The sequence below is a fragment of the Colletotrichum spaethianum genome (genome assembly GCF_022836535.1).
Source record: "Colletotrichum spaethianum MAFF 239500 DNA, contig05, whole genome shotgun sequence".
NCBI classification, from domain to species: Eukaryota; Fungi; Ascomycota; class Sordariomycetes; order Glomerellales; family Glomerellaceae; genus Colletotrichum; species Colletotrichum spaethianum.
In genome coordinates, this window is record NW_026054775.1 from 467,797 (window position 1) to 991,169 (window position 523,373).

The following is a 523,373-nucleotide window of genomic DNA, read 5'->3' on the forward strand; positions in this document are numbered from 1 at the left end:
GTGAGGTAAGGCAGGTACATTCGATGGTACGCGAAAAAGGTACATGGAGAAAAGTACCTTTGCGTGTCGTCGAGATGGGAAACTGACGGGGGGGGACAGTCCTCTCTCTCCCACTGGACTGCACCGGCCACCTTTGCATTACTGCCACCCTCACTCGACCTTCTCTGATTGTCTGGCACCGGCTGGGCTGGAGGGAAGGAGGGAGGGGGAGGGATGGTGGAAGAGGATGCAGCCGGACACCCAGCGAGTCTCAGCATCCGTCCACTGTCCTTTCTTCGCCTGTAGCCTGATTGGCCTGCAACCCAAGGCATTGTGGGTCTTGGTCGTCTTCCTTCCCGGGGTGAGGGCAACATCGAAACCCAAAAAAATAGCCACGTCCCACTTTTCCCTCACTCTCAGACTCATACACGCTCTTTCAGTTTCTCAGTGTCCTGCCGTCTCTCTCCCTTTTGCGCGCGCTCAGAATGCCTCTTCCCACGCTTCTCTTCACTCTTTCTACTGCCATGTATTACTCATGCTCATCGAGGACCCGTTGCTGTTCTTACCCACACTCTGACACACAGTACCTACATACTTTGACCCCACCTTGCTGCCCACTTCTTGTGTCCGTCCAGCGCTGGGTCTCTCTCTCGTCTGCGGCTTGCTCATTCATCAAGCGACCCTACCTATAGATAGATGCCTTGTTCGTATTTGGCCTTCCAGGTCCAGTCAGGTATCGCTGCTTCTGTTTCTGCTTGGCCCAAGAGCCCAAGATCATGCCCAAACTCCCCAACGTCTCCAACCAGAGCCTCTGCCATCTTTGTTCCATGCATCTGGGCCTATGTCTGCCCGGTGCCTGATGAGTCTTTTCGCACCTGCATCATCTGCGTTGCGTTGTTCTGCTCCTGCCCAACCCTGGCTCGCGCTTCCCACCAGGACGTTTCCTGCCTTTTGGCCGTGGCTTCTTCCGCGTCCACTCATCGAGACCTCCTCCCTGATTGGTTGTCTCTCTTTGGTGCCATTCCATCTAAGGCTAGCGCCGCCAAGCCTAAGTGACCTGCCCAACCACTCGTGTGCGCCAGCAACACACCTTCTTTGCTGTGGCCCATCCTTTGTAACTTTGGGCAACCTGCACCGCTGAATGGCTGCTTGCTGCCCAGCCCCAAGCCGGCAAGGCAGGATGCTGCAACTTGAGGGAGGAACCAAAGGGAAAGGAAGAAAAAGAAGAGTCATCGTGCACCTCAATGCCCCCCCACCTTCCGCCACCGCAACTGTTCTTCTACTGTGCCATGGCCGGGAGGGAAAATGGAGTCGCTTCTTCGATGCCAGTGATCCATTCCATCCCATCTCATCCGTTCATCCATACCTGCAACGTCTCACTGCTCCATCTATAGCGCCACTTGTTTTGATCATTATAGCAACCGCAGGCATTGACACCGATTCACCAGCAGGAGGGAGATGCAGCCTCTTGGCAACCACTTGGGCAAAACGCGCCGTGTCTCCCGTGCGAGGGTGGACATGCCAGGGCCAAGCCGATGAAGGTATCACGAGCTCGGTTGTCAGCATCCATCCCTTTCTATTACAGGATTGCAAGCTGTCGCTCCACGCGCCGATGCGTGAGGGAACTTGGCAAGAATCGACTGACAACAGCTGTTGTCTCGCCCATGGTCTCGCCACTGGTTGGTCGAGCTTCACATTGAAAATTTTCTGCACGCCCTTTTGTTCCATCATGCCACCACACCCTCAGAGTTTGGCGTCAGGAAACCAGCCAACCGCGACGCTCCCGATTACCTTGGCCACAGCAACAAACCGCCTCCTGTACGAGAGATGGCGACACACGCACCCACCATGGTACCTCTTCTGCGCCAATCAGCGTTGCGGCCGAATCTCGATGCCCTGCCGGGCCAACTCTCCTCGGCGAAGTCTTCCAATCCTCTAATGCTCTTTGAAATACTGTGTACCACTCGTTGGTCTTCAACCTCAGAGTTGGTCATGACTTCGCGCAGAGAGCGAGCGAGCATGGCAATCTCAACGCGTCGCCGGCGATGATATCACCTTAATTTCGTTGCCGGACTTCATTTGTCCCCCGGCGACACTCTCTGCCGAGGTCGACTCTGGCTTAGCCCCCATGCGGTATCCGCAGTCAACAGACCGGCGGGTCACCGGACAGGGCCTGGGAATCCCAAAATTCGTCCCTGTAATCGCCATGTTTGTGAGGTCACCGTCCACTACCGAGTGGCACAGAGCCCCTATGACAAACCAGCGGCCCGTCATTCAGGAATGGCTCAACTCCAAGCCTCGCTACGGAAAAGAATCTGCAAGTTGGGACCTCTCCGGTGAACGCGGTCTTCCGTCAGTGGATACTCAGCCTTCCCGAATCACCGAATGAGCCCTCAAAGTTCCGCCACGTCTCCGCTCCATGTTCAGAGCCTTCGAGCTCTCTGTTGGATTAGAAAGACCAAAAAGAAGCTTGACATGACGCTTACGGCATATGTCTTGTTGCGCGTCTCCGCGCTTCCCTGTTGACAATCTATTGCTCAGCCGCTCATCCTCTTTGTCAGCCCCGTGTAAAGAAATAAACCACAAGCACATAGACATTTCAGAAACAATGGAAAAGTTGCATCCGGCGGGTTCAGCCACACTGTCGCCATTGCCCGGCTCATTTTACGCATCATTTCGGGGGGGAGGGGGCTCCACAAGACAAGCCTCACTGCTCAATAATACTCACCTCGATATTGCCGTTGTCTTCCACCCACGACCCGAGATTCCCCCGTCGTCGTATCGGTTCTCCTCGCTTGCGCAAGCGTGTTTGGATCATTTACCATTGTATGCCAGATACCATTTTGTTTTGTTTTATTGTAATGCTTGTGGATATCTCAACTGCGGGATTGTCGGGGAAACCAGTTGTATTGTGGCAGAATGGTCTCGATGATGGGTTGCCGTGACCCTTCGAGGATACCTTTAGACGTCCAGAGAGACACTTCAAACACTCAAAGGCGGCAGATCCGGTACGCATTCTCGAGGTCAGTCATGTTAGAACACCCCAGGGCAATACTTACGTGTTAACCCCCACACGATGCATATCTTCATCTCGGAGAGGCGCACTACCTGCACAACTCACCCAAGCTCTGCGACGATACATCAGAAGAGGTACCCTGTAGCGCATCGGTGACAGCTCGCAGGAGCACAAGGAGGGCTTCTGTTTGCACCGAAGCATCATGCTGACAGACGGCACGGAATTAATCAGTGTCTTCTGGTACTTGTTCTCGGATGGTTGTTTCTCATTCGCCCGATGCTCTTAGCCTTCTCGAGTTTGATACACGAGCTGCGTGTACTGGTCCATTTCGCCCGCCGGACTGCGCTGGGTGCGTCGGCACTGGCACGACCGACACTGAACCAGTGGAGACTGGAACCGCGGGAGACCGACCGCCAGTTTACAGTAGGCCCTGGCGAGCACGATATTCATTCCGATTCGTACCGAGCCTGCAACGTTTGGCATCATTTACCAAGCAAATGTCGAGCATGCCCCCATGGCAAAAGGGGCCCTTTTCGATAATTGTACAGGGCAACTGTGGACGCTTCCAAACCGACCATCTGCCCACCGTTGGTTTCTCAAAGGGCAGGAAATTTCTAGAAGTTGGGGGCTGTGAATGGCATCAAGCTAGCACCCCCGCCCGACGAGAAAGGGGGAGAAGAGCGTCTCGCATCTGCTTGCTTCCAAGGAGCCATGCCGTCATCTGGCCACCGCCCCTTGTGCAGTTCACGCAGGCATCACTCGGTCTAGCTGCACGCTGCAGGCTATCTGCAGCTTCTCTGGTGCTGCCATGTCACACGCCTCCAGTCTGCTCCGTCGCAGCCTTCCCCGCTCCGCCCCGCGGCAGCCCATCATTGGGTGCAGTCTTTCTTGCAGCAGGCCAACGAACTTTAGATTGCCATTCAGTGGCAGGGCAGTGACAATCAAGGCGAGATGGAGGGGGCAGACACGCCGCCAGCTGGCCGCCATTGGCCCCTTTCTCACCGTCGTCCATCCGAAGCCTTATTCGCCCGAGGAGTTTATTCCGAGAACACGTTCACGAGAGGGTAGTCATTCAAATCTACATAATGATTTCCACGAGATATCGGTGGAGAGGGCAAGCACTGCGGTAGACAATTTTCATCGAGCGGAGAGCCTTACATAGAAGCAACCCAGAAAAAGACACGCAAATTTTCGTTCAGCTCACAGCTAGTGGGCTCTTCCAATGTGCTTAGCCCCCGATGTGTCGTAGCTTATGACCAATGAACGTCGCTGTGTGGCCGACTGATTTCCGCGATGACTCAACCTTGGCTGGCCAGGCCCTCAGCCCGCTTCCACGCTCTGTGTACATAGGGGAGGAGCACGGAGATCACGATAGTGGCACAGAGACAGCGACTAGGCGAGGCCAGAGTTCCTGCTGGTGGGATCCAGGAGTTGTGCCTCCGGCGTTCCCATGCCATCCAACGGCGGAAAGAGCTGAGAAAAGGACAGGCACTGATGGTTCATCGGACACCCGTGGTTTGCAGTGTTCATGACGACAAGGAAGGCTCTAACGGTCCGTGTCTCAGCCGTACTGTGTAGTATTACTTCAGCGATGCTATTATCAACGGAGTGGTCGGCTCCCGATCCAAGAAACTGCGCGAATGCATAGAAAGTTGCAAGAAAGCCGCGGCCATGGTTTGCCGCGCGGCTGCTGTACACGACTCAAGCACACAGGCCACGAAAGAAAGTCGGAACCTGCCACGATTATTCGAGGCATTGCGCCAGATCGGTCGGATTCGCTTCAGAGGTATTCCACCGCAGCTTGAAGAAATTTCTAGTGCGGTTCAAGCAATAGTACGGTCTGAGTGCGACACACCAAAGGCGTCGCCGAGACAAACCTTGAGTGCCTGTTGGGAAGAACCGGCAGGCCCAGACCAACCAGGAGCCTCGAGCGGTCTAGAGAGGTATGCTTCGAGAAGATCGCGAATTCCTAGCTGAACTGGTTATTCCGTAGGGGCGATGATCTGGGTTTCAGCACCGCCCGAGAGCCCGACCGAGCGACGTGGGCGATGCACGCAAGCGAAAGGCTTGGGCCACTGGGTCGCCTTCTCCAACATGACTAAGACGCCGCAACGTACCAAGATGTCCCTCCAATATCCTTTGCAACGCACAATGGCAAAGACGGTATCACCATGTGGGCATCAACGTCTTACCTAGTTGAACTGCACCTTGTCTCTAAGGATAAACAGACATCGGTTGATAAACATAGACACGGGAACAAAAGACGCACATCTAGCATTGCGATGCAAAGGCTTCGGCACTGTGGCGAGACTGATCTCGTCAGGGTGACCCCACAGACATTGTCTGTCAAATCGAACGATTATCATTCGCCGGAGCTTGGGTCAACAATGATCACCAACTGCGGGGAGGAGGAGGTTCGCTCGCTCTTGGGCCGTCGTCCGCAACGTGCCGGACTCCCTTTCTGTCATCTTTGTTGACCGAGCGAGTTTAGTGGATAAGCTTCAACAGCCGTGACGTTGGCCGAACTTGTTGGTGGCGGATGGGAAACCCCTCACTTTGCCTCCCTCTCAAGGACAATCTGCTGAGCAGGGCGGTCTCCTCGGCACTTTGGGAGGCAACCCCCCCTAAAAGGAAGCAAGGGTGGATGGCTGTCTCTTGGCTTAGCACTCCGGAAGCGTCGGTGATGGAGTGGCCATTGCTGAACAGGCAGCGCACACGATCGCGGACAGTCAGATTGACGGCTAGCGTCCCTCGGGTTGTCAAGGCCATCTTTCGGGAGAGGTTGGCGCTGGCGGCGTCGCTGTTGGACCAGGCTCCACAGCTAACCGCGAGCTGGAATGTCGAGACGCGATAACGGCGCCGCGTGTGACCTTTTCAGCTCTCCAGGTAGACATGACTGCTCAAAGTCCAAGTCCGAGCTGCCTTCCATTGTCGTCATGCAGCGAGGCTCGTGTCAAAAGATGGGGTTTCGGAGGCCTTTCCGAACCACCATTCCGCCAGCCTTAGTCACGGTGCCACTGCTAGTCGGGCACAAATCGATGAGACATGCCTACATAGGCCGGATGGGCTGGAGGGGCCGGAGGGCAGACAAATTACCCTGTCAGCCAAAGGGTCCTTAATGGATTCCACTTCTATTCCTGGTGACCACTCTCACCCATTTGCCACAGCGCCGAGGGATCACTAAAGCCTGGGAGACCCTCCCCAAGTGCAAATCCTGGCCCAGGCAGCAGCATGGATTGGATGTCATCCACGGACGGCCCACCCAAGACCCCAGCTCCACCGGCACCACGAGGCAAATCACCAAGGGAACAGGAGGAACTTCTTGGGCCTGCGGTTTGGCGACACCCTATCGAAACACTCCAGCAGGTCACCACTAGCCCGTCTGGCCATCTCTCTGCCATCGTGCAGCTCTTCACGCGCAGGCAGCTGAAGTGTAGCCTTGCATGAGCTTACGGCGTGAATCCGTGCATCTCATCTTAGATCAGATCTCGCAGGAAAACCGCCCCGGCTTACGGGGGCCACTTGGCCATGAATCCTAGACGTCATGAACTCCTTGAACGGCGCAGGGGGTGGTTGTCCCGACACGCGAAGTCGAGAGAGTCCCAACCTCGACCAAGTGGCTGTTGTGGACCAGCATCGTGACCCAAACATCGTTATCAAAGGCGCGTTGTCTTCACGATACACGCCCTTGCCAGCCTGGCAGGTAACAGCCCGCGCACGCAATTCTCTTCTAGCTGCCTCGGGCAGAGATGCGTGGGCGGCACCGCGACCGGTGTCGGCGATAGTGATGGGTCGTTTGGCGTTTAGTCACCGGTTCGACCACGATTGTCGGCGACTTAATCTGACCACAATCATGATAGAGAATGACTATTACCGCCGCGCGCCAGTCTCTGTCTGTTTCTGTGTCCTTATCGCCTGAAAGGCAGGGAGAAGGCCAAACGGGTGAGCGACTCACGGGACGAGAAACATTATATTCCCCAAACTCTTTTCTTGTTCTTTGCTCCAGCAAACTCGTGCAAGCGGGACGAAGAACAGGTGTACCTAGCTGCAACGGTTCCCACTTTGCGCAGTCCATAACCCACCCACCGACCCGTAGCACTCTCGCGTGACAGCTTGCCCCAGATCTCGGGCCCTCCTTTCGCACGACTCGTACAAGCTTCTCGGGTGAGGGAACTTTCCAGGGTCTTCACGCAAATCTAGAGTATATTGGCGCAATTGGAGAAAGGGCACTGCCGCAGCGTCAAAGTAAACCCACAGTATTGTAAAGTCGCCGGCCGACTGAGGATGAGCGGGGAACTCCGGTCTTTCGCGGCGGCGGGCGCAGTGCGGCGCGTTCTGGTCGTCAGCCTCCATTTGGGCTATGTGGCTGTGTCGGGTTGCGACGACGTGCATGTAGTGTAGATCGCAAGTGCCAATATTGGAATGAAGATGCAAACGCCGGGCGACAACCAGACTGAGCTTGGAACAGGGCAGACCAGGGAGGCCGGACTCTGGTGGTCACGGCGAGACGACAAGACGCAAGGCTGCTTAACACCTAGCATGCACCATTTTGAACAAAGAGCCTGGCTGGCAGGGAAGCCAGGTTGATGGGCTTGGTGATTCAGTGGGCTGACTGAACGAGGCAGGCTTTTCCTGGTGTTTAATCTCGATGACGATTTTGCCGAGGCTGCTTTTCATCGCAATGCATCGCGATGCGTCACAGGAAATGCTGGGATGGGCGGAAGCAGGCTCTCAGGCATCATGGGCATGCAGACTGGGTGGCAGGCATGTGTGCGGCATGCAGTAGGCAACGAGGCGGATCCATCCTAAGGCTGCGATACTCGAAAGGTGGTCAGAAGAGATCCCAGGGTTAGTGGGGGGTGAATCATCGTGATGGTGGACGAGTGGTGTTGTCTGCCTAGACTTGGTCGAGTTGCCACGATTTTGATTGTGGTTAGCTCCCTTTCGCTCCCGTTCGCTCCCGGGGGTTCGAAGTCATGGGTGTGGTGAGCTTTTCAGTCCTCGGCGTGATTACCAGTCATCAGCGGGGGCGAGGATCGTGAAGATGACGAGGGGAGCTGGAAGCCAGGCACGTTTAGGCTTCGACGACGGCGCAGAGATCAGGGATGCGTGGTAGGTGAATCACCGTGATGACTTCTCAGTGAGTCTCGGGATCAGAACCACCCTTTTTCGTGACATGGCTCACCACGAGATGGCTCAAAGAACCGACTCTTGGCCTCCTTCGGTTCAGGCTGTTGCCAGGGCACTCGATGCCAGGGGGTGTTTGTATCGACGGAGGCGACTCTGAGGCCAACGTCGGAGAGTTGATGACGAGGACGGCCAGGATCGTGAGATGGCCAGAGGGGCGATGGTGTGAGTCAACGGCATCGATTTCTTGCCGCCTCTCTCATCCCCACGGTGTTACTGTAAGTTTTGGCCCTGGGGAGAGTAAGAATGGATGACGAGACGCGAAGCCGTGTCGGTGTTCGAAGGCGACGTGGTCTACGCCGCCGGCTCGGACTCAGAAAAGGACTCTACCTACGTGTCGTCCGTCGCAAATACTACATCGATAGTAGATTCAAATTCATAGGTACCGCTTTTACAGAAGAAGGGAAGGCTGGAGTTTGAAAAGCGTTTTACACCTCGATGCTGCTAAAGTGCTGCAGTCTGTGCCGTCGCTGAAGGTGTGTTCGAACTGCGACCACTGCCTTACCGGGACCATTGTCGAAATCACAGCAGCTATATAGATTGGGTACAGGCTGGCTTTCATTCGTTTAGAAGCAACGGCATCGATGGCAAGGACGATTCCCGCACGAGATGGTGGTGCTTGGTTAGAACCCGCTTGGAGGCAAATTTACATCAGGATCCAAGTCTCAAGGGTATCAAGGTCAGACTGAGGTGATTAAAGTCATTTGATGGCTTTCTTTCTGTGCCTTCTTGATATACACACATGGTAATACTTGACGGAGAAGGAGGAATGATGGAGTCACCGCGCTCACCTGTGGTTAGACACCGTTCGACTAGACTAAACAGAATGTAATTCAGTGCCTAGGATTTCTTCCCAAGAATACACCCTTGCAAATGTTCAGGTTTGTCGAAGCTGCTTGGAGAGCAAGGGAACAGTCGAGCCATTTTGTATCTGCCGCTGCGAGTTCACTGACAAGGAGCGAATGTACGTGACGATGTTACCAGGACCTTTGCTTTTGCAAAATCGTCACGCAGAAAAGGGTACAGAACTGTCTTGTGTTATACTGTTGTCTGTCTTCTGTCACAATTTCTGTCCGTCCTTGGCATGTTACAACTGAACATGAAAGAGTCAAAAAGGCTCGGCGGGACTGTGTCAGGTCATTTCAATGGCCTCATCCTCACCGCTCTTGGTGCTGGGAGGCGTCGGAGGCCGTCAGCTGTCGTCTATACCTGAAATTATGCTATGAAGGACACAAACGCTATTGAAACTTATGGAAGGGCTATTGCAGTGGCAAACCTACCGCCTCGACGCTGTTAGCTGGCTGGCCCTCTCGGAGTGACTGACCTAATTGTTGAACGTATTCACAGTTGAGCTCTTTCGACACTCGCAAAGATACAGAGCATCCCAAGCAGTAGGCTTCAAGTTCATACAAGAGAAACTTGTTCGTGAGGGCGGCTGTTTATTAACATGCTGCTATGAAGATTGATGCTGTTTCATAGCATTGGTAAGTGGCAGAGAATAGAGTGAAGTCGATTTGTCACAAGGGCGGTCAACATGTCAATTCTTGGGTTGTTGAATATCTGGAAACAGCCTCTCCATCGAGTTCCGAGCAAACGCTAAGGGCAGGCAGGGGATGACAGATGGTCGGTAACTGCAGGGCAGCAAAGCATATGACATATTGCTTGCTGTTGTTCATAATGCGGAGGATTGAATTGTTGTGTCTGATTCAGCATTGCCTCACATGCAACGGTCGTCTATCTACGGAGAAAGGGCATGTATCTGGAAGCAACAAGAGGCTCACAGAGCATGGCTTGACATAGGTTGTATAAGCTGTGACGATGCTTGTATGTACAGTGCTTGCTCTACAAACGTATTGGCAGCAGTATATAAAACAAACAGGAATATTGGTGGCACCCAAGGACAACACAGGTTATGGCCAGAAGACGCCATGCGAGCTTGGCAAAAAGAAAAAGAAAAAGGAAGGTTGCGATGTCTCGACGTCCAGCCCATAACTACCATGCCGCTAAACTAAATGATGATTTAAGAAAGGGCAGAACTGACGTGGATGTGTAAGGAAGATACCAAAAAACTCACAGTTCATGGTCTCGGCCTCTTCAGCGACTCGCCGCATCGTTCCCAGGTTATGAGATAGCACGACTTGCTTAATATGCAAAGCCCTGATGTGGTAGGTTTGTATCTTCGAGCCGGGAAATCCACGATAATTATCTCATATCCTCAGCGATGAACAGACTACTGTAGGTGGAAGCGATGTGAAGTATCCTCCACGATGTATCCGGCTTCACCCTAGCTCACCACATTGCCCACCAAGGGGACCCAAGGGGTACGTGGCGAGTTCAGTTAGCTTCCTTGGTCAGAGAGCATCTTAGAGGCTGCGGCCAAGGGGCTCTCCAGACGTCGTTGAGAGTACGGCGGGGGATACAATAGTGGTCGAGCCGCCACAAACTAAGCATCACTTGCGAACTTTTCAGGTTCGACTCCGATCTCGTTCTTCTTGACTACGGTCCCCTGCGTGGGTTATCCTATGAACCCTCTCTAACTTGGTGTAAGCTTGAGGAGTCTTCTTTCCTTTAGAAGACAACTGTTGCCCCCCGGTCCCTACCGTCGTGCCTGACCTGGTTGTAGCTTGAAGGCGTGCCCGCCGATCATGTCTTTATGGCTTGTAAGACGGGTTTGGGATACATCAATCCAAGTACTGAGGTGAGCAGAGGATCATGATCATCTATCAACTTGAAGAAGCCGAGCGTCATACATGGAACATCTGACATTGTCGAGAAATATGAGGAGGCGGCGGGAGAGGGGGCAAGCAAGTTATATAACTGTCAGTCTTGTCACAGAACTAGCACATGTCTCGGCGTGCTACGCTGGAGAGACAATTGAGAAACGGGCTGTGAGCCATAATTTGCCGTGATTTATGCTCGCGTATTCACATGATAGTCATTACAATGGAAGTTCAGGAGATGGCATGCAGCAGTAGCAAGTGTCGAGTGGAGCCTGGCGAAACTTGGAGTTCGCTTTTCGTCCATCTTGAACGAGGCGGGAGGAGTTAGCGCACCAAAGGTTTCAGTCTCCCATTGCGCGGCTGTCGCTGGTTGGATTCGTCTCGCAACAAGAGCGCGGCTTGTGTATGGATGCCAGAGACTTTGCCGAAAGGGCTCGAAGGAACGATACCTACAGCCTTGCAGCAACGCCCGACTGAAACGATTGAGCTATCTTAGTTGCAAGCGTACCGGAATGATCACCATAGCAGGTACAAAACTATCATCTTCAGGATCACATCATGTAAGCGATTCAGGTGTCTGAGCGTGGTGATCCAGTCTTGATTTCCCTGTGTGACAACTACTCTGTACAGATAGCAAGAGGCCTCTTCCGAGGCTGGTAGACCTTTTCTGTTTTGCCCTGAGCAGCTCTCGTTTCGCTTTTTCTGTGTGACCGCTTTCTTTGCGCGTCACCCACGTCCAAATTTTGCAAATTCCCGAAACAAGAACCAGTGGAAGAAATGACACCGGCAGAAAACGCCCTGCCGAACCGTGGCATGACCCGCTTAAGAGGCCATGTAGGTGCTGGCGTCGATACCCTCCTTAGGGAACTCACTGTAGCGATGTTAGAATTTGCTTCACACACGAGACTAGATTACTTACGGAAGAGCGACCTCGAAGCGCTTCTCAATGGCCTTGAGGACCTCCTGGTCCTGGTCGGTGCTCACGAAGGAGATGGCAAGACCCTTGGTACCGAAACGGCCGGCACGACCAACTCTGTGCAGGTACGAGTCGGCATCGGCGGGCAGGTCGTAGTTGATGGCCAAGTTGATGCGCTCGATATCAATACCTCTGCCGAAGACGTCGGTAGCAACGCAAATACGCTTGTTAAACTCCTTGAACTCCTTGTAACGGCGGATACGCTCCTCCTGGCTGACGCCGGAGTGGACGGCGATGGAGGGGAAGTTGCACTCTCTCAGCAACTTGTCCAGCTCGGTCGCACGCAGAGTGCTCTTGACGAAGATGATGACCTGGTTGAACTGGAGGTCGTCCAGGAGCTCGTTGAGCTTGCGGTTCTTCTCGCGCTCCTCAAGCTTGATGTAGTATTGCTGAAGACCGTGCAAGGTGAGCTTGGTATCCTCGTCGACGTAGTGCTCGGTGGGGTTCTGCATGAACTTTCGGCAGATAGGCTTGATTTCGTCGGACAGGGTGGCCGAGAACATCATGACCTGCTTCTGAGTGGGAGTGGCGCGGAAAATCTCCTGGACGTCACGGCGCATGTCTGGTTTCGTGTTAGGAATGGTTGCTGGTGGGAGTGGCGCCGCAACTCACCGATCTGGTCAAGCATCTTGTCGCACTCGTCAAGAACGAAGATGCGGACGCTGCCAAGGCGGAGAACCTTGTCGCGAACCAACGCGTTAAGTCGACCGGGGGTGCCCACAATGATGTGAGGGCAGGTCTCCTTGTTCTTGATCGTCTCGACGTCCTTCTGGATGGGAGTACCACCGTAGAACACGCCGGTCTTGATGTCGGGCATGTACTTGCTGAAGCGGTTGTACTCGTTGCGAATCTGGAAGGCGAGCTCACGAGTGTGGCACATAACCAACACAGAGACTTCGCCCTGGACAGGCTCGACTTGTTGAAGAGTCGTCAGAACGAAGACGGCCGTCTTTCCGAGACCGGACTTGGCCTGGCAGATGATGTCTCCACCGAGGAGAGCCTGGGGAATACAGGTTTGTTGGACTGTTCGATCGCGCCGATGTTAGATATTTGTTCCAAGAGCAGAAGAACGACGTCAAGGGCGTGCAAAGGGCCCGTCCATCTGCGCAAAGAAGCCATTTTGTCGGGTCGATTTCCTCCCTCCACAACAAACACGCCGATCGATCACAAGCGACGATGGCCAGGCAAAGCACGAGTCGCGAACATGGGCGGCGCAACGCGCCCATCTGCAGCTTGCGACCGTGATACAAGAGTAGCCGGACCGCTAGGAGGCGAAGCTCTCGTAGCGCATGTCCGGCTGGAGTGTACTCGAGAACACCGCAGTGTTCGCGCGGCCGAGGGGCGCTGTCACGCTTTCCCCTCGAGAACCGCAGTGTAATCCACCTGTCACCAGTGGATTCGCGAGCAGTGCCCATACAAAAACTTGGACGTCCGACTTGACTCCCGCTTTCTCGGTACTTCCTCGATGGCGATTTCGATGGCTTTTTGTGTTTTGCGTGGCTTGCGAGATGGACGGACGCTTGCTGATGGGGGAGGGGATGATGTATGGGTTAGGGTATTATAAACTCAGGACTGACCCTCCGAAGGATGCTCGAAACCGCAATCGCCAATAGCGCGGAGAAGCTCGGGCTTCAAGAGGAAGTCGCGGAAACCGGTCGAGTGGATGCCGACATAGCTGCCCTTCTTGTCGACGTTGTTACCGGCGGCAGCCTCAGCCTTCTTTCCGTTCGAGGCGGCGGCCGTCTCGTTGGTCTGGAGCTCCTCGTCGGAGTAGTCGATGAGATCCTCCTCAGCAGACATGTTGTCGGTTGTTGGGAGTGTCGTTTGTAAGTGTCGAGAAGAAATCGGCCGCGAGGCTGATGCGCAAGAAAGAATCCCAAGGCTATCGATGCGTAGCTTGGGTGATGAGGAGAGGTCGACGGTCAGCAAGGTAGCTGGTCGCGCGTATTGAGGAAAGGTCGAAGGACTACAATTCAATCGTAGAGGGGAAAAAACGCAATGTCGTGTCCGAAAAAGCGCACGACGAGCAAGGATTGAAAGCAGATGGCAATTGGGAGTTGCAGGGTGGGAAGGCGGGGATGGGAGGAGGCGCCGTGGTTGATGTGGAAGATTCAAGGACGACGTGGAACTCGAGGCGAAGGTGAGGCGGGCAGCACAAGGTCAAAAGCTTTCGCGTAAGAGGCGGCTGAGTCCCCAGGCGACGTCATGTGACCAAGACCCGCTTATCTAAGACAGTGTCAGTGCGAGGTATACACCGTGGGCCGTGAACGCCATTAACCTTAATCTTTTGATTCGGAGAAAACACTCAACATAGGCTGGGCTAGCTTATCCACCCCCTGCAGAAGTTTTTAGAAAGCCAAAAAAAAACCAAAAAAAACCGGTTAACTCTCATCGCTACAGTGGCTTCAATGACTCTCAATCGATGAAACGTTTGACAACCCGCAGGGAGGTCAAAAAATGGCAAAGCCTAAAAGCGAGAGCCTGCCTAACAGGCACGCATACACGCGCGTCTCCTACCTGCACCAGGCCGCCTCGTACTTGGCTACTGTGCAGTCATCCAACTCCGACTCAACCGCCAACTCATCGCAGGCTCACAACTTTCCCCATGTCGCCGATCAGCAGAACCAGTCGAAAACAAATGAGACGATTGCCCGGCGTTTTGTTTCCGACATTCGAGCCGTCTCTCTCAAGGCTCAGATCCGCCCGAGCCCGTCACTCAAGCAGACGATGTGCAAGTACTGTGACTCTCTACTCATGGAGGGCAGGACGTGCTCCACGACGGTCGAGAATGCGAGCAAGGGCGGCAAGAAGCCTTGGGCTGATGTCATGGTCACCAAATGCAAGACTTGCGGCAACGTCAAACGGTTCCCGGTCAGCGCGCCCAGACAAAAGCGTCGACCGTTTCGAGAATCAAAGTTGGTTGATGAGCAGGAACCGACGCCTGCGGTTTCCGAGATGTCGACTGGTGGTGACTGAGGCGGTCAGGTCATGAACCACAAGACTACTGCTATTCTCAGTTGAGATCCCACAGGTGGCAAGCCCTGGTTATCATTTGGGATACTTGACTGCCAACGGCTGCCACCAGATCAATAATCAACCGTATTCGCCGACCTTGGATCAGGCGTGTCTTTTCGACGCGAAGCAAAGAGTATGAACTCTAAAAACTGATCTGGATCTGACTTCAAGAAACAGGCCGACGGCTTGTAAATGAAGCAGGTGGTGGTAGAAGCGCTTCATCTCCCATCTAGCCGCTGAACAACCGCGGCGCAAGCCGCGATCACTGCGCATGTAACCATCCATGCGATAACTGAAGCAATTTACCTTAGCCACATTGGCAGACGCGAGGAGGAAGTCTGAAAGACTTCTGTTCTCCAAGACAACAGTAACGAGGTGTTGCATGTAAAAAGAGGGGGGTCACAGCTAGCTCACGTAGCAATATCTTATCTGGCAAATACATACCAAGCTGGCTCAACTAGGATATTGAAGTGAATTAAAAATTGAACCATGACTTTTTCTCGCTATTGCTGTTTTATCCTAATAAATCATCCCATCAGTCCTCAACCTCAGATCTTAACACACGGCACGGTGGATACCGTCCTTCATCGACCTGACCTCCTTGCTTGCGCCCTCAGCACCCTCGTTCTTCTTGTGTTTCTCCTCGTCACCCTTGACGCGCACCCGTTTGCGGCTGTGGTGCTTCCTCAGAACTTGCAGATCGATCTCATCGTTCCCGATGAGCGTCTCCGTAACGTCGGCGATGTCCGTGACCAGGTGCTCGAGCAGGTCAAAGGTCATGGTCTCGCGGACCACCACTCGAAGAATCTCAATCTTCTCCTCGTTAGGCGGGAGCGGGTAGTTGGGAATGATCCAGCCGCGGGCACGAAGCATGAGGGAGATGGTCTCCTGCTTGATGTGCCCGTACTTCTGCTTGAACTCGTCCGTCAGGCGGAAAGAGACGACAGGGAGCCCGGCGACGTAGTCAGCAGACGTCTCTCCCGGCGCAACGTTTTCGCCTCCGACGGTGCTAGCCGCCTGATTGACGACAGACTTCACGGCACCGCTAGTAGCCTTTTGAGGGGCACGGCGGTGAATGTCGGATACGACAGTGTACCAACCCGTGGCTTCGAGGCTCTCGGCAAGAAGGCGAGCGTTGGAGAGACAGTTCTCCATGATAGAACGATAGCCGTCAAAGCCTAGGTGAATAAGATTGTAGTACTGGACAATGACTTGGGCGCCCGGGCGGGAGAAGTTTAAAGTGAAGGACTTTTCGGTGCCGCCTAGGTAATGCAGCTCGAAGATGAGGTCCTCTGGCAAGAAGGACTGGTCGCGCCAAATGATCCAGCCAAGACCGGCGTAGACAAGGCCGTACTTGTGGCCAGAGACGTTGATTGACTTGACACGAGGGAGCTCGAAGTTCCTGGAAATCGTTAGTGTGAGAGGGATACTGGGCTGATAGGCATACACTTACCACTTGGATCCGCCAACGCCTGCGTGGGTGAAAGGGGCAATGAAGCCGCCAGACGCAGCGTCGACGTGGATGGGGATATCGATGCCAGTCTCCTCCTGGTACTTGTCGAGGATCTGGGAAATCTCCTCAACGGGCTCGTAGTGGCCCGTGTAAGTGCTGCCAAGGATGACGAAGACGCCAATGGTGTTCTCGTCAACGTTCTCTCTCACAAGGTCGGGATCCAGACGGTAGTGGCTCTTCTTGCTGACGGGCAAGATGCGCGCCTCGACGTCAAAGTAGCGAGCGAACTTTTCCAACGCAACCTGCGCGTTGGAGCCCATGAGAATGTTGGGCTTCGATGAGTCCTTGCCCTGCTCCTTGCGCTTGATCTGCCATCTCCGCTTCATGGCGAGACCGCCGAGGTGGATGGCCTCTGACGAACCGGTGGTTGCAGAACCGATAGCTTTTTCGCCGGGCTGGACGCCCCACAGGTGCGAGATGATGCTGATGCAGCGCTGATGCATGTCCATCATGGCAGGGTACTCATCTGCATCGGAAAGGTTCTTGGACAGATTCTCCTGCATGAGCTGGGTGGCGTTGGGCTCCATCCAGGTACCGACGAAACTTGAAGGTTAAGGGTTAGCAAAAGTCGGATTAAAAAAAAAAGGGGGGGGGGTTCCAGATGCTCACCTCGCCAGGTTAAGGTTGGGCTTTCCGTCAAGATCCAATTCATCCCTGATCATCTGAAAAACGGTGTCTCCCGGGGCACCCTCGTCTGGAATCTTGTACTTGGGGATGTTTGTTTGGCTGGTGTAGCGACTGTCATATGGCTGGATGTGTGCTGAAGTGGCATTGTTGAGGAGGTTAGTGTGTCCAGCAGGTGTGATGTGGGTTGCTTGGAGCCGTTGGACAATGTCCTCTGGGTTGACCTATTGTGGACGTAAGGATCAATCTTTCAACTGTGCCGGAGGTCTAGTAAGTGTGAGACTTACGTGGCTTGAGAGAGGCATGGTCAAATTCGGTTACCAGAAGCTACCAATGTGATTAGTGTTGCAAGCGGATATCGAACTCAATCTATGCAGTTCAAGAATGGGATACTAAGATGGATTGATGTCCAAGTTAAGATTGCCAAGGTTGGGGAATCACCAGCTGAGGCTTATATACAGTATCACATCATGAAAACAGTTGCAACATGTGGTGCGGCTGTTAAGCCGATGATGAGGGACGGATGACGACATATGGTAGACCAAGCGGAGTGCGGAGGTTTCCTTTGGTCAAATCATTCGGAAATAGCTCTAACTACATAAGAAACACTTACCTCAGCCCCAATATGATGGGCGTCGCGGGCCGAAGAGGGACTACGATGGCGAATGATGCTTCGCGGCTTTTAGCGCGACACTTTTCAAGGTCTCTGCCAAGGCCATGTCCATTTGTGGTGAGGCTCTTTTGTGGCTCGTGGAGAAGCTGTGAAGGGGACTGGAGCTGGAGAGATGCCGACTTTGCCGGTGGAGTCCCTCTCTGCGCTGACAATGCGGGCTTGTGTGTCGGGCCAGGGGCAGCAGAATGATGAGTATGAGGGTGATAACTGTACGTTGGTTTCGATTACGAGCTATGACCTGTCTGAACTAGGTACGAAGAAGCTGTGAGCAGGTGCCGATGCTCAGACGACGGTCAGGCCCTTGGTTGCGGAGTGGATGGGATGGGATGAGTGACGGCATTGGGAAGCTGCGACCTGGGCATTGGATCCGGGACCTGCACTGAAAGCCGGGGAACTCCTTCCGCTTCCTCTCCAGTGACAGGTGGATCCCGTTCCCGTCTTGGCGCTGTATATACCGACAGCAAGAACACTCCGGCGGCATTGATCGGCTATGTTCAGAATCGGGATTCTCCTTTCCGCATAGAATTGTTAACTAGATGTCTTGCGCTCTCACCAATATCCAGCGACCGAGTGGAAGCTAACAGGACACGAAGCGAGGGGCATCCGGAGGCGACCTTTCCTCAGGATCCCAGCCGGAGAAATATCATTAGGCCCGAATGCACCGACCCCAAACCATCCAACAGACAACTTTCTAGCTTGCAGGAAGACTTGGAAGACGATTCAAAATCGAGATAGTACATTCTTTGATTTAGTTTGGAGAAATCGGCCGGCCGTTGTGACCATTTATCCGGTGGCCCAGACCCTGTGCTGCCTCGTCCTCGGCATCACCAGGAACACGACCTCTGTCGGGCATTTTGTACAGGAGATGTTTGATGGCACTTTTGGACCCGACCTGGGGAGGGAACGGCTTCGCCTTCAACCGTAACCTTCGAGGCGCTGCATTCAACTCCAGACGGTCATCTTCGAGCGTGGATTAACCGCCTTTGTCACGAAACTTGACCCGGCTTTTCTTCGGTTTCGATCAAGACTAGTGTTGAAGACAGCCTGCGAGGAAGCATGCCGGTATTGTTCCTTTCGCTTGCGGCCTCGATCAACGAGCATCGCACTGCTCGAAGATGTCGAGCGCCAGAGGGTTAAAGGTCCAGTCCAGAGGGTATCCGTAGCGCTACTACATTCACACAAGTTGGGGAGCCGCTGAGACTCGAAAGAGCCAGCACTATCGGGATTAAGATTAGATTGTCAACAGTGACAGGGATTCCCCAATGGCCATTCACATCTGTTCGTACTCCTGTCAAAGATAAGCCAGGACTACCCAGGAGGTCAACTTCTTCCCGTCTGATAAGCACGCATGGTGATTGGCCGATAGGACACAATTCAACCAAAGTTCCATTGCAGCAGCTCGCCAAGTCTCGCGCAATGGCCGTGGCTGGGCCGAATGGACGGCCATAGTGGCATGGGCATTGGGCCAGGCACAAAGCTTTTAGTCTGGCGCCCTGCGAAAGCGAGCAGAGCTGCGCCTGGCAGTTCATTTGGGGCTGGAGACGACGACAGATACATCGGACACATCGGACGAAATACACTTGACGCTGCTTGCAGTTGATTCGCCAGAACATCCATTGCCTTATTTGGTTTGTTCACAGAACCTAAGCGATCAGCAAGCAGCAAGCAACTCCCGGATCGGTGACAGGGGCAGCGGCGCGGCTTTGTGATCTGCTGATCCCTATATTTCCTTGACAAAGAGGGGGGGAGCGAACATCTCGAAGAGGAACAGCTGCCGGGCTGCCAGGAGCCCTTTCAATGCGCCAGATCAAGCATTGAGCCACCGAGGCGTCGAATGTGAACCAACAGAGAGTCAGCTTCAGGTGTTCCCCGGCCTCGAGCGGTGCTAGAGCCGAGAGAGGTGTGGGCCAGGTTGCCATTGTCCTCCCAATGTCAGTCCCCCCCGACGAACCATTCTTCTTCTCTCGCCTCCTCCACAGCCCCTCGGATGTCGCTACCCCGATTTAGGAAGGTCGACAAACGGCCGCTGGGCCTGCGGGCTGTCGCGTCGCTTCTTGTGCTTGTGTCGTGATAGCACGCTAGGGAGCCAAATTCTTCTGATCCCCTCGAGGCCCCCCCTCCCCCCTCCCCCCTCCCCCCCCAGCACGCAGCTCGTCGCCCGAAAAACCCCAAAGACAAACCCACACACCCGGTGATACCTTACGGGGAGATAAATACGGATAGCGAGGGTCGAGAGTCGCCTTACACGTTATTTGTACCATTGCCTGTGGATTCTGCGAGCTTCAACGCAACTCGAGTTTACACACCAACTGCTGTAGGATTTCCAGGGCCCAACAGATAGAGTCCAGAACCCATCTCGCCGCTCGTTGGCGATCCGCGGGAAGTGGGATTTTTTTTTTTGGACTGGACTGGCGGGCTGACTCTACCTTGTCGCCTTGTCTTGTTCGCCTGCAGACTGCCGACCGGCACCACCGTCGCCGCCGCCGCCATCTTTTCGGTTGATTTAACTGAAAAAGCCCTTGGCACCCGCTGCCCCCCCAGTCGTCCCCCCGTTGTGGCCTTGGGGCCTTCTTTTGTCCATTTGCTTATCTCGTCGGTCGCTCTTCAGCCCATCCGCAATCGGCGCTTCAAACTCTCACCTTTCAATCTACTCGGCTGACAGTAGAGCGAAGGAGAGAGGGTCACCAAATCCTCATCAGCCGTCACCATGCCGTCCATTTTTCGCAAGCGCGGCGAGCCCGAGGAGATCACGCCCTACCCCGCCCTCGACGATGCCGCGGCCACCGGTATCGAGCCGCTGAAGGCTCTGGCTCAGTTCGAGAAGGCGCACAAGCTCGACCCCAACATGCCAATTGACGAGCTCAACGATGTCGATACAGCGCTCGCCACCGGTAACGCCGAGAAGGGCCTCGAGATCGAGCAGGCCCTCATGGAGGACAACTCGCCTTATCCAGAGGTATGTCGCGACGGACTCATCCAGGCATGCTGGACATGCAGAGAGGAAGGGCAGACATATGGTCATGCCAAGTGAGAGAAACCCGTCCAAACCGCTGACACGATGCGGCGACGCAACAAAGGTTCGCGCAGTAGTACGGAATTACGATGTCGATTTGCCGGCAAACACGATTCGCGCCTGGGTCATTGGCATGCTGCTCTGCACCGTTGGCTCTGGTGTTAACATGCTTTTCTCACTGCGCAACCCGAGTGTCACGATTACGACCTATGTCGTGCAGCTCATCGCCTACCCCATCGGCTTGGGTTGGGATTTGATCATGCCGGATAAGGAGCAGAATGTCTTTGGCATCAAGTTCAACCTCAAGCCTGGCCGCTTCAACTACAAGGAGCACGTCATCATCGTTGCCATGTCTAATGTAAGTTCGATCCGGTGGGGTTCTCAGGACTCAGGTTGGGGGTTCGCGGCAGCCAAGATATCGACGTCGCGGCGCCAAGGAGGCCCAGTGATGGGAAACATCAACGATGGAACTAACACAACTTGCAGGCCGCATATGGAGGTGGTGTTTTGTATGCGACAGATGTTCTCCTTGCCCAACAGCTCTTCTACAAGCAACACTTTGGGTGGGCCTTTCAGTTGCTTTTCGGCATCACCACTCTTTGCACTGGATACGGTCTGGCTGGATTGGCACGTCGCTTCCTCGTTTGGCCCTCTGCCATGATTTGGCCCTCGAACCTGGTCAACTGTGCTCTGTTCTACACCCTTCACGACCACTCTGGCTCGGACCCAACCAAAACCAACGGATGGAAGATCGGCCGCTACCGCTGGTTCCTCATTGTCGGCAGCGGTGCCTTCATCTGGTACTGGTTCCCTGGTTGGATTTTCCAGGGTCTCTCGTACTTCACCTGGATCTGCTGGATCGCGCCCAAGAACGAGGTCGTCAACAAGGTCTTTGGTGGCCTCTCGGGCTATGGACTCATGCCCATCTCATTCGACTGGACCGTGATTTCCGGTTATCTTACTTCCCCACTGATCCCGCCTTTCCACGCCATCGCCAACGTGATTGCTGGCATCATCGTCTTCTTCATCGTCGTTTCTTCCGGCATCCATTTCTCCGGCACGTGGTACTCCGACTATTTCCCTGTGCAGAGCTCCGAGTCGTTTGACAACACTGGCGCGGTCTACAACGTCAGTCGCATCCTCGATGCCAATCTGCAGTTCAATGAGACTGCCTACAACGATTACTCGCCGCTCTACCTGCCGACGCAGTTTGCTCTTGCCTACGCCCTGTCTTTTGCCGCCGTGGCAGCTGTTGTCGTTCATGTTGCCCTGTACCACGGTACGGAGATCTGGGGCCAGTTCAAGCTTGCCCGTCACCAGGAGGACGACGTGCACATGCGTTTGATGAAGAAGTACCGCGATGCTGAGGACTGGTGGTATCTCGGTAAGCCATCCCCGCAAAAGACTGCACTTTTCTTGACTAACAAAGCACACAGCCCTGTTCGTCACCATGGTCGGCATCTCGTTCGGTGTTGTTGCTGGCTGGCCAACCGGGTTCCCTGCTTGGGCCTACGTCGTCTGCATCCTGATTCCGGTCTTCTGGCTCATCCCCATTGGCATCGTCCAGGCCATTACCAACATCCAACTCGGCCTCAACGTCCTGACCGAGTTCATCATTGGTTACATGGTGCCCGGCCGGCCCCTTGCCATGATGATGTTCAAGAATTACGGCTACATCTGCATGTCGCAGGCACTCTACTTCGCCCAGGATCTCAAACTGGGTCACTACATGAAGGTACCGCCTCGTACCCTGTTCGCATCCCAGCTTGTCGCCTCGCTCTGGTCTGCCGTCGTCCAGATTGCCGTCATGAACTGGGCTCTTGGCCACATCCCCGACGTATGCCAGCCCGACCAGCCCAACAGCTACACCTGCCCCGGCGGTCGTGTCTTCTTCACGGCGTCCATCATCTGGGGCGCTATTGGCCCCGCCCGCATCTTTTCTGGACAGGCGCTTTACTCATCCCTGCAATGGTTCTGGCTCGTCGGCGCCATCACTCCGGTCATCACCTGGTTTCTCGCCCGCAAGTGGCCCAAGAGCATTTGGCGCTATGTCAACACGCCGCTGCTGTACGGTGGTTCCGGCTGGCTGCCCCCTGCTAGCGTCTACATCTACCTTTGCTGGGCTCTTGTCGGCACCATCTTCAACTTCTTCATCAGACGTCGCTACACCGGCTGGTGGTTGCAGTACAACTACATCACTTCGGCGGCCCTCGATTGCGGACTGATCGTGGCCACGCTCATCATCTTCTTCACGCTGTACCTCACATCGGCGAGACCACCTCAATGGTGGGGCAATGTTGATGTCTTTGAGACGATGGACTGGAAGGGCACAGCCATCAGGACGCAAGTGGCACCCGGTGAGACCATTGGGCCCAGTAGCTGGCCTTGAATTTCACGAAAATGAGAAGGATCAAGGAGCGTGTTAATGATGTTCGAATTTGACAAGGGTACAGGAGTTGGTGGCTTTAATCTGTACGTATTATGGTCACACGGCCCATAGGTAGGAGTCTTTGGATATTTGGCTCTGATGAGAGGATTGTCTTTATGGCTGATGATACCTCGACGCGAATGTAACTGGAAATATAATCTTGAGTATGAACCCACGAGTTTACAGGGGCTACCGTTTGTCTCTGTTTTATTGGGCATGATTTGAGCTGGTACGAACTCTTACTACATAACCGCGCTTGTTTCGGGGTTTCCCCTTTTGAACGTTGATTCCGACATCGAATGTGATTTCCTCGAAGCATTGCCAGCCTTAAATCATTGGCGGTAATGACCAGGCACACTCCTGCCTGGTTTGAAGCACTCAACTGCGTTTCTGGGCAAGTCCGCCAGGCACCTTTTGTTGAAGGAATCAACACCCCGTACTCAGACGTCCTCATGGGTCGTCATTCCTCAACTTCGCAAATCCCACCTTGCAGTTCATCTACCATTGCTCGTTGCAACATCCCGCATTCGCTTGGCCACAAGCCACGAATTACCTTACCTATATTGTTCCATGTGCGATATACCTACAGGCGGTTTCTCTACACCGACACCGACAGCCTTGAATTGGAGTGGGCCGCGTTCCGCCCCGAAATACAACAAGATAAAGGGGCCCAAACGCGGTCAAGGCAAGAAGAACACCAAGAAAGACAAAACGAAGGACAAGAAGATGTTCGGCACAGCAATGATACCGGCGCCGGCGCCCATCTACGACGAGAGAGACCTAGCCGACCTAGCCGAGGATTTCCGCCGCAGCAAAGAATCCCTGAAGGCTGCCGGCAGGAGGCTGACATCTCGCCAGACCTCGCGTGCAACACGGGCATCGCGAGCATCAATCGAGTCTCGAGGGCCCCTCTCATCCAACGAAGACCTAGACTTAAACGTCGATCTTCCCCCAGGCATACTAGCAGACGAACCAGCTGCCTCGTCGCCTCCGTCCCGAGCGCCGGGGCATCCAGCTGGCAAGGGGGCTCGGAAGACGAAACGTAGCTCGACGAACCGATCCGAACGGAAGGCAGAACGTGATGCTGGAGTTCAGCCAATGAAGCGGAGGCGAGGCTTTCGTGCCAGACTTCGACGAATTTTTGGCCGGGACGACAAGCCTGAAGCTATTTCCGACACGCCATACAGCCAATGTCAGACTCAAGAACCGCGGAAACAGGACCATCAGGGGGAGAACTCGCGGCAATCCACCGAGAAAAAGGCCGCGCCGAAGCGTGGTCATGAGCATACTGAAGCTGAGCTGTCTTCGCCAAAAGAGCCTGCGCCTCACGCCAGCATCAATCTCGCCGAAAACGACACAACTGCATGATGGTGTCGTGGCCAAGCTTCACGGTCAAACTTGCAGTGAGGTAGGTGTACCTAAGACCCATCTCCTCGCGGCATGTTGACCAATTACGTTCAACAGCAATCAATGTGATCGAAGTAGGAGGGGCGAAGACGAAGCGGCCCAGGAATTGAGGCGATTTGCTGGTCTTGCGAAGAATGGATCCACGTGGCAAGGCAAGCAAGAGCCGGCTTGACTTGTTGGTCACAGTTTGCAACCTATAGCACTTGGGAGAAGAGCCATGAGGGTGGGCGAGCCCAAAGGCTTGGTCAGTAAATTAGATGTCACAGAGCTGGTCTAAACAACACAGGCTATAGGACTTCTTTCGGCGGGCTTTGATCAGAACCTAATACAACCCTTCTTTCCATTCCTACTATGTTTACCCGACGCTCCGTGATGGGACTAATTGCTTCTTAGGCTTGCCCGACGTCCGCCCAGCTCCGCCGGATTATTATTTGCTTCGACTGGGTGCTGGAAAGCACGGTAATATGGCGTCAAGGAGAAGGTCTCGCATTGCAAGACACACGCCGCCGACGTTCCCAGAATCGAGATCACACGGAAAGAGAAAGCGTCTCCGCTTCATGAAATAAACCACGGGAGGCCTCAGTTGCTGATTGAAATTTCAACATTCAGAGTGAAAGATGCCGAAGACTCCCTTCCATGACTGATCAAGACACCAACTTATCCACGGCGGTTCCAGGCCAGCGGAGTCCAGAAGGTTGCGTATAAAGGCGTTGCCCCTTCAATCTATCGCTAGTCATCTTACTGAATCGTTGGGGCCTCCCTCATCTACCAAGGGAACGAGGACGTCTGACTTGAGCCGCCGAACGTCATCCCGGAACGGAGCTCGGCCCAGTCCAGTCCCAGCCATCTGGCTGGCAGGGGTCATGTCCGCCATCTCCCCGAAATTTGCGAGATCTAGAGTCCATGAGGGCTCATTGTCTGGACCGATACAGAGTCCTGAAGGACAATGAGAGGGTTTAAGACGCCCAGTCGAGACCCGCCAGCTCCCTTGCTCAACAAATACCAGCGATGGCATAGCACGTGTCTCACCTTTTAAGATACGGTCGTACAAGAGACAACATAGCAGTCGCGAAAATGTCAGCGGGAAGGGGGGGGGCAAGGAGGAAAAAAGCAAAACAACAATACAATGAAAGGAAACGATGACCCTCCTTCGCCTTTCGCATCCCTTTCTGCACGCCCTTTGGCACCCCTTTGGAGGAAAGTGACACAAGAAAGCGCACTGAGACAAGGTTGAGTCAGTCGTGGGCAAACAAAAAGTCTAGGACAATCTCGCAATCTTTGACTCTTTTGGGGACAAGCAGCCCGACAAAGGTCTGAGTGTCGTCTTTTTGGTATAAAGCCGAGGGTGAAGAAGCACAAGAAAAAAACAAAAAGGCCAGAAGCGAAGCTCTGCAAACCCCCGTCTTCACACACTTATTTTTTTTTTGCCAGCGTCATTTTTTGGTTTGGCGGAAAGAAAGCGTACAACCCGTTCCCGCCCAACGCCCAGCAGCCTCCTCCCCCCGTCGGAAAGACATTCTCATTGTGAAGAAGAACTCTTGATCGGCCCGGACCATGTCATTCAGAAGAAGAACCGGCAACAACACAAGACACTTTGACACGGTTTCCGGCTACAACAGGCCCGTTTATCTACCGCCGCGACCGCGCTGACGGCTTTGCCCTTCGCTCCCGGGATCTCGAGAACCAAATATCCTACCATCACCGACACCTAGCATTGGAGTTGAGGCACGACGATCACAGGCACCGCAAGACCACCGAACAGGGGGTTTTCGGCTCGCCACCACCTCACATCACGACGCGCGCGCGCGCGAGAGAGAGAGTGCGCAAAGGAAGAATCCAGGGCCCGAGGCCGGAAAGATGGGCCGAAGCGGCTACGACACGACGGGATTGGGTGGGTTCGTCCGTGCCAACCCGCGGCCCGCCGGCGGTAACAAGGCCGGAGGGGGTCAGAAAGGTGGGGGTAGCTCGGCCGGGCCGGGGCAGATGCAGCAGGCGCAGACGGGGGCGGGATCGGCTTTGGCTTCGGGTAAGAACCGGGGCGTGAGTGCGGCGCCGCCGAAGAAGTGATGGCGAGGCCCGGGTTATTTGGATCCGTCGGTGGGTGGATCCTCGATCACCAAGGTATGTTCGTCGCTTGTGGCTCTGGGTGGGCAACGGCAGGCTGACGGGTTGCGGCGGTAGACGTTACTGGCCGGGGAGCCCACTTGGTTTGAGGGAAAAGGTCCAAGACGTGGCATCTTGATGTAAGTCTATCTCTTGAAGGAACCGAGTGTCCATATGCTGACGATGTCTTGGGCAGCTGACGCAGGCGAAGGAAGAATGCCGGCCGATCCTTCAGCTCCGCGAGGGGTGGTGACGGATGGCCCACCCGTCTATTTGAGGATACAATGAGGGGATGCGTTGGACATCGAGACAAAGAACTCGTGCCGTGAGAGAGAGAGAGAGCACCTTTTGGGTTATGGGTTATACCAGGGATTTGGGGTCCCGATTGAGTGGGTATCTACATTGCGAAAAGAAGCGCCGGCATGTACACTCTGACGAATTGTCACAGGAACAGGGGCAAGCGGATGGTAGTTTTAGAGAAGATAATCAGCCGCAAGGCGTCTCGATACACACAAGTAATGTTCTTGATAAGTCTATACAAAATCTCGTTACATATAACATCGCAACGTCGACCTGGAACATAGAAACGCTAGGTCAGAAAAGGGGTATCGCACTAGGTAACGGCAAAACAAAAACATTTCATGACATCATCCAAGGCATGAGCGCCTTTCCGTCTTTCCGGAAGCTCCACATAGTAGCCGTCTTTAGCTGTACTGAGGCGGGTGCTGCGTCGGCGCGGTATTCGAAGGCGGCTGCGGTAGGTAATACTCCGCAGCGGCGCCGGTCGGGCCCGCCGCTGCCGTCGAATCGGACACCGCCGAGGGGCGTATGGCGGGACGGGTGTCTGCGCGCGGTAGGGTGCGTAGCCCATGGGCTCGTACTTGCTTTCCGCGGTGTTGTTGTTGTTATTGTTGTTGCCGGTGCCTGCTGCGGCGCCGGCGTACCACGAGTCTCGGTTGCTGGCGTCGTCCGCCCTGCCCTCCTCGATCTTGGCGTAGACTCCGCCGCGGGCGCCCGAGTCGTTGTTGCCGGACTTGTTTTTCTTGTGGGAGACGAACTTCTTGTAGAGGAAGACGGGGATCCAGAGGCCTGTCGAGACGAGGAGGGCGTGGCCGAAGACGCGACCCAGGCGGAACTTCTGGCCTTGCTTTTTGCGTTTGAGCTCTGGAGAGTGTATAAGTCACGGGTCGTCTTTGAATCTGGCGGACCGTGCCGTGCCGCGATGGACGCCAGACAGAAAGCAAAGGGGGGAGGGGGGCTTACCCTGGACCAGATAGTACGTGAAAGCAATGAGGAACAAGACGAGCCAGACGATCAAGACAATGATGAGGATCCGGGCCCAGAGGGGGAGTTTGCCGAAGCCACCTCCACCGCCTCCACCACCGCCGCCGGCGGCGACATGGCCGCCCTTGGACTTGTATTTGCTTGTCTTGGATTTGGATTTGGAGGATTTGCTGCTACTACTACTGCTGCTGCTTCCTTTGCTGCCGCCGCCACCTTTGGGTATGCGGGATTCGAGGATGAAGTCCATTGCCTGTTGTGCGTGTGCGTTTGAGGGTTGATGGAGGTTGGTTGGGCAGTCTAGAGTCAATCGAGTCCTTGGAACGAAGTGCGATTGCTCAAAGTCTTGTTGCTCGAAGGCGCTAGTTGGTGAAGAGGTAAGATGTGTGAGATGATGGATCGAATAGGTCTTCAAGGCCGAGGGGGGAAAGCAGGCTGCCAAGTGCTTAAGTAGGACGAGGACGATGCAGCAGCGTGTAAGATGGCGTTCCAGGGTTGTGCTAATCGGCGACGACTGTTTTAGTGTCATGCAGATCTGACGAGACACAGCCAAACAGCACAGTTTGTTGGCTCAGACCCCTCGGCTTCTAATCATCGGGGGAGAAGAGTTTGGGGGGGGGGGAGGGAACAAGGTGCTGTACCTCTCGCGACCTACATCTTGACCTCACTCGCGCACATCAGGCCGGGGAGCGCCGGGGACCAAGCTCGTCAGTGTCCTGTTTGGGTAGGATTAGGTAGACAAGCAAAGCACCGAGTGGGCGGAAGGATTCTGCAGGCTGATGGCTGTTGAACGGACGGGGGTGAGAGAATTACACAGGTGGAGGAGCCTGGTCGGGGTCTTGGCATACCTCAGCCGCTGACGATGTCATTCGTCCGTTTGCGCCGCAGAGGAAGGATGGCGTCCTATCCCTGGCCGGAGATATGAGATGGCGGGGGAGGCCGTTTGGAGAGAATGGGAAGGGTTATCCAGTTGCAATCTCACCGCCGCCCATTTTCTTCGTCCCCTCGTCCCTGTCCCCTGTCGGCGTTTCGAAGAAAAAGTCGAACAAGATGGAAAAGACGCAACATTCGAGTTGCTCTTTTCAGAATCGCAAGTGGATGCTGCGGCTGGGCGGTGTTCGCTAGCGCACGTTGGAGGGATGACCCCTTCTGGCAGCAGCAGGTCAAGACCCAATGGGGACAGTCGAATCAGCCTTACCACTCCCCCATCTGCCCCTTCTCTGGAGGGAACCGGAGGGCTGTGGGAGAGAGAGAGAGGCCGGTGCTTGCCTAGGGACTGGTAGACCCCCCCCCCCCCCGAGCTTATCTCACAGGGGACCTAATCCCGGCAGACAGGTTCCCAGCAAGCAGGTCAGGTCTGTCCCTCTGGAAGCTTATTTCCTCGTTAGCAGGCCATGCGCTTCGGGGCTCCGCTCCCATTGATGCCCCGACCGGCATCTTGGTTCTCGACAAGGATTCCACTTCTTCCAGGCAGCTACAATCCCATCCCTGGCATCGGAATGTCCACGACGGAGCGGCGTCTCTTGCGACTCAGACCTCGTAACCTTTTCGTTTTCTTCGGGCTTTTGGATGGGACGTTGTCGATCGTTCGCCCGGCGAATGTTGACCGATGACGATGCTGACGATGCAGGGACTTTGGCTATCCATCCAAAACATCGAGGGGCGAGATGGGATGATCGCTGCGATCGACCCTGCGGCTGCAAATGCCCTGCAGCTCGAAGCCGTCATTCCGTCATTTCTGACCCAAGACATGTTTTGTCGAGCTTCTTTCGACCAGATGCAGCTTGGTGACTTCGAACTTGACATTGAACCGCACTCTTCTGGAAGCACGCACAGAAAAATAGGCATGGCGGCTGGGACCCTGCATTACATCGGCGGCTACCGTTGTGGTCGTCTCAATGCAGTCGGGTCCTTCGTTGCGCTCCAAACTTTGCGGGGCCGGTTTAACGGTGAGGCGAGAGCGTGTCCCGGCGGTCTCCTGGTGCGGACTGGTTGCCTTGAAGTCAATTTTGACTTCATCTTCTCCACCGCTGGCGATGCTGCATGGTTGTGGCTGTGGCAGTGCCGCTCTTGTGCGAGGCATTCACCTCCAACGTCGGCGTTGGTTGAGGCTCTCGATGTCTTTGGTGTCGGTCAACGCCGGTAATTGTCATCGACCCCAACAGAGTTATTCCACATCAGCCTCAACTTGTCCAGGCTTGTGTGAAGACCGTAGTTGGTTCTCACTGCGTGATGTGCCAACATAGTTGTTGTTTGCCTGTAGCCCAGAGAGGACAGAAACAGCATCGTCATCCACAATAAGCTGGCACGTCGTTGTACAGACCAACAGAGGTAGCATGCCCTCGTCTGTCTAGTAAGCTGTCTCAACCGAGGCTCCAGCGGGTCATTTCAAAAATTCCATCGGGCAAGACTCAGTCATGGTGGCAGCGAACAAGTACAACCGAACGGGACCCAGATAACAGGGGGGGGTATGCAACCGTGTTGCCCCTAGGGCCATAGCTGAGAGCTCATCTCTTTTCCGTCTGAATGCCATCGACCTCGGCTCTTTTACTTCAGCCGGGCCCGCAAGAACATGGCGATAAAAGCCACCAACCCCCATCGACACATTCGGGCCTCTAGGCCTCTGACTAACATGGGGATAGCGTTTTGCAGTTTCGGCCGCAACCTCGCGCGCTCTTTGTCGACATCGATCCATCGTCGATGCCGTACAATGCTCTCCTCTCCTACTGCACATTTGCGGGGACGGAGGGCTCACGGAAGCAACTCGTATGTACTCGGTCAACTGGGCCCCCATATTATGTTCTCTAACCTACTCTGTTCCCTTTTCTCACCTTTCATCCAATGATAAGCCCGCGACCTGCCAGCGAGCTGTCCCGATTCCGTCACCACGAACGAATGGGGGCCCAATTGACCGAGCAGGTACGGGTAGCTCTATTGTCTGTACTAACGCAGAAGTGAGGGCACTAGACTAGGTATCCCAAATGGCTTGGCCGCCTTTGCCGCCATGGCTAGACGCTACGCTCCCTGACTTAAGCACGTATCGCAGAACATCCGAAGTTACAGATCACAAGAGGTTAACCTACTATATCTCGCAACCCCCACCATAGGCGGAGACAACCGTCTGTTCACGACGACATCTCTGTCGTCTGCCCTAATTCCCGCGATCCCTTTTCGAGTGTAAAACCCAGCTCAAGATGGCGACGCAGGATATAACATCGAGTCTTACAAGGCCACAGCTCGCAGGCCTTCTGTTAGGTATCTGGCTGCTCTATGTCATTCAACTCGGGGTCCGGCGACTCTACTTCAGTCCGATCTCACACATCCCGGGCCCCAGGCTGGCGGCAATGACGCAGTACTACGAGTTCTACTACGATATCATTCTGGGAGGGCAATACACGTTCAGAATCATCGAGATGCACCGGGATTACGGGCCCGTTGTGCGCATCAGCCCGTGGGAGGTCCACGTTGGCGACCACGACTTCTTCCCGGAGCTGTATACCGGCTCTGGCCGGCCTCGGGACAAGTACGCATTCTACACTCGACAGGTAGGCTGCTGTTCTACTTCAGAGAGATTTCAATGGCTAATAGAGGTGACAGTTTGGCTCTCCTGGTAAGCTTCCACAGGTTAGGCGTCTGTTTGCTGAGCTGATGCGAAGAAGAAAGCGCATTGGCGACCGTCGATCATGAGCATCACAAACTGAGACGCTCGGCCTTGAATCCGTTTTTTTCTACGCAGACGGTACGAAAGCTGCAGCCTATCATCGAAGAGCGAGTTGATGCGCTGCTCAGCCGCCTGCTCGATCAAAGCCAGCGATCAAAGGAGCCCTTGGACGTTATGTACCCATTCTCGGCTTTCACCAACGGTAAGAAGCCGATAAGGACCTGTTGTAAATGAAAGCTGACATTGCAAGATGTCATCAATGAGTACAGCTTTGCTCGCAGCGACCATCTCAGTAAGTTGAGACCCAACAGCACATGCCAGCGAGCTAACAAGACTTGCAGTCGAGGACGAGACCTTTGGAAAAGAGGTCACTGACAACCTGCTCATGGGCACTCACCTGGGCCCAATGATCAAACACATGAACTGGGCCCTCACGCTGGTCAACGCACTACCCGAGTCGTTCTCGGGGCGTTTCGTTCCTGGTGGGTAGCCCCCAAAGAACTTGACTGCGTGCTTTGGCTGACTATTCCAGGCTGGGGCGGGTTCCTCAAGATGAAGAACGACATCAAGGACCAAATCGCCGAGATCAAAAAGACGGAGAATACAGAAAAGTGGCAGCTCGACATCAACCACCCAACAATATTCCACGAGATGCTCACGTCCAAGCTCCTGCCCCCACGCGAGAAGACGGTGTCGCGGCTCGCGCAGGACGGGCAAATCCTGGTGCAGGGCGGCACCCTCACGACGTCGTGGACGCTGTCGCTCGCCGTTTTCCACCTTCTCAACCGGCCATCGACGCTGCGCAGGCTCCGCGACGAGCTCTTCACCGCAATCCCGGACCGCGACGCCGTTGTCCCGCTAGCGGAGCTTGAGAACCTACCGTACCTGAGGGGCGTCGTGAAGGAGTCGCTGAGGCTCGGGTTCGGCACAAGTTCCCGGCTGGCGCGCATTTGTCCGGAGGAGACACTCGTCTACTATGATAAAGCGCGCGGCAGCACGCTGCGAATCCCGCCGGGAACGGCCGTCGGCATGAGCACGTACAAGACGCAGACAGATCCGAGCATCTACTTTGACCCGTTCGGGTTCCATCCGGAGCGCTGGGTCGAAGAGGGCGAGCGGCTGGAGAGGTACTTGACGGTGTTCTGCGGCGGCACGCGCGTCTGTCTCGGCATGGCGCTCGCGCAGGCCGAGCTGTATCTCATGCTTGCGAAATTGTTTCGACGTTGGGGCGGGGGCGGCATCGTGGACGGCAGCGGTGAGGGCGATCTGCGACGTGGAGATGTTGGAGTTCTCAAGATCTTCAAGACAACAGTCAGGGACTGCGAGATGGCGGCGGATTACTTCATCCCCATTCCGTACAAGGTATGTTCTGGACGAAGGGCTGTATTCCGCGATCCGAGTCTCACGTGGCTAATGGCATCCAGGGATCCAAAGGCATCCGCATCGTCTTTGACACCCTTGACAGCGCGGCTGCTTAGGACCGGGCATCCCAATTGTGGATCGTCCAATTGGTGGCGGAGCAGGCCCAATTGGGCTGTGCTGTCTTTGTGAACTAACTCTCCATTGACGGGCTTTTAGGGTTACAATAGTCTGGCGTTTGGCGCCAATGGGGGAGGACAAAGGTCTTGGCTAGCTGCTCATCATCTCCGGGGTCCGAACTGTGAGGTGGTTCGAAATGTTGCGTGCACAGTGTCCCATCTGATGTGAGGTGAGACGAAAAGAAAAAAACTGCGAGTCAATCGGATGTCATACATCGTAATGGCGCATGAGCCAAAAAAAAAAAAAAAAACCCCTCCCAAAAACAAAGATAGAAGCACACTTCGGATCAGGTCTTGTAGGATGCAGAGAAAAGGGAGGATCGAAGCACGGCTCGGCTTACTGAAATAACCTCAGCCAATGGAAACGCAGCCAAAAACGCCGCTGCTGACACTCCGGGGATTCGGCCAAGTCCATAGGCCCCGAAGTCCCGATCCCGTGCATTCGAGGCGGGCGGGCGCCCCCCCTTGTGCCGCCGGCGTTGGGTGCCGTCCGATGTTAGTTCCACTAACCCACTGGCCTGAGTGGCTCTCACCTCAGCGGGCCTCGCGCTGTGGGGCCTGCCCCCCGGCGCAAGCCCCTGACCCTGAAACATCGGACTGGACCGACTGGATCGCAATTCAGGGGACAAGGGGAGTGGGAGAGCACGTTTCTGCGGGAAAAAAAGAGTGACGGCAATGACGGCCGAGGAGCTTGGACGTTCCACGTAGTTCGTTTCTGCTGCGTTGTTCCCCCCTCCATTGTCTTGGTACTTGACTCTTTTTTTTTTGCCTCCTTGTCATCTGTCAGGCGATTTGCTTTAGCCTTTGTCTCTTTTCGTCGTTTTCTTTTTCCATTCTACAGCTTCTCCTTTGCGGGTGCCGTCGTGGTCTTCCACTTTGTAGTTGACCCTCTTCTCTTCATCTCTTACCATCTTCCCCACGCTCATTCTCCCGACCTATTCTTACAACATATCGAAACCCACGGTCTCACTCCCGTGGCCTGATCCCGACCTTGCTCGCGGATCGACGTTTCTTCTCTCGCCAGGAAAACACCCGGTACCTAGCGCAGGCCCGCAACCATGGCAGCAGCAGCAGCAGCGGCGGCCTCGTCGCCCTCGGCGGCAGTCGACCCCTCTACGCGCAAACGCGTCCTCAGAGTCATCGCCATCTCCCTCCTCCTTGACCTGGTAGCCCAATCCCCTCCACTGCCCTCTGCCTCGCGACCTCGGCGCTGACATCCTCCCCACCAGATTTCCTTCACCTTCATCCTCCCCCTCTTCCCGAAGCTCCTCGAGTTCTACCGCGACCGCGAGGTCGGCCCCGCCACCGCCGACGCGACCGGCCCCGCGACCCTCCTGCAGTCCGTTCTCTCGGGCCTGAACCGCTACAAGGCCGCCTTCGCCCGCCCCATCGACTCGCGCTACGACATCGTCCTCCTCGGCGGCGCCCTCGGCTCGCTCTTCAGCCTGCTGCAGGCCGTCGCCTCCCCGCTCATCGGCCACCTCTCGGACCGCCACGGCCGCCGCACCGCCCTGCTGGCCTCCATGTGCGGCAACATCCTCTCCGTGCTCCTGTGGGTCGTCGCCGTCGACTTCCGCACCTTTGTCGCCTCGCGCGTCGTCGGCGGCCTGTCCGAGGGCAACGTCCAGCTCGCGACGGCCATGGCGACGGACATCTCGGACGAGCAGAGCAGAGGGTCCACCATGGCCCTCATCGGCGCCTGCTTCTCCATCGCCTTCACCTTTGGCCCCGGCCTCGGCGCGTGGCTGAGCACCATCACCACCGTCAAGGAGAACCCCTTTGCGACGGCCGCCGGCTTCAGCCTGTTCCTCATCCTGACCGAGACCATCTACCTGTACTTCTGCCTCCCCGAGACCCTCCCCGCGCTGACGGGCAAGGGCCGCGGCGCCGCGGCGAAGAAGGACGAGAAGAAGCCGGCGACGGCGGCGGCCCCGTCCCCACTGCTGCGGACCAACTCGCACTTCCTCCTCAACGCCGTCCACTTTGTGTTCCTGCTCTTCTTCTCCGGCATGGAGTCCTCGCTGTCCTTCATGACGTACGAGCTTTTCGCCTTCGGCTCCTCCAAGAACGGCCGCCTCCTTGGCTTCGTCGGCCTCGTCGCCTCGATCCTGCAGGGCGGCGTCACGCGTCGCCTGCCGCCCCTCCTCTCCGTGCGCGTGGGCGTCGTCGCGTGTCTCGTATCCTTCATCCTGCTCGGCCGCATCACGACCACCTCGGGGCTGTACGCCGCGGCGACGTGCCTGGCCGTCACGTCGGCGACCGTCGTCACGGGCCTGAACGCGCTCAGCAGCTTCGAGGCCGCCGAGGGCGAGCGCGGCGGCAAGCTCGGCATCCTCCGCAGCTGGGGCCAGCTCGGCCGCGGACTGGGACCCATCCTCTTCACGAGCGTGTACTGGTGGGCCGGCCGCGAGGTCGCCTACACCATGGGCGCCACGGGCATGGCCGTCGTGACCGCGGTGGTGTTTGCCGGTCTGAAGGCGCCGCCCGGCTCGTTGAGGAAGAAGGTCCCTGCCGAGAAGAAGGCTGCGTAGAAGGCGTGTAACCTGTGTTTGTAGTAGGGGCGGGTCGTAAAACATATCGTTGGAGTGGTTCTTGTGTTGATATTCCACATGCTGTACATGTTTTTGGTAGGAGGAATGCATAGTTTAGGAGTCTGGTACAGGCTAATGTATTATACTCTAGGAATTATACGGGATATTTGTTGTTCATTTACTTTACCGGTGCTATGAGTGACGCGCTGTTTATATCCTATCCAGAGACAACGAGGGGCTACGAAGCGCTGGGGAAAAGCTGCTGCCACCTACTGCCTGCGATGCGCTGCTTGCTCAATACACTGATGCTCGGACGCGGACATAAAGGATCGTGTCCAAGTAGGCGTCGTCTTGGTTCGTACGATGACACTTGAAGCCATTTCTGTCCCACACAGTACCTGATTCTGTCGAAGCTGGCAAAAGGTATCCGTTCCCTAAGCGCCGTAGCGGTGGATTGTGCTGCTCTCGGTTCTGAAGACTTCGTCACTGGTCTTCCGCAGCGTCGGAGTCGTTGGCCTTCAAAGTTGAGGCCAGATCTTGTGCCGATCTATTCAGCGACCGAGTGGAAACCTTTGAGGTTGTCTTGGCCGCAGGCCGGCATGTGTAAAGCAAGGAGCAGGATGATACAGCGGTGAGCTTACAACGTTACCCTTCGGCTCCTCTCGTGTGTACAAACACTGAATGCACCATAGAGGATGTTACATCATTGTCTACCAAGCAGTACCACGATGCTCCGATATCAAGAAGGATCCCCTGCCCTCCCGGAACTGTGTCGAGGCAAACGATTGTTACTACCGTCGTCAGGCTTTGGGTTACGAAACAGGACTTGCCAATGCTTTTACCGTTCCGTCCAACATCAAGACCGCCCGAAAGCCCTTCCTCCTCAAGCCCTGCTCCTCCCCTGCTTGGCCATCATGAATCCAAATAGAATGCAGACTCACCGCCCGCCTCATACCTTATTCACCCGCCCTGCTCCCAGCTCACACGCCCCTTCCCGTCTTAACGCAGACCACCGCCCCTTCCATCCAACAACAAAGCCAGCAGATCAGATGGTCTAACGGTTCAGCAGCCGGCGTGGAGCAATAGTAGCTTATTGGCCTCCTATTCTGGGTTCAGCCAAAGGTTGCGGGTGCAAGTCCCGTCGTCGGTACACTTTTTTTCTTCACCTTTTTTGGTTTTTTAAATCTCTTGGTCGCTTTGTTTGCAATCTTTGCCATTTCTAGAATGCCTTTCACCGTATTTTCTTCATGGCATTTGATGTGGTTTTCTTCCTTATGGGCTGGGCATGTGTGCGACCCTTTTACGCCAGGGTGAAGGTGAAGGAGGGTCTGACAAACGATAGCTGAGAGGCAGGTACCCGAGCACATGCCTGACTTGGGTTACAAGTGAAGCAGTGGATGTTTTCAGATATTGGATTTCTCCCTGGGCTGTTTTTACGCTTTTCTTGGTTATGGTCACTCCATTGCCCATGACCAGACCGGCACAATGGTTAAGCCTGCGAAAGACCGCTCAGGGGGTATCTCCAGTACCTTGATGTCCATCTTCCACCCGGGAGCAAATCTTCCAAAACAAATAGAGTCCAAGAATCTCACCGTCTGGTACCACGCCTGGGAATCGACGCTCACCGTTGCTGGTAGCAGATTTCATCTTCCGTATAAGCCATTCTCAGTCCGACAACACCGGCAGGAACCGCAGGAAGAAGGTGATTTATGGATGTTTGTTTCCGTCAGATTCTTCTCTGGCCAAAGACGTAGACAGCTCTGCGCCGACGCCGACACATCGTCTTCTTGGCGTCATTCAAACCATAGATCCCTCAAAGAACACTCTTGGTCGCCTTCTGTTCTGGGTTTCGAGTATTCCGGCTTCCCGTCAAGAAGCTGTTCAACTGAATGGAAGGTTGGGCAGAACTCGACTCCGTCTTTCGGAATCCCTGCCCCCCGTGGTCTATGTATCCAAGTGAGACTCTCAACTCGAGCCAAGAAGTGGAAGAGCCTACCTGTATGCTATAGGAAAGAGATGCTCAGACGCGTCGATCCCGGACTCTCCATTGTATACCCCCTGCCAAAGTCCCATGGACACATGTTCCCACACCGAAAAGATATAGCAGTATTACTAAGTTGAGGTTCCCCCTTACAGGATCATACATGCCTCCTCGTTGGAAAAGTAGAACCCGGCTTCACTTCGCCGTCAGTTATACCCCTCTTCTGGTTCAGGTGCTGCTGAAGGCAAGTTTCATTCGGAAAAGAGGCAATGGAAGAGTACTGTCATTTCTCAGTCTCAACGGGAAGCTGAGCTATTGGCTGAGTCACGGCCGACCCGAGGCCACCTCGGATATATTGCACCTCACCCAGGATCGGCAAGTTACACCATAGGCTGTGGCAGACTAGAGATATGCACGGTCTCAAGAGGAGGCGAGTCCTACCCAAGATCACTGCGAAGACTACGCGAGCCTCTAGTCCAGTCGGGAATACTCAACTATACAAAGACCCTGAAACCCATCTAGAACACGGCGAGCTCTACTCGAAAAACGGGCCGGATAGCACGAACCTTGAAGCCTTGACGCTGGTAACGAGGATGAGGGAGACGCCGGCCCCCATTGGTCGCTACAGCATCACTCAAAGTTGCTGTAGCGCCAAGAACCTCAAGGCTTCCAGCTTGGACACCTTGACTTGCGAGCCCGTGACGAGTTGATTTCCGCCAATACGCAAGGCCCCTAGAGAGAACCCAACACCCGTACCAGTGTTGCTGAACAAGAGTTATTCCGAACCAGCGTGTAATGTAGGTATAACTCTTACGAGAGCTGTCAAGAAGACCAAACTCGAGAGCACAAGTCCAAAGCCATTCGCTCTGTCCGCGACAAATGTTCCTGACCTTGCCTGGCGTCACGATGTTTGTGTGTAGTCGCTTGCATCATGCATGCGGCACATACACACAAAACTCAATCAAGGTAAACTTGGCATGTGGCTAGTGCTCGACGCGGGGAACCCTTCAGACATAATCATCTCGGCCAGGAAGCATGTCATCAACCGGGTTCATCCGAAGTCAAACACACACAGAGAGTGCGTGCATCTACAGGGAGGTGAGTGCGCTGGCCGCACCCCACCTTTTGACCCTCCAAAGACTGCAATTTTGGGAAGGCTTTTGACGTTGGGCCGAGGTGGGCAGAATGCCTCCTTCATCGGGGCCTGACGCCAATGTGTCAATATGCGCGGGGACGCTCTTTTGAGCAGTGCTACTTTCGTACCAGCTTGACTGAGCTCGCAGGTCTCCGCAAGCGCTGGACAAGACGCCATGTTCCATGCCTGGTCTGTTCTGAGTGGTCCTTCAAATGTGATGCTAGACTAACGTGGTGAGAGAACCTGCATATGGGCGCATGCGTGGTTTGCAACCTTGGGAGCTGCTTGTTGCAGCGGGGGTAGGACTGGCCAAACCGATAGCGGGCGCAGATCGATGACATCCTTGACAATAAACTCTGCAATCTTACAGTTCAATAGCCAGTCCAAGGGGAACGAATTGAAGGTCTCTGAGCATGAGGGCAGATCCTACATATGCGCCGTCCTGGGGTGCAGCGTTGCAGACGAAGTCCAGGCGACCTGATCGGATCATCCGTCGTGCTCGCGCCGTTGGCAACACCTCCTCATTGCCCGGCCGGCTCTGGAGGCCCTCGATCCGAACCGGTGGGCAGCTGACAGCAGAACTGTGATACATTCTTTCCGCAGTTTCAAGGCCAGGAAGGCAATCCTCGTCAAAGACATCGCCAGGGGGTATTTCGACATATGGGGTCCAGAGGGCTCAAGTCAAAAGCTGACGATTGCGCCCTGTCATTTCGATCAGCGCGTCGTACGAGTCGCGTCCTACAACGCCGAACCACAACGCTTCCAGAATATGGCCCCAGTACAATTGGTGACATGCAGCGTTAGCGCTTCGTTGCAATTGTCTCTGGGCGGCGAGTCCAAGAACAGCCAAGCGGGATTAGATCCATGTATCCCGCCGCCCAGCACTAGGATTTCGTCAGCGACTGTGGGACAGGATGGGCTGTTGGAGCGTCGTGTCGGAATTCATCCCAGATTCGGCTTGGTGTTTGTCATCCTCCTTAGGCTGAGGTGTTGCCATTGAACTGGGCCTATCTGATGGTGCCCAGCGACAGAAGCTGAGGGCTCTGTGGCCGGTGTTGTCCGCTTTGGAAACTTGGATTGGAATCCGTCCAGTGACTACAGCACAAACGCAGGACGTAATCATGATAGTCAACTGGCCAAGTGGTAACGGCGCGAATTCGGCGATATACTCGCTATCCTGCGGCACCCCGCGTGCCACCCAATTGGGACTCGTCTCTTGTAGATATGCACACTGCTTCAGGTTGCCAAATGTGGAAGCTGAGAGGAGCAGTTGATTACGTGGGAGGAAACAGGTCAGGTCGGCCGCGGAAGCCTGGTTGGGTCGCTTTTGTCATCCGTGAGAGTGAATGGACTGCGTTGCAAGATATTGCAAAATGCACGGTGGCCGTCACCGACGGCACAGTTTCGCTAGGCATCGTCGGGACAATGGTCTTTCGAGAAGCCAGACGATGCCCTCTTGGCCAACTTACCGAGTAGACCAGCTGAGCAAGAATCTGGCGTAGCAGGCTTGGAACCGCTCAACCCTCTCCGTCCTTGACAAGCTAGTTGCACATGGTCGAAAAAGGCGCCTGTGGCGCCGGCCCCAGGAAAAGTCGGATCTAACGTGCGAAGAACCGGAACTGGCACAGTAAGGGAACTCCCGGTCGAGTCTGCTGTATCGTCGGCCATCTTGCCGCAGCGGTACCGGCCTCAAGGAATAGCATTCGACCTGGAGAGCATTTCATAGTTTCCCGGGAGCAAGAATCTAAAGCTCGGCCAAACGGGATGAGGATACGGCTCCTTGGGCGGTGGGCTGCTATTGGGTCATCCAGATCGTCGGGTTAGGCTGTTCTGTTTGAGATACGGACAAAAAAACTGCAAAATCTCAAGGTGATGCTGCAGCGATCGATATCATCTACCCTGATGGGCCTGCTGCGGTCGCATCTCTCCCTGAGATCCTCCTAGCCAGCCGGTGAAGAGGAATTCTTGGCCGAGGAAAAGGCGTATCAGACGCCAGCCAAAGGGTCCAATCCGTGAGGAGCCACGACAGGTGACTGAGCAAAGGAACAGGTTCAGGGATGTTTCATTAGGTCCACTTCCCGACTCGACGGAGGAACAGAGTTAGGAACTGTTCCATTGAAGTTTCAAGAAGCAGCGACGCGTCTTTCAGTCCACCAAGGAAGGTTCCAGTAGCCGATGGATCGCTAAGAGACATCGGCAAGCTTCCATCATCCGGTCGCGCCGCCCTCCGATGCCGACATTTTACCGCAAGCAGTGTGGCCAGCTCTCACCAACCGGCCCCTTTCAAAGAACCGAGCCTTGAAATCTGTGACCTGATGTCGGCGTGGCATGACCTGCTGCAGGCTGCACAGGTTGCAGATATAACGGCACAGAGGCGGTTTGCTGCGTCTTGGACAACAATGGCGGTGCTGACTTCAGGAGAATGATTCTCTAGCTTGGCCCTCTGGCTTGCTCAATACTGAAACTCCAGACCGCATTGGGTACCCAATCATCCCGCAACCATTGCGTCTCTCAGGTTTTCTTCATTACAGTGAATGGTCGCCCGTTGGCCCGGAACGTTGGTGCAAATCAAGATCAACCATGGTCAAGGTCGTTTCGGTACTGAGTCTGAAGCAACCAAGCGAGACCAGAGACGGGCAGATTCGGCGGATATTGGCATCTCGTGTCGGCGATAATGGTCTGATCGCATCGCACGGTTTTAGTGATTCATTGACAGTCTGACGGTGCAGCTGCCAATGCCAGTGACTTGAATCGTAAAGCTTGAGAGACCCAGGATCAGGGGTGGACAGAGTGTGGATCATGTAGAGATTGGGGGACCTGGCCTCGCCCTCCAGAGCTCGGGACGCCGACTGCCTAGTGACTGGGGGCCGCTGGGTGACCTGAAGAGGGGAGAGAGCCCGAACGACGTGATATGAGTACGGCGGCCGCTACCGGGGCTTTGGGGCGAGAATTGTCCGCTCTTCTAGAACACTGACGATTTGCGGTGTGGAGCGTGTGGCCGAGCGGCCACGGCGCAGATCAAACTCGCACTGGGCACTCAAGATTGAAGATTGGCACTTGAACATTGACCGTCTTTTGAGTGAGAATGCGGATGCTCTGGGGAAGCTCATCAGGTACATCAGGTTTGCCTGCCTCGTGAGTAGGACGGTTTGCGGATGAGATTGTTTCCGCGTTCAGTTACCGACGGAATCCCGCCGTCCGTGAGGTCCTATGCATGCATAGCCTGTGGGGAACGGGGGGAGCACGGCGGAAGTTCGGCCCATTGGTGTGTGGGTGTTGAGTTGTATCCAATGATTCCCCCATGGTCATGTGTATGATGGGCACTGTGCGGGGTAGCGATTGCGATTTCGATTTCCTGTCCACCAGAAAGACCTCAGCATCTAGAGAGCATCGCAAGATGACAGGAGCGAGTTGGTACAGGTGACTATTTCAGTTTGATGTCGCAGCCTAGGTCCAGCACGAAGGAATGCGACGTGTACACGATGTACTGGCGATGGTCATAAAGGTTGCCGGCCAGAGGCGAAGCATCCTTGTCAACCAGCCTAAGCTGATGGGTTAGTGGTCGGGTCTTGGAGACCTGATTGTGAGGCCGGGTGATTAAAGCCACCTTCAAAGTCGGTACCTGGTTCGCTAGTAGGTTACGTCGGACCCAGGCGGCCCCTAGAGGCAGAGAAACGTAGCTAAAAAGATGGAGGGCGACCAGTTGAGACGTTAACCGGCCAAATCGTATCTGCACAAGCGGGTTGCGGCCTCAGCTGACGTAACTACTGGCCCCGAAGCTGTGAGTAGCCGCTGGGGCTAGCTGTGTCCGAGGAGAGAGCGACACGGAGGCTGATTACCGACACGGTGCTTCTCCGTTGGGGCCTTGCAGGCGTTGTACGTACGTACTTGCTAATCATGAGCCTGATGAGTATCATTGCCATTTGCAATATTGGGGAAAAGGGGTTTATCTGCAAGCTCGCCAAAGGTGAATGGTGCTAGATTGCCTTCCGTGCGAGGACGTGCAAAGAGCAGATCTGCGATCCACTTCGTATGCCAGGCTACAGTTGACGAGAAAGATCTCGGCCTTGCCTTTGGGGATCAATGTTTGAGATAGGCATGGGGATATCGAAGTAGAGAGGCGGAATCGGCGAGGGTAGCCTGCTGCATGGTGGCTGAAAGTTTGCTCGGTCTAGCGAGGTAAAGCAACGTATACTTTAGGTACGAAGTATGTAACACACCGGTACAGCAACGGAGCGCCTACATCTCATAGAACGTGAGCAACTCGATGAACTTGGTGTAGAGTAGTAATATGACCGGGCAATTGGGCGGAACTGCAGACGTAGGTAGGCAGTTGAGAAGTGACGAAGCAAGCATCACTTGCAATCTGGCGTGGAGAAAGCAACAGGCTGTGTGAGAGGGGCGGATCGCGAGCTGGCCCAGCTGGAAGCGGCTTGTAGTCTGATGGTGTGGTCGATGATGCATGGGTCAACGAGAAAGAAAGGGAGAGACGGAGAAGGGGAGCGAGAGAGAGAGCGTGTGTCCTGCAGGCGACGAAAGTGTCGTGTGTGTTGTGTGCGAGAGTATCAAAGACATGTTTGCCTGTGCCCGAATCTGCAAGAGCCTGTCTCGTTACTCGTCCTGCTGCTGATGGACCCGTTCCGGAAATTTTAGTCGTGTTATCCACCAAGACGAACGGACATGGGCAATTTTGTATCGCAAGCAACGCAGCTTCGCGAGTTGGGAGCTTGGAATACAGATGCCACTGGGCCTCTCCTTGCGATATCTTCGATGCCAGTGCTGGTAATCGGCGGGTGGAGAAGGAAGGGACGATGAGGATTAGGTACGTATCTTGCCTGGCCTGGTGATGGCACTGGCAATCGCGGAAAGGGCAAGGTACATGGGGTACTTGTTGGTGCTTAGCGTGGGTGGGTGGGTTACAGGAGGTTTAAGTGGTTGGCAGGGATGCTCTCCACGCATTGGTCCACGAACGGCGCAGTCGTTATTTCGGGTTGTCGAGATTGTCTTTTTCGGCTGTGGATGGAGGCAGTGACGAACGTTGTGAGCTATCCGTATCCCCGAAGACGGAATCCGCAGCGGAGTGAGGGCGATGTCTGCCGTGTTGGCACATGCCTGATCTTCGTCTGTACAGTCCGTATGCTGGGTTGAGAACTGACAATGCTGTTGATGTTCGCGACCAGCTCAGGACTTTGGAAAGAATAAAAGAAAAGATTTGAGACGACTCGAGAAGGAGGAGGAAGGGGACGACAGGGGATGGAAGCTGTTGATGGAAATGCCCGGGAAGAAGAACGGCGCGGGCGGGAACCCAAGACACACAGAGGTACCGGCACAGTGAAGTCGAAACGGCGCTAGCACAAGGAGGGAGATTTTGATGGGGGACCATGGGAGTACCTGCTCCCCAATCTTTTGTGCTTTGTGGAGGGGATTTTTTTATCCTGACGATGCTGGGGCATGTGTGTCTCTGTCGTCGCAAATGTCTTTTTCTTCCTTTTTTCACTTTGAGCGGCCAGGGCGTCTCGAACTGTGGATAGCAGATAGGAACCTGAATCAACGACGGCAAGCTGCAACAAGGCTCTGTCGCTATGTAGATAGGGCTGGAGCCTCTGCACAGGACAAAGTAACCCCAAGAAGCAGGACAGGAAAAAGGAGGATACATGTTCCTCTTTTCATCTCCAGTTGCCAATCTCATTCTCGGGCTTTTCCAATATCGAGTGGATCGCTTGTCGATATTAGAGTCAGCCCCAGTCCCAATGTACCATGTACGTCGGCTCGCCAGAAAGTTTGCTGATGGGCCGTGGAGCACTCTGAGATTGTGCTGGACTGGCGGCGTCTCTGTCCACGCGGTATCAAATCCTCCATCCCCACGGCGTACGATGTGCGACGAGGCGACGACAACGACGACAATTTGTGAGTGTCCAGTGCTGAATGGTTAGCAGCAGGGAGCAGGTCACTAGCAACGAGAGTTCCCATCCACAAGCTCCCTCGGCTTTTCCCCTGGCGACACGCCCCCGCGTCTTGACTCTCGTCCCCTTACCCTCCACTCCACCGGGATACATGTTCTGAGGTGTATAGTACTATACCATACTTAACCTACCTACCTTACTTGCATGTAGCTCCCGCGCAGTCGCGCAGTGTGCGTTGCGCCTGGTCTTCAGTTTGGATGCCTCCCTCGTTGCAAGATGCAGCGGCCCAGCAGCCGCGGCATCATCGGTCTCGACGCTGGATGGTTGAGTAAGCAGCGCCAAATGCTCACACGGCCAATGTGGTGGGCATCGGCATTACCTATCTAGGGCAGCACCCGATCAAGACGGCAGAGGCCAGAGGCTGCGACTGCGATCCGCAGGTATGGCGTCCAACTCCGGTACGTGCCTTTGCAGTGTCTCGTCTCATGTCGTCTCGCCTTGCCCGTGTTGCGGCAGTCTCCCTCGGGCGGAGTTGGGCGTCCGCGAGTAATCGCCAGGCACCTTGAGAATTCCAGGACACGGGGGGAAAGGGAGAACGGTCAGAGGAATCCAAGGCAGGTGCAACTGTATCCCATGCCGGCTTCGACGACAGCCTCCTTTCCGGGCCTCGAGGCCCATTGTTGGACATCATGTGTCCGATGCGAGGAGACGACATCAAAACTGTCAAGTACACCTGGGTTACCCAATAGAAGAGATAGATGAACGAGCCAACTTTCGTACCCCCCGTACGGATACCTTGCCTACCACAACTGCACCTCCCTCAGCTTCGGCCACCCCCACCCCGCCGTGGTCCTTCCCGGCTCTGGAGTTTACGTTCTTGCCTTAGCGTCCCGCTCAATGTCCAGTGTCGAGCGTCGAGTGTCGTCCCTGCCCCCCTTCGTCCCAGATTCCCAGTCGGTGTCCCAGTTGCAGTCGCAGTTGCAGCTGCAGTTTCCAGTTCGAGTTCGAGTTCGAGTTGGAGTCCCAGTCCCAGTCCCAGTCCCAGTCCCAGTCCAAGTCCCAGGCCGCTCTTTCCCGCGCAACAGTCTTGACGGACTCACACCCCCTTAGTCCGATTCCGCTTCTCCATATGTTGCTGCCATTTTTTGCATGCGCAGCACACTGCCCAAAATAGAGAGAGAGACCGTATGGTGGCCCAGCACACGGTGAAAGGCACGTTGCCTTACTGGAGCGAGGTACTAGTACATGAGTCGTAGATGGGGAAGTTGGGACGCATGTGTGAGAGGACGCCGACGTAGGTGTGGATGTGGACGTGGACGGGGGGGGGCATGGGCGTGCGCCTGTGTCCGCGGGTGGTGCTTGGCCTCGTCTGTCTGCCCCAGCGTCCTGTCCTTCTCACGCTGCTAGTGCTCCTTACCTTCCCGGTTGGTACCTACCTTCCTTCGTTCCCTCCCTCTTGCCCCCCCCCTCCCCCTGCCTTCCCCTTCTCCTGCTGCCCCTACCTTACCTCACCCTATCTACCTGGCTACGGATACCTTTACCTCACATTGGCATTCTCCTCCCCCCCTTCCTCCACTTCTTTTCCTTGGCTGGCGACTTCGCTGTCGAGCCCCCCAATTACAAGTCGGCTCAGTCAGTCTCGATAGGTACACCTCAGTCCAGCACAAGCCAGTCTCCATCTACAGCGGTTACCCTCCACGTCGTCCAGCCCAGTCCTCCAAGGTGTCCGTACCTCACTGACTGACTGGCTGGCCTCGTCGGGTTGGCTGCTGCTGCCACGGTCTTCCCTCACACACGTCCTCCCACTTCTTTTTTCCCGGGTTTTCCTACTTTCTCGCCTCTTTTTATTCCTGCCACCCGGGACCGGTTGCACTAGCAAACGCACAAGTCATCATCATCACTCTCTTTGTGGCTCCTTCCCTGCCCTGCCCTGATCGCTGCTTCTCCGTCGTCTTGCCACGGTCTGAAGTCAACTCCAAGAACAACCACCATCCTTTTAGCGAATTTCTTCGGTACAACCAACATCGCTCAGTCGACCTGGCCGCAACGTCCTAAGACCTAGCCGATCCGCATATACATCCGACTCGACCCGCCGGTTCGCCGTCGTCTCGTTTTCCGCATACTCTCGCTACCCGACTTGGTTCCCACCACCCAAAACGCACACGTCGACGCCCGCCACCTCCCATCGGACTGCTCTTGGGACTATTGCATAGAGAGTTTCCTTCGCGCATCCGAATCCGAAGCCCTTTCTCTTCTTTCCCGCCTGCCAAAAAAAACAACAAAAACGTTGATCGTTGACTGGAGCCTGCGCAACAACGACTTGGAGAAAGAGAACACCCCCCCGTCCCTCTTTTCCCTTTTGGTGAGTGGTTTCCCTGTCAAGTCCGCTGCAACCCCTGCGCAAAAAAAGCCGCGAGACATTTAACCGCGCCGCCGCCCATTACCCAAATTTTTATTTTCCCTGTCTCTCCTGTTGGCCTCTCTCCCCTGACACCACGGCGCCCGTCTCTCAACCCATCCCTTTGCGACACCGTCTCCTCCCCCAAGGCTACTCAACCGCGCCTTTGGTCCCGAACGTCGCCGTGAGAAGTAACTATCAACTAATCTCTCGACCTGTTGCGTAAAGCCACAGGCATCCGCTCCGACCTACTTGCGGCCTACCCGACCCGACCTACCGGACAACACCCGTGATCTCTCGGTTTCGACACTGTCAAAACATCGCCTCCATCACCATGTCCTACTACGAGAACAACCCGCAGTGGTCCAATCCCGGCCAGAACAACTGGGAACACCAAGCGCCTCCTGCCCGTGCTGGTGAGTCGGCCCAGTTGTCGCAACAGCACCAAATCGCAAAGCCAGACGCCGGAATTGACTCGAGGTTCTCGCCAACAGGTGCCAGCGGCCCCACGCCTCAGGACGACTTCGCATTCTTCTACCAGTTCGAGGGTAGGTTATCTCGAATCTTCAGCAGCGCGTGGCAGACAGGAACCCGGCGCCCGTCCCTCGCTCGAGGACCCGCGTCCGGCATGCGTCGCGCGCAGGAAGGCCCAGCTGACGATGTGATTTTCTAGATGTGGTACGGACACTGACTGCTAGGCCTACAGAGGTTGATCGTGCATACGAGAATCTCGCCAAGAGCGGGAAGTCGTACGGAATGGGCGGTCGACGTGAGTACCCAACCCCTGGTGGTCCCAAGATGGGTCCCGCCGGCCATGGTCCCGCCAGAAAATCCCTCGACTTCAGTAAGTCTGCTCGCAACTGGCGGGCATCACCGCAACTATCCCGTCGCTAACTTGCTTTGCGCAGCTGGACGCATGGGAGCCGGAGCCGGTCCCGGTCCCCGACCGCACTCGGTCAACCAGTTCGATGATGCCCGAGGCCACCCCAACTCGAACCTCCAGAGCTTTTACGCCTCCCAGCGCCACCAGCCATCCCGTGGCTCCAACGACGCGGAACAGATGATGCAGGCCAAGAGAAGGATGGCCGCCCAACGGGAGCGGGAGCTGCGAAACCTGCACACTGAGCAGCAATACCAACGAAGTAGGCCGCCCTCTTCTGTATAGCACACACAAACTCCATATGCCAGGGGGGGAACCAGCAATGCAGAAAAATAGATAATTCAGGCCGAGGGGTTTCACCATCATGCACATCCTGCTGCCCCGTCATGTTACTGTCGAAAGATGTTTTCCTGAAAAGATCATCGTCCATCCCCTTCCCCGTAGCATCTCGAGGTCCCCGAGGAAGCCATGCTAATCAACTGTGCGCGCAGCTCTCGTTTCTGACATCCCCTACGGCGCCAAGGCCATGTCCGAGGAGGAGACTCGTGAGCTGATTGCTCGTCAGCGGAGCGCCTTGTACGGCGAGGGCCAATTTGCCGAGAAGGGAGGCTACGTCGATGAGAACGGAGTCGTGCGCCCCGGCGTCCCGACCCACAGCGGCCCATCCAGCCTGCGTGGACAGTCGCCCTTGACCTACGATGCCACTCGCGGCCCGCCTCCTCACGGTGACGCCCACACGCCCGTCTCTGCTACTGATGTCGGCCCCGGTCCCATCGCGGGACCCCCGGCTGACCAGGGCTCTCGTGGTGGTAGCACCACCAGCCCCCAGCCCAACGCGTCGAACAGCAACAAGAGCGCATTCGAGTCGGCTGTGAGCCAGGCTGCGGCCCGCACCAACAACTCGTCGCCTGGTGGCTCTCCGCCACGCCAGGAGCTCCCGGCTGGGTCCAAGCCGGCACAGACGGTTGCTCCTATTGGCACGCGACCTTCGGGAACTCCGAGCGGAGCTTCGACCTCGTCCTCGAAGAGATCCACTACCCCGTTGGCCTCTCCTGGCGGCTGGGGTCGCGGAAACGGTGTGTGGGGTCCTCAGTCTTCGAGCCTCAGCCAGCCTCCTGCTAGCGTCTGGGGCTAGAAGGTTGCGATGCCTGATCCCACATCATCCCTTTTGGATTTGTAACGCGGCGCAACTACGGAATGAACAAGGGATTTGATGAACAGGAGGTTTGTGTGTGGTGGTTTCTCAGTTTGATTTCGGTCTCGATTGATTTTTCCTCGGTCACGGAAAACTTGATATATACCTCGGGCTCGACACGGTTTTCGGAGTGAGGGTGTCTTTAGGCATCTTTGAGGAGTTTTCTTTTCCATCATCTGCAGGGACCGCATTCTGCAACCTTGGAGTCGAACAGTATTGCTATAGGAGGGGAAAAGAGTTGCATGGCAAAAAAGGGCGCGGAGGGGGAAACAGTTGCTTCCGGGTTCTGACCACAAGCTGTGATGGGGATATCACAGTGTCTGGGATTTGCTTTGGATGATCTGGGACATTCTGGCGACGGTGAACACGGAGCAGGGCGATATTTTTTCTGTTCTTTGGGGTCAGTTGTCCCTTCGGGGCTGGACATGGGACGTTTCGGGTGCCAAAAGCGTCGGAGGGCAACCTATGATTCGATTTGCGAGCATACAATCGGCGTGGGCGTGGATTCCGACATCTGGTTTGACTCTCGAATGGGTTGGGACTGGGAAACGCACATCCGGGGAGTTGGCACAAGCACACAAGACGACTCATTTTCTATTTTATCACATGGCGACAAAATCACAAAAACAGGGGTTTGGGGTACGGGGTGTTTCTGGTCTCTTTTTTGGGGGCTTTTCCTTTGCTTGCTTTGGGGGGTTCCAGACCGGGTGGTTGCGTCGAGGGAGTTTTGCCTTTCCATTTTTCCACAACTCTGGATGGCTCTGGGAGACCGGAACGCATCGGGCTATAATGGGTCCTTTTGCCTTTTTTCGATCTGGGAATGAAAGGGAGCTTGGCTACATCAAGAAAGGGGTTTGCTAGGAAGATGCGGAATAGATCATCATATGGGATTGCGTTGGAGGTGGAACGGATGGGATGCTTTCTCTCGTCTTTTTTTCGGTTTGGCACGCTTGCTCGGGATGGAGCAGCAACTTAATGAAAAAAAACACATGCTTTTTGGTCCCCCCAAGTTCGTCTTGTTTTATCCGCACAACGCGCGCTTTCTGATGTTGACCACGGACGGACACGATCATCATGATTGATTGGAGGGCCTGCTGGCTTGCTCTGTGTTTACCCTCTGGGAGGCCCGAACCTTGAGTCTGTCCCCTAACTTTCGACGTCGCGTCGGATGTCATGATGCAGAGGTAACCAAGCGAGCGTGGAAGGATCAGAGTTGGGTGGACGGGTGAAAGGGGCCGTAGGACCCAACGTTTGCATTTCGAACCAGCAGATGTCAACACGTGTGACGGACGGGCCAACGGGGATAGCCTTTGGTGTGGGAGACCTCTTGCCTAGAGACAAAACCGGAAATAAAATGCATGCTACAAGAACAAATAAATGAAAAGTATTAAAAAAAAAAGTGTAGACACACCATCAGCAAAGTGGTTGCAGCCAGGATTCTTTTTCTTCTTCTCCCGCTCTCTTATCGGCAGCAGCTCAACCGCTCGGACGCCGATGTGACGAGATGTGACAGTGACACACGGACCGTGGACGGGGAAGTTGGGTAGGGGGGAGAAAGACGCGCAAGAGAGACACACTGGCCTAGGCGCGATCCGGGCACGGTGATCTCGGGCGGCGGCGGGCGGCGCGGCGGCGGGCTGGGGCGGGAAACGGGTTGTGTGGCTTACACGGGAGGTTCCGCGGGGCCACCCCCGTTTAGACACCCTCCCTCTCTCCCCCTTCCCCCTGAATCGGCCAAAAAGACCGCCACCCCCATTTTTTCCGTTTTGGAGGTCTCGGCCCGCGGGGCGGCAGCTCGTGTGGTTTGGTTTGGGATAGAGTGTGCGTAGGTAGGTGATAATACGCCAACTAAGGCCCGTTCCAACGTCATTCGACGGGAACAAAGCTTGGCTCGCTTTTGGAAGCCCCCCTCCTCTCGAGGTTTCCCGTGTGGATGTTGCTTCTCGTCGGCGCGCCGCCCCTTTTCCACTCCTCACGTCTCGTTGGGCCCGGTTTGTCATGATGATGCGAGGACGCCCAACCTATCATGGTGGTTGCGCCTACTTGGGACGGGAGTGGTTGCGGGCTTTCGGGGGGGGGGGGGGGGCTGTCGCACCTTTCCAGGTGACGTTTGACGTACGCAGGGCGGGAACCCATCACCGGGGATCTTGTCGTCGCTCCTCGCCCTTCCCTACCTTTTCAGATCTTACCCCCTCTTCTCGGCCCACCGAGATTGGCCATCGGTTTTGGCCAATGTGAGCAGCGTTGGGGTTCCCGTTGGAACACCCCGTGTCTGTAGCCCTGGCAACCTTGGTCTCGTGGAGGCGACATCTTCCGGAAGGAAGTCACGATACCTCAACCGGCCTCCAACCGGAAGAGGCCATGGTTCAGCTGTAAGTGAAAGGGCCGCAAGAAAGACGCTCGTTAGAACGGCCTCGCACCGATCCGACCATTCTGCACATGCAGGTTTCTTGCTCCTAGCTTCCGCCTCCAGGCTGCATGCGCCTCGTTGCTTCACATGCAGGAGAAGATGGCATAGCAACCGGGTAAGTGGGACCGGGCCGCCCCGGGGAGGGGGCGAGATGCAGGCCGGTCCCAACGGCCAACGAGACGCCCGGTGGCCGACCGCCTACTGGACCAACTGCCCATTCGACATCGCCACGCCAGGCGTCTCGCGCCGCCTTTTCGGGCTCCAGACCCACGGCCTCCAGTCGATATTGAACCTGAGCGGGGTATTGGAAATCAACCTTGAATCGGACCGCTGGTGCGCCGCTCAGGAGATCAAGACGAGACATGGCACAAGCTGCCTCCCTCGTGTTGGCCGTACCGATATTAACCACATCCAACAAAGACCTTCATCGTCTGGCCCTTAGCTGCCTATTGCAACCCTCGCCTCTAGTCAGGGTTGGTGGATACCGGGGTTCAAGGTCTCGGGGGCTGGGTTCAACTGGCGTTGAAATCTCCTCCGTGACGGCACTGAGTCTCCGTGTTGGCGCTGTCCTCGGACACCACGGCCTCCACTTCTTTATTCCATTTGCAGCTCTGTGACGTCTTCTCCGGGGAAAAAAGAAAGTCGCCCATGAACCCTCAGATATCAGCGAGACACCTCAAAAGTGACCCCGCTATGGTCGCCTGCTGTCACCTTACAACAACCAATCCAACAGGAACCACACAAGACTCAAAACTCAGACCAACATGCCCGGTCATGCTTCATCGGAGGTTCATCTTAGATATGCCATTCGTCAGACCCGCTACCAACCAAACACACGCTGATCCCGAACCTAGACTTCACCAACGCTAGTTTGTTCAACCAGTCTCTCCTAGACAGTCAAATGTAACCTTTTCCCTCACACGACAGGCGGCGTCTACATGCCCAGGATCTTGGCCCCAGTCTCCAAGTCCATTGGATCGTCGGCCCTCAACGCCTTGCCGCCCCAAACGACCGTCCCCCTCCCATCGACCGCGAACGCACCCGCCGTTTGCCACTTGTTGCCCATGACTGTGCTAGGCCCTTCTACCTCATCCCCTACCGCTGCACCGCCCGCCGGCGTTACGGCGCCCTTCTGGCCAGTACTCCCCGTCCCTCGCCTCTGGACAGGCGTAGGACTCGACGCGCCAGCCCCCGTGCCGGTCCGCTGGATCGCACCCGCAACCTTCTCCCCGAGCCAACCTTTCTCTTTCCACCCCTGAACCTGGCTCGTCGGGTTGAAGACGTACCACACGGATCCCAGACCCAGGCCCCAGGCGGCGTAGATGGCGCGGTCCTCGTCGATGACGACCTGGACGTTCCACGCGCCGCCCAACATGTCGATCCACTTCTGGGTGGCGGCGGACGACGAGTGCGACACGGCGATGCATGTCAGCGTACCTGCGTGCTTGTTTGCCAGAGCCCGTAGCGCAAGGAAGGTCTTCTGGGCGACTGTTGGTAGGAGAAGTGTTAGTCATTGCGTGTTCGGAAGTGTAATACGACCACAGGTGGGGGGAGTAGATGTGGCGAGAGCCAAGAACGTACAAGCACAGCCAACGCAGCGGAGGAAGACGACGAGAACGGGCCGGCCGCGTCCGAACTCGAGCTTCCTATCGCGGTCCAACGGGGCCAGATCGCCGATCTTTGGGACCTCGGCCACGGGCACCGGCGGTGGTGGTGGGGAGAACCATGGCGCCACGGTGATGGGCAGGGCCTTCATCGACATCCACGCCGGCCAGCCACCCGGGTTCTCGTCCGCGGCTTCGTCATTGTTCGAACCGCTCTTGCTCTTCGTGCCCGTTGAGCCTCCGCTGAAGTCGAAGCTCTTGCTATTCAGCCCGACCTTCTTGAGGGCGATCTTTGTTGTTAGGCTTGACAGCATGATGGTGATCCCGTCGCAAGGAGACAGATCCGTGTGGGTAACGGTAATGCGTTAAGGCAGTATGTAGTCAGCTTCCAAGACCGGAGGCGTCTCAAAGCAGAGAAGAGCAACTCGCGGGGACAAGCAGCGCAGCAAAGAAGCAACGAGCGGGCAAGGATCAAGTGGGTTTAGACGCCGTGCAGGTGTAATGCAAACGCAAGACTAACTTCAGCAGGTGGCAGTGAGAGAATGAGAAGAAGCAGGAGCAAAAAAGAGAGGAAACTGTGGCCGGCATGCTTATGGCGGCTGCGGCCGCGGCATTCTGCGGACTCTGAGGTGGTGAACCGTGAAGGGGGGCTGGCGAGAAGCTCCGGCGAGCTCCTGAAACTTTCGATACAGGGGATGTCGCATGTTTTGTTAGCGAAGACCCTGAGCTCCTGGCCGAACCCCAGGAGAGCCATGTCGCAAGGCTGAAGCCCGCTGGCCGGCGTTGGCCATCCTCCTACCTCCTTGCTTGCCCCTGAACTCAAGAGGCATCTCTCCGACTGGGTGACATGTTGTGCGGAGGTTTGGCCGGCCGGCTGTCGGCCGGCTGTCCTTGTCGTGTTGCAAACGCCTCTCCGGGTTCCAGGGTGCTGGTATTGTGCCCAATGCCTCTGATCTTGCACAGAGACTTGGAACAACAACGCACGCACACCAAAAACCCGCCGAAATGCCGGCTATTTCGCTTGCAATCAATGATGCAGGAGTCTGTCTTAAAATGTATGAAAAATCCAGACTGTACGACCTCGGCACGTTTGGCATTTCGAGGTGAACCTCGCCAGACACCCTCCTTGTTATTTTCCCTTGGCTAGAAGCCGAAGGGAAAAAGCCACAGATCGAGACACATGTACGAAGACAATAATAGCAAAGTGAAGTGGGGACAATGGACGTTCCATGAAGCGTGCACGATTCGAGATTCGAACTATGGGATTTCAACATGCTTGCGCGCGCGCGTTGTGGAACGCAGACTTTCATTCTTCGGATGGCCAGTCTCCGCCGAAACGCATGAATGTTTATCGAATCACGACTCACATGAACGTCTGGACTCTCGGCATATCTCACTCAACCTTAAATGATGGAGGCGTCGTCCTCACTCCCTACCGCGCTGGGCCGTCTCTAAGAGCAAAGGTCACAAGTGGTCGGACTGTGCGCTGGTGATCATGGCGGAATGCGGGCAAAGGCTTACCCACAGTGTGCTCTCGACTCCCGCGTCATCGAAGATGTCATAAGAATCGCTCGATCGACTGTGTTGGTCTTGGTCAAGTCAAGGAGTTTGATCCAGAGACACAAATCGCTGATTGAAACATGGACTTGTCCAGTCGTAACGGTCCATTTGTACGACAAGGACCATGCATGGACTGAAAAGTAACCGTCCCTCTTTGCCTCTGCCTGATCGGACCGCGTGGCGCATTGCCGCGACCAAAGCAGTGTGCCCTCTTGAGCTCCGTTGTGCCTCGCCGGTGGTCGCTTCATTTCGAGCAAATGGTTCGGCGGTCGACCACCGGCAAGCTGATGCCGGGACCAATGTGCCAAGTTCCGGAGGATAGTTTGTTTGGGTGAATCGGAGCGTTTGGCACTGGCCCCGACCAAGTAGGAGGCTTGACTCTTCCCCATCTCCGTCCTAGCAGTAGATTGGTGGAACTGACGTTGATTCAAGCGCCCTAGAATTAAGGGAGACGGAGGGCGGGAATGTGGGGAACGGGAAGCGTTCACGGATCGTCTTCCGCCGTACATTTGATTGCGGACGTACGTCGTACAGTTGGAGAGAAAGAGGTCTCAGTTGGCAAACTCAAAGACGAACGGCTTGGTGGTACGGGTGGCTGATGCCTGGACTGTAGAACGTGTCTTCTAAGTGGCCGTCGCTTCGTGCCCAGTCCAGATGCAGCAATTCGCGTCCACCAGCACATCAGATACGGCCCCAAAAACGTGGCCGTTCCTGCCGTCTAACTCTATACCCCGTGAGAGAGAGAGCTGAAAAAGGGCACCGGTTACTTGATTTTGGTTGGTGCTCTCGGAGAACACAGACGGGAAACACGGCTGTAGGTGATAATCCACGATACCACCCATTGCTGTCCTGGGGATAGTGATACCGGTACGGGACCAATCACACATTTGTCGTTTGCGCAGCGCAAGATTGAGGTGAACAATGGATTAAGTCAGGTCCACTCAATCGCTCGCCGTAAGAGGTCGTACGTCTCCCGCGCCCCGCGGTGGGAGCCATCTAATGGAGGGTTGCATTGCGTCTTGGGGCGAATTACTGTGAGCGCACTTTCGCTCATCACACAAGACTGTCTGTGTGGGCTTCAGAAGAGGATACCAAAGAATCAAGTCGAGTGGCATAACCGCCGTGATGGGGTGTCAAGAGGTACGTCTTCTGCAAGCTCACGATCAGTGACAAGTGCATGCCTAGTTTGCCCAGCCTTAGCTGAGGACCAGAGTAAAGTGTGTGAGGAATCACATTAATGCATGCGTTGGAGGCTGTCCGACGTGAAGCCATGACGTCGGCGATGGCATCCAGTCAGGTGCCCTTGCGGGGTGCGCAACAGCCATTCCACGAAAGCTAGCCGCAAGGGCTATTGTGACACTTCAGCGGGCCACATCTGGTTCGTTTGGCTCTGTGATGTCTATAGGCTAGTTCGCCGAGGTGGGACCGCTGGATTGAGGACGAGTCCTGGCTCAACTTTTCGTTGAAAACGGGTGTCGCCATATAGAGCCTTAGCAATAAGTTGGCATCATCACGGTCTAGGGTGGCAAGTCCCCGATGTAGTTAGGTGAAAGTACGGTTGAGCTGCAAGGAAATGTGCAACTTGCTGACAATCTCTTCAGCCTGCATCAAGAAACACATTGCTCATCTGGTTGCAGTCACAGTCGCGGTAAGACGAACCCCTCGCTCAAGTCAGCAGTGGCGGTGGTATACGAACTCCGATGGTCGTCTTGGTTGGCTGTGTTGCGTGTTGGTTGGACTTGAAGTAAGCTGCCACGGGCTGTGCCCTCTTGTAGGTACGAAGCGTGACTTCAAGTCCGAACAAAAGATCGGGCGAAAGTCTCTGCTGTGCGATGAAAGGAGGGAAGTCCGAGTTTAGAGGTTGGAAGACGGGATGAGGATAAGCAACTCAGCCGCCAAGGCTTGGTAGCTTCTTGACTGACTTTCTAGACATTTCGCCTGTCTTGCTTGTCTGCTCGCGGAGGATTGCACCCCATCAGCCCTACTCCAGCACAGCAACGCATAGCTACAGTAGTCGCACAAGAAGTGCTTGCCAGCCATCCGAAAGGTTAAAGGCTCGTCCCGAGCATAGCACAGGGACTCGCGGGCCAAGGGGTCCTCCGTTGATATGTTGCTCGGGATAGAGATGAGTTTGATAGCTGGTCGGATTCATAGATGTCGTGAGTTGCCTCCGGCGGTCATCAGTGTACGTCTTTCCCCCTTTTTGCCAATCATCAAAATTGGGGAAAGTGCTAGGCTCGACTAACCGCATCGGAGTTGAGCAGAATGTCTCGCATTGATGGCCCAGTCCATATGGAGCGACATCCTCGAACTATCCGAGTAGCTGGGCGGCACATGCAATGTGGCACGTCTCGCAGTTCCGACCCGTGGCCCGAAGATTTGGCAAATCTAATTTGAGGGAATGGCAGTTTTGCCAGACGCCGCGATGGAGCAATGTGACGACCATCCCGAGGCGCTTAAGCAACTGTGCCAGACCCCTGGAGGAGGGGGTAGCAGACGAGCGAATAGGCGATTGCCGTCTCGCCTGCATGGGGAAACATGACTGTGGCTCCGAGTCCTGGTCTCTGGATGATGAGTGAGAAGGAGCCGATGCCTTCTCAGCGGGGCGGCATCTCGGGCTGTAAGCTGCTGAGCGTGCCTACCGTTGCTGATGCTGTGCCGCTGCGGCCGTCATGGGTTGCTGCTGGGTGTTGATGGTGCTGCAGCAGCGTCTTCGGCATAGCAAATACGGCCATGGGTGGGCCGACCCAACACACGGACATGATGAGGATGAGGAACATTGAAGAAGCTGGGTGGGCTGCTGAGCTTATGGCGTGGTCCTTCGGGGTTGCGACGTATGACTGAATCGGTGAACGGGTATCGGAAAGGATGAGCCTCACTCCTTCTGAATCTTGGGCTTACAATAGCCATGGCAGGCCATAGGCGAGACGCATGGAGAAGGGGGCGGGCGGAGAGAGCGAGCGTCCATGTCCTCCAGGAGGAGTTGAATCGGAGACTACGAGAAGCCGGTCGAGAAAGACGGGGTGACTGCGGAGAGGTAACGCGAAAACACGAACGGGTCTTTAGGGGCTCAAAGGGGTAGCGTGATGGATTCTCGTCCATTGTTGGCTCGGCTCTGGACAGTTTTGGGCGTGCTCGTCGGGGGTCGTCTAAGTGCTTTGCCGAACAGGGCCTCTCGAGTCCTGGTGATATCCGGACACGGTCTCGGTAAACATTGTTGTGTGTCCTCTAGCTAGGATGTGTATGGCGAGTCTCCACTGCCTGCTGGGTTTCTGGAAGGACATTCAGGTGGCCATAGTATCGGGACCCTGATAATTTTAAGGTGGTGGAAATAGATGATGCTGGCAGGGGACACGGGAACTATGGAAATGGAAATAACCGTGTGGAAATAAAATAGGAGGGAGGATAAAGCGGCAGGCTGCGAGACAAGACGAGACGAGACAACACAGCACGAGGTGGTCGGCTAGGTGGTTGTGGCCCGAAAAGGAGGAAGACGGCAAAAGAATATCAAACCGACGTCAGAAGTCGGAAGTTCTGTGTCGACAACCACTGTGCACTGCATGGAGAACGTCCCGTCCGTCATTCTTCATCGCGTCCCAGAGGCCCCCCCCCCCCCCCCCCCCCGTCGAAGCAAGCAAGTCCGTGGTCGCGGTCGCGGTCGCGGTCGAGGAACGTGCATGGCAGGGCGAGGTGCAGGTGCAGGTGCAGGTGCGAAAGACAGGCGAGGCAGGTACGGAGTACCTGACCACATGCTCCGGTTCCAGTCCTTCCTTCTTCCTTCCATGGGGAGGCAGGGGGAGGCGGGAAAGACCATGACACTGACATGAGGAGGGCAGGGCCCATTCCACGCCCCGGGTGGACACGGCAAATGCCTCACACTGGAATACTGGCTTAAAGTGCATGTAAGCGGGCGTCACATGCTTACTAAGGAAATAAATACATGGTCTCTACCGGGGCGACACCCCAGCGCACTGCTGAGTTGTCGATGGTCGTGGAGTCCAATGTAAGAGTACTTCCCCCACTGCGGGATAAGCCTGCCGAGCCACAGAGAGAAGAAGAGGGAGAAAGAGAGAGAGAGCGCGAGCGCACATGCATAAACCCTACTTTCTTTTCAAGTTTCCTCTCTAGCATCTAGCAAATTCCTCGGTTTGGGGAACCACAAACAATTACTGCGTAGAAGGGAATCCTTTTGCATTACAAGACACAACTCCAAATCCAAGACAAGCCACATGTAGCCGGCCCTCCGACGTCATATCCTGACAGAGAAAGGAACCGGCTGGGCCCAGCCCAAGCACCTACGGCACTCCAGGACGAGTGACAAGCAATGGCCAGAGCAGCATGTGGCGCCTGTCTGCACCCCTTAATCCCCTGTACGCAGCCCGAATTACACGACTGGCGTTGGTACATTGCTCGCAAGTTCTTTTCGCAAAAACACAACTTAGTCTTGGCAAATACGTACCATTCTATCAAAGACACATTGCCCTGGAGGCCTGGGCAGAAGACACTGAATGCGCTGAAGGGCTGGGGCGGGCGGACGGCGACGAGGCACGGTGGGAATGAGTGTCGAACGGCCAGACTTCGCCAGGACGGCGATGGGACATGGGCGGGGACTTTTGAGAAATGACACCCCTCTCTCTCACTTTCGTAGTCACAGGCGCTCTCTTTCTTTTCCTCCGTGTCTTCCTTCCACTTGCCCCCAAATTGCGTCCAAAGCGTGTCGTCTTCCCCACTTCGGCTGCTGCCCCTACCCACACGCTCCGTGCATGCACTGTGGATGTCGACAGGGTACAACAGATGACCGTAGCTTCCACTTCCTCGCAGCAGGGCAGAGGGATGGCAGGGAAGGCAATGTACCTCCTTACTCGGGTCGGTAATGTAATTCCCATATTTATCAAGATTGCCTATCGACGGGAAGGGGGGGAATAAGACGCGTCGACGCAGAAGGCTCCTCAAGGTGCCCGTCAGCGTCAATTCCGGCAGGAGCGAGAGGGAGGGAGGAGACTGGGGTTGGGTGTGACAGTGGCTAGGTAGGGAAGGAGAGATACAGATACAGAGATCCAAACCCAAACACTACCTACCTGCCTACCGATCTTCTTTACCTCATCTGCAATCTGGCGAGGATGGAAGGTGTGAGTGTGTGCCTTCCCTTCTTCCTTGGTTTCTTCACCGTAGTATCGTTGGAGATGCCATGGCATGACGACCAAGGCCACTTGCTCCCAACTGACACAGGCTTGAACCCACTTGTTGTTCATCTCTGGACGACCTCCATCTCAAGGCTGTTCACTGGGCTTACTGAGATCGAGTCCAACCTGCATCCCGGGGTGGTCTCGTCTGGAGATGTTGGGTTGGTTTGGCCCGGCATCGTGCAGTCATCCATCCAGTCCGGTAAGTTGGCTATTGTAGCTTCTGGTGCTGGTCCTATTTCACCTGCTGTCGAATTCCGATTGTACGCAGGCAGCTTGCCGGGGTACGTTGCATCGACGTACCTGCTTTATTTCAATGCTTGCCCTCCTCTTTAAGTGCGTCAGGGCCACACCAGACGAGACTAGCAGAGCAGCAATCAACTAGATGGGACACCTCTCCCGCCAGCAATTATACCGCCGAATCTCGCTGCGTCACGCCGAACTGCACCGTGCTTGAACTCTTCGGGCCACTTTACTCTTACATTGCCCACCTCGTCTGTTAGGTAAAACACTCTACCTTCTAGCTGGCCCTGCGGAGACTGGACTCACTGGCATTTTTTCGCTCCCTCGGATCTGTTGCTGCTGCTGCTGTATTCCCCTCCCGCCGAGCTCCTCCCCACTCTATTTTCCCCCGAGGAAGAGAGGCGCTACCGTCCCTACCAGTCTCTCTGAATCTTCACAGTGCAGCCGGCAGCCTCTGGGCGAACGAGTCCCCGACACGCGCACACACATGCCCGACACGACTGGCCAACAATCCATACCACGAGCTGCCCCTACCTTTACTTTTGGCTTTTACCTCCTCCCTCTGACCTGACCTCGCCTTGCCTTGCCTTACTTTCCCGCTCTCGGCCTATTAGCCCTCGAGGTACCTAACCTCATTAGCATTTGCCTCTCCCTCCCCCCAAAAATACCTACTACATGCCTCTTACCCAGTGCCGCACTCTTTTCGCGTAAAGGAGTACATGTACATGCGCCATAACCACACTAAGATACTTCCTTCCTCCACACCCTTCCTTACCTTCCCTGGACTGAGGTACCTTCCTTGCACCCCCAAACGAAACGCTCCCCTTCACACTTTACTTTCATTCTCTCTCTTCCGGAACCTCTTTTCAACCCTCTCGCTTTTCCCTGAGGGAACACCTGCTACGTCTCTTGTCCATCTTGCTTTGTTTCTGCTCTGCTTTTGGCCAACAAGCGGCAGAACTCAGCAACACAATTCCTCACAGAGAACCCCGTGGCGGCAACTACGTGTGGTGTGCACCTTACCCCCTTAGACCCTTTCCACATTCTGTCTCTGTGTCTGCCCCCCCCCCCCCTATCGTTATTTCACGGTCCACCGCCCGAGGGCACCCCCCCGTCCACTCCTGTCGCTTTTGGGTCAACGTCCCCGATCTAAACTCCACACCCTTTCTTTCGCCTCCTGCTGTCGACGACATTTCCTCTCTCTTCCCCAGAGCACAACGACGCAGACAGCAAAGAGGAAGGAGAGTGCTCTCTGCCACAACAATTTCGCTGCACCGACCAACCCAGACCGCGTCTGGACCTGAATGAGTATTTTCGATACATTCGAACGTCTCTAGCAGCATTTCACCTGCGCCAGTAACGGCTCAACGGCTCAACGACTCCCCAAAATTCCCGATTCCCTCTTCCACCCAGATTCCCCCCTCGTCCGCACGCGCATCCGCCGACGCAAAACAGACTCGGAGCCAGAGAGAAAGAGATTCGACTCCCTCGAATAGTGACCACCTCTCCCGACCGTGTTCCTACAACCGCCTCCTTTGATTTCTCGTATTTCTCGATACCCTCGAATTCCCTCCTCATTGCCAGCTCTGCTCCACTTGCGACGTCCCGGTTGGTTGCTACCAGATCTCGCTCTCAATCTCTCTCCGCTGTCGCCCTGCGCCTGCACCTGCCTCTTCCCGCTCGTCCTCGTCACGGAAGTTGAGCCAGGTCTCACTCCATGGAAAGTCGGGCCACTACAACAGAATCGAAGCATACCTATCCAACGTCTCCTTGGATTCAAACACCCACGATAGCGTCGTCGACCTCGGCCTCCTACTTCTCCGACGCCTCCTCCCGCGCCCCGGCCCAGCTAGACTTCTGGCCCCTTCTCTTCCCCCAGCAAGCCTCCGTATACCAGGCGCAGTTGCTGCACTACACCAATCTCGTCTCTCCCGGACGAGGAGGCGGCTTGCAACAACCCCAAGCGCTTCCTCAGACGACGGTGGCCACCCCTCAGGTCCAGGCGGCCCCGCGGTCCCGATCCTCCTCCAAGGTGTCGAACAAGGACAACCCCACGACCAAGGGCACCCAAGGAGGCCATGGGAATAGAGCCGTGCAGAACAAAGACAAAGGCGACCGCGCTGTCATAACAGGCAAGGACGCTCCGCCCAAGATGCAGCAGCAGTCATCCCAACAACCGGAGCTTTCACATCCCCTCCCCGCTCGTCCTGCGGCCCGGACCGGTAATGGACAGTCTCACTCCAACTCGATGCCCTCTACTCCTCAACAACATGCTAGAAACTTCTCTTTCGAGTCGCGAGAGCCATCGCCCACTGCCACAAACAACCACTCCCCTCGCTCTGCTTACTCCGAGACGAATAGCAACCTCCCCTCCCTACGGCCTCTGCCCCCGCGACTCATGGGTGGTTGCCAGTATGAGACTTCACAGATGAACTCGAAAAGGAGAATGCCCTATAGCATAGGGAGCGACAAGCTGGAGCGGATAAGTCTTGACAAGATCAAGAGCAAGTTGTCAGAAGACGAAGAACGAAAGTTGACCACAGACATGCGCGAATTGTACGACCGGTTAACGCCGACCGAGAAAGTCGAGGAGAACCGCCAAAAGCTTGTTGTCAAGCTGGAGAGGATATTCAACGAGGAATGGCCTGGAAACGACATTCGCGTTCATCTCTTCGGCTCATCTGGCAACTTGCTGTGCTCGGACGACTCGGACGGTTTGTGACTACCTCACTTGATTGATTGCCTCCTGGTGAACTCGACGCTAACTCTCTGAAACAGTCGACATATGCATCACGACGCCGTGGAAGGAATTGGAAGGGGTCTGCATAATCGCGGACCTGCTGGCGCGAAGTATGTCGTATGCTCCCTGATTCCCCATCATTCGCTAATCAACCAAACCCAAACAGAGGGCATGAAGAAGGTCGTCTGCATCTCCGCCGCGAAAGTGCCCATCGTCAAGATTTGGGATCCCGAACTCGGCCTCGCATGCGATATGAATGTGAACAACACCTTGGCGTTGGAGAACACGAGGATGGTCCGGACATATGTGGAAATAGATCCACGTGTGCGGCCGTTGGCCATGATCGTCAAGTACTGGACGCGTCAGAGGATTGTGAACGATGCGGGTATGTCTCTTCGTGTGCTTTCTCCTTGCGTCACAACAATTGCTGACTGAAGCAGCCTTTGGTGGCACCCTCAGTTCTTACACATGGATCTGTCTGATCATCGGATTTCTGCAACTTCGTGACCCTCCGATTCTTCCCTCGCTTCACCAGCGACAGCACCAACGACTACCTAAGAGAGGCGGGCCAGAAAGCGCGTTTGCGGACGACTTGGACAAGTTACGTGGGTTCGGCGACAAGAACAAGGCCTCGCTTGGCGAACTTCTTTTTCAGTTCTTCCGCTTTTACGCGCACGAGTTCGACTATGACAAGAATGCCATTTCGATCCGTCTCGGGCGAAAAGTGACAAAGCAGGAGAAGGGATGGCACATCGGCATTAATAACCATTTGTGCGTGGAGGAGCCATTCAACACTATTCGCAACTTGGGCAACACTGCGGATGAGTATTCGTTCCGCGGGCTTCATCTGGAGTTGCGGCGAGCTTTCAACCTGATCTCGGAAGGGAAGCTGGATGAATGCTGCGAGAAGTATGTCTACCCCAAGGAAGAAACACCGACGTTCCAACGACCACCGACACAAGCGCGACCCGTAATGATCCGCAGTTCTTCCCAGCAGAACTCTGGAAGAGGGGGACGCGGGAACTACCGAGGCGGACGGCACTCGAACAACTTCCATCGGAACACGAACTCGAACCGGAGGGCTTCTTCAAGCGTGGCCTATGATACTAACACCATGTACATGCCTTCGGTGGCCATGACTCCCCAGGAACTCGCATGGTACGCGCAGCAGGCCCAGTCACATCAGCAATACCCCGCGCTTGTAGGTGCAGCCATGGCCGCCCAGTTACAGCAAGAAAATAACATTCGGTTCCAGCTCTACACTCAATCCCAGGTTTATCAGCAAGTCCAGGCTCAGATGGCTGCCCAAATGCATGCTGCCCAAAGGATGCAGAGCTCGTCTTCGACAACGCAGCAGGGCTCGGAACGTCCTAGGACCAACTCGTTCGACAACCCCCCACTCAGTGCTCCTATCGCCGGCCCTCAGGATTGGTACAGCGTGTACGGCGTTCCGATGGCCGCTGCCTACTACGGCCAGTCTGGGTTTGCTTACCCGTCGTCGCCGGCCACTACGGCAACGACTACTCCAGAGTACCGCAGAGGACTTCAGAGATCGTCGGCGACGACAGAGTCTGGCGCTTCGACTTCTGGAAGCTCGCTGAGATCGCAGTCGCAACCGGCTTCACGTTCCGCTCCTACGGGACAGCAGACTCAAGGCTATCCTGGAACAGTACGCCGACGAACAGTAGTGCGAATCCTGCACGACAGGTGAATGGGGTTCCGATCCCAAGCTTCATTCCAGACGATGCTGATTACGACGAGGCCCCCAGCGTCCTGCGAGCAACTCACCAGCCTCTGATGAAGGAGCTTACTTGGGATACTATGTTTCAGATGCATCTAGTCCGGCACGCTCGCAAGGTACCCCCAATGCTATTGCCTTTGGTGACACGACCCAGCCAGCCCAGGGGCGTCGGAGGTTGTCAACCGAAGTTCCACAGACTATCTTGGATCGCAGAATGCGAAGGACATCGCGCTCGCCATCTCCTATGGGCCATGCTCGCGCCTTTTCGACGGGAGGCACCGCAGCCGCGCCAGCCCAAGCAGCCGCTGCGGCCAATGTCAACGGACATCGAGCGGCCTCCCGGCCTCTGGTAGTCAACGGCACTGGATCATCTTTGCGAACGAGTTCTACACCCTCACAACGCTACGACCCCGCAGGACTTGTTGTTGATTCCAACAATACCGATGAATCAAGGCAATTTTCCCAGGAGAAGTCACTACCGGTTCAAGGACTTGGGATCAGTGGCTATTCTGCAGACCAGGGGATGTCCAGTCCTTCACCAGACCTGAACCGGTTCAAACTCCGGTCTCTGAGCGGACTCCAGTGATTGTCAACGGCACCACTACTCCGTCGTCCGCCACCAACGCAGCAGCAACAGCCTCGCCTGCTTCTGCGCCTCGACCCGTCGACGATCCCTCTTTCCGCGACAGAATCGCGCTGATGTCGATGAACCAGCATGCATGGGCCCCACAAACGCAGGTGCAACCGGAAGTCGTCAATGGCACCCAGATGTCTGTCCGCCAGAGAGCCATGTCGAGGCAGCAAAGCGGGGTTATAGCGCCACTTGATCTCGCCACACGAGACAACAGGATGAACGGTCACCAGTTGAGCATCGACGCTCAGCATCTTTCGCCGATCAACGAGACCCGGTCTCCTTCGCCTACCGTTATACGAAGGGGCGATTACCCGTTGAGAGCCGACCAGTCATCGTTCGTCCCACAGAATGCCGCGCCTAAGGTCCAGACTGATCCGCCTGTTCCCGGACCCAAAGTGAACGAAACAAAGGTATCGAACACGAACCAGTCCAAACAAGCCCAGGCGTCGGCTGCGTCACCAAAACGTCTGCCAACAGCCACGCAGCGCTCAGCCCAAGTAGCAGCACAACCTCAGTCGCAGTCACATACCTCTAGCCAGGCTCCAGCTCAATCACCCAAGATTAACGGTATTCGAGAGAATGGTCATACGCGAGGCGTCAAGAGCGAAAGCCACGGCGCCGAGGGTACGTGGCAAAAGGCTACCAAGAGTCGCAAGAAGGGCGCGGACGCAAAGAACCAGGGTAACAGCCTCGTTCCAAGCGAGCAGCCGCCTAAGCATGAGGCGGACCGAAAGGGTGGCTAATGCCGAGAGGACTGGCACAAACTCGTCTGCATTTCGGCCGTGGACATGTGTGCACGACAAAACGCTAGCATTGGTTTCTTTGGATATGACGCTGGGTGACGAAGAATCGCATGGGCACAAGTTGCTGGTATTCCATCGTCGCCTTGGTCATGGACAAATGTTGGACACTCGTATTCTGGATCGAGCATCAACAATGCAGAGGTGATGGAGCTGGGTATCGCTATGCGTAGCTGTCGGGTTGACGCCTATGGACGGTCATCAGAAGAGATATAGCAAAAACTGGTAGCGGTGGATTGGATGCGAGGATGGAGTTGGCGCTGTGACAAGCACCTTCCGCAGCTCTAACTATCAGCTGGTCAGCCTTGCTCAACGACGGCTGAGTCCAATCGATCTCGAAAACGGAAAAAGAGACCAGCAAACGGGTGCGAGACCTATCGTGCACTGGCATGTCGACGAATCGCATTAGGGAGAAGAGAGTCGAGCTTTTAGCGACCCGGAGTGTTAGCTCGAGCATCAAAACCGGAGAGGCCATTATCATGCTCAGTCGTCATTTTCACCGATCAAGATCGCATGGGGGGTCTGTTGCGTTATTTCGGGCGGCAGGGTCTATTGTTTGTCTCATTGCATCTGCGGCAACGGTCTTCGGAATGGGTTACGGTTCAGGCATGCGTCATCAAGTTTCCTTTTGTCAACAGAGTCATACCATGGGGAAAAAAGGTACATGGAGAGGGAGGGGAAAGAGACGGCGAGTGGATGATGATGGTCCAAAGCTGTATCTAGGACGGCTGCGATTGTCATGAAATACCCTGGCGGGGAAAGGCTGGACATGTCTCTTTGGAGAGAGGCAGCAGAAGAAGCCAGCATGACCGCATTATAGGAGCGGAAAAAGACATCAATGACTAGTGTCAGTGTAAGCAGATAGACGGGAAGCGTTAAAAGACATGATTTGCAAAGCCAATGAGTGTCTGCCAAGCTTGCAGGTGCGATGTGAGTTGAGTGGCGGGGGAAGCTGTCGCAAGAGATCTAAAGCCATGCTCCCTGCTCGTAATGTTGGTATCATGATAGCAAGGGTATTTGACCGGCTTGATGAGATATTTAAGCCAAAACAACAACGTGCGCCCTGTGGATTTGAATCTTCCGCGAAAGGGGCCCTTCCTGAGGCCATCGTCAAAGATGCTGCCTACTAGTGGGAAACGGGATCCCAAGGGTCTCATGCAAATCAAGATTACGTCATCACCGCGTTCTCACAAACCCCGCAATCAGCCTTATTAGACTGGTCAGCCTCCAATGACACACAGAAGCCCCTGCTTGGCAAAAAGGCAATTTCCACCTGGACCCCAGTCGGTCTCGTATTTCTCCTCTCCTCCAGGATGCATCTCTTCTAGGCAGAAGTAATCCACCACCTGCAATTATGAACCACATTCTGATAGTCGTCTGTTGCGTTCTCACCACCCATATTGCTCCTCGTGTCTGCTGAAAGCCATTGTCCCCAGCAGATCGTTTGATTAGCGCCAGCTTTTCTTTACCTGTGACGTTCTCTTGTTCGATGGTTGATGGATATGGTCGGCCCTGGTATTCGACTGCTCGGTTCGGACGCTGCCCCTGCTTCGTACCTGACTCGCAGCTAGTATGATGGGACGCCAACGCAGCCGCAGTGATGTTGCCTCGACGTCGCCCAAGATCAGACGATTCAGCAATGCGCTACGCAAAATCTCGACTGTTGGTTCAACCAGAGATGACAGGCTTCCGGTAGGAATTTCATTCCCTGTATTTTACCTGCTCCTATTGCAGCTTTATCTCCCCACCCACGGCTTCCTCTCAAGCATACTGCGATGGCGACGGTGATGGGCCGCTCGAGTTGGCCAGCAATGCTGACAAACCGACAACAGAAACACGGCAGCGATTTCGAAATCGGCGAGTCGCCCGACGGGCTCTCGTCTCGCGACTCCAGCTCCGCAATCGTCTTCAACGACTCGGAAATCAACCTTCGCCAAATTCAACAGTTGACGCAACGGGTCCGCTCAACGCTTTCTGGTAAGGACGCCGACGCCGCCTTCAAAGAGTATGCGAAGGTCAAAGACCACGCACCGTTATGTCGTTCATTATTGCGTACTTCAACACTTGTACCGCCAGGCAGTGGACAGGCGGACAGGATTAGCACAGAAGGCAGAGGGATATCGCGGGAATCTTCTCTCGACGTACCCTACAGCCCAACGACATTCGACACTCGATCTTCATTTAGTGGGAAAAGCCTCTCGGAGGTAACAACAGGGCAGGGTTCCGGGCAACGTTCCGTGCCAACCCGCGAAATCTGTTTATCGGCTGTCCGTGACTGGAAGAAGTGCATCGAATCATTACTAGAGGCCCTCGAGCTCACGCTCTCTGAGACTTACAAGAGCTATGAGCCCGATGCCACACCGAGTATGGTGAAATCCCTATTTCAGAACAGAGAGTTCCGTACGGCTGCCATCCAACAGATGAGGAAGACCAGCATCGACAAAACTTTCTCTGCGAGCCCAGACTTCTTCCCACGATACGTTATACGGCTCAAGAACTATGACCGGGTCAAGCAAGACTTGGTTGACATCACTCGCATCCTACAGTTAGGAGAGTCAGGCGTCTCCGACGAAAGGCTCGTGAAAGAGCACCATGTCTCGCCCCGAGGCGACGCCATTCTCGAATTTGCGAATATCGGAGCCGAGTCCATGCCAATTCTTAGGTTCCGAGTGTCTTCATTTTTACTCGCAGAAACCTCGCCCATCTTTGAGAGAACTTTCACCGAGCACCGCCATATGGAGATTCATGACGATGAAGATGTAACTGATCAGCTGCCACCCCCACCAACACCGTACATCTGCGACGACGGAACCGAAGCGAAACTGTACCGCATGCCGCATGCGGAGCACGATTCGGAACAGGCTCTTACGATCCTCCTCCACGCGGCACATATGCACAATGACAAAGTTCCACGGGAGGTATCTTTTGAGCAATTCGTTGCCATCGCAGAGGTCTGTCTACGGTATCGATGCACCTCGCCTCTTGAGTTGTTTGTCGAACACCGATGGCTGCCGCAGTGGATTCATAAAGGCAGTGAAGACATGCCTGGAGGAATGCTCCTCATCAGCTATAGCTTCGGGTTTCGACAACTGTTCATGCGCATGTCAAAGACTGCCATTCTCAACCTTGTCAATGAAGAGGAACTGCAGAGTAAGCCGTGGCCGCAGAAGATCAAGGACAAGATCTGGGCAGTGAGAGGTGCGAAGATGGCCCAGGTGTATGCGTGCTGTGTGAACACAGTACAGGAATATCTACGCCCACCGTTGAAGGCCGTTGAGCAAGATGATGCACCAAGCCTACCGACTGTGCTCAGCCTGCCGCAACTTAGGACCCGCTCTCCCAGCCCGGGATTGTCTGCGGAAACATCAACTCTTAGCCAGCCGTCGGTGTTCAGCAGCCCCCCCAGGTGTCCCAAAGGAAGCCATTGGTGCGATGCCACAAACCTCGGCTGGCTCATGCTCGTCTACAGGGAACTCCAGCTCCTCTCCACAATTATGAAGCCAACGGTGCTCGGAAATCTGACCAACCCCCAACAGGCGCCTCACAGGAGTCTAGCCCAGCTCGTTGACCTGCTCCGGACCATCGCCAGCCCTCCGCAGGTACTACATAAAGGCGGGGTCTGCGATCCTACACCGCAGTTCCGGGCTGCAATCAATGATATTTACAATAGCGTCTCGGGCCTGACGCTGTACGATATCAGCAGAAATGCTCATGGTTGGGGTCTATCTAGGCATCGGTCCAAGCAGCCGCAGGCCGTTTTGCAAAAAGGGCTCAAGCACCCTGGCAAGGAGCGGGAAGCAAAGAGCGTTTTGACGGACGCAATTCGTCTTAGGGTTCTACGCAGCATCGACAGCGTAGACGACTTGCACACCGCAGCGATGATCAGCCGAGAATTTTATCAGACGTTCCAGGAGAATGAGCTTCTGCTGATGCGGAAGTTTGTAAAGGCCCACCGGCGGATGACGTTGATGAAACTGACTTCTATGGATGTTTTCGCTCCGAGTGATGAAAAGGTGCCCAAAGAAGAGGCGGACGCGCTCAAGGCGGAAGCGGAAGCCTCACGGGGTGCCGCCGGTGAGGGCTTTGAAGGTTTCGAGGAGGATGAGGCACCAGAAATCTCGGAGACGCAGGCAGAACAGGGGACCGTCGTGGTAGGCGCGTCCTTATCGGGACGCTTCCGCAAAATAGCTCCCGCTTCATACACTACAACGCCATCAGTGTTGAGCGACGAAGGGGCGCAGCGGATCCCCTGGCCGGCATCGCCGCTTCCGCCACGAGATGCGTCTTCACAAACCTCAGTGAACAAGAGTACGGCGAAGTCTGGTACGATGAGAGAAAAATTCCGGACCAGCGACCCGGCCTTTGTTGAGGAGAAGATGCTGCTGGAGAGCGAGGACAAGCATCTAAGGGCGGAGAGGGATAGAAGGGTCGGACTCGTACAGGAGGACGATGGTTGAGGCAGGAGGGTGGTTTAGCGCCAGGGATCGTGAGCGCTCTGGGATTTCATAGCATTGAGCACGGCGTTTCGGGATATCGAGATATTATGTGGGCAGAGGAAAGCATTCAAAAGCGTGAGCATCTACATTGTCTTTCTAGACCTGGATGCGCTGGGCTCCGTGGGAACGGGTTGGCTCGCAAACTTGGTTTGGCGAACTCCTTGATATTGTTGCAACAATAATTGAGAAGCAACACCTTAATTTGCCACCATATGGTTGGGGTCTCTCGTAGCGTTCACATCGTGGTAAAGCAAGCATATGGCGCTTGAAGAGGTGTTGAGGTAGGGGGCTCATACCTGCGCGAGCATTCTTAAATGTGTTAGTGAAAACAATTTGTCGAAGATCGTGGCGGACATAGCTCAGTTGGGAGAGCGTCAGACTGAAGTTAACTTCAATCACTTAATCTGAAGGTCGTGTGTTCAATCCACACTGGCCGCATCTTCGTTTTTGGCGCTTCCTCCCCACCCAGTAGGTATCTTCGAACTGTGGAAGTTTCTTTTGAGATTGAAAAAAACTGGTTTTCTTTTGTTTATTTCCTCTTTTGATCTAATGCTTGGAAAGTACCAACCAAGTAAGCGCCTTCGTTCTCTCTCCACTAATTACACTTAAATAGAGTCGCGTACGGGCTTCTGCACCCAACTTAACAATGACAAACTGCACCCACCCTATGTGCCCGAGTAGCGAGCAGGATGCGGAAACTACTTGTGAGATCATTTCCAGCGGTCCCAGAATCATCGAGGTCAGGATATCATGTCCAATAGCCCCAAGCCTTCATTTCGCCTCGAAAACAGACGATTGGTGGATGGAGAAAGATTAAACTCGGGTGGTCAAAACACACAACCTGCGGCTTACAATTGCCAGAAAGCTACCTAACCAGCTACTTTGTTCCTCCGGCCTAGCCTTGGACCGCGAACTTTCGAGCACGACAGGCCTAAAAGTAATAATCAACATACACACACACGAACCCACATGTAGCAGGGAATACGAATTCGAGCACAGGGCAAGGGGATGGATGGATAGGTCGTCGTATTCGCATTGCTCTGCATCCTATCAACTAGACGTTCGCTACGACCTTGCAAGCAGTAGCTCGCTGCACAATACATAGGCCTGTCACCGCCGTGGAAAGGTGCTGTCCCGGGGACCAGGCCGAAATGGGGATACACTAAGCCTCTGAACTTTTGCTCAAGTTGCGAAGAATGCAGCGCCGATGCTCAGTACGCGGGACTTTTCACAACACTCAGCCCTATAGCGGCTAAGAGGTGACGCAAGGAAAACTCCCATCTAAGTGGACAAGAGATGATGCAGTAATTAAGCGCCCTGTTCCAAGCAATGCGTCCCAATCTACCTACCCAATCCGTCCATCCCATGCCCGCCAGACCAACCAAACATCTAAGCCGACCGGACCCCGGTGCGGCACGGGAGGTACTGCCCGCCATCGAAGCTCCAGATTCCCGGGCCCTCGTGGTATCATGCAAGTGGGAGGCCGGCAAGTCGAATGGTCGTAAACATTGTGGGGGGGAGGGGCGGTGGGCGAGAAGGCGAGAGGACCGGTGATTCAGAGACCCCGATATCGAATGCCCATCCGAATACGATTGATTAGGTCACTTCTGTCGAAGAAGAAAAAAAAAGAAAAAAGGTGACCCTCTCTAGCGGCGAGAGTTCCACGAGCACGTCAACAGCGCCGAGGCAGCGCCCAATCGAGGCTGCCCATTCCCCGCAGAATCTGCCCCGCAACCGCCCCTCCTGTCGACGATGCAGAGCTCTAGGTACATAAACTTGTTCGGGGAGCTTCTCTCGTCAATGACTTTGGCATCGGCTCTTCCATAGTTTCACTTGAAGTAAACCTTAGCCATTCACTCTCACTCCCACGAGGCCAAACCAGTCCGCCAAGCTCACCAGCATCCCTCTCTATTCATAGCTTCGAGGAATAAGAACAACTCTTGACGGTGTCATCCCGCATCATTACACGTATTGTCTAAACGCGGGTCTCACGCAACGCTCAACTCACACCACTCACACATTTCGACACTCACGATGCCCACCACCCTCCCCGGCACAACGGTCATCGTGACCGGCTCCGGCGGCGGCCTCGGCAAGGCCATCGCCGAGGCCTACCTCGCCACGGGCGCCAACGTCGTCATCGCCGACATCAACGAGGCCCGCGTCTCGGCCGTCGCCTCGGAGCACCGCGACACCTACGCCGGCCGCCTGCACACGGCCGTCGTCGACGTCACCTCGGAGCCCTCGGTGGAGGCCCTCATCAAGGGCACCGTCGACCGCTTTGGCCACCTCGACGTCGTTGTCAACAACGCCGGCGTCATGGACAAGTTCGACCCGGCCGGCGACTGCTCCAAAGACACCTGGGACCGCGTCCTCGCCATCAACCTCACGGGCCCCTTCCTCACGAGCAAGCACGCCGTGAACCAGTTCCTCGCGCAGGGCGGGGCGAGCGCCAGCGGCGGGCCGGCCGGGCTGATCATCAACATTGGCTCGAACGCGAGCTACCGCGGCTTGGCGTCGGGCGTGGCGTACACGGCGTCCAAGCACGGCGTCATGGCCGTGACAAAGAACACGGCGGGCTTCTACGGCGACAAGGGCATCTACTCGGTGGCGCTGCTGCTGGGCGGCATGGACACGACCAACATCATGGACGCTTTTGCTCAGGGCGTCAACCAGGCCGGCATGACAAAAGTCACGGCCGCCATGCCTGAGTACAAGCGCGGCGAGACGGGGCTGGACCCAGCTGCCGTAGCCAAGTATTGCGTGTTCTTGACGGATAAGGACATTGCATCGTCGTCGAACGGAAGCTGCATCGTGATGAACAAGAACTGGCCGTATGCTTAGTTGATTTCACGTGTGGCGTCCGAAGGGGTGGGAAGGGGAGGGTGCCTGGATGGGCCAGGCGGTTGTTCCAAATGCTAGGGGAACAATGTGATCGAAATCCAGTGGATGAAAAGACAGACACGAGATAGGATATCAAGACGAATATTACGATTGCCATACCACCACTTGCGGAGGTTGCTTTCTGCTGCTCTTGACGCCGATGTATTCAAAGTGGTGGCCTCAATTGCGTGAGAGGCAGAAAGATAGTCTACAGTGTTGATAGATTCGTCGCCTAGAAGGGAGTCAGCAAGTAGATTTGTCTCGTGTGTGTAAGAGAGGAAACATTGACGATCGATGATGAGGCCGTTTGATACTTGATTTGAGCCTTTTTCTCCATTTATTAACTGTCAATCATGGCACTCAAACCAAACGGGGCTCAAAATGGACCCTCAGCTACGCTTACCTTTATGATTTGAGTAGGAACATCATCACGTAGGCTCATTATACTGGGCGACTGCGAAAAATTCTACGAATGCTCTATTTCAATTCGGGTTCCGAGTTTACGATGACACAGGCTTAATAACAAGCGCTGGAATTACTGAATCTTTGATTTTCTCACTTCTTGTTGTGACCATCGACGTCAGGAACGATTGTGGGCTGGATAGCTGGGTTGAACCCGAACACCACCCAACAGCGCCGGCACCCACTCCCCGAGAACGCTGCACACGTACCTGGCGACACCCTGCAACAAGCCCGGAGCATCATTTTCAGATTCTTTATGATCGCTTGTTTCCAGTGGCTCATCACGCTGACTTCGCCGTCGCTGCCGTTGCCGCTCCGGTAATCGAGGCTGTTGGCGGCGGTCTTCCTCATGGCAAGGCGCATCGACCAGCCGCTTCGCCCTGGGCTGACCGAAATGGCAAGCCACGCAGCGCATAACCTTATAGTCGACGTGAACCAGCCTCATGCCGTCAGGACAGTACGCCACGGCGTGCTCGAAGGGGCTGGGTCGGATCAGGTGCGCTTCTCACACCAGTCGGTCTTGTCTTTGGAGGACATAATGCGGTTGCAGTCACAGCAGACATGGCGGTGTGGGTAGAGGCAGCACATGCTTTTTTTGTATTTTGTATTTTTTATCAGGAGGTACGGTTCTGTTAGCAAGAAAAGTGGTACAGGTCGAAGAAATATCTGGTCAGGGAGCTATCAAGTCCCTTGAGCAGTTGTGGGTTGATGCAAACCCAGTCTCTTCGGATTCGGCGCCGCGTTAAGTAGAGACATTGAGCGGACAATCAAATTGTTGAAGAATGGGATTGTGTATTACAACACAGTGAATGGCACCTCGGACCCCTTGTGGGTTGGCTTTCTAGTACCAAATGTACATCAACAACGACTTGCGGCTTACCTCGTCGATACAACAAAGATTAGGAACTAGAACCCAGTCCTTGCTCATCCGCCTACAGGCTACATATAGTGATTCACAACACAAGACTCTGACCACTGTACGAACATGTCGTGTTCAAGAATGGGTTGTTTTGTTTGGGGACAGTTTATTTCAGTTTTATTTTAATTAACCACCAAAGTCGGACCGCTCCCGGAGTGGACCCCGTTGCATCTGTGTCCATCAAACTGGGCTACTCAGCCAGCCTAACATGAATACTCCAAAATTACTGACCGCACTGACCTTCAACAACCTTGATATCGCCGTTGACATCACACTGGCCGTCTGCTTGGCAGGATCCGGCGCCGGTTCCATCGGTGCAAGCCAGGCCCACGAAGTCGGCCGCCGCGTCCGCGTCTCCCCCCTGGTCCCCGTCGTTGTTGTTGCCGTTGTTTCCGTTGTCGTTGTTCCCGTTGTTGTTATTGTTGTTTCCGTTGTTACCATCGTTACCATTGTTCTGGTTGTTTCCGTTGTTACCATCGTTACCATCGTTACCATTGTTCTGGTTGTTCTGGTTGTTCTGGTTGTTCTGGTTGTTCTGGTTGTTCTGGTTGTTCTGGTTGTTCTGGTTGTTCTGGTTGTTCTGGTCGCCCTGGTCGCCCTGGTTGTTTCCGCCATTGTTGTTTCCGCCATTGTTGTTTCCGCCATTGTTGTTTCCGCCTCCGAAGCCGCCACCGTTCTGGCCGCCTCCGAAACCGCCTCCATTCTGACCGCCGCCGAAGCCGCCTCCGTTCTGGCCACCGCCGAAACCGCCTCCTCCGCCGCCGAAGCCTCCTCCGCCGCCGCCAAAAGCACCTGCGCCCTTGCCGCCGCCGCCGCCGCCAAACTGAGGACTTGGTGCTGTAGGGAAGGAAACGAGTCAGCCTTGAGGGATACTCAACTCCTTGCAGGCCGAGCCGGTGACGACTTTTTGGCCAGGGTGGAGTGGGAACTAACCTGTCAAAGCATTGCCTGTGAGAAGACCAATGGCAAGGAGTGTGATGGCCGTGTAGCGCATTTTGATGAAAAAAGGTTACTGCCCTGCTCGTTGGAAAGAGAGACTACAGGACGGATGTCGAGTGAAATGTATCTATCGTATGAAAACAGGAATTTGGCTCAACCGAAGAGTGCACAGCACTGGAAAGTAGTTTACAAACAAGAAAGAAAGTAGAGACTCGAGAAGGAAGAGTGACTGAGGATGAACTAGAAGCAGTGCGGCTCCCTCGAGAGCACCAGCGCCCTTATACTCGCATTCCCAGCTCTCACCGAAGGACTCGGGGTCTTTGCCGTCTGGGGCCAAGGATGCAGCCGGCCATGCCCGCGTTGACATATCAGACGGCTAGGCGCTCGGTATCCGATCTTGGCCCATATCACGACAGGCATTTTGCAACATTAGAGGTTTAGGTGGCTTGCTGTCGTCTGAAGACTTCTGACGAAGGCTTGGACGTGTTGCCCCATGGATTGATCCAGTTCCAATCGGATGATGGAGAACCGTAGTCAGGTTTACCAGGTAAGGAAGCAAACATTTCGGCCGATCCCCTGACGATCGGCCCTGGCGGATGATGCTTGTCCCCACACCGGCGAGGTGCTTCTATGTATATAGTAAGCTTCAATTCATGGCTATTTCTCTGGGCCCGCCGATTGGGTCCATGGCACCTGGGTCAAAGTGCAGTGTCAACATGTAGCGGGAGATGTTTTGGGAACCCTGTCTCCGCCTCTTGGCTCCCTTGCCCAGCCTTTCGGCGAGTTCGACCATTGCTGCGTATCCGACGGGAGAACCAAACAAGGCGCCGAATCGCGATTGTGCTGGTCAACCACTTTCTTCTGACGTTGCTTCGCTCCTTCTTACCCCCCGCATTTTGCCCCTGTTTCCACCGATGCTGTGACAGCCCAGCCGCCTCGAGCGCAGGCGATCTACGGGTACGCAATGCAGGCGCCGCAATGTGGGCTTTTTCCATGTTAGAGGATTTGTAGATCGTTTCTTCCTTTTCGCTTTCTCCTACAAGCCAAGCTGTTACAAGAAGGACATGCTTAAACGACCACGAGGTTTACCATGCCCGGGCTTTGCGCCGGTATGGGACATAACTGCGGCTTATGGTGGATATCGTAAGAGTATTCCTTCCCAATGCATTATGTTAATTGCAAGTGTTGAGATGGTTTCTCAAGCGAGCATGTCAATTGACAGGTAGTTGTTCTTTATGTATGCAATGAATAGCAAGCAATAGGCCTCGAAGTGCGATATGTGCAAAAAAGATAATCAGAATCAATAGAGAAACCAAAAGTGAAGATGCGGCCAGTGTGGATTGAACACACGACCTTCAGATTAAGTGATTGAAGTTGACTTCAGTCTGACGCTCTCCCAACTGAGCTATGTCCGCCACGATCTTCGTAAAGTGCATCGAAATGACGACTCATATCGTGGGTGAGAAAGAGGGCACAAACCCTGCGTCAGGGGATGCGACGCGGATGTGGGGCCGGCCCAACACCCGGGGCTCATCTCCGCCGACGTCGGTAAGGGGCGGGATGCTGGAGATGGGAAGCGGCACTCGGGGGCTCTGCGACGTGGGCAGTGACGTTTCCCATCCCTTGATCCTAATTTTTTTTAGAAGCCTGGACCAGCTCTGCGGTTGCTAGAAAGCGTATGAAAAGGATCTCCCTTTCCTCGTGCAATTCCATCATAATTCTTCAGCGAAGTGTGCTTCCGTCAATTCTCAAAACGAGTCCCGTGACATCCTGGCTCCTGTCTTCTCGTCAGATCCGCCAGGTGACGGAAACTCCGAAGGTCCGACGGATCGTGATCCTACCGTTCCAAAACTCTTGGTTCTTACCAAGACCGTAAGACGTTATGACTGCTGCAAAGTGGTTTCCCAACCATGAAAGAAAAGTCCAAATCGACAGGTAGGGTCAGAACCGCGTGGGTTTGCACAACACGTCTCGAAAGGGGGCCATCACCAAGTTGACCACAAATTGGTTGATTACATTATCATTGGATAATTATGAACCGGACTCCAATGTGCATCCCACCTTGCCCGTCCGCCATTCTCTTTTCCCCAGCCGAAACTCAAAATATTCATTCCCAAGCAAAAACAGTGTGGTATGTTTGCGCCCCCCCTAGATCGCCAGTCCCGCACGCCCCAAGATATTCCATAAACTCACTCCATATGTCATGCTATAGACATTCCTAATAATCCTCCAGGCCCACCGGCTCTCGTAGTGCCTAGATGAACCCAACGCGGAACTCGTCCGCAATACCTGTCGGCGCCCTCAATCCAAAGTCGGGCCGTCTAGCTTCCCGGCTTCCCTCGAGACCATGGGTCAGGGGCAGCACCGGTCCAGGGCTCATTTGACCTTCAGACCTCTCGCTTGGTGTATGCGGCCGTTTGCCTGTCCCGAACGTCGGGCTTGCCAAGGGGCTCGGCAGCGGCCAGTTCGCATCGCTCGAAGGCTCTGGGATCAAGCCGATCGGAGTCGTCGGCTGGGGCGGCTGCATGCGAGGAGAGATCATGGCAAAGTTTCCTTGCTGGACATCGCGGTCATCCCAGCCCGGCGGCCGGAACTGCTGGTTCGACGCCTTGCTTTGGAGCTCAACGGGCGGCGGGGGCTGACGCCGGTTCGCTGGTGTGATACCGTAGCTGCGTTCGCCTTCACCTGGCGCCACCCTTCTCGACGTGGGCGGAGGGCCGAGATACCCTGGCGGCAGGGGAGGACGGTCGTCGCGAGTGCGGCCATCAGAGTCTTTCCTATCCCTGCTATCCGGGCCCGGCCGTTCCCGGGAATCAGAGTTGAAGCGGTCGCGAGCATCAGAATTCGTTCTCTCCCGCGCATCCGCGCCCATCCGCTGTCTGGCCTTGATCCAATCATCGGGAGGTCGAGCAGGGCTCCGCAACGGCCCCTCAAACGGTACCTGTTGCGGCCTTGGGGGCGGAAGACCAGTATCCCGGGGCGGCTGAGGCAGATTCTTCATTTCCGGAGGACACGGCCTCCGACTGCTTCTCGGCGGCGGGCTCGCTGGGATCGTGGGACTTTGCTCTTCTTGCGGACCAAAACTGAGCGCAGTCGGATCCTCGTCGATATCCATTGAGAAGCTCTGTCGTCGAGGCGTAATAATGGTAAGTGTGTCTCGTTTTGCTGCTACGTTCTGGATGATGGGCCTGGGGTAGAAGTGCTGCTCCTCATCGCTGCAGCGTCCTGTCGACGCGGTCGGAGAGGGGAGTGCGGCCGGTCTTTGCCGGTGTACCTCACGGACGGTGCTGATGGCCGTTTTTGGTTTGAAATCGGTCCTCAATGGTGGAAGGGAGCCATTGACGGACTGTGGCGGAGATGGATACGCCTTGGTCGGCGACAACGGAGCGGGAGTCAGCTTACCATCTTTCGATGCGTCTGACGGGTTCAGGTTGAACTCAAATTGGCCAAGCGGGCTCCGGGGTGCGTTGGCGACGGTCGGAGTGGGAAGGGGGGACAGGCTAGTCGTGGAGTGATAGCCACTCGGCGCGGCACTTGGAGCCGGGCTGAGAGCACCGTCACTTCTCGAGCCGGCATTGTCACGAACGAAGTGGACGTCGAGAGGGTTGACCCAGACCTTTCGACCGGCCGAGTTGGGGGTCCCTGGTCTACTGCCGGGCCTGCTACCACCGGTGATGGTCGGTGGGCTTGCAATGTTCTGCAGACTTGTGACCGAACTATTATTCCACCGCATGTTCAGATTAGCCTCGGACCCAATAGGCCGGATACCCTTGGCGCCGCCAGGTGCACCAAGGTCGACCAGCGAGGATGAGCCGCCATTCAGATATGGCGCGTTCGGCTGGCGAAAGTTGGCGGCGAAGCTCTTGTTAGACATGGCAGTGCCGGGGCGGGAGCCATTGATGAGAATGGGTCGATCAAGGTCCTTTCCAAAGAACTGGCCCTCGCCGAGGAGGTTCTGGTCAACCTTCTTCCATTGGGGCTTTCGTTCAATTGCCTTCTCAGCTTTCCTATGGAGAGTCAGTTCCGTACAAAATGCCCTAGAGGAGAAGGGTAACGCACTTCTTCTTGTCAGCACCGAGCTTCAACCCGAAAAAAGACACCATGGTCGCGTTAAGAGGGTATTAACAACTGCAGCGGTCAGCTTCACGGTTCCATGAAGCCAAGTGGAGGGGCCGGTGAGGGGGGGCATACGGGACAAATGAAGGGCATAAAACGGCTGTGAGCTATGCATAGAATATGGGGCCCGGTCCCGGAAGATGGACAACCAGGTCAACAATCGAACGAGTTTCGGCTGGAGGAAATGAAGAACCAGTCCAACGGGGGGTTTGGAGAATGAGCGAATGGAGCGGGCAACGGCTCCGATGTCGAGCTGCCGGAAGCGTGGAATGGGACCGAGCAGGAAGCAGAGGCGTCGAGGGAAGTGGAAGAGCGGCAGTGGTTATTGCCAACGGGCCATGTCGCGACTTTTTCCGGGTGACAGCGCTCGAGATGTGGAGGATGCGGTTGGGGGTGATGGACAAGGGCGACGATCCTTATTCGTGGCCCCAAGACAGATGATCCGTCACAGGTTCAGGGGCGCGCAGCAGCAGCAGCAGCAGCAAGCGTCCCAAAGAGGGAGCCCTGATCAGTGGACAGGGCAGAGAGCTCTGGTGGAGTTGATACTGGGTCGAGACAAGGTTGAGGGGAGGGTTGGATTTTTTTCGGGTGGAAAAGCAACGAGTGGTGAGTCGCTCTCTGTCTATGAATAAAGAGCGATGAGACGGAGACCGATCCCTTTGAAGACGGACCAAGGAGGAGGCGGCCAGCAAGGAGTCGAGAGAGCGAGAGACAACAGAGGATCGTGAACCGCCCGGACGAGGACGGACGGCAAACAAAAGTCAATGGACGCTGGCCTGTGACGGGGACCTCGTCCGGAGCAGGCCGAGCTATGGCGGCTTCGTCGCTGTCGCCAAAAAGAGGGGTGGACCACGACCGAGTGCAGTGTGGAGATGAAGAACAGGCCGTCTACCAGGCATGTTTTCCCTCTTGGGACTGGTGTTTAATGAAATGGCAGCCCGGCGAGGGGCGCAACACCGCGGCAGCCCCCCCTGCCCCTTCGCCGGCACTGTTGGCCGTATTGGCGAACGTGTGTGCAATCTCAGACTATACCCCCTTGGACGTAGACTCATGTCGTTCGAGGCAGGGCCTCCACGCGCGCACGTCAACAGCTCGAGTGGGGAAGGACGGCCACCAGAGAGTCGAGGGGGGAAGAAGGGGGGCAGAGAATCGAATCCTTCTGCTGCAGCTGCAAGGAGGCTTCGCGGGCGCTCACCCACAAAGTCACACACACACACACACACACACACACATACGCCCAGGCCCGCCCGGCGGCGATTGTGACGAAGTTGGGATGGCATGGCCTGCCCTTGCACTGCAAAGGGAGCCGGGTAGACGAGGACCCCTGGAAACAAGGACAACACACAGACATAGTGTACACTGCTATGTAGCGAGCCTTATGCCGTTTACCCCTGGCAGCAAGGCGCGAAAGACCTCGTGACGACGGCTTTGCCGCTCTTTGGGGCCAACGATAAGGGACGAACAGCGAGATGTGATGAGGGCGTCCCCGGATAATACCACCTGAACGGGATGCCCGGGATCAAGGGTGTTTGCACGCACTCTTACCTGCCAGGCTCATCTCTTCTTTTTTGGATGATGGGTTTCTGTAGTGATGCTTTGCTCCATCCCAAGAGCTCCGAGTCTCATTTACCACATGCTGCCTGTCTGCAGCGACATGCAGCCTACGCTGCACAATCAACACCCAGGCTCTGGTCAACTGGAGGGTACATTACTCGATACTCACCGTACCTGACGGCTCAAACATTAGCTTCAAGTGCCAAATCGGAGGGGGGGGGGAGAAAGGCAGGGGGCAGAGGCTGCATGTGTTAGCGAAGTGGAGGGCCGATCAGAAGGAAACAAAAGGACGCCCAACCAACGGTACGTACCGGCGAAGAAGAAGAAAAAAAAGGGGGGTTCCCCTGGCTAAACATACTAGAGTCCCTTTTTTAGCTTGCAGAGCTTCCTTGGGGGCGGCTGCAGCCTCCATCCTAGCAATGAGAGCAGAGGGCTTTTTTTTCGACATGAAACTTTTCTGGTCCAGGTTTACCAGCAGCTGCCGCGGCGGTCCATCAACGAAGCAACGCAAATGGAGTCGATGGGACGCTTCTTCCTCCACCCCATCGCCCTAATGCAACGCAGCCGCGCACCACGAGGGTCAACATCGATGCCGATGTGGAAGCGAGGGTCATGGATTGCCTGACTTCAGTCGAGAAAATCCTCCGTCGCAGGTGGAGCGGCTTGACGTCAAAACGTGCCCGAACTGCAATGAAGATCTACGAGCGAACGAGCAGGACGCAACTTCGTATTGTTTGCTGCGGAGGGCCCGTGTGCGCTCCGGCGACAATGGAGCCGAGGGGGAGATAACAAAATAAAAAGGCCTTTTGCCGGGATCGTCCATCCTTCTCTCGCGGCGGTCATCTCAAAGTAAGCTTCTTCCATAGGAAATTGGCGAGCTCGGTCGTCGACTCGTGGTATACCCCCCCACGCGCGCTTCAGAAGGCGGCGATATGCATCAGTTGTCTTCGACAGTTCCATCTCTTATTCGACTCCAGCTCAACAGCGGAAGCAAAGAAAGAACCGAAGGAGACAATGGACAATAGGAGGCGGCCGCGTCCCCTCCCTTGAATCTTTGACCCTATATAATGCTGCCAAGCCTCTGGCTCCGAGTCTCGTAGCCTCTTCAGCTGACAGCACTGTCTGTCAATAGCGTCACCCGCCGCCGATGCCACGCCAAAACCGATCCGCGCCACGAGCCACTGGATCACCGCGCCAGCCCGGGCGTCGTATTTCACTTCAGAGGGGGAAGGGGGATTTCACGAGGGAAAACAGACTCTTCTGCAGACCTCGACGATCGCCTTGCGGGGACAGCTGCCCGAGAGCCAGCCGCCTTGGCCTGTTTTGATGTCAGCAATCTGTGTCTGATCTGGCCTCAGCGTGGCTGGTTCATCTCGCGGCCGCTGCCGTGCGCCGCGGGTAAGCAGGAGACGCTGGCACGAGAGGAGAACATCAAAACGAACTCTGCCGTTGAGACAATGCGAACCGGACGGTGTCTGTTCGCGCGTGAGAAAGGCCCGATACGAGGTCGACTCGGGCTTCAGGTGAGAGCGAGTGACACTGACAGGTCCGTCGACGACCGAACCGAGCAAGTGTCCCCTCCGCAAAACAAGCACAGGAGGTCCGTTTCTGACAGCGGATCTGGGCCTCGGCGCCGTTCCGAGCTGCAATCTGAGAGGAAAGCCAAGGTAAGATGATGTCCCATTATGCCGTCTTGTTTGCAATCTACAATGTTTGGTTTCCATGCTGCCCATATGATCCCATATCCGCACCTCATACCGACAATCCCCCAGCCTAATGTGCGTCTGGTCTAGTGAGCCTAGGGCAGATAATGTATGCGCAGCCTGATGAAAAGCAAAAAAAAAACAAAAAAGAGGGGTCCAGATCGATCCAAAAACTCCTATCGAAATAACCAAAACCAATGTACCCTCGGCGAACCCAATTTATCTAAACATCAACTTGAGCCATAAAAGACAATCCTGTCTCTGCCAAGTCCGTTCAGCAGTCTCCCTTCCAGTTCTCCCTGATCCACTCGCCCATCTTGTACGTCAGCGTTTCGTCGGACCACGTCAACACGTCCTGCTCGCTGTAGTCGCCGCCACTGAACTTGAGGGCGACAATGATCCACTGCAGGATAAAGTCGATGAAGACAACATCCACCTTCTCCGGCTCGCCCTCTTTGGGGAAGTCGATCTCCGTCTGCACGCAGTTGGGGACCTCGTAGAACTTGATGGACGAGTGCTCCGTGTCGTCGCCGTCGGTGCCGATGTCATCCTTGGTTGTGTATCCGCCGATTAGGTCCGGCTTCTTGGACTTGTCGTCCTCATCGAACAGTCGGTGTTGGCTGGGCTCTTGGCGGAGCTCGAGGCGGCGGGGTTCGCCGTCCTGTTCCGTCTTCATCATGACGATATCGTCCTTGGGGAACATCATCTCGGGAATGTTCATGAAACGGGTATCATGCGTCGCCTCAAGGATCTTTCCGGCCTTGTTGAGCAGGTCAATGACGCGCTTGGCCACGCCGTAGGGCACGTCAGGGATGTACTTGAAAGTGCTGGTAAACGGCGACACGATGAAGGTGCTGTCTTTCGTGAAAGCGCCCTTGAAAATGTCGAAGCGCAGGCCGCCCGTGTTGACGATGGCCAGGCGCGGGATGTCGTTACGGTCCTTCTTGTGGACGACATCCGGGAGCACCTGCGTCTCGAGCCAAGTGAAGATGCTGTCGTCGCTCGGATACGGGGCGCGGTTCACCCACAGGTCCTTCGGGGCGCAACCGTACTTGTAGTCGAGATCGAGCGCCTTGCGGGCCTTCTCGATCATCTTGGTAACGTTCTTGCCGTGCTCTGTCGGGAAGGTCGTCTCATTGAGGCCGGTGTGGTGGTAGAGGCCAAAGAGGTTGTTGTCAATGTATTTCCTCGTGAAGGTGGCGGCTGGCGCGGCCTCGGCAGAGATCTCGTCGGCGGCGGAGGCGGACTTGGCCCTCTTGATATTGTCGATCGACATCCATCCGATGGTCTCACCGTATCTCCCACTAGCCATCGCGAATGCGTCCTTGTCGAAGCTGAGGGCGTCGCGGACGTGGGCATGGCCGCCAAAGAAGGCAATGGGCGCGAACCAGTTGTCCTTGCGGATGGCGGTGAAGATGGCCTTGAACTCAGGCATGCGCAGGCCGACGTGGCCGATGACGACGAAGAGGTCGGGCTTCTCCTCCTGCAGCATCTTCTTGAACCATTCCTCCTTGATAGTGTCCTCGACCGGTTGAACGACGGTGTTGTTTGCGTTTCCCGTGAAGTCGAAGAGGAACCCTAGCGCGACAATCTCGAGCCCCTGGTTCTTGGTCTTGAACTTGCGGTACCGCTGAGCCTGGGGCACGCGGTCGCCCGTCTTGGGGTCGATGTAATCGAGGTTGCTGGCGATGTAGTTTTCGCGGTAGTTGGGCACCGTGATGTCGTGCTCGCGCTGGGCGGCGTCGGCCTGGTAGAGCTCGTGGTTGCCGGTGCAGAGGATATCGACGGGTTGCTCGCGGAAGATGTCGTACGTGAAGAGGCCCTTGGGGCTCGAGGAGTCGTAGAGGCCGTTGCCCTCGACGCGGTCACCCGTGTCGACGACGAGAAGATCGGCACCGCGCTCGTCGGCCTTGCGGCGCATGTGCTCGGCAAAGGAGACGTAGTCGCCCCAGTCGGCCGAGTACTGCGGCTCAAGGAGGTGGCCGCCGAGCCAGCCGTGGTTGTCGGTCGTGTGGAGGAAGTTGAGCTGGCCCCATGTCAGATCGCGCATTGGGGCCGGGACGGGAGAGGCAGCGCCAGGCTGGGAAGCGGATGTGAGGGGCAGGCAGAGCGCTGCTGCTACGAGGAGGGGGGATGACCGGAGCATTGCTGGTGATGAACGGTGTTTCGCCATGAGTGTGGTGTGTGTTTGTGGTAATTGATGATGATACGAAGAGCAGGAAACAGAGATGAGAGGAGGAAAGAAGGCCGAAGCTTGAGCAGCTCTTTGCCTCTGGTGGGAGGGTTGGGAATGCGCCTGCTGAGCTGTGTGTTGGCGAGTCACGGTCACGGGTGCCTGAGATAGAGCTTCAGGGAGCTCTGTCCGATGGATGCCCGGGACAACCGCTACGTCAGCGAAGACCCCTCAAGGTGCGTGTTAGGGAGGCACTGTTCTCATGCGGTGAGCTGCAATGATTACAGAGTTTCTGACTAACAAGCGGACACTCCAAGGCCCCTGAAACTGAGATGGCGCAAGCTGGGGGTGCGGGTCCACGTGCCGGAACGGCCCCCGGACCTGCATAAGACGAGCTTGGGGGCACACACCAGGAATCCGTCGGCTAACGTTGGGGCTGCGTCCGGATGAGATTCCACCATCCCCTAATGTTGGTCGTGCAGCATCAGCTTGACTCTCTTTCCGAGCACTTTAATGACCGATACGAAAGTAATGGAGTTGATCTGCGAGTTGCCGGGCGCAATTTCGAGCTCGCTGTTTGGTACAAATAGTAGAGAATATGCGCTCTCGAACAGGGAGCCAGTTGCAGGGTTTCGACTAACGAGAACATTGTATTTTTTGATACTGTGACCACTTTCTATGCTAACGAAACACACCTTGTAGCTGCCAGTTTTGTCGCATGTGTATTATCACTATCTGCTCTAGAAGTAACAGACGCATGTATATCAAAGGTCTGGGATGATCTGTGGTAGTCGTTTACCGTGACATGATTTGGCAGAGGTTGCTGGACCTGTGTTGTGGGATATATCTGTTACGCATAAGTTGGGACAGATCTATGAATGCGATCTTGTTCATTTTTCATGATTTCCGCGTCCGTGGTCGTTGTAAATTAGGCGAAGTGAATCAACGGATCTCAAGGATGAAGGTGATTGGTCTCCCCTGTTCCTGAAACAATTTGATTTATGCAGTTGCTAGATAGTAATCTATAGAAAAGTTGTCCAGGAGCCGATTCTCAGTCGTGTTAACTAGAGATCATATCCGAGGTAGTGTCAGAAAATTCCGTAGCTATACCTACTTAACTCACCCGCGAACGTGTCTGACTCTCAAGCTGTTCCGAAACCAACAAGACAAAAGAACAATATTGGTGTGTGAAAGCCATGCGACTTTCAAGTATTGAATCAAACAGAACGAGGGATCGAGCACAGTGAGGCATTGGGAGTCTTCCGACAAAGTCTCACTATGGTATTGAATGCTTTGTTGAGTGTAATAAAGTGATTTAAAGTACACAAATTGAGCGTATCTTACAGGCTACTCGCAACCCACATTTGTCTTTTCTAACTCACTTATGAACCCATTCCCAGCCGCTTCCTTTAATTTTTCCAATCGTTCTTAGTTGAGACCGCACCAATCAGCATCTTTCGAATATCAGCATCAAAATCACAAGTATCTACGATATCTCTGTTAGAGCTTGATGGCTTGGTCAGCGTGTGACGCGCATTGGAGGATACGGGACTTGGCGGTTACGGAGTCCTTACCGATCGTCATACGTTGTCAACTTTTTCGGAAGATCATTATCAAGATAGTCCATATGGGCTTTCCCATGGAGATCATCCAAGCTCTGAGGGGATTTGAAGAAGCGGATAAACTGTAGAACCGCCCGGTTGCGCGCCGTATTCTGATCTAGTCCGTGCCTCATGAGTCGAAGAATAGGACCATCAACGTTACAAAGAGGATACTGTGATCCAAGATTCCAGTGCCCGTTGGTAAGAACATAGATGCTGGCAGGTTTGCCGTCTTGAATCACGGCATCGACAATTTCACTAAGCGTTGGTTCCATATCGCAAAGTTCTTCCGAGAAAGGGCAGTCGACCACTGCGTCTTCGAGGTCCCTGCTGTTTCTTGTCTTGACACACTTGCGTGATGATGTGAAATGCAGCTCAAAAGTACTGTCCGAGTCGACCTTCCCGAGTTTGAGCAAATAGCTGAGAACACGACAAGTATTGGCCACTTTCTCGCTGTGTGGGCTCATTGACTTCGAATCATCAACAAGAAAGATCTACAGAGTTCGTTTCATTAGCTGAGGGCTTGATCATACTGCACATCTCACATACCTGTTCTCGACCTACAGTCCCCTTCACGATGTCGAGGGCTTTTTGAAGAGCAGGGAATTTATCAAGCGGACTTGTGTCGCGAGAGTTTCTACTGAGAAAACGGCTTATCTTCCCGCCCTTGCCCTTTCTGTCCTTGTATCTCAAACACTTATTCCAGACGTCGTCAATGGTGATCTTACTTTCCTCAACCTTTGAATGATACTCGCAAGAATCATTGGGCCGAACATGTGTTTGATCTACAGAGGAAGTAAATCCGCGAAGGGAAAACGATCCTCCTGGATAGGGTGCTTCTCCTTCTTTGAGCCTAGGCTCGTGAGAAGTTACTTCGCGACTGAGACGTCCATTTGCACAGAACTTATCTCTATGACCCCAATTTGGGCTCAGATACCGGATGGATTCATAGTTATTTTGGCTCAAAGGGACCGAAGAGTCTGTAGGCCGGTCGTCGAAAGAGTCGCCATCCAGGTGGGCCAGCGTGGGAGATGAGTAGGTGCTTTCACTGACGATATGTTTCAGTGAATCCCTTAATCGAGTCAGTTCTCTGTTTGAGTTGGATCGAGAAGTGATTGTGCTTTCTCCGCTATGTTTGTTGTCATATGGACGAAACGGAATGTCATTAATTAGCTGGTGAGATGTTCGGGTATCGTCGGTAGTTGAAAAGCCCAAAGCATTTTCCGACGAAGAGCCAGACACCGGGAATGTCTCTGAACAACGCGGAGAACCCAACTCATGGGAATTTGCCTTACATACAGTGGACTTAATGGTTCGTTTCTTTGAGTCCGGTGGATCGTCATTGAATCCTGAAGAGCCCAATTGGCGTGGGGTTGATGGCTCCAATGCACTGCTCGTTTTGTCTACGACCGTGTGGCGTGCGGCAGTTGGATTTGGATCGTATCCATCGCCTGCCATAGTATGTTTCGACCATTCGAAGTGAGTAATTGCAGCGTCTTTGCGTTCTCGTGGCTCTGCTACAAGCATCCAGTTCAAGATAATACTGCTCAGCAGCCTGGCTGTCTCGTCGGCCTTTGCAATGGTGTTGTCATGCCATTGACTGACGGTCTTTAGAACGCATTCTCCATCGTGGAATGCTCCCTCATGGTATCCGTCCTCCAGTTTGGTCGATTGTGTGGCCTTCACTCTTGCTTCCTGGTATCGCCTGCGGCCCCATTCACCCCAGATTGACCAAACAAGAGCCTCACTTGCAATGCCGCCCAACGACCAGATGTCACTCGCCGCGCAAATGCCGTGTGCGGGATCGTTGTCACGCCATGCTTCTGGGGCGCCTTTGGCAGAACTGTTAGCTGAGAAGCGACCAAGTCCTGTTTGTCTTGGCTTACTATACATCCCGTTGCCCTTCTGGTCTATAGCGGGCCGGTCGATGCCTTTGTATCTCATCTTGCGTATATGACCTGTCCCAAAGTCCGCGAACTTGAATCGTGCTGCATATCCGTCCGTGTTCGGATCTCCACATACTAAAATGTTTTGTGGTCGAAGATCTTGAAGGGTGCTTTGCAGTTTCCATGTGTGTTAGACTACAGCAGTCAGATCCGGGGATAAATCAACATTGACTAACCCTTTTAATCGCCATGTGTTGTCCGAGTGATTATGATCGATGGTGAGGTCATGTATGGCCTCTAACCCCTTGAGGAGACCAAAAATATTGGCCCAAAACTCCTCGCGATCTTGATTCGTGTACGGTGGTGGCCGGTCCTCAAAAAAGGACAACAATGTGCCGCCCTGGGCATATTCCAAGACAATGGTACGCCGACCCTGACGCTCAAAAGACCCATAATACTTGATTATATGATCGAATGAGTTTTCTCTCAGGTGCGAATACATGTCAACTTCGTTATCATATAATCGTTCGGTTTCGTAATCGTCTTTTCGATACTCTTTGAACGCGACCTTCGGAACAAGAGTCAGGTTATTGTACACACCATGGCTTGACCGACTTACAAATCCTTTAAACTCTGTACAATCAGGGTGAATTTGCACCTTGTAAAGCACAGACACGTCTTTGTCTTCATCTGCGCCTGAGTTGATTTTTTCCTTCGCCAAGATGGGCAAAATGTGAAGTGGTGATAAATTCCTCTTGGTTGGCTTCTGGCCTGACTTCAAGTCGAACAACATCGGGCAAAACTTCCACTGGGTCTTTCTGAACTCTGGAAATACCTTTTCTCCTTCGGCGTCCTCTTTATACGACTCTGGCGTTGCACGGAGCGGTAGATTGACATCTCTAAGGTTCTCTTTAGTAAAAAGTAGAATGCTTTTTGGTCTTGACATCGCGACGAGAACAGAAAAGATCACAAGATAATGCTCCAGGATCTCCCCAGGTTCTTGCTTGACCCATTCACTTTCATCTGTATCGCAAAAAGCGTCGAGTATTTTCTCTCGCGTCCAAAACGTTTCGAGAGCACACCGTGGAACGAAGGGACGTCCGCCTTCGTCAAATCCGTTAACACCATAACAGCCGTGTTTTATGATGTATGAGTCGATGTATTTCCGAAATTCGTCGACTGTTCGTTCTACTGACATGGTGAGGACGTTTTACAGAGGTCAAGTTGGTACGTAATTGAATAAGCTTGGTAGCCGAAGACTTGAAGAGGCGGACTGTACAGCTGTGGAACGTCCTTGACGCTGTAGATCAGAAAGTAATCATTAGTGTTTGAGAATACTGTGCAAGGCTGAGATGGGATAAGTATATCTGTTCGCGCAGATTGGATCATCAAAACTTCGTACAGGCGAACGCAAACTGACCTTTTAATGATGGCCTATTACGCAACGTTGCAGTTCGATGGCGGACTACTAGGCACCTTAAGGCTGCAAGGCGTCCTAAATGTAGCTGATGGGTTGGCTGCCTCCCCGAATACGGCAACAAGGGTGAAAAAGTTGACCGTTGGTTGAGCGGCCATATGACGGTTACGGCGGTGTGTAGAGCTTCTCTTGTAACTGAGGGTGGCTGCCTAAGCCCAGAACACTCAGGAACGCCACAATTGTAACCACGGGCTTATCATAACGCTTTGGAATCCTGGTCAGTGACTTGGTATGAAAGCTTTAGCAAGCCTGCATAGCCCCCAAGGCCTTTTTTCCCAGGCGACTGACCCTCAAGTGTCAGCATTATGGCCTAATCCAGCAGACGAGCCAGCCTGCTTAAGCGGCTGCAGGGGATGAAGAGAGAAGTTGGAACAGCCTTTCCGCTTTGCAACCGCATCAGGCTGCAGATTAGGAGCATTGAACAGACCTAGAGGTTTTGGTAGTTGAGCAAAGGTAAATGAGCTCCGTAATTACGTAGCAAGGACTGCTTCTGTTGATCACGATAAACGAATAAAAGAACGTTCCAAAACAACCCCATTCTTAATGTACGTTTTGAGACCCTAAGCCTCGATTCTACGCCTAACATATAGCCAAAGGCTTCCATGTAAAAGATTGATTTAAATAATTCTGAAAGAAAACCACAAAAAAATTTGGAAGAGTCTAGAGAAATCTATTCATTTGTTAAGTTGAGCCTTTCGCTTTAGCCTGACAAAAGACAATAGCCATGTTCCGATCGTGATTGTCGTTAAGGGACCACAGACCTGAAGAAAAAGCCGGAAGCCTTCTGCCTGGTACTTGTACGGTTCCTTCATATCCGGCGGCGTGTCTTCGTACCAAAGAAACACCCCGCTCTGGAAAAAAGTCTGATAGGTGTCAGAGGTTCAGAATGATATAAGGAGTTGCGGACAAGCCTCTCTTACCGCAACAAAAGTAGCGGGAAGGAATATAAGGGTGACAATCGTGATAAAATGCATCGAAGCTGTTTCCCTAGAGGTTTTGTCTGAAATACCATGCATTACTTCTGCGAACGTGTTGCTGATCTGGTTTGTTCGTTGCTGCAGAACACACTCGTACTAAAAGATTTAGCTTGGTGATTTATCGAAGATCATGTACCTTTTACTCACCATCTGAACACTTTGGTTAAGACTTGTCAGAAGACACTGCAACTGGCTGCGTCGTGTTTCAAGTCTTCTCCTGATCTTTTTGACTTCAGTCAGAAAGCTGTTGATGATGCCTTGATAGGTCGCAGACTTTGCAATTTCCATTTCCGTCAGGTCGCTGTAGTGGTTTGAGACATCTTTCAGAACGCCTATGTTGAGTTCTAGAACAAGAAGAGTCCTCTGTGTAAGCCCTGAAAGTTTGTAGAGAGTCTGTACATTCGCGAAGCGCAACTTGTCAAGGGAGCCCTGGGGTCTAATCCGCCCAGCGAGGTCTTGCTCGTATTGGTGGCAACCGGCTGAAGTTGCACGCCTTGCTCAACATCCCGAGCACTTTCTTTCGATGGCCCATATATGGAATTCCTGAACGATCGGATTATCCTTGCAGAAGCAGAGACGGCGTTTTGAACAGCAATATTTGTGTTGGCCTTTTCGCTTCTTGACCAACGATTCGACAGAGTCGACTTACGCAAAGGTTTTGGCCAAACCGCCAGGCTTTGGACTTCAGGACCGATATGGTCGTCAATGCGAGCGTTGCTTGCTGGCCTACTTATGTTACGCATGAAATCCTCAAGTTCATTGATGAAGTCACGCCAACCATCGTCACACCAGGATAGATACACCAGATGCGTTGCTAACGATGCCTTGAAATACAGAGACACATCGTATTTCTCTACTTCTGCCTCAGATGGAACGTTTAAGTAAGGTGTAGACCTCTTGATTCGTTGTTTGAGAAGATCATTCGCCTTAAGTGTGAGCCAGAAAGCGCGTCCCGTTTTGACGTCAAAGGAGTGGTAGTTTGCAGCCTGTCGTACTTGCCATCTCCAGATACCTTCGCCGTTGTTTGAGCGCTCGATAGTTCTCAGAAGATAAGATACTTGCAATTCTTGGCCAGATCTTCCGAGTCTGGGCAGTGGCGGTAATGCTCGCTGGCTATTCTCCAAGGTATTACTTGAGATGAAATGAGCAAGACAGAGATCAATAGGCTCGCTCTGTTTGCCGAACGTGAAGACTGATTCCAGGAATGATGGATCGACCTGGTGGTAAGTACAAGAGTACTTGAACATTTCCGCAGAGCAGTTCAATGCTGACCGGGAGTCATTGCAGCCAATGAACCTAGAGCACGCTTGAGTCAGATCTTACTCTCTACATACTGGACATCATTCTATTATGCATACAAGTGGCGCAAATGAGGATCTTCCTCAGCACGGTTGAGATGCCGTTGGAGTGCCTCGACACTGTCCACGGTTTTGGTATCTTTTGAACTCGGGAACTCTATGGATAAAACTTAGTGGTGCGAAAGGTGTATTAGACAAAGTTACGCTCACTGTTCTGTCTACCAGTCTCCCAGAAATCCATTCTGGCTTCGGACTCTGTGAAGGTTGTCTCCTGCTTTCGATCAAAAGCTTCGAACAACTCTTCAACCCGGATTACCTCATGAGGCTGTAAGTTTTTGAATTGCTCCTTTGGATACCGATTATGGTTGCGGCACTTCTCCTCCCATTGGTCATGAGGGTTGAGTCGCTGCATATTGTGGCGTTGGGGGCCGGGGCTACTGATGGTTCTCAAGGATAGCTCGGGGATAGTTTGGGGTGATAAGAGTAATGACCATATGGCCGAAACTAATTGCTAGAGAGATGGTGAATGTTGGCGCATGTGTGTGTGAAGCCGGACGGGGGTCAACTGATCAAGCTGCCGGATGCGAGGCTCTTTTAGTCTTAAACCCAAGTCAGCTTTGCGAGGCTCTGAGTGGGGATCGCCAAAGACGTATGAAGATACATTACACGCTTACGAGTAGGCCTATGAGAACACTCCTGCTGATATCCACCCGCGCTGCAGGAGCTGAGATGCAAGTTGTAAGTAACATCTCTGCCCCAAAGATGGTCTATGCGGTGCACACATAAGGCTCCGAAAGCCTCGCCCGACCCACTTCAAGACATTCGCCCCTTGTGAAGCATAAGAGATTTGGTCACGGCGTGGAATGAAGTCTTTTTTGGAATTGTAAAAATCTTTCGGAACTGTATTTAGCCGCTTGACCATCCAAACAACTTCTCTGCCCGTTCCTCGCAATGCGCGTAACCGTATGACTACCTTCCATCATTGGTTAGAATCAGTCCGGTCAAGGTGGGTTCCAAGAGTCTTTATGCTTGAGGTGTGCTACATCGTTCTTTGCATGGGCTCAAAGTCAGTTGTTACAGTTCAGGCCAGTGGCATAGTCAAGGAAGAATACCGCTGTTAGCTTCTCTGGGGCCTGTACAACGAAATCGGCGTCTTTAACCTGTTCAACGCAACGTCAGTTTTCAGAGTAACGTTGAGAGAATCTGAAACTTACCGTAACATCCACATTGTTTCCAGGGTACTTCCACTTCAACCAATCTTTGAGTACGCCCTTCTTGATGTTGTAGCTGGAAAAGCTGCTCTCTTCCATTGCAGTTGTGTACCGCACCCTCTGTCAGTAAATGGTGCGTAGTTTGAACGAACAATGCTAGGCAGACTTGTGTCCTCTGAAGGCAGACAAGCTGACTGTGGCGCAATAAATGGAAAAATTTCCCGCCAAGAGACTAGCTACTTCCAGCAGATAACCCGCCATTGACCATAGAGACAGGAGGAGTGTTTTGGAGGTAGGGACACTCCTATCATTGGGCATCCAGAGCCTCAAATTTGACCGCCTGACCACTAGATCGCTATTAGTTGCAGATAAGGAGTCTGCCGTGCGGGCTTCGAAGATGTAGTGTAACCCTACCACGTTGGAGTAGACCAGCCAGAGGACACACACCGGACATTTAGAAGGCCATATCCACCTTCCTTTGAACGATTCGCCGACATTACGCCCCAAACCACTCGGCATACCACTCTTGCGTTCAGTCATCGACATTCTGAAGTACCACAGGTTTCCTGCAACTGCTTGTTGCAAGAGGCAACCTACCCACCATGTTTGGCCAAGGCGCTTTGTCGGAGTCTGCGGGCTGAATGACGCGCAGCCTAACCGCAGAGTCCAGACCCTCGACGCCGATTGGAGGACGCTTCAGCCTCGATACTGGGATGATGTTTGGTCCCCAACAGGCTGCGTGATTTCTTATGAGGAGTGGTGCATGAAGTGGACGTGCGTTCACAAAATAAAATCTGCCGACGAGGTTTCAGTCTGCCTAACGTTTTCCTACATCAGAGAGTGAATGGTAGGCAAATTCGAATCCAGTGCCCTTTGTTGAGTTATTGAAAGCCTTCGGTCTCTGAGAACCCGTGAGAAATTTCCGACTCAACAAACTCTACGTTTGTAAAGTATAGCAAGAAAAATAGTACATACATCTACGACTTTGCATATAGTTTTTCAGACAAGGTAGAGCGCCTTAATAACAAGATTAATGTTGAATGAAGGCCTTCACACCAACTGCCCTTTATCTTGATGCCGCCTGAACGTTATAAGAGTTTGAGGAATTGTATTCGGTCGTACTTTCTACCAAGGCAGGTGACTGGTGTAGAGGGGCCAAGAAATGATTACAGTTACCTAGCAGAATGTGACTCAGTTCGAAGTGACGAGAGAGAGAGAATGCTTGATTCTAATCTTTGAACAACGCCAAATTACATGAAAACCCATCTCTGCCCCACACTCTCGAGTTGTTAAAGATTCTCCCACAAGTAACGTTGTCCACAGTTTTGCGACTGCAAGACCCCCAAGGCCTTTTTTCAAGTGATTGACCCCTCCAATGTGAGCAAATGTGACCTAAATCAGAGCGTGAGTCAGCCTGCTTGAGCGGAAGCAGGGGGTGAAAATGGAGGTTGGAACAGCCTTTTCCGCTCTGCGACCGCATTAGGCTGCCGTTTGAACGTTCTAGATAATCAAGACAATAATTATCCATCCCACAGTGATTCTTCACGTAGGCCATACTCATGGACTTCCCATTTAACAAACCCTAACTTTCTCCTAACAGATGATACACAACTCATCTCTAAGAAACGACCTAGTTCTATCGCAGACAATAGACGGCTGGTTTCAGTATGTCTTGTCCCAGCCAGCCTCTCACAATCTCCCCCTCGCCCTCCGACTTCTGTAGCCCCATTACAAGCGTTAAGCGCGAAGGGACATACGGGTTTTACGGCCCTCTCTCCATCTCTCGCCTCGCCGACTCCGCCTCCAATTTCATCCTCAAACACTGCACTGCCAACAGAGACGGTCTCGTCCAGGCCCTCTCCTCTTTCCTTGTCGACTCGGCGGCCCACGTTCGGCAGGAAACCAGTCCTCCTGACCAAGACAGTAGCACCCACTCAACCTGGCTATGCGTTCGCATCACTGGGCCCTCTGATGAATGGATCACGCCTCGCTGGCACCGCGACGGGCGCATGTTTGACTGCGTGTGCGCGGCGCCTCGACCGCATGCAAAATATGCCGTGACGCTACTCGGACCGCCGACTCGGATGATCCACCCGTCGGAGGCGGTGGACGCTGCGGTGCACAAGGTGGAGGCGCAGCACGGCAGCATGGATGAGGAGCGCGCAGAGCTGGCTGCGTTACTGGAGGGGGTTCCGCTAGTCGAGCTCCGCGCGGGCCAGGTCGTGCGGTTCACATGGGGAGAGAATGATGCGCCAGTTCATTCGGAGCCGGATAGTAGTACTGAGGCCAGAGTGTTTGTAAGCGTTTTGTTTGGCTCCGAGGAGGAGTTAAAGAACATGTGTAGCGTCCGGGATGAGGTTTATGGAGAGGAGAGTATTTGGACATCCCCACGATCTTTGGAGTAACTTAGATGCGTCCCTATCTGGGTTAACTCGGGAATGCTAAGGACGCGTTGAGGACGGCTGAAGTGAACCAGGGCTCACTTGACGAGTTACGCTTCGCAGATGTGCAGACACTCTAGAAACTTTCAGGGCTTACACAGAGGACTCATCTTAAACCGCCAACCAAGAATCAATTTGCTAATTTTAAACTTTTGTAGGGGTTCCCTGTCAAATTGTCCGTTGTATGGGTAATACTGAGCATAAAACACTTAAGAAACATTGGTGATTCTAATAGGCTTAAGGGAAATAACTAGCTTTGGGCAGGTCATCTCTCTAGGCTTTTTATCATCTTCACTACTTCCCAAATTTAAGTTATTATACAAGTCTTCCTTTATGGATAAGCACCAAAACATGTCTCATTCGAGTTAACTAGCCGCTGTTTGACGACATCTCATGTCCCTATAGGCTCTAGTCGAAGTGACCGTGCCACACAGACAGGCCCCCTCATCTATCAGTCAAGTAAATAACTCCCTTTGATAAAACATCTTAAGCAAAATTTCGTGGACGACGCCAAGAAGTCTCTCCAAGTCAGTGACACGACGTCTATATGAGAATGCGACATTGGTTTTGAGTGGTCCTAGCATACGGTTGTTGGAAGCCGAAAGAACACCAGGCAACTCCGTTCAAGCAAACAACACAAGCTTCCAGACACCATAGAGCTTCAGCCATTGTTTTCAACCTACCAGACACCAAGTCTTATGTTTTCACGTTTGTGTTACATGTAACGTTGCAAACCAGAGAGCTGGAGAAATAAAAAGAGAAGAAAGATATCGGACTGATCAGGTGATTGGTATAATATAGTTCAAGCTGAGGCGTTGTTATTAAATTCTGGGAGGATTTCTTGCGGCCTTGGCCAGCGGACTGACGTTGGCGACCAGTCGGCAAGCCTCCAAAGCCAAATTGCACATCGTCTCCTAGAGAGCGTCACTGTTTACACCCAAATTTGAACAGCATTCATTCCTGCCATCATGTGCGGCCCGTTCATCATGTTCATACTTGCTTTCATGTGGTGTGACTTATGAAAGTTCATTTATCATTTTACCTCATGTCTTGTCTGGGTGCTCCTTACTGCTAGGCGTTGGCTATTACGAGTCTTGCCAATTTACAATATGATTTCATAACGGCATAAGTGCGGCAAGAGAGGCAGTGTCAGGGATAGTCATGAAAGACGGCAACCTCTGACATTGCTTGACTAGTAGAATGAGGCGGATCGCTGTGAGCCTAGTATAGTATAATGATTATCTTCATCGTATAATATTGACTAAGCCAAGTCTAGTGAGGGGAGATAGGCAGCTGAGCTGTTGTTCTATTCAAACCCGCAGCAATGGTCGGAGGCAATTCCACTATGGCTGAGAGATCGAAAAGATGTACTATAGTAGATAGCGACAGCTGAATGCGTCAGTGATGGCTCCGCTGGAGATATCTTACCGGACATTTTTCGTCATCGGGGCAACGGTGGGTAAACAAGAAGAGACATTATTCGGTAAGGGAAGCAGTTTCTTGCCGAGCGGTGGCTGCTTTCACTGGCGAATCCCTGTCTACAAACTATGCATTAGCCACTACCCGATTCCCACTCTGTCAGACGCCCCTCAGCTCCATGATTCTCCGATGAGGCCATACCGACCAATATGTTGCCCTTGGTACACTAATAAGGATAACGGCGGCTTGAAAAAGCAGGTGTCGAACCTCCTAGCTCTCCAGACTTACCGTACTATTCCGTGGCACTAGATGTCAACTATCACCGGCCCCGGCTCAACTGTGCCCGGCCCCGCACTGACACCGACATGCAGCCGCCAAATGACGCATCACCGTTTTCCTAATTAGGAAATTTCTATTCTCACTCCTCTGAAATGGAGAACAAATTCACATGCGCGTATGCTGAGGATTCCCGTCTCACCAAAGAGCCAGCCCCAACACCAGATTCAGCCAATGGGATCAACTGTTCGGCCGATGCTGGACAATGTTGGTCTCGCGCTCGAGTTTCATGAACTGACCGACAGCCGGGCCTCATTATTCTGGGTGCTTTTCAAGGTTGCCGTGCTCAGCACCAAAATGTATAAATAGTATGCTGAAAATCCTAACCTAGAACGACTCTTCTCCTATTCTCTTCAGATAGGCACAATCGACTGTTCATTCTTAACATTCCAATCTATATACGAAACCTACAATCTCGTTTCCCCTTCGCAGCGAAAATGACGGCCGACACTCTTAGCCTCGAGGGAAAAGTCGCCATCGTCACCGGCTCCGGCCGCGAAAATGGCATCGGCGCAGGCATCGCCCTCGCCCTCGCCCGCAACGGTGCCTCTGTCGTCGTCAATTACGTTTCCGACTCGACCAAGAACCGCGCTGCCAACGTCTGCGAAAGCTTGCGCAAGGCGGGCGGGCAGGCCATCGCCGTGCAAGCTGCCGTGGACACGATCGAAGGTGCCCGGGATCTTGTCAACAAGACCCTCGAGGGTTTCAAGACGGACCACATTGATATCTTAGGTATGAAGTCCAGTAACCTATGGATGGTTCTTCGCGCAAGTCAAACTGAGTCCTTTTTGGACAGTCAACAACGCCGGCACCGCGTTCTTCTCCCCAATCACCGGCGAGCCGAACGTTGAAGAGTTGGCCAAGGTCTTCCAACTGAACGTACTTGGCCCCTTCTACATGGTTAATGGCGTTGTCCCACACATGCCCCCTGGCGGCCGTATTATCAACATCAGTTCCACCAATGCCAAAAAGGGCAACGCGAAGATTTCCACGTATGCGGCGTCCAAGGCAGCTTTGGACAGTCTGACATGGACTTGGGCCGAAGAGGTACGTATGCTAGGTTTCCATCCTCTGTTATTTTCCACGATTGTTGGCCTCTACTTTCAGATGGCTCTGTAATCCGTCAAGATGTGGGAGGCGGAGCTTGTTTCTCGCATATCGCTAACTTTGTTTACCTTTCTCTTAGCTTGGCCGGAGCAAGGGCCTCACTGTCAACTCTGTAGCTCCTGGTCCGGTGTTGACGGACATATACCCAAAGGGACGTGAGGAAGAGCTCATGGCCTCGGAGATCGCCCTGACAAGGGCCGAAAACCGCGCCGGAACCCCCGAGGATATCGGTGATGCTGTACTTCTCTTGGTCAACGAGAAATCCAGATGGATCACTGGCCAGTACGTTGGCGTCAATGGGGGACTCACATACTAGAACGACTACAATGTTTGCATCAGAGCCAAGAATAAACATGATTATATAAAAAGTTTCCATCATCAGCGGACTCACATAGCAAGTCTCTCATCCGTCAGTGTTGTCGTCAAACGTTAGTTTTGTGTGCCAGCCGCGCCTCGATATCGCACTTGAGCTGTGCCATCTCTTGCATGGCCGCTCTCTCCACCCAGGCTACTTGATGCAGACAAGATACCACGCCATCCCAAGAATGTAGCGATAAACATGTCATGGTCTTCATGATCTCGTCCATGAGCCAAGGTCTGACTGGTCCTGTCTCCATTAACGTCTGAATGACTAGCACCCACAGCTTCAGCTCTGCCCACCCAGCCCAGATTCTGGTGTCAACTTGCACCAGAAATTGCCGCGCGTGGCTGCTGTGATGCGCGGCGCAATACAGATCGTCGCCGGAGGTTGTGGTTATCACGGTAGACAGCAGAGCGAGGACGGATAACCGGACCAATTCCGCAGCAGCACCGACCGGTGTCATTCGCAGTGTGGCTTGCTGTGCCCTTTCGCTTGGGCCGATGCACTTCGCCATCCTCGGGAGTGACAAGACGTCGTGCGCAAGCCTGCATACGGGAATCAGCAGGTCCAGAGTCATCCTGTTTGCGTTCCACGCGTCATTGAGCAGGGTTGCAAGCTGCGAGGCGGACTTCAGGGCGCTGTCCATGGTGACGATGGCGGTCTCGTCGAGCGACGGGGTCGACTTGGACATCTCACCGAATACCGAGAGCCTTTGCGCAGAATGTAGGTAAGACTGTCTGGCACAGGGCAGCACGCATGTCTGTCGTGGTAGCTGGAATTGCGGAGGGGCGTCGTCGATCAGTGAGCTAAGGACATCAATACTATCAAAAGCACACGACTGGTCAGTAAAAAGATCATACCCCCATGATGAAGAGGAAGAGGTAGGTAGATTCCCACATGAATAACGACTGGCGGACGGGTGGGCACGAGTCGAGTGCCTCCGTGCCACCAAAAAGCTGAACGACCTTGTCCAGCCCCTTCATGTGCATCGTCCACCTTTCGCGGCTGCGGACACGCATCTACTCCAGTCAGTACACGAGCGTCTTGCGAAGAATAGGGGTATGGCCTTCTTACGTCAAAAACCACTAGGCAAATGATGGTGCCAATGATGGCATGGCGACTGACCCGACTTTCTGGTGCGACGATAGATTTGCGGACGAGACTGAGTGACTCAGTGTATTGCTTCATCTCGCCCAGAGATCCTGCTTGATCTGGCCGACGTTTTTGTTGCAATGTAGCATTAAGGTCCATGTCCAACCTCTGGCGAAACTCATGAGCTGAGTCGGCCATCGCCAAGGCCAAAAGTCCTCCTGAAACCATGTCCATGGCTCGGAAGAGACGCTTGAAGTTGATGCAGACCTTGACGTCGCCCCAGTAGGACGGGACAGAACGCGGTAAAGATCTTGACACCGTGATGGCGCTTTGGCCTGTGCTTGGATGGTGAACCACATCCCGTCTTCTCGAACGACCAATTTCCTTCATGACATGACGACGGATCTTGCGCTGAGTGGTAGCGCTCTTGATTTGCGTTGGGCAGTCAATATTGACAAAGGTGAGTCTAGACGTCACGGCCTGATCCTTCCGACTGGGAGCCTGTTTGTCCGGTGGTGTGGTCTGTACCTTAAATTTAAGCTTCATGGTGATACCGTTGTTTTCTGGTCCGACCTAAACTTTCGCATCACCAATCTGCTGCTTTTGCCTTGTCCTGTCATGCGTGATAAAAACAAAGGGACCAAGGTGTAAAGGGGAAAGTTAACTTGGCTTGACTTTTATTCCTAGTTGGATGTGGCCGCTATTTCTAGTCAGCAGCTGATATTCCCGGATAAGCGGGGCTAAGCCTACTGCTGATGCGCTTGACTGTAAATCTGACACACCCGACTAGCCAACACTAGCTGCTCCCAACGTCCTGATTTACTTGTTATATCAAGGCGAAGGGTATGTGTACCAGCTATTAAAGTACGTTACCTCATAGGATTTTCTTGTTACTATAAGGCTTGTGTGTCTAGAAAATTCCCTTGATTTGCTGGCTGGCCGCTTGCCAGGTGCTAAATGCACGTGCCATCGCGTTTTGCGTATTTGGCGGGCAGAATCTTCTGGGTTAAGCTGCTGCATTGCCTACTTTAACACCTTGACCCCCACCCAACACACCATTTACCACAACGCGTTTCCGTCGCGTCGGCAAGGCTTAACATCACCAACACGGTCTTGGAGTTCTCCTTTCGACAGAACGAACAATCATCATATCAAGCATTCAAAGAAGGAATTAATCACCGCGATCTTGATTACAGAGCGTTGTTCAGTAGCCATGAGCTACTCGTCGCCTGAGTCAATTAGCTCTGGGGATGAACCGACGAATACCAATTATGACGTGTGGAAAGGCACGCTGCGGCAGTGCTTGAAAGGCATCAAATCCGTCGGTGATTTCGCCTCCTTCACACGATACACCTCGTTCACCAACCCGGCGTTGAAAATTGAGGGGCATCCCGCCTTTCCACTTCCGTTGACCCCCGGCCATGCGGAACTGATCAAGGCAGCATGCAAACAGGCTCCTTTTGGCAAAGGAGATGATACTCTCGTCGACACCTCGGTGCGGAACACTTGGGAGCTCGAACATAGCCAGTTTGAGCTGCTGAACCCCGAATGGTCCGCTTTCCTTGTGAAAGTTGGCACTGGGTCCGCTGGTGGCCTTGGATTGATGAATATCAGTTTGAAGCCTCACAAGCTGCTGCTCTACGAGAAGGGGTCTTTTTTCAAGCGCCATAAAGATACTGAGAAAGAACCTGGAATGGTGGGCACGCTGGTCGTCTGTCTACCATCAGAACACTTGGGCGGAGATGTTCATCTCAGTTTCGGCTCTGACGAGCGCAGTTTCTCGACGGCACCGACCTCAAGGTTCGACTTGACCGCGTTAGCATGGTACTCTGACGTCTCACATGAGGTTAAGGAGCTGGAGGCAGGCTACCGCCTGGCTCTAACATACAACATCGTGCAGAACGGGTCTAAAAAGCAGTCTGCTGGGTTCTTTGGACAGCAGGCCCAGCAGATCAAAAAGATTTTGCTTGAGTGGCAAAGGCTGTTCCCTGAAAAGAACACGCTCATTCACCGCCTTGAGCACAAGTATTCCGAGGCGAGCTTGTCAATGCGCAACACAAAAGGTCGCGATGGAGCTGTTTGCCGGGCTTTACATCAAGTGGCATCTGAATGCGGCGTTTACCTCCTGTTCGCGCAACTGACGCGCAGCGAGAAAGGTGCCGAGCCAGATTACTATGGCTACGGCGGAGACGACGAAGAAGACACATACAACGACATGAAGACCCTTTACTCCTATGATGGCAAGCCGGTTGGCTTTGGGGGCATGCCGGACGACGAAGAAGTTCTGGACCTGAGCAAACTCTCGGAAGGCAATCCCGACAGCGAGGACGAAGGAGAGTTTACTGGAAACGAGGGAGCTGAAAGCACTTACCGATATCATAACACGGTATGTACTCACATGTTGTTGGATCTGATTTTCAGATTCAGCAAGCGTTTGAACTTGAAGAGCATCAACGTTGATCATTTATTAAATATAGGTTGCAGTTCTCGTCAAGAAGAAAAGCGTCCATCGGTACATGAGCCAAGTCCCCCATTATGGCTCGTCCAAAAACTCGTACACAGAGAACATGGTCCAGATGGTCGCCGATGACATGGCCAAGTTTATGCAGGATCAGACTGTCAACGAGCATGCAAGACCCCCGGTGCTCGAAGTCATACGGAAGGCTCTGGGGTCTGGAGGGAGCTCGAAAGCAATTACCCCTATTGCCGTATACTGGGCACTGACTTTGGAAGATAGAAAACTCTATCGAAGTGCAATGGCGGCGGCGGCGAAAAGTGGCATCCAAGATATTCATAACAGCGCAATTAAAACAGCGTGTGACTTCATCGAGGAGCGTTTTGGCAACAACCCGGAGTCTATTGAGTGGGATAAGTGGTGAGTTTTGCTGATGCTGTACAGCTTGGGGGTTTCCAAGCCTCAAAGCCACATCAAGGTGGAAGGTCTACGTCGATTGAATGCTGACAACTCGTCAGGGTGGGAAATGTAGCAGAAGCAGACACTGTTGCAAGTGTACAGCGCATCATACAAGATTTCACACCGGTCTTTACGAATAATGTTGTTAGAGACTCGTTCGTCAAGTGGGGAGAGTCCAAGCTGAGTGACAAGTTCAAGACTCAAGCCAGTTTCGACATTGGCGAACATCTCTTCTTTGTCAAAACTACAGGAGAAAAGCATGACCAAAAGGAGTGGCTTATGTCGAGGTATGGAGAATCTACCCTTCCGTACCCTGATCAACACATTTTGGAAGGAATTTAAGACTGTTTGGCAACTAACTGCGGGCTTCCTTTCCACAGTTTGATACCGGCACTAGCCTCTCGTGGCACCCGTGCACTTATTTATGGAGTTCTTCGCTTCGTATTTGTCAAGAGGGACCAGGTCGAGTTTGCTATCGCGAAGGAATTGTTTGAATACGTTCTTCACCATGCCTTTCCGAGACTGCTACTTCAGGGAGCAGACATGCTCCCGAAGCCAGCCGGCAGTGGCCCATCGAATCGTGGGCCACCGACTCGTGATCCACCGACTCGTGATCCACCGCCTTGCTCCGGGCCTCTTAAAGATTTTGTTGACCTTGTGGACCAATGCCTAACCTTGGGGCTCGTTGAGAAAAGGAAAGAATTGCTGGAAGCATGCTGCAACCAACTGGTGTGGACCAAGGCGGAGTGGCATCCCAAGAAAGTTGGCGGAGACGTTGTTCCGCAGCTCCTCCAACCCATCATCAAGACCTTGAAAGAGCACAGCATCCCGGCTACACAAGGAGTCAAGGACTTGTTTGAAGTCATTTTGCGCGAGGGGCTCTATGCAAACGTCCCGCAGAACCCACCGAAGCGTCGGGGCTGGACTCATAAACCACGTGCGTGCCCCAACAACTACGGCGGTTTAGGTCACAAATGCCGTGATTGCGAGGCCATGAATGCATTCCTCGTTGCGCCCGATCAAAAAGTCTGGAGATACCAAGCGGGAAAACAGACCCGTGACCACCTTGAAAGCCAGCTTCGAGCCGACAGCAGCGGTAGCGGTTATGGTAGTGGCTATGCCTTTGGCAGCAGGGCGCAGTATTTCAACATCAAAACGGAAAAAACGCAACGGACCCATACCATGGTTGTGGAGAAGACCGGACGAGAGTTTGCAGAAGCGGTAGAGTCGTGGCAACATATTGTTTGGGCACTTGACTCTCGACTCATGCCATTGCGGGATGAGATGGTGGCCGAGATGCTGGGCGACGAAGTCTATCGAGAGCTCGTTCTACTCGAGAACCTGCTCGCGCAGATACCAGCTGGAACGAAGCGTCCTGCAGACGAGACTGCTACTGGTGACCGTCATGGTGTAAAGAGGGTTCGATTGTGAGTGAAAGACCAAGAAAGATGTTGTCATGCTGGACGAAACCAACGTTGGAGTCCGGTAATGAAGGAGAGTGCAACGACCGTGGAGATATCTTGCAAGTTGATATTATTAGTACATTATAATGCGAAACAGCAAGCGGAGATCTATGACCTGAGACGCTCAGTGTGTAATAGGCTGCAGATGAACGTCAGATAGCCGGGTTACTGAAGATTGAGAATGGACTGAGAATGAAACCAGCATATGTGTTAGGGTCTACTCCATCACGTGGCAATGCGGGCGTTCTACTGAGATGGGATGATGATATAGAGCTGCCATTTCACATGCCAACTGTCGAGCCAAGATTCCGACTCAAAAACTGTCCGGTCTGCATGTGTCTGCTGACTCGAGAGCAGCTGCAATCATTGTCGTCGTCATCTCCTCCAGCTCTTAGTTTGCAACTTGTCCATCTGTCTCTTTATACGATCAGACAACCCGTTGCCGGGGGGGCTCGTAGCATCCGTGTTGACAAGATCGCTCCCGGTACGAGGAAAATCACACATGGGAAAGCCCAGGTGACGATCGAGTGTGAGAAGCCAGTGATGTTTTTCGCCTTGCCCGAAAGGATGGCCCATTAAGTTGGGACATCGGACCGCTAGGGCCCCAAGATCCGAGCTTCATGAAGCTTGCCTCACCACTCTTGTTCGCTTTGATAAGCCTCCCAGATATCGCCCCGATGGAAGATTATCAGGTCAACATTGGCTAGAAGCTCCATCCGAAGTCTGAGAGGCATAGAGAGAGATCTGGCATCTTGGATGGCCTAGCTTGAGGTTGGCTATGGCGTGATCGTCTCAACTCATTCCGATGGCGATCTCTCATCTAACCTCGGTAGAGGCGAGTGGAAACTGTTCGGGCCGTCTAACAGAGATTTCTGACAGCTGGGTATTGGAGAATCACGTGAAAGATTGAAGAGGAGCAGCGAGTTGTTCGTGGATCTGCCGCAGGTTCTGAAACAAACCCTTTATAAACCCGTCTGTCATCGTTTGAACTCTGGGGCCATGATCAGACAAGATGTTGCCGACACCTCGGAGTTCTCACTGTGTGCTTTGACTCGAGCTCCCGAGCTCAGCTCTGCGTCGCGGAGAGGCATTTACTGCCAATTGGACCGGTTTGGCGAGCATCTGAGCTGGATGACTGAGACGGGGGAGGCTTTTTTTTCTTTCAGATATAAAGAATGGACTAAGCTGGTCTTGTTTAGTGTCACCTTGCTTCGTGACACGTGGCATCCGTACCATCCTTCCGGGTCTCTGGATTTGGAAATACGGCTCGGGCGTTACTCGATTATGCAATTCGGATTCGCAGACTTGGTTTAACCTAGATTGCGACTCCCTGTCACGGCTGAAGCAAAGGCTGTTTCTGTAAATTTGGAGCGTTTGCACCCCAAAGTCACATAGGCTATCCTGTCGGGCACAAACTCCGAATGCTTACTGCGCAATACAGCGTGTTAGCAGTTTGGCGTCTGGTCAAGCAGGGAAAACAAAAGGCCGGGAGTGAAATGCAGTAGCATTACACCATGTCTTCCCGTAACCGCACACTAGTGATGAGTTGTAAATTAGGTGTCTTCGTGTTGTCGTTATCTAGTCATGTGAATGATAGTTGCATGGCGGGTAGGCCTGACTCCGAGGTGTCCTCTAAAGGAAAGAAGAATGCTTGGACCATCTCGCATCGCGGGTCCGAATTTGGGTTTTTGAACGCCTGTGTACCACACATACCGCCGCCGCCGCTCTCCTAACCCGTGGATATACTCAGTGATCCAGTCTGCGCCGATTGGTCAATTCCCTCGCTCGCTCTAAAATTCCTTTCTTCTCTTGGTCATTGTAATCTTGTGTATTCTTTCTCGTCTTCAATTCTTCACTCTCGAATCCCGGATTGGCCGGCTGTTCCGCTCGGCCCGGCGATCACCAAGGGTGGTGGACCGCGGTGTCGACGACCCCCATCGCTCGGCTTCGGAGAGGAGACCCTCCTTGATGGACGCGCCTCTTTTCGATGCCTGTGGCGATGAGATGTCAGATGGCGATAGACGCATTCACGGCCGGAGGGCACCTACTGCGCACAGATGGCATCTGTCGCCGAAGCGTGAAACAGTGTTGTGGCAGTGAATCGAGCCCTGTGTGATAGTCACGTGAGCTACAGGCCGGACAAAGGTGCATGCAAAGAGAGAGATACATAGTAGTTTGAGCAGTAGTAACCCATTGTGATAGTTGTTGGACGAGGATTCAGACGATGAGAGATTCCAAGTGGACGTCGAGATGGTAAACGTGGGCAAGCAAGCGGAGGGAGGGGTTTGAAACTTGGAAGGGATGGACCAGCCTGGGGTACGATGGGAGTCGGAGCAGATCTTTTTGATGTTCGCGGGATGTCAAAGAATGCCAAGTCGCTTTGGACGCTTGGAATGAAAGAAGGCAGGACTTGGGAGAAACTTATACCATGCCCCCCCTCTCAACGCCACGGCCGCCTAGACGCCGGCACTGGAGAAGGTCCCATTTATAAACACACGTTCTTGGATAGTCCGGCAAGTTTCTTTGCGGTGGCAGCAGCAGCAGCAGGCCACTGGTACTTGGCTCGCTTTGCGTCGTCCGCCTCAACGAAACGAAACAAGCCTCGAGGCCGTGACACCTGTCCAGGGCTGCCCCTTTCAGGAGCTCCCCCAGTCGGCTTGTGGCCCGACAAGCATCAAATACCGAGCCCACAATTCATCCGACGAAGTAGCTTTCACTGTGCCTTGCAGGGGAGGAGGGGATGGACCGGCCATCTCTTGGCGTAGGAACCTCGACAAACCTGCCTTTGGGCACCATGTGTCGCAAAAAGAGGCGACGGAGCTTAAGTCCACTGGAACAAGTGCTGCTCTGTGTGGAATTGGGCCCAAGTTTCCTGTGTGGTCAATGCTCGTCCAACACGGTTTCCAGCTTCCCGGGAACCCAGCGACCCCTCGCTCCTCTCCCTGGTCCCCTTGTTAGTCGTTACCGGTACTGTGTGCCCAGGTGGTTAACCGGCGCTGAAGGCCCTCAGCCTGAGCGAGATAGCGCATGTTTGTGTTTGTGACAGTCCGTGGAGCTTGCTCGCTGCAGCGGGCAGTGACTGCGACTAGCGCCGCTTAGCAATGGCGGCTCGAGAGGATGAGAAACAGTTAGGACGGGCGACACTAGACACAAGACGTGCCACTGCTGGGGAGGTTTGCGGGGAACATCGCTGGGCGTGGCCAGGTGGGATTTGGGGACGAAGGGCGTTTGCTAGGCGTGCCGGGTTTCAGATGAGAACAAAGTGTAGAGTACGGAGCACAAAGTACGGACGGAGTGGTGGCTGAGAAGTGTACGTGTGCGTCTCTTGAGGGAGCGGGCCCATCCTCACGCACGCAAGTAAGGCGCATGCTATTTGTGGTGACTGTTGGCGTTCCCGGCGAGCAGAACAGCGGGTTGAGCCTTGCTTGGAGAGACGATGGAGAACGGGGACCCTCTCTCCGGCGACGATTAATGCGGGATGGCCATGGTCGAGACCGTTTGGAGGGGTTCCACGTCGACTGTCCCGTTGGTAAGTCGAGGAAGATGAACTACGAGCTCCCTGACATATTGGCAAACTGTGATTCGATGATCTCATCCGTTTGGGCTAGGCAGAGCGATGAAGTCAAGGAGAGACTCTCGCGGGCCGGAAGGGGGTTCCGGAGAGGGCCACACTGAGTCCGTTGTAGTGTACGAGAAACACGGATTACCTTGCCTTGCCTTGCCTTCAGTACATCGATAGACCGACGCGGGCCGCCACTGCGCCTCAGGGCGGCGGCCGAGGTCATGAAGTTCAGGTGAGAACAGGAGGCGCCGCATAAGAAAGGGTGCATTGATGAGTATGAACTAGCCAACGAGTATGAGAACGAGAAGACACAGTGGGAGAGGAGAAAAGCAAGACACCTTTCGGATGCTTATGTAATGGAACTTTGGTAACCTTTGGTAGACTCAGCACTGTGCGGCACGTGCGCAGAAGCTAGTCGAGGCGAGGTGGGCCTCCTTGGATCCGAGCTCAAAGTCTCCTGGGAAACTCCGGGAAACTGTCAGCGTCTGGCTGGAGTTCCATCTCTTGGTTTTTTTTTCGCATCATCCATCTCCCAAGATCAGACCACTCTGTGCTTCACAGCTGCTGCGGACAATTGAGGTCACTGACGAAACCCACTAGAGCTACCGACGAGAAAGGCACTGTGTTGGGCTATCAAGAAGTCCGAGCCTCAGACACCAGACCACGCCAATCGCCTGTACCCGCGGGATTGCTTGACCTCATCGCTCTATCTCCTGATTAAATCCGCCGACCATGGCTGTCTTCAGCAACAAGAAGTTTCCGTCCAAGGCGGACACCAATACCTTTGCAGCCAAGTATCGGGCTCAGCTGGCCAAGCGGCCGTTTCTGCTATTCGGCCTGCCCTTCATCGCCGTGATGATCGCCGGCTCCTTCGTATTGACGCCTGCCACGGCCATCCGTTACGAGAAGCATGACAGACGGGTGCGCCAGGTAACGAGGGACGAGGAGCTGAACCTCCGCCGGTCAGCGCGCAAGGTCGACATGAAGGAAGAATACTACGTGAGTTTTTCGAAGCCGCGCCTTGCAGAAGCTCTGTAAGAGGAGGAACGGTGGGAGAAGCAATGCTGACAAACTGCACCAGCGACTTGCGGCGAAGGACATCGACAACTGGGAGCAGAAGCGTGTCCAGCGACTCAAAGGCGAACACGATGGCATTATTGGCGAGTAGAGGCCATTGCAATGCACCTTGCATCTCGATCGATTGACGCGCCACGAACACGATAATCCGACTTCGAGCTGTTTGGTCCTCGATGCGCGAGCATCGAGATTGGGATGGAGCAATGCGAGTGGTGTCAAAGAAGTGATTGTTGTCTTTCTACCGCGGTCGCACTCATCTTGGTCACCCATTCATCCCTCGACTCTCAGCGGACGCAAACGCGAACGCGGCAAGGTGCTTGTTGGGGCAGGATGACTGACGCAAGAATGTGCACATCTCAATCTCGCGAGCGTCTGGCTTGGAATCAATGCGCACAACATTAAGCCATGTCGTGGCCCCAATCCCTCAAGCCACCAAGGGTTCAAGACCGCCCCGTTGCCTTCGACGTCACTTCCGAGCCCATTGTCAATCGCCCTCTGGCAGGTCTCATGAGGCGGCCGTGGCTGCCATGGAACGGAATGGAAGGCTTGCGCAAGGCGACCCTTTTTTAGGAGGAGGCGAGGTGTCTGACGGCCGTTGTTGGGATGCACGACATCAGGGCGGGGTTTCCTGGGCGCTTGTAACGCGGGATGACGCACCGGACTGGTCGATCTGGGGGTGGCCTTGATGCAACCACTCCTCTGAGAGGTTGAAACGAATTGTCTGAAGAGGCCATGGAAGACATCTATTGTTATCCAGGTATTTGGGAGGAGGAAATGGTCGGTCAAAGGGAAAGCAGCCCAAGAAACCGGGCTGGGTTTGACGTCCCGCGCGTTGCGGTCGGCGGCTCCCTTGGAAAGGTCCCTTAACTCGAGGACAGCCTCGCAACGCGCCTCCACGCGGGCGGGAATTCCAGACGAGGGCTGAAAGGCCCTCGAAGTCAACACCTATGCATAGCAACATCTTTGCCGCTGTCATCGACAAGCATTAAGAGTCGACATCTGAATCATCAAGCGTTCTTCGGCATACCATCGAGTGACTGCATCTTACGGCACAAGACAATGATGCCCGCCCTGCCTGATCTGGCAATCGGGAGTCCCGGCTTTGATCTGACGACAACTACGTGTAGATTACAATGCATCGCGATCGCAGTGATGTTTACTTGACCGGATTATCGGCCAGCCAAGTCAACGGTCCCTTGTCGGATGCTTCAGATTTGGCCAGTTGAAACAAAACGGCCGCCTCTCTCAGATAGTCGGCAAGATGTTCAACGCCCTCCTTACCCATCAGTCGATCAAGCCGCACCAGCAATCAAGAACTCAAGGCCTGTCGAACCAGTCGGCGAGCAAGTGGCGAGGCGTCACAGAAGGGATTCAGGAGGAGGCGGTCGCAAGACTGACGGGTGCCGCGGGGCGCACCAAGAGTGTCGATCGGGATCGGCGGCCATGCCGTCACCTTCGTCCACAGGAGGAAGGCCCAGCAGAATGGTCCTGATGGGACCTTCTGATGGGACGAGACAAGACGAGCTATTTCGATGAATAGTCCCAATGGCTGAGTGAGGGCATGGCGCTGCGGGTACGCAGTGTGCTGGCGTGAATGAACTGGTTTCCGGTCTAACAGCCAAGGGCTTGGATTCCGCCTGGAAGGAACTCGTATAATTGTAGTCGTCGGGTAGTGAGGTACCGTAGTGTTCTTGGAAAAGCGATGGTACGAACTGCGTTGGCTGATGGGGGTTCCGTGGCGTAGGACCGCCCGGTTGGTGAGGCTGCCGTTAACGCCAGCGATTCGTTGCGTGAATTGCTGACACGAGGCCGTACTTCGGTGTAGCACGCGCCGCGCAGCCTTGGGAGGGTTTGGCGGAGGGATAGATGCCTCCATGTTGGATGCGAAGACGAGCTGGATCCGCTGGAGAAGTCTTGTCTCGAAGCCAAGCAAGGCTCGAGTACACCACGCAAGATTCGGACCACACGTGTAGGGCGGGTTGCATTTTTGCTGCACCCCCTACTTCCTCTAGTCTCCGATTCAACGGTACAAATCCGGGCCTAAAATTCATCAAGCAAGACTTCTCACGCAAGACCACCGAGCAAATCCCAAAGGCCCGCGCTCAGGTGTAGGCAGGTTTGAAGATGTTGGAATATGCTAAGGGAGGGTATCGATCTGGCGATGAGGAGGAATGCTGGGCTTCACGAAGAGGGTGTGAGCGATGAGACGGTCTGGCAGCCTTGGGCCGGCGTTTGCACCTCCAATAGTTAGTTGATTGTGGACGGACGTTCTTGGTGCAAAAGACGCAGAAGCTGGTTTTCTGGCAAGACCGAGTTGCACTATCATGAGCCAAGACCAGAAGTTCAGGAAGCCCCTGGATTCTTCAGGAGGTTCTCCCCCGACTGACAAGATGGTTGCGATCGAGATGCGAGCCTGTGCTGTGACCTCCCGGGCATGGTTCCGGGTCTAGTTGACAACCTATTGGACTTTTTGGGGTCACCATGAGCCTTGGGGAGGGGGTGAAGACATCAGCTGAGTGGTTACGAAGTCGTGATCTTGCCTGTGTGCATCGTGATGGCGCGACCCAATCGGAGGGCTTGGCCAGCCCAGCCCAGAGATTACCGTCAGGGATGATAATTGACTAAGTTGCAGCAGGAGGGGGGAAGACTCCGAGGGACGTATGTGCTGGAAGAGCCCGGATGGCGTCGGACACGCGGCCGGCGCGGGGAAGATGCCAGTACCCAAGCCCCGAAAGCAGGATTGGAAACGCGCAGAATAAGGACTCCGACGGGAACGGGGGAAGCTTTCTGGTGACAGGAGGGGGTTTCCAACAATAGCAGATGATGAAAGGAGGGGTAAGAAACTTAGACCAGGGGGAGCTTTCGGTGCGGGCGGGAAACGTCCTGCAAAGCATCCATACGCAAGGTCATTGGAAACGAACAGCATTGTACGGGTAAGGTGCATGCAGAATATGCGATGGCAGATGGCGGCTCGGGGTGTCAGCTTCCCCAATGGCATAGGGCGTACGGCGCATCGCACACCACCTTTGCGCTCGTCATGCGAACTCACGGCTATTGCCGACCCCGTCTTCTGGAACCGTCAGCTCTGGTTCCGAAATCTGATCATCTTCTGGCTGGAGAAGAGGCACCTCGTACGTTCGTGACCAAGCTGCAGACGGAGATGGACTAGCCGTTTGCCCGCGTTTCCCTTCCCACCCATCAGGAACCCGAGCCAGCTGAATACCCCTCGAGAACCTGCCGTTAGGCAGCGTAGATCCAATCTTCAAGACCCAGGCACACCAGTACCGGTAGGTACACCGCGAGAGTAGGCAAAACGGCGGATCTCTAGCGGCGTCGTGGCGTTCACGTCCTCTTGGCCATCCGTAGCACGCCAATCCTAAAGAGGCTGAGATGACTGCGCATCCTCCAACGGACACCTCGTGAGTCGGTCGTTGGCCACTCAGCAGCTGCGGCAGTGGCTTTTCCCTCTTTCCCCCTCGTCCTGCACTCGCTCCATTCACTCGCGCTAGGCGGCAGCGGCTTTAACACCTCTTCAGGTAAGGTCAGGTCAGATCATCGACTTTGGATCAGGCACTGAATAGGTCACGGGTTAGCCGTTTGCGAGTGACAACCCCGAGAGACATGTCGAGCCCGCGAGGCAAGGGAGAAGCGATTGCTGAAGGGTTCCCCTGCTCTGTCTCGTCCGAAGTGGCCTTCTTTTTCTTCTCAAAGGGAAACACACGGACGGGCGACGATCACCGCTAGAAAGACGCATAGAGATAAGAACCAGCGGTGGAAATGCGGGAGGCAAGCGAGGCCACAGAAAAGATTCGAGCAATCATGCGGGCGGGCAAAAAAAATAATCAGAATCAAGGAGTGTTCGGAGGCGATCAGTGGCCATCCAAAGGAGCACTGAGGTGTCGATCAGCCACAACAAAGTCACCAAGCAAATCTCCAGATCTCCAAGCGATGGCCAGGGGAGCGGAGCCACTGATGAGATGATCACCAGCCGATTGGCCGTCAATCGCCTTTTTCAACTTTCGAAACTGTGCTCTATTTGCTGGCTGATTCCCTTCATCTTGCGCGTGTGCGACATAGGAGGCAGAGAAGCAACGCCACGCCCCCTCCCACCATTATCTAGCATTGAGATATCGACGTTGAGCCATGCGGCAGGTTCCATTGGCCGGCTGCCATTTGCTCGCAAAGTGGAATGGAGAAACCCAAGCGCTCACAGCATACTGTTGTGTTATGCAAATAACTTGTATGACGCGGGTGAACCGGCTGCACACGAGCTGGTTTATTTTTTATTTTTTACGGAGAAGTAGACACCCAATGGTAGTGGCAGAGCAGATTGTAAATGGCGTAAGGAGGAGGCCGGGAGGGACGCCGCGGCTGCTGATTTTTGAAGCATGTCACTTCTTTGTCTCTTGTTCCCGCTATTTGACGGTGCTCGCGACGACGCCCGACCGCTAAGAGAGCCGTTAAGACACTCGAGATGGAGAAAGGACTTGAGACATCGAGAATAAGATCGTGATCAGCACCCGGATTCACTCATCAGGGTAAGAAAACATGAAACACACGGCCTCTTCGCCTGTGGAACGTTTCTGAGGCCGTAGCGTGCCGCGTCAATTTCGAAGGGGGGGTGGTTCATCAGCGGTATTTCATCATGATGGCAAAGACCCCAAAGCTTGTGGCAGTGATGTTGGTTCTAGCGGCAGTGGGTAACAGAGCATTGGACGTGTTTGCGACCTCTTACCGTGGTGAAGTTGTTTCTATGCAATGTTCAGATGACGACGACCGGATGACGTATCCTCTCAGCGCTCATAGGGGAACGTGCATCCTCGAGAGCGCCCAAAGTTCACGGCCACCCGCTTCAAGAAGCGACTTATCCAAGGCCTTATAGGGGCCTTTTGGGGAAGGGGGGGGGAGAGGATGTGACTTGGACAGTTACCGGCGTGGACGTCCGTGGGCGTATCCTCTCCGGACGCTTCGGTACGTACAGTATCATCAATCATCATCGACCCCGGCCCCGGCGTCTTAGGAGACCTTGGGACCTGTCCATGCTGCCGAACGACCGTCAGGCCCAGCAGGTGGGCTCTCCTCGAGAGTCTTGCCAGGCGGACCCGGCGAATAGCTGCCCAAGGGCTACCACATAATACCAAGGGCTACCAAGGGGCTTCCCAGGCTCGGGCAAGCTTGGCCAACACCGCCTTGCTGACCCCCCGGTCCTTGCACGTCGATAGGCTCATCAGCCTGGTCATTCATCTCTGTTCCTTTTTGTCCCCATAAGTTATTTTTTCTTGTCTTCTCGTTCCCTGGGATGTGAATGGGTGTGGTCCCCATCGTGTGCTTCGTTTTTCTGCATTCGTGAGTCTTCCATTACGAGCCCATTGCGGAACCTTACTCTGGCGTGTACGAATTGGATTCGCACCAGACCTCCCTTGGGAGCACTAGTTCCGCCTCGCCCGTATGCGCATTTTGACATTTATTCCCTTCGTGCTGGTCTGGCGGCCGCGGCTACCATGCACGGGTAGCACACCCGCAGCAGACTTCGGACGGCACATCCGGCTGTCGACGCAGAGAGTACAAGGTCGGGAATTGGAATGACGGCCTCTCGTTGCGTTATCGAGGCTTGGCTTTTGGGCCCGTCGTGTCGGGTACGATACGGTATAGTCAAGGCACCAAAGCAGATAGTGCCGCACAAGTGCAGCCTTGCCGTTGGGATCCGGCTTGCGTGTCGGCGGTGAGTAATAGGTACTATGCAGCAATAGGCTTCCGCGCCGGCGGGGATGCTGCGCCTGCTCTCTTCGGCATCTCTCGATCTCGTTTTGTTTCCGTGTATCTCTCGATGCAACCATGTACATTACAGGTCTCTCTCTCTCTTTCTCTCTCTCCGTGGCTCTGTCTCGCCGTTTCTAGTGGCCTCGTCACTCGTGCCCGTCGACGGCATCTACATTCTACACACGCACCTCGGATACGTATACCACCCTCCTCCATCTCTTGCTCGCATCTTCCATCATCCATCGGCATGCGCCTGACCCTCTCGGCCCCCCTGTCTTTCTTCACTCTGAATCCCATCATCCATCCGTGATCCATCTCATGTCATCCCTCCTCTCTCCCCAGCATTCCTCATGAGCATGTAGCAACCTGCAAGGCACCACGCCTCATTCCTCAAAGGGCCCCCACCCCAGCTGGCTACACTAGTGGGCTCAACTCGACGCTAGCGTGGTGGTTTTCCCTGCTGCGTACACGTCTTGTAGGCTATCCTCCTTTCAGCCTCGATCGTCAGGGACCTTGGCCCGCGTGCTGTGCCAGTCCACTCAATGTAGTGTGGTGTGCCGTGCGTGGGTGTGTGGGTGTGTGGGTGTGTGTGTGCGTATATGCGCCTGTCTGTACCTGTCTTGTCTCTCTCTGCAGCAAGGTAACGTACCTGGCTGATGACCCGGTTCACCCGCTCGCCGCCGGAGCTTGCTCTGCACTGCACTCTGCGCTGCCTGCCTGCTGCCGATTACTCGTCCCCACGCTTGGCAGACTCCTCGGTGTGGTTCCCCATGGAAATCCTGGTTTCGGCCGTCATGGAAGTTTTATAATAAGACGAAGCCCGCTTTCGTTTCCTGCCTGTCGTGCCCTGGCCCAGATCTCCTTCAACCACTCGACACCCTTGTCCAGCACACACACACACGCACACACAGACACCACACCACCACACTCATTGAAGACTATCCATTACATACCTGTGTGGTAACTTTTATGTGGTAATATATCCTATCTTCCGGCAGATTACACTTTAAACCTCCTGCCGGCCTCACTCTTACGTTTCTTCTTTCCTTCTACCAGACTTCCTTTTCCCACCGTCCCTCTCATCTCGAGATATATCATATATCCCGAGAACCCGGATTCGCGAGGGAAAGATTACACAGACGACGACAAAGGAAGGGAAACAATATCCCACATCTATCTATATATCGACCACCACCAGCGCCAACGACATTCTGGCTAATCATTGACTCGACGCAAGTCTCAATCATCACAAAAACTTGACGATGCTCGAATCAACACCATGGGCCAACGGCCAGTACTCGCCATCCACCAGCAAGGGCAAACGCCACCCCGAAGCTCTGCACACCCGCAAGCCTTCCCTCAGCAACTCCGTCTCCAGCAGCGACTCTTCATCAACACAATCGACCCGGTCGACGGGCACCGTCCGCCACACCCGGATTCTCGACTTCGACCCTCTCTCACTGCACCCCACGTTCCACCCGCCACCAAGGCTCTATGAGCGGCCATTCATCCACAACTCTCAGGCCATTGAGGACGAGGTCATCAACTCTTACTTCTCCAGCCAGGAAGCCGCGGCCGCAGAGCAAGCCAAGGCTTCCTTCGCCGCCGCCATCCCCAACATGCCCGCTCCGCCCGTCGACTCTCCCCGGACGCCCTTGGAGCAGCAAAGTCGTTCCCAGGAGCACGCCGCCGAGGGCGACGACTACTTCCTCTTCAAGGTGCAGCAGCACATCGCCGCTACCAGGCCACAGCTGCCCCGCTCCCACTGGTCCGAGTCGACCATCAACACCATGGCCTCTGGACAAAACGACGATGACGACGAGGACTCTTCGGAGAACGGCAGTATCTCCAGCGAGGAGCGGCCCGTGCGGGAGTCCCAGTGGCAGAACTTTTCTCACAAGCGCAATACGCCGCCTAGCGTGAGACGGCCGCAGATGAAGTCACTCGATAGTGTAGAGGATTTTATCAAGCGCGGCGGATGGAAGAGGCGGGGCATCGTCTTTGAGCAGGAAACCAGCCGGTCCTCCAACACACTGTTCTAAGGAACACGCACTCAACTCCAAAACACCTTTTTCCTTTCCAACTATCTTATGGGATCCCATCCATCATTTCAAAACGGGTCAGCAACACCAACAACAACGTTCACTCTTGAACCTTTTCCTTCTCAACACTTTTACGGGAGCGACAAAAACGGCGAAAGATACCTGCTGGGGGGTTTTACGGCTTTACGATATACAACACAAACAGCGGGCGTATTCTTTTCCTTGGTGCTTTCGACTTTTTCCTCTGAATTTCCAGCAAGCCTTACTCAAACTTGTTCTTTTCTTTTCTTCCAGGGGTCCCTTCTCGGATTCTGAGATTCTCACAAACACAAACACACACACCCACACTCGGGTTCGTTCCGCTTCGTGTAAGACTATGCACTGTTGGTCAGGCACCTATAGGTGGTGCACGGGCGTGGGAGGAGTTACCGGGTTTGACGTCATTTCCACGGACGTGGGCTGTCTTTTGGGGTACACACCACAAAAAGGGGATCCCTTTTTTTTTCTCCCTTTTTTTTTTCTTCGCACGCGCACGCACGGGCAACTGTCTACCAGGGGGGGGGTATGACGGGTACGGTTAGGGGACTGGGGGGGATGGACCAGGAACAGGTTTAGGCGGGCGGCCTTTCAGCCAAGGCAGCATATATCATACCATCACCATCGTATTGTAATTTTATTCAACAATCTTAAAAAGAAAAAAACCTGGCAGTATTTCACTGCCGCAAGCTCACTTCGCTCACTTCTCTGGTACCGATGCTGTGGATTATGATACGAGTTGGGGGGGGGGCTGTGATGCGGTTCTGCCATACAACTTTGGAGGCTAAACAAGATGGATGCCATTCTGACTTCACAACCCGTCAACGGTTGATCACACTTTTTGTGATTTGGAGATCTCGTCTCATGCCCAGGCAATGCCAAGCTTGTCCCCGGTCCGTGTCTGACGGGCACCAGTGAACCGCAGGACGAGAGAGGAAATCGTCTGCAGAACTGTTCGAACGATGGGGGGGAAGGTTCTGCGGGGACGGGCAGGCGACTTAGTCAGTTACCCCCCCTGCTCGTTGCCTTTGGGCGCACATCTCTAAACCGTCCCATCATCCCCCCCCCCCCCCCCCCCCGACCCGATGATGATTCCATAGCGCTCGTTTCCGCGGTGTTCCTTGCCTTACCTTTCCGGCTGCTGCAAGGTACCGGAAGCATGTGCAATGCACATGCTGCTGGCCCGCCGCCTGACATTTCGCGCCCCCACAAGCCCGGATCCGAAGAGGATGTCATACGATGTAGAAGCCACGAGGCCTCGGACGTTGATGATACTCTGGAATTGCCACCCCCATTTTTGTCGCGATTCTTCACCGAAAAAGTCGGCGAGCGCAACGCAAAGGAAGCCTTTCACATGGCGCGCGGAGGTGTCTTCCAAAAGCATCCACCAAACGAAGAGAAGAGGAGGCTAGCTGGAGGGCGCGCTCAGTAGGCCCGACTCTCCTCTTCCCACCAGGCATTCTTCTTCTCAGCTGGGTCCCTTCCCGCCCCCGTTCGTCAGGCGGACATGAGCCGAACTGTCGAGAAAGGAAAATAAAATAAAAACTTCGCCGTGGGGCGCGGGGGGGGGGCTCGATGGACTCGTGCGCAGAAGAACAAAGAAGATGCCGGCCAAGCCCGGAGAACCTCTCGCGGCCATTCCCAAAAGGCTCGGCCTGCGGGCTCTGATTGGGCAATTGGCACCACCACTACGCACCACCACCACCCCCATCATTACTCTGCAGATGGACCAGAGGGGAGGAGAGAGAGAGAGAGAGAGAGAGGGTTACTCTCACCGTTCCCGCGCCGCCCGGCCAATTTGTTATGATTTATGGCGATGGAGACGCCAGACGATTACAAATAATTTGTGCTCACTCGTACGCTGGCGTCTTCTGCAGGCCTAGGAAAAGCCCAGCGGACAGTTGATTAGCGTCGCTCGACCGGTCCCCCACGTGGGCGCGGGCCTGGTGGCGCAGCGCAGCCGCTTTCGTCAATGATGCCTTGCCGACTTTTTTTGGACCGGAGCACATGGTGCTGCGTAGCTGCTTCCGGGTTGTTGGTGCTACGCTGCGGAAGTGCTGGGGAGGCTGTGCCTGAACAAGACGGAAGCTTGGGGAGACAGATACGACGCGCGCGAAGCTCCGGTAGAGTTGGGCTTCTTTAGGCAATCCATGAAACCTAGTTTGGGATGGTACGGCAAGGTAGCGAGCTTGAACAGAGTTTGGCATGGCCGGGGAGGGGGAATGAATTATCCAGTGTCCAAGCTCCCCGAACAAACCTTATCAAGTTTGATGACGAGCAGCTCGTGACAGCGTCTCGACGATGCCCTCCACTTCCCTTCCCTTCTCGTCGAGGAGGTAGTCGGGCTGCATGTGGTGGTGCCTGGTGCCTGGCGCATATCGCGATTAGCCGCTCCGGGAGGACTTTTGTCGGTGAGACACGTCCTCATCGGTGTCAATAGTCGTACCTTGGGCGGAAGCGTGGCGCGGCAGCGCTAATACGTAGCTGGCCCAGCCCATTTCGGATCCAGGAGACCGTTTGCGCTTGTCAAGGGTGCATTCGGTGTCGAGATGTCGCGAGAAAGACCCAATCGACGGGGCTGAGGGCGCACGGCCGTATCCCGGCAGATGGACGGAGTCGGCCATTCTCAGCTTCCCATCTTCCAGCACCCGGGTCGGTGGATGGGGGGGGTGTCCCATTGGTGACTCAGCAGTTACATGGACAAGTCCTTGAAAGTGAAGCAAGCGTGCCTGGATTCACCGCACTAAACTGGAGGGAGCGGTGTGGACGGTGATCTTCATGTTATCGGGTAGCCGAAGCCTTGGAAACCAACAGCTCCCAGTCACGACTTCGTCCCAATGCGGATGACTTCATCTCGTTCCAGCCCGCTGGGGTCGACCCGCTCTCCGCTCAGGCACCCAGGTCTTCCGCCCGTCACCAACACCGGACGGCGGCCAAGGCCCGAGCAAAAAGGTGATGGGTGGATGACAACGGGAAACGGGATATTGCCTGCGCGACTCGTGACGGCTTCCCAGGAACGAGGGCCGTGCGCCTCCCGATGCCTCAACGCTGACGCATCATTGTCGTCGAGCACGGCAACTTCTCCGGCGTGCCCTTGTTTTGCGGGTTCCCGGCGGTTCATGGAAGGAAGGAAGCATGAATCACCACTGTGGGAGACGAGACAAGAAGAACCCGGATCTACTGACGTGTAGAGGCGGGAATGTGCTAATTCGGGAACTATAGAGACAAGAAAGGATGGGGTGAGACGTGCGAGGCTGGATTGTCGCGTATGCGCTGCTGTCCTGTCCGTCCCCTTGCTTGACGTGTGGCAAATTGCCTTGTCTCGCGGGTCCGACATGCGGACTCGCAACTTTCAAGAAAGCATTCATGGTGTTCATGGTTTTCATGGCCAAGCTTCCCCCCCCCCCCCCCCCCCCCCCCCCCCCCCCCCCCCCCGGCCCCAGCAGCACGCTGCAAGGAGCGCTGGCTCCGGTGCAGAACGAAGCCCGCGTTTTGGGTTGTGTCTCCCCCAAGGCGTCGACAGGGGATACGAATTGGGACAGGTTGCCGGCGAGCAGAAGTCGATGAGGGATTCACTTTTGAGTGATGCAGATCAAGTGGTTCACTGGGCCCAAACTATCGGTTTCACCGACGCAGGTCCAGCGCGGCTTTCTGTCTGATGGGAGCCAATGAACCAATGAGCAGGGGGACGGGTTTCAACCCCGTCCAACATCCAGGAACAGGGAACGAGGAAAGAAGGAATACCTACACTAAAGAGAGAGACACCGAGGAAAGATGGACATACGGACACATGACGGAAGCTCAGAGCTCCGGACCGGGGGAGGGAGGAAAAGAAACGAGGTCTTCGGCGGACCCTACAGAGAGGTACTTTGCTGAAGCTGACCAACAGCGAAGCGGACAGCCGGGACACGGCACAGGTTTGCCCAGCGGCCCAGGGTTTTTGGGGGGTGCCAATGTCCGAGCAACCACCCAGGTTCTCCAGTAATTAAGCTACACATTGGCTTCCTCTGTCGACCCGATTCGTGCAGGAAATTTTCTTGCTCGCGTTCCCTCTTTTTCCTCGTCAGCTCGTCAGCATCCTCTTTTGCTCATTTCGTTTGTTAGCCTCGTGACACGCGAACCGCCTCCCTGGTCGACGACCCATAGTTCCTCTCCCTCTCTCTCTCTCCCTTTGCTAGCTTGCGATGTGGATCGGGTAGCAGCACTTTGTTAGCCTGGGCGGCTATTTCTGGGTATTGGGTGAGGCCAAGGGTTTTTATTTTATCTTTATTATTGTCATATTTCACCCTTCTTTTCTCTCCATAGCGATTTACGAAACCGAGCTGTGGATACGGTTCGCAGAACGACTGAGCCCACCATGTAACTTTGCACAAGGAGGCCGGGCTACGAATAATACTACATGCCAATCTCGTCCCGCCTTTTTTCTTCTTCTTCATCATACACACGCCCGTATTCGTAAGCCGCCGTGTGCGCCGACCAAGCCGCGCCGTCCCATGCCCAGGTGTTTCAGCCGCTGAAGAGGGTGCGCGCTCCCGCGTCGGGGACTGGTCGGTGCTCGCAGCTGCACACCCTCCCAGAGGACAAGCGCCGCGGCATACTTGGCCAAGCATCGTCATGGTCGTAGCATAGGGTCGTTGGGAGGGTTCATGGCATTACAGTGGCGATGTGGATGGGAGGTTGATCCTGATGTCGGCACACCCACCGACCCGGTAAGGGGGAGGCGAAATTCTCAGGAAAAAGGGGAGACGGGTTCCGTCTGCGCGTCTGAACGGGCTTGACGGCCGGCGCCCCCACGGTCGTCACGGTTCATCATCGCTCTTTTGGCAGCGCGCCCGCATGATGCTGCCGAGTGGCTGGCTTGACAGAATTTTCACGTCAAGGCCAGCCTGGAGATGTCGGCGCTTAACTTGCGTCCCTGCATCAGCTCGGCCATGACCCGCCCCGTCCCGAGACTCAGACTGATGCCCCACGGCCCATGCCCCGCCGCGAGGAACACCCCGCCATCGGCGCCGGCGCGTGTTGACACTCCGCCCAACCGCCCGTCCGGGACTCGGGTCAATATGGGCGCCCCCGAAGTCGTCACTGGCCGGAAGCACAAGCCCTGCCTGACGACCTCGAGCTCCACACCGCCGCCGTCGACGATGCGCTCCGCCGTGCTCTTGAGCTGCGCGATGGCCTCGGCGGAGACGGGTGCCTCGCCCGGCAGCGGTGGGAGGGGAATGGACGAGTTCACGCCAGCAATGTAAATGTGTCCTCCGACTCTCGAGAAGAGCTCCGGCGAGAACCCCGCGCCGTCGGTGCTGAAGATGGCGTGACACCCCGGCGGCTGCGTCTCACTTGACCGGGAACGCTTCACGACGAGGGAGTGGCCTGCCAGGCTGGAAACGGGCACCTCAAGAGATGCGCCCGGGAACAGCTGAGAGAAGACGCGAGGCGACCAAGCACCGGCGGCGACGACGAGGCGGGTGCAGGGCACGTCGGTCTCGGTGGAGGACGTCGTCTCACCGATGCGGACCGAGGCGAGATCGCCGCGAAGGTCGGTGCTGACGGAGAGGACGGCGGCCGGGTGGTGGAGACGGACGCCGGCGGACCGGCACTGGTCCAGGAGGAAGTGGCAGAGACGGAGGGGATCCCTGGGGACGGAGTCAGGTTTCATGTACGAGCTGCACGAGTCACTGGGCATCTGACGCACACTTGGCCCGTGGTGTCCGCCTCCCCGATTATTTGGACGTCATCGCCATGCTCTCTGCGCAGCCACGGCGGGCCGTCGCCAGGAGCCTCACCATACTCAACCACGTCGGCTCGGCTGCCGCCGTCGCGTAGCCAGTCGGCATCCCCCTTGCTCGTCTTTCCCGGTGCGGCGGAGTGACTAAAGGTCGTGCTCGTCGACCACCCCCATTTCTCCCTGCCGTTGTGCTCTTCAGCGAGCTTCCTGTGTTCGTCGAAGCTCAAAGCTCCAAGCGCCGCGGACGCGGGCGAGAACCAGTCCCGCGCGAGGAAGCCCCCCGCGTACCCCGAAGCCGAGGCGAAGAGCTCCGGCGAGGCCTCGACGAGATGGATCGTCGAGCCGGGCTGGTGGTCTGCGAGGTAGTGCGCGATCGAGAGGCCTATGATCCCGGATCCCAGGATCACTGTGTTGCTCATTTTGAACCGGCGAGTCTCTCACACTTTCGAGATATCGAAACGATGACGTTATGGTGTTGAGAGCTCCTCCAGCTTCCCGTCCTGTGCGTTTGGAGAACAGAGCTGCCGACCCCGCCAACCTGATAAGATAAGGGAGCTGGTGCTGCAACCTCCCCCACTCTGCGACACTGGACACACTGACACACGAAGTGGTCCACTGCATCCATTGGGAATGGCGCAAGCTTCCCGCTCCATCTTTTGCTGTGCAGAGTTTGAGAGAGGCCTTTTTCTTTCGCATTGCGTCTGTTCCGTCGGATTTGCTCGGAAACAAAGTTGCTTACACAACTGTCTCGCAACGTCCCGAAGCCCCCGTGTAAAACAAACCACCCACCACCACTCACAATACACCATGGCCTCCAAAGTAATCATCGTGACCGGCGCCAGCCGAGGCATCGGCCTGGCCATCGCCCAGCACCTGCTCAAGGATTCCCACAAGGTCGTCCTGGCGGCGCGGTCAAAGGACCAGCTGGAGGCTTTGAAGACGGCCCACCCCGGGCAGGTTGAGTATGTTGCTGGTGACTTGGGTGATCTCAAGGTGAGCTGTGATGGACGTCATGGTCTAGGACAAGACTGACGGGGCGCAGACCATCCCAAAGATTGCCGAGGCGGCAGTCCAGACCTTTGGCAAGATTGATGGCATCGTCATCAACCACGGCGTGCTCGAGCCCGTCACCCGTCTGGCGGACTCGTCCATTGAGGAATGGAAAAAGGCATACGACATCAACGTGTTTAGTGGGCTCGCATTGGTGAGGGAAAACTCTGACTCATATTTCCGATCTTATCTAACATTCACATAAGGTGCAAGCATCTCTGCCCGAGCTGCGCAAGTCCAAGGGCTGCGTTCTCTGGGTTTCATCAGGCGCGGCTACGGGCGCGTACGCCGCATGGGGGGCTTACGGCACTTCCAAAGCCGCCATGAACCACCTCTCTGCGCACTTGGCAGTCGAGGAGCCCGATATCACGAGCATCGCCATCAGCCCCGGCCGCGTCGACACTGCCATGCAGAAGGTCATCCGCGACACGGGCAGCGGTCACATGGCCGAGAAGGACCACTCTTCCTTTGTGTCTGCTTTCGACAAGGGAGAGCTGTTCAAGCCTGAACAGCCTGGCAACGTCATGGCGCGGTTTGTGGTCAACCCTCAGCACGACCTGTCTGGCAAGTTCATCAAGTAGGTCACATCCCCCCGGCAGAGCGACTGTTGCTAACCCGATTGCAGGTGGCAAGCCGGCGAGCTCTCGGCGTACCAAGACGCGTGATTTGTTCACTAAAAGTCCAATGTTAGCAATTGCTCTTTCTTCCTGAGCTGCAAATAGAAAACATTGATAAAAAGATGCCTCAGTCGAAAGATGAAAAGCTCATATTTGATTCCACATTGTTTATTCAGGATTAGCATGGAATATGTTTCATCATCATCGGCAAACCCGCTAGGGTGAAGAGAAGGAAAATTCTGCGCAGTTGCGACCTACCTTGAACATGAAGCCTGTGAGCTTGTATCGTGAGCAGGAATTACTCGTCAGCCGTTGCGTTGTTCCGCATCCACCTGAAGCCAAAGCAAAGCAAGTCAGTCTCGCATACACGTATTCCAGCCGTCCAAGAATGTGCGATGGGTGAAGCAGATGCTCAGTGTCGAAACTTCTCCGTCATGGAATGTCGGTATTTGATAGTACTTTATTTTGGACATCATCGCTTGGAAGCGCGGGTGTGCGCAAAACAGGGAGTTGGAAGGGAAGCTTTGGCATTGGGCGCGCTTACTTTTTCCTATCTTAGGTTTCCGTTAGCATTGGTCGAGCCAATTGAGCAAGAGCAACAAAACGTGAATTCATGGTGATAGATCAGAGAAGTCCGTTTGGCTTGGACGGTCATTCACCACTTTGAGGGGAGTTATTCCTCGTAAGTTTGGGGCGACAACAAGGCTCATCATTTCGGTTTGGAGGGGTAAGGGGATGGGGAGCGGGAGAGGGAGTAACCTACCAAAGTCAATCCGGCACAGCAGAGCCGCCATCTCATCTGCTCCGAAATAAGAGCGCATGGTGCTTTTCAGGCTCTGCTGTTTGGTGATGTGAGAAGAAAGAAGTAAGGCATCGTGGAATATTTCCTCTTTTAAGGTGCAGAAAAAATTCGGAGTGATTGGGAGTTGATTGGCCCGTGCGGTGCGGAACCACGGATACATCTTTCGCCGACCGACCGGTGCCTGCCTGCGCCCCACTGCAGCGGGCCACAAGTGTGACCTGCTGGAATTGAACGTGCCAGAACTGTGGCACCGTGGCTCCTGCTGCTGGCGGCGGCGGGCGCGCGCGGGGGGGAGGTTCAAATGCAGTTGATGTCCCGCATCCCAAGGAGCATAAAAGACCCCACCAAACACACACAGCAGCCGGCGCGCGAGCCACACCTTTCGAGTCCCGCGATGCTTCACATGTCCACTCCGCTACAGCATTTTTCACCGCCAGCCATCTCCGTATAAGTTCGTGAATCAGCCGGATCCACGGTCGCCCACGCACACCCGCACTTCACTGCGCCCGACGGCCAACGCAACTAGACGCCGTCGTCCGCGGTGATCGAGAAAAAGCGACCGACTTGTCAGCCTGGTCACTGTTTTATCTTCGTCTCATCCCCGTTCTAACGCCGTCGCGCTCATCTCATATCGCAATCATGTCGGATCACGACCTCGCGGGTAAGTGAGGCCTCATTTCCCAACTCACCCCCACCTCACCTCGACCCGTCTCCCATTTGGTACCTTGTCGGCCTTCCAGGCATTCAGTGTTGCTGCCCATCATCGACGCGTGTATGCTCTCTAGGCTTCACCCAAACCCAACCCTCATGCTAGGCGCCATGTAAAAGGCACCTGTTGCCAGCCTCGTGGCCGCATAATGTACCCTTTCATCATGCACACCCCAGCGACCATGGGCAACAAAACGGAGAGATACTGGAAACTCCAGGACTGCCAGTGCAGTTCGCATTACCCACTCAGCTTGCCTCTTGAACTTGATCGCTGACAATCATCATAGGCAACGATGACTTGTCCTTGCCAAAGGGTATGTACTCCTACCCCGGAGCCGTTACGGAGAGACTCATTCTCCATCGCGCGCTCCTCGGCCTGTCTCATAAAGCGAAATACTAACAGCTGTTTCAGCCACCGTACAAAAGATTGTAACCGAGATTCTACCGCCCTCCGCCGGTGTCGCTTTCTCAAAGGAGGCCCGTGACCTGCTCATCGAGTGTTGCGTCGAGTTCATCACCCTCATCTCCTCGGAAGCCAACGAGATCTCGGAGAAGGAGGCCAAGAAGACCATCGCCTGCGACCACATCACCAAGGCCCTTGAACAGCTGGGGTTCGCAGACTACGTTCCCGCTGTACTAGAGGCGGCCGCCGAGCACAAGGAAGTGCAAAAGGTATGTCCGCACTCTTTGTCTCGAACAAATCTCCACTACCCAAGTGCTAACATGTCGCACAGGGACGTGAAAAGAAGGCCAACAAGTTCGCCAACAGCCAGATCCCCCTCGAGGAGCTCGAGAGGATGCAGAGAGAGGCGTTTGAGGATGCCGCCAACCGCCACGCTTAGAAGGGGAGGTCATTTGGAAATGAGCGTTTGCTTCGTTTGATTCGGCATGGAAACGGCGTTTAATAAGGTACACAATTACTGGGACTTGAGGAGGACACATGATGTGATTTTCACCACGCTGACGAATGCATGAATCCGGCTCAAGGGGCCGTTTGGAGAAGGGAGCGGGGTTTTTCGATAGGCGGGGTCTTGGGACGACGAACAACTCGTTCGGATAACATGAACTCATCGGATAGTCTCTCCCGCACACATCAAATGCAGACCTCATGTGAATTTGGTCTAGCGTAACACTGACACTCGTTTCTTTCGTTTGCTCGTAGCCCCAATGGGCCGCCTATCTACACAAAGTATACATGATGGACCAAACCTATTGATATCATAAACATCCCTCATAATCAGCTCCCCAAAATAATAACGCCATAGATCCCACATATATCTAGGAAACTGCAATCGTTGTACCCGATCCGTTTCGACCCATCTCCGAGTCACCTTTACCACAGTCGCCGCTGATAGTAGACCCTCTCCTCACTTTCTGCCAACCGCTTCAGTTCCTCCTTGATCAGTCTCCGCCTTTCGGCACGACTGATAGGCTTTTGGTTCGAGGCCTCGGGGTCCGGGTTCTTTTGGTCTTTAACCTTCCAGCCCTCGATGTTCCTCTCCCTCTCGCCCATTTTCTCCAGGTCTTCCTTGCTGACGCCACCATTTTCTTCCTCGTCTGACGGAGCCATCATCTTCTGCCACATATCGGATGTCCATCCCGCCGCCTTCTGACCAGCCTTCTGCTTTTGTTGTTGCTGCTGCTGCTGCTGCTGCCGCTCTGGCACCGTAGGATTCACCTCGATGATGATCTGCTCCTGCTTCTCCGCTGTGACATCCTTGAGGTGATCGGGCACGTAGTATGACGCCTTGGGTGAGGGCCGCGACTCGGGCTTGATGGCTTCGCGCAGCTGGTTGAGGGTTCGCTGCTGGATTACGTAGCCGCTAAGGAACAGGGCTGCGGTACAGGATAAGACTAATAAAGCAGATGTGCGTTTGCAGCAAACGGGGCCTGCGGCTCACGTTCGCGCAGGACGCACAAGGTGAGGTTAGCCGTTTGTTCTCTACCTCTCTCATTCCCCGGGAGTGCGGGACTGGAATGCGGGAACGGAGGGGCGGGTGTTACCGATGGCAGAGGAGATGAGAACCGAGACTTGGGAGGAGGTGAGGAGCACCATCGCAGCTGTGGACTTTTTGGGAGATTTATGGCAAAATTTGAGTGTTGACAACTAGCAATAAATTCTGTAGATATTTCAATAATCCTGATGCTTTGAGTTTCGTTGATGCCGTCGTCTTTGCTCCTTGATCCAGTGCCGCAGTCGCCAGATGCAACGCGGCGTGGGTGTGAACTTGGAAGTGGGCTGTTTACCCAGTTGGCACGGCAACAATCGATAAGCGCCGCCAATTCGCCGCGAACCTCCAACTTTTCCCCCTGCGTCACACCTGTTCGGACCGAGAGAGCTACTGTCGCAACACTGTTACCCCACCACCCGAGAGAGCTATTCTTAACGCATCGCGATTCGTCTCGTTTGCCGAGTATCATCCCTATCAAAGCTTATCACGGTCCAAAATATCGAGTAGCGAGCGGCCGACCACCCACCCAACCACCCAACCTCCCAAGACCACCCCGAGAGACGCCGCAACGATGAGCAAACCCGACCTCGTCTACGCCGACGAGCGGCGCTTCCTCGACGAGCGCGGCTCCTCGGCCTCGCTGGCGCCCAACGGCGAGAACCCGGCCACGATCATGGAGAAGGCCGTGCGCGAGCGCATCATCGATTCGTACTTTTACAAGGAGCAGTGCTTCGCCGTTAACGAGGCCGACATTGTCGACCGCGTCGTCGAGCATGTAAGCTTCATCGGCGGTACCTACGGCGTCACCCAGAAGCCCACGCCTTTCCTGTGTCTGGCCTTCAAGCTGCTGCAGCTCGCGCCGTCAGACGAGGTGCTGGAGACGTATCTCAAGTTTGGCGGGGAGAAGTTCAAGTACCTGCGCGCACTGGCGTGTTTCTACATCCGCATGACGAGGAAGGCGAAGGACGTCTATCTTCTGCTGGAACCGTTCTTGGAGGATCGCAGGAAGTTGAGGAGGAAGGGACGACAGGGGACGAGTCTGACATACATGGATGATTTCGTGGACGATCTCTTGACCAAAACGAGAGTCTGCGCGACGAGTTTCAGGGAGTTGCCGAAGAGGTCTGACCTTGTGGACCTGGATGAGCTGGAGGAGAGGATCAGTCCGCTGGGGGACATCGATGAGCTGCTGGAGGAGGAAGAGGAAAGAGAAGCCAACGAGAGGGAGGCCAAAGCAAGGGAGAACGGCGCGGACGAGTCTGAGGGAGAGATTGCAGAAGACAGAAGTGACGATGGCGAGCCGATGGATGTGGAGAGACGGTCGAGGTCGCGATCGAGGTCAATATCAAGAAGCAGGCAACGGTCTCCTTGATCGAGCGATGCTAGCCGAATATGATACCCAGCGTTCTGCCCCGACGAGGGCAGACGCGAAACCAAATGGAGGCAGCTTTTGCGTGCACCGGCGGAGTCCGTCGTAGTGAATATTGTGGGTATAATTCATCCTAGTGTACAGTTTACAGATAGCGGCCTTTGCGCCGTTTATGTGATCTCTCACAGTTGCTTGCTGCGCAAGCCAACATTTGGTAGTCGTACTATCACGAGCGTCATGAAGCAGACAGCTGACGCAAGAGATCCTTGGCCACACTGAGCAATCTCCTGTCGTCCCAGTACTGGCCGATCAGCTGAAGCCCCGCCACTTGGCGGCTCTCATCCGCATCCGCATCATGTGACTTAATCTTCGTCGGGATGCTGATGGCCGGCAGTCCAGCCAAGCTCGCTGGCACGGTAAAAACGTCATTCATGTACACCTGCACTGGCGTCTGGCGCTTAATCTCTTCAATCCTCGGCGCAAACGTCGGCGCCGTGGGACACAGCAAGAAGTCCACCTGCGACGGCCCAAACTTATCCTGCAACTCGACCTCGTCCCTCATATCGCTCAGGTCGAACTGCTGTTCGTCGTACAGCGGATTTTCCAGTCGGAATACGCGGTCGAAATCACGTTGCACGAGCTTGCGCACCCGTTGCGCCTGGATAAAGTAGTTGTCCATGGCCTCGGAGCTGAGGCTGTAGGAGCCAAGAAGGATGCGGCGCTTGACCTCATCGCCGAAGCCGAGGCCGCGCGTCTTGGAGTAGAGTACCTCGCCCGCGCCGTCGCTGTCATCTCCGCGGGTTCCGTAGCGGACTCCGTCGTATTTGGCAAGGTTGGAGGAGGCTTCAGCGGGCGCAATAACGTAGTATGCCGAGAGGGCGTGCTTTGTTGATGGAAGGGATACCGGGACAACATCGATCCCGGATCGTTGGAATATCTCTACAGCGTCGGACCATGCGGCTTTGATTTTAGGGTCTAATTCTTCGATGTTGTACTCCAGGGGGATCCCGATTCTGAGGCGGGAACGGCGGTCTGCACCTTGGCTCTGTTGCTTCTTTCTGAAGCTCTTGGAAAGGGATGTTGGGTCCTGGGCGTCGTGCTCTCCGTCGAGGCCGGTGCCGAACAACAGATCCTCGATGACGCTCACCTCCCTCGCAAGCAGGCCAACAGTATCGAGAGAGTTCGCATACGGTACGACGCCGAATCTAGAGAGCATGCCGTATGAGGGCTTGTATCCCACAACACCACAGTATGCCGCAGGGAGACGAATCGAGCCGCCCGTGTCTGTTCCTAGCGCAACGTCCGCCTCGCCCGTCTGCACCGCAACCGCGCTCCCTCCGGAACTTCCACCTGCAGAAGTAGCGACCGATGATAAAGGGTTGAGCACCGGCCCATGTAGCGAGTTTAGGGAGTGAGATCCCATTCCAAACTCATCCATGTTCGTCTTGCCGACAACATGGGCGCCTCGTTCTCGGAGCTGGCGCACAATGGTGGCTTCGTAGGGGCTTTTGTGGGAGGAGAGGATGGCCGAAGAGCATGTTGTCGGAAGGCCTTGGGTCGCAATGTTGTCCTTGACTGCTAACTTGAATGATTTTCTGGTATCGGGATCCGGAGGAGGAGTAGTTGTCGTTGCATCGGAAGCTTCTAACGGTAGCTGTCAGCTCTGGCGCAACTGTAGGACAGTAGGGCCTACTGTACCTGTCCGGACAAAATGGTTGAAGTCATGGTGCGAACGTCTTTGTTGACGAGTCAATTGTTGGATCCCCTTTCGGCTCATAGACCGGAGGCGCACCCGCGAGAGTTTGACGTGGGAGGACATGGGGCTTCAATTGCCAACTTCCAACGCTGGTTCTTGCAGCAGCAGCTCCGTCACTTTTGACGGGAGCTTCCTGTCTCGGTGAGCTTCGGACCCAATTCGCCGACCGACGGAAGATGACTAAGCTGGTAGGCCCACTCTGGAACTCAAGCTCGGGGGTTCATCAACAACTCCCTTCCGTGACCGAAATCGACCGGTCCATCTTAGAGTAAGTGAGGAGCTTCCTACCATAAACCGAACACCCTTATAACATGATGGATTTATCATAGACTCGACTCCTCTTGCTTGTGGAACATATCATGTTAGTTATCTGACTAGCCAACGGTCTTAACTCAGGAGATTGGTTTGATAGCAGATAAAGCATGGTAAGGTCGCTTGTTGTTGAACAGGAGACTGTTGTGTATTTCTGTCTGCCACCTGGTCACCGCAACCTGAGAAGCGTCAACACTGCATGTATTTATAACCTGCCATTAGGGCGCTTCAATGTAATATACTTGGTTTTCACGTTCGGGGCTATGGACGTGCGAAATGAGCCGTGTGAGCAGGTCGTTAGTGCTGAAACAGGATTCAGGCCATGTGTCTGCTCCGTCTCCAATGTGCTGTACTAAGTACAAATAACGGAGTCACCTATTGTCTTTCACCCATGTCCCACCCAAGTTTGCCCAACTCTTAAGATCGGGTTGAGACGCCGCTTTTCTTGCCCAAAAAAAGCTGTGCTCTTGGGAGGAGACCAGTGGTTGGTCATAAGATGATAAGGAACCAAGACTCGTATGGAGGACCTGAGTTCCGATACAAATTCCATGCTTGCGAGCGAAACTACAAAGTGTCATCCTTGGCACAGATGCCAAAGAAGCAACTGTTGTTATTGTTAAGTATTCTAGAGCATTCACATATGCGGTTGGGAGCGACAATCGGTATGCTCACTCCTGTAAAAAAAAAACTCTTCTTTATCGCAGAAACCTCAAAATGGTGATTTAAGCTCTTCATGATAGTCTGAGCAACTTCAGTTATCTTCTTATTATTCAACCAGATCCAAATGGATCCTCGTTCATTGTAAAAATAGACTACGACTCGAAGAACCCAAGCCGAGATGATGTATCAAATCTATGTATCAAATCTATGTATCTATGTGTTCATCTAATCTAGCTTTCTATCTCTTTCTTGTTCACAACCGTTTTATGAACGCTTTCGCCACGAGAGAACAACTCGCGGAAGGTCTTCGCATTTGATCCCCTCCTCTCTTTTTCAGTAAAAACGAGGCCTGGATGGCCAAACGCAAGAGAAAATACAGCTGATACCATGACACTACATAATGTTAGCAGCCTTTCAACAGTTGGTTACGGACAGGGTGAAGGCTTACGCAGATTCCAAGGCAATGAACAAGGTTTCGTCTCGAAACCATTCGCTGAAGTAACCGTCGTGTAATTCCACAATGCGATAAGCACATCGAAGAAGAATAAGAAATGTACCAAGGGAAAGGAAGAACAAGTACACCTTGAGTCTTCGACTCATTGGGCGCCTAGTTTTTGAACGAGTGTACGCGATCATGTAGTCGGCAAACAAGGCGCAAAATACCAGTAGCGAAGCCACTTGCAGAATCAATCCGGCTAGTGAGACGTCGACTCCCTGGTCCACTGCCTCCTGGGTTGTGCTGACAACAGATACTGCGCCACCTACAGCCTGTAGAACGAGAGAGACTATGTCCAGCGGGATGAAGGTCCAGTAGTAGAGGCGAGGAGAAAAGCGGGATATCGACGGATCGAGAAAATTGATTCTGAACAATAGATTGATCAGCTTATGCACGGCTCTCTGGGACATGCAATCATTAATTACGTTTGAGATAGGAGAACGTAGATGGCGGCCGAGAAGAATACCGGGGCTATTGTGATGAAGACTGCCAAGGCGCATTAATTTCTTGTTACACTTCGAGGCACTACAAAACCCAACGAAACTCCTTACTGGATGGAATGACTTACTGATTTGCATGAGAAACCCTATAAAGTCAAATGGGTTGTCGTGAATAATGAGCCTTCCCGCATAACCGACGATTTCCAATACGCAACCGCAAATCATACTGGACATGAATCCCCAAGTTTTCCACTTGATACCTTGGACCACATGAACAATTAATGCCAAGGAAAAAAGTGCGATGAAGGTGCTGTTCGCAGAAATAAGAGGTTGGTATCGAAGGATGCTCGCTTCTAAGGGGCAGAGCTCAAGCGTGCAGTTGGCATCAGGCCCGAAGGCGATGAGGCCGTCAGGTAGTGTGGCCATGGAAACGCAAGATGATTAAGAAATAAATAAGTCTGATGCCCTGCGTAGGTGATAGTTGTTACTAAGTTCGTTGTTGGAGACTCTTGGACCTGGCGAAATCAAATGTTGAAAGCTGACGAAAGCATCTATCATAGGTGCCATATAGCGGGCTTATGAATGCCAGCTCGGTTCACTGGACGGGGGAAAATGCCTGAAGCACTGTTGTCCCGATGATCCGTAGGAACCGGGCCGGTCGGGTGTCCGACACGCAAATTTAGCCTTAGCAAAAGCTAGCCTACGTTATGGCGTCAGAGGGTGGCTTAGTTGCATTCTAGACCCGCTGCCGTGTCGTGTCACCCGTCGCTCCGATTTATCTACCAGCAATCCAACCGCCAATCCGAAAGTTCCATTGGGGTTGGACACACAGGTTAATAATAACAAAATCCAAACCTAGCATCCTCAGAGCCCATGAAATTCTTCTCAGATGCTTCAGCACCGAAGATAATGTGGGTGCCCTCGTGATGACGACGCCAGGTCCTCATGCTGTGCTAACCTCCCATCCATTAAGTAGGACTGATCCCAATTCTCCAATGACCAGAATTCAGAGGACAAGGGTGGTTCCCTCCGGTGCGCAAACAAGAACTACCACGGCCGCGGGCGTGTCCGGAGCTAGGCGCGGGCAATGATGGTAATAAAATGGCGTTCAAGATCCTTGACGCTTTGCCTCTTTGGGACAAAACCTCGCGGCGCTAGCGCGGTGTGGGGCTTTCTTCGAGTGGATCCTCCGAGTGTACGGGATTTCGGGTTTCCGCCGTCCGGTATCACGGAGAGAGACGTGGCCCAGTGTGTATGATGAAACCAGGACTCTTGTTAGTAATATTAGAACTGAAATCTGCATGGGAATCCCGTGCATTATTATAAATCTTGGGGCCCTCATTAACCGTTCATGTGCTCATCTCTTTCGCCTCACGTCATGTCCTCCATGGTGGGTTGGCCTTTGGATTCAAGTAGACTGACCTATTGGTTTTATATAGTGGCAGAGCCCATATAACTTTTTTTCGAGTTACGATGTGATCATATAAATCAATTGCAATCTCACGATGGGTCCCATAACTTGGGGGGTTGGGACAAGAAGAAGTCGTACAGATGGAGGCTTCGGGAGTCCCAATCAATGCTAACCGGATTGCTCGGCAGCTACAAAAGATAGATGACAAGGAAAGAAGCGCCAGAAACTCTGATAAAATACATGAATTTTATTTAGGAACAGAACATCGAAATTTCATTCGTCATGTTGGAAATGCTTTCCTCTATTTCGCTTCTCGCCTGGTTCTTGGGCTCAGCAAACGCAGAGCACACGCCAAAGTTCCACATCACTCCAGGAGTGGATGGCATGCATGAGCGCATTATGAGGTGCTTTCATGTATGAAAGCCGCCTATATCAGAGTTCATGGTACTGATTCCAACTTCGGCTTCTACGCTACTTCCGTCGACTCCTCAATCTTTGAGGCCGGCGACCTCCTGAACTGCAACCAATCATTTTGGATGACATCAGTGGCACCATCAACTCGGGTCCCACTTGTTACCAATCTGACTGGAGTACGATACACCCCTAAAGATATCAATAGTAGGATAGTGCTAGCCATCGATTCATCCGTATTCTTTCACGCCGTGCCCCAATAGCAAGATCTACCTAGCTGTTGCCCATGCCCGCCGAACACACAGGGTGTGGCGTGGGTGCGCCCACTTCGTCAAATCCTATGGTATATGACTATTGGAAGCGTGCAGGGTGATCAGGACTATAGAGAGCGGTGCGGGGCAATAGACAAGCACAACCTTTCCCTATAGCCACGCAAGATGCCTTTAACCAGTCGCGTATCAGCTATCCTGATCAGGTCAAATATGCCCTGATCAGGTTTGGCCGGAACGCGATGGATAAAGTAGAGGCTCCTAAAGTTCTTGTGTAGATGTAATCAGGGTGTTGGTCATCACGCAAGACAGAAAGGATGTTCCCTTGGGCATAGAAAAGTCCGATGAGTGTGTGTTGTTTGTGCCTCTGATCTAAGTCCCCCTGTGTCATAGAGGTTTCTATACCCCTGATCAGACTCTGCTTAGCTAAGAAATCAAAGAAACCAAACGCAAAGACCACCTCAATGGGAGCAGGAAACCCTACCGCGTTCCACTACCATACCTGGAGTATCCTCGCCGAACATGGCTATGTCATTGTGGGGATGGATTATTCCGGGCTGGCCAATGATGCACGAAGCAAATATACTTGGGTTCCCCTAAGAAAGTCAACATGGTATTTTGCGCAATGATTGCAGCCAGAAACCCTTCAAAGACGTTGAATCTATGGGGTGGGGAAGCTTAGGACACCATCAAGGTATTCGTGCCTGTCGAAAGCTGGCGGCAAGCGGTGTTATTTGAGCGAACGATGCTACGCAGATTATGTGGCAAGTAGGCATCAGAATCTTCACCAAACAAACCGTGTGGCATGATGGTGCTTAAATCGAGATTACAATCGAAGGATCAAATAGCCTGCAATTCTAAGATATTACCAGGAAGATAGTGCAGTTAGATCATTGGCCAAGTGTCTCATCTCACATACAACGTTAGCATATATGGATGCCATTCTGTGAACTCTCATAGTTTAGCACAAGGCAGCAAGTCTTGCCATAAACCAGACAGTCAAGTAAATAATCATTGATACGCCTGGCTCCCAGTCGTTTTCTTTGTTGAAAACTGTGTCTACTGATCTAACACTCTGGTATTATTCTTACCATTGTCTAATACATGAGTGGTAAGAAACAAAACATGACATTGAATAACAGTGTGTGTCTGTCTAAAGCCTGACTTGATCGCAAGACAAAAGTTGAGAACGACCCTTGTGAGTGGATCGCCAAGTTTGTAACAAGTTATCCTTGTACTCAATGGCAACTTCGAACCCTCTGGCCTTTACGACATCCAGAAATGCTAGCATCCGTGTCTGTTCTGTAACCGTCTCCATCTGTTGTCCCACAAAATCGGCGAAAGGCATGTACAACGCCACGTCCATTCCTGATTGCGTCACCAGGGTTTCAATACAAGAAAGAGCAACTAGAGCCTGTTGATGAAGCGCTCCAGTGCGCATGACGGGTAGATCGCACATTAACAACTTCCACACGTTGTGCTGCAGCCGTTGGGAAAGCCCGGTGAGAGCCCAGTGATAGTAAGGGGTGATGCATATGGATGCTTGGTTCTCCGGTTCTCGAGATAGCTGGAGGAGATTTTCGACTATGCGAGCTTGTAGCGTGGATGCTTCGCAAATAATATCGAGACCCTGAACCTTCATGTTGAGTGCTTCCCGTGAATCCATAGCCTCCAATTCCAAGACTGACTCCTTCTCTTCGGCACTAAGAACCCATGTGGTCATTCTAGGGATGTGAGCTTGAATTTCGTGAGACTGATCGATGTGACATACCTTAACTGTAGCCTGGCCCAGTGCATCAACGCTGAGAGCATTTCGTCCTCCTTGGCTTCTGAGGTTTGTTCTGATGATATAGGACGCAGCGGTAGAACTTCATCAGACAATACTTCGGTATCCATTGGCATCGTATTTGTGGAGATGGCAAGGAGGATATCGAGAAAGCGGAAGAAACGGATCAAGCCTTTCTCGACGGGTGTGAATGAAGAACTGATCCTCAATCGTTTTTGCGCAGTGATATAATCACATATCCTCCGAAGCCACTTTTTAAAGGCGCCAGACTCGCAAGCTAAAATCAACTATTTCACATGAGCGTATGTCTTTACCTTGGCGCCTAAGAGGGTTTAGAGATCCTTTACCTACCTCAATCACTGCGAGCAAGAGAGCGCTCAACAGGATTTGACCGAAGTTTGAGGTATCGGGTTGCCTGAGCGCCATTTCGATTCTGGATTTCTGTCTCACCCATGTGTCCAGAATAATCCCCCTCTCTTGATGGCTGATCCACAGAACGTGCGGATTCTGACAAGCGTAAAGGCCGCCCATGATGGACAGCGTACGGCTGACGTTTTCATCGTCGTGTGACATAGCCATAACGGCCGCGCTTCGCAGAACGGACGCTTGTGTCAAGGACCCCACTGACTGAAAATACGTGCTGATGTATTTCCAGGTATCTTGAATTAAAACCCGCGGAATTGAAGGCGCAAGCTGGAGCACGAACTGAAAGTCCGTGGATGGACCGGAGGATGTGCAGTCCAAGCCGCGAGCGAGGCAACTTGAACATGGACGCCCGCCGTTACACTGATGCTGTCAACACATTTCTTACATTTCTGCCACTGAAACTTCAGAGCTGGAAGAAGAGCCAACCTTCGCATGCAACCTTCTGCAAGGGGCGCAACGGTGGCCGACTCTCCGTTGGTCAAGTTGTCCGCATGGCATTGATTTGGTGCAGCTATTGGACAAGCCGTGGGGTCAACGCATGCAGACTTGTTGTAAACGAAAGAGGAGAACGCCGGTATGATGACCGTCTGAACAAGGTCAATGTAGGTAATATCTAGGACCGTTGAGAGAAGTAGTTCGGCTGGCAAAGAACGGGATGGATATGGGAGTTGGCGGGCCCGCTAGACGATCCGGGCATTCCGGATACGACGGGACTAGTGGAGCGTGCCGCTAATGTGGTCGGTGCACCAATACCGTGCCATGGAGAGCACAACATACATGGAGGCTCAACAAAGGCTGTTCGGAGGCATCAAACCAGAAGCCATCTGCGCAGAGGGCGCATTACAAGCTAGATGACACCCTGACGCATATCGTTGGAAGTTGTGTCTTCACTGGTACGTGAGAGAACTTGGTGTTTAATGTACCGACCACATTGAAATTTGCACTCAAGCATTGAATGGCATTGAATCTAATGAGGCTTAAGTGATGACGCCATGAGGATTGCATTCAAATATAAAGCTCCCCAAGGCCCCAATGACCTCGCCACACGGAACTGTCGCAAATGTGGTTGCATCGGATATCGTGTCGCTTAGGAATCAAATTTGGTAGTGTGATGACACAGCAGATTGGCACCTGATGCATCCGATGAGTTCGCCTGCAAAAACGAACATCATGGCGTTGACTCGATTGCTGATATGATTTCATTCACAAGGTGCGATTGATAGCCGATAATCAAGGGCAAGTGTTCGTTAGATGCACGCGATTTAAACAACTGGGGATGAATCACCCATATAGCTGCATTTACTGACTGGAGTCAGGGACATAACATGAACTGGGGGCGATTAGGCGTGAAGCCTATTTGCACGAGCGCCATGTGGGATTGCAGTTGACAAACAACAATATCCTGGTCTTTGATATCCCAATGTGGATTGATTGTGGAACTTCACGACAAACTTTCAGTGTTAGTCGTAACACTTGTTGTGTTTGTGCTTCCTGCTGAGGGACTATTTTGGACCACGCATCTTCGCTGTCAACGCCAAAGACGAACGAGTGCTCCGTGTTTGTGACACATCTTCACGAGAACACGTTGAAGAAAACATCAGTCGACCCCAAACGCCCAATTTAACGCACTGAGGGCGGTTGCCCCTCAGGCCAGTGCATTGATCAGACTCGCCTGCGCCCCACTGTCTCGTGGCGTGAGGTCCTATGCGCCAAGATCAACGGGTGCCGGGCAGGATGACGCTAACCAGGCTGAAGGCTAGAGGACTATGAGCATAAAGGGGCAACCGGACTGATGGACGGGGATGGCCGGGGAAAGTTTCTTTTCAGAGAAGCCCAGATGGATCAAAAATAAGAATAATGACAAACACATTTCAGCTACCATTTGGCAGACGGAATCAGCCCAACGAACATGAAGACGGGAGATGGAAGCAAGCCTTTCGAAGTCTCAGACAAGAAAAGGGCACGCTGGAGGGCGTCAGCCCCGACAACGCACCTAGTCTCACTCAGCTGAAAAAGGAAAGCAGCTTCAGTGCAAGAGAAACAATGACTACACTGTCTGGATTCTGGACCTTGCGATCGAACGCCTGTGCTGACAGACGCAAATGTCCAGAACCCTGCGCTCAACTTGCCTGCTCCAACAAACAAGCAGCTAACCCCTGTTCTGCCCCTGACAGCGCGCAGCGTCCGCCGTCGCCCAGCAGATTTGAATCCTTGCATGCGCTTGTCAACAACCATGTCTGCACTCTGATTCCCTGAAGGGCTCCTGTTGCCCCTCTAATTTTCTGCACGCCTTACGGCGCTGGCCACCATGAAAAGAACTTTGGTTATTCATGCAGGAGCTATAGGCAGCAGCTGCAGGAACCAAGACGCTGAGAAATGTCTCTTCGAATGGGAGCAGGGGCGTATCAGGGCTTTTAAAATTACAATTTACGAACGGTAGGTACGAAAACGTCGGCAAAGACATCTCGGTTCGATATTGTGATGAATCTCCAGCCCAAAGGGGGTGAGCCGTCAGCCCCGGTATTCAAACTTCCAGAGTCGGGACGAGACCACAGCCTTCATATAACATAGATGAAGCATGGCAAGGCGACTCTGCGCGCGGCTGAGCAAGGGTGCATCTTTTCGTCTCCTCTCAGCTTTGGGGATCTTGCATATCACTGAAAGGGCAGTGTTGGTAGAGAAACAGCAATGCGGAGTGTCGGAGGAGTCGGACAAAATCCGCATACAGAGTGGCACTAAACTAGATATAGGAAGTTGTGTGGGTAAATGCCGAGTCATGCACAATCTGGTTGGCCAACTTGAAGCTCATAAAATTGTCCAAGACCAACTTGTAAAGTCAAACCAGCGGGGGCGGACATAACGACGCTCTCCAACTTGCCATTCGTATGAGTTTCTCTTCAAAGGCGAACCCGCCTCGATCTAACACTGAGCATCTTGGCAACTCCATGTGTGAAATCGTTAATGTTGTGCGGTGCCCGCCACCATCGGGCTTCACCATCACCGCCAAATGGCTTAGCGCGTGGGAAAGCTCACAATCTCCTCCCGATCTTAGTAGTACGTGTTGCAGGGATGACGTGCTAACTTTTTTGGTGGCCCAACCGTCATCTTATCCCCCGACGCCCGCGGCGGCGTTGGCCCTTACAGCCGCTATGTAGGTATGGGACTTTTTCAACATTTCCAGTTCCCAGCAAGTTGGACTAGCTCGCAGCCGCCAAGTCGAGCTAACCAGGTTTCTTTGCTTTTGGTGCATGGGCTGGTGCACCGTCTGAGCGAGGTTTCCCACGTATGACTCGGCCTCATTTTGCTTGTTGGAACCTGGATTCTTGGCCGCGAATCTTGGCAATTAAAACGGGATCAACATGAAGGGGAGTGTATCCTTCCAGCCGGCATCAGCGGCTTGGGGGAAACGGGGCCATGCAGACACGCTTGGCAAAGCTCGACGGGATATATGGCCGGCCTGCCTTGCCATGAAGGTTGTTCTGGGTTCTGTTTCTTTCTAGCCATCTGTCAGTCTTATTCCAAGACAGCGTCACTCGTTTCTAAATACCAAAGTCACTCATTACCTAATATCAACAAGCCATTCTTTCAGATCACGATGCATTTCAAGACCGTTGCCACGTCGCTCCTCGTGGCCGGAGCGGTTGCTACTCCCTTCCGCCGGCAGACTTCGAACGAGACGTACTGCGACGAGGACCTTCCTGTCCCTAAGCCTAGCACTACAAAGGCTCACTTCCCTCCGTACCCTGTGAACACCACCATCCCTGGTGTTCCTTCAAACCCGGACGGCTCTTACCCAGGACCTCCCTCTAGTTCCGGAAACGGTGGCTCGAACACGGGCTCGGGCTCAGGCTCCGGTTCCAACACTGGCTCGGGCTCGGGCTCTGGTTCTGGTTCGGGCTCTAGTTCAAACTCAGGCTCTGGATCTGGTTCAGGGTCTGATACTAACACCGGCTCTGGCTCCCACGGCTCTTCTACCGGTTCCAACTCTGGTTCCAACTCTGGTTCCAACTCTGGCTCTGGCTCCCACGGCTCTTCTACCGGTTCCAACTCTGGTTCCAACTCTGGTTCCAACTCTGGTTCCAACTCTGGTTCCAACTCTGGCTCTGGCTCTAACTCAGGCTCCGGGTCCGGTTCCGGGTCTGGTTCCAACACTGGCTCCGATTCCAACAACTCTGGCTCCGACAAGGGATCCGACAGCAGCTCTGACCACGGTTCTAACCCTAGCAAGGGCAACTCTGGATCTGGTGCTGGCGGTTCTTGGCCGTCTGCCTCTGCTAAGCCCTCTTTCCCTGGCGGGAACGTTCCCTCGTACCCGGGCAAGCCGACTGCGGGCTCTTCCTACGTCCCCTTTCCTCTGAACACCACAGTTCCCACTGCTGCTCCTTCATTCACGACGATCCCCGGTGTCGCTCTTCCCACCGAACCCGTCGCTATTCCCAGCACCACCGTGCCTGTCAGCAGCAACGACACGACCACAGCGGTCAGCTCCAGCTCCAGCTCCAGCTCCGCTGCCCCTAGCTCCACTGCTCCGGCCACTAATATCCCCTACGGGGTTGCAATCACCAGCTGTACTGTCGACGGCGACTTCGCTCTGACCTTTGACGACGGACCTTTCACTTACACCAGCCACGTCCTTGACCTCCTTGCGGAGGCTGGTGCCAAGGCTACTTTCTTCATGAACGGCGAGAACTTTGGCAACATTAACGACTTCCAGGATGTTGTCAAGCGTATGGACGCCGAGGGCCACCAGATCGGTTCTCACACCTACAGCCACCCTGATCTCGCCACTCTGGGCGATGCCGACATCATCCCTGAGATGACTTCTCTCGAGGATGCTCTCATCAACATCATCGGAAAGTACCCTACGTACATGCGCCCTCCCTTCTTCAGCTGGAATGACAACACCCTGTCCATCCTCAAGGCTTTGGAGTACCACGTCATTCACGCCGATGTTGACTCATTTGACTACGCCAACAACGCTCCTCTTGGCAACCTGACTAGTGTCGGTATCTTCGAAAAGGGTGTCAACGCCGGCGGCTCCATCGCTCTGGCCCACGAGGTGAGTTACATTAATCCAGGACAATGCATCTAAGTAAGCCTCGCTAACTTTACCAAAGGTTCACCAGAACACCGCCGAGTACCTTGTTCCCGAGTTCCTGCGCATCATCAAGGAGAAGAACCTGAGAGCTGTCACTGTCGGTGAGTGCCTTGGCGACCCCGAGGCCAACTGGTACAAGACCAAGCGCACTTCGACCCCCACCGCCACCGCTTCCAGAATCGTTGTCTCCATTACCAGCACCGCTACCCCCACAGGTGTGATCGGTCCTGACGGTGCCTGCGGTGGCTCTGAGGGTTACGTCTGCCAGGCCGGTGCTTGCTGCAGTGAGTATGGATTCTGCGGTACTTCCCAGGCCTACTGCAGTACCGGCTGCCAGCCCCTCTTTGGTGTCTGCGGTGTCGCTGGCCCCGTTGCATCTGGCGGCGATGTTACCAGCGCTCCTGCTGCCACCCAGACCGCCGCCCCCGGTGGCATCAGCCCTGACAGCTCTTGCGGTGGCGCCAACGGCTACACCTGCCCTGGTTCCACTTGCTGCAGCGAGTATGGCTTCTGCGGCGACACCACCGCTCACTGCGGTACTGGCTGCCAGCCCCTTTTCGGCACATGCGCTTAAACCTTTTGTTGAATTGGAGAGGTTGCGTGTGTAACATTTGTCAGGTCACGGCGACGTCCTTTTCCACAAGTTTCCTTCACATATATCATGTAGAGTTGTATATAGAGTCAACTAATTGTATCTACTTTATTGGTGAAACAATTACCGAGTCTCAGCGTAATGCCATACACACAATGCCAAACTTGCGATGCCACACACACGTTGCGACTAGAATGCTCATGTAGCTTAATGACGTTGCAAATCGAGGGTTGCCAAGCTCTTGAGAAATAAGCTGAAACACTCGATTGCAGTGGCACGACCCACGAATCTGCCAAGACGATCCGGTCGTCTAGAATTAGCTCATCGAAGGATTGCTACACTAGCGGCTTACTGAGATCGAAGATATTTCGACGCCTTGTAGCAAGAAGGAGTTTGATGTAGTCACTTCGGCGCTGTCTTCGAGCTGCTTAGTTTCAATTTTAACTTTGTTTCCACTTCAACTACGTAGTTAGGTGTTTAGATTGAGATGAAAATGGCCGGGTTTACTAGGTAAATCCCTAGAGGACCTGGTCGAGGGTTGCAGACGCCGATACTTTTGCAAACACTGACGGTAGGCGCCGGCATAAGACACCGATTGGCACCCCGTCATCAATCGGGATGACACATAGTTATGGCTTTGATACCGGGAAGTGATATTGCGGGCGCCTAAAAACTCTAAGACATGGTACAATCTTTGGAGCTCGAGTTGGCGAGTTGAGACAAAGAAAAGCAAGGAGGGGACCCCCCCTCCCCCCTTCGGCGCCTAATACTATAACGCTTCTAAATCGCTGACACAAATAACAGATCCACAGCAATTGAGGACAGTAACCCGAAGTCTTGAGAACATCAAACCTACATGACAGATTCACTAAAAGTAGTCATTTCAGGTTTGTGTAGTCGTTCTAAGCCGGATCTGTAACCCCTTTAGGCAAGCACAATTGCGTTGGATGTTATAAAGTTCAAACTATCTGTCTTCATACAGATTGTCTTCTGTTCAAGAACCTCGCGTCATATGTAAGCCCGAAAACTAGCGGAACTGTTGTCACAGTCTATACTGATACATGTGCCGACTGACAACCCCTCAAGAGTGGAGTTCTCTTTTGGTGACAAGTGGGTCGCGAGATAAGACGGTATTCGCGGGAAATGGTATCATCGGCTAAGTTTTCGTCCTAGCAATACCATCAACCTCGAGTTGCAGTGCTTCATCAGGGTCAAACGAAGATTATCAGCGCGGGATTCGCAAAAATATCAATATGACGAGCTATCTTGAGGGATTAACCAACTTTGTTGCCTATCTTCAGAGAGGCGTCTGGGTTCCCCGCATTGGGCATTTGGACCTGGAAAAGCAGACTATCCAACCTCTCAGTTTCGACTCTGGAACCGCCGTGGAAAATCTCTATCAGGTCATCGAGGCAGGCTCTGGTAGATGTTTCGCTGCCGGGCCAGTCATTCCTGTAAAAGATGTCAAGCTGCTACCACCGATATCAGGCCGGGATGTTCTCGCCGTTGGTAAAAACTACATGGAGCATGCCAAAGAGTTCAACAGTTCAGGCTATGACAGTTCTGATAAAGTTGACCGGCCCAGTCACCCTGTGATTTTCACCAAGCGCGCGACTTCTATCATTGCTCACGGAGACGATATTTGTTTGCACAATGATTTCACCAAAAGCGCAGATTACGAGGGGGAGATCGGCGTCATCATCGGAAAAGCTGGTTACCAGATCAGTGAAAAACATGCCTGGGATTACGTTTGGGGTTACACAATCATCAACGACGTGACAGCCAGAGAAAGACAGCGCGATCACAAGCAATTCTACATCGGCAAATCGCCAGATACTTTCTGCCCAATGGTACGTATCAGAATTGGATATGAGAGCTTATGATGCAAGGCTGACAACAGTTGCCTAGGGTCCAATCGCTGTAGAAAAGGAGCATTTGGCAGATGAAGGTCAATCTTTGCGATTACAGACCAGAGTCAACGGCGAGTTGCGCCAGGAGGCTACAGTCCGGGATCTGATATTTTCCATCCCTTGTCTTGTCAGCACACTGTCAGCTGGACAAACCTTGCAACCGGGCGATATCATTGCAACTGGCACAGTAAGCTTCCAACCCCCTTCTGAACCGTGCAGGAACAATACTGAGTCTTAGTAAAGCCCGCAGGTGTTGGTATCGGTCGGAATCCTCCGGTATTCCTAAAACCCGGAGATGAGGTCGCAATTTCAGTGACTGGGCTTGGGACTCTGGTGAACAAGGTCGTCAGACGTTCGCAGGAGAATGACACAAAGTCGTATATCCGACCTGAATCTCTGTCGAACTTCAGACTGACGAATGGGGAAAAGTCAAACTATGGCCAATTTGGCTTGACCTCAAAGCACGATGGAATAGGGTACCAGCGTATAGGTGCAGGAAAGGAGGCCTTGATCTTTGTCCATGGCCTTGGCGGTACCAAAGATTATTGGCTTCCACTGATCTCGACGCTCTCACTTGCTGACTCAGTCTCTGCACATGTTTACGATCTCGAGGGTCACGGCCTAACCCCAACACATCCTCTTCGAAAAATTACCATAGACACACTGGCTGAAAGGCTTATGGATGTTTTCGATTTGGCGGAAGCATCGAACCGATCCCCGGCGACTTTAATAGCTCATTCCATGGGTTGCCTGGTGGCCATCAAATTCGCACTCGCACATCCGGGGTTGGTCAAAAAGCTGGTATTGCTCGGTCCGCCGCCGTCACCTATTCCGAAGAGCTTGGCGGAGACTTGGGTGAATGAAGCAGATCGAGTGAGAAGCCATGGCATGGGCGGGATCGCAGACGATATCGTCTTCAGCCAACTTTCACAACACAGCCAGAGAACCAATCCTCTCGCGGTGACTGCCACACGGTTAAGCCTCTTTGGGCAGGATCCTGAGGGGTATGCAAAGGCATGCACCGCGGTTGCTCAGTTCGCGGAATCTCTAGCTTTGGAAAACCTTAACGCAGATACAGCGATTGTCACTGGGGATTGCGATCCTGTCTCGCCGGCCAAATCGATTGAGGATTATGCTTCTCGAATCAATAGCTCAAGATGTACAGTGCTGCACAACGTAGGTCATTGGCACGTTTTTGAAGATGCAGATGGAATTGCAAAGAGCTTGAAAGGCTTTTTGTAACTTCGATTGGCCTCTAAACTGGAAAATTTCTCTTTGTCTTGAAGACACAGAAAGGTATCAAATTCAAAATACGTGTCTCGTTGCTGGGGATATCCATTTTTAGCGAACCAATTGAAGAGACTATGAGTATAACCGCGCGGCACCAAGCCGTTCAACTTACGCCTCCCTTTTCCACTTCCACTTTGACCAATCCAACGATAAACGTCCTGACAAGAGTGGCGCTAGAACCGTTCTCCATCCGAGATCCATAAAGCCTAAGAAGATAATCGCTCGGTTTCGCGACCTTCGTTCTTCCATCTTCTAGCGACACTCGCCGCCAACGATACTTCAGCCCCGCTGCATATCACCAACCTTCGTCATGGCTTCACCGCTACCAACACCTCCCCCACAGGATCCCACTGCCGAGAAGCACTTCAGATTCCACGAGACCGGAACACCCTGCGAATGGGCCGAGTCTTACCATCCCGGCGGGTTTCACCCTGTGCACTTCGGTGATGTGTTTGCGGACCGCTACGAAGTCATCCGAAAGCTTGGAAACGGGTCATTTGGCACCGCCTGGCTCGCGGTAGATTCTTTGTGAGTAACAAACCCACAATGAAGCCCATCCCCCATATATGCGAATTCAGCATAGCTCATAAACTGTACAAAGGTCTTCCCGATATGTTGCCCTGAAGATTGAGGTTGCCAAACGGCAAGAACCCAAAGGAATTGCCCATTCACCGGTTTCTAGCCACAAAAGCGATTGGCGATTCATTTTCGAAATATGTCGTCAATGCTGTCGACTCATTTCACCATGATGGCCCCAACGGCAGACACTTGTGTCTAGTTCTTGAGCCAATGGGGCCAAGCGTCTCATCTATTCTAAACGCTCCTCACGAGATTTACGATCCATTGAATCCCCCTGTTCAACGGTTCGCGAAAGAAAAATCTAAACGCATCCTCCGCAACGTACTTTCAGCGCTTCACTTTCTTCATGGCAATGGATTGGTGCATGGCGACCTTCAGTCTGGCAATATACTTTTCGCTCTACAAGATCTTTCAGCTATTGGGCTTGAGCAGCTGAAGCAAGACGAAAGTACCTCCAGGATTGATTGTTTGCGTCGTATCGACGGCAAAGTCGATACGTGGGCCCCCAATTATCTGGTAGTATCCCAGTCTTTGTCAGAATACATTGTACCGGACCCGGATGATGTCATAAAGCTCTCTGATCTAGGTGGAGGTAAGCATTCTGTGCGTTCACGTCCCTATCACAGTTTACTTTGCTTAGATTCCAAAAGCATTCTTCGTCGATGATCCTCCCACGAGGGTCGTTACACCTATGTCATTACGCGCTCCCGAGTTGATACTAGATGAGACTTTCGGTATTGGTGTTGACATATGGAGCTTTGGCTGTCTTCTGTTCGAGTTTATCACTGGCACACCCCTTTCCCAGTTGCCCCAATTCGGTTTGAGCGACGAGGCTCTGATGGATGAGCATTTGATTCAGCTGACTGATATCATTCAACCATTACCCGAGAACCTGATGTCCAAATGGCCTTTCTCATCAAAATATTATGGGTCCGAGGGAGAGCGTTTGGATGCGAGGCCTCGGGATTTTGATGAAGATGATTCTGTTGAAGAGTTTGACGACCAAGAAGATGCGGAGGATATGCATGACTTTGACGAGGATACAGTCTTCGATTTTGACGTTCAAGAGCGAAAACCACCGCGACGGTTTGATTCCCTCGAAAAACTGATCAGCGATAACAAGCCTTCGGACGTCGATAAGACCGAGGGAGAAATCATCATATCATTGCTGAGGTCCATATTTCACTATGACCCCGAAAAACGGCCTACCGCCGCAGAACTGCTAGAGCATGCGTGGTTTAAGAATTGAAATAGACGATCCAGTACCTATCTATTCATTGAGCTTTAGAAACTAGTATGCCAGGTTTATACCACTCCATGTTGAGTTACCAGCTAATAATAACTGATTTTCTTAAAAACCCCCATAAGGCGCACTTACAATTGCTCGTCATTACAACATCCCATATTGTAGGAACTAAGTCAGCTTGGGCATTGAAAGCATCACAATCGTGGCCCGACTGACACCGACATGCGTCCATGGTCGGCCTAGTGCTTCAACCCAGTCAAAATCCGCCGATGGAGTTGAATGTGAATCTAGGCGTTGATTGGCGTAAAAAAAACGGTCCACAGTTGTCGAGACACCCCCAAGCTGGTGACAAAAAAAGTGATACACACAACACCCCAATTGCTACTAGTCTCATAATTCACCTAGGAATACCTCCACGGATACCCGACTTCTTCTTTCCAAATCTCGGGAAAACTTAGATCGAGTGTTATTATGTATGAATGTCTTCTTCAATCAGAAAAATTCTGAATATTGAAGACGTCGCTGGTGCTGTTGTGAAGGCCATGGGCGGGGGAGTCTGGTTCTGTGTATCACTTTTTTTGCCACCTGCTTGCCCCCGTAAGATCAGAGACCAACTTGGCGCTAAGAGCCGCAAGCTTGAATTGTGCTTAATTCTGCCCCCGTTCATTGGCAAGGCCGTCAAGAAGGATCGATATATAGAGGCACCCGCCGCAAGGATATGTAGCAACACTTCTGAGTCCTGTTGGTTCCGTCTTTTTGCGAGGGCTTCATTGATGCTAAGTCGGCGAATCAGCACCCATGCCTTTGTTTGGATCATCCATCCCGTCACGCGCAGGATCAAGTCATCGGAGGTGCCGCCTGAACCAGCAAGACAACGGAAATTCTCCGGGTCGTGGGGGCGGCGAGTAACTTTTGAATATGAAACTTCCAACCTTTTGACCTCTGTGCCTTTCTTCTCCATCACGACGACTCTGTTGTCTATTTTTAGCCCATCCCTTCTTCGACTAAACCGCCTCCAAGGCATCAATACCACCTGCTGATTTCCACCGAACTTCACCACTTTCGGTAGTGCGTCAGCATGCACGTCTTAAGCTTACCGCGGCTTCACACGCTTCAACACCGAGGGTACATGGGAAATCAGATATACCGTGACCTGGTCCAGCTGCACTGAGGACTCCCTGGACTATCCGTACCCCTTGATCAGTAACAAATCGCATAAATCCGTCATCTTCACGACCAAGAGCTCCGGACGAAAGGTAAACCTAGTTGCTGCAACAAACGAGAAGGACTTTTCAAAGGACACGGGGCTGACTATCAGCGTGACTGATACCCTCAAAGCCACCGACATTGGAACGTGGAAAGGCGGTAAGACATGTGCGGTGGTGGCATTCTCAACGGCCACGCCGGGTCCTTGTGGGTTTAAGTTCAGCTTGGCCGAGGAGTCAAGCATCCTCGTGTCTGTGACTGCTCGGGCATGTGATGCCTTTGATCCGCCAATTGATTGCCCATTAGATATCCGTAATGATGATGGTAAAAGTACTGCAAAGAAGCTTGCAGTCGGGGTTGTGGTTTGCTTAGCAACCGTATTGGAAATAATCTTCCATGTTCTAGTGCGAACTCGACGTAAGATGTAGTTGTGTAATGAAGAAAGTGTCAACTGTGAGCATTGGCTCTTGCGAAAATTTGAAATGGGAATGAGCCAGTACCCGGACAGAATCTGAAGTTTCCGGGCTCAAACTTGAGTTCGATAGCGGCAGCGCTTGGCCAAGGATTCATGCATGCAAAGAAGCAAACTAAAAGCACAACGCAAGGTCACATTCTACATGGGACGGACATAACCCAAACATTGCGGGAACAACCCACCCAAATCACCAGCTGGCAGATGTCAAAGGCCGGATGGAGAAGGTTCGTCACATCATTGATTGATAGTAGAGCTCCGGTTCATATGAGCTCTTCAAGTTCAGTCTGCTGGTCGAAAGTTTGTTGTTGGAAAAAGAACCACCATGCCGGCATATCGTGAGAGCCCAGCAAAACGGTCACAGTTGGTGTCACTGGCATCCGCACACCGATTAAACATAATGTCTGGGGATCGACCAGTGGCGAAATTAAAAGCCAATGTGGGGATTCCCCTCGACAAACTGCGCGGTGGGTCTTTAGCTACGCATCGTGTTTGTTCATTGAAACTGCAACCTCCCGCAAACTGCCAAGGAGGAGTCGCATTCGGAGTCCTCGAAACTCCGCTTAACGATCTCCTTTCCCAAACTTAACATCAAATTCTGCGGACTTCGCCATTTGTTTTCATTCCGTGCCGACATAACTTGGCGTATCGAATGGAATTGGTTTTCAGCTGGCTGATATAAAGGTGGCTTTGCAACGTCCAATGCCTCTTTCTCGGTAGGATCACCTTATCGACATTGCTTCCGGTCTCACAGGCTATTGTTATCTTCAGCTTCCATCACTCGGCAGTATTCACACGCCATGGACACCCAAGAAGCAAAGCGTCAGGTCATCATTGTCGGTGGTGGAATCACAGGCCTTACCTTGGCTTTGATGCTGCAGAACCTAGGCATCAACTATGTACTTCTCGAAGCATACGGCACAGTAACCCCGAATGTCGGAGCCAGCATCGGTCTTTTTCCCAACGGCTTGCGGATTCTTGATCAGCTGGGCTGCTACGAAGACATTCTGTCCAAAGCACAACAGGTAGAGGAGATGGTCTTCCGAAACAGCGCCTCTGGAAAACGCATCACGACCCGCAGGACAGGAGACCTCTTCATCCAACGTCATGGGTATCCAAGCATATTCATGGAGCGCTATCAGCTGCTCAACGTGTTGTATGATCACTTGAAGGAGAAGAAGCGGATCTTCGTCAACAAGAAGGTGAGGCGAGTGGAGAGCCTGGAGGACAGTGCTCTGGTGCACATCGCTGACGGCTTGGTCTTCGAAGGCCAGATTGTCGTGGGTGCAGATGGTGTGCGCAGCACAATTAGGCAGGAGATGTGGAGGAATGCGGACGACAACAACGATTCGGCCGCCGTCCCTGCGCGCGACAGAGGCACCGTCCCCTGCGAGCACGCCTGCATCTTTGGCACGGCCAAGCCAACGTCGGGTATTACAGCCGGCGAGGTCATCGGCGCGAGCGGTGACGGTACCCTAGCCGGCTGCATGGGTGGACCTGGAGGAGAGGTCTTCGTTTTCTGGTTCTGGACATTGCCGAAGTCTCAGCGGTCATGTTCCATCAACAGTATTCCGCGATTTGACGAAGAAGACAAGCAACGCCAATTCAAGCGCAGTGCAGACGCCCTCGTCGCTGACAACGGCCTGCGCTTCAGCAAGATTGTTGATAGTCTGGAGCACAGCGGCGTCACTGCCCTGCCGCACTTTGTGATGCGAAGGTGGCATTATGGACGGATCATCATCATCGGGGACGCTGCGCACAAGTTCAATCCTCTCGTCGGACAGGGAGGCAACAGCTGCATTGAGTCGTGTGCTGCACTTATCAACGCCCTGCAGGAGCAGAACCTTCCCAGCAGTGGGTCTTGGAAGCTGACCGAGGTGACCAAGGCTTTTGTTGCCGTCGAGGACCAGCGCGTTGATCGCCTCGTAGACATGGTTGAGAAGTGCCAGGAAGCTATGCGTGCGTCAGCTTGGGACACTTGGAAGGGCCGCTTGGTAAACAAGTACATCTCGCCTCTCATGCCGATGTCTCGGTGGTTCAACTTCTACAGCGGCCTAATTTCCGGTGGCCTAAGCTTGAAGGGCTTTAGCTCTCCCACTCCAGTTCATGACTGGCCTTACAGTGACGAAAAGAGCGTCGAAGACAAGAATTCCACGCTGAGCAAAGCTAGTGTTGTTGCCGCATTGCCTGTTGCTGCCCTTACGGCCTTTCTACTGGCGAGAGTACTTCAGCAGCAGAATCTGCTTGGAGATTCATTGCTGCCGCGAATCATGGAGAAGGTTTCGAAATATCGGAGGTAGGATTGTCCATTACCTTACCTAAGGTGACGTTGGCACTGGTCCACAGTTCATCAAATGTTTTCGAGCTGGTTATTCGCGCTGCAATTCCAAGATTTCTAATGCTTTAGTTCAATCTTCAATGCAGAAATAGAAGAATTAGTCTTAGAAATCAAGAATCTCGAAACCGTAGAAGTATAAAGACACATTGACTAGTCTTGATCAAGCTTCCGGGTCAACCTAGATACTGGGTCCGACCTGAAGCAGAGCTATCTTCTATGGACCGACACCAAGCCTGTTGCTGACATTTTCGTGGCTTTCGCAGGCCAGCGGGAGTTGAAAGATGCTTTTGGGTATGGCTGTAGCTATACCAGACAATAGGCTTCCGTTGCAGCAAGTCGCGGTGTTTTCCGCATACTATGCATGCAGACATCTGTCCCTCTGTGAACTCACTGAGGCTGTAAAAATGACTTTATCAATAGTGAAGCGTGCAGGGTGATCAGGTCTATAGAGAGCGGTGCGGTGCGGTGAACAACCACAACCTTCCCCTATAGCCACGCAAGATGCCTTTAACCAGTCGCAAATCGGCTGTCCTGATCAGACTTAGCCGCAACGCGATGGATATAGTAGAGACTCCTAAAGTTCTTGTGTAGGCATAAGCAGGGTGTTGGCCATCACGAAAGACAGAGAGGGTGCTCCCTTGGGCGCAGAAAAGTCTGATGAGTGTGTGTTGATTGTTAGTGTCTAATCCATGCCTCTCCTTGTCATAGAGGTGTTTATACCCCTGATCAGACCCTGCTTAGCTAAGAAATCAAAGAAACCAAACGCAAAGACCACCTCGATGGGAGCAGGAAATCCTACCCCGTTCCAATAGCTAAGTCAAACCTCAAGAATGACTACAAGCTCAGAAAGAATCACCGAAATAACCCATGTAGTTATGGATAGGATCCAAACCGGAGGCATCAAGGCAAGATTCCTTGTCAATGGAACACCCAGTCGTAATGACCTGAGTGATGCGCTTGTCATCGAAACGTCGCCCATACCCCACAAGTATAATCTTGGGAAGACGTACAGGAGACCGAACTAGCCTGCCTTACGAATCCTGGCGTAGCCAAGGCCAACTCGTTCAGGTGGACTACTGGGTAGGCTGTCAGCACTGATGCTGCAACTATCCTCATGCAAGTTTACCTTATCCAATCTACGAATTATCTTGTCCTGCGGAACGGTATAAGATCCCCAGAAATCCTCAGCCATGGTGGTGTCTGGTATTCAAAACTCGGGGTCAGTCAAAGCCCGCCATTGCATGCGGAATCTTCCAAGATCTGACTCACAATAGTAGAAGTTTATAGCGTCATAGTTTCGTTTCTCGTCTTGGTAAAGAATTACGTCTTGATGGGATTTTATTCTTTGGGTACTGACCAATGTCCAGTGGCAAGGGTAGTTGTCGACTATTCAGGAAGTAACGGTCTCATCCCGTTGAATTTTGATGCTGCAGTCTGCATATACGTTTCTGTGTAGCACACACTGGTTGTCAATTGGGTCGCACGGTATATAGTTCCGCTTTGCCCCCAAGCTGACCGTGTGGATATGAACTTTGATTCAGATAGTGTAAAGGTTATTGCTCGAGCTGTCACTGTTACTGCCGCACAGCTCAATGCCCTATTCCAGTAGCACCAACTTGTATATCATTCTAGTAAAATTCTGCGAAAACTGTGTGGTGCCGCAGCGGTCTAGATTTTGGTTTCTTTTAGGACTCGAATACGGCACCCCAGCTGTAGCTTGACTAGCAAAATAGTTCTACTGCAATGCGAATAAGCAACAATAAGTCGACTCTCACCCGAGGAGGTTTGAGGTGGAACAAGCAGCCATTCTCAGATGAGTTTTTCAGTCTGGTCTGAAAACGAAACCCCAGTTGACGCGTCTCGCATCGTCATTAGACCAATAGATTCAGAACCGTTTGCCTGTTTTGCCTGCTGAGTTTGGGCAAACATTACATACATGTAAACAGTCATTGATGCTACTAAGTAAGTAGTAGGCCGATAACTATTGGTTCATTGCTGTACTATCTGACAATTTCCCTTTTTAGAACAAAAACATATCCCTCAAATAGACATGCAAGACCAGCTGGCGCTTGTTGGCCTACTGTAACGTTGCTGCGAGCTTCTGTGCCAAAGGCGCATTCAAAAGAGTCAGTGCCAACTCCAGGGTCAACCAAGTTTAGTCACGTCCCTTTTGTATCCTGAAGAGATTTTGAATCACAGACACCAAGCTCTGTGCAAAATTTCAAGACCCAATCCAACCGAGGAGGAATGATTACCCAGAGTGATCGTTACAAGGATAAATACCAGAGCCCTGGGGTGTATTAGCCGTTGGTCAGGATGCCCAATCACTTGGCTGTAACGTAAAGTGCAGCTCAGATACAATGACCCAACCCAACTGCTCATTTGATGTGGCCGCTGTTGGCCTTGCTGGGCCGCGCATGCATAATGAGAAGCGAACAAACCCTATTGGATCCTAGAGAATTGCTGGACCTTTGGACATGGAACACGAGCATGTTGGAGCTTTCAGATTGCTGTTGAATCCTGCACTGATCTGAGCTTGCACCAACGACGGGAAGCCCAACGGCGGTGCCCTATCCACACAGAGTGAGAACAATACTACCTTGGCTCGAGCACCAAACCCTCTCACAACCCGCTTGGGACGTCAGGCTCATTGAATCCATGAATGCCCCTCCTTGCACGAACAGATTGAGTCTGTAGATCAGCTCATCATAGACGGAAAACAACCTGCATTCATACTCCACCACGCAAACCCACGGTATCTCAGCGACGATGGCCGACTCGTCTGCAACCCAGTCCACATTGCCTAGTCCCGCCTCCAACGCAGCTCCCGACGCTGCGACATGATGGTCAAGGCAGTCGGCAACAGACTTTACCACGCCCCCATTGATAGGGAGAAGGTCCAGAGCATCCTCGACATTGGAACAGGCACCGGGATATGTATGGGCTGGCCCCCGCCTTGTCGCCCATTGGCAGCTATGCTCACTGGATTTGTGTTGTAGGGGCTGTGGAGATGGGAGACATTTTCGAGAACGCGGAGGTAAGGTTCCCAAATTTGAGCTCTGTGCCGTTGATCTCTCCTCAGAATGCTTGTGGTTTCTAAAGAACGTTGCGCTTATAGGTCATTGGCATCGACTTTAGCGCCATTCAGCCAGAATGGTAACGTTCCATGCCTAATCTTGAGGCTCCGCGCAGCAGAAGCGGCTACTGATAAGTTTCTGCAGGGTCCCCCCCAACGTCAAGTTCGAGATAGATGACGTAGAAAGCCCCTGGGTCGACGGCAGGAAGTACGATTTCATCATGTGCAGATATATGGTTGCCTTCATCAAGGATTGGCCCGGGCTCATCAAGAACATCTATGAGTGAGGATCCGCCTCAACAACACGGAAGATTTTAGTAAACAGCGTTGACCAAAGGACTTTGGGGGAGTAAAAGCCACCTGAACCCCGGAGGTTGGGTAGAGTTCCAAGACGTCAACACAAAATTTTACTCAGACGACGGGACCTTCACGGACGAGCACGCCACAGCGAAGTGGATAGATGGTTTCTCAAAGGCCTGTCTGGCCATGGGCCGCGACACGAGCGTGGCGCCGAGGCTTGGGGCCATGGTGGAGGACGCCGGGTTTGAGAACACGTACGCGCGGCGCATCAAGGCGCCGCTGGGGCCGTGGGCCAAGGAATAACACCATAGGGACGTGGGCATGATTAATCTGATCCTAATGGTTGACGGCCTGGAGGCCCTGTCTCTGAAGCTGTTTTCCGAGCTCCTTGGGCGATCACAAGAGGAGATCCTGGTCGAGCTTGCGTTGGTTCGTAATGAGCTTAAGAACAGCACGTTTCATGCGATGTTTGACATGTGAGTACTCTCCCTCCCTCCATGCCTCATGGAATTTTGACTTGCAGCTAGCTACTGGTTGATTGCGCAGTTACGTTGTGTATGGACAGAAGCCCCTTGAGGCCAAGTCCGAGTCACATTAGTGGTCCTGTTTTTGTCGGCCCAAAGATCAAGCGGGATGTGATTGTTGGCAAATCTGTCGGACATCAAGACTAGCCTGTAGGATGTTGACTATCTGGAATGGCTCAAGATTCAAAGACGATTGGTTTTTTATCCTCGAAAGAACGTCATATAACTCACCACTCTAATTGGCACCTTGGAAATTTTGCAAACCGTCTGTAGCTTTGGTAATCCCAGGAAAATGTTTTCTCGTGGCAGTGTTAATTCCACAACTCCACCAGCTACTTCTTCTTGACGAGTTCTTGAAGGATAGCTGCTCTGGTGACGAAAGACGAACGCCTTCAGGAGACCTTCACAAATTGGCTCGTTATCTAAGAGCAGTCTAGGACATCTCTGACCAGTCCGGAAACCCCGTTGCCGACATAGGAGATTATGACCGAGCATTGGTACTTTGTTATTGGGTTCAGCACGGTATGCGTGACGGCCAGTGGGACGGTTTGGTAAAGCGCCACAACTGCGAGAGAGCGGCCATGGAGTTTTCTGGCATTGTTACATCACGTACCGCGTATTCAAAAAGCCAAGACAATAGATTTTCAGAGTTGAAACCCGATCTGTAGGTTTCATTTCATCGCTTTGGGACCCCCCGGGACACATGGAGGCCTAAAGAGATGCACAGAAAGAGGTCCAAACGGGCATGGGATATGTGTGTAAAACCTCATCGTGATAGATGCAATGAATGATATATATGACATGGTGTAGCTAATGCATCGTGGGTATAGGTGAAGGAAGGAAGACTGACTACTGTCATAGAACATGGAGGTGAGTCTAGGGGTCTGAGTCGAAGTTGAGAAGCTGGAAGCTGGCGACGCGTGATCATAATTTGGCCCCGTCAGATGGCGACTTGTCGTCTGTCGCCTTCGATGACGAAAGTTCCTCCTTTTTGTCCGTTGTTGTTTGCGCAGGTGTCGTTGAAGCCGTCGAGGTTGACTGGGATTCAGTGCTGTTCGCCCCCTTCGAAGGAGGAACGTACCCCTCGGCATCGACATCGGTACCCGGAGCAGGCACCTGCTCATACCGTGAGAGTCCTGTGAGCTGATCCTGGGTCTTGGGGTCCTCATCCTTGATCTCGGCAACGGGCGCCTGGGAGTCGAAGACGATGGCGACCTCATCAAGAGGAGTGGCCATTCCTTGAATAGCGAGCTGGATCTTTCTCTTGGCCTCGATGCGGAAATCCTGAGCGTCCTTGGGCGCGCCCTCGGAGCCATTGACGGTCCTTCCCTCGCGGCCCCGGTCGTCCTTGATGTCTATGCCAATCTCTGCTTCGCCCTGAAGGGCCTTGGACATCCTGGAGACAACACCCTTGGGTATGTTCTTCCGCGCATCCTCAGTGTCACTTTCGCCGTCCGGTCTTAGCGAGAATCCCACTTCTTCTGAGTCTTCCAAAGGCTTCTCGGTGGATTTGGCGGGCTCTTTGTCGTCGTCCAGCTTCAGCGCGGCATCGACACCCTCGGTGACCTTCCGGATCTCCTCCTCAAGATCATCCTCGCCCTCGTCCGCGGCCGACGCGAGTTGCCTCTCAGCCTCCTTCTCGCCAACTATGCCACGCCAAAGGTCCTCCAGTTCGTCACCCCAGCCGAGAAGTGTGGCGAGCCTTCGTACTCCAGCATCACAGGTGCCCAACTCTACGACGTCGTCAGCTCTCCGACCCATCTGCCCGACGCGCTCCCTGTTTAGCAACAAACGAGGGATTCCAGACCGCGAGGCCTCGGCCAGACCAGCAAAGGGGTAGACCGAGAGACTGGTGCCAAGAACAATGATGAGATCAGCCATGGCGGGTAGATGGGTGTTGTTACGGAATGACTCTGGTAGAGCCTCCCCGAAGAAGACAATGTCCGGCTTCACGAGCCCGCCGCAAGTGCCGCACTTGGGGACGACCTCGTCCTGGACGTGCTTCTGCATGAGCTCGGCTGGGAACGTTGTGCCGCACTCGATGCAACGCTGGGTGGCAAAACTGCCATGGGCCTCGATGATCTTGTCGTCGGGGACGCCAGCGCGCCTCTCAAGGCAGTCGATGTTCTGCGTGAAGTTCATCTGCAGCAGGCCCTTCTTGGCCAGCAGCGCAATGAAGGCGTGGGAGACGGTAGGGTAGAATTTGCCCGGGTAGAGCTCCTTGGCGAGGTAATAGAAGGGTTCGGGGTGCTTGCGGAAGTAGGAGATGTCGAAGACGGCCTCAGCGTAGGGGAGGTTCAGGCGGGCAAGGTTGGCATAGAGACCTGTGCCGGGGGATCTGAAGTCGGGGACTGGATGCTGTCAGACATGGTCCATCTTATGGGGGTAGGGGTTAAAGGGAGGAGAAGGTGGACATACTGCCTGCGGCGGTAGAAATGCCGGCACCGGTCATGACGGCAATCTTCTTGACCTCGCCCGACTTGATGTAGTCGGCGACGGCTTCGAGTGTGCGCGCATGCAGCGTCTTGGGCTGGATACTGTCGTCCAGCATGGTGGACTCTTCGTTACCCATCTTTTTGCGCGGGCGGTTTGAGTTGGGCCGGCCCTTGGGGTGTTTGTCGCGGCGTCGGCGGCCTATGATGGGCAAATTGGCGGGGTTGGCGTGATGGGGAAGAGGGAAAAGTCTTGATGCGCCAGTGGTTGCTGGTCTCTGGTCTCGAGAGGGACAAAAGGGGGATATGTTCCCGAAGCACGTGGTGCGTGAAGTACGTCTGTGAGTATTGGCGCCTACAGGTGGGAGGGTTAGATTTGAGGCACAACGACAGTGGAAATGGATTGTAGGTGGTGGTGTTGGATTTGGAGGCAGCTGTCTGTCTGCCTCGAGTCTTGCCGGCAACTCATAAAAAAAGTCGGTGGTCCGCCACAGTGTTACATCATGCTGTGTGACCCCACCCCCGCCATCCGTCAGCGCATTTGGGAGCTCTTATCGCCGCCTTTATCTGCCCAGAGCGCTGAGGTTGAAGCAGGGCGGTGGCGGACCAACGCCGGGAATAATTAGCCAGAGCTTTTCGTGCGCTGGGGTCCATGAACTGGATTTCGAGTCAGCAACTCTTTATTGGACAACTCGTCCCTTTTCAACGACAGACCCACGATTGCCATCATCAAGGCGTCACAACTGAAAGACCGACAATCGGAGATTGCGACGGAATGGACTCGGACTCGAGAGGTGAGACGAAGCGTAGCATTGTAGAAATAGTAAAAGGAGAGAACAGGCGCTAAACCGTAGCCGGAGTCAGTGGCCAAACAGTTCGCTCGTTCTAAGCACTCAGTCGGCGACTTGAGAATTAAGACTCAGGTAGATGGCACCTGTACGGTGAAAGCTGGCCGAGATATATGTAGCCTCTGAGGGTCCTTTCTCACTACTTGGCTGTGTGACCATTTACGTATGATACTCAGGTTGGCCTTGCTGCTTGCAGCACGAAGTGAAGTCTGAGCTAATGACCACAAAGAGTTCTGCATGCAGTTACGTGATGGTGCTGTCAACCCACCAGCTCGCTTGTCAAGACGACTTGTTAGCAGCTTCACCACCGCCTACATCGAACTTAACGTGCCTCTGCTCTTGCCCTGGACCAACGATATTGCAGGACAGGGCTCTGCAACTATTGTAATGGGAGCTGGGTTATTTGAAAATCCAGATGCTATGCACCTATATTGCGAATTACCAGCTGCGGCATAAAAGAGGTCGTATTTCCCTCCAAGTAACAGCCGGGTATTTAGGTGAGCTTCTCACCAGGCAAACGATACAAAAAGACAATGATAGTGCCGCCGACCGCCATCACGGTCGCTGCCATATACGGCAACCCAATCCACATACCGCCTGCCGCGTTTCCGGCTTTCAGCAAGCCCGAGATGATGGGCGCTGAAATGAGCAGACTCATCTGCTCCACCCAGCTGATGGTCGTGTTGAGCGTACCGATCGTGTGTGGCTCCACAACGGCGTTGAGCACCGCCCGGCAAATATTTGTGTAAGCGGTGCCAAGTGAGAAGATGATGAGGGCTGGACTTGTGTCAGTTGACAGGTTTCATCCAAGCAATGAGGTTGCCAGTAGGGCAACCGCCAGTGGACGCAAGTGAATATGTACATACCGGCGATCAGAAACCAGGGAACAAACGCAATTGCAACCATGAAGCAACCAAGAGACAGGAGAATACCGGTCAATCGGACGAGCCATATGTCTCGGACTAGGGGGTGCACGCCCGTGCGTTTCGTGATGTACCAGCCCAACGTCGGAAGGATGACAAGCAGCATGACTATATTGGTGATGGTCGATACGGTACCAATAAGGGTGGCCTGTAGCGCATTATTAGCGTGAGTCCTGCGGCCCATACAACGTCAGGTGTTTGAAGAGAGTGTTTACTCACCTTTGCCCAAGACCAACCAAACAGATTATGGACGTACTGCGCCATGATGTCCGCCTTGACATACTTGACGACAACCGTCAGATTGAACCCAGCCACTAAGCCGATTACCCGCCGGGACTTGATGAGGAAGTTATATACGTGGCCCATATCGTTCTTAACCGCGAAGACAATTTGCTCCTTCAGCGTACGATTGACTTTTGCGCCGTGCTCGGCCCGGTGGAGCGTTTGTTCCACCTCTTCATCGGCAGCCCGGCGCAGGTCAAGCGTCTCGGGGAGGAAAGGTGGAAGACATGTTCCAACAATCAGAAGAATCATGCCGACTGTGAGAGGTAGCCAGGGGTTCTTGTTTAGCAAATAGGCACTGAGGGGGGCGACAATGAGTTCTCCCCCTAGCGCGACTGCTCCGATCTTGTAATAAACCGCGGTCCTACGCAGCGTAAGTCATGTAGCCATCACGACGGGAGTTCACCTTGACCTTACAGGTTAGAGATGGGAATCACGTCAGATATCATTGTCCAGGTCATGGCTTGAATCATTCCTGCACCTCCACCGATGAACTGGAATACGGCACCGAACCATACCGTCCAAAGGGGGAAGACGTCGGGCCACAGGACTTGCATCAATTAGCAAGGCTGCAAACCAGTTGGCGATCAAAACTCACGCGGTTGCACCATCCACAGGAACTCCAACGTAATGCCTAGCATCGCTAGTGATAGGACTGGCCGGCGGCCGTACTTATCCGCAATAACGCCGTAGGGGATAGCCGTGAGCAGTGCTGTATTCGAAATTAGCCTAGTGTTACCAGCAGAACTGGTTGACAAGACTTGCGTGCTATGCAGTCAAATGAGGCTTGCCAGCCCTTGACCATGGCCAGCTCGCCTTGGACTAGTGCAGCCTTGCAGAGATCGTCATCGTCGTCTTGTGAGATGATGTGATCGGGGTAGTGCTTGCGACAAATGATTTCCTCCATGAGCTGATAGGAAGGCGGAACCTGAAGATACACGCCAATTTCGATAAGAATGATGAAGGTCATCGCCAACCCGATGACTTTGATTTGATAGGCCCTGGTTGGGGCAATGGTCTGCGGCAGGTCGTGGGCCAACAGCGGCGTCTCCTCCTCGGGTCTTCTCGCCTCAACATCGCCATCGTGGTCAACAGAAGACGTGGGCGCCATTCTTGGAAATCTGGTCGTTCCTGGCGCCTCTGGACAGCGAAAGGTGTGACAATAATATAAAAGAGTTGCGATGAATCGAGCTTGAAGGGATATAAAGGGCAGGTTTGATATGAGAGATCACAATGTCTGGCACGCCCTCGCGGAGATGAGGCGAGGTAAGACGTCGCACCCGCCGCCTGTCCCCAGAGAGGAAGGTTGTTAAATGGGAATTCGACAATGCCAACCAGTCACCGTCTTCCTAGGATACGAAGGATCCAGGGCCCTGCAAATGGACCGAACGAACCGACAGATCCTTGTACGGACCCTTGGAACGGCAGCCAATGCGAGTCAGCCCGCTAGTTGGACGCTGCAAACATTTGCCCAATGCTGACACGCAAGAACTTGCGGCACAGCTTATCGCAATGTCGCAACGACATCCCTGGCCAGTTTGGCCCATCCCGAGCGACTGGTAATCTTAACCGTAGCGCGTGCGATTCGTACGCGCCTCGTCCGCTATTGCCATTTTTGTAACCTAAAGCGCGCAAGCATTCGTGGGCGATGACGACTCATGCCGTTGTCGTTGACATCGTCTTTATGGTGACTCGGCTTGTCGCGCCATCCTGTCTTTATCATCCCAGACTATTCATCGTAGAACTCTGTTCTTCGGCAAGAAACACCACAAGTAGGTTCATCCCGAAGTTCGGACCGCATGCCCGCGGTTTCCCCTCTCAGCGCGAATCGGCGCTGTGTCCGAACAAGGGTCCCATGGACAAGCCAAAATTCGGTACGGCGGCCCCAAAGGTTAAGCAGAACTGACGTGGTGACGCGGCAGGCATTCTTCACAGTGAGATATCAAACGGCTGTCATCTCGGACCGGGGTCGTCCTCAACATGGGAAAATACGACGAGAGGGAGGGGGACGATGCATGGTCCTTGATCTGATGGTAATGAGGAAGTGGTGCCTTTTGGACCGGTAGATAAAGCAGTACGTATTGTGACGAGTACTCCAACGCCTCCAGCCATAACTAGCGAGCCTGGGCCGGCACCAAGTGCTATACCTAGGTAACTACCCGATGACTAAGCCGGGGACCGCGGGGTAATTGTTGCCGTAATGAATACCCTTTGCTTGCAACAGAGCTACCCCGCCAGTCCACTGAAGGTCCCGTCGCCAACTCACCTTCGACACACCAAGGGCCCCATCACCACACAATGGCTGCCCAAGTGACCGCGACCAGCCCTCTGGTAATTCCCCTCCACTCCCAGACTTCCTTAAACTGACTCATGTCCCAATCAGTCTGAGGACGAGGCCCGCTGGATCAAGCTTGTCAAGATCAATTACAAAGACCAGAACGGTCAGGCGCGTACCTGGGAATCCGCCGAGCGCCGCACCCGGCCCAAAAACGGCGAGATCGACGGCGTCGGCATCGTCGCGATCCTCGAGAAACCCACAGGGCCCGAGATCATATTGCAGAAGCAGTACCGGCCGCCCATCGACAAGGTCACCATTGAGGTCCCGGCTGGATTGGTTGACGAGGGCGAGACCGCTGAGGAGGCCGCCGTTCGTGAGCTCAAGGAGGAGACCGGATACATTGGGAAGGCGTCAGAGACGACGCCCATCATGTTCAATGGTGAGTTTTCCATATGTTCAACCGATGTGTTGACTGTTTCTGTGCAGATTCGTGCTAACCGGTGAACCCCCTTCAGACCCCGGCTTCTGCAACACGAACCTTCGCATGATCCACGTCACAATCGATACCTCTCTACCTGAGAACCAGAACCCCAAGGCCGAGCTGGAGGAGGGAGAATTCATCGAGGTCTTTACAGTGCCTCTGACCAACTTCTGGGCCGAGTGTGTCCGCCTCGAAGCCGAAGGCTACGCCATCGACGCTCGCGTGGGGACCATAGCCGAGGGCATCGAGCTGGCCAAGAAATTTAAGCTATAATGCCGCTTTGCTGTCTTCCCACCTCCCGGCATCGTGCCATCCGATTTATAACTTGCCTTCGCGCTGGAGCCCCTCCCATAGAGCCAGTGCGGCGAGACATTTCGCATCCCTTGCACCCTCGCGCCAGAGGTCCTTCATGGCCACAAGCTTAAGTGTGATCTTCTCTCCGTGATCCCGCAACCCCGTCAGCTTGCCGCTCCACTCCTCCAACTGCCCGCGCGGGATCCTTTTCTCGTGACTATACAGCGTGACGAACTCGTCACACCCGCCTGCCGAGGGATACATGGCTTCCGCCAGGCCCTCGTCGACTTCGTTGCCTGCGGATCTTCCCGCGCCAGCAAGCTCGCTAAGACAAGTGAGCTTTGACTCGTGAATCTCCAGGCCCAGCTCCTCTTTGATCTCCTTTGCCGCCGCGCCGGCGAAGCTGCCGCTGTCGTCGACCATGCCTGCGGGCAGTTCCACAAATGACAGACTGCCGACGGGCACGCGCGGCTGGACGGTCAAGATGACGTAGCGCTCGTCGCTCTCGGGCGATGTATCGTCGGGAATGAGCATGACAAGCATTCCGACGCTGGGACCGCGAAGGAAGACGCTGGCTGGAAGTGTCTCCCCGGTTCCGTTCTTTACATCAGCCGTGGCTTTCAGAAAGCCGACGCGGCCGGAGCCGAATATGTCAAATGCTTGGACGGTGATGGCGCGCAGCTGGTAAGGGTCCGGGTGGAATGGGTGATCCTTGTTCTTGGCTTGCAGGCTCAGTGATTTGGTGAGGCCCTTGACCCAGTTCTGTTGACCGTGTCAGTATGTGACGCATCGCAATTGGGGACGCCTTCGTACGTTGAACGGCTTGAAAGCCAACAATTGATCTTCCGACAGACCATTGGGCAGCTTGACCTGCAGACCGTAGCCCTTCAACGTGATGGTAGACATTGTGCGAGCTGCGTAGAAAGGATGGGCAAACGAAGCGCGGAGTTGATTAGCATACGGCTGTAAGCAGTATGAGATCGGCCTCTGGGTGAACCTCGTAGCTTTCTGACGGAAGAAGAGCACGGATGCTCTCATGACTGTTCTTGTGAAATGCACCAGAAGTCGACCTCGCGGCACATGTTACAACTGGTGATGTAAGTGCCAAATTGACGTCAGACCAATTAGGTTGTTCGGCGGGGCATTTCCAGTAGTCACTGAAGCACCGAAGCACCGGAGCATCGCCCAGGCACTGACCAGACCTTCCAGCCTGCTTGGCGTCTCTAACAAGTGTAAGCAAGTGTACAAACACCAAAAAAAGGGCTTGCATGTGATGAGTTGGATTTCATCCTTTAAATTTGAATTCAATATCGTCGAGTATGCTTTTCCCTGCCTAAATGCTATACGTGGCTATGCAATTCGAACACACCATCCCGCAACCATTTTCCCATCGACTCCTACAATTTTACAGCTACAAATGCCATACCGTTCAGCTTTGGCAATCTGCCAGTTCATCCAAGAAAGTTTTTCAGGTTTCCACCGATATTCTTCAAATCCAGCAGAAACGTGTCGTGGCCAAAGAAACTCATCTCTTCACTCAATTCGTAGTGCGCAACATTCCTATTGCCCGCAAGCTTCAGAGCCTCCGCGACTTCCCTCTGCTGCCACGCAGGAAAGAGGATATCGCTGGCCACTCCGATAACGAGCGCTGGGGTATCTCTCAGAGATGCCAGACCTGCGATGAGATCTTCAGGCGGTCTAGAGGAAACCTCGATGGGCTGGTCCGAGGCGCCAGCGTTGGATTCGGGCTGCTCCTCATACGGCTTCTCAGGCAGAGTGAGACTACAGGCTGCATCATTGCGTGTAGGCGTGACTCCCAACTGGAGAAGCTTCTCACGCTCTGCCCTTCTCGCGCTGGCAGCCATCTGGTTCTCACGCCCCAGATCAAACAAATCCATAGCCTTGCTGACATACAGCAGGCTGTTGGGATCATACGTCAAACAAAACTTCTCGCCTGCGTGGTCCAGGTAAGTCTCGATCAAAAAGTCGGGGCAAAGCGCTGGTGGCTTGCTGGGGTCCGCCCTCCGTCTACCGAAACGCTGCTCCCATTCCGGGCCTGAACGGTACGTAACCGTCGCAATCTCTCGCGCCAGTTTCATGCCAGCGTGTGGCGGCACTCTGCCGTAATAGAAGCCTCGATTCCAGTTGGGGTCCATCATTAGCACTTGTCGTTGCGTGTGGCGCATCGCAATGCTGTACGGATGACTCCTGGCACAACCGCTGATAGACGCAATTCTGCCAACGCGGTTGGGGAACAAAACGCCAGCAGCCAGTGATTGCATGCCACCCATACTGGAACCAACACTGGCATATAGCTTATCCACCCCAAGGCCGTCAAGAAGGCGGAATTGTGCGCGCACCATGTCTTCCATGGTAAGGATTGGAAACCTGGTCGCATACCGTTGGCCATCCGCAGGGTCGATGCTGCTCGGCCCTGTTGACCCGTAGCAGCCTCCGATGACGTTCGTGCAAATAACATGGTATTTGTCGGTATCCAAGGCCAACCCCGGACCAATGAACTTCTCCCACCAGCCAGGCTTCGGGTTGCTCTCTGTCGAATGCGCATGTGATGATGCCGACAGGCCGGTGTGGAGCAGTATAACATTCGACTTGTCGGCGTTCATCTTTCCCCAGGACTCGTATGCGATATCGTATTCGGGCAGGACGCCGCCCCAGTCGAGCAAAAGGGGGTCTTTGCAGTGGTATGTTTCCGTCGCGCCAGCTGTGTAAGAGGGCTCAGGGCCACTCGACTCGTATCTCGCTTCGAGAGTCGCAGATCGGTTCTCCAGGGCGTCCAGGCACGGGAACGCCATTGCAGGATTTGAAGCATCGCCAGGGCTGTCGGAGGCCTTGCGGGCCGGCTTGGAGATGAATTGGCGGGCATATTGTCGGCTGCCAAGATGTGTCGCGGCAACATTGTTGTTGCTCCGATGTGCGGAGGGAGCTTGGGCGCGCGATACAGGTGCGCGGGCCTGGCGAAGGGCCGCCAAGGCGAATCTTTGACACTTCATGGCTGAGATCTGGCGATTGCAGCTATGAAAAGGTCAAGATTATTTCTCGGGGAGCCTGCGACGGGAATATCTAGGCCATCGGCAGCCGGTTTGTAAGCTGGAGCTCTGGCGGCGAAGGCCCATTGTCGGCTGTCGGTGGCTACCGATGGTGTAATTTCACGTGGCGATAAGCGATAAGACTGTCTATCAGTACGGCAGAGGGGCGTTGTCACGTTGTTTCGGTCTAGACTTCCGTCAAGTTCCCCGCTAGCGATCACACTTTCCCCACTGACGTCAATTTAGAGGTCCACAGCTCGGTGGCTCAGGGCCTCCGTGCACCGATACTGAACTCAGTGTAGCCAGATACCTACCTGGGCTGACGTCGCCTCCATACGTACCTATTGAGCTACACATGAGATCCCTACGAAACCGGTGTCAATCCCAACTACTCTTACCCCTCTTTTTAGTTAATTGACCTTCTTCTTCTTTGCACACATGTCGTTCTTCTCGTCCCTCCAACGATACGCCGGAGCTTTTGCAACCGTCGCAGCCGGTGCTATCATCGCTAGGGTCGTTGGCAACATGCAGTCAGATATGCAGGATGACACGCCTGACCAGGTGACACAACAACCAGGCAATTATAAGCCCACTCCCATCGATGTTATTGTGGTCAGAGTGATGCTAGAGAAAGCATCCAAGCTACCGCCAGAAGTCATGGACATCATCATCGACGAGGCAGAATATTGGGCGCACTCGCAAGCCAGCATCTACCATCCAGCCACGACTCTTCGTGTCGTTGGTACTACACAAGATGAGAACAAACTTCTTCTGCGGTGCCCACCGATTGGCTTCCACGACTTCAAGAAAGTCGGCCCAGCTTTCAAGACCGCGCCGCTCCCGCCCAAGTCAGGCGACGGATCCCCCGTCACCGAGCCTCTCCGCAGCTTGACCCTCCTCGAACCCACGTCAAGCCCCACAGAGGTGGCCGAGGCTCCGAGAGAATACTTTGCTGGATCGATGAATCAGCCGCCTACGCTGACACACCCCGTCCGGAAGATCGTCTTCAAGATTCGCAGCAAAGATCAGGGTTGGGGCGGCGGCGTTGGCGATAGAGGATCCTACCGAGGATCTTGGTCTTGGTTTGAGGCAGGTCTAGAGAAGTTCGACAAGGATCGAAAATGTAAGCAAGGATCAAGTCCATAAAGAATTCCAAGATGCTAACAACACAGGCGACGGCTCTTGCAAGACGTCTGCACCAGCGCAGAACTTCGAAACAGAGGCCTCCGAAGACACAGAGTCGAATTTCTGCACGTGTGGTCTTCAATCAATATATCCTCCCGTCGAAGAAACACCCCATGGACACCTCGCATACCACCACAACATGCACCCACTCGAAAACCTCAAGATCCAAACCAACAAGACTGCGCATAGAGAATTTATGGACCATGAGGTCGTCTGGTCTTGGACTGATGATATCCATCCTGATTCGCCCGAGGCTGATCGGTTGGTTGAGATGGGCCGCGGCAGGGGCACTGGGACTGGCAAGTTTGTTCGTAGCCTGAAGCTGGGTGACGTTGTCACGGTATGGGGCAAGGCCAGATTCGGCGGCTGGGCCAACTACATCGAGAGCGTCAAGGTTGAGATTTACTGGGCGGTTTGAGGCTTGGGTTCCGCTGCGCTTACTCTTTATCCTCTGAAACCTTGTACAATATTCCCTAATGCGCGATACGAATGGCGTTTAGGTAACGATGGAAATGACACATGATTAACACATATGCATAAGTTTGCCCGCATCTTCTTGCATCGGATGTAAACGCTTATGAGAAAGTCCTTAATAAATCAACTATGGGTTTTACATGGCCTAGATGGTCATTGGCTCAATGATTCTATGTGTGACATATTGGCTTGAGTACTATTATTAAGCATGAGGCTGGAAGAGCCATTAAACGAGATAGATGCCCATCATCCGTCAGTACAGTTGTCAACCGCCGTCTTGGGTGCCCTGTTATCACACAGGAGCCAGCCCCAGAACAGGAAAGGGCTCTTTTATGCCAACATCAGCAAAATCCGTTTCCATCAGCGACTTCGGCGACTTTTATACTTGCGCCGTAGAGCCCGCCTGCTTGACTACCGGCAAACTGGCAGCTTCGGACAGAGCTGTTGTCAGGACCGGATCAATGCAGGTGTCATTATTCGGTGCACTAATTGCTATGCCTCTGCTTTGATACGGCTATTCTACCGCAGCGTTGATGTCAGTCGCCTAATAAGGTTGCCTGGTACTTTTTTTCTGTACTGGCACATCTTATATCAATACGGTTTGCTGGTGAAGAGGGTACTTCCAACGGGTGTATTGAATTCACTTCAAAGGGGTCCCCATGGCATCCACATCCTCCATGTAACAACCAAGACATCCAGATCTAGCTGCGCCAAGCACGGCGGGATAGGTATAAATACAGCATGTTCCAACATAACGATTTGTTTTCCTTTTCAACGAAATTGACATTGGACCACATAAGTAAAATAGCTGATAATTAGGTGGATGGAAATGTAGACCATATTCGCTAAGCATAACCAGCATACTCCTCACGGTATCGGTGCGGGATGTCGCTGTACTGCACATCGTTGTATCTCGCTGTCTTGACCTTGGGAAAGTACGTGGAACTCGAGTAGCTCGCTTCCTTAGATGACATGGGAGGGCGCTCGTAGTAGGCAGCAGTCTTGCTATCTGCCCTTGAGGAAGGGGGAGACTCATCGCGGTACGCCGATGCGTGCGCAGCTTCGGGCGGAATGTGATATGTACGGCCGTCAATGACTTTGTATCGAGTTGACCGGTATTCAGTTGCTATCGGCTCCGGAGAGTCAGTCTTGTGTCGGCTACTTCTGTGGTGGCGGCGTTCGTCCTCGGATTCCGAGTCTCCGGTGATCTCAATACGCGGCTGCAGTCGTTCACGACTGCGACTCCGCAGATCGACATCAGTAGGCACATGAGGAGAGAAAGTTTGTGCCCTGGTAAGACCCGGGGGTGGACGGTCGTAACCTTGGTCGAAGTAGATAGGCCTGGAGCGGCCCCTGGGCACTCGCGACCGTGACATGGACGCCTCGTCATCCGGGACGCTCAAACGGTATTCTCTTTCAGCGCCGCCCTTCTCTCGGAAGACCGTCGTAGTGTCGCTGAAAAGGAAACGGTTTCCATCGTCGCTGTTCTCTTGAACGACTGTCGGATTGTGAGCTCTGCCGGAGATTGCAGTCTCGTTATGTGCCTCAGAGCGCGTCAGAGCAGAGCCAGGAAGCACGAAAGCCTGAGGCTCTGCATGTCGACGCTGGTTCTGCCGGCCCCAGTCTGCCAGTAATTTTTGCTGGCGTACGCCCTCGCAAGCTGTATCGTCTCTCGAAATGGTCCGACTGATTGCTGATGAGAAGAATTTTCGAAGGGGTTCTTGGTCTGGATGTTGACTGAGCCTTACGCTGGAGTTATTCATTCGACCCCCGATGCCATGCTCGGGGTTCGAGAGATGCCCCTCCCGCCGACTATCGAGGGCTCTAGAATAGCCCTGCATAAGCTGCTCTGTCTTCGCCAGAGCCCGTAGTGCTGGTGCCGGTGCGAGGGGAGTCAGGTGTTGTGGCAGCAAGGGCCGAAGCTGGAAGGCCTTATCTAAACGCGATGGAAGGCCTCTCTTACGGGGTAGGAGCGATGCTTGCTGTTGCTGGCTGGGGCTTGACGATCCGTTGGGCAACCCTATGCTCTCCATGCCCGCGGGTCTCGGTTGTATGTTGGCAAGCTGTTAATTATGCGACTGCGAAGGCGTCGTCAAAACTGAAGGTACAGACATCGAGGGATACGGCATCACAATTGTTGACCATATCATCGGCACGGTGTTTGGCAGGAGAGGAGGCCGAAGGCAGAGCAAGTTCCCAACAGCACGCGTGACCCTTTTCGGAGAAGCGGGGTTCGCTGGCGCCTGCAATTACCATCAGCCGCAAGGGAGTACGGAAGGTAGGAGCAACTTGAGTCCCGGACCAACGAATGATGTTTCTTGACAGTTGCTCATATCTAGAATGGCGCACCGTATGCGACCCCATGCAGCCTTGTGGTAATTCCGCCCCTGGCGCCAGGTTTGTGCCTTCACTCATGTGCACCCTCCCTATCAATAAGTGCTGCAGTGTGTCGAGCAGAAGCAGTCAACACGGACCCGACTAACGAACGGTTGACTCGTATTTTTTCGCTCTACCATGTTGTAAAGATCGCTGTCTTTTCCCGGTTCTTCATCAAGATGTCAGAATGTCCTGATCTTGCATGTGATATTCTCTGGTATTTATCACGATAAGGACTTGAAAGCTAAGTTAGGTACCACCCCCTTCAGAAATTGGGCGTAGAACCACGATACCGTGTTGTTGGGCTAGAAGCTTTGAATTCTGTCCCCTTGGGAGTACGGGTAAGGAGATACGCTTAAGTCACAAAGATGGCTGAACTGGGGAAAAGGTGAAACCGCATTCAATTGCGATTTATTTTTTGTTCTTCTTCAGGTTTCCGCGGCCTTAAGAATTCGATGCGCGCGTCATAGGAAGAGTGAATGCAGTGCTTACAACGAAAACCACCGGGTCGACTGGACATGATTCTTTAGCTTGGTGCCTGCGTTGAAGACCGATTGGCGCATGGCCCGGTTCGGGTATCCGTTGGCGGGCAGTAGGATGCACGGGTAACCGTCAGCATTTTCAAGGCCTACCCGGCCATGGATGCCGGGTTCTCGGAAGAATAGCCGAGATGTAATCCCGAATTTGACAGGTCGAATAAAGTTCCTTCTAGAGTGAATGTTGTTTGCTGAAATATGAAGGATGAACAACTTGCGCCTATCTTCATGTTTGACATATGACCGATACGCAAGCAGGAAAAGTGAGGCCCAAAGCAACACCTGAAAAGCTCGACACGTACCAGCCGCCAAAATGAAAGCCATTCAAGTTTTAGGAAGCAAGACGTCTTCAAAAATCTTCACAGCCCAATCTTTACCCATGCCCTCACTCCAAAAAGCAGACATCCTAGTAAAAGTCGATGCTGCTGGCGTTACCGGTGATGAGATCCTCTGGCCTGAGCTCTACGAAACTCCAACACGGGTCCCGGGCCACGAACTCTCAGGCACCATCTCCGAGCTTGGCCCAGATTATCGCGGTCCTCTATTAGTCGGACAGGAAGTCTTCGCTTTCTCTGCGGCAGACCATGGGCAGTGTCAAGCCGAGTACGCTATCTGCTCTGCAAACGAAGTCGCCCCGAAGCCAGCCTCCATCTCCCATCTTGAAGCGGCGGCGCTCCCAATCCCCATTTTGACTGCATACGAGGCAGTTATGGACTACGGAAAAGTCGCGCCCGGCATGAGGGTTCTTGTAACGGGAGCTTCTGGTGCAGTGGGCAAAATCGCTGTGCAGCTGATCACGCAGCTTACGGGTGGCCATGCAATCGCCATAGCTTCGCCTCAAAACCACGATATCTTGAGGCAGCTTGGTGCTCAAGAGGTGGTAAGCTACACCATGCCTGACTGGGAATCAAAGGTCGAGGCTGTGGACATCATCTTTGATACTGTGGGTGGAACAGTCCTGAAGAAGACCTGGGCGACTGTGAAGGAGAATGGGTTGATTATCACTGTTGGGGACCCACCTCCGTCCTGGGCAATCAAAGACGTTCAGCCTGATGAGGCTTCTTGTAAACCCAAGGTGCGGTACAAATACTTCATCGTGTCTCCCAATGCCGAGAGACTTCTCCAGGCATCAGCCATGATTGATGCTGGCTCGATGAGGCCATTAGTGGTGAAGCCATTCGCTTTTGAGGAAGCGGAGAAAGCTTGGTCGTATTCTAGACAGCGAGGCAGACAACAGAAGGCTATAATTGCTTTCATATAGGGGGCACTTGTAGTTCAACCCGGAAATATGGAAATGCAAATCTGAGAATAACGTATACATGAACCTATGGAGCTCAGAGTAGTCAATGTGGACAGGGAACAACTATATATGAATAGAACCTTGTGAAGGGATATTGAACTTATATCAAAATTAGTAGAATGCAAGTTCGGAATTCGTTTCCCGTTCGGTTGGGTTCTTTACCAGGTGAACAGCTACATTATCACTAGTGGCTAGGTATGTAGCAATGTCTCGATATATGAGAGTTTCTGCGAAAACTTATACGAACGGTTCTTAATAACAGGTTGGTTACTTGATGGATTAAAAGTCAACAGTAATTAGATATGAATACGATTCTTGTACACCGCTCAGGCAAGGTCAAAGTGGTTCGTGGCGTTCTGTTGCCGCCAAGCTATCTCTAGCACTAGCTCTGGTGAATACAGCCTGCGCAAAGGTAGATTTTCACAAAGCTGTTTCTTCACCCCAAACGTTCCCAAAGTTCCTATGGCCATTAGTCTTAGCCATAACTAGTAGACACGTTCCCACTCATACCAGTGTACTACTTCAGGTAACACTGCAGGGCGCAGCGATCGCCACCCCAGAGGTTGCTGACATGTACAAATTCGTCATGGCTTCCTGCGCGAAAGCAAGGCGCATTGCAGTCTGCATCTGTGTAGGGATCAATACCGCTGTTCGCGCTGTTGCAATTCTGCCAAGGAGCGACCGAGAGCTTTTGGTAGTTGCATAGGGGATCCTCGCTGACTTTCTCCAGGCCCGCGACGCCTGCGACGCCTGCCCCAAGAAGAAGAGTTGCAGAAAGAGTGAATCTCATGTTGAATACCTATGTGAGAACTTGAGTAGTAGAGTATCGATGGATGTTGTTGACTGATGACATGGAGATTTAGTGTTGCTCTATGTCTATCGGTTCAATCTTATAGAAAACGACGTCAGCTGACTGAACGCCAGTAAGACAAAATTTAAAATGCCGCGACAAGTTCAATTCAATCATAATATAACAAGTATTCAACAATACGAGACAGATCCGATGTTTCTGGCAAAGAGCTACCTTTTCCATGTACATCATGGTTTTCACGAGTCATAGGGGCTGTTCCGAGTTGGTTTAAGGATCGACGGATAAGCAGACCCATGCCGATCATGATTTATTCTTAGGACAAGTCTCCATGCTTAGTAGACAAAAACGTCTCTGCTGGCTAACATCAAAGATATTAAGCTCCCTTCTGTTAGATGGACCCTTTTTTTCAGGAGAGGCGCCAACTTAGAACTGTCCCATCCTCACTGGGTTACTGAGATACTCCATTTCCCCCCTGTCCACAATGTCATTATAGGCTGCGATGCTTGTTCTTCCCCGACTCTTTGAGGACAAACATCTTCGTATTAGGCACAGGAAACTATCTGCAAAACTGTAATTTTTGTTTTGCATTCCTAACTAGCATACTGCTTGTAGATTGTTGCTACTACCAAGAAAATAACTACCAGGAGCTACATCAGCGACTCCTTCAAACAGCTACATGCAGTATATAATGAACAACAAAACAACACAATTGCTATCAGCATCAACTGTAATCTTCAAACATTCTTCGGACTTGAGCACATGTTCACCGAGGAGGCCCTAGTGCTCATTGCCGATCCATTCTGCAAAGTGCGGAACAATATCCTCAAGGCTGTACCATCCACAAACATCATCCATCGAGCCGAGGGAAGAGAACACGTCGGTCTCGTTGGCTGTTGCTTCGGTTTGAGAACCGAGCCTCACATCGCTAGCAGACAGACTCGGCACGCTGCTGGATTTTGGAGGGTTACTGCTACTCGTCGCCTTGGGCCCGAGGCTTAGCACATGCCGTGCAATTGTCTGTATCTCCTGCACATTTCTTGCTGTTCTTGGCCAAATCTCGCCCAGCGTTTTGAGACAACCAATCGTCATCCGAATTTGATCTCGTGCGATGGCCAGCTCCTTACCCTTCAGCAGAAAGTTGCAAGCGGATAACAATGCTAGCGTCCCTTCACTGGTCATGCAGGTAACAAAAGGAGTGTGACGGAATGGTCGGACTGGCAGTGCCAACAGGCGAATTTGCGCCCCACAGATCGCAAGACTCGAACGGTATGGATGTTGACGAGGTCCGGTTTGGGGTCTCTGGGGGCGGTTCTCTTGCGCAGCTGGAGACGTCTTCCACGGGGTTGAATCTGAGGTCTGATAATGGTCTATGCAGGCCGATTGTTGCTCTACAAGGAAGGCACAAAATTGTTATTCTTGTTTCGAGTTCGAAGCAGAAAGGGTAACAAGTAGCTTACACATTTACGAGCATATGCGCCTGAAACAAGAGCTCGTCGATTTCTCCAGCCTTTGTCATGACCTGTTTGCGGCCTTGCGGTAGTAAAAGCGACCATCCTTCGATGATGGAGTCGGCATTCTCAATGACCTGGCTTGAGTCTTCCCTATTTGTGATCTTGGGCGCCGTGGATATAGCCAATGCTGCGCATCGAACAGCACTAATGAGGTAGGCAAAGGAGGAGAATGAGGTGTCCTCCGAAGCGAATTCACGGCAATCGAAATCTGAGAGTGTTTTTGGCTTCGGAATGTTCTGTATGCCGGTAAGCTCATGGACCGTTCTATTGCAGTACGCTGTTAATCATTACCCCGGATTCATATTCCGACTCTTCGCAAGGCAACTCCACAGTGGCATCTACATCTACGACCGTAAGGTTCATGGTTCCTAGAGTTCCAGCATAATATGCGTCGATGATATATAGCTGCCACCACGTTCGCCTCCAACTCTCAGCCAGCACAGGATCTTCGGCTCCATGAGCTGTTGCGAACTCTTGTTGGAACATATCTAGGTCAAGTGCCAGTCGGACTGCAAGATCCATTTGTTGCTTAGCCTCAATCTTGTAGCTATACCAGAACAGCGCTACTGAGTACAGTAGTCGGCACTGCACCATGATCGGATGTGCTATGTTTGCTTCAGAGAAGCAGCTCTCGACACTCTCTTTGAGCTGGGCTGACCATTCTCTAGCAGCATAGATGTTTCCAATCAGGCGCATGATGGCAATAAGTGGTTTGACGCTATCCTGCCGACCCGGATCTCGACACAGACTTGCAAAGCGTTTTTGAGGTACCAGAAATGGGTGGAACTTGTGAAAAGATTTGTAGTATGTATCAACCAAAATGTCATTGTTGATGTTGTCTGTTTGTATTTGTGGAATATGTGACACCCTTGGAGCGAGATTGTCACCCCTGAGATTGATGCCGTCGAGTGAACTCAGGCTTTGGGAGAATCCGTCGATTAGAAGTTGGCATCCGGGTTCCTGGGACGACCCGATGCTTACCCGTGACTGTGACCTGGAGCTATCGGCCGATGTATCGTTGTCTGCTGCCGCAAGACGCTTGCGTCTCTCTGCCAGCGCCGCACGATCGAGACCGCCCCGGCGTGATGGGGCATAATGACATTCTGACGTGGCATTGACGCATCGGTCGCACTGAGGTCGCTTCCCGTCACATTTGAGATGCCGTGAGCGGCAAGGTAGGCAGGCCAGGGAAGAGCGTGTAGCTCCGCCATTCTTGTGTGTTGGACCGCTGGTGGTGATCATGGCGATTGACGGCAATTGCCCGTGAGCATGTGCTAGGGAGGGGCTCGGGATTTTGGTGCGCCTTTGATATTGCGGGGACCCGGGTATTCGGGGACCCATCGGGAGCACGGCCGATACCCGCCCGGTGTAAGCCACGCTGACAACACTTCGCAACCATTTTAGCCTACCCAACAAAGCTGGAAACCCGAGACGCCAGTCTCTAGGTGTAGGCAACACGGTTCTCCGATGCTCATTTGTGATAACTGGATACAGATTTGGCAGCAGCAAGGAAGCTACATAAAATGAGGTAAGTCATCGTGAACTTTCCCCTAGCTTGGAAATCAGTTGAGCACAACACCTTCAATCCCATTTCTTCAACGTGCGACGCATCATTTACAGCTACAAGACCACCTTCGAACTAAGTTTACTTCGGATTCTACTCTCAACTAGCCATGTCACGCTCTATAATGATTATCGGGGCCGGATTCGCTGGCGTGTGGAGCGCACTCTCAGCGAAACGTCTCATCAACCTCAACGGTCAAGGAGAGACCATCAACATCATTGTCATAGCGCCTGAGCCTTACTTAGTTATCCGACCGCGCCTCTATGAGTCAAATGCTTCGAGCTTGAAGCATCCTCTCAGCGCCCTTTTCGACTCTGCTGGCATACAGTTTTTCCAAGGCACTGCGGAGACTATAAACACTCAGACACACACTGTCCATGTCAGGTCCCCAACGGGTTCCGGCTCTGATGTGTCTTTTGACCGTCTCATACTAGCGGCCGGGAGCTCTGTAGTGCGGCCACCAAGTATCTCTGGACTTCAGCAGCACGCCTTCGACATAGACACGCTTGAGTCCGCTGTCAAACTCGAAACCCATCTTGAGGGTCTTGCGTCTCGCCCACCGAGTACTGCTCGCGACACCGTTGTTGTTTGCGGTGCCGGTTTCACTGGAATTGAGCTGGCGACTGAGCTGCCTAAGCGCCTCGCACATTTGACAAGCCCGCGCATTATTCTGGTTGAAGTTGCAGACCAGCTTGGCCCAGAACTAGGACCGGGGCCTCGTCCAGTCATCAGCGAGGCCCTGGAGAGTCTTGGTGTCGAAGTTAAACTTGGATCTGCAGTTACTGCAGTTGATTCTCAGAGCATAACCCTCACCTCTGGGGAGCGCATTGAAACATTGACGGCCATTTGGACGGCCGGTATGCGCGCGACACCCCTGACCAATCAGATTGCTGGAACCAGAGACAAACTTTCACGTATTCACGTCAATAACCACCTCCGATCGTTGTCATCTGAGTGTGTCTTCGTTACGGGAGACGCTGCCTACGCTTCCGCCGATGGCCAAGGTCACCATGCCTTGATGTCTTGCCAGCATGCCCTTCAGCTTGGCCGGATATCGGGGTATAATGCCGCTGCAGATCTTATAAAAGAGCCTCTTCTGGAATACTCACAGGAGGCATACAACTGCTGCCTTGACCTCGGATCATGGGGCGCGGTAATCACTGGAGGTTGGGCCAGAGAGGTCAAGATTCAGGGGGACTTGGCTAAGCGAGTGAAAGACCACATCAACCAGAAGTTGATTTACCCTCCTACCGATGTCCAAGAAGCGCTGCAGGCTGCAAGCCCTGTAGGACCTGACTCCGACGAGTTGTTCAAGCAGATTTTAGCTGTGGTAGGCTAATTTGCACTGGGGATAGTGACTAACACTACTTTCACAGCAACGAAACATCCCATCTCAGTTCAATACACTATTTATTCTTGTCAGAGTCCAGGATTCTTGCACAAGAAATCGTGGCGAGTGATATAAAAAGCTCACAAGCAGTTTTTTGATTGAAATCTGTCGATTTAGGTCCGTATACTGGTATCTTCAGCGTATTCCGTGTTATTACTTGAATCCGTTGAGCCACCTTAGCGCCACTGAATAGCAATTGCAACCCCAAATGTACTCTGTACAATGTCCCAAGCCACCAAGCCTCAATATGCGTTGTTTGTTTGTTACAGAATCAAGCACTCTCACCCCCTCGCCTGCAATTTCGTTGATTTGCTCAACCAACTTGTCAACCTCCGTGATGAAAGCCGAGTGCCCACCAGGATTCCGGAGAACTCTCTTCAGCGACTTGATAGTTGAGGCAATATGTTCTTGTGTAGCGGGGGCTATCGTCTGGTCTTTCTCGCAAATGATATAGTAAGCTGGGATAGTAACGGTGTCTCCCCCGATAGATGCAGGACCCGCCAGCGCTCCTTGAGACATGGGCAGCAAGGATGCCATGCACTCTTCTGCAACTTCGTCTGGCATATCAGGACCGTAGAAAGCAGACTTGGCTTTGCTATTTGCTGACATAAGTCCATCAGCCACATCGACAATATCGATACCTGGTGGAAGAACGCTCAGGGCGCTGTCACCGGCTTTGGCAGGCACGTTCGCTGTCAAGTAAACAAGAGTGCGAATACCGCCATTCTTGCCCTGGGAAGATCTCTCAGCTACTGAGTGGCCCCGTGCTGCAATAGTCAGAGGGGTGCCGCCGTAAGAGTGGGCAATGGCAAGAAACTCCTTGCCCTGCTCCAAATACGGCGCCAGTTCGGCCTGAATATTACGAGCGTCATCATCTACCGTAATCTTGGTGTCGTATCCCACGCTGGGGTGTCGAACTGCAATGACGGGAGAGAAGCCAGCGTCTTCAAGGCGGGCTTTGGCAAGGTCAAAGCAAGATGGTTGATGGAACCCGCCATGGGCGAGTATGATGCCCAAAGGTTTGATGGGATTCTGTGCTGCAGGCATGATTGCTGTTTTCGATATCTATTCAGATCAGTGAACGAGTTCATTGTCGGGAGCTCGCGGTGTTCTTACTTCGTTGATTATTCAATCCAGAGTTTGCAAATGCAGAATGTTGCTAGTGAGTTCGAAAATGGACTCAAGCTGCAGACGGAGGCAATGCGGGTTATGTTATACCCAAGACCGTTCTTTTCTATGGTGCCAATAGTTACAAAAACGGAGCTGGTGGCATGTTGATTACTTCTATCGGTGACCCTAACTCCACCTTCTACGGACCCTCCACTTGGGTGTAGTCCGGATCATGAAGACGGATTACTACTACAAGCATGGGTCATTTGAGAGTCAAGGAGTGTTGTTTGTCACTCTTGGTCCAATCATCGGTTTTATGTAGCCGCCTTCGCTGAAATCCTCCTGTTAGATAGCCGGTGGGCTCTCCGAACCTCCGTCGAGATAGCCTGTTGTTGCTGACCTTAGTGTTACCTAGTCGCTCGCCACGTGGTACTCTGCGCATCTCATCCTGGCACAATAATGTCAGCAACATCAGCTAGCCCCGGTCATTGGGACCCTCTCCCCAGCAATGTGAGTTGCATGCTTACCTTAGTCTTCACCGCGCTTTCAGCCTCTGTTCAGTATTTCGTTTAACTTTACTGGTCTTACATGTTAGTAGTTCGGTAACTCCCGCAGGTTGCCTAACGCAGCCAGGATGTTCTCTAGTTGTAAAAGCTCCACTGTTTGTGTAACCATGAGGGGAAACACTCAGTCGTTCAAGTTTTCACCACAGTGTATTGTAGTGGCTATGACAACCTTGGGTGCTTTTGGAGCCTTGGGATGTTAACAGTATATAAGGTTGAATAACGATCTTTGTTTTAAGAAACAACGAGTATGCCGTTCAAACCAAGCCATTATTTCTAGACGTAAAATGCATGTTCAGGGCAATGCATCTGTTCAATGACTTGAAACACTCTAAATTTGGCTTACCAAACCTACTTAACATAATTCAAGACATGCTTACTATTGAAGGGTATGACCACAGCAAAAACATCTGAAAACACCACTCGGTGGGCCAGATTTACGTCATAATTACAATCAGCCTCAGGCGACACCTCAGCGCTTCAGTATCCGAGATATCCCTCGATAGTGTCATGAAAAGATTTATTTCCTATTTCAAAATGACCCCAGTCATGCTGCCTAACGATGAACCGCAACGTTGCTCACCCCTTGAATTGTTCCAGTGGAGGTAAAGTGAATTGTTCTCGTTTGTTAGCCAACGACACAAGCTTTGACACGCACAATCCACGTCTTTGTGTCGATGACCGAGCTGACATAGCGCCCCGTACTTGATCTATGCCAGGCCCTTAGATCCAGTTCCAGGGCCTACAGTGCTATGAGTTTCGCGCAACCGTTGTTAGAGCCTCGCTGTGGGCTATCGCCGAAGTTACACTACTGTAGACGCATATATGACCACGGAACCTGACGGAGGTAGTGTATCGGGGTTAGACGGGGTTTGGCAATTTCCACATATGGCAAAACGGGTTTACACATTGTAACAGGGGCAATAGATCATCGTCGCATCATAGATATGAGAATGAATATATAGAGACAAGATCCTTCAAATGCCGAGAACTTCAATCATTGACAATACATGTATTCATAAAGTTCCTATCTGGCAACTCAGACAATCTTCTGACTTGATAGTATCTTAGTTCAATATTTGTTCATACCCGAATCACATCCGACTGGAATCTATCAATAATGGCACCAAAGTACAACAAGCTTTCGGGAAAGCACATTCTCATAATCGGCGGTTCAACTGGTATTGGTCTCGGCGTTGCAGAAGGCTCAATTGCTAGCGGTGCCAATGTCACCATTTCATCGTCGTGTGAAGCCAAGCTCTCCGTAGCGGTTGTAACCCTTCGATCATTGGTTCCAGCTTCTTCTCAGCAAAAAGTTCAGAGTTTCGTTGCAGACCTCTCCGGCTCAGATGCAGAAACCAATCTTGAAGCCGTTTTTGAACAAGCCGGCCCTGTCGACCACGTCGTATTTACAGCGGCCGACTCGCTGTCGCTCATGACGTTGCAAGATCTAACGTCCGACAAGATTCTTGCTGCATGTCAGATGCGCCTTGTTGCACTGTTGATGGCAGCAAAGGTTGCTGCAAGATACCTTCCCAAGAGCAACGAATCCTCTTTCACTATCACCAGCGGCAGCTCAGCACACAAGTCAACCCCAGGCTGGTCTGTTGTGTCTTACCTTGCAGCAGGGCAGCAAGGTATGGCTAAGCAACTGGCAGTCGAGTTAAAGCCTTTGAGGGTCAATGCTGTCGCTCCTGGGTATGTAGATACTGGGTTATGGAGTAGCTTGAAACCGGAGGAGAAAGAAGCAATGATCGAGGGGGTCGAAGGTACAATGCCGACAGGTCAGTTTGGCAGAGTTGAGGACGTGGTCGAAGCATATTTATGGTTGATGAAGGATCGAAATGTGACTGGGACTGTTGCAGCAACTGACAGCGGAGCTATGGTAGTGTAAGAAAACGGACAGGTTGAGTGTAGAAACAAGTAGACCGAGACAACCTTCGCATTATCACAGTGGTTATGTCAACTTCGTCTCCTCGATCTCAAATAATTAATTAGCTGTTCTCAAGTGGTCTGACCATCTTGTTATTCATGTATAACCAATTGCCGAGCTGTGAACATTGCTCATCAATTTTCATGGCCAATTCCTCAGGCAGTGTGAGAAAAATTCACTTTGAAGCTATCGAGTGAGGATTGAGTGGGACATCTCCCAAGGGTGTAGGAATGTACGGCGCCGCGGGTATCTCGGTCAAGTTTGCCGTCTCATCTGTGAAGACAATTGGTTGAACTTGAGATCGCTTCATCAAATCAGCAGTAATGTTCTAACTATCTCCAGGCTTGTCGTTCACCATCTTCGTCTGCGACAATTCTATTCTCAGCTTATGCTGTCGCTGACCACAGGGTGGCGACAAGTTATGCGAGCAGATCGAGATCACCTTCATCACATGCCTCGATACGTAGCAAAATATAATAAATAAGTCCACGAAAGAGGAAGGCAGAAGCGTACCCCATCAAGGTTGGCATCGACATCATTCATCGGATCTGGAAAGATAAGAAATTGCGACATGCCAATTCACAATGGTCTCTGGGAGCCTTGACTTTATCCTAGCACTCGGGTTCCGGTAAGTACTATCAAAGGTTCCCATCCGCATGTCTTTCTGGTTACTCTGCCCACCAACTCTGTTTCTAAACTCACAGGTGGGAATCGAAGTTGGCTTCGAGGGAACCATCACCTTCTACCAATTCAAGGTACTGTTCATAGGCATCTACGTCTCTGGACAAGCAGCTGCCACCTTTTCAGTTACCCGAGTAGTGATTGTTCCGTTCTTGGATCTTTCCATGAGTCCCAACTAACCAAATCACAACTCTAGGCTTCATCAAGGTGAAAGCTGCTGGCAATGACCACTTCTGGCTTTTGACCATCCGGCCAACATTCCGCAAAACAGGCGACAACAATGGGAAATGCCGTTGTTTGATTTATCCGACTTCATCTAATAGACATGTGTTCGGGCTGCTTGATGCACCAATTCCTTCTGCTAAGCATTCACCAGGGGTCAATGTGTCACCGGGGGCCACTATAGGCATTCACCGCCCGGCGCATTTTGACCCCACCGGAGCCACTGACGCCGACGTCCGACTCCACCCAAAATTTCCAGCTCTCACTTCATCCCACCTCGGTACTGCCTCAAGCAATTCGAAACCCAGCCTCCAAGCCTCAATTGGTATACAGCTCGAGCTTTACATTTGTCGAAAGCAGTCGAACACAATGGCCACCTCAAAGGGCCTTCCGCGCGATACGTTCGCCAAGCTCTCCCCTCATCCGTTCCTTCTCGCAAACCTACAACCTCCCGCGCCCGCCAACGCCGCCAGAAGCAACGGCCGCGCGCCCGAGGAAGCCCGCATTCCCAACATTAACACCTCTAGCTTGACCCATGCCAACGGGAGCGCTGTGGTTCGTACGGGCGATACTACCGTGATCTGTGGTGTCCGTGCCGAGACCATTCTCGCCTCCGACATCCCCAACTTCCGCACCGCCGCGAACCTCGATGAGACCAAGCCTAGCTCGGAGCTGAAAGACTACGATCTACTCGTTCCCAATATTGAGCTCGCCACTGGCTGCGCGCCGCAGTTCCTTCCCGGCGTACCCCCCACAACCCTCGCACAGACTTTGAGCACGAGAGTGTACTCGCTGCTACACTCCTCCAAGCTCGTCGACCCCGACGATTTGAGAATATGGTACACTCGCCCTGCCGAGACCGCTGAGGCGGAGGACGATGACGACAAGATGGACAACGACGAGGACAAGGCGGAGGGCGAGAAAGTGGTGATGGCATACTGGGTACTCTACATCGACATTTTCTTCATTTCCTTCGACGGCAACCCGTTCGATGTCGCCTGGGCTGCCATCCTGGCCGCTCTACGCGATACCACCATCCCCATCGCCCGCTGGGATCCTGACCGCGAGATGGTCATCTGCTCCCGTAACGACCCTAAGCCCCTGACGCTACACGGTTTTCCTGTCGCCTGCACAGCCGGCGTCTTCACAGGAAAGGAGACGGCGGATCGTCCCGCTGGTGGCAGGTTTTGGACCCTGGTCGACCCTGATAGATTGGAGGAGAGTCTTTGCGACGAGGAGATTACGGCAGTGGTGGACAAGAGCGAGGGAGAGACTAAGGTGTTGTCGATATCAAAGCACGGAGGTACGGTGCTACAGCCGCAGCTCATACGGGAGTTTGTGGGCGTTGCGGAGCGAAGATGGGAGCAGGTTTGGAAGGCCATGGCATGAAGATATTGATACCCACCAAAAAGGAAAAGACGAATCCAACAAGTTTGGGAGAAAAGGCCGTTTCCTCTGATATTCCCCCGTTTATACGCCAACCACTGGATGGCAAACGGAGCTCCCCTTTCGTGAGGACTGATAATCTGCCCGCCTTTCATTCACCGGCGGTACACGGTGCAGAAAGCGTGAGAAAATAGGTGCATACCTACATGAGCCCATCAACACCAATTCACTTCTTTCAGACTAGCCGTCAGATTCTTCGGAGCCTCACCTCTCACACAATCTTGCGTAACAAATCACACAAGGGAAACTAAGTTTCTCAACTTCCTCAACAGCCCTCCTCAACTCTTGTTCAGAGACCAAACTATCTCCTCGTTGTCACTATCATGGCCGATATCCACGCTCGACTTGGAGAGGCCTCGAAGGAGGAGCTCTCCCAGATCCTTGTCGCCGTCTGCGGCCATGCGATCACCCGCACCCACGTCGTAAGCGTCCTTGCCTACCTTGACGAGAAGAAGGGCCAGGAGGTTGAGGTCGCCGCCAACCGCCGTAGCAGTCGCTCGTCCACCCGAGCGTCGTCTGAGGTGTCTCAGGGCTCGAGCCAGGCGACCAGGACCGCCAAGCGCACTATTAAGCTGTGCAAGATGTGCGAAAAGCCGTACGAGGAGAAGAAGAACCTGAGCAAGTCATGTTCTTACCATCCAGGTTAGTCAAAAAACATTACTCCTAAATGTTATCCTGAAGTATTGTGTTGTGATTGGCAAGGGGTGCTGACGAAGATCAAAACCGATAGGATACTGGTTGATTGAGTGCGAGAAGGATGGTTTCATCTGGTTCGATCCGCTGGAGAAGGCGGCCGAGGAGTTCACAACTAATCCTAGTGCTCTGCGCATTTTGAGCTGCTGTAACGCCGAGAAGGATATGGGCAAAGGGTGCACCGTTGGCAAGCATGTCGCTATGGTCGTACAGGGTCAGACAACCAAGAACACTGCTGAGGACACCGGCTCAGACAACTGATGGATGAACGTTTTGCGACGCGACGACTAGATACGAAAATGATACCGCGAGAGTTTGTTGGCGGCTTAGCAACATGATGGCGTTGAGCGACTGGGGTAACAAGGCTTGTTTTATATGTCAACTACTCAGCATCGCATGCATATTGAGGGACAGCTGAGATGGTCGTCGGGACAGTCCACTTGCTTCTACCGGGTTTGGGAAAGACTTCGCTGGGTACGGAACCATCAGCTACGAGAAAGGATAGACTTTTGCAATGCTCGCGGATCAAACGGATCAACTTAGCAACAGAGCTTCACTTCAAATCCTAGTTGATGACAAGCACAGGTGTGCGCAAACAGACAGGAAATCATGCTGCTGCGCGATCAAGATATGTATTCCACAATTCGAGCTACCTTTTCAGACGTTATTCCAAGGCAGTAGATACTAGGGAAAAATTCCTTCTACCGCCCGGCGCCGAGGAAGCCTAATGAAAGGCCCTCATGAACCGCGAATCTACTGAGTGCGACTCGCGGCTTGGTTACCGAGCGGATGGTGAAGAAAGGAAGGAGAAAAAGCCTGCGCTTCGCGGGGCGCGGAAATTTTAGGCAAGACGTGTACAGTGTCGGCTGGACAGTGTTTATAGCTCTGTTCGCACGCATTAGCGTCCGTTTTCCCCACCGCCGACCCCATCGTCAATCTTCCCTCTTTTTCCAACCTCACCTCTTTTTCTTCGCAAATTTTCCTCCTGCTTCCCTCCTTCCGAAGCTCCTTCTCTTTTTCCACCACCATGGAATCGCTGGCCGAGCAGACGTGGGATGTCATACTCCATGGCACTGGCCTGCAGCAGTCGCTGCTAGCCTTGTAAGCTCTTCTTTCCCTCCTGCTTCTTTGCATTCCCTCCTTCTCGTCGTCCGGCATCGTTGTTTTCCCAGAAAAGCCTCGATCTGACTGACGCAGCCCTCTCTGGCCGTAAAAAGAGCCCTCTCGCGGTCCGGAAAGCAAATTCTGCATCTCGATCCCAACGAATACTATGGCGGTCCCGAAGCCGCCTTCAGTCTGCAGGAGATCGAGGAGTGGGCTGCTGCGCATGCTGCCGCTGACGATGTCGGCCCCTCACGTGTCTTCTCGTCGGTGACCGTGAGCAAGCCCGAGGTCGTGACCGGCTCTGGACCTTCCCTCTCTTTCCCGAGAGCATACTCTCTCGCCCTCGCGCCGCAGATAATACATGCCCGCTCCGAGCTGGTTAAACAGCTCGTATCATCGCGCGCGTTCCGGCAGATCGAATTCCTTGCCGTTGGGTCTTTCTTCATATATACCCTACCGTCCAGCGGGTCCGAAGACGGAAGAGCCAGCATCGTGCCGATCCCGTCGACCCGTGAGGCCGTCTTTTCGACGACTGCGATCCCCGCGAGGGCAAAGCGCTCGCTGATGAAGTTTCTCAAGTTTGTCTCTGACTACGATGCGGAGGAGCAGCGAGGTACATGGACTCCGCATGCCGACAAGCCTCTGTCGGAGTTCTTGGCCTCAAACTTCAAGCTGGATTCTGCACTGCAGACCTACATCGTTACCCTGACGCTGAGTTTGGACGGGAGGATCTCAACCAAGGACGGCTTGGCGGCTATCCATAGGCATCTCTCGTCCATGGGTGCCTTCGGCCCGGGCTTCGCGGCGGTATATCCCAGATGGGGTGGCCTCTCCGAGATCGCGCAGGTCGGTTGCCGCGCTTGTGCCGTTGGCGGCGCAGTCTACATGCTGGGCACGGGTGTAAAAGCCACGCGCCCGCTTGACGCGCAGGAAGACGGCGCGCACTTCGAAGTCGACTTGACCAGTGACATTACGGTGAAATCCCGTACGCTGATTCGTGGCGCCGAAGTCGTTGCCCCCGACAGTCAGCGTGTAAACAGACTGACAGTTGTCGTCAACTCGCCGCTTTTGTCTCTGTTCAGGGCTGTCGTCGAGGGAGCGCCCACACCGGCCGTGGCTGTCGTCGCCATCCCCGCCGGCTCCATCAAAGACGTCGCCTCGCCGTACCCCGTCTACGTCTTTGCCCATTCAAGCGAGACGGGCGAATGTCCATCTGGTCAGAGTAAGTACCAAGTCTCCCTCTCATCCCTATACCCCCTCCTGTACATGATGATTTCAGTCAAAATTCTTATCTACATTGTCTGAGTCTTGCTTTGACGACAATTCCTGTCATACTGATGTACATGATTATTCTCATACTTTGACCTGGCAAACCTCTGTTGTTTCACATAACTGACTTGGTCATTGTTCCAGGCGTTCTTTACTTCGTCACACCCAAGACATCCAACTCGGGTGAGGCCTTGGAAAAGGCTCTGGCAACCCTGTTGGCTGCTATCGATGAAGATGGCAACCATCCACAGGCCATCTATCAAGTCATGTATGAGCAAGCCAAGGCTGCTTCCCTGGCATTTTCAGATGCTTCGCACGTCCTCCCAAGTCTGCCACTCGACCTTGCATTTAGCGACACAGCTCTCGAGCCTGTGAGAGATGCCTGGACGAAAGTTATGGGCCCCATTGCAGATGATCCCGACATTCAGTACATGAAATTCGAGGATCGGGAGGGCGTTGGTGACGAGGATGATGTCTACGAGTAGGAGTAGAAACCTGATAGCTTGCACCGAGGTGTATGAAGTAATGAAGATGATGACTTTTCAACGGCACCCATGGCTTTTTCAAATGAATCATTTTTGGTGTGAGTGTAGCTAATGTGCATGAAGTGCATTGAGTCTATATGATCCCGTTTCCCGGGAGATAGCAATTGGCATGTTTTCAAATCCATTCGTCCGTCTAGTCATCGTAAATGACACCTTCGCTCATATCCGTCCTCGAAAAGAAGTCTCCCGCTCCAGCGACCTTCTAGAACTCGCGGCCTTGAATCCCAGGATGTCAAACGTATCGCAATGCAAACTTGAAAAGCAAATTCGCAGATGAAAAATAGTCCCCCCTTCCCGAAAACTGCAGATGCAAAATACCCCCCCTTTTCTCGTTGCAAAAACAGTGTGCGTTGATTGGTTGTAGATTGCGCATAGAGGCTCCTTGATAGATGCGCGGCGCTCTCTTACTCCTGGCTCATTAGAAGTGCCGTCATATCAAGTCCGATTCGAATTGGACCAAAGGGCTGCATGCTCTCAACCTGCTGCTCGACCGAGACCGCGTTCTTTGTCGTAAGGCAAAGAACGTGGTAGAAGGCCTGGGCCGCAACAACATGATTTTGCTTCGCCGGCTCGATGAGGTCGTCGAAGTTGATCCAACGACGGTTCTCGTTGTTGTCTCCCTCCTTGATCTGGCCAGTTTTCTTGGCCTCATCTTCGGTCCACTGCAAGAACTCCCCGCTTGCGGTGTCTAGAGTGGATCGCATCCATTGCGAGTCGCTCTTATCATCCTGGCCATTACCAACGATACCTGCGGGGTATAAGTTCTCTGGCCCAAAGTCTTGCGAGACGTGCATGTCGATGGGAATTGCACCCAAGTCGCTTCCGAGCGCATCGTGAAGCGGCTCAAAGGGAGGAGCGCTGCTTCCGCGAAGGCTAGCAGACTTATGTCGGTTGGTCTGTTCATGGCGCCGAGCACTATGGCTGATGACTGAAGATCCTCGGCCCGCTGAAGGTGTCCGATTCCAAGGCATCAAAGAGGACGACGGATGCTCTTCCATGGGCTGCGCAGCCTTCATTCCCATCTCTGGCATTGATTCGTCTCCGATCATCATACCGTATCCGCCCATTTCATCCATGGAGCGACCCTGCTGCGGTGTCTCGTCGACTCTCGGGCGCACGTTCCGGTCTTCGCTTATATCGCTCGCTTCGTCGAAAGCCTCAACTGCTCTTCTTCTGCGGCCCTTGGGGGACGGCGTCTGTAAGTCCCATTCCTCTTCACTGGGCGGGCCGTAAATGATGTCGCGAAGGCCAGTACCGGCGAAAACATCTGCAAGAGGAAACTTGGTTCCAGGAATGCCTGTAATGCGGCCTATGCCTGCGATTCCCTGTCCGAAGGTGAGGAAATACGCATTGGCTCGAGCTTGAATCTGTGTTGTTCCCTTCCGCTTGCTGGTAGCCCTTTCCGCATTGTCAACATACTGCTCTTGCCAGCTTTTGAGAACAGAGCGTTTAATCGTGGTACTGTCATTGTCGAATTTCAGAACACGTCGACGCTTCCTGTATGGAGCAGATGATTGATCTCTCTGGCCTTCTTCGGGTGGCTGGGGCAGGTGAAGGATATGTTCATCCTGTAGGAAGACGGGATCACTACCCATCATGACTACGTCACCCTCGGCATCACGAACAATCAGTTGCTCATCTTGAGTCTGTTCAATCTGAAATGGTGCATCAGAATTGACCAAGCCAGTTTCTACGAGACCTGGCAGCTCAGGCTCAGGCTCATCCACAACGACGCCACCGTTTTCGTCGATTTCGAGCTCCACGCCGCCAAAGTTGTCGAAGTCGTCCATGGGACCTAGAGAGCCCATGTTCAGGTTCAGCTCCATATCATCGCGTGTTCGAGGAAGTAGTGTCTTCTGCGCGGACGAGGAGTGTGCAAATGGAGATGGCAGCCGGTAAATGAAAGTGCTGGACGACTGAGAGATATCGAGGTTGAAAATCGAATGCTCCCGACCACCAGAAAGGTCGACGGGGTGAGGGAAGGGACTGAGCTGCGACTGCGACTTTCTCTTCCCCCCTGATGAGGGGTGACTTCCGGAAATGAAGCAAGAATTGCCGTCGTCGTCGATTGTGAAATGCGGCATGATGCTGGTAGGAACAAAGCTCGGGTCGTCGCTAAGGGTTATTTGGTCACGTCTAGCGTGATAGAGTGAGCAAGTACTTGGGGTGGCAGCCAAACTACGAAACATACCTCGCTCTCCCAGCTTTGGGGTCGGTCTCGTTGTTGGCGATAAGTCGAAAGAAAGTTTTCATCAAGGTTTGCACCTTCTCGGCGTCGGCGAGCATGTAATTGCACTGCGACGAGTAAACCCGTGAAATTCCGTAGAGGAGATTGCTCTGGAGACGCAGAGAGATGGGAGCTCCCGGCTCAATGATTTTTTCACAAGCCCTTCGGATGTCGACCTCTTCGATGGCTTTCCGGGAAACCTTTCGGGTGCCACCACCGCGTGGACCAATGGTCGCAACAACCCTGAAGATGACGGTGAGTATCTTTCGTTTTCTATGAATTGAGATTCAACTTACCAAATGGTTGCAACACCAAACTGGCGACTTGTGAGAACTTGTAAGCTGTCAGAAGCGTTCTACAAAGCGGCGAGCTGGTAAAAAAGGAATGACTGACTTTCGTTGCTGTAGAACATGGCGATTTCTGCAGATGGAATCAACGCCGGCTTGGCAGGTTTGCCGTTAATTATGAAGAGAACCAAACAGCTTGGGGAATAGTTTTGGAGATTTGGTATTGTCGGGGGCGTTCAGTTGGGATAAAGTAAGGAGTCGGAAAGGGAAGGAATTGCCTGTCTAAGCCGCGTCGCGGGTTGGAGGAGGAAGGTGCTTGCCACTTCCCCGACCTCTCTGTCCTTTCCAGTGTTCCTTCTACTTCCAAAACGCCCCTTCTCAGTTCTTAAATATATAGAACACTCAACTGGTAGTCTTTTGCGTAAGTCTCGTTCAAACTGGCTAGGATTCGGAAAAGCCCTACGTGTATGACGCCCTCTGGCCTGCATAACAACACACCTGAGCATGATATCAAAACGCGAAGGATAACGACGTGACGGATCAAGAAGTATACCCCATGGGCCAAATTTTAATAAATAAAGACTACTCCGGCTTTCAAACCCTTGCTCATCGAGAATATCACAGCGTAAACAAGCCGACTAAATTATGCATAATCATGTACATAGGATGAGAACTAAAAAATAGGAGAGACGAATTTAAATGAACACACAACTACCCGACTTGCGCCGGTGACGCCTATGTAAACACAAGTTCATATGTTGTCAAAGAGGTCTTGCAACAGAGCACTCATTCAACTTGCGCTTTCGATCCCTTGTTCTTGATGTTGAGACACGAAGAAAGCGGCGAATACCTTGATCGTCTTGGAAAACAGAAGTCCGGCCAATTGCATCTCCTTAATTGTTAAAGGTGTTCTTGCGTCAACAGAGGAAAGATGGTAGTCTACATCCACAAATACGCGAATGGCGAACACCTATCCTCATTTGAGATGATTCGTATGCATCCTATGGTACAGAGACACAAACATTTTCTTGGCATTGTTTCAAGAAATTTCGGGAATTTCTAGTATTCTATCATGTAGGATTTCGTGTCCTGGCGGTGCTCCTCAAGTGACCGAACACTCGTCTCAGCAACGGTTGAAGTCGAAGTCGGCCATGACGATGAGATAAGCGGTCCCCAATGTTTCGACCCACAAATGTCCGGGACGCACAGGCACTGGCGCCCGGGCTTTCCACATGGATACCTACCTCCACTGAGCTAAGGTAGTTCGGAATTCGGCAGTCAGATAATCCGCCGTTGCTGGGTCACGGCCTTTTCGCATCAGAAATTCATCACCAATGGCGGCCATGTGGAATCCTACCTGACACGGCCAAGGCATTTCTTTGTCCATTCCCTCTGCGCGCCGATGGCATAACAGCACCTCGACGGCCATCATACACTCCTTCTCGATTTTTCTTTATCGTCTCGTGCAAACAATAGTGCGATTGTGTGTGCCACGTCTGAAAGAAGCTCCTCGAAGAAGCTCCCCTCTGACCCCAATCCGACAGCTGGCTGCGTGTCCGCTCGAGGCAGCGCCCTCCTAATACCGACGACAAGATGGCGCCTCTCATCCTCCACAACGTTCCCGACGAGGAGCTATACATCGGCGACGACGGCATCAAGCGCCCTTACGCCATGGTTTTCCCACAGTACGTTTGCATTTTCCACGCGTTTGGCGGTCGAGGTCCATTCGCATTCTTGCGCTATGACATCCAGCTAACCTAGACCCTCTTGTAGACAAGAAGGCCTTCCCGGTGCCAGAAATCGACGCGGTGTCGCAGAAACAGGCTCCTTTGGCAAATCGACGCGGCGGTCACGCTCAAGAACCGGAACACCTGCAGGCCGCCGTGAGAACCCTACTGTCGCAGCTGCCGATAAGATCTTTGGCGACTGGATCTCCTCCCAAGCAATCACCACCAATAATCTTGCCGCCTCGACAACAACAGGAGCCGGCACAAACTCCGCCGCCGCCGTCCCACAGCGCAAGACCTCAGGGCTCTCCCAGGCGCCACTTCTGGCCTCCGCGGCGGACGATACACCCGCGGCCGCCGAACCACGCATCACTCGCCATGTGCCCACCGAAGTTATTCTGCGTGGTTACCGCTCGCCGTCGCAGCAGTATGCCGCCATTTCCCACTACGAGCAGCTTGCTGGCCTCATCTGCGAGGATTACCCTCGCGAACCGCCCCTCGAACAGCGCCGCTACAAGTCCGAACTGCGCGACCCTGCTTTCACCCGCCGTAGAGGCCTTACCGGCGAGGAGCGCGCCAAGGTCAACCGCGCCGATGGAGGCGAGCACTGGGTCAAGGTCACATTTGAATCGGCCGACGCCGCCGACGCCGCGGTCTACGCCAGCCCTCAGCGTGTGCTGGGCTACCTAGTCTATGCCGAGCCGTACCATGGTCTACCTCCTGCTCGCGACGAGCCCATTCCAGACGTCGATTCCCTTATCACCACCCACGAGGAACACAGCCGCTCACAGTCCGTCCCGGCAGGCAGCTTTGGCACACACAGAACACCGCGCAGCAAGCACCGCACGGCGAGCAAGAGCGGTAGCAATCCCTTTGCCATCTCCAACAACCGCTCCATGAGCGACCTCTCCCCGCCAACGTCCCTCACCTCCTCCAACACGATCGAGACGGCCACCATCTCCAACACGACCAACTCGTCCGTGACCGTCACCGAGTCGCAGCCCCAGATGCAGGCCGAGGACAGCTTGTTTTGCCGACGCATCCCCACCGCGCGGAAGGCCAGGCTCCTTCCCGCCGAACAGGCGTTGCTGCCGCAGCAGAGCTACACCCAACGGCTCGTTAACATGGTGCCTTTTCTCAAGTGGTTCAGCGGCTCCATGATTGGCAATGAGGTCCCTCGCACTGACAACGGCGACTTTGACTGGAACCGCGCCAGCCTGTACTGGAAGATTATCTGGTGGCTGGACGCGACCTTTGGGCTGTTTGGGGGTGAAATCCTGAGTGCCGACAAGGACGACTAAAGGCTGGGATGCTTGAGTACCACCACCAGGCATGTTTGGTCAAGGTTTCCGGGGATCGGATGGCGTTTGGAGGGAAAAGTTTTAATGTCCATACGAATACCACGCGCACACTTTACATTTTCATAGACGGCGGGGGCGGCTTGTGGAGACCAGACGCAGGAGAGATGGGAAGCAGAAGAAGAAGAAGAGCAAGAAAGGATGAATTCCTGAACGAACGAACTGTAAGACTATGCAGCGCCGCGTGCGCGCGCGCGGCCGCGCACCGAGGGGCGTCCCTCGTCCATAGAAACGCCTCTAAATGGGTATAACAAGAGTAATCATGAGTTTCGCCGTCGTCAAACCAAAGAAAAGTACCAAGCTACGCGTCCTCTTCATTTACACTCCACCGCCTCCCCGGCCGTCCCCTTTCGGCGGACCCGTTTGCAATATCCGTCTCTTCCTCGGCATCCTCGACAACTTCGGTGCTGTCTGGCACGTCCCCGTGCTCCTCGTCGCCGGGGCTCCTTGTATCGGTCTGCTCGTCCGCCCAGAGCTGTTGTTGCTCGGACGCCTCGGCCTCGTCTTCCTCTTTGAGCACGTCGTACCGCCTTTCCTCGGCAACCTTGTCTTCCTCCCGCGACTCCTCGCTCAGCCCCACGCCCAGGCTGTCAAACGTTACGTCGGTAGCGTGCCGCCTGATGGGCTGGGGCGAGAAGGGCCTCACGCCCCTGGGCCTGTTGAAGTTGGTCTCGGAGAAGATGCTATCCGCGTCGTTGTCGTCCCCTAGCCCCGGCACTGCGGCAGCGGCGAGGCTCTGGTAGCGGTCCGGGTCGCTCAGCAGGCTATCACCTCTTGTGTGGCCTCCGTGGCGCGTCACATCCGACGCCGCGTCGGCGAGGATGCTCTTGGGCGGCAGGATACTGAAGAGCTTCGCCGTCTCAGCCGGCCCAGCGCCGGCCCCGAGCCCGGAATGGTCTCCGACCTCATCGCTTGCGAACAGGTCTGCGCCCTTTTCCAGCAACTCGTCCAGGCCCCCTCCGCTCCAACCTTTCCTCGCCAGCGACTCGAAGATGTCCACCTCGGCACGGACAAGGCTGCACGACGCCTCCAAGATCCGCCCGCTCGTATCCTGGCTCTCCCTCAACAAGGTCCTAGCATGGTCCCCATGCAACGACGTCAAACCGTCCAGCTTCGTCGTCAACTCGACCAGGTGCGCCCTGAACTTGCCCACGTCCCGCCGGCGCTGCTTGTGGAGCTTCAGCCCCTCCTTCTCGAGCCTCCTGATCTCCAAGTTGCGCGCCTTGACCTCGCGCACGTAGGCCTCCTCCTCGTCCTCTACGCGCTGCCGCCACTTGTCGAGCTCGTGCAGCAGCGGCACCTCGAAGTCGCGGTATACCGTCTCGGAGAGGATCTGCTGGTGGTTCGCGACGAGGTGGTGCACGCCCGAGGCCGACATGAGTAGGTCCGCGGTACAGGACCCCTTGGAGCCGGCGGTGAAGCTCGCGGAGAGCGCGGCGCCGGGCTGCGACACGGACGAGAGGGACTCGGCGCGGGCCTCTTTGAGCCGGGCGCAGGACTCGAGTGCGGAGCCGAAGGCGGAGGCGGCGGTGGAGAGCGAGGCGAGGGCGATGCGGTAGGACTTGGCGGTCTGGATGAGGTCGGAGTAGGCCGTCTGGGAGAGCTCGAGATCGGACTTGGTGAGTACGGCGTGGACGGGCCGCGGGGGCGGCGGCAGTGGGAGGTGGTAGGACGAGAGCGGGTTCGCGGTCGAGGCGAGCGAGTAGACGGGCGACGAGGGGACGGGGGGCAGTTGGGACGGCGTCGGGGTGGAAGGCCGGTCATCGCCGGGGGTGATTGCGGTCTCCATTGCTTGCGCCGATGTCTGGTTTCGAGTTGTGGTGGTGATGCCTCGAAGGTGTTGTTTATGGTAGCAACGCTGCCGGGGTTTGCTCGGTTCGGTGTGTTGCTATGCGAGGACCGAGAGTTGTTTTGTTTACCGTAATATGTACGCCGGTCCGATCGGTTATCATCTCAGCCCGGAGAGGGAGCAATGGATAAAGAGAATAAGAAATGCGTGACCTGCAACAGAGCCTGCCGGAGGATTGGTGAAACTTTTTTTTTCGGTAGGAGGTGAGAGCAAGAGAAAAAAAAAGAAAATGAGGGAAAGTGGTGGTTGGCGATCTTTTGGAGCAGAGTTGCTGCTTGCTGCAGATGCAAGCTGCAGCGTGGGTGAGTTCCGTCTGGCCACGGGCCAGAGATTGGGCTTTGGGCTTGCGCCTTGCCATGGGGGGCACCAAGGGCCCATGGCGCTGGGAGGCCTTGTGATTCGGGGAGGCGACCACAGGTGACCCTCCCAACTGGATCCGGATGGGCCCCTATGGTAGAGAGAAGCGGCAGCATCTAGCAAGATAAGACCCTGGGCGAGACAGGCACCCACAACGCTAGCGTCCTCAAACGGCGGTGGTCTTAGGTAAGCGGTGCACATGGCAGGCGAGCACGCAAGGAACCCTCTTGTTGAGTTGCTCCGTGAGACACAGAGTCCATCAAGTCGGATAATTACGCGTGCCTCCACCTTCATATCTCACGGATGGAGCTATGTGGCAGTTCGAGCAGCCGTTAATGCATGCCGAGTGCACCAGATCTTATATGACGTTGAGGAAGCCTCCTGTGATTGGGTGTTCCTGGTAAAGGCCCCTGGCATGATTCAGTCCTTGGAGGAACGTCAAGAATGAGATGAACAGCCGGAGGTGAAACCTCATGTGGGCGTTGCCGGTTCTGTACGCTTGTCGTTGAGTTCTTTACATTAGACACCTCTAGACGTTTTACTGCGAGAGATGCAGTCTCTCATGTGTCGGTAGTAGTTATGGCAAAATTAGCAAAATGATGTTTCTCTTATAGCACGGTCTACCTCTACTATACGGCATGCCTCGAGTGGAAGCAAGGCACCTCCAAGCCAATGCTTATATAGGCCCGCTGACCTCCGTATGCCCGCCATGGATATCCGTCACATGAATCGCCATGCAGCACATTTTTAACAATAACCCGTTTGCGTCTGTCTAAGATCCCAAAACCAAATCATCCGTTGTGTGTGCAAAATTCTGCTCACACCAGCGGACCTCACTTGCCGGTCGGCGGCAATCTCTCAAGCAAGAACGCCTCCACGTCGTCAAGCTCCTCGGGGCACGCGGCGTGAGGCATACCGCTAAATTCAGAATGTCAGCACACGTTGCCATCAAGACCCAGCCATGGAAACATGGCCTCAGAGCCAGTCCAGACCAAAGACAAGGGGGCAACTCACGGGTAAAGCGTCCTCGTAACCTTGTAGCCCAACTTCTTCAGCGCCTCGGCGCTGAGCGCGCCGAGCTCGGGCCTGACGAGCGGGTCCGAGTCGCCGTGGCCCAGCCACACGGGCGTGTCCTGGTTCGGCTTGTCCGCCGGCACGAAGCCCGCAAACTTGTCGCTCAGCAGCAGCCAGCACGACAGGCCGACGATGCCGCCGATGCGGTGCTTGCTCGTCAGGCCGGAGAAGATGGCCATGGCGCCGCCCTGGCTGAAGCCGCCGAGGACGACGCGCTCGGCGGGGATGCCCGCGTCGACCTCGGCCTGGACGAGGGACTGGAAGTACTCGTTCGAGGCGAGGACGCCGGGCTCATCCTCGGACTCGCGGAGGGACTCGACGGTGCCGTCGAGTTTTTTCTGGGGTGCGGTCAGCGGGGACGACGACAACGACGACGGTGACGCTTGGCGGCGGTGGCGGTCGAAAATTGTGTCGCGACTTACAATGTCGAACCAACCCGGCATGCGCATGCCCCAGTTCTGTTGAGCGATGTTAGCCTTGGTGTGCTCTCGTCTCGCGGGTGCTTCGTCACGTCCTTGTGATGAAGCCGCATGCGTTCGAGGGGATGAAATGAAATGAGATGAGACGGAACAGGGTTGAGAGGGGACTCACACAAGTGATGGGGATCTCGGGCGCGTGGGGCAGCACAAACTTGACCTCATCAAGCCTCTGCCTCCGCCTCCAGTTCTGAACGGCGCTCGCCCAGCCCTGACCCGAGTCGCCGAGGCCGTGGGCGAAGATGACGGTCGCCGTGTGCTTGCCGGCGGCCGGGAACACGAGCGGGGCTGATCGGGCGAGGGACGACATGGCTGTGGAGAGTGGTAGGGGGTCGGCGGGAAGAAGTTCAGCGTCCGCGACAGCGGATAGCGAAGGGCGCTGACGAGGAGGGGTGGACTCGTCCGAATGCAAGAGCGGATCTTGGTGTTCGTGGTCGGCGAGTTGCGAAGCGGCGGTGAGAGATGCGAGGTTGGCGAGGATGAAAAAGAGGGTAGTGAGAAGGCCCCGCGAGATGAGCATTGGATGCGGGTGGATGCAAGAGGAAACGTGGTGAACGCTCGGGCGGTGCCGAGTAGAGACGCCTACGTGGTTGTGTTGGGTTTTTCTGGCCACTTGCCTCCGTTCCGAGGGCGCGGGTGGGGCGTCGAGATCTAGCCCGGACTCGGTACCGTGCCGTTGGATTGGGCTTCTCGTCTGATTAATTGCCGTACTTGACTACGATGAACGATGCGAAGGAAGAATAGATAATGATAGAGTTGAAGCGATGAGAGGAAGAGATCATTGGTATTATAATGGCAAGCAGGGATTAGGTTCTGACTACATCTGTTCACAACTTGCGCTAGGTATAAGACACTGGGATGGGTGTGGCCATACCCTCACATTCCGGAGGGAATAGACACCTTTTATGCAACGTTGATTATCAGCCCGAGATGCGTCGTTCTTACATAACTGCGTCTCAGCTCTCATCGCGATCTAAACTTAGCTTCCTTTGGGTGATAGCACGCGGCATCAGCCTCCGCGAATCTGTGCCTCTGCATGCATCCAACATTGGGGGCGGGGACAAACCGCACTATTTGCCATCACCGTCTTCCCAGCTTGCTCTAGCACTTCTTCAGGGGGCAGCTCGGAAGCTTGGACCGCTGAAATTGAATCTGGTCAGGCCACCGGTGGGGTCCCGCCCCCTCCGATCTCCCACTAGACGATCCTCCCGTCACCCAAGACACGCAGTGGACCCGGCCGCGCGCGACGAAAACCACACCCACTGCACCAACGTCACCCGCCCGCCATCCGGCCCCTCCGTGTACTCCGTGCCGATGCCCTCACCCGGCCATCGGATAGCGTCCCCCGAGCCCTGGTGCTCATATATCAGTCCCATCGCCGACAGGAACCTGACAATTCGCCCAAAATCCCCCGTCTTGAGCTTGAGCGTCACCATACCGTTTCCAAGATGCCGCGCCTCACCCCTCTATTCCTCCTCTCCGTCTTAGTCGCCGCCACGACGTACATGTTCTCACCGACCCTCCGATCCTTCTTCACGACGGTCACCGCAGCCCTCACATATGACACGTCTCAGAAAACAGACCCATCGACGATGAAGAAATCCCGAATGCCAGTCTACTTCTTTTCCCACGGGGGCGTAAGTCCGCCTCGCCTCACTCTGCTCCTTCACCAATCTGCACCATGATACCTTAGACTAAAACTCTCCAGCCGGATATAATGTACAACAAAGCCCACTCAGTCTACCCGATCCTTCAACATATCGGCGCCGAAATCACCTCCCTTCGCCCCACCGCCGTCCTCGTCTTTTCGGCTCACTGGCAATCCCGCACGCCCACCTCCATCCTCGTAAACTCTGCCCTCTCCTCCCCTTTGATCTACGACTTCTCGGGTTTCCCCTTGCACTACTACTCTGCAACATACCCGAACGTCGGCTCCCCACAGCTCGCGAACCGCGTCTGCAACCTCCTCACTTCCCACAACATCACGTGCGATGAAACAGAGCGCGGCCTGGACCATGGCGTCTGGGCCGGTTTCCACGTCGCCTTCCACCCCGAGACGAACCCCCTCAACATCCCTCTCGTCCAGGTCTCACTCTTTCGATCCGAGGACCCGGACGCCCACTACCACCTCGGCCGTGCTGTCTCCGCCCTCCGCGACGAGGGCGTTGTCATCATCGGCGCGGGCATGTCGGTGCACAACCTCTACCACATGGACAGTGGGCCTGAGCCGTTGCCCTATGCTGTCAGCTTCGACGATGCCCTTAAAGAGGCGGTGGAAGCCAAGGTTGACGACAGGCAGGAGAAAATGGCTCAGCTTTGCAGGCGGCCCGACGCCAAACAGGCCCATCCGTGGATGGACCATCTCATGCCTGTTCATGTTGCCGCCGGCGCTGCGGGAGATGACCTCGGGAAGCAGTTGTGGACTATGAAAGAGGGTGGTTTTGCCTGGGCTCAGTACAGGTTCGGACCCATACCATAATCACGACATATGCCGATCAAAGAAGAACACCATAAATATAAAGACTCCATGTATTAACAATGAATTTCGTGCAACACGTCACATTAAACCCCGCACAGTTCATTATCAATCCCCCGCATGACTATCTCTTCATGATCCATGTCTAAAGCAATAACTATACGGGCATCATGTGTTAGGCGTCCGACAACTTCTGAACCATTAAGCCCATGCTTCTCTGTGGTGTGCTCTGTCTTTTCGTTGTGGACCATAAGTTTAACCCATCAGCGTCATTGCATTACAAGCTTGCTGCAAGCAGAAATGACCGGTACCTGCCATAATGTTTGGCCATCAGCTTATAGGAACGCCGTTGACTCGTTACCAATGACGGAAACCTGGCGTCTGCTGCTCAGGAAGGCTTCAAGCACCTGCTTGCCTCCTTCCGTCTCAGGCTTCCAGTCATGGAGGCTTAGTGCATCAAATCTGTCGGCCCTGTCGCAATCACTGGAGTCTGCTAGGTAGCGGCGGTTGGAATCTTCCCTCTTTCTAGGAGACTCTCCTCTCGGTTGCTCCTTGGCTAGTATGGGATCGAACTGTCTGACAAATGCCTTGGTAAGTCCTGGGCTAGACGCCGATGACTGAACTCCACTGCGTGCTCCATTGCGCCTTAGTAGTTTGACAGGAGACCTATTCTTTGGCCGGGGGGAACCTCGGCTGACTGAGATTTTGGCATTGTGTCAAGGCTGCGCATCTTTGAAGCCTTCTTGTCCGCAGACTCGATGGAAACATTGTTCTGAGAAGGCCGAGTTTGCATCAGCGGCATTGAAGGAGCTGCCCTTAGAGAGCTCCGTGGCGGAATTGGGGGAGGACGGTAGATGCCACGAAGATGCTTGGTAACGCGCCCATCTGACAAAGGAGCTACATTCTCGTCCCTGCTAGGCGTTATGAGGACTACTGGCTTGCTACGAGGCTCGGTCCGACTAGCAGACGATGCTTGGCGGGGATTATGGCTCATCGCTCTGAGTGGTGTCTGTAGTCTGGTTGTCTTAGGACCTGCCGGCTTGTAAGTCATTGGAGAATGTGGTTCTTCGATCTCTGCGCCTTCACGCACATGGCCCATCCCCCTAGGCATGCTTGGTTTCGAGTATCGAATCTCAGCCAGGTTTTGCGCTCTGGCGTTGACCAGATTGGCATCAGTAGTTGATGCGTTAGCAGAGAGCCACGTCTTCCACTCCACTGAGCTTGCGTTTGATACTGTCCGATCAACCGGCAATGTTGGCGTGTACGTCAGGGGTTTGAGCTGTGTGCCTCGAGTACTGAGGGCGTCAACCCGAGCACTCGTGAGAGTCGTCCTATCTGGTCCGTTCTCGACAGCAGCGTCTGAGTATACGCTCGTAGAAGTGGGTTTTTTGAGATCTACATCAGTAGCTCGGTGGCTTGGGTGTCGGGGCGGGATAATCGGTCCTGCTGACTTCCTCTTGAGCTGTGGGATTCTTTGTGGCGAGTGGAGTTCATCAGAGTATATACTCTCCGAGTAGGCAATGCGTGGGTCTTCCTGAGAGAGACTTGGGCGACGTCTTATGGGAATCATGTCAAGGTTCAGACTAGAGGCTGTTGGTGAACGCAGGTCTGTCGACACCGGGGTGTTTTCCTTGATCGATGCTTGTAGTGCCCTACGGTAGGGGCTTGTTGTCCGAAATAGATGGCACGTCGGACTTCCAAAGAATGCAGAGCTGCGAGTTGACAAGGTCTTCGGGCCAGATGCAATGTCCTCGCTGTGCGTCGTGCATGGCCTTGGTGGCGAGTACCCCTGTCCATCGCCAGCGATGAGCCTCGGATAGGTCTTGTAAGATGCAAGGGTCGTCTCCGATGCAGATCGCTGGCGATGGTGAATTATACTGCCCGATGACGATGTTGCTTCATTTTCAACAGAGATTGTGGTCTCAATACCAGCAATCGTCTGCTCCCACGGACCGTCTCGGAACACATCGTCATCTTGCAAGACACATCTGATAGTTGGCGGTTTCTGCTGTCCGACTTCTTTGCTGCCCTGATCATTGTATGATTTTGGCAGACCATCTGATTCATGCCTTTCCGGGCTGCTGTCACCGTTGCTGCTCAGTTGCAATTTCTCCTCTCGTTGCTGCCTCTTCTTTGCTTCGTTTAAGCGGTCCATGAGTGCCGAATAGACTTGGGCTGTATCAGCTGATGTGCCAGGACGGGCTGGCTCACCCAGTGGAGACGGTGATGACGACGTCAGCTCGTAGGGATTGCTGTTAACTATGCTTGGTCGCCCGAAGGAAGAGGACGAGTAGTGAGGACCATTCTCTTTGATAACGGATAGACGCTGTCTATCACGCTCGCCGCCCCATGTACTTTGGCTGTTGAGGGTATGGGTCCCTGAGCTCGTCCAGCTGGTCACACGCGACCTTTCATCCGATACTTTTCTTTCGCTTTCGATGCTTTCTATGCTTCCTTGACGGGAATGAAGTCTCTGAGCTGAGCATGTGTTATGTAGAGAGGGGACACGAGAGGGGACCCGCGAAATCGAGCACTCGTCCGTCAAATCCGGATCGACGATATCCATATATGGGTCGTCCTGTTCGGTCTCCATGCTTTCTTGGTTTTTAGCCACGTCTACTGGCTTGGTTTCGTTTGCCACGATGGTCAACTCCCCCTTTTTGCTGCGCCTGAAGATATCCTTGAGCTTGGCCTTTAGGCTATTGGAGACCTTTCGCGCCTTCCTCCGCAGGGAGGCGTCCTTGCTGGCGGTCATGGTGTTTGCAGACCCGGGGATGTGAGCATCAGAACTGAACTCTCTCATGGATTTGCGCAGACCCAGCGAACTCTGGCTTTTCTTTGACTTTGAAAAGAACACCGACGATCGTGGCTTCAGATATTGCTGGTCTTCGACGTCTCTACGAAAATTGTCTTCGGCGTCCTGAACCGCTAAATCGTTCTGTTGCCGACTGCTAGTTCGAGCACCTATCATGGCGTCCCGCACTCTCAGGAAGCTGGCCGATTTCGGTCCGCGAAGCCCAAATGATTTCGTCGGAGATCTATTTTCCTTCATATCTTGCATGGACTGCCGCCGCAGCGCAGGCAGCATGTTCGGTTGCTCCGGTGAGTCGTTGAAATCGTATTTGGTCGTCGGAGCCTGGTTCGAAGCGGCGAACATGGATCGAGACTTGCGAAGCTTTTGGTAGGATGTCGGAGGAGGTGCACACTCGTCTAGTGTTCCGAATGATTCGACTGTCGGCAAGGAAAGAACGTAGTTGGTGGTGTAGGTGCTCACGAATGGGCGTTCGGGCTTGCTAGAGGCCTGGCTCGTGGGACAATTTCCCACATCCTTAAGAATGTTTCGATGTCGAATGGTGCCTGTGTCCGAGGAGTAATCGTTGTCTTGGCTTTGCGACCGTCTCGAGGAAAATCCTTGCCTGGCGAAACGGACACTTTGCTGGCGATGTGGACTATTCTCTTTGAAGTTGTGCCGAGCATGTTCACTCTGAGGCCGGATGTGATCCGCAGGGTCTTCTGGCCAGGTTGACATGTGGGTAGAGCGGTTGCAATCCCGGGAAACCCAAACTCTCGTTTCTGGGCCGGAAGCAAGGCCTGCGCGGGAGAAGGACAAGGTAGCAGCAATGTGAGCGTCTCTCTCAGCAGCGACTGGATCGATATGATCCAGTCTGTGGATAGCAGAGCGAACAGAGGCGGTGGATTTGCTTCGAGTCAGCGTCGAGCTCGACCTGGTGCTGTTGCGTCGCCGCATAGAGGGGAAAGTTGTAGCGGGAAAGGATTAGGCGAGAGAAACGAGACCGACTCTGCGGCGACTTAGGTATAAAGGAGAGGAACTAGAGAGATTCAAGTGAAGCTGCTGCTGGTCGACGTGCGAGATCCGGCCTGATGCTAACCAAAAGCAAGCTGTGAGAGCTTGAAGACGTGCCGCGGAAACCGTCGAATGATGAGCTGTGAAGGACGAAATGAATGGTATAAAGGAGGACGAGGAAGGTCGCCGCGGTTTGGCAAGACCACGAGGAATAGTGCGACCGACAGCGAGGTCCATGTTTGCTCCTTCTCTGGGGCTGTGTGAACTCTGCAAGACGGGAGACGAAAGGCACGTCAGGATCGAAGGCTGAAAGGCGGGAGGGACTGACTGATCCCTCGTTTGGGCAGGCATGAGGTGGCGTCGGCAAGATCCAGCCGTTGTTGTCATTTCTTCCTCGGTGGGAAGGAAGAGCATTCCAGTCATTGAAGGATAAACCGACTTCGAGATTCAGGATCACGCATTTAAAACCCAATGTCTCAAGTGCAGATTGATTCAGGTGGCGTAACGAGAGTTGCTGAATGCCAGATTTGGCGGTAATTTACGAGCTTCTCATAAACAATCCGATCAGCATCATCTCACGGTCGCGAAGCTGCTTGACGGGCTTACTCATAAACATGAAGGAGAGTTTAGCCAGCACATACGGCATCAAACCTTGTCTCCAAGTATTGCTAAGCCGGCAAAGAAGAGCAATCCCATTTCGTTGAAGATAGCTTCTGTCACTCTAAGGGGTGTAATGGAGATCGGATAATAATAGTAAGGAAACTTAATTCGTTGTGCTATGAGATCTGTATGTAGCTATGAAGTGATGCATCCATCCCAACCCATCCAGTAGTAACCCTATGCGTACACTGTCATTGACCCAAGAGAAAAAGGAAAAGATGAGACCTGGCGCCGTGATCGCAACGCTTACAAGGCGGTCTCCCTGAGGAACTCCTTCAGCTCCTCGTCGACGAGGTTGTGGATCTTCTTGGCAAGCTTCTCAGCCTTGGAGCCAACGTTCTTGGCACCCTTGACAACCTTGCCAGAGAGAACCTCGAAGTCCTCCTCAATGGCCTTCTCGAGGTCGTCAATGGTGGACTCCTTGGCCTCCTGCTTAACAGTGTAGCTGCCAGCCTCAACAATGGCAGTGTAATTGTTGCAGCCACCGCCGTTCCAGGCGAGGACGTTGGGGGTGTCTCTGGGGATGTCGCTGAGAGCACCAACGGTGCCGACAGAGATGAGGGCCTTCTTGAGCTTCTCGGGGGTGATAGGAGCAACAGAGTACTCGGAGTCAGAGGCGGGCTGGAGAGAAAGGTAGTAGGCCAGAAGACCGCAGATGTGGGGGGAGGCCATGGAAGTGCCGGAGATGGTGTTGACTGCGTACTTGCTGCCGATCCAGGTGGACTTGATGTTGGTTCCGGGAGCAAAAATGTCAGTGCACTTGCCGTAGTTGGAGAAGTAAGAGCGGCGGTCGCCGAGCTCAGTGGCACCGACGGTAACGGCCTTCTCGGCAGCAGCGGGGGAGTAGTTGCAGGCATCGGCGTTGTCATTGCCGGCAGCGACGGCGAAGTGAATACCAGCATCGACTGCGGCGTTTACGACAGCATCAAGAGCCTGAGTCTTGCCTCCACCAAGAGACATGTTGGCGACGGAGCCCTTGAAGCCCTTGCGCTTGCCGTCCTTGGCAGCCTTGACCTGCTCGGTGTGCGAGGTCGCAGCCCACTCGACACCCTTGACGACGTCGGACATGGTGCCGGAGCCGTTGGAGCGGAGGACCTTGACAGCGTAGACGTTGGCCTTCTTGGCGACACCGTACTTCTTACCAGCAATGGTGCCAGAGCAGTGAGTGCCGTGACCGTTGCCGTCAGCGTCCTGGTCACCAGAAGGGATGGTCTTGCCCCACTTGGCACGGCCCTCGAAATCAACGTGGTCAACGTTGGTGCCGGTGTCGATCACGTAGGCGTCAACACCTTCACCGGCATCCTCGGCGTACAGGTACTTGTCGTAGGTACCGAAGCCCAGGGACTTGCGGTGGGAGACACGGGCCAGACCCCAAGGAGCCAGCTTCTCGAGCTCGCCGTCACACTTGTCCTCAACCTGGGACTTGACGGGAACCTGTGTGTGGACAACGGAGTCGACCTCGATGAACTCGACCTGTAGAATGATGTGTCAGCAAAGAGTCGAATTGGAAGAATGTGAAATAACCAAAACTTGTCGAGCTGACCAATCCGAGTCCGACGGCGTCGAGGAGAGCCAAAGCCAGCCTTGCCGCACTGTCGGAGTCGGGTTGTGGGCCATATGTTTGGGACATCGTCTGGCGGGGAGGAGTCGGGATGGAACTTACGTCAGGGTGCCTCCGGACCTTCTCGATAGTGGCCTCATCGAAATGACCGGCGTAGCCCAGAAAGTCCTTGCCAATCTTGTAGGTGTGCTTCAGGCCGTGGAAGATATCCTCAACCAACGGCTCCTGGCCACGCTTGCGCAGCTCAAGACGCTCGTCCTGGGAGGAGGAGTGCAGCTGCTGGACCCAGCTGTGGTGGTCCTCAGCACCAGTCTCCGAGACGTGCTTCTTGAACTTGACAATGTATGAGTTCGGGACAGCCTCAGCGTTGGTGGAGGAGATGATGGGCGCGGCGCCGTCGTGAATGGTCTCGATGGAGAGAGAAGGAGTGGCACTGGCAACAGCAGCAAGGCCGGCCACAGCACCGATGAAGCCTCTCATGATGGGCGGCGTTGTGGTGGTGTGAAGAGTCTACCGGAGACGTTCGTTACGATAACAGGAATAAGGAAATTGGAGCTGCTGAAGACGCCAGAGAAGGACGAATACTCGATGGGATGGGAAGATGGATGATGCCGATGAAGGAGGGGGAGGGATGGGGGAGAGATGGATCAGAAGAGCAAGTGATGGAGCTCCGGAGGGCGGGAGCGGGCACATATAAAGGGAAGGAAGGCAGCGACGGCGGTTGCGTGCGCACAGCTCCTGGTGAGGTATCCGTAGCGTACCCGTATCGGCCTAAGGATGGTTGCGCCGCCCCAGTGTGACGCAGCCAACCAAGATAAGAGCTGGCGGGTGGCTGACGGCGCCGAAACCGGCTTAGCGCACTCCATGAATGGGCAGGAGAGCCAATGGAATGACTCGATAGGGTTTCCTCGGCAATGCGATAAGAGAGGGTCACGTTTGGGGATTCCCTGGGTGAGTCCCCGTCCCTCTCCATCTGGACCTTGGACCTTTGAGTACGTACTGCGGAGGTACCTTGCCTGGCGCTCTCGCTGAGCTGCTCCAGGCACCATGTTCGATACGGGCAGCTGCTTGTCGTTCGAGCTACCCTGCCATGCCTAGCCTGCTTGGAAGATGGGAAAGTGCGGATGGGCGATAGCAGGAGACCTGGAGCGGTACCCTGCGTCTCCTCTTCTCGCAACAACTCGCGTGCATCAGTCGGTTCCAGGCACAGAGCCAATCCGGCCGTCTCTTCTGATCGGAGCTTCATCAGTCAAGCTTCGTTGGAAAATGCAGCCATCCTGCTTCCTTTGTCTGCTCCTACTATTTCCTCTCGTCTGATGCAAAAACGGCACCTAGCACTGCGTTGCGACTGTTCTGCTTCTTTCTCGAACGGTCCTCGTTGGGAAACACGAGCAGGTAGCAGAGCACTACCTTGAGAGTCAGAGTCAGAGCTCAGCAGTCGACGTCATACCCAAGCCCCCAAGAGCCAGGGCCGAGACGAAGGCTCTCAGTCACGGCACGGTATGGGCGGACGTTGTACTCCGCACCTTCGCCCTGCGCGCTGCCCTGAATCCTCCTCGAACCCATGGCTACAACCAGGCATCCTCACTCCCAAGGAAGCCATCCAGCTCAACGGCTGGCGGCCTTCGGTCCACCAACTCAGCCATAGTTTTGTGCTCGTTCGTCGAGACGAACGAAGCAGAGGGCCGACAATCCACCAAGGCAATGTGCCCAGTGTACCTAAGGGGCAGCACAGCCTACGCAAGCAGTCCGCCGCTTCGGCGCCGGCTTCTGCAACCTGGGGAAGTCGACGCCATGTACCGCACTATCAGCATTCCTTATGCATTCTTCACTCAATTGTCTCAACCAGGCCACAGCTCTCCCCCCTCCCAACCCACCTGGCACCCACTCAGTCCGCATATCCCGCATAGCGCTGCATGCGATAACGCGTAATGGACGATTCACGGAGCGGAGGGCGAGGTAGATCTATCCGGAGGACCCTGAAGCTTAACAAGCGCTGCCATCCCGTCTTATCTCGACGAGGCTTTTGCCGTTTCGTTGAGCTCCGCTATCGACCAGTCAGAGGGGAAGGCACCGCATTTGTCGTGTGCCAGCACTTACGCTTCACCCTGTCAATTGTCTGTGTTTCCGTTGCTGTGAGTTTGTCCGGATCCGCTTGGCCTCGGATGGACGATGGCGACTCGGCTACCCTTAGTCCTTCGGGGCTGCTGGCTTGCCCATTGTGTGCAAGTAACTTGCCTAGCGATGATGCGATTAACTGTAATAAGGTGTTTGGCATTACAGCACAGGGCTTTTGTCGTAGTTGAGACCCATCCAGGATTAATCCAAGGCGAGGGAAGACAGGATCCCGAAGCCACTGGGCGACTGGAGCCTCGTCGGTCTTGGTCAGTCTTCCGAGGTGAAGCTGGCGGGCGGTTATCGCTCAGGTGATGCACTGCTCAAGCTAGGTATCCCGCAAGGTGCCTCTGTTGCCCTGCCCTGTCAACCCGCTGCTCAAGCTCCGACTGGAAGGGGTTCAAGAGCTGTCTGACTGGAACCTTGGAGGCGGGGGAGACGAGGCCCAGCACCAACGCTACGCTGATCCAAGCTAGCCCAGACGCCTGACCCACGGGTCAGATGAGGACGCCCCCGTGTGGTGCCTGGCACGTGCCTCGGTCCCCCTGCCTTCCCGTCATTTGAGGGCAGTCTGGCGTTGGAGGTTGGAGCTGCCTGAGAACGAGTTGTGTCAAGCCAGGCCAGCGGGAGGCGATGTGCCTAGCCACTCAGTCAGAGCCTGGTACGCACAACTAGCTGACAACCAGGCCACGCTCAAGCCGGCGGACATCCATGCATTCATCCAGGTCCTTGAACGGCGATGGCGCGGACATCGAGGTCGGGCTTGCGTTACTCGCGCAGGCCAGCAAGATAAACATTCGTCCGGATGCTGTCAAAATTTGCCTGTTGTCCGTTACTATACATCGGGTCAGGAACGTCTTCGTAACAGAAACCTAACGCCACGAGCTTGCGAGTCGGATTGTCAATGCAGAATGCTCCAACTCAGCACACCATCTTTTGCTGTTCGCGAAGGCAACTGGGCTTTTACGCCACCTCGACATGGATGTATGGGGAACGCGTGTCTCTGTCCATCGACACCACCGTCGTATTACCTATAGTACAGCAGCCACCGACGGGAGCCTCGTCGGGCCACGAACATGACTACCGCTGTCACCGCCAGACAAACCAACTTGCAAGAATTGACCGAGTCCCGTGTCTCGGTGTCTGGGAGGGCCCAGACTGAAACCACCCTATATCGCCTAAGCTTCTTCCCAGATGCAGCAGCGCTCTAAGAGGATGCTCAGCGCGCGAGCCGATGATCCCTCAAGCAGCCCCCCGGTCAACGGAGTCATGACACATGGACAGTTGACCGACTCTCTGTTTGTTGCTGCCGCATTGTCTGTCATAGCTAGCGCTGAAAGCTGGTCACTGACTCAACGGGACTGGAAAGACTGATAGGTCCTCACCGACTGATTCGTGCTTCTAGCCCTTTGATGCGCTTCTAGCTTTTGTTGGTGGGTTTCATGCATCAATGAGGGTGTTTACTCCAACACTCACTGAAGCTCTGTTATGTACATCGATGTACAGCTCTTTCGCCATCCAGGCAAACAAGACAACCTCGCGTCAGCTCTGCACTCGGAGGCCGAGCCGATGACCGAATGGCACGGCTTCTATCGATAGGGTACATGCAAGTAACTGAGTTCTGGATGCTGGCTCGAATGGGATGAATCACGCATGTTTCATGGGGCCCACCCGGATAATCCATGTCAGCTCTGAGTACCGGAAGCTATCCGTATCTCGGCCCATGCCTCTGCTCAAAGGCTGTTTTGTCTGTTCAGGGAGGCAGCTTGGCAGTGTATCTTATCTGGGTGCTGCAGCTAAGACAAGAGCCCCTTACCCTACCTTGGTGATGGAGAATGTCACTGCAGACAACGGCAGATATGTAGATGCGTCTTCTAGAAAAATACTCATAGCCGTTCAGTGGTGTAGTATCACGCCTCACAAGTGACGCGCTGGCCATCGCCGAGCTTGAGTCCAGGTATGATCCATGCAGTATGAGCTGTTCCATGGATAGAATGGGGAAAAGGCGTATCACCATCGTCTCCATGCTATGCAACGGGGACCGGGACTGAGGCCGGGACTCGAGGCGGCATGCTTCAGTGGAGCTGCGCTGCTCAGTGGACGCCACGGGCAGTCCTTCAGCGGTTTTGGCGACTTTCTCCTGTGTACCTACCTAGCCACCAGGTGTGGACGGAGAGCCGGGCGCGAGTTGGCAGCAGCACCGCCACCATTCCTACCCCACTCCTTCCCAAAAACCGTCGGCACGTTAGACGCTCCTGCCTGTCTTCGTGACGACGAGGCGGCCACTGAGAGCGTTTCAAGCCACACCTTCACTGCTCAAGGCTGACACTCGCAACAGCTCCCAGCTCCAGCTCTTGTTACCCGTGTCCGTGATAACGCGGAACAAGGTAGCCGTTGGACTTGTTGCGACTCTTGGCTCCATTTGACTATACCAGCATCGTCAAAGTCACTGCTTCTTTTTGGCTCGCAATTATACATCTCTGCCCCCTTTCCCCCCCCCCTCCTTCCCTACCTTGGACGCCCCATTACTGCCCAAGCTGCGAGCTGCCGTACCACCCCACGCCGCATCCCACTTTCGATGCCGACCAGTCTTGACCGCTGCCTGGACCCTCGATGGGTGCTGGGACTGAAGCTTGTGGAATGAAGGAATTGTTGAAATAGCCAGAAACAACAACATGTCGACTCTCCAGGTATCGAGGCGTTATCGCTCCTCCACCTCAGCGTCGTCCAGATCATCCAGTGCCGCCAACTCGAAAGCCCTCGAAATCCTGCGTGGCCTCCTCGACACCCTTGCCGCCGGCACACAAAGACGCACCAACAACGGCTACCCTGAGTTCCCAGTTCTTGTCAAGAGTCTGCGCCAAATCCGACAGCACGTTGCTGCTCCCGAACCGCCGAGCCCGCCCCAGGATGATTTCAGACACCTGCACGGCTTTCACCGTCTCCTCGACGTGCTGCGATCATACTCCGGCTTTTACAACCCCCAGCGCCGGACGACAGAGGAAAAGAAGGGTTTGTTTGGGCTGCTGGAGGCCGTGCTGGATGTCCTCGCCGCGTCCTTCTTAGACCATCCTGGAAACAAGCGCTACTTTCGTCACCGGGTGGAAGGCGGCGGGTGGGAGGCTCTCGAACAGACCATCGCCAGCGTCGGGCTAGGCGGCAGCGATTCCGACTTGTGGACCAACTGCCAAATGTTTGGGAAGCTCTTGGCATTCTCACTGGGCGACAACAAAGTAGATGCCCTTTGCCAATCTATTGCCTCGAACCAGGAGACGAACGACAAGGAAGCCACGACGAGCCCGGAACAAGAAGCCCTCGAGGGCAGCGAAGCGCAGCCAGAAGCGCCCAAGACTCCAAAACCAAGGGACATTAGTCAGGAAGTGCGCGATGTCGTTCAGAAAAAGGCCGTGTTCCGGAACCCCGAAATCCTGCGGGCTGTTGTGGGCTTCTGGGAGTCTATACCTAGAGCGCAGAACATGCCGGCAAACTCTTGCTCGATGGTAGTTCTGGAAATCATGTCAAGCGTGGTTTCAATCTCCACGTTTAACCTTGCGGCTCTCCATGCTACCGGAGTGCTCTCTCGCTTGCTCCGAGTTCTGTTCGACCCTGCCCCAAGACTCGATCAGGATGAGAAAGACAAGCTGCTTGTCATCTGCAAGAAGCTCATGTACCTGGGTTTCAACCAGCCCGCAGACACCCAGTTCTTGCTCGCGAGTGCTTCGCCGGAGGCTTCCGAGTTCAGCCTAGAGATGACCTCAACATACAGCGGTCCTCCGTTCTTTCAGTTCGATCTTTCGCTACATGGCCATTCCTCCATCGAACTACCAACACTTGGCCGGCCGTTCCCTCCCAACTCATCACCAGGATACACGTTCACAGCATGGGTTCGCGTGGACCGCTTCGACCCCAACTCCCACACCACACTCTTCGGTGTTTTCGATGCTACTCAGACCTGCTTCCTTCTCATGTATCTTGAGCGGGATACTCGCAACTTTATCTTACAGACCTCAGTCACATCCAGCCGGCCTAGTGTTAGGTTCAAAGGCATGTCATTCAAAGACAAGCAGTGGTACCACATTGCCCTCGTCCACAGACGGCCCAAGACAATGACTGCCAGCAAAGCCTCGCTGTACGTCAACGGAGAGTTTGTGGAGCAAATCAAGTGCGCCTACCCTTCATCGCCACCCTTTGCAAACGGCAGCACAGAAAGTTTTGCGTCTTTCACCTCCACCAACGCTAAGCCACACCCCGTCCAAGCATTCTTGGGAACACCGAGGGATCTGTCCAGCCAGCTTGGGCCTGGGCTGGTGTTTTCGAAATGGTCTCTAGCCTCAGCGCATCTCTTCGAGGACGTTCTTAGTGACGATTTCCTTGCTGTTCACTATGGCCTCTCCCCGAAGTATCAAGGCAACTTCCAAGATAGCCTCGGAGGCTTTCAGACATACGAAGCATCTGCGAGCCTGGGCTTGAGGAACGAGGTTTTCCACCCCGGGAGGGATGAAAGTTCTGACATCATTCGAGCCATCAGAGACAAGGCAGGCAGCCTGCTGCCTGAACACAGAATCCTCCTCAGCATACTCCCAGTGGGCGTCTTCCGAGAGGATGGTGTCTACCAAGACACTCAGCTTTACCGTGCTTTGCCCCGGCCTGCGGCAACAAACCTCATTCAAATGACCCATAGAAGTGGCTCAGCGATTGTCATCAATGCTGCGCTGCCATGCCTACTGGATGCCTTGGCGCGGTCTCAGGGGGTAGCTGTACTGACCGGTAATCCGGTGGTGGTGACGCCCTCTTACTTTGATGACAATTTTTGGCGTCTTGCTGGCTTCACTCCCCTGGCTCTCAAGATTGTTGAGAGAGCAACCTCGGTGGAAGAAACCGTTCGCGCTGTTGAGATGACGTTCCTCTGCATCAAGAAGAGTTGGAGGAACAGTGAGGCAATGGAGCGCGACAACGGTTATGCTATTCTTGGCATGCTTCTGAGAGCAAAGCTGGGTTATACGGTCAACATCGGTGCTGATAACGCCAACTTGCGACTGCCGATCACAAGTGAAGAGAGGGACAGACTGAGCTTTCAGCTCCTCAGCCTCATCCTTGACTTTGTGGGATACAACCACACGGAACCTCTGGAGTCTTTCATTGTGAACCCTCTAGCTTACCGCATCCTGCTCATTGACTTTGATACTTGGAGACGGTCAGCTTCCATCACCCAAGAGCTCTATTACAAGCAGTTTGTGACCTTCTCCGTCAAGAGCAAGTATCACCAGTTCAACAGCAGGCGGTTAATGCGCATGAGTAAGTACCCCATGAGACAAAGCCCCGACGTTACTGACACTCACAGGAATCGTCAAACGACTACTCGACGCCATGAAAGCAGAGTCGATCTCAGAAGAGGTGCTGCCACACTTTATGACTGCTTTAGAGCAACTCGTGAAATGCAATTACACAGCCGAAGTGCATAGGTCCCTCGCTCTATTCATCACATATGCCTACCATTCACCGACGGCCTCCCTGGTCAGGTCCCCCAAGCCGATTTCCGCGATTTCCCGAACTCCTGCCTCCGGGTTTGGGAGACGAGCCACCTTCGATTCCAACAGCTCCTCAAATGCGTCCCCCTCCCGATTCCTCACCAAGAAACAGCTTGGTGCCAAGATTCTGGGAATGTACTCGACTCTTCTCTGTGAGAAGGGCAACCTGGCGAATATCCGCAAGTTCGCAAGGACAGTGACGAATAAGGTGAGACCACCGTTTGGCGAAAACCAACTATTTTTATTGAGTATGGACCAGTGGCTGCTGTATCTTCTGGCCAGCGACGATCCCGAAACTGTGGTGTATGGCAGTAAGATCCTGGCGAGACTGCTTATCACCCACGGCTCTGCGTACACGGCCAAGTTCTCCGGAAAGACTGGCGGCTTCACCATCATGGCCCATCGACTCAAACGCTGGTGGTATGTCCCTTCGTTGTGGCCCATTTGCTTCAGCATCCTGTTCGGCTTCGATGTGGCCAACGTCGACCTGGATCGCAACTTTGAGTTTTCCAACTTGTTCGAAACATTCGGCAAGGCCAGAGTCCTCTACCCAGAATGCCTTCAGGTCTTGACGTCAATGCTGCAGCATGGGCTGAAGGACGTCATGAGGCACCAAGAGGATCCAAACTCGCCTCAGAAGCCACATAACCTACATGCGAGCGGGTTTGAGGGGTTAGAGACAAGACCCCGGGCCAAGTCAATGGAGACCAGGGGGGTATCGATGCCAGAGGTAGGCCACGTTCTCCATGTGTTGGCACGAGCATACTGACATTGAAAGCAGTTGCAGAGAACACCCAGCCCGACACTGAAAGGATTTCAAACCACGCACCCATGCTTCTTACAGTCATCCGGTTCCTCTCAGATTTGCACTCCCGCTCTCCCGATTTCAAGGACTTTGCCTTAACGTCCGAGTACGTGAGGTATTTGCTGTGGGCTTGCTACCCTATCATCGTTAGCACCGATGCAGTCACCGCAGACACTGAGCTCAACTCACGGGATTCGGCACTTACGTTCGAAGGCGGCGACGTGATGATTCGTCCTCTTGCCGGCTCGCAGCCTGGTCCCATTGTTCGCACGACGAGTACAGATGCGATTGCTGCAATGGCAGGGAACCCCCGCGGCACTCCTCTCCGGAAGGCGTCTGGGTTCGTGCTGCTCACCAACCAAACATCTCCTCAGGCTCCCAGTGCAGCACGCTTTGCCCCAGTCATGTCACCAAAGAAGAAGGTTGCGTCGCAGCAATCTAGCAGTGCAACCCTCGACGGCCTCATAGAGTTGGTCATCAGTGTGTTTATCGACCAGGTTTTCACGCGAAAGGAGTTCCCAGGCTTCGGACTATTCTTGAAGGTTCCGCCGGGTTTCCAAGAGCACCAGGCTTACTTCGAATCCTTCGTCTTGAAGAAGACACTCCAGCAACTTGGAAACCACGTTCAACCGAACCAGAAGGTTCTGTGCGAGCCAAAGGTTCTCACCAACATGGCCAGACTAACTGCACACGTTACGGACACCATCTTCGAAGGCTGGTTCATTAATGGTACAGAGCCAATGCTAGAGTTCGCTGGCATGGTACTTGAGTATCTGCAGAGGCCCGAGATTTCGACCCTGAAAAGCGTTCGTCTCTGCAGTCAAGCAGTGGCGACGATACGTCAAAGCTTCCTAAAGCTGCTTTTGTTACGGTTCTCTGAGCTGGATGACCCCGATACGCCCGACTCCAGCGCAAAGGATTTCATGAGCAAGATTCTCTACTGGCAGGCTCCGATACTAGGTTGCCTCTCGAACGAGGAAGAGTATATGAAGCTTTTTTGGTACCAGCTGTACACAAAACTTGTCGACCCACGCTTAGCCATCAGATCTGCTACGGCCACCATCATGCGGATCATGCTTGTGCAAAAGCCAGACGAGTCCATGGTGTTGTTCCGCCAAGGTTTGGCGACAGACCAACAACACTTGACGAAAGAGTTTGTTGTTAAACTCACCGAGGTCGATGATGAAGCATTTCTTGATTGGGTAGATCAGCATCGTGCGTCGCTTGACGCTTTCTTCTTCGGAGGCATCTCCAAGATCTGGGAGGAATTTGTCGTCGTCGAAAATCAGCGAACCGTCGACTCGGCTAAGTTCCGTTTGGCAAAGCGCAGAGACCGGCTGAAAGCGTGGCAAACGGAAGCACTTACTATTGACAACATTCTCTTGCGGCATGAAATGGCCAACGGGGCTTGGATGAAGAGCATCTTCACGAGCGAGCATTTTAAGCACCAGCGCCTGACGCAAGACCAGCAGGATGACATGGCCTTCCTAGCTGCAGCGTTTGTGAAGATGGACAATGACCTGCGACGTCCTGGAGCAGTCTTCAGCGAGCAGGCGCAGCTCAAGTGGAAACTCGACCGGACAGAAGGACGGAACCGAATGCGTCTGAGGCTTCTACCAGACTACTCTAAGAAACATAGCGACTACCAGCCAAAGAGGAGAGCAGGGGAGTCTGCGAACCCGTCTGCCATCAAGGTGAATACCGCCATGGTTCCCGCTCAGATTGCGCCATCGCCGATCAAGCCAGCTACGCCGGTATCATCCCGTATAAAATCTATCCCTAGTCTCGACGGCAATACAGAAGCCTCTGAAACACCAACCGAGACGGATCAGGAGGAAGGGGCGAACGAGTCCGGCGTTGGCGCCGAAGAGGATTTCGAATTGGTCGATGATCCTAACGACGCCAATGAGGGTGATGATGGCTTCGAGGACAAGAATCGCAAAGTCATGCGGCGTCTCGAACAGGGAGACCAAGTGCAAGCGGTATACAACATCTCACGCATCGTTGGCTTAGAGGGATGCGAAGGCATTCTGATCATCGGCAAGGATGCTCTCTACATTATGGACAACGTCTTTCAGTGCGCTTCTGGCGAGATCGTTAATGCATGGCAAGCTCCTCCCGAGGAAAGAGATCCTTTCTCAGAGATTATCACGGATGCCAAGACTACGGAGCAACGCCAGAGCTCAAGTCGCAGCGAACAGGAGTCGAGAAGTTGGAGGTGGCATGACGTGATCAGTATCTCTAAGAGACGTTTCTTGTTCCGGGATGTCGCCATCGAAGTCTTCTTCACAGATGGACGCAGCTACTTACTGACGTCTATCAACCCGGCCCTGAGAGACGAGGTCTTTGGCAAATTGATGAGCAAGGCCCCACACACCAATGCCGCTAGCTCGCTACCCAACCCCGAGGACGCCTGGCGCCTCGAAGCCCTCAAGGTTTCCGAGGAGATGCCCCAAGGCTTTGGCTCCAAGTTCGGAAGCATCTTTAATTCAACCCCTTGGAACCCTGCCATGAAAAAGTGGCAGAAGGGGGAGATGTCCAACTTCCACTATCTCATGCTTGTCAACACGATGGCCGGCCGGACGTTTAACGACTTGACTCAGTACCCCGTCTTCCCATGGGTCCTCGCAGACTACACTAGTGAGGAGTTGAATCTGAACGACCCCGCTACCTTTCGAGATCTGTCGAAGCCGATGGGTGCTCAGACAGCAAGCCGTGTCTCAGGCTTCCGGGAGTCTTACAACGCTCTGGCAGAGATAGGGGAGACTCCTTTCCACTACGGCACTCACTACTCTTCGGCTATGATTGTGTCTTCGTACCTCATCCGCCTCCCCCCTTTTGTCCAATCATACATCCTTCTACAAGGCGGATCGTTCGACCACGCAGATCGTCTCTTCCAGTCCATTCCTCATGCGTGGCAGTCTGCCTCTTGCGACAACAAGGCAGATATTAGGGAGCTGATTCCAGAGTTCTTCTGCCTTCCCGAGTTCCTGACCAATATTAACCAGTACAACTTTGGTAACCGTGAAAGCACAGGGACCAGGGTCAATAACGTCGTCCTGCCTCCATGGGCCAAAGGGGATCCCAAAATTTTCATTGCTAAACATCGCGAGGCACTCGAGAGTCCGTACGTCAGCCAACATCTCCACAACTGGATAGATCTGGTATTTGGTTTCAAGCAGAGAGGCGACGCTGCTGTTGACAATCTCAATGTTTTCCATCACCTCTCATATAGAGGCGCCACCGACCTGGACAACATTAGTGATCCGCAGGAGAGACGCATTACCGCTGGTGTCATCCATAACTTTGGACAAACACCACACCAAGTGTTTACACGACCTCATCCTGCTCGTGAGTATGCGTCTTGTCCGATCCGGCGACTAGATACTTCAGTCTACGCTCTTACCAGGCTGTCCCATCCATTGCTTGGTGAGTTGTTTCCTCCCACGGGCCTCCTCAAGCTAACCAACGAAACAGAATCTCACGAAAGAGTGGCTTCTTTGATCTACTCACCTAAGATTGATCGGCTCATCTGCGCCTCGCCTTTCCGCCTGAACTTCGCTCCCTACGACAAGTTCCTTGAATGGGGTTACGCCGACAATAGTATCCGCTTCTTCTTCAGCGATAACCGGAAGGTGAGAAAGTCTAGAACAGCGTTTGGTGAGAAGTTGACTAAGAATCAAAAGCCGGCGGGACTCTTTGAGAATCTTCACATTGGACAGTTGTCTTGCGCTACCTTTGCGGATTCCAAGACACTCATCACAGCTGGAGAAGACTGTGTAATATCTGTATACGCCGTACAGACCGCTCCTGGAAAGGTGGTGGACCTGCTTCCTCGTTCATCACTCTTTGGCCACCGTGCCCCCGTGACGAGCATGGCGGTGTCCAAGTCTTTCAGCACGTTTGTGTCGGTATCGACTGACGGTCAAGCTTTCGTTTGGGACCTTAATCGTCTCGAGTTTATTCGTAAATTGCCGCTTTCGCGGCCCGTCGAATGTGCCCGCATCAACGATGTCTCTGGCGAAATCATGCTTGGATCTGGTCCAAACGTGGTGCTTTACACCATCAACGGCACTGTTATACTGGATCAGAACGTCTGCGCAGAGCCCGACGACTACGTGCATTCTTGTACATTCTACGAAGGCGCCGGGAACGAGTGGCTTGAGAATTATCTTGTCTTCACCGGCCACAAGAGGGGCCGTGTGAATGTTTGGAAGAAATGCGTCAAGAACGGCAAGTGGGTTTTGGAGCTGCTTCGGCGGTTGGATCACGTCGATTCGCGCTCGGAAGTGGGGGCCAACTACGACGCTGGCGTGACTTGCATCACGCCCATGCCGCAGTGCGTCTACACTGGCGATGACGACGGGCGAGTGGTGAGTCACCTGTGAATTGGTATCCAATGGCAATAGCTAACTTCATTTCCTAGTATGAGTGGAATCTTGTTCAGCGGGACAGGTAGAGTCTGGATGACACCAAAAGTTCGGCGGAGGATGGCAATCGCTTGCGAGCGAGTGTTTAAAGGCAGCATAGCGGATCTCTTCCAGGCTGGCATAGAACCGGCGTATTCTTTCTTGATAATTCTTGACCACGTAGCGATGGAGACCTATTGCACATGCTACAAGTGGATTGACGGAACTTTGCATAATAGGTAGTGTACAGCGTGAGCCTTGATATTGGTCTTCCCTGTGGAAGCAACCCGTGAGCTACAGTTCCGATTCGGCAGCTCGCCCAGAGTCCACTCCCCCCCCCCCCTGCTTGCTGTTTAGAGCCCAAACGCCATCGTATTTACAAAGCACCTTCGCTCATTTTCCTACTTCCGCATTGAAGTTATGAGTGCTCATTCGTCGTCATAACCTGTCAGCTGCTTCCTGGGTCCGGCAGGAACTGCGCAATGGATGTTAGCCTCTCTTGCCCTTGTGCACTGTAACGTCGAGCGAGTCCGACTCACCAGGGTATGTGACGGGAATGGGTGGCGCATTGTAGTCGCCGAGGTAGTTTCTGATGGGAGGCACAAGGGCCAGCTGGACAGGACCGAGGGCGCCGAGGACGACGGACCAGAAGTAGGCGGGCTTCTCGCGGGATGCCCAACGGCAGTATCGAAGGGGCCCAGCCCAGAATCGGGGAGACGCGGCGGAAGACATTTTGGGTACTACGGGAGAGTCAATTAGCGGTTCGGAGTGCGGGAGGTGGTGGCCGTTGGGGGTTCGTACTCAATTGACCGTGTCGAAGGTCGTCAAATGATTGATGCGGTAGCTGGCGTACGGTTTCCACGATGCGGAAGCTCAGAATGGAGTCGGGAGCGGGAGCCTCAAGGCCGGATAAACTCGGTCGGATTAATCCAGACGGTTCCCATACAACTGGACCCCTGCCTCCAGCAGCTTTGAAGCTCCAGCCCACTTGCCGGGGATTCTCCGACACTAGCTTGGCAACGGCTACGTATCCCCAAGCTTCAAGACACATGCACCGGATCCCAAAAGCGCAGTCAAGCTCTCCCAGCGCAGCCAGCTACGCCAAACGCAACGCACCCCAGCTGTGCGGCCGACTTTCTCTTTTTCTCACCCACTACCACCACCGTCGACCCCCACGAAATTTAGATTCCTGGTTCAGGTTGCTGTTTTCTTTCCTGGCCTGTGAATTCCGCCAATCATGCGGTCTCTTCTTTCACTCTGTTTGCTCTTTCTGGCTGCCGCTGTGCACGCTGTGAGCGTTACCGGCGGTCGGTTGCTGGCGATCCTGGATGATGTTGCTGAGAAGGAGGGCTACTCCAAGTTCCTGGGAGACCTGGAAAGTACGTAGTAGCTCCCGGAGATCAAGTCGAAGCTATGTCGGAGGAACAATTGCACGGGGAAGTGCATTTAGCTGACCAATTGATCGAATAGGCCGGGGATTCAGCATCACATACGAGACGCCCAAGAGCGACTCTTTGCAGCTGTTCAAGCTCGGGGAGCGGGTGTACGACCATGTTCTGCTCTTTCCCTCCAAGAGCAAGGGTATGTTACTTCTACAGCTTTAGCTATGTCAACTGTGATACTTACAAGCCATGGCAGGTCTCGGTCCTAACCTGACCCCCAACATCCTCCTCCAGTTCATCAACGCCAAGGGCAACATCCTGCTGTCTCTCTCCTCCACCGCTACCGTCCCTACCTCCATCGTGAGTCTCCTGGCCGAGCTCGACATCGCCCTCCCCGCAGACCGCACCGGTCTCGTCGTCGACCACTTCAACTACGACACCGTCAGCGCCGTCGAGAAGCACGACGTCCTCGCCATCCCCGCCCCCAAGTCGTCGCGCGCCGGCGTCAAGAACTTCTTCTACGAAGACGGCCAGGTCATTGCCTTCCCCAGCGGAGTCGGCCATATCCTCGGCTCTGGCCAGCTCCTCACCCCGATTCTGCGCGCCCCCAAGACGGCTTACAGCTACAACCCCAAGGAGCAGGCCGAGGTTGTCGATGCCAACGACCTCTTTGCCGCCGGCGAGCAGCTCGGGCTCGTATCTGCGTTCCAGGCGCGCAACAGCGCCCGCTTCACCCTTGTTGGTTCCGCCGAGTTGCTGAGCGACAAGTGGTTCGATGCGAAGATCAAGCCGACGGCTACGGGCAAGGAGGTTACAGCGTGGAACCGCGAGTTCGCCAAGAGAGTTGCGGGCTGGACTTTCCATGAGATTGGTGTCCTGAGGGTCAACAACATTGAGCACCACCTCAACGAGGCTGCCAACGAGACCAACCCCGAGATCTACCGTGTTAAGAACGATGTCGTAAGTTGGCTCGTGTTGGTGCTCTACAATAGCATATGCTAACCCCTGACAGACTTACTCCATTTCCCTCTCCGAGTACTCATGGGATAAGTGGACCCCTTTCACCGTACCCAACGACGACGCCCTCCAACTCGAGTTCAGCATGCTCTCCCCCTTCCACCGTCTTCCGCTCGCGCCCAAGGCCAGCACTGCCGATGCGTCGACTTACACCACTTCTTTCATGCTCCCCGACCAGCACGGTATCTTCAACTTCAAGATCAACTACAAGCGCCCCTTCCTCACAAACGTTGAGGAGAAGAACACCGTTTCCGTTCGTCACATGGCCCACGACGAGTGGCCCCGCTCGTACGTTATCTCAGGCGCCTGGCCTTGGTTGACGGGCATCTTCGCCACCATCACCGGCTTCGTTCTCTTTTCGGCCGTGTGGATGTACAGCGCGCCCACGACCGCCGCGACTGCGACCAAGAAGACGCAGTAAGCGACAGTTGGGAGAGTGGGTTGGAGAAATTGCAGATACCGAAGCAAAGAGATTACGGAGGGTTGCCGTAACATATGAAACTCGCATAGAAAGGGAAAGCGAAAAATGAGATCCGGATTTGACTCTGGGGATTGCGAGGCTTGTAACTGTAGTGTACATCTGGCATAGAATGCCTGCTGCGTCGGGGCCAAAAGCCTAGGTATCGAATGACTTTTACGTTTTAGAGTGATGACCTATTGTCTCCATCCTCGTCTTTACCCTTGTCCCATCTTGACTGGCTTCTTTAGTGTGGCCGTCGTGGCCGTCAGTAAGAATGGCAACCGATTTCTCGCGGTTCATCACCCCAAGGGTGAGCCGTGTTGTTTATCCACCATGAGATCAGTTGTCCGGCTGGCCATGTCGCTGTCATGAACTTCCAAACTTCCTGGCAAACTTCTCAACTAACCTCTCGGATTCCTGTTTTGCAACCACTTGACAGACATGATCAAGCCTTCCTGGCAGCGCGGTATTGGCTAGAGCCAGTTTTTTCCTTGCCGGGGCTACAGCAAAACGACCAGAAACCTTTGTGTGCATTGTATTCGTGTTGGGCCAGATTCCAACAAAACCCAACCTACACTCCAGCTTAGATTCTGCATCAGATCACGAGGCTTTCGTTGATAGCATTCTTTCGATGTGTCAAGCAAGCTGCGACCTTTGCTGTCTAGGGCCCAGAGCGGACGGATGTATTTAGAGCCTTGTCTTGATACTTGTTCAGTGTTGTTATCATCAGCGTAGTAGTCTTTGGAGCTACAACTTTGTCATTGTACACTACCACGTGTATTCAGTCGCCGAGTTCAGTATGTTCGCCTGCTGCGCGAACAAACCTGGCTTGTTCTGACAAGAAACAAGGTCATATCGAGAAGGTGCAATGCAATAGCTGTGCACTCGGTGACCGGCTAGATTGGAAGGCCACATGTTTTAGACAAATACCGGGATGGTCGTTCCCGCGGTAGCTGTCGACTCATGGCGAAGTCTGGTCTCTTGGGATATGCAATTCGAGACCTGGCCTTATGCTTCAGTTATGACTGCTAGGTCGACGGCATGGGGATGTAGTTGAGGTCAGTGTCTTTGCCCGGTGAATCTGAGGAAGATCCTGGGTTTAGAACGTAATGCTACGCGAGTTTGACCAGGCGGATGACTGACGTGCGGAAATACAATGGACTGTTCGTGAGGTGGGATTTGAGATGGACGGCCAAGGATACTTCAAGGTGCGGCCAGTGAAGAAGCTTGTATTGCAAAACGGGGTTTTCATAACAGTCGACTGTATAGCCACAGTGGAGGGGGGTTTCGTGGGGTCAACGACGATGATTTGACGAATATGGTTAATTCTATAGAAGATAGATATTACAATTTAGTACATATTTGTGATATAAGAAAACACAGTTTTGGCCAATTTTCTGTTTGCTGTCTTAGTATAGATCCCAAACGAAATCCCATGCTTATAAACGAGTCAAAAATATGAAAGAAAAAAAACATAGGGAAACATTCTGAGTAGCTTCTGAAAGCTTGAAGCGAGCAAACTGATTCAATCTTGGGTATGCTCAGGTGGTGCCGACATTGATAACACCAGAGTCCACACAACGCGCACCATCGTTTGAACTGCTTGGTGGAGCATCATTCAGTCTCAGGTTGGCGGCAGTACCGGCAACGGAAATACGCCAAACCTGGCCACTTCCGTTCTCGAAGGCGAAGAGATACCCGTCGCTGGTTGCGTAAGAAGCACCCCAGAAAGGAACGGTCGTCCCAGTAGCGCCTGTCAAGTTGCCGAGCTCGCGGACAAGTGTGAAAAGCTTGGTCGTCCTGTTCCAACGCAAGAGGAATGCGCTTTGGCCCTTGACACCGACGGACCACAGATCGCCACCACCGACACCTGGGACAACCGTCCAATCACCGATGGTGTAACCGCCCGTACCCGCCAGAGTTCCGTTGCCGATGAGAGTACCATAACCAGCTGTACCGGGGTTGAAGTTATATTGGTACCAATCAGCACCGCCGGTCGAGATCCAGTACTGGCCGTTCTCGTCGACATCTCCGGAGTTGAACCCGCCAGTCGTGAGTTTCTTGATCGGGGCAATGTCTTGTATCGAGCCATTGGACAAGATACGAATGACCTTCCAGTCATCGCTGTCTTGACTCACGGCGTAGAGGTATTCTTCTCTGGCGTTGTAACCCATGGCATTGATGGTGCGGGACGTGTCGCCGCCAACATTGTCAGCAATCAGAACTCGGGCACCAGACGTGAGATTCAGCGAATAGAGCGTACGACTCTGAATGAGGAATCCAGTTGTGGGACAAGAAAAGGCGGGTCCATACGTGGCAGAAGCAACCACACGAGAAGATGTTGAGCTGCTGCTGCTACTGCTGCTACTGGAGCTGGAGGTGGTGCGCGTGGACGACGAACTCGAGGTTGAGGTGATTGAAGTGCTGGACGAGGAGCTAGATGGAGATGTATTGCTTGTTGTAGTTCGAGATGAAGAAGTGCTGGACGAGCTGGAAGAAGTCGACAATAGTGAGTTAGGTAAGGCGCTCGCACTGCTCGACGAGGATGATGAGCTTGATGAGGAGCTAGACGAGGAGCTAGAAGGAGATGTAATGCTTGTTGTAGTTCGAGATGAAGAAGTGCTGGACGAGCTGGAAGAAGTCGACAATAGTGAGTTAGGTAAGGCGCTCGCACTGCTCGCCGAGGACGAGGAGCTGGACGAGGAGCTGGATAAAGACGTATTGCTTGTTGGAGTTCGAGATGAGGAAGTGCTGGACGAGCTGGAAGAAGTCGACAATAGTGAGTTAGGTAAGGCGCTCGCACTGCTCGACGAAGATGTTGAGCTGGACGAGGAGCTGGACGAAGACGTAGAAGATGCAGCACTCGTTGCAATCTGTGATGAGGAAGTGCTAGACAAGCTGGAAGAACTCGACAATTGTGAGTTAGGTAAGATGCTTGCACTGCTCGACGAAGATGATGCGCTCGAAGGAGAAGTCGAAGAACGAGACGATGAAGACGTAGGAGATGTAGCACTCGTTGCAACCTGTGATGAGGAAGTGCTGGACGAGCTGGAAGAGCTCGACAATTGTGAGTTAGGTAAGATGCTTGCACTGCTCGACAAAGATGATGAGCTTGACGAGGAGCTAGACGAAGACGTAGAAGATATGATACTCGTTGCAACCTGTGATGAGGAAGTGCTGGACGAGCTGAAAGAACTCGGCAATTGCGAGTTAGGTAAGGCGCTCGCACTGCTCGACGAAGAAGACGCGCTAGAAGAAGAAGTTGAAGATGGAGACGATGAAGACGAAGATCTCGTCAGCGTAGAGAGCGTGGACGCAGTGGATGTCGTCTGTAATGTATCGATTCTAACACTAACAGTCGAGCTGGAGGAGGAGCTTGACGATCCGGCTGAACTGGAGCTAGAAGGAGACGCCGAGCTACTAGTGCTTGAGGAAACTGTGGATGATGTGGAGATCGAAGTAGTCGAAGTTGAAATGGTGCTACTGGTGGAGAGCAAAGTAGCGGGGTTGACCGTGACGCTAGAGGACAACGAGCTACTTGAAGAGCTGCTTGACGGCGACGGCGTTGGCGAAACAACAGGAGTGCTGGACGAACTAGAATATAAACTAGAAGACGAAGATGGCGCACTGGAAGATATCTGGCTCGTCGAGGTGCTGCTTGATGTTGGTAACAGAGTAGCAGGGTTGACCGTTGTGCTTTGTGAAGAAGAGGTGCTTGATGATATGCTGGTGGATGCCACGGAGGTAGATGAGGTCAATGTGACGGGTGTTGAGCTCGCCACCGTTGTTGTCGGTGTCTGTATGTATACTGTACCAGGTTGTGTGCCACTTGGTTGGACAATCGAGACTGTTGTGGCGCCGTTGGGGACGCTGGCTGTCCCTGTGTAGGGGCCAACAACAGTAACAAATGCCGCCCGCCTGCCCACAACAATGGTACCGGCTGCCGTGCCGCTAGGGGCAATGGACGTGATCGTGGTGGTTTCAGGGGCATCGGATGCCGTAAGGAAGATGGTTGTGATGACATACGAAGGTGTGGGGGCAGGAGTGGCTATGATGACTGTACCCGCCTGAGTTCCAACAGGCTGGATAGTAGACAAAGCCGAGGGACCGGTAAGCGTATCAGAGCCGGAGTATTGAACCGAGGAAGTGACAAAAATGGCAGCCTGCGTAGCAATAATAAATGTGCCTGGGGCCGTGCCGGATGGACTGACCGTCGATATTGCTGTTGGTCCTGTGATTGGAACCGTTCCCTGGTAATCCACCAGGGATGTTACATAACGAGCTGCCAAGACAATGGTTCCTGGATTGGTTCCTACTGGAAGAATCGTCGAAATTGCTGTCGGCTGCAATATTGTGTCCGAGCCAGTATACACAACCGTGGAAGTAACATAAAAGGCTGCGGGGCTTGCCACGATGTAGGTCCCTGGCGCACTTCCGCTAGGTGCAACGGTTGATAGAGTTGTTTCTCCAGTAAGTGCCTCTGTGCCACTGTACACGACTTGTGAAGTGACATAGCGAGGGGCCGGGGTTGCTATGATTACTGTGCCTGGTGTTGTACCGACTGGTGCAACTGTAGATATGGGCGAAGGACCTAAGAGAGTTCCAGTACCACTGTAAAGTACCTGAGAGGTAACATAAGAGGCAGGGACTGCAACGATATAAGTGCCTGGTGTCGTCCCGCTTGGCGTGGCCGTCGAAATTGTGGTCTCGCCTGTGAGCGTCTCCGTACCGCTATATACAACCTTTGAAGTGACGTATCGAGGAGCCGGGGTTGCTATGATAACCGTGCCTGGGATAGTACCGACTGGCGCCACTGTAGATATGGGTGAAGGACTTTCCAGAGTTCCAGTTCCTGTGTACAGTACCTCGGAAGTGACGTATGAGGCAGGAATTGCAACGATGTAAGTACCAGGCGCACTTCCGCTAGGCGCAACGGTCGATAGAGTTGTTTCTCCGGTAAGTGCCTCTGTGCCACTGTACACGACCTGTGAAGTGACATAGCGAGGAGCCGGGGTTGCTATGATAACCGTGCCTGGGATAGTACCGACTGGCGCCACTGTAGATATGGGTGAAGGACTTTCCAGAGTTCCAGTTCCTGTGTACAGTACCTCGGAAGTGACGTATGAGGCAGGAATTGCAACGATGTAAGTACCAGGCGCACTTCCGCTAGGCGCAACGGTCGATAGAGTTGTTTCTCCGGTAAGTGCCTCTGTGCCACTGTACACGACCTGTGAAGTGACATAGCGAGGAGCCGGGGTTGCTGTGATAACCGTGCCTGGGATAGTACCGACTGGCGCCACTGTAGATATGGGTGAAGGACTTTCCAGAGTTCCAGTTCCTGTGTACAGTACCTCGGAAGTGACGTATGAGGCAGGAATTGCAACGATGTAAGTACCAGGCGCACTTCCGCTAGGCGCAACGGTCGATAGAGTTGTTTCTCCGGTAAGTGCCTCTGTGCCACTATACACGACTTGTGAAGTGACGTAACGAGGTGCTGGTGTAGCCAATATGATCGTGCCTGGTGTTGTACCAACCGCTGGTACCGTCGAGATTGGCGAAGGGCTCAACAGAGTTCCAGTGCCACTGTAAAGTACCTGTGAGGTGACGTATGAAGCAAGGTGGGCCACGATGATGGTGCCAGGAATCGTTCCGCTAGGCGGAATGGTTGAGATTGCAGCTGGCGCCGTGAAGGCCGGATCCGTGCCAGAGTAAAGCACTGAAGATGTGACGTAGACTGCAGGGCTGGCCAAGATGATAGTCCCTTGAGCGGTCCCGCTAGGCAGAATCGTGGAAATCGCAGTCGGGGCAGTGATCGCAGTGTCCGTCCCTGTGTATAATACTTGAGAAGTGATGAATACAGCAGGATTGACAACAATAAAGGTGCCAGGCGCAGTGCCGCTAGGCAGGATCGTGGACACCACAGTAGGCGTTGAGACAGCTCCATCTGCCCCAGTGTAGAACACTTCCGAAGTCACATAGACGGCTGCTGGAGTCGCAACGATGAATGTCCCGGGAGTGGTACCACTCGGGGGTACCGTGGAGATGGTACTGGGCCCAGTCAAGACACCTGTGCCGCTATATAGGACTTCTGAGGTCACGAAGCGAGGTGCCGCAGTCCCGACTATAATCGTACCAGGTGCGGTACCACTAGGAGGGATGCTAGAGAGGATCGTTGGCTCAGACAAAGGCTGCGTGCCGGTGAATAGCACTGTTGAGGTCACATAAGATGCAGCTGCCGGAGCTGGGGTGGCGACAATTATAGTGCCAGGAGTCGTGCCGGTAGCAGGAACAGTAGTCAAAGTCGTTGGTCCTATGATCTGGTCCGTTCCGCTGTAGAGAACAGTAGTAGTAACGTAGGAGGTGGTAACCGGAGCTGGGGTGCCGAAAATCACCGTTCCTGGGATTGTGCCACTAGGGGCAACAGTCGTGAGAGGTGTTGGGACCGTGATTGGGACGCTTCCATCATATAAGACTGTGCTGAAGACGTAAGATGTGGCAACGGACGAAGGTGTGGCAATAACGACAGTTCCAGATATTGTGCCGCTGGGCGGGATGGTAGTCAGGATGGTTGGTTCCGTTATCACATCGCTGCCGGTGAACAACACTGTCGAAGTGACATAAGCGGCAAGGACCGATGGAGGCGTTCCAATGATGACTGTGCCAGCGAGAGTACCGCTTGGAGGGATTGTAGTAAGGGGTGTTGGACCTGTGATCAAACTCTGAGTGTACAACAGTGTCGTGGTCACATAGGACGCGGAAAAATCCGAGCTTGATGTAGAAACTTCCGTTGTTGAACTGCTAGAGTCCAGGGTCGATGACTCAATGGTTGATGTCGTGGAGCTCAAAGAGCTCGTGATCGACTGGGAAGTGCTAGAATATAGTGCGGACTCGGATGTACTGGTAGACAAGTCGAGAGTGCTGTATTCAGAGGTGGACGTTGTTGACTGAGTCAACCCGGTAGAAGACTCAGCCGGTTCGGAAGTAGAAGTGCTAGGGTCCAGCGATGATATACTACTGCCTGTACTTGATGTAAGAACTTCCAGTGTGGAGGTAGAATCTTCGGGTGCCGTGGTCGATGACTTAGAAGAAGGGACTGCAATAACAAGCGTCCCGGGAATGGTACCAGCCGGAGTGATAGTTGAAATGGGGACCGGCCCGGTGATAGGCTCAGTTCCTTGATAAACGACCGTAGTAGTGACGAACGAGGCTTCCACCCCAAAGCTGGATGAGCTCGAAATGGGGGTAGCTATTATTATTGTGCCTGGGATGCTACCGCTTGCTGGTATTGTTGATAAGGGAGTCGGGCCAGTGATTGGATTGCTTCCCGTGTACGGTATAGTCGTTGTAACGTACGACGTGAGAGACTCCTCCGAGCTAGGAGCTGCGAAAACAATGGTCCCAGGAACGGTGCCGCTTGGAGGTACTGTTGACACTGGAACTGGGCCGCTGATGGGTTCGGTTCCTGAGTATAAGATAGTGGTCGTCACATACGGTGAAGACAAGTCGGCGCTGCTGCTGGATACAGGTGTAGCAATCACAACGGTCCCGGGAATGGATCCGCTTGGGGGCACCGTGGTCAGGGTAGTTGTACCGGTGATGGGGTCGCTACCTGAGTATGGGATGGTCGTCGTAACGTACGATGCCGAGAAACTTAAGCTGGATGCCGGAGTTGCAAAGATCACTGTTCCTGGCGTCGTTCCAATAGGGTCAATGGTTGATATGGGTATCGCGCCAGATATTGCGTCACTTCCAGAGTAAGGGACGGTAGTTGTGACATAAGATGCGGCCTGAACTGAAGCTGGAGTTGCAATCACTATGGTACCTGGGATAGATCCAGATGCCAACACGGTTGTGAGAGGTATCGGGCCTGTCAAAGAGTCACTACCTGAGTATAATACGGTGGTTGTAACGTAGGACGTGGCGACTTCCGAGAGTGGCGTAGCAATTATGACAACTCCTGGGTTTGAGCCGCTAGGTGCGATTGTTGTCAGAGGGGTTGGGCCGGTAAGGACTTCGCTGCCGGTGAAAGCAACAGTCGTTGTGATGAAAGAAGCTGCTTCGATTGATGGTGGAGTGGCCACCAGAATCGTACCAGGCGTTGTGCCAACAGGGGTTATGGTGCTGATGGGGGTTGCCTCAGAGATTGAGCCGCTTCCAGTGTACAGAACGGTTGACGTGACGAAGCCTGGATTCGTCACCAAAGCTGGTGTGGCAATAACGACTATGCCAGGGATAGTTCCAACAGGCGCAATTGTGGTTAATGGAACAGGGCCGGTGATTGAGTCACTTCCTGTATACAGGATAGTCGATGTGATAAATGAAGCAGCCGCCACTGAAGCTGGAGTCGCAAAAACAATAGTCCCTGGTGCAGTGCCACTGGGTGGGAAACTAGCGAGGAGGGTTTGCTCGGTGATGGTATCGCTGCCGGTGTAGGCCACAGTGGTAGTGACGAAGGAAGCATCTAGGCTTAAAGAGAGCGGCGTGGCCACGACAACAGTTGCTGGCTCAGTGCCAGTCGGCAGAATAGTCGTCAAGGTCGAAGGGCCCGTCAATGCCTCGCTGCCCGTGAACAGGATTGTGGTAGTTACAAACGAGAGTGATACCTCTGAGACTGCGGTTACAAAAACCACGGTGCCTAGCTGTGTTCCACTAGGGGGATAGTTGTCAAAGCCGAAGGACCTGTCAAAGTCCCGCTACCTGTAAAAGGAATTGTGGTGGTCACAAACGAGACAGGGCTCTGGGGAGCTTGTGTGGCAAAGACCACGGTACCTGGTTGTGTTCCACTTGGTGGAATCGTAGACACTGGAATGGCGCTGCTCAACGCTTCGGTTCCAGTGTAGGCAATTGTCGTAGATACAAAAGAGGCGAACAGTGGCACCCCAATGATCACCGTGCCTGGCTGAGTACCAAGAGGTGGTACCGTCGAAAGGGGCGTAGGTCCGGTGAGAGTTTCACTACCGGTGTAAAGCACTGTGGTAGTCACGAAGGCAGAGGTTTCAGGATCATATGAGCTTGTATAGCTCGAGACGAGGAGTGGTGTGGTTGAATCGACTGTGGAAGAGGAGGCCAATGACTCAGAAGAACCAACGGAATTGCCCAGAGAAGTCGAAGTAGGCTCGATGCTTGAGTCGCTTGATATACTTGAAGCCTCAATTGATGTAGAGCTTGTTGATGACGACAGTAATGTGCCAGGTTCGATACTGGAACTAGTGCTCGAGACGGCTTCCGATGTTATAGAAGAGGATTCAAGAACGGAGCTAGTTGACGTGCTTGAGGATGGTGCTACATCAGACAATACCGATGTAGGAGACGTCACGTCTGTGGTTGACGAGTCCGAGGAAGTGGCCGAGTCCGTAGATGATATGTCGCTAACAGTCATTTCGCTCCTTGTTGACACCAAGTCACTGGAGGAGTCTGTCGTAGATGGGGTCGATTCCTCCGTCTTCGTCGCGGCTTCGATGTAGACAGTGCCGGGGACAGTGCCAGAAGGCTCGACGACAGAGACGGTAGAGATCCCCGTCAGGATACCAGTTCCAGTGTAAGGGCTTGTGACCGTGACAAATACAGCTCGCCTGCCCACTACGATCAAGCCAGGTACCGTGCCGCTAGGTGCGATCGAAGTAAGTGTCGTTTCTTCGGGGGCGTTTGACGCAGAGAGGAAGACTGTTGAAAAGACAAAAGACGGAGTTGTTGAAGGTTCAGCATAAACAACTGTCCCAGGAGCGGTCCCGCTAGGAGGAATGGTAGCCACAGGAATCGGCTCGGTAATAAGCGAAGTGCCAGTGTAAGGAACTCTTGCCACTGCATAGCGGGCTGCAAAGATGACAGTGCCTCGAGCTGAGCCAGATGGGTCCACCGTAGAGATGACCGTAGGAACAGCGAAAGAGTTGTCCGAGCCCGTGTAAATCGACGTAGAAGTGGTGTAAAATGATTCAGGAATAGCCAAAACGATAGTGCCAGGCGACCCGCTACTCGGCTGAATTGTACTGATAGGAATAGGCTCTGAAATTGAGGAAGGACCGGTGTATATGAGTCTTGATGTGACGTAGAGAGCCGCTGGGCTTGCCACGATGAAAGTACCTGGCGTACTTCCCGAGGGCGGGATCGTGGACAAATTCAACGGCGCCGTGAGAGATTCGGAACCAATGTAAGACACTTGTGATGTTACATACGACGCAGGGTTCGCCACAATGTAAACGCCCGGCAAACTACCAGTAGGCGGGATAGTCGAGATAGTGGTTGGGACAGTCACCAATGTATCAAAAACCCCTGATGTTATGTACGGGGCTGACGTAACCTCTGAAGACTCAACACCCGTCGTGCTCGTTTCTGAGGAGGTGGTCTGACTGATGCTTATAGAACTGCCAAGTGTTGTCGAGGAGTCATCGGACATACTGCTGGTTGATGGGGTAAAAGCATCCACCGTGGAGCTGGTGGTGTTTGAAGACGAGCTAGATGTTTTTAAAAGCGTAGTTGAACTGATAGTACCCGTAGTTGAGACACTGGTCTCCGCGGTACTGGTATCGATGTTGCTAGACCCGGTGCTACTGGTATCCGTGTTGCTGATCTCCGTGCTGATGAATCCAGTGCTGCTAGTATCTGTCGTGGCAGACGGTTGAGTTGAAGAGGCCGATGCTGTAGGAGAAGTTGAGCCATTTGTCGTAGACAGACTGGTTGTGACTGAGCTGCTGTCAATATCCGTGCTGCTGGTAGCCTCATTGCTACTAATGGTATCAGAGCCAACGGTTGAAGACGAAACAGTCGATGTCGTGCTGCTGTCAATATCCGTGCTGCTGGTAGCCTCATTGCTACTACTAATGGTATCAGAGCCAACGGTTGAAGACGAAACAGTCGATGTCGTGCTGCTGTCAATATCCGTGCTGCTGGTAGCCTCATTGCTACTACTAATGGTATCAGAGCCAATGGTTGAAGACGAAACAGTCGATGTCGTGCTGCTGTCAATATCCGTGTTGCTGGTAGCCTCATTGCTACTAATGGTATCGGAGCTGGTGGTTGAAGACGAAACAGTCGACGTCGTGGTCAAGCCACCATCCGAGATAGTTTCGCTGGAAGATGTTGTCTCTGTGTTGGAGGAAACCGTGGAAATGATCGAAGAATCTAGAGAAGCAGGGACGGCTATGACGACAAGCCCAGGCTCTGTACCAGAGGGCTGGATTGTCGTGACCGCCGTGGGACTCGGAACTGAAGAAGAAACGGTTGTCGTAATGTATATAACGCGGCCTAAAGGCGAACCTATGACGACCATTGCAGGCTGTGTTCCGCTAGCTGACAAGGTGGTAATTGTGACAAACCCAGTGACCTCCGTTCCGGTAGGGCTGTATGGTATGGTTGTTGTTATGAGAGACGTGAGGACTGCTGGTGCACCGATGACGACAGTTCCAGGGGCAGTTCCTGAGGGTTGAATAGTCGAGAGCGGAACAGGAGTTGTCAGATCATCTCCCGTTGGGGTATACAGGACTGTAGTTGTCACAAATTTTGCAGCATAGATGATGGTTCCACGAATGCTTCCACTTGGACTGACAGTGCTGATGGCCAAAGGCGTCGTCAACTCCTCTGTCCCAGTAAAGGGCACTTGCAAAGTATCATATAGAGGAGATTCAGATGAAGTGGTTATAGGAGTCTCTGTTAAGCTTGAGTCAGTGGCCGTGGTCGAGGAAGAAGCCTCCGTCGATGAGCTGCCGTCGGTTGAATAGGTCGACTCAGGTGAGCTTGTGAACCCAATTGAAGCAGTGTTCTCAGCTGTAGTGAGAGATAGTGGGATAGAATTAGACTCCGTAGCTGAGCTAGTAGTTGTTGACAAGTCGCTCGAGCTCACAGAAGAAATCAACGCATCCGAAGTTGAGCTTGCATCGACCGTTGTAACGTCAAGAGTGAGCGATGAAGCCGAGCCTGTTGGGTCCAGGCTAGTGGCTGAGTCAACTGGCGTACCGGAAGAACTGTTTGATGCTGCTGTTGTGCTGGAACCTTCTGACGTGGTTAGTACGAGTGGCGTTGTGAAGCTGCTTGCCGTATTCAACTCGTCTGTCGTGGTGGAATCAAGTGTTGTCGAGGTACTCGTACTAGTCAGATCAGTTGATGAAGTGGCTTCGTCCGACCTGCTTGATTCTGTTGGTGTAGTGTTCTGGGTTGTAATAGCAGAGTCAAACGTGCTGGGTTCAGACGAGGAAACAGAGATGGCGGTAGATAAACTTGAACTGGAGCCGAGGGAGAGGTTGAGCGCGGTTGAAGAGTCAGTTTCCGACGAGATACTACTCTCCGTCAAGCTAACAGACTCCGTGGACGTGGTGAAAGTGCTGGAACCTGTTGAAGGACCGAAGCTAGATGTCGTACTGAGGTCGGATGAGCTACTAGACTCGACTAAGGTGCTGGAATCTGTGGAAGTGCTAGCTCCGCTCGCGATACTGAACCCAGATGAGGTGGCGGTATCGGATGTAGCAAAAATGGCTGGCCTAGCTAGAATAACGGTTCCAGGGACGGTGCCACTCTGATAAACTGTTTCCAATGGAATCGGGCCAGTGAGAGCGAGTGGTCCGGTATAATCAACCTCAGTTGTGCGAAAAGGCTCCGGTGTGGCGTAGAAGATTGTCCCAGATTCGCTGCCAGTGGGGAACAAAGTGGCAATTGGCTGAGGGCCGGTGATGACCCCAGTTCCTGAATAAGGGACTCCCACAGACGCGAAGAGGAGGTTTGGTCTTGCCAAAAGGACGGTGCCACGAACAGTGCCACTCTGATAAACTGTCGTGAGAGGAACAGGCGCTGTCAATGATGCTGTGCCCGTATACTCCACCACAGAAGTTATCAGTGGTTCGGGTGTAGCGTAAATGATCGTTCCAGACCCATAAGGGCCAGTAGGCAAGATTGTGCTGACTGGCTCAGGTCCGCTGATGATCCCAGTGCCTGAGAATGGGACTCCAACAGACGCAAAAAGACGTCGGGCTACTCCGTAAACAACGGTGACAGCACCAGCAGCGTTAGTGGGAGAGATGGTGGTAATTGGGACGGGGCCCGTGGCTGTAAAAGAGGTAGAGTCATCATCAAACACGACTATCGAGGTCGCAACTGCCGCAGTCGAAGCAGTGATCGTGCCGGATTCGGATGCTGTGCTAAATTCGGTAGAGATGCCTGACTCGGCCGTCGTGCTAGTGAAGCTTGACTGGGAATAATTTATGGTCGTTGAGATTGAGCTTTTATCTAATGTGCTGCTGAGAACTGTGCTACTACCATCGGTGGTTGAGCCCACAGAGGTGGAGACTGAACTCTCCGAAGCTGTCGGAATGGATGTTGAAGACTCTGTTGTTATGGTACTGCCTAAAACGTTGGAAAGCGACGACGACGACACTATTGCCGTCTCAGTGGAGCTTGATGTTTCCAAAGAAGATGGTAGGATCAGTGAAGAATTTTCGGACGTCGATCTTTCCGCTGTTGAGGTCTCTAATGAAGAGGTAGATGGCGTGGTCTGACTTGAAGACTCTGCAGTAAACGAAGTGGAAGCTACCGAGGATCCAGAGATATCTGACAAGGAAATATTGAGCGTGGTCTCAGACGTCGAGGTAGTAGGTTCAGTTGATCCGAAAGTCTCGGATATAAGCGAACTCGATGTAGATGAACTGGTTGTCGACGGGGAAACAGAAAGTAGCACATCAGCAGAAGATCTGGTTGTGTCAGATGTTTGAATACTAGGAGCCACCGAAGAAGAGGTGTCAGAAGAAGTGGTTGTTCCGGAAGTTATCGCAGATGTGCTCGTGCTGAAGGTGGTCGAACTAAGCCCGTCTGAATTGGAAGCCGATATTGAGATAGGTTCTGACGAGCTGGAGGTGGATATACTCGATCCCGACGGCTCGGTCTCTATGCTTGTGCCAACCAAACTCTGGTCGTTGGTTGCTGATGACGATGTCTCCCGTGAAGATGTGTTTGATTGGGAAACCCTTAGTTCTGTTGTACTCGGAGCAGAAGTTTCTGTCTCTCTAGTTGAAAGACTCGAGAAAGCGGGCTCCGATGTAGTCAAGCTTGAAGAAGGTGTCTCTGCACTGCTTGAAAAAGAAGTTGACTCGAGAGAAGTAAATGAATTTGACGCACTTGGGCTAGATGAGACCGTTGATTCGGTAGAGCTCGTCAACGAAGCTGGATTTAGCTGCGTAGAAGTAGTTGGTTCCAATGATGTGGTTGTCTCTGATATGGTTGGATCTGAGGATATAACGGTTTGCACAGTGGTGGAATTTGAAGAGCTTGAAGTTGAAGAGCGGTTAGACTCCACCGACGATGATGACTCAGAAGACGACAAAGTTTCTACTGTGGCCGACGTTGGTGCAGAACTGCTCGAGTCCGAAGTGAGAGATGAATCCAAAAATGACTGCAATCTTGAGGAGCCTGATGACGTCGTTGATGCAGATGTCGTCGAGGAGGTTGATGGTGTCGGGGATGGCGATGACCCTGGAGAGAGGGTGGACGTCGGTATGTTTGAGGGGGCTGCTGAGTCGAACAGGCTAGATGATTCTGTACCCGAGCTAGTCGTAGAAATGCTTGAAGGGCTAGAGGTTTCAAATGAAGAGAAAACATCTGTTGTACCTGAAAAGCTTGTTTGTGTTGAGGATGTCAACAAGTTTGATAGAACGGGTGTGCTAGAAGCCGAAGAGGCAGTTGAGGCATCGAACGATACTAAAGGGGTCGAGGAGCTTGAGTCCTCCACAACACTTGCAACAGATGGCCGTGCCAGAATGATTGTGCCCGGAAAACTGCCAGATGGAGGGATAGTTGAGACGGGGAGCAACGTTGTGAGGTCCTCGGTTCCGGAGTAAGGTATTGTAGATGTGACGAAGACACCAGGCTGCGCGAGAATAACTGTGCCAAGGGCTGTCCCACTCGGTGGTATCGTGGATATCGGGATAGTTCCAGTGATGACGCCAGTTCCTGAGTAAACAACCAAGGATGTGACGAATGATGCGGCGGAAGCAATAGGTTGTGCGACGATGTATGTTCCTGGTGTTGTTCCAACGGGCAGAATTGTCGAGAGAGTGGTAGCCTCAGAGATGTCCTCAGTTCCAGTGTATAGAATGAACGAAGTGACGAAGAAATCTGGCTGCGCATAGATGATGGTTCCCGGAGCATTTCCAACCGGTGGTATGGTCGATATAGGGATAGGCGCAGTGATCGGAGACGAGCCTGTGTAGATGACCTGAGACGTGATGTACGAGGGCGGCTCAGCAATGATTATCGTCCCAGGGTTAGTGCCGACAGGCAGGATTGTTGAAATGGCAGTTGGCGCTGTTAAATGTTCCGTACCAGTGTAGATCACTTGGGAAGTGACGAACAAACCGGGCTGGGCTACAATCACCGTACCTGGTGTGTCACCCACTGGTGGGATCGTAGTGATTGGGACTGGAGCAGTCAAAACGCCGCTCCCGGTGTAAGCTACGTTTGAGGTAACGAAGACGCCAGGTTGGGCAACTATTATGGTTCCGGGGATAGTGCCAATTGGCAAAATTGTCGAGATTGGTGTTGGGCTCGTCAACGTTTCCGTACCAGTATACAGAATTCGTGAGGTGACAAAAGATACTTCCTGTGGCTGCGGCGGTGGCGGCGGCTGCGCAATGATGATAGTACCTGGTTGGATTCCCACTGGCGGAATAGTCAGAATGGGAATTGGAGCGGTCAGCGAGTCGCTACCGGTATAGAACGCTTGCGAAGTAACGAATGAGACGGACGGGAGCTGAGAGCTGTCTGAGAGTGATAGATTGCCTGCGCCTTGTGGCTGAGCAATGGTTATTGTGCCAGGAGCCGTGCCAGATGGGGGAATTGAGGATAGAATTGTCGGCGCAGTAAGAACTTCGGTGCCCGTGTTTGCAACCTGGGAAGTGACGAACAAAGCAGAAGACTGCGCTGGCTGATTCGTTTGGGCAGGAAGGGCCACAATAATGGTTCCTGGAGCAGTGCCCGAAGGCAGGATGGTGGAAATAATGATGGGCGTCGTCGGTTGATTTATTCCTGTAAGTGACGTTGTTGACGTGACGAAGGAGCCGGGACGAGCGACGATTATGGTGCCAGGGATACTGCCGGATGGGGCGATCGTAGACACCAGAATTGGGTCCGCAACTCCTTCTGTGGGGCCAGTGTATTGGATCTTTGAAGTGACAAATTGCGGAGGATACCCGATCACAATGATTCCAGGCACCGTGCCACTGGGAGCAACCGAAGTAAGCGTAACGGGTCCGGTAGCAGTAGATGCGACGGAACCAGAAAGAACAACTGCGGAGGTACTATAAACGACTGGCTTCCCAACGATAATTGTTCCAGGTGCAGTGCCGCTCGGCGGGATCGTTGATATAGTGCTCGGGCCGGTAGCTCCGGGTAGAATGATCTGGGAAGTAACAAAAGAAGGAGGGCGAGCCACGATGAACGTCCCCGAAGCAGTACCGGTAGGCCGGATGGTTGAAATCGTTGTCGGGCCATTTATCCCCGTCAGGAACACCTCGGATGTTTGATAGTTTGGCGGTTGAGCGATGATTATGGTTCCGGGCACTGTCCCGATCGGCGTCACAACGGAGACCGTGCTCGGCGCCGTGATTTGTGGATCCCCCGAGTCCGTGTAAAAGACCTCGGACGTCACGTATTGGGGCGGCCGGGCCACAATCACGATTCCGGGCGCGCTTCCGCTGGGAGGTATCGTATACACAATGCTCGGAGCCGTGATTTGAGGGTCCGATGGCCCAGTCAAAATGATTTCTGATGTGACGTACGTACCCGGTCGTGCTACAATCACAGTTCCAGGACCCCCCCCGTTGGGCGGAATCGTGGTGATTGGGGAAGGCGTTGTGAGTTGCCCGGCTGGCCCAGTGTACTCAACCTCGGAGGTAACATACGAAGAGGGTACGGCGAATATAATCGTTCCGGAGTTAGACCCGGAAGGTTGAACAGTGGAAATAGGGATGGGGGCCGTAATAGCGCTGGTGCTAGAGTAAACCACTTGCGAAGTAACGAATGAGTCTGCAACTCCAACGATGTAGGTACCTGGCGCAGCATCACTTGGTTGAATAGTGGAAAGTGTGGTCGGGCCTGAAATGGTAGCGGTGCCGCTATATAAGACCGTTGAAGTGACGAACGCCGGCTGCGCCGTAGGCGTTATAGGAGCCGTGGTTGTCGGAGGGCTTTCTGAGACCGATGGAACGGCTGTAGGAGCGATACTTTGATAAGATGTTTGCGGCAAAGCGACGATCAGGGTGCCGGGAGCTGCCCCAGATGGAGCGATTGTGGATATGGTTGTGGGTGCTGTCAAAACTCCTGTTCCTGAGTAGATGACGGTTGACGTTAGAAAATCGTTGGGCACTCCCATTATGACAGTCCCTTGTGCATTGCCCTGAGGCGGTACCAGAGTCAAAGTTGTAGGGCCTTCTGCCGGAGAAGCACCAGTCAATCGAACGAAGGATGTCGCGAATGGTCGACGGCCAGCTACGACTATAGTCCCCTGTTCATTTCCGCTGGGGGGGATGACTGTTACTGTAGTGGGTGCTGTAAAAGGCGCTGTCTCAGTATACTCGACGGTAGAAGTTACGAATGCAGTGGGGTCTGCAACGTATATTGTCCCTGGCTCTGTTCCAGCGGGAGGGATGATGGCGATCGTGGTCTGCGTCGGGATGGTCACGGTGCCAGTCCACGGAATGGTTGAAGTGACGAAGAACGCAGGTCTAGCCACGATCAAAGTCCCTGGAGTCGTACCAGTTGGCTGAACGGTTGAGAGCGTGGTTGGCTCTTGGATAGGAGGCATGCCCAAGAACACCACGTCAGATGTCACGTACGACGGGGCTACCGGAGTCGTAGATGGTAGCGCCACAACTACGATGCCAGGTGTGTCGCCATCCGGGGCTACCACAGTGATGGTAGTTGTCTCGGTTAGTGGTTCTGCCCCGGTGTATGCCATAGTCGTGCGTATAAAAGGTCGAGGGTCGCCGATCACGATTGTACCAGGCGCCGAGTTGCTCGGGGGAATGATCGACAGAGTGGTGGGTTCTGCTACAGGAGTTGAATCACTGTATGGAACAACCTGAGTGACGAAAGATGCTGGCAATGCCCCGGAAGTTGGAGAAGCACCGATGAAGATGGTACCTGGTGAAGTACCGCTTGGGGGAATACTCGTCAAGGTCACGAGTGGACCGTCGCCATTCGCAGCCACAGTCAAAGTGACATAGGATACCGGAACTGCCGAAGTGATGAACGAGTCTGCTCCAGTGCCAGCGGATAGTAGAACTCGCGGCAGACCAATGATTACTGTCCCTCGTTGAGCACCGCTCGGAGGGATGATGTTGAGAGTCGAAGGCGTGTTGATGACATCGGGTCCTACGTATGGAACAATCGAGGTAACAAATGGTGTTGGAGCTGCCAAGGTACTGCCTGGCTGCGAATCCAAAAAGACAGTACCAGGATTGGAATCGTCAGGCGGAGCAGTAGAGAGCGTGGTAGGGTCAGATATCACCTCAGTAACTGTGTAGGTTACTACCACTGTTTCGAGTGCATCGGGCTCAGTATCAACGATTGGCTGGGGCTCTGCAATAATCACTATGCCTGCAGCTGTACCACTTGGCTCTATGACGGAAATTGTGATCGGCTCATCAATCGGAACACTGCCGGTGTAAGGCACGTACGAGGCGAGATAGCTTGCTGTCGGGCTACCCACGATAACCATGCCAAGGACTGAGCCGCTCGGGGGAACTATCGAGATAACGGTCGGAGCGGTCAAGGCTCGCGTGCCCGTGAATGGTACCGTCTCGGTTCTGAAGGAAGCTGACGGCAAAGCAATGACGAGTGCCCCTGGAATGGTTCCATCGAAAGGTCGATCCAGAATCGTCGTTGCTGCTGTGATTGATTCGGTACCGGAGTATGGAATTATCGACGTCACCTGAGGCGGAGGAACGCCAGTCAGAGGAACTCCAATCACGACGACACCCGCCTCCGCACCAGTTGGCTGGATCACGGAGATCACAGTTGGACCCGTCAAGACGGCCGTTCCTGTGTAAGCAACAGTAGATACATCGTAGGACCGATTCGGTAAAGGTGTTGTAGCGACAGCAACGACGAAAGTGCCGGGAGTGAGCCCATCCTCAATGACGGTCGAAATCGTTGTCCGCGGTGCTTCCAACAGCTCCGTTCCGCTGTAAGCTACCGTGGTGGTACTGTACAATCTCGGGTCGGGTACGGCGATAATTACTGTGCCACGAGAAGCAACGGAAACGCCAGGAGTAGGGTGTACGACAGACACTGTCCGAGGTGCCGCGATGAGGTTTCTTGTGAGAAAGCTCGTGGAGTTGATGTAGTTCGGAAGAGGGCCAGGGCTGACCGTCTCAGTACCAGTTCGAGAGATCGTGAAATATGATGGCGGAACCTCCACCACAAGAGTCCCTTGCTCGGTTCCAGTAGGTGGAATCACATCCACTGTCGTCGGGCCGGCTAAGATACCTGTACCTGTGTAAACACCATTATTTCGAGTGACGTACCCAGAAAAGTCCCCAGAAGCAGATTCCAACAGAAGTTGAAGAGCTGGTGATGTTCCGGTCGGTATTGTAGTAGGCACAGCCTCGCAGCTAGAGGTGTATGATGTCGAAACAGCGATGTATGCCACGTAGCTGACGACGTACTCGAGAGAATAGCAAACGCAGGCATCGGTCTGGTTGTTGTTGAGTGCTTCGATGCACGATTGTGCCACACTGTTACCCCCAAGCACCAGCGTGGGTAAGAGGAGCTTCCACAACCCCGGCATTATCGATGCCCTCTATCATGAGTGGCTAATGCCTGTGTTGGGTTCGATCAATGCATTGAGTAATGATGAACAAAAGAGCAAAACAAAACTCAAAACCCCATTCAACGGGCAACCTTCGTCGTGCGATGTGGAAGATGGTCTATTATTTACGCTTCACAAATAGGTCTTGATGCAAGAAATTGAACATGACAATCGCACACACTGCTCATCCCTCACTCAACGGGTCATAGGAGGGTCTAGACAAGACTGTCGCTCTCCTGAGAAAAGCGGTACGATCGATTTCTGTCGCCAAGTCCACGCCACCCAGACTTCCGCAAGCAGATGCGCCGTAGCGTTTGTTCCCATGGCAAACAGAACAATGGCACAAAGTGCATGCTGCAAGGCTCATGGGCCTCAGGAATGAGCCCGAAACGTTCTTATGGGATAACCCGGCCCAATGGCATAGCTCGCCTCATCCCTATGACGAAGGTACGTATTATGAACGCTTTCAAGGGTTTATGTGGCTCCACGGGCTGCTGGAGTTCCATGCGCAATCTTGCGAAAAGAAATGAAAGACCTAGATCCGAATCCCGTACCGGGGTCATATCTAGTCGCCGTATGCGAAAAGCGAGCCTAGCACGGTTCTGGCTGGAGCTATAAGCTACAAGCCGAATGCGGCCAGTATATTGCAACTAAACTTACTTACCAGGCAACCCTCGCGGATACGGCGAGTCGCATGTGCATCTGTCTCAGTGTACATGTTTTACTACAAGCGGCGGGGATCTCACACCCCCTCGATGCCTAATCGGCACCACAACAGATTTTTGAATGATGTTCTACAAGCCTCAAATAATGACACGTCCGTCAAGGCCCATACCTAAGTAAGTTGAAGGAGTTTTCTTTTTCTTTCTTTAATTTCTTTCTTTTCTTTCTTTCCTCATTCATTCGTCATTCGAAGCGCCGAAACCACTGATGTCAGCAGCTATACCCATTTTCGCAATACACAATCAAGATCAATGAGTCGAGTCTAAATTAATTAAAATATGTGAATCAATCTTATCGTTTCGCCAAGCCACCCGCCGTGGAAATCTGTCTCAACCAATGTTGTCTGTTTTCAGCCTACTGTACGTCAGTGCCAAATGATGGAATAAGCCATTGCGCTTGGCTATAGATTGTCTTAACGCCACTGTGGGCGACTGATGTCTATTCCCAATGCATTTGGCTCTTAGTAACTTAGGAAACCGACTTTCGTGGCCGCGTTGGTCCTTTTTTTGTTGTAGATGTTGCGAATGTCTACCCACAACACCGGCTGGGGAGTGCTGAAAGTTCCAATAGAAGAAGCGGACACCGGACAGGGGTAAACTACGGACGGATGGAGCAACAAAGACGAAGACAAGACGAGTGAAGAGGGGATGGACAGCACATAAAGATAGGTCATCGAATAAAGGAAGAGATGTGACCGTTTACCCTAAGTGTATTGATGTGATATGGCGAGACCCTTAGCAACAGACATGGACGTAGTCTTAGTAAAAGTTGCGGTTTGACGGTTCAAGCTCATGAAAATCTTCGTCTCAATCTCTAATACAGCATGCCAATCTATATCACGGGTTGTTCCTGCCTGTCTCTTAGACTAGTCCATACACCAATCTTGGTCCTCTGTATATAGCTCTCCTCCCATACTACCTCCGTACTACGCCATTTGACGCACATACCACACAAAACTCTCAAGCAGATCTTTGGCGGTAGCAGAAGCATTTTTTGACAGGATCTCAAAGTACAAAGCTTCTTTCAACTCGGTGGAGGCGCTCAATAACTTCTCGGCCGATTGCCCCAGAAGCCCGGATATGACACTTGAGTCCTCTCAGACATCGCTAACGACATTCACCTCCCACTGTCTCTCCCCAGCCACAGTCACACGCAGGAATTCCATTACACAGCAACTGGCTGCCTCAGCAATGACGCCTGCATTTCCAACCAAAGGCGTGATCTGCACAGGAAACTCGCGACGAGCCTCTAGGGGTCTTGGGGTGAGACTCAACATCTCTAGGGCACTCCATTCTGAGGATGGCCGGCTAATAGAAACAAGCAAGCCAGGCCCGGCAATCGATCTGTTTCGGAATATCAAGGTAATGGAACTGTCACTGACAAGCCGCAGAAGTTTTGCCTTCTTCTTTCCGATCGATCCTGATTCTCCACTAGCTCCAGATCCACTGGAAGCATTTTCGTCCTCGTGAACTCGAACAGCGTACCACTGATTGCCGTCGGCTGGGTTTTCCACCATCAGAACGGATGGGGTAGTGGTTTCCCGTCCCTGCTGATCTCAAGGCATGGCGTGATATGTATTATCGGCAGTTGGCCAAGGTGGATGTCTGCCACCGTCTCCTGAGCAGCCAGACTGGTTAGTCGCGCCCCTGGCAGCTTCACATGAAGACCAGTATCTATGATTTTCGCCGCTTGGACGCTCGAATGAAAAATGAACAGGTCGCCGTACTTCGCATACTTTACTAGAGTCCGGGGAGCCCAGCGAAAGCCAGGAACCTGAACACGTGGGATGCGCGAGAAGACTATGTCTGACGGGAGGCCTCCTCCCTGCGACTCGACCCGGCGCCACAACTCGCACATTCCGTCCTCCGGGGTTTCTCCGTCACCGACCAGAAGCACCACTCCACTTGTGCTCTTGATGCGAAGATTGAGAAGTGTGGCAAGACAGATGACCTTGTCGGACGCAACCGTCAAGTTGCGATATTTGAGTGCTTTGGTGAGCATGTTCAGAAAGAAACGAGATCCCCTCATGGACTCTATCCCGTTGCTCTCTTCATTGAACTGCCACAATCTGGTGCTAACGTCGCGGAACTCGGCCAGGAAGCGAAAAGCCAGGCTTGCCTCACGTTTTGGGGCTTGCTGAAGAAGATTGATAGGCGACTCGAGAGAGAAGAGGCCATCATCGAAAGACACAGATTCTTTCCATAGCCCGGGGTCGCTGGACAGCACATAGTGTCGATCCAGATATTGAGTTGCCGGATCTTCCGTCTTGTCTGAATCGCTACGCCCGACCCACCTTCTGGTCTCGCTTGCTCTTTTTCTTCGACTGTTTGGTAAGCCGATATGGCCCAGTAGTGCACGTAAGCAAGCTGGCAGAAGGGCAACGAGTTGCTTGCAGGATTTCCCGTGCCTTCGGACCAGACATGGGAGAGCGCAACGTAATGGTTATCGGAGTCCTTCTGAGATTCTTTGTCGATTCGGCATGAGCTGAGTGCAACCCCTAGGCTATCATCTTCAAGCTTGCCGATCGAAAAGCAAGTGACGTTTCCTTTTTGATAAATCTCGATTAGGTTATTTTCATCGAACGTAATCATTCCTGGACAGTCGCATTCTTCGCTCATATGCTGGGGCTCAGCCGGAATCTTCAGACTGCAGCTGTACTCTGGACAAGACTGATGCAGGTTTGCTACAGTCGAATCCGCCTTGAATTTGGTGAGATAATCAACGCAGCAATACTGACGAAGCTGTCTTGTGCCTTGGTAGTGTCGCCCGGACACCAGCCAGCATTGATCATCGCCCTCTTCGTTTCTTCGTCAAATAAATTTAGCAGAGGAGAGACTTTATTGAACCATGGATAGGCCGTTTTCGGGAAATGCTTCTTGTTGGGGTCCGTTTCTACAGATCAGTTGCATCCGCTCAGTAGCCAAGGAACGAGGCTTTGTTTGCGATCGAGATATCTAGAGTCGGGCCGGCCAGGCTGGCTTTCCAGCTCTCTTTTCACTATTCCGTGGGCTAAGGCGGTCTGGACCGCGGAGTCCAATGTCTCAGCTAAGCTGACCAGGCATAGTATCTCCCTGGAGAGAATCCTGGGAAATTGAATTCGATAGTATCGAAAGCCTGGAACGCTACATCAAGACATTTTTGCAGGTGTTGATGATACTCATCGCCGTGCTTAATAGAGGCCATGGGGTCATTCGCTCGTAGCGATGTCAAGTCCTCGTGCAGAGTCCGAGTCGAGAGGCTGACTGAGTCGCGATGTCCTTCGTCATCATAAGTCCAAGAAATGTAACTGTGCCGCTGATATATGTCTCCAAGAAAATCTTGGATCAAAGAGCAGAAGAGCCATCCCTGGTAGTAATCCATGACCTGGACGCTGGAGATTCCAGCCGTGAGCCTCCCTCAAAGTGTATCAGCTTGCGTCGGCACATTCGGATACTGGCCGTTGAGGAGTTCACTGTGCCTCTCCGGGTATTCGAGGAACGGACCGGGCTCACAAAATTGGTTTGTTCCTAATCTGATGGTCGGATGCCCGACGATAAGATTGCACGGGATAGGAATGTGCTCCATTATGAAATTGTGCGACCAATATAGTCGAGAAATCACTTTTCATTAGAAATAAACAGGAAAAAAGGGTTCCAACGTTATTGCTTCACATGAACGGCTTCTAACGTCACACAGCCGGAGTGAGGGTTGTGGGAAATTGGGAATTTGATCGGCCAAGAGCTGACAGAAAAATCGCCCATCGCTTGAATGCTGGCCATCGAAGGCTGGAGACGAACCAATCACTGTGTACATTCTCCGATTGCCTAATGCGAGTCCAATGCCAGACAACCGTTCGCACATAAGCTTGCTGACAGCGAGTAAACCCGAGACAGAAGTCAGATCTAGATTGGAAAGCTGACTCGATGGCAATTATTTGAGATCAGCAGAAGCTGCGCGGAGTTTAGGCTATTTAGGGATTTTGGAGTGTCATCGACCCATCTACTCATGTCGATTCTTCTGTGTTCAGGGTAAAAGCAATTTTAAGTCCCGAGTGTTCACTCCAAGGTGTTGTTTTGTGTCTACAACTGCCCTTGGGTCCCATGTCGACTGAGTCTGTAGCTAGTGCATTCAATGATGGAAGGAGGACTTCTTGCGGGTGCATTACTTCAATGTGTAAAGGCCGCAAGCCCAATATCGCGATTTTGTCCATTCGGCTTGAAGGGTACTTCTCTTTTCCGTCGATTCCCCATGTGTATCCGGGGTCTTTCTCTCGCAAAGATTCCCACGCGTCTTGAAGGCCGCTTTTCCCAATGATGGTTTCGTCTCTTGGGTCAACAGGGTCAAAATCCCCTGCAATCAATCCATGCCCAGTCTCACGCAGTAATGATGAGGCAACCGACAATTGGTGGGCCCTATACGAAGAGCATTTTGACTCGTTAGTGGACTCCAAGTGTACATTTATCAGCGTGGTCCGGATGTAGTGAGGTTGACCCATTTGTATCCGTTTCGTCGGGACGAATATCTTGCTGCAAAGAGCATCTCTGTTCATCATAGCCGGATACCTAATCCTGTAAACGCGGCCAAGAATGCCGAGAGCTGTCTTGCCCACCGTTGAAAATCGCGATCTGGATAGAAGTGTGATGGTCCCGAACGCACCTCTCCAGCTGATTGAGTCCCTTTCGCTAGAATACCATCCTCTGCAGACCTCGTCGTTGCGCAATAAGGATTCGATCATGGGTCTTGATACTTCTTGGAGGAAGATGATATCGGGTGATGGTGCGTGGTTAATGGTATGGGAAAAGATTGCCCTGAGGCGCGCATGCGGCTGCGGACCGAAATGATTCACATTCCATGTAGCAAGAACCAGCTTTAGGTCCTCACCGAGTGGGGGTTTGAAGTCCTTTGGAACACTCGTCTCATCGGCGCTTGGGACTGAGCTCCATGTCCTGGTGCTCTCATTGTACTCGTGCCATGATTGTAGCTCTGGCGTGAGATTCGGCTCCTTCGAACCTGGTTGCAGGGCGCCTAGTACAGGATAAGGTTGTGACGTACTGATGTAACTTTTAGAAGTTCATGTTGAGGTTGGATGCGAAGTTAGTTGTTGACCGCCTGAAGTTTGCATTCAATGCTGCAGGTTCGACCATAACCGTTGCAAACTCACTCTGGGCACGCACTCCCAACCTTCTTAGGCGCCCTGGTCCTCCGCGTCATCGTCCCCCTTTTGTGGAAAAGTTATTGGTTAAATGCTTCTTGATACTCGAGAGTGTAGAATACGTAAATTTGGGGAGACTGGGAAGAATACACGCTGATGGTCGCTGTTGGGCTCCCAGTCTCGCTAGATAAACGCAAGCTCAACCCTGATGTATCATCTGTTGCCTACTGGACAAGAAGCCTAGAGGTGGGTTTGCTCAAGTCGACGTGATCAGCGACCCGCATGCTGACCAGAGCTAGTCTCATAGATCTCATCTCAATTCGTCACCCATTGTTCGACTAAGTCACTTTGTTTGGGCTCGGTGACCTGTCCAAATACCAAAACGCTTGCATTGCAGCCCACTGGACATGCAGCTACCCAAATCTGACGATCAGCATCACTTGTTGCACATCGACGACCAGCTGCGGTCAGCTTGAGGGCAAGTTTCCTTCTTCTGCTAGTGATATATAATTAGGGACGAGATGCTCTTAGTCCAGACCTTTGGTTATTCTCGCAGTTCATTGCAGTTCGTCATTACTGTGGCTTGAAGAACAGGCGTGCAGGCTCTACACATGAGTATGCGTAGAACCGGGAGCTCCTCCATGAAGGCTGCGTACGAAGAACTCGGCATGCCTATAAAACATGGGTTTGTGTACATCGAGCGGCCGCTAGATCAGCTTCGCTGGTACGACGCAGTGGCTGCCAAGTACTATGAGAATAGTTCACCATTCGAGCCTGAAGACTTCGATGATCTGTTGGGGGAGTGGGCAGTTATGTCGGACAACCCAGCGATCGGCTTTGTCGAAGAGCTGTTGACGACCTACCCTGATGTGAGCCAAAGTACCCTGCTCCGTCATGGATTCCTCGAAAGACATCGACTAGTTAGTATACACAAGCGAAAGTTGTCCTCGTCGACCAAGATGTCGATACGTGGTTCCAGTCGTACTGCAAAGGGGTTATAAGATCATTCTTCAGGAGGAAGATGTGGGCTGTTCTTGACACTAATTATCGAACCCATGCAAAAGACTAAGCCTGTAACGGTAATGCGCAACCTGCAATACGCAATGTTTGGATGCTTGGATCAAGAGAGTTGGCGAAAAGAAAAAAAAAATACGCGAGAAAAACTTGGGAAGAACAAGCTAACTAAGGTCCAGAGACATGTTTTCTGAGAGCGGCTCCTGGGGGCACCAACTCGGGTCAGGATGGAAACCCTTAGACACGTTCCCCTGCAAGGAGATGACCGATGAGGCTTTTCTGTGTTTGAATAACGGCAAGGAATTGAAATCTGGATGAAGAGATTTCAACAGGAGGAAGTCAAAAAAGGATTAAAAGCCACTTTCCGATTTTTGACTGTGCCTGCGATTGCACTCGGGGTTACATGGGTCTTTGTCGGCAGCTGAGCCACCACCCGCTTTTACTCCCCGAATTACCGGACGGTCGGTGCTGTAGAGTGGGACTGTTCGACCGGTCGCCAGGCCACAGCTGGGGGTTTCTGGATTATGAGAGGGATTGATTGGAAGAGTGTCAGATTAGAGGTAGACACTACGCTGGTGCGCGGCCCGTGAACTGCGTGAGTCCGAGGAGAGCAGGCAAGACAGGTTTCAGTCAAAAGTGCACACTGGTGAAAACGAGGTTGCGCTAGTAAAACCGAACGATGTCTCAAGAAATCGAATCAGAAATTGTGCGTTCAATAGCCCACCGGATGCAGAACTCCCGTCAGCTGATCGACCTGCTGTCCGCACGTGAAGCATGGCAAAAGAAGCACACACTGACTAGATAAATTGGTCGAGTCATCGTTTCCCACTCCTCAAACTTGGCTTCTTCGAACCACCCATGCTTTGGAGAGGCCAGAGAATGACGGGAAAGCCGAACACAGCAGGTGCCTTATGGGCTGGTGTAGATGATAAGGCCACGCCAGTAATATCAATGAGGACAAAAGGCCTCTAAGTGGAATGTTTCCTGGCCCGGCTCCTCCGTTACCCAGTGCGCTGGGGTCAACAAGCCGAAAGGAGATGGCAGATGTCTTGGCGCTCGATTCCTTCGCCTCTTGGCTTCGCGGTATCGTCGATCTGGGCGAGCAAACGAACCACCACCCAAGACGAGAAAGTACGATCCTCGGTTGGCTCTTGACGACTCGGCAGGATAATGCTCCCGACTCGAACTCCACATCAAGGTAGCTGGGGTGATTGAGCCCGCACATTACTAAGGAGAATTTTCTTATGTGCTTGGCTTCAAGCGCTTTAGCTATGCATTGTCGAGGAGCGAATGCAACAAACACCAATTACCCTGTTTGAGGATTGGTTCGATTATTCAGCCATCCCCTAAAGTTTAGCTGCATTGCTCATGTTAGGTCAAAGTGAATGCGATCTTGAAGCCAATAAGACAAGCTGTGTGCATGGGTAGTCATACCTAAGGACAATGTTGGTCTCAAAGGTGGTAAGATAATCGTACGAGTCTATAGCAACGATCATGTCAAAGTGGTGATATTGCTGGTTAATTGTATTGGGTATGAAGATGGGAGATCTGCGCGGCCAGCAACAAGGTGAAGTGGGATATGCCCCTCGTTGTGGCTGAGGGGCTGGCCCTACCTTGCAGGGTGTGGCTGACCGGGCTGTGCTCCCTATCTATCTGATGCCTTCGATTGCCCTTCTTCCAACAGATAAACATCATTGAGTCGCAGCACTTTTAGGTTACCATGAACGAAAAACATCTTCAGCTGAATTACTATAACACAGCTAATTCACTTGTGTATAATTCAATCAGAAGCTCTCTAACTCAATGAGTTGCAAAAAGACAAACCCAATCACAACCGTAGCAGGCCTCAATTCTCTGCTTTATACGATGTTCAAAATGTCCCGACTCAGAAAGTTCTCTTACCAGAATTATGGTATCAATCTACTCAAACAGATGCACTATATTCAGGCTGTACGTGCCGGGGGCAACATTGAAATCTCCGGTCAGGACTAGTCCATAGATTTTCTCCGTCATGAGAGCGGATGCTATCAATTTGCAGCTTTGGTAGGAAGTGAATGCCAGCGATTTCACATAGCTAACCACAGCAACAGGAGGCTGGGATCCGAATATAGGAAACGTTCCCATGACCTTCTGCAGGAAGTCGACCAATCTTTTGAGAACGTTGACTTGGTTCTGAAAGATACCGGCGGCGAGGGTTGGTCTCAGGTTTTCGCACCCGTTCAAACGCCCTGGACGAAGAATGGACGCCAGAGGGTGTGGGAAGAATGGTTGAGAATATTCAGAAATGGACGCCTAATCATGCACCAATCCTCACTGGCATTAGGGTCTCGAGCCTTGGGCAGCCTGTTATGCGTGTTGAAGTCGAAGTCTCAGCATTCGATCCAAAGGGTGCTAAGAAAGCTACCTGAGCGAAAGTAAGGTGACTCGGATCTAGGTTCTTGGACGGCGTAGATACTAAGTTGACCTGTAGACCTTACACACTTAAAAGCAACCTATCACAATGACTTTGAATATTCGAAAATGATGAAATAGTTGGCAACATTTTAAACTCAGTTGACTGTACCTCGGGCTTCGCTAATCGCCTATTCAGATCCGTGGAGCTGGTAAAGCGTAAAAGTAGAATTCAGACCAAAGTCACATCAGAAACTGAGAAAGTAAAAGTGCAAAAAGTTCTTTGATTATTCTTCAAGCCGAAGGACTCTTTCTTAGATAGCCATCTTGCTTGAGATCAATGCATGTTCTATTTTTAAATTCCGTGAGATGTCATCGTCCATCAGCTGGCGCCAACAGCCCTTTAACTCCTTGTCATTTTACTTAGACAGCTGGCGTACGTGTGTTTTTCTTCGATACTATCGCCTTCTTTGCCAGTACCAGAAGCCAATACCAGCGATGGCAACCGCAGACGAAGAAAGAATGCGGAACGTCTTCTTGATCGCTGGAGACACGACCGTCTCGGCGGCGACATGGAAGTCGGCCATGGCGTTAATGCGCGGATAAGGTTCCTCGGGCACTTCCCGTTCCAAAAATGTGCAAATCTCCTCCCAGCCAAAGCCTTTCTCCAAATTCAGGACCAACAATCGTTCAGGAGGCACAAGTGTCTTGACACCCTCCATGCTGGTTGTCGTTATGTTAGTTACTGGTCAATCTAAATGCTAATTGATGAAAGAGAGAACGAGAACTTACTACTCAACGTAGCTTTTCGCGAGTGCATCAATGAAGCCAGGATCGCTCGGTTCCAGTCCGCCAGACCATCTATGAGTCATGGCTCTGAAGAGCGCGGTGAGTTCCCAAATGAAGCTGTCAAAGTACCGTGCGATTGACAGAGGCGGTTTGGCAAGCTTGGCGTGATAGGCACCAAGGGATCCGGCAATAGACTTCGCCCAGGACTCTGGAGTGCGCTCAGTTAAGATAAACTTAACATTAGGATCTTCCAAGTACGTCTTGATGATGTTTGGGCACAAGTAACAGGGACTTTCGACAATGCACTGTTAGGTCTTAGCTACAAAACAAAAAAACCCGCCAAGGGCTCTAGAACTGCGTGGTAGGAGCTTACATCATAGCCGGCAAAGAGCTTGTCAAACTCAGTGCGATCAAATGGCTTATCGGTCTTATTCGCAATGATGGCTTCTTGGAGTGCTCTCATTTGCTGGAAACCGTATGGTAATAGCTCTGAGATGTGAAACGGGGTATAACCCAATGTTTTCAAGGCCTGCCATAGGCCAAGAGTTCCAGTGCTAGAAACAGATGAGTTGCGTGACATAGAAAATGGATGTTGTGATATTATTTACCGACTGGGACCAAGTCCAATGACTTTCATGGGACGGGCCACCGCAGGGACGGGAAGCTTATCGACAGCCCGGGACATTTTGAGAGATCTGGTTCTTGCGAGTTCGTCGGTTGCAGTATTCCGAAAACGTTCCAGAAGGACGGTCCTATTGACCCTTTTACTCGAACCTATCTAAACACCCCAGCTGGGGTCCGTCCATCGCAACAGCCAGGCTACCCCAACAGCCCCCTGCGTCGTTATCAACGACCATCAACACTTCATGACTCGTAATGTTCGTCGACTCATGAGTGTGGGTTTCTAATATCCGGGGTAAAAATTAAGTTTTACAGCGTATCAGTGCTCCGCCGATTGTTCCTCTCACGCGCTCTTGGAAGATAATCATTTGATAGCAGAGCCGACTCATCCTTGTGATGGCTCGTTTTCGGTTGTTCTTATCCTACATGAGCTGAGTTGTTGGTATTGACACATCAACGCAAACCGACGAATCAGAAGCTTTGAAGCTTGGGTTCATCGGTAAATTCATAATAACTGTTAGGTGCAAAAGTAGTACCTTGTGTCTGCAGTGCAAGACGTGGTTTTAGCTTTGGCTGAACACCTCAGGCTGTTCATCCAATCGCCAAACCCAGCAAATCGTCCCAAACGCTTGTCCAACCTCACCGCTCGTCAACGCAATGCACCTCTCAACACCGGACGGATCAGGCGCGGCGGCAGCAAGCCGCAAGCCTCTGAAATTCCTCCTGCACTGCTTTTCTGCGACTGGTCATGTTCTGCCTATGCAAGCAGTGGCCAGAGAACTGGTCGAACGGGGCCACGAAGTTGTTTGGACGACAATAGCGCCCCAGGAATCCCGAGTTGTTGCGTCAGGGGCGAAGTTCTTCCCCGCAGAAGAAGTGGTCAAAGTTGACGCCAACCTTGATGGCGCGAACCCGAAAGATATGACCGAGACAGCTGAAATCATGTTCAGCGGCCGGCTTACTGCGCAAGTCGCTGACATTCGCCGTGTTCTCAAAACATTCAAGCCTGACTTTGTGCTCAACGATGCTCTGCCACAGGGTGTTGCCGCACTCTACGAGTTGGGCGAGATTCCTCGGTATGCGACCCTCGGGGTTGTGCCTTTGTATCTTCCAGATATTGGACCGGAGCCTATCGAACACGCTGCGCAATCTGCGCTGGGACTGCTCATCAGTCAACCACAGCTGGTGCTGCCCACGATCAATCCGGAAAGACAGAAGCTTGGACTTCCGGCCCTTAAAGTTACGGACACGTATTCATACAGTCCGTTCCTGCACATCCAAGCTTCTTGCCCTTCTTTGGAATTCCAGGAGGGCCCTGATCCTATTCTTCCACAAGCACAATATGTCGGACCACTGGTCACACGTCTTACGGGAGCCAATCTCGGTGTGCCGACATGGTGGGAAGATGTTGTCAACGCAACTTCCGTTATTGGGATCACGCAAGGCACCTTTGCCATGAACCCTACATCGCTCATCATCCCTGCTATCCAGGCACTTCAAGGAGATAAAGAACATCTCTTGGTTGTACCGTCGAAACTCGCAGACCAAATCCAAGGAAAGATCAAGGTCGAAGACAATGTTCGCATCGCGGAATGGGTCCCGTACGACATGTTGCTGCCACGGTGTCGCCTTCTCGTCACAAACGGAGGCTACGGAAGTGTCACCCAGGCGCTTTCACACGGCGTCCCGCTCGTCTGTGCCGGTACGTCCGAAGACAAGAAAGATACTGCTGCGCGGGTAACTTGGGTAGGTGCGGGCATCGATCTCAAGACCGATACCCCTTCGGTTGCTCAGGTCCGCAATGCGGTTCACAGGGTTCTCAGCGAGGATAGCTTTGCGAAGAATGCAATCAGAATCGGCAAAGAGCTCAACGATCAAGGGGGCGCGAAAAGAGCGTGCGACTTGTTAGAGGAAGCCGCGATAGAGCTTAGTGCAGCACTGGCCAGTGCATAATAAAGGGCAGTGAGCTGCGAAGGCGATTGACGAAACTGATGATGACGTAGGAGTTTCTTAATGCATATAGCTAGAGATCAACACTGAGTCGATACATCCAAAACCTTGTTCAAGATTAATGTTTCTCTACACGCGTATTGGCTCCAATCATTTAAAATGATCTGCGGGCAGCACCACAAACGTGTCGAGGACTATTGGCAAGCCGTTAGCTTCAAAGTTAAAACGGCCTAAGAGTCTAAAACAAAAACTGACTTCACTCGTGACGAGACCTCATCAATGGATCAATTCAGGGCCGATCGTGCATTTATTCGCTATTTTGTCTTACCTTCGAAACAAACAATGAACGACGGCCGATGTTTCATGTTTAAATCGAAGTACCATGAGAGCCATCCAGAAACCAGGTATAAAAGAAACAAAACACGACCGCCCAGTAATCCAACAATCCATCACGGTTTACGACCCTGAATCAGGTCCTTCTCGCAATCAAAGGACTGAGGGCTGAGGTATGTTACTACCCTCAGCTGGCCCTTGTGCAAAGCACATCCAACGTAGTAATGGCTGCCACAGCGAGTTTCAAGGGTTTTGCGTCCACTGGAAATGCGTTAGTGCTTTATCTGATCGAAAACCAGCGAAAGACTTACAAGATATCTTTCAAAGCCTGTTCATAGTTGTCCATCATCGAGTCTGTGCGACGGGAGGCGAAGAAAGTGCGAAGACGAGCAAGAACATCCACATCGTTCTTACTAAAGTAGTTGGGAGAGATGTAGACCTTTGGTGAAATGGCCCTTCCGCACCCGAGGGTGTAGTAGAAGCCGGGGCTGGCTCGGCCCGGAGCGTCCTCAGGCAGAATATCTGGTGCATCAGCGAGGAATGTTCGCCAGAAGTCCTTGAGGTCATCAATGGCTTCGCCTGACATGTCAAGTCTTCCCCCAAGGGTGATGCAGTCCATCATGTAATCGAATGTTGTATGCTTTGCTCGGATGTAGACCTTGATGCGGGCGTCCTGGGGGGCGAGACAGTCAATGGCCAGAATGCCAGTCTCGAAATCGTACTTCTTGGTGCCTTCTTTTAGGAAGTCGAGAAGGGGTTCGGCGTTAAGGGACTGAAATTGTTCGGTGGGTAGGCTTCGGATTGACTGCTCTACTAACTCGAGGTTGGTGATGCCAAGCTCCTCAGCTTTCAATCCGGGGTAGATGTATATCTTCATGACCGGGCCACTCTTCTCGATGTCGAGTGCTACCACGGTTCCTGCTTTTGGTGTCGTCTCCTCAATGAAGCGATCTACTGTCTTTGTACGGCTGCCATGGGGCAGAATCTGTTTTGTGAAATGGTTGTACCACTCGAGGTCGAGACCAGGAACCATCTTCTGTTGCTGAAGCTTGAAGATCCAGTCGTTTGTTGCGTGTCTGTTAAGGGGGTCGAGGTCTGTACCGGCGTGGAGGCCAATTGGTTCAAAGGAGTAACGAATGACAGCGCGATTATCGTGACCCCATTCCCAGCTGAAGTCGATAGGGGTTGAATCTGGTGTTCCGGGACTTCTCCATCTTCTTACGTTGCCGTGACAGTCTGGAGAGGGGCCGAGCTCAGGGGCAACGAAAAGGGAGTAAAAGTTTAGTTCGCGGTACTGCTCAGATGCGCTGTACCCCGCGTACTTGAGGAGCTTGGAGAACATCCTCCCTGTCTTGTCCCACCAGAACTGAGAGTCATCATCTCTGAACCGCAGGACAGAGTTCAGGAAGTCCCAAGGTTCGTGTGACATGATCATCTCCCCCATTTTGAGTGCTGTCAAGCCGTTGTGTAAGACTTAGTGTTTGGGATTTGGACACAAAGATGAGAAAAGGTGTAGATTGAGAGAGAGTTGCTCAGACCCTTGAACAGAAGCCGAAGGCAAGCCGATATTATACCACATGCTTCTCAGATACCCCTCCGAAGACCCATATGCTGTCACTGTATTTTCCATCTCATCTGGATCGAAGTGACGGTTGCTAGACAGTTCATTGGTTGTTACATTGTGGAGGTTCACTATCCACCGGCGCTTGTAGGATAACAGGGTTGATGTCTCGCGCAGGCAGGTCTACCAGGGTTTTACGATATCTTCACTCGTTCAGGGGACCCTAGAAGGCGTCCTAAAGCGAAGCAACTCTCCAAGACATGCGATTACTGGCCGATGCGTGCCCCTCACTTCACGACCGAGTCAAGCCATCATAAAAACGCGATTGCTCGGAACTACTCTGCCCAACATGAAGACCAGAACTTGGAATTTCAATGGCCAGTCCTCAGAAAGAGACGTCCACCGATAGCGCCGCACAAGAACAAGGGGTGAGGGCGTAATGAGAAAAGATGGGCTTGACAGAATGTGAATTCCAGTAATTGCACATCCATCTCGTAGCAGTCTTGTCAATTTTCTTTCAACTGGTCACCTCATTACAAATGAACTTAAGTCATGAGATAGCAGCTTCTTGCCTGACTAGTACCAGATGTTTTTTTTGTCTAACCAGCTTCAAGTTAACGCCAAGTTGAGTAGAGAACGCACTATATTACTTGAAGACCAATAATGTTTGTCTGAATCGAATACTTCATATATCTCATTTAGCGCCATAAAACTCATTACCGAAATGTAGAATACGTAGTATATTGGGGCACGACGGCCTGGATATTACTTGTTGGACAATGTGGCTAGCAGCATCGTGGTAATGTTATCTTGTCATTTTAGTGGGGACTGCTTCGGGCGCCCACGTATCGAAGCTTTTTAGCATTTACCGATATCAGTTCGACAACTGGGCCCGGCAGTCACTGAAAGCTTGATAGATTAATCAGTAAGCCCAGCGAGTCAGGCTGCGCTCCACGATTACCCCAGAAGCCAAGCTGAACATCGGCGCTGGCTTGCCAAGAACAGCAAGCTCACGAACATCGGGTCCGTCCGTCCCAGTATTTCGGGGCGGGGTGACTTTGGAGGTGGATCAACTGGCAGGAGCAGGGCATATTTGAAAGATAAGTGAATTGACACGGCAATCTGACTCGTGAATCGCGCGTGCGGCACCCGACAACGGCGATATGCATCATATCAGTAAAGAGAACTCCTGGTTTGGGAATGTCATTGCTTTCAGCCTACATTTCATTCTCATCGTTGTTTGCCCCTCCATTATTTCTGGGGTATTGACTGGACGCGTGGCTCATTTATCCATTCGTGTCCTTCAAGACCTTCTCAATAGCAGCCAGAGAAGTGCGGGTCTTACAATCTTCATGACTAGTCACTATGGCAATTTTTGTATTCATCGTGCTAGCGGTACGTTCAATACAAGGGCTGTTACTAAACGCAGAACGCTGATCTGAGTTGGTTGACAGGCAGTTATTGGGGTTGTAGCTAAGGGCGTGTACAATGCTTTCCTGCATCCTCTTCGTCACTACCCAGGCCCAAAGCTCGCTGGAGTCACCCGAGCTTACTACCTTTTCTTCGATGTTCGTGGCGTAAGTCACTGGAAGGTCAAGGAGTGGCATGAAAAGTACGGCGAAGTTGTTCGCATTGCACCAGGTGAACTGTCTTACACCTCCAGCCAAGCTTGGCAAAGTATTTATGGTACGTCTTACGACACTTTTAGCGATTCAGTTGCTTACTCAGATTGGTACAGGTTTCCCCAACAAGGATGGGACGGGCAACTTTGAGAAAGATGCTCAGTGGTGGAACAAGAATGTCAACGGCGTTGAAAACATTCTCACTGCAGACCATGCTGGCCACAAGCGCATGCGCCGACTCCAGAACCCGGCCTTCTCAGACAAAGCCTTGAAGGCGCAAGAGTCTGTCATCACCGGCTATGTCAACCTGCTCATTCACAAGCTCCATGGACAGGCATCCAGCACCGCAAATGCCATCGTCGACATGAACTCGTGGTATAACTTCACTACGTTTGACATCATCGGCGACCTTGCGTTCGGCGAGCCTTTTTATTGTCTTCGAGACGCCAAATGGCATTGGTGGCTGCACGCTGTCTTCGATATCTTTCAAGCCGGCACTTACCTTCGAGCTGCCCGGAGGTTCCCTTCGCCCCTGTCTGAAATGCTTTTGCTTCTCATTCCGCGTCGCCTGATCAAGACCAGAGTTGCCCAGTTCAACTTTGGAGTCGAGCGTGTAAATCGTAGGCTCGAGCAAGATACCGAACGCCCCGATTTCAGTAAGTCCTCGACACTCTGGCCGTTCCTGTTTCAAAAAAAAAGCTGACCTTTTAGTGTCATACATCCTCCAAGGAAGTGATGAGAAAGCGATGTCAGTCGACGAGATGTACACTGCAGCTCAGGTTCTCATCGTTGCGGGCAGTGAAACAACAGCAACTGGTCTAACTACCGCTACCTACCTTCTCTGCGAGAACCCTCACACGTTGGAGAAGCTCACAGCTGAGATACGTGGTACATTCGAAAAAGAAGATGACATCACTATCCAGAGCACTGCCGGACTAAGCTATCTGAACGCCGTTGTCGAGGAGGCTTTACGACTTGGTCCTCCCGGACCTGGAACCTTTCCCCGCGTTGTTCCCGACGGAGGAAGAACAGTGTGTGGAGAGTTCGTCCCCGGTGGATATTCTGTTGGAGTCCACCACTTGTCTGTCAACCGCTCGCCGGTCAACTTCCGCGCACATGATGAGTTCCATCCTGAGAGGTGGCTTGGGGACCCGAACTTTGAATCCGACAAGAAGACCGCGGCTCAGCCCTTTTCGTTCGGACCAAGGAACTGTATCGGAAAGAAGTAAGTAAACGTCCTCTCAGAGAGCGATGATTCATGGCAAGAGTTGACTAACGATGGCTTAGTTTGGCTTATGCTGAAATCCGTACAATCATCGCCCGTGTCGTGTGGAACTTCGACATGAAGTTACATCCCGATAGCGCAGGCTGGCTTGGCAGGCAGAAAATGTTCACCACTTGGCATAAGACCGAAATGAAGGTGTATCTATCCGCAAGAGCAAGGCAATGAAATGTGAGTGGTAATGAAAAGCAACACGCATTGTACAAATACTCCATAATCAGATGCAATCTTCTCTGATTCTCGTCTTCTTCTTTTTCTTCGCGGAGAGATGAGCAAACGTACCAGACCATTCATTTGGTCCTCTATCTGGTAAATGCATAGATACATCTAGGATAAAGAAGATCTACGAATTCATAATCCTTGTTTTTCTAAGTGTTGGCCGATATAATCATAACTACCTCCTTTGATTAAAAGTATGATAATGATGACTATGTTGATGGAGCTATAATCATGATGGGCTTAGTGATGAAGTAGCCGGAGTTGCTACCGCTTTCTGTGGCCACACTAACCACTTGCTCCAATAGGATCCGAGATGAGATGCCACAGACTGAACGAGAGTCTTCCCAGCGTTTGTAAAGGCCCAACAATCTCTGACATGGTGCAGCAGAACACCCCAGTAGGCAAGTACAACCAGTGCTTCGGGGCGCCGCTGATGAAGCAGGCTGACATACTCCTTCGGTACTCTGATAGACCACTCTTGTACCGTGCTGTGCCGACGACCTGGAGGGAGGTCTGTGTTTCGCTGGATGTCGAACATGAGCTGTAAATGCTCAACGGCTTCTATGCATGCTGCCCTCGACGCCTCATTCAGATCGCTCGGATTGAAGAGCTGAAGCAACCCTCTGCACTCATCACCAGTTTCGAGTCCATGATATCCAATCCTGATACTATCCACAAAGCGGGTGCCGGGCCCCAGATGCTCGTCCAGGTGAGCTCTAAGCTTACCCCACGAGCCGCCCACGATGGTCCGAACCCCTCGATGGAGGTTCATACAGTGAACCAGCTTGTCCAGTGTCTCTGGAAAACCGGCAGGGACAGAGAATGTATCGAAAAGTACGTGCTGGCTGAGCCAGGTGGAATAGAGGAAAATCGCCAGGAAGTTATCGTTCGATACTTCGGCTTTGGCAGCGTTGAACTGCGTGAGCCCTCGTGTTTGTAACCGCGTAGCTTCACGCCTATAAAAAGCTCGGTCCTCGCTCGCAAGGGTACTTTTGTGCGCTGCCGATATTGCCAGAAGCTCATCCATGAGATAAGGCGCACAAAAGGCTTGTTTCATCGACATTTGCTGGTATCTCTCTCGTGTCCGATCGTCTCCAAACCCTTGCGCTACGCCCAAGTCGTGTTCAAAGTGGTAAAATAACTCCATGTGTCGGAGGTCATAGAGTTCTGTCGGTAGGCTCGAACGGCAACAGTTCGTTGAGTCTATGGGCGCCGGCCTAACAGTTGCCGATGGTGATCCTGAAGATGTAGCGGGGCTGGGGCATTGGTGGTGAAAGACGGATATTGGTGGCATTGACGCTTCAGTGTCGAGATACGAACATCGCCGAAGGGCCGTCGTACAGTTGACACATGATGGTTTGGTTTCGTCACACTTGGTATGACGCTGCTTGCACTCTTTGCAACCAAGCCGCGACTTTCGATGTGGTGTTCTTTGACGCATGTTGAAGGTCGTCACCACCAGACTACGAATGATAACGATCCCGAAACTCGAGGCTTTTCTGTCCTAGTTGGTCCGCAAACGCGCTGTCTACCGGGTGACTAGAGGCTGGAAGCAAATGTCTTTCTCGGCCCAGCCATGCAATCAGGGTCAACTTACGGTGTGTAGGTTCAGAAGCAGAATTAGTCGCAGGCATGATCTACTCTGGGAGGATTGAAGACTCCTTTAATGTTTCTTGGCCGATTCCATTTTGTCCCACGCATACTTGGGTGACAAACCACCCCCGCTAGCAAGCATTTCGCGGGCTCGCGCACTGTGCAGCTTATAGTTGTCGAAATAGCAATCTCATGGTAAGTCCGTCTCGTAGAAGCATGTGAGGAATTCAGAATACTAGGTATCTTTCGGACTTCAACAGGCTTCTTATGTTTGTTTGCATCTGGAGTTTCAGCGGATAAGTTTAATCCTTTGGTTACGAAAAACGATCCGTCATGCGTGTCGGGCGGGTTCTCTCGTACATGGTCTTCAAAATGTTTGGTGGGGTGGCCTGTTGCGGACATCTTCGCCTAGATGGGTCCCATAATTGTCGTATTCCTTCCTCCACAGGCTTACCGTAAACTGAGTGATTGGGAGTTTGTCTTCTGCATTCCGCGGAAAGGTCAAATCAAGCCAATCAGAGCTACTTCAATACGGGCGGGGCACATGTGCATCAGGTCAGCTTTAGGCAAGGGGGACATTGAGCCCTTAACACCTAGCGAACAACGAGGAACAGGAATACACAAGTTCTTGGTGTACCTCTGGAACTTATGAATCACTGGCCTTTATAGAGGGGATTCGCCTATATGATTATCGCTATTGACAAGCCCTGGCTTTTGGGCATCATCTTCTCAGGTAACTCCCCCATTACCCTCACTCACGTTCTCACTGAGCCCAGCAAGAAAACGTCCACCCATCTTATCTCGATGAGCAGATGATGCAAAAGGAATTGGACGATCTGGGAATCGAACCCAGGACCTACCGCATGCTAAGCGGTCATTATACCACTAAACCAATCGCCCAAATAATATGATCTAGCCCGGACTTGAACCGGAGACCTTCAGTGTGCAGTGAGGAAACCATGAGATGTCCTCAGACTGTTAGACTGACGTGATAACCAACTACACCACCAGACCAAATGGATGTTGAAGGGCAAGCTGAGAAACTGGTTCTAGTGTGCGTGGAACTTTGCAACGGAGATGCACAAACCCTGGCGGAGTTGCCGACTTGCAGATGGGACCTCCGCGTTGGGAAGGAAGCCCCTGGTTACACAACCGCCGGGCCAGCACGAGCAAGTGTGTTTGAACAGGGCCCAGAAGCTGGGGTGCATGTTATGAAGTTGGCCCAGACACAAGATTCTCTGCATCTATGTAAACATATGATTTCTCAAGGAAGTAAACCATGAATCTGCTTAAGCCTTCTCCTCGAAATGCTCTGGCGGTGGCTGACAGCTGGCGAGTGTCAGGCCCGTGTCTGATTATCTAAGCTTGGAATCCAGGGGTTCGTGGGGTTTGGCGCTCTTTGTCGGCCTTCGGAACATCGCGCAACTTTAGAGCCACTGAATCACCGAGTTTCATTACCTCACTTCATCGCAAAGTCCATCCCACACATCCCTTATGTCCAACAGTCAAGTAAACGAAACCACATCTCTCCTTCCATCTCGAAGCACTCATCCCGACGTAGCCGAACAAGACACAATGAGTAGCCAGGCCTTTTGGAGAGTCGGAGCCATCTTCGGCGCCACCGCCGTCGGTCTCGGAGCCTTCGGAGCCCACGGCCTCAAGGGCCGCATCTCTGACCCCGCGAAGATCGCAAGCTGGTCGACCGCTGCCCACTATCAGGTACTGTCGAACCCATGATTGAACATCCCTGTGGGCGATGCATGCAAAGTTGTCTCGACTGACCCGAGAATTAGCTCATCCACTCCGTTGCTCTGCTGATCGCCCGCTCGAACCCTGTCGCGTCAGGTCTTTTTACCGCCGGCATGACCATGTTCAGCGGCAGCATCTACGCCCTCATTCTCAACCCTGATCTCAAATTCCTCGGCCCTGTCACTCCAATTGGAGGTCTTGCCCTCATTGCTGGATGGCTTGCCCTGGCCTTCACCAAGGGACGCGTGGGATTTCGCGTCTAACCGCCTCACTTGTCGCTCTCCTCCTTCACCAAGCCGCCTAACTTGATGCAAGGCCGGATCCCATCTGCGGCACACTGCGACGGGATAACGTCCTCGCATGTACTGCCCATGTACTTCATGTACTCGTATCTGTATTATAGACCCACCCGACGGTAGCCCTCATGTTTGAATGAATCTCCCCTCTGAACACACCATTGATTACGACACACTCCGTGTTGTAACTGCCTACTCTACAATTTGCATAGCCGGCGACTAGGTCTTGAGGGAACTACTTGTGAGCTGACCAGTGTACATACACATGTCTCTGTTTTATTCGTCCCATAGCCCTAGTAGCCATTGCTCCCATTTCCCCTGTTACTCTTGTCGTCTTTTCTCATACCTCTGAATTGACCATAGTGTGGAAGACGATGGGTTAGGAATTAGGGTGCCATGGAACCAGATGATGTATGCAAGGAACAGAACACTGTGTTCAGCAGGTCTATCCGAGGCTCGTGAAGTTCGCGTGAGAGCTTCAGTCAAAGACTAAGTATCAGCTGCGAGACCCATTCGGAAATTTGTTGAATATGCGGTTCGTCCGTCGTTCGTCTGCTTCAGCTTACGGGTTCCCTTGCATTAAGGATGCAGTAAGCTTACTTGAGCCTTACGGCGGAATGGCCACACAGGCGTCATCGTCAGTCATACCAATAGCTGAGAAAAGGTTAGTTGCAATTTAGCCGCGTGAATTCGAGCCACATTAGGACATTTAGTCTGACAACAATGGCTCCTTCCATCCAACTCGCTCCCATAAAGGTGCAGTTGGGGTCAGCAACTTTGTCCAAGGATCAGCGTAGAACGAGCTAAAGCCCATCAGAGCCCATCATGAGATGTCAGATATACTCATATTGGCCGTGCGGGCCGAGAAATTGCTCGCAGCCTTAGGGAAGTTGAGAAATTCTTTGTCCGACTTCCACGTATAAAAGCGGCAATCTTCTTGCACTTAGAAAGAAGAGATTCGTGGCACAAGTATTCCTATAACTATCATCTAACTTCTACTAACTACACAGATGGCAGCGAACATGACGAACCATCATACCCCACGTCCCAAGACCATGCGAGCTGTTATCTGGGAAGGCAGGCCCTACGAGATGGCTGTGAAGGCCGACATCCCGCTGCCGCGTCTCAAGGAGCCCGAAGACGCCATTGTTCGTATTACCACGTCAGCCATCTGCGGTACTGACTTGCACATTTACCACGGCATCATTTCCAGTAGAGAAGTCCCTTACCCTGTTGGTCATGAAGCTATGGGCATTGTCGAAGAGGTTGGTGATGCCGTCGATAACCTGCAAGTTGGCGATCGTGTTGCTGTCTTCGGCTTGCCTGAGGACGGTGTCATCCACACCGATAATCAACTCTTCCCGGTGTCTGTTGGTTTTGGACTTGGAAAGGACTTTGGTGACCTTGGGGGACTTCAGGGTAAGTCTTCAGGGGATCAATATTTTCCCTTGGGCCACGGCTATGCATACTATGTGATGCTTACTTCATCTACAGCGGAGTATGTCCGTGTACCCTTTGCAGACAGCTCCCTCATCAAGATCCCGAAGAAGCTGTCCGACAAAGAGTGGCTCACCCTCAGTGATATCTTCCCCACCGCGTGGGAAGGTCTCAACTGGTCAGGTTTCCAGCCCGGCGACTCTGTTGCTGTTTTTGGCGCAGGCCCCGTTGGTCTCCTATGTGCCTACAGTGCCATCATCCGTGGCGCAAGCCTCGTCTATGTTGTCGATCACATCCCTCAGCGCCTCGCTCAAGCGGCCAGCATCGGCGCCGTGCCCATCAACTTCACGAAGGGCGGTTCTGCATCTGAGCAGATCCTGGCCCTTCGGCCGGGAGGCGTCAACCGCAGCGTCGATTGCTGTGGACAGGAATGTGTCAATCAGGAGATGAAGCCTCAGCAAGACTACATCATCCGCGAGGCTATTACTGTCACCTCTGCTGGCGGGGGCATTGGTATTCCGGGCGTTTACGTGGCTCTAGAGAAGAGTGCAGGTGCGCCAAATGCTGACAAGATGAAGGAGAACATCACCTTTCCTGTCACGGACTTCTGGGGAAAGTCTCTCACGATAAAGAGTGGCACAGTGGAAGGCAAAACGACATTTGCTGCCCTGGTGAGGCTAATAGAGAGCGGACAGGCGAGGCCGGGCTTCGTCGTAACGGCCGAGTATGACCTCGACGATGCGCCGAAAGCGTACAAGAGATTCGACAAGAAGCTCGAGGTCAAGGTACTCTTCCGCGGAGCTGGCAAGGAGGGCAGAGATGACTACGATTGGGGTGAAGAGAAGGAACATAAGGAGGCAGGTCAGAATGAGACCAACAAGAGGTAAGCACCCGATGCAGAGTATAGGAAGCGAGCTGGCTGCTTACCAGATTACAGGTCTTCCGGACGGACCAAGAGGGCGAGGATTCACTGAGTGATACGGCTATTCGTGGACTCGAATTGCTGAGTTTTGGATGACAAGCTCACGGCTGTAGCTAGGTGTGCCGATGGTAGATTAAGTTTTCTTTTCATTTTCTCTATGCTCGCCAATAATGTAGATATAAATCAATTATCAGAATGCAGGCTTCTGGTCGGCACCCTTGACATCCGTCAAGTACGTGACACGATCCTTGCAGTAAAACTCAACAGCGGGCTTGCCATCCAAGCTCGCCTTCCCGTCGTCCAACCCACCAGCTTTGATGCAGGTGACGTCCGGCATGAGGTCCAGTTCAGTATATAGGCTGGAGCCGCAGTTGCTGCAGAAGAAATGCCTGTTGTTCTTGCCAGAGTCTCCGGTAATGTCGTAGAACTTGGGCTCGCCTTTGAGGCCATGTCAGCATCTGGCTTGCGTTCTAGGGATTCCAGACGAAGCATAAGAATACGTACCCTGGGTAACCTTGAAGGAAGCACGAGGAACCACAGCGTTGGAGGTGAAGGCAGAACCGCTCCACTAGTTATATCAAGTTAGCTCCCAGCTCGGCAAACCCTAGGCATGTCATTATCAAACATACCTTCTGGCAGTCTGTGCAATGACACAATGCAGTGGCTTGGGGGTCCTCTTTGTGCATTCATCAGCATTGCTCTCAAAAAGACTCGACAAGTATCATGCCCATTTAGCCAGACGCACCACTCTCGTACTTGATCGCCTTGCACATGCAGCTTCCCTTAAGACCCATCTTGTACGTTTGTCCGATGCAGAATGGTAAACTTAGAAGTAATGATTATTGATAATTTTTGGAGAAAACCAGTTGCAAAGAGAGTCTGAGGGGTCGAAGTGATGTCTGATCACCGTTTATATACGTGTTTGAGACTTTCGGCTAATACTAGTGCCGGCAACAAGGAATCCGCACCTCTTTTGTCTTGATACCACAAGCGAAGGAGTTGGTGCGGGGTTTTGATCTAGTCGCACTGGCCCCTTCGATTTATCCCCGCGGGTCAAGCTAGGATGAAGACGAATCATAGCTCCCAACACCTCAATCTGCTTACACATCATTATGGGCTCCGGTGGACAAATGTTGTCATTTGAAGGGCGTAAACTGGCGACAATGTTCGGTTTTACTGGCGCCGAGGATTGTCTCGTAGAAAATCCTGACAAATAAGTGTCTGCATGTGCAATTGCCAAGATTCTCAGTGTGGCACTGGTGAATTTCGAAGAAGGCGAGAACCTGCAATAAGACCAGACGGCTTCGTATTATAGTTCCGATGCTAGTGATCATTGTTTCTTTTCCTGGATTATCTCTATTCCTCGTGATAATAAAAAGTAAGCATGTAAGTCTGCGTCAGAATGGAAGAGTGTACTTAGGTTGACCTCAAGACGTTTGATTCGTACGACAGTGGGGAAATAAATCTGGAGTAATGCAAATATGTTCTTCATTTCGTTTATGATCTCTAGGCGTTTTGGGATAAGGGGATCTCTTGAGTTGACTGAGAATGAAAATTCTGAGCGCGAGGTAAGAAAGAAGAAGGTACAACGGCTGGAAAAGGGGGATTAGGTGCAATTCGAAGAGGCAAGTAGCTAACAGCAAGAAAAAGCATCCACGTAACGCGGTCGTATTTGAGGAAGAAAGTAAACGAAACGACCCCGTTTCTGACACGGTTAGAAAGATTCGATTAATTAGGATAAAAGAAGTTCCAGCGACATTGTCTTTTCAATGATTAGTGCTAGCATTCTTCCGAGTAACAATGCGTGACGCGTAGAAGGCTTTACGAGGGGAAGCAGTCAACGCATTCATCAAAGACAAAGCAAGGACAATGTGTCTCTTTGTTGATTTCAGAGCGATGAGGCCATTGATATGTTTCTTTTTCACGGTATTCATGGAAAGGAATCGCAGACGGCACGCAAAAGGAATGGCTTCTATTGGGAGTCTTGATTGGGGAGCTTTAGCAACTACATAGTCTGCTCGAAATATCAGATAGCTAACAGTATTGCTACTTCACAAATTCATGTTCTTCTTGAAGCAAATGGAGATTCCGTCTGGAAAATTATCTTTTGCAAGCTAGTCAATCTTACAGTCTGCACACATACTTTACGCCGTTACATGCAATACTTGCGAGTGTTCCGAACCATTCTTTGATCGATTCCTCAAAGCAACTGACAGAAAAGCGCGGGTACATCATTTCTAATTATCTCATTCTGAACTTCCTCTAGCCACAATCCAGTCACAACCATCTCTTTAAACTGACTAGTCTACGAAACCGACCTCCCACAGCCACAGCCAACTCTTCATTGGTGCACATCAAGGTTATTTCTTGCTTTTTCCGCCCTGAATTCATACACGAGGCATCCTGCCTGGATACTCCCGCCGACTCCCCCGTTGTTGCACTTCTTGTAATTGTCTCGCAGCAGACTTTGGCATGTGGCCTTGTCGTTTGTCTCAAGGGGTCGGGCAGGGCTGACCTCTTCTTGACCATTTTCCAAAGAACATCACTCAGCCCAGTAAATGTTGTACTGATATGGGAGGCCATTCGTCGTAGTATTGAAATGAACGAAGCTGCTTGTGTCGCCCTTTCGGATCTTGTTTTGATCCAATGCCGTTCCGACGCACGCCCACCCAACATATTGGTTCTGGAAGTCTGGATTGACGTCCTTATGGTTGCCGAATTCGTCGGCGCGAAAACACTTCTGCTCCCCGAGGGCCATCGGCGTAAACTTTTGAATCTCGTAGCTAAACTTTCCACAGCCCGCCGCATATTCGGCATACCGGGCCATGGTGTTTCCCCGGCTGCCCTTTTGACCGCATTTCGACGCAGGGAACGTGACAAAAGCGTTCTTGCAACCGACTTTGCACTGCGAGCCGGCTTTGGCACTAGTCTCTGGCTTGAACCGGAGATCAAAGTGATAGTTGAGCCAGGTATTTTGATTAGCTGGCGGTGTGCGTCTCCCGAGTTGGGGGTTAGGAATCTTCGAGGTGCCTTTGGAGTCAACCACCATGCGCAGGCCCGATTTCGCATCCCACTTTTCGCAGAACTCTTTTTAGATGATACCGTCTAATCCTGAAAACACGTTGTATGGGATGTCGCTGGGGCTGTCTTTGCAGGTCGGGCCGCTGGATGCGGTTTCTGGGTTAAAATTTTCGAAGCTGGCTGTTCCGCACTCTAGGGACAGTGTGCCGTTGTGAGTCATCGTATGCGAGTTGTAAGAGCCTAGTTTACTATCAGCGCCGAGCTTCTCAAAAGGAGGTAGATGTGCCGCACATGATGTGCTTGTGGTGAAGCCCTGATCGAAAATCTGTCTGCACTGATTCGTGCACTTCTTGTCTCCAGACTTCTTCCAGTCCAAAGTAAAGCTGTAACGGTTGTAAGCCGTGCTGTAGGCATCTGCAGGGGTGTAGTAGCCCGATGCATCTTTGTCCAGTTTGTAATTATCGGTACAAAACTTGTCGGCGAGTCTGTCTCAATGAGAAGCACGTGAGTTACTTCCTTCACTGATGTCCAATATGCAATGAAACTGCCGGATACGGAAAGATATTAATCACTCATGTCTTGAAGAGCATAGGGTCCATTTCCTCTATCCTATCGGAGCACTGTCCATAATTGGGGAGTTTTGGAAAATCTTTTGGCATTGACTTGAACAGGTTTTGTATGTCAACCATAACCTTCTGTTCCTCCTTGGAGACAACAACGCCCTCGAATATGGTAGGCGGTACACACTCGCAGACTTGAAATTCACCCTATAGAAACGAAACCAGTTGCAACGCCCTCAATTTAATGCGCCAGTTTGGATGATGAATCAGTGTAACTTACAGACTTGCAAGTAGGCTGCTTCTCCTTCGACGCGGGTAGCATCATATCGCAGTCTTGTTTCGCTGGATAGTCACCACAAAACAACTGATTTTAGCAGTCAATAACTTTTTCTTGGCCATTAGTGAGAGTTTCAAATACAAACCGGTGTTTTCGTAGGGTCGGGACATGACTGTGTCCTTGAGAAGGATGTGGTTGAAACTGTTGCTGTCTTTGTTGGCCGCTTGGTCTGCTTGACCGCCTTGAGGGAGGCTGAAGGGACATGAATCCCAGTAATCAATGGCTTTGTGCTTCCAGAGTTCTTTGTAGAGCCATAAACATGAAACGCGTAGGCAAGGAAGCCAACACCGAGAGCTCCGATAGCTGCGGGTGCGCCAGCCTAGACGGCAGTGACTTCACCTTCTGACATGATGCTGAAGGCTACGTCCGGGATGGCGTCAGCCTCGCCTTCGGCATTAGTTAAGTCAATTGCTTTTCCCACTTCAATCTTGATGGGATGTTTGGGAGCGCCTTCTATAATCGCATCTTCCTAGTCTTGAATAGCTTGTACAGACTTGTCGAAATGCGTTTCGAAATGATCAACAAAGGCTCTCGCGCCACAGTAAGCGCGGCGCTTGAGGCCACATGCCGGAACATCCTGAGCGGCACTCTCGAGGAAAGACTCCAAGGATGGGTTTATGATGCTGATATCGATGTCTCCAGCAGCATTTGTTGTTGCTGAAAAGAAGGCTTCTCGGGTGATGGTGATTGGCTGAGAGCTGGGCCCTGTAGTGACGGTCTTGATCGTGCCGCGTGCAAGGTCCGGAATAATAGTGCCTTGGCTGCCCGGGGTTTTCGTTTAGAATATGAAGGTCTTACAACATATGGAAGAAAACTATACGCACAATTGAGAAGCGGGTGGGAGAACGCTGACAGGATTGACTCCTATTTGGCCAGTTGCGGTGGGGACTACTACACCAACTTCAACCCTAAGTGTAATGGTGGGAAGGGCGATGGCTAGGTGTAGCAACAGCGATGATAAAAGCGTGGCTTAAATCCTGGACCGAAGAGAAGTGATCCTTGCGTAAGCCATGGTGATGAATTAACAACTGAAAGACTTTGTTTGGGTTGATGAGTGACATAGGAGAAAGCTAGTTTCACTAAGGGTGTAGGCTAGTTTTATAGACGTGACAAATGCCTTACGCCAAAGTCTCGAGGCAAATGTGCACACATGTCAATAGCCTCTTAACCCCTAAAATGAAAGGCCGAGTTCATCACTCGATGGCATCCTCCAACAGACAGTAGTGGCTCCAGCCTCCCATATGCCAGCCCCCAATACAACGAGGAAATCAAGACTAACAAGCATTTCAAAAGCTCCAAAAATATCATTGATCGTGATTTTGTTTTCTAGACGCATTTATTACCAGTAGGACGTAAGAGTTGGAACTGAAATTAGCTTGGCTATGGGCACCGCCTCGTGTTGGTTGGGACAGATAAGCTGAGCCATTTGGGGGTGGTTGATTGGACATCAACCGCGCCGGTCGAGCAACCGTGGGGCGATGTACTCATCCAGCGTATCCGACTAAGTCCAAGACTTTCAAGGTTGGTTCGGAGTATACCCGGCACAGTAGGCTAGGTTTTGACCTGTGACGTAGCCTCCAGCATGCCGATAACACGTATGCTTTCGGCCAAGAGAACCCCCAATAGAACGCCGCCTCAGCCCTGCGGCATAGTGTCGTGCGCCAGTCGAGGGGCCATTGTTGGGGGTTTTTTTGGTTCGAATTCTGCAGCATGTATCGGCTTTGGGGGGGAAATGGCCCACGGAGAGGGCCCTCATGAGCGCGTCGTTTTTCCATGATGGAGATGCCTACAGTTTGTCTCTGCTGTAGTTGTTTGGTAGGGTCTCTACGGACCAGTGAAGACATATTTCCTAGCCTATCGTACCTGTAAAATGCTCCTTTGCGAGGAGATCTGTGCTTCAGCCCGGCCCCATTCTGGTCCAACACCGAACTCGTAGCATCACAAACAACCCGTAAAAGCTGGCTACTCATGAGGATTTCTACAAAGGTCGCAATAACTAAGAGGAACAATATGTTGATCCAGACTCGGGAGAACCAACAGAACCGGTCCGGAGCGGCGGTTACACATCCAGTCGGAATGCCTAGTCCAATTGATGGCATAACACCTTTGATCGCGCAACTAGGTAACGTATCCTCCAGTGCAATAACCTGTTATAAGACCAAGTTTCTGGGGGCTAGAAGGAAAGATGTTGCATTGGGGGTTTATGGCAGAAGGATGTGTAGATAATGTCATGTACAATTTCGGGCTGGCTATGTATGGTCTGACAAGGAAAGAGAACGTATAAAAGTAATAGTGACAGCCGTGACGCTAAAGAGCTATCAACAAGAATCCATTCTTCTCATACGATCATCACCTTTTCATTCGCCTATATCTGTATTCCGCCCTGTTCTGTCACCGTTGTTATATCATGTCTCTCAAGATGAGTCTTTTCCATCTTGCATTTATTGTATCTTTGTTGACAGCCTGCCTTGCCCAGACGCCTGCATGGACCATCCACAATAGTTGCAGCAGGAAATTTAGCTTTCCAACATCGCGTCTTTCCTCAACGTCTACATCATAAATATTGAATGGCGGTTGATGCGTGCATGTCTGCATCACATAGGAGATATACTGCGGGAAGGACAGATTCACACGTCTGCAAGGTAGCACACTGTGGAAAGACACCTCTAAAAACCGGCCTATGACTGCTGAGGGATATGACTCCTCTATTTTGAAGTGCGACGATACGGCCTTCAAGGCAGGTTCGGGCGTTCAAGCGTCTAAGATGATTACAATGCACTCTAACGCTGTGAATCTCGCGCAATATATAGCTACTAAGCAGGAAAGTCCTGACGTCTCCATGAGAGACTACGTTGGCGAGACAATATACGCGTCCTCAACAGACGTCTGTACCTGGTTTATCAGCGCAGCGGTGGATGGAGACTGGTTACAAGTTGATGAACAAAGCCTACAAAAGGTCAAGTCTGACGGCTTCCGTGCTGGCCTAAACGGCGCGCCTCCCATCGACGGATTGAAAACCGTTGGTTCCACCTTTCTTTACGAGGCAAGAAAAGAGTCTCCAGTACTTTCAACGTGGGGACCTCGAGCTGACTCAAGCGTGTGGCAAAACAGGCAACTCACACAAATCAGGGTGGACTTCTGAGAGACGTCGTTACCCCGGAGCCATTTAAGCAACAAATCACCAGCTGCTACAATTGGCGTTGCGTAGTAGGAATGGCTAAAGAGCCTTCAATTCATGCTCAGGTAAATTCAGGTACGTTGTTACTACAGCAAGTTTAGATGTAAAGGAGTCGCGATTCAGCTACTGGCTATTTAATTCCTGATATCCCCTGGTCTAGTTGACAATACTAAAGCTTCCCAACAGATTCTATTGCAATGCTGGGCATCGCGCCCAAGCTGTGGACGATGAAGCACTACGTAGACGAAGAAGGTGTGGTTCACGACATCCTTAAAGCATAATCCTGTACTTCAAGGTCGGCTTCCGGAATGCCTCGGCTCACCTAAACATATCTATCCCATTAATAGCTTGAATCTTGACACCTTTTTTTTTGTTGGGGCCATAAGTTGAAGTGTTAAGTTTGTCAAGTTTATGTCTTCTTCTCTGCTTATTTAAAACATTGGGCACGTGAATACAGTCTGTGGTGCCTGAAGTGACGAGCTTCTACTAATTGACACCCAGGCAACATCACTTGTGCCAATAACAAAAATGGGGTCAGTGACCTTTCTCAAATTAATGACTTCTAGCTTAAGTAAGATGGCGATTGGAACAGACCATTGGGATTTCGTTACGTTCTCATATACCCATACATCTTGTCCGGTAATTGACCAGTGAAACGCAAAGACTGCAATTTTCTGGTTGGTTTATGTTGGTCGTTGTGACAGTAGCCCAAGATTGTCCCGTGTTGGTGGTACCTCGCTGCGCCAACCTACTGCAGCCAAAGAGAAATGGAGAAAAGGGGGGAAACTCCACCAACTTCGATATATGAAAATGGCGGGACGTTTGCACCCGCCTAACACCTGGTTCCTTCTTCATTCCTTCTCTTACGTCTCTTCCTCTGCACATTGATTGAGCTGATTCAACGACGTTTCGTCTTTGCCAGCGCACCATTGTAACATCAGACTCTACTTTTGAAACATGTAGAGAACTTTTTCTGAAGTCGTCAGTCATGGATTCCACTCCTAGATCACCCTTCTTCATGGCTCCTTTGGAAGTTCGACACCAAGTTTATCGAATACTATGGGGCACAGAGACGCACTCGTTTCTGCACGAAGGACAGTTGAATATCATGCCATGCCAAGGGGAAGATGACATTCCTTGGCGAAGGCCGCACAGCGAAACCAAGGCCAACAACACTCGGTGGATTCGTCGAGTGGACTCGGATTGGGGCTCCCACTGGAAATGCGAGGAGGCTTACCTCGATGGGATCGGACAACCGGAACAGGCATCTCATATGCCCCTAATGCCATTTTTGCAGACGTCTAGGATGATGTAAGTAGATGCGGTATGTTTGAGTTCAAGTTGCTAATGATTTCTTCAGGTTCTCTGACGATATCAACTTTTTGTCTCAATCGACCCAGTGCATCCACATGACCCGACTTAAAAACTATTGGTCACGTCCTGTGTACACCTCCATCGATCAACAACACGGCCTCGTCCACAAGCAGCAGCTCACAGGGTAGGAGACAGTGGCCCCTCGTCAAGTCTGTGCAGAACATCAGCCTCACATTGCGCCGCTGCGCATGCTCAGCACACTCTTTGTACCCAGCTATTCAAAGCCGTCAGGCAACAATATCCGATGGTTGGAGGTGCAACCTAAGATCCCGGCGACACCGTTTGCCACCCCCGAGGGGTGCGGATACAAGCGGGAACATGACCAGTGGATGCGCATCTGGCCAGCACTTCTGGAATTGCCTTACTTGCAGCGGTTCACTCTCTGGCTCGACCACAAAGAGGAGCTCAACTGGGATGTGGTCGGCGAGAGGGATACGTTGCAGAACTTATCAGACATAATGCCCACTTTAAAGAGTCGCAACGTGCGAGTTATCGTCAAGCTTCCTGAAGTATGTGATGAGGAGCTCAACACGGACGGCGAGCATTTCATCAAAGAGCTACCGGAGTTTGAACTCCAGAGACGTACGCATCTCCCACTGGTTAAAATCCCACAGAATGGAGTAGGGGACTACGTGGTTAGCTGGAACCACAACAAGGACAATGGGCATGCGCCTCCTGAACTTCGTTACCTCCAGGAAAGCTATTACGGTATGCTCAATATTGATGTGTTTCATCTTTTGGAATATGATCTGAACAGTTTCGAGTTCAGAGAGCATCCTCTGTTGGGTCTAATTTTTCAAAATGACCATGACCTCATCCAAGCCCAATACTGATCCGCTGGATTGAAGCATGGAAATGCGATTCGACGTGAGAGAGATGGACATGGACGACAGGACCTTCGTCCGAAGCGTCCGGCCCTGTTGGCCGCTGCGTGATTTTACGGTCGAGCGCAAGCACGACTATGACGACGCATGCCCCGAGACCATAATGAAAGCTGCAAAGCAGCTCATAGACACCTTGCGGTCACCGACTGCCGTCACATTCCGGCATACTCCATGGGGATGGGGACTGACTGTGTCTTGCATTTGGCCACTTTCACAAGGTTTATTGGAGATGGGGCGATGACTTTATGAAGGACCTGAAATCGCTCGCTGGCCAGATTGACAACGGGGCGTTTCCTCACTTCGAGGCTGTGTTATTCATTCACTTCGAATACTGCAATAATCAACTGGCAATGTAGCTATTTGCTGCAGGGCAACATTACTCGAGCCGTGCTCGCTGAAGGGGGAAAGGCACGTGGGCTGACATGACACACGTTGTGGACTGCGATGAAGTGAATGTTGTCCGGACTGTAGTGGAGATATATCTCGACGCGGAAATCTTTTGCAGGCTGGAAGATGAGGTGCACGCCTTGGTTCAGCGAGAAACGAGAAAGAGGAGGATAACGAGGTGACGAGGCGGTAGCTTAGGGAGCAGATAAAGGAAATTGGGTTTCTCGCGGATGAGACAGAGAAACCAAAGGCAACAGGACAAGATGCCAGCTACAAGGACAACTTTGACAGTGGTATGGACGGATATGAGACTTATGAGGCGCCGACCAGTCAATCTGATATTCGAGCAGGAGGCATGCGATGTAGGTTACGGCGCTTAGAAAGCCTACGGGGCTTAGGACGGTCCCATTCTTGACCCATATGGGTATGGCGATGCCGAGCCTCTTAGTGATGATGATTGGCAGGATGGTAAGAAGAATGACTTTGACGGCTTCAGGAGTTTACCATATGTCCATGAAAGTATGGAGCTTCACTGTCATTTGGGCTTGTTGACAGGCGTCTCTTTGTTTGAGCACAAGGGTGGCTGGTCCATCAAAGTCACCCAAGTCGATGCAACCAAACCTAGCTCGGACAACCGCTAGAGGAAGGGCCGGGACGGGCGGGAGTGACGGGGCCGGGAAGCGATTGTTTGCACGCAGGTTTTCTCGAGCTGCGCTTGGAATTGGCGCGCATTTCAATTGTTTGCTCCTTGGCGGTTGGTGATGAGAAGCGATGTGCACGCATCTGCATCTGCATCTGCATCTTCTGGGGAGGGCCATCCGAACAGGGGAGGCAAGTGACGGACGGTACAGTACGATTGATTGTAGGCGTTGATCCCGGGAGATGTAGTTTACCAGCCGGCGGAAATGGAGCATGTGGTCCTTGACCGAGAGGTGAACATGGGTCTCTTCAGGTGAATGAAGGAGGTCCAGGGTTGAAGAGCATATTCATCACGTCTCGACCAAGGCTATTGGCGGCTGGCGGTTTTGGGCGGCGGGGTCGTGGTTGGTTGCTCTTGCCTGTTTGGGATGCATGGCAATCTGGGCTTCCAGATCTAGACGAGGAGAAAATGCCAACCACAACGACTGGATGTTCTTGACTCAGTCGCTGTCAACGTCCAACGACAACAACCCATGCAGCAGCGACAACATTGGTCTTCGGAGACTCGACCAGATACCGGCAAAGAAAGCGAGGTTCCGCGGCCAGATCAGGAGGCCGACAGCATGGCCGTGGCCAGTTCTACCTATTGGGTTGCAGATCCGGCCTAGTGGTCCAGCATTCTATGTGCATTGCAGAAGTCAGGAACAGGTAAGTGGGGGGAGGAATAGGTGTGCAGCTTGGCGGATGGACGGTATTGTAACCCGATACATGGGCAGGACGAAGGGCATATGTGGTGAAGATATGAGGGGGGAGAGAGATAGAGAGAGAGAGCGCGCTTCATGTTCCGCTTGTCGATCCGATATTTAGTATTGGACACTGATGGAGCAGAAGCTTGGGCGAAGGAAAGCCTCAAAAGGTAAGAACTGCTGGAGGAACGAGGGAAAGCCCTGGCTGCTGGCTGGCTTGCCAACTCGCTTACACGCTACGGAAAGGTAGACAGTCAGTTGCAGTGCCTGAAAAGGAAGCAGCGGGCGGCGGGTGGCTGGCCCTGGCTTGGTTTCGTTGCGGTAGGTACGTACTGCCGATGTTGTTGCTAGTGTGGGAAGCCTTGGACGCACAGATGTACATAGTGGGGAATCACTTGCTGGCCCCCAGCCAATGGTGCGGTTCAAATTGCCGCCCGTCATGACCAAGGACCAACGGGGAAGCAACCCCCACTGGAGCTTTCCCTCACCGAGGCCTGCGAATCACATTTCCCCGCCGGGGTCTCCCGTCTTCGTCGACCGCCTTTGCCAGCCCAGATTTACCTGCTCCCTCTTCTCGCCGTTGACAATGTACCTAGTTCACCATAACAGCCGTCGACCATCTGTCAACCACATTTCTCTCCCGTCACATCAACATTGCCCGCTGCCATTCGACCGCCACCACCCAAACCAAGGAAATCAGCCGCCCCCAATACGCACCTGTCCACCATGTATGCCGGCCCACGCAGCTTCTGCAGGGCCTCGCTTTGCAGCTCCTACAAGACCGGTCCCAGTTGTTGGTCAATTCCATCGCGACGTCTCCATCAGCGGTCGGGTTGATGGCATGGTCACATCTCGGGCTATCCTCCTCACATCAATCCCACGTTCCCCCAATGACAGTTGGCGCCAGAGGCACTGGGAAGGCACCCCGGCCCTTTGCCTCGTTTCCTCGCATGATCGGACCAACAAACCAGCTTGCAGAGGTAGCCCAAACACAAATGTGATCATGAGCAACGTCGACATCCAGGCTGTGTGAGGCCACGCCCGCAATCCCACTTGTCCCACCGACAGCTCCGGGTACACAAGCTTCTCCAGCGGACATAATCCGATGCCGTCTTTGCCGTTATTCGGCTGCCTAAAGCACACCGCAAACGGAGCTCGATTACCTTGAAGGCGTCAACAACCACAGGCGCTGCGGACGACTCTGCCCAACTCGTCTTCCGCTGATCACACTCATGGCTCCGGGGCCAACGCATCCATCCCGCTTCTGATCCCTGACCACTATCTTCGATAGGTCTCTGCCGAGCACACGGCCGTACGTACCTTTGCTCAAGAGCTTGCAGCGTGCAGCGTTCTCCTGCATGCCACCCACACCTCTAGCGCCTGCGCAGAGGCCTGCATTGTGTGACATCCGCCGGCGGGGAACGGCCAGAATCGTGGCCAGCCAATATTAAAGTACGGTCAGCCGCTGGGCCTATTGCCTTTCACATTTTGTGCCATCCGAGCCAAAGAAGCCCTTCGTCCCTCTTCTGATTTTTGATTGCACGACCCCATAGCGGCCGCAGCCAGTTGACCCCTCCACATGGCATGCATATTCGCCGCCTTATTACCCATCCTATACACCCGCAAGTGCCACCACACACCCTTGATTGAATGCCCGTTTCGACCGAATCTGTCAGCAACGTGACGGAACTGTCAACACTTGTGCTCATCACGCCGGCCACACCCTCTGAAATCGAGCCATTGGGACCTCTCCACTTCGGAGCGTCTCCGATCTTACTTCCATATATCCCCTGCGATCGCCTCGAGCCCGCGGGTGGGCACGCGTCTGTCCAACTTCTTGCCCCGTCTCTCGTTACACCATTGTAGCATCGCCTCTGCTGCTCACGGCCCCGACTCGGAGGGATCTCGCATTCCTTCAACCTTGCTATCTCGTTGTCATCGAAAGCATCTCCATAAGGCGAACCGACTCGGTCAGAACGATTTCCCATAGCAAGGCCTACCAGCCAACAAAGAGCCGCCACTGCTGCTGTATGACCTCCAAGGCGCCTACAATTCACATATCGCAGGCTCGCTCCGTATGTCGACATAACCTATGATCCTCTGCGCGCAGTCGCTTCATCGCGCAGCTTGACTCGAGCTTCACCTCTTTGCAACCATGGCCACTCGTATCCGCGACATGGCAGACGCTGCTAGCAGGACGGCAGCACAACTAGCTAAACGCATCGCCATCACTCCCCAGCCTGACAGCCCGCCTGGCTTGATCGAGGCTTTGACCGTGGACCCGTGGAGCAAGTCCGGGAAGTACGGACTGGGATGGACCTACTTCGCTCTGGCTCTCATGGGAACAGTCCTCCTCATGCGATTCTGGCACTTTTGGCAGGACAAGATCCGGCAAGCCATCTACAAGCAAGAAGTGGAGGACTATTATGCCAACTTGTACAACACCGACCCCGAATACGTTCACGCAGTACACACTGGACAGGCGCAACAATTCTTCCCCGACTCAGAAGGACTTGGAGAGAAGCAGTTCAAGCCCAAAGCCCACTTCGCCTCTGTTGGCTTCGTCAATGACACACTGGCCCTCTTCCGATGGGTCTTTTATCGACCCATCCCTGATTTTGTCTGGGGCAGCCACCGCTTCACCTTCTCCTCCCTGGCCGTCATTACTTGTGGTCTCATCGCCCTGGCGTTTGTGACACTTTATTGCTTCCTACAGCAGCCGCTCTACTGGCAAAGCATTCAGTTCGGCTCCCCACCCGTTGCTATCCGAGCTGGCATGATTGCCGTCGCCCTTACGCCCTGGATCATCGTGACGAGCATGAAGGCGAACGTCATGTCCATGCTCATCGGCATTGGTCCTGAGCGTCTCAACGTCTTTCACCGATGGGCAGGCTACCTTTGCCTTTTCCTGTCTCTGGTCCACACGATTCCGTTTTACATCCAGCCAGTCTGGGACGATGGTGGCATGGACGTCTTCTCGCGTCTTTTCCCTGGCGGAAGTGGCGTCATCTACGGCACTGGCATTGCCTGTCTTGTTCCTCTGGTGTGGCTTTGCGTCGCATCTCTGCCATTCATCCGCCGTATTGCTTACGAGCTCTTTGTCATGCTCCACGTGCCTGTTGGCATGGCCTACGTTGGACTCTTGTTCTGGCACACCAAGAACTACTTGGCGTCTTGGAACTATCTCTGGGCAACGGTTGGCATCTGGGTGTTCTGTTACCTCATCCGCCTGGTCAACCTCAACTGGACGAGACCGTGGCGGTTGAGCTTCATGGTGGGTGACGAAGCCGCCATCAGTCTCCTTGCCGAGAACGCAATTAAAATCACTATCCCAACCCAGATGCGGTGGAAGCCTGGGCAATATGTCTACCTCCGCATGCCGGGCGTCTCGTTCTTCGACAATCACCCCTTCACCATCTCCTCGCTCTGCAGCGAGGATTTCCCTTCCGAGTACGGTGAGCAGTATCGAGACTGTATTCTGGTCTTCAAGCCGTACGGTGGCTTTACCCGGAAGGTCCTCGACATGGCCATCGAGAAGGGCCCATTCCATACCTATCGTGCGTTCTTAGACGGGCCGTACGGAGGTATGCGCAGGGACCTCGCTGCCTTTGATACCTGCATTTTGATTGCAGGCGGAAGCGGCATCACGGCGCTGATGTCGCAACTACTCAACTTAATCAAGCGTATGCGCGATGGAAAGGCCATCACAAGGAAGGTGGTCGTAGTCTGGGCTCTCAAGAGACTCGAGTCCATGGACTGGTTCCGCGAGGAGCTTCGGATTTGTCGCGAATCTGCACCTCCGGAGAGCGTCACTTGCAAATTCTTTGTCACTTCAGCTGTGCGTAACCGAGCCATGATGATGGGAGGGGTAGACCGCACCGCGCCTCGTGCTCTGAGTCATCTTTTCCACGACAAGTTGGACGGTTTCGTGGCAGGCATCGCATCGAAGCGCAACTCTGCTCTGATTCAGTCTGTGGCACAAGGCGATCCAGATCGCGAACAAGAGTTGCGCGCCGAGCAAGAAGACAGAATTACAGCTCTGCCACAACAGAAGTACCTGCAACCTCACCAATATCCTCCTCCACCACCAGGACCGCCACCCTCGAACCGGTACTCTGCCCAGGAGGAGTCATTACGGAAGCTCGAAGGCCGTGAGCACGGCGATGAGGAGGACAGAGACGCGAAGAAGCGCGAGTTCCACTTCCCTCCTATCAACACCAAGGGCGAGGTGCCTCACTTCAATTACGCCCCGGCATCACCTCGTAAGGTACCCGAAACAGTTCAGCCGGACTCAGATGTTCCATTGCGACCCCCCGAATTGGCACATTTGAGGACTACCAACCTCCCGGGCGCCGGCCAACCTCGTCCGACCAGCACGTTTGGCCCGCCCTCGGGCTTCGACTTTGGCTTCCCCGAGACCCCAACCGAGTTCCAGAAGAGCCTGATGCGCTTCGCCTTCCCCGTACCGCATCAGATTGATGGTGGTTGGTCTGTTGAGTACGGCCGGCCGGACCTTGGTTACATGCTTAAGGAGTGGGCTACCGGAGGTGCCGACGGAAGGGGCATTCTTGGCCGCCGAACGGCTGTGTTTGTGTGCGGGCCCCCCGCCATGCGCGTTGGCGTTGCGAATACAGTCGCGCGACTGCAGGCGGCGATTTGGGGCGACGACATGTTGGAGGAGATTTATTTACATACCGAGAACTACGCCCTCTGAACAGTGAAGTGGGGTCTGTATTTGTAATGACTGTACGGGAAATACTTGGCGTTCTATACCACTGGTGATAGTTGTTGCTTTTTGATGAAGAATTTTCATAATATCAAACAGTTCCGGCAGGGCGTTTTCACGAATTTTGTCGATTCTCTCCATCATCGTTGGCTTCAGGGTGATGACTTTCACGCTGAAGTTGGATCCTCACCCAGAGTCGCATGGTAGGAGTATACTTGGATAGACGATGAGTTTTATGTATGGAGCCTAGTATGTCTAGATGGAAAACGCTTTCTATTGAACAAAATGACTTCAATGGATTATTGGACCGAGAACGCGTACATTCTCTTTGAGATACTAAGGACTTGGGAGTGAATGTAACGACTCCCTAGTCGTGAACTCATTCGCGTATATCAGCAATCACATCATGCCTCTCTTCATCGCCTTTCCAAGTTCACTGATGATGAATGATGGGCTACCAGATGCAATGCGTAGTTGCACTTTTCCATAATGGGATGAAATTAGTTGACACTCTGCTTCTTTAGACAGCTCAATCATCTTGGATACTGGCAAAACCACAGGCTTGAGAGCCAGTCTTGACTGAAGTATCTGCATATACTGTTTCTCTCTCCAGCATCTTCTCTTGGGGAGAAGGTACGAAGGTGTAAATTTGCCTGCTCTGCGTTCAAGATTGCATATATCCATCTCTATTAAAGTCCAATCATTGACAAACTGATCAGATCTGCAGCCACCTTAGTCACCCAAGTTCTATATTGTCTCACTAGACTCTTTCCAATATGACGTTTAGCCAGAGGAACGCGGAACTACCAAGCAATCATAACGTGGGCCAAAGCGAGATTTCAAGTCGGCAAAGGGGCCGGATTATGAGTCACTAAGCAATCAATACGCCCGCGTGTGGTTCAATCTCTCGTCTTTACTTAGTCGTTGCAACACCTTACCGGTAGTATCTCCAGTATGGGTGCTGTTCCATCTGGCCGTCTTCATCATAATCAATCACGACACCCTCGGGCGGCTTTCCAGACTCCCGATCCCGACGTCTGTTCTCCCTAATGTTCATGACGGTCACGAAAGCGGCACCGACGCCGGTCCAGCACGTGGCAGCAAAGAGCGTCCAGAACCCCGTCTTGTAGCTGGGCCCGTCGGTCGACGGGAAGAGGTACCCGGTGGCGATGCCCATGGTGCTTCCAAACGACTGGAACAGCCCAGTCGCGATGCCCTTCTTGATGTCTCCGCAGCAGTTGCTCGTGATGTTCCCGACGCTGAGCGTGACGCCGGACAGGATCCCCGAGGTGATGAGGAACGTGGCGCCGTACCTCGCGCGCGCCGCCGTGTGCGGCAGCACGGCTAGCAGGAGGTCCCCGGTGGCCGCGACGGCGGAGCAGGCCACCAGCAGGCCCGAGCACGACTTGAGCCTGTCGCTGGCGTAACCCACCACGAAGACCATGACGAATGCGACGCAGTACGGCGGCGCCGTCATCAGCTGCGCCTTGATGTTGTCGTACCCAAACGTGGCCACGATGATGGGCGTAAAGGTGGCGATGGTGTACGTCTGGAGCACTTGGCCCATGTAGATGGCGATGTTCAGCGCCAGCCGCCAGTCCCGGAGCTGGTTCGCCGTGTGCCTCCAGTTCACCCTGCCATGCGTGCGGTTCCCGTCGTTCATCATGCGCCAGGTCGCGACGTCGCGCTCTCGCGGAGTGAGCCACTTGGTGTTGTGCGGACGGTCGGGGAGGACCCAGAGGCAGAGGATCCCGAACAGAATCGTGATGATGCCCTCGATGAGGAAGAGGGCTTGCCAGTGCTTGACGCGGGGGTTGGGTATGTTGGAGACTCCGTACGCAACCCAACCGCCGAATGCGCCAGCAAGGGGTGTTGCTGAGAGGTAGATGCTGATCCGACGGCCCCATTCCTGATTGCAAGTCAGAGTATGGTCACAGATGGCTACGGGGGGTCAGCTACCGCTCGTGGGTAGAGCACAGTCGTCAGATACGGTGCGCCCGAAATGAAGGCGGCTTCGAAGATGCCCAGAAAGAACCGGATGGCATACATTCCCTGCGGACTCCCGGCCACCGCTTGAAGCGCTGCGAAAATGCCCCAGATAATCTTCAAGGTACTGTAAGCTCCCTGTGCCTTGCTTGGATTTTCACACCCTGAAGAGACTTACCATGGCTGTAGCCAGATACAACGAGGGACGGAAATACCTCATGCCAATGTTGGTGAACAAGTCGGCAATGGCGGTTCCCACGAAGAACATGCTGACGGCGAGCGAGAACTGCCTGCTGGAGAACCCGAGGTCCTCCCTGATCCCCATCAACGCCGCGTTCCCTAGAGCTCCGCGGTCCAGCCAGGTAAACATGTAGAGGATCAGGAGGAACGGAGGAAGACGTATGTCAATCTTCCTCCGGACCTTCTTCACCTCCTCTGGCGTGACCGGCGGGTCGAGATTGTTCATGCGCGCCACGATGTCGTCTTCATCGCTGTCGGTCAATTTGGGAGTCTCCAGGTGCACCCTGCTTATTTCCTCTTCCACCGGGCTATATTTGTCTCTCCTGTCGGCCTTTGAGGCCGTCTCTGAGTCGACCATGTTGCTAGTCGTCGCTTTCCGGGCTTTTGGGTCTCGTTCGCAGAGGCCTGGACCCCAATGTTGCTCGCTACGATGGGTACTAAGATGGCCAAGCCTTGCTAAATGTCCAGGAAACACGTCGTCGTGTTCTAGGTTGGACCGATCATTATAAATGGTTGGCAGAGAACAAGCTTTCCGTCTTATGAAACCATCGAACCCTATTGATACTCCGTCGAGCCGTGCCCTCCCGGCCTGTGAACACAACAGCCGACTTCCCCATCCATTCCCCCGCACACATGCAATGCCAACCAGCATTTACACTCTCGCGTACGTGACTTGCATGAAGCTTGATTAGCACGATAAGGAATACTAATCTGATCCACGAGTGTTCTTCGAAAACGGTGTCGATCACTTTCTTGATTCAAACTCGCGTGCTGAAGCGGGGGTAGCATGGTCTCTCGCGATTGCTTACTGGGCTAGCTCCCATTCTCCGATGTGTAAAGAGTTTCCGGCGTAATTGTATATTACCGCCGACCGCCTGCCTGTCGTGGCTGTTTGGGATGACAAAAGTTCGCTCTTTGAGTTTTGCGTTGTCTGGTGAGGCAGCTTGCATTGGCCGGCTGCTCAGAATCGTTGCACGTGTATCTCGGTACATTCAACCCAATCACCACCAACCTGAGAGAATGCAATGCCAGAGCAGCCAGTTACATTCGAGTTTCATTGGTCAAGCTCATTGCCAGAGGTCGAGGTGCGCTACCAAACAGATCGTGAATGTTCAACTATTCCCTGAGCAGATAACGATCCTTACTTCTCACAATGTGATCTATATCGATAGCCTCGCTAGCGCTGATATTTCAGATACCTGGTTTACCAGCAGATGGAATACCAATTATACGCACCGCGTCATTGAATATGGTCAAAAGATGTTAGGCCAAGTTGAGGATGAGCTCATATAGTTATGCTAGTAACCAGACGCATGCTGGATATATGGTGTGCGCCTTTTGCTTGTCTCGGTGACCGGTAAGATATCAAGTCTGGCAAGGACAAGATTGACTCTGAGTTACGAACTTAACCAGGCAGTAGACCAAATCATTCACAGAACTTCGGCAAACATATAAAGTCGCCACTTGATTTGTGTTGCATCACCCCATCAGCATTAATACAACACTTAGATTCAGAATAGGCAAGAGCACGTTTGGGCTGCCACACAGATTTATTGCTTCGATCTCTGCTTTAGCTCACCACGCTCCTTGACCAAGTCAGACATACGGCTGCCCACATCGGAATCGAGTGCCTTGAATCCTTTGACAACTCCTTCGCGATCTCCCTCGCCCAACTCCTGGCTCATCTTAAACTTGCCCTCCAGTCTGTCGATGATGATTTCAATACCAACGATTGCCATTTTCGAAAGCTCAATGTATCGCTCCGGAGCATCCGTCACTTTCCACGGCCCAGGACGGTCACCTTTGCTTGTGTACCCCATAACCGACATCTCCCCGTGTTGCGAGAGGTCGTGAATCTGCCGAGCTAAGAAGCTGGAAGTTTCTTCGGACTTGGACTCGTAGTAGATTTTGGCACGTCCATATGCCTGCACGGCGGCGTAGTTCCAGGTCGGTACGACTTTGCCCGTGGTTGGTTTGGTCTCGGTGTAGAACTTGGGCGTTACGTAATGATGAGTCGGTGCCGTGAAGAGAACTAGCACTTCCTGATCAAGGACGTTGCCGGTTCCGGTTCGGTTGTCCGCCGACAATGACTCGATCATTGTCTTACTTTGAGGGTTTGCGCGGGCCAGGTGTCCTCTCAAGACGCCAAGCTCAGTCTCGCTGGAGTCATCCTCTACATCCAGAACCCATGGAATGTGGCTGGATTGAATGAAAGGCTGGGACGTGGAAGCGATGGCCGTAGTCAGGACGCCGAGAGGAAAGTCCTTAATGAGCTGGCGAAGAGCCGGGATGCTGTTTTCTGCGTGAACCGCGCGGAGATACATCTTGCAAGTGGCAGGTGAAGCTCGTTGGGAAACGGTCGTGTGACTCGTGTCAAATCTGCAATGTTGAACGGATATATTCGATGAGGCCGTAGCTGAGTCAACGACGGCGGATTGCGTCGGCCCGCCGGTTTTATAGAACCAGGTGCCTCATACCACGGTGACATGTATCTGAAAGGGCGTGCGGCCCACTATTTATTGTTCCCGATGCTAAGTTTGGAAGTTTTCGCCTGGGCGAGCGCTATAATCCAAGCGCCATTTCATAGATTTGTCTGATTTTACGTATTCGCAGAATACGACAGTTGGTTTTTCGGGACAGCGTTCAGACGGGTACTGTTTTACTGCTGAGGTTTTCTCTTATGAGCATGCCAAACTCATTACATTGAGGCTCATATGTCAGCCTTCTGATTACCAATCGTCGAATCGGTGGTGAAATTCAACGCATGTCAGACTCCATGCTTCAAATCAATTTTCCTATCTCTGAGGGCTGGCATAAGTTGAATAGCCTCATGTACAATTGCAGGGGCAATCTGTGACGCTTGTCTGGTCCAAGATTGTTTTCAATAGCATCGTACTGTATTCAGGGTACGAAGATTACAAACCTGCGTTGCAGTCATAGACTTGTTCTACTGGTTCAATACCAATAAAGGGAACCCCGATGTCATTGCATCCTTCGGGAACCGGACCGGGCCAAGAACGCAAAAGGTAGATAAGGCGAGTGTGGAGCTGGGGCCGTGAAGGTCCGGCATGCCGGCAGCAGCCGGGCCGGGCCGGTGGACCCTGGACACGGGCGATGAGCGCAACGAAAACGGCTTGATCTGTAAGTCTACGCCATAGCATATGTTTTCGAGTTCTTAACAGCAACATTAACAGGAAGTGTGGATTCTTTAAATACGCTCTGTCTCGTCGTGATTATTCGAATTGGTGCTCGCGCGAAATGGGGAAGCCTCCAGAAATAGATTTACTCAGAACTCACCATCTGAAAGCGATGCTCACACTTTATACTCCTGTCGATGTAAAGACTAGCATGGGTAAATAAGAATTATAGCCGAAATTGTACCAAAACAATCGCATTGTGCACGTAGTTGAAGTATCATTGCACCTCCATGAGGGTAATCTCGGATGGATCTATGCAGGTGATTCTTTCAGAACAGCCTGCACGTGTAGCCAGGAACTGTTCCAATTCCTGGCCATTCTTGACTCGGTGCTGGTGGTCTTCTTAATCCTGGAATGTCATCTTTCATTTTCGAAAATGCAGGTCATACGTTGCACCATCTGTTTACTTGATTATTTTCAACAGGGGTAATTCACTGACCAAATTTGGTGTGTTATTCTGTCGGTTTCTGGGTTAAGAGATTCTTTCATCATTGGCCCTTCTCCTGTGTTCGATCTGTCGTGCTCGAAGAAACAAGCTGATAGAAATCTCTCCACAGAGATATCGCAGGGAATCTTCTGGACCTGTAGGCTAGGGAATACGGACCTAGGGCTACCACTTCGTACATCAAAAGTTCACGCCAACCCCGTATTTGGATCTTGCGTTTTCTGGCACAAGACTCAGGTAGGACTTGAGACGTTGAGAAGGCTGATGGCATTGTATTTTTCTTTCACCTTGCTTTCTAAAATGTTCAAAAAGGAACAACCAGGATCTTTCTCCTGAGAAATTTGTTCTTCGTAGCTCTAGTCTCATCTTTCGACCCCGCAAACGATTCGCCTCGTCTTTACCGAGGCGGGTCTCCGGCCGGCTGGTCTCATCACCAACGGCCTTACAACCACCCGTAGCTTAACCAGCGGCGCGGTGCCTTTATCCGAAATTGTCGTGCCAACTAAGGATTTCCCACCAATGGGCCTATGCCGAGCACTGCGCTGCGACCTTGTTTAGGTTCTTCCCCGCACTTCCCCAAAAGCCCCAACACTCCCCCACGCGATCTTGCACCAGCTTGGACGCCAGACCACTTTGCGGTTAAGTCATCATATGCACTCTCACCGGGGCCTTTTCCGACGCGGGTGGGGTTGCGATCTATAGTAATCTATTTTCCGAATCTATTAACTTTTTTCTCTAGCAAAAGGGCATTGCCTGGTCTCTGAGGTGCACTGAGTCCAATCTAACTTTTCCGTCTGATGAGGTGTTCACCCGAAAAGAAGTAGGAATGCCTTCATCGTCTCCACTTGTACCGCATCCTTGGAGTGAGGTTGTGGATCGTTCGAAGCCTTTAAGATGGGTAACGTTGCCCTCCAGCTTCTATGTTTGGGTTCTTCCACACGAAGGCATTGTATAGTGTCGTTGCATTGCATCTCTGACGGTTCCTAACCATGCGTTTCTCACGGGCATTCACACTCCTTGCAGTTGTTACTGGAGTGCTCTCCTACGGGGTCGAGCTGCCGGCCGGCGTTCCCAGATCTTTGGAAGAGTTCCGTGATAAGCACCCCTACACGCCCCCTTCCCATGGGTGTGGTCGTAAGACTATCCAGATTCGTGCATCCCGTAATGCCACAGATGATGTGTCGGAGGACTTCAAGAGGGGTCTTGAAGAGGCCAATAACGGCGGCACTCTGTATCTGCCCAAGGGTAAAATGTTCGTCATCGCGAAGGCTCTCGACCTGACCTTCCTCAACGATGTTCATGTTCGGTTGGAGGGTGAGATCAAGGTAGGATAATGGTCAGAGGACAAGCCTTATGATGGTTTACTAATAGATGGTGTAGTTTACGGATGATGTCAAGTACTGGCAGGTATGTGGTTGAACTTCTCGCTCGCCTCAGCTTTTCTAAGATATTGATTCTTGCTTTCAGACCAACGCTTTCACACATCCTTTCCAAGTAAGCCTTGCTTCCTCCTAGTACATGATTTATGGATAACCAACCCAGCCGAGTAGAAATCCATCATGTTCTGTGAGAAGCATTTTAGTCTCTTTCGCCCACATGCAGTATTCTTATGAGTTTTGTAGGGAAATGGGGCGGAAAGGACATCAAAATCTATGGTGACGGTGTCATCAACGGACAAGGGTACGGTGATCCCGATATCAAAATCTCGCCGCTGATCTGACACTGTATATAGCCAACGCTGGTGGAACGAGTTTAACGCCGGAATCGGATCGTAAGTAATCCCGCTTGTCTCAATTCTATGTTGTGCTGATAGTTTTCAGAATTCTCGTAAGGTGTTTTCACAATCGGACGCTTGTTGTCTTATTGACTTTCGATTCAGAACCCTGATAACAAATACCTTCGACCTATTCTTTTCTACGTTGAGAACACCACCAACTTGGAAGTCGAGGGCATTCATATGAAGGATGCTCCTTGCTGGACCAACTTCATTGTCGGTTGTGAGTTCAAACTTTTATCTATCCCATTCTGTGTTTCTTATGCTAATTCCAAACCAGCGAGCAACATCGAGTATAGAGATGTAATTGCCACAGCCATCACCAATAACGGGAGCATAATTCCTAAGAACACCGACTTCTTCGACTCTTTAGACGTCCAGGACGTCAAAATTGAGCGCGTATGGGTAAACATTGACGATGACTGCTTCTCTCCTAAGTCGAACAACACGAACCTCTACGTAAACACCATGTACTGCAACGGTATGTTAATTTTTTGAGCATTCATTTTGATTTCCAGCTGACATTGTTCGTTCACAGGTACTCACGGCCAGTCCATTGGATCTCTGGGTCAATACCCTGGTGAAATGTCGTTCGTAAAAGATGTCCACGTTGAGAATGTTTGGATGTTGAACGGTGATGTAAGTTAACCTCCATATTCTGATCACAGTTTTCTTACCAGCTCTTAGTATTCCGGCGCCCGTATCAAGACTTGGGCTGGCCCTAACGTTGGCTACGGCTTTGTCGACAACATTACGTACAAGTGAGCCATACCTACACTCTGGAACAAGGACATTGAACTAATTTAATCGAAAGGAACTTCTGGGTCGCGCGAATGGATTACGGTGTCATCCTCGACTCCTGCTACTTCAACGTAAGTTCACTATGCCTTTCCTTCTGTGGTCTTGAAACCGGAAGCTGATTGTTAGTAGATCAATGAGACAACCTGCGAGCAGTACCCGTCTGGTATGAACGTTTCAAACGTTCTGTTTGAGAACTTCACTGGCTACACCAGCGGAATCTACGGCAACGCTGTCGCCAAGCTGACGTGCTCGACGAACCCCGACGCTGTCTGCCATAACATTAAGTTCAAGAACTTCAACGTCACTTCTCCCTGTGGCGGTGAGCCTGTGATCATTTGTGATGGCATCGACGGCGGCATCAACGCTCCTTGTGTCAGCATCGATAGTAATGAGGCCAAGGTAGCACTGGCGGCTAAGTGCCAGACTCCTCTTGCCCCAATTGATGGGAACCCTTGGTAAGGAGAATTACACAGGTATCAATACAAATACGGTAGCCTCAAGTTTAAAATGGTTGGTATCAGAAACCTATTGCCAGGTTGGAAGAATTATGCATTACGCTACTCGTGTTCAAATAGATAATAGTAAAAATAGTGAATGACATAAACTCCTTGCCCAATGCTTTTAACATTCAATCGATAAAACTACACATCCAGCACAGTACTCCTGTTCGTGCTGGCGTCAGCAATGGTGACAGTGTTGACTGGGAATGCAATGCTCATATTTTGAACAGGAAGAAAGTCGGTGCGAGCAGTAGCATTCCAGGTGAGACTGTCTTCGGGGCGCTTATAGATATGCGAAACACCCAGATACTGGCGCTCACGATCCGCGCCCGCAGTCCAGATAGAAAAGACCTGAGAGTCCTCGGGAAGGGGGCTGTTGTCGGGATTGCGGCAGGGCACCCAGCCCTGCTGGATGTAGATGGGGCTGCAGACGACATTGAAGCCGGGAGCGCCAGAAATGTAGCCTCCGGAAGAACTGATGTTGAAACGAGAGCTGCAGCCGCCGGGTGAGCAGCCCCAAATGTAGTTCTTTGCCTCCCATACAATCTCCGGAGTTGGGTGGACCTCGTCAGCTTGACGGCGTTCGGCAGCGGCAGCGTTCGTGGGGGCGCCCCATTGGAGATTGATGGCGGCGGCAGAGGTACCAGCGACAGCGGCGGAGATGACGGCAAAGAGGCGAATGGCGTACATATTGATAAGTCGCAGGTATTACTTGGAACTTAAAGCTGAGATGTAGGTTGCAAGGTTGGTAAGAAGGTTGAATGACTTGCAGCTGCGGGCGAGGTTGCTTTTTGAGAGGCGTGGTGGAATGCTCGGGGAATCTTAAGATGCTTGCGGTAACGGAAACGGTGTGAGTGTTGTAGTAATTGTGGATTGCGGTGATGAGAAATAGATGGGAACCCTGGGAAGTGGAATCTCATCCCGATATAAACAAGATTTTCATCCCTGAGGAAAGCTGAACGCACAACATCGTGACATTGGCACGCCACGCAAGATGCCACCATGAAAGATCACAATCCTGCCGATCGCGTATGAAGCATTAGCGGTGTACAGTGTGGACCCGTGCAAACCTCGTATCCGCACTAGAAGGAATGAAGGTCTCACTCATGATGTCACTCTCAACGTTTGCTGTCACTCGGGTCCGGTTCGCACTAGTAGCCCGGGGAGCCCAAAAATGCAGACACCAGTCGGGCTCGGTTCCGAATGGGCCGCGTTCGGGGAGGACCAATTGACGATGATTCTAGCGAGAAAGTAGCACCGCGCGCGGTCACATGAATTCGGGTAACGTGAACCAGGCAGCAACGTCACACTAAAAGCTATTTAAAGACGAGTTTCAACGATTGATGGATGAGAACTAAGCAGCCGGGCAAGATGCTTTCGGGTAGGCGGCAACGGTCCGGTCATGGCTTGTAAGAAATTGGGTTGGCCATTGCGTTTATTATGGACGCCCGTTTCGAGGCTTATGTTGTAGTGTCGGCTTGTTTCAATACTAATCGCTTTTTAGGTCTCGTATCGCCTTGCACTTTCTTAGCAGCATTCCAAGCAGGACTTGAATAGATTTCTAAGCAAGTCGTAGACGCCTGTTGAACCTGCTTATGCGGTTCGATTTAGCATGGGGGCTCTATTTGTTAGTCGATGTGATTGCTCGACTGTCTAGAGGTAACGTTTGGTATTGAGAGAATGATTACTGAAAGCAAAACGATGATTAATAAGTGGACTAAAATGCTTACGGAACCAATCAGTCATGCAGATCTCATAGGCTTACAGGCTCGTTGAACCGAGTTTCAATAACAATGAGTAACAGAACATGGAGGTGACCCGGAAGGTACCGTTTCGATATTCATGTGGCCATCGAGCTATGTCTATGCTAGCGACTTAGTGACAAACTCCTTGAGTGCATGTACTACCTCTTCTTTGCTTCGCTTCTCTACCAAATTCTTAGTGATAATGTCCTGCTCCGACTCCGGCGCCATGCCTTCGTTCCGTGGTGGGTTTTTGTCCAAGTTGGTAGGAAAGGGGTAACCCTCAGCTACAGCTGCTAAAAACGCTTTCACTTCATCACTCAGATCCTGAGCTTCATACAACTTGACCAAATGATCCCAGCTCTTCTCCACAAGCGGCACAGCATCAACCGACTCCATTGGTTTGCCGAAGGGGCTGCTGATCTGCAGCAGGTTTGCCATCCGGTATACATCAGTTGATATGTTCTCGCCAGCCGCGTGAAAAAGTGCAGGGTTGAAAAATAATCCGTCGCCGACCTCCAACGGCAAAGCGACATAGTTGTTCAAGAAGAATTCGTTAAACTCTGGCCTTCTATAGGCCATGTACCCAGCCTCAAACGTCTGGCTGAAAGGTAGCAACCGCGTTGGCCCGCTCTCGAGAGGGACATTTGAGTGAGCTACGGCGCCTTGAAGGGTGAGCAGTTGGCTGGCGATCTGCATCGCGCGCGGGATCTGGGCCGCCGCCTCCGCGGTCTGGAAGCCAACATGATAATCCCGATGGCAAACCTGAGGAGAGGCGCCTGGTTTGGTGTTGTTGACCTGCGCGGTGATACGGTAGCCCCGTCCAAGCCAAGCGCTGGAGATTAGGCCAACATATGGGTTCGAGTAGTATTCGACAAATGAAGCCGGGTCTGTGAGGCCATGCTTGCTGAATGAGTTCCATATACGGTCGTTTGTACCTGCACTCGCGAAGTGGTCGCCCTTTGCAGTCTCTGACTTCTTCTCTTCTTCGATGATGGAGGCGAATGCTGTGTTTACCGCATCAATCAGCGCTTTGTCACGGTAGAGCCCCTTGGTAACGAAGACGCCTGGGCCCGAGATCAGCACGTGATACCACTCGTCCTGAAGAGCATCGCATTGCGTTTTTGTCAGGCTGGAATAAGCGGGGAGATCATAGATAGGCACATTCTTCTCAATCGAGGCGGCGAGTGGGTAGTCTTCTGGCTTTGTTTCTTGGGAGCAGATGGCTGCCAAGCCTTCTACTGCCGAGGCTTCGGAGGAGGCGAATAGGCGTGAAGATGAGGGTATTGGGAAGCGATTTCCGTTCATTTGCGCATTTTGAATAGTCATGTTGCTCGTTGGTCAGCCGGGATGAGTATTGTGAATGGTGACTGAAGGTTGGTGCTGGCGCGATCTTGAAGTAGATGAACTAGAAGGGTTCAAGTGAAGGCGCGGGGTGTCTTATACGGCAGATGTAGTGGATTAGCGCTCTCCACAATCTGCAAACATAAGACGTTATTTCAGCTTGACATACAGGGGAAATGATTCGATGAACAACGCTTTGAGGTTTTCCTAGCTTTAAGACTTCCGTTGCGAGTAGTCCCGGGTGGCAATTTCTGAAGAGGGCTTTACCTGGCGAACCCGCTATTGACATCTCCTATGCCGGCCAAAATTGCCTGATTGAGCTCCGTATGGGGCCGGTTCTCGGGTGGTCCACTCGGGGCTGCTCTCTGCGGCTCCTACTCAGCAGCTCCGGCATTCTAATCAGAAGAAAAATGTTGATGAATCAGTTCGATTCGGCGACAAAATACACCTTGGCTCTGAACGCTCTAGGAGCGACGCCATATGACCCTGAATGTGGGTTTCCCGTCCGGTGAAGATCTCGGAATATGGTTTCCGATCGTCCTATGAGATCTCACGAGCGGCTCAGATTTCAGATCGTCTCGGACCCTATTTCCGGATCACCTACCTTTCACAGCCGCAACGTCGCCGAGAATTCGGAGACTCGCAGAGCTCAAGCAATGTATGTGGCACCTGCGCTATGACCATATGCTGTCTGAACATGTTTTCAATTCCGACATCACCAATCGCCGGCCGACGTGCCGCCATCTTTAGGGCCATAAAGGCGTGGTGTTCTTACGTAAAGTTTGGTATTTGCGGTGCTTGGAACCGCTTGGTCTTTTAACGCCATCTGCATGCTCACCCTAAGGAAGACTCGACAAGCTGAGATGGCCGAAGCCAGCTTCAAATCCTTTAGAGGGATCTCAATTAACACGAGTCAAGTTGGCTGGTCTGGTTGCGCAAATGCGCAAGCCAAGCTCCATGCGATATTATGTACATCTGCGTGCATGTTTTCATGGAGCTGTTCCTCAATATATCATCCTTATCTTCTAGACCGCAACATACACGAGATCTGGTACTGCGATCTTGTATTCGTTCCCAGAACTCTCAAGTTGACGAGCCTCGCCATATTTGCTCCGCTTCTGGTTAGATAGGTTAAAAACATACCGCTGCTATCCGACAGTCGTGGTACAGAGTTATTGGCTATTAGGTGCCACATAGTACGTTTAGCGTCTAGCAAGTTCCCTGTATCATGATAACGCGCAGCCCCCACGCTCCGCGTCCAGCGCTACAACAAGCAACACTGCGAGCCACACATATACTCAAGTCCATGCATAAGCGGAGTAAGACGCACTGGAACGCCGCCGAGTAGGCCTCGGAGAAGTCAAGAAATCCCCACCGCCACCGTCACCCCTCACCCACATCAGACCCTGCTAACTCAATTATCCTACACTCCTTCAACATGATATCGGTGATGAATTCCAGACACCCAGACGTAATGCCCCAATCGTCGAAACCTGAAAACAAGAGAAGACATGTCACGACAGCGTGCATTCCTTGCCGGGAGAGTAAAATCAAGGTACATGCCGTGCCCCAACCTGGCCCTCAGATTGTTCTGACCGATTTTCTAAAGTGTGACGGCGTAACTCCGTGTTGCTCCCACTGCAGAAACAAGCACCGAGACTGTCGTTATCAGGCTGGAGAAGACAAGCGCAAGTCTGCTTCCCTTTTCTAGTCTCTGTAGCTAAAAGCTCGAGGCTAATATCCAGTAGACTGTCTCTTCGTGTCGCTGTCGAACTGCTTACGAGCAGAGTCAACCAACTGTCCCAGTTCATCAACGAAAATGGCCTTCAACTCCCAGAAATGCCTACAGAAGAAGCCAAGAACCTCAATCGCGTACTAGATACTCTAGGTCTCTCTACGTTTCAGGCCACTTTGGGGCAGAACAAGGCACTGTCTATCGACCCAGCATTGTCTCTAGAGACGCAAGCATTGGCACCCCCACCGCCGATTCCCAATCAGATAACACCACCAGAGCAGCTGTCCATAGACTCATCTTTCCCTTTCGGCCCATATACTCTTGATCTGGTCAGCCACCCGGATGGGCAAGTCCCGCAGGTTCAAGCTCCATTACAGATTGACACAGCACAAACCATCGCAGATTGGGATTGGAGTCCTGCCGAGCACGACTACAACTGTGCAACAGGGGTAGATGTTGCCAGTGTGAAAACCCCAAGTCGCCCTTTTCTGAGCACCTATTCAGAGAATGCTGTCTTAAGCGATAATGACGATGACGATACCGGCTCGGGTACCACGGAAGATGATCTAGTGAACCAACTCTCAGATCGCCTCGGTTCCCTGCGCATAGGCCCCAATGGTCAAATAGCTTATTTTGGTCCAACGTCTAACTTTAGTCTTGTCGAATTACCCACCGGGCCAGATATCTTATCTATCGACCGTACTGTGCGTAACGATGGCCAAGAACACCTCGATAATATGGGTTATGGCGACCCAGTACCACCGGATCTCGAGGAGCATCTAATCAGTCTTTACTTTTCGTGGCAAGATCCCTTTTCCCATGTCGTTGATCGAGAGTTGTACGAAGAAGCAAAACATGACTGGCTTCAACGGGAAGAAGAAACTTCATATTACTCTGAGGCACTTAGAAATGCAATGTTCGTCTCAGCATCGAGGCTACACTCATCATCACTAGACTTTATGGCTGATTCTCGACAGGTGCTCACTAGGCGCTGCTTTTGAAGCCCGATATCATCCGAGTTTTGTGACGTTCCCGAAGTCTCTTCCTGACTTCTTTGCCGCACGAGCCAAGACTCTGCTAGAAATTGAGCTGGATTCACCTTCAGTCTCAACGGTCCAAGCCATGGTCGTGCTAAGCAACCATGAGATCGGGGCAAATAGAGACTCCCGTGGTTGGCTATATAGCGGTACTGCCTTGACATACCCAAAGCTTGCTACCTAGGTATTGACGGTGCTCTTTAGGAATGGCTATTCGGCTCGCTTTCGACCTCGCACTACACAAGGACATGACAGCTTACGTTACCAAAGGCATCCTGACACCAGCCGAGGCCGAACTTCGCAGTGCTGTCTTTTGGGGGGCATACACAATGGATCAGTAAGATGACGGCTCCGATTGATAAAGAACTATTTTTTAACGAGGGTTGATCTCAGAACGTTGGGGTTTTACAGAGGCAGACCTTTTCGTATCAGCATGGACGACATCACAGTGCAGAAGCCAAGAAAAGACGCATCAAGAAGACGAGTCACGCTGTGGGCTCCTTATACGTCACTCAGCGACAGAAGCGATTCTTCGGATGCTCTGTGCGATCATACCGAAGACTTTAGTCTTCGCAAGATATGGCTGTGTGAAATCATGGCTCCTTTAGGTCACACATTGTACGCTTGTTTTCAGATGACCGCCCACTTCATTCAGATTAATGTAACTAACATATCCCGCGACAGATACGGTAACTCCAAGATACCACGGGATATTTTGCAAGCGCACAACGAAAGAGTTGTATCAAGGTTGTTTATATGGAAAGAGTCTCTACCTCAAAGTCTCCAAGTCGACCCAGAAGACGCCAGAGGGGCATATCTCCCACACGTTCTTCTGCTACAGTAAGTCATCACAGCAGCTAATTATTAGTCATGCCTCAGTCCGCTAAGCCTTCTTCACAGCATGCAGTACTATCAAAATGTGATACAATCTCATAGGCCATGGATGTCATCGAGCTATATCCAGCCCCAGCCGCCTCAGGGTCCAGGCTACATGCACGCACAACGCATGTGCATCGAGGCCGCCATCGCGATAGCTAAATTAATACAAATCTACGAGCGACAGTATACCCTTAGAAGAGTCAATATCCAAGGTGTAGCCATCATATTCTCATCAGCAATCATATTGATCTTCGCCTCAATATCTCATCGTAGAAGGAAGAAGATGGCCCAGACCACAACACATTTGAGCGTATGCTTCCGCGCTTTGGAGGAGTTGTCGTCGTCATGGGAGTGCGCCAAGCGAGCGCGAGACTTCCTCATCATGTTGCAGCGGAATTGGGAGCTTCGTTCTCGTCGTCCGATTCAGGGCAGTCGTATTCACATACCATCTCATGGATGTGTGCCACGGGGCGAGCAGCCTTCCCGGAAGCGAGCTCGGACAGACAGCTCAGCTGGTTCGAGAGGTGTTGACAGCTTTCAGAGTTTCTCGCCGGCTCAGCGAGGAGATCATCCGAATAAACATCAAGGGAAGGACCACGAAGGCATCGACTTGGATATGAGGCTCGACCTTGATTGGGTGTTTGCTGCGGGAACTCAGTCTATGCAAGGAAACTGGGATATTCTATTAGCCCCTGACGCAAGTCTCTTCAACCACGACGGGACTGATTAATTTGATTTCGCTATTTATTCGACAAAACATGACCTTGCCAACGTTTATTCCTGACTGACATAATACAAGTGTTCTTTGGATTAGCGCCGCTTTTCTTCACTCGGCACATTGCCAAGTGATTGCGACAGGAACATGAAGCCAATCACAATCAGGGCTAACGAACCAATGGGCGCTTGCAGAAACGGGTATCCGTCAACACTTCAGGCAGCAGTTTGACCCAGGTCACTTTCTCTTCTGCATACCTCAAAGAACATCTGTTAATGGATCGGCATGAGCTTTGCCTCTTCCAACGGATTCCACAACATGTCATTTGCCGACGACCGACTATGTCCACTCTGCTCCAGTCTTGACCTACAGAAGGTGTTTGACCCCGCTCGATTCGATGGCCTCCCAGGCGTCCGCACAGCTGAAGGCGTTGGGACTAGCTGGACTAGATACATCCAACATGTCGGGGACTGGCGGCCGCCACTGGAGCGACTCGGGCAATACCCGCCCGGCATGATTCTCAGTTGCCCTTTTTGCGAAGTAGTCCTGGGTCTTTTACACATCATCAGCCGAGCAACGCGTGAGACCAGTAGAGTTATCCTAGCAATTCCTGCCGATCTTCTGTACGACTTTGTTATTGCAGATGGCGAAGCAGGCTCCGGGGTTGCTCCAGCCTCGGTCTTCCTGTTGATCATGAGCCCTGGCCAGTTCAGTCAGACTGCGGCTCGGTACTTCGGCAACACCCAAACCGGAGGAGGCTTGACCGCCTGGATTCGATTCGCTCATCGAGAGTTTCCAGGGACTTTGATCTCCATACTGTCGGACACAATCGTGGAGCCTCCTCAATCACTCATGGAGTTGCCGATGCAGGGACGAAGACTCCTTGAAGAACGGGTTGACTACGGACTTATTCGGTCTTGGATACAACTCTGTGAAAGACAACACGCTACATGTCGCACAGCTCCCGACTGGAAACCTGTCCTCCACTTCAAGTTGATAGACTGTGAGTCTGGCCGTATCATCAACGCAGACTCTGGCCGGAAGTTCCGTTACGTGGCACTCAGCTACGTCTGGGGCAGTGCGCCCCCCGAAAAGTACACATACCCACGCCTCCCCGACGACCTCCCGCCTGTCATTCTAGACTCTATGCGTGCGACCATGAAGCTTGGCTTTCGTTATGTTTGGATCGATCGTTATTGTATATGGCAAGAAGACAAGACTCATAAGATGAGCCAAGTCGAGCAGATGGACCAGATCTATGGGGATGCGGAGCTTACCATTATCGCCGTCGGCGCCAAAGACCCTAGCTACGGTCTTCCGGGTCTGACTCTCAGCCGGACACAGCATGCTTCAATCACCAAGCGAATTGGCCAGCAGAAGCTCATTGCAAACTTCAGTCATCACTGGCAGCTGGACCAAATTACCAGGTCCAAGTGGGCCACGCGAGGATGGACTTTTCAAGAAACCTGCCTATCTAGACGAAGGCTCTACTTCTCCAACTACGAGGTGTCTTTTGAATGTCATGACATGATGTGCTTCGAGCACCTCACCCGTCCCCTGGCTTATAAAGGGAGTTTGGAACACTATGAGAGACCAGAATGGAACCACATTAACAACGCTCACGGCGTTTGGGCCATAATCCAAAGATACTGCGAACGCCAGCTTACCTTCACCAGCGACAGACTTGCTGCAATTATGGGAGTCTTGAAGAAGTGGTCGAGAGCAAACCCGGGATGCTTGTCTTATTGGGGTGTTCCGATAGTAGCCTCGGACTGGCCACGGCAGGATGCCGACACTTTGAAGCGAGCATTTCTTGCCGGACTGGAGTGGGAAGTACGCTCAGGTGTCAAAAACCTTGCCAGACTTGCAGATTTTCCAAGCTGGTCATGGGTATCGCAAAATGGGAGAAGACTGTTCGGCCACAAAGGCTACTTCCATTTACAACCCCCTGACTTGGTGGAAAGTACAAAGAACTTCGACGCCGAAATATGGGTTGAATTGCTCGACGGCAGAGTTATGGATTGGAGTACATTTCATGAAGACGGCGGCATTGACTCATCTTTCACGCAATGGACTCGATACCTACATATTGAATGCTGGACATTCAATACCGGTCCCCTCTTTCATCGGCAAATCAAGCGAAACTCAGGTAGCGCGCATGATGACTTGTTCTATATCCCGACTTCCGACTATTCTCAGACAGATTCGCCAACCCTTGCCTTGAAGTTTACACCTGACTTTGGCTATGAGAACGTGGCTACCAGCTTCGTCTATCGAGAATTCACTGCAGTATCATTCTCTCCAATGGATCATACTACTTTCGCTGTTGTGCTTTACACTATTCCTGGTCTTACAGTGAGAATAGGAACTTTGGGATTCGTCACGATCACTGATTTGGGTTCACATGAGTCGCAGACGCCTGAAGATAGAACCTTTCCTGCGGCTCAGTTCTCTACACGGAGACAACGTGTTCGTCTGGGATAATGCAGCTACTATAGCCTTAGGGGGGCACATTACAGCTGCCCCTATCACAGGTGGCCTTAGGCCGCGCGATTCGCACATCTCCATATATTGTTGTTGCATGATCATATCTGCGAAGGCGTGTTTAAAACCCTTCACATAGTTACCGACGCAACTTGAACATGAGATATAGCAATCCCAATTAAACATATATAAATCCTCTTTTAGGTACACAGGCACTTTTAACACGCAGTGGGCCGACTTCTTCAGCTCAACGGAAATCTTCCGCTCTGATTCTTGCCACATTTTCTTCTGGTTTACATAATTCCAGTTTCCGTCGTTGTCACAAGCAGCGTCTCGCAACATTGCTCGGGAGCCTCGTCACGTCTGGTCTCTTAGCAAATCTCGATGAGCTTCTACATGACTGCTAGGGATCGACTATCTCCTGGCTACAAATGCTTTTCTGCATGCTTGTAAGCTATGTATAAGTACTTGAGGTCTGTTCGACCTTATTAAGTTCCCATAATAATAGATGACTCAAGAGCTCGTAGCAACGAAGCTCCTGTCCGGACTAAGATCTCTCGGATATTCCATCCCTTTTTGAGCTAGAGAGTAAACCCGTACCCATGCGTCTTTGCTACCGTGCCAGTGATTGAAGCCTAGCCTTTTCAAGAAGACAACCACAAAACCTTGGATAGTCTCCTTCTGCAAAGTATGCTTTGGCAGCTGCATCATAAGTGCACAGGATTTTGCGAAATTCCCTTCCGCTTGTCTCACCCAAGTTGTGAAGAATCTGTGTTGACTGGATGAGAGCTAAATTGATCACAGTGCTCAGAATTCCCAGCCGGTTTTCGAGGAACTGAACGGCACTGAGAGCCATCATGCTGAAAACTCTTTCGCGAACGTCCCGTGAGACATATCTGAATTTGTTCCACACAAGACTGAGGGGGTGTCGTTTTCCTAGTATTGTAGCATGCATTTCATCAACAAAGACGATTAAAGGCTCGGCTACTCTGTCTTGCAGCTGTAAGATGCAGTAGGATAAGTTGTAGAAAAGTATCGGATCTTGTTCCTTGATCAGACGGCCCAAAGAGTCGAGGCTACGATTCAGGATGCAGAACCCAGCCTGCAACTGGTTTCTTCGCAGCAACGTTGATACGTTACCAAGGTCGGCATACATCTTGTCCACACGATCACGGCCGCGTTTTTGGCCATAACCATATAGTTCACCGCCCTGTATATTCCAGATACTTTCAAATGCACCCTCAACGTAGCTTCTGAAGATTCGCAGCATTTCGTCAGGCAGCTGTATATCCGGAGGCCCTGTCAGAGAAGACTTGTTGAGGGCTGGTGAGGGTGTTCGGCAAACGATCTCAAGGGACGTATACGTCGACTGTTGAGTGAAACCTTGGAACTTATTGCGTAAGTCAGGACGCCGGTTCAGATAATGTACCAGTCTTTCCCTGTCGACTTCTTGGTTGCGAACGGAGAATTGTGACTTCTTCCCTACAGCATCACGTTCCTGCTTGAGCTGAAGCATGTGCAAGACTTCAGCTTCTTTGAGCTTTCTGTCAAGTCGCCAGTTCTTTATTCTAGTTTTGAACATTCTCTCACTTCCCGTTCAATTAGGCATTTGAACATTAACGCGGTGCCAGCAGACGAGACTTACGTGGCGTAGAGGTTGTAATCGCATTCCATGATACGTTTCACTTGCTTTAAAGACTTCTTCTCATCCTGATAGAGTCTAGTGATGATCGACCGGTGACAATCCCAGACATTACCTGTGGCGTAAGGCTTCCTAGTGACCAAGGGCATTTCGAGCGTATTGATTTCGAATGAAATATCCATGGTCCGATCATGTCGAGCCGATGTCTATGTTGAGGTAACCGAGTAAATGAGGTGACGAGTCCAGACGTTGTTCTTTTCGATGAAGAGATCCGATTTCGAACGAGGATAATTTGGGGATTTGGAGCTTAGGGCATCTTGCCAGGCTTCGTAGACTGGCAAATTCAGGCTGCTTTCTGTGTCACATCAGACAGCCGTACCAGCGGAACCCATTGGCTCAGAACAAAAGTACCTCGCAGATTAGGTATGATGCAGCAACACCCAATCCGCAATCAAGACGCCGCTTTGCTTTCCGTGGCGTTGCCGTCGTTCTCCGCCATAGGCTGTTCAACTGCAGGATGGTCAGCAGTGCTTGCAGCTGGCTCACGAGAAGAATACCGAATATGGTCGCAAAAAGATTGAACAACACCCCCCAGCCATCCGGCATCAAACTCGTACCATTGAACTTGTCCGCTGAATCTACAGCGGGTGTTCTTGAAGCGCGCAGTAAACTGTCACATCAAACACGATGGCCATGGTTCAACTTGTTACAATACAAACTTAAGGACGCCTTGCTGCGCTTATGATCCCAAAAGCCGTGTGTCCAAGTGACTCCGCTTATGTCAACTGTATACAGAATTTTCCGGCAGTTACTTCACCAGTCTGTGTGCCAGTTGTCAAACAAATCAACAGGTGGAGGCCCCCCGGCACACCCATAGGGGCTGTCACCGTCATACCGATGCCGGAAAAGCTCCATGAACTCAGCCCACGTCATACCCGCCCCTCCACGCCGGACATACTCCCGGTCGCCAAAGCCAAAGCTGCAGCCGGCGCCGGCACCGTACCCTGCTCCGCCAGGGGAGTGGTCGGACGGCCCAAACATCTCGCCGAAGCTGGTACCTCCTCTACTAGCACCACCGAAACCGAACCACCCGGCATCAGCCCCGAACCTTCCTCTACCACCACCTCCGCGCCTACCGCCTTCGGTACTGCCCCAAGTACCACCGAAAAAGTCCTCAAAGTGGATATCTTCACCGGCTCTGGGGGCCTGTTGCCCAAGTCCGCCTCCCATCGCACCGCCCCCAAACCCCATCCCAAGGCCTCCATCATCACCCATTCCTTGTTGTCTCCTCTGCGTCCTTCTCAAAACTTCCACAAACACCTGACCCCATTCGTCCGTAGGCCAGTCACTTCCAGTCGAGAATCCCGACCCGTTCAGACCGCCGAAAGGGCCAGAAGAAGGATACCGCGGCGTCTGCTGCTGCTGCTGCTGCTGCTGCTGCTGCTGCTCCCGCTCCCGCTCCCGCTGCCGTTGCTGCTCGTTCCGAAGGTTCTCCTCGTAAAAGCGGCCCGTCCCAAAGTAAACTCCTTCAGAACCGCCACCGCTGCCGGTAGGTCCGTCCTGCTCTCTTCGTCGCTGCCGGCTGCCTGTCAGAGGTTGTCGTTGGTTCCGGGGGCTGTTCCGAGCCGAGCTGGCTTCCGAGTAGCCGTCGAAAACGTAGGCCATTGTGATTATGTCCTCTCTCGTGGCTACGATTATGATAGAGTTGTGGTTTGGTGTAGATGTTTCGTAAAGTTGCCTCGCGTCTGCCTTCGCGTCTGCCTTTTGTATAGATGAGTCCTGTCAGCTGTGCAGGGAGGCATTTTATAATGTTTGCTCGGGTAGCACAGATGGATGATTCACAAGCGTGCCTTGTTGAAGCAAGTGATGTGAAGACATGTTTGGCACCTGACTGTTGGTCGCTGACAGCAAACAGAACAATGATTCACCAGGAAGTATACACACCATGAAACCAGCAGGTTTAATTATGAGCGTCAACTAGTGTTTAAGTGCGAGCGCAACGAAGTGCGACTGCTGCATGTCTATCTACAAGCTCCGATTCCGAAGCGTTCTTGCCCCGTTGGAATAATGTGGCTTCCCCTTCTCCATATTAAAGAAAAGAAGCCCCGGGGCATATGCCTGTTTACCTGCTTTAATAGGTAAAGCCGGGTATAATTGAAAACATACATTACAGGTATCCAGGATCCGTTGTACTTATGATCGCTCCCATAAACAACGCCGCGCAGAAAAACAATCAAAGAAATGGGTAATTATGTCGTGGATGTGTTTGCTTCATTGCGTAAAGAGACGGGTCCTTGAAACCCTGTTGATGGCCTCACGTTCTGCATCTCCATGCCCTGGGCGTCGTGCTTGGGCTGATCGCGGAAGGCACCGAGGCGCTGGTCCCCGACGTTGTACTCCTTCTTGAATTGGTAGTACGTGGGAGGCCTCGGCCGGCATAGGACAACAATCCAGTTCTTGAGCATGCTTCCCTGGGTAAAGGCCCGGAAGCGCTCTGCCTTGATGAACTTATGGGAGTTGATGTACTCTCTGGTTGTTTCGCCTCGCGCCATGAGGAAAATGTGGTAGCCCATGAGGGCGGCAGGGTACAGGAATGCGACGAAGCCGTAAATGACCATTGCAAAGGGTACACGGAATTCATCGATGGATTTGCCGAAAGAAATGTCAGACCGGTTCATGTGAATTAGGATCTGGCTGAGCGAGGCGCCGAGAAGGTAGAGGGAGAGGAATGTGGCCGAGGACACAAAGGCAAAGAAATAGCGGTAGTTGCGCCGTCCAACGCAGTTGTTGAGCCAGACGCAGTGGTGGTCGTGAGTCTCGATGCAATTATCGCAGAGGCGGCAGTGATGGGCCCGGGGAGGTCGCCAAATATTACATGTTCTACAATGCTTGACTGGAACTTCCATGGCGGCCGTCGATGACTCGGCCGATTTTATCAGCGTCCAGTCGTTAGTCGGCGGGCCAAGTCGGAGAGGATCCTCGGTCGGTTCTGCAGGAGGAAAGGCATGAAGGTTTCGAGGCAGAATCTAGGAGCTGTCAGCAATGGCATTACCACAGCAAGAGTCACAACTTACGCCGGGATCTGACACGGAAGCATGGAGGAAGGAAGAGATGCAAATGTAGAACAGGTACGCGAAAGTAATGGGAATGGCGGGGCTGATGTTGTACCATATCCAAGGCGCGGAGAAGACGAAGAAGAGGACTGCCGGAATGACAATGAACAAGCCGGTAGCCACATTGACCGGCCTGTGCTTCGTGTTTTGGAACCGCCCGCCTATGCAGAAGACGGTGTTGCCCTCGAAATACTGGAAGACATAGCCAAGATTTGACCGTGACATCCTCAAATTGTTCTTGTCGGCAGGCCTGGACGAGTCGACTGTGTTAAGCTGAGGGGTCGAGGCAGTTGAAGAAAGCTTTTCTCCGCCTGGCAGGTTCCGGTTGGACTTGTTCTGGCCCGTATCACTCCGTCCCGGCAAAAGAAAGCTGGAGCGGAAAGACCGCGGAGACTTGGCGGGGCTGGGTTGACTGCCCCGTTCCTTATAGCCTCTGTCAACGTTGACGCTTAGGTTTCGACTGTTGCGCTGGTTTCGTTGCAACGGGGTAACACTTTCAGACATGCTGCCAGCGGCATAGTGGCCATGTGTTGGACTCGTGTTCGCAGTGATTCGATCGTAGGTTCCCTGGTCAGTATACTCGGTTCCGCGGGATGGGGGCGCCCGCATCTCGCCGTCGTCGCTGAGCTGCCGTTGAAGACGGGCGACAGGATTCAATACAGGATTGGAAATTACGCTGTGTCGAGCATTCGGTCCGCCGCTGGCAACAGCTGCGGCTGCTGCGGCACTCTGGCCGGGTTCGTGCTCGGCGTCCTCGAATGTAGGTTGTTGACGAGTTACGGGCCGGGAACCGCCACGCTGGGCCTGCAGCTTCTGTGAACTCATGGGACGAAAGAAGGCCGAAGACGTGAGGGACGGCACATGGCTGCGGCTTGCTGAGCTTGGCGGCCGACTGCTGATGGAGCCAGCGGCACTACCAGCCCCGGTGCTGCCCCTCTTCTCGTTGAGACTCGTGATGTAATTCATCCGTGGAGGCGGGCCTCGTCGGCGGCCCTCCCAGGGTCCAGACATTCCCGTCTTCGCGGTTCCTGGGCGTGAGACGGAGTCCGAGGCCAGGGCTGATTTTCTTCCAGTGTTTTCGGAGAGGGTCTGCGCTGCGGCTTCCCCGCCATCGTCGGATGCAATATCGGTCATTCGCGACGAGATGATACTCGGCGGGCCTGGTCGGTCGGAGCGCCCAGGAAACTGTGGTTTCGGAAAGCCATCATCGCCGGCCGAAGCGTTGGCACCAGCGGCCTGGTCTTTGGACGTCATCGTCGAGCGCTGCTATCGGATGCACGACGGCGCAATATTTCTCTCAATGGTTGCGGGTTTCCTCCACTATAACATGTCGCTATTGACGCGGTAATCGAGAGATGGTGGAATCGGAAAGACTCGGTTCGAGGTCCTGTCGGGGAGAGGTCAAGAAGAGTCGTAGTCGGACTTAAATTTGGCGCTTTGACGGCGACGATGTGATGAACGTCGCGCGGTACGGTGGGCTCGGGCTGCTCGGCAGGTGCGTCGTAGAAAGTTTGGAAAAGGCTCAAGCGCAAAGGTCTGTGGTGGGAGTCGGTATCAAAAGGTCGTGTGAAGGAATAAGAAAGGGCCCGTGGATTAAGGCGAAGTAGTGAACGGATGAGTATTCGCGTCGTATTGAATTCGTGCTTAGTAGGGAAGGACGGAGAAAGGAAGGATGGGATGGCGGGCGAGCCGTGACAAAGAACGAAGCGAAGAGAAAAGGTCGACCAGACTTTGGAACTTGTCTTGCCTCGGTGTTTCTTTTTCGAGACCTGAAATCGACCTAGCCGGCGCAGGGAAAAAGCATGGGGTTTGTCCAACACACCTCGAGAGACGGGGGAGACGAGGATTGGAGCGCAGCAGGCACAGTTGCACGGGGGACAATCTATGATGGGCCGGACTGGGATACCCACCTTAAGGGGCCACCAGGCACGACCTGAGAGTCTGTGCTTTGTGCATCCATTATGCACAAGGCTGCATAATGCTCTGGAAGAGGCTAGCCTCGTTGACGCAACGTGCAGCTGCCGCCTGTCATCACTAACAAGTCTTCACAGGCCTTCCTCACATCTACGGTAGCGAGTGCGCTCGAGCCCCTCTAGCGGCTTTGGCCGCTATCTTTATGCAGTGCGGGCTCAGCCAGGCCAGACCCCATTTGATTACAATTGCCGAATTTAGGCGTTGGCTTTAAATTACCACGGCAGCAACAGACCAACACCGCGCCGCGCCCGCGATGGTTTGCATTGCTACGGCGAAGGAAGGATAATAGTCCTGGGACGACGGACAAATGGTTCAACTAGAGTATCATTGAGCGCCGGCACAAAAGGGCGCACAGACTACGGCCGTTCTAGCCTTGGTTGTTGCTTAAGTCTGCAGTCTCCCGATGCTTCTTGACCTTTGTGTCTCCAGCTCCAACGACGACATGTCCGCAATACTAAGCGTTGTTTTGGTCTTGCTCTTGACCCGTAGGCTATATGGCAGTTTGGAACGCGTCGTGCCCCTCTTTTGGAGCCATTGAAGCTGTTGTAACGCTGAGGGTTCCCGTAATGATCTTGCCGTCCTGCCGGGTTGGTCCCCATTCGGGAAATCTCTATCCCGCATCAATTTCTAGGGAGACGCTTGAGCCACGGCACAAGCAGACCAATTACACACGCCTATCACGATTATCTGTTGGCTCCAGATGCTTTAGCCCCCATTTGTTGTCCATGGGTTTCGCTGCTTGAAAATTCATGGTTTTCATCATGCTGATAGTATTGACACGGGCATGCACATAAAATCGTCCCGTCCGTCGCGTTATGGCATATTGTTCGCTGCATGGTTTATCCCGTCCAATCCATTCCTCGAACAGTCCTATGATTAATTCAAGTTTTTGACAACACCTGCGTGTCTCGGCAAATGCACCGAGCTCGGCAGCCCTCTCAGCTGCTTAAAGCACAGGCTTGCTGGCAAGCATCTTTGCTAGATGGGTCAGCAACGTCTTCTGATAGGAGCCAATAACCACAACGATGTCTATCTCCTTGTCCATAACACCACCTGTAGAAGGTGAGCCCAATGGACTTAAAGGCGCATTAACCACCACTCTAATGGGTCCCGAGCTTGCTTAAACCACTTCAACTTGATGGTGTTCCGGAGAAATCTTCCAGCCCGTTCGTGGTAGAAATCGCCGGACCGCCTTGGTTTCTTCAGAAGTTGTCACGCTCTTGGCTATCGGATGTATAGTGCTTGGCAAGGACAGGGACTGTCACTGGAAACTAGGCGCGAAAGTGTATGTGAACTAAGTGGTTGCTTCTCCCCACAGGCGGATGACCAGCGAATGCCAGCGGAATATACGCCTGAGTACAGTTGTTTGGAGAGCTTTGAGATGATATGATTGTGGTGTGTTTCAGCATTTGGGGGCTATTTCAAAGCAATTGATATAGTACTGTTGAAAGAAAACATTATAAACCATATCTTGAAAGGCAAACATGGTGTTGATATGTACGATTCTGAGACATCAGACTGGCATACCTTCACCTTGGATTCCATAGACTGCCATGAGACGCTAATTTGATATTTTCTCCAAACAACTACTTTGATATTTCCTGTTGGACTAAAACGGCTTGCCACTAATCTAAATTGCATTCTCGCGCTTTGGGGGAATGGCTTCTCCTGGCAGTCCATGGGATAGCACTGGTGTCCCAGATATTCATGGAGCCGTTGCTAATGTTCGTGGAGCCCTGTGACTGTGGTGTCGTCCAAGAAGTGTGCTGCATCAGACGGCACAGGGCCGCTATCAGCCCAGAAGCAATGCGATTCTCTGTCCTATCAGCATTGCAGAAAAGCAGCTGGTTCTACCCGCTGGCTGTACGGGCTGCTTTTCGGCGCAACCAAACGAAAACAATCGTTCAGTACGGAACGTGGAAGAACACGCACGGACAGACATAGACACGCCGGGTATCTTCCCAAGCTCGTTTAGTCAGATAAAATGCAATAAAACGCTGCAGGATGAGGTAATGCCCACATAACTCTGGATTGGCCAATCATGATCGCCCCTAAGCCCGGCCAATCGTTTCTCCCGAATTTCAACCTTGGGATTCTGTCTCGACCGAACGAACCTGAAGCTCCGAAATCATACGACAGCCGAACCTCACCTCACAACATCCACTCCCCAACGACCACACGTCCAACCACCGCAACAATGGCCTCCTTCGTCGCCCGCCGCGCCTTCTCTACGACGGTCCGCCGCCTCACTCAGGAGCAGCAGGCCCAGGCCAAGCAGCAGCTCACCCAGGAGTCCAAGCGCAACCCCGAACTCATCGTGCGTGATATCCCAGTTCCATCCAGCCGAAACCCTTACATCACCAAACGCCTTTCTCCACCAATACTTCTCCCTGCGAAGCCGGACTTCGATGCCAGCCGACATACGCACATGTGACTGGCCCACGAAGACTGATTCGCAAGAGGAAGTGGATGGTTCGGGCTACGGCGGCTTTGCGCGGGAGAAGAAAACAATTGAAGGCTAATTGAATTTTCGTTATACAGATCCTCGGCGGCGTTATGGTTGCTGCCCTCGGCGGTGCCGGCCTCTACTTCGGTATGTCTCCACGAACCATCGCCCCCCTTCTCGGCACGCTCGACAGTCGCTAACGTCTTTTTCGCGCAGGCCGCTCCCCCACCTCCTCTACCTCCGAGAGCCCCGTGCTGAAGGCCGGTATGCCCTGGGAGACCGAAGGCGCGGGCAAGTACAAGTACCACCCCGGCGGCAACCCCAGCAACGAGCCCAAGGACGCTCCCAGCGCCGTCAACACCGTCATCATCCCCGACGTTACCCTCCCCAAGGTGCGTTCACGATTCCCCAGATCCTTCGATGGAGAGCTGCTCGTGGTGTTTAGGCCAGACGCAGTGTATTTCTCGGGATTTGAAGCAGAAGAACGCTTCCATGCTGACGAATATGACACAGGAACTGCACGACAAGTACAACAAGTGGGGCAAGGACGGCTACCCTTAAAGAACTCTGAAGATACCTGTGTTGAGAAGTGTTTTTGCGCGAGCAGTGCAACGGGCGGAAGGTGGTTTTCATGTGTAGATAGGGAGAATTCAGATTTTACCACGATTTCCACCTTTGACACCAGTCACCAATATCACGGCAACATCACCCATTGGCTCGCGTTCGTCAGATTGAAGCTCTGACGGCTGTTGAGAGGAACATCCGAGCGATTTTTGCGCCAGAATTTCAATGACGTGCAATTGAATCATGAGGGCGTGTAAAAAGTACTCCCAAAAAAGACTGCAATGCCTTTGGGGTTGCCCACAACACCACAGGGCCTGCGCCTCACCTCTCTCGTCTACGTGCTCCCAAATTACGAAGAAAGCTGCTCAATCTCGTGTCCGGTGAAACCAAACAGGTACAGCAGATCCAGAAGGCTCTCGCTGTTCAGCCTCGTGTCGGCCTCCATCTGCACCATCGGCTTCGCGTTCCAGGCAACGCCCAATCCCGCCGCCCCCATCATCAGGAGATCGTTCGCGCCGTCGCCTACGGCAATGACCTGCGACAGGTCGATGCCCTCCTTGCCAGCAATCTCGACCAAGAGGTCGCGCTTCCTCTCCTTGCCTACGATAAGATCCTTGACCTCTCCCGTGAGCTTGCCGGCGTCATCAATGACCACCTCGTTGGCGTGCGCGTAGTCAATGCCTAGCTCTCCGGCCAGCCAGCTTGTGAGAGGGAGGAATCCACCAGAAAGCACTGCGGTCTTCACACCGAGGCGCTTCAAGGCCTTGATCAGACGAGGCACACCCTTGGTCACGTCCAGGACGGGTCTCAGCTGCTCGAAGAAGGACGCGGGAAGGCCCCTCAGAAGCTGCACACGCTCGCGGAACGCGGCGTCGAACTCGAGCTCGCCGAGCATGGCGCGGTGGGTGATGTCTGCGACGCGCGCGGCCAGGTCGGGCGGGTCCTTGATGGTCGCGGCGAGCAGGTCAATCACCTCTTGCGTGATGAGTGTGCTGTCCATGTCGAAAACGACCAGTCTAGGGTGGCGGCGCCACAGGGTGTCGGGCTGCAGCGCGACGTCGACGCTCCATTCTCTCTCGAAACGGTAGATAAGCTCGTGTCTCCGCAGGTCGGTCAGGCTGAGGTAGCTCTGGCAAGGGGCCGGGTCGAGGGTCAATTCCACGACTCGCGGGTTCTCCTGGCTATCAAGGCAGCGATGCGACGAGCTGTAGTCGGTCTCGCCAGCGGGCAGAGGAAAGGTCGACATCAGGTGCAGGAACGAAGTCACGCACATGGGCGAGACGTACGAGCCATACAAGTGGTCGAGCTTCTCGGGCTCCTGCGTCGGGGGTTCAAGCGGGAAGGATTCGGGGTCCTGCGTAGGCGCAAAGTTGGCCGGAAGAGAATCCTTACTGCTGGAGTTCTCGGAGGTCGACTTGGGCGGCGATGCGACGCCGCTGCCACCAGATGCTGCGGTCGCGTGGCTGTCGCCATTCGGTTTATAGAATAGCGTTGCGACCAGGCGAGACTGCTTCTTGCCCCCGACAGGCGCACAGTTCGGGTGCGAGTAGCTGTGATTCAAGCCGCTGCGGATGGTAGGCGGATTGTCCTCGGAAGGAATTCCGTTGAAGCCAGCATAATGCTTGTGGTTATGGTTGTGAGCGTGCTTGGGCGGCGAGACGGCTACGTTGCTCAGGTCCTCGACGACGGTGTCGATGCCGAAGCGACTCTCGGGATGCTGCGGAGGCCGGTACTGCTGGTGCTCGCGCAGAAACGAGCTGCTCCTCATGGATGAGGCGAGCTGAGGTCGCGGCGACGTCGTCGACTTGGCGGGGCTTGCGTCGGCCATGGCGGATACTATTTTGCGGCGGGGGTCGCAAGCTGGGTAGACAGAGCAGGCTGGGTCGGGATGACGGGCGCAACAGGGCACAGGCAAGAGACAGACGATGCAGGAGGGAGCAACCTGCAGCGACACAGCTGTCAGCGACAGCAGCAGCGACTTTAGCGAGGGATGGCGCAGAGAGGCAAGGGTATGGGAAAAGTGAGAGAGATCGGAGGCGCGGCTTGGTGAAGGAAACCTTAAAGATTCAGCAAACCGTCCCTCATGTTTCGAAAGTAAAACATGTATGTCTAGTTGGACGACAGACGAGTGAGGGACACTGGACGCGGCGGAGGCTGGTGCAGCGCCCGCCCGCTGGCACTGTGAGTCTGACTGTGTGTGCCCCTCCTCGCCGTCACTGGTCCGGAGCCGGCTAGGATCCACTGTTCCCGTGTCCGAGGCGTTGGACAGCGCCTGATTGGCTGCAGCCGTCCCATCCAGCGGAGAGGTGGACGCCAAAATCACGTGTTTACCCCTCTAAAAATTTTGACATGGCAAGCTAAGGTGAGGAACGAACAATACGGTGAAGTTTCATTACATCACTCTGAGATCGGCTTGCGGCAAGGTTTAGCGGCGCGCCGAAGGGGAACGCCTTGCGCCGGAGTCCGAACACGTGAGTTGAGCAAGATGTCACTCCCGGATCTGCGGGACCATCAGCCTCGTCCGAATTTGCCGACGTCAGTCTTCAGGGGTGGGAGACCGTCAGGGACGATGCCAGCACAGCCCTATCACCGTACTAGCGTGCGCAGAACGCACACTGGCCTCAGCCTCTTTTGCCAGGATAATTGGCAACTGGCAACTGATGAGGTCTGCAGTAAGAGGTAAGATGCACATTCACCGCTCGCCGCGGCAGCCGCTAACTAACCATGGCTTTCAGGTTCAGGAGCAGGCTCCGCTGACAGAGAATGGACCCAAGCGGGAATAAGTCGCACGCTTCCACCAGACGCAGAAACGGATGACTGAATGTGATGTGTCCAGAGTGTTGGCTCCTGCTCTGGGCATCCGCAACCGGCGTCCTAGTCTTGATTGTTCGTTGGACTGGCACGTGAGATGGATGAGCGGTCACCCAAGTGGCCTCTCGGGTGTCTGGTCAAGCGAATGGACTTGCCTATGGTTGTCGAAAAGTTGTCCAAAGAAACGAATCGCCAAGAAGTCTTGGTTTGGTCCGTTTCCCGTTGGAAGCCTATTGTTTCCGAGTCACGGACGGATCGTGGTGAAGAAACTAGGTTTCTTCAGACAAAGCTGGCATCATGTTTAAGACGCGCCGAAAACGGCGAACATCCTCGGGAAAGACGTCGGCAAGCGAGGCCTCGGGCGGTGATAAAGGTTGAGGCACATCTCTCGTTGAAACCCAAGGTGGGTTTGTCAGAAATTTCCGCGGCGGGTAATCATGGATGATACCTTGGTTCCTCGTAGGTTGACTGGTCGGGTGTCAAGGATAGAGATTCGTTGGCCAACGCGGGATGCTGACGCCCGTTTTCAAGTTGGCGGTCACAGAACAACAGTCTCCGGCAACCTTCATGCCGACGGCCGGTTAGACCGCCGACTACCGTGCCGGCCGACCGCCGAGTGCCGTTGCCGCATCCACTAGGCCAAGCCGACTAGTGGTCCGGGCGGAATCACGTCTTCTTGCATCATCATGGCGAATTTACGCCAGTGTTCCTGCTCGAACGAGTCCCTTTTTTCCCCCGTTTTCGCGCCAACGCTCATCATGAGCATCATTTCAGGGGCATTCATGATGTTGATAGATACGGCGGAACCGGCCCCAATATGTATACTCATGAGGTCACGGCTCCCGGCTGCCGGAGCCGGCTGGAGGGCAAACTTTTGCCATTTCCAAATCCACTCCGGCTCCCGGGGCGATGGCGCAATTGCGGGATGTCCACGGTACGGAGCCAACCCTGCGTCCTGTAACCAATCATGTTTTGTCTCATTCATCACGAAAGGTTTAGCGTCGATGTCGTGATTACTCCCAGACCACGCCTCGTGCTTAGAGATGCAAATTCCTCGACGCTTGTTCAATCCAGATGCCCAGATGCTCCGGACAAGCTGCGATTGCGCAATAGTTTGAGCGGGCTCTGGAGGTCCGTCGGCCTTTGGTTCGATCGGGTGCTGTTTGAGAAACCGGCGGAAACCAAATTAGTAACATTGCTTGGTGATGACCCAATGCCCAACAATATGATACTCTTCCCGCCTCCTTCCTGCGGTGTAAGTTCTGCCTGCTTGCCTACCTCTTCGTCCTCATAAAACAAAACCTCCTGCCTCCTCTTCCTCTACTTCAGAAACTGAACCTTTCCCTAGATCTATCTCTTGCGTCATCTGTATTTCAGTTTATCCCTCTTGACCAAAACTGTGCTGAGTGAACATACCCCGGGTTTTCGACACACCCTCTTACAAGCACACTCGTCATACACCCCTAGTGTATCCCAAACGCACACGTCTTCACCCAATTCTTCTACCATTCCTCAGACACTTCGAAAATGTCGTCTGCCGTCGAATCCGCGACCCGGACGTCCTCTGTGGCATCGTCTCCTCGGTTGAACGCCGTCGAGACCGCAAAACTGGACCGCGCTGAGGTTGAGTCCGGATATGGTTCCGCCACAGATGCCTCGTCGACGGCGTCATCCATTCCCGCGCTCCCACTCATCTCACTTACCCAGCCGCACCTCAAGCACCTCAACGACCAGCTTGAGAACATGCACCCCCTCGACATCCTCCGTTTCGCCAAGGTCATGTTTCCCAACCTTTTCCAATCGACGGCTTTCGGTCTGACGGGCCTCGTCACCCTCGACATGCTCTCCAAAATCCAGAAGGAGAACCCCGCCGCCGCCAACGTCGACCTCATCTTCCTTGATACCCTCTACCACTTCAAGGAGACCCATAACCTCGTCGACCGCATCAAGGAACGCTACCCCAACGTCAAGCTGCACATCTTCAAGCCCTACGGCGTCAACTCCACTGAAGAGTTCGAGGCCATGTACGGTCCCAACCTGTGGGAGACCGAGTCAGAAATGTACGACTGGATCGCAAAGGTTGAGCCCCTCCAGCGTGCGTACCAGGAACTCGGCGTTGCCGCTATCCTTACCGGCCGTCGCCGCTCCCAGGGCGGTGCCCGCGACACGATTCCCATCATCGAGGTTGACGATGAGCGCGGCGTCATCAAGATCAACCCTATGGTCAACTGGTCCTTCAAGCAGGTGCAGGAATACATCAAGACCCACAACGTGCCGTACAACGACCTGCTTGACCGGGGTTACAAGTCCATCGGCGACTGGCACTCAACCGTTCCTGTCAAGGATGGCGAGGACGAGCGTGCCGGTCGCTGGAAAGGTCAGCAGAAGACCGAGTGCGGCATTCACAACAAGAAGTCGCGGTACGCCCAGTACCTCGAGGAGATGGAGCGCAAGGCCGTTGAGGCCAAGAAGGCTGCGCCGTCGTCATCTGCCGAGGCGGAGAAGCAGGGCGAGGCCGCCATCGCGCCCGTCGTCAAGGCCGAGAAGGAGGAGCAGGCCATTGCATCCGTATGAAGCGTTCAGCGGGCTCTTTTTTTTTCTTCTCTTTTTTCTGCTTTTTTATAATGACCTGTATATATGATGCATGACGGCGTTTTGGGGGTTCAAAAACCAAAGGACGGTACAGGACAGCATGCTGGCGCTCCGGATGGGTTTAGGCCATAGGCCAGTAGGTATCTAGCGTTTCGCAGGTACTCGATCCTACTTCGTAGATAGGATAATCGAAACACGATGAATCAACATGAAGATACTTGAATGATGTGAGTTAGAAGTAAGAGAGGACGTTGTGAGGCTCCAACTTTGCGTCCCGCTAACACCCCGCATCCGGGATATAAGTGGGAACTGCAGATGTCGGCCCATAAGCCCCTAACAGATAGTGTATACAATTTGCCGCAATATTGCTAGAACACTGACGTGCCCCTCCAAAAGCTTATCTTACAAATATATTGGCTCACATGCTGTCTCGTGACCACCTTCCACAATGCGAAAATCGGTCAGGAGTCACGCTAAAGAAAACGAACGGATATTTTGCGGTCGCTGCTCTGGCTCTTCTATCGCAACGATTGTTGTCAAGGATGAATGCGCACGACTTGAGCGTCGCGATGACAGATACGACGTCCGTTAACAAAAGCGATGGCTCTCCTCGTTGGGCCATACCGCCATTCTCATGTAACAATACAATTCATGGAACTTGAAAGATGTATGAGGACTTGTGAGAATGCTACTCAACAAGGCGCTGTTTGGTTTAGTGCGCAGTTCGCTCTCACTCGTTTCCGGTCTGCCTTAGATTAAATGACTTTGTACGGGACGGACCTGCAGCCTGGAGGTAATATTATTTTGAGAAGATTCATACTCAAGGCGTTCTTTATTATCTCCTGTAGTATTATGTGATATTGATTAGATCAGCTGGGAGCTGGCTGTTTATGTACGCCGATTCGATGGAAACTTATTTTGTACATTCTTAACGTTCCGCAATACAGATTGTCAAAAGTTTAATGCCTTAACCCATCCCACTAAACGAATAATTACTCGGCTGTCTCTTTACACTACGGCTCACGTGAAGCCCGACAGAGGTTTGCAGGCAAGCCGAGATCATGCGAATGTGTAAGAATCGAGGCAATGGTCTAGACCCGGGTCACGTAAGTGCACTGCCCGTCTCCCCCAGTCCTGACGAAGCGACGAAGTCACCATAAGAAGGAAACAGGCAATCTGCAAAAGTCTTGGTATCATATAAAACCGCTCGAAAAACTGGCATGCTCTATGTAGTTCCAAGTTGCTGGCTCCGTCAACCGAATAGACAACCAGGACGGCACATGTGGGCAATAAATACTGACTTGGCAGAGTCAGACTTGATATTAAAACCGCAACACCACTACACCGCCAGATAGCCTGATTCAGCCGTGAAATAGCCTGGTTCACTTGGCCCTGCGAGGTGGCATCGAGAGGGTTGGGTAATATGAAATAAGCTTGGTCCGTCGGCTCGCATCCCGACAGGGCACTGTGCATGCGTTCATAACAGACACTGTGGAGGTACATCGCAGACCTGCAACCACCACACACACTTTTTTTCGTCGTGGGTAACTCTGTGGTAGTCGACCTCACTTACACGCCGGCCTCTCTTCCCGAAAGCAAAGCAGCCCAAACGCCTGAAGTCTCCCCGGATCCTGCCGGCCGCGGACCACAAACAGACGCGACGCATACTTCACAAGCCCTGTGTTTTTCTGAATGTTCCCTTGCAACCCCACTAAATCACGGAAATCATGGCGCCGCAGCAACATCGAGTGAGGCAACATCTGCCCTCCCCGCCGGTCTCGTTCACGACTCGCAAGCACAAGATCCTGGAGCAACTGAGCGTGCCCGACGCCGAGTACACGGACGCCTCGCCCAAGGGCTCCGTGGACGTCGGCATCCGTGAGTTGATCGACGAGCTCAATGCCCTTGACGGTTTTGTCACAACGAGCAGCTGCGCGGGGCGAGTGAGCGTTTTCCTCGAAGGTCGCAGGGCGGCAGTGGTGCCAGCTTCTGCTTCCACTGGGACGGCCGCCTTTGGCGAGCCCCATTCTCAGTCGGCAACTCAGAGTGACGACAACAGTAGCACCATCGCGACGATAGCAGGCCCCGGGGGAAAGGGAGGCGGCGGCACGTGGCTATTCGTATCGCATGATCCCGTACCTGAATCGAACGATGGCGACGAGAAGCTGTTGCACCTGCTAGGTCTCGTGGGCGAGAAGGAGGCAACCGCCCAAAGCGTGGCCGGAGAGTCGGGCAGCGCTCAGCCTGGGCGGCGGAGAAAGCGGCTCATTCACTTCAAGTTCGAGCCCATGGTATGCAGTCCTTTTCACCTCATGCACACACCCACCTCTTCCCACTCCTTGCCTGCCACATCTGAACTCCCTCACGTCGAGGCCGATGTCACCTTGGAACCTTCCATACCACATCCTGCATACACGGCGCTCACATGGCCAACTAACCAAACCCACCGTAGATTCTCCATGTCCTCACGGCTTCCCTGGCGCACGCTCAGCTCCTGCTCAAATGCGCATTCGCAGCCGGTTTCCGGGAAAGCGGCGCCCTGAACCTGCTCCCCACCATCACTGCCACCGAACTGCAAGACGACTCATCGTCGCCGGTGACGCCCATGGTGGGGGTCAGGACAATGGGCCTAGCACTCGAGTCCTTGATCGGCTACGTCGACGATAGCGACGATGCCCGACACTGCACCGTCTCAGTGGACTACCTGCGGGATCTGATGCAGATTGCCAATGAGCGCTTCACAGAGAACGCGGCAAGGATCGCGAGGTTCCGGGCCGCCTTGCAAGACGCCTTGGCGGGGCCTCCGCCCAAGCTGGGCGAAGGGGGTGTGGAGTGGGAGGACGCTGCTGCCCGGAGAGAGCGCAAGAGGGCCGAGGGTTTACGTCGCAAAGAAGAGTTGCTGGCCGCTAGACAGAAGACGCAAACGCATTCTCAGTCTCAGACTGAGAGCCGGGAACCTCCATCAGAGGACCCGGTCGGGCTGCCTGAATACGAACTCCATGGGCTGATGTGACCAATTCATTCGCCATCTATACACTTTTGTCTCTATCCCACCAGTAGCATGATTGTTGTACACTTTCGCATTCCCCATCACCCTACTGCTGCCGCTCTATTATTCCCAGCTAGCATGTCGTCCACACACCCTCTTTCCATGGACCATAATAACGCAGAAATCAGATGTCGAGAGTCCTCAACAAACTCTCCTCGGTGCTCCCTTACGAGACAACCTTCTCAACCCAGCCCTTCTCTAACCGCTTCACCTCCTCCTTGAACGCCTCGACCTCCTTCCAGCAGTCGAGCGGCCGACGGTCGTTCTCGCGCAGGCAGCGCACGACGTTGCTGCGGGCCGTCTCCACGCCCTCGGGCAGGTCGCGCACCTTCTTGCGCTCCGCCAGCTTGGCGCGCAGGGCCTCAATCTCCTTCGCCACGCTCTCGTGGCTGCGCTGGCCCTCAGGCGCGGGCTTCTCCTCGGCGGCGATCTTCTCGTGCGCGAGCTTCAGGGCTTCCGATTCCTTGGCCTGCAGACGCTTCAGCTCCTCGGCGACGCGGGCCTGTATCTGAAGCTCGGTGAGCTGAGAACGGGAAAGGTCGGTCTGTGGTTCGGGTGGTGGTCATCGGTTAGCTTTCTTGGTTTCGATTTGAGGAAAAGAGCGCATTGGGGGCGTCGATGGCGGAACGCCGAGGCGGAGGAGAGGTACGATTGGGCTTGCTAGAAGCCCAAAGCAGGGTATTCGGGGACACGGAGGTAGGGACTTACCTCATGGCTAGTCTGCAGAGACTCGACGAGGTCGTGTGAGATGCCGCTGGGCGTGCTGCTGCGTAATCTTGGTCAGTTGACGATACCCTTGGCCGACACAGGGGACGGGCAATTGGGAAAGGTAATGACTTACGCCTTCCACAGGTGTGGGGGCGTGTTGGACGACGGCTTGGACTCGCTGGCACCCATGATTGCGGCCTCAATGGCTGGAGAGGTGATTTGAATGTTTGGCCGTGATGTTATGGAATTTTCCGGACCGTAGACAGCGGTCGTCAAGCTGCGAGCTCCGATGGGCCGGCGCAGGTGCACGTGATGAACCGGCAAAGGATGAACGGCTTAGTCATACTGAGCTACATTATGTCATCCAGGAAGCTCTCCTCGTCACGCGTAGCTGAGTCATCCATCTATTCTGTTCGACCAGATTTCGCCAATCCACGGAAGAAGTCCAGATCCCCCAGCTGGTACCAGCTGTGCACAAATGTCTTCCCTAATTCAAAGCTTCCGAGCACGTTCTGGAAGAATTTGATACCAACCACTATCTTTCAGACCATGTGCGCCCGCGGTCTACGTCAGGGACCCCCGCGCTCTACCACGCGGCCTTGTGGCCAGGCAGTTCATTATCCTCATATTGTTTCAAGGATCGCGGGTTATAGATAAGGCGGAGACGTGCGAAGAAGGTTGATCCAAGCCTTCCGTGGTTCACCATGATGGCCAGCACGGTTATCTCGGTGAGCCCAATATCCGCGAAGCGCCCGAGGGCCTCCCAAGTCTCGGGTGGCATCAGGGGAGGGCATGGTTCGGTGCCGAGGGAGGCGGTAGGAGATGGCAGGAGACTCGGCGATGGAGCCAGGTGCAAGCAAACAACCAGTGCCCAAAACTCAAAAGGCATGATGCAGACCCGAGGAAAATCTCACGAGCCGGCCGCATCTTTCGGCCTCATCTGCACATGTTCTGTCTGTCTGCTAGTGCATGCCAACGCTCACCTGAAGCGTACGGGGCTTGCAATATCGTTGAAACGACAGGTCACCGAAGGTGCAAATGACTTCATGGGGGCCAATCCCCTCCTCGTCCACCACAACCTCGGTCTTCCAGGCTCCTCCCGGGCACGTCGCCAGGCTCCTTGGCGGCTTGAATGCGGGCGGCTCGTCTCTCAGTCTCGCAGAAGCCCGCTGCCATCCTCGGCCCCTCCAGTGCAGGTACTGCGGCCCATCTGGATGACCCGGCTGGGCGGTTGCGAGGGAGCCAAGATGGGAAGTCGGGGTAGATGCCTCTTTACGGACTTTGGCTCCGAGGCGAGGTGCTAGGGTGATCGGGTTGGTTAATCTGTTTGGAACGGCGCTTGACAGGGGCTTCCCGCTGAGCTGAGCTAGCCCTGGCGGAGCACGGCTACACCGTCGCATCCCGCAATTTGTTCGCGGTTGTGACTAAGTAATATGAGGCCCAAAGACGCCATGGAAAAAAGAAAAGTTCGCTGGCGGTCTGAAGGAGTAGTAGACATGGAGGGATATCCTCGTCGGGGTTGTCACTCAGCCTCTAACAAGGATTTGTGAATGCCCTCTGCCTTGGGGGCGAAGCGAAGGACCAGGGAACCTTACGTCAATGGAGCCGGATGCATTCAGGAACACACAAAGCTTTGGCACTGACAGAACCACACAAAATCCGCGAACTGCAGACGTGACAGGACCAAACCTGAGGTTCGTCAGTAAGCGTACAACTTTCGTTCTCATCAAGCGGCTAGATTACGGCTGTCGAACGGGCGGTTGGTTGATTCTGATACCCGGTCGTAAGGGAAATTGAAATGGGCGGCTGCCTCGGGTGTTGAGTAATGGTGACTGGAAAACAAGGAGCGGCCAGATGAGGTAAGGAAGGGGGCGGTAGACGTCGGGCCTCTGTCGTCAGATGCCGTCACGTAAATGCCACGGCACAATCGGCCGAGAGGGACGGCAGAGGTGTTATGACTGAGACGGAGCGTTGATGAAGTGGGTGCGGGGCTGGTTCACATGCTCTCAGAGCTCGGCCAAGGAGTCGTGATGGTAGGGGTACGATTTCCAACTCTTAGAGTTCCACTCGTTCGTCATGACCCAAGCGTTGGGTGCCGCGTTTCCAGCCCTCCAAGGAAGTCAAGCCCGTGGAGGCGTAAGGCGGGAGATGGAAACGACGATAATTGCGCATCATATGGCCCGGCTCGTGCATCACATCTGTGTTACTGTTCCACTCCATATCGGAACTCGGATATCATCTGGATGCGCCAGAGCACTTCGTACGCAAGATGGATCGTTGCTTTGTGGCGCTCAACCGACCACCTTGGGGTCTCGGCTCAAGTCCGCCTTGCCATATCCAGCCTGGCGTCAGAGAGGGTCCGAGAAGACGGGCAGACGATGAACACCAACGGGGATCTAAACGAAGGAGAGAACGATAGAATGGTGTCTCTGGCTTTGGGGCCATCGCCTGGCTGGACTGTTCGACGACAACGGTCGGCCCACCAGGGCTCGAACAATGAGTCCAATGACAGCATACAAGGATTTCTGACTGGAAATGGCGACGGTCCAGCCAATGGCTGGAATTTCTTTTCCCAGTTTACGTTCATCTGAACATGCTCCATGGCGGCTGGGCAGAGCAGGGCCTTGTTAGATTGTGGTCCAGTGGGAGGAGAGGCCCAGAAGATACCCGAAATACCCGTCCTTCTCGGTCATTTCGGTGGATGCAGTTCAAGCTTAGTGTGCAGGGCGCCGAGTTTTGCAGATTCGTGCCATGCGGCAAGCAATAGGTATGCAAGGCCGAAGAGGCATGTCGGGTTCAGTTCCCAGGTACCAGAAAGCAACATAACCGTTAAAAGGATTGGCTACTTTGCTTGGCATCTCTGGGTAGATGGATCATGGACTGGTGTGGTTGGCAGGCCGCAGTGGCACTAAGCGATAGGCCGAGCGTCAGAGATCACCTTAGCCCCCGTCCTTGTTCGTCCGGTGTCTCCCCCTGTCATTTCCTAGCCTGTGGCCGTTCGCCCCTTGGCGAAGATCCCGGTTGGCTGTCAAGCCCTTTTGCAGGGGGCGAGGTCCAGTCAGCACGCGAAGAGCGATGCCACACTGGCTCATAACGAGCTGCTCTTAGCCAATCGAACTGGTCTGCCGCCAAGAAGTTGGCGAGAAGCCGGGACACATTGGGCCACGAAAGTCGGCCAGGTCACTAAGCAGAAGCCATGGCAACCCCACAGCTGGTCGATTGTAGTGGGCTTTTGGTATGCAAAGTGGTTCTGCAAAGCACAGAGTCTGAAACTGCACGTCGAGCTATCGGTGTTCTAGTTGTGGAAGCCATCGGAGAGCATTGGAATGTAGACCCTTGGTTCATCCTCAGCAGTTCGTGACTACTGAGTCAAATTGTCAAGTAATACGATTTGCGACGTTCGTTTCAATAGTGATAAAGGGTCCATCTGGTTCATCACGTTCCAGTCGTGAACGGAACGACGTCGCTGTCCTAGAGAAGAAGAGACTCGATGACCAATGGTCACTGGAAGAGCAATTAAGGTGTCGAGAAAGGAAGGAAGCGAATGAAAATCATGGTAATCAGCAAACCCATGCAGCCAGGGGCCGTCCCTTCAGCCTCAGCGAACGGTAACAGTGTATGCTATTGATTGGCGACCAGGGACTGGCTCCCTCGAAGCCTGTCCATGTGTGTGTACAGAATAGAGTGCCTGTGCGCGAGTTGTACGTATTGCCCATCCGCGTCATCCCTGCGATTACTTTGGATGACTTGCCTGTTCTTGACAGATGCCTTGACCCCTCCTTTGCCCCGTTCCTCCCTTCGAGTCTTGAGCAAAGTGCAAAGTCTCTTGGACTTCCCTGTTAGCCCTGTTGGCAGTTAGGGGACGTTCCTGTTCCTGTATCGCTGCCTTGATTGCTATGCACCATCTGCCATCTCCGCCAGGGTAATCGGTTGCTACTAGCATGAGCAACGCCAGCGCATGGGCCGATGAGCAAACCGAATGATCCCATTCCAGATCCCAAAGGATTGGAATAGGTTAGGCTGACAGGCCGGTAGGCAGATACTGCCATGCATCCTGGAAGTCGCTCCTCTTTTCGTCTACACGACAGGGCGTCGCGCGTCTGCATCTGTACGGTCCAGGTGGGATAATTCAGGACCGGCACACCGTACGTAGGCGCGCGAAAAAGGGGTACTTGGCTAATCCACCGCGTGTGTGCGGGCAACGCAGGTACCAAGCCACACCATGCCTGGTCTTGCCCTGCTCCGTCCAATCGTTCGTACGGATGTTCGCGCAGGCCATTGGCGCAGACATGCCCGTATCGGTATCCTGGTGGACTGGCCGGCTTTGGCTGGCTCGCCATGGTGTGGTACGGGGGGTAACACGGATACCTGCCGAGGCCAGCTGGGAGTGCTGGGGGATCCGGGTACCTGCGAATTGATGAGCCAGACGTGGGATAGAATCCAGTCGATCCAGTCATTCCCGTTTGCCCTTGCACGCCACCACAGTCAGGGGGAATGCACCATGTTGCCCTTCCCAGTTAGTAACATCCTATCCACATCCAGTTCGACAGTCCAGGCCCCCGAAGAGGACCCAGAGGAGCCTCTCAGCGGCGGTACCGTGGGTCCCCCGACCTTCTCATGGCTCGCAGGAGGTCGTTCGTGGCCCGTCCCAGCCGGTCTCTTAAAAGTACCTTAGTCGCCCTCTCCGCGCCTTGTGATCCCAACCACTCTCTATTTCTCCTCGCCCGTTGTCACGCTGACTATCTTCAGTCTCCATTTGGTGAGACGGTTCGCTTTTGCTGGAATTTTGGAATTCGATTACTTTACTTCTTTGAGAAAGAGGCTGGACAACTTCGACAACGTTATTCTTCTTCTCTTCAGGGTTGTCGTTTTGAGGAACAAAGGAACAGAAAAAACGAAACAAGCAGGGGACGACTCTGAGGTCACTCGAACCAAACACCGGGTCGAAAAAACGGAAACAACGACCGTGACCCCGACCTACCGGCCTCGCTCAGGAACTTACACACCTCACCTGCCGCCACCGATCGCTCCTTCCTTCAACCACACACTCTTTTTTTTGCTTCTTTGCACCTTCCTTCAACCAAAAACTTCACATTCTCTCAAACCACGTGAGATTCACCAGCTGAATCATCCGCTCCCCTCTTTTTTCTCTCGACAAATCAGCGCTTGATTGTTCAACCAGACGAACAATCCACGCTATTTCTTTCCTTCAAATTCCGTCAGCGGCGGTATACTCTCATTTGATTCTTACAACCAAGACAACACAATATTCGAAACCCGCTACCGCGACGCATCCAAGACATATTCAACGTCTCCGTTGTCTTGTTCCACTTCTTCGTCATCCGGCAAACTCAGCTTCTTAGCTTCGGGCTTTTTTTGTGATTTCCCCATCTCATTCACTCGACTCTCATCCACTCCTTCCCCACACCATCAACAGAAGGGATTCGGGCTCCTCGATTCCGAAAAGGACGCGGCACGAGACCTAGCGAAGGGCCAGCTAAGAGACGCACAATATATTGACGTTGCTTCGGCCCCCGTCTCCCAATACGTCAATCCCATAGCCCTCCCGAGCACATCACACCACCTGCTCAGGCCTCACTCACTTCTCTCCCGTCGAGCCGGCTCCTGCTCGGCCAGATACAGATCGACCTAGCCCCCTTGGGATCGCCAATACACCAACTGCCCTCGCTTCCACACAATTTGTAGAAGATCAGCACGAGGATATTCACCATCTGCATCTCGACGACAACGTCCCGGTATATTACAGCCGTGACATCTGTCATCCCAGTAACGCGACCATTGACTGCAAGGTTGGGCGCGTTCCTTGGTGACCCGTCTCCTGCAACGACACCGATCACCCCACGTCATCATTGACACTGTGTTGGTACTTACAAAGACGCCTCTGCTTCGGAACAGGCTTGCTGCCACCAGTCCTACATTGTCACTTGTCCTTCGTCCAACACACAATGACATTGTAACCCGATCGTCAGTCACAAAAACAGCACACGACGTCTCATTCACGACTCAGTGGGACGATTCTAGCAACATCCTGCTGAGCCTGACTGTTCAGCGACTCGACATCCTCCTAAATTTAGAAGCCTGGCACTAGCCCTCAACTACCCAAGTCACCCCTGGTCGATCGCAATCTGGGTCACTCCTTCCCTGGGGAATCACACCAACGCTCACTCGCCTTTCAAACTCGACCTTTTAAGATTTACATCAAACACAACAAAATCAACAGCATCAGAATTACCCGATGGACTCTCACCGGCGCAGGCTCGCCGGCCTGATGGCGGATCTCATCCCCACAAAAGTGCTTGAGCAGCGTGCTCATGCCGCTGACAGCGCTGGGGCGGCCACGGCCACCTCAACAATCTCTCCCTACGCCTCCAACCTAGCTGGCGTGAACCAGCCCGTCAACATGCTGTTCAAGGACATGCTTTGGGCCAGCTTCGGTGGCATGGCCGTCCTCGTCCTCGTCATCACGATTAGCCGTATCCTTTGGGCTCAGCTGCGCCATGTGTCGGCCATGTCCGTCGAGGGCGAGAGACAGAACTACTGGAAGACGGCTCAGTGGAAGTGGATGCCCAGCTTGAAGAAGCACCTCATCTACGCTCCCCTCTGGAACAAGCGTCACAACAAGGAGATCAAGCTTTCCAGCGCCATTGGCATCGGCACCCTACCCTCACGCATGCACAGCGTCATCCTGGGTTTCTACCTGGCCAGCAACATCGTCTACATGTTCTTCTTGAACTGGGAAAACGCCAACATCTACTCGTTCTGCGCCGAACTCCGTGGCCGATCCGGCACCCTCTCCATCGTCAACATGGTGCCGCTCATCATCCTTGCCGGCCGCAACAACCCGCTCATCGGCATGCTCCACGTAAGCTTCGACACTTATAATCTCCTTCATCGATGGATTGGCCGCATGGCTGTGATTGAGGCCGTCCTTCACACCATCGCCTGGTTGATTGTTCAAGTTGCCGCAAGTGGATGGGATGGTGTTTGGCATAGAATGTCCAACGAGCTCTTCATCGGCTCCGGCATGGCTGGCACTATCGCCCTCGTTGTCATCATGATCCTCTCCTTCTCGCCAGTTCGCCACGCCTTTTACGAGACGTTTCTCAACGTCCACATTATCCTCGCCTTCTTCATCTTCCTGATGACGTACATCCACTGCGCTGTCGCTGGCATGCCTGGTGGACTTCCCCAGCTCCCCTGGATGATCGCCATCTTCATCCTATGGTTCCTTGAGCGCATGGCGCGCATCGTTCGGGTCGCCTATATGAACTGGTCTGACCGTGGTCTCACTGACGCCATCATTGAGGCTGTCCCCGGCGAGTGCACTCGTGTCACCATGAACCTTCCGCGCTACGTCGACGTTAAGCCCGGCACACATGCCTATCTGCGTTTCAAGGACATCAGGCCATGGGACTGCCATCCCTTCTCCATCGGCTGGGTTGAGCACATTCCTGACCACCGCGCCCTGCATTTGGATGAGGAGAAGGCTCAGCTCACTGCCATCTACAAGAAGAACTCGACAACCTCGATCTCTTTCATCATTGGTGCCCACACTGGATTCACTCGCGATCTTTACAACGTCGCCCGCCAGAGCGGTGACCGCGCTATCCGTATGAAGGCCGTGGTTGAGGGACCCTACTCTGGCCATCACTCGCTCGACTCCTACGGTCATGCCGTCCTCTTTGCCGGTGCCACCGGCATCACCCACGGCATCTCCTACCTCAAGCCTCTCATCGATGGGTACAACAACGGGAGCGTGGCAACAAGACGCATCACCCTAGTCTGGATCGTCCGTGACTACGAGGCCCTCGAGTGGGTTCGTCCGTGGATGGATACCATCCTCCGTCTGCCCAACCGCAAGGATATCCTCCGCATCCAGCTCTACATCACGCGCCCTCAGAACTCCCAGCAGATTGTCTCGGCTTCCAATACGGTCCAGATGTTCCCTGGCCGCCCCAACATCCCTTTGCTGATGAAGCGCGAGGTCTCAGAGCAGCAAGGCGCCATGTGTGTGCACATCTGTGGACCTGGAGCCTTGGCTGATGATGTGCGAGCGGCAGTCAGAGAGGTGCAGGATGAAGGCACTGTGGTCGACTTTGTGGAGGAGAGTTTCACGTGGTAAAGGAGTGGGGAATCAAGATCGCCCACAACGAACCATTCGCAAATGAACCGAAGCAAGAAACGATATCAATCCTTTGGGCGTCAACGGTACCAAGCGGGGAAAAGCGCGGTGTTTTTTTGTCTCGTCTCTTTGATTTCTTTTTACGGATCATCAGGATCAGATCAAGGCCATGGTCAGATCGGATCGACATGGCTCATGCTTCTCACGGCCAACGCCTCGTCTTAATGGCTCGTTTTTTTCTCAAGTGTATATATTTCTCATACCAACGCATTGGGACGGACAAGATGGATGGAAATGGTGGGCTTTTCACGCCTTTTCTCGTCTCTCTGGTCTTTCTCACATTTTTTTTTCTCTCCCACCTGGCTTTTCTAGGGGAGATGTTTTGTCTAATTGTTGGACGTATATATCCCGCCTACAACCTCTACATCTCCCACTGCGAGACAAAGCAGACGGTTGGATGGACTCTGTTGTTGTACATAGCACCCGCCTGTCATGAAGATAGACATAGACTAAGACGTCTAATCGGATTTCAAAAACTATATGGTCCATCTCGCTTCCAGTGATTGGCAGCATAACTCCCAGCTCCCTCATACCAACGTGGCAGCAGGGATGGATTGCATATTCAACCTTGGCTCCCAAGACGTTAAAATATGGCTTGTGGGGGCTTCGAGCCTCTTCATCAATCCAGCGGCATCCGTCGGATGACCGAGTCTCGTACAGCCGCAACAAGTCTAATGGGGCTTCTGCTATTGGCAGTTGTCGGGCCGATGGATCAAGGAAAGCCATCGATCAGCCTCCATGTGTCATCGATCGTGGAGAACACCCGCGCGGTCATGAGGTGACGGCTCACGGGCTAGCCGTTGTTTGTCCGTCGGGGATGGGCCCACGGGAATTTGGTGCGATGCAAAGAGGCCGGTCATCGGGGGCTAAGCAGGGTGGGCGCCCCATCGCCGACCCTCTCCGGGGCGCACGATAAGTCGGCCGTGTGGATTGGACAGCATCAAACCGCGGAAAACCTGGAGGTTCGCGAGCGATGATCGGATGTGGTCATCGGTTAGGTTCGGCATACCCTCAATGACTCTGTCTTACCTGTCTTGTCCGAAGCACATCATGAGCAGAGGAAACTGGGATGCAATATTGCGAAGTGGATTCTGCAGGTCGAGTTCAGGAAGAGATTGTGGCTTGGCGCTAAAGGGATGGCCGTCGTTCCTAGGAAATTGTAAAGCCAACGAGTCAGGTCTAGAAGTCCAGTTGAAGATGGAGAAATCGGACGTAGACCAGAGCGAAACGTAAGGTCCTGACTGAGAGCAAAGCTGGGGAAACGACATCTCGATATGATGGCCAAGCAATAGTGGTGGCGGACAGCCATTGGTCGTCGCAGCACACTCTCGACTGGCGGTTTGAGGGTGGAGGGGAGACCCCTTTAGTTCATTTGTTGCCTCTCGTGCTGATCTGTGTGTCTGTGAAGGCAGGGCGCCTGCAAGAAAGACGGCTGACGGTAGTGGTGGTGGTGGTGGTCGCTGCGGCATGAATGGAGAGCGAAATGCAACCCCGCCATCCGCAGCCGGCCAACTCGGGCTGCGTGCGAAAGGGGCCAGCCAATGAGAGTGACTGAGTATCGCTCAAAGGGCGTGGTGTGGAGACGAGGGGGACTCGGACGTGGCCCCTCACTCCAATGACATTGAATTTGGAGAAGAACGACAAGGGAGAGGAAGAGGGAGGGAGAAAAAATTGGAAAAAAAAATAGTTCAACGCACTGTCACTGCAGCGTAGCTGCTTCATCTCGTCCAATGCGAAGGAGCCAGCAATGGCGGACTAGATGCACTGCGGGAGAGCACAGTGGCGGCACGCACACGACATTGAAAGATTTTCGGCCGTTATCCAATCCAATTGTTCCCTCGTTGCCTGCATGCAGTTGAGTTGGCAGTTATTATTACTATGTAGGGTAGCCTGACGACATGCACGAAGCAGCAAGAGGAGCCGTTGGAATATCGGTGCTAGGCCTGCATCTGCCCAGAAAACTGGGTGCTGTATCCAATCGACCACCAGAAACAGCTGAAGTACATGGAGATTGTCAAAGTTAAAGGCGTGTAAACCCGCAGTCCGTCAAGTCAGTCAAGTCCATCCGTCACAAAAGTGTACGTACCTCTCCCGTTAAAGCTGTGCTTGGTGGAGGCGGGTCGAAAAATGGAGCGGCTTGGTCGGTCGACCACGCTCCTCTCCACGTCCCGTCCTCCGTCCTCGTAGTTCCCGACTCTCTGCGACTGACGAACCTTGTGACTCAAAACCTTTCCCTCCTCCCTCTATGACTGTGATTTCCAGCGCTTGTTCACAAACCTTTCTACAAATACCCTCTGCAGCTTTGGACCTCTCTTCCTCTCTCTGCAGTTTGAAATACTTTCTTTCTCCAAGCCCATTGTGACGCCATCCCACTAAGAAAAGATCCGCCCTACCTTTTTTTTTTTTAACTTACACCTCCGCAAAATCTGCCCCGCACTCGCCCAAGATGCCCATGTAGGTGACTCAATGGACGCCCGAAAAAGATCCCAAGACACACGGGGCGAAAAGTTGCGTTGTAGAAGACTCCAGGCTAACCACTTCTCCGATGACAGGCTCAAGGAACCGTGGAAGAAGTACAAGCCCTTCCCTCCCCTTAACCTTCCCGACCGCCAATGGCCCTCCAAGACCATCACAAAGGCCCGCGATGGCTCTCGACCGATTTGCGCGATGGCAACCAGAGCTTGGTTGACCCAATGGCACGTCTCTCTCTTCCTCGAATGCCTCCTCTCATACACCTCGTCGACATGCCGCTAACACAGGCTCCTGCGTGCAGAACGGCGACGAGAAGTGGCGCTACTTCAAGATGCTTTGCGACCTGGGCTACAAGGAAATCGAGGTCTCCTTTCCCTCGGCCTCGCAGACCGACTTTGACTTCACGCGCCGCCTCATCGAGACCCCCGGTGCTGTCCCCGACGACGTATACCTCCAGGTTCTCTCCCCTTGTCGCGAGGACCTCATCAGGCGCACAGTAGAGTCCCTCAAGGGCGCCAAGAACGCCATCGTCCACATCTACCTTGCCACGAGCGAGTGCTTCCGGAGGATAGTCTTTGGCTTCAGCGAGGATGAGAGCGTCGAGCTGGCCGTCAAGTGTGCCAAGCTGGTGCGCTCCCTCACCAAGGACGACCCCTCCCAGTCGGGAACCAACTGGCAGTTCGAGTTCAGTCCCGAGACCTTCTCCGACACCTCGCCCGAGTTCGTCATCCGCATCTGCGAGGCCGTCAAGGCCGCCTGGGAGCCCACCGCCGAGGTGCCCATCATCTTCAACCTGCCTGCCACCGTCGAGATGGCCACCCCCAACGTCTACGCCGACCAGATCGAGTACTTCTGCAGAAACATCACCGAGCGCGAGAAGATCGCCGTTTCCCTCCACCCCCACAACGACAGAGGCTGCGCCGTCGCCGCTGCCGAGCTGGCTCAGATGGCCGGTGCTGACCGCGTCGAGGGCTGCCTGTTCGGCAACGGCGAGCGCACCGGCAATGTCGACCTCGTCACCCTCGGCCTAAACCTGTACACCCAGGGTGTCCATCCCAACGTCGACTTCTCCGACCTGAACAGCGTCATCGATATGGTTGAGGTCTGCAACAAGATCCCTGTCCACCCCCGCGCCCCCTACGGCGGCTCCCTCGTCGTCTGCGCCTTCTCTGGGTCCCACCAGGACGCCATCAAGAAGGGTTTCCAGGTCCGCGACCAGACCGTCAAGTCCAGCGACGAGTACTGGCAGATCCCCTACCTGCCCCTCGACCCCACCGACATCGGCCGCACCTACGAGGCCATCATCCGCGTCAACTCCCAGAGCGGCAAGGGCGGCGCCGCTTGGATTATCCTGCGCAAGCTCCAGCTCGACCTCCCCGCGGCCTGCAGGTTGCTTTCTCCAAGGTCGTGCAGGACAAGGCCGACCAGCTCGGCCGCGAGCTCCTCTCGGACGAGATCACGGACCTCTTCGAGTCCACCTACTACCTCCGCGACAACCCGCGCTTCACCATTGTCGACTACAGCATCACGCCCGACCGCTCGCAGTCGCCCGCGCCTCCCCAGCCCGGCAAGACGCAGGACACCAAGAACCTCAAGAGAGTGTTCGATGGCGTCGTCTCCATCGACGGCAAGGAGTACAACCTGCGCGGCCGCGGCAACGGTCCCATTTCCAGCTTGGCCAACGCCCTCAAGAGCGTCGGCGTCACCCTCGACGTCGAGGACTACAAGGAGCACGCCATTGGCGCCGGCCGCGACGTCAAGGCCGCCACCTACATTGAGTGCACGGCCACGGGCACCAAGCAGAGATACTGGGGTATCGGTATCCACGAGGACGTGGTGCAGAGTTCTCTGATCGCCCTGTTGAGCGCCGCCAGCAACGTGAGTGCCTCTACCCTGACCACAATGAACGTCTCTGTCTCTTGCTAACACGGAGTGCCACAGTTCGTCGGCAGCCGCCCGGGCAGCCCCATCTTCGCCAAGCCCATTCCCACAAGATCTATGAGCAAAGAGCTGGACCTTGACTCTGCGAATGGAACGAACGGCGCGTCGCAAGAGACGCCGAGCGTCGTCTCGGTTCTCGAGGAGAAGGCGAACGGCATGTAAGGTGGGGAGTGTTCGAGTCTCAAGCGAGGTGTGGCATGGCTTTCTTTTTATACGCATTCAAGGAAATGAAAAAGTTTGGTTCGAAAATGCATCTGGAGGGGGAAAAGATCAAAAGCAGATGGCCGGCACGGCTGACGGGGGTTTTCGTCATCTGTCGGCGGTGTAGCAGCATGGGTCACGAGGCATTTTCCTTGTATCGGGAATAGCTCTTACCAACGAATGAATGGAAATTTGTAAAGACCACGTTGTGACACCTCGTTGTGTAAGACGAGATAGCTGGCAGAGGGGATACAAGCCCTTGTGGAAGAAGACACGTGCATTGGCATCGGAGAGCTGACGTATATATCGGCTGATGGCTCGCTTGTGCTAGCTGCCTAGATACACCCAGCAGCTTCTGGCGACCACGCTGAGCGTTGTCAGGGTGTGCTTGGGAATCTTCTTCGCAGCTTTCCGGTGGCGAGCAAGATCCGCAGTCATGCTTACACACGCAAGAGCCATGCGTAAGTCCGTGATGGGAAGAGCATCTCCTCTCAGCCTCAGCTCTGCTCCCGAGCCCTTATACCTACAGTTCTGAGGTGATGAACCAAACCAGATCGCCCAGGGGCGGGGTCTGGCATGCCGGGACGTCTCCTACGCCCATTTTAACAGCTCGGGGCTCCGTTGGGGCTACCAGTCTTTCCACGTGTTTATTTGGCCCTTGTACACACTTGGGGCAGGATTTAGCTCACTTGTGCTCTTGGTTCACTACATCAAGTGGTGGGAATGCCTGGGTGAGAGGTTGCGTTGGTCTCGAGATCGAGTATCGGCCCATTCCTATTGTCTTTAGTAGCAGTGGAACAAGAGCTAACTTGTGGTTACCCAATGCGGAGCGTCTTGCATGTGACTGAGTTTGTTTTGAAGTCAGGTTAAACCAATTTGAAAAAATGACATGAAGCATCTAACAGGAAGAGAGACCGTCAGCGACTATAACGTCCCGGTTGAAGCCTCAGATGGTTCATTTTGCTGAGCGAGAGACTTCCTCAGCACGCGATGCGGTTATCGAGACATCCACATACTTGGATCGAGCTTTAAAAGATCTCTCATACCACTGCTGAGATGAGATATGCGCTCGCTCAATGCTGCTCCTTGTTACTCTCTTGTCAGCCTCGGCCACTCTCGGGCAACTGCACTGTCTCGGGCACGCCTAGTCGTACCAATCGATCTCGAGTAAGGTGGCCAACCCATTCGTAACCTGCTGCGGGCCTGCATTTGTTACTTGATTCAGTAGAGCCGCATGCCTGACAGTCTAGTTTGCTTACAATCTCTAGGAACATGGTGCGGAATGGCTTTCCTGCTGCTAAGCGGTGCGCAGATCCAGCCTGCTCGAGGTTGGGAGACGATGACATATGACAAGGTAAAATATATACTGTGAACTATGTGAAATAAGATATCGGTCGACGTCTCAGTTCCTCTCACAAGCAGTGGCCTAACATTAGAAGTCTACAGAAACCAGGTAGAAAGGGGTGTTTCAGGCCCGGATCTCTCCATATTCTGGCTTTCTAGGCCACGCCTTACTCACAAGCTATGTCCAGCGTGCGAAACGGTCTGATGCAGTCTTGCAAGATGGGGGCAATGAACAGTTCAAAGCTCCCGTCCTAAAGTCTAGAAGGGTTGAGATAGACGCACGATGTCGCTGATGGACGCGAAGTCTCGGCTCCCACCGTTGACGCCGTCATAGCCCTGACCATCGCCTTCGCTCCATCTGCTACCACCCTCCGCATGTCTTTGCTCAGAGTGAGGGCCAACTGGCGATCGGTGAAGGTGTCGATTGATTCAGACGTGAGGTGGAGGCTTTACTACGGTACGGCCCGAGACGATAGGTATTTTGAAAAGATACATGGCTACAAGGTAGTTGTGAATATTGTGCACTCCTTCGGTAAACCTCGATTTCCGACATCTTCAGCATCGATATGAGCCCAAGGGCCGATTGGTGACTAGTCACATAGCCATGCTCTAAAGCCATATAATGTTGAGCTTGTCTCTTGTTTGGGCATATGGCAGGGGTTTTTTAAGCGGATGGCTGACTCTGAGTTTGTCGTTTTCGAAATCTTCGGCGTTGGGGCATGGTACCTGTGATTTCACTCAGACTGGGGGTCACTTCGCATGGTTCGCTGCATTCAAACGACATCGAGTTGGGAACCTCGTTGATTTTCAATTGAAGGGCCTTCTCGTGCAATCAAAAGTCACTGCCATCGGCTTTGCATCGTGTCTAGGTCAGCCGTCGTTTGCTCGTTGTTGGTGTCCACCGTACACCAGCATCGTGTTCCCAAATGACACACCAGGCGGCCAAGGCAGGCGAGCGCTCGGATCCCAGGTGCCTGGGTGGAATGACGTCTGAAGCATGACTCGAGGGTTCTGGCGCTGCCATCCACCCAAGCCAAACCCCTCTTCATAGAACGCCGACATAAGGCGGGTAGCCTTACGCACTTGCAAAATTTGGGTTCGGTAAGAAAACCCAAGCCGTCGTCTCAAGGTCCCGGACGGCTTGAGGGGACGGAGCATGGGCCGACGCACAAGTGCGTGAGTTGGGTCGCGGCCCGCCTCCTCGAACCAACGAGGGGAAAATGTTTAGATTGCGTGTTCCTGAAAGGAGAAGGTTTGAGGCCGCGGATAAGTACATTGCGGTTTTAGTTTATGCATGGCATGCATCATTTCTGAGTCCTCATTCTGGCACAATGTAAACCAAGAGGGAAAAATAAAACAACAAAAAGGCTCCAGCAGGCAGCCCGGCAACGCAGGCGCAAGCTGCAGCCCTGACACCCAATGCGAGTCCCCTCCCTCCTTTGTGTGGGGTTACTCACGAATGCGGGTAGGGAGGGGCAGATACGGATGGTGGAATAGGAGGAAAGCTGGAGGTACTCCTGATTCACGCGTGTGCAAGGTGTGTGTCTGAGTACTCATTGATGGCTGCCTAACTGAAGTCAGGTCTTAGGCAGCAGTCGGTACGTACAGGCAACCGGCGATTGGCGACCGGGCGGGCACTGTGCCAATGGATGCCGCTTTAGGAAAGGAAAAAAACATGCTCCCGCATCCAGTATTTTGATTTAGTTTCCCCGCCCTCGGTTGGTTCATATCATCTCAGTCAGTCACTCAGCCTGTCTATCAGTCACCCATACAGATCGTCTCTCTGCTTGTTGGACCAGAAACCCGTCTCAAGTCTTTGGCAAGGAACAGGAAAGCAAAGAGAGGGAATCCAAACAGACGCTTCGCATTCTTGACGTTGAAGACATCCCGTCGCCCTTACCTATGTGACTTCAACCAATCCAGGGTCTCCCAGAGAGCGTCCTCAGAGTGCAGGAGAGTCCAAGCTAGAAGCACGCGGAAACAACCCCTCCTCGGTTTTTTGCATCAGGCGCTCTCTCCTTCCCCACACTCATTAAACGCCCTTTTTTTTTTTCTTCTTCTCTTCGGTTGCCCACTTTCACCCCGTCGGCCTGTTGAAAGTGGCGGTTTGCGTCAAAACCTGAGCTGAGGGATCCTTTGCGAACCATACGTCGCACTGTAGTCAAGCTCGGCGTACCTCCCGTGCCAAAATAGAAGCAGGAATACCTGGCATTCTCAGCACCGCAACCTGGACGTTTCCAACACTGACTGACGACTGAACCTCCACTGGTCCAGTGTTCCAGCTTGTTGCACCACCTGGAGAAGCCGGAACTCCCACTGCCCTCTGCCACTGTCTCTGCCATTCCCGCTGTCGCCGTCGTCTCTCTCCCCCCTCCCCGTGTCCCTCTGCGTCCCTGTCCGTTACAGTGCACACACACCTCCTCACTCACCACGACGCTGCTCATCTCGCCTCAGGCCGGGTACCTCAGAAGATAGGACACTGGGCATAGCACACAGCTCTGCACCTGCACTCTGATCGTCAACAACCTCTCCAGGTCCCGCTCCTATTTTTTCCTTCCCTTTCACCAAACCCAAAGGGACGAGAAAAAAAATACTCACTCTCCTCCCACACACACTCTTCCGTCTGTTGTTATTACGGCCATCTTTTCCTTACGGTACGCCCTCTAATTCTCTCCAGACTTTCCTCACAAGCCTCGTCTTTGGCGCATCATTTTAATACGGATTCCAGAGCGATCCTACCCATCTCTACCTTCCTCCCTCTCCCGCCAGCTCGGTCAACTTTCCTCATTCTCTCAACCGCACTCGCTCGCTGTCGATTGCCGACCCCCCTGGCGCCCGCTTCACACACACCGCGCCAAACTCTGAACCTGTTGTCTAGACCGCCGCCGCCGCACAAAGCACCCCCGCGTCGCCCGCCGTGCTGCTGCTCTGTCCTTAGGTGCTGTGCCTCGAACCCTTTCCTCCACCTGACACGTGCAACCAACCTGTCAACGAGCCCCCCCCCCTCCGAACAACACCTCCAAACATCGGCACTGGCTCAGCCTTACCTTCTACATACCAAACACCACATTTTGAGCGGCAAACATGTCGGGCTCAGAGATCAACCAGGTTTTGGCCAATTCGCTGTCACCTGGTAAGTTTTGCATCCCCATCACGACTTTGCCTTTGCTTCAGAGCACATCCACCATCAACCAAACCCCCTCCCCCTCCCCTCTCCTGTTCCTCCATGGTCGCCAAGCATTGAGATAGACCCTGCCCTGCCTAGGCGTTCTGTCCTTCCCACGCGCATCACGACCACCACCCGAGCGAAGAAGACGAGGCTAACAATCTGACCAGACGCGAACTTGCGCAACGCTGCCGAGCAGCAACTCACACAAGCCGCCGACAACAACTTCGTACGTGCCCGCCCACTTTTGGACGCCGAGTCTTCTCCCCCCACCGCCGCCGGCAAATTTGCTAACCAACTTTTCCCAACAGCCCCTATACCTCGCAACCCTCGTCCAAGAGCTTGCAAACGACAGCGCCGATGGTTCCATCCGTGCTGCCGCCGGTCTCGCCCTCAAGAACGCCTTCACCGCCCGTGACTTCAGCCGCCACCAGGAGCTCCAGGCAAAATGGCTCCAGCAGACCGATGACGAGACCAAGACCCGGGTCAAGGACCTGACCCTGCAAACCCTTTCCTCGTCCAACGCACAGGCCGGACAGGCTGCCGCCCAGGTCATCTCCTCCATCGCTTCCATCGAGTTGCCGAGGGGCCAGTGGCAGGACCTCATGGGCATCCTCGTCAAGAACGTCAGCGAGGGTGGCGAGCACCAGAAACAAGCCTCGTTGACCACGATCGGCTACATCTGCGAGAGTCAAGATCCCGATCTGCGAACTGCCTTGATCGCCCACTCCAACGCCATCCTGACTGCCGTCGTCCAGGGTGCCCGCAAGGAGGAGACGAGCCTCGAGGTCCGCCTGGCCGCCATCACGGCTCTCGGTGACTCCCTCGAGTTCGTCGGTAACAACTTCAAGCACGAGGGCGAGCGCAACTACATCATGCAGGTTGTCTGTGAGGCCACCCAGGCCGATGACTCTCGGATACAGCAGGGCGCCTTTGGATGCCTGAACCGCATCATGGGTCTCTACTACGACAACATGCGCTTCTACATGGAGAAGGCCCTGTTTGGTCTGACCATCTTGGGCATGAAGTCTTCGGATGAGGACGTTGCCAAGCTCGCCGTCGAGTTCTGGAGCACCGTTTGCGAGGAGGAGATTGGCATCGAGGACGACAACGCTCAGGTATGGTTGACCAGGATCTCCTTGCCTAGCAACAATTGCTAACCTTCCCTTTCCAGGTTGAGAGTGCCGACCAGATGCGCCCCTTCTACAACTTCGCTCGCGTAGCTGCCAACGAAGTTGTGCCCGTTCTCCTTCTGCTCCTCACCAAGCAGGACGAGGATGCGGCTGACGACGAGTACAACTTGGCCCGCGCCGCCTACCAGTGTCTCGCTCTCTACGCCCAGGCTATCGGTGCTGCCATCATTAGCCCCGTCCTCCAGTTCGTTGAGGGCAACCTGCGTGCCGAAGACTGGCACCACCGTGATGCCGCCGTTTCTGCTTTCGGCGCCATCATGGACGGCCCCGATGAGAAGGTCCTTGACCCCATCGTTAAGCAGGCTCTTCCTATCCTTATCGGCATGATGGACGACAGCTCCCTGCAAGTCAAGGACTCGACTGCCTATGCCCTTGGCCGCATCACCGAGAGCGTTTCCGACAGCATTGATCCCAACCAGCACCTCGACCCTCTCATCCGCTCTCTGTTCAACGGACTCATGAGCAACGCCAAGATAGCATCTTCGTGCTGCTGGGCCCTCATGAACTTGGCCGAGCGCTTCTCCGGCGACCTCAGCGCCGCCCAGAACCCTCTGACCCCCCATTTCAACCAGAGCGTCACCAACCTGCTTGCTCTGACGGCCCGCCCCGACTGCGATTCCTACGTTCGTACCGCCGCCTACGAAGTCCTCAACGTCTTCGTGCAGAACGCCGCCAGCGAGAGCATGGCGCCCATCGCTTCCTTGTCTGGTGTAATCATCGAGCGTCTGGAGGGCACCATCCCCATGCAGAGCCAGGTTGTTAGCGTCGAGGACAAAATCATGCTGGAGGAGATGCAGACTAGCTTGTGCACAGTGCTCCAGGCCATTGTCCAAAGATTGGACAAGGAGATCATTCCCCAGGGCGACCGCATCATGCAGACTCTCCTTCAGATCCTCAGCACTGTTGGCAACAAGTCCAGCGTGCCCGACGGAGTCTTCGCTACCATCAGCGCCCTTGCCAATGCCATGGAGGAGGACTTCTCCAAGTACATGGAGGCCTTCACTCCCTTCCTGTACAACGCCCTCTCTAACCAGGAGGAGCCCGGCCTGTGTGCCATGGCCATTGGTCTTGTCAGTGACCTGACCCGATCCCTTGGCGAGCGCAGCCAGCCGTACTGCGACAACTTCATGAACCACCTGCTGCACAACCTCAAGGTTAGTTACATCCCCTGGCCCGTCCATCCCTTCTGCCGTTTCGTTTCTGTCTGTATCCTTGTATTTGTCGCTACTGTCGACATGACTACAGCTCGCCGTCTCCCGTGCGTGTTGATGCATTTACTAACAATACTCGTAGAGCACTGCCTTGAGCAACCAGTTCAAGCCGGCGATCCTGCAGTGCTTCGGTGACATTGCCGGTGCCATCGGTGGCCACTTTGAGACCTACTTGTCCGTCATCGCCCAAGTGTTGCAGCAAGCGGCGACGGTGAACGCCGGTCCCGAGGGCCCCTACGAGATGTACGACTACGTGATCTCTCTTCGCGAGGGAATCATGGACGCCTGGGGTGGCATTATTGGTGCCATGAAGTCTGGCAACAAGAGTATGTGCATCATCTTGATTCATAAAAACCTTCGCTAACACCTTCGCAGCTCCTGCTCTCCAGCAGTACGTGCCTTCGATCTTCCAGCTGCTGAACATGATCGCCAGCGACATGAACCGCAGCGAGGCCCTCATGAGGGCTTCCATGGGTGTCATTGGTGATCTCGCCGATGCCTACCCTAACGGCGAGCTTGTCGATGTCTTCCGCCAAGAGTGGCTCACCGCTCTCATCAAGGAGACGAAGACCAACCGCGAGTTCCAGCCCAGGACCATCGAGACTGCCCGCTGGGCTCGTGAGCAGGTCAAGCGTCAGCTTGGCGGCTCCGCCAACGTCATGTCGCAGACTTGAGCGCCTCGAGAACACGACGCTGTTTTTCGACTTGTTTGATTATCTACACCACACCCATCCCCCAAGCCCAGCACATATCCTGGAGCAGCCGGCTTCAACGTGTCGAAGCCCGGATCTGCGTCAAACTGAGGAGAGAGAACAGCCAACATCCCAAACTCTTGCCACAACACAGCATCGAATGACACAGGGTCCTCTCTTGTGTATATAGACACCTTTGCACCAACCCCAGGACTAATTTCACCCAAATACCCCTTGCCAGCACACACCACATCACTTCATGACACTACACCCTGATTCAATCCCCCCAATCCCAACACCCCCCCCCCCCCCCCCCCCTTGGCTGTATCTTCTGGACTTTGATTTTCGCGACGGATGGCTGGTTTAGAGAGAGAATGCAGGAGTCCTCATTGTCATGTACGCCTCGCATAGAAAGCGCGGTGGCGACCCAAAAATCATGTAGAAGGAGTTTCCCTCAGAAGGAACCGGGAGTTTGCTATTTCATCTTTCCGACGGGGAAATGAGAACAATGAGAGACGGGGACACGAACAACGTCAATACACACACATTTCGGAGTCGGCCGCGTCCTTTCTTGGAAGAAGTGAACCTGGTCAAGTGATCAGGTCCATCAGGAAAGGAGGAGTCTTCGTCCCCCCGGTCGGGAGACGTTTCTCTAGGCCATGCTTGGATGCGATTTCGTCGGAGTGTCTTTCATCAGAAACGATGCTTTCGCGCGCCGTGGGTGGGATGGAGAGGAAAAGGCCTTGCGAAATGGGCCGATCAGGAGAGTGTAGGCGCAGTGAGGAGAGTAGAAAGAAACCAGCAGAGGAAGACACAGGCGACGCAAAGCAAAGCACGGCGACGGGACCAAGTGGTCTCTGTCTAGCACTGCTCGATAGTCGTAGGAGAGAGCGTTCAATGGAATTTTGCCCCCTTCATCTGATGGACTGCGTGACTCTCGTGTTTGTGGCGTTGTGATAAGACGTGATGCCAGACCCAGTGATCATTTGGTGACTGCCGCCAACGCCCTGGAGGGGTGTTTGGTCTAATTCACGAAGTAGTCGGCGTTGGCTTCCGAGATGTATCCTGTCTGCTGCCCCCCCCAGCGCCTTTTTACACGCGCCTTCTCATCCAACAAGGCTGAAGCGGGCTGGCATGCCTATTTATTCTCTGACATGGCAACGAAGTAGACGTATGGACCGTGACATCGATATCGGATGTGTCCTGTATTCTTCCCCTCATTTCCATTCCAATAATCTAGTTGTGGGCGCATTGGGATATCTCTAGCACTTATTGCACCCCCAAGACTCTGGCTGAGGGTTCATCGAGTCCATCAGACCGCGCGGCATGGTGTAGGCTCATCGTTGGGAAATAAAGAACAGAATCACTTTGGTATCTAGGTCTCTAGTAGGAACGCAAGGCTATACAAGGAAGAAGAAAAGACAAAAGAAGAAGAAACACTCGGCCCCTTGGATTCCCTAGGCCTATCCTGCCGAAAGAGAAAGAAAAAGAGTCTAAGTGACCCAACGCCTGCCTGCCTGCATCTGTCTGCTGATATCCCGCAAAAGATGCGTGAAAAGAACGAGCCGCCTTGGTTCCTTGACCCCTCGCCCCGTCTTCATACAGTTTGAAAGTCTACGTGTAGATAAATGAGGAGCCCCGTGCTGATTCTAGTCGCATGGGCTGCTGGTTTTCAACGATGAAAGAAAAAAAAAACCAGAGGTCCCCTCCCGAAAATAAAGAATACATGACCCGTCCGGTACAGATGTCATTACGAAGGCGTAGTGGATCCGAACCACCCGAGGCCTGCGGCGCCGTTGCCGATCCAGCTCGTCGCCTGGACGGGGGCCGAGCCGTCGAACCAGCTTTGCAGCTCGCACTCGAAACCGTCGGTGCCCGGGCCGAGGACGATGGACGCAGCCCCCGGCGAGTTGTAGAAAGCGGCCACAGCGGCCGCGGCCGTCGGGTCGTACGGGTTTGTCGACGGCGGGGCGCCCATGATAGGATTTGTCGCGTCGAAGGTGGCGGCCTGCACAAGCATGCCCATGCCGTTGCTCGGGCTGTATGGTGGTGGAGCCTGGGAGTATAGGGGAGACGAGAAGTGGTGCTGCATTTCGGGAGGTACTTGTTGCATTTGAGGTTGGGGTGTTGGTGGTTGTTGCGGGCGTTGCTGCTGTTGGTGGTGTTGCGGTGGATGATGTAGTTGCTGGTGCTGGTGCTGGTGCTGAGGGTGCTGGTGCTGGTGCTGGTGAGGAGAGAGGGTTTGGTGTTGTGGCGAGTGTTGATGGTGCTGTGGCTGTTGATGGGGTTGATGAAGAAGTTGCGGCTGCTGATGCGTGTTTATGAGCGGCGGGAGTGGGAACGGGACGTTGTTCTGTTGCTGCATCTGCTGGTGCATCTGCTGCTGTTGTATACTCGGCGACGGGCTCGGGGGAGGAAGAATGTTGGATGTACTGCTGCTGGTGCTGTTGTTTCGTAGCGACGGCGGTGGCGGCTTCTTCTCGTCCAAGGGCGTTGCCGGCGGGCCGGGAAGCTGATACTTCGGTGCTTCTACGCGTGGGCCCTTTGTGAAGTTTGAAGGCGATGGGTGCAGCGGGCGGAGGGTGCGGTCGTTCTGGACAAGATGGTTAGCATTCGTGATGCGCGTGGGCATGGATGTCCCAGTCAAACATACGCCATCGGCCATGCTGCCTTCGAGGCTGAAGGCGGCTGCTTTGGGATCACGCGAGAAACGCTCCAAGGATTCAAGCCAGCGCGAGGCCAAGGGCCAGGTCTGCTTAGACTCAATGAGTATGGACATGCAGCGTTGAAGCATGTTCGGGGCTTGCGCGACGATGGACTTGTCCGAGCAGACTAGGCTCGTTAGCTGGGGTTTCACACTTGCTTGACAACGGGCTGCTCACTATTCCTGTACTTAACCAGATAGGTAGAGAAGAGGCCACAGCTGTAGACGCAGAACGATGCCATCTGAGCCCCGACGCCCTCCTCCGATGAACGCACACTGAACTGGGCGTCAACCTGCTCGTACAGTTCCCGTACGTTGCGGAATAAGTCGTCGGACATATGGGCGAAGAATGCTCGGCGCTGGGGGTCCTTTTCGTCCGTCTTGATGATACTACTTCGGTTAGAGCTTGTACAAAGATACAGGACGAGTGCACACGAACTTGTCCAGATACGCCCTTCTCAGTACGATGTTGCAGAGCTTTGTGATCATGGTAACTCCCAAATAAGCCTACGGTCGTTAGCCTGCTCCAGCCTGCCTCCAGACGCCAAACCTACCAAATCTTCGCCAACCGACTTATGCCCCTTGAGCAGGACCATGCTCCACCGATGGTCTTGCGGAAGCTGTTGTTCCCAGTTCATTAGTTGTTTCGCCATGATCGCGTACTCGCTCGTCGGATCCCACGGCTTGGCGCTTTTCATGGTTGCCATTGCCCTGCGGGCGACCTTGCCCCAATAGTAGTGTGCCTGCATCAGGCTCGCAAATAGAGACCGGGACGGCTGATGGATCAGGGACGGATTCTCGCGCGCTGGCGGTGTGTCTTCGAGGGCTGCGCGGGACAGCGGCTCGCGACCGTAGGCAAAGTCCTCCTCATTGCTAGGAAGCAGCGCCGTGATGTCGTTCGCGGCGAGAGAAACCGGCGAGAGGGCACCGCAATGAAGGTTGTCTTGGCCTGTGATGCGGTTAGCAGGCGCCTTGCGCATATGATACTGGTTACGAACTGTGTAACATCCACTAAGGGTTGTTAGCATGGTCCCTTTCCCTTGTTTCTGGTCCCTGGACTCACCAAAGTTCTCCGTGCCGATTCCGCCCTGATAATCATTTCTCTAGTAGGGTTTTTCATCTTGTAGAACTCCTCGCGATGCAGATGCATCAACACGGCCATCCTAGTAGCAATGCCGATATTGATCTGCAAAGCGTCAGCCCGATTTCTGCACCTCCATCTCAGGTGACCTACATAGCTCCGGTTTCTCCACCCACTCCCTTGCTGGGCAAGGCTCAGTAGATAGAAGCCCTGACAACGCTCTAGCGTAGGTTCCTGATACAACTCGTCCAACGCCATGGTACTGGCTCGCTCCATGAAGTAATCGACGGCCTTCATTTCCCCTTGGTACCTGTGGGCCAAGGCCGGCGAGAAGCGGGCAGAGACACTGAGAATGCCGAGCAGGAGAAAGACGCTGACGGAGCGGTGGTCTCGCTGAAGCTGTAGTGGAAATAGCTCCTTCGGGATGAAGCCTAGCTGAAAGTACTTGCGCGTGAATATGTGGACAGCGTCGATTATCTCAGGAAGCGGCGGGAGGAACTCCCATTCGTCTGCAGGTTTCCGAAGTGCTGGCGCGGATGGCCCCCGCGGGACGGACGCGACGGACGCGCTGCGCTTTGCCTTGTCGGCTTCTCGCTTGGCAGTCTTCTCAGCTCTCATGCGAGGGTGTCGATACTCACGATCCAGATCCGGTTGACCACGTTGGGGGAAGATGCTGCCGTCCGTTAGCTTCGAGACTCGGCCGAGGAGATGGATCGATGCTGTCCGTACCATTCACTCGCCGGTATGCCAGCTTCCGCGCAAGATTTACACGGCGGCTTTGCCTTATCGTGCATGCATTTGCTCCTCATGCGACGACATCTGGTCCATGTTTAGCTCGTCGAGTCATGGGCTCGCCCAGTGGCGGATATATGGGACAAACCTTCGACAGGCAATTGGGGCTCTGCGCTTGATGGGCGGTTTTGACCCGTTCTGCTGCGTGACGGGGTCGAACGCGCCGAGAGACTCGCTCCTCACGCTTCCGGTAGCGCTCATATTAGAGTTCATGTCTAATGCCATCATGTTTGGCTTGGCGTCTTCATCGTGGTCCATGGTGCATCGAGACGCCTAGGCCCAGCTTCACAGTCTGCTTGTCGGCGGGCGACTACGTGTAAACAGTGCTGGGCAAACAGGCGGACCGAAGCAGCGGGGGGATGTGGAACTGATTTTTGCGATGGGTGGGAACGGGAACGGGAACCTGGAGATTGGCGCGAAGGATTCGCGGAGAACGGAGACGGCAGACGAAGAAGCAACCCAAACCAACAGCAGCTCCGGAACCCGGGGCTGTTTGACAGGACGTGGGGACAGCTGAGGACTATAGGCTGCAGGAGACAAGCCCGTAGTGGTGGGAAGAGGAGGGCGGACGATGAATTTGAGGCGTCAACGGCATTCCAAATGTCGAAGAGGACGCACTAGAGCGGGTATATCCACACAGACGGTAATCCAGCGTAGGTTTGGACGACCTATATTGAGAGCCCAAACTGTTAGGCTCGAGGACTTTTTGGCCCCCTGAAGGGTTCAAGCGTGGGTTTAGAGTTTACCGGCTGCGAGCTCAAGGCGCGTCAACGATCGGCACTTGGTCTGCCGCGAATTCGATGGCGTCAAACGGACCCCAACTCCAGGGAAGCGTTACTTTGTGCGTCTTGACGGAATCTACAAGTATGTGAGCTGGGGGCGAAGCGAGACCAACTGCCAGAAAGAATTGGAGAAGGGGGGGGGGCGCACGAATTCGGCAGCTGTCAGGCTTGAAGACTGCAGAATGGTGGATGAGTTGGCGAGCTCGGTATCCACGTGTAATATCAAGGGAGATGCCAAGCTCACAAGGAGGTGGACCATGCGTCTCCGATTCTTTGAGTCTTGCACAGACCAACAGTGTGTGTTGAATTGGGGGTCGGAACAGGGGGGGCGGGAGGGAGAGTGGGATGAAGGCATTGTTGCATGCTCCACATCTCAAGGAAACGGTGCGTCGAGACCACGGCAGTGGCGGGGTCTTGCTTCCGAAGAGACATTTGATATCGCGCGGGAGTCGAGGCGGCCAAGGGTTTAGCTTGTTGCCTCTCGTGTGACGCAGGGACTGGGATAAGGCGCGACGGGCGTATTGAGAGAGAGGAGAGAACAGCGCCGCGCCATGTCTCGCGAGTCAGTTTCGACGAAGCTTGATTAACGTCATGCGGAGACAAGTCTGGTTAGGAAAACACCTCCGACTGAGGAATCACCCGCGGCCGCAATGTAGCGTCGGATGGGGGCCAGCCGGGAACGCGAGATCACGGATCGGGATCGCAAAGGGTTGATCAATGTCCTGCGCACTCGTTTACAGGCACCTTCCTGTTTCTTTATTCTCGGCAGGTCGGCCGGCGCGCCGCCCTGATCCCCCGTCCGCATCCGCATCCGCAGTGCCAGTCCAGATGTCGTCGAATCGAACTGAGGCGTTCGTCCGTAGGCATGTCCTTGCCGAGAAATTAACGCTATATTGCCCTCAATGCGATCGGGCCATACGCTTGGTCCTGTTTACAGACGATTGGTTACCACAGCCTCTCGGTCGGTCCAGTTGAGCAGAGTGCGGATGGTGCGCCAGCCGTCTTCCCCTGCAGGGACCGTCTTGCCGCTAGCTAAGACACAACTCTCTTTTGTCGTAGCTGCTGGGCCATTCCGCGGACCTTGAGACAGGACAGGGCTGGCTTGGCGGCGTGAGGGGCTTGCTAAACGACTGTGGGTATCATTGTGTGCATATCAACCCGCCGTCAGAAAGTCCATCGATAGTGTTGGGCCTGTGGTTTTGACAACGCGGTGTCAAGGCGGTCGACCACCTGGCCGTGTGTCTGCCCATCTTGGCCACCCGGGCGCCGAAAGCATACTACATAGTAAGTAGTCGGTCGTTGCCATTAGACGAGCCGTTGAGTATCCGGTCATTCGCGGACTTGGCACTTTCTTTTTCCCTTGGCCCCGGCTCGGGATCCATCTGATCCAGTTGGCGTGCCGTGAGACATCGAGACCGATAGGGACGGTGCTCTACCCAGGCGTAAGGGTCCTCTGTGCGCCGTCTGGGCTTGAGGATTTTGTGAGATGTGATGGTCAGATGCTTGCTGTTTGATCGTCGATCTTGGCACCGTGCTACTTGGGCAGACGAGCCACGCTGCGTAGCGATGGCCGTTCAAACTATCAGAAAACCCCATGAGAAACTTAGAAAAGATTCCAGATGTCGGACCAAGAAAGGGAGAAAACGACTGTAACAACGGTCAAGTGTCTTGGAGAATTGATGGGTGAGCCCAGTTCTTCCGGCTCTGGATTTGATGCCTCCCTCGCCAAGGAGGACCAGCCCAACTAGAGACAGAGAGATCCGATTACCTAAGTGCGCTGGAAAAGGAAACCTCGAGGCATATGGAACGCAGGAATCGCTGCCTTGCACCATTCCTGCCTGATGTCACCTCCTCCGCCTTTGTTTTCTCCCTCGTCAAACTCATTCATCGATTTCCCATCAGCCCGCCACTACTTTTCCCACTTCACCTGGACGTGCTCGCTTCTGGGCTGGGATGCAACCGGTCTAGTCTGTGCGGCTAGTGCGTGGCTGGTACCTTCTTATCTGTTCCTCTTCCGTCGCATCCCCTGTCAACAGTTGAAAACTGCAATGCCACAGAGTGGTTATCGCAACAACCCGCCAAGCTATTTTCTTTGGCATCTCAGGTTCGGACATTGACGTTGTCGTCTTTCTTTGTTTGCTTTGCCTGTAGGTTTTGCATCCACAAAGTTGCAAGTATTTGCATATGTCTGAGCAGGAGGTGTATAGGACAAAGGATACAAGTGCACCAACTCGACACGTCAAGCCTCGTCTCTTTGTTTATCTGCGTTTCTCCTTTCTCGCTGCAATGCAACATATTCAGGCACATAATTTCCAGACCCCCCGGTTTCCAACTCGCCCGGTTACCGGCAGCCCGAATGACAACGAATGATGGCTACCATGTGGGACAAGAGCATTTCGGGCAGGTCAACGGACGCATCTACCCCAACCCTCGGTGCTCAGTACCCCGAGGTCGGGACAATCCTTGGCCCCAAGTCCATTCTCCACACTGTCCAGTTCCTCAGCTTCCCCAGACTTCGGGGTTTGCTTGGCAATCTCGAAAAGCTAGATGCGCTCTGTTCACCTCTCCTAATCTCCTGCTCTCCCGAGAGGACGAGGGCTCTGTTGAATTTCCCACTTATCACCGCTCGCCGCTGCTCAACAGCTCCATTGCGGAGAACCTGGCAGTCCCTTGACAGCTGACGTCCGTTCCCCTCCTCGAGGACCGACACCGCTTTCTCCCCATCGTCACTTGCGCATGCGAGCCGAAGCTAGTAGTTATTTAGCCATGTGCTCCTCCAGGCCTCCCCAGGAACCCATTCATCAACGAGGGGTAAAATGAGGAGAAGAACGGTGCCGGCGTGCCGGTTGCGCGGCTCAATGCTTATTCGGGGTTGGCTCCAGCATAGGGTCTTGAGTCGCGAATGGGTTATTTAGTTGCTCGCCATCTCCATCTTTGGAAAAATGCGGGATCGCGGACTCTGGCTGATCAGTGTGTGTGTCTTTGTGTCTCCGACTTTTGACATTGAAGCCCATGATGAGAAGTAATCTCTTCGCCGCCGCCCTCGGGGGTCTCGTCTCCAATACCATTGCTGCACCAACCCAAGCAGAGCCCTTCCTCACTCAGGTCAACAACCAGACGTGGGTCATTGGCAACGATGTCTGGAACATGACACAAGGCCTCAGGTACGGCGTGAAGCTCAACTACAAGGACCGCGACCTCGTTGGGAACGCCGTTGGCCACTACGTCAGCTACAGTACGGAATCGCCCCGATCAAACAGCACCTGACGCTTCCCTTCACTGACAACCACACAGACGGCGCCGCTAACGATATCGCCTGGACCTCGGCCAGTATCGTTAAGAAGGGCAACTACGAGGGCAAGCCCTTCATCGACGTAAAGTTCACCTCCGTCGACGGTGACTTCCACTGGGTCATCTTCCAGGGGCTCGCGGGCGCCTATCAGTACTTCGTCAATCACAACTTGCCCACGCTGGGCGAGTTCCGCACCCTCTGGCGTCTCGACAACACGACCTTCCCAAACGGCAAGACGGATCTCCACGACAAGCCGCTGCCACCGCTCAGTGACTACCTGCCCGAGAACAAGGTTCAGGACGAAACCTGGCGCACGCCTGACGGCTCCGGGTACATCACCAAGTACGACTTTTCCGACTTCATCCGCACGCAGAAGTACTACGGCGTCTACGGCGACGAGGTGGGCAGCTGGTACATCAACGCCGGCAAGGACTACTACAATGGCAACCACCTGAAGCAGGAGCTCATGGTACGTTTGGTCTCTCATCCCGGTTTGCCTAGGCTTCCAACTGACACGTCCAGGTCCATCGTGAGAGCGCCACGGGTGACGCCGTCCAGCTCAACATGATCCACGGCACTCACTTCCAAGTCTCTGCCGTCGATGTGTTCCCCGACGGCAAGATGTGGGGCCCATGGCTCTGGTACCTGGTGAGTACTTTAGTAACCACCCTCCGTCTCATCCCGGGACCGCCCTGACATCCTTTCAGAACGACGGCTCCAAATCTGACGCCGAGTCCCGCGCCGCCTCCGAGTTCGCCGCCTGGCCCTACCCCTGGCTCGACGATGCCGCCTATCACTCCCGCGGCACCGTGAAGGGCAAGCTCCTCCTCTCCGACGGCCGCCCCGCCGCCGGCGCCGCCGTATTCCTCGGCGACAACTACCCCAACAAGACGGCCCTCGACATGGGCTCCGACTACTACTACACCACCTACGCTGACGCCCAGGGCGCCTTCGAGATCCCGCACGTCCGCACCGCCGCGAGCGGCTACGCTCTGCAAGCCTGGTCCAACGGCGGCGCCCTCGCCGACGTCACCACGCACATCATCTTCAACGACGTCAAGGTCGACGACGCCCAGACCACGGACCTGGGGACCCTCGACTGGGCCGTCTCGAAGCGCAAGCGGCTCTTCCAGGTCGGCGACTTTGACCGCACCTCGCTCGGCTTCGCGCACGGCGGCGACCCGTACTTTGGCCACGCTATCATCGCCTCCTGCCCGGCCGACATCGTCTTCCGCGCGGGGTGCTCCAAGCCCAGCGACTGGTGCTACGGGCAGACGTACAAGGGCAACTACACCATCAGCTTCCGCATCGGGGAGATCCCCTCCCCGGCGCCCGAGAAGGCGAACCTCGTCGTCTCGCTGGCTGGGTACTCGACCGGCGCGAGCAGCACCATCTTGGCCAACGGGCAGCAGGTCGGGAACCTCACGAGCGGCGCCGTCGGGGCCGACTCGACGTCGGGCCTGCTGAACGACCCGTCGGTGTATCGCAGCGCGACGGCGGCGGGCGAGTGGAGGCTGTTCCAGTTCCCCGTGCCCGGCGCGCTGCTGAAGCAGGGCGAGAACGAGGTAACGTTCCAGCTGACGCGGAACACGACCTGGAGGGGCTTCATCTGGGACAGCATAGTCCTGGAGTGGTAGGTTCAGGGGATGTAATAGGTTGATAATCTCTGTACATAAAGCATATATCTGTAAATCGTTCGTGTAAAACAACGTCTACATGCAAGTCACGCGCATGAGATGGGCCGCTGTTTGAAACAAACATGTCAGACACCAACGTGGCCAATCTTGAAATCATGACAGCGGTATTGAATATGGACCACCCCTCCATTGGCGCGCATCCCATGTGCAGAATCATACATCTAACAGTACTCCATACACGTACACTCTGAAGACTCCATGCGCCTTCAAACACTGACGACACCCAACACCATCGAACAAGTATAGCTCTCGATAACCCCCCTAAACTCTGCCAACTAGGCGTCAGCCGCGGGCGCAGGTGCATCGGTCATTGTCTCTTCCGTCTTCTCCACCTCATCCTTGGGCACCGTTTCCGCGCTCGTGGGAGCCTCAGCAGCCGGCGCCGGGTCTGCGGCCTCGGTGGACGCAGGAGCAGGAACCGGTTCGGGCTCGTGAGCTGTAACAGGCTCAGGCGTCTTGTTCTGATCCCGGTTCTGCTCCTCCGCCTCCTCCTTCTGTTCCTCCATTGGCTCATCCATCGGCTCGTCCGCAGGCTTCTCTGGCTCGATTGCTGGAACCTCGGGCAAGGGCACGGGGTTGGCGATTTCGGGCAGCTCAGCCGCTTCCGGGTGCGGGGCCGCGGGAGGCTCGGGAAGCTGGGACTTGCTGATTTCAGCTTGGCGGTCCAGCTCCGTCTCCAAGCCGGCTAGCAGATCCGGGCCGTCGTCCTCGGGTAGCACCGAGACTTCGGCAGGCGCTGAGGGGTTTACCTCGGGCTCAGCGGTGGGTATTTCGGCGGGGGCTTCGGCAGGAACGTCAATCGGCACATCGGCGGGGGCCTCAACAGGAGCTTCGGCGGGAGCCTCGACAGGTGCTTCGACTGGAATATCAACGGGTGCTGCCGGCGCATCAACGAACACTTCAGCTGGTGCTTCTACGGGAACATCCACTGGAATTTCGGGCGGAACATCGGCCGGTTCCACCACAGGAGGTTCAACAGGAGCTGGCGGTTCTAACGCAGCTACAGGTGACTTCAGCGGAGATTTCACTGGCGACTTGATTGCTTCTGCGAGCTGCTCGGGCGCGGGTGGCATCTCCTCGACTACTGAAGCGCCGAACTCTTCCTCGGCCGCTGAAGTAGAAGGCTCTTCGATGCTCGTTGGTGGAACTGGGGGACTGTTCTCCTTCTTTTCCGTGACATCCTCAACAACAGGAGCTGATGGCTCCTCGGCGGGCGCTGTTTCCGAAGTCGAGATGACCTCTGGAATCTCAGGAACAGCGGGGGCCTCTGATGCTTCAGGCGCCTCAGGAACGTCCAACACCATGGCGTCTTGCGGTGCCTCGTTCGAAGCAACCGTTTGGTCTCCACTTTCTAGCCTGGTACCTGAAGCCTCGGTCTCGGCCGTTGTTGCGAGAGAAAAGGTAGATCTGGTCTCTGCCATCGGCGAGACAATGTCACCGACCTTGTCAGCAGGAGGAAGAGATGTCGATGCATCTTGGGCAGCTTCTGTCGTGGTATCGACGGGAGGGAGCTGATCGGGTACAGTCGCATTCGACAGTTCCGCGGGTGCTTCTGTGACGTTTTCAGGTCCATCGGTCATGGAAACGTCTGCCTGCACATCTGCCTGCACATCTGCCTGCACATCTGCCTGTACATCTGGCTGCTGAGACTCGCTCCTGGGCTCAGCCTTTGGCTCGCTTGTGGGAGCCAGCGCCTCTGCAATGGCGGAGAATTGTGTTGATGGCTCAGTCGGAGAAGGTAGAACAACGTTCTTGAGAGGGCTGCCTTTGGGTGACGAGTTCGCCAAATGTATAGCCGGAAGAGGGACGAGGTTGATAGGGTTCACGGGTGGCGCGGCTCGCTTCGTTACGGGGGACTCGGGGTCGGCCAGTTCGGCCGAGGCGTCAACTGCCGGCGTGGGCACGGAGGGAGAGGCGTCGGTCATCTCTTGGTCTTGGCTGTCCATGTTCTCGCCGTCGCGCTGTTCCTCGTCGCCATCCTCATCGCCTTCGTCGCCGTCGTCATCGCCCTCGTCGTCGTCATTGTCGGCCATCTCGCTATCGGGATTGTTCGAATCCTCGCGCTCCTGTTTGACGGGCTGCAACTCTAGTTAGTCGCGAAATTCCGAATGCGGATCCTATCAACTTACTGTCTCTGCCCCATCAGCTCCCTCGACCTTGGGAACCACGGGCGCTCCTTCTACTGGAGTCACAGCACCCGGCGCGCCAGGCGCCGGCGCAGGCAGTGGCAGGATCTTCTTCTTGCGCCCACGGCCCGGGCCGGGCTTGTTCTTCTTCTTGGGCGGCGGCGGCCGTCGCACGCGCTGAGGAGGCGCTTGCGTAGGGTCGACGGCTGCAACTGGCACGACCGTCGTCGAGATGATCTCGCCCTCGACCGTCTGGCCCTCGTGCAGCGTGATCTCCTGCGTGTACGGATTGCCAGCAGCATCGACTCTCCGCACAGTGGCCTTGGTCACTGTTGCGCCAGGCGTATGACTGCTGACTGTCTTGGACGATATCGTGACCGTGCCCTTCCTGCGCTTCGCGAGGTGCGAGACTGGGGAGCCCTCCGAGTTGCGGTTGATCTGCTTCCACACCTTGATCTGGAAGCCCTTGGTGCTGGACTCGTCCTCCTTCTTCTCCGGCTTCTCTGCCACGGCGTCGGCTTCGGCCTCTTCCTCCTCCGCAGGCGCGGGTCTCTTGTAGAGGACCCCTGATCTCGCCGCGCGCAGCAAGTCCTGGCTGTGTTGAGGCAGTAGGCCCGCGTCTTTCGGCATGCCCCATGGGAGCTCAACATCCCAGATGTCGTTCTTTTGCGTCGTTTCGGCGGGCGCGGGTGGCTCGACGCTCACCCACTCATGTCGCCATTGGCGCACGGGAAGGCCCTCGAAGTCATCGTGTTCGGCGTACCCGCTGCGGTTCGCGCGTCGAGTCTGTCGGGGATACACGTGTTAGACCCTGCTGCTTTGCGTCGCAAATCATGGGGCAGGCACGCATTGGTTGCTCAAAAGATTGGACTTACACCTGGAGCCATTTTTCAACACTAATACGGCAGTATATAGTCACGGTATCCAACGGCAGCCGAAAGGCCTAAGAAAATCGAGATTGTCGCGAGGCGCGCGAAGAGGGTCAAATGGACTCGGCAAATCCGAGCTTGGTAGCGTTCGTCACAAGAGCTGAGGATTTTTGCGCCGACCAGAGGGAGTCGCGATGAAAATGATGCAATTTATGGCGTTAATTGAATGGAAGCAATGCGGCACGCGCAGGCGCTCTGGAGTATATCGTCGATGAACAAGCTGAGCTGCAGCCAGAGTGCCTGAATTGGCTCCACTGCGTGGCCTAGCCTTGTCGCGAACTCTAAAGACAACGACCGCGTTGACATCACGGGACAGGTCACATGACCAAGCTTTCGGTGAGTTGCGGTGAGGTCTCGGTCTGGCCGCATCGAACGCTCTCGCAAATCATCTTGCCCGCTAGTGTTAGCGATGCAACTTCCTTTGCTACAAAACTGTTAGGCACATAATAGCGAGAGTAAAAATGAATTGAGTGACGAGTTTGGACAATCTTGCGGATCCTGCTGTTCTTGATGGATCTGGTTACACTACCTTTCCATCCCTAAAATAGTCTTAAGACACTGGATGATCTCAAAACCTGTACATTCGTCTAAGTTTCCCACGCGCTGTCTTCGTTGCAGTAATCTGAACTCTTAGAATATACGACCAAACTACAATATAGTTGTGTCATTGGCGTTTCGACGTTGGACGGCGCAGAGTATGCTGTGTGAGAAGCCTACAGGCAAGCTCAGAGTCTTTATTAGTCCAGAGCTGGCCGAATACGAGATGACAAGAAGGGGCTTGCAAAACTTGTATTGGATCCTGTACACATGCTGATTACTTCCTGACCGCGAAGAAAGTTTCCGCTTCTTACCATCCCGCTGGCGGCTATACGTCTTGTTCAAGAAGCCTCACCGTTTCTCGCAACATCGCCAACACCCTAAGTCATCCCGTCACCAACATCACGCAGCCATCCATTTTGGAAACGGAAGAATGAGTAAGACGCAGCACTCGTTGAAACTCCATTGCCATGTCTACATGCTCCAAAAAGCCCTGGTCAAAAGATAAAATACTCCCAGAGTAGAGGCTTTTGCACTTGGGAACCTTCCTCCTTCCCCATTTCCCATCATCAGAGAAATCCAAGGTCCGCCCCCCTTCTAGGCCCCGCACAGCATGTTGGTGGTGTACACTCCCTCCTCTCTTCCACAAGTGATATAGTACAACGTCCGAATCTTGGTATGGCTCGGCGTGAATTAAGACGACATCTCCGACGGTGTTTAATACGCTTTTAGTCCCAGCTACGTACGTAGACTGTCAGTATTGTGGCTCAAAGTGACGGGCTGTTGGAGAGGGTGCGCAAAGTCTTACCCCTGGTCCTTTTGTCTGACAATACCGCCCTTGTTACCCTTTTGCTTGCCCTGCGCAACCATCAGCATCACCACCGCATTACTTCCGGAGCTTTGGGATAAACCTACCGCGGCACCGCCCTCGACTACTAACCGGTCGAACTGGAAGAACTGGCTGACGACTGTTTGTCTCTGCGCGCGAATGTTAGCCCCCCGAGCTTCTCTCGCAAAGTTCAATCGCCATCCGTGTTTAGTCCGCCACCCCCGTCTGCTCGTCGTCGGCGGCTCCAAACCCAGCAGAGAAGCAAGAGTGAGGAAGGTACCAACCTTCAACATCTGAAGCTCGTTCAATCCCTTCTGGATCAGCTCCTGCACCCGCCGGGGATCCTCGACGTTCTGGTTCTCGCGGAAGGCGTCCCTCGTCCGGCGCTTGGCGTACTCGCGGAAGTTGTAGGCGGCGAACTGGTCGCCCGTCTTCAGAAGCTGGCGGTACTGCGCATCGGATCCTCGTTAGTAGTCTGATCTCTCTCGCCATCTCATTCTCTTCAAAATCTTTGGTATGCTCCTCCCGGAATCGTTGCGGCGGGAAAAAAAGGGATTTGTGCATCGTGCATGGGCATCCGGGAGAGGCTGCTACGAAATTTTGCCAGACGTACCAGAGACCGCACCTGCTGGGGCGCATCGCCCTTGAGAGCTTGTATCGCCGTCGCCATCGTGTGCGCTTGGGGGTAAATATCGGTGACTGTTCGTGCAGTGGCGGGAAGTTTTGTTGGTTTGGGGGGTCCGGGTGTTTGGTCGTGGATGCGCAGCTGGGAATAATTTCAGAGTCCAGAGGCGAGCGATGGGCACCTATGATGCAAACGCGGTCCCTCTCCCCCTCGGCGTTTAGCGCAGCGGACGGCGCTCGGCGCGCGGCATTTTTACTAATCCGCCACCACAACGGGTGCCGGAGCCGATCCTGAACCTCCGATTTTCGTCACTTTTCGGGCATTCGGGGTCTTTGGATTGGTGAACCACTCGCGTCGCCCGAATTACGAAGGGACATCCAGCACAAAAAAATTGACTTCGGATATATCGGACGAGCATCGATAGAGTCTGGATTTGCGCATCTCATGCGAAATGGCATGAACAATGGTTTCCGTCACAACGACCTGGCTTCTGAGTGATCTCATGGGTTCGTTCAACATTACTGTGCATGTCTATGCTGTAGGTACCTCTATTAAATGCTTAATTATCTACAAATGCTAGCTATCTTTATGGTTTCCCGTCCCTGCAGCTGACTGGCCTGCACAGTTGAGATGAGAGCCGAAACCGCGTCTGCTGTTATGTATACTCCGTGCCAATATGTGTAAGGTGTATGTTCTGCGGGGTTTGCCAAATACCTACAATTAAGGCAAGCTAAGGAACAGCTTCTCCATCTCGGGATAATTAGGTGTGCTGTGGACGGACGTTAGTCGCATGGTCACGCTGTTGTTGGAAAGGAGGTCGTTCACTCACCCCATGCCCGTAACGGGATCCCAACCTTCCACAGCAGAGAAGCCTTTGGTGCCGCAGCCCGGGTTGTCGCCGTTGGTTACGTCGTTGAGAATCTCTGGGTGCGCGTAGAGTGTCGGGTTGATGAAGCCGACCGGCTTCTTGCCGGCATCGATGCGCTTCTCGTTGAGCATGTTGATAATGGAGCCAACGACAGGTGCAGATGCTGTTGCGATTGTCAATATATGCCCATAGGCGAGAAACTGGGAAACTTACCAGAGGTACCAAAAGACAACGAAAACTTGCCGTTGACGGCCGTCACGTAGTTGGCGCCGTTGGCGGCGATATCCGGAAAACCGCGAACGGTCCTGGAGTTGTTGTACCGGTCCGCACCATACGGCGGCGCATTCTTGCTATAGTAACTGTCCATCGCCTGCTTCTGGTAGTCGGGGAGGGAAAAGACGTTGGAAAAGCCTCCGCCAGAGAAGATGACCTTCTCGCACGCGCTCTCGGGAGTGTGAACAGTGGAACCCTCCAGAATCTGTGTGGCGCCGACAGATGTGACCCACGGGCAGCCTCCGGGGAATGAGGGATTGAAGATACCGGTCTTGCCGTCGTTGTAGGCGCCGGTCTGGGTATCGATGCATTGCTTGCCATTGCCACCAACACCCGAGTCGCCGGATGAGTACAGAACTGTGACGCCCTGGAGGCCGAGCTTCATGTACTCGGCACACTGGCGCTCGACGTACTTGCGGCCAAGGTCTGCCTCGTTGAAACCGTAGCTCGTGGAGATGACGTTCACCAGCGGGGCTGATCCGCAGACCTTGGTGCCGTACTGTCCGTCAATGTTAGGATCCTTGGAATCGCCCCCCTGGAACGTGCAGTAGCTGCCGTCAATGGCGTCAAGGAAGTTGTTGAAGCTGGCACCCTGGTTCAAGTCTCCGACTTGGTAAAGCGTCGTCTGTTGGGGGAAGATCAAAGCCATGGCGAACTCCAGATCAAGTGAAGACTCTCCGTTGAAGTTGAAGCTCTGGTTCTTGGTCTGCACCACGGCATTGCCCACCAGAGTGACGATGGGACTTGTGCCTTTGAGGCGGGGCTCGAACTCGTTGAAGTACATGTTCAAGTCCGACTGGAGGAAGGCCTGCGGCGTGTACTCGACGATGCCGAGCGTGTTGTTGGACGCTTTCAACGAGCCGGGAGGCGTGGCGTAGAGCGCACGCAGACAGTCCGGGGTGATCATAGAATCGCACTGATTGAGGTCCATGAGGGCGTTCATGACGGTTACGCCCTGCTTCGGCCCAAAGCCACCGTCAGGAGAACCCTGGATGGCGGCAGACTTGCCGGTGGTAGCGGTGGCTTCGACTTGCCGTTTCTCAAGGAGCTCCCTCTTCTTGCGTTGGCGTTTCTTCAGCTCTTCAACATGGTGCTCTTCGAGCTCTTGCTGGTTATTTTTCCTTTGCTCGCCGATGCGTCGGTCGAAGTGTACTGATGGAGTGATCATGTCGATGTGCTCCACCAGGTGCTCCGGAACGTGATACTTGTCGCAAGCAACGTGCATGTGCCCTTGCTCGTGCTTGTAGACGTGGTACTCGGTCTTCAGGAGCCGTTCGACCTCGCCGACGGTGGCGTTGAACTGAACCCAGTTACGTCCTTTGGAGAGCTCAACGCGGCTTCTCTTGATACCCTCGCTCTCAAGCCACTGCATGACGAGAGCAATGGATTCCTGTTTTGGGGCGAACATGTTGATGATGTCCTCATGAGTCCAATGCTTGCCGTAGTTGGGAGAGTCTGGATGTGCCACATCATTCATGAACTCGTTTGCACGGTGAAGATTCGACTGGGTAAGACCGATCCGAACTGGCAGCCTGGCCATTGAGTGCAATCGATGGTTCTTGACCCATTCTCTTCTTGCGGGGTGCCTTTCCTCGTGCACAACGTGCTTGTGCGACCGTGTCATAGGGGTTGCAAAGGCCACTGCCGCAAGGGCAGTGAATAGGGTGGCAACGGCGCTTAGCTTCATCGTGTCTTCTCCTGTCGTTGTCTTCGTCAAACTTCTTCCTCGCTCACGCGTCGAGTCGAACCTAAGCCAAAAGAACCGAGCGACACGTCTGGCTATTTGTTGATGTTCTAGTAGCTGTCGTCCAGTCATGACGGACCCCACTGACGCAAGGTACCAGCTTTGGCCACGACGAATGCGAAACCGGTTTCAATACGATCCAGTGGGCTGTCTGTCTGGCAGTGACAATCTAAAACGAACACTTGGGTGAACGGCAGCCTGAGCGTATGGGAACCTGTAGCAGGGGAGGGAACATCTCTTACAAGTGCAGTTTCTTGCACCTTGGGGACCGGGACGAGGCGCCGCAAACCGTACTGTCAGGCTGGCCTCATGTCGGGAAGCATTGTGAGGGAATGAACGGTCAGGATGCCGATATCCGAGGGTTAAGCTTCGAGGCGTGAGGGCACCTCCAAACAATCGTCTCATCTTGCTCAGGGCGGACCATCATGGTAAAATTCTGGGCGTTTGCTACGCACAAGTGATTCCGCGGCTGATTCGTGCCCCTCATGCGAGAAGGACGATCAGACTTTGAATTTTTGTCTTCTTGGCCCCAGATGGATGCGATCCCGGCGACAATCGTCAAATGACTCGAGAGGCGAACGGAAAGTGAAAATGTTTGGATAAGGTCAATTGAAGGCTCGAGCCGCCGTCTGAAAATTGTTTGCAGGGGAAAATGAAACACTTTCAGGTATGAGACGATCTGGCCTGGAAATACCGCTGCATAGTCAGCTTCTGTAGCGCCCTTTGCTCATTGATTATTTCCCACAACTCGTCAGTCTCTTTCTGCGTCTCCTCGTCCTCTGTACTGGGCTGTGCCTGGGCCTCTTGGAACGCGAGAACAGCGGACTCCAGCATGTCGTTGGGTAAACCAAAGCCATTGAGCATCTTGCCGAACCTCGTCTCCTGCTTGAGACTTGTGTTCAGTTGAGATGTGAATGTGTATTGTCGCTCGGCCTGGGTGGGCTTGATAACCGCAGTAGGTTTGGTGGACCGGGGTGCCTGCAGCAACGGCGGGAACACCAAGTTCGTTACAGAGGCGTTGACGTCTGTCAACTCTGTGGGGTGGCCGTTCTCCGTTAATTGCCATTGTAGGATCTTGCCTCTAGTGTGGCCGGACAAAACAGTGGTGCCATCATAATTCAGCGCCAAACACGAAGCCGGGCCTGCATCTTCATCAGCGATTCCAATGGGTGAGTTGATCTGGACGACGGTCGACGAAGATTCAGCGCAGTTCGGGCCAATGAGTGGCTTTTCTCCAAGCAACTCGACGAGATAGAGGGACCTGTCCTCGGATGAAACGAAGACGGCACGAGCGCAGGGATCCATGGAAACGCAGAGCGGAGCCGCCGGGAACAACAGAGTGCGCAGCACTTCGCCCGTTTGATAGTTCCAGATGATGCAGGTCTTGTCTTTGCTGGATGAGACGCAGATGTTGGTTTCTGGGTTGACGCTGGGGCTGATGGCGAGCGATGTAATGGCGGCCCTGTGGTTGGAGAGCGTACGGTCCGGCTCGCTCTCGATGGAGGCGTTCAGCTCCAGGAGACGAGACAGGGTCCACACATGAATGTTAGAGTCTTCTGAGCCGGTGAGGATGTGGTGAGGTGTGACGGCCAGGCACGAAACGGCCTGGACGTGGCATGGGGGTGTGGTCAGCTGGCGGCCAGTGCAGGTCTGTTGTTTCGTTAGCGACAAGCGTTTTGGGTTCCCCCAGAGAGGAAAATGTTTACCTCCCACAGCATGAGTCTGCCTTCGGAAGTCCCCAATGCCAAGACATCGTCAATCAACGCCAAGCTGCGAATGCGCTCTGGGAAGGTGACGGTTGTTTCTTGGATGCCCCGCGACCTCGAATAGACATGGACCTGGGACTTTTCGTGCTGGGCAGCGAAGACGTGCGAGTCACTAACAGCCAAGCAGTTGGGCGGGGTTGCACTTTTCTTGAGCGTCGACTTGACGGCATAGCTGGGGCTCAGCGTGTGGGCGTAGATGCCGACATCCTTGGAGACGGCGGTATTGGCCGCGATGGGCGGGCCGCAGATGGACGAGTAAAACTCTTCCGACAACATGGTGGGAGATGAACAGCGAGTGACGACGACGCGCGCTCCGGAATGTGGTGAAAGACGGGAAGTCGCGTTCCCACTCAGGTGCTGCGACGGGCTGTCCGAAAGCGGCTCTGACCCCGGATGCTCGGGTGAAAGAACGCAAGGGATAAAAATCAGGAGGCGGACCAGACGACTCACGACTGGTTGGGCGTTGAATTTCGATGGCGAGGGGGGGAGGCCGGAGGGGAGGAGTGACTCAATGCCACGGGTTCTTTGAGAAGAGCTCGACGGCGATCAATCTAGCGGGATCCTTTGGATCTTCGAGCCCACGTTCGGGGGCTTGGTGCTGAACTCGGATCTATGTGATGATGGCCCGAAGGGTGAAGGCAAAGGCTAAAGCGACGTGGGACCCAAAGTGCTGAGGTGCCGGTGCCCAATGGCCCGCGACAAGACTACGCGAGGGTTGCTTATTCGGTTGGTAGATGACACGCCGGTGTGCTTGTGGCTTTGAGACAGCAGATGGCAGACCTTTGGGGGAAAAACTGCTATCGGGGAAGTGACGGTGAGGTATGTTGGTGTGTGGTGAGATGAGGCCGTTGAGGCTTGAAAGTCACAGCCAGCTACAATGAAAAAATTCCATTATCGATAGTGGACGGAGCGGGTGGACCGCCGCCTCGGGACTGGACCGCGGAGGGCAGGCGCGCGCCCCACTATGGCCGGATGAGCTCCTTCCTGTGGGTGACCAAGTAGGCACAGGTACCAAAGTAAGTAGGTACAGGTACCAGACCTAGGTAGCAGCCAGGTAGGCGAGTATCTTAGGTAGGACCAACTTCGCTGAGCTAAGCGACGTACTGTAGCGCCAGTCGAGTTCCTAGTACCTCACGGTACTGGTGCCTATGGGACGTGAGGTGGCTCGTGACCAGACGCCGCAGAGACGAGAGATGCAGCCTGTGATCTTTCGCTGAGCATCAGCCACGGAGCCTCCCTTACAGCGGTTCTACAGCTCGAGAACGCTCCATTCCCCGCCCTAACAGCGCTAACAGGCCGCCCCACGCGGTGTGCGAAGCAACTCTCCAGCTTGAGTGGCGGGCTTCAACGACGCGGCAGCAAGCTGAAGTTTTAGCTTCCCTTGCATAGAACGTCCTCCACTTTCCAACCCGTCGTCAACGTCCAATGACACCTTCTTTACCGACAACAAACTTGCACGACAACACCATCGTCAAACGTCTCTACTACGTTTTCGAGCAAGACTTGTCTTATCAGCTGCAGCGTTAGCCCGCGCCACCAGATGCATCTCGGCAACCACGGTCCAATGTTCGATTCGTCAACCTCCAGCCAGCTCATTCGGCTTCAACAGAATAGCTAGCTGCCGATACTCCAAGACCGCTCTTGTCTTACATCCTGGGAACCGCCTCAGCCGCCTTTACCTATTCGTATCACTTCACCGCAAACCCCAGCTCGTTGCTTTTTTATCCCAAGTTTGCCGGCTATCTTATCAGCTTCGTGCCCCCGGGTCCCGCGTGGCCGTTCGACGTGACCAGCGGCATTTGCATACATGGTACGGATACAATCACATTTCACCTGCAGCTCGCCCGATATCCGGCCCACTGTTTCCTCTTGATACATGGAGACAGGAGGAGCTGCGCAAAACTCTGCGTTGGTCTATTTGTCCCCCCCCGCCCTCAGCTGGTCGCCTTGCGCGTGTGCTTGTACAAGTGTTGCGCTCGGTCCTGATTCACGATTCAATATGCCGGTCTCCTCGACGTTGCTGCGTGCCGGCCACAGGCGCGGCGCCCCCTTTGAACATCCCGAGACAAGACGCGGAATATGGACAGCGGGCCAAATCCGTCACTCTTCACTAACGATGGGACGCACGGATGAGCAATAGTCAATCCAGGCTGTCAACCCGTCAGCACCCCCCTCCTCAGCACCGCGCTCCGCTTGCGACTGCTCCGTTCCGAAGACGCGCAGTCGCGATCTCACGTCGGGCGTCGTCTCTGGGTCGCCAATTTCAATTGTTCCCCAGGGGCGGCTTCCTGACTATTTGTGTCCCCTGGTCCATGCAGGGGCTCCATGTCAATTGCCATGGGCCGCTCAGTGGAGGCCGCGAACCGTTTTCACATTCCAGTCTCCTCTAATGATGCTCGCTCTCTTCAGTAATACACTTTGCACACAAGAGCCCCCGTCTGTCTGCTTGAAAGCCGGTGTGTTGACAAGATTACACCACGGTGCAGACTTCCACGATGGCTTAACGCGTGCAACATGCATTCGCGGCAGAGGCGACGTAATGCGACATTTGAATTTCACCTCATCGACAATGGACGGATGCTGTGCGGTGGACGGCCGGTCAATCGGCTGGGTTACCCCGGGGGATCACAGGACACGCTTACATTTGGATTGGCGATTTGCGCAAACTCCCAGACAGGGAAACAAGTGGCCTGGGATCCAGATCGCCATTTTGGCTCACGTTGCCAGGGACGTGGCCCTCTCACCATCCTATCACGGCCTGTGTCTCCTTTTGCTCTGCTGCGCCTACCCTCAATTTCCTGCTGATCCTGGCAGGGTTTTCCAATCCCGAAGGGGACAACAAAAGGCAGAGCCGAGAGACAACCCTCAACCCGTCATCGCCACGCACATCTATCGACCGTTACACTACACAATGTCCCTCGACCAAGAAGTGCCGAGACGGAGAGCTGCCACCGTTCGGGAGTGCTCGCCATTTGGGAACCCCTGGTGTAAGATGGCAATCTCCCTCTTCCAAATTGGCGGCGGCTCCAAGGCCAGACTCGATGGTCTTTTGCACAGACGTCAGGACCGCCGCCTGTGATACGATTTGCATCACAGCCCGCTGTATCTGCGACGTTCGTCGCCACCAATGCCTGCGCTTGCGGGATGCAAGACGTATTAGCTGCAGCCTGCCAAGTGCAGCAACACAGACGCACGCCTCGGCCGCCCTGAGACGGTTGCACCAATAATGGCAAAAGTGATGACGGGCCTTTGGACCAGGGCGTTGGACACCGGCACTCGTGGTTGTCGGGTCTGTTCTCGCGACCCTTCGATCATCCCACCAGCCAGGTTTTTGTGATCGATTCCGTGCTATCCCTTCATCGATGGTTCTCATTTCGGCTTCTCGATGTAACCTGGTACATAGCGTACCACGGAATCCACGGCTTGGTTGGGGAGAAAACCCTTCGAAGCTTCCATCTAACAAACGTTTAAGCCTCCATCGTACAGATTCCTGTGGACACGGCCATGTGTCATGAACGCTCACTAGGTTTGGGACGGCTTACGAGGGCCGAACGTGTTTTGATGAGAGCCCACCACTCAAAGTTCTCTGGCGAATAATGTCGTTGTTTCTTTTGCTTCCAACTGGTAGCGAACTGCCGGATGTAGAGCGGATTTGCACTGAGAGCCCGCTGCTAGTGTAGCATTATTGAACGCCGAAGGCGAGCCCACCCAAACTATGTACTGTAGTACTGGTGGTATTGTTTCTGCTTGCTTTCCGACTCGCCTGCTAGATGTGGACCAAAAATGGGGGGCAGATGCTTGCTGATGATGATTCTCATTCTCTCAACGTTCAAACGCCCAGCAGTTTGTACCGCCCCTGACCTGGCTGCCCTATCCCCATCCCGCGAGCTCCGAGTCCCGCTGGGCTGGGCTGGGCTGCCTCGCTGCAGCAGCAGCTCGGCGGATATCAGGTGGGCTCCTCTGCCTCACTGAATCTGGGAGGTCGCGGGAGAGAAGGAGAAAAAGAAAGCGCTGAGCGAAGGGACGGCTTGCTGCAATGCATGTAGAGCACTGACGGCGCAGGCGAGGGCAAATAGGACCGCGGCAGAGAAGCCCTGTCTTACAACGAACAATGGACACCCTACATTCCAATCGGGCCCCTTCGTCCGCTATCCGAGAAGGTGCAGCAAGCCGTTCGGCGTGTCCTGTTGTTGTGTTGTTGTTGTGGTTCTCTTGAGGTGTCACGGCATACGCAGCTTTCCCCCCCTAAGACAATTCCTCGACGCAATCCTCGAAGCAATCTTCAAAGTAATCTTCAAAGCAGTCCTCTCTCGTTCCATCCCCGAGCATCTGCCTAGGTATTTCGACCATTGGGGAGCCTCGGACCCGAACACAACGTCCTTTTCGGGTCTCTCGCACTCAGCACCATCGAGCACTGATCCCTGGTAGCGAGCTTCCAGTCCCGTCCTGCTCTGCTCTGCCCTATCGCTCCGGCCTCTGCCCACTGCCCACAGACGGGCACAACTTTGGGGGTGTCCATTCACACTGGAGCATTGCATACATGGCCGCGGTCCTCCCCATCCTCTTCCCTGTCATCTGCCCTGGGCATCTTACGGTCTGAGCAAGCTCTCGAGCAACGCACCCTCCCTGATTTGGAGTGCTCCCCTTTTCTCGAAGAGCGCTGCCCAATGGCATGAGCATCAACCCATGTGGCATGCACCCCATGTTCGCGTTAGACGTTCCAGCTCCCTTCCCTGCCCCACACACGAGAGAGGCCCTCCCTGCAAGGAACATCTCTCCAACAACCCTTAAAGCATCTCGTTCGCCGGTCCTGGGGCGAAGGCGCTCCGTCCGGAGTATGAAAAACCTCTTGCCACTGACCCTGCCCTCCAGCTCCAGCTCCAGCTCGCACCTGATCGCCTGTCATCCTGACCCGGCCTCGCCAACCCAGTTCCGACCTCACCACCACTACCGCCATCGTCGACCCCTGCCGCAGACCGAAATCGTCTTGTCCAGATATCAGGCTGAGCATTTATGCATCCGAACCGGCACCATGGCCGAAGCCGCGGAACCGACCATGGACTGCAACCTGCCAGAGTTGCTTGCCCAGGACCTTGAGTTCTCGAGTCTCATATTCGCCGCCAAGAACATGACGGCCGGCGCACCCTCGCCCGCCCTCGCATCCGACGAAGACGACTGGCACGGCACTGCCGAACCCCCAACCGTCCTCGGCGCGTCCTGCCACCCGAACAGCGTGCCGCAGTTCCAACCTCTGGGCGCCATCGACGAGAAGAGCTCCGCCAGCGGGGCGAGCGAGCATGACATCTCCGACGAAGCCTCGAGCTCGAGCGGTGACTCCTTCAGCATGGCCGGCAACGATGTCGACGGAGAAGACGACGCCGCCGAGTCACCTCACATTCGCCAGCAGTCCGTCTTGACGGCCGATACCACCATATCCGCTTCGAGCCAGCCCGCGACCACCGCATCCTCGCAAAAACGTGTCGTGTCCTTTGGGGGCGAAGTCGAAGGCAGCTTCGAGAGTTGGATGGACTTTGAGCCGGACGCTCCGGCCGATCATCCTGAACTCGGCAAGAGCCTAGCGCAATCGCCGGTCACGACGCCTATGAAGCCGGTGCGGCCGCTGTCTCGATTAGGAGACCGGTCCATCAATGAAGCGTCGCCGCAACGGGCCAAGAGCGCCAACGCCGCAGCCACCACCCGCCGGCTGTCCAACCCGTTTGAGGGCTACACGCGGCCAGCCAGCCGTGCGCGGAGTCTGCATTTGGACCCGACGACAACGGCGGCCGGCAAGGAGCAGACCCGGCACTCAAATCTCTCGCTGCATTCCTTTAGCCCTGTCGAAATTGCGGTTCCCACACGCTGCTCATCCTTGAAGCATCGCGTCTCGTTTACAGACGATGCCCGCAAAGCTATCGCTCCTCGCGCTCGTTCGCGGTCGCACGCTTCTTCAGGAGGCGTCCCGGAACACATTGTTGCGCCGGGGACCGACCGCAGCTCCATCATATCCGACCTCAAGGAGGAACTCGAGCCCTGGTTCCGCTACCTCGACGCGGAAGACGAATGTCCCACCCGTCGCCAAGGCCTGGCTCCTCCATTGCTAGTGACACCACGCTCGGGATCCCGCCCTGGCGCCTCGCGGGTAGTCACCCCGACACCTCGCCCCCGTTCCCAAGCCCAAACCAGATCGCGGCCAACCTCCTCGGTAAGCACCTCGTACACATGGCTCGAGGACCCGATCGACATCCCGCCGCCCCCCTCAGACGACCAAAGCCGCCGCATCCCTCTACCACCCAACGTGATGGAATCCATCCGCGTCTCCGTGACATGCTTCCCCGAGACAATGCTCTCCTGTTCCAGCCTCTCCATCGAGACGATCCGCAGCTACTCCCGCAAAGTCCGGCAACCGCCCCTTGAGGCCCTCCGCCCGGATACGCCCCCGACCTCGCCCAAACGCTGGCGCTGGCTCTCTTCCCGCCGGACCTCGAACCTCGGCAACGGTGGCGGCAGCGCCAGCGTCAACACCAGCGGCAACGGCGGCGGCAGCATCAGCAACCGCCGCTGCTGCTCCCGCAGCTCCTCAAACCTCGACCTCCCTTCCACCATGTCCCCCTCGACCACGACCCTCACTCCGCCCCAATGGACCCGCATCCGTAGCGTCTTCCCCCACGGCTCCGATTATCTCTGTGACGCGCTCTACGCCCACATCATCGCGTACAACTACCTCGCGCCCATGGTCCAGAACCTCCCGCATGGGGCTACAGCAAGACCTCCTACGCCGGGAAGCCCCGCCAGCACAGAGGACCCCATCCCCAAGAAGGCGGCGAGCCTGCTCGGTCTGCAAGCGAACATGGACGCCACCCCGCCGCCGCCGAGGCCGCTGCGGAAGCGTTCGAGCATGTTCCTCGGCCTGCGCGCGTCCTCACGGCAGTCCACCTTCCCCACGCCGCCGCTGCCACCGTTGCCGACGCCGCTGGCATCCACAACACCCGCCACGGCGGTGCCGTCGACGTCCGAAGTCCCGCTGCGGGAGCTGCAGAACGGCCTACACCGGTGCATCGCGCGGCTCGTCACAACGCTGCGCGTAGATGGGAACGAGGGTCCTATCGCGGGGGAGTCGGTCAACGAGGTGGACCCGCTCGTGCTGCGGTCTCTCTGCGAGATTGTTAAGTGCTGCGAGGAGTCGCCGACGAACGACCGGTCCTTGTAACGAGAGCTATCTTTTTCCCATCATCTATTATACCACTACAGCATGTTTTTTTGTTATTCAGCTTCGTTTTCCCCAGTGTGTGTGTTTCGTATCAGCGTTGTTTCCTTTGTGGCCTAAAGGCGGATTTACGAGGAAGGGAGAGCGTGCATGGTATTTTCTTGTTCTTCTGTTTTCTCTTTCGGTATATATACCCTCTTTGGAATTTTCAACCTTTGTTGTGTTTTCGGCATGGAGTAGCAGGGGGGTGGATGGATGGCAGGTAAAACAAAAACACTAAAAACATGGCGAATGTTTTATTTTGTACAGTATCGCCTGAAGTTTAATGTCTAGGTAGAAGGTGGAATCACAAAAAGGCTGAGTGCCGCATCATTTCTATCTTGCCTCAGGGCGCGTCTGCGGACATGTTCCTTGGCCACTTCTGGTGTTGTCCCGTTTCGCAAAGATCTGTTATAGTCACATGCATGGTATAGAGGTGCGGGACTCCCCTTTACCACCTCCCGTGCCTATATGCCTTTCTGCTGGACTGACTCGAGTGTCAACCCCAGTTATTCCTGTGATACCAACAGGTTGCCTTTCTTGGCTAACAGGAGCAGCGAGCTCAGGCACATGTACACCACGATGCCATACTCGGTGAGAACGGGGTCGGACATGTATTGAGCCTCCTATATCAGATCTCAAAGTAACAAGGTCATCTAAAACGGCACGAACGGAATGCCGTTCTCGGGCTTGGTGGTGTAGATATGCCTGTTGTTCGTTGGCTCCGCCACATCTAGGATGGGCTTCAAAGTTACTGTTGAATTGTGACTTTCTAGATCGACTGTTTGAGATATCGAGTTTGCTAGATACTTCAGCTCTTTGTTCCGACTTGCAGGATGAAGTGACTGCTGTAAGATCTGATTTTCAGCTTTCTCCAAACGATGTTTTAAACTACTTGACGCAGCAGTCAAAAGCGCAACTCTGGCATCGACAATTGAACCACTAAGAGGCAAAACGTTGATCGATACACACTGGCAGAAGGCAATTACTATGTAAAGTCTAAAACAATGTTCGGGCTCCCATCTCATTACCCATAGCGCCGCTGTTTCTAATGTGTCCTTGATATGGTCTTGAACTCGGTTTGACTCCTAGCCATTACCCTCCCCAAGCTATGAATACTCTACTTCCCCTTCGAAAGGATAGGGATCCCGAATGATCCTTCCCACCTGCGCATCCCATTCCGCAACGTCAACTCCATCGCCCTCCTGCTTCCGCCTGCCGCGTGTCCCATTAGCCCCTTCATCTCTCACCTCCTCGTTCCACACCCTAGCGACCCGTCCCTTCCCTTTGACGCCCTTCACGAACCCGTTGCTCAGGCCCAACAAGCCCGCGCTACCCAGCAACAAGATCAGAAGCACGAGGTTCCCCGCCTGCGAGATGTTGCCGCTGAAGATGGCGACCATGTACACCACCAGCTTCGCCGTGGCCTCGAGGTAGCCCTGCACGGCCGTCTTGGAAAGGAGCCAGGCGTCCGTCGTCAGCGCGGCGAGGTCGGACGCCGGACCGCGCATGCGGACCTTTAGTGTTGGGGTGAGTGGGATGAGGTACTCGGAGAGCTTTGTGTAAGACGGGGTAGTTGCGGCCAAGGACCGAGGGGCCGGCGGCGGAGGGGGAGGCGTGCGCTGTTTGATGATGTAGATGTTGAGGATACGAGAGGCGATGAGAGCTAGGATCGCTGCGAGCCCCCACCCTGATGGGCGATGTTTAGTACGAGTTCTCTCCTGGAGATCTGGTTTGACAAGGAGCGGGAAAGGATCGTGAACAAGGATGAGATTGAACGACCATAGTGTGTTTCTAAAGAACAGGGGGGAGGGGGGGCAACACTCACAGTCTGCCAGTAAAATCATGATGATCAAGGCTGCGAGCGTGAGTACCGGGCTCGCGAGGTAAAGTAGATTACTTGCACGTTCAAACTGCCAGTCCGCGTCGTGGGAAAAAGCCCGGCCCCGTCTCCGCTTCCGGTGACCCAGCGTTCCGACGTCGAGAGTGATAACCTTTTCTCCGCCCCCGGCGCCGATCCCGAACGCCTCGACCCCGCCCCCTCCGGCCTTCTCCTTCTTCATCTCCCGCTCTCGCGCGCGCTCCTCCTGGACCCCCAGCCTCGAGAGAAAGAGCAACATGCCCGGGTTCGTGACCCGGACATCCTTCCTTTTCCCGCCGGGAAGCGCCTGCGTGCCGAAGAGGCCGGCGGTTCCTGAACTCCGCCTGCCGCTGCCGCCGAAGCCAAAGGCCGCAGAGGTTTCGGCGGCGACGGCGCTGCTGTTTCCCGCGACGCCGTCGGCTGCTTGCTGATAGTGCAGGCCCGGGGCGAGGACAAGGGCGTCGAACCAGGAGGACGTTCCTGTGAGTGCAGTGCGGTTTGCGATTGTCTGGAGGTCTGCGAGGGCGACGAGACCCGATGCTGATAAGGCGAGTCCGGGTATTGGTTCTTTGGAGAGAACCGGGAAGGGCATGATTTGATGCCCGCAGCTCACAAAAGCCCTATCTCTCAAACGTATTGAGGTTGCTAGATAAGCAGCGGATGAGAGGCCGTATTTGTGAGCAGACCGGCACTTGGGGTCTGGAGGGAGAAAAGGCCCCTCAGCCTCACCCACCGATGACGTGGTCGAAGTCCTAAATAAGGTCGTCACGAGGTGAGCATGGTCGAGTTGTGTCGTTGGCAGGGACAAAGAAAGTCGGACACGTCCAACGCGGGTTTATCTAGGATGCCTTTTGGCGGCTGGCGATAACCAAGCAATCGCGAGTCCGGATGACCTTGGAGCAGGGTTGTATCCTGCTGCAGGCTGACCCTCTCACCCTCTCTATCTCCTCTCCGAAAAACCCCAGCCTCCACGCGCGATTAAGCCCATGTGAAGTTGCAGCCAAGCCCGCAGGCCGTTGCGGAATTGGCGTCCCCCATTTACCGGTGCCACCCCTACTCGCCCGCACGCTAGACGACGCCGTCGACGTCGACTCCGCATCTTCACACCCTCCCCAGATCCTGCCGATGATGGCCGCTGTCGGGTGGGCCCGATGAGATGAGACACGTTTGAATGCAACGTATCTACACGCGTGAGGAGGCGCACACATGAAACTTGGGAGTATGTGGTTCACCGGAATAAGCATGAATTCGCAACGGCTGCACGAGTAACCTTGATTGTGCTGCTTGTTTCCTCAGTGACCCCCACTTGCTCTAAGCCCGTACCTAGTATGCAAAACAGGAAGCTTATCTCCATCCTGGCGTGCTGTGTAACTTTACACCGCCGCTGCAAATGATCTTGGAAGATCTTTTGGCAATCATTTCAGGAAAATTTTATGTCGGGAATGATACTGACCAAGCGAAAGAAAACTTGATTGGTCTATGCCGGAGAAGCAGCCAGCCTTACATGATCTGGTAGCCGGCGCGCGCATGACAGCAAACACTCACTGAGACAGCCCGCTCACATCGTCAAAGAAAGATCGCGTCTCGTCAAAGGCATACTTGTCACTATCGGCGAGATTATCAGAACAAGAGCTCTGCGCCGGGCGTGCTGCTTTAGAGAGCCGCCGATAAGCCCCGACGTCGTTCTCAAAGTCGGATAGAAAGAAGAGTTCTGAAGATGCATATAGGGTTATGGACTGTCCCTACTAGAGATCGCTCAAATCAAACCGATTGTATATAGTCCAGCCCAAGCTTACTGTACTATTGTGCCACCCTGTTGACTGGGTTGAACACCTTTCTGGCCTGGCAGGTTCAATACATATCTATGATGACCTAGCGCCGGTGATGTCCGGCATCTATGTGTACGGGCGGGGACAATCCCGGGTCCCTGCGAGAGCTCGCAAGGTTAAATGAGGAGGACAGGTGAGGTAACTTAACAAAGAGCCACAACGTGGTCTACAATGTATCCCACATCATCGTACGTAGGGTGTTCAACCCTTTCCATCTCATGATTCTTGCATTAACAGCTACATAACTCTTGAGCAATGGTGCCTGGGCAAGAAAGGGGGAGATGTTTGTTGACTAGCGGTCGCTACAATCTCTCATCACAATTTACATATATGTTACCTCAGTCATCAGTGTGTGACTGTGGAGCAAGAGCCTGCGATCGATGGTTTGTTTGCCGTAATGTCAAGGTAGTCTGAATGTCATTCCCACCCTTTACAGCGTTGTCCTTGTCAGCTAATTAGTCTACCGATATGAGAGGTCGGCATTCGGGCTACCGTACTACTGGCGGTATTCCGAGGCGTCGCAGGAGATGCTACTTTATATCCTCCCTCTCTTCGATCTCCCGTATCACACATATTGAGTCCGAATACTTGCCTACCAATAGTGGAGGCTAGCACTTGTTGTGTTAATCTTCATCAAAACACTTTGCTTCTTATCCTCATGCAAGGCGTATTATATTCTTGATTTAGCATCAACATGAAGCAAAACTCACGTGTGAGCTTGCATGCTTTGACGCAAGATAGTTGATACATTAACGCAGCATTGGGTCGCTGAAACTCGTGGATTATGCTGGCAAGCATACAATCTAAACTTGCGAGGTAGAATGCCCTTGTATTGACCCTGAAATGTGGTTTCTCAGGTAACCAAACCAAGTATCCTTCGGCGGCCTAAATATTGTATTCGAGATTGTATGGGCTTCTGATCCGCAACACAACATCTATCGGAACGGGTTTACAACCCCAGCTTCGTCAGCTCGCTCTCCAAAGACCCCCTCCATGCTTTCGCCTTTTCTCCCTCACCCTTGGGACAAACCTCACAGATCGCTCTCGTGAAGTTGACAACCCTCTGTGCAGGTTCCTGTATCCCCTGATACGGTACGCCAGTAACAACCTCCAGCTCTATCCCCTTCTCCTGGCAAATCTCCCTCGCCCACCCCCTCATCTGCTCCCTCTCGTCCTTCGCCTCGTTCCCCTCGCCGCCCCAGGGATACAGAAACGCGTTCGGCGGATCCCATCTCGGCCCCGGTACAACCCCTCCAAACTCCCAGTCCAATAACCCCGTCACCGCCCCCTCCTCATCGACCATGACGTTGGCGAGATGTAAATCCCGATGGGCGAGGACGTATCTCGTATCATTCAACTCCCCAGCGTACTCTCTAACATACAATCTATACGCCCCCAATCTCGATACTAGATCCCTCATCCACTCCAGCGACGGGTGCCTCTCGATCGCGTAGACGTACTTCTCAACACTCTTGTCCAACTGCTCTGCCCACCCGGAAAACGCACCCCCGATCGGGTTCAGCGTCTCCGGCGACTCCTCCCCGCCCGCCCAATACCGCTCGACATCAGGCGCCATCCAGAACCACTCATCCACCACCGGCCCAGGCACAATCTCTCCCGTCTCGTCGACCCTCAACCCGCCCACATGCTTCCACACAAATGCCGACTTCTCCCACAACTCTGCGAGGAACCTCACAATCTCTCCGACCATCATCTTCCTCTGCGTCTCGCCAAGCGCCCATATCACCGCATTTGCACTCCTCCCAGGCACCCTTTCCAACAGCGTGAACTCGCACCCCAACACGTTCGCGCACCCGCTGTCCCATCGTATCACAGCCGGCACGGGGACCGAGGTGTTCTCCCGGACCCAGCGCATCATCGCGACTTCGTTCTCCGTCTTGACGCGTGGGAGGTGCCGGCCCGAGACGCGCAGGACGAGGGTGATGGTGCCGTCTGCGTTCGCCCTCGCCGGCGCGAGGTCCGCGGCGGCCGAGGGCGGGAAGTGGAGGAGGTAGATCCGGTGAAAGGCCGCCGTCACGGTCAGAGGCTCCGTTTGGGTCGGCGGCGGGAGGGAGAGGGAGGCTGTGAAGGCAAGGAGGTCGTCGGGGGTGAGGAGGGGCGCGAGATGGGCCGCGGGGTCGTCCATTTTGGATATGTGGTTTACGACGCTGGACACGGCTTGTTGATTATGATTCGGGTTGTCTGGAACGAAACATTCAACTCCAGGTATTTATCGAATCTTCCTGGACTACGCTTGTTTATCACCTTCTCAAAACGCTCAAAGTACCGCGCCGAAAGACATGTTGTTGAACACCGAGGTAAGCACCAAATCCCATCGACCCCACATTATCGGCTCCGGTGCCGAAAGAAATGGAGCCGACCGCCCGGATGAGCCATCCTGCATCATCCCTCATCATCACCCACCCCTCACACCCGCCTCTATGCGGAGTGCCGCCTGTCATCCAGTCACCTTGAACGTCTTGTGTGGGACACCGGTCATTCATTCATCGCAGTGTCATACGACGAGCCGAGCCTTTTGAGATTATGGTGTTGGACACTTTGCACAAACCTTGCATGAACACCCACCACTTCGTTTTGCAAGACACGCGCCCGTCACCACAGCTGAATCCGGCCTTGCTTCCAGGAGGTGTGACCAGTTCGAACATGAATCGGTGGATAGGTTATTTACCGGCCGGTGTAAGAAGGTAGAGAGATCAGGGAAACCTTGAAACCCCTCCATCATAACGTCGCCCATCCCTGCGAACACCCGCCCAGGCTGTCACGACCAGCTCGCTCGGATATAACCATATCCGTGGTGGCGCGAAATGACGAAAGGAAGAAGGAAGAAAGAAAAAAAGAGATCAAGCACAACGTCCAGTCGTATCTAAATCCTGCATGGTGTTCGACTACGCAACAGAGACGTGTGCCGTCACGGCAATCACTGCAGGGCTTAGCCTTTGTCAATACCCAATCTATATGCCACCAAGCCAACACGTTCCAAGACTACGAGAAACGTCCTGACGTCTTGGCCCCAAGGACCACCGCAATGGGGAATCGGTGCCACACCCACACTTACCCCCCCCTCGGCGCGAGCCCCACGTGGGTACGGATGACAACGGCTTCTGCTCGCTTGCCTACCGAACCGACCGACTCGAGCTGCCTTCGGAACAGACACTGGGTCATCCGGGGTGATGGTGTGTTGTGCCCCCGCCCACCACGACTCGCGGCTCTCTCACACACGCAGACCACTCCCCATCGCAACATGCCCCTCCCTGCCACTTCTGCGCACAACGGCTCGATCGACAGCCAGGCGAAGAAGCCACGCCCATATGAGAGAAGAGCGCCGCGCGAGCTGAGCCGCCAAGCTGAGCTCGTGGGCAACTACCAAGCCCGGAGAATTTAGATAATGTCCTGATTTTCCACCAAGACGAGGGGGGAAAACGCACATCCCGCTTCTATTTGGGTGGTCTTGGCATCTTGGCCAAACGTTGCTGGCTTGGAAGAACTCGTTGCGGTTGAGAATGCGGTAGTTGAATCTCCTTATCTATGGTTCCTTGGACGAGCTTTGACTCGCGGGTTCAGCGGCTTTGCCTCCAGTTTGAATCATCCGCATTCACTTCTCAGATTGGTCCAAAATTTGCTTAGAACGCTTGTGTATTGCACATGGCCTCTTTTCTTGACATGATCATTACTAGCTATCTTGACTCAATGGAATACAACGCGTTGGGATTACAGAGTCCCTTGGTATCTTCCTCACGGATTCGCACCTGCCCTCTGTCTAGATGTTGTTAAACACTTCATCTCTCATCTCACCCGGAAGACTGGACCATCTCCCTATTTGCCAGATATGTAGAGAATGTTACAAGGCAGTCATTGAAGTTTACACGTCAGCCTCAGTAGCTGATAGACGAAATGAGGAGAAAAAGAGTTGCCCAGGTACAGACTATCCGTAAATTTAGTCCATTTTGTAGACATGCGTGCAGCAGCTTGGCGTTATGGTAGTCTTGTCACAACTACACTTGCTGTACCTGGGGTTCTCTTTCTGTCGGAGCTTCCCCCCTTGGCCCATCAAAATGCATAACATCAGGCTATATTTGAACTCAAAACAGACATCGAGCATCATCGTATAGCCTGGTATATTCCACTGAGCCGAGAAAGTCTCCAAACTCCATCCCGACGCTGGGTCTTTCGCTGTCGTCGCCGGTCGGAACTTGTGCTTTAAGCGTGGGCGGCAGCCGGTGCAGCCTCCTTGGCAGCCTTCTTGGGCGCCTCCTTGGGAGCCTCGGCAGCAGGGGCTTTAGGGGCTGCAGGAGCGGCGGCAACAGGCGCAGCAGCGGGAGCCTCGGCAGCGGGGTTGGCAATGTTGGCGCTGACGATGCTCTTCTGGGCCACCTGAAGAATGTTCTCCTTGCCCAGACTGTTCTGAGGGAACCGGGAGTTGAAGCCGATGACATCGCGGACGGCGTTGAAAGTCTGGGGCTGGACCATGAGACGCTGGGTCGAGACGAGCCACTGGACGCCCTCACTGCAAGGAGGAGTGGTGAGGGAACCCATGTAGCTAGGAGATGGTTAGTAACAACGCAATATTCTTAGGACCAAACACGGGACAATACCTTTGGAAGCTGCCGGCAGAGAGCAGGCTGACGACCTCTTGCATGTTCAGGGCGCCAGTCTCGGTGACGGTTCCGGGCTCCTTGATGGCGTTGAGGGAAGAGAAGACAGTCTCGAGCAAGTTGGACGAAGCGGCCTCGGCCTGAATAGGGTTGGTACCCATGAGAGGAATGGCCTTGGGGGCCTCGGCGGCAGCGGCAGCTGCAGCGCGGCGGGACAGCTTGCTGCGGCGCTCGGCGGTGGCATTTCCCGCAGCAGGAGCTTCGGCGGCGGGAGCCTCGGCGACAGGGGCGGCGGCGGCGGCACCCTGCTCGACGTCGATGTAAGTACCAATGACGGCAATCTCTTGGTTGGCGCCCTCGAAGACCATGTGCATCTCCATAGCCATGCTCCTTCCGGCGTCGAGATGCTCGCTAGGCAGGTGGAAGTGGAACTGCTGCAGGGTGAAGTTGCTGCCGCCGACTTGCATCGATCCGCCCTTGGCGATAACCTCGACCGTGGTTCCAAGGTTCTCAAACTCGGTTCCCTCGGCCATGTCGGGGATCTTGAGGTTGATGGAGCTGCCGGGGATGACGTTGAAGGCGCCGGCGACCATGTCGATGGGGACTGGGTGGTTCCAGTGGCACAGAGAGTGTTGGCGGCAGTGTCCAAAGCAACCCAGTTCAAGGGACCCTGCCAAGCCCTGTTAGTCTTTGGGGACTCTCAAATACAGTGGAAGGCTGTGTAACTCACATTGCTACCGGTGTAAGCAAAGTTGTTAACCTTGACTTTTCCTCCCTCGGCACGGGGGTCGATGTGAGTTCCGTAGGCGCACGAGGCGAGGACCTGAGAGACGGAGGCGGCGAAGAGGCCGGCGGTGAAGATACGAGAAGCCATTGTAATGATGGTAGGTTACGGGACCAGCGCGTGGGGGGCCTACAAAGGATTGAAGAAAGGAATAGAAGCGAGTTACAAAAGTAGATTATTGAAGAAAAAAACGTACGGCCAGCCCTCTAGGGGAAGAAATGAAACGAACGGGAAAGAAGTAAATGGTGAAGAAAGGACAGGTAAGTTGATGATGGAAAGAAACGAGATGGACTGAGAAAAGGATGTGTCAGTGTCAAAGATGGCATGATGTCTATATAGTTTGGATCTGGCAGACGGTAGTCGAGGGTTGGTCATCACGACGATCGACTTGGACAGTCCAAGAATAGCATCACGGCCCTTGAACCCATGCAGAGATGGGCGAAGCGGGCAAGCAACGATGAAAAGAATCATGGTGAGGATCTTGGCAGGCGCTTCATCCAGGGTGTCGAGGAGCACGGGGAGGCTCAGAAGCAAAATGAGGAACTGGTTGGCGAGTGGAGGGTTCCCTGTGTTTGGAGGTGAGCGCCTCTGTTTTCCATGGCATCACAAGCGTGTTTCCGGCGCAGAACAGGGGCGCCTTCAAGCTTCTCCATCCAATGCGACTGCATGTCATCTGGAAAATAGACGGGGGTTTGGCATCTGGGCAAGAGAGCGGAAGACTGGGGCCTCTGTCGACCCTGGTTGTGGTGACAGGAGGGGAGTGCGTCGCCAGGGTGAAACCGCCAGGCTCCGGAGGGTTCAACTGGGTGTGGGGAATATGGCCACTTTGTCGGTCGAGTCATTGGCCACAGCGGCGGGTGTAGAGAGGATCCTTGCGGCGAGCGTCCCACGAGTCTCAATGTAGGAGCTGGAGTGACAGTCGAGCAAAGGGCTGGTTCGGACGGAGACGTTGGGCCCGTCCCAAAGTTGCTTATTGGAGATCTCCCTCTTGAGACGATGAACCAGCTGTTAACATCAACATGGGACGCAATCCTCAATGACGGCGATGGCGATTTTAGAATACGCGAGGACGAAGGGACTAAAGACAAGCATTTGGAAGGATCGTCGGTAAGACATGCGTCCGTTGACGTGAGGTCGGAGAAATATGCGTCCAAGAGAAGGGACAAGAAATGAGGCTCTGGGTGCCCAAGAAGCCGAGAGATGCACCCAAGACTTGCACACAGTAGACCAAGATGGCGGGGAGGCGCGACCTTGGACTGACGGGAGAAAAGGTAGTACATGGTATGGTGCGGCGGGCGAGGGAGGGTGCGTACCCCGCCTCATCGTCGCACCTTCCTTGTACCACGTGCCATGTCTCGCTGGTTCCTTCCCCTGCTGGGTGAGGACGTTACATAGTACAGTACCTACCTACATACGGTAGGTAGAGTTGGGAGGGGAAGAAGAAGTGGAAGGTGCGATGCCTGTCTGCACTTCAGGTTAACCTTCCGGCCCTCGCAGTGGAGCGGAGACGGGGCCACCGAGAAGGAACCACCGGATGGCAGGCGTGCCTAAGTCAGGGGAAAGCATCTGCTGGGAAGAACCTTATCGCTCATTGGCAGCACCCTAAACCTTATCCCACTTAAGGCATGCACGACCAGCCAAAGGTCTGGGTCCGCACCCACACCCGCTCGTCGCCCGCCTCTTTGTCTCTCTCTCTTCAAGGCGGAGGGAGACTCTGTTCGGACGACACAACAGCTGCTTTGGCCGGTTTTGCGGCCATGGTCGTGTGCTGAGACGACGCACGGGACGCGAAGCAGCTAGTTCTAGACCGCAGCGAGAAGGAAGGGCAGGAGCCGTAGGTGACAAGAGTCGTGGAAGGGGAAACTCGGACACGCACGACAGTCACAATTGCCTTCCGGCATGGTGCAGCCACAGCAGCACAATTCACAAAAGGACCCGACAAGAGGTTTGACAGACGCGCTAAGACCGATGAGACGTTGGATTCCATGGGGTTGGATGTGAGAAGGGATGACAAGAAGAAGTGGCGAAGGAGGAAAACAGCTGATTTTTGCAGGGCCAAGCGCTCGAATGGCCGCCAAGTCAAACCGTGGACGATGTCGGCGGAAGATGCTGGCGAGATGGGGGAAGACAGGCCTCGACATGCAGGAGGCCCAGTCGTCCCCCCCAGCTTCGAGACCCTGACTGAGTGAGAGAGAGAGAGAGAGAGAGTGAGAGAGAGAGAGATAGAGAAAATGTGTGTGTGTGTGTGAGGGTCTGACTAAGCAAAGGCATGGCCGGTGCGCGCTGTGGCATTGTAGCGTGCCATCCAGGCGGTACAGCGCTGCGAGCCCCTTCCCTGTCTTGCCGCCAATCCCCTCGCTTAATTCTCTACAGCGCCTGTTTACACGCTGGCTGTACACCATAGGCCAGCCGCCCATCGCCGGCCGCGCCTCGCCAAGTCTTGCACCTCCTGATTTCTTCTGGGCACGTCTCACGCTTCCCAAGCAAACCAGGGGCCTGCGACAAGCCACCAAGCTTCCGCTCTCCGCATCAGACCTTCACCCGTTCTTCGTCGCTAACGACGCCATCGAGGTGACATCCGCCCTTCCTACCAGGAGTAACTTGCTTGTCCCGCCGCCTCTTCTCCTGTTCTTCTCGACCACTCACCGTCCATTCCCACGCCCTCGCCACGCTTCATCCGTCGGCCTTACGTATCCATCCCTCTCCGCCCTCTCCATTGTCCGTGTGTCGACCTCACCGTCGGCACCGCCTGCCCTCATCTGAAGCTCCTTGGCGCGCTCCAAACGTCGGACGCACCCCCCATCGCGCCAAGTCCCAGCGCCTACTGGAACCGCATCTGATGTTTGGACGACTACGGTGGCACATGGGAGCCCGAGAAGCGTTCCCTAACGCCTGCCTGCCGGTTCTCTCGCCATCGTCCTGACTGAAGGAACACAGTTCCCAATCCCCACAATGAGCATCCGCGCCCACTTTCCACCGGGGAGGCCTGATCTCGCCTCTGCTTCAACCGCTGAATGGTCCGCACTTTTGTGCTCGGGGAGAGACGAGCTATTCCAATCAGGAGCCGCCCTCTTGTTCGTTTTCGTGATTTGCTTGGGGCCCTGTCTCTACCGATGGCTTGCCAAGTTGCCCAGCCTTCACGTCTCCATCACTCGCGAGGACGCTCAATGTGAATGCGACGCCGGCCACCATACCCACCGACGTCTTTCGCCCAGCACAGCCTTGGCGAATTCCGAATGCCGTCTTGGAAGCCAAGCAGTCGTCACCTCTTACCTGCCCTTGGGTTTCCAACCAGTCTTCTGCGACGCATAAACCACGCAGACGGCAGCCAGCGAGCGCGAGCCAAGACAATCTCTGCTCATACTTCGTCAGCACCGCCCTTCCGGCCGGTTTTCCAGTCGGCTCGTACAACTTCCGCAAGATCGGCAGCGTCCACACTGTCAGTCAACCAAGAGCGAGGGACGCGGAGGATAGAAGGTATCCATTGAGCAACACAGATAATTGTCGCTTGTGCCACTTGCACGAGCGCCGTCTGCTTGGAGCCGAGACTCAGAACGTGACTTTGATGAACATTCCTCGAGCGATCCTGCATTGAGCGAAAGATAATGCAAAGACTCAGGCACTTGCTGCTCCGCCAGAACGTCTGGCAAGGCCATGTACGCATCACATATGTAATGGCTGGCTTGTCCCGGCGAAAGACGTGTGCTCGTGGATAGCAACATCCCTTTCTTGGAAAGGTTTCTGGTCCACGATGAGCACGGCCTACGTCTCAACATCTTTCACACTTCGTCAACCCAAAGGGGTCTTGACCACACGCCTGACCCCCGTTCTTCAAATTGCTCGAGGATTGTCCGATGGCTTCGCTACCAAAATATTCCCGACTCCATGAGGCATCCACCGGTCGAAGTTCACCCCTGCGATATGACTAGCTACGTTGCAACCAATGGTCTTCTCCGCATCAAACTCGGCCAGGTTGCTTTTGGCCCTTGCTGGACACGCCCCTAATCTTCCAGGGCTGAAAACCGGCGATTGACCGTTTCTTGGTTACATTCTCGGCGTCTTTAATTCCACTGAATCCTGCAGTACTTGGCACTTGGCTGCTCGTCCCGCCGTGGGCTCTCCACCCCCTACTGTAGGTCTCATCTTGTCCGCCGAGGAAAACAAGCAAGACAAGCTTCTGGCTGCCCAGGCCCTTAGCCCTTGTGAAGCCTTCGACAATCGCCCAAGACAAACGTGGCCAATATTGGCAGCTAAACATAAATACAACTACCTCTCCAAGAGAGGTGACGCCTTAGTCCTAACACGTACAGTCAGTCGTGGCATCGCGCACTAACCTGATCGAGAACCATCACCCTCGCCGACATGATTTTCCACTGATGATCAGCGGATTGAAACGTCGACCCCTAACAGTGCAGAGTGGCCACGCCCCCCGGCTCCCGTATCTCGAAACGTTGGTTCTTTAGCTCGCGAGATTGATTGGTCGGGTAGAGAAGAAAGTGAAGAACCTATGGAAACCTGGGCGGGTGACTTGCCCCTGAGGAACACTTCACAGGATATGATTACCCCGAACTCCTCCGCTGACTCATTAGCTCTCCTGATGGTCAGGCTCGCCATCTTTCTGAGCCACCAACACTAGTCCTCGCCAATAGATCCAAGTGGGGCCACCGGCCGAAAGCACATACGCCGGGCCCGGTCTAGAGTGGGGCCTTCGCAAGCCGGATTGGGAATGCGAAGGACTGCATGCCAGCAGTTGGCCTGCCGGGATTACGGCATGAACGGTCTTCTTCCGTAGGAACAAATTGAAGTTGGATTGTGTCGAAGAACGTCAGTTGATAGGATATCCTTGTTGTGACTATTGCTTGTGAATCTGACTATTGTGTGTGGGAGAGTCCCCTCTTCCGGCGCACCCCCCCTTTGCCTAGTACCAAGATGCACATGCCATCGGATTTTGCGTATTTAGCTAGCAAAATCCGTCCCAGATATGTATCCCTCATTTTGCCGAATTGCCGCACTTTCGTTATGCGCGCAGCCACATTGCCCACTTCAACAGATTGCAGACATGAAATGTGCCCAATAGACTTATGAATGGAAATCAAAGAGTCATGATCAATGAGAATACTATCTCATTGGTCAAGCTGAAGGATCCTGGTCAAGGACGTAAGCCAGTCTAACCGTTCCCGAAATGCGAAGCTATGCGAAGAACGATATTCCAACGTCTATAAAATGATTTTGCTCTTGAAGCCGCTGAGATACTCTCGTTCCAACTCAATGCCCATTCGTAACATAACAACAAGAACAGCAGCAAAAACAACCCAACTTATCTATTCTCAGTCTAAGCTTTTGCTTCTCACCAAGGAACATGGTCACCATCACCCAAGTAAGGCAATCCAATGCCCAACTCAGCGAGAAAACCATACCACAGACCGTCCTGTTCGTCGGCGGGACGTCCGGCATCGGCAAGCTCACCCTCATCGAGCTCGTCTCCCTTGGCTTGCCCTTGAAGGCGTACATTGTCGGCCGCAAGGCCACTGAAGCTGCCATGAAACCGCTGCTCGAAGACCTCCGCCAGAAGAATCCCTCGGCCAAGCTCATCTGGGTCGAAGGGGAGGTTTCGCTCCTCTCGGAAACGAAGAGAATCTGCGACTCAATCAAGGCCAAAGAGTCGCGACTCGATTTCCTCTGCCTCACGGCGGGGTATGCTCCTTTTGGCGGGAGAAATAGTAAGAACCAGCACCTATCCCGCTTTACCCGTTGAGACAACAGCGGCGATGCTCATTAATTGGATCCAGATACCACAGAGGGGCTAGACGTCACCCACTCACTGGAATACTACGGCCGCATGCTCTTCACGCTGCACCTACTCCCGCTCCTCCGCGCCTCCCCGGCCCCGCGCGTGCTCACCGTCCTCGCCGGGAGCATGCTCTCCAGCAAGGGGGTCCTTTTCGATGACCTTAACCTCGAGAAGCCGGGCAACTTTGGCGGGATGCGGACGCAGACGCACATGGGCGTCATGAACACGCTCTTCCTCGACCGTCTGGCGGCGGAGCCCGGCAATGACAAGGTCACGTTCGTGCACAACTGGCCCGGCGCCGTGGACACGGGCAACATGGCGAGGTACCACACTTCCAGCACGTTTTCGCCGGTCCCGTTGACGACGCTGCTAAGGCCGTTGTTTTTGTTCATGGGGTTCGACGAGAAAGAGGCGGGGCAGAGGCATGTTTACAACGCGACGAGCGGGGACCTGGGCGGAGATGGGCCGCGGCTCAGGGACGGGGTGGAGGGGTGGAGGAACACGAGGGGGGAGGAGGGGAAGAGAGGGCTGTTTTTGGTGAATCACAAGTGCGAGGCTTGTGACAAGGGGAATGTTATGAAGAACTTGAGGGGCGAGGCGCAGGGAAAGGTTTGGGAGAAGACCATGGAGGTTTTGGGGCCGTATCTGTGATGATGCAAAATTAGGTCGGGAATCTGTTTACAGCGAGGAGGTATACTGCGCTAAAAATGGGCAAAGATCGAGGTATACTGCGCAGAGGTGTGAACGGAGTTTTGAGGCGATATCGTGTGTGGAGGAAAGAACTTCTGGCCATTAATGTTTACTTATTTATATCTACAATCCCTCATTTTCGCTTGGCTGTACCTAGTCCGCCACAAGCTGCAGATACTAATGTTGCGGGCTTACTACCCCCTACTCACTATTCGACCCTCTGGCTTCTTGAGAAAGACCACCCAAGGTAGAATCACTTCGATGCACATCCAGCCTTCCTCGAATTGCCTCACTTACCATACAACTCTAGCAGCTCTATGCGACACGTTTCTGATGGGTCTCGTGCTTTGCCACGTATGTGGCGTGATGGTCTGCAAGAGATGATCGTCGGTGATTGGATGGGTGAGAAAGCCACAGGACGATAAGGAGGCCTCAACGGCTTACCCTGCAGCCAAGAAAGAAGCTCATCGAATCGTCCCCGGCCACTGTAATATATTAGAGCAGGCTACGTCGAGTCTCACGCACTGCCTGGTTTGCGTGTTTTCCGACCGTTAATCTATTTAGAAGACCTAAAGTAACTTTCGAGGGCTGTTCCAACGTGGATGTTTAGGCATCTAGACGATCGATATCAATATCCACAGTATCACCCACTATTTCATTTATCCGCACGTTTTGACAGGTATAACCCGGCAATCTTAAGCAAGGTCAAATACTCTGCGTAAATCATGTGTCTCGCGTAATTGTGCGAGAACAGGTTCTCTTCAGTTAAGACCACTGTTGCGACTGGTGCGAATCCTGTGTCTAGCATGGCATTCAATTGGCCTTCCCAGTGTTTCGAAACACCAGGGGATTTAGAGCCCAACCCGGATGTTGGTGGTATCGGAGTGAGGAAACCACATAGCTTCTCAACAGTTGTTGGAATACATTTGGTTACTGACATACAAGTCACTGGCAGGTACTGGTCGGATTCATCGGGACAGCCTGGACCTCAACTCTTCTAGTCGTACTACACTACCTTCTAGTGTTTAACCCGGAAGAAAATCCCTTCGAAGATGGAAATGTGGACGCAGAGTCACTGGAAGCGAGGAGAGATTGGGGCCCAAATCCTGTTGATCAGACGGCGCTGAAGGCGCTTACCCATCTCTCAAACTGGATAGATAGAAAACTTCCCACATCCATGCCGCGATGGCCTCTACGTCTTGAGTATTTGGTTGACACCGGCAACGCAAACAAGTGGGCCAAAGCTTTGAAAGATGCAAGTAAATCGTTCAATACATCCTCAACGCGCTTTCACTTCAAGAGGCTAAGATTTTTCTCAGGCTGTTCAGAGCATTTGCGACGTACAACTTCTCACTGGTCTTGGCATCCTCCTGAGCGGTTATTTCAACCTCGTCAGGTCCTCTATTTCGGCATATCACTGGCACCTTATTGCCTACCTGGTTTGGTTTTCTCATCTGACCCATGTTGCCTGCTTGACGGTTTCCCGGAGGGACCTACACAGAAACCAAGCAAAACGGCGACTGAGACTGTTCTTCATGACGATGTTATGGATAGGACTCCTTACAGCTCTTGGCCCGACCATGTGGTTCAATTGGATGCATGATGAGGAAACGGCAAGCATGCCAGCATCGAATGCTCGCTGCTTCTACGACCCATATACGGCAATCAGCCTGTACAACAAGCACGGCTGTAAATTCAGGCAGCAACAGTACCAATTAGACACGCTGGATTGTGACGGAAAAGAGGGGAACGCATCTGACATCAAGAACTTTCGTGACACGTTAGCCTTTCAGTCTGCGCTTTGGTCAATGATTATTGCTGTCTTGACCTTTTTTACGCGGTCAGTCAAGCTTATCGAATCTTGGTCACACGCCACCAAAGCAAAACTCTGCACGAAATTCCGCCAGCACTGGTTGAAATGGATGCACAAGAACCTGGAGCTTTTAATAAGCCCTACCAGAGAGGCTTCAGACATGAAGGCCATGACGGCCGCGCACAATCTGCTGGTTGTCAAAGTATCGCTTTTCGTGATTGGCCAGACATATGTCGACCTCTTCTCCTCCGAACTATCGGACGTGAGTATTGAAACAACCAATATAGCGGCATTCGAAGGAAAACTGCTTACTGACTTGGGCCGAATTATCTCTAGGTTTACTGGCTCGTAGTGTCGACCTGCTGGGGAACACTGCGCCTTTATCAGACCCGAAATTCCGCCAGCGTCAACGAAAATGAGTGGGGCTTTGGTCAAGTCCTACCTGTATTCCTCCTTATCGGCCCTATTACCGCAGCCTTTGTGCCTGCTTTGTTAAACGGCACTATTACTGAAGTAAGAAATGGTAACTACAACGGATTTTCGACTGCAGATACCAGACATACGCAACAAGTAGAGCTGCCGATCCGGCCACAGGGGTCGACCTCTCAGAGCGTTTCGTCAGATATTGTACCAGGCCCCTGTCGACAAGACCCAAACAATGACCGACCTGGAGATATGTCACTGCCGCAGTGTCTTGAGATTATAAGAAAGGAATCGCGAGACATGGAAATCACCATTCAGGTGATCAGCGAATCGTTAGAGTCATACTACCCGAAGGCAAGTATGACTGTTCCAATCATTGCACTTGCCTGTTTCCAAGTGCTTCCGGCAACTACCAGCTTTTTTACTCATTTATCCGTTACATCTAACAGTCCGACCTTTCTTGTTCTCTTGGGGCAGAGCCTTCTGTGGGTTTATCAGCCTACTCATTGTTTTTACATTATTGTTGCAGATCTTGGTCTAAACAACAAGCACGTCGTGAAGCGAAAGTACTTTTCTGTCCCAGTACTTATCTGGGTTTATGTGGGAATGATTATATTCCAAAATGTTATCGTTGAGCGAGCGAACTATTGGATAGGTGTCCCCTTTGAATTGGTACTGATGTATACTATACTTTCACTTATGCCTCGTGGTACATGAAGTAGTCCAAAGAAAGCGGAGTGAAAGGGTTCATGTCTTTTCTTTGCTCATCTAGAGAATCCGCGATAATGGAGACGGTCTTCGCAAATTAATAAAGCTGGTTGATTTTTGAAAAAATGAAGAAACAAGGTATGATATCAACCAGAAGTTTCTGTTACTGGCTATGTAACCATGGGTTAATCATGCCTTTCTTAAGCATAAGATAAATTAAGTTTTTGATTATCAAAGCTATCTTGTGATAGCTTTTGTAGCATCCTCATTGCTTTGAAGGAACACGGTGAATTTAGATGAGAGAAACCAATTCCATCACAGCTATTGCGTAACAATAAACGCATGGAGATTGGACGACCCAAGTATGTTGTATGAGTACAAAAAAGACGTAAAGCGCAAAGAGGAGATTGAATTCGAGCGAGAAGATTTTCTTAGAGGAAAGGAAAAGAAAATGGGGACAGAGGTGATGGTCGGGAGAGGGTTGAGAAGGGAGAGCAAAAAAGGAATGGAACAACAAGCAAGTTGGACGGGGTCCTGAAACTTTCTAATGTGATTTCCAACTCTGTTTGGAAATTGGACAGATTTAGACACTTAGGTGTTTGGTCTTTGCGTTGGCTGGTCCAGCCCGTGTTGCCAGGCAGAACTAACAAACCGCAGGTTTCTCACAACATAAGGTCATTTGATGTAGGATTAAACTGGGCAAGGTTACAATACCAATAAACGATCACTCAACATCGAATAGTCAAGGCATAATATTCCTTTATTAAAGCCCTTTGTGCGGCCATTATAGTTTGCTAACCTTTCTAAAAGCTACATGTCAAAAAGATTATTGAAGTTTAGAAGTTGCCAATGAGCATTGCCATTCCGACTTGTGCGCAGATGCGCGGCGGGTCACGGATAATAGTATCGATGCTGATTCCACACTAACAGCCGTGACTACCAAGTACCTCCTCGGATGCCAAACATCGACCACAGCACATATCCAATTAACGGAAGGCGCCAGATCCGTTGCAGCGGGTCAGAGGAATAGAGCGCTGTCTCTTGATGCAGGCAGTGATGGCGCCACCGACCCAAGAGACACCCTCGTAGGATCCCTCTTCGCGGGAGTCAGCCATGAAGGTACCAGTCTGGCGAAGGCTACCGACGCATCCCTGGAAGGTGCGTCCGTAGCGACGGTTAGTCCAGGGGCGGGTAATGACAACGCCGGTGTAGCCATCGTCGACAGTTCCGCGGATGAGGTAACCCTGCGTAGTAGTCCAGGTACGGGAGTAGTTGATTCCGAGGCTGGACTTGAGGCGGTCCTTGATAAGAGTAAGGTCGATACCAGCGCTAACCTGGACCGTATTGGCAATGGAGTAGGACTTGGAGATGGTGATGTCGATGCCCTTGCTACCGGCACCAATGACGACAGGGGACATCTGCACGTCCCAGTCGACGAAGCGCTCAGTGCGGTCAACGACGGTCTGGTAGTTGCTGTTACAGTCGCGCTTGTCGAGCCCGCCCTCGGTGATGTTGACGGGGATCTCAGTGAAGTTCTCAGCAGCCTTGAGCCACTCCTCGTCAATAGTAGGGGGCTCGGGCAAGACGTCCATGGTCTTGAGAAGCAGGTGCCAAGTGTCCTCAGTGATGATGTGGGCTATACGGTGGTCGCGATGTCAGTGAGAAACCTTTGACCGAGGCAGAGGTGTACTTACAACGACCCTCAGCGCCAAAGACAACCATCTCGCCGTTGCGCAAATCACGGTCGGCCGCCTCGGTGATATTGGTAGGCAGCTCGAGGTCGGCGATCGGGGCAGCGCTGACAGCGGCAGCGGCTGCCGTCAGGAGGGCAAAGAAGCGAGTGGAGACCATCTTGGAAAGAATGAATGGAGGATGATTGAGTGCTGGAGTGTTGTGTGGTGAGGAGTGAGAAGTGTTTACCAAGATGAGAGGGTTTGCGAAGACTTTATACATGAAGTCATCTTCGACGAGACTGTAGTTTATGGCCTTTACTTGACGAGTCTTGTTTGCATCACGGCCATATTGCTGGCCAGATCACACCATCCAATTTGGCGGTCTAGTTCATTCAAAGAGGTGAAGTCATCTCAAGCATACCCATGCAAACGAATTCAGTTTAAACGTTGCGAGTCATGGTGGATAGTCCAGGGAAGTTGGGGGGGGGGGGGCGTTCATGTTCGCATACAGGGGTAGCTCTTCTCCAGAAGCTAGACCCATGTGCTACGTCTAGCTCGAATCGTGTGGTTTCCTAATTATTTAATTGGGTAAGTGATAGTCTGGTGACCGTCGGAAGTGATTGTTGAGACCATATTGAATTGGCTACCTTCTCTATCGAGTCTGGCAGCCCCCATTCAACGCGACTCAGCAGAGATTGAGCAAACAGCCTAGTATGGAACAGGTGTTAGCTAATCAACTACTTATATTGACATAGTCTTCATCTGGAGCCAGTAATAGCGAGTGACACCAAGTAAAACAAAAGATTTGTTGAACTCGCCCTTGCAAGAACGAGTAATGTATTTCAATAGTCTGTGTGCAATAGATTGTCCAACCCCGTACGACAAGATAGCAGTAGAACATCAAGTCAGAAGATTCGACTGCCTCGAGTCGCCGCAAACGACTGCTAGTCTAAACTTATGTATTTGAATCCCCGGTCGACTCGTTTTTTTGGAAGTCGAGAAGTCCAAACAACATCTTCACTAGAACGAAGTCCTGCATTCTTTCCACGACAGGTCCTAATCGTTCAAGCATCCTCGAAAAGTTAACTCGAAAGCACCATGCAGATTACCACCATTTTCTCCATTGCGGCCCTGACCGCCGTGTAAGTTCCTCACATTAGATGTCAGAGCTATGAATGACTATACTGACAAGTGGTATTAGTGCCGCCGCCAAGCTACACAATGCTGCTGTCTGCGTCACGGCCAGAAAGTATGGCAGCACTGGTAACGGAACGCCCTACGGTCTCGGCTATGGGTCCTTCGTGGACTACGAAATTCTGCCCGATGCGACCAAGTGTGCTTGCAACTACTACAAGAATCGCAATACCGGCAACAAGCAGTGGGACAAGTGCCCCGATTGCACCTTTGTATGTTCCGCAGCATCCTTCCCGAGTCTAATGGGAACATCAATCTAACTCAAGATGACTAGGATGGCCTTCAATGCACCTCTGGTGGCTGGCACATTGGCGGTGATGAGGTAGGTTTATCACAGTTGGGTGTTGGAGTGCTGAAATTGCAGTGCTAATCCAGACTCGTTTCCAGATGACTTACTACTGCGAGAAGAAGTGCGGTGCACAAGGCGCTGAGGCCAACTGAGTTGCAGACTGGATATGGTATCATATTGGAGGCGCCCAGGATTGGACATGCTGAGTTCAGCATCCTCTTCTAATATAGATTCTGATTTCTTAAAATCATTTAATTTACCTACATAATAACACTTTGCGTGCTCCTGTGTCCTATTTATCCACAGCTGGTTTGACTCTTCTGACCGCACGAGCCAGGAGCCTATTTCCACCCGCTGCGGCCCCAGTCTTTAACCTGCCGCAGCTGCCAAAGTTAAAGGGAACTTTGGACTCTCTCACGCAAGGTATGCTTTCTTCTAGCGGACGTTTTTTCTGACTTCATTGAACCCCTTTTCTCCTCTTCAATCTTTTCTTGATCATTTGACATGATCCAAAATGGTAGTAGTCACTTGCGCTCTTCATGACCTGTCGTCAAATTTTCGTCCGATGGCAACCAACAGAAATGCAGAATACTACGCTAGCTTGCTTTCAGGCCCTGTAGCCAAGACCTGTCACTGCCGGGATCCGATTGTCCCAAAACCGTGGGGAAACGGATCATGGATCTAAACCTTTCCAAGATAAATCCGACACACATTTTGGGTCCTTCTTGTCCGTACAAGTGGCCACGTGCAACCTCATAGAACTAGTTTGACAGTTGTTTTACCAGAGCTAGTGAGCATAATCATGGAAAACAGGCAACGAATCATTGTGTCTTGTTTCGGCGAGGATATTGCCAATCAATGAGATATCACTAGTCATTCACTTCAAAATGGGAGAAAATCTGTATTTCCCTACATGTAAGATCCTGGTTTCAATCGGGTAATTGTAGGCAGAGCATGCAAGGGCTCCCTTGACACTTACTCTACTCTGGACCACTTGAGCAAGTTGTGCAGCACTTCAGTTCATATTTCTACGGGTAGTGTGACACCCATTTCAGCCTGCCTAAATATGTTGAACCAATGTGAGGCTGTCTTTATATTAACCGGGCACAGCAGGCAATTTACTCATCAAAGTACAATTCTAAGCTTATAGCTACGCGGGCGGAGCCGGGATGTTGTGGCAGGCCACCACAGTATGATGATAGCCACAACCCCGGTCTTTCCCCAAATGCCACTGCTGGAAGAATAGTGCATCAAGTGAGTCTATTGAATGCTATTCGTTTAACTAAATGTTATAAGATATGAGGATAGCTAAAACTCGATGCTGGATGGAGTAAAATGGTCTTTATGCCGTTCGGGGTTTCTGATGTATTGTCAGCCCGCCTCAACCCGGGTAATTACAAGTAGGAGTTGAGCACGTGATATAAAGACCACGAAGCTCGCCGAGTCCGGCCATGCTGAGCGCGCAAAAGGCCCATATTTAGCTGGATTGGCTTCCAGACTGTGGGAACTCCTACCTCAGGCGGGATGATCCACTGAGCAGACATGAAAACCGGAGAACGTCCATATCAACTGACGGAAAATTGGGTTGTCTATACTGTTTGGCGGTGAACACACGGCGATCTATTAAGGATAGCAATGTAGTGCATAAGTAGGCCGCGCGAGATATAGTGCACTTATTTTGCAATCAGACGCGGATGGACTTTAACTAAGCCCGCCCATCAGCTAATAGCCCATATGACCTTCGTATCAGAAGTGGATGGCACGTAATGACAAGGCTGATTGGAAGCTAGGTTTATCGGAATGAATATGTTTTATCTCTGCTGCTGTTCATCTTTCTGAGCTGAAGGAGGTCCCATCTAATGTAGCTGTGCACCGGCGCCCCAGCGATTCCTGTGAGACGCTGAGCCCTGTGTCCCACTCCAGAAGCCCAATGGTTTAGAGAGAGGATATCAACTTCGTCAAACGCCATGCTTCTTTATCCCAAGTCGTATATTTAATTAAGGAGATAGAAGCTCGAGTGAGGGCTAGAGCCTGAAAGTCGGCGATGATTAGAATCAGCCAGCGAATTGGTAAATCAGATGAAGGATCTGGTTTTATCTAGAGCCAAGAATCAACCATAATCCCCTGTCGAGATTTTAATTCAGATTCTCTAAAGCGACCGAGCGCATTATAAAACAGTATTAGGTGATGGCATTAAGGCCAGACGTGTTCGAGGGATCCAGCGAATGATCAAAGCTACTGAGTCAAGCAGCTCAGGCCTCGGATTCGCAAAACTTCATGACATTTCCTAGCTCATGATGATAGTAGCTGGAAACTACTAGTAACAATTAGGTCCGAGTCATGTTTCCGACCCATATGATCCTGCTCTAGTTCAATGTTTTTTTCAAATCCGGTTGAGATCAGTATGTTGGTGACACAACTATCAGTGGAGCGGTTGAAAACTAGCCCCTTGAATACGAGACATCCCCCCTCCCCCTGCCATCAGCCCCAACTTGACTCAGGGCATCCCCTCAATTGAGTCAGCGGTACTTCTACAGGGCCACAGTCCAACCAACCTTTCATACATTCGGGATGCCGTATCTTTGGGACAAGAGCCATATGTCATAAACTCCCCTAGAAGCAAATATGCTGACTGATGCATGTGACCATAATTAGAGTTGTGTACAACTCCAAAATGATGCCATCAACATGATCGCAGCTAGCTAAATTCTTTTTGAGGAAATGTTCGATGATTAATCAGGAGAATGGCTATGGGCAATAATACGCAAGGAAGCAGGGATAGCCTAAGATTGTTTCATTGCTGACGGAGTAGATCGTCCGTTGCTGTCGGCAGTAAGTATCGCCTAAATGCTAGTGTGATTTGACGACCCACACCCTGTCATCAATGAAAGTAGAACTCGGATTTAAGCTCATATCTAAGGTTCTCTGGTGTGAAATGTTCCCGAAATATACGAGACCACCGTTTCACAATTTACATACTCATGAAATTAAGTAGTGTTAGGTACCCACACAAATTAATATGGTCTTGAGAGACGGGTTTGATTTCTCCGGCACCGGTCGATAAGAAAGATTAGGTAGAGGCACACACAACTCACCGATTGGTTATGGGTTGTGGGCATTGGCACCACAGTCTCGATAATTATGCTTTTGCTTGTTAATACGAGTACCCTGTAAACACGGTACGACAACTCAATGACTCTGATCATCACCCTGCAAATCGCGTTGTGTGTGCAAGGTTTTCAGCCTGGATGTTGTGCTTGCCGACTTGGTTTGCTATCACCATTTTTAATGTCCCAAATCAGCGACAATCTTATCTCAGAGGATTTTTGTTAAATGTCATTCTGCATGCGGGTTTTGATTGTTCGCAATAAGAGCACCGACCCACATAATGTATTGCCAAGCAAACGGCTGCCGAAGTGAAAGGTTGAACGTGCAAGAGCAGTTTGTGACAAATCCAAGGATTCGCAACTTCTCAATTCATTCGCAAGGCTACTAATGTTAGCAGCCTGTCGCTACACCACTTGGGGGTTTTGCTTTATGCAGTACTCATTCTCTCTGCCTGCTGACGCGGAAGGGTAGCGACAGGGCAGGGTAATTATAAGACCTGTGATTGAACATACTTTGATGAGGGTTAAGAGATGACTAGCGTATCTTTGACAAACATCTCCGTGAGGCGGAGGCTCTTGTTGCAACAGTGCTCACTGCTGTCAGAATATAGACAATTTCCATGGATGGCTGCATCTGTGTTAGGTAATTGCTAAAATTATTTACCTTCCGTATGATTTGCAATCTCACACATGCGTGATAATTGACCAACTCGTATGTATACAGTGATTTTCATTGCCAGTAACTCGATCTGATTCTTAGCTCAATATAGATACTTGAGATTTTGGAGTCTGTTGCTTCAAGAATCTTGAAGCTACTCAAATAGGTTATAACTAAGTAAAACTCAGTCTCATTCTTTCATCAGTTGATGTATCTAAACTCTGGATGAAGATGGCCAAGTGTAGCAACTTCGTCCTCGGAAGCCTCCAATCGATAGTCACGGCCACCCTGCGCACGCTTCTTGTTTTCCCATCTTTGGTAAAATACAAGTCCCAGGGATGCGATGATAACAGAGGCCGCAGTAGCCGTGTTCAGACTGTTGCCTATGCGATAGCCGGTCTTCGCATCGGTATTGATATAACTCCAAGTAGCGGTGATTGATCCTGTGTGCGTGTCAGTTGGTTGCTGTGACCATCAGATGCCAGTGGGCGTACCAATATTGGCGAGGCCAGAAACGGCGCCATTTGCTACGTTTCGTATCGTATCAGGAGCTGCATTAGCCAAGGTCCAGCTGAGAACCTGCATATAACTTGGTAAGCAGGTAGTTCTCTCGCACTTTTACCATTGTAGCTGTATTTGAACCCACCAATGTGCCAAAACTGAAACCTCCCGCTGTGTTAAGAAAGATGGCGGCATATCTCGCTTGCGGGTTCGTTGACGCCAGCCAAATGGAATATCCCATGACATTCAAAGCTGCGCATACCGCAATGGCGACTCCATGCATGCGTGTCTTCATAGTCACATATGCGACGCCAAGGCCAAATATCATTCCAACAATAGGTGGAGGCACTGACAACAATTGGATTTCGACGGTGGAGCGGCCTGGGTAGTTGAGTCTAAGAATCGTGACTGTGAAGATCGACAGGCCTTGTACTGTTATCTGGTCACAGATGTAGATCCAGGCGCCCACAAGAACATTAACGTTGACAACGCCACGTTTGATGAGTCCCCAGGTGATCTTCTCCTTGTGCTCACGGATGGCCGGTTGGTCGTGGAAAATGCGAGCCATCGCAAGGGCCCTCTCTTCTTCATTAAAGATACGCGTCTTGGAAGGATCGGCTGGAAAAAGGTATAGAGAAATAATTCCAACACCAATTGTTATTACCCTTAAGTACACTATCAGCAATGTTTTGTATAAAAGTACTTGAGGAAAAACAGAAATACCTACCCTTCAACTAAGAAGATGTTTCTCCACGAAGAAACGGTGCCAATGCTTCCTAGTGATAGTAAACCAGAGGCGAGAAGACCACCGAAGGCGCTTGCCAACCCAGCTGCGCCAAGCATGAAGAATGAGACTCGAGTCGTCACTTCTCTGCGGCGATAGAACCGAGACACCACGTAACTGAGTCCTGGAAATTGGAAAGATTCGGTAAGACCGAGAAGCAGCCGAATTGCGAAGAAACTTCCTTCATTTTCGATGAAAGCAGTACAGAGAGTGACAATGCCAAAGGCAATGCAACTAATGGGCAGCATGATGAACCCAAACTTCTTGACGCTCAGAGATGCAGGAATGTCGGCAAAGAAATAGATGCCATAGTAAAGACAGGCGCCGATGTTGAAGCCATACGTTCCCAAACCCAGATCTGCTTCTATGCCTGCTACTTTTGCATTGCCGAGATTCGTTCTATCAAGAAAAGTAAAGAAGTACATGAGAAATATCATGGGGAGCACCCGCAGGTCCTGCTTGCGAACCAACCTCGCCTCGGCTGCAGGATCGATGACATATTCATGCGCTGCTTCCGCGTCGATGTTGGTGCTTGGACGGACTGACGCCAACGCGAAATCGCCAGTGTTCTTTTCGGACTGCGTAGCGGTGTCAGACATTGCGATGGACAATCGAAAAAGTTACGCAATCGGGAGTTGTGGTGTACACAGCTTTGGGTTGCAGTAGAGCCGGTCTCTCCCTTTTAAATATTTCGGCCCTTGTCTCCTTCCGTGGCCTGGGACGTTGGTGCGTAGCAGACGCCATGTGGTGACTCCGCCAGCATAAGATAAGACATTGGACCAATTAGGCGATACAATGCAGGTCTGCCCAGGCTTTCCTTCTCATCACGTTGCTTGTATTGAATGGTTACATGCTTGCTGAGGTCGATCCTCATCGGGCAATACACCCGGCGTTTGGTAAGCCTTATCACGAACTAGGGGACTTTTAATGCTCAATGATGCTACTTCTAGTAACGTAGGCCAAACTTGTCATGGCGTAGGCGTTGACCCAAAGATATGAGGAAGAAAAACAACGGGAGGCTTGGCGATGTTCTCCTGATAGAGGATCTGATACACTATCACTCTTGCGGAGGCGGAGAAGCAAGATAAGGAAAGTCCGGGGTAAGTGGCTGTCGTCCTGAATTGATTGGTCCTGAAACCGGCGGTAAAGGATGCAGACAGGGTGTTCGGACCGCAACTATCGCTTGTATATGCAGCCAAGAGGTGCTTTATCCGAGATATGCCATAGTATTGGCAACCTAAAGCTTGACATCTCGCCCAACTATCAAGCCAGAGGAGATGTGGATACGTAGACCTCATAGGATTAAAAAGTTTTTACTAAGCGCACGCGGGTCTGCGATAGCTGAGGCTCTTTGCATGATGTTGGTTTGCTGCCAGGTGCATGGAAATCTTTGGCAGAGGGCTTGGGTACGGGGCATTTGACGTTTGGCGTCGGATCCGAACCCATAGTTCGGTCTTGCATTCCGGGACCGAGTCTTGTCACTGGGCAGGAGTTATGCTTCTTCATCAGGTGATTTTACTTGACTCCGTGTAATATGAATTGTGGCGAACTGTTGTTGCTATCATTGCTCGACATGTATCGGTTGTGGCATAACAAATACAGACCTATATGCGCTCTTCGCCTGGGTTGATTTGCTTAGGAGTCCTCAAACTAGTACGGAATGAATTATTAAGTTAATCAGAATGAGCTGCGTAAATGGAAACTTCGTCTTCCCCGATTTGTTATTATCTGGTTAGGATGTAGATGTTGACTAAAAGCTAACCCTAAGCTTCAGTATAAAGCCGATTTTCAGTTTGGCAACTGAAATAATAATACCAAGTATAACTGAGCATTAAAAAAGCCGATGCTACAATGTAGGGGTCGTATTTTGAACCCAGTGCCCTATCTGAATAGGAACAAAGTAGATTTGGGCGGGCAACAACGGAAATTGGTCGGTTTAGTCAGTTGTATGCGTTAGAGTGTAAGACCTGGCATGGAATTTGGCTCCAACAACAAGAATACGCTAACTGCTGGACATTGGTCGAACTCGGACGTTTTTGTAGATATTTCAGATTCTCTACGAGGAAAAAGGGTTGATCATCGTTTTCATGCTTAACAGTAACTATATCAATTAAGCTAATTGAAATAAACCCAGTAATTATCCCAAACGTCCTACGCCTCCTTTTACTAAACCCCTTTCGTGCGACTTTGATAAATCTCTATTTATATTCAACGGCGTGGACTTGAGTGTTTTTGTCTAGAGACTCTGGAACTGAAAGCAACGAGTCCAGATGGACTTCATCTGTCGATACACTTCTTTAATCACTTTCATGGAAATTTGTTAGAATGCTTGCTTTCGTTCCGCCACGACCTAGATGAACCCTTGCGAGTTTGCAAAGCAAGAGAATTGACGGATAAAGCTTTTCGATTCTGCCAGTGTTTCAGTAAATAGTCAATACCTTCAGCTGATTGCCTTTCTTCAGATGAGGGCCTTTCCATTCCTATTGTAACATCGATCTCATATTAACTGGAATAAGGTTCTGCCTCCACGGCCGTAACCGTAGTTCCACTAGAATGACCCAAGAAGAGGGGGAATCCTGTCCTCGCCATCATTGTCAGCTATGCTCCTAATGTGTCAGACAACTACATCAACCAGATGAGCATGTCACTAGCCTGAAAGATGCACTCAAATGGTATAGGGAGTTTACTATCAGCAGTATGAGCACGCCAATCAAGGGGTTCAGAGAATTTAGGGTTCGGACAGAATATGACAATTATGAGTCTTCGCAAGTTGTTTTCCTTGCAACCCAGCAGGAGTTCACACCGGAACAGCTTATGCTCTATTCACGGAAGCTAGTATTGATACCGTGGTACGTGGATCTCAGAAACTGAACACGTCTGTTACTTGGATTGCCGCTGGCTGGAAGAAGAGGGGGGCATACTTCGGCTGAGAATCGCTGCAAGCTTCTCCGCGACTGCTGCGACCTAGAACTGGGCAGCTTACGAGGCAAGATGGAATGCTGCAATATTGGAAATCTGAGTTCTATCCTGCTCCAAAAGCCTTTGTCGTTTCGTGGAAGAGAAATGTCCCCAAGTAGACAAGGAAGCGCGATGGCATATCGTGTTCTTGGAAGGAGGAAAGCACTAGGCGAACGGGACAAAGGGATCTAATAACCATAGTGTCCGAACTTCACGTATGATACGGCCTTATGCGGCCACTGACTGGTCTGAACACTGTTGTGTCTCAGACAGTCCCAGTTGGAACGGAGGAAGGACCATAGGCCTCAGACCATGATTGGTCATGCATACTCGTGTAATTAGTCTTGTATCATGTCTATTACCAGGAACGTCACTTTTGAACCTGCTCGACCTATCTCATTCAGATAATGTTCTTCAATGACTGACCAGCACGGAACCGCCTCAGGTTGTAAGCGATCAACGCCTCGGCACCTTGTGGCCGGCCACCAGCCGCGTGCGGCGAGATAATCACGTTCGGCGCCTTCCACAGACGGCTCGCCTCAGGGAGAGGCTCCGTCACGAACACGTCCAATGCCGCGCCGCCGACCTCGCCCTTCTCTAGCGCATCTACCAATGCGTCCTCGTCGATAGAGGTACCACGACCAACGTTGACGATCCACGCGTGCTTGGGCAGCTGCTTGAGACGCTCGGCGTTCAGGGCGTTCTTCGTCGAGTCAGATCCAGGAAGGATCATGACCAGCGCATCAGTTTCGGGCAGCAGCTCGGCTAGCTTGTCCTCGCCGTATACCTCGACACCATCGCGAACACCAGCATTACGCGCAATACCCTTGACTTGCGCGCCGAGGCCACGGAGGTGCGGAGTCAGTGCTTTGGCAATGTTGCCGAACCCCCAGATCAGCACGCGGGCGTCGCGCAGAGTCGTGAAAGCACCCGCGGGGCGATCAGGCTGGGGCCCGCCGAGGTGGCCCGGCCACTTGCCCTGGAGCTGGTAGTCGCGCATCTCGTAGAAACGGCGTGCAGCGTTGAGGAGCAAGCCAAGGGCATGCTCGGCAACGGTGTGGTCGTGCAGTCCGGAGCCGGTCGTGACGGTGATCTTGGAGGTATCGAAGCCGGCGTTGAGGACGTCATTGGGACCGGCAGCGAGGGACTGGATCCATTTGAGGTTCTTAAGGCGGGAGGCGGCGTCCTTGAGGTTGTCGGCCGTGTTGGTCCAAGTGACGAGGGCTTCGGCATCGGTGTGCTCCTCTGGGATGGACGTTTTTACATCGTAGGGGACGAGGTCGACGGAGAAGCCTTGGAGGCTGTCCACGTCGAGCTTGAGGGAGGTGGGGTAGAGGAGCTTCATGGTGATGGTGATGTGATGTGGAATCTGAAGCTTTGTGTCAGTGGGCTCTCATAGCAATGGAAAGTGTCAAGATGCGTAGGAAGTCATACGGTTGTAAAAGCTCTGAGGGATTTCCGAGACAGCAGATGATCGTGAAGCGTCGGAAAACAGATCGGCTAATGAAAGTGAGCGAGGGGTGTCATGTTTTACCAACCTCGGGGGAAGAATCACCGATGACGGAGAGCGGGGGATGGTGGGGGAACCACCACCGCATCCACAAAAAAAGGACATCGCAATGGGTGGGGGATGGCGCGGGGTAGGGGGGTTAGGCCATGGTGCCTCGAATATCTGTAGCTCCTACTGAATTCAAGATTTACTGACTTCATCCCAGTCAAGACTTGCGTGATGGGTCAACTAAAGTGGCGCACTGCATGATGACTCGTCCAAAGAAACAACCCGCACGTATGCAGCGTTGGAGAATTCGGAGAAATTTGCTGTTATTGGACGAAGTGTGCGGGCGGAACGGCTATTGAATCGGCACAAATCCCGAGCTTTGTGAGTTGCGGCTATGCGGCTATTCAGGCGATCTTCTGGCAAAATGAGCTTGCGTTGACGCGCAAACCATAGGGAGAAGCTCATTCTCTTTTGTCGCTCTACGTGATCGGTATCGAGCTTGGAGGGCTCTAATTCTAATCTTGCCAACCGAAAGTCACATCGAACAGCGTTTAGTCAATTACCCCCAGACTTCATGGATTGCCGCTAATTGCCGTCCGGCAGGCCGTCTTTCCCGAACTTTTTAGATGCGTTCCCCATCTGTGTTATGATCAACATGTAATGTGACACTTAGCAAAAAAAAAAACTTCCCTATCGGTCGGGGGGGGGAAAGCATCGTAACAATAGCTCAGCCGACAGAGACTACTGGAGAAAAGCATGAGAGTCCTTAAGCAGAGAAGAGGGTCTTTTGCGAGGCGTTGACGATCTCCCATGGTTTATCTATATGTCGAGAAGCGACGTGGTTGGCTTTTGAAAACGTGGACGGCCTGATACTTATAACCTACAGGGAAAATAGAATAAATAAACCTCCAGATAATGCAGAGGCGGCTTATCTAATCTTGAAAGACTTGCCAGACTTTCTTTCACGATGCATTACAGAGATAATGACCATAGATGTTCATGGAAATGCGCGTAGACGCAGGGCAAGAGGACCCGGATCAAGAGTGACTCCACTCTCGAATAGACAACCATTATCTCCTCGAAAAGCAACCCTAGAGCAGCACAAAAGTCACTTTTTAGTCGTTGTAAGGGTATTAACTCTCAGCGAGCGCGAATTAGAGTATGGAAGCCGATTCGAAAAACGTCAAGTAGCGGGCTAAAGCCTTCAAGATCAGGAAGTTTCCGACATTATCCACACAGCATTTACACGACTTACTGACCCCTTCGTGACTCATCACTGTTCTGTGTGCATCTTCTCAGCTCAACTCAATTGCAACATCTTCTTATTCATCTACATAAGTTACACAATCCTGGCTCTCGCAGCCAACAGCTTTTGAGTGAACTCGATTATAGCACTATCGAGGCATTCTTTACCAGCCAGTCTTCAAAGACCCCTTCGGTGTGAATCTCGGAAATGAATGGGCTTCTGTGTTAAAGACAACCTCGGTTAGTGGCATGCAGTCCGTTGGCGAGAACAGCAAGTATAGATACTTGTGAGTTTCAGCCTACATACACCATGTCAGTGTGTCGTTCGGGAGCTCTATATTTTTAAAGAAATGTCATAAAGTTCAATGCTCACCAGCCAAAAGCTTTCCATATTGTCTCTGGCTTCCGGTGGGGCCGTTCGCACATCGTTTAGGCTTGTGTACCCCTCTCCATCAGGTACAATGGTGTGCTTTTGAAAAGATTGGAGGATTTTCCAGCCCCACTCGCGATAAATTGAGTTCCCTGTGATGCGGTACATCATGAAGACACTCTCAACCGTCTCTGGTCTCTGAAGATTGTGTGCATCCAGAGGCTTGATGGTGTAATCTTCCTTCCACTTCGATAGGGCTGAGGAATCAATTAGCTAATATCTCTCTCGCGTAGGTGGATCTCATTGGTGCGTACCGCTGCCTTGCGTCCGCAACCATCTGTCACCAGGCTGAGATTGAAGATCTGCGTTGGAAGCATTGAACCAAGTGATCTCAGGAGCGAGGCTGGTATCGGTAACAGCACACATGCCCCAGCATGTGTCCATGATCTCGATGGCTAGTTTAACGTCGCCCTCATGGTGTATGGTCCAATTCGGGTCACGAAGTGCCTCGGCTAAGGTACGTCCTTCCGTGGCCTGACGCATAACGTCAGATAAGTGAGCAAGAAAGGGGTCTCGTGAACTTACTGCCATGGCAATTGTTCCGGGAAGAAAACAGACAAGGTGATCCATCTTTGGTGACAAAGGTCCTTTTACACCTGTGGGGAGCTGAACAGTGGCAGCCTCTGCCGTAGAAGAAGCACCACCGTCCGCATGAGAAACGATTCCTTCCCTCTTCCCAATATTGACACTGGCATAAGATATACCTGAACTGAAGTCGTATGCGACCAAGAGACGGTCTGCGAGGTCGACAGCTTTTGCCAGATACACTGAATCCCTTTTGGAGGCGATATGTGGTAGTTGTGTGGATAGGTAGTGAGCCGAGAGCAGCCCACCCATCATGCAGATCGTCGTCTCGAAGGTGTTGATGTCCTGGTCTTGATTCCAGGTGAGGCTATAATGCAGTCACTTCCGTGCGTCAGCAAGGGGCTCGGTCAGATTCATGAGCATCATTGTGTCCAAACTGTCCACAATGATCCAGCCGAGGCCCTTCGGGGACATGTTTTCGCCTCTTTTCGATACGGGATGGAACACATTGTTGCCTGTTTTCCAATTTTATACTAAAACATCGTTTGGGGTTGAATCAATTACCCCAAGCGTACTTCTTGTACGCATTCTAACTTGTCATGAAGGTGTCTTTTACTTTGTCTCTCTGGTCATTCCAGTCGGCAAACTGAGATTGAGGGGTGTAATGGGTATGCCCAAGGGCATGATATGAGAAGTATCCTGCGGGTAACACGCCTGCGAGTCCTGCGAGACACAGCATGATGAGAAGGTTGTGGGTTCTGCGCCTCAAAGTTGGCTTTCTCGTAGGAGATGCGTGTAGGGATTTTCTCATGTCGTCGTTGACTACGCCAGTAACTTTGGTCATTGTGGGCAGATGTCGCGCTTGCCTATTCGAAGAAGAACCCATAGTAATAGTTTATTTTGCTTAGGAGTGGACAAAGGTCTGACTGCACGTTCGAGTTCTGATTTCAAGGAGGGGAACCCGTCCATGAAAAGAAGAGACAACAAGACTATTGTCTAGCACAACCATCCAACAACCACCCTGCTTATCGCCTGCAACGGGAGGAAGCTTGGCGATACCGCCAGTGGACCACTGCCACTCATATCGGCAAAGCCAATGTCGTTCCAACAAACATTTCTTCTCAGTCCACATTGACTTGGCACCAAATCTCGACAGGGAGCCCTGTTTGACCGCATCTTTTGCAAAACTAGCGACAAGGTTGGACCGATGGTAATAGGAGCAAACATGCGACTGCTATCATGTGCTGTCATGCCATTGGTTACCGATGGCTTGGAAGCGATAAAAGAACCTTGTTTTTCACTACCTCACAAGATGTTATTCGTCAAAGCTCCACAAAAGCGATGTTGGAACTCTCTGTTTGTCTTCATTTTGTTGTCCCAAGCGCTACGGTGGAGATCACGGCCGTAGGCACTCATTGGATGGATTGCCTTGGCATAGTCTGGTGCTGGAGCAACTCGTCCGCATAGCCAAGGGGGCAGCATATGCGTTGGTTTCAAAGCCTGGTCATTGTGCAGTGCAGCCCGCTGCGAGCAAACAATAATAAACACAAGAAAAGCGAGGTATGTCTTTGAACCAACAGAATGAAGAAGGAGCGACGTAAAATCACAAGGACCGGAGCCATACATCCAACGGATCATAATGGTGTCGTCGCTCGAGCCCGGCAGTTCGACTTGTTTGTCTTCAATTTGTGGCGGCGGCAAGTCAGACAAGTCCAGTGAACCCTTATCCGGCTCAATTTCTCGTGGTCAACTCTTGTGTAAATCTCTTCTTTGAATTCATCCTGTCTTTCCTGTTGAGAAGACCTCAGAGACTCCGGTCAAGATGGCCGAAGGATATCCCCCTGAGACTAATGAAGCCAGTACCGTCACGTCTTTCATAGCCCTCCCGACAATATTTACACCTCCATCCAGCTGCTCGACTATCTGTCGGTTGGATGGATTCAGTCTCGTCGCCTATGATCCAGGCTTTGGCACCGACGTTGATACGAGAGTACGATGTGCGCCAGCAGCAGTCACAACATGGTGGGAACAAGGTCGTTTGGGAATCAACGGCGGCGAAGGCCATACAGCTGTCAGCATTGGGCCTTTGAATTGTCCGATCGATGGACTACAGTTGCAACGTCTGTCAAAAATGACGTGAGTACGCTTGCGACGTGCTGCCCGCCATATGTACTTTTCCAATCTTAAAATTGTTCTGCCAACTGCCTTAATCCTAACCTGTGGTTTGTTCTTTAGAGATCACACTCTTGCAAACGGAATATTGGGTTCAATCGTAGGCGACTGCCGGTCTAACCTCCTAACCCACGCTGTCATCACTTATGCGTCAACACCGGCCACCAACACACGAGACTGGACGATGGCAACGACAACTATCGCAAGACCAACTTATGTCGGCGCAATTGCTGTTCTTGGGTGGACTCTGGATATAGCAGTATCTCAGACTACGTCAACTTCCACAGCTAGTATCGAAAACACTACCGCAACAACCACTCCCACCGAACAAATCGACACCGTTGGCAGCCCTTTGCCCCGTGAAACTGCGAAATCAGAAGCCTTCACCAACACAACTTCGCCTTCTCAGGGAGCAACCGCAACGTCCAATGTGTCCAGTCTACCAGTACCTGCTACTGTTGGTATTGGTGTTAGTGCTGGTGCGGGAGATATAGTTCTTACTGCGCTCGCGTTTTTTCTATGGCGTAGAAAGCGAAAACAGCAACGGGATTCCGATCCACCGCCTGTCACGGAGTCGCGACCTTCGATGCCTATGGAGCCAGACAAGTACTCGTATGCCACAACATATCACGAGCTTTACGGGCAGCAATACGAGAGACCCCGAGGACCGGCTCAAATGCTTGTCCCACAATGCCTTGCTGAGCTGGATGCGAGTGGTCCTGGCAAGATTTAGGCAAAAAATGAACATATCACTGTGTATTAAGTTGATGAAGTGCAACAAGCTGAGTCGCCGTGAGATGTTTTCGTATTGGGTTTTGGAGGATGTACTGGGTGACGTTAATAACTGAGCGTGTGTTTATTCATTTTTATTAGACTCGACCAGAAATACTACGACAACACATATGTACCATAAGTCAACAACTCATAATTCCTTTCTTTCATTCAATTAATGGAAATATACGTTTAGCTTCAATTAAATGCATCGAAAGCTTTCATCTTACAATGTTATTTGGAATTGCGAGGCCCTCCAGCCATGGCAGGTATGGCGTCAGCTCGTTAGGCTGCATGCCCAGCTTTGTACCCACCAAATGACAACACATCATCGGAAATGAATCTCAGCTTGTAAAACCACAGATCGGTTGGACCACTCTTATTTCTAGAATAGGCGCTGGAATATATTTCAGTAATGGTTTGGCCCTTGCATAGTGTCAAGTCCGTTTTGTACGGTCAAAGTCGACCTGAAGATCCAGTTACGATGTATGTTGATCATCCAACCGGCTCACTCCATATGTTCTCCTCTTTCTCCTTCCGCAATATGGAACGCTTGTTGGTTATGTACTACCATGTGAGATCGAAATTGGTCTGCAAGTGTCACGGGGGCACAAGCAGCTTGCCTCAGAAGGGACCTAAGGGATTTACAATCAAATTGACGGCCCAAGAGCTCCAGTTTCAATTTCCTTCCATAAATCCTGACTCAAAAAGGACAACAGTACCTATAATATCAGAAGTAGTGACTGTTGTTCAGAAAGCGGCTTTGGGTACTAAAATAGTAGTTAAATTTTAGCTTTCAACAACTTGCGAACGCAACTCGACAATCATTTAGCGATGCTTTCTGCGTGTTTTTGTCGTCCATAGTCCTTCAAATTTTTGGGCCTTTCATTGCAGAGTTGGAATTTTGGTCAAAATGATCATTAACATCGGCCTAAAACTCCTAAGCAACATTGTTCCGGCGCCTCCCATGCTGATGAACTTGTAGGATTCGAACCTTGATACGCCGCTACCCAAAGCCCCAAATTCAAGAATCTAAACAGCAAACAGCTACATTGCGAAGCGTGTACTAACTGACGTAAAATCCAAGCGACTCGTGACTAGACAGACCTGTGTCTACCTTGGGGTGACAAATATCAGCCTGGAATTATACATAAGAAGACAATGAAGAGGCCACTGATGTTCGACTGCCAAAGTGATTGCTGGCATCCACGATGATAATGGATTATATGTTGATAATGATCACTTACAGCGGTTACAGAATAGCGAGTCAGCAAAGCCTACATGAAGCAATTATGTAACACGACTTTTTGACTGTTCTCCGGGACGGGACAGTTTGCCTGGAACTTCATCGGTTGTTATTTTGAAAAGACCAAAACGTGTTGCTTACGCAATCATTTCTGGTATGATGCTTTCCAGGGTTCATGAACACATCCTGCACTGTGCTGTCATTCTTATCGTATGTGTCGTTGTGATCCATAGTCTCACGTAAGAAAAGGCAAGATCTTGTCATTTGTAATCAAGGATTATTTTTACTCCCTGACTCATGCCGCCTTCCCATGGGTTTTCACTTGTCTTCCAAGCGTATTAGCTGACCATCAACCTCACCTGCAGAAGATTATGCAGGCTCCGGGCTCTCAACGAGTGTCTCGCCGTCTATTGCCCCCTTTCTGGCTTTGGATTGTCCGATAGAGAAGCTTCGAGAAGAGAAAGAAAACGAACAACACTAGAACTTCCGTTGAGATGAACGCACAGAATTGAGGCCATAATGTGTGACAGGAAGCAGGTGTACGGCACATTTGAATATGCAGCTATGTAACCCGGTCATTTACGGCATGATGCTGACGCTAGAATCAATGTGGTAACAAAGAAGCAGGCTCGAGAGATATCACCTTCGGCTAAGATGATAGCTCGATGCGATGCCAAGGTCTTTCGGTGAGTGGCATATCCAGTCAAAGGCTATACAAATTTAAGGAAGATTCTCTAAGGTGCCCCAGTCCTTAGGGGGTGGGGAAGAAGATCGAGCACGCCATCCAATCCTCTACAATAAGGATATGCGCGATCATGTCGCTGGCCAACTCTGGAAAAAACAAGGCTACTGACTAACGTCTCCCAGTGAATAGCGTTGAAGGCCTCTGCAAACTCCGCTGCTGCCTTGGGTTGTATACGTGTACTGCAGGATAGCGTATCATAAGGTTTGTCGCTCTTGACGTAGACCTACCCTTTTCAGGGTATATTATCCTACTGTCTCCTATTCGCAATATGTGAGATAGCTGCGGGCGTCGGAGTTTGGGGGCTTGCGACGCTTAACATCGCCGGTAGAAACCATTTGGCTGGAAGCGTGTGTAAAACACGTCGCAGAAACCACGGCATTAAAGCATGCATGCTTCCTCATAAACAACAGGTAGAAACATGGCGCTATACTACGCCTTGGGTCTATTACTTTGATGACTGGGAAATGCTACCATTCACCCTTTGATAAAGAGACCGCGATGTCGAATGTTGAGCAAATCTACTTCAGCAGGTTTAAGATTTGTTGAGAGCTTCATAGAGAGAAATCCCATGGCAGGATGAGACAGATGAGGCACCAGCTTACGCGAACAGGGGTCCAGACTTGGTACCTTCTGGTTCGAAATGGATATGTCTGGTTAGTTTCATAAGGACATGATCTGTCACTTTATTAGCCAAGACATACCAAAGAAAGAATGGTATGGTCGGACCGAACAAAATAGGGAGTTATCCGCACCCTCATTTTCCTTCGTCTGTGAGCTTCGATCGCAAATCATTATGTACGGTGACTATTCTCAATGTTTCGGATGCGTCGTGTTTGCCTTGGATAGGTGTCAATATCCTTGCGTTGTGGATCACTTGCACAAGCGGGTCAGAGGAAGAACAGCCACTCATCAATGCTACGTTGAAGCGATTGCTAATGCGCAGGCAGCAATCAATATTACATTGAGTACTTGGCAACTCCGCCGTGCCATTTCAAGATAGAGCCCGCTCCTCTAGGAGTAACTCCTCGTAAGGCGTCCATGGTAATCGACAGGTCATCCAACTACTAAATCCCTCAAGGTCAGAAGCGTTCCTTAGTACGTCTACCCCGCCATTCAGCTGATCTCAGCTGCTCGCCTCATTGTCTACGCTATTGGTCAGAGGCATCTAACACAGATCCCACCCACTGCCAGACGTATGCATTAGGAGGCCACCTTCCTCAGGTAATTCCTTGTCACTTTTGGACACCACAAGAGCCCCAACAGCTTGGAGGGTTGTCAGCAAAAAGATCCATCGGATACCGCACTCACACGGCCGGTAGTGATAGTGAGGGGTATTGTCAAGGGCGGATGTGAATTTTATATCACTGGTGCTTGGATTCAAGGCCTACTAAATCAAGGCTCCCAGAATACCTCACACGCGTGCTTTAATGGCTATGCCTGCAATATCAAACTGGTACGGTTTAGCTCCCTTTTCCTTGTCAGGGTTAATTTCGATTTGGCTCATTGGGCTATCTTGGTGTTGGATGGTTAAGAGATTCTGACAAACTCCTAGATATTAGTATCTTGCCCTTGTGTCTTCAAATGTCAGACAAGCTCTGTGCTTACCGTCAGCACGGACGGATGGTCTAGTAAGGCCAAATCTGGTAGACAGAATCCACTGACCAGACTAGTCAGTTGTTTGAAAATCAAACATAGGTATCGCCCACTGTCTGCCTGGTATGGGATTTGCCCCGTGAGACGATGTATCAAACTAAGACCTCCAGCTAGATACCAGTGCGAGAAGCCACATGCTCTTCAAGGACATACAGCTAGCTGATCGCGGTAGTGCGACGATATCTGGTTTGTGAGACAAACTCTTACATCGTCATAAAGCAGTAGCTCTGTGTCGAACGACTCTAGCTCGTCTTAAGCGTAACAGCTCTTGGCAAGTATCATGCGTCTGGTATCTCACCCAGTTCTCTTTCCCATGCTACTATTTCGCCTCTAATATGGAGGATGTCATCACAATTTTAAATCATGTTGCTATACTATGGTTTAAAACTCTTGCGAACGCAGAAGAAAAGTCTGGTCTTTCTCTCAATGTCTCTTTACCTAGATTGATATAATCGCAAATGCGTATTGGTTAACAGCATGACCTATTCCACATATTTCTCGAAGGCCTCAAAGCGATTGGGCTATGCCTCCATGTCGCCAGGTGCTAGATAATCACTTCGATATTCTAATGTCTTGCTCCATATCAGACCACACTTTCATCCGATAACCCGTGTTCAATCTGTCTGCGCTTTTACCAGGGTTTCCGCAAGCATTGTTACCTAGCTATAGTATCAGAATGATTCAGCCCCCGCCCTCCATCAACATCAGGAATTGAACACTTTTAAACTTACCACCATCTTTTTATCACCTGTTTCGCGGTGAACCCTGTGCTATTGTGAGCTTTACTACTCTAATCGAGGCCTCAGCAGACTTGGTTACTACATACCAAACATGCTGCCAATCAAACATGCAATGCTGTATTTTGCTAGCGTTGAATTCCACACCAATACCTCTCCAAAACCCCCATTCGATGTCATCCTTTCGTGTAGCTCCAGTTCTTTAACCTGACCCAAACTTGGAGAGTGGCTTGTCGTCCATATTTGTGAAGCCTCTGTCGTCGTAGCGTTCGAATCCTGGTTCTGTCTATACTTCGGACCGATTGACGAGTTGGCACCATCAAATTTGGGATTTGCTTGGCTCGTCTGGTCTTCCAGCATCTTCAGGATACAGTGCCTATTACCAAGACTGTAATTTTCGACGATTTGCTTCGGTCCACAATTTGTAACGGCGTCCCTCACGAGGGCCCTCCTGCACAATCCTCGAAACGTCGATGCCCCATTGCTTTTATATTCGAAGTCCAAGTAAAGGGCTACCTTGTGGCGCTTGGTTGAGAAGGAAAAATCCAAGTCGGGTTTATGGCGAAGAAGGTCTTCGATTATGACTCCTATCCAATCAGCGCTATTTTCGTTGGTCCGCATACTCGCAATAACAAAGCTTTGCTGAAGGAGAGTCAACGCCGGATCGGAATCGTCTGGGAACATTGGCAACGTCCACTCCATCTTCGTATCCCAAGATGCGAGACCACGTTCAAGCAATACTCTGACAAGAGTAGGGCCAATGTTATGAGATTCCGGCTTTAGCCTTGACAGTCTAACCCATTCGTGTAGATGGTACTCAAAAGCGCAGCCGATGACGAGCGAGTTCTTTCTAGGGCTGAGATAGCTCCTCGACTCATTTCGTATCTTCCACACTGGGTACTCCTCATATCCGGGTAGTGTAAGGACAAAAAGTGGCGTGGCAACGAGAGGCGCGCGGTTCGAAGCAAGGGATGGAATGAGTGAAAGGATAGGCCGTACGCATGGTTTCATATTAGGGTGCTCTAGCAGCACAAGGTCTTCGCTCTCATCTGGCCACACCTCCAGGCTTTCTAGAAATTTCCATGGCTGTTTGTCCAGATTGTGTTTCTACCGCATTATCAAAATATGCGGCAAGTCGCGAAACCCTTGGGAACGCCAGGAAGAGAGATCGTCGAAAACGCCGGCGCTCCTTCTGGATAATAGAATGATATGAGACAGAGCCTCTGGGGGACTGAAGCTACCCAAATGTAAAAGCATTTCACGCTTTCTCTTTGGATGCAAGAGAAATTCTTCGACTGAACGATGGCCAAATCGTAGAAATGGCTGTCTACGTCCCTCAGGAGACAATGAATGATGGGGACACTCAACGAGCCCTTCACAGATGGCATTCAGTCTTGTCTCTGTCCATTGAAGAGATACACCATAATTCCCACTGCGAAACTTTATGGTATGTTTTAGGCCAAAGTCGGGACGAGGGTTCTTCTCGTAGTCGTCCAGGAAAATATAACCCAGAATAGGGACTTTTAGATCCCAAGTTGTTGCTTCGAGCATCATGGAAAGGGTACGATACGCCTTCCTCTTTGCCCAAGTTTCTAACGAGTCTAGGATGTAGGCGAAGAGATCATTCATCTCTGGTGGTAGAAAGTCAATCTGCTCAGCCACGTCGTCGAGATCAAGCCCATCTTCTAGGTGCTTTCGCACGCTGTTGACAACTAGGGTTACCCAGAAAAAGATACCCTGAGCTTTTTCGAGAATCTTGTCAACAATCTGGCCCATTTTTTCGGAGTCCTGAATTCCGTTGAGCTTATCTTGGGCGAAACACTCCAAGTCCAGTCTCGTCAGTGTGTGTAAGCGAATTCGGTAAGAGGGCGAGAACCCGTTTCTGAAGACGTTGTGTTCCCGACTGGAGACAACAGTTTTGATACGTCCTAGGCTGCGCTAGTGTCAATCATGGAACAACTCAACCAAATCTCGATGAGAAAACTCGGCAGTGCTCTCGAGCTCGTCCAAGCCTTCGATGAAGAAGCATAGTCGGAGCTTTTCATTGATCTTGCTGCTTTCAACGATGTAATTAAAGGCTTTGATGACGTCCCGATCGGAAACGCAGATTTTTTTTGCAACTTGCCAAGGCCTGGAGCTAGCTTTATCCCAATGAGTTGGTAAGGCTAGGCAGATCAACTCCGAGCAGGACTCCAAAACATTGTGAAGCAATGTACGATACATGCCCGCCAATGACTTTTGATGGCTTGTCCCAAGATTGTAGAAAAAATGACGTGCGAAGACAAGCTTGCGATTGCTTGTTTCTTACTTAGAAGTGTGGTCGAGATGTGATCCCCTCTTGGCTGGGGTAAGGGATGTACGACTACTTACGTGTTTTAGCCCATGCTTCAAGCCTAGCTTTTACATGCTCATGGGAGCATATCAGCTTCATTAGTGTTGACTTTCCTGCACCAAGCTTCCCAGAAAAGTGGAAAATTCCTTCTCCTGAGGTAAGCCATCCTTTGAATAGTTCCCTGGCTGAACGTCTTGCCTTGGCATCATCTGTTAAACCTGGCCCACCAATAGGTTCGCTATACGATCCCAGCCCTTGGTTCATACCATGAAACTGTCTCCAATCTCCGAATTCTGCCAAAATATCGTCTTCATCGGCAACGAACTCGCCTTTATTGGCTGTAAGTAAAGGTCTTGAGTCTAGACTGGAGATGGCCCATGATAGAAAGAGATCATTATTATCCGACTGAGGTGTATCATTCCGTGCGTCGTTTTCCTCTGTTTCGGATAGCAACCACTCAAAGGTTTTGGAATGGGCTTCGCAAACTGTATCATATCGCTCATTCACTGGTTTCATCCAGCATCTGAGACCGTTCAGTATTATACGCTCTTGAGCCAGGACTCCAACCGTGTCTTCTGGAACTTGACAGAGTTGTTTCATTTGGCATTTAGCGACATCGCTGAAGCCGCCAACTTCTATGGCGTTGCGAAATTGAGAGATCGACCTCCAAATCTCTTCAAGTCGACGGGTAGTGTCCTAACACGCTTCCAGTACGTTTTGAAGCCTCGTTCTGCTTTCCTGACTGCTTGGAGATGAGTGACTTTGAGAGCTTGTGTCGGGCCACTGGCGGTATCTCACCTTGCAAGAAAGCTGATTTGCATCTCTAATTGGCTTCGACACGAACTGAGTCTTGTCTCCAGACTCTTCTTATCTTCATCGTACTTCACATTCTTTATTACGGACCAGATGGCTTGCCTTTTCGATGTTGGGTCTTTTGCTTTGATGCTCTCAAGCAATTGCAAAATATCATTGGCTAAGTCCCTACATTTAGTAGCCAACTGGGACAGGCCCAAGTCAGTACCAATCAGATTTGCTTGGTTCGGCGCAAGTAGCTTCGTGATGAATGTCTCCATCTGATAGGCGACAGTTTCAAGGGTGTCATTATCCTCCAAGGCCCCTGCTTCGTGGACTTTCTTTGCCCCACGAAGTACCTTGGTACTGAAAGCAATGAAGGATATTATGTTTGATGCCAAACTAATGGCAGTGATAGGATCCATACCGTCAGCAGGCAACGATGTAGCTTGTAGACGATGTGGTTAAGGATGGATGAGGGAGGGCACACATTCGTTGAAGTGGACTTGTGATACAGGGGGCAATGCCCCTGGTCGTCAGGTGGTACCGAGATGGGGTATCATCCGAGATCAGGCTGGATTCCGTGCATTACGGCGCTTCGCAAGCCCCAGCCTGATTTATAACGTATTCAATATTCAATCTCGAAAGGCGCTATGTGTTTCTAGCTGTGTCCTTGCTGGTTCGATGCCTATGTAGCATTCGCGCAGAAGCTTGTCCGGTATTGCTAGCTTACGCTGGAGAAAAGACTCTTTCTCGTGAGAGACCTCCTGACATGTAGCTTCCCCTCATTTCCCTACTGCACTTTGAATTACCGGTGAGAGACGGTGTAGGTGTGGGTGATAAAAATGATTGGTTGGTAATAGGCTCCATCTTATCAGGGAGCGGTTGTTGTTGCCTGCTGCCTGTTGCCTACTGCTACGGTTCAACTGTTCATCAAATGCCATTTGGAACAGCTTACTCCCAGCGAACCTTCACTGCGAACATGGGCAGTCAAAAGCTAATCTGAATGCAAGCGATTGCCTTTCCCCGCAGTCATCAAGTTGAAATACATACATACTATGTAGCTCCAGCCCGGTGTCGGTGCGTAACGCCGTGCGACCCTCCGGTTGAAGGCCTTCGCAGATCTGGATATCATTGATAAGTATTCCCAGGAGACATAAGATTACGATCTTATGACAATTCTGACATGACAGCAACCCCTCTCTCTGGCGAAGATCTCGATGATGACGATGGTGAGGCGCCGAGATATGGCTGCCTCGGTGTAAAGGCGACAAGTCTAATGACGAGAGCTGCTCACCGAATGCACGACGGGATGGTGCAATACTTCGGTGATGGATGATGCATCATGGGGCGTTGGTTGCGGGCGCAACAAGCATAGTTGCGGAATTGCGCTGCCGTTGATATTCAATTGAACCGTAATTACACGAGCGCTTAAAGTAAATCGTAAGCGCAACCCAATCTTCTATGAATACACCAGACGAGGTGTCAAACGCAATCTCCTCTCAACGAAGCCTGATCTGTTAGCGTATAACAAAAGGTCAATTTTCTTTTTCTTCTTTGCTTTTCTTCTTCTGCTTCTATTCCACTTTTGTGGTGAGCTGTTTGTGTCATAATGGTGAGAACGTTGATGAAATCGTTGCGTTTTTGCGGGATTGCTTGGGGTTGGGGATCGAGGATGCGGCGACCACGAGGTACACGCGTGGAATTCAAGGGGGGCATGCAGGCATTTCGATGCAAGATGATGATTAGCCTGTGAACATTTCCGTGGAAGCCTACTGCGCCGTTGTCGGCTGACGTATTGTATTGTAGATCTCAAGGGATGGTAAGCATGTGTGGAAAGAAGGCATCTGGAAGGCAGCCAAAAGCCGCAATGCCTTCACATTCCTGCAAGATAGTGGGCAACGCTAGGCAGCGTGGTGGGGGGCAGACATCGTATGCCAGTCGGGAGCTGCCCATCTCACAGATGCATGTAATCAATCATTCAAAGCTTCGGGTATAGTATCCGTGCCTTGCGCTAAGGCAGAGCTCCTGAATCCTCACCCCAGGGTCGGCCAAGGACATTGTCATTCCAGAAGACAGGAAGGCGTCCATGGTGTTCGCTTCCATACTAGGCCAGCCGATAACTAAGCTCCAGGCTGTTCAGCAAACTCCGGCTGTCTTAGCTCCCTTCTCGGCTCGGCCGGAGGTCCTGTGGTCTGACGGCCCCGGAGCCCAAGCTCTGAGAACGATTGGGACCCATTGAATCTTCACAGTCTACAAGTATCTGCCACAGCCACCCTATTCTAAGCCTGGAGTCATGCTATGTCTAAGCCCTGTTTCCTCGTCATCAATGGTCCGTCAGAGTCCGACACGGCCATTGACAAAATTCGCTTGTGCCCGAACTCGTGTAAAACTGACATCACGGATAGTCCAATCCGCGGCGATCGTGAGACGAGGCAACCAGGCACTAGCGCCCTGAGCGCAACGCCGGGTTTGGTTTGTTCTCGGAAAAGCAAGGAGATATTAGTTCTTACCCCCTGTTTTGCCTTCGCGGCTCAAACAACAGCAATTGTTTGGGTTGATACCAGTCATAACCGCTTGCGGTCTCCAAGGCTCCCAGTCCTCTCAAGTAGGCTATGAACCGGCGCGTCACAACGCGGGCTGGCGGAGGCCGTCGCCGGGGATGTGGAATCTGTAACCGTGTAGCGCTGGTTGGTCGCCATTCATCCCCGGAACCCTTGGATCTACTTCCGGCTAAGAGCCTGCTGGAATTGCACAATCAGTTCGGTGAACATGATGAACAAAAATAACGGTTCCGCGTGTATGGGAACTTCAGGTCCGCCTGCTCGTGGCATGCTGTACTTCTCGGGGCAGACAATTTACCCTTCCCGAGGGTGTGCTCATGTCTTGCCTTTGCACTGCGCCGCCCGGGCGACGACAATACTCCCCATCAAAATCGTAATATCTCGTAATATCAGACATTCGTACTTCGGGCGCCTTGTTTTCTAAAGGAACAGAATATGGGATAGAAACCTTACTTTTGGGGCGCCTCTCGTTGCATTCGTAAGCTTGGGTGGCTGGGGCGCATCCTGCTTCCACCGAGGGCCTATGAAAATCTGGAATCAGAACTACCTGACGTGCCATGGTGTACCTCTGTGATTACAGGCAACACTAACCCATACAGGCTCTAACTAATTCTCTCTGCATGAACCTGTGCAGACCTCACTTACTGGGTAGTCTGCCTCAATACATGGTGTCTATTGAGCGTTCCGGCCATTGAGAGTTGCTGATTAGGCAAGACTTGTTTGTATTCACTCGTTCACCTCCTTCCCATAGCCATGGATACATTCCCAATCGCCAAAGCATTTCAGTTTGAAATTTGGGAAAACAGAAACGATTTGTTTCGTTGCTGGTGTTTGCTCACCCGGTCAGTGCATCTGACCCAAACGATATCGGCGAAAACGCCTGCAGAGAAGCCGGCGATTACCGGCTGCATCGCCGATCTTTCCGGGCCGGGCCGTACTGCATCCCGGAGCCATCACGAGACCTCAGAACAATGGTAAGCGGCATGAACTGTAAAATGCTTGAACATGTGAAATAAGCTACACAACGAATGGTATATGTGTACTCGGTTGAGAGATCTTGCGTAAATAAATATGCCTCCCCCCGATATCTTTTTCCTGAGGCGATGTAGAATCGCGCCGGGATTGGGACCGTTATAGCATGCGTGTATAGCAGTGCTTTTCCCCGCGCGCGAGAACGTATAATTTGTTTCAAATGGCTTCAGTGGTGTTTTTCTTTCGGTCCGATACCGAGATCTTGTGCGTCCCAGCTCAGCATCCTCTTTGGGAGCAACACCACAAGACAAACGTCGATGAAAACAGTGGGTGATCCCCTGCCATGTCTCCAATTTGCATGCATGTATAGACAGAGCCATGGCAGAGGTATCCCCCAATGATTGTTTATATGCCAAGTACCCAGAACGCCGCGCTACCCTTGAAGACAACTTACCAATCCACAACCGTCAGGGACCTTCGGCTTGAATATCAGGAATGATCACATCGTCATCGTTGGCTCCCTGTGGCTGCGCTGCAGAACCATCGCCGACACCAGGGACTTCTACGTCATATTGCGGAGGCACGCCAAATTGTCTTGTAGACTTATCGTAAGTTAGCCAATTGCCCGACGACGCGAGGCGGCAACCAAGCCAAAGACACCTGTCCTGACGCTCTTCGGTCATTGAAGCCACTTCAAAGTACTTCTCGTCATCATCAACCTTCGATGAGAACCAGTCGTCGGGATAGTACTTATCGACCCACAGCAGCCCCCGTTGTGCAAAGTCTTCAGGTAAAGGCCTGGGGATCTCCTTGTTGGGTCGGGGGAAGTCTTCTGACTCGATCCTATCCACTGACGGACATTCTTTCAAGAGAGTGTTCAGCATCAGGGAGATGAGCTTCCAGGGCATCTTGGCCTCAAGATAACCTATTGCTGTTGGAAACTGAGACATGTGGTATAAAAAGGAAAGCGTGACATGAAGATAGGGGTTGACGTTTGGGTCCCCAAAGCGGAGGAAGACGATATTGTGGGTGCGGGTAACGAAGTCCAGGGCGTCAAGGAACTTCTGGCTTGTAACGGATGTCTCGGAGTCGTCCATCTGTACGTCGGTATCCTCCGTGCGACTTGTTTTGATGGCCATCATGATAGAATTCGACTCGCTGCCGTATTCAAGTAAGGCGCATCCTAGAGCAACAGCGATATAATACCCGTTCTCTGTCCATCGTTTCGTGTTGCGAGCAATGTGGCCGTCAAGACTACCAATAAACTCGTTTACTGAAGATGCGAACTGATCGCCGCTCTTCCCAGAGAAGAGAATCCCGTGAGCACGGACAAACGCAGCATCAATCTCTTGCAATCTTGTCGGACTACCATTGAGGTGCGGGTCGAAGAGTGTCATAATGCTTTCCCGAGCACTCAGAAAAGGGATGGGAACACATAGACTCTTTGCATAGTAGAAGAGCTGCTGCAGAGCGTTTGGGCGAGCTAGAATGGCGAGGTGGTGGTATAGACGTCCTGTTGTTGGGGCTTTATCGCTAGCCTTAGAATACCAGTGGCGCGAGACGGAGGTCCACACCTCACGGTCTTTGAGGTTATCATCTTCGATGGCCATTCTACAGTTGTCAGCAAGGGAGTCAAGACGGAAGCAAATCCTCGAGTAGAGCCAGCCAGCAGGATGCAACTACTCACCGGTAGCGTCCCAGATCTCCTAAGCACTCAATCCAGGTATCCTCGAACGTCGGCACCGTCTCATACAGTAATGCCATCATAGAGTATGCCAGATAGATAAACGTTAACATGTGTTCCAGTGATGCTGGAAGACGGTGACGCAAGAGTTCTAAAAACGAATGGATCCCATGCCTCCACATTCGAGCTGGCATGGCGTACTTGCTTGCGAGTCGTCTAAGGGCCGGGCTGGCTGAAGGGTGTTGCGAGGCCAGAAAAAAATCATGATGCTCATGCAATAAAGTTCTGTGTAGCGCGATCAGAGCCTGCCATTGCTCGTTGTTGAGTTTGGGACTTGTATCCTTCGTCGAGCTTTGTGCGTTATCAACCTCAATGCATTTGCTCTCGACCATAACAAGCCCAGCATATATACCCTTTACCTCAGCAACTAGTTGTTCCTGGCTTATGGGACGGGTTTCGGGCTGTTTAATCATGACTTCTGTATTGTCTTCAACATGGCGGTGCTCAAAAGTATGACTTGATGCGGCTCTCGGAGAGTCGGCAGCTTCTCGATCCATGTGTCGCCCAGTGTCAGCCTTGCGAGGGTGAGAAGTACCCTGTTCCGGCATCCACAGTCTGCCAGACTTCTGGCTCGGGCCTCTCTGGAAGTCACTATCATCACCACGGCTCGCAACAGAAGTATGCCGCTGGTGGCGAGCCCGAGACCTCTTCGGTGTGTTTGATCTATGTTCACCGTCTTTTCTCTTTTGTTTCTCGGAGGCGGTCGGGCTACCGCCGCGAACCCTGGCTGGGCCATCATCAGATGGCTGCGCTTTTATGTCGACATCGTTCGTTGACTGTAAACTCGTCTGGACCTCGGGTTCATCGTGCGCGGGTTGTGGTGGTGATGGCGGTTGGTTTGGCTGTGTCTTTCCCCGATAACGGCCTTTTATTCTAAGTTGATAAATGTCAGTACTGAAGGCACACCTCTGCTTCAAACGTCATACTGTATAACTGTTTGTTTAATCAAATCGGTTCCTGCTGTATCGAGCTTGCTATGGCCGAGGTCCTCGAAATGGCGTAAAATGACGTCTTCCGTAGAGTCTGACCGAAATACATGCTCGCATAAGGGGCATTTACGTCGTTTCGTATCGTTGGCACGTTGATAACCAGCGAATTGGTTGTGCAAGTCGAATGTGCCGCCATGTGATTTGGAGCCCATAGTAGGTGTTGAGTTGCAGCAGCGAGCGCGACATCGACGGACAGCAATTGTACAAAATATCTCCACAGCAGGTCGCAGTCTCTTGAGAAATAACAATCGATCTGAGAAAAGTATATTATGTTGGTCGGCTCCTCTTAAGTCTTGAAGGACAAGATTGAGAACATGTCTAGGCGGACCAACTGCTACTGTTCGCCAACGAGGCTGCTGGGGATTATTGAGAGAAGACTGGGTGGAAAAACATCTAAAAACAGACTGCTGGCGAACGACGGATGGGCGAGCGGACCAAAGGTCAGTTAACCCCACCCCGTGGCCTTTGAGTACCTATGTATGACTACCCTAGTGTGGGTGTTTCTGCCAGGCTGGGTACGTACCGTGGTTGCCTCGATTTTGCAGGCGCACTACATGGTCCGCCATTTGAGGCTCAACAGACCTTTCGGGGGGTTACGCATCCCCAACACCCTGCTCCTCGCTATCTGTCCGTGTACTATGTAATGGATGTTTCCCTACCATACTTACCTATAAAGACTCGCTGGTTGCTCACCTTGCATCAACATAAACCTTCCCGTTAATTCCAACCTCAAGCCCAAGCTGTCATGAATATTCTGCTTCTTTCAGTCAGATTTCAAGGTCGCAGAAGCACCGGGCTGGCGGGCTTCGACAGGTTCGTTCGTGCTGCAGAGGTAATCTGGTGGCCTGGTGGCCTGTGGCATCGCGACCACCAGATTTGGAATGTCTGCTGCGTTAGCGATGGTAAGTTGAGAGGACAATCTCTCGAGTGTGCTGTTTGTGCAAATGCATGTTTGCGCCTGTGTCGCGTTATTATGTCAGGTGCAAATACTATGTATGTGATGACTGCGAGTTTAACCAAGTGCACTTCTGGTCAGGAAGAAATGCAGATTGGCGCTGACAGCGCATTCCTTAATCATTGTGCCATTTGGACTCCGTAAGCCTACTGTGCGTTTTAGTCCGCCGCACCAACTAACCCGCTCGTATCCGATTTGTGTACAAAACGCTACCACAGTCCCTCACTCATGTTTATCCAGCCTTACCAACTTCCATTTTTGGTCTCCATGCAGACAGGCTCTCTTGGCTCATTTGAGTTGAGGCTCGAGCTTCCAATTGAGGTACCGATAGCTCTCCGTCTTATGTTGTTTCCATTCCCCTCCTCATAACCATGACTTCATCTAATGCTCCCAACATTCCAGGCGGGCACCCTTTCGGTAACACATCCCTCGGTGAGCCTTCATGAATCTGCTCAAAATCGTTTCCATCCTATACTATTGTCTTTATGGTAGATGCCTTCTTAATCCTTGAGATGACGATGCATCTAACATTAGCGTCTTACAGTACCTCGCGGTTAGCCGCGGGTTTCATTTGTTGCAGCCTTATTAGCAGCTCCAGTGAGCATCAGCTTCGGGCTGACATTAGCATAGTCACCTCGTGCACTTTTCACGTCGGAGAGCAAGCTTAACTCCAAGGGAAGCGCAAGCTGGTGCCTCAAGAGTCAGTGACGACAAGTTTCTCTCTGCTTCTAGCAATGTGAAATTCTTGGCCGGCTTTCTCATGTCTGCAGCAAAAATTTGCCATCTAACAAGCCCGTGCTCAAGTGGTGGCAATGGGTTCATACAGGTACCAGTACTGTAGTTGCCACACTGCGCTTTCGCCGCCCACTCAGCAACACAGCCTACCATGTCTCCCGGGAGCTGAATCTCCGTCGGCGATGCCGATATCGCTATCAACAACATCAAAATCTGACGGCCCAAAATCCGGAATGGATGGGACAGTTTTTTCACAGCCCCAATTTAACAGAGCTCGCATACTACCATCGAGATGAGCTAGTGCACCACGTCCCGTGTACGGTAATTAGTCGAGCGGAAACATCGGGGGGCAAAGAGGGCAGCCAATATGCTTCGAGATGTCATATTTGGCTTGCCCGATGCCAACCGTCCAATGCCTTCCCAGCTGAAAGCTGACGAAACTATAGACGCCGCAAGCTCATTCTTCAGCACCAAGAACTGGGAAGAGATTGGTTCTCGAAACTCGTATTTTCACCCTATCGATGACAAACGCTCCGCTTCGCATTGAATTCTGGCTGCATTCGGGCCTTATTTCAGATGGAGCTTATGAATTCGGTGAAAGATTTAGTCGTTAGGCTTCAGGTGTCTCGATGACTAGGTGGTACGGCTGTAGATGTTAATAGGCAGTCTGTCATTCAAGCCTGGTGGCCACTTGCCTTGGATCCGGATGCCTTCATCCAGTTTTCATGACATGTCTGAAAATGGGGCGTTGCCAAAACAACGGGTCAGGGGAAGGGGGACTCGGCATGTGGATCTTTTCAGGTTAGAACTTCTGCCTGGCATCGGGCTTGAAGCTCTCAGGGTTAGCATCCACACATCGATATCCAGCTGGGCAGCCGCAAGGCAGCTAAGCAAAATTTTGATAACGCAAGCCGTGTTTAGGACTTCACAAGGCAGGTGCGACAGTCACGAGAAAGTCAGCTGGTTCGCTACGCCTCAGGGCCATGGTTATATCCCAATGATGGGTGATGAAGAACGGAGCCCCTGAGGCCACCTTGCATTAATCAGGCGAATTGCACAATAGTATGTGTCATACACTTTGATTTGGGCCTTGGTAAGTGTAGATATGTTAATTTTTGTGAATTTTACTAGCTTCAGGCAGAAAGGACTCGTCATCGAACAGATAGTCCTGAAGGCCTCAGCTTTTCTATGTGTAGTATCACAAGGCGAGAAGTGTTCAAGCCTTTCCGGCCCCCGAAGACTTATTCCGGTTCAGAACATCAATTTTTTTTCCTTCTTCTTGTTCCCCATTCCAATACAGGATTTGTTCTCTATTGCCCCCTGTGACATTTTGGACTGGGGAGGTCGTTCACTTATTTCAAATACTTTGGAAGAAGCAAAGTGACGCCTCCTAAGCTTACATCAATAGACTTTTCAAGTTGGATCATCCGCGTCCCTGTCTCTCAAGGATGAGTGGCATATGTCTGTTCTTGGAAACAGCCAAGACAAGCCATCAATCGAGAGAACCGCAATGCGTCTGTCAAAAGAATTCTACAGGCTTAAATTTGTCAACGTTCAAGCTGTGCATGTCACAAAATCTCTTATGCATGGGTACAATGCCGCACTATCCGGCTATGACATGAAGCCGATAGATCATAGTACGAACTTGCTGAATATAAATTATTGGACAAATGAAATCGACCCTTCGAATCTCAATCGTGGGTGGCACTTAAAATTGAATAGATCAGTGGTGCCTGGTCTCGCACATGATCAAAAAGAGCGTAAAGGTGACTTTACATGCCTGATGAATAGAACTATGTCGATGTGGCCTAAATTTCGAGGATACTGAAGTAGCGGAAGGTGTAAATTATTGTATTGGTTAACATGGTATGGCTCACAATCAAAGCCCAGTTAATATCATCTGGTGCCTAGCCTTTTTCAAACACCAGTTTTAGCATACATTGGCACACTGCCAGCATTGTAACCAGTATCTTTACTCTATGAGAGTTTAAATCTTTTCAAAAATGAAATTCTGATTCGTCCGGTGGCAGTTTTGAGGATTTCCAATGCTTAAGCCTAACCTATGTGCAAACGAAGCGGCGGCTCTGTTTGCCAGAAACCGTTTTTGTCTTCTTTCTTCTCTTCTTCCCTATCCACCAAGAATAGTATTCTTGACAAAATTAATCAAACAAGAATTCTTGAGTCGAAACTAACCCTCTATGACCCAGTTTGTACATTGGTTGCTATGCATCAAGGGTGTCAATAGTTAAGGGAAAGAGTGTGTTCTTGCCCACGTTGAGCAGAACGTATGCGGTTCACCGTAAAAGCCCATGCCCCACATCCCCTCTCCTGACAGGCCGGTGACCGAACCGGTTTCGGTGAAGGCGCACCGTGGAGCTGTTCTATGTAGTCCGTCGACCAAGGTGGGGATAAATGTGGGTATATACCCGACCTAGTGTATATTTTTGCATGTCTCAATTGCCAATTGGAGTTTTAATCGGCTGACACATTCAATTAGCTCGAGTTCCTCGGCAAAGAGCTGCTATGAAACGCAATCATACCACCCGCCTGTTCGACATCGCTCGGCAGCGTTCATCCCCTTCTGTTCGCCAAGGCTTGGATATTCTACCTCCTCGCACACATGAAACTGACGATCCAAATCTTTCCCATCTCTAGGCGAGCCTACCACTACTGTTGTGTCTGCCTGATCCTTCCACCTAGGCCAACAACAAGGAACTCGAAGACACGTGGAAGACAACAGGAATTGAAAGTGGCTAACCAGGTGATGTAAAGCTATCTGTTTACACCTATCAATCATGTTTACGGTGTCATCCCAGTATCAGGAGATTTTGACGACGCCCAACAGCCCCCAGCTCTCCATCACCACCTGTTTCTGGCTCTGGACAACGGAGCACAGCCTGGAGAGCCCGCACCTGATATGCAGCAATCTCCCGATCACGACCAACACCCAGTTTTGCCTAAGAGGCAACAAGAGGCAACTCCGACACTTGCCCGAAACACGCCTCTTCGTGTTCGTTTACGAGATTTTGGATATAGACAGCCGGGCGTCATCGTATAATCGTTGTGTCCAGTCGGTGAGCGGTCCCGAGAATGATGTTTGTTGCCGAAAGCGACGCAAGTAGCCGCATTATCGAGGAGGAGAACCCAGTATTCAGCCCTGCACCTTACCGAGACTCGGACTGCCACATATTTCCACTTTCCTTGACTCTTGAGCTCCCCTGCACACGTCGCAACGCCTCGCCAAAAGCCATTGACAAGTGACAATCATACCAAACCCAATATTACAGTCCCCTCTGCCCGGCAGTTTGCCGCCTTGGGGGTCCGCCTCGCAATGGTCACCGGTCGAAGTCATTGGTGATCATGCCGCCATTGAGCAGAGCACCCGTCATTGCAAGATTACGGCGGGTTACCTGCCTTTGAGATCAATTGGCAAGGCATCACCGGGATTTCGTAGTCGATGTGTTGCCTGCCCTACAGGACAGACGATTTGGTACCGAGAAAGTGCTTCATGGTCTAGCCTGTCCATCACTGCTGATCGGAAGTTTGCTGGAACGTCTCTCTTCTATTGAGGTTCAAATTGTTGTCAATGATGAAAGTCGAACCAAGGCTGTTGTCCTCCCTTGGCTGCCTCAATCGTTCAGCAGGCAACACGTATGTTTGCTTTATGGGTGCTAAGCGTTCCTTGTTTTGGCCCTGATTTATTAGTAGGATTAAGGCGACAGCGCCCGCTCCACGATGATATCCCTGGGAGCAGTCCCTTGCTGATTGGGGGCCCCCTGGTGATTGTCGAAACCCCCTTGGCATCCTTCCAATCACTTCATAGATGTTCCCTATCGCACCAACACACCTGGGTCGAAAACGCAATTCAGTTGCCTTGAGAATTATTGAAACCAACACAAACAAAGATGGTGTGTTGGACTTGTGTTCAGTATCCTCAGGGGTTTGATTCGGTATTGATGCAGACCCCCTGGCGTTGATGCGCTTACCATTGTTTCTTTTTTCGGTCGGTCACTGTGCCGTCGTAAATGCCTATGCCTTACTGGTACTAGCTACGTCCAATCTCCTCCTAGAGTTGGACTGTGGGAGCCACCTGCTCCTTGTCATAGGCCCTCAGTGAGAAGCCCAGATGGTGTGGCACTGTGGTTATGCTTTGATGACCAGGGGTTAGGGGAAGCCGCAGAAGAGGAAAACATGTCCGTTCGAAGCAGTGGCTACCGTTACCTTTGGCATTGATTCTAGCCAACCCCTGAAGAGACAGCAACTTGCAGCCTCCTTTTCCGTGTGATGCAGACTCAGTACATTCTGGGGCTGTGTAAAAGGTTTTGCCACATGAGGAACTGAGAGCCGGTGGCGGGAGAATGATTATCTTCCGTGCCGGCGGCGGTGATGACAACCTGGATCACCAAAGTCGGGCCCGGGATCACGGAGTCTGATGGGGCCGGAGCCTGCAGCAACTCCGTTCCCTCTCCCGATCAAATTGACCGCCTCGGGCAGCCACTAGCGTTTACGTCCGCATAAACGCATACGTACGAAATAAATCTGGACTAGGACTATAACCACACATTGGCACTTTCGGATCGTCGCAACGTCTTACAGCCTGTACACTCAATCAAGCCGGTTCTTGCGTGACAGGCGTCCAACTTCGATCTGGCTTTGGTCGTACAAAAATCTGACCGATGTTTCACAATTCTGCAACACTTCACTCATTAACCATTCAACATCAGGTGCTCAGTTCTTGATGACCGAAACGACTTCTCGCCTATTGTACGTTGTCGGAGAGCATGACCCCAGTCTTCCTTTCACAGGCTCAGGCTTGACACAAGACGACAAAGCCAGTCGGAGCATCATGGCGCCACACGGTAATGAGCCCAAAGCATAGAGCTGCCGAGCCTATTAGGCAGCCTCAAAGTAACCCAACATAATCATGTTGATCTCTTCGGAACGGCCCTTGGTTGCAATCGCTACGTTGACACATGGTGTGATTCGCGTACGCCCTGCAGATCCTTTGGGCACGAATGTCTTTCATATGAGGCCCGCTTCCGCACCAGTTCTCCCTTCTACATCGTGGCATTATATAATTCGGAGGTTTGAAGGTAAGGATCGAAGAAGTACATTACCGTGGGCCGTCACGGGATCAGCACGTGCATGTTTTGGGTGAAAATAGGGCTGCTAATCAGGGCTGAGTACATGGTTGGGCAGAGTCTTGTCAGTCCCTAGCCTGAACCCAGCATTCATCCGCTTACGCGCTGTTAGTGTATCCGCGGATGCAGATGAACAACCCCCGAAGGTGCAGGTATCGTTTATCAAGTGCGCCTATCATTTATGATAAATGTCTATCATAACGGCCGGCATCATCCGACCTGGTACAATTTTCCAACAGGTCCAAGGTTTAGACAAATAGTATGCCCCCCTCATTGGTAGCCCTCATGGGCCTCATCTATCAGTAGTGGTTCATTGGCTTGGCCTCATACGTGTCTCCACGGACAGCGACATCTGTCGGCCGACGTCGCAACACGCCCCAGACATGGCCGCGGGAAGACCCCTGTGGGTGCCGCGGGGAACTATCTTCAGCGGGAATCGAAAGCCTTACCCGGGTTCCAGGATATCCTCCCTCATCCATCCCGGCGAAGATGAATCTAGCCCATGGAATCCAGGATGGCAGCCCCGGCACTTGGGTTCTCGACGATGATCAACGAAGAAGGCAACGCTTCTGGCCAGATAGCCGCACTGTTTCGTTCAATGTACACAAGAGAGGACGAGATCCGCACGAAGCGAGGCAATGAAAAAGGATGCCTATGAAGGAGCCACGATCCTTGCCTAGTCAGGGCTTCATTACCTCGGTGAGCGTCAGGCCTGGATAGAAATCCTCATTTAGGCAGCAGCTTCCTCTCCTGGATGTTTCTCGCATGTGCAGAGACCGCTGCTGGGTATTGATCAGTCTCGAAGCCGCCTTTGCGTTACTAGCACAACAAGAAGATCAGGCATCATTAAGTCTCAGATCCGCATTTAGTTCTGTTCCAGTCTCATCAGTTCTGAGAGATACAAGTAAATACGGGTTAAAATCAGCCTTAGGCGGATCAGTCGTACAAATTCGCTGTAATCGCTCACACGAAACATATAGCATAGAGTTTCGACGTGCATCTGTGGGACACGAACAATATTGTAAACCGTAGGGGCCCTTGTCGCCCCCTTGTGGGCGATGGTACCTAGGACACGGGATGAACGCACAGGTTTGATGAAACTAAAACTTCCGTCAAACGTCCACTACGACGCCTACTTGCTTTCGCCTTTTGATACTTAAGATGACACGCTGTGGTAGACGCCTTGTCGTACCTCCACTTCACTTTTTGTGCTTGCCTGTAGGACCTTGACCGAGACCAATATGCGGTTTTTGTTTTACGAGGATCACGTCTTCGCGAAACTGAAGACACTTATCTTCGTATTTCAAAGTTTCCATAGCCTTGGGCTCTGAACCCTTGCTTCGTTGCCTTGTGATCAAAAACATGGATAAACCGAGTCTCTGAGGTGCATGTGACCGGGGTCGGCGGTGTAGGCAACGGCATTTTTGCAGGCACGTAAGTAGGCAATGAGGGGTCCATACAAGTTAGGTCTTCAGTAGTCACCGATTTATTGGTGAATATGTCCATGGTACCAGGGCAGAGATGCCAGGTGGAAATCCCGCAAGCCATAGGGTATTATTAGCGGTGAGCAGTTGGTTGACCAGCCCTCAGTCCGGTGTCGGCCCAGGAGCGGCTAACGAAATGGCAAACGCGGCTCTTCTCGTCTGGTATTTTATTTCACTAAAGTAGTTGGTTCAAACCACGTATGTAGGAATGTCGGTCTGCTGTTGCTGGTATTGTGGCAGGAGCGGTGTAGAGTATGGACGAGCTAACGCAGACCTGAGCGAGACCTAACCCTGCTCGCTACCCCTCTAGTTCCTCAAATATGGTCCGTGTCCATCGTGCCCCTCACGGGACTTCTTGTGGCTTTAGAGTCATGCCCGGGAAACCTTGCATTCAGAGCAGGGAGATTAAACGCACCGGCATTGCAGACATATGCCATACAATGCATATTTCCCCGGCTAGGGCAGAGTTACAATGAAAAAGGTGTTCCACATCAACTCCTCCAGAGGTCCCACGTGTGCTGAATCGCAGGGCTGCCCATGCATTGACAACATAAAAGACCGTACATTAGGGATTTAAACATTGCTTGCTCCTCCTCGAAATGCCCACACTGCACGTGCTGATCGATTCGTTCCTTGGTCGAGTGACTTTATGCATGAAGGCATCCGAGCTAGGCTTTTGACTACATCATTGGAGGAGGGGAAAAACAGAGAACCCCTTCAACGGACTAATGGGATGGGAACCCGATGTGAATTGTTGTGATTAGACTGATCAAAGTGCATTGAGGCGCCCATCTGGACCAGGCTCTAAGGAGGTTGGGAAGACTTGGATCTGATAAGATGTGCAATCGTTAGGTTTCGGGGCCTTAGTCTCAAATTCCAAACGCAGCCTGGCTTTAGCTACAGGTCATTGGAATCTTAGAATGGGTTTAGCCTTGTGACTGAATGTGTCTGCCTTACCTGAAAGGCTACACCGCAAACGGTCACCTGCGTCCGTGTTGTTATCAGTCTCATCACTATAATCTCGGGAGATCACATCCGTAGGCCCAGAATGGCAGATTCAAAGTGCTCAGATTGGGACACACTACCCGAGTCTTTGGTAGTGGCGGCCGAATGGCATCGTTGAGCCGCTACGGCCCAGCAGCATGCTTTGTTCATCAACCGTCTGATGTATGGATCCGAGTTACGTAATGACATGGATGGATGCCGTGGTGTGCTAGCCAGATGCTCTGTGGTCGGGATGAGAAAGTCAATGGCTGTATAGTTCAAACAAGGGATCGCCCGATGTTCAGCAGTGGAAACGTAATCTGATGATACCATGATCCACGCAAATCTCGAAGGCAAAACAATGAACGCCATGGGAAGAGTGAGAAACGGATTTCAATGAACAAAGAAATAAAGTTTGACTAATATCCTCTTCAGTATGGAGGATTGCAATGATGAGCGGTCTCTCTGCTGAAGACTTTGAATCGACTACATGTAGGTTATGCCTCAAGCGCAACTGCCGTTAATATCCAAGATCAGAGTGAGCGTATGCTTTGGTACAATCATCATTAGCACTGGCAAAGTGTTGTTGTTTTTAGTAAAAGTCGCAGAGAGGCTTGCGTGTGCTCATGTTTCTATAGTCTTCCCTTACTTGGAAGCAACGAGGTAAAGGTTCTTCAGAGTCTTGAGTGCATTGTACGGTTGTGGAGCAGAATCGGCAGAAACCAACGGCTAGGCTGTTTCGGCATCAAAGTTGGTTTTACCGGTACCTTCGGATATCTTCACTTGAGCCGCCCTCCCTTCTGTGTCCCCCCTTTCATCCCAATCTTCCTTACCATCGCAACAGCATCTATCCACATCCACCAATCTCCCACGACACAAATCCGCAGTTTCCCTAAGGTTAGGCTGAAAATCTCGCCACCCGCCTCGACGATACTCTCCTCATAACTTGCATGGACTAGCCCGAACTCTGGTCCCTCAACTTCTTCTCCAAGACTACCACTGAGATCCACACTTCCCCGATGCCTACGCCACAGCAGGCTTCGTAGAGATGTCCCCAACATTTGGATTGTCGTGGCGGGTAAGTATCACACTTCTAGAAACACCAAACCCTCCGGTCCGTGGGTCATCTGGAAGCTAGGCATCACCAGGACTGCTCTGAAGGCATCGGTCGCGAAGATCGTGGCAAAGAGCAAGCTCTACGACGGCATCGCCAAGTTCGAACTCGATCGGACAAACCATATCCTCCCCATCGGCGAAGCGGCGGCCGGGGAGGTGTACGCAACGGATTTTGAGACAGGGGCGCACGCCGTCCTCGTGGTTTATAAGTCAATGATGCCACAGGGTTCCCTGCCCTTCGGCATCAATGGGATGGAGTTCACCAATAGGAACCTATACTTCACCTACATTGCGAAACTACCTTGATCAAACTGCCCGTCGGCGGTGTGATAAGTAAGGTATCGTGACAACCGTATCTAACAGCTCACCTAGCGATGATTTCGTTCGATTCGGTGGGCAAGATCACCAAGCTGGGGGCCATGCAGGAGTCGACTTCAACCACGTTGAGACACACACAAAGGGACAGGAACATTCTTTATGTTAGCAGAAACTAGGGGATCGTTTCGTTCATCGTCCTCTAAATGCAAACACAAGGCCCGGGATCAAATTTTCGGAAGAATGTTGTACAAACTCAAAATTCTATTATATCATGTCTATCATATACTCTGCGTATCTACGCCCAACGCATGTTTGTTTGCTTCTTGCGCACCTAAGTAGTCATTAGTAAAAAACTGCTCTCTTCGAGAAAACGGTACTTACGATGGGTCCTAGCACCGCAACACCGACAGTGAGTGCAAGGACGGTCGAAATCAGGCTGATCTTGTTGAAGCCTCTGCCAAGGATATCGAAAGTAAAGCTGGGGGCCACACGGCTGCCAAACACATCGACACCGTACGCGAAGACCAAGCTGGTGCTCTCCACAATGGTAGGCGAGGTGATGATCTTCTTGATGCCAATGACGTCGCGCTGGTGGGTGATGATCTGTCGGGGGTCGATCTCCAGGGCAGGGTGGTACTTGATCAAGCCTTCCGCCTCCATTTCGGCGGGAGTCGGGTCACGTCCCACAGGTCGGCGCGGCTCGAGGAGCTGGCGCGGAAGTCCGACAATAGCATGGGACTGAGGCAGATAGCCGAGGACGTGACGGCTGGTGATACCCTGGCGAGTCTGAGTGACGGCCAAAGCAGCCAGAGGAGCAGAGAGGATCCAAGCTTGGCTGATAACCGAAGGGAGAGGGGCACCAGTGGGAGTATCGACGGGCTGGGTGGAAGAGAAGTTCGCAGCATCACCCAGCGGCCCTCGGTCATCGGCGTAGTCGCTCTCGTACAGATCGGAGACAACAATTTGGTTACCCTTGAGAGATTGGCCGGAAAGAGGCTGGCCAGCATCATCCTTGAGGGCGTACTCACCAAAGAACGTGCATACGAACCAGTTCTCCGCCAGAGTGCACTCGATGTTCTTGCTGCCATCCACTCCCTCATGAGTCGCTGTGTGAAGAACCAGGCCCGAAACCGAGTCAATAAGGTAGACGTTGAGAGTCGATTTAGCGGCATTGTACGCAGAGGCAACAATGGTGTTGGGGTTCAAGTACTTATACTTGACCCTTCTGTCACCGAGAACGCGTCCAATGGAAGCAATAGGGTCGTGAGTACGCCGCGTTGCCACGTTGACAATTTCGTAGCCAGTAGGGGGGGCAAACTCCCAAGCAACCTGCTCCTTTCCGGTGCCATCCTCGATGATGAAGGTCAGGCCCTTGAGTTCGCCCTTCAGGCCGCGGACGACAACGGTCTGTGTCGGCGCCCATTCAGCAGGAACATCTCCAATAGCGCCCCCGTAGCCAACAGGCGCAAGCCACTGGCCAGATGCGCTATCGACGACGACAGCAGATTGTGTTTGGACCCAAGAGCCTTGGGGCATGGAATCGACCATCTTTCCAGTGTCGGTTTTGGCAACCACGTACTCTCCGAAGTAGCCGCGTACAGTAACTTGAGACTTTGCATCCTCAACAAAGATTCCCTGGACGTCCCAAGCATCCCATGAAGGGATCTGGGCAGCGTGGAGCTTCCAAATGACTTTTCCGTGCTTGCCAATGTCGATACCAAAAAGCTTGCCGCGTCGGGTGACCAAGACGGCAATCTTGTTGAAGCCGAAAGCGTCACGTACGAGGCCTTCAGTCTTGGAGGAAAGCTCGGCTCCGGTGATGCTACTAACAAGGCGTTGGGGAATTGAGGCGAGGTAGTCCGGCAAGTAAGCGAGGTCATCAAAGTGACGCTTAACACGGTGGATGTAGGCGGATAAAGCGTTGTCGTGGGCCTCAGCCTCAAGGGTCTTGGCTAGATCCTCGCTCTCGGGGATCTCAGCGAACGCAGCAGCTACACCCCCAGTGAGACCTTCGGGACGAATCCAGGCCTGTTCTCCGTTGCGGACCAATACCCAGTCGTCCAAGGTGGTAACGGCGGCGCAGCGAACAGCAAAGTTATCAGCAGCCTTCTTGATGACTTCCGAAACCGCGTGGAAAGCAGTAATGCTTTCCGAGCCTTCCGTGAATGCCCACTTTCCAAGGACGGCATGGGAACTCGAGGACGTCAGGATAATTTCCTCCTGCGTAATGCGAGTGAACCAGACGTTGGCGCCATCCGAGCTAGTCGAGAAAGCGCCCAGGCCCGGAAGGACTGGCAGCTCATGGTGCTTGGTGACTGCATTGTTCTTGATATTGACGTGGTAAACCTCGCCCTTGTGGCTGTCACCAGATCTGCTGTGGACCAGGAAGTGCGGCTCCGCGTTGAGGTGGTGCGGGGCATGGACAGCAACGTCCAGCGTCTTAGGGAAAGGCAAAGCAAATTCCTGCTTTGACTTTGTGCCCAAAACATTGACCTTCAGCTTCGTATGGTCGCTGTCGAGCCAGGCGACAATGGGAGATGCCGAGTTGGCACCCACAAACATGACATCCTTCTTGTCTGTAACGTCGCCCTTGCTACCGAGGCTGATGTCGTCGATGCGCTTGCCAGTGAGAGTGTCGTGGACCGACACCCGCACAGCCCACATGCCGTCGGTACCGTATAGGCTGACCACGAAGATCTTCTCGATGTTGTTCGAGACTTGGAGTGGGCTGGTATTGCTCGCATCCTTGAATTCCCAAACCACGCTGCCGTCGCCGCCATTGAGTCTTCTCAAAACCGTAGTACCGTCCTCCTCTTCGAAGAGCGCCAGAACGTCCTTGCGACCGTTCTCCGTCAGCTCCATCACCTCAAGATCCCGGATCTCGCCGGCGAAGTCGATCCACCAAGCGTTCTTTCCCGATAAGGCATTCCAGGCGTGCACAGAGTTGCCGTACGCTGACACAACCCAATCCTCGCCCTCAGCAGCCCGCAAGTGTCCACCGCCATACGTGGTATCTCCCGTTAGGAACTGGCGCCAAACAACTGCACCATTGCTGGGGTTCACGGCCCCAAGCACGCCAACATCGCTGAGGGTGTAGAGCAGAGAAGCCTTATCGTCGCGCCGGGGCTTGTGAAAGAGGGTGGTTTCGACCTGGGGGACGCCGAGGAGTTCGTGGTGGTAATCAATGTCGCCAACCTCATCGATGAATACTGCGCCGACGAGGGATGAAGCTGCAAGAAGCAGCGTCGTAAGGCGCATTGTGATGGGTGGTGTTCTGAGCTTGTCGTGGAGATGGACAGCTCCAGAAGTGTGAAGGAAGCTCGCACGTCACATTTGAGGTGGGAGCACAAAGGTGCTGTTACCTGTACAGAGCAGCACCAGGTACGTACCTCATTGGGCGTACCCCGTTGAAGGCGTGGCTGATTGGATGTGGGGGAGACGAAGGCCCGTGCCCGGCGCGCAACATTGGCGGCCGAAAGCTTTCTGAACATTGCAAGGCCCTGCCGTATAACTTTCACCTCCACGGTCAAATCCGACTCCATTCTCAAGAAGCCCGAAATCTCTCGGTCTCCAAAGCTCTCAAGATGGTAAGTGGACTGTTACCGCTTCTAAGGTGTCAATCAGCTAACATGTACAGGCGCGAAATTCGGAAAAGGCGCAGAGCATGCTCTTTCGCTTCCGCGAAGCGCAAGCAGCGGACCTGGGCATTATCGACATTGGCCGGACAAGGCGACCGAGAGTGATTACCGAAGTCGACTCGATACCATCCTGCGAAAAATGGCGTGGCCAGGTACTGAAGGAGATCTCGCGCAAGGTCTCGAAGATCCAAGACACCGCGCTTAGCGACTACCAAATCCGCGACCTCAATGACGAGATCAACAAACTCATGAGGGAGAAGTACATGTGGGAGGTGCAAATACGGAATCTAGGCGGTCCGAACTACATGCGCGGGGGCGGCAAAATATACGACGAGCAAGGGCGAGAGATACCAGGAGGCGGCAAGGGCTACCGCTACTTTGGCCGTGCGAGAGACCTACCTGGCGTCAAGGAACTGTTCGACGCAGCTAAGGCGAAGACGACCGACGAAAAACCACTGGAAACAAGAGACGACTTGCGAAAACAGGTCGATGCCGCCTACTACGGTTACGCGCCAGATGAGGAGGATCCCGAACTGCTCGCGTACGAACTTGCAAAGGAAGAGGAAGCGTTCGAGCACATGGCGAAGACGGGCAAGCAGCAACTGCCGCCCGATTGGGAGCCATTGCCAGGCGACACCGGCGATGGAAAGGGTTGGGAACTACCGACGCTGGAGGAAGTGCAGGAAGAGCTGATCAACCGGCGGCGGCAGAAGTTACTGGACCAATTATAGCAGCCAAATCGTGCGCTGCCTTTCCGCGTACGATGAGAACTGCTTTGTTTTTTTTTTTGGAGGGAAAATTGTCGCTTTTGCAACACCGTGTGGCAGCTGTATCATATTTCACTGTTAGGGGTTCAGTCATGGCCTGTGATGATGGCTGGCGTTCTTGGATGGCTTACGGTTAATCGAATACCAAAAATGATGTTTCTCGCCAATTTCAAGCAGCAGTATCCCAGATGCTCAAATCTAGTTGTTGCTTGTCCCGATCCCAGATGGGGTGAAGCTCCATCACAGGTTGGCATTCGTAAGTGAAGTCGAGTTGGGCTTGATGAGCTGGGTGAGCGGCCGATAAGATAAGGACCCACGTGACCGTCGCGAACTTCAATTCGAGCTTCGAAGCTCAACTTTTCGATGACACGACCAGTGACATCCCGCTCAATCCGCCACAACCACCGCCCAAAATGTCGATGTTCCGCGCCAAGAAGCTCGATTTGGGCTGTTTCGTCAACATCCGGACGATTCGTGACCACACGAAACGCCAGGTCTTCATGGAGAACGAGCCCGAGAGGTGAGCAACCGCAGATAAAACAATGCCATGCGAAATTGCACGACCAAAGACTGACGGATGCACACCGATAGACAAGCTCTCCGATACATCATTCGAAACACGACGCTACCTCCCCGTGTGCGCGCCGAGGCGCAGCTTCAGCTGGGCCAAATGCACTGCTACACCCGCCCGACGCAGATCCGCAACCGCTGCATCTTGGGCGGCAAGGCCAGGGGTGTTTTCCGTGAATTCAAGATGACGAGGGTATGTTTGAAGAGCCGTTCCGCCGGGTTACTAGTACAAATGTCTGAAATTTTCTTTAGTTCAACTTCCGTATGCAAGCGTACGAGGGCAACCTGCCCGGTGTCAAGAGGGCCAGTTGGTAAAAGAGCATGGAAGGGAGGACGATACCGGGGAATACGGCGTGAAAGTGCCACTGTAAAATACAAAGTGTTCAGCACGCTCTTCCGGAGGGCGGGAGATATATGCGCGTAGTCGGGCACTCATAGACGACTTGGGGTTAGGAGTTTGGTCGCATGTAAGCAACCTGAAGAGGATATGTACAAATATACAACACCAAGACGAAAATGTACAACATCTCCAATCAGCTGTAAATTGGGTTTGGAGAAATTGCAGGCTTCGACGTAATGCAAAAGATAGAAAGAGCCAATGAGCAAGCGCCCTTGCCTTCATTGTCTTGCGAGTTGATGTCTCCTCTAGTATCGTTTATTTTCACTTCGTTCGCACCTGCCTACCCTTTGACCTCCTCCGAATCCTTGATTAAAAGAGCATCTAGACCGATGTCTTCTCACCGACCTTTCACCTCCACCTATACGACCAACTCCATGCCAAGTCACCATGTTCCGCCGTCGCTGGTCTGGTCTTCCCAAGGACCCCGTGTTCTCATCCAACTTAAAGGATCTTGGGTAAGGGCTCTCCCGCCTTGCTCAAACTTCCAGAAGCTAACGTCCACAGCTACTTTGTCAACGACCAAGATGAGATTCGCAATATCGGGAACCCGAACTACTACTTCAAGTACTACCTCACCAAGAATGGTAGAGTCAACGATCGTCAGCGTTTCCACTTCAGCGGCAAGAACCAATTACTGCCCCTCTTCCTCCTGCTTGCCACTGACTTTCAACAGAAGCGATCCGCGATATCGTCCACTCACGTCTTGAGGAAGAAGGCTTGAGGAAGGTCCTGCTTCCTTTCGGCGCCCAGTCAACTTCTCCTCATGTGCCAATTTTTACCAGCGCGAACCTGGCCTCGGCCTCGCGTGTTATCGTCGTCTTTGGTGAACCCAATCAAGACCTCGGTATCATGGCTCTCCGTGTCGTCAACGGTCCCGGCGGTATCAACAAGGGTTCCATGGTCTCAGTCGTCCAAGAACTCAGCCGCCAGACATCTTCCTCCACCGACCCATCTGCGCCTGGCATCATTCTCGCTAACACGGGCGAGCTCTGGTGGTGGCCAGAGGGAAAGAAGGCCCTGAGCCCTACTCCTGCCCTTGCCGTTCCGCAGAAGAGCATGGTTCATCACGGCCGCGTTTTCAATCCAAAATTGCACTCGATCTCCAAGAACGAGAGCCCTGAGGCACATATCCAATACGTTCTCAACGACGTTCTTCTCGAGCTCGTCCCTCCAACCGCCCGCATCGACATCGTTGGCATCGGCTTGGGTGCCGACCATGCAACCAAGACCCTCGATAGACCAGACACTTGGACCGTCCTCGGACACCGAATCAACACTCTCTCGCTTCTCGGCAGCACGACCAGCATTGATGAGCTCTCCCACGAGCCGTTCAAGGAGTTTCTTCCTCGCCGTGCCCGGGCGTACATCACAGACGAAGCCCCCGTCCTCACTCCGCTCGCCCAGCCTGGCGGTAACCCCAACACTGCCTCCTTCACGCAGCAAGGTTGCACCGTTTACAGCTCTAGTGAGGCTTACTACGTCGACTGCATTCTTATCAATAGCCGTGCCCCAATCTTCGACTGGATCCAGGAAGTCGCTCTTGCGGGTCACGACTACCACCACCCGGCGGTCGCAGCCGTCGATCCGCACGTGCCAACCGACGAGGAGTGGGCTGCTGGCGGCTTTGACGAAGCTTGGAAGAATCTGCCCGAGTTCGTGAAGCCAAGCCTTGGATATGCCATTTCATCCGAGGCTCATGAACATTGCAATGTTTTGTGGGGTGTTCAGGAGTTTGCGGAGAGTCAGATTATGAAACAGAGTGAAGAGCATGACTAGTGGACTTTGGAAGAGCCGGGTCTAGGACGTTGGTGCGAGGTGGGCGCATCTCGTACGCAAGGGTGGGACTCACTAGACATAGTGCGGTCACCTCTTTGGGCTTCGCAGAGATAAGTGATGCTATAGTGGTCATTGAAGAAACGCATCTGCTTCGTCTAACTTTCATGGATCGCCGTATAAGTGGGAAGACGACATCAGGGGTCGTAACGGATAGTACGGTGATGCTGCATGTCCTTAGCCGGACGACCAGTAAACGTTCGATCGCAGCATTTGAAATCGATCACCTGATAACATGTAACGACGGGAATACGAACCAGTTGATCCATTGCCTTAGAGTTGTCCTTCATACAGCCGAAGGCTATCTTCACTATTAACAGTTAGGGACAATGGATATCGCTGTAGGTAAATAGTAGTTGATACCTCCTGTGTGCTATGTTATCCCAAATTCTCTTTAGAACTTGTATAGTCATATCCCAGAGGTTGTTGTTATCTTATGTGCATGAGAGTAGTCATATGCTCTTCAATTGATCTGAAAAAGGGGAATGGCATCTGTGGACGCGAGGGTATTCATCTGGTATCATTACCCCTGAAATATGAACAATATTCTACAAATCGTGCCAATTCTGTCGCATTATTGACATCAGGAGGCGTAAGAGCCTTACACCTTGAGCAAAGAAGCCAGTCCGGCAGCAGGCGGCTCAACCTGCACCAGCAACTCCCTCGTCCGGCGTACCCTCTCCTTGACGACCTTTTCCTCCGCCGCCCACCTGCTGTCATCGGTCTTCGTCTCGCTCCAGAAGCCAAAGGCGGACTTGACGGGGCCGGCCTTGTTCTTTGCCTCCTCCTCCTTGGCCAACCTCGCCACCATTGTCGACCAGTTTTGCAATCCCGTGCTGAGGCACTCGCGGCACGTGTGCCGGGCCTCCCTGTCTCCTCCTGCGGGGCCAATGTTGCGGAGCTGCTCCTCGGCGAGGTCGACAGCATCACGTGTCCACGCTAGGCCCTCCTCGCGGTTCGACTTGGAGTCCTTGGTGGCGTAGAGGATCTCGCCGATGTATAGGTTGAGACCTGCCTCTTCGCAGAGCTCCTTGGGGTGTCTCCAGGGGGGGCGAGTGCCGTCGTCGGGGGGTGAAGGATATACCGGCGGCTGCGCCAGGCTCCAGACTCTCTGCCAGAGTGTTGAAGGGGTTTCAGCAGGGCGTTCCTGGCCCGGGAGAGGCACTTGAGGGAGGGCGTGACGGGCGCGGAGGATGGAGATGAAAATGGGCAGCGCGGCGTTCACATCGCCTGCGCGGGCCTTGTGCAGAGCAATTGATGTGAGAACTGTCAACACGTTCTCTGACGGCAGCGACAACTTGTCGTTGATTGTGTATGTGCGGAGGTCAACCACGGGCGGCGAGTTAGGCGCAGTCTCTGTCGCCAGTGACAGCGCCCACTGGTACATCTTCTCGGCGGCGTCGGGCAGCTGCTTGTAGTCAAGGAAGGAGGCGTACCTCAGGGCGGCGTCCATCTTCTGGCGGTTCGTGAAGCCCTTTGTGGTGAGGACCCGCAGGTAGTGGTTCTCGGCGGGCTCGTAGGCGACCTCGCAGTCCTCCTCGTTCGGCGCGCTCTCGGCGCCCGCCGGGATTGGCTTCGGATGCGGGTTCGACGGACCCAGGACGACCTCTGGCGGGAAGATGATGTTCCTCTTCTTGTCCCTGACCCAGCCGTCCAGCTGCTCCGAGGCTTGCGCCAGGAGCATCAGCACTTCGTAGTATCCTCTCCTCCAGTTCTCGCTCTTGGCCGACAGGTCCTTCCCGGCGTTGCCCACTCCGTCGATAGAAAGAGGCTCGTCCAGCAGTTCCCGAATCCCCGTACCGTCAATGTTCGGATCCTCCAACCTCCTGAGCATTTCCCTGCACGACACAATGACCTCGACCCAATTCACGTCGTGGTTCTGGCTATCCTTGGCGGCGTGCTTCGCGCCGCGCACGCCCATCCTCGTCAGGAACGACCACTCATGCGGCGTCGGGTGCTCTTTCTCGAGGCCTTCCTGGTTCAGCAGGAACACAATACCAAGGATGCACAGCGCGCCGCCCCAGATGGAAACGTTATAACGGAGAAAAAGGCGACTTTCGTAGCGGAGCCATTGCTTCTTCTCGGTCGTGAAGTAGCGGACACGAGGACGCGGTGACGTTACCGGGATCGATAAGAAGGGGAGCTGTGGTCGGCCACGCGAAGTGAGGGATGTGTGGCTCGTGAAGGGTCGGGTGGCCTGGAGCCGGAAGAGCCTCTGGAGGAGGATTCGGCGAAGGGCTAGGCGCTGGCGCATCGTGGCTGCGGGCCGTGGGCGTTGGATTATGTGTATGGTGTATTCATGTATATGTGTGGTTTGTGGTCGCACACCTTCAGAGTTCGAATCGAGTTCGTAGCGCTTTGCTCCGCGAGTGGTGCAGTTGGTGTCGGCGAGCTCAAGCTTTGGGACCGGGGAGCTGTCAATTGAGCCGCCCACCTAAGATTCAGTGCCGTTGTGGACGGGATTGGCAGTGGTCGGTGCAGTCGGTGGGTGGTTGTTCCGCTACAAGCCGATTTTGTGGCTGTTGATTGGTCATTCACCTTGTTGACTTTTTTTCTTGACCTTGAACGCCGGCGATGGTGCGAACCCGATTTTGCGACTGAGACCCATTGTTGATGAGAGAGGGTCCCGTTCGTGTACGTGTAAGACTGGTCTAGTTAAAGGTCACTAAACACACCTCCTGTCCTTTTCCATCTTCGCTTGATTCGTTTCCCTACATGATGAGCAAGCAAGGTTGAAGATGTCTTCATTCTTCTCCCGAGCGGCATCGAGTCCGCATGCTCAACTCGCTGCCACCGCGGTATTGTCTGGCGCGACGGTGGCTTGTCTCATTCTTGGATACCAAGCGTTCGAAAGAAAAGAGCGTATTGAAGATTTGAAGAAGTCTATCCCGTCATCTTCTGAAGAAGCTGCAAAGGTGCATCATGTTCCCTCGGCCACACTTATTGCGATCATCGACTAATCGTCACAGCTCACTACATTCGGCGCCGCATCTGCCCCTGTTGACAAGGAGGATGCTCGCAACCAGGCCCTCGCAAGGAGGGCGCAAGCCGGCGACTTTGACGAGGAACTCATCCTGGAGCAATTGGCTCGCAACAGGGTGTTTCTGAAGGATGAGGGCTTGCAGAAGCTCCGAAAATCGTTTGTCATCGTTGTCGGTTGTGGCGGCGTCGGCTCCCACTGTACCGCTGCCCTCGCCCGCTCCGGCGTCTCCAAGATCCGTCTCATCGACTTCGACCAGGTTACTCTTAGCTCGCTCAACCGACACGCCGTGGCCACCCTCGCCGACGTCGGTATCCCAAAGGTCCAATGTCTTTACCGCCGCCTCATCGCCATCGCCCCCTGGGCCAAGTACGAACTCAAGAACCAAAAGTTCGAAGGGTCCGCCGCCGAGGAGCTCCTCGCCCCCTGGGCCGAGGACGGGCAGAAGCCGGACTATGTTGTCGATGCAATCGATAACATTGATACCAAGGTTGCCCTGCTGAAGTACTGCCACGACCACAAGATTCCTGTTATCTCTAGCATGGGAGCCGGAGCCAAAGGCGATCCTACCCGAGTCAACGTTGGCGATATCGGAGCTAGCACAGACGACGGACTATCAAGAGCTACCCGGAGAAAGTTGAAGCTGCAAGGCGTCACTGGCGGAATCCCTGTTGTCTACTCAACTGAGGTGGCTGGCGAGGGCAAGGCCGCCCTCCTGCCGCTTTCCGAGGAAGAATTCAAGAAGGGCACCGTTGGCGATCTCAGTGTCCTGCCGACTTTCAGAGTGCGAATCCTTCCTGTCCTTGGCACTATGCCTGCCGTCTTTGGCTACGTAGTCGCGAATCACGTCATTCTCAGCATCTCCGGTAAGGCAATCATAGTTACGTTGATTATAACCAAACTGACCAACGATTAGGTTACCCCCTTGACTACGTCCCGGCGAAGAACCGAGACAAGCTCTACACAGACATCGTAGCATTTGTCCAGGGCTCGGAGACAAGAATTGTTCACCACCGATACGGCATCGAAGAGTCCAAGGGCCTCCGCATCCCTATTTCTCTTGGTGACGCGGCGTTCCTGACCGAGGAGCTGTGGAAGGGGCGCAGCGCTGTGACCGGGCTCATTAACAGACTCGTGCTCGTGCGCTGGAGAAGACCCGAGGGCTCGACGAAGCTGCGGATCGGCGAGGGCGCCGAGGAGCAGAAGTGGTCCAATATCCGCTTCCGTGACCTGGTGTGCATGACCAGAGACGAGGCCCTTCGCCACGAGAAGGAGTACCTCAAGAAGGATGATACCAAGTTGGAGGATCTGTACGATGCCGAGGTGATTGCCCGGGTAGAGGAGAGACTGAGGGAGGCGGTCGAGGTTGAGAAGTATAGACTATAAATTCTCGCAGGACTCTGGGAACGTGCCACGAACACCTATACAATCAATTTCTACACCTGCTATCGTTAATCTGGGCATTGAAGATGCTGTTCGCACCAGGACGGCTGGGGGAGTGTGGCGGTTGCTACTGTGGTGGGTGTGGCGGTGCAGTCACTCGTTAAAGGTATAGTGGAGAGTACTGAGCGTGCGCCCAAAACTCCAGTGTCTGCGTCGCGTCTGGTCGCGCTTTCTTCCTTCATCACCTCACGGTTTAATTCTACCGACCGACAACGAGAAATTTCCGCAACGACCATAGGTGTTTTTGATCTGGAAATCCTCACCTCATCGGAATCACTTCCTGGTATTTTCGCGGAATGGAGAAAATGGGCTTGTACTCCCAAGCGCACCACCATGACTTGTGGACTTGTCGCTAGAGGTGAGCCAGCTGAAGTCGCTGCAAGAGAACCATCCAGCTAACGACATTGCAGGTAATATTGGCCCGAGCAGCCTTCATATGCGATTCTCCGTTCATGGGCCATGCCGGAAACATTAGCAACGCCCCATGCAGGACCTTTCTTATGCAGTAATCAGTTCAGCGTATCGGCTCCACGGTCATGTATCTCAAGTGAGATCTGGTCAAGGCATGGACACATCAGGTACTAAGGCCCCCTTTCGGACAGCACATCTGTGTCCCCAGCTTCTGAAGGCCCTGGCTTAGGGTCTTTGCTTGTTTGTGTCTCATTTCGTCCATAATCATTCCATGTTTGGTAGCTCATGCCTTTTCCCTCACCTCAACCCTCCTCCAGCCTGCGATGATGACAGCTTTCACATCAAGGTTACGGGATCATCAGTGCCGCGGTTCTGCAAAGAACCCTCCACGCGATGGCAGGACCAGCACCAAAGAACAGAGATCTGAGCAGGCACCATCTGGGGTTCCCCAGCATGGATGTTATCGTGGCGCTGCTGTACGGCCGGCGCTCGTTCTCGAGATCCTGTGCCGCAATGACGACAGTTTGCAAGTCTAGAAGCAAAGCTCATCGGCTCACAACCTCACTCCTCCTGGAGTGTGGTTCGCCTTGGAGCACGCTCATGACAGGACGTATATAGTTTTCAATCGGAGCTGGCCGGTAAGTCAAGCCTCTACAACTCCAGACTTGAAATGTGGCTAACGTGGGCGTACAGATCTCAGAACTGCCGGCCAAGCGGCGGTGCAGCGAGACGATATAGAATTGCCCGGTGATGACACGAAGTCCAAATAAGCCAAAGTTGCAGACAGCACGAGGGTACATCCAGTCACTTTGGCGGAGTCCCATCGGTCGTTGTCCGTGAGAACATAAGAGAGCTAATCTGAGGGCAATTCTACGAGTCGAGGCGAGGAAGGCGAACACTACGGCCTTCTAGTGTATGGATCAAGTGGCTTGATACCGGAGGTCATGAATGAAAGCTACGTTGTGGAGGCGGCATTGAAGATGCCTGAAGGGTGCTGAGTCGTGATGGGGTAGATGTATGGAGAATATACTGGCTCAACTTGATTGATCTCATCCGTTAACACGCTCCATGACCATCAATGAGGAATGTGAGCTGAGTGCACACTTGACCATCGCTGCACGAACAACTGGCCCACTGTATCGATATGTGCTATCTGTTCTTTCGAAATTGTCTCCAGGTTAAAGTCTGGGGATGGGGAAGCAACAATCGAACCAATCCAAAGCTGACATATCCAAGTCGGCCCTGTCGAAACCAGGGCGTGGAGGTTGAATCTAGTGTTGCCCGGCATTCATTGATTTTTCCCCCTTTCTGTTATGTAGGCTGCAAATAGGTTTTGCTCATTCTCCGTTCTTGTTACATTCTCCCAAGGGATGCTTCGAAATTATATTCTGGTATTATTGCAAACTACTGCTGAAACTAGGTCGACAAGTGAAGGCATCACGAAATGCCAAAAGCTCTCGGCGGTTTCCTCGGCTCGGTCGGTGCAAGGATTGCAACTCAGCGGGGTCAGCGCCGTGGCTTTCCCGCTACAGCTCCAGCCCGGCTGTCTGCAGCCTGTGGGGATTGGCGGCCCCGGACCTTGAAAATGGGCCCATCTGCTTGCATCCCGTCGCAAACGGTGACTCTATGACTTTTCTTGCGCAACGAATCACGGCGCGTTCCAGCGCCCAAGCATCCACGGAGATCGATGAGCTCATCTCGAGCTAAGCTCGGTTCCCGCATCTCCCGCATCTGACACCCTTCGAGCTGGTGTTCAAGCCCGCCTATTCCAGCCGCGCGGGTCTGGCTTATATCGCAGAATAGATATTTAGGGTTTCAATTACCGATCATGGTCCCTTCTTCTCTCCTTTCTTCTGACGTCTTACATGGCATCTTGACTGCGTTGGGTGCTGACCTGACCTGAGCACAACAATTAACACAAGTACAAAGGGCTGTAGGACTGATCAACTTGGTATATTCACCCACTAGAGAAGGAAAAGCTCGGGGACTGGATCACACGACTTTCTGAACCTAAAACGTTCTGCCTGTGATGGACCCAACTATCGTCACCTTGCTCGAAAAGAGCGCCGCCGACGGCATCCCCTTCCGCGCGCGATCCAACCACGTGCACCACACATGGGCCAAGACCTTTCACTCCCTCCCGGAGCTCTACATCCAGCCCGAGTCCCTCGAGGAAATTGAGAAGGTCGTCAACCTCGCCCGCAGATACCGTCGCCGCCTCGTCACCGTGGGGTGCGGCCACTCGCCCTCCCACATCACCTGCACCTCGAGCTGGCAGCTCAACCTCGACAACTACAACCGCATCCTCTCCGTTGACGAGTCTACCGGCCTGGCCGTCATACAGAGCGGCATCCGCCTGTACGCGCTATGCGACGAGCTCGAGCGCCGCGGCCTGGCGATGCCGAACCTGGGCAGCATCAACCAGCAGTCCATCGCCGGCGCCATCTCCACCGGCACGCACGGCAGCAGCCTTTCCCACGGCCTCATGTCCGAGGACGTGGTGGCGCTCAAGATCACCCTGGCCAGCGGCAAGACAGAGTCTTGCTCGCGCGACGAGAACCCCTCGCTCTTCCGCGCCGCGCTGCTGTCCCTCGGTGCGCTGGGCATCATCACCGAGGTCACCTTCCGCGCCGTGCCAGCTTTCACGCTGCGCTGGACGCAGACCATCGACACTGATCTCAAGGTGTTGAATGCTTGGAAGAAGGACCTGTGGACGCAGAGCGAGTTCGTGCGTGTATGGTGGTTCCCCTACACGCGTAGGGCGGTGGTCTGGAAAGCGGAGAAGACGAGCGAGGAGCACGTCGAGCCGCCCAAGAGGAACTACGACGGCGCGTTGGGCTACTACATCTACCACAACCTGCTGTACGTTGCGCAGCATGTCCCGCGGGTCCTTCCATGGGTAGAGTGGTTCGTCTTCGGCATGCAGTACGGCTTCGGCAACGGGTCGACCATCTCCGCCGTCCAGCCCAGCCGCAAGGCCCTGCTGATGAACTGTCTATACAGCCAGTACGTGAACGAGTGGGCCATCCCGCTGCACAAGGGCCCCGAGGCCCTCCGCCGCTTGTCGTCGTGGCTGAACCACCTCACGCCCAAAGACCCGGACTACGTCCCGCACAACATCCCCTTTTCTGCCGACGGCCTCTACGTCCACGCGCCGGTCGAGGTGCGTGTGAGCGACACCTCGCTGACGTCCAATGCGCGGCCGTACCTTGACCCTACGTGCGCCGACGGTCCGACGCTGTACCTCAACGCTACGCTGTATCGCCCGTACCATGCGGACCCGCCCTGCCGGGAACGTTACTACGAGGCATTTGAGTGGCTGATGAAGGATCTCGGCGGGAAGCCGCACTGGGCCAAGAATTTCATGGAGAGCGAGGCGATCGAAGCGTTTTACGGCAAGGATCTACTGGAGTGGCGGTCGGTGAGGGACGAGGCGGACCCGGAGGGCATGTTTGTCGGGCAGTGGCACCGCGAAAAGGTGCTCGGCAAGGGGCCGAGGCTTGCGTTGGAGGAGGTCGAGGTCGAGAGGGCTGCGGCAAGGGGAGGCGGGTTGAGGGTTGCTGGTGCCGTGGGAGACTCGCAATGACGCGAGATCAAGTGATTGGCGCCCCTTTCTAGAAGTCTAGGATTGATTTGCAACCGTTACCGCGTGGCTGCGTTCGGTACCACGTTTGTTGGTTTGATAACAACACATTCGGTCCATGGGCAGTCGTGACGGGTCATAAACAACACGCAGTGTGGGGGTCCTCGGACTCTTCGCCTGTGATGCACGCAGGCTTCGAGATTGCGCAAGCATACGTCTAGGCATCCAGAGTTGCGGGGGGGGGCAGAGCATAAAGGCCAAGATGCTCGCTCGTACGACTCAACGGGCGTCGATAAGTGATGAGCCAAATCGGGACGAATACGGCTCGAATCCCTCGTACAAAAATCCGGCGGCGGTGATTGGACAGAGCCGGCCATCCATCTGCAACGCCGCAACAGCTTTCCTGGTCGACGTAGGCTTTTTTTATGGCTCGAATAGGAAGCTGGAATTGCGTGTTACTGATGGGGATATGCTCTCCTTGAAAGTTGCCGTCGCTGCGTTAGCTAAGAGCCTCACGACGTCGCAAACTGCAAACCTTATCAATTATTATTGTTTTGGAAGGCTTGGCTTCCAGACTCTGGTTTTTCTTATAAGACTCTGTTTGCGTACCTTCTCGTTGTATCTGAAGATGTAAACGTATGTGTTCATGAAAGCGATTGGCATCTCGCAATGAGCGCCGACGACTACTTCGGCCCGCAGGTGCGCGGCTATTTTGACTTCACCGTGTTGTTCGAGCAGAGCATCCTCTCCATCCTGCCGACCGCTCTGTTCATTCTCCTCGCCCCGTTCCGCGTCACTTGGCTCCTCCGCAATGATATCCGTGTCCGTTCGGGAACGCTGCTGTGGCTGAAGCTGGTATTTCGACCAAACTCCCCCCAATGCATGTCCCATTGAAACAAGTTTCTAACCCTGGAAGGCCGCGGTCGCTGTGTTCCTGTGTCTTCAAATCGTCCTCATGGCACTTTGGGCCCTCCCCTCAACCCCCAGCGCCTCAACGTCCATCGCGGAAAGCGTTCTAGGCCTCATTGAGGCCGTCGCCCTCGGTGCCGTGTCCTATGTGGAGCACAAGCGCTCCATCAGACCGTCGGCGCTGCTCGGCGGCTACCTCGTCCTTACCATTGTCTTGGATATCGCACTGGCGAGGACGTTTTGGATTCGAGATGGCCTGACAGCCGTCGCTGCCGTCTTCACGGCTTCGTTGGTGGCCAAGGTTGTCATGCTCGTTCTGGAAGAGACGCCTAAACGCGCACATCTTCCCGGGACCGAGAAAGGTGCTGCCGTAGAATCTACGACCGGTGTCGTAAGCCGGAGTCTGTTCTGGTGGTTGAACGGCTTGTTCTTCCAGGGCTTCAAGCTTCTTATTGGTCTGGAGGATCTGGGGGCCATCGATCCCAAGTTTGATTCGAAGCTTCTGCTGGGCAAGCTGGACCGAGCCTGGTCCAAGAGTAAGTATCAGTCTTTGTTCTGGTGCGAGGGGAAATGCCTGACCAAAGTATAGGCAAGAAGGATAGCAATTGGAGTTTGATCAGGAGCACTTTCTGGGCATATCGGACCACCTTCCTCGCGGGCGTGCTCCCTCGCATTCTCTTTGCGGGCTTCACCTTCTCCCAGCCGTTCCTCGTGAACCAGATTGTCAACTTTGTGGGAAGCCCCTGGACAGACGACTCGCGCAATGTCGCGGCTGGTCTTGTCGGCGCGACGGCCCTGACCTATATTGGACTCGCTGTGAGTCCCCTCGTGCAAGTGTTTACCTAGAGGATGCTAACATGGCGCTCAGGTCTCGCGCTGCTGGTACCAGCACATGACGTTCCAGCTCGTGACCCTATTCCGCGGCGGCCTCGTCTCTCTCATCTTCAAGAAGACGCTCGACCTGGACGCGTCGGCCATCACGGACTCGGCGCCGGTGACGCTCATGAGCGTCGACATCGAGAACATTGCCGTGTCCATGACGTTCCTCCATGACGTTTGGGCCACGGCTATCGAGCTCCCCGTCGGCGTGTACCTACTCTACCGACAAGTCGGGCCTCCTTGTTTCCTCCTTCTCATCCCTGGAGTCCGTGAGTGACCACTGTTGTTGTATTCCGACGCCATAAACTGACGGATAATATGTAGTTTGCACCGCTCTCACGACGAAACTGTCCGCGCGCATGGCACCGGCGCGAGTTGCCTGGAACCAGGGCGTGCAGAAGCGCGTTTCCATCACCTCGTCCATGCTAACGCAGATCAAGGGCATCAAGATGATGGGCCTGACGGACCGGTTCTCAGGCATCGTGCAGAAGTTGCGCGCCTCGGAGCTGAGGCTCTCGGTCAAGTTCAGAATTCTCATCACCATCCTCAGTGTAATAGGTAAGCTTCTTCGCTGTCTTGTCCTCAACACAGAAGCCCTGACCATTCTGCAGCCGGCATCGCCCAGCAACTCACGCCCATTGTCATCATTGCCGCTGCGGTTTTCTGGACAAAGGCGGAGCAGGGCCTCAGCATCGCCGAGGCCTTCACGGCGCTCTCCATCATCGTTTTGGTCTCCGGCCCCCTCATAAAGTTGATCGCCTCCATCATGCAGCTCATGGGCTCTTTCGGGTGCTTCACCCGTATCCAGGAGTTCTTGCTCCTCGACGAGATCGTCGACCAGCGACAAATCATGGCGGCCTCCCCTAGGTCTTCGCTCGACTCTGCAAACCTGCTCCCGAGTCTCCACGGCTCGGATTCACAGCCGCTGTCGCCTGCAGTAGTCGAAAAGACAAATGTTGTTGAGCTTCGGCCTCTGAAGACTCAGAGGCGCTTCACCTCGTTCGGCGACGATACCCCCTTGGTGGCCCTCACCGATGCGACAATCGTCCTCAAGGACGGGACCGAAATCCTCAAAAGCGTATCCCTCGCCCTCCGCCAAGCCACCGTATCAATGCTTGTCGGGCGCGTGGGATGCGGCAAGTCATCCCTCATGAAAGCCATTCTCGGCGAGCTTGGCATCTCGAAGGGAAGCATAACGCTGCACACCTCCTCCGTCGCGTTCTGCGACCAGTCCGCCTGGCTGCGCAACATCAGCGTCAAGGACAACATTATTGGCCAGACGCCCTATGATCCTGCCTGGTTCTCCGCGGTTGTTCGTGCTTGCACTTTGGACGAGGACATTGCGCTGTTCCCCAGGGCTGAAGACACCATTGTCGGCACGGGCGGCGTAGCATTGAGCGGCGGCCAGAAGCAGAGAGTGGTGTGCATCCCTATGTTGTTCCTTGGCTATATAGTGACTGACTCTCATACAGGCACTGGCTCGCGCCGTGTACTCGCGCAAGAAACTACTCCTCCTTGACGACGTGTTCAGCGGTCTGGACAACTCGACCTCCAAAGCCGTCTTCCAGCGCCTACTGGGTCCCGACGGCCTCCTCCGCCAGGCCGGCATGACCGTCCTCCTCGCAACCAACCACGGTATACACACCCTCTCTCGTTCTAGACCATGTTACCCTGGCACAGACTAACACGCCCTCTCAGTCAACTTCCTCCCCACCGCTGATTGCATCACCATGATCGAAGACAACGCCATCCTCCACAACCAGGTCTCGTTTGACTCCGTTCCCCGTTCCGTCTGGGGTCATCTCGCCGAGGAAGTCAAGGGCAAAGAGTCAGAGCAGGAGGCCGCCAAAGAGGATGACAAGCCCGTCGAGACGGCAAAAGCTCCTATCAAAGCAGACACGCCTCCCGCCGCACCGCGGGCCACAGAGGCCGAGCTGACGAGGCAGACGGGAGATATGGACTGTTATCGCATTTACACCAACTCCATCGGCTGGCCCATCTTGATTGTGTTTCTATTGCTAAGTGTTTTGTACGTGGGCTTCACGAAGATGCCGCGTAAGTGCTTTCCGTCCAAAGGCTTCTCCCGTTCCCTGGGGAGTTTGACTGACGAACTTTGCAGAAATCTGGCTGCGCATCTGGACCGAGAATGGCACGACCGACCGGCCGGGGCTGCATTTCGGCATCTACCTCATGTTCGGCCTCCTCAGCCTCCTTCTCAACGGCGTGGCCGTCAGGTAAGCCGCATCGACAGCGTCTTTTTCTTGTGTGGGAATGCTAACAGGCGAAACAAGCTTCTGGATGCTCCTTGCGATCCCCCGGTCCGCAAACCACCTACATCAAACCCTCCTCAGCGCCGTTCTCGCGTAAGCTCGACTCCCTCTCCCCCCTTCGTCCTCCAGCAAGACTAACCCGGCCTCCCAAACCCAGCGCCCCCTTATACTTCTTTACGACAACAGACAGCGGCGTGACCCTCAATCGCTTCAGCCAGGACATGGCTCTCATCGACCACCGCCTGCCCATGTCCGCCTTCGCCACCCTCGTCAGCTTCCTCACTGTTCTCGCCGAGACGGCCATCATCGCCTCGGGCGCCACGTACGCCGCGGCGCTCATCCCCCCGTGCCTGCTGGCCCTCTACTTGTTGCAGAAATACTACCTCCGCACTTCGCGCCAGCTCCGGCACATCGACCTCGAGGCCAAGTCCCCGCTCTTCACGCACTTCTCCGAGGTCCTCGCGGGCCTGCCCACCCTCCGCGCCTTTGCCTGGCGGCCCGCGATGCTGCGCGAGAGCTGCGCTCTGCTCGACGCCTCGCAGCGGCCGTACTACCTCTTCTTCTGCGTCCAGCGCTGGCTCAACGTCGTGCTGGACCTCTTCATCGCCGGCATGGCCGTCGTGCTGGTCGCGTTCGCGCTCTATTTTTCTCACACCACGACAAAGGGCGCCATCGGCCTGGCCATGGTGAACATAATCAACTTCAACCAGACACTAGGCGAGTTCATCGAGATGTGGACGATGCTGGAGACAAGCCTCGGCGCCATCGCGAGGCTCAAGTATTTCATGGAGTACACCCCGCGCGAGGACCGGGCCTGCGAGACGGACGAGCCGCCGGCCGGCTGGCCTGCAAGCGGAAAGATTGAGCTCGACAACGTGACCGCCGCGTACAGGTATGCCACCTCTCCTTCGCTCCTACATCCCCCCTTTTCACCTTCGCACACTAACGCCCCTCGCCCAGCGACGCAACCGACCCCGTCATAAACAACGTCTCCCTGACGATTCGCCCGGGCCAAAAAGTCGGCATCTGCGGCCGCTCCGGGTCCGGCAAATCCTCGCTGCTCCTCACGCTCCTCCGCCTCCTCGACACCAGCGCAGGCGACCTCTCGCTCGCCTCCGTCTCCCTCCTGACCCTCCCACGCTCCTCCGTCCGCGCCGCGCTCACGACTCTCCCGCAGGACCCGGTCGTCCTCCCCGGCACGGTGCGCGACAACCTCGACCCGGCAGGCCACATCCCCGACGCCGACCTCATCGCGGCGCTGCGCAAGACGCGCGTCTGGGACCCCGTCGAGGCGCGTGGCGGGCTGGACGCCAACATGGCCGATACGGGTCTGTCGGCGGGGCAGAAGCAGTTGTTCTGTCTCGCTCGAGCGATACTGCGCAGGCGCTGGACGGTGTTGCTGGACGAGGCGACCAGCAACGTCGACCACGCGACTGACGAGGAGGTGAGGAGAGCGCTGGAGAGTGAGTTTGCGGGGGCGACGGTCGTCGAGGTCGCGCACCGGCTGGAGGCGATTGTGGGGTACGATGTCGTCGTCGTCATGCATGAGGGGAGGGTTGTGGAGGTTGGGAACCCAAGGGAGCTGTTGGATCAGCCATCGCGGTTCAGGAGTCTGTGGGATAGTCGCGGGGCTTGAGGGTGGTCTTGGTGAAGCTTACTTCCCTCTACGGTCGTTTATCCCCTTTGAAACCTCATGGCAGACCGCACCGCGGGGTTTGAGGTGGCTGGTTCCGAATCTGGAGAACATTTCTTGCGTTCATTATTTCTCATATGGAGATTAGTGTACTCGATCATTCGTTCCTTGTAGCATGTTTGCGACTTCTGGCTGTATACCACATGTCGCGCTTAGCAGGAGTCAATCTTAAGACGAAGCTCCAGCCACATCGTCTGATTAATATTATCTACGAGACGTCAAGTGCCCAAAACACCAGAATACCAAATGCTAGGCTGCGGACCAGTGTGGCTGGCAACGCACATGATGTGTGGACATGCTCAGTAACAGCAGTAGGTCTCGATCGGCACTACGAGCATTGGGCTTCCGTCTTGCTAGTTGCATTTCTTACTCTCATCCCTATTGCATCGTTTTTTTCCGCCATCAATGGGGAAAGAGCAAACAGGAAAGCCGAGCCAAACAGCTGCTTGAATGGGCGGTTGTTGCCCAACGGCTGCCCGAGTGGTTCGCAGTTGCGATTGGTGCCTCACTCCAAGGTTGCAAACAGGACAATGCATGACGAGCACCCAGTCTGATCGCGACATGCTTACTGACATGATAATCAAGTAATTGAGACTTCAGATTTGCTATAATTTTCATACAAGATAGAAGTGTAAATGCGTGGCCAGCGTTGAGCGCGTCATCTTCCGCTACTCCAGTGACCCAAGCTGTTTAAGGAACAGAAAGAAACGTAACTCGTAATGTAGAAATACCCCAGTTTTACCGGTAGGATCGAATTAGATCGTGTACAGTGCCGCGAGGCTTGGAGTGTGTTTTTTCCGTTCGTAAAAGAAAGATGGGTATTTTTCGACTCAAGGAGACTGCGCAGTCTCCTCATATGAGGACCGGCGTGAGAGCATTTTCGTGTCATAAATCGCAAAGGCGTCCGTACCGCATGATGTAGAAGACGTAAAGAAGAAAAGAAGGTGGGAAAAAAACCAACGCCTTGAAAAGTAGACCGACGAGCCGTGAGGCCTTTCCATCTTGTCCAGCCGCGAGGCCCTCCGTCTTGAGACCACTGATGCCCACCTGTTCACACAACCTGATACATAGATAGCTCTGCCGTTATCGTGGCCTAGACATCCGAGCTCGCGGTGCTGTGTGTTCCCGCTTGAGAAAAGGCGGTTTCATGTCTCGTCCCGAGCTTTTGTGATTTTGTGACGGTCGCGTGACCCATATCTTCCATCCCGACGCAGTGTGGGGAGAACTCTGTCTGCTGCTCGTCGTCGTTTGCCCCGATATACACCCGCACGAAACGTGTATATGGCTGGTGGATTCCCCTGTCGAGAACGGCACAGAAGTGAGGTTTTCAAACCACGGGAAGCTCAGTGTCGGTGCCGGCGGGAGCTTTCGTGACCATGACGATGGCTGTGGGAATGACCATGCCGATGCGACGAATGGTGGCCCTCTCTATGTCTCGAGGATGAACTGCTGCCGCTTCGTTCGAGTTCACGTTCCATCTCCTCGACGCGTGATCTGTAACCGCGTACAATCTCCTTGATATGCCTTATCCGATCGAAGTCGAGTTCCAACTCGTCTAGCTGCCGCAGAAGCTCGTGGTATCGCTGGATTTCGGCATCTGCTCCTTCAATCAAATTGCCGGCCCGGTCGAACTGAGCCATTGTGAACATCTGGCTCTGTTCGCTGAGGTAGACGATCTGCTGCTCAATCTGGTTCATGACGCGGTCAAAGTATCGTCCCAACGCCGCCAACGAGGTGCTATCCAGCAGCAGCAGTCCCTGGCTTGAGGCGCGACTCGCTGCCCGCGACGAGCTTGAACCACCTCCTCCCGTGCCCTGCCCCAAAGCCGCCTGTCCTTGGCGCAGCAGCTGTATTTCTTCATAGCTCAATCCCAGCTGCGTGTCCGGCACTGCATTGGTTTGAGTGGTCGACATGGCTCGGTGCAGCGCACCGTGCGCAGTTGGGAGGTAGCAAGGCTAGCGGTTGAGTGTATTGTGCGTCGGTGAGCTATCTACGTTCGATGATACGGGTTGCCGTTGCGGCGATACGGCGGCAGCGACGAGTGTCGGAGTCTTGTCCCTGTCGGAGGTGGGGTTCGATGGAGAGGAGAGGAGGGGTTCGACGACAATCCGGGGCGCAGGAGAGAGGTGCAGCTGCGGATGCGGAATGCGACGAATGGCATGAGCTGTTGCTCGGTGCTGTGAACTGTAGCGGCCGTTGTTTGGGCGATGGTAGCGCGCACAAAGTCATGATATCGTAGAGGCCACGGAGATCATTGCTGGTACATCGGACAGCGGGCTCGGCGCGAGCGAATTGAGAGATCGGAATGGCTTTACCGACGGCAGCCTCAATATTGCGGAAGCCCCCAACTGTGTCGCAAGGCTGGCGGAGACCGTAATGCAAGGCCGGGTCCGAAGGGTTGTCGTTGGAGCGCGCAGGCGAGAGTGAAGGCGGTTTCGAGGTCGGAGAAGAAAGGAGAGGGAGAGCAACGGTGTTTGAAGTTGGGGGGATATTTTTTTTGGTGATACACAACCAGTGAGTTCGCACCCTCCACCACCGCGATGCCTCGTTAGTTGCTGCCCGCACAGGTCTCGGTTTGGTCACCCAGACTCAGACCCAGGCCAGGTCTCGGCCGCTTTGACTTGTTGGGGGAGAAAAGAAGCGCAAAGGCGCCGGCGCAGATGGCACGCGAACGGGATGGCCCCTGATGACGGCACACAGCTTCGTGTATGGTGAAGAGGTCGAAATGTCCGTCTGGTCGTGGTAGGAGGGAGGTTTCTCTTCCCCCTGCGCAATGGGACAAGGTCGGAATCAGCTGACGGTCGATCTCTCTCCCCACGCTTTTAGGACGCCGCAGCAGCTAGTGACGGCAAGGATGCAATGTCGAGGATCGCAAAATAGCAACCTTGGCGCAAAAAGGCCGCGAGGCTAGGCAGGCTCAATTGATGGTTGATTACGGGCAAAGAGACGGAAATTGGCCGCCGATGGCACTGGAACCGATGGTTTGTTGGTTGGAAGGGCTGGCTCTTCTCCCAAAAGTCGCAGCCGCGAATCGCAGCCCAGACGAGAGACCCAGAGTTGAGTGGTGGGTGGATAGACAGGAACGGTGTGGCATCCCTCGGTCGATGTCGTTACTTCAAGACAAGCGCCGGGTTTCCGCCGTGGTGGTATTGCGAGATTATTGGCCTTCCTATTTCGACAGAGGGCTAATGGGCTCGTGATGATAGATTCCGGGAGGGTGTGATGGCGGGGGATGAAATCGGTTTCTCTCAAAGACCCAAGACACTACTCGGCGAACGCTATCGCTGCGGATGGTTCTCAGGGAATCGAGGGGCTGACAGGTGATTGTTGGCTGCGTGAACAGATGGGAGGGAGGCCGATGACGAGTGACGGATCTAAGTGAGACAGGGCCGAGGACGGGGAAGCATGAGGGAGGCGACGTTGACGAGAACAACAGAGACGATGTTTAATATCGGCGAGTCTCAAAGTTGATGATGAAGCTGCCTCCCGTCCTCACACCGGGAGATGCAGGTGGACGGTAGGTAGAGAAGCTACCCAGGTATTTTGTCTTGCAGCAATTCTCTGCAACGGCAGCACCGCTACCTGCCTTGGCTCGGTGTGACGATGACGGGTCGGACCTGCCTAGAGAAAGAGGTATTTTGCCTTTGCAACCACATGGCACTGTAGTAGGCAATTGCCTCAAGCCCGCGCCAGACTTCTTCCACCTCCTCTCTTCTCCTCCTCTCCTCTCCGCGTGATGCGACGTTTCCCTGTGCTTTTCCTTGTCTGTTTCTTCCTTCCTTATCACAGGTGCTGTGCTGCAGCACGCTCCAAGGTGCCGTTTCCTGCTCTCCCCGAAATTGGATTACCACTTCTCACCGCGTTTTTTTCATCTCGGCTCTCCCAGACCCCAGGGTGCAAGCTCGGTCAGCGAAGAAACATCAGCGTCGACGGAGTATCTGAACGGCTGCAACTCGGCGGTCTGTCGTTTCGAACCATGCGAACCTTGCATCGACGACGCAAACTGCCCAAGGGGATCTCTTCCTTTCCGTGGGGATACACAGGCGGTCAGTGCCCTCCCTGGAGTCCGTAGTACTGGGTTCGCTGCGCAGGGATGATAGCTTCGCGCGATCCTCCAGCCCGGCCTCTCGGGGAATGCGGCTTGCTATGGTTAGACGACACCGTGACCGACTTTTGCGCGTACCAACGGTCTTGGGCCCGGCCGGACAGACAGGTGACATTGCACCTCACCTCGACAGTCTCCGGATCTCGTTTCCATCCATCGCCCTACGGAGCCATGCCTCAACCGTACATGGGTGGCGTCGGCATCTCAGGAATGGTCTAACACTACCTGAGTCGTTCTTCCATGCGCCTGGCACGACGGTGGTTCGTGTAGGTGCTGGTGTCGTACTTGTTCTCACCGGCGAGGCAGAGCAGGCCAGGGCCGACGGGCGCGAATTGAAACAGGCAACATACGACCGAACGGGAAAAGGCAAAACGTGACGGACCCGCGGCATCTGCCAGGTTGTTGGATGCTGCAGTATAGGTACCTATATGCAGATGGACGAGCCGCCAGATGGATTCCTGCAACAAGCTGCACATCGCTTCGGTCCTTGCAGGGCGCTTGCCGTGAGGAGGGGGCCTTGTCCAGCGCTTGGAAGACTTCAGCCTCAACTTCCATGATCGTAAAGCATGGAATCCCTTTTCCCGTCGTCGTTGTCTACCTAGCATTACTTTCGTCGGTCAGACGTTAGACAGCATATGCCGTCCTCACAGAACATCGTCCGCATGAAGCACGCGTGGCCAAGGCCGGCCGTCAAAGCCGATGCCCATGTCCTATAGACTAGTGAGACGCTATAGCCACTGAAACAACTCTATGACGATAGCGATATCTGCCCCCTAAACGGGGCAATTATAGGTCACATGAGATCTGACACTATCGCTCTGCCGTCCTCCAACCTACTAGTACCTCAACGTCCCGTCCGGCCGGTCCCGAGTGAACGGCGATTTTCTCCGGAATTGACTTGTCGGCCAGCCCTTCCCGGCGACCCACATCTTCCACCCTACCGACGACCCGCTTCCACCAATGTGGTTCACGGAGCCTCTTGTTCCGTCGGACATAACAGGTAAAGGCACTCGACATTAACAACGATGTCTTGTTGATCTTGAGGCAGCCACGCAACCGGTTCAGCGGCGATGTGAGAACCAGCCCATCTTGTCCATATTCTTGACGTCGGGGCAAAAGGCAATGGTCACAGAATTTACTAGACGGCGAACTTACGTAGGTAGTGGGCTGAGTTACCACTTGAATGGCCTCCTTCCAACTGAAAGATTGTTAGATTCTCAAGAACTAGAATATTGATCCGAGGACGATCGGCTCAAGGGAAATCGGAAGCGGTTCAAGACCCGGGCAGCCGGTGCACTCTCCCCGCCCCTAATGCGTCGAGGTGCTACATTTCCCGCCCATTTCGGTCCATCTTGGACCGTGACGGATTATTAGATCATGTTGTCATGAGGGGTCAACACGACTGCAATCGAGCATGTTAAAGGGGTCTCTTGTTCATATAAGAAGCTCTTGTTCCTATCACCATGGCATTCTAAGCCATCGGTCAGACTATTGACATTGTGCGTCCGGGTTGAACAGACGACTGCTCCCAAGATGATGTTCCCTTCTGTGGCGATTGTACTTGCTTGCGTCTCTGCCGTAACCGCCACAATCCTCGAAAACGGCCGCCCAAGAGTGACTGACTTCCCCAACACTGAGGTGGATCTGGCTGCTGGCGACTACACGACGTACGATGCCGACGCCACAGAGATATCTTATAAGGGGCGTTGGGACTCCAAGAAGATATCTTGGTGGGCGTGAGTTTACACCTAAAGCCGTGGACACCAATACCATCTCACACATTGCAGAGCCCCGGGCATCAAATTCGGGTTCACCGGCCAGAACGTCGCGGTCACGTTCGGCAATCAAACCATTAGCAGCACTCTGGTTGCCTACAGAATCGCCGGGCTGGACTGGATGCACACCAATGTCACGGCTGGCGCGACTCACCTGTTTGTGAGTCCCGAGACTCCGGGCATCGAGCTTACCGGCCCCGTCAGCCCCGTGACTTTCGAGATGAGAGTGACAAACTGGGCGTATGGCGTCCAGATCGACAAAGTCCATGTTGCCTCGGGAGAACAGCTCATCAAGATTCCCGACTACCCTCGCCGGGTAGAGTTTATCGGCGATAGCCTTTCAGCAGGCATGTACGCCACTTACGAGGCAATGGCAGGTTTCGCTTACGGCGTCGGCGCGGGCCTGGGAAACACTGAATATTCCATCACGGCTTACCCGGGCATTTGTGTTGCTGATCAAGATTGTTGGGGCAATCCCAGGGGACAGTCTCACCAGTGGTTCTACACGTCTGACACGGGCGGACGAGCGGCTGAAGTATGGGGAGGTATGTGTTATGCTTATGCACCGGAGCAACAGATGGACCTGTCCTATTCAAACCATAGCCTAGCCCCCGATCCAAAGCAGGAGATACCATCAGGAACTGGCCGACTGACAGCGGCTTGTGCAGATGACCCCGAACCTTGGGACTTTTCCAGAAACCCCCAGCCGACCTTGCTGTCATCAACCTGGGTACCAACGATGCCAGCGCAGCGAACAACGTCAGCAAAGCTACTTACGTTGAACACTACAAGCGTCTGATTCAGGGCATTCACGGAAAGTGGCCTGATGCTCAAGTCATTGTCATGGTATGGACGCCCCCCGGCCATTTACACCCAGTCCTAATCTCCGCCGCAGCAAATGTGGCAAGGTTTCTTCCAAAACGGCAACACGTACGACCAGAACACCGATCTCAGGGACGAAGTCTACAGCGTTTACGAGTACTTCAACTCGGAAGAGTATCTTAGCAGCCCGACAACGTGGGACGCAGTCACCAACACGACCAAGAAGGCGTGTAAGCCGGCCAAGCCGTTTGTCCACTTCTTCAACACCACGGGTATTCTGCAGCACAACGACATTGGAGGACAGTGGCATCCTACCGACGTTGGGCAAATCAAAGTCGCGAGTCACCTGATACAATACATAACTCTGAAGCTCGGCTGGCCCTTGTTCGCCACCGGACCCGAGTGAGTGTTCCTTGCTTCGATCAATCCAAGAGCATGCTCCGGCCCTGCACCCCAATATGCCTGTGTCACTCCTGCTTCAGAAGGAGACATGAAGACACCCTCACTCCCACGCGTGGCTAACTTTGGCGACAGGGTTTACCATGAGACTCTGTACTGGAACGACCAGTCTGGCTATTGAGACCCCTTTCGAGGGAAGGGTGCTGTACAAGCAGAGACTTGGGATATACATCATGACTTGGGGCCCTGCCAGGTTTCTCGATCCAAACGGCACGCATGTCAAGAAACGCCCATCTGTCATTTTAGCCTATATACCACCGTGATATACAAGCAGCCTACCCGAGTTGAAACACCGCCACCTCAGCCTGGTGGCGAGCCGAAACACGTCGGCCCGCCCGTCAAGTGAAGAAGAATAGTGGCTCCTCGAGAGGAGTCTGAAAGGCCAAGCTTTGAGCCTCGACAGATCTTTCATGCCCCAGCCCAGGGACCTCTCCCGACGCGATTTTCTCAACTCCCTGGCCGTCCGGGGTGTTCTACTTTGTGTCCGGACGACCCAGTCTCCGGTCTTCGTCCCCGCATTGGCTCGCCCATAAGGAGTGACAGGTGTCTGGTGCGTCCACCGTTTGAGATGCCTCATGGGCCAAGGGCCAACCTCACCAAGTAACCCCGAGAGTCGAGGGGGGCGTCATGCATCTCGACCATGACAGAAAAAAACCACGAGGGCGGAAAAATGACCGCCCCCGTATGTGCTTGACCACCCCACATTCCTGACTGATCGAGGCTGTTGCGCATGAGGCTCGGCCGTCAGATCGCGCGGTAGGCTGGGCAGACTTGAGACTGGAAGGGGATTTGAACGGAGGCCCAACCAACGTAACCCAGTCGGTGATGGGATACCACTCGTTCCCAACCTGGCCCGACTGTGGCGACAGGTAAACTTTTGTCAAAAGTGACTAATAATCCAGACGAAACTTGACGCTCTGATGGCAGGTCGTGACAGGTCAATGACAGGCAGCGCATAGATGTCACATGCGAAGACGACAAAGACCATGAACAGCTACAAGCCCAGACGCGTTGCTTCGATCCGTTTCCTTTGCGCGCTCCGCCTCGTCTCGTTGTCCTCACTGGATGCCGCACCACGCTCACTTCGTCAAGCCAGACTTTTTTCATTGTTTCTCACCGCCTTGCCCCTCTCCTCCCCCCCCTTGCGATTTTCCGACTCGCATAAGATGCCGAACTCCTGTGAGCAAAAGGCTTGTGACTTCCGGTTTAGGGTTCGGGGATTTACACACTTTATCGACGATCCTTTGTCCAGGAGATTCTCGAAACGCATTGCCAAACCGCAAATCCCCGGTCCTCAGGGTCTTGTTGCCTCCCGTTATCACCTCCCCTGCCTATCACATTCTCACGGAAGCCTCGTTTCCGTGGCCCCTACATATTCCAGGACCCAGCACGCCAGGCAGGTGAGCGGAGCGCGCCCTATCCTGGGAGCTGCTGTTGATGGACACTCCCCCCCTCCCTTTTCGCCCCATCCAAACCCTTGAGGATATTTACAAACCAAGTACGGAGCATCCCATCCCATCCGAGAAAGACGGTCTGGCTGGCAGCCCATGTCGCGGTCGAAGTCGAGCCAAGGAAACGGCCTTGGGATTCCCCAGCTTGGCGTCAGGAAAGCCAAGCCACATACGAATTGGGACGAAAGACCAAGCCGTACCATGAGACGGACGGCGCATGCCTGCGTTACACCCGAGTCGTGAGACCCCCCGGCCTGAGAGGCTGAGAAGAGGAAGTCATGGCCGATTGGAGATCAGAACGGCGGCAATCTTCCGCCTACGCCGCCGGTCATGTCGTCTGGTCGTCGTCTTCAACCATGTCGTTCGTCGGCCAGGGTTGTCGTTTATTCATTTATTTCTTCTTGACTGGGAGAGAGAGAGCCGTCGTCATGTAATCGACAGTCCCATTCTCCCCATTTCATTCGTCTCGTCGGACCCCCACAGACACACCCTCCCGGTAACTGCGTTAGCGTGCGGCGATCCACGAGCTAGAAGGGAGGACCACGCCCGAAGTTTCGTCGATCGTGTTCTCTTGCCCTGGGGTTTCTGCCCATTCCCGAGTCAATCACCCATGTCTGTGTTGCTTTTTTGCCGGCAGACGGAAGAAAGAAAGCAGAGAGAAAGAGAGACATGTAGAAACAAGACTAAAAGGCTAAGCTGGACTCGGCGGTTGACAAAGCTGTTAGTCAACAGACGCGGCGACGGCATCTGCCTGGGAGTTCCCAGCGGCAGGGCGAGCTCAAAGTTGGCTCCAGCATCCGCGATCCCGCTTGTCAAGAGGCGACGCTGCCGCAACCCAGTCCCCAACCACCTGAAACGGGAGGGTTGTCACAGACGTGGACGAGGAGGGGGGACTCTGCGCAATCCGGACGCCATGTACGTACTCAAAAGGATATCATCGCCTCGGGCGGTTTCCTCTCTGCCATTTCGAGTCGGGTTGCAATTTGCTTCTCTTTGCCGCAACCGGAAGCTGGAGAACTTGGTCGCTCGTCGCCTTGTTCATGGGGCGTAACCGCGACAGCCCGTCTTGATGCTGGTCATCGCCTCCGCGGCCACATCCATCCGTGTCCACAGCCTTGGTCGGGGTGTAGGGAGAGGGGAAGAGACATGGAGAAAAGGAGCACGCGCGCGCGCGCATAGTTACAGTGTAGCAATGGCCAAAAGCAATGGCCCAAAAAGAATGGCAGGCCAAGGGCCCTCACTGAATGGGACAATCCGTGAAGAAACCCGGGCAACGAGGTTGCCGAGACGGTGACGATCGCCGGGGCCGCCCAATCCTGGTTTCGCTACGCACCGTCTTTCTTCCTTCTTTCCTTTTCGCGTGGGCTGCGAATAAGCGTTTGGTGGCTTCTCAGTGAGGGAATAAAGACGCCGGGCGAAATGAAAAGGAGCTCTCGGCAGTTGACTAGTCTCACAGCAAGCGCAGCGCCGCAGGGCAAGATGGAGAAATAGGGCCTAGACTCGATTTTCCGGATCCAACGGCGCCAATGCCGCTGTCCAGACAGTAGTTGACCATGATGATCAGAGGTGACCTCGGATCGTCCAGGGAAAAAGGGAAAGTGGACGTCGGGGTTTACGTGCACGGGCAGATGGCCTCGACTGAAGGCATCCCCATCATGAGTCCTGTCAGCCCATCTCGACCCTCTTTATTGCACGGCGTCGCAGCAGCAGTAGCAGAAGTCAGGCGTCATCGAAATGGACTGCTGTCCGAGCGGCGAGCAAATGCCTCGTCAGCCCTCTCCGTCGCAGTTGGCGGAGTCGTGAATGCGGTCCCAGCCTCCCCCGCGCCGAGTCTCTCGCTTTGTGAGGCTCAAACACCAACGTCTCCGACAGCATCACAGACCGCCCAGAGCAGAGCCTGACTTCTCATTCATCCGAGTGTTTCAGCAGTGTGGCTGGTGGCAGGCGATGGGGGCGTGGGAGTGTCATTCAGCCTGGAGAGAATCCGCGCGCGCAGAGTGGTTGTTCCGTCTGAACCGCTCTTATTTGCGCTAACATCGAAAAAAGACCAGCAACGGCCTGCCAGCGGCCCAGCCTTCTTCTTCGCACAGCAAGACGGCAGGGCAGACCACACCTCGATGAGGGAGGGAAGGAGGGTTCTTGATCAGATGAGAATCTTGAAACATAACGTGTGGTGATTTTCCTCACCCTCTTCCCCGCACACCGGGGAGTGAGAGGGAAAGAGAGGTGTGTGGTGGTTGTGGTAGCGTCTACGATGAACAAGTTAGTCAACGGCCCCATGGCTCGTCGACCAAGACCAGGAACCACGATATGGCAGAACGGTAAAATCTCGAGGGAGGGATTTCCCGTCGAGAACCGCGCGGCCTAGCGTCATGGCGGAAGGTTCCCATCGCCCGTCTCCAATTACCATCTGAGGGGAACGCGCTAACGTGGTAGTCGACGGACTCCCCGTTGCGACGGATTGGAGGACAGGTCGTTCCCACCGCCGCGATACTGGGACTTGGGAACTGCGGTGTACAGAGTCGTAGCAAGCAGCAGTAGCGTGCGATCCCAAGTAAGACTGCCGCTGCGTAGCATCGACGCACGTTTGCTAACAAAGCAGCAAGTCTGGAGACTTGGGGGGGGCGGGGGAGGGAGTAGGTAGTCCACACACGCGCAAGTCTCCATTCCCGCCAAGAAAGGATATGAATCGTCTGAGGTTCTGCAGGCCAGCAATGCCGGTCCCTGCGCAGCGAGTACCGACCAGCACACCCGCTGTCCTGAGTCGGTGCTGCAGGAGCAGGCCTGGTTGGGAGCTCGTGATCAACACCATCCCCCTGCAATGAGGCCTACAAGGGTGCCGCCTGGCGGTCGCTCTTTGTCGATATTGAGACGGAGCCGGCACCGGAAGTTCGAGGGATGGCCCCTATACTCCCGCTCCTAAGGCCATCTCGGGTCGTATTTTCGCGTCTTTCGAGTCGTCAGTATGCGATGGTCTTGACTGAATGAAGAAACACGCCGACCAATACGGCAGAGGCGACGGCATCCCCAGTTCTCCCCGGCGCTGCCACCCAGGAAAGCAAGAGCTGGGGAAGAGTCTCAACACCAATCGACAGCCCGATACCACGTATCCCACCTCGCACACGACATGACGGGCCATTGAGAGACACACTAAGAACGAACCATCTGTCCCAAATCGCCGGTCCCTGGTGTAGCCTGCCCAGAAGCTGGAAACGAGATTTGCCAATGAGCCGTCCTTCATGCCCGGGCGTGGGATGTCGCTTGAGCGGCCCCATGACGCCATGGGAGTAGATCAGGCCATCTCGGTTCTTGGCTCATCGTCCTAAACTTATTAGTGTCTTGTGTCGGTTTAGACTATCCAGTATGCAAGCCAGCTAGCCTCGTTCGGCGTAAGACGGCAGGTTAAATTCGAGGACACAGCAAGAGAGAGCGCAGCCACGACGACAGGGGAGGTTTACTAAGCCATCACCAGCTTCCCGATGAACCTCGACAAGGACAGGCCACCGCTGCTGTCTTCCCGGCGTGCCGGACAGGGTAGGGTAGGGTAGGGTAGGGTAGGCTAGAGTTCCATCCCACCCCCCCAAGCCTCTCATTAGCCAACACGGCTCCCAGAGATCCTGCTCCTAGCGCGGGCGGTTTCCAATTGTCGTCCCTTTTTTTGACTTTTTGGTGTGATGCGCTAGAAGGGTTTGGGTCTCCGTCTAGCGTCGAGTGAGCAGCAAGAGAGTCAGTCATTTGGGGTGACGGACCAAGACTGTTCGCCGGCCTGTGTGACACTAAACCTCAACTCTACCTAAGATTGCAGTGAAGGAGAAAGGCAAGCACTGCCCTGTGGCGACAACGACTACTGCTGAGATTGACCGTTGAAGGCATCCCCACTTCTGCCTGTCCACAATGTCTGCCCTATTGTGTACGGAGCATCTCATCGCAACATCCTCCCTGCTTTGGTCGAGAGTTCCTGCAGTGCAGCGGACTCCCATCCTCCTCCAGCGGGTTGTGCCTGACGGCCGCAGGCATCGTCCCTCCTGTCCTGTTTTGTGAAATGGTGATCACCGTTTGCGGGTCGGCCACTCTCCCATGCCAGGGGCGTGAGTTTGGGCGGTTGAAGATGAGAAAGACGTGCCGTACTCTCTACCAACCACAGAGCAGTCAACGACTCAAGAGAGGCATGGCATGTCGACAGTAACACGGCGGGTAAAAGCCTACACAGGAGGAGGGCCAAGGGCATCGTGCCAGCAGCGCCTGAAAGTCTCATATCGGTGCGGATACCGGTCCACCCCGTATCCCGACTCCCCAAGATTAAGACTGCTCGAGGTACAGAGTAAAAAACCCCGGCATCCTCGGTGCTCGGTGAGGTCCATCGTTCAGGCATGTCTTACCTTAGTCAACGACGGCCCCGCTTATGACCCCGTCCTCTCCAACGAAATGACAGAGAGGCCAACGAAGCAAAAGCTTGGTATTACGACACATCGTTAGCGGATTGGGATTGGAATTGGAATGAATTAAGGGTCCAATGAGACCCATCCTCCAAAACAAAACAAAACAAAACAAAATAAAGCATCCCGTAATGGGCAGACAAAGCCATTAATGAATGGGTTAATTTGCGGAATAATACCTAATAGAGGCATGCAATTGGGGCCTTTGTGGAGGTTGCAAATCGCAACAACAATAGAGTTTTCTGACGCCCTGTGCCTGGCAGATCAAAAGGGGAGAAGCAAATGATAGATCGATGTTGACAGGAATCCAAAACTGCAACCCGTTGTCAACATTTCGGCGGCACTGCTTCTGAAGGCCGAGCAAGAAACTTCAGCGTTGCATGCCGAGTCAGGACAACATGAGAAAGGCTGACCGTGCTGCTGCCGATTGTCCCGGCCCAGCTAGGTAAATACGTCGCTACCACGCCGGAGACAATTTCAGGAGTTGATGCAACACTTGTCGGTGGTCATTTGGGCGCGCCCGTCGAGCCCGTCAAATATGACGGGAAAAGCCAGGTCTTCCTGTCAAGTCAATAGAATACCCAATACCTGGGCGGTTCACCATGTTACTGCGCCTCCTCCCGTTCTCCTTTTCTTGATTAATCCCCTTCTCGCCCAGTGCACCCAGCCCGTTCCTCAAATTAGAGTTGAAGGCCTCTGTTTCTTACCCCTGCTTGCCAGCCCGTATGCCATGCTGATCGCCAAACATCAGTCAACCCTCTCCTTTCGTATGGTTGGTCCTAATGCTGTCAACCCAGACTTTAGTCTTCTTTGGTTGACGCTGGTTCGGACAAGTGTGCGCAGTGCGTGCACCAGTCAGTCCCATTGGCGTTTGCGATACGGACTCGGATCCACACCACCAAGGAGCGCGGGCGACTCTCTGCCCAGTCGTATGGAAAGTCGGGAGGACCAAATCTGCCCTGCCCCCAGTTGATCGTTGTACTTGGAAGATTCTTGATCGCTCCGCGGGGGCGCTGCAGCGGCAATCCCTGACATGTTCGTGTAGCACTGGACCAACCAGTTTCCCAGATTAACAAGAGGCAAGAGGCAAGAGGCAAACAAAGGATATATCATGCAACCACTCATACCTTCTTAATTGAGTGGTAATGAAGAAGGACATAAGCCGAGTTGCTCGCAGGCCCCGGAGCCCGTCGACGCACCTACCACAACCTAGCTTACAAACGCTGCCGTGTTGTGGGAAGCGAACACACAGACACAGCGTAGAAATAATGAGGTTATGATAAGCCAACTCCGTGACGTGCACGAGACACCTTGAGTCTATTATACATGGCTGACAGAGCAGAGCAAAAGCCAACCTCACTAGTCAGGTCTCGCACACCAAACTCAGCCGCATTGCGGGAGGAACGGTGATCAGGGAAGAAGGATGGGATGTCAGGGCCGCCGGGACTGGGGTCTCCAGTTCGTTTCATCGGCTGAAGGCTTAGTCGGAGCAGCGCAGCGCAGCCAGCGTAGGAGCGAGGCGGCGAAGACGCGGGAAAGCAGACCTGTCTGTTGGTCGCATGACGTTCAGCACGGCTATTTGTCGTGCAGTCCGAAGTTACAGCCCTTACGTGAGGATTAGCAATGATGCAAAGACCAGCTGAAACGAACAGCAAGGCATACATTGGCACTCTCATACGTCGAGAGAGCATATGCCGCACTAAAGAAGGCAGTGAAATTTTTAAGCGTAAATTCTTGACTGTCTCATCCCAAGCTCTCTCTGACACCTTCTGCAGCGTCGATCATCTACTCTTTTTTTTTCCCCGAGCCGTGTCAATCATTGCCCCCCGCCCCTTTCTCTTCTCCCCCTCCTCGCCTCGCTCTTCCTCCCGGCACCACCAATCGTTTGGACATATCCTGATTGGAAATGGACATTCCCTTGCTCTTTTTTCTTTCTTTCTCTGTCCACCTTCCATGTTCCAACCGAGAAAGACGAGCTCCACAGAGGAAAAGGGGGGCCATGGTGGAGTGTGCCGACGATTGTCTAGTCAGTACCCGTGTCAGCAGGAAAGCAGCCATGTCGCCCAAACCGTAATCGGTGTCCCTCCGTCCGGTCACAAGCCAGACCGTCTGCGTAGTAAGAAACCTGTGTCACGGACGCTGCCTCTGCCTATTGTGTTTGAAAAATGTAGTATCTCACGGGCGGGACGACTTTCATGGACACAGCCGGCTTGCGCCAAGCTTTTGCGTCTTTGCCACACTGCAACACAATTCCGCCCGAACGTTCACTCACACAACTGATGTCTTGGGATGAAGATGTTGCTAAGTCAACCCAAAAAGCCCAGACTGAACTCACTTTGGCAGATCTTATTCAAGAGATGGAACCAGATGATGAACTATTAACCACTTTGTTTGATTCTGTGCGTCTTCTCTCCGTTGTATTTACATTACCACATAATCGTACATTTTGATATAATCTTTGACCAAGAACCGGAATAATAACCAAAAAACCCAAAACAATGCCAAGTTAGGGATCCATACAGGATGAACCCTCCTCTGGACAATGCCTCCAAAACATGACAAACCAGCCACACATACACGCACCTCTCACACACACACTACCCACAGCCACACCTTGACAACTCAAAACGCCTGTAAATGCCAAGTTTTGTCATTGCCTGGGCGAACTCCTTGGTCGCGACCAGTTTTGCCCCAGCCATGATTCGCGCCTCCTTGCTCCAGTTAAAATAAAATAAAAACCAAGTGTAACACATGTCTGAGAAAGGTAACCCCTTCCCACCCGATTGATTGCCGTCCCCTTGTGATCCTTTGCCCTCCCAAGATTGCCCGTGGATGATGTTTGTTTGTTTGTTTCCAATCCGTGGGGAACCCTTGTTGTAGTCATCGAACGCCATTGAAGAAGAGCCTTTTTGATTTTTGGGTTTTGTGTTCTTTTCGTCGTAGCTGATTATGATTGTTAAAAATTGCGTGTCGTTTGATCTGAAAACCAAGGCGTCGTTGTTGCAGTCGCGGTAGCAGTAAATGCCTACCACGTGGTATCTTTCCCGTTATAAAGCCGGTCCGAGTTTTTTCCCTGTCCAACTCTGATGTCTCCAGGCCATCCCCGGCTGAGAACCCCTTCCAGTCGTGTTGGTCATGATGCAGTAAAAATGGAAATAACCGTTGTCGAACCCCCCAAGATCGGCTAGTTGCTACCGCTCTCGAAGCTGTGGCAACCTCGCTCGTGGCGCTTCATGTTGCTGCGAACGCTGAAGGCCTTGCCGCAGCCGGCGTGCGGGCACTTGAAGGGCTTCTCGCCCGTGTGGGAGTGGCTGTGGATGCGGAGGGACGAGGGGCGGGAGAAGGCCTTGTTGCACGTCTGGCAGATGTAGCGATCTTGGCTCTGAGGGAAAGAGGCAGCGGAGGAGGGGGAGATGTAGTGGTGGTGTTGCCACGGGTTGGAGCCAGCAGGCCCAAGACCGACGGGCACAGGAGCCATGGGCGGGAACTGCTGAGGAAGGGGGCGCTGGTAGTAGATGCCGGAGATCTGAGCCTGAGGAGGAGGCGTGGGCTGCATGGGAGGGTAGTAGGACGCAGCCATGGGGTTGTGAGCGGGCATGTACGCAGGCGGGAATGGCTGCTGGGCGTATGAGGCCGGGACGGGGACTCTCGAGACCATAGGAGCCATGTGGCGGTGGGCGTCGGCCTCCAGAGGAGGCGTTGACTCGTAGTAGTAGTTGCTCTGGGGTTGAGAGACAACGGAGAGATGGCTGACAGATCTTGTTGAGGGCGAGTTGTAACCATCGAAAGAGGCATCAGAGCTCATGGGAGGCGTGGGAGGAAGACCACCGCGGCCATAGTGAGAGGAGTTTGGCCTCGTCTCGGACTTTTGAGAGGACGCTGTTTCGAGAGTCAGTCTTCTGCCGGTGGTGTAGCTGTTGCTATGTTGGTGGTAGTCCGTCCAATCCGTACCTTGTTGAGGGATTTGAGGATGAGTCTCTGATGTGGGCGAGCCTTGGTCGGCAAGGCCAAGGAGATTTGAGATTGAGGGGAGAGAGCACTTTGATGTCTCGTCCATGGGGGGCGACGGGGGAGGCTGAGGAGGTTGAACGTATCCGTAGTGTGTGCTCTGCTGGGCAGCGTACGGGTTCGATATTAAAGCGCTCGCCATTGTTGCTGATTATAGTTCCAAGAACTCTGAATGTGTTGTTTGCTGCTGGTATGATGCTGCTCCTTGGGCGGGTGTTTGTCTTGATCTTCTTGTCGTCGATGGTGCAACGCAGAGATGATGAGAAGGTTTGGTAGGATGGTGATAGGCGTAGGATATTAGGAACGCAACAAGTATTAGATGTAGAGTCGTGATTAGCCCCAAGTGCCAGCTGGATACTAGAGATTGATTTTGCTTCGGGAGTTTTCAAGATTCCAAACAAGATCTCGACGAGGGGAAGGGGACGGTGGGTAGTTTAAGTATGAAATGGCCTGGCGAAAGAAGCTTGTTGGTGGGTGGATGGAGTAGAGGTGGCAGATGGGGGAGGCAGGTATATCAGATCTCCCGAAGCAGAGTGGAATGGGTGATCAAGCGTAAATCCACACGATGATCCCTGGACGATGGGATGCCACAATCGCCTGTCACAAATTGTGTGTGGGTCAGAGGCAGAGAGAGTGGGATAAGTCTTGGGACCGTTACGCCAGGCCTGGGGACCAGACGAAAGACGGCGATGGGGGTGTGGCAGTCGGTGGCAGCTAAGCAAGGATCAGTCCAAGGTGCTTGTCCTGGGCCATCGACAGGGTGCTTGTAGTACGTACTGCGAGGCTTCACGACAAGGGGAGGAGACGGGGTCATCGGTACTAGTAGGTAGATGAGACCGGGTGGAAAACTAAAAGAGGGAGAGCGGATATGTAGCGGAGACACAGAGAGAGAGAGGCAAGGAGGAAGAGAGGGGAGCACGAGCATATTACCGTTACCTGCCTCTCATCAAAGCCTGGCTATAGCGCCTCCTGGATAATGGGATGACGGGGTGAGGTAAGGGTACAGGGTCCGTTCTCTGACTTGGGGTGCATCGGGGGGATCCTGAGCGATGCTTGTTGTGTCCCTGGACAGCTATCACAACAACAACGATCTCGAGTCTTGCGTGGGCAGAAGAGAGAGTCTTGGGTGGTATCCGTGTTGCTGGCTGGCAGCAGCAGCCGGGATTGCGGGTGAGATCGAGGGCGACGGGCCCCCGTCTGGCATGGATCAACGTCAATGGGATCGCTCGAGGTCAAACGGTCACTGGTTTATGCAACGGCAGGGTCCTGCTTGCCAGGGCTAACCTTTCAACGCCTCTCCCTCCTTCTCTCACACGGGTATGTACTGAGAGTGTCCCCTACATGTCGTGGACGCACACCCTCCTGGCTCCTCGTTTTCCTCACTTTCGATGTTACTCTCTCTCTCCCACACCCTCCTCCATCTTGCCGGCACACCCCTGAACACGCCTCCCCGGCCCCCCTCCCAAGGTTGTGGTGCGTGGGCCGCTAACATGCCCAGAGCTAATCCGGATCTAGTGCTGTTATGCATGGCACCACTCGGGCCACCATTTCCCTTTTTGGATCCTGTTCCCGTTCCGAAGACGGGGCAGTCTGAGGGGCCTGTCCCTTGTCCTGTCATGAAGGCTTGTGTGTTTGGGACGGAGGTCCAAGGGGTCGGTGTAGGGACGAGGCACCCCCAGCACGAGTCTGTCGTTGTTGCTGTGTGGTGCTCGTGGACTGGGGTTGCTGGCCGCGGGCACGGCACCACAGACACACATTGCTCCGCACACACTCACGCACTTGAGACGAGCAACGACTCTGTGCCTGACTGACGTCGGGGGGCGTGCGGCGTGTGAGGCCCCAAGAGCTTCATCAATACCCTGCCAGCCCTGTGCTGCGACCGGATTGTCGAGCTGATCTTATGCCGTTCGTCGCTTCTGCTTCGCCGGAACGTCATCCCAAGGCTGCGAGAAGGGCAGAAAAAGGGACGGTGGCTCGACGTGCCGTGCTGGTCCCATGTTCGGATGACTGGTGTCTATGTTCCAGAGTTGCAGATGTGTCCATGATGCACATTGTCAGATCCGAACCTCGTTCAACCTGCCGACGATGCGAGATGATCCCAATTTGTCTCAACAAGTCTTCCTGGCACATTGGGTTGTTTCTCTGTCATGTTCGGCCGGTCACCCGTGCGGCAAACCAGACGGCACGGAGGACGGAAGCAGCCCATCCCAGATCATGGGACATTGACTGCAATAATGCTCCGGATTTGCTGCAGGGGAGTGGGCAAGCATTAAGGACGGATGCTGTTTCGATTGACGCTCATCATGTCGCTCCTCATACAAGCTTAACGGGCAGAAGTCATAGAGGTCTCTGGAAAACCGGCCTGCCCTTCAGCCTCTCATGCGGAGTTGTCGGATGAAGAAAGCCGGCGTCCTACATGTTGCAAGTGCCGCTCTTTGCAACGGCAACAGCCGGACATCTCTCCACCATGCCATGTGTTCGTCGTAGGGTTCGAGCAGTCGTGCCGCTCGGCAAAGTCGATTACCGTTCAGTCGTACATTGGCGTGAAAATATGGAGGAGAAATCCGTTTCGTTGTGTGTAGGGATGATTGAATGCCCGCCATGCTTTCGGGTCAGGCATCAGGCCAAAAACGGAGTCAGTCATCAAGTTGAGTTCAGTCCTGGCAATTTCGCCCCATTGACACTCTTACGATGGAAAGTCAACAGAACGCGACGCACCCCTAGATAGAGTTTGTGATTGCAGCCCGACTCGGCGGTGGCTTGAGGCATCCAGAAGCGCCAGGGAAGCACTCCCGTAGTCGCCGCGAGCTCCAGGCCAGGCGCTGCCGCTAAGTCGGCGCCGTCGACATCGCTTGCAGCGGCGGCCGTGCGAAAGGGCCGCGCACGTCAAGTTTGAAGCAAGCTGTCAGCGATTCCTTAGCCTCCGCCGCTGGCCATGTCAGTGTGCTCAGACATGACCATGGTGTTCTCCCCCATCTTCCTTGGGGTATGCGGCATGAGAGGGATCGGACGGGCGGCGGCGTGGTCGTCGTCAAAGAGACGGTTCGGCATCGATTGGTTAATGGGGCGTCAGGGGCGCCGGGAGCCTGTTTCTTGAAGGGGGGGAGACTCCATATTGGCATGGCATGAGGGTGTGTGTGTGGAATGTGAGATGTGTGAAGGGGGTGGGAAAGGGGGCTTGAGAAACAGACGGTCGGAAACAAACGCTAATTTCAATATGATCTTCAGTTTAGCTCGGGCGCCAGGAAAGCCCCTCGCTTGCGCAGGGTGGCTTGAACCTTGCAAGGACAGGGGATCGTGGGAAGAAGAGACTGGTCTGGTTCTTTGGCTTCGGCTCTTTCACTCATTCTGCCTCTTGTCGGATTCTCGCACTCTCTTTTCTGTGTGTGTATGGTCATCTATTTTTCGGCCTGGTGCTTGCTTTCCCAAACCATTTGATCCCCCGGGCCCCGACCACGATGTCTCGCCCGTCCCCTGCCTTCTGCAAGGTGCCTCTGCCTCTGTCTGGCCCCAACTGCCCTTGTTGAAGGGGTCCGTGATCGACTTGCAGGCAAGGGCCGGGAAGATGGCAGGAAAGGTTTGGAAACTGTAATGGGATGTACACGGAACGGCAACAGGTTGCTGGGAAAGCCTGGGTCAAGGGCCTGAGGAATCCCTCTTAGGGAGGGCCATGGCATAAAGAAGGTCTCAAGTTCCGAGAGCGTTCAGGCACAACTGTGCGGCAGAATGCGATCGGATGAAGCAGTGACTCGTCCGTTTGTTGCTGTTGAAGACCTAATGACAGGCTTTGTCACGCCTCTTTCCGATGTCGTCCCAAGTCTTCTGCCGTGACAGCTCCGGTCGCTCTGATGTTTTGTGAATACTTGATTGTGCCTTTGGTAGCCAATCTCAATGTCATGGGGTACATGCGTTGTGTGTATGGTGTTTCGGGATACGTATTTGGCGTCTGCGGCTCTGATAGCATTTGCATTCTCTTTACATCTGCAATTCTGCACTACGCATTTTGCCATGTGCGTTGCCTTGTGACAAAAGAGCCTCCCTGAGACTCAACGACGCCTTGGCGTGGCACCTGGAGGACGACGACAACAACAACGACGACAACGACCACGATCCATACCCCCCCTTCCCCCCCAAAGAGGCTTGTTGCGCTTGCAAGGCTCGGGGGAACGGGGAACGGGGAGCGTTGAGACAAGTGCAGACTTCAGACTTCGCTTGAGAGGATGGCTGACGACGGCGTTGTCTAGCTCATCCGTGTCAAACTTCGCGAAAGACTTTAGCGTCGTAGCACGTGAAGACACTGATGCACTAAGAGACATTTCTCGTTGAGTCCCCACTGGCAGTGACGACCTTCTCCCTCAGTTCGTAGGCACTGGCCAGTGTGACGAGGTTTATGAGGCTTGCGTGGCGTCAAAAGGGGGGAGAGGCGGTCCGGCCGTTACTTGCTTTTTCCAACACCAACCACGTCCATGTCCAGGACGAAGCCATCACCACACGAGAAATGGCATGGCTAGCTACCGCTATGCCGCGTGCTAACGCCGAAGAAGTTGTGTGTTCCGCTGCGAAGCACGCTAGACTCACACCAGAACCGCCTTGGAATCCTTTAGTGGTTTGCCAGCGCCTCGAGACTGGTATTTGCACATTGCTGGGCCGCCGGCCGACATAATGCAATATGCCCGCTCTTTACAGAGTATTGATTCACCTTAATACTGACTCAACCCTGTCCAGCGCCTACCTACGCAAGTGCGCACCACACTACCCACTACGCGTACGCTGCAGCGGGCGCCTCGTTGCTCACCGTTGTGGGATGGACCCCCCTAATCTCCATGTCCCATCGGTGTAACATCTCGCTCGTTCACTCGCCAATCGGCAGCAGCTGGTGTCCCCCCGCTATGGGGAGGATCGTGATGGGTGAGCACCAACACCATCATAGCCTCTTGGCCGTCCGTGTTGTTGGTACAACCCTGGAGCTACGTAACCATCTCAAGGTTGCCCGTGGCTGAGCGTGCGTTCTATGGTACGCTATCCCACCCATCACCCCGAAGAACATGGGAAATGAGGCCTAGTATTAAACTCCAAAGCTCGCAGATGAAGCCGTTCGTGAAGCATGCAGCGGGTGCAGATCGGCGGGAAGCCGGCCACCCACGTAATTCTTCTTTGTTTTTTTACTTTGGCTAGGCTAAATGAGCACCTGTCAACGACTCAGCACCCGCAGGAAAGTCGTGGACCTTGAAGCTATTTGTTTCGACGGGATTATTCTGCCCCCGTCTCCATATTGCAGCCTAATCCCAATTCCTCGGTCTCGGTCAATATCCTTACGACCGACTGACGATCTCTGTACTTCTTCGAATATGTCGACAAAGAGCGAGGGACTATTCAGTCGACAGAGACCGCCATTCTCATTCTCGGGCTTTGAACTGGACTACGTCCTCGGGCTTTGAAGCTATGCTAGCGCGGACTCGAGCAGCCCTCCCCAGCACGTCCGCCCCTCCGCCGCTGTCAATGGCAGATGGGATAGACAGATCTCTCTCTCTTGGACAAGGGTTTCCGCGGACCAGCGAGGATGGCAAAGCTTCTAAGCCTGCCTTAGCCTAGCTGTGCCAAACGAAACGGCGTCCATCCAGATCGGGCCCAGCGTGTGGCGCCCACCAAACCTTTCGTATCGGTATCCCTTTCCTCATCCCCCGCGCTTGCAAGCTGCTGCGTGTCGACCCTGCAGTATGGGGTATCCTACGGCGCGAAGCGGTCGTACTTCGGAGTCTCTTGCGAGTGACCGGTCGTACGTTGCATATATCGACGCTCCCATATAGCCCTCGTTCTCAGTGCCCCAGAGCGGCACGCCCTATACACAGTAGACAAGTGGCAACTGTACCTGTGCAGCGGCGGTAGCGGTTGGACGCCTGATCAAACAACGGCCTTTTCTGATGGCAGTCCGGCTCTCGTAGTGAGGGAACCCGGGACGTAGACCGTCCTCTCGACATCGTGCATCTCGTTCTCGGACTACGGTGCAGCTCTCCCCGGCATTCCTAGTACCGGTTCATCATCACACCCGTGAATGGACTCGCCTTGCCTCTACATCACTTGCGCGGCCTGAGCCAATCTCTCGTCTGCTCGTCTGCCATCAGCCAATCTCCGGCAAGACCACAAAGGCTGGGCTGGCCCCCTCTGTGTCACCCCTAGCACAGGCCTACCTCTAACCGAAGGGCACTAACGCAGCGCCCGCGCGGTGATCGTCTTCGACTGCCTCGGGTATTATCCCAGAAACACCCTCTTGGTAAATCTTGGTCAGCAGGCGAACACGTTGTCTGCCGCAGCGCCGCGACCTCTGGCTGGGTCATTGTTGTGTCGATCTCGAAGAATTTCCCACGCATCCGGGCGGGAGGTTGATCCAGCCATGACGGGCGATGATGTCGTTGTAGCCGGCACTACTGTCGTCCCAAGCCCCGGTTGTGACTTCAGTTACAACCCATCCGCAGAGTTACAGGCAAGGCCATGTTCGTGGATACATGAGGCGGCATCCACTTCATCAGGTACTAGGAGTCGACGATGGGGGCTCCAGGGCCTCCTTCTTGTGATGACATGGGGGTCACTGTCTGCATCATCACCTACGCATGCGTTCTCAGGTCTTGCCCGGTAAACGTCATGCGACAGCGACCCCGCGAACACTTGGCTCTTGCGGAGAAAATGCCATCCGGAAACCCCTCGTTGTCAATCCTCTCATAACTCTAAAGTCAGACGACGGCATCCGGCCGTCTTGCAACCGATAATGTGCCATGTGCGCTTCTTGGCACATGCATGATCGACCTGAGGCACGAGTGGTGTCACGGAATGCCAGCCGGCCGATGTGTGTTTTGGTACGGATGGTGCTTCAGGAGGATCAATGCTGGATGCACATCCGAATTCTCCGGCCCCTCTTACTTCTCTACGACCCATCGCAGATCATCCGTAATCGACCAACTCATATACTGGGTGCCGAGCTCTAAAGACATGCAACCCAGGCAGCATAACCGATGGCTGGGAGGAATACGTGGCGGTAAGACAGGCTTGCTCCCATTTGCGTCATGTTTCTTCACACACACACACATGCTCTTTTTCTCTCGCACGCCAGTCACCACACGCATTTCAACACCTTCAGAGCCTAGTGGGAAATAAACCCGATGATCACATCCCGTAATCCCGCAAGTCCCAGCTCTAGCCACATGGCCGACATGCTGGTAGCTCATGGCATTCACGAGCTCTAGAGACACTACACAACTGCCGGCCGACTGGGCGCCGCGCGCTATTGTAGTGAGTTTCGTCGTGGTAACGCCACAGGAGCGTCGTTTCCAACAAAGTCCCTCGGTAAGTCACATAGAAATTAATAAAAATTTGGCAAGCGTGGAGATGAAGAAAGTTTGGAGTAAGATTTCGCGAAGAAGCCTAAGGTCACAGCACTGCCTCTATCAACAACAGGAAGCCAAAGGTGAGTTCGGCTCAAGGGTATCCTACACTCGATCTAAACACACTGTCCCCCATGCCGTTAGCGAAATGATTTGATGGTGCCGCCCATTTCAATCAATCCCGCTCCCGGCGCCCGTACGGGCCAATAGCCTACGCCCAGTACCGGTGCGACGGGCGTCACCAAAGGCTCATTCAGGCCCTGCGCGGCTGGCTCCTTTTGGGTGGCAGGGTCGCTTGCCAGGATGCGGAGTCGAAGATGTGCTCAAAAGTGTAGAAAGGATCTGTCGATCAGCACAGGGGCACCCAACCCTGGGCTCTCATCCCGCCGACTTGCTTTTGGGAGCCGTCCCAAAGCGCGTGCGTGTGAGGTTGTGCTCCACCACCGCCGCCTCTTTTCCTTGGTGGCTCTGAGGATTCCATACGAGAGATGACGACACTACGCAAGAGACAAAGTGCCGTTAGATGAGAGGAAATGAGGCTCAAACCTTTTAGCAAAACATTCCAAGGGACAGGAAAATTGTGTCTTGAAGATTAGCGGGCTTAGCTCACTCATCCTTCCGTCGCCTCGCCTCGCCTCGCCTCGTAAAGATTTCCCCCGTTATTCAAGGCCCAACTAACGTGGCTCACCCCTTGGCTGTGCCCCTAGAACGTCCGTGGAACGACAATACTTGGGACCCCGGTCTGTCACTCGGCCGCCTTGAGATTCCGAAGTGGGGGGTGAAGACTGAAGAGGAGGGAAGCACAGGCCAGATGTGTGTTCCCAAGCAGTCGGCCGCTGGGAGCAGCTGGATTGATAATACGGAGCCGGCTCCTTAGATTTGTTGCTTTTCTGCCATTGTAGCATTGAAGATGCCCCATTTCACGAGATTTGGTAATTCAACTCTCTCAACCTGATAACGTGGCTAGTGCTTTTCACGGCTGACATGGATAATCTCGATTAGATCTCGCCGTAACTTTAGAGAGGCTTCTGACTGTCAAGGCTGACGACGACTAATAGAGAGTTTCGGCTAGAGTTATGACGGCGGGCATCTACGGTTCCTAGCCCGAAAGATCGGGAGAAACGCCTCGTCCCAAACCACACAGACTTCTTGATTGAACAAAACGCAAGCAGTAGCCCAGTTTCCTATCTTCTACTATGGTCTCTCGAGCAATTCATGATTGATTCAACAAAGCCTGATACGAGCTTTGACAGACAGTAAGCAATCCCCTTCTTCATCAACTTTTCCCCGATAGCCACTTGGGCTTTACCTCGTCGCTCTTTTCTGGCACTCCGGCCGGCAATCCCATTGGACGCCTCTCTTGAACCCTCCCGAAAGTTTCCTGCGGGCACAGCCGGCTTCAAAGGGTGTGCAATGCCCAAGCCTGGGTAGGAAGCTGAGGCCCACGGGACATCCTGTGATCTCCAGCCTCCGCGACGATCAGCCGGGATCTCCCTGTCCTATCAGCAACGCTCTTGAATGGCCGACCCAAGAGAACCGCCACGCGAAGGAGTGCAGCCTTTGCTGAATACGTACTAGACAGCGTCGAAGAACCGTGGGTTGAAGTGACACTAGGAACGAACCCGTCCTTTACCTATGGCGCTAACTAAGGGCCCTGGTTGATGGATCACTCGTCAACTGGCCTTTTCACTGCGTACTACCTTACGCATTTCGTGGGTCTATCAAGCTCGCAATCCTCGGACTCACCATCTGCTTCTTTCGTAGGCGCACCTCTCTACCCTCCCATTCTGGCTGTTTGCATCTATCCATCCATTTTGCTCCACCACGGGATTGGATTACCAGATTCGTGGCCCTCATCGTCACATCACCTTGGCTTTCTCCCCCATCTTTCAGGTTTACGGGCCAGTCGAGCATTGCAAGGCCCCTGACTGGCCCTTTATTGATTGTCCGTCCGGACGTCAAGGAAGGGCCAGGATGCCATTGAAGCGCTGTCACTCGCTACCGTTTTCTTATTCTTCCGCGTCTAGCTCCAAATCTCCTTCGACGCCTCCGGGCGTCATCATGGCCTGACTTTGGGCCTTGTCATCTTCCCATACTCTCGTTGTTTGTTGGTACGTCTCTTGGCTTGGGAAACAAAAGCAGCCAGCCACAGCCACACTCGCCAACCAAATGATACGCTGAGCCTTATCCCCCTTTCCCCTTTAGCTGTTCATCCTCCGAAGTCGCTTGGTGGAAAATCATCCCTGTCAACGACAAGTTGTCTCTCTCTCTCTCTCTCTCTCTCTCTCTCCCAAACGGGGGATATGCCTCACCCTTGCGAATTTCCATCGACACGCCAGTTTTATTTCTTTTGGTCCAATGTTGCTTTCTCTTCAAGAGGTTGCAACGGGCGCTGCGGGGGATGGGAATGAGCTCCAAAGCCTGGATTAATTTTCTATTAATAATGCCCGCAAACCTGTTAATGCGACGAGATTACCCAATTTGGACTTTGTCCGGGATGCGATGTCCAGTTACATCTGTCGCTTTTTGTTTTGCTTTTCTTCGAACTGTTCGTCTCGCTGCGCTGCAACGCCAACGACAGTTGTTCAAGTCGATGATACAAACTCTGTTCGGTCTTCATTTCGCAACTGCCGCGCTCGTTCGTCTTTTGTCATGTATGTCGAGTATCAACCACGAAAGATTGATTCGAGTTTGGGGGCGATTTCTGACCACGGGAGTGAGATTGGAGCATGTAGCGACCCACGTCGGTGACCAGCACATGCTGCTTCTCGCGAGACATGCCGCTGCTGGGATGGAGGCTAGCAAATGGCACGCACGCGCTTGTGCCGGCCAACTGCAACCCTTACGTCGACCGGTGTGGCCCGTCTTCAATATTTCGGCTTTGCTGCCTGTGCCCGTGTCGTTCTCGGTATTGGAACAGGGCCAAGTGAGAAGCAGCTGTCGACACACAGATGCGCGGTGACAGTCGGGAAGCCTGCATTGCAACGCAAGAGCACCGAACGTATCCCCGGCATGGTGGTCATCCTTCGCATCTATCCATCCCCATCCCATCCCGCCCAACGCGCAGGCCGACGAAGAGAGAGGCAGGGAGCACGCTGCGGGCTTAGCTCGTTTGTCGCTGCCTCCTCAAGGATCCCTTTCGGCCACGACATCCGCACCTGTGTCCGCAAGTTGGAGCTTCTCTTGCCGTTACTGATCCATCCCGCCGCATCGACCGGGACTACGGAAGCAGTACCAAGGGGGCGGCAACAGGAGCCCTCCCAAGCTTGTGACGAAGGACTTGGCCCGCCGCTTGCGACCAGCTGGGTACTTATCGCCTGCTGAATCATAGCTGCTTCAGGGTTAGGCAAGATGGACCAAGAGGAGCCTCTACTGTATCATGGCGGCAAACTCCGTGGGCCGTTCAGATACGAGGCCATGCTGGGTTTCTATGCCTACGTGCCAGCTTCTGCGCAGGCCAAACTCGCCCATAGTTGACTTTTCCAGTCTATACAAGCCCAACAAACCCAGGCGAGGGCCGCATCGCAATGCGCCTGCATCCTCTCGACGACTCGATCACTGCAGGCCTACGGGGGAATGCAGTATGATAACCCCGAGAAAGTTGGAACACCGATGACTCGCAAGCCACATGGCTGCAATAAGGATATTCCTGGCCGTGCTCAACGAGACTAGAAGACCGTTTGGGATCTTTTTGGAAAGGATATCCCTCTCACGCCCAGCCCTGTCAACAGAAACGGAGACGGACAGGCGAAATGAGGTATTCCTGCTTTGCACAACCCTCGGCCCCTGCTCCTGGCCCCTATATCAGCCCCTAGTAAGAGTCCCAGACAGCACCGGCGTTCCGGCTTGCTTTGTGACAGCTCTTTGACACACAACAAGAACCATAACAACACCTGGAATAGGCGTCCTGTCCGGCGAACGGACATTCATCGATATATCTCGATATTGGAACTCGATGGCTGACGACCCGCCGCTCATGAGGTCTTACGTTGCGTGTTACATCACTCGGGGCTGTTGACTCGACGTAAGAAACCAATATCCGAGGATGAGAACGGGTCACCTGCAGCTTACCAAACGACCCTGTCCCTTCATAGTTGTGAAGGCGGAAATGTAAGGTTAGGCACAACCGAGTGGCAGCCAGTACCGAGCTGTCGGGCGAGTTCCGGATGTTGCCAATGGGCTCTGGCTTACATAGACCCGGCTCCGAGTAGTAAAGCGTGTCTTCGAGGCCAAAGCAGAAGTGCATGCAATTTGGACCACTTCTCGGACTATGCCCAAATCGACAACTGTATCGTGGGCAAGGATCTCACCCCTGCCCCCCTTGACCTTTCCTTCCCCTCAAAAGCAACCCTCCCACCCTAGTACCGCCTCTCATCGGTGTGCTTGACGTTACACGGTACTGGAGTCCCACCGATCACCGTCCTTGATAATTACCTTGACGTCGTTCATCGCGACGAGGCTCCGTTAGTACCGAGCCTCTGGGGCCCTCCATCCTGACAACTGGGAACAAGGCACCTTGGGATTATTGGGTAAAACTGGAGGTCGTATGTCAGAGTTCGATGGTGAGCAGCAAAAAACCCCAGAGACTAAAGCAAACCTACGTGTGAACTCTCAACGTTTCGCCCTCGGTGGACTACCCCTATGCGAGGACTAACCTCGGTGGGTGCGTATCCCAAAGACTACCCACAGTTTCCTCGCCGCCGGTACTCAAACAGAGGGGTGACCCCAGGAGAGACACGTTTCCTTTGGTGTAGGCTTTTCCCAGACGTTGCGTCGACCATACGTACCACGGAACCCACAGCTCCAACTACGATCGCAGCAGTTGTCCGAAAAGAAGCCAGAGTAAATGGCAAGCAAAGCTGATGACACAAACGGCACGACTCCGAGTCGAGCTTAACCTCATTTCGGTGTCCACTGCTCCCCTCCTCGTCACCCTGTCGGTAATACTACGGTACTCCAGCGAGGCTGTGCTTGATACGTATCGAAAATCGTGGGACTGGGGGCAACTAGGAAGTCCGCGATTCAGAGGATCCTTTCCAGGGATCTTGCAAATCGCAGCGTCTATCCCGATTCACCCGAAAGCCCAACCCAGAAGTTACTCGTGCCCTCTGGGCGAAAGTTCAGGGGGTGAGATGAGCGTGCTCAGTGGGTGGGAATTTACGAGATACATTACGGCGACAGAAAAACCTTCCGAGCGAAAGAGCTGCCTGCCGTGCCATGGTCGAGGGACCCGACAAACGGATCCAACAGCCTGGAGTATGCCTTCCACCACACTTATTGTCATACTGAATCCACTCAAGGAGGGGACGATGCCCGGCAGGTTCCAGGAAATCGCCAGTCTCCCGCGAGCGAAGTAAGTGACGATCAGCATCCCTCGAGCCCTTTATCCAACCTTCATTCCACCAGATAGATGAACCTCGTTGTCGACCCAGTAGGAGAATGCGTTCTGACATCAAACTTTGTCCCGTCCAAGCCTTCCAGAGAGATCTCGGCCGGCCTAGCGTCTACGTCTTCCCCTCCTCATGACGAAGAGAACGCATCCCGTTCGCATGGGCGGGAAACACGCCTCGAGATCACTCGCACCCACTCGGGTGCAGGTGTCCCAATCGCCGACGCTCGTCTTCACCTCCAAGTGGACAGTCACCCTTGACACAGGTAATATGGCGCGATTTTCACCAGCCGAAGGAGTCTGTAGAGCGTCAACTCCGCAGGAGAGCCCCCTCTTTCAACCATTCGGCCCCCATCTCAGTGAAAATCCCTGACACCTCATGCCCATCTTTGGGGAAAGGGAGGGGCGATATTGAAGCATCCGCTTGGTAGAAACCGCATATGCGCTCCGTATGTGCCGTACCAAAGATCACTGGGTGATCACCAACGCATATCCATGGGTGTGTCGGAAAAGACCAGCACGTCAGCGACCATGTCCACCCTTCTCTCTCTCCTCCGGCAGACAGTAGCACTGTAATGCACTCACGGGGGTCTCCTGTATTGCAGCTCCTCTTCCTGGCGGTAGCTTAATCTTTGTTGGACTCCGCTGGTCTGCTTCAGGACAAGACTTTAGCAGTTAGCTCAGGAGGCAAAACCACTCAGGACGAGACACACGTTGATGTCGAGTCGAGCAAGAAGGGGGGCGTATATGGATACTCGAAGAGGCTCGTGATATGCAGCGGTGAAGTAAAAATCCACCACACTCATAGACGCGAGAGCCGGACGGAACTCTCCTTTTCACCAACCCCGTCCTATCACTGGTTGGCGTCATATCTGTAAGCCTGTAGGGTCTCCTAAGGGAAATGTGACTGCCCGCACTGCGATCTCGCAAATCTGCGTCTGTTAGAGGGTCTTTTACCTTCTTCGTCGGCCCATTAACCAGTTCCAGACATAGGTCTCACTGTCGGCCGCAGTATTTGCCGGATGAGCTCGTCCACTTTGTACCTGCCCGCCTGATCTGCACTTCTGCATTTCCCTGCGGGTGGTCAAATCTCTGAGCGAGCGAAAGGAGGGTCTCGTTGACGATGGTGTGGGGGGCAAGATGGATTCGGAAAGCCTCTTCGCCAGTTGCCAAGAGAGCCTTGGAAAGAAAGGTCAGCTTTCCATAAAGATACCCCTTTGGCAGCCCTTACATGTCCCAATTACCGCGCCCGCAGACGCCACCACCAAGGCCTCCAGACTCCATCCTTCAAGTCTAGAAGCTTTAGTGTCATGGCAACGTTTACAGGGCTGGCAATGCAGGGAGCCATTGGGAGGAGAGACGCAAGGCCTATCTGATGTGGTGGCATTTACATACGTTCCAATAGTCAGCAGCCACACGGCAACAAGCCGAAGCAACGCATCGCCGCCCAGACACTCACGGACTCATCTGCGTCCTGTCAACGAGACGGGTGAGCGGATGGCGGACGTTGTCGACGAAGTTCCAGTCCAGCCGCAACGCCCGCTGACCCTCGCTTCTCGCATGTTGCCTCTTACGCCCCCTCCCCCCTCCCCCCTGGAGCCTTGGGAGGAATAAGCGTGACCGCGAACGGAAACCGTAAGGCCGCCCCAAAATTGACCTGCTCCCGGTGCTGAGGTAAAGCAGCAAGATGATTGCATTCCACCATCATGCACCTTCGCGGTTGGTGATGATCCATCCTATGACTGGTCAGTGTCCGATCCTCCACGCGACTGTGCCGCAGGCGCGCCTTGCGTTAGCAAACATTGAAAGATCGACCCGGAAAGGGGTCACACGGTGCTCCGAGCTCGAGAAGCGGCTACGCGGTTGCGGAAGCTGGCCCCTTGACGGTGTTCCCCTGCGTAGTGCATCATGGTGCTTGTCGTTCGTCCTCTCCCTTTGACTGTGCGTCTATCCTGGCCCTTAGACGTAGGATCGTATGCATACATCAGCCTGGGGTTCAGTCCGAGGGTCGAATCAGTCAGTCCAGCTAATGTCGGCGGTCGATCTGCGAGCCTGGCTTAGAGCCGGAAAGTACCCTGTCGTACGGGCAAGGAAAAAGCAAGACAAGGCGAGTAATGTCCCAAATACCGTGATGCTCGCACATGGTATCTTGGAAGGCTTGGACAAAAAGCAACGTTTGTTCCCGCGGTGCTCCGTGCCCTGCCACCGCGGGCTGCATAGTATAGCTTGACAAACCCGAGCAACGAACGTATTGGCGATCCCACAACGCGGACGTCACTTCTGTTCTCGGTAGGGCCATCCGTGGGAAAAAGAAACGCCCTTCCATCCGGAGAGACAAGAGGTGTCTCGACTAGAGCGGAGTAGTCTTGGGGTGGTTGGTTGGTCGGATTGGCTTTCGTTGCCCGGGGGGTTCATGAACAAGCCAATAGGCAGCCATGGAGGTTTTAAGGGGACGGTCGAGCACGATTCGCATGGGTTTTCCACTCGTGTCTCACTGACCACGAAGCGAGAAACAAAAAACGCTCGCTCCCTCGTGTGCTCTGAGTTGATTATTCTAGCTGCCGTTGTGGCTGGCGTTGGAAGCTCGTAAGTGCACGGCTAGAAGCCATTGTCGCTTCGCGTGGCTTGAGACAATGTGTTTGGGGAAGCATGCCCTTTCTTCGCCTGAACCCTACGTTCAACGTAGAACGGTTCAAGACTAGTTCGCGTCGGGCTGATTCGGAAATCGCCAGTATCACAACCCGTAACGGAAGGAATGTCGTCGTTCCTCCGGCTCGTTGCTTCTTGAGACAAACTGTCGTTAGTCTATACAACTGAGACACAGACAGACATAAACAATCCTCCACCCCAAGGGAAACTGATCTCTAGGGTCCGAGAGATGAGATACTGTAGCACCACATCTAGATCTTGTCCATCACGATCACGAAGTGATAAATCTGGCTTTCCTCCGAAGCAGCCCTGTTCTTCGACAAAGCAAGCAAAATGCAACCCCATGTCTGACCCTGAACAGCTTCAGGGTAGCTTCTCGCGGAGCACTAGTCCGACTTGGACAACCACTTCGTTAGCCTCTCCTTGACTGTCTCGAAACATTGACAACACGCCAGAACAGAAGGAGCCGTCAAGTGTCCCTCTTGGCCGTGCTTCCGCTGACGCGCGGGGCCTCTTTTCTTCTTTCGGGGCTTTTCGACCAAAAGCTGCATCGCTTCCGCAGAACTGATCGACCCTGTGCCCAAAGCTTTCGTGACTCTCGGTTTCTCGCATGCCAGAGGATTGCGAGGAACCCCAGCCAGGCCATTGAGCTGGAAGCGGGAGAAAGGGGGGTGACCTGGAAGAAGTCTAAATGAAGTAAGCGAGGGAGGAAAAGCAAACATATCATGGAAACACCAAGCCTAAGCCGACTTGGGCCTAACATCATGAGCTGATGAACGAACCATGTACTCGGCTAGTATCTGGGTTGAGCTTAAGCCCCGAAATCGCGTCAGAGGGCACCATGTATGCTCCCGCGAGAGAAAGGGCACTCCCAAAGCGAAAGGAGCATCAGACTGAACGAACCCAGTGAGCTTCCTTGCTGGCCCGCGCAGCCAGCAGCTGTCACCACGGGAAGTGGATGACGATGTTGATTCAAATGGAAACATCCCCAGGCCCGTCCCGTCTGTTGTCAAAAAGACGGAGCTAATGCAGGAAAAGCCCGCAATCACGTACGTCGTCCATCATGTCTGTTTCAACGCCATGATGACCGCTTAGTGATGATCAGCAAACACATGCTCAAGCTCGTGCTCCCCAATCCCTCACACCCACCCCCTCACATATCACATAGTCTCTACTGATCTTCCTCACAGCGTCTAGCGCGTGGGGTCTTGCCAGCCGTTTGTACGCTTATGCGGACGGATCAATGTCTCTGAAACATACATGCATACGTACATACCAGTAAAAACCGGCACGCAGGCAGCTACTCCCGCCATGTATATCATTAAAACTAGGATCTTCTTAAAAGGCGAGTGATGAGAACATGAGAGATGACGTGGATGGGTGCTTACGGGTGAGTTATGTTTAACTTGGCCCCATGTACAAGAGGGGCGGGGTCTCACAAACGATTTGCTTACAAAAGGCTGACAACGACTGCGAAAAGCAAATATGCCTTTCAAGTGTTTCCTGCTCCTTCGCCGTTTGGTGTCTCGGTCGAGAATGTGACCATCGGTTACGGGTTAAGGAGACAACATGGCGTGGAGTCTCGAAGGGGTCTGGAATGTGCAATGTCTCGCGTTGTCTGGCCGTTTCCTTGCCCTGACCAAGCCCATGATGTCTTGGACTTTGAATGTTTGAGACGAACCCATAGTTGACGAAGGCAACCGGATGCTATGGAGACCGTGTACCGGTTAGGGCAAGTAACTCGGGGGAGCTGAGGCTGCCGCTGGCAACTGTTGGCGTGTGAATCTATCGTATTGCATGCCGTGTCCAGAACTGCAAGATCGAGCATGCGGGACATCACACAGTCAGTACATATGCAAACGGAAACACGAGACATGCTTTGAAGATGGAGACTGTCTCGTCCTTGATAAAACTACACCTGCTACCCTGATGCAACTTGAACAAGTGGCCAACGAACACTCTACCCAACGCCGTAACAACGTCTGCAATGTAAATCACACCCAGCCGAGTCCGGCAACACCATTCCATCCCAATCCAACACCTCTGAAAACCATCTTCATAAGTGTGTAGTTCAAGAGTCCCGTCTGATCATCACCGGGACTCAGGATTGTTGTTGTGAATAAACACCCACAATTACCTCCATCGGAGTGTCCTCCAACTTTTTCGGTGCCGCCAGAACAAAGGAGAGTGATGCTAAAGAGAGTAATGACAACAGAAAAAGACAACACCCCATAAATGACCCGTGTGCATGCTTTGGTATCTTCGCCACCCAACGCTCGTGTTATGCCAATAGAAAAGAAATCATCTTAGACTCTGGCCATGGGCTTGCGTCGCACCAGGAACGGACTCGGCATCTCGTCACGCTCAGGATCCCACACCGCGGCAGGCTCGCCGCCACTGGCCCGACGCTCCGCGATACGGTCCTTGAACGTCCTCTTAGGGCTGATGTTCTCGCCGCCGGACATGACTGCAGAAAGGGGACGGCCGCCTGCTCGGGCTTGCTGAAGTTCGACCAGCGTTCTGCCCTTTATGTTGTTCTTAGCCGCCAGCTTGCCAAGGGGCTCCTGGTCCTTCTTGGTAGAGTTCTTGCGGGAAAGGCCGCCTGGAGATTCGCCGCCGCTTGCAGCTGTCAAGTTCGCCGCAGAAGGAATCTTACTCAATCGGCGGGTAGGTGACTGGCCCCGCTCGCGAAGGCCACGGCTCAGGTCGGGGTTTGAAGCCATGTTGGGCAGAGTGGGCAGTGTCTTGTTTTGGTTCAAGCCGGTCGCCGAGAACTGGGGTTTGACCCGAGAAATGGGAACCGACTTTTGAGAGGTCAGAACCGGGCGATCCTTGGATGTAAAGGGGTTCTGTCTTGACTTGATGTTACGCGTAGGCGAGGGAACAACGTCCTCGTCGTCGGAGTCAATGCTGATGGTGTCGCGATGAAGATCCCACATGGGATCGCTAGACGCGCCGGCGTTCTCGGAGAAAATGTTTCCGTTGTTAAGGTTCGGCACTCTGGTGGCGGCGGTGCGTCGAGGGGAAAGCGACAGAGAAGCAATGTTGATGGGCGAAGGAGATGCCATCTCGATGTCCATGGGAGTGCCCATACCACCAACAAACATGGTCTGGGCTCGGCTAAAGGGCGTGCGAGTAGCCTTCTTGCTCGTGAGAGGGCTGTCGGATGAGATATCGGTGAGGTCCGTCGAGGTCGAGAGCTCTTCGTCTCCGCTGCCGTTGCCCACTGAGGACCGCGGGTACTCGGACTTTGTTAAGGAACTGCCAAGGTCGTGTGCCTGAGCAGATTCAATGGCCATGCTGACGGCCTTCTTCTGTAGCTCTGCCTCGACACGAGACTGCACTTCGCTCTCGAATCTTTTACGGAGGGCTTCGATCTCCGAGTTGATTTGTCGGTCAATCTCGAGACGGGCCTTGACCTCCCATTCTCTCCGCAGCGAACTGTCGACTTCTTGTCTGACAGAAGCCTTGTCGGCCTCAAAGGCGGTGATCTTCTCCTCCAGCTCCTTCACTCGGCGCGCCAGGGAGTCTTCTTTGGTCTTGATGACCTTGTTGAGCTCTACAACCTCCCTCTCCTTTCGCATCAACCGGACAACCGGAAGGTTGAGAAGTTGCGCAGTGTCTGGGCGGTGATCTGGATTGACTCTCAGGCAGTCCTTGATAGTACCCATGAGCTCGCTTGAATAGCAACTGGGCAAAGGCGACACCTTGCCCTCCTTGATCTTCTGGACGAGCTGGAAGTGTGACTTGGCGTTGAAGGGGGGTTCGCGAGCGCAGAGCTCATAAATGATGCATCCCAAAGACCAGATGTCGGACTTGAGGGTGTATTTCTCGGCGGCACAGATTTCGGGCGACATGTAGAAGGGTGTGCCAACGTAGGTCGACGCGAAGTCGTGAGACTGGATCATCTTGGACAGACCGAAATCGCCAAGCTTGACAGAGTTGTCTTCTCCTAGGAAGACTGCCTTGTAGTTAGCAAACATGTTGTCGGTTGGTGGAGTGACGAAACGTACCATTTTCGGGCTTCAGGTCGCGATGCAGGATGGTCATGGTTCCGGGCGGCGTCTTGGGCTTGGAAGCTGTGCTGAATAGGCCCAGGACGTTGCTGCCAACCTCGGGAGGGTCGATGCCATAGTGGCATCTGTAGAGCGCAGTAACCAGCTGCGAGAAAATGCTCCACACGAATGACTCTTGCGCGCGCTGTCCTTTGACGGCCAGATCTCTGATGACGCGGCCCAGGTCGCCATTGCCGCAATACTCCATGTAGAGGTGGAGGTCTTGGGTCGACTTGAGGTGCTCGCGATGGTAGTAGCCGACGATGTTTTGATGGCGGAGGGTTGAGAGAATCTGGAACTCGGCATGGAGCTGCTCGCGCTCCTTTTGCGACATCTTGAGGTAACTGATTTCCTTCCGACACATGACGAGGCCATCGACCTTTCTCCGAACCTTGCGGATTACTCCAAAGGAGCCATGGCCTGTTTCATCGCATCTGTCAGTTGTGAATTCTTTGGGGGAATTGAATTGCACGACGAGGGAAAAGGTCGTGAACGTGTGTGCGTACCGATTTTTTCCAGCACCTCATACTTGTCCGCCTCTGAAGTCATCTTGGATACAACGCGCAGTGAATTTGATTAGAGGGAATCTTTGTTTGTATCCATAGAAGTTGAGAGGCAGTTGGAGGCGGCGTCGTGAGCCTGCTGTTGTTAGTATCGGAGCTGTTGGTGGTGGTTGACCGGGAAAGGTGCACTGCGAGTCAAAGCTGGTGAACGATGGTTGCATGGGCACTAACAAGATCGAGCTCGGTAAACAACCGGGGTGCGATGCCATGGCAACGACGCTAGTGTCGGAGCTGAGATGTTCCTTTCCTGCGCAAGGGGGATCCACTGTTCTGGCCAAATTCAGATAGCTCTTATCGATAAGAGTGCCGAGGGGTTGATGGTGGGGCACCGATGATGTGCAAGAGGCCGTCACGTAAGGGAAGTCTCAAGTGGCCCGTGCGGGGGCGATTCATGAGCATGGAGTTATCGGACTTGACGCTCCCAGGCTCCTAACTTCCTTTCCTTGATGTGCCAAGATCTAAAGGCAATCCTGGGAAGCCTCGCCTCTTTGATGCCTTTGCTCCCTTAGTTTTGTTCTGCTGGGATATTGGCTGTAGACGCTTCTGGATCGTTCTTCCAGGCAAGCCTTCACGATGGTGCTTCGGAAAGACGAACTCGAAATACAGCTCAAAAACGAGAATGAATTGATCAAAAATGGCGTACTGAGAGAGGATAACCCCTTGGACCAGTCTGTTGAGTTTGAAGCCTTTTTGCTGGCTTGCAGGAGGGGTGACCTGAAGACGTGTCAAGAGCTAATCTCGGCGGGTGTGAACATCAACGGCAAGGACCGCTTTGACTACACCCCCCTGATTATTGTAAGTCTCCTAGAAGGACATGGCTGGGATGTCACTAATCAGGGGTGTTAAGGCCAGTCTATGTGGCCATTTGGAACTCGTACAGCTACTCCTGGAGTCCGGTGAGTATCGCCACGCTTCAATGTGAGTGTCGCTGACTGGACCGAACCAGGCGCTCTTGCTGAGAGGAACACGTTCCAAGGAGAGCGATGCATCTACAACGCCCTCAATGACAGGATACGGAATCTTCTTTTGGAGTATGACTACTCAAAATCGACGGATCCCTTGCAACCATGGGCAGGGCATATCACCAGTCTCCTCTCAAAGTACGTCCCGAAGACGACGGACATCAGCTTGATTGCGGCTGCGCAATCCTTCGATTTGCACAAGTTCCTCCTCGCGGCACGGACACCATACTTCAGGAAGAAACTATCTGATGCACCCGAAACCACGACATGGAAGCTCCCGACCACTCTCCCGTTGGAGTCCTTCCAGGTCGCCCTCCGCTATCTCTACCTTGGCGAAGTACCAAGAGACGTGGTCAACCCCCGGAGCACCGTCACGGAAGAGGAGGTTCTCACCGGTGTCGATAAGCTGAGCAAACATCTCGAGATCGAGCAGCTCTGGGAGGCGATTCTCGCCGGCAACGACCGCCGTCTCGCGCGTCAGAGGTACGAGGACGAGGTGAAGCGCGCGCAGGGCCAGGTCGAGCGGTTCTACCGTGAAAAGGTCTTGGGTCACAAGATGGTAGTGGAGACGAAGAGGGTAGGTGACGTGAAGTGGCGGCATGACAACTCGATATTCGCCGACTGCCTTCTCTGCGCGCACGAGCCTGAGAGCGACGAGACAGAGAATGACACAGAAGACGGCGACGATGTCGTTCATCTCAACGGGATCCCACTCGGCCCGACTACCAACGGCGATAAGCCAAAGCGAAAGCCTAGGAAGTCAGTGGTGTATCCCGTGCACAAGGCGATGCTCATTCGCAGCCCGTATTTCGAAACTATGTTCTCCAGCGAGTTCAAGGAGGCGCAAAACTCAGAACACCTCCATGTTGTCACGGTGGATTGTATGCCTGATGTCCTCGAGATTGTTCTCACCTATCTGTATACCGAAAAGGTCGACTGTCCCCTGGAGCTTGCCCTGGACCTGCTGTACACGGCCGACATTCTCTTCCTCGACAAGCTCAAGACCAAGGCGGCGCAGGCCATCAGCACCCTGGGAAGCGGCAACAACAACGTATGGGCCGATCGCACCCACGCCTCGGCGGAGCGGGAGGACCAGCTCGAGATGGAACCTATCAACATCTACGACGTGATCCATGCGGCCTGGGACTTGAGGGTGCAGCGCCTAGAAGAGTTTGCAGCGCGGTACCTTGCCGATCGGCTGGAGGACTACATTGACGAGCCCGAGTTTGCGGAGCTCATCAAGGAGAGTGCGGAGAGACTCAAGAACCGCCAGGAGACGGATACCATTGAGTTGCTGGACGATATCCGGTATTACCTAGGCGAGCGTTTCCGCTTGCGCTTCGAGGACGCCAACCTGGATGAGATGATGGACGAGGAGGGTGAAATCAACGCCGCCATGACGGAGACTATCGCCGCACAGAGCGAGCAGCAGGTCGACGAAAAAGATGACCTCGTTGCTACTCCCAAGGAAGTGTCACCTGCTGTGGACTCTGCGAAGGATGGCGAAGGCGATGAAGGCGTCAAAACCCTGGGCGGTGAGGTGGCCGAGGACGAGTTCGCGTCAGATGCGATCAACTACCAGATATTACTTGGCAAGATCGACACGATGCTGGATCGCTTGAAACTGGACGCGTAGACGTTTTACTAGATGCCCTAGAACTAGACAAGACTACTGCCCATGTTGGCAAGACTTATCCCGTGTGTGCGTGAAATTGATGGCAAAAAAAGAAGAGAAAAACCCAGCCCCAAGAGTCAGCCGCGTCTCATTATTGAGCCAAGGTTCCGTTCGGGTTTTCAGGCTTCGAAGCCATGTGAGAGGTATTTGAGTACCAAGGCCGGAATTCAGGGTCTTGACGAGGATGAACGTGTAAGCCAGAAAAGTAAATGAACTACCCGAGGAAATTGGCAAGGTCGCGAAACTGGAACGTGGCACAGGCTTTCAATCCTCCACCCAGACAATGATTAATCACATGCGTATTCCCTTATTCTTTTTTTCTATGTCCGCTCTGGCGGACAGCCAGCATCAACCCCTGGTATAGCAATCGCATCAAAAACCCATCCCGAATCGCCGACCAGCCCCCTTACGACTGCGCAACGACTTCGTCAAAGCTCTTACCCACCAGCTTCAAAAACACATCCTTGTACTTCTCCGCCGTGGCCTTGCACACCTCCTCGGGCAGGGTGACGCCTTCCTTGCCCTTGAGGCCCTGCTCTATCAGCCAGTTGCGGATGAACTGCTTGTCGAAGCTCTCCTGGTCGCGGCCGACCTCGTACTTGTCGGCGGGCCAGTACCGGCTGCTGTCGGGGGTCAGGACCTCGTCCACCAGCACGATCTCGTCCGTGTCGGGGTCGACGCCGAACTCGAACTTTGTGTCGGCCAGGATGATGCCGCGGTCCTTGGCGTAGTCCCGCGCGGCGCTGTACAGCTGGAGGGACAGCGCCTCGACGCGCTTGGCGTACTTCTCGCCGACGAGCTTGACGGCCTCGTCCGGGTGGATGTTCTCGTCGTGCTCACCCTGCTCGGCCTTTGTGCTGGGCGTGTAGAGGGGCGTCTCAAAGGCCTGGGACTGCTGCATGCCGGCCGGCACCTTGATGCCGTGGACGGTGCCCTTGGCCTTGTACTCGTTCCAGGCCGAGCCGGTGATGTAGCCGCGGACTGCGGGCATGTTAACCGTGGGTGCTGGGGTGGGGGGTTTGGGAGTGAGATGGCGATACGTACCGATGGCTTCCAGGGGAACGACCTTGAGGCGACGGACCTGCATGGCGCGGTTCTTGATGAGGGCGGCATCGGCGGCGGGCAGGCCGGCCGGGGGGTCGAGGGTGATGAAGTGGGTCTTGAGGCCGGGGACTCGGTCCGAGAGGACCTTGAACCAGTGGGCCTACAATTCAGTTGCTTTAGCAAAAAAACAAAAACTGTTGTCATGTGTGACCCGGTGATGATGGGCGGCCGGGCGTGAGTTTCTTACGGAAGCGTGGGTGAGAATGGCGCCCTTGTCGGGGATACCGTTCTTCATGACGACATCAAAGGCCGATACGCGGTCGGAAGCGACAAAGAGCAGAGTCTTGTCATCGACCTCGAAGACATCGCGGACCTTGCCCTGGCCGATCTTCTTGAGGCCGGTGAGGTCGACGGAGGTGACACGGTCGGTGGCCATTGTGTGAGAGTGTGTGTAGAGCGTTGAGCGTGTGTATGAGTGGGGTGGAGGGGTAAATTGGTTTTTTGGAGGGGTTCCGATGGAGGGGCAGAGACCAAGACTATGTGGTCGGTCGTCCAAGTGAGAACGGAGGGCTCGGGGGGGAAGCGTTGTCTAAGATGGCGCTTGGGAGCGATATAATGCAAAGGCCCGGTGTTACCTTTACTGAATGGCAGGAGAGGATGAGTCAAGGTGAAGCCGAGTTCGGGAGGAAATAGTGGAAGGTGAAGTGAAAAGCCGCACCGTTTCGGCGCGGGTGACGAAAAGCGCATGAAAAAAATTTCCCCTTCGGGTGCAGCCGCTCCACTGGTACCCGTTGACGGCTCGAACTCTACCACAACGTCTCCGGCTTCAGACGACGACCTGAATCATGACTGGGAGTCACAGCGGGACGGACCCAGGTCTACAGCCACCTCAAGTTTGAACGGAACAATACTATTAGGACTATATGACGAAGTCCCTGCGATCGGACAGGATGCTTTCCAAAACTCCTTGCAATGCGGATACCTGCTGAAGAACCAACATCTCTGGCGCACCAAAGTAGATTATCGATGAAAGTCAACCCACCAGAAGCATTACGCCCGCAATGGCGAACACAGACATTACCAACATAACTATGGATCCATCGGACCGCGAAGACATCGCACCTTGATGAGACGCAGCATTCGCCGACTCGCTCGGGGTAGGCGTCACAGGGGCCGTCGTAATCGTATCCAGACGAGTAACGCTCTCGCCGGCTGTCCGTGTCGGAGCTGGTGTTGTGGTCTGGCTTGCCACGCCCGTAACAGTTGGCAAGACAGTCCCGTTGGCGCGGAGCTCAATGATATTGGACCGGCTCGAGTTAAGATTCGACTGTGCGATGCCAACTTGCCGGTTGGTTTCGTCGTATACCACGTACGCGCTCCGCAAAAAGGTGTCGCCCAGGATGGCGAACTTGTCGCTCGTCACATCGAAGACGGCGTTATTCTGGATCCCGAACATGCAGGGTTTGTCAAAGGGGGTGAGGCCTTCGAGCTGGTCCATGATGGGATTGAGGTTATCCAGGACCATCTCCTCCAATGCGACTCGGATCTTGACGCCAGTAAGCTCGAAGTCGATGTAGTGGCCTTCGCCCATGGCTCCTCCCCATTTGCAGTCGATGAACCCATATCCTGCATCAATGACGCCATATTTCGCCCAGATGGATTTGGTGAGATTTTCTGGCAGCAGACACACGGTGGAGCCGGAATCGAGAACAGCCGCGGCATTGAAGGAATCTGCAGCCATTTCCACTGCTTTCCCGTCAGGGGTTTCGATCGCAAGTCCGGTCAGAGCTACGCTGTAGCTAGTGATGTTGCCCGAGTGGTAGTCTTTGACGAGCGGAAGCGTGGTGAGCTTTCCAATGTACTTTTCCGTGTCGACGCCTCCAAAAAGCACAGTGCCTTCGGACGCCGATAGGTCATTCTGTAATGTACGATTAGTGAGGATCCTGCTGGTACGGGCAAGGCTGGTATCCATACTAGCCAAATGCTGTAGGCTTTCCGGCCTATCTGGCCTTGCGTGACCATGTTGTCGAGGATTGTGGGATATTGACGCCGCGTTGCCACATTCTCGGAGAAACCCAAGCCCATCAAGCCCGAACTCTTGACGGTCTGAATAGCCAATCCCATCTGCTGGTCCTTGATTGTTTTCCCATCGAAGCTGATAACATCCTGGATGTAGTCTCCCTGGATATTCTTTCCGTCCAGGTACGTGATGTCAAACCCATTAGTACTCACGAGCTTATAAGTGGAACTCTCGCTCGAGTTGAAAGTCGCGGTGCAGCCCGTCTGATACTGGCGCTGCAAAGAACGGCTGTTACATAAGTCGGCCTGCTTGTCGACGACCCACGTATCGCTGCTGCCCGTGTCGATATGCATCAGCGCCTTCTGGCCCGGTGTGCCCACTTTCACCTCAGAATAGTAGCCGCCGCCGGTGATGTTATTGAGGGCCGCGAGGTCGAGGGTCTCGCGGCGCGTGATCTGCACCAGGTCCAGGGGGAACTGGACTCGGTGGAAGCTGGCCGAGACGACTTTTTGTGAGGCGCCCCCTTCCACCAGCGCCAGGAGGGCGAACGTCGCGAACAACTTCATCACAGACAACAGTCAGTGCCTCTTGGTCACGACCTGATGTTTGCCGCTATGTGATGTTTGGGTAGCTGGTCCCTGTAGCTACTCCACCCCCGCAGGAAGCTCGTGATGCGGAGAAGCTCACAGTTGGAGACGCAGAAACCCGCATACAAGACCGCTTCAACAGCAGTGGGTAGCACATGAACCGCGGAAGTTCAACGTGGAAGAAGAAAGCAAGGGCGCCGTATCGCCCAGACATCAGGGTCGGGATCGCACGTCTTTTCTGTCTTCACAACACCTGACTTGCATTTCAGCCGTAATTATGGGGTAGCGTCCCGTCCTTGGCGCCCAGCAGTCCTATTTGGACCGTTGAAGCTAGCCTGCCGAAATGGTTGCGCCACTTGAAAGGGCCTCTTTGCCGACATTGGAGACAATGTTGACGGTGTCAGCCCCGAGATGGTTAGCGAAGGCACGACACATTCATGCGGTACCTCAAGCTTCTCTTGGCCGTGGGCGCACCTAACAAGTGACAATCGGCTTGAATTTGGCAGTGCTCGTTCGAGATGCCGAGCCGGGCATACTCGGTACCGCTTTAACAAAGGGAGGGAAAGCGAACATCATGATGGACAATGAGATGCAAGTGATGTCACTTCAGCACAAGGCATTTCGAATGCTGGCCAAATCTCAGGGGCTGCATTATTTGCCTATTGCAAAGTTGCAAGGGAGGAGGAATAGACATTGGGGAACGAAGGGCAAATAGCTGTCAATGGAGCTTACTGCCTTGGCGCTGGTAGTATGCTAGTTAAATGTCCCATCCCAGAATGTCAATGCCATTCCTAACCCTTGCGGTTCGTGTTGTGACAGGTCCAACCCTGGCGTTGTTTTTCCCAATCTGGATATTACAGCATTTTCAACCATCTACATGTTATCGTGATGGTAAGGATTGTAGAGGAATGAGGCGTAGATTGGCAACACGCAATCTTCGGATCGATTTCAACATTTGTGTTGATACTACATGATACCGGGGTTCAGCCATCTAACTCTGGTCTGCTTGAACCCGACGTTCCCAGCGTCGTATGACTTGTAGGCGAACCAAGATTTGGCAGGCCCAAGCGATTTTAGTACCTCATTCTTGTCTCGTCTTGAGCCAGCACTTCCCAGGATACCGGAACTCGGCGCCTGCCCATTTCCTGATCCCCATCTGCACATTGCACGAAGCTCGGTCTGTTGACACAGACCGGGCTTCGAGGTCTTTCAACGTAGATTTGGCCTTGCCAAACTGCTTGGGGCAGTCTCCAGCAGACCTCGTCGATGACAACGATAGTAGAGTCGCAATTGGTAACCCGTTCAAGAATGCACCCACATACTGACTCAAATGAACCATACCAGAGCCTCCTCTCTAGCGTGTTAGTATGTGATTCAAGACCGACAGTTGATTAGAATGGGCGAACCATTTGGATTCTTTGTACCTAAGAAGGAATATTCTTTGTACCTAAGAAGGAATCGATATTATGTCTGAGGCTGTTCTCCCGCCTTCTTGTCCGTGTCGGCCACTTTCTGCCCCGCGATGCCATCTCGGTTCGCTCTCCACACACCGTCTTCGCCGTGAAACTCCTCCCGCTTCCAAACCTCGACTTTAGCTTTGCACTCTTCCAAGGCCTCTTCACCAGCCCTCCAAGCTGCTTGCCTGTGCGGTGATGAGACGGCAATCAGAATGCTCTCCTCTCCAATAGGTACTGTGCCGAGACGGTGGATCATGGCAACTCCCTTCAGGCCGTGCTTCTCGAGGATGCTCTTGGCAATGGAGAGCATCGTGCGCAGGGCGAGTGGGGTGTACGCGCTGTACTGCAGCTCTTTGACGGGTTTGTCGCCAAAGCTATCGCGCGTTGTGCCGGAGAAGAGGACGATGGCTCCGGCCTGTGGTGAGCGGACTCGGTTCATGATGGACGCGGCGTCGAGGAGATCATAGGTGAGAGCAACGTAGCAGGCGCCCTCTGAGGACTCCCATGGCCCGCGGTCTTGTGATTCCATTGCGTGGTCTGGCTTGGTGGGCTGAATGTAGGTGATGCTGAAAGTATGTTTCCTTCCTGCGAATAGTGACTTGACGATTGTGTCACTGGTTCGACAACGAGGGTCCGCTGCCCGCTAAGAACAGAACTGCGGGGTTCGAGGTTCAGTAAGGCCTACAAAGTGTGCTTCTGACAAGTACCTGGAAGCACAAGAGAGTGATCACAGCTATGGATACTTTCGAACTGCATTCCTCAAGTAATTCAATGCTTGATCAGCTAACCCGACTTCACTCAGCTGCTGTTACTAAGTCCATCCCTCCATCCGCTTGCTTGGCTTGTGTTACTCCAGAAAGACTGAGTAATGGCGGAGGGAGATACCTACATGTCTGAAAAGGTAGGTGCAGGGGCACAGACCAGTCGCTATCGCCAACCTGACTGAATCGGCGGCCCTGCGTGACTAAGCAAAGGAGATAAGGTAAGGCGACATGGCGGCACACGGCAGCCTGCCCGGCGAGCCCAGCAAGTGGATCGTCCCTTCTTCAACCTCACCCTCCGGCAAACTGAGGCCGGCCATCCTTGTTCCACCAATACCGAATTGAAGCAAAAGGCACGGTCACGCCGCTTGCCTCTGGAGGTCAGCGCCGCGCGCCTCGCCTCGTTTCTTTTCCTGTCTTGGTTCTTACCGAAACGAACAAAAACTCTACCCGTATTCCATACGAAATCCGCGCACCTACACACCCCTTCCTGCGATCCGCGATCATGTACGAGGACACCCATCGTGTGACGGAGAGGGGACCTTACGATCGACGAAGATCCCCTCCGCGAGATCACAACCAGCATCATTCACACAACGACACCTATCGGACGCGGCAGGGTAAAGAGACTAAGCTGAGCCTGCGGAGGACATGACCATCTGCAGAACGTCTGGCTGGTTTGAGCTTCTGCTAACTTCCCCACGGGACGACGAGACGCCTCTAGGTCTCCCCCCAGGAACAACCTCGAGCTGTCCTACGACGACGACAACTACGCCGCCGAGGACACCCGCCATCGTGACGCCGATCGCGGTCGGGATCGCGACTGGGATCGTGACAGGGCAGAGTACCGCGCCAGAGACTACGACCGCTACTATCATGGACCGGCGCGTGAGGCCTACCAGCCACGTTCTGGATCGAGAGATCAAGGCGGTAGTGGGGATGACTATATGGATCGCCGTGATGAAGACCCTCAGGTACTTCACCCACATGACGGCGACGACCGCGGATCACGTCGTTACGATCGAGGTGGCCGGGGCTACCCTCGCTCTTACTACGACGATGGCTCTCGCCGCGATGATGCCCGACGTGGTCCTGACGAGGATCTTCGTCATTTTTCCGCCTCTCCAGGTGACAGCCCAGGTCGTCATCCTCGTCGCGATCGTTCTGCATCGCCTCTTCGACAAGCTGGTGCTCCAAGTGATACTGTGATTCTCGAAGGCCTGCCAACTGGCCTGTCTTTGGAGGATGTGCGAGATTGTCTTCTTAAACAAGCCGGCCTCTCGCAATACCCAGCAGTCGACATCCGCGTTCCGTCGGGACGAGGTAAGGCGTCCAAAGTAAATCCGGACCGCAGTTGCTTATACCTACGTTAGGCCAACGTCGTGCGTTCGTGCAGTTCGAAAACGTCGAAAACGCCATAGAGTTTGTCAAAGAGAACTACCCTAAGCTGGTGCTTGACTTTGCCGGCTTGGTGGACGGCGACGCCGATGGAATGACCTCCATCTACATCCATTACGCAAGGAACCGCGATGACGCCGAGCGAGACAGTCGTGCTGGGCTCGCACCCAACTGGAACTGTCCGACGTGCGACTTTTCAAACTTCGCGACAAGGAGTCGCTGCAAAAACTGTGGTGGCCCGCCTACAGGTATGTCTTTTGAGCATTCGTCGTTGCATGTTACAGAAGTCATGCTGACCTCACCAGACCCATCGCAGTACCGGCATCTATTGACGGGCGAAAGCGATGCGGCCGATACCCCCTCGCAGATCCTGGTGTTCTTCCCTTTGGCACCCTCAGTCAACGAGGACGTGTTCTCGGCGGGTGCCGGAAAGCTCCAACTGGTGCAGAAGCCTGCAGCATCAAGGGGCTCTGGCGACCAGCCGAAGCTCAAGTCTACCGCGCCGACTGGCGACGCATCTGGCTATGGTGCAAGGCCAGGCTCGCTACATCGCACCTTTCTAATGCGAGACCAAGACACAAACGAATCATTTAATTTTGGCTTTGCTGAATTCTGGACCGTGGAGGACGCTTTGGCAGCGATGCAAAAGTTCAAGATGATGCGCGAGTTCACTATTGCCTCGAAGCCCGTGACGGTCTCGACCATTCATCTTGGCGTCTTTGTGCCAGAACTCCGGGAGGTCACTCGCGCTATCGAGCGTGTCTCATTTAACCCGCTGTTCAACCCGACCCTCCGCGTCAAATACTGGGAGCCGCATGTCTACCCTAGTCAGAGGGTGATCACCGAAGCACCACCCGGTGGTACCTCCGCGGACGGAAGCAAGACTGACGCGAACGATGAATCCAAGAAGAGCAAGAAACGCAAGGCAGATGGAAATCTGCCCTCTTCATCAACCAAGAAGTCCGTACCGATGGCTGGCCAAATGGCGTTCTGGCAGAGGCGGCATGATGAGATCCATGAAGGCAAGCGAGCCGCGGATGCGGCCACCGGTAACGACAACGGTGCCGACCAGCGTCAGTCCGAAGAGCGCGCACCGGTCAAGATTTCGCTGTCCGGCTCAAACGCAATTTCTACCGGCCCAATCAAAATCTCGCTGACGGGTGCGAGCCTATCGAGATCCCCGGCACCAACAGCGACGCCACCCAGCGAGGTTGCAATGCAATCCGGAGGCCCGACATCCGTACCCGCAACAACGACTGGCGGTGGAACTCCAGACTCGGCCTCCACGGCGGAAGCAACGGTATCGTACGTCGACCGCGAAAAGATCTGCTGCCTGATCTGTATGATGAAATACAAGACCTTGGATGACCTCAACACGCACGAGAAATCGAGGAACCACAAGAACGCCATGGCAGACGAGGACAAGGTCAAGGCCGCCAAGCCGCGACTGGCCGCTCGAGACAAGAGGATGGCGGCGGCGAAGCAGGCGGAAGAGCAGCCGAAGAACGAGGAATCGGGACCCCAGTACCGAGACCGAGCCAAGGAGCGGAGAGAGGTCTTCAACCAGCCTGCGAAACCCAAGGTTCCCGTGCAGAGCGGCAAGCCCGCACGCAAAGACGACAAGCCAGCCGCGCGCCCGCCCGCCGAGAAGACGCCGCCCCCGGCCCCGGCTCAGTCCAAGGGCGCGGGGATGCTGGCGAAGATGGGGTGGAGCACGGGTCAGGGTCTCGGCGCCAAGGGCGACGGACGCACCGAGGTGATTGCGACGCATGCGTATCAGGAAGGCGTCGGTCTCGGCGCGGAGGGGGCAACCTCGGCGACGCGGCGGAGCTGGCGCAGCGCAAGACGAAGAACAGCTATGCCGAGTACGTCAACACGGTGCAGGACAGGGCCAGGGAGCGGTACAACAAGTTGGGTTGAGCCCGTCCGCGGCAACCACGTCGGGTGGGGGAGGATTCAGGCCAGAACAGCGGGTTTTACATGGAGCGAACAATGGAAATGGTCACAGTACGAACGTAAACATGTACATAACCCTCCGTCACGTCGACGGCGATATAATACACACATGCCTTTTTGCAACAACGTCTCACATCTCATGTCCCTGCCGTGCTTTGAAACTTTGTTATGTATTTGGGACAAGATGAACAAACCGGGAGGGGGGACCCGGATGGGGGGGGGGGGTCTCATGTTATATGCCTAGGCTACTTAGAAATCCACAACCTTGAGCCGGCTCTGCACGTCCTCGGGCAGGTCCTCCTTCCTGACGATGCCCATGGTGACGCAGTCGCCGAGGAAGAAGAAGGCGCGCTCCTGGGCGTAGCTCAGGTAGTCGTACTCGTCGCCCTCGTCCTCGGCGTCGGCGGCGGCCTGGACCTCGGCCTTTGCGTCGGCGTCACCCAGGGCGGCGGCGGCCTCGTTCTGCGCCTGCTTCTCCTGCTGCTCAATCTCCTCCTGGGACTCGAAGCCGGGCACTTTGGCCTGGATGATGCCCCAGGCGACCCACTGCGCGCTGTTGATGCCGCGCCACAGGCGCGTCTCCTCGTACAGCTCCTTGACCTCGGCCTCGGTCGCCTCCTCGGCGCGGCGCTCCTCCTCCTTCCAGTGGTTCGGCGGCACGCGTGCGTCGAGCATGAACTCGACAATGGAGCTCGAGGAGCTGGTCGGGAGGAGGGCCGGGGTGGTGCTGCCGGCGGGGGCGTCGGCGGGGGCGAGGCGCGGGGTGGAGGCGCCGCCGTGGGTGAACTGCGGGCGGTGCTCGACGTAGGCCTTGAGGAAGCGGCGCTGCTCCTGGATAGTCGGGTAGCGCGCCGTGTTGCAGCGGAAGGGCAACGTCTCGTGGTGGTAGTCGTAGGCCCACTCGGTGAAGTGGTTGGCGAACTCGAGGCCGGGCACGTTGGCCGCCGCGTACTCGAAGTCGATGACGACGAGCTGCTTGTGCTCGTTGGCGGGCTGCAGCAGGGGCGACTTTTCGTCGTCTGGGCGCATGCGCAGGATGTTGCCGTATTGGGTCTGCACATCTGTCAGTCGCTTTCTTGTGCCTACACATACATAACACGGGGGGGATTGTTGCACTTACGTCGTTGTGGGCGAAGACGAGACGCTCGCGGATTCCTTGGTGGCCCTTGTAGGCGTTGAACACTAGCTCGCGGTACTTGTCGTAGAATTCCTTGAACTGATGCCACTCCACACCACAGACGTAACCGGAGCCTCGGAACACGCTGTTGCCCCTTCGCACACCCTCGTCGAGGGCCGCAATCTTCTTCTCGACGTTGCGCAGCCAGTTGTCCCAGTTCTTCAACACGGCGGGGCCTTCGTCCTTTTCACGTTCCAAGACGTCGATTCCCACGTGCAACTCACGCATGCGCTTGGCAATCTGCCTGGAGGTCTCGGGCTCGCGCAGGTCGCTGGGGGTAAGGGTGATGGAGTTGAAGTACTCCTCGAAGCGGCCGTTGGTGAAGCACCCCAGGAGTCTGGGGCCGATCTTCTTGCGCGCCAGTCGTCGGAGCACGTTGAGCTCGTTTTCACGGTCGATGAGATGCTCGAGACCGTAAATGCGCAGGAGGAGCTTTGGCGGGGGCTTCTTGCCGGACGTCTTTCCCTCGAGGTCGTCCGGGGGAGACACGACGTATACGGCGTTGGTCAGGGCTCCGCTGAGACGCTGCACTATGACGTTGTTGCCGCTATCCAAGGGGACCCGTCTCCATCCCTTGATCTTGAGGGTATGGGTCAGGCGCACGATCTCATTCTTGAACGTCGCCCAGGCCTTTTCCTTGTCGTCTGCCTTGTTGCCGAGGGTCAAGTCATCGGTGCTCTTGCCGCCGCCGCTGTAGCTGAGCGTCTTGGAGTTGTCGAGGACGGCATCGCAGGTGGGCACGACAACGTCGTCGCCAACGTAGTCGGTGTCGGAGCTCGCCGTCCTCTGAAGCAAGCTGCGCGAATGCGTCTTTCTGAGGCGGGCAGAAGGGCGTCTGCTGATCTTGGGGCTCATCTGAGGAACCGAGTTGATGCCCATAGATGCCATGCTATCCTCAATGATTTTCTGCAGCCTGTCGAACGAAACGTCGCTAGAGTCAGAATCGAGGGAGTCGGAACGAGAACGAGGTGCCGCCGGCTCTGCTGCTGCTGCTGCTGCTGCTGCTTCGGGGGCCGGCGATCGCTCCTTCTTGACCTTGGACTGCGGCGAGCGGCGACGAGGTGACGTCTTGCTCTTGCGAGCGGCCTTCTTCTTGCGCTCATGCTCCAGCCAGTCGTGGATCTGAGCGAGCAGCTTCTGGCTCTCGTAGTAGTGCTTCTGGCCATGGCGATGATGATGATGCTGCTGGGCGCCTGCGGCTGACGCTGAAGAGTCCTCGGCAGACGACTGAGGGTTCGAGGGCCCCAGGACTGGGGAGGAACGAGGCGACACGGAGCTCGTGAGGCCCATGCGGCCGCTCAGTCTCTTGGCCATGTTGGCGGCGTACTGCCTCTTGTGATGAGCCTGGTGTTCAGCAGGTGGTGCGTTGGGCGGCGGGGCGGTCTCAGCCTCAGGCTCGGCGATTTGGACGACTGCGACAGGGTTAGCAAAGGCGTGGACTTTCCAAAGTCTTGTTAAGCCCAGCGACGATACCGGTCCATCAAGTCGTGACTGTGGTATGTGGGATGAAAAGATTGGGCGAGGCGTCACTGTGCGACCAGGGGCAAGACATGCGAGCGAGTGGCCACCGCGGCTCGACTGCCATCGATGCGATCCCGTCATTCAGTTTCCGAGAAGAGGATCACACCATACCACTTGATGAGGGTGCCGGGCCTGCAGACTCGAGGTTAAGATGGGCAAGCCAAACGTGAGGACTGACCTTTGCTAGGGGCGGTGGAGGACGACGACCTGTCGTTGTCGTCGTCGGTCTTCATGGCTGACCGTAGAGGTTGACCGTTGAGCTGGGGCGACGAGGACGACATTGCGGCAACGGGAACGAGGGAAGGCGCGCGCAGAGTTTATGAGCGAGATAAAGTGTGCAGTGATATTACTCGGTGAAAATATCAGACGAGATGGCTTAGCCCTGAGGAGACCGAGAGTGGTCGTCGGTGAAGAATCGGGCGCGTGCTTCCTTGCAGTGAGGTATGAGAAGTGACAGATTGCGGTCGCGACTCGGGGGGGGGGGGGGGGGGCCAGCAGATTCCGACGATAGAAAGTCTTATCGGGGCACAGAGGGACAGACACACGCTGAGGGGCTGTCGTGGGGCAGGACGCCAGCACGGGTACAGACCCCAACTTCTTTGTGAGGGGCGATGGGGTGGGTATAGGTATTCCTTAGGCCAGGCACTTGTTGGAGAGAGAGGAGGGTTTTACAGGTGTCTTGTGAAGAGAAGGGGACGAGGGACAGCGAGAAGTACGTGCGGGAGCCGAGGAACTGGCGCGGTCGTGATGATGATGATGACGATGGAGGGACCGTTCAGATAAAGGCAGGGTTAGGTTTTTTGTTAAATTGCAAAAGCTGCAAAAGGGAAACTTGTCGTGTGGTGCGAGAGAGAAAAGGGTAAGGTAGGATTTTCCCAAAGACCCAAGGGAGCAGCAACAAGCGCGAGCAACCATGCAATACCTAGGTAGTACCAGAGTCCAGCCTGCGGGCTACCGTACTTTGGGGGTGCTGCCGCAGCAGCATGGCATGGCAGGGCATGACATGGGCAGGGAGGCTTGAACCCGAGACCCGCCATCTGCTGTCCGTCCATAGTGTCCCGTGGGCCGTTGGACCGTTTCGTTGACCGAGCCGTGGGGAACTGCACTATGTACGGAGCACAGAAGGACCGCACCGCGCATCCTGCACCGCACGGAAGGCGGTGGAGTTCACAGGTTGGCCTGGTCAGGTGCATCCTCTCTCTCTTCCTCGCGAGCCCAACTTTTGGATCCCCTGAGCTTTTAGGGGCCCCCCTCGGCCCCACGAAAGACAACCGCAGAAATTCCACCGACTTCCAGAGAAACAGTTGCACATGTCAAGTCCGAACTCGAGCAAGGGTCGCGACCGTCGTTTTCACGCTACCATTTGGGTACATGGTACACCACCTACGCCCCAACCCATGCTCCATCGGCGCCGTAGCCGTGTTTCCCCCTCCCCGAAATCCCACAATCCCACGATCGCATGCAAAACTGGAAAGTCATCCAGTTCCAGGTGACCAACGCCCGTCCAGCTCAGCCCGGAAGGAAACCGGGAAACTGGGAGGGCGACCGCCACGCAACACAAACGCAACACAATCGTAACCCGCAGCGTTCTGTGGTAGTTTGGGCATGTCTCCCACCCAAATGTGACGTCAAGGGACCCTGCCGTCCAGTCGGGAGCTCCCGACCCTGGCTTTGGCATCTTGGGGGCACTTGCATGTGACGTATGTACACGGCGGCAAACACGTTTCTGTCAGAACCAAGCCAAGATGGCTAACCAACCAACTAGGCACGCAAACCTGCCATCCTAAATAAACGTCTAAATTTCGTCCTACCGCGGCAGCCTACCGGTACTATGTCTTCGTCTCAATGTCCAATCGCGAGCCTTCCCTTGGGTTCGTGTCTAGTTCGCCCCAATCTGGCTCGTCACTTGTGGCACAGCGGCGCCGCATTGACAAACCCAGCCACTCAACCATGACAGCTACCAGTTGCAGCTCGTCGGATGATATGTCTTCTGGAATTATATGCTATGCCGACGCTGGCCTGGCTAAACCTTGGCCGGGCGTCCCTCTCTCTCCAGCGCCCACTCGACCGCCGCCTTGACATCATCCACAATCATCTTGGGCGCATGCGTAGGCGGCCCCCTTTCCTTCTTCCAGACCCCCGTCTTGACCAGCACCGACGCCCACTCCGTCTCGTCGTTGCTGTAGTCGTTGGCCCCGCGGATGTCGCTCTCTGGGTTGTCTCCCACCATGTACACCGTCTTCAACGGCGCCACCTCGCCGCCGTCGCCGCCGTTGGCCTTGCCCAGCAGCGCCCGCCGGTGCGCGTTGAGCACCCTCTCGGCGTACTGGTACGTCGTCGCAAACGGCTTGCCAAACACCGTCCTCCGTAGCTCCGCCCCGCCCGTGACCTCCTTCCACACACCCGCCACGGCCGCCTGGAACGCGCCCTGCCCGAACCGTGGCTGGTGGTACGTCGTGGGCCAGAAGAGGTCCGCGTTGGAGAAGATGAGCGGCGGCTGCCCGTCCTGCTGCCACCCGCCGTTGGGGAGCGAGGCGTTGCCGTTCTTGGGCGAGTACGTCCCCAGCAGGCCCTCGCGCGAGAGCAGCAGATCGGTGATGATCTGGATGTCGAGCGCCCAGTCGCGCGGGTCGTTGAATACAAACATGGCGTCGATCTTGAGCGCGTCCGCGTCCGACATGTTGCCCGTGTGGATCGGCTTGGGGAGGGGCTCGTGAGTCTCTGCGTAGACCGATTTCATGAGCAGCTCGAACGGGAACACGTCGGGGTGCGCGTGGATGATGTCCGCCGGCGTCACCACGTTCTTGAAGCCATATCTAACGTAGTGGTAAGTACATGACCTCTGAGGTGGTATCGAGAGTAAACGTACAGCTTCGCAATCTCGCGACACTTCTTCGCATTGGCGCCCGTTACGAAGATGGTCTTATCTCCCAGGCCTTCTGGGCCGTGCACCAGCTCCTGAAAAGGGGTATGCGACTGGACAAAGTTGTCCACCGAGAGCTCGACGCCGAGCTTCTCGCTCAGGTCCTTTACGCGGGCCGCTTCGGGCCGGCCTCCTCCGTTGGTCAACAGGATAAAAGGGATGTTGTTGTCGTTGAGGTAGCGGAGGGCTTCGGCGGCACCGGGGATGGGCTTCGCCACATGCAACAGAACGCCGTCAATGCTGCCTCTGGTTAGTCACAGCTCTTGGGTCTTATGCCCGGTTCTTAAAATTGGCATCGTGGGCCGTCGACTCCATCAGAGGCATATACATGGTTATCAGGGACTTGACTCACTCAAAGGCAAATGCAAATGACGGGGCCTCGCCCGCCTCGAAAACGCGCTTCTTGGTGCTAAAACATCGCTGCGGTCCTGCAGCCCTGGGAGCCTGCCAGCACTCCAATCTCGACAGGCTAGCTCTATTCAGAGCCGCGAAACCACTTTCATGACGGCCAACACCGGCAGTCGCGAGCCAGAACGGAGCGTGTGCTCTCGGAGTGGTGAGCGGCCTCGAAAGCCGCCCAAGGCCCGTAGCTCTTCCTGCCTGTCTCATCCTGTTTATCCTAGCTTGTAATCAATAGCATGCAGCGCCACGCATGTTAGAATTGACGGGACTGAAATGAGCGGTGGTGTCTCTCGAAAAAGACGGAGAAAGTGAGAGAAGGAGGTTGATGAATCAGCGTTGAGGTGGAATCGCACGGATACACTTGCTGGAGAGCTGAGTCGGTTGAGGCACTGAGAGCTCCCCGCCATCCCCTGCCCATGACCCCCCTGCCCACCAACCCCACTCGCTAATTTTAGCGGCGAAGCTCGTACCGGCGGCTGTTGCAGATGACGGCCGTGGCGGGGGGGGGGGGGGGGGGGGGGGGGGTTCTTGAGCTTCAGTGCAACGGCTTAAAACCAGACAGCTTGAAAAGGGATTTTGGAAACAAAGACTACGTCGCAATTTAGATGGATTGAGTTTTGCTGCCGTCCGAACGTTGTTTGTTTCCTAATTGAAAACTTTCCCGGTACGTTTTGGCGGTGTTGTCCAAGACAAGATAGGTTCACTTAACTCCATATTAACAAGGGGACGAGTTGAGGACTCCTAAAGTGCCTGAAAAACAATAGAAGCTGGCTTGGCACCTTTTACAATCCTCCATCATATTCGCAATATCGACGTCGTCTTGTAGGACTTTCAACTTGGCGCGTCGGGCCATAACATCTTGTAGACGCTGGGTTCGATGCCCCTCAAAGATGTTGGGAAGTTCAACAGGTGTGTGTACAATGATATTACAGTGTGATTGAGTGGTCTCGGAGCCGATTGCTCAAAGGTCTATCCCATGGACAGCTGGTGGTACATATTACACAAACCAACACATCTCCCTGCACCGTCTTCTTCTTCGTCGACTACCCTTAGTCCTTCTTCCATCCACCCTCCCAGTCGTTCATGTGGTCCAAGATGATCTTGGCCGCCGCCGACGGGGAGTGCTGGCGTCCCAGCGCCTCGACGAAGTCGCCCTCGGGGTCCATCAGGTAAAAGTATATGCTGTGGTCAACCAAGTAGTCCTGGCCGGGCTTGACGTGCTGCGGCGTGCTGAAGTAGACGCGGTACAGCTTGCACATGGCCTTGATCTCGTCGTAGGTGCCCGTCAGACCAATGAACTTGGGGTGGAACTCGGAGAGGTACTCCTTGATCACCGCGGGGTTGTCGCGCTCCGGGTCGCAGGTGATAAAGATGGGGAGGATCGAACCGGGCCGCTTCTGCTCGACGAGGTCGTACATCTGCGCCATCTTGTCGAGCTCGTCGGGGCAGATATCGGGGCAGTGCGTAAAGCCAAAGTAGACCTGTCGTTACCTGTTAGAATCGCGACTGTTGTATACGTCTGCGCCTGACACTACAACGTACCAGTGCGTAGCGACCTTTCATGTCCTCGCTTGTGAACTTGTTTCCGTTTTGGTCAATCAACTCGAATGGTCCTCCAACCTTGGGCCGGCCCATGCCCTTGGTAGCCTCTGCGATGCGCTTGCGCTCCATGCGCTGCTTCTCGTATTCAAAGTACCATGTCAGGCCGACACCAGTAGCGACGAACAAAACACCGGCCTTCCATGAGAAGGGCTGTTTTCAAATCCAGTCAGCACATTCGCTTCCAAAACCGACGCTTTTTCAAGCAATGATAGTTCCCTTACCCCCGCTCTGTATCTGCTCTTTGCCTCCTCTACTGTCTTGTATGTCTTTGTCCTCCTCTGCGCTGGAGAGGGTCTCGTCTGGAACATGTTCGGCACGGCAGTCGGCCGGGTCTGCTTAGGAATCGCTGCTTGGGAGATGCATCGCCGGCATTGTGTCGATGACGTGGAGGAAATGGACTTCCACAGAAGCCTCGAAGTTGTGTGCGACATGGCTGCTGCAATTGAGGATGTTGAGCTGCAGTTTTCCAGGGGGGAAAATTGGCCGGGACGACTGGAGGTCTTAGTCGTCACTCAATATCGTAAGATCCAGAAAAGCTCTCGGTGAGCTTGGGCCTCCTTCAAAAATTCGAGGTGTCGGAAGAACAGTTGTTGCGGCATAGCTAGCTGACACCCTCTTCACCTGGACACACCGAGAGCTCTTCACCGAGGGAACTATGGGTCTCGTCGATGCTGGGACTTCACTGCTCAACTTCACAACCTCAAACACCCCTGCACATGGACAAGAAAGTCACTCCTACACATTTCTTCATCAAAGGAACTTACCGTCTTTCACATTTCTTTGGATATAAAAGCTTCAAAGCCACTTACAGTATCATTGTTGAAAGCCAACGTTGGAAAGCATGGATTCAGACGTGGAGTCCAAGGTGAAAGGGGACGAGGGCCGGCAGGACAAGGAGGATCACGAAATGGCAGATGCACCTGTCCACGATGCGCCTGATTCTCAAGCCGCACCTCAAGCCGCTTTTCCAAGCCAAACAGCCTCAAAATCGGTTCCTCCTTCCTCAGATTCAGATATTGTCCCACCCTCAACCCAGACATCAACAAATCCACCTTTGCCAACAACCAACCCTAGCAATACCGTCCTAGAAACGACAGAGAAGCCTCCTGAACCGCAAAAGATGGGTCCTAAGAAGAAGGGCACCGCTGCAATTAAGAAGGCGCCCAAGCGACCCAAGGGCAGCGGCGGCGGTTCCAAAGTCAGCAAGCCAAGAAAGCAGGCCGACGCCACTTCTACAACCAACCATCAAGAAGAGTTGGGCGGTTCTGACGAGGAATCCGACAACGGACCGTATTGCATCTGTCGCGGCCCCGATGACCACCGCTTCATGATCTCGTGCGACGTCTGCGAGGACTGGTTCCATGGGGAGTGCATTAATATTGCCAAGGACGTAGGCGAGAACCTTATCGAGCGCTTCGTCTGCCCCAACTGCACCGACATCGAGAGGAATGTCGTCAGCCTTTTCAAAAAGATTTGCTCGTACGGAAAATGCGTCAAGGCGGCGCGCCTCTACGGTGACGGTGAGAAGAGCGCCTTCTGCTCCGACGAGCACAAGCAGTTGTGGTGGGAGAAGGCCATCGCTTCGCTGCCGAAGAAGTCCTCGAATAAGAACACCCAAGACGGGCTGGTGCAAGAGGAGCTCATGGGTCTCTTGAACAGCAATCTCGCTGGCGTCGATCCGGACGATGGCCAGTGGAAGGTCCAAACCCGCCCATTCGCCCCGCCGGCTACTGGAGGTATGTGAAGCTTGCACCTACATGCGTTGAATGACGAAACTAACCTGCTACCGCAGCTGAAAGCCCCGAGGCCAAGAGTAAGACTCTCACGCCCGGAGTTCTGACTGAGGAGGAAGTGAACATCCTCAAAGCCTCTGCCGCCGAGCGCTACAAGATGGGCGAGGAGGTCGTCCTCTGCCAGAAGATGCTGCAGCTCCTCGACTGGGCCAACGACCGGCGCAAGTCCCTCATCACATCCAAACACTTCGATGACGCCGCGTGCGGCTACGACTACCGCCTCGACCAGGTTGGTGTCGTCGGCCCTTTCGCGAACTGGCTCAACTCGGACGAGGCCAAGGAGATCTTTAAGGCGGGCAACCTTGACGTCGGCAGCCAGCTGAGTGGCGACGACAAGAACATCTGCGACAAGAAGCGCTGCAAGGCGCACCAGGGCTGGTTCTCGATCCACACTAGAGATGTGCGATACCAGATGAAGCTGCTTGCCATGGATGCGAACAAGAAGCTCGACAAGGAGCGGTTGATTAAGCAGTCGGCGGCGGAGCGGAAACTGAGGAAGGAGGCGGAGAATAACTACGTCCAGACTGTTCTTCCCGATGGCACTCTCGGCCCGCCCAATGCTGCGTGAGGGTTCTTGGGTCGATAAAATTTGTGTTTTCATGGCGACGGTAACCTAGGCGTTTTGAGGGAGATTCAGGAATAGTGACTGGCTTGAGTTTGGCTTTGACTTATTCGCCAACAAGCATGAGCTTTGCACACGGTGTCGGCTTTACTTTCATAATGCCGGATGACGAAAAGTTATCTATAGTCCGGACACCACCTTAGGCGGTATGCGACCAAAGAAATAATGAGGAACATCCTCTGATCACACCTCGTTCCTTTGGCCTAATTTGTTTTCTGATGCATGTCCCCTCTGGTAGTTGTTACCTAGGGTAGAAATCGTGTTTGTCCTTGAGAGTTTTACAGCTCTCGGACGCATTTCTCTTTGGCCTCATCCGCCCCTTTAGCAACCTCAGTGCCATGAATCCAAACCCTGATATTTTTGAGATACAGGCATTGGATGTTGGTGACATTATTAAACACGCAAGTATGAAACTGGAGCTTGCCCCCAGTCTCATTGTTATCTCAAGTTCTCAAGTTCTCGTAATCTAGCTTCGAGCAAAACCTCTCTCTCAGACCAGCAAAGTACCACTTCGATGCCATTTGCATCCTCAACCCGCGCGCAACTTCGTCTTTGCATGTCAACGTGACTCATCTGGTCTAGACCAAGCTGGCAGACCGGCCTTCCTGTCTCTTCTCGCCTTTAAAAACCTGTGAAACCCGCTGAAAATGTGTTTTGCCTCATGCAGCAGTCTTATGGCAAGCAGTGTAAGGATAACCGCTTCGAAATAAAGCACCACGAAGAAGACAAAGAAAATCGCGGCCAAAAACGCCATCGTAAAGGCCACTGTGACGACCCACCTTGGCGCGATCTTGTATGCGACAGCTGATAAATCGAATCTGGTCTTGAAATCGTGCACTTCTTCTGTCTGCTAAATAGAATGATGGGCGATTGATCAGTCCAAAGTGCTCTTACTAGATAGGTCAGGGGGGATTGTCTCTTACTCCGGATTCCATTTGCAGCGTGTTGACTCTGCTCGGCGGCGTGGTGTTGCTGGTCAGTTCCAAGACCTCGAGCACCGGCGATGGTTGGCGATTGACTGTAGACGGGCCCATGTTGCGCATGGTGTCGCCTGTCAGCCGTCTCGAGAGCCCGCTGGACATCATAACTTCGGCTGCCGTCTGGTGACTCCCTTCGACCCCAGTGGGCTGTGTGTTTGGGGGAGAGATACGTTCATCCGTAGTTACTGGGTAACTCGTTCCTACCACGGCGGATGTAGGTTCGTTCGCTACAGAATTTGTACGGGATGCGTGATTTACATCTTCCATGCTCTTCTTGGCGGATTCTGTCGAAACACCTGACACCGAGAGTATTAGCAGCCCAACTCATGCCGATTGAAGGGAGGGGCAAACCGGTTACAGAACCATACGTACCGTTAGCCTCCATTATAGTAAGGAAGAAGCCGAACAAAAGGACCAGAGGTAGAACCTGGCCAAACTTGGGCTCTAAAAGCGCCTTGTAGTTAACACCTTCAGTAACGACATTGATTATCAGAGCATTCATTGCAAATATTGTGAAGCCGAGATTTAAAATAATGGTGATAATCAGTGACTGCCAAATGTCGTCAATCATGGCCGAAGCGATAATGGGAGCCGTGATCCGAAACGGGAGTTTCGGAGAACTCTGGAGGAGGATGTTGTGCCTCCTCGTATACTCGTGACGGATACTCAGCGTCTCGCGCAGAGCCCAATATTCCAGGTCACTTGTCGATTCGGCGCCCCTGTGTACCACAATCACTAACCAGTGTACCAAAGTATGAGTCCGTGGAAACTCGGAGCGGGCGGCACGGAGCTGCGACGTGGCACTGCGGAAACCGGATGCAAACCACCAGGAGAGAGCGAGCCACACAGAGATGATGTACGGGTCAGCGGACGATTCATATCGTATCGCGCAACCAATGACGGTTTCCCGCTCGGTGTTTCCGTTAATTCGGAGGAGTAGTTCGGTACCCAGGATAAAGCACAGGAGAAGGGCCATGACGACGATGCGCACTCTGGCTTGCGTCCTGTGTTCCTCAAAATAAGACCCGAGGGCCACGAGAGAGTCCATGTGTACTCCGTAGGTAAGAAGCGCGAGCGAAGAGCCTATGCTAAACGATAGATACGACATGGTGCATATTTGTACGTAAATGGCAATTAGAATCCCGATGCTCGTACTAGCAATTGGTCGCTCAGCCCGAGGAGCAGTTGCCGGTATTTTGTTTTTCGATTAAAATCCAATGCCGAGTGTTTCCGTTTTAGTTTTTCCAGTAATTTCTCATCAATTCGCATATACTGATCATCCTCAAACGCACGAGAAGTGTAAGCCAAGAAGATGATGAAATGTGACGCCAGCACCGGAATGACGAAAGATAGGAAGACCTTGCCATGCGTTAGCAGATTCTTAACCGGGCTTTCCAGGAGTTTATTTCTTACCCCGAATCCCATTATATCAGCATCGGTAGGGTCGTCCATTCCCTTATCACAGTCTGTCTTCATGTTGCAAATGAACACCATTTTTCAGCGTATAGATATTGCCTTGCTGTGAGGTGAAAGTTGGTAACTCCATTCTGATGTGCGTGTGGGATGCCTTGCATACATAAGCACCGAAGCGCCGATGGCAAGCCTTCTTCCAAGCTCTTTTGGACGCACTATCGGGTTCGAACATGTTACTTGGGAGCAGGGTCTGACTATTGGTTGCATGGGGGACTGACGCGCGCCAAGCTCGGGATTCTGTATCGGTCCTCATGCAGTCTGCATCAGCATACGATCTCCGAAGATGGCCACTTCGCGGTCTCAATAAGGCTAGCTCGGCAACCTGTGTTCACTTCTTCGAAGCAGACTATTGAACCTCCTGGTTTTATTCGCAGTTGATAGTGTAGCATTCTCGGTGGCTCGAAAGCCTTGCCTTCCACCTGACGCACCCCCATACTTGGCTGCTCAAGGCTCGCACCACCTGCAAGGCAACCAATAGGCAGCATGCGTGCTGCAAAACCAGCTTGGTCATGCATTATGAAGCGCCTCAAGAACCAAATCCCTGGTACTGTATGCTCGCCAGTTATCTGCGATGCGCTTAAAACGAGGGGTGGACATGAAGGAAATAAGAGCGGTAGATGCAGTAGGAAAGATGATAGAAGTATATGATCTTGCGGCTGGCCCGACTTCCGCGTCCTCAAGATAGAGCTTGTGGGCCTCTCCAAATGTTATTTTTACCAGAATATCTGTTTCAAGAGTCTTACAATTATCCCACGTGTTTGCATAGTTATCCTAGGGACAGAACACGGTACGCATTCTCTCACTCCGTGTTGAAAGAGCCTCTCATGCAATTTTTACTCCTTAATTCCGCCGCTTGCTCGGCTTGAAAATATGAGGCGAACATACTTCTGATAACACTGTAGGATATCTTCATTTAACGTGCTTATTGACGGCAATTTTGTGTTGAAAATTTCTATCGCGTTTTTCACCTTCGAGGTCTTCAAATTATTTTTAAAAGTTCACATTTTCCCCCTCCCAAAAGTTGAATGTTTTATCCCACTTTGATTCTCAAAGTGTTTATTCATTCCAATTCTCAAGTTCTAAAACTCTATAGAAGGTGCTGCTCCCTATGGCATCGTCCAAGTGACGGGCCATCTATCAATAAAGACATCCACGTATCTGACAAGCTCAAACTCTCATCTCCAAATTTGACCACCAAAGGTTCTGTTGTAGTGGCTTTTGAAGGTTGTTCAGTTGGTAAATCGCTTTGAGGGGCAGCAGAATCGATGCACCGCTCCTCAAAAGCCAAGCTGCCATCCCACGGAATAGGGGTATCAAGCTGATTACCAGTCGAGCCACTCTTACATCCACTACTTATCCCCATAGCGGCAGCCTCAGTTTCAGCAGACCAGCTACTGAAATCCAGATCGGGAGGGTAAAAAAGCCCCAGGTCAAAGGATCCGCCGAGGATGTCTGAAGGTTGTGATCTTTCTGATGAGTTGAACAGTTGTTTGAGAACATCCGGGGAGATTTCGCTTGACAGGTCCTTTTCTGGTACCACGAGAACATTGGGCTTCGTCTGCATTGTGGGCTGTGGGTTCGCAACAGAGCTGAAAGGTTGGGGATGGCTTCCCAAATCGTTATTGGAACCCTTATCGCCCTCAGAGTTGGTGATATCGGAGCATGTCACGCCCTTGGGGGTAACAGTGTCCGTCGAACCGTCTCGTGTCTGTTCTTCATCCCCGGACTGTTGGAAGATCCTGGGTAGTACGATGTCCTGGACGATAGCCGCCATTAGCTCGCGTTGCTTCGTTTCGCTGAGATCGCCACCAGTGATCTTTCTGATTTTCAGGTAAGTTTCCTCTTCAAGTTGCGGTCGGATATTCTCGTGGAACTTGCGCTTTGCATCGTTTCGATCCGGTTGCGACGTAGGTTGATCTTTGGGTGGTTCCTCAAACCGCGGGTAGTAATCTAAGTTAAGTCAACGATTGAAAAGTCCTGTGTAACATTCAAATACTGACATGGGCCAGGAATCTCAGCGCAGTCTGGAAAAAGGATCTGAAAAATGTCTTTCCATTTCTCTTCGTCTGGTTTTATTCTCTTTCCGCCGCGCTTCTTACTCTGGAGCCTTTTCTTTTGGTTCATGTCGAATCCTTCTAATACGACGCCTTTAACGCCCTCACAGTCGTCGTCCGACTTCATGTGTCTGTGTACCTCTTCATCCGTTGCGAATACTCGACGGCAACGTAGGCAGTTCGGCTTCTGAAGGTGATTGCTATAAAGATGTGATCTCAAAAATGTATCAGTATCGACCATAGTAAATCCCTGAGAAGTCATAGGATTCCCTCACTTTCAGTCTACTAATGCAGTCGAAGGCTGCTCAACGGCAACGTCGTCGGCCGTATATATCAGGATCCTGCTTGAAATACGGACAAGCTATCAGCGGTGGAGGCAGTCTTCTATTTTGGCCAGCCTGAACAGCTTGTCTTGTGGGTTGTTCAGGCGTATGCGCTTCACCATCGGTGGCCGCATCTTGTCCGGTAGCGGAGGAGTAGCTGCTGCCGCCGCCTCCTTGACAAGGTTCGATCCTGAGACTCGAAAGTCGTTCCGCGATGATTCCTACCTCATCAGTCTCGTCCTCGTAACGATGAAGGTTGCGGCGTTGTTTCCTGGTAGTTGAACTCAACGGCTGTGTTATGACAGATCCCCCATTGTTGTCGTCCTCGTCCGAAACGGACCATGGCGATGGATGGTTTTGTGAAATAGAGTCGTGTTGTTACCTAAGCTTCGCCGGCTACATTCGCTTCAGGGAGGAAGACGTGGCGAAGCGGTTGGCGGATGCCCCAAAACCGGCTTTGAGATCCGAGCCTGGTGTTCTGACCTTCCCCGGGCTCGTTGACGGTTAAGGATCATGACAAAAAGACTGATCAGGAGGCTAGTTTGTCGGCCTTGCTAGAGAAGTTTACGGTGGAAGCACCACGGGCTCCTGCAGAACACCAACGCAGACCATGAGATGAATATACTTTTGCTTCGACCAGGTACAGAATTAGGATGCCAGGGCCTGGCAGGCTCTCTGTATTGCTATAGGAGGTTCTCTTCAAACTCACATGCTTCGACGCGCTGCTCCCCAGATTTGTGTATCTACTCGCAGGTGTGCAAAACTGATAAGCCCAACGAGATACTCAGCAGCCGTGGTTCGCCACGTCCGCTCGGCGAACCAAGAGGCATCCTGCAGCCTGACAACATGCAGGCCGCTCCCACCGCAGCCACCCTCATCCCCTCTTCCTGCCCAGTCCCGTTTCCCATACCCAAGCCCAGCAGAACATACCGTAAAGTTGCCAGGGAAGAGACGACGAAGCACGCCCGCCCCTCAAGCATTCACCCAGCCCAGCTCCTTTGCTCTCGAGGAACGCAAAAAGGACCGGAGACGGCTCCGACGCTTCCGCTGCGCGGCTCAAGGGATACCACTATGCGGCGGGAGGGGGAGGGCGCCTGTCTCACTCGCAGATGAAGATGAACGCTGAAAAGCCCACTGCCCTGCCCTCAGGAATGCAGTCATATCTGACGGGGGACAGACAACCAACCTAGCCACCGCCTCGCAAACCCCTCTGTCCCAGCCTGCACCCGGTCAAGCTGAGCCGGAGCCCGTTCACGGATCCCCCAGCCCACCTCGAGATTCTCGTCACTCCAGCAAGACGCATTCCAAGTGATGGAGCAGGTTGAGTGTGTGTGTGTATGTGCTGTGCTCATGCAATGAATTATCTCCTACAAACCTTTTTAAGAGAGTCTCTTCTACAAATACAAGGGCTCCTACCCCCGTCCTCCTGGCCTGGTCCATGACACGACCCCGGTGCCAACAGTTCAACATCTTTGCCCCAAGCTTCCCAGTCCCGTGTTCTCCCTTCCCTACGAGTCCTGCCAACCGTGCCAGTACACCAGCCGGTTGCGAATCGCTGTACAGGGTTTGCTGGTTTGCGAGGCGCGAATACCAGGGTGCCGCCGAAGAACACGAGATGTCACTCGGGAAAAGTCAGGTCGAAGGTGAGAGCGGGAGGAAGATCATAATCGAATGCCATCAAAAAACGGAAACACAGTATGCTTTGCGATGCTTGACCCTTCATGCCATGCCCGACCGCCAATCGCCGTGCCCGCTTGCCGAACCACCTCTCAAAAAAGCCCATTTCTTTTTATCGTGCAAAGGTCGCCAAAGGTATGATGCCAAACAGGAGAAAAAAATAAGTCGTCAAGTCGCGCTTGAGAAAGCCCAACAATGTCTAGAGCGGGGCAGTTCCGAAATCTGCCCGTGGCCTGCAGTCCTCCATCTCCATGTCAATAATCGGGGGATGAATCAGACTGCCAAAAATGCCTCGTGGTGTATGTTTGTCAATGGTGCTCCCATAGAGCATGAACTGCCGTGGACGCCCTTTATGCCGTATGTTTGTGCAGGGAAGAGAAATCGTAACACTCGTTCAGTGACAGTCGTTGGAGTGAAGTGGATGCAATGTACTTTGCCAGGTCCAGGCTATCTCCACAGATGTGGGCGAGAACGAGAATCAGCCGGAGTGATAGAGAAAGTGCGCGTTCCTCGAGGCTGAGCCCTGCTATTCATACAGTCGTCGGCAGCAGCAAGAGGTGCGCAGCCATCAGAAGAATCGATAGCCGCAGGGCTTAGTGGTGTCGAGCCGGGGAGTACTAGTGACGGCCGACTTGGCTGTTGCTGGCGCGGCTACGCTCATCCTCCTCCATGACGTCGCTGAGGCGGGTCGGATGGTGATGCCGAGGGACAGTCTCCCAGCCTGGAGCGGCGTAGCCAGAACCAGAGTAGTCCTGACCGGTGTACGGCTGCTGCTGCTGCTGCTGCTCTCCGGCCGTGGTGGGAGTCTGCGGGTAGCCAGCGCTGGGGGGTTGGTCGCGGGGGTCTCATACTCTTCTGTACCTTCGTCAGAAACTGGGGAAGGCGGAGCAATGAAGGGAACCTTGTTTCCCTGGGAATCGCGAATGAACTGGCCCTGCGCATCAATAGCGTACTCACCTTCAGAGTATCCGCCCTCGGAACCAGCACCGGTGTAAGTAACACCCTCCTGGCCCGCATCGCTAGATTGATAAAAGTTGTTGGATCCCGCGGCGGCGGGCTGCCCGCTAGGCGCCTGCGAGAAGTCGCCGGTGAAACCCGTCTGCTGGCCGCTGTACTCGGACTGGTACCCGCGCTGCTCACGAGAGCTGCCATGACGGCTAGGGACACCCTGGGTCATGGGAACAACCTGAACGCCGCCGAGGATGGTGGGCTGGCCGCTCTGCAGAGAAAGCGTTCGTTCGCGCTCCTCGTGCTCGCGTCGACCGAGCTCCTCCCAGGCACGACGGGCCTCCTCCTTGGAGATCTGGAGCTCCTTCTTCATCTCTTTGACACGCTCATCGTTGGCCGAGTGCTGACGCTCCTTCTGGATGGCGGCCTGGACAGCGTTTTCTCTAGCACGTCTCTCCTCTTCAAGGGCCGCCTCCAACATGGCATTGACTTCCTGGGCGCGCTCCAGCTCAGCTCTGGTCTCGAAGAACCATCGCTGGAACTTGCGCTCGGAACTGGCACGGAGACGCTGCAGCTCGACGACTGCATGAAAAAGATTGGCACCGGCCGCAGTAAGGTCGGTGACCTGACGAGAGAGAGCCTGGTTGACAGGATCGCGTTCAATATCCTGGTTGTTCTGCTCTAGGCGTCGAATCCAGAAGCTGGTGAGACCCTCCCAGTGAGCCGACAAGGTCTCCCAACGCTCAAACGCATGAGGAAAGGAGTTTCTAGGTCTCGATGCGGCAGCGCCGGACTCCTGGCCTCCCTGGATCGAGGTGTTAGCAGGCTGCTGGGTGGTGCCGGCTTGAGGGGCGGTGCTGTAGGGTTGCTGGCCAGGCTGGGAAATGGACGCCGTTCGACTAGGTCGAGTGTGGGCTTGGGACGTGGTAGGCTGGCGGGAGCCTCCTCCCGGGTTGGTCCGGGTCTGTGGGGTATCGGTGGCCACGGGTCGGCGTTGGGAGGTGGGGTCTTGTTGGGGCACGTTGGCAGCGCCACCAGCTGATCCTCCTCCGGCAGCGCCAGTAGCGGCGGCGGCGGCGGCTCGGCGCTCCGCATTCCGTCTCTGCGTCTCCTCCAATAGACGAGCATCCTGCTCAGCTCGCTGTCTCTCCAACTGCATCTGTTCTTGCTCGGCTCTCTGTCGGGCTGCCTCTCTAGCAGCGCGCTCCTGCATGATCATTCTAGGACCACGGATACCAGAAGGCGAGCTGGTAGGGTTGGGCGCGCCGGTAGGGCGCTGGCGGGCCGAAGTGGACGCATTGCCGTTGGAAGCGACAGCGCCGCCCCCGGTGAGGTCAGCCATTGATGCGCTTTCTTCGATTTCGTCGGGCGTGAACGGGTGGGGTTGTCGGAGCGCTTCCTCGAGGGCAAATAGGATAGCACTACGAGTGTTCCTGGAGACGCGGTGAGGGCGGTGAGACTCGCGTCGAGTGTGAGAAGACGATGATATCGGGTCTCGGTATTGCAGAGCTTCGTCGGAGGACTCGTCGTCAAAGTCGTCCTCGCTCAGATCCTGTGAGAGAACTCTTCTCGCACGTGAGTTTCGTCGGTCTTGGGGAGCAACGATTCGGGGTAGTCGTAATTAAGAGTCGGCGCAGGCGCAAGTGCTGGGGCGGGCACAGGTGCAGTCGCGGTTAGTGGTTTGGGACTGAAACCAACCGAGGCGGCTTCGATGTGGACCTGGCGCGCGGACTGTGGTGTAGGACTCGGGGTAGCTTCGAATCGCGACGTACGTCGAAGGGTGCGGTGGGAGAGTTGAGATGAAGCGGGAGTGGACGGTCTTTCGGCCGGATCTGGGGTAATATTCCGCGGGTGCCTCCGTTGCTGCTGGCGCTGCGCAGAAGGGGTCGTGATTTCGTGAATTTCGTGACGGTCGTTAGAGGGCGTGGGGGGAGTTTGGTCTGTCAACTTGACGATGTTGCCCAGGTCACCGGTCTGACCTGCTTGAGTAGACAAGGTGAAAGTCGCACCACCAGAGTGGTGAGGTCAGAATGGAGGTGAGAGGTAAGGGCAGGCGCTGATGGCGGAAGACCTGCGAGAATGCTGATCTCGAGAGTCAGCGGGTACCGAAGAGTAGGTACAGCAAAGGTGAGGTATGTGGGTTGTTCGGGGGTGACATGGGAAAAATAATGGGTGAGGTTGGAGGGAACAGGGTGTGACTTACTCGGTAGGGTCGTATCTTGCTTGACGACGGGGTCCAACTACCACACCCAAAAGGGGAAAAAAAAAAAGGGAATTAAAAGCGGTCTGCGGGAGCAGGCAAGATGCTGCTGGGCAGAGTCGAATCGAAGTCGGCAAAATTGAGGGTCCAAAAGTTTGGAGACGAGGGAGGGTGAAGCTGCTAGCCGGAGCTTTGAAGTGAGGAAATTCGAGAGGTTGGAGCGTGGATCGAAAAAGAGGGTGGCTAGGCGAAGATGCGCTTTGGGAGCGCGTGGGCGGAATCGAACGGTAAGATTGGAAGAGGCGCGATTGGAGAGGATAAGCGTGATTTCGGAACAAAAATGTCGTCAGTTGATTCGAGCTGCTCGTGTGTTTGAACCGGGCGTATGCCGATTGGAACCACTGCTGCAGCGCGCAGTACAGCCTTGATATTGCGACAACGGTGGTGGTGGTGGTGGTGGTGGTGGTGATTGACGACGTGAGTTTTTTAGTGTCGAAGTGAGAGGAAAAAGGGCGATTGGGTGGGTGTGAGTATGAGAGTGAGAGTGAGAGTGAGAACGCGCGCAGGCCGGCCGGGAGGCCTTTGCTGATTGCGCGTGGGGGGAAAAAGAAAAACAACGGAGGTCGTGTGCAATTCTTTTTCCTGTGCAGGCTGGCGTTTGGTGTGAGAAAAATCTCAAGTGAAGGGAAGGAGCGGTCAACTGGGCAAATGACCCGGTTTCGCGGTGCTCTTTCCCAGTTGCACCTTTGAAAATCCAAGTCTCAACTCCTAAGTGAGTAGAGGGCGGAGGGCATCACGTAGGACACCCACCCACAAAGAAGAAGTAGGTAGGTCCGAGTGAGAGATGGGGGGGGAGGGGTTCTCTCCAGGGACAAGCTCGCACCGGCTCCTCGCTGGGTATGACTTGACCTGACTTGACTTGGTTCGAGCAGCAGTTGCAGCAGCAGGCTGGTTGGGTTGCGACGCCCACTCTCGTCAGCTCAGTCGGTGGACAAGCTTGGATGGATGATCAGCCAGACAGCCTTGGAAAAAGACGCCCTCCCAATCTCAATCGAGTTATTTGATACCGACAACAGCCGGTTGTCTCGGGTTGCTCTGCTGGTGGTGCTCGTCCAATTCCACCGCCTGTAAGCTCAGCTCAGTCAATGTCAATGCCGTGCTTGACTGGGCTGAGTAGGTGGCTGCTGCGTTGTGTTGCTTGCTGTCGCTACTACCTCAAGTCGACACGGACCTATGGCAGCTCACCCAGCAACTCCTCCTCCATCCGACCTTGGTCAGGATGGGGTGTCGAGGACATTGATGGATGGGCGGATCGTATGGGGTCGGTCGCCAGTCGAATGTCGAATGTGATATCAGGGTCGAGAAAGGCGGGACGATGAGTATGGCACGCGCGAAAGCACGGCAGAATCAGGACGGGGACCAGGACGGGGACAGGACACACGCACACACACGCACACGACGCGGGTTGGGACAGGCGACGGGTTTTAATTGTTTCGGCAGGGCACCGACGACACCGTACCCAGCCCATCATCTCGCATCAAATGGTCAATCCTGGCGGAGCTTTCGCTTCACCTAGCGGATAATGCAGGGATACATGGAATAGTCGCCCTCACTCAACGCTGGACCGGGAGAAGGACAGAGTAGGTACGAACAATTGCCGCCGCAGGTGGACAACACGGGCCAATTTCTGCTGGCGTCCAGTTATGGGTCGGCAGAATCGATACTTCACCTCTCGACCGAGGCCGCCCTTGTCAGTCACGACGTGCAGCAATCGCAAGCTCTCTGCAGGTGGCTCCCCGTCTTTGAAGTGCCTTAGTCCGAGGCCACCGAGACCCGAGTTGGCCAGGTACATTGAAACGCGCATGCTGTGTACCGGCGAGCTGTCGTCTACCTGCTGCAGCGCCGGCTTGGAGGATGGCTGCAGTATTGAGGATCCGGTGCCTTAACGGCGCCTCTTCAAGTCTGATCGGTACATGCCCACCCGACTATTATCACCATTACGCGCATGGGATCGTGGTACACGTAGGTGGTCGAGGGGACGAGCCACCAGTTATTGAGGTCGCGCGCGCGTGAACCGGTGCCAGGGTGACCCCATTTGCTCGAGGAAACATGGAAGAAACCCTCTACCAAAGAAACTCTGCCGGACATGAGTTGGCACATGGGGCATTGGGTGTCAGTTGAGAGAGGACGACGGACGGGCCAGCCCCGGGAGATAGACTTCAGAGTTCTCTGCACAAATGGCGGGCGAGGACGGGAGATTGGAGCTGTCCGCCTCACCTGTTAGATGGACTGGTGGCCGATGAGCTCTGGCAGGGAACCGGCCTGCGGTGCGGCGGTGCTGCGTCGCTAACGATTTCAGCCAGTGGGAAAAAATGGGGGGTTGGGAGATGGAAGTGCGCACAATAGGTTCGGCCGACGAGGATTGAGGAAACACAAAAGACCGGCCCCATCAGCCCCAAATGACACCCAGGTCTTGTGTGCATGTCATCCTGGCGTCGGCACTGGTATCCATCATGGCAGCAATGGCGGTTTCGAGCTTGGCCGACGAGACGCCCCGCGATGACCACCTATGATCTAAGAAAGTATGTGAGCGGGCGGTGAAAGCGAGCAAGAAGGTCGGAAAGTGAGATCCAGAGTCAAAATGAGGTGTGGGGGAGTGTGAGTTGTCACTGCGCAGTGACGAAACCCACACAAATTGCCAATCACCCGCACGCCGCTGGCCTGGCACCCTTCTTCAGCAGTCCCAATAGACCGGGTTGCGCCCGGGAGGGCCCCCCCGTCTGGATTAGTGTAGAGGCAAAGCCGGCGCCCGTACGGATCCGTAGGGATGGCTGTTCGACATCTGTCGTGGTGCGGGATGGGATTGTTACACGATATTATACGTGGGTCGTTAAAGTCGACATGAGAATTTTTGATCCCGAGACACGTCGTCAAGATTTGGACAAGGTTGATACCGTTGCAGCGCACCAAACTACGGCACCCAATGGCTTGCTTTCCATGCGCGTATTGGCAGATTTCGTCGGACGACAAGACCTGCCGCCTGCATAGGGGCGTTTGTCCGTCTTGGAATTGCGCAGCCCTCCGGCATCTGACACACGCGGTGCATTGGGCGATGCATTGGTAGCAGCGATGCAGAAGAAAAGGAACAAGGCTCGGAAGGGCGTCAAAGACGTAGTCAGGAGCTGGGACTTTTGGCTCAGCTATGATGATCAAGGCGGGCTGGAAGAGCGGCATGGAAGCTTTCATGAAAAAGGGAGACTACTACGTACATAGTACATAGTGTGTAGAGCCACAGAGCTCACCCAACCCTCCAGCACTGCGCACGGGCCAAGTCCAGCGCTGGCCCAGCCCCGGCATCCCATCCCATCCCAACCTGCTTTTGCCTGGCTGGCCCAACGTGGAAAGCCTGGACCTGCAAGCAAAGACTCAGGAAGCAGTAAGTGCAAGGGAGGCCCGTGCAGAGGTGGGAGTTCGGGGATCGAACTGGGAAACAACGGGTCGCTCCCGACAACGGGCCCCTGTCGCTCGATCCTTCCTCGAGCCAATCAAATGGCCCAATGGACCACACCCACGATTAAGCTCGCAATTGCCTCGTGTGCCTGGAACCAAAATGCTTTTCAATCAGACAAACCCAATCCCGCCGCTCTGAAGGGGGCCGTTTGCCAGTTATTCTTTGACTGATCGCTCGAAACGTCAATGGAATCGGGACATAAAATTCGGGCCCCCAACGCGGCAACATGGCAGCATGGGGGTAGCATGGGTTTTGATTCTTAATTTTGAAACTTTCGTCGACTTTTAATCCGTCGTTGACAACCGCCTTGACGTCAAGCGTTTTTATCCACCGTCAGGGTCAATCCTATCTCGGCGCCTCTCTCTCTCTTACACACACACACACACACATTTTGCCGACAACCCAAGCAGACTCCCTGCTTCGCACGTCGTCTTGAAAATCTCTGAAGTCAAGGATGTCTTTCGGACTTCTGTGAAAGCCCTGGAGCAGCTTCCATCGTGTGCAACCGTCACTACCCCGGGGAAGAAATTTGCGTTCTCGTTACATCGCCATCCCTGGCCCTCGCCAGCTAACAGCCGGACAATGCCAAAGCCCCCATCCCACCTTGTATTCACACCGTCTGCCAACGCCGTCAAACCATGATTTGGTCCAGGGAGACTAGGGGTTGAACGGACACGGGACTGGGCAACTCCAACGCATCGTTTGGCCCCCCATCTGACTGCCTTGCTGGCAATGAACATATCTCACGCATCGCATTGCGAAAAGATCGGATCAAGTCGGACGGAGGCTCTTGCTGGCATCCCTTCGGAACCGCCCGCGGAGATAATCTCTGATTCGACGAACGGTAGGTTCGCCTCGTGTGAGACAGGCAAACTAAAAAGCACCATCGCGACACATCGCAGGGAGAAATCAAGAGCTTCAAAGACAGGGACAACTACTGTGCTATACCCCTGGAAAGCCCTGGAAAAGGGGAAAACTTTGCTCAAACCACGAACTGATCCATCGTCTACGGCCCCTATTCGCCTGAGCCTGCCAGATGCGACTCAGAATCTACAGAAGGAAGAAGAAAAAAGTCGCTCACCTTCTTCACAGCCTCCCTTGCATGCTGTGTCTCTCTGCCCAGGCTTATATGCCCGACAGCTTACAACAGCGCTCAGAACACAGGATCATCCCTGGCCTATGGTAGCCTACATGAAGGGCTCGGTATGCTAGGGGCGACCATCCCCTGTCGATCGTCCAGCTGCTCTAGCCCCCCCATCGGATTCTTGGGTCGAGGAAACCTGACAATCTCCATCTTTGATGGGAAAGCTCTTTTCCCAAGGGACAGCATTTGCTCGATGCCTTGAACCACCTGTCACACCCTTAGCTGAAGACGATCTCCCGCATCTTAGCATCCGGGGACCAAGACCCTCAAAAAGTGTGCCTGCTTTTTGGCCGTGGTTGGATATTGTGCGTTCGCTGGCTCCAGAGCAGAGCATATCGCCTCACTCGAGCGCTCGTCGTCGATGAAATCATGTGTCATGTTTTGTTAATGGGCCTGGCGCCAAATCCGGCTTTGACGACATGAGGCGCACAGCAAAAGGCATGACGTTTTTTTGGTAAATTGCTGAAACTCCCGCCTCTCCCCGTTTGCCAACATTCTGGCCATCAGCACGCCAGGGCAGCTTCAGCTCAAGGCTCCCCATGCGCCATCCGATCGATCAAGCCATACACCAGCCCGGCCGTCATACGGTGGCGGCCGTTGCTCCGGAACGCCGCATGCCTGCCGACCGTTGCAAGCAGCAACATCAAAACATACGGCCCGCAGAATAAGATTGTCGCCAAACAAACAGAGTCAGGGGGAACGTACTCTCCGTCATCCACCTGCTGTATCTATCGCTACTTTTTCCTCCCTGCACCGAGACCATCCAATCAAGACGAAGAAGGAAAAAGGGCAGAGCCGCAACTGACGATAAAAACATCGGCGAGTAAGCAGATCGAGATCGTGGTCAGAGTTGGCAAGGAGCAAAATCCCCTGTCTTGCTGATGTTCCTTGGGAGGAGACCTGACAAGATATTTGGTCTTTCGTTCGTGGAGTCGAAGGCCAAATAAACAGACCACCTAGTCGAGGATGCTCTGTTTTCCGGTTTCTCCGGATTTCCACCCACAGTAACATGTTTACGAGGGCAGAATACCCGAGACTGCTTTATGTCAAGTCTTTGTCAGATTCAGGTCCGCTAACCTATCTCTTTTTGGCACCGGTTATCCAAATAGAAGAACCCAAGCACTCTAGGCCGGCCCTCACGAGTTTGCTACAGCAAGCGCAGGTCGAGAAGGATCTCCGGACTCACTGTGGCGCCATCGGCTCAGAGGGCGGAGTGCCGTCGCCGTGGAAGTGAGACAACGAAGAGGTCGACACATTCCAGGCCTTTTGGTTCCCACATGAAAGATTCTCCTGCCTTGCTTTTTCCTGCGCCCCTCTCGGCTACTAGCCGACGAGTCAACAGCTGCAGAGCTTCGGATCTAGCGCTCCCCCCCAAGAAAAAAAAGACCCTCGTTTTCAAGCCGAGGGACGAATGCTGGGAAGGGGTTCCTCCAGATAGGGGTCATGGTTGAGGCTCTCTAAGTAGGCTTCCCCGCAGGGACGTACCCTTTTCTCTGCTTCTTCCCTGCGCAGGTTTATCGACGCCATGGCAGTCGTGTGTTCCCTTTTGTGGGAAGGCAAGTAGCCGGAAGAAGACATAGCGATGACCTGTGTGTCTAGTTGAGCTAACTCAGGTGAGTTTCCAATCATCATAAGTGACGGACCAACGAAAGTTTTCCAAAGCGCGTTTTTTGCTACGATATGGAACCCCGAGCAATGCAGAGGCCCAAGGTCATACCCTTTCGGGACATCGTGCATTCCGTCCACAGCGAAGGTCGCCAGCGGGCTGCTTCCCATTCCCTCGAGAGCTGTCGAGGCCATCCAGCATCCGACGCCTGCCGACTCCCCACTGCAGACCGGCCACACCTCGCCTTTCTCGCAAACAGTCCTGATTGGCCCCCAAACTGTCTGCCACCTAGTATACATATCGCACGAGGGATAGACAACTCCAGTCGAGGAATGTCTGAGAATTGGGGGAGGATGGTCTGGTTGTCAAATTCAGCCACCACGGTGGATCGCAACCCACGACGAGACCCAGAGCATGCTGACCAAGACACGGTGTTGCAT

The 523,373-nt window shown here is 53.6% G+C and overlaps 140 protein-coding genes and 6 non-coding genes across 146 annotated transcripts; 74 read left to right on the plus strand and 72 right to left on the minus strand.

The window, feature by feature from the left end:
* Positions 1–14,335: 14,335 nt before the first annotated feature.
* Positions 14,336–14,854, plus strand: ColSpa_02678 (ribonuclease P/MRP protein subunit POP5; the record flags this gene model as incomplete). The annotated part of the gene is made up of 1 exon (XM_049268890.1): positions 14,336–14,854. One exon carries the CDS (start codon positions 14,336–14,338, stop codon positions 14,852–14,854), a length of 519 nt encoding a protein of 172 aa, XP_049124847.1.
* A 594-nt stretch (positions 14,855–15,448) lies between these two features.
* On the minus strand, positions 15,449–17,335 carry ColSpa_02679 (glutamate decarboxylase; the record flags this gene model as incomplete). The annotated part of the gene is made up of 4 exons (XM_049268891.1): positions 15,449–16,295; positions 16,347–16,949; positions 17,016–17,254; positions 17,318–17,335. 4 exons carry the CDS (start codon positions 17,333–17,335, stop codon positions 15,449–15,451), a joined length of 1,707 nt encoding a protein of 568 aa, XP_049124848.1.
* A 3,075-nt stretch (positions 17,336–20,410) lies between these two features.
* ColSpa_02680 (sexual differentiation process protein isp4) lies at positions 20,411–23,105 on the plus strand (the record flags this gene model as incomplete). The annotated part of the gene is made up of 4 exons (XM_049268892.1): positions 20,411–20,659; positions 20,781–21,074; positions 21,203–22,100; positions 22,153–23,105. The coding sequence occupies 4 exons, from the start codon at positions 20,411–20,413 to the stop codon at positions 23,103–23,105; spliced, it is 2,394 nt and encodes a 797-aa protein (XP_049124849.1).
* A 765-nt stretch (positions 23,106–23,870) lies between these two features.
* ColSpa_02681 (uncharacterized protein) lies at positions 23,871–24,512 on the plus strand (the record flags this gene model as incomplete). The annotated part of the gene is made up of 1 exon (XM_049268893.1): positions 23,871–24,512. The coding sequence occupies one exon, from the start codon at positions 23,871–23,873 to the stop codon at positions 24,510–24,512; it is 642 nt and encodes a 213-aa protein (XP_049124850.1).
* A 1,896-nt stretch (positions 24,513–26,408) lies between these two features.
* On the plus strand, positions 26,409–26,618 carry ColSpa_02682 (uncharacterized protein; the record flags this gene model as incomplete). Its single annotated transcript, XM_049268894.1, has 1 exon — positions 26,409–26,618. One exon carries the CDS (start codon positions 26,409–26,411, stop codon positions 26,616–26,618), a length of 210 nt encoding a protein of 69 aa, XP_049124851.1.
* A 649-nt stretch (positions 26,619–27,267) lies between these two features.
* ColSpa_02683 (uncharacterized protein) lies at positions 27,268–28,613 on the minus strand (the record flags this gene model as incomplete). Its single annotated transcript, XM_049268895.1, has 2 exons — positions 27,268–27,818; positions 28,604–28,613. The coding sequence occupies 2 exons, from the start codon at positions 28,611–28,613 to the stop codon at positions 27,268–27,270; spliced, it is 561 nt and encodes a 186-aa protein (XP_049124852.1).
* Positions 28,614–31,129: 2,516 nt separating this feature from the next.
* ColSpa_02684 (N-acetyltryptophan 6-hydroxylase ivoC) lies at positions 31,130–33,074 on the plus strand (the record flags this gene model as incomplete). The annotated part of the gene is made up of 5 exons (XM_049268896.1): positions 31,130–31,458; positions 31,599–31,798; positions 31,938–32,078; positions 32,129–32,958; positions 33,021–33,074. 5 exons carry the CDS (start codon positions 31,130–31,132, stop codon positions 33,072–33,074), a joined length of 1,554 nt encoding a protein of 517 aa, XP_049124853.1.
* Positions 33,075–34,192: 1,118 nt separating this feature from the next.
* ColSpa_02685 (major facilitator superfamily domain-containing protein 10) lies at positions 34,193–35,665 on the plus strand (the record flags this gene model as incomplete). The annotated part of the gene is made up of 2 exons (XM_049268897.1): positions 34,193–34,300; positions 34,364–35,665. 2 exons carry the CDS (start codon positions 34,193–34,195, stop codon positions 35,663–35,665), a joined length of 1,410 nt encoding a protein of 469 aa, XP_049124854.1.
* Positions 35,666–36,733: 1,068 nt separating this feature from the next.
* ColSpa_tRNA_072 lies at positions 36,734–36,815 on the plus strand. Its single transcript is given in 2 exon segments — positions 36,734–36,769; positions 36,780–36,815. It is a non-coding gene; the product is annotated as a tRNA-Arg (tRNA).
* Positions 36,816–47,416: 10,601 nt separating this feature from the next.
* On the plus strand, positions 47,417–48,247 carry ColSpa_02686 (uncharacterized protein; the record flags this gene model as incomplete). The annotated part of the gene is made up of 3 exons (XM_049268898.1): positions 47,417–47,630; positions 47,789–47,926; positions 47,991–48,247. 3 exons carry the CDS (start codon positions 47,417–47,419, stop codon positions 48,245–48,247), a joined length of 609 nt encoding a protein of 202 aa, XP_049124855.1.
* Positions 48,248–48,488: 241 nt separating this feature from the next.
* ColSpa_02687 (uncharacterized protein) lies at positions 48,489–49,097 on the plus strand (the record flags this gene model as incomplete). Its single annotated transcript, XM_049268899.1, has 1 exon — positions 48,489–49,097. One exon carries the CDS (start codon positions 48,489–48,491, stop codon positions 49,095–49,097), a length of 609 nt encoding a protein of 202 aa, XP_049124856.1.
* Positions 49,098–51,718: 2,621 nt separating this feature from the next.
* On the plus strand, positions 51,719–52,009 carry ColSpa_02688 (uncharacterized protein; the record flags this gene model as incomplete). The annotated part of the gene is made up of 1 exon (XM_049268900.1): positions 51,719–52,009. The coding sequence occupies one exon, from the start codon at positions 51,719–51,721 to the stop codon at positions 52,007–52,009; it is 291 nt and encodes a 96-aa protein (XP_049124857.1).
* Positions 52,010–52,501: 492 nt separating this feature from the next.
* ColSpa_02689 (uncharacterized protein) lies at positions 52,502–53,485 on the minus strand (the record flags this gene model as incomplete). The annotated part of the gene is made up of 2 exons (XM_049268901.1): positions 52,502–53,055; positions 53,149–53,485. 2 exons carry the CDS (start codon positions 53,483–53,485, stop codon positions 52,502–52,504), a joined length of 891 nt encoding a protein of 296 aa, XP_049124858.1.
* An 8,389-nt stretch (positions 53,486–61,874) lies between these two features.
* ColSpa_02690 (poly(A) RNA polymerase cid13) lies at positions 61,875–64,608 on the plus strand (the record flags this gene model as incomplete). The annotated part of the gene is made up of 3 exons (XM_049268902.1): positions 61,875–62,875; positions 62,936–63,282; positions 63,338–64,608. 3 exons carry the CDS (start codon positions 61,875–61,877, stop codon positions 64,606–64,608), a joined length of 2,619 nt encoding a protein of 872 aa, XP_049124859.1.
* Positions 64,609–65,337: 729 nt separating this feature from the next.
* On the plus strand, positions 65,338–66,015 carry ColSpa_02691 (uncharacterized protein; the record flags this gene model as incomplete). The annotated part of the gene is made up of 1 exon (XM_049268903.1): positions 65,338–66,015. The coding sequence occupies one exon, from the start codon at positions 65,338–65,340 to the stop codon at positions 66,013–66,015; it is 678 nt and encodes a 225-aa protein (XP_049124860.1).
* Positions 66,016–67,847: 1,832 nt separating this feature from the next.
* Positions 67,848–70,529, plus strand: ColSpa_02692 (uncharacterized protein; the record flags this gene model as incomplete). The annotated part of the gene is made up of 1 exon (XM_049268904.1): positions 67,848–70,529. The coding sequence occupies one exon, from the start codon at positions 67,848–67,850 to the stop codon at positions 70,527–70,529; it is 2,682 nt and encodes an 893-aa protein (XP_049124861.1).
* A 387-nt stretch (positions 70,530–70,916) lies between these two features.
* Positions 70,917–71,006, plus strand: ColSpa_tRNA_073. Its single transcript is given in 2 exon segments — positions 70,917–70,953; positions 70,971–71,006. It is a non-coding gene; the product is annotated as a tRNA-Phe (tRNA).
* Positions 71,007–72,602: 1,596 nt separating this feature from the next.
* On the plus strand, positions 72,603–73,412 carry ColSpa_02693 (3-beta-hydroxycholanate 3-dehydrogenase (NAD(+)) 2; the record flags this gene model as incomplete). Its single annotated transcript, XM_049268905.1, has 1 exon — positions 72,603–73,412. The coding sequence occupies one exon, from the start codon at positions 72,603–72,605 to the stop codon at positions 73,410–73,412; it is 810 nt and encodes a 269-aa protein (XP_049124862.1).
* Positions 73,413–77,096: 3,684 nt separating this feature from the next.
* On the minus strand, positions 77,097–77,186 carry ColSpa_tRNA_080. The gene is given in 2 exon segments: positions 77,097–77,132; positions 77,150–77,186. It is a non-coding gene; the product is annotated as a tRNA-Phe (tRNA).
* An 839-nt stretch (positions 77,187–78,025) lies between these two features.
* ColSpa_02694 (uncharacterized protein) lies at positions 78,026–79,874 on the minus strand (the record flags this gene model as incomplete). Its single annotated transcript, XM_049268906.1, has 2 exons — positions 78,026–79,778; positions 79,831–79,874. 2 exons carry the CDS (start codon positions 79,872–79,874, stop codon positions 78,026–78,028), a joined length of 1,797 nt encoding a protein of 598 aa, XP_049124863.1.
* Positions 79,875–83,418: 3,544 nt separating this feature from the next.
* On the minus strand, positions 83,419–85,194 carry ColSpa_02695 (uncharacterized protein; the record flags this gene model as incomplete). Its single annotated transcript, XM_049268907.1, has 1 exon — positions 83,419–85,194. One exon carries the CDS (start codon positions 85,192–85,194, stop codon positions 83,419–83,421), a length of 1,776 nt encoding a protein of 591 aa, XP_049124864.1.
* Positions 85,195–93,623: 8,429 nt separating this feature from the next.
* Positions 93,624–93,866, minus strand: ColSpa_02696 (uncharacterized protein; the record flags this gene model as incomplete). Its single annotated transcript, XM_049268908.1, has 2 exons — positions 93,624–93,716; positions 93,771–93,866. 2 exons carry the CDS (start codon positions 93,864–93,866, stop codon positions 93,624–93,626), a joined length of 189 nt encoding a protein of 62 aa, XP_049124865.1.
* A 1,568-nt stretch (positions 93,867–95,434) lies between these two features.
* Positions 95,435–96,172, plus strand: ColSpa_02697 (uncharacterized protein; the record flags this gene model as incomplete). The annotated part of the gene is made up of 1 exon (XM_049268909.1): positions 95,435–96,172. The coding sequence occupies one exon, from the start codon at positions 95,435–95,437 to the stop codon at positions 96,170–96,172; it is 738 nt and encodes a 245-aa protein (XP_049124866.1).
* Positions 96,173–98,400: 2,228 nt separating this feature from the next.
* On the plus strand, positions 98,401–99,386 carry ColSpa_02698 (short chain dehydrogenase atnD; the record flags this gene model as incomplete). The annotated part of the gene is made up of 3 exons (XM_049268910.1): positions 98,401–98,695; positions 98,760–99,010; positions 99,150–99,386. 3 exons carry the CDS (start codon positions 98,401–98,403, stop codon positions 99,384–99,386), a joined length of 783 nt encoding a protein of 260 aa, XP_049124867.1.
* A 106-nt stretch (positions 99,387–99,492) lies between these two features.
* ColSpa_02699 (uncharacterized protein) lies at positions 99,493–101,069 on the minus strand (the record flags this gene model as incomplete). The annotated part of the gene is made up of 3 exons (XM_049268911.1): positions 99,493–100,203; positions 100,292–100,450; positions 100,506–101,069. 3 exons carry the CDS (start codon positions 101,067–101,069, stop codon positions 99,493–99,495), a joined length of 1,434 nt encoding a protein of 477 aa, XP_049124868.1.
* A 667-nt stretch (positions 101,070–101,736) lies between these two features.
* ColSpa_02700 (uncharacterized protein) lies at positions 101,737–104,868 on the plus strand (the record flags this gene model as incomplete). The annotated part of the gene is made up of 4 exons (XM_049268912.1): positions 101,737–102,909; positions 103,001–103,398; positions 103,497–103,724; positions 103,818–104,868. The coding sequence occupies 4 exons, from the start codon at positions 101,737–101,739 to the stop codon at positions 104,866–104,868; spliced, it is 2,850 nt and encodes a 949-aa protein (XP_049124869.1).
* Positions 104,869–109,194: 4,326 nt separating this feature from the next.
* ColSpa_02701 (cytochrome c oxidase assembly protein COX16, mitochondrial) lies at positions 109,195–109,630 on the plus strand (the record flags this gene model as incomplete). Its single annotated transcript, XM_049268913.1, has 2 exons — positions 109,195–109,461; positions 109,544–109,630. The coding sequence occupies 2 exons, from the start codon at positions 109,195–109,197 to the stop codon at positions 109,628–109,630; spliced, it is 354 nt and encodes a 117-aa protein (XP_049124870.1).
* A 1,170-nt stretch (positions 109,631–110,800) lies between these two features.
* Positions 110,801–111,031, plus strand: ColSpa_02702 (uncharacterized protein; the record flags this gene model as incomplete). Its single annotated transcript, XM_049268914.1, has 1 exon — positions 110,801–111,031. One exon carries the CDS (start codon positions 110,801–110,803, stop codon positions 111,029–111,031), a length of 231 nt encoding a protein of 76 aa, XP_049124871.1.
* Positions 111,032–116,561: 5,530 nt separating this feature from the next.
* Positions 116,562–117,341, plus strand: ColSpa_02703 (uncharacterized protein; the record flags this gene model as incomplete). Its single annotated transcript, XM_049268915.1, has 1 exon — positions 116,562–117,341. One exon carries the CDS (start codon positions 116,562–116,564, stop codon positions 117,339–117,341), a length of 780 nt encoding a protein of 259 aa, XP_049124872.1.
* Positions 117,342–119,638: 2,297 nt separating this feature from the next.
* On the minus strand, positions 119,639–120,001 carry ColSpa_02704 (uncharacterized protein; the record flags this gene model as incomplete). The annotated part of the gene is made up of 2 exons (XM_049268916.1): positions 119,639–119,745; positions 119,824–120,001. The coding sequence occupies 2 exons, from the start codon at positions 119,999–120,001 to the stop codon at positions 119,639–119,641; spliced, it is 285 nt and encodes a 94-aa protein (XP_049124873.1).
* A 2,246-nt stretch (positions 120,002–122,247) lies between these two features.
* Positions 122,248–123,521, minus strand: ColSpa_02705 (putative oxidoreductase; the record flags this gene model as incomplete). The annotated part of the gene is made up of 2 exons (XM_049268917.1): positions 122,248–123,010; positions 123,070–123,521. 2 exons carry the CDS (start codon positions 123,519–123,521, stop codon positions 122,248–122,250), a joined length of 1,215 nt encoding a protein of 404 aa, XP_049124874.1.
* A 388-nt stretch (positions 123,522–123,909) lies between these two features.
* Positions 123,910–124,817, plus strand: ColSpa_02706 (putative oxidoreductase; the record flags this gene model as incomplete). Its single annotated transcript, XM_049268918.1, has 4 exons — positions 123,910–124,095; positions 124,145–124,306; positions 124,359–124,729; positions 124,778–124,817. The coding sequence occupies 4 exons, from the start codon at positions 123,910–123,912 to the stop codon at positions 124,815–124,817; spliced, it is 759 nt and encodes a 252-aa protein (XP_049124875.1).
* Positions 124,818–126,210: 1,393 nt separating this feature from the next.
* On the plus strand, positions 126,211–127,121 carry ColSpa_02707 (negative cofactor 2 complex subunit beta; the record flags this gene model as incomplete). Its single annotated transcript, XM_049268919.1, has 3 exons — positions 126,211–126,232; positions 126,692–126,951; positions 127,014–127,121. 3 exons carry the CDS (start codon positions 126,211–126,213, stop codon positions 127,119–127,121), a joined length of 390 nt encoding a protein of 129 aa, XP_049124876.1.
* Positions 127,122–127,612: 491 nt separating this feature from the next.
* Positions 127,613–128,335, minus strand: ColSpa_02708 (uncharacterized protein; the record flags this gene model as incomplete). Its single annotated transcript, XM_049268920.1, has 2 exons — positions 127,613–128,115; positions 128,284–128,335. 2 exons carry the CDS (start codon positions 128,333–128,335, stop codon positions 127,613–127,615), a joined length of 555 nt encoding a protein of 184 aa, XP_049124877.1.
* Positions 128,336–128,802: 467 nt separating this feature from the next.
* Positions 128,803–129,603, plus strand: ColSpa_02709 (pre-mRNA-splicing factor 38; the record flags this gene model as incomplete). The annotated part of the gene is made up of 1 exon (XM_049268921.1): positions 128,803–129,603. One exon carries the CDS (start codon positions 128,803–128,805, stop codon positions 129,601–129,603), a length of 801 nt encoding a protein of 266 aa, XP_049124878.1.
* A 232-nt stretch (positions 129,604–129,835) lies between these two features.
* Positions 129,836–131,325, minus strand: ColSpa_02710 (glutamyl-tRNA(Gln) amidotransferase subunit A, mitochondrial; the record flags this gene model as incomplete). Its single annotated transcript, XM_049268922.1, has 2 exons — positions 129,836–131,254; positions 131,299–131,325. 2 exons carry the CDS (start codon positions 131,323–131,325, stop codon positions 129,836–129,838), a joined length of 1,446 nt encoding a protein of 481 aa, XP_049124879.1.
* A 9,837-nt stretch (positions 131,326–141,162) lies between these two features.
* ColSpa_02711 (chitin deacetylase ARB_04768) lies at positions 141,163–143,239 on the plus strand (the record flags this gene model as incomplete). The annotated part of the gene is made up of 3 exons (XM_049268923.1): positions 141,163–141,305; positions 142,008–142,626; positions 142,685–143,239. The coding sequence occupies 3 exons, from the start codon at positions 141,163–141,165 to the stop codon at positions 143,237–143,239; spliced, it is 1,317 nt and encodes a 438-aa protein (XP_049124880.1).
* A 3,528-nt stretch (positions 143,240–146,767) lies between these two features.
* Positions 146,768–148,285, plus strand: ColSpa_02712 (serine/threonine-protein kinase SRPK; the record flags this gene model as incomplete). The annotated part of the gene is made up of 3 exons (XM_049268924.1): positions 146,768–146,985; positions 147,084–147,628; positions 147,687–148,285. 3 exons carry the CDS (start codon positions 146,768–146,770, stop codon positions 148,283–148,285), a joined length of 1,362 nt encoding a protein of 453 aa, XP_049124881.1.
* Positions 148,286–150,760: 2,475 nt separating this feature from the next.
* Positions 150,761–152,260, plus strand: ColSpa_02713 (FAD-dependent monooxygenase andE; the record flags this gene model as incomplete). Its single annotated transcript, XM_049268925.1, has 1 exon — positions 150,761–152,260. The coding sequence occupies one exon, from the start codon at positions 150,761–150,763 to the stop codon at positions 152,258–152,260; it is 1,500 nt and encodes a 499-aa protein (XP_049124882.1).
* A 2,881-nt stretch (positions 152,261–155,141) lies between these two features.
* ColSpa_02714 (secondary metabolism regulator LAE1) lies at positions 155,142–155,977 on the plus strand (the record flags this gene model as incomplete). The annotated part of the gene is made up of 5 exons (XM_049268926.1): positions 155,142–155,235; positions 155,298–155,335; positions 155,417–155,454; positions 155,520–155,657; positions 155,731–155,977. The coding sequence occupies 5 exons, from the start codon at positions 155,142–155,144 to the stop codon at positions 155,975–155,977; spliced, it is 555 nt and encodes a 184-aa protein (XP_049124883.1).
* A 36-nt stretch (positions 155,978–156,013) lies between these two features.
* Positions 156,014–156,272, plus strand: ColSpa_02715 (uncharacterized protein; the record flags this gene model as incomplete). The annotated part of the gene is made up of 2 exons (XM_049268927.1): positions 156,014–156,150; positions 156,221–156,272. The coding sequence occupies 2 exons, from the start codon at positions 156,014–156,016 to the stop codon at positions 156,270–156,272; spliced, it is 189 nt and encodes a 62-aa protein (XP_049124884.1).
* Positions 156,273–157,122: 850 nt separating this feature from the next.
* Positions 157,123–158,770, minus strand: ColSpa_02716 (NAD-dependent protein deacetylase hst2-1; the record flags this gene model as incomplete). The annotated part of the gene is made up of 2 exons (XM_049268928.1): positions 157,123–158,549; positions 158,617–158,770. 2 exons carry the CDS (start codon positions 158,768–158,770, stop codon positions 157,123–157,125), a joined length of 1,581 nt encoding a protein of 526 aa, XP_049124885.1.
* A 1,201-nt stretch (positions 158,771–159,971) lies between these two features.
* On the minus strand, positions 159,972–161,794 carry ColSpa_02717 (efflux pump ustT; the record flags this gene model as incomplete). Its single annotated transcript, XM_049268929.1, has 5 exons — positions 159,972–160,255; positions 160,345–160,549; positions 160,621–160,940; positions 161,282–161,395; positions 161,440–161,794. 5 exons carry the CDS (start codon positions 161,792–161,794, stop codon positions 159,972–159,974), a joined length of 1,278 nt encoding a protein of 425 aa, XP_049124886.1.
* Positions 161,795–162,981: 1,187 nt separating this feature from the next.
* Positions 162,982–163,715, plus strand: ColSpa_02718 (ADP-ribose pyrophosphatase; the record flags this gene model as incomplete). Its single annotated transcript, XM_049268930.1, has 3 exons — positions 162,982–163,014; positions 163,067–163,400; positions 163,477–163,715. The coding sequence occupies 3 exons, from the start codon at positions 162,982–162,984 to the stop codon at positions 163,713–163,715; spliced, it is 606 nt and encodes a 201-aa protein (XP_049124887.1).
* A 45-nt stretch (positions 163,716–163,760) lies between these two features.
* Positions 163,761–164,642, minus strand: ColSpa_02719 (nudix hydrolase 14, chloroplastic; the record flags this gene model as incomplete). The annotated part of the gene is made up of 2 exons (XM_049268931.1): positions 163,761–164,498; positions 164,550–164,642. The coding sequence occupies 2 exons, from the start codon at positions 164,640–164,642 to the stop codon at positions 163,761–163,763; spliced, it is 831 nt and encodes a 276-aa protein (XP_049124888.1).
* Positions 164,643–165,187: 545 nt separating this feature from the next.
* ColSpa_02720 (serine palmitoyltransferase 1) lies at positions 165,188–166,747 on the minus strand (the record flags this gene model as incomplete). The annotated part of the gene is made up of 1 exon (XM_049268932.1): positions 165,188–166,747. The coding sequence occupies one exon, from the start codon at positions 166,745–166,747 to the stop codon at positions 165,188–165,190; it is 1,560 nt and encodes a 519-aa protein (XP_049124889.1).
* A 474-nt stretch (positions 166,748–167,221) lies between these two features.
* On the plus strand, positions 167,222–168,386 carry ColSpa_02721 (uncharacterized protein; the record flags this gene model as incomplete). The annotated part of the gene is made up of 2 exons (XM_049268933.1): positions 167,222–167,906; positions 167,956–168,386. The coding sequence occupies 2 exons, from the start codon at positions 167,222–167,224 to the stop codon at positions 168,384–168,386; spliced, it is 1,116 nt and encodes a 371-aa protein (XP_049124890.1).
* A 901-nt stretch (positions 168,387–169,287) lies between these two features.
* Positions 169,288–170,475, minus strand: ColSpa_02722 (uncharacterized protein; the record flags this gene model as incomplete). The annotated part of the gene is made up of 1 exon (XM_049268934.1): positions 169,288–170,475. The coding sequence occupies one exon, from the start codon at positions 170,473–170,475 to the stop codon at positions 169,288–169,290; it is 1,188 nt and encodes a 395-aa protein (XP_049124891.1).
* A 1,258-nt stretch (positions 170,476–171,733) lies between these two features.
* ColSpa_02723 (reticulon-like protein 1) lies at positions 171,734–172,615 on the plus strand (the record flags this gene model as incomplete). The annotated part of the gene is made up of 1 exon (XM_049268935.1): positions 171,734–172,615. One exon carries the CDS (start codon positions 171,734–171,736, stop codon positions 172,613–172,615), a length of 882 nt encoding a protein of 293 aa, XP_049124892.1.
* Positions 172,616–174,918: 2,303 nt separating this feature from the next.
* ColSpa_02724 (uncharacterized protein) lies at positions 174,919–175,672 on the minus strand (the record flags this gene model as incomplete). Its single annotated transcript, XM_049268936.1, has 2 exons — positions 174,919–175,212; positions 175,268–175,672. The coding sequence occupies 2 exons, from the start codon at positions 175,670–175,672 to the stop codon at positions 174,919–174,921; spliced, it is 699 nt and encodes a 232-aa protein (XP_049124893.1).
* Positions 175,673–176,649: 977 nt separating this feature from the next.
* ColSpa_02725 (NADH dehydrogenase-like protein MT1860) lies at positions 176,650–177,879 on the plus strand (the record flags this gene model as incomplete). Its single annotated transcript, XM_049268937.1, has 1 exon — positions 176,650–177,879. The coding sequence occupies one exon, from the start codon at positions 176,650–176,652 to the stop codon at positions 177,877–177,879; it is 1,230 nt and encodes a 409-aa protein (XP_049124894.1).
* A 227-nt stretch (positions 177,880–178,106) lies between these two features.
* ColSpa_02726 (uncharacterized protein) lies at positions 178,107–178,977 on the minus strand (the record flags this gene model as incomplete). The annotated part of the gene is made up of 2 exons (XM_049268938.1): positions 178,107–178,145; positions 178,216–178,977. The coding sequence occupies 2 exons, from the start codon at positions 178,975–178,977 to the stop codon at positions 178,107–178,109; spliced, it is 801 nt and encodes a 266-aa protein (XP_049124895.1).
* Positions 178,978–182,808: 3,831 nt separating this feature from the next.
* Positions 182,809–183,828, plus strand: ColSpa_02727 (exosome complex component rrp43; the record flags this gene model as incomplete). Its single annotated transcript, XM_049268939.1, has 1 exon — positions 182,809–183,828. The coding sequence occupies one exon, from the start codon at positions 182,809–182,811 to the stop codon at positions 183,826–183,828; it is 1,020 nt and encodes a 339-aa protein (XP_049124896.1).
* Positions 183,829–184,208: 380 nt separating this feature from the next.
* ColSpa_02728 (uncharacterized protein) lies at positions 184,209–184,839 on the plus strand (the record flags this gene model as incomplete). The annotated part of the gene is made up of 2 exons (XM_049268940.1): positions 184,209–184,527; positions 184,616–184,839. The coding sequence occupies 2 exons, from the start codon at positions 184,209–184,211 to the stop codon at positions 184,837–184,839; spliced, it is 543 nt and encodes a 180-aa protein (XP_049124897.1).
* Positions 184,840–185,605: 766 nt separating this feature from the next.
* Positions 185,606–187,436, plus strand: ColSpa_02729 (RAB6A-GEF complex partner protein 1; the record flags this gene model as incomplete). Its single annotated transcript, XM_049268941.1, has 3 exons — positions 185,606–185,679; positions 185,796–186,904; positions 187,096–187,436. The coding sequence occupies 3 exons, from the start codon at positions 185,606–185,608 to the stop codon at positions 187,434–187,436; spliced, it is 1,524 nt and encodes a 507-aa protein (XP_049124898.1).
* A 464-nt stretch (positions 187,437–187,900) lies between these two features.
* On the minus strand, positions 187,901–190,135 carry ColSpa_02730 (meiotic recombination protein rec8; the record flags this gene model as incomplete). The annotated part of the gene is made up of 4 exons (XM_049268942.1): positions 187,901–189,632; positions 189,688–189,986; positions 190,020–190,039; positions 190,117–190,135. The coding sequence occupies 4 exons, from the start codon at positions 190,133–190,135 to the stop codon at positions 187,901–187,903; spliced, it is 2,070 nt and encodes a 689-aa protein (XP_049124899.1).
* A 1,468-nt stretch (positions 190,136–191,603) lies between these two features.
* ColSpa_02731 (nucleoporin NUP53) lies at positions 191,604–193,038 on the plus strand (the record flags this gene model as incomplete). Its single annotated transcript, XM_049268943.1, has 2 exons — positions 191,604–191,695; positions 191,784–193,038. The coding sequence occupies 2 exons, from the start codon at positions 191,604–191,606 to the stop codon at positions 193,036–193,038; spliced, it is 1,347 nt and encodes a 448-aa protein (XP_049124900.1).
* Positions 193,039–193,396: 358 nt separating this feature from the next.
* Positions 193,397–194,884, minus strand: ColSpa_02732 (protein IVY1; the record flags this gene model as incomplete). The annotated part of the gene is made up of 1 exon (XM_049268944.1): positions 193,397–194,884. The coding sequence occupies one exon, from the start codon at positions 194,882–194,884 to the stop codon at positions 193,397–193,399; it is 1,488 nt and encodes a 495-aa protein (XP_049124901.1).
* A 1,250-nt stretch (positions 194,885–196,134) lies between these two features.
* ColSpa_02733 (acyl-protein thioesterase 1) lies at positions 196,135–197,161 on the minus strand (the record flags this gene model as incomplete). The annotated part of the gene is made up of 4 exons (XM_049268945.1): positions 196,135–196,219; positions 196,316–196,713; positions 196,798–196,833; positions 196,967–197,161. The coding sequence occupies 4 exons, from the start codon at positions 197,159–197,161 to the stop codon at positions 196,135–196,137; spliced, it is 714 nt and encodes a 237-aa protein (XP_049124902.1).
* A 1,138-nt stretch (positions 197,162–198,299) lies between these two features.
* On the plus strand, positions 198,300–199,330 carry ColSpa_02734 (extradiol ring-cleavage dioxygenase; the record flags this gene model as incomplete). The annotated part of the gene is made up of 2 exons (XM_049268946.1): positions 198,300–198,488; positions 198,560–199,330. 2 exons carry the CDS (start codon positions 198,300–198,302, stop codon positions 199,328–199,330), a joined length of 960 nt encoding a protein of 319 aa, XP_049124903.1.
* A 2,442-nt stretch (positions 199,331–201,772) lies between these two features.
* ColSpa_02735 (uncharacterized protein) lies at positions 201,773–202,856 on the minus strand (the record flags this gene model as incomplete). Its single annotated transcript, XM_049268947.1, has 2 exons — positions 201,773–201,805; positions 201,846–202,856. The coding sequence occupies 2 exons, from the start codon at positions 202,854–202,856 to the stop codon at positions 201,773–201,775; spliced, it is 1,044 nt and encodes a 347-aa protein (XP_049124904.1).
* Positions 202,857–204,038: 1,182 nt separating this feature from the next.
* ColSpa_02736 (succinate dehydrogenase [ubiquinone] cytochrome b small subunit, mitochondrial) lies at positions 204,039–205,833 on the minus strand (the record flags this gene model as incomplete). Its single annotated transcript, XM_049268948.1, has 3 exons — positions 204,039–205,265; positions 205,336–205,425; positions 205,456–205,833. 3 exons carry the CDS (start codon positions 205,831–205,833, stop codon positions 204,039–204,041), a joined length of 1,695 nt encoding a protein of 564 aa, XP_049124905.1.
* Positions 205,834–210,143: 4,310 nt separating this feature from the next.
* ColSpa_02737 (protein Beige 1) lies at positions 210,144–218,260 on the plus strand (the record flags this gene model as incomplete). The annotated part of the gene is made up of 6 exons (XM_049268949.1): positions 210,144–212,763; positions 212,810–213,204; positions 213,256–213,726; positions 213,795–217,152; positions 217,279–218,174; positions 218,228–218,260. The coding sequence occupies 6 exons, from the start codon at positions 210,144–210,146 to the stop codon at positions 218,258–218,260; spliced, it is 7,773 nt and encodes a 2,590-aa protein (XP_049124906.1).
* A 378-nt stretch (positions 218,261–218,638) lies between these two features.
* ColSpa_02738 (NADH-ubiquinone oxidoreductase 9. subunit) lies at positions 218,639–218,942 on the minus strand (the record flags this gene model as incomplete). Its single annotated transcript, XM_049268950.1, has 2 exons — positions 218,639–218,685; positions 218,750–218,942. The coding sequence occupies 2 exons, from the start codon at positions 218,940–218,942 to the stop codon at positions 218,639–218,641; spliced, it is 240 nt and encodes a 79-aa protein (XP_049124907.1).
* A 505-nt stretch (positions 218,943–219,447) lies between these two features.
* ColSpa_02739 (dolichyl-diphosphooligosaccharide--protein glycosyltransferase subunit wbp1) lies at positions 219,448–221,030 on the plus strand (the record flags this gene model as incomplete). The annotated part of the gene is made up of 4 exons (XM_049268951.1): positions 219,448–219,589; positions 219,681–219,791; positions 219,849–220,552; positions 220,605–221,030. The coding sequence occupies 4 exons, from the start codon at positions 219,448–219,450 to the stop codon at positions 221,028–221,030; spliced, it is 1,383 nt and encodes a 460-aa protein (XP_049124908.1).
* Positions 221,031–222,610: 1,580 nt separating this feature from the next.
* Positions 222,611–223,243, minus strand: ColSpa_02740 (uncharacterized protein; the record flags this gene model as incomplete). The annotated part of the gene is made up of 1 exon (XM_049268952.1): positions 222,611–223,243. One exon carries the CDS (start codon positions 223,241–223,243, stop codon positions 222,611–222,613), a length of 633 nt encoding a protein of 210 aa, XP_049124909.1.
* A 5,218-nt stretch (positions 223,244–228,461) lies between these two features.
* ColSpa_02741 (uncharacterized protein) lies at positions 228,462–228,827 on the plus strand (the record flags this gene model as incomplete). Its single annotated transcript, XM_049268953.1, has 1 exon — positions 228,462–228,827. The coding sequence occupies one exon, from the start codon at positions 228,462–228,464 to the stop codon at positions 228,825–228,827; it is 366 nt and encodes a 121-aa protein (XP_049124910.1).
* A 5,537-nt stretch (positions 228,828–234,364) lies between these two features.
* ColSpa_02742 (uncharacterized protein) lies at positions 234,365–234,550 on the plus strand (the record flags this gene model as incomplete). Its single annotated transcript, XM_049268954.1, has 1 exon — positions 234,365–234,550. One exon carries the CDS (start codon positions 234,365–234,367, stop codon positions 234,548–234,550), a length of 186 nt encoding a protein of 61 aa, XP_049124911.1.
* Positions 234,551–235,357: 807 nt separating this feature from the next.
* Positions 235,358–240,834, minus strand: ColSpa_02743 (putative cell wall protein spi1; the record flags this gene model as incomplete). Its single annotated transcript, XM_049268955.1, has 2 exons — positions 235,358–235,520; positions 235,742–240,834. 2 exons carry the CDS (start codon positions 240,832–240,834, stop codon positions 235,358–235,360), a joined length of 5,256 nt encoding a protein of 1,751 aa, XP_049124912.1.
* Positions 240,835–250,572: 9,738 nt separating this feature from the next.
* ColSpa_02744 (uncharacterized protein) lies at positions 250,573–251,588 on the minus strand (the record flags this gene model as incomplete). The annotated part of the gene is made up of 4 exons (XM_049268956.1): positions 250,573–250,837; positions 250,907–251,208; positions 251,277–251,457; positions 251,512–251,588. The coding sequence occupies 4 exons, from the start codon at positions 251,586–251,588 to the stop codon at positions 250,573–250,575; spliced, it is 825 nt and encodes a 274-aa protein (XP_049124913.1).
* A 593-nt stretch (positions 251,589–252,181) lies between these two features.
* On the plus strand, positions 252,182–253,477 carry ColSpa_02745 (4'-demethylrebeccamycin synthase; the record flags this gene model as incomplete). The annotated part of the gene is made up of 1 exon (XM_049268957.1): positions 252,182–253,477. One exon carries the CDS (start codon positions 252,182–252,184, stop codon positions 253,475–253,477), a length of 1,296 nt encoding a protein of 431 aa, XP_049124914.1.
* Positions 253,478–253,923: 446 nt separating this feature from the next.
* Positions 253,924–255,251, minus strand: ColSpa_02746 (4-O-dimethylallyl-L-tyrosine synthase; the record flags this gene model as incomplete). Its single annotated transcript, XM_049268958.1, has 2 exons — positions 253,924–254,035; positions 254,119–255,251. 2 exons carry the CDS (start codon positions 255,249–255,251, stop codon positions 253,924–253,926), a joined length of 1,245 nt encoding a protein of 414 aa, XP_049124915.1.
* Positions 255,252–256,733: 1,482 nt separating this feature from the next.
* Positions 256,734–258,440, plus strand: ColSpa_02747 (cytochrome P450 monooxygenase aclL; the record flags this gene model as incomplete). The annotated part of the gene is made up of 5 exons (XM_049268959.1): positions 256,734–256,763; positions 256,823–257,054; positions 257,107–257,646; positions 257,702–258,215; positions 258,278–258,440. The coding sequence occupies 5 exons, from the start codon at positions 256,734–256,736 to the stop codon at positions 258,438–258,440; spliced, it is 1,479 nt and encodes a 492-aa protein (XP_049124916.1).
* Positions 258,441–260,912: 2,472 nt separating this feature from the next.
* Positions 260,913–260,984, minus strand: ColSpa_tRNA_079. The gene has a single exon. It is a non-coding gene; the product is annotated as a tRNA-Ala (tRNA).
* An 8-nt stretch (positions 260,985–260,992) lies between these two features.
* ColSpa_tRNA_078 lies at positions 260,993–261,098 on the minus strand. Its single transcript has 2 exons — positions 261,061–261,098; positions 260,993–261,028 (listed from the first exon to the last, which is right to left on the minus strand). It is a non-coding gene; the product is annotated as a tRNA-Val (tRNA).
* A 561-nt stretch (positions 261,099–261,659) lies between these two features.
* ColSpa_02748 (UPF0390 protein) lies at positions 261,660–262,096 on the plus strand (the record flags this gene model as incomplete). The annotated part of the gene is made up of 2 exons (XM_049268960.1): positions 261,660–261,803; positions 261,878–262,096. 2 exons carry the CDS (start codon positions 261,660–261,662, stop codon positions 262,094–262,096), a joined length of 363 nt encoding a protein of 120 aa, XP_049124917.1.
* Positions 262,097–263,151: 1,055 nt separating this feature from the next.
* Positions 263,152–264,453, plus strand: ColSpa_02749 (putative zinc-type alcohol dehydrogenase-like protein YogA; the record flags this gene model as incomplete). The annotated part of the gene is made up of 2 exons (XM_049268961.1): positions 263,152–263,548; positions 263,651–264,453. The coding sequence occupies 2 exons, from the start codon at positions 263,152–263,154 to the stop codon at positions 264,451–264,453; spliced, it is 1,200 nt and encodes a 399-aa protein (XP_049124918.1).
* Positions 264,454–264,678: 225 nt separating this feature from the next.
* On the minus strand, positions 264,679–265,282 carry ColSpa_02750 (uncharacterized protein; the record flags this gene model as incomplete). Its single annotated transcript, XM_049268962.1, has 2 exons — positions 264,679–264,926; positions 265,234–265,282. 2 exons carry the CDS (start codon positions 265,280–265,282, stop codon positions 264,679–264,681), a joined length of 297 nt encoding a protein of 98 aa, XP_049124919.1.
* Positions 265,283–267,030: 1,748 nt separating this feature from the next.
* ColSpa_02751 (uncharacterized protein) lies at positions 267,031–267,315 on the minus strand (the record flags this gene model as incomplete). Its single annotated transcript, XM_049268963.1, has 1 exon — positions 267,031–267,315. The coding sequence occupies one exon, from the start codon at positions 267,313–267,315 to the stop codon at positions 267,031–267,033; it is 285 nt and encodes a 94-aa protein (XP_049124920.1).
* Positions 267,316–272,890: 5,575 nt separating this feature from the next.
* On the plus strand, positions 272,891–273,791 carry ColSpa_02752 (uncharacterized protein; the record flags this gene model as incomplete). The annotated part of the gene is made up of 3 exons (XM_049268964.1): positions 272,891–272,895; positions 272,945–273,082; positions 273,173–273,791. The coding sequence occupies 3 exons, from the start codon at positions 272,891–272,893 to the stop codon at positions 273,789–273,791; spliced, it is 762 nt and encodes a 253-aa protein (XP_049124921.1).
* A 3,978-nt stretch (positions 273,792–277,769) lies between these two features.
* On the plus strand, positions 277,770–280,328 carry ColSpa_02753 (ferric/cupric reductase transmembrane component 7; the record flags this gene model as incomplete). The annotated part of the gene is made up of 1 exon (XM_049268965.1): positions 277,770–280,328. The coding sequence occupies one exon, from the start codon at positions 277,770–277,772 to the stop codon at positions 280,326–280,328; it is 2,559 nt and encodes an 852-aa protein (XP_049124922.1).
* Positions 280,329–281,274: 946 nt separating this feature from the next.
* ColSpa_02754 (major facilitator-type transporter hxnP) lies at positions 281,275–282,924 on the minus strand (the record flags this gene model as incomplete). Its single annotated transcript, XM_049268966.1, has 3 exons — positions 281,275–282,249; positions 282,300–282,464; positions 282,505–282,924. The coding sequence occupies 3 exons, from the start codon at positions 282,922–282,924 to the stop codon at positions 281,275–281,277; spliced, it is 1,560 nt and encodes a 519-aa protein (XP_049124923.1).
* Positions 282,925–284,116: 1,192 nt separating this feature from the next.
* Positions 284,117–284,890, minus strand: ColSpa_02755 (uncharacterized protein; the record flags this gene model as incomplete). The annotated part of the gene is made up of 1 exon (XM_049268967.1): positions 284,117–284,890. The coding sequence occupies one exon, from the start codon at positions 284,888–284,890 to the stop codon at positions 284,117–284,119; it is 774 nt and encodes a 257-aa protein (XP_049124924.1).
* Positions 284,891–287,197: 2,307 nt separating this feature from the next.
* ColSpa_02756 (putative exopolygalacturonase B) lies at positions 287,198–288,747 on the plus strand (the record flags this gene model as incomplete). The annotated part of the gene is made up of 6 exons (XM_049268968.1): positions 287,198–287,533; positions 287,589–287,615; positions 288,088–288,205; positions 288,263–288,463; positions 288,521–288,621; positions 288,670–288,747. The coding sequence occupies 6 exons, from the start codon at positions 287,198–287,200 to the stop codon at positions 288,745–288,747; spliced, it is 861 nt and encodes a 286-aa protein (XP_049124925.1).
* A 68-nt stretch (positions 288,748–288,815) lies between these two features.
* Positions 288,816–289,242, plus strand: ColSpa_02757 (putative exopolygalacturonase B; the record flags this gene model as incomplete). Its single annotated transcript, XM_049268969.1, has 2 exons — positions 288,816–288,854; positions 288,913–289,242. The coding sequence occupies 2 exons, from the start codon at positions 288,816–288,818 to the stop codon at positions 289,240–289,242; spliced, it is 369 nt and encodes a 122-aa protein (XP_049124926.1).
* Positions 289,243–289,424: 182 nt separating this feature from the next.
* On the minus strand, positions 289,425–289,973 carry ColSpa_02758 (uncharacterized protein; the record flags this gene model as incomplete). Its single annotated transcript, XM_049268970.1, has 1 exon — positions 289,425–289,973. The coding sequence occupies one exon, from the start codon at positions 289,971–289,973 to the stop codon at positions 289,425–289,427; it is 549 nt and encodes a 182-aa protein (XP_049124927.1).
* A 1,172-nt stretch (positions 289,974–291,145) lies between these two features.
* On the minus strand, positions 291,146–292,354 carry ColSpa_02759 (uncharacterized protein; the record flags this gene model as incomplete). The annotated part of the gene is made up of 1 exon (XM_049268971.1): positions 291,146–292,354. The coding sequence occupies one exon, from the start codon at positions 292,352–292,354 to the stop codon at positions 291,146–291,148; it is 1,209 nt and encodes a 402-aa protein (XP_049124928.1).
* Positions 292,355–297,053: 4,699 nt separating this feature from the next.
* Positions 297,054–298,687, plus strand: ColSpa_02760 (uncharacterized protein; the record flags this gene model as incomplete). The annotated part of the gene is made up of 2 exons (XM_049268972.1): positions 297,054–298,568; positions 298,598–298,687. 2 exons carry the CDS (start codon positions 297,054–297,056, stop codon positions 298,685–298,687), a joined length of 1,605 nt encoding a protein of 534 aa, XP_049124929.1.
* Positions 298,688–301,674: 2,987 nt separating this feature from the next.
* On the minus strand, positions 301,675–302,526 carry ColSpa_02761 (uncharacterized protein; the record flags this gene model as incomplete). Its single annotated transcript, XM_049268973.1, has 1 exon — positions 301,675–302,526. One exon carries the CDS (start codon positions 302,524–302,526, stop codon positions 301,675–301,677), a length of 852 nt encoding a protein of 283 aa, XP_049124930.1.
* A 584-nt stretch (positions 302,527–303,110) lies between these two features.
* ColSpa_02762 (palmitoyltransferase ERF2) lies at positions 303,111–305,228 on the minus strand (the record flags this gene model as incomplete). The annotated part of the gene is made up of 2 exons (XM_049268974.1): positions 303,111–303,887; positions 303,936–305,228. 2 exons carry the CDS (start codon positions 305,226–305,228, stop codon positions 303,111–303,113), a joined length of 2,070 nt encoding a protein of 689 aa, XP_049124931.1.
* Positions 305,229–308,145: 2,917 nt separating this feature from the next.
* On the plus strand, positions 308,146–308,955 carry ColSpa_02763 (uncharacterized protein; the record flags this gene model as incomplete). Its single annotated transcript, XM_049268975.1, has 4 exons — positions 308,146–308,265; positions 308,490–308,541; positions 308,611–308,786; positions 308,851–308,955. 4 exons carry the CDS (start codon positions 308,146–308,148, stop codon positions 308,953–308,955), a joined length of 453 nt encoding a protein of 150 aa, XP_049124932.1.
* A 352-nt stretch (positions 308,956–309,307) lies between these two features.
* ColSpa_02764 (phosphoserine phosphatase) lies at positions 309,308–310,786 on the minus strand (the record flags this gene model as incomplete). Its single annotated transcript, XM_049268976.1, has 1 exon — positions 309,308–310,786. One exon carries the CDS (start codon positions 310,784–310,786, stop codon positions 309,308–309,310), a length of 1,479 nt encoding a protein of 492 aa, XP_049124933.1.
* A 2,510-nt stretch (positions 310,787–313,296) lies between these two features.
* ColSpa_02765 (phosphoadenosine phosphosulfate reductase) lies at positions 313,297–314,343 on the plus strand (the record flags this gene model as incomplete). Its single annotated transcript, XM_049268977.1, has 1 exon — positions 313,297–314,343. One exon carries the CDS (start codon positions 313,297–313,299, stop codon positions 314,341–314,343), a length of 1,047 nt encoding a protein of 348 aa, XP_049124934.1.
* A 1,745-nt stretch (positions 314,344–316,088) lies between these two features.
* On the plus strand, positions 316,089–317,374 carry ColSpa_02766 (tRNA wybutosine-synthesizing protein 4; the record flags this gene model as incomplete). The annotated part of the gene is made up of 2 exons (XM_049268978.1): positions 316,089–316,652; positions 316,814–317,374. The coding sequence occupies 2 exons, from the start codon at positions 316,089–316,091 to the stop codon at positions 317,372–317,374; spliced, it is 1,125 nt and encodes a 374-aa protein (XP_049124935.1).
* A 202-nt stretch (positions 317,375–317,576) lies between these two features.
* On the minus strand, positions 317,577–318,307 carry ColSpa_02767 (MICOS complex subunit mic19; the record flags this gene model as incomplete). The annotated part of the gene is made up of 3 exons (XM_049268979.1): positions 317,577–317,954; positions 318,119–318,185; positions 318,252–318,307. The coding sequence occupies 3 exons, from the start codon at positions 318,305–318,307 to the stop codon at positions 317,577–317,579; spliced, it is 501 nt and encodes a 166-aa protein (XP_049124936.1).
* A 397-nt stretch (positions 318,308–318,704) lies between these two features.
* ColSpa_02768 (uncharacterized protein) lies at positions 318,705–319,007 on the minus strand (the record flags this gene model as incomplete). Its single annotated transcript, XM_049268980.1, has 1 exon — positions 318,705–319,007. One exon carries the CDS (start codon positions 319,005–319,007, stop codon positions 318,705–318,707), a length of 303 nt encoding a protein of 100 aa, XP_049124937.1.
* Positions 319,008–324,374: 5,367 nt separating this feature from the next.
* Positions 324,375–326,261, plus strand: ColSpa_02769 (ferric reductase transmembrane component 3; the record flags this gene model as incomplete). The annotated part of the gene is made up of 1 exon (XM_049268981.1): positions 324,375–326,261. One exon carries the CDS (start codon positions 324,375–324,377, stop codon positions 326,259–326,261), a length of 1,887 nt encoding a protein of 628 aa, XP_049124938.1.
* A 2,506-nt stretch (positions 326,262–328,767) lies between these two features.
* ColSpa_02770 (2-isopropylmalate synthase) lies at positions 328,768–330,896 on the plus strand (the record flags this gene model as incomplete). Its single annotated transcript, XM_049268982.1, has 5 exons — positions 328,768–328,775; positions 328,874–329,021; positions 329,095–330,102; positions 330,183–330,671; positions 330,735–330,896. The coding sequence occupies 5 exons, from the start codon at positions 328,768–328,770 to the stop codon at positions 330,894–330,896; spliced, it is 1,815 nt and encodes a 604-aa protein (XP_049124939.1).
* Positions 330,897–335,363: 4,467 nt separating this feature from the next.
* ColSpa_02771 (importin subunit beta-1) lies at positions 335,364–338,523 on the plus strand (the record flags this gene model as incomplete). The annotated part of the gene is made up of 6 exons (XM_049268983.1): positions 335,364–335,412; positions 335,616–335,674; positions 335,757–336,563; positions 336,620–337,792; positions 337,932–338,175; positions 338,225–338,523. 6 exons carry the CDS (start codon positions 335,364–335,366, stop codon positions 338,521–338,523), a joined length of 2,631 nt encoding a protein of 876 aa, XP_049124940.1.
* A 1,768-nt stretch (positions 338,524–340,291) lies between these two features.
* Positions 340,292–341,583, minus strand: ColSpa_02772 (uncharacterized protein; the record flags this gene model as incomplete). Its single annotated transcript, XM_049268984.1, has 5 exons — positions 340,292–340,580; positions 340,646–340,846; positions 340,884–341,134; positions 341,195–341,373; positions 341,424–341,583. 5 exons carry the CDS (start codon positions 341,581–341,583, stop codon positions 340,292–340,294), a joined length of 1,080 nt encoding a protein of 359 aa, XP_049124941.1.
* Positions 341,584–341,644: 61 nt separating this feature from the next.
* On the minus strand, positions 341,645–342,944 carry ColSpa_02773 (uncharacterized protein; the record flags this gene model as incomplete). Its single annotated transcript, XM_049268985.1, has 4 exons — positions 341,645–341,752; positions 341,800–342,231; positions 342,309–342,431; positions 342,480–342,944. 4 exons carry the CDS (start codon positions 342,942–342,944, stop codon positions 341,645–341,647), a joined length of 1,128 nt encoding a protein of 375 aa, XP_049124942.1.
* Positions 342,945–343,169: 225 nt separating this feature from the next.
* ColSpa_02774 (uncharacterized protein) lies at positions 343,170–343,376 on the minus strand (the record flags this gene model as incomplete). The annotated part of the gene is made up of 1 exon (XM_049268986.1): positions 343,170–343,376. The coding sequence occupies one exon, from the start codon at positions 343,374–343,376 to the stop codon at positions 343,170–343,172; it is 207 nt and encodes a 68-aa protein (XP_049124943.1).
* A 2,902-nt stretch (positions 343,377–346,278) lies between these two features.
* Positions 346,279–346,574, plus strand: ColSpa_02775 (uncharacterized protein; the record flags this gene model as incomplete). Its single annotated transcript, XM_049268987.1, has 2 exons — positions 346,279–346,420; positions 346,444–346,574. The coding sequence occupies 2 exons, from the start codon at positions 346,279–346,281 to the stop codon at positions 346,572–346,574; spliced, it is 273 nt and encodes a 90-aa protein (XP_049124944.1).
* Positions 346,575–346,915: 341 nt separating this feature from the next.
* Positions 346,916–348,829, plus strand: ColSpa_02776 (rhamnogalacturonate lyase; the record flags this gene model as incomplete). The annotated part of the gene is made up of 4 exons (XM_049268988.1): positions 346,916–347,135; positions 347,195–347,661; positions 347,715–347,840; positions 347,900–348,829. 4 exons carry the CDS (start codon positions 346,916–346,918, stop codon positions 348,827–348,829), a joined length of 1,743 nt encoding a protein of 580 aa, XP_049124945.1.
* Positions 348,830–349,164: 335 nt separating this feature from the next.
* ColSpa_02777 (uncharacterized protein) lies at positions 349,165–351,902 on the minus strand (the record flags this gene model as incomplete). Its single annotated transcript, XM_049268989.1, has 3 exons — positions 349,165–350,730; positions 351,019–351,801; positions 351,891–351,902. 3 exons carry the CDS (start codon positions 351,900–351,902, stop codon positions 349,165–349,167), a joined length of 2,361 nt encoding a protein of 786 aa, XP_049124946.1.
* A 1,383-nt stretch (positions 351,903–353,285) lies between these two features.
* On the minus strand, positions 353,286–353,980 carry ColSpa_02778 (LYR motif-containing protein 4B; the record flags this gene model as incomplete). The annotated part of the gene is made up of 2 exons (XM_049268990.1): positions 353,286–353,759; positions 353,924–353,980. 2 exons carry the CDS (start codon positions 353,978–353,980, stop codon positions 353,286–353,288), a joined length of 531 nt encoding a protein of 176 aa, XP_049124947.1.
* Positions 353,981–354,655: 675 nt separating this feature from the next.
* ColSpa_02779 (tripeptidyl-peptidase sed2) lies at positions 354,656–356,763 on the minus strand (the record flags this gene model as incomplete). The annotated part of the gene is made up of 3 exons (XM_049268991.1): positions 354,656–354,734; positions 354,765–354,966; positions 355,017–356,763. The coding sequence occupies 3 exons, from the start codon at positions 356,761–356,763 to the stop codon at positions 354,656–354,658; spliced, it is 2,028 nt and encodes a 675-aa protein (XP_049124948.1).
* Positions 356,764–357,483: 720 nt separating this feature from the next.
* Positions 357,484–358,862, minus strand: ColSpa_02780 (pre-rRNA-processing protein crb3/ipi3; the record flags this gene model as incomplete). Its single annotated transcript, XM_049268992.1, has 2 exons — positions 357,484–358,470; positions 358,527–358,862. 2 exons carry the CDS (start codon positions 358,860–358,862, stop codon positions 357,484–357,486), a joined length of 1,323 nt encoding a protein of 440 aa, XP_049124949.1.
* A 4,756-nt stretch (positions 358,863–363,618) lies between these two features.
* On the plus strand, positions 363,619–365,793 carry ColSpa_02781 (uncharacterized protein; the record flags this gene model as incomplete). The annotated part of the gene is made up of 1 exon (XM_049268993.1): positions 363,619–365,793. The coding sequence occupies one exon, from the start codon at positions 363,619–363,621 to the stop codon at positions 365,791–365,793; it is 2,175 nt and encodes a 724-aa protein (XP_049124950.1).
* Positions 365,794–366,938: 1,145 nt separating this feature from the next.
* On the minus strand, positions 366,939–368,282 carry ColSpa_02782 (uncharacterized protein; the record flags this gene model as incomplete). The annotated part of the gene is made up of 2 exons (XM_049268994.1): positions 366,939–367,519; positions 367,658–368,282. The coding sequence occupies 2 exons, from the start codon at positions 368,280–368,282 to the stop codon at positions 366,939–366,941; spliced, it is 1,206 nt and encodes a 401-aa protein (XP_049124951.1).
* Positions 368,283–370,468: 2,186 nt separating this feature from the next.
* On the minus strand, positions 370,469–371,665 carry ColSpa_02783 (uncharacterized protein; the record flags this gene model as incomplete). The annotated part of the gene is made up of 1 exon (XM_049268995.1): positions 370,469–371,665. One exon carries the CDS (start codon positions 371,663–371,665, stop codon positions 370,469–370,471), a length of 1,197 nt encoding a protein of 398 aa, XP_049124952.1.
* A 2,072-nt stretch (positions 371,666–373,737) lies between these two features.
* ColSpa_02784 (alpha carbonic anhydrase 7) lies at positions 373,738–375,006 on the minus strand (the record flags this gene model as incomplete). The annotated part of the gene is made up of 3 exons (XM_049268996.1): positions 373,738–374,044; positions 374,133–374,812; positions 374,863–375,006. 3 exons carry the CDS (start codon positions 375,004–375,006, stop codon positions 373,738–373,740), a joined length of 1,131 nt encoding a protein of 376 aa, XP_049124953.1.
* Positions 375,007–380,275: 5,269 nt separating this feature from the next.
* ColSpa_02785 (oxidoreductase lepF) lies at positions 380,276–381,358 on the plus strand (the record flags this gene model as incomplete). The annotated part of the gene is made up of 2 exons (XM_049268997.1): positions 380,276–380,636; positions 380,706–381,358. The coding sequence occupies 2 exons, from the start codon at positions 380,276–380,278 to the stop codon at positions 381,356–381,358; spliced, it is 1,014 nt and encodes a 337-aa protein (XP_049124954.1).
* Positions 381,359–385,327: 3,969 nt separating this feature from the next.
* Positions 385,328–386,192, minus strand: ColSpa_02786 (uncharacterized protein; the record flags this gene model as incomplete). Its single annotated transcript, XM_049268998.1, has 2 exons — positions 385,328–385,977; positions 386,036–386,192. 2 exons carry the CDS (start codon positions 386,190–386,192, stop codon positions 385,328–385,330), a joined length of 807 nt encoding a protein of 268 aa, XP_049124955.1.
* A 920-nt stretch (positions 386,193–387,112) lies between these two features.
* Positions 387,113–387,649, plus strand: ColSpa_02787 (uncharacterized protein; the record flags this gene model as incomplete). Its single annotated transcript, XM_049268999.1, has 4 exons — positions 387,113–387,156; positions 387,216–387,420; positions 387,483–387,530; positions 387,596–387,649. 4 exons carry the CDS (start codon positions 387,113–387,115, stop codon positions 387,647–387,649), a joined length of 351 nt encoding a protein of 116 aa, XP_049124956.1.
* Positions 387,650–391,463: 3,814 nt separating this feature from the next.
* ColSpa_02788 (putative transporter) lies at positions 391,464–392,331 on the minus strand (the record flags this gene model as incomplete). The annotated part of the gene is made up of 3 exons (XM_049269000.1): positions 391,464–391,705; positions 391,757–391,841; positions 391,909–392,331. The coding sequence occupies 3 exons, from the start codon at positions 392,329–392,331 to the stop codon at positions 391,464–391,466; spliced, it is 750 nt and encodes a 249-aa protein (XP_049124957.1).
* A 155-nt stretch (positions 392,332–392,486) lies between these two features.
* ColSpa_02789 (putative transporter) lies at positions 392,487–393,146 on the minus strand (the record flags this gene model as incomplete). Its single annotated transcript, XM_049269001.1, has 1 exon — positions 392,487–393,146. The coding sequence occupies one exon, from the start codon at positions 393,144–393,146 to the stop codon at positions 392,487–392,489; it is 660 nt and encodes a 219-aa protein (XP_049124958.1).
* Positions 393,147–395,905: 2,759 nt separating this feature from the next.
* On the minus strand, positions 395,906–396,850 carry ColSpa_02790 (D-2-hydroxyacid dehydrogenase; the record flags this gene model as incomplete). The annotated part of the gene is made up of 1 exon (XM_049269002.1): positions 395,906–396,850. One exon carries the CDS (start codon positions 396,848–396,850, stop codon positions 395,906–395,908), a length of 945 nt encoding a protein of 314 aa, XP_049124959.1.
* Positions 396,851–398,412: 1,562 nt separating this feature from the next.
* On the minus strand, positions 398,413–399,677 carry ColSpa_02791 (mannosyl-oligosaccharide 1,2-alpha-mannosidase MNS3; the record flags this gene model as incomplete). The annotated part of the gene is given in 4 exon segments (XM_049269003.1): positions 398,413–398,547; positions 398,622–398,875; positions 398,933–399,570; positions 399,586–399,677. The coding sequence occupies 4 exon segments, from the start codon at positions 399,675–399,677 to the stop codon at positions 398,413–398,415; spliced, it is 1,119 nt and encodes a 372-aa protein (XP_049124960.1).
* Positions 399,678–407,915: 8,238 nt separating this feature from the next.
* ColSpa_02792 (uncharacterized protein) lies at positions 407,916–408,303 on the minus strand (the record flags this gene model as incomplete). Its single annotated transcript, XM_049269004.1, has 2 exons — positions 407,916–407,959; positions 408,000–408,303. 2 exons carry the CDS (start codon positions 408,301–408,303, stop codon positions 407,916–407,918), a joined length of 348 nt encoding a protein of 115 aa, XP_049124961.1.
* A 5,351-nt stretch (positions 408,304–413,654) lies between these two features.
* ColSpa_02793 (telomere length regulator protein rif1) lies at positions 413,655–414,951 on the minus strand (the record flags this gene model as incomplete). The annotated part of the gene is made up of 2 exons (XM_049269005.1): positions 413,655–414,798; positions 414,875–414,951. The coding sequence occupies 2 exons, from the start codon at positions 414,949–414,951 to the stop codon at positions 413,655–413,657; spliced, it is 1,221 nt and encodes a 406-aa protein (XP_049124962.1).
* A 12,044-nt stretch (positions 414,952–426,995) lies between these two features.
* Positions 426,996–429,911, minus strand: ColSpa_02794 (ER membrane protein complex subunit 1; the record flags this gene model as incomplete). Its single annotated transcript, XM_049269006.1, has 1 exon — positions 426,996–429,911. One exon carries the CDS (start codon positions 429,909–429,911, stop codon positions 426,996–426,998), a length of 2,916 nt encoding a protein of 971 aa, XP_049124963.1.
* Positions 429,912–429,944: 33 nt separating this feature from the next.
* Positions 429,945–431,022, plus strand: ColSpa_02795 (pre-mRNA-splicing factor ISY1; the record flags this gene model as incomplete). The annotated part of the gene is made up of 3 exons (XM_049269007.1): positions 429,945–430,034; positions 430,067–430,240; positions 430,291–431,022. The coding sequence occupies 3 exons, from the start codon at positions 429,945–429,947 to the stop codon at positions 431,020–431,022; spliced, it is 996 nt and encodes a 331-aa protein (XP_049124964.1).
* A 449-nt stretch (positions 431,023–431,471) lies between these two features.
* On the plus strand, positions 431,472–431,943 carry ColSpa_02796 (37S ribosomal protein MRP2, mitochondrial; the record flags this gene model as incomplete). The annotated part of the gene is made up of 3 exons (XM_049269008.1): positions 431,472–431,578; positions 431,650–431,821; positions 431,881–431,943. The coding sequence occupies 3 exons, from the start codon at positions 431,472–431,474 to the stop codon at positions 431,941–431,943; spliced, it is 342 nt and encodes a 113-aa protein (XP_049124965.1).
* A 472-nt stretch (positions 431,944–432,415) lies between these two features.
* ColSpa_02797 (uncharacterized protein) lies at positions 432,416–432,749 on the plus strand (the record flags this gene model as incomplete). Its single annotated transcript, XM_049269009.1, has 2 exons — positions 432,416–432,483; positions 432,533–432,749. 2 exons carry the CDS (start codon positions 432,416–432,418, stop codon positions 432,747–432,749), a joined length of 285 nt encoding a protein of 94 aa, XP_049124966.1.
* A 128-nt stretch (positions 432,750–432,877) lies between these two features.
* On the plus strand, positions 432,878–433,804 carry ColSpa_02798 (uncharacterized protein; the record flags this gene model as incomplete). Its single annotated transcript, XM_049269010.1, has 1 exon — positions 432,878–433,804. The coding sequence occupies one exon, from the start codon at positions 432,878–432,880 to the stop codon at positions 433,802–433,804; it is 927 nt and encodes a 308-aa protein (XP_049124967.1).
* Positions 433,805–434,462: 658 nt separating this feature from the next.
* Positions 434,463–436,115, minus strand: ColSpa_02799 (uncharacterized protein; the record flags this gene model as incomplete). Its single annotated transcript, XM_049269011.1, has 1 exon — positions 434,463–436,115. One exon carries the CDS (start codon positions 436,113–436,115, stop codon positions 434,463–434,465), a length of 1,653 nt encoding a protein of 550 aa, XP_049124968.1.
* Positions 436,116–436,599: 484 nt separating this feature from the next.
* ColSpa_02800 (tRNA uridine 5-carboxymethylaminomethyl modification enzyme MnmG) lies at positions 436,600–438,227 on the plus strand (the record flags this gene model as incomplete). Its single annotated transcript, XM_049269012.1, has 3 exons — positions 436,600–436,776; positions 436,831–437,707; positions 437,758–438,227. The coding sequence occupies 3 exons, from the start codon at positions 436,600–436,602 to the stop codon at positions 438,225–438,227; spliced, it is 1,524 nt and encodes a 507-aa protein (XP_049124969.1).
* Positions 438,228–440,724: 2,497 nt separating this feature from the next.
* On the plus strand, positions 440,725–442,281 carry ColSpa_02801 (putative D-arabinono-1,4-lactone oxidase; the record flags this gene model as incomplete). Its single annotated transcript, XM_049269013.1, has 1 exon — positions 440,725–442,281. One exon carries the CDS (start codon positions 440,725–440,727, stop codon positions 442,279–442,281), a length of 1,557 nt encoding a protein of 518 aa, XP_049124970.1.
* A 666-nt stretch (positions 442,282–442,947) lies between these two features.
* On the plus strand, positions 442,948–447,972 carry ColSpa_02802 (ABC transporter atnG; the record flags this gene model as incomplete). Its single annotated transcript, XM_049269014.1, has 11 exons — positions 442,948–443,133; positions 443,195–443,723; positions 443,777–444,003; positions 444,056–444,335; positions 444,391–444,624; positions 444,678–445,486; positions 445,539–445,701; positions 445,765–446,121; positions 446,186–446,300; positions 446,494–447,228; positions 447,297–447,972. The coding sequence occupies 11 exons, from the start codon at positions 442,948–442,950 to the stop codon at positions 447,970–447,972; spliced, it is 4,311 nt and encodes a 1,436-aa protein (XP_049124971.1).
* Positions 447,973–449,356: 1,384 nt separating this feature from the next.
* ColSpa_02803 (uncharacterized protein) lies at positions 449,357–449,942 on the minus strand (the record flags this gene model as incomplete). The annotated part of the gene is made up of 2 exons (XM_049269015.1): positions 449,357–449,457; positions 449,501–449,942. 2 exons carry the CDS (start codon positions 449,940–449,942, stop codon positions 449,357–449,359), a joined length of 543 nt encoding a protein of 180 aa, XP_049124972.1.
* Positions 449,943–453,667: 3,725 nt separating this feature from the next.
* Positions 453,668–455,137, plus strand: ColSpa_02804 (uncharacterized protein; the record flags this gene model as incomplete). The annotated part of the gene is made up of 4 exons (XM_049269016.1): positions 453,668–453,870; positions 453,922–454,454; positions 454,616–454,755; positions 454,805–455,137. 4 exons carry the CDS (start codon positions 453,668–453,670, stop codon positions 455,135–455,137), a joined length of 1,209 nt encoding a protein of 402 aa, XP_049124973.1.
* Positions 455,138–464,261: 9,124 nt separating this feature from the next.
* On the minus strand, positions 464,262–465,227 carry ColSpa_02805 (C2H2 finger domain transcription factor mtfA; the record flags this gene model as incomplete). The annotated part of the gene is made up of 1 exon (XM_049269017.1): positions 464,262–465,227. The coding sequence occupies one exon, from the start codon at positions 465,225–465,227 to the stop codon at positions 464,262–464,264; it is 966 nt and encodes a 321-aa protein (XP_049124974.1).
* Positions 465,228–482,805: 17,578 nt separating this feature from the next.
* Positions 482,806–485,103, minus strand: ColSpa_02806 (G2-specific protein kinase nim-1; the record flags this gene model as incomplete). Its single annotated transcript, XM_049269018.1, has 3 exons — positions 482,806–484,460; positions 484,513–484,974; positions 485,061–485,103. 3 exons carry the CDS (start codon positions 485,101–485,103, stop codon positions 482,806–482,808), a joined length of 2,160 nt encoding a protein of 719 aa, XP_049124975.1.
* Positions 485,104–485,690: 587 nt separating this feature from the next.
* ColSpa_02807 (ankyrin repeat-containing protein) lies at positions 485,691–487,715 on the plus strand (the record flags this gene model as incomplete). The annotated part of the gene is made up of 3 exons (XM_049269019.1): positions 485,691–485,912; positions 485,998–486,013; positions 486,064–487,715. The coding sequence occupies 3 exons, from the start codon at positions 485,691–485,693 to the stop codon at positions 487,713–487,715; spliced, it is 1,890 nt and encodes a 629-aa protein (XP_049124976.1).
* A 445-nt stretch (positions 487,716–488,160) lies between these two features.
* On the minus strand, positions 488,161–489,234 carry ColSpa_02808 (phosphoribosylaminoimidazole-succinocarboxamide synthase; the record flags this gene model as incomplete). Its single annotated transcript, XM_049269020.1, has 3 exons — positions 488,161–488,735; positions 488,799–488,958; positions 489,046–489,234. 3 exons carry the CDS (start codon positions 489,232–489,234, stop codon positions 488,161–488,163), a joined length of 924 nt encoding a protein of 307 aa, XP_049124977.1.
* A 597-nt stretch (positions 489,235–489,831) lies between these two features.
* ColSpa_02809 (putative aspartic-type endopeptidase opsB) lies at positions 489,832–491,384 on the minus strand (the record flags this gene model as incomplete). The annotated part of the gene is made up of 2 exons (XM_049269021.1): positions 489,832–490,716; positions 490,773–491,384. 2 exons carry the CDS (start codon positions 491,382–491,384, stop codon positions 489,832–489,834), a joined length of 1,497 nt encoding a protein of 498 aa, XP_049124978.1.
* A 1,485-nt stretch (positions 491,385–492,869) lies between these two features.
* ColSpa_02810 (molybdopterin synthase catalytic subunit) lies at positions 492,870–493,391 on the minus strand (the record flags this gene model as incomplete). The annotated part of the gene is made up of 1 exon (XM_049269022.1): positions 492,870–493,391. One exon carries the CDS (start codon positions 493,389–493,391, stop codon positions 492,870–492,872), a length of 522 nt encoding a protein of 173 aa, XP_049124979.1.
* Positions 492,899–493,014, plus strand: ColSpa_rRNA_010. The gene has a single exon (XR_007414241.1). It is a non-coding gene; the product is annotated as a 5S ribosomal RNA (ribosomal RNA).
* An 883-nt stretch (positions 493,392–494,274) lies between the features above and the next one.
* On the plus strand, positions 494,275–496,941 carry ColSpa_02811 (putative RNA-binding protein; the record flags this gene model as incomplete). The annotated part of the gene is given in 5 exon segments (XM_049269023.1): positions 494,275–494,300; positions 494,360–494,946; positions 494,997–495,269; positions 495,327–496,794; positions 496,806–496,941. The coding sequence occupies 5 exon segments, from the start codon at positions 494,275–494,277 to the stop codon at positions 496,939–496,941; spliced, it is 2,490 nt and encodes an 829-aa protein (XP_049124980.1).
* A 285-nt stretch (positions 496,942–497,226) lies between these two features.
* Positions 497,227–499,956, minus strand: ColSpa_02812 (choline kinase; the record flags this gene model as incomplete). Its single annotated transcript, XM_049269024.1, has 3 exons — positions 497,227–498,030; positions 498,098–499,566; positions 499,854–499,956. 3 exons carry the CDS (start codon positions 499,954–499,956, stop codon positions 497,227–497,229), a joined length of 2,376 nt encoding a protein of 791 aa, XP_049124981.1.
* Positions 499,957–501,698: 1,742 nt separating this feature from the next.
* Positions 501,699–502,894, minus strand: ColSpa_02813 (uncharacterized protein; the record flags this gene model as incomplete). The annotated part of the gene is given in 3 exon segments (XM_049269025.1): positions 501,699–502,491; positions 502,545–502,838; positions 502,857–502,894. The coding sequence occupies 3 exon segments, from the start codon at positions 502,892–502,894 to the stop codon at positions 501,699–501,701; spliced, it is 1,125 nt and encodes a 374-aa protein (XP_049124982.1).
* A 1,155-nt stretch (positions 502,895–504,049) lies between these two features.
* Positions 504,050–505,033, minus strand: ColSpa_02814 (protein SCO1, mitochondrial; the record flags this gene model as incomplete). Its single annotated transcript, XM_049269026.1, has 3 exons — positions 504,050–504,481; positions 504,543–504,752; positions 504,824–505,033. The coding sequence occupies 3 exons, from the start codon at positions 505,031–505,033 to the stop codon at positions 504,050–504,052; spliced, it is 852 nt and encodes a 283-aa protein (XP_049124983.1).
* A 689-nt stretch (positions 505,034–505,722) lies between these two features.
* Positions 505,723–506,963, plus strand: ColSpa_02815 (Set1 complex component swd1; the record flags this gene model as incomplete). The annotated part of the gene is made up of 2 exons (XM_049269027.1): positions 505,723–506,338; positions 506,395–506,963. The coding sequence occupies 2 exons, from the start codon at positions 505,723–505,725 to the stop codon at positions 506,961–506,963; spliced, it is 1,185 nt and encodes a 394-aa protein (XP_049124984.1).
* Positions 506,964–507,919: 956 nt separating this feature from the next.
* Positions 507,920–509,105, minus strand: ColSpa_02816 (uncharacterized protein; the record flags this gene model as incomplete). The annotated part of the gene is made up of 2 exons (XM_049269028.1): positions 507,920–508,293; positions 508,370–509,105. The coding sequence occupies 2 exons, from the start codon at positions 509,103–509,105 to the stop codon at positions 507,920–507,922; spliced, it is 1,110 nt and encodes a 369-aa protein (XP_049124985.1).
* Positions 509,106–514,141: 5,036 nt separating this feature from the next.
* Positions 514,142–516,630, minus strand: ColSpa_02817 (uncharacterized protein; the record flags this gene model as incomplete). The annotated part of the gene is made up of 4 exons (XM_049269029.1): positions 514,142–514,346; positions 514,376–516,024; positions 516,048–516,451; positions 516,579–516,630. 4 exons carry the CDS (start codon positions 516,628–516,630, stop codon positions 514,142–514,144), a joined length of 2,310 nt encoding a protein of 769 aa, XP_049124986.1.
* Between the last annotated feature and the right edge of the window lie 6,743 nt (positions 516,631–523,373).